Source organism: Nothobranchius furzeri, chromosome 13, assembly GCF_043380555.1.
Source record: "Nothobranchius furzeri strain GRZ-AD chromosome 13, NfurGRZ-RIMD1, whole genome shotgun sequence".
NCBI lineage: Eukaryota > Metazoa > Chordata > Actinopteri > Cyprinodontiformes > Nothobranchiidae > Nothobranchius > Nothobranchius furzeri.
This window is the reverse complement of record NC_091753.1, coordinates 42,428,743-42,978,019: the sequence shown is the minus strand read 5'-3', so window position 1 is coordinate 42,978,019 and position 549,277 is coordinate 42,428,743. Positions and strand designations below refer to the sequence as shown.

Sequence of the window (549,277 nt, the reverse complement as noted above, 5' to 3'; positions counted from 1 at the left end):
AATATAACCAAAGTGTCAGAATTACAGAACCCTGTCTCCATGTGTCTCACCCTGGTCTCACCCAACCCAAAATCTCCTCTCAAGTAGATCAAAGTTCTTCCGTATTTATTGCAGTCGCGCAGTGACATTGTGCCATTTCCTTCTGTCCTCTAGCAGTTGGACACTTTTCCAAGCTGAGTTTTTCCCTCTGACTCTTGCCTGACAAGCTCAGTCCTAATCCGACCTCTTTTTTGCACCACTCAGTCTGTGGAGAACAAGTGCTGATTAGGAGAGAACACCCACACAGATGCTTTGCGACACAGTGGGGCAGGTCAGAAATCACAGAATTAAATTAACAGCAGATTTGATTGGGACCCAAAGACACCTGCTGCAAATTCAGATAAGAGCTGCAGATATAGAGGAGATTAAAACACGCTTTAGGTGGACCCCCGATGAGCAACTAGATAAGCTTGCAACATCCTTAAACCTTCATGGCATTTGCAGTTATTACATATAATCAGCATGTCTGTGCAATAAAATATAATGTAATTTATGCAGCTCAAATGTAGTTTTTTTTGTTTTATGACATTCACAGCTGCTCTAAATGTTCAATTTGTCACTCGGCCTTTGTATGCTTATGCATACACTAATGTAAGTGTGCTGCACTCCTGGAGCCTGGAAGTATTTAACTGAGCTGCGCCCAGCTTCCTTTGATCCCGTTTAGATCCTTTTTATTCCAGCCACAAACACGTGGATGCAACCGTTATGCCTGCATCTTCCTGCAGTTATGCATTAATGACAGACAAACCATCTCACAGCTGGCATGTGTTGAAATCACACAAGCTGCCATAACAAACCTTGCACTTGAGTTGCACTGGACACTGTTGACAGGGTCCAATTATAAACATAGCCAAGCAAACTGCAAGGCAAAGCCCTTGGGCCTTGACAGCTTCTTGTTACAAGAGAAAATGAAAAAGAAGATGAATAGAATTTTCTGACAGCAGTGATGGCATGGGGGGAATTGGATCATACCCCATCTTTCGAGCTTATTTTTGAAGTGAGGGAGAGTTTGATGATATTCTGTCATACCACATTATATCAAATGTATTGTAAATGACCAGTCCTTACTAGTGGACAGAAGTGTCAGTCTTTAAAGAACCGAGGACAGTAATTTCACACCTGATGTGCAGAAGATTTGTTCTTGAGTAATGGTGCAACTGGGATCGAGGTAGAGAAATTTCAGTACAACTTCACCTTTTTACATTATTTATGGTTGAAAAACAAAATATGGCTTTGAGTGGTTCGTCCACTTTAAAGAAAAAGCTGAACAAAAGATTCAAAAGTGTTTCTTCAATGGCTCATCTTATCTTTGTTGAAGCTCCTGACCAGATGGTTTAACTCAAATGTTCTAACCAGCATTCCGATCATCAGCTCAGAAGAGACTAGTTAAAACATACGTAGATGCTTTTCTAGGCTATAAAGTTCAGTTTTATGTGTTGAATGCTATGTTTAGTTTCTCCCCGGCTGACATCACAACACTAGCAAATGAACAGTGAAGGACTAGCATTCCCGACTGTCAGTGGCATCGCTGTCATTATAACCCAGTTAACAGAGAAATGCATCATGTAAGGCGCCCTGAGCTCTGAGAAGTGACATGTTGACCTGATGCTGGAATAATGAGGAGCCACATGATGGACCATCTGTGTTTTCAGTCTGAGCCAAACAACAAAACTCTTGCATCATCTTGTGTCTATCTGCTGTCTTTACTAACATCAAATAACATGTGACCAAGGCATCATGGTTATGTAGCTGAAAAAAGCTATAGGGACGTCCAATGTTGTCGGCAGATACTGGCCTTAAAATGTAATACTGGAAATTATCGATATTGGTTTCTACTCTTTTAATCTTTTATATGGCACTCATTGAAATTGTTTAAAGCTTCACATTTCAATCCCAGAGGGCTATTGTGGTTTATAACAAAAGCAAGCAAAACATTGACACTTCATAATAATCTAGCACAATGGAATATTGAGAGGGCATATAAAGGTTAGAAGCATACTACCAAAAATGGATCAGATATAGAACATGCTTATGGAGTTTAATATGGATTTCTTGTGTATGTCTGAAACTTGGTTGACTAGTAATATTCCTACTGATCTAATTAATTTACCAGGATACACATGCTACAGAAAAGACAGGGAAGGGGAGGGGGTGTTTTAATTTACTTTAGGGAGCAGGCCAGTGTCACGATGTAGGTGTGGATGACGGCGGACCATGTGTGGCAGAGCTGACCAGGAGGTAAAAAATGCAGGCTTCAGTAAAAGTAAAATGGTTTTAATGGAGGACTGGGAATGACAGGAACAAAACACAAGGACTGCAAGCAACAATGATCTGACAAAGGACAGGAGCAAAACAGGTGGTATAAATACAGAAGGCTAATTAGGGAAACATGGGCAGGTTAACGAGGGACAGGTGAGAACAATACGGACTAATCAGGGCAGGAGAGAAACACAGTCAGGAGGGCAGTGTCATGTTCCTGGGCAGAGGTGAGTCACACCTTCTCCTCTCACCAGACTCTAAGCTAATTCTCCACAGGTGAGGAGCAGGGGGAGCGGCAGCTGCAGGAGATTTCCCAATCAGGGACGCGGGTTCAAAAGGAGGATGGAGACACATCACTTTGCCGGATGATTGCACGAGTTTAGGTAGCACCAGCCTTTGACCTTGATCAAGTTTGTTCGTGTTTTTGACTTGTGTTTGACCATTGGATTTATGACCTCGGATTGTGTTTTTGGATTACGATTTGGATTATCCCTCACGCCTGGTTTTTGTTCCACTCAGGATCCTCTCCTCATCTCCTCACCCTCGCTGTCTTCATTCCCTGGATAACACACATCACGTCCCATCCTCCTCCGCTGCTCCTATTTGGCTTCCCTCTGCTACCTCACCTCTCCTGGACTTCTCACCCTCTGCCCAACGTCCTTCCTGGCTTCCTCTCATCATCTCATCAACCTGAGCACTTCAGAGACTCGAGCCGTATTGCTCATCCCACAGGACTTCCCTGTGCGGTTTCAGTTCCCATTTTATAATAAAGACATTTTACTTTACTACTTTGGACTATGTGTGTTGATTCTGCATGTCTTGGGTTAGACACTTACCTCGAGCCATGACAGGCAGGGGCAGAACGTGACAGTACCCCCCCCCCCCCCCACACACACACACACACACTCCCCCCCCACCCCCCCTTAAGGGCGGACACCAGACGCCCACAAGGCTACACAACACAAGAGACCGGAAACACTCAACTAGACTTGGGACTGGGGACAGGAACACTCGACTTGACACAGGAACACTCAACTTGACACAGGAACACTTGACTTGACTTGACACAGGAACACTTGAGGAGCAGGCGTGGGACCCGGGCAGAGAACTGCAGGAGCAGGCGTGGGACCCGGGCAGAGAACTGCAGGAGCAGGCGTGGGACCCGGGCAGAGAACTGCAGGAGCAGGCGTGGGACCCAGCGGAGAACTGCAGCGGCAGGCGTGGGACCCAGCAGAGGCTGCAGCAGCATGAGACCTGCAGGCATAAGCCCCACCAGCGTGGACCAGGAAATGGATGATCTGTAGGAGCGACGCGAGGAAACCAAGATCGGTGGCAGGCACTCGACAACCGGTCAGAGCAGGTGCACAGCACGATTGCTGGGTTTCAGGCAGAGCCTTGGGTGCAGGGAAGCAGGATAAGAGCGGGGAGACCAGCCCTACCACCCCGGAGAACAATGGCGTGCGTAGGGGGTGTAACTCCCTTGAAGCTCCAGGATCCGTGGCTTCCATGAGAAGAGCGGGACTGGGGCAGAAAGCAGGAGAGGAGAAGGAATTCGACCACCCCGGGAACGAGTAGGATGCGCCGAACCCCCTCAATGGTTCGACCACCCCGGAGAACAGGTAGGATGCGCCAAACACACTGAGTCCGAATCTCCCTCCGCTAAAGGGGAAAAAGTAAAAAAATTAATCCTCCAGGGAGATGTAACAAAGCTCACCACAGGTCCAGGTTGTGGTCAGATCATTCTGTCACGATGTAGGTGTGGATGACGGCGGACCATGTGTGGCAGAGCTGACCAGGAGGTAAAAAATGCAGGCTTCAGTAAAAATAAAATTGTTTTAATGGAGGACTGAGAACGACAGGAACAAAACACAAGGACTGCAAGCAACAATGATCTGACAAAGGACAGGAGCAAAACAGGTGGTATAAATACAGAAGGCTAATTAGGGAAACATGGGCAGGTTAACGAGGGACAGGTGAGAACATTACGGACTAATCAGGGCAGGAGAGAAACACAGTCAGGAGGGCAGGGGCAGAACGTGACAGCCAGAGAGAGTAACAAAAATATACAATCGTATTACTGGTCTTTCAGATCATAATATGACACTGGTCATAAGAAAGCTAACGAAAAAGCGTCTAGTTTATCATAACAAGACAGAAACTTATACTTTAACTACTGGAATTCCCACGTCAAAAATGGTTGACTTTGAACATGATCTAAAGACAGCTAATTTGGACAGGGTAATCAGAGAGCCCGATCCAGACCATGGTGCAAGCAGTTTTGTCTTGACCCTTCATGATATCATTGGTAAGACCACAAGAACCTGGAAAAGTAAACCTAATAAAAAGTCTCTTCCTTGGTTTAACAGTGATATCAGTCAGCTGATTAAAGAGCAAGATTTTGCTCTGAAAAGATCCTTAAGGACTAAAACCAATATCGACCATTTAATTTACACTGGACTAAGAAATAAAGTAGTGTCTGAGCAGCGAAAAGCAAAGACTAATTATATTAACAATCTGATTGAAGAGGCAAATGGCAACAGTTCGAAACTGTGGCAACATATAAACAGACTAACCAAGTCTAGCAAGCAAAAGCACCCAAAAATAAATAGCCTTAAAAGATGTGATGAACTCATCAATAGTAATGAGTCAATTGCAAATGGTTTCAATACTTTTTTTTTCATTGAGTCTGTGAAAGATTTAGCCAGTCGTTTTAAATCAACTGACCCACCCTGTAACGAATTTGATAGGGATCACACCAACTCCTTCTATATAAAAGAAGTATCCCAGGATAAAGTTGAAAAAGTGATTGCAAACATGAGGATGTCCATGGCAAAGAATATCCATAAACTTAAATACTAAATTTATTAAGAAACAGCAGAGTTATATGTTGCAGCCAATCACATATTTAGTAAACTTATCAATTCAAACAAAGAGATTCCCAGAAAGCTGGAAAACTGCAATGATTGCTCCAGTCTACAAATCAGGAGAAAAGGACTTAGCAAGTAACCACAGGCCTATTGCCATCCTCCCGATAGTCTCAAACATCCTAGAAAAGATAGTAGCTGAGCAATTAATGGATCACTTAGAGTCCAACCAACTGCTTTATTCTCAGCAGTTTGGCTTTAGACAGAAATACTCCACAGAATCAGCAAATTGTTATCTGCTTGAAAAGACCAAAACTTCTCTGGATAAAGGATGTGTTGTAGGGGTAGTGTTTCTGGATCTAAAAAAGGCTTTTGACACAGTTAACCATAGCGTCTTACTTAAACTAATGCAATTTAAAATATCACCTGAAGCTTTGAAATGGTTCCGTTCATACCTGGAGGGTGGACAGCAGTGTGTTAGGGTTAATGAGGTCAAGTCAAGTTTGCTTGCAAACTACATGGGTGTACCACAAGGATCCATGCTTGGTCCATTGCTGTTTACAATGTACATTAATGACCTTCCGACGAGCTGCTCAGGCGTCAACTGCCAGATGTATGCTGATGACACCGTCATTTATGTGTCCACAAAAACACCTGGCCTGGCAGGAGAGCACCTGACGCAGGCTTTATCTGACATCTCAGAATGGCTATAGTCATCCCACCTAACTCTTAATGTTAAAAAAAACTGTGTCCATATGCTTCTCCGTGAGAAACAGGCCTGATCAGGAACTATTTCAGGTTAGGATTAAAGAGGAAATCATTGACTTAAGGAGTGATGGGAAGTACCTTGGGATCAACCTAGACAAACACTTAAAATATGACAGTCAGGTTAAGCACGTCTGTAATAAGGTTAATACAAATTTGAACTGCTTCCGTTTTATCAGAAGGAACCTGTAACATCAAACTGCTAAACTGTACATGCATGCAACGATCTGGTGGGGTGGGGGGGGGTGGGGGGTTAGGTCAGGTTTTCACAGCATCTGTCTGCAGTCCTTCATGGGAGTTTTAGTTGCTTGCAGCTCAAGGCTACCAGGGCGTTAGATTGTGATAACAAGAATTAGTTTGGGTTAGGCTGAGATAATTTTCCTCTCTGCCTTCAGTCTTTAAACTGATCATTTCCAGTCCTTCAGTGAAGCCAATTTTGGGTTTTAAACTGCTCCATACCGTCCGGTGACTCCCTCCGAGATGGCATCCATTTTGCGCACTAATACCGGTATCGCAGCTAGAACATTGTCCAGCTTATGATTCACCTCGAGTAACGTCCCAGTCTGAGAAATCGCCACATGGACGGTGCTTTCCACGAGTGCGGGTCGCCCTCCAATCGCTCCCGTCCTCCCAAATTTCCAGAAAACCAGATATCCTCCCACTCCAATCAGGAGTGATCATCAGACCAAATATCCGCATGTCTTCGATACCCTCAATGGACAGCTGGCAGAGGCATATGATCTTCCACTCCTTCCAGGAATCCAAAATACATCCCACCGGGTGTGTCCCCTGTGGACATCTGGGAGCCTCCTGCTCCATTCTCATTGTTGAAAAAAATCTTATCGAACGCATTGAATGACCAGTTTATCAAATCCATGGTTAGTAAAAATAAATAGTTTTTCAGAAGAAATGCAGAGAAGCGCTCTGTGGGCAGCCAGGACAAAGAGCCTTGGGGGAAAAATATAAGGGAGCGAAAGAGGGAAGCGTCTGTGCTCCTCGAGAATCAGGAAGAATTTATGATAGGGATGTCTAAATATAGATGCTGGCCCTACAATGGGTTATGTTTGCATACCATGCACATATTATACATCTAATGGGCTCGACACACGGGAGGTGACAAACGACCGCGATCAGCGAAATTTGTCGCCATCGCTTTTATTACCTGACACACGGGAGGCGATCCGCGGCAGCGGCCAGCGGCAAAGCCGTCTACGCATTCTGTTCCATGGCAAAATCGAAACTTCCGTTGTTTTGTTTGGCTGTTAAGCGGTTCAGAGTTAAAAAAGTGGTAGATATGATGTTTCACAAGGTGCTGCTAGAGTTATGTGAAATCTTACTTCTGATTTTACTATATAAAACATAATAATAATCAACTTCTCCTTCATGTTTGCTCGGAGTTGTACGGAGCATCCTGTCCGCTCATTGGTCAGTGAATGAAACCTCCGTTGATTGGTCCTCGTCTGAGCGACAGCGATGAAAAGTTGAAAATGTTTCAACTTTCTGGGATCGCGTCGCTGGGTCGCCTGTGCACGACACGAGCGCAAAATTTCACACGTACGTTTTTTGCGTTTCGCTTGGTAGGAGGGAGGCCCGCAATTATCGCTTTGTCGTGCATGTGTCATTGAAAATGAATGGAGGAGAGGCGATGTCGCCTCCCGTGTGTCGAGCCCATAACTCTTCAGTTACTTCTCTTGACAAAATGCAAAAATATGACAGATCTGAGTTTGAGTTTTTCAGATGTTTTTTCTTTGGCACAACTGGCCTAACTTAAGAAATTGTAAAACTTAAGTATGCATGATAGAACGTGTGTTGCTATTTACCTTTAGATTTTTTTTAAATGAAAGAGGCCTCGCTTTTATTAGTATCAGTTTATATTGGTATCAGACATTAAGAATTATATCAGGGGTGTCAAAGATGCGGCCCGCGGGCCGGATCTGGCCCGCAAGCGGGTTAAATCCGGCCCGCGAGATGGTTGTGAAAACTTTATTTTCAATGTAGAGTGAAAATAAACTTATCTTTGTGAGCAAGTTTTCTCTGTAATGAGTATAAATAAAACAAAGCTGTGCACAAGGCTCACACAAGAACTTGAATCACATCCTGAGGTTGGCTGCCACTCAGGATGTGACTTCTGATATTGATGTGCTGGTGAAAGCTAAAAGATGTAAAGTAAAATGAGTCAAATATACTTTAAGTGCTGCATGAAACTGATCTAGCCATGTGATCTGTAAGCTCTTTGAACCACTAACTAAGGAATGTTTTTTTATTGATTGATTTTTTTTTTATTTTTTTCACATTTTCAAGTACACTTCAGGTGTTGTACTTGTACTACACTGTCCTCAAGCTCCAGCCTTGTTTTATATTGATTGAATTAAAACAAAGAAAACAATCTGAAGTTTTTATTTACTTTACCGGTCCGGCCCACTTGGGACTAGATTTCCCTCAATGTGGCCCCTGAGCTAAAATGAGTTTGACACCCCTGAATTAGATTATGTTGGTATCAATAAAAAGCAGTTAGTAATTATAACTAATATAAAGTTTTGGACTTAACACAATCTTTGAGTAAAAAATAAAACTTACAGATTAATTTAAATTGAAAACTAGTCCATAAATCATAAACTTTAAATCTGTTGTGCATCTTTTCTTGCAAATGCATGACCTTAGAGTGTTTAATTTGTACTGCATGACAGCAACAAACCCCTTTCACCAGAAATGCTCTTAATAGTCGTCCACTGGAGCTGCTAAAGTGACTCCATTCTAACTATTGTACTCACTTATCTGGACTATTTTTGAAGCCAGTAGCTCCCTGGAGATACAACAACCCCATGCTTGCTGATCTCATTAAGACCTATTTTGCTTATTTTGTCTTTGTCGCTCACAATTCTTCTAAGCTGGAGCTCCAGAGTAAATCGTTGCAGCAACTTCTCCGAAATCCAACCTCATAAAAGAAAATTGCGTAACCTATAGAATCTGAACACCCAGCCAGCCAGCAGCCAAATCCATCTTCTCCAGCTTATGTTACTCTTGGGATATTACAGAACAAAAAGGCAGCTGAACCAGTCAGGTTTAATCATTTTCTTTATTTGCGGCGCCAAATTCCCCAGGCGAATGTGGAACCAAGTATTAAGACCATGAGATATGGCCAGAACAATCATACAGCTTTCAAAACAAGTCAGGTATACTTACAGCATGCTTTTTACAATTAGGTCTAGTGCAAAGAACTTTACAGAAACACACACACACACACACACACACACACACACACACACACACACACACACACACCCCAAATTTAAAGAAGGGAGACCTATGTGGGTGTGCATTTGTTTTTACTTGTTTTTATTTGTTTTTCCAGAATAATCACTGACCCTGTCAGCAGCAGCAGTAATCCTTTTGGGGACTAAAGCTAAATACAAATGCAGCAAAACACTATTTCTGGGGTTTTTGAGGTCAGAACACCGTGGATTTAAGTTAAGTTAGGTCTTAGCATGACATAGTAGGGATTAGGTTGACCATAAAGAATAGAAGGCAAATTAAATGTTTTAATGAGGTCAGCTGTGTGGGCTTTTGTACACCTTCAGTGTGGTTCTGTACACATTCCATTTAAAACTTTTACTTATCTTGGAAAACAGGATATGTGAGGAAGTATACACTTATTACTGTACATTTATTTAATCACCAGAAAAGATTGTTTTCACAATTGATTGAACATTATTGAATATGCAGCACAAAAATATAATTTGAATCAAGTTGTACCAAGTTCACAGATATCAGTATAAAGCCTCAGCCATCTATCAATTGTTACAGAGGTGCACTCGAAGCAACAAAAATACAAACAAAAGGAAAAGTTCAGTGACTTTCTTTTGAAGCAAAAGTGACTCAAGTCATGTACACACAAAGCCGGGATTTTGTAAAACCAAACATGTTCCCCTGCCAATCTATGAAAGAGTGCATTGTGAAGCATATTCTCAGGCCCTGTCTACACGTAGCCGGGGATCTGCCAAAACGTGGATATTTTTCTACGTTTTGGCCTGTCATCCACACGAAAATGGAGTTTTTTCACACGAAAACGGATCTTTTTAAAAACTCCGGCGAAAGTGAAGATCTGCGTTTTCTCTGTTTTGGGTGTCTGCGTGTGGACAGACAAAACCGGAGTTTTAAGGTCCGCAACGTCACTTTCCGCGACAAAAACTGCTGACATCACGTGTACGACCTGTGTTTACACTAGCCGACAGCATGGATGCCCTCAGAGCTGCGCTCCCTTTATCAATTGTCCAAGCGCTTTTTGCTTGTTTGTTTTTGCAAGCGGAATTACTGCTCCTTGCGGAAGACCACAGACGAAAGACGAGGTTAAGAACAGGGGAAGTACTGCCGCCTACAGGTCTGGCATGTCCTTAACAACGTATTTATCCAGGTATGTGTGGACAGTTTTTTTTTAAACGAGGTGGTGAGGATGCAAGTTTTTGGAGGGGTGGATATTCGTTTTTGAAAGAACCCGGCTACGTGTGGACTAGGCCATAGGCATGCCAAACCTGTAGGAGGCAGCAGTTCCCAAATCTTCTGTGTCTTTGCCAAAAATCATTCCTTGCACATGGAATAACCAGGAAGCCGGAAGTAACCATCTTTGATGTCATCCTTCGACTGCAGTTTTCTACAAAGAGCAGTGATTGAGATGATAAAACTGTTGCACGTGTGATGTCAGACCATTTTTTCAACGCAAAACACAAAACCCAGATTATTTACGTTCACAAGCAAATGCGGACAACAGAGAATTTGTAAATCATGAATTTGGTCTGAGTTTTTAAATGATAATTTTTGGTGGCGTTTATCTTCACTTTTGTGTGGATGAGAGGCCAAACCATAGAAAATGTCTTGTTTTAGCCAACTAGATTAAAACCCCTCCCAGCCACTCTATTCCACTGTGGAGGCCATACTTCAGTGGCAGACAAGAGACATCCCAGATGTAAAGCAGAACGCTATCATAGGTCATTCATCCCCTCAGAAATAGACTGTATAACTCCTCCGTTGAACTGGTACTGGCATTATCCTGGTACACAAAAACATGTATGTGTACTTGTGCAACACCGAATGTACATTTGTATGTCTGTGTCCTTTATGCTGCATAGTTCTGGAAACACAAGTTTCTTTTTATTTGTTGTTTTTAGTGGTTGAAGGTTACAGTGTTTACCTGTAAACCTGTTCTTGTTATTTTTTTCTTCCTTTTCTCTAAGTGTATGTGCTGCTGTAGCGAGTGAACCTCTCCCACTGTGGGATTAATCAAGTTTATTCTATTCTTGTTTCTCATTCTAAAAACACAGAAGATTAGTTATGAGTTGAATGAAACATAAGAGACAATACTCTAGGAGGAGTCATGAGTATTTTCAGTGGTAATACAAAGACGGTTCAGAGACAGATTTTAAGAAACGAATGATTGGTGAAAGGGTGGGTTGGAAGAAAATAGCAGAGCTGCCCATTTTCTCAGAACAAAGCAGAGTTTGGTGGAAGAGTCCGATAACAAGAAAACGTTTCTCCAAATCAAGCTGAGAGTTGCAGGATGAAAGTATGTTAAAAGTTTAAATTGGGTCCTCTTAACACTTAACATGCTGCTGGGACAAGCGATCCCAAAGCTTCAAGAAACTTGAACTGAAGGAGAAAACCGGTCCGGGAACAGTTTAGCAGATTGCTCAGCTCATATTTAATTGAGATAGCTTAGATAGATTTCGTTTTACAACATATAACACTTTCTGAAAGGTTTTTAAAAACATGTTATTCTAAAAATGTTGCATTATGTCTGCATGCATGTTGTCCATGTTAACCCTTCCATGGTGACGTGTCACAGCCCATTTCAAGTATCTGCAACAACTTTATCAACTTCAACAGGACCTTTTTCTTTGAGGGAAACAACACAAGGTTTCCAAGAGATTTTAATAAACTGTGATGTGTAATGCTGTGCCTAAAAGGCGCAGCAATGCAAACACAATTGTTGGAACTTCAGTTCTGTCAAAACTAGCCTCCTTACAGTCTAGCTAACCTGGCTCACTCAGTGGCAGTAAAGACCACAAGCCAGGGCCAACCAGCAGACATTAAGCCATTCATCCGTAGCTGAAAAATGTGTTTTGGAGCACAGATTTTGACATGTTATTAAAATTATAATCCGATGATTCCTGTGGCGATGTGGCCACCTAAAAGTCAAAGGTCACATCATTTAATCTGATTGCTGCCAGATTTCCAACAGGCTTTCCTGCCCTTGATGAGCCTTTGGACTAAAAGGCATGTAGCATGTAAGCCCACCCTGTGGGTTGATCTGGTGCTCAGAAGAAAGAAAAAGGATTTACTTGATGGTGGTCACTGTTTTCCATCAGCTTATTTTAATGCCATCAGAAGCCGAGACCCATTAAATTTCACGCGTGATAGTCAGGAAAAAGACAATACATGATGTTATTTGCAATAGACCTAATATTAGATAATCAAAATCTTTGTGTGAAATACAATCAATACTTTGTTTTAGTTTCTTAGCTCGGTTTTTAATTTTATTGTGGGCAATAAATTTGAGTTTCCGATTTCATGTTACTTCCTTGAAGACAAAGTCACAAAAAACTGCTTGTGAAAAGGAAATCACTCAGCAGATGTGTCTTTTGGTATGAAAACTGTTGTTGTTGTCAAATCAAATTTAAAGCCCCAGTGTGCAAAATTATTAGAATATGTAGCGCCACACAGTTCAGAGAAGGTAAGAAAGAAAACGGTCTTTTATATAACGCCTCTCAAGATAAAAATCACAAGGCACTTCACAAAAACAAAAACATTTTGAATATTAAAAAAAATTCTAATAATGGTTAAAAAAATCAAAATGAAAAAAAAAGTTGTGCTTTAAAAATGTAAGGAAATGGAGAGTGAAAATGAACAAGAGGGAAATCAGTGGATCCCAGCAGCTACAGTAGCCCACACGCATCAAAAAGCCTTCGTGAAAACACCACACTTCAGCTTTCAACCGTCTGCAAGTTGTGCTCTGCTGCTTCCTGCAGTCAGCGTCTCTCTCAGGGACTGGAGAGCTCATTCTGTCCACGTCCTGAACAGTCATTTACAGCAGCTGCTGTCTTCTCGCTCCAGTGCTGCCACTTCTGCCGTGTGTAACCCCAAATCCACATTGGAGATATCAGCGGTGCAGAACGCCAGTAGAACTTTGCTGCCTCAAATAGAGTTCATTATTTTCTACAGGATAATCCAAACCGGCTACAGCGCGGATTAGTTCAGGCGTGCCCCAGAAGCGTCTCACCGTGCCGCTAAAGGTAGGATTGGGTTCTAATTCTGCCGCAATACGTTTCTGGGACATGTCAATTTCCGCAGCTAGCATAGGTCTAGATAGGAAATCACACATGGTTTCAGTGTAAAACGTATGGTGATTTTCTAATTAAAATACTATTGCAGAGATGCGATTTTCTATCTATGTAGAATACGTTGATACATGTGACACAAGGGATTATTCACTCCCAGTATCTTCCTAGAAGTGCAACAGTGTGTTTTTCATGGCTTTAATCCTTGCAGTGGAGAGGAACAACATCATCAAACAGTGATATCAAACACGATCTCCTTCTTCCTCTTCATGGTTTAATGGCAGGGGGAATTAACCAATTTCAAGTCTCAAGGAATTTTGTGATCTTGCAAGTCCAGCAAGGAGGAAGGTGGAGAAGACGCTCCACAGCTGAGTCGACCCCCTAGTGTGAAATAAGGCTCAGCAAAGTAACCCATCCCACTGCTGTTCTTTACTGCCGATGCCCCCGGTGTAGATTCTTGGAAATGCATCTGCTGCCTCAACCGCATCACTCGTCTCCATGTTTCCCGCTACCGTGCGCAAAACGCCACAGTTATAGGCACCTTCCAGGTTTCAATCCAGCAATCACAGTTAGAGCAGGGCAAGCAACCCAAGAGCCAGGAGCAGAAATTGTCCAAACCAACAAGGCTACCACGGACAGAACCTGCACCACCCTCTGTGTCTGTCTGAGGCGTTTAGAGGGAAGACTTTCAAGTCAAAATGCAAATGAGAGCTTGCTGTCGAGCTGCATCACAGTTTGGTATGGAAGCTGCTCTGCCAGCAGCCGTAAATCACTACAGAGGGTGGTGAAAGCAGCAGAGCACATCACTGGCACAAGGCTTCCTGCCATTCAGGACATTTATCTCCAGCGATGCCTCCGGAAAGCACACAGCATCATCAAGGACCACAGCCACCAAGCACATCAGCTGTTCTCCTCGTTACCATCTGGCAGGCGTTACAGGAGTCTGCCTGCTCGGACTACGAGACTTAAAAACAGTTTCTACCACCAAGCCATTCGACACCTCAACCATTACACTTAAACACACACTTAAACACACACAACACAGGATACAGATGTTACCCTGCAGCTCCACAAGTAAAATTTAATCTGCACTGCTTACTTCATTTTAATGTTACTACTCACTTTTTCTTAGATATATTTATATTTAGTCATCTATACTTACTTATCTATTTAGTAAGCTTTTACTTTTAGCATGACTCTAATATTTTGCTTTTACTGTATTATACCTTGTTCTTTTTTCTATTGTATTATGCTGCTGAGAGACCGCTGCTCGTCAAACACATTTCATTGCAATGTTGACCCTGTGCTAACTTGCATATGACAAATAAAACTAAACTAAATGCAAAATGCAAAGCATTATATCTTGTATGTCCCTAAACAGCTGCGGTATTTCAAGATGTCACGAGACTATGGAGTGTGGAATCATACATACATAAAAATGTAACATTTCAAACTAAAAGTAGTAAGTAAGTAAAAGTTTATTTATATAGCGCCTTTCTCAGATAGTAGACTTTGGTGAGAAAAATATTAATACAAAAGGACACATTTGTGAACGTGATACACAGAATTTGATATTAAAAAGTAAAATAATTACACGCTGTAGCTTTGACAAAATCAGAAACAAAGCAAAGTACATTTTGTGGTATTTTTGCTCCAACACAATGACATTTCCTGCCATTACTCCCTGTTGTTTTGAGAAGATATCTCAAATATTCCCTCCTGCTAAGCTATAATTGACTTAAACTTTCCGTTGGCCTCTGGTTGTCAAAGCCAAATGTCATCAGTTAACTTAACTATTTTAACAAGGTACTTTTCCAGCTTCCTGCTAGGTCAGAGTTTTAGCTTTAAGATTTTAAGGTGCCTTTTGTCAACCCTCTGATAGCCACCACTCACACCCATACATCTGATCTTATTGAGCTGCAAACAGAGACCAGTAGAGCCAATAATCATCACACATGATCAAATAAATCCTCCATTGTGTATTGAGGCAGATGAAATATGTGCATTTATGCAGAAATCCTGAAGCAGCATTCTTCTTATGATAGAAAGAAAGTGTTAAATGTCATAAATAAAAAATGTCAGAAATAAAAAAAATCCCATTACCAAAGTCAGTCACTACACATAATGAATATTTACACCCTATAAGTTACAAGGCAATATAATTCAAGAGCTTTAATTGCCCCCTTAAAAATATGGTTAACTTTTAATCCAAGCTTTACATTCAGAGGCTGTTCTCTGAACACCCAGAGACTGACGGGCATAATGGAATCCTATGAAAACACGGAGTTTCTGTTTAAATGCAACATGGCTATTGGTTTTGCATTTGCTATCCACATTACTATAATGTTAAACCTTGTATGATAATATTTTCTCAGAGGAAGAATGCTTTCTGTTCAAGGTCTCAAAAATGTGCAAAACCCATAAAACCCACCAAGGAGTTAACAATTGATACTGTTACTTGTTTTGTAGCCTTAAGATATCTGTGTGAAAAGAGTCTAATCAGAACTTGGTGGAAATAAGGAAACTCTCAGTCTGCCATCTAGTGGCAAAGAAGGTAAGATGTTCACTAAGCTGAAATACTATGGTATGCAGAAGTTTGCTGAAAGCAAATGTAATGGTTTTTTGCATGTTTCCTACAAATGAAAGCAATAAAAGAAATTAAGAAACCACCGGTTCACGTTCACGCATCACATCTTGAATTTGTTTTCATTTTGACTAAATGCAAGGCCGGAGAGATGATTTGACTTGGGGGAATTAAATGAGCATGCAGGAAGGAAACCAGTCACTACAGGACTTTCCTTAATCATAATAATAATTGAGTTAATAGTCACTAGGGTCCCTAAAAATTGCAAAGGACCCCAAAATATTGTCTGTACAAAGGTTGTGAGGCTACCAAGATTACATTTAGAAAATCCCAATAGAACACCTGATCAAAACTTTGTATAGTTATACAGCTATAACTCTGAATGACTGGATACAGCTAGTAATTAATCACTTTTAATGTATCTCTGTGGGTAGGAGTCAGGTGTCCTGGCTTTGTCCTGGGCACAGGAAAGGGGATCCTCAAGGAAAAACATTTTGGAATCACTGGTCCAAGGCAGAATGGCATCTGTTGGGCATCTGGGATTCTGCCTTTAGAATGGGTAACAGACCAGAACACAGGGAAACAAAGAAAAAGTTAAGTACAGGTATGACAGAGGAAGCAAGGCTTCATGGGAATAAACTCAGCTCTCTGCTTGAGGTAAGCTTTGAGGGTAGTTGCAGTCTACAAGCTAATAGTAACAACAGAAAAGGTTTAGCAACGTCTTTTCAACGTCTCAGACTGAGACAACTATCGGCAGTAAGTGCCCACTGGTTCCAAAACCAACCCTAAAACATACCAGGGCAAGTTCTGAAACAACATGTAAAAGAGATCATGAAAATAATTCATCAAGACAACGCCATAGTGCCAAAACAGAAGAATAAAAACACATCCGGATGAATTATTATTATCCTCAAGCTCTTCAGGTGATGAAATGCTAGAAATTTGTTGGAGCTTGTCATGAAGCTTATCCAAACCTGACTCTTCTCCAAACTAGCCTTGATACATTTAACAGGCCCAAACATTTTGTACACTGACTCACCTCATATAAAATGATATGATGGATGATAACACCTGTGTCAAAATGGTATACTGATCATTTAACGCCATCCAAAAGAGGGTAAGGTGGCCTAAAGGTTGGATTTAGCCCGTTGCAGGTCACACATGATTGTTCCATCACATCCAACTCCAACCACATCATGAAGTTTCCTGACCGCATTACAGCTGTTGGTCCCATGAGCAATGAGATGAGTCAGCTTACTGGAAGGAAGTGGAACAGCTGACTACTTGGTGTAAATTATACAACATTAATGTCAACACAGGAAAAAAGGAGATAATAATAGACTTTAAGAGGGAAGGGATTCACATGCATCAACACACTCCACTAACAATTAGTGGCTCAGCTGTTAAAAGAGTAAAAAGACGTCGAGTTCCTGCAGGGTTTATTTATATGAGGTTATGATATCCAGAAAAAAGCAACACAGCCTCACAGCTCCTCCTCCATGAAGTAAAAAAGGTGTAGCTTCCTCCTCTGGCATGTAAAGCATCGTTACATGCTCCATCAGCTCTTGGTTCGGGGAACAGCAGAACGACAGAGAAGATCACACCCTACAAACGGTCAACATCACATGGACGTGCAGATCATGTCTATATTGAGTCCATTGGTCCAGTCCACGTCTGTAGGACGTCCAAACTAGGTCTTTGCACGGTGGGCAGGCGTCAAACTGCTTCTGATGAAGATTATAGGCATATATGCAACATTTTTTCAAATTTTAAATAATTTTCTTGAGCTTGTATGTGCTAAAATGAAGAACCTTAAAATAAACACTGCACTTGCAACTTCAGAGTGCTGGTCCCTGTTGGACTGACAGTGGAGCTGACATGCTAGTGCTGGAGCGTATTTCCAGCATGTTTTCTGCATCCTTTAGATCGCAAACACAGCTGATTTGTTAGATTTAGTGATGAATCACTCATGCAGACACTAATGAAGACTGAGGAGACATTTCAGCAGTTAGATTAAGGTGTTAAATAGGATGCACAGCGAGGAGATAAGTTTCACTTTTGCTTTGACTAATGGACACTAGGGGTGCCAAAGTGCAAAGTATCCTTATAACAGCCAGTGGTGCATCCAAAAACGAGACGGTGTTTAAACAATATTTCTTATTCCTATCAAGGTCTCTCTTTATCCTGCTGTCAGATACATTTATGGCATATTAGAAAGAGAGTCGAGTTTTGTTATTTGAAAAGAAAATAAGGCCAAACAGAACACAAGAAAAACCAAACTTTAGGCATCATCAAAGCGTACATGTATAGCTTTCACATTGAATAGCAGTTTGTGTTATTTATGATGTTCTGCAGACTGATGTTCTTGTTAAGCCATCTCAGACTCAATAGTCTGTAGGTTCTTTTGTTCTTTTCACGAATTTTAATGCTCCTTCTGTGATAGGTTTGTTTTTTCATGATTTGTTTTCTTTTTCCAGGGTCTGTTCCTTCAGTCTTGCTTTCTGTCTCTTGCTGGTCCTCACTTGCTCGTTTTCTGTAATGCTTTGTCCTCACTAGAGTTGCAGAGAGCTGTTGCTCATTCCCACTCTTCAGCATTCACAAGGTGAGAGGCGGTGGGACAACCTGGACAGGCTGCAAGGTCACCAGGATCCGAGACAAACAACCAGCCACACTCTCACTCACACCTGGGGATAATTTGGAATCACCTATCACTTAAAATGCATGCTTTTGGTGTGTGGGGGGAGGCAGAAATACCCAGAGAAAGCCCATGCATGTATGAAGAGAACATTCAGTCTCTGCGCAGAAAAGTTGCAGTTGGGATTTGAACCTGGAACCTTCTTGCTCAAAGTGTACCACCAGTTATGGCACTGTGCATTCCTCGCATCTGATTTCGATTTACTAAATTGTTCAACTTTCTAGTCATAATCTCTCAGCAGCAAAAAAGCCTAATGGACTGGTCTCCTTTAATCTAGATGCTCATCTTCCTTCCAGTTGTGCTGTTTAAATGCCATGTTTTGTGCTTTGACCCTAGTTTGCTTGAAAGAAAAATTGAGAGGAAAAAATGTTGTAAAAGAAACTAAAGATAACAAAAACAAAATCATTTTTTGAAGGTAACAATCACTGAGAGAAAAAATAAGTTGTTTAAAAAATTATTTTTAAGATTCCACATTGGATCTGTGACTAGCCATTAGCTCTTCAATCCTGAAGTTAGGGTTAAGCTTGGTTTATGCTTGACACATTTACTTTCCGCTTGGTGACGCAGCTCGCGCATGGAACGCACTTCACAACTTGCAGCGTTTATGGTTCATGCGGCTCGTCTCTGCGGTGAGCCAATATTCTCCCAAACTGAACGGGGCAGCATGGAGCTCTACGCGGCATGCATCCAACACTACACCATAGTAGAAGTAGAAATTACTGTTTACAACATGGCATTCCAGCATTTTTAACAGCGTCCTCATCTTTTCCAACAGTGCGAGTTATTTCTCTCCAAGAATTATTAACAACATGTTGATCACAGTGATCTTTGAGAGCTGAATCATACAAATGTCTGTATTTACGAACCTCTGCCATACTAATTCTTGCCAGACCGCCCTGTTTTTCCACGTCCGACCGTCCGCGTGGTTAGAAAATTTCCTAGGTGCGCGGTGCGGAAATTTTGAGCCATGCGGAGGCGCGGTGGAGGGGCGTGGTTGTTAAAATGACGCAATTTTGCCTCGCGGAGCCGTGCGAACTTCGCAGACGCGTCAAGCATAAACCAAGCTTTAGATGCCAAGATGCTGGGTGTGATTTTGTTGTTTGTTTTGTGAATGTTTGTGAGCTACAACATGCAGAACATAAGCAGCACTAGAGAATAGTTGATGGAAAAACAGAATTAGGGGACTGGATTCTTGTAAAATAATTTAGTCTGTCTGGAAGGCAGAAACCTTTACAATTAACTTATCTACCCTTTCATGAGGAATTCATGACTTAACTAAAGGTCAGGTTTTCTTCCTAAATCTAAGTGAATAATAACATTTATTCAAATATCAGAGCCAATAGGGCTGTTGTGTGTGCCGATGTCCCCAGCGTCTCGTCTCCTTTCTTTCTTTTTGGTTGTTTTCAGCAAAAATCACAAGAAATGCTAATGTTGTTAGTCAATTGTACTCATGGAGTTCTCATCAAGAAAACGTGTACTTCTACATGTCTAAAACCTAGTAATGCTACATAATAATACACAGAACATGTGTGAAAGTAAAGTTTTACTTTGCCATTTGTTTTGGAAAGGGTAACACAAGGTGATGCAAACATCTGATTGTTTTTTTTAATTAAAGCTGAACAACGTGTTATTCCCTACAGTGTCGTGCCCATGGACACAGATGCAACAGCTGCAACCCACTGGTTGAACTCTTACCCCTGAGCCACCATGGTCCGGTAATGTCTGTTATTTCTAATTACCGTAAATCCTCTAATATTGGCCTGTATTCAGTTAACGGCCGGGTATCATATTTTGGCCGGTGTCGGAGTCGGCGGAGGTGAATAATGGCCGGTTTTTAATTGTGGCCGGGTGGAATGTGGTAACAAGCACGTACGGGGGGCGGTTGTGTCATCCGTCTCACTTTTGATTTGCCAGTGATAGACTGCGAGGGTAACTTTAACCGTGCGGAGACGAAGAGGAGGCGAAAATTTGATATCAAGTTCAAAGAGAACGTGCTGATTATGCTGCAGAACACTCTGGGGAGCAGTAGCAGGGGTTGTATGAACTAGTCACTAGTCGACTTCCCCGCTCTGTAGTGACTATTTATGCCTGTCATCGACTAGTCGCTGTCACGTGATAATGACCGGCAAGATGCAGTCCTCGGAAAAGACAGCAGCCTGCTGTCAGCAGGTGACAGGCTCCTGCGCGTCGGGAGGTAACGAGCTGTGCCAGAGCGTCGGTACTGACACCCGCCGTAAAACGGACATTTAACCAAATTGTGACGTTTACCCTCTTGCAATTTAACCTTCCCCTCACCCCCATCCTAATCTTAACCAGCTTGCGCATGCAAAGCTCTGATTGATGACGCGCTCCAGACATCTGCGTCCTGAGCACGGCCACAGTAACATTATCAAATCAGGTGTCGCCACCTCAAAAACTAATTTAACACGCGATCGTTTATGTCGGCTCATTTCCCTTTATGTTTTCTGTCTTTTATTCTTTTATTTGTGCCTGATGCGTTTCGCTGCTGTGAATCGGGATGCATCACCTGTTTTGTCCTCGGTGACACACCTAACTGATGTGGCTGGCGAGCACTCCACTGTTTTTGCGGTCGGTAGATCTTTTAGAACTGCAGTTCAAAGGTAACTCATAAGGTGAATATATATGAACCCAGGTAGCAGTTTTTCTTTAGGATTGAGAGGAGATGCAGGAAGATAATAAACAGACAGGACAGAAAAATAGTCAAATAAAAACAAGTTAGTTTTTGTACCTGGTGATTGCAACAAACAGACACCACTGAAGGTAATCAGAAGTGAGGAACAGAAAATGAAATAATTATTTTAATGTTTAGAGCAGCAGGAACTCTGAGAGGCTGCAGGCGCATCAGTGAGTTTGCGGCCGCTGCGCAGGGGGAGGGGGGAGATGGCAGAAGCAGAAACTACCGTTGTTAAAAGAGATGTGTTTAACTTTGAAAATGTGGGCGTAATTTTAATTGTCAAAAACTCCAGCGAACCATTAGTTCATTTTGCTCACATAGAAATTGAGGCCTGCCTCTAATTCTGGCCCTCCTTCCAATAAAGGCCTGGAGCTTGATGAGCTTGAGTAAAATACAGGCCCGGGCCTGTATTAGAGGATTTATGGTAATAGAAGGTAAAGTAAAAGTTTTTTGGACAGGACAGGTTCAAATTTATTTTCTTGTCTTATTCAGACAAAACAATATTGTTCATCCGTGCTACATGATCCCTGGTTTAAATTGTGTATTTCTGCAAAACGTGCATGCTAAAATAGCGAAAGGCACAGCGATGCTGCACTTTTCTAGGGTAAAACCACTAAATGCTTCATGGGACAATGCAGTCATAAGTGATCTGCAGGAGGAACCACTGAGTATGCGGCACCTTGAGAAACAAACCACTTTCCAACACAGCTGTCTGGAGAGTGTCAGTGCTTCAGGACGATTTATCTGGCCGCCACTGAGTTGTAAACACAGAACTTTGGCACTATAGCCCGGTAGCGTTACTATGTTGGCAAGGCAGTGAACTAAATTTACAAAGGCATAAACTTCAGGAAGACAAAAAGATACACTCAGGAGGCAGCAGGACAGAGAAAATGAAGGAAGACCACTGCTAGGAAGGTCGCTAGGAAGGCTAAACGAGATCATTAACAGATGGAGAGTAGGTTGTTCTGATCAAAGGGAAACACAGAGGGAATGAACCAAGGAAAACCATGACTGAATAAACTCAGTCTCATTTATTTTTAACTTTTTTTATTTACTATTTCCTCCTCCAGTCCAATAAGGGGCCGCCATGTACATTTTCACTGGTTGGCATAGTCTGCAACAATAGAAGAACTCAGAAGAATAGTCCAAATTATTCAACCTCTCAGGTCTGCTTCCAAACAGAGAATCAGAATCAGAGAATCAGAGAGAATTTTATTGCCAGCGCTCCAGCGAACCAGAGCATAGGAACTTGACTCCACAGAACAGCCTGACCAAGATTACACACACACATATAGACAGGACAGATACAGGCAGACCATGAGAGCAGCCATAACGGCGCTCATTTCAATAGATGAAGAGGGGATTACATGAGGAGAGTTCGGGGAGGGAGAAAAAGGCATTAACAGAGTTACACCGGCAGGGTGTAGCTCTACTATGCAAAAAAACACCTCAACTGCATGAATGTCACAGTTCACAACATGAGACCCGGTAGGTAGGCGGGGGGGGACCCTGATTTTCTCAGCGGGAGCAGCCTGTGTGGCGCTCGACCAACTCGATCCACAGGTGGGTGGGAGGTCATGGGAAAGCACAGAGCACAGTGAGTGCCTCCATCTTGATGACCTCGATGCGGAGACCACAATCTGAAGGCGGGAGGGGGGTGGGATGGGGGGGGGGGACGCCTGCTTATGGCGTCAGAATGAATAACAGGACTTTGTTTGGGTCAGGCAGAAATAATTTTCCTCTCTGCCTTAAAGTCTGTATTGATCATTCAAGTCCTCCAGTGAAGCCAATTCGGTGATAAAACATCTCCACACTGTCCGGTGACCCTCTCCGAGATGACATCCATTTTGCGCACTAACACCGGTAACACAGCTAAGGCATTGTCCAGCTTGCGATTCACCTCGAGTAACGTCCCAGTCTGTGAGGTCTCTGCCCGGACGGTGCCGTCCATGGTTGCGGGTCGCCCTCCAATTGCTCCCGTCATCCCAACTTTTTGGAAAACCAGATATCCTCCCACTCCAATCAGAAGAAATCCAGTGATCATCAGGCCAAATATCCACATATCTTCGACGTTCTCAATGGACAGCTGAGATAGACAGATGACATTCCACTTCTTCCAGGAATCGAGCATATATCCCGCTGCGTGTGTCCCGTGAGGGCAAGCACAAGCCCCCTCCTCCGTTCTCATTGTAGAAAAAATCTTATCAATCACGTTGAATGACCAATTAATTAAATCCATTTCTGAAAAATAGTGATTTCCAGAGGAAATGTAGAGAAGCGCTCTGCAGGCAGACGGGACAAAAGAGCCTTGGGAAAAAAAGATAAGGGAGCAAAGCAGAAGCGACTGTGCCCTGTGAGTGCCAGAAGAGAACAGCAGCAACTGTGAGTTTTTAATGCTAACTTGTTAAAAAATACAGTAAGAAACTTATATGGCATTATACCTTGCTCTACAAATATGGCTTCAAAATTGGCTTCAAAAAATTCAAAATTCTCTTGCTGCACACCAGACTCTCATGAAGTTTTAAATGAATTATTAAGTACTAAATGAAGAAGCATGAGAAGTATTGAAATGTGACTTAAACAGAAAGTACAGCTGTGCGTACCTAAATTACAGCTCAGCATTTAAAGTGTGTGTATGTAACAATGTAGTTTCATTATTTCATAAAGGGATAATTTAGCAGCTCTGTAGCAAAATGATGCTTTCTTTCCAGTTTCATTTGTGATGCATTTACCAAGACAAACACAGAGAAGCTCAGTTAGAAAACGAATGTATTTGAATTTCTTTATCTCAGTTTGAAGGATTTTACATCAGTGGCGTTGGTGGCAACAGATGTTTCCTTTCTCCAATATCAAGGAGATTCCTGCAGAACCTGGGCACTTACAGAACAGATCATTCAGCTGTTGAAGAAGGATGTAGCAGGAACACAAAACATGCATGACAGAGGCCCCTGAGAGACCACCGTTGATGATAGTCATGTGAAAGAAAATGTTTTAGTGTGTGACAAACTATTCTCATTTTCCATTTTTATGAAATGACAATATCCAAGATGCAGTTTTGAGTTAGTTTTGGGTCATTTTCTTAGATCGTTTTTTGGGCAAAAATTGTCAAGTAATGAAGTATAAAAACATTCTCACTTTACTTAAGTACACATTTTGGGGTATCTATACAGTATAAAAAATACTTTGCTGGAACAATTCAAGTCTTTTTGTTCTACTCCTTACATTTTCACTCAGTTATCTGTACTCTTTCCATCTACATATATCTACTCCATTACTTAAAAGCTTTGTTATTTATTTTTCATTTAGGCTTGTCGTGTTAATAAAAACTCTAAAACAAAAACCCCTCCAGATTAATTATGTCATCCAGATTGAGAGAATTTCAGTATGCTGGACCATTCAGAAATCCTGGTTTAAACTCTCTATATGGTTCTTTTATTGTATCAGCATAAGAGAGTCAAGAGAGAGTCAAGAGTCATTTATTGTCATATTCTCCACATGTGCAGGACATACAGAGAAATACATAACACATAGTTGGTATAATTGCAGCTGAAGCAGGTATAGTTAATTAAATGTGTTAACATTAACATTTTATAAAACGTTAGTCTTTATTCAGTAAACATGCTTTTAGGGGAGGTGTGGTCCTGCTGATGTGTTAATTAAGCGTTTGTTAATTTTTTTATTGTAGGTTTTTACTTTTACTTGAGTAAAAAGCTTGAATTGATGCTTCAACTTTTAAGTCTTTCTAAAGGTAAACCATAACTTCTCACAACTCTTTGTTTCTCAAATATAATTTTTATTATCTTTCAAATTCAGAAAAAACTCTGAAACAATGACATAGATCATTATATTTCCTGTGACGTCATGATGCTACGGTTTATTTGCACTAATTAACATATTCATTGCAGATAAATAAGTCTGAAAACGATCTAAATGTGTAGTAAAAGGTCCTCACACTAACAAACCAAAGAAAGTAACGTGTCTGAATCTTTTCCAAACACCAGGAGCAAATGGGCGTTGGTGCCACTTTCTGACGTGCAGATCATGCGGATGTGCCCTGTCGCTCGGACGCGCACCGCCTCCATTTGTGCGTCTCTGACGGAGAAAGGTCCCGGGTGGTGGTGCCTGAAGCGGGATGGGCTGCAGGAGAGCTGGCTCACGACACGAGGATCTATAAACTTTTCCTTCTGGCAGCTTCGGCGCACAGACTTCCACCGAGTTTAACTCAAACCACAACAAAAAAAGCAACAGGAGAACGGTGACGCTTTTATTTCCTTTCTGCATGAATGAATGAGATACTTTCATCATAATTAAAGCAGGAAGTGTTTTACCTTGTTGAGTGCGTGCGTGCGCGCTGGGTGTCTTTTAGAAAAAATAAGTTACATAAGCTTATTTAGCTTTACTGTTGGAAGTTCAATTAAACAAAATAACTTACTAATTAAAAAAACATTTTAAATTGTTTATCATCTAACCCTGCTGAGATCTTCAGCTAGCTCTGATTGCTCAAATTGAAGTTGTTAGGGAGCTAACTCATGTAAAATGGGTGAAATAAAAACAAAAACACCAAACAAGAGCTCTAAATGTATTTTTAATTTAAAGTTGCTGGTTGATTTTAGTAAATGCTGAAACATAACCTCGGATTTTCCCTTTTCCTTTCATGTCCTTTACACATCTCAGTTTGCTCTGAGTCAAAGCAGCAAACATGGCACAGCTGTATTACAAGAAAAATGACACCTCCTCGTACAGAGACCGAATCCCGTTGCGGATAGTGCGGGCTGAATCGGAGCTCTCTCCCATGGAGAAAGCCTACCTGGGGGCTGTTGAAAAGGGGGACTATGGAAGTGTGAAGCAAGCCCTGGAGGAGGCAGAGATTTATTTCAGGATCAACATCAACTGCATCGACCCCCTGGGGCGCACCGCTCTGCTTATTGCCATCGAAAACGAGAACTTGGAGATCATAGAGCTGCTGCTGAGCTATAACATTCATGTGGGTGATGCCCTGCTGCACGCCATTCGGAAAGAAGTGGTGGGAGCTGTTGAGCTGCTTCTTAACCACAAGAGACCTCGTGGGGAAAAACAGGTAAGAGAAGAAAAACAGTAACTATCAATCATCACAAATTAGATGGGATACCGTTTTTATAATGACCAGAGCATAGTCCACCCTCCTCTCTACAGATTCAATCATTTTAATTATTTAATTACGTTATTTGTTTTCAATTTTGCTTCCCCACTAATGCAACTTGCTTTTCCTGTAAATTGCTTGGAACAATCTGTGAAGAAATGGAAAATGAAAAAGAATATTGCTGCTTTCAAGCAGGGAAATAATCTGAGACAAGTGAAACCGCAAGCCATTAGTTGTGTGTTTGCTGATAGCTAAAATCCTCTCTGATCTTTGCATCACTCGTATCCTCTGAACATGTCCGTTTCATGTCTGTTTTTCTTTCTTGTCTCCCTAAAAAGGTCCCACCGATTCTTTTAGACCGGCAGTTTTCCGACTTCACCCCAGACATCACCCCGATCATTCTCGCAGCTCACACCAACAACTATGAGATCATCAAGCTGCTTCTGCAGCGAGGTGTTTCCGTACCTCAGCCACATGCGGTGCGTTGCAACTGTGTGGAGTGCATGTCCAGTTCAGACATGGACAGCCTGCGTTACTCCCGCTCTCGTCTTAACATCTACAAGGCCCTAGCCAGCCCCTCGCTCATAGCTCTCTCCAGCGAGGATCCGTTCCTCACAGCTTTCCAACTCAGCTGGGAGCTGAAGGAGCTCAGCAATGTGGAGAACGAGTTCAAGGCAGAGTACCAGGAGCTGTCTCAAATGTGTAAACAATTTGCAAAAGATTTGTTGGACCAGACTCGAAGTTCTAAAGAGTTGAACATTATCCTCAACTACCGTGATGACATCAACCCTCTGCTGGATGAGAACATTAATGATTTAGCCCGGCTGAAGCTGGCCATCAAATATTCCCAAAAAGAGGTAAGCTATGGCTGCTGTGGCCTCCACAAAACGGGTGTTATTGTGCATTTAGGGGATAGTGTAACCAGATTTGTTGTAGTAAATGAGAAAGAGCCTTGCTTCAAATTTAACAAATATAAGAAATTGACATCACAGAATCTGATCGAAGTGGACAGAAGATAGAGACAAATGTTGAGATGAGCTTTAAATGGCCTGAAATGGGTGGAGACATCCTTTGGGAACCTACAACAACATGTAATTGCCAGTCTGGCTCTTACAAATGCATTACAGTAGACCGCTTAGGCAGTCCCATGATGATTAGATAATTGGGCGTAATGATGGAAGATGCACCAGCCATTTCCTTGAAATACAAACTCATGATATTTTAATAAGGGAGGAACCTCTCAACAGTTTTTAATTTCTGCTTTGGAACTTACATTTATTCGTTTGTTTCGTTTTGTTTTCAGAAGAAGCTAACACTTGAAATATTAGAAGTTTTAACAGCTGCAGAGTGAAACTGGCATGGAATCAGAATAATTAAGGAACGTAAATGCACGTCAGCATATTGATATCTGCAGTCATGCATTCCTGGAATGAAAAAAAAAGCTCCTCCTTGAACCGTCACCTTATCGTGGTGGAGGAGTTTGAGTGCCCTAATGATCCTAGGAGCTATGTTGTCTGGGGCACTTAGTGCCCCTGGTAGGGTCTCCCATGACAAATTGGTCTTAGGTGAAGGGTGAGACAAAGAACGGTTCGAAGGATCTTTCATGGCGGTTAAAACGAAGAGTCGGAGTACCCGGCCCGGAGGGTTACCGGGGTCCCACCCTGGAGCCAGGCCTGGGGTTGGGGCCCGTGAGCGAGCGCCTGGTGGCCGGGCTTTCGCCCATGGGGCCCGGCCGGGCCCAGCCCGAACCGGATACATGGGCTCGTCCAACTGTGGACCCACCACCCGCAGGAGGAACATGAAGGGTCCGGTGCAATGTGAATCGGGTGGCAGACCAAGGCGGGAGCCTTGGCGGTCCAATCCCCGGACAAGAAAACTAGTTTTTGGGACATGGAACGTCACCTCGCTGGCGGGGAAGGAGCCGGAGCTTGTGGCAGAGGTTGAGCGGTACCGGCTAGATATAGTCGGACTCACCTCGACACATAGCATTGGCTCTGGAACCCGAGACCTGGAGAGGGGTTGGACACTCTACTTTGCTGGAGTTGCTCCGGGTGAGAGGCGGAGGGCTGGGGTTGGCTTTTTGTTAGCCCCGAGACTCTCTGCCTGTGTGTTGGGGTTTACCCCGGGGGACAAGAGGGTAGCTTCCTTGCGCCTTCGGGTCGGGGAACGGGTCCTGACTGTTGTTTGTGCTTATGGGCCAAATATCAGTTCAGAGTACCCACCCTTTTTGGAGTCCCTGGGACGAGTGCTAGATAGTGCTCCATCAGGGGACTCCATTGTCCTGCTGGGGGACTTCAATGCTCACGTGGGCAATGACAGCTTGACCTGGAGGGGTGTGATTGGGAGGAACGGCCCACCTGATCAGAACTCGAGCGGTGTTTTGTTATTGGACTTCTGTGCAAGCCGCAGTTTGGCCATAACGAACACCATGTTCGAACATAAGGATGCCCACCGGTACACTTGGTACCAGGGCAGCCTAGGTCACAGGTCGATGATAGATTTTGTAGTCGTATCATCTGACCTGCGGCCGTATGTTTTGGACACCCGAGTGAAGAGAGGGGCGGAGCTGTCAACTGATCACCACCTGGTGGTGAGTTGGATCAGATGGCAAGGGAACATGCCGCGTAGACCTGGCAGACCCAAACGCATAGTGAGGGTCTGCTGGGAACGCCTGGCAGAAGAACCTGTCAAGACGGTCTTCAACTCCCACCTCCGGCAGAGCTTTGACCACGTCCCGAGAGCAGTGGGGGACATTGAGTCCGAGTGGGCCTTGTTCCACTCTGCGATTGTCGAGGCGGCTGTTGCTAGCTGTGGTTGTAAGGTGGCCGGTGCCAGTCGTGGTGGCAACCCCCGTACCCGCTGGTGGACACCAGAGGTTCGGGGAGCCGTCAGGCTGAAGAAGGAGGCCTACAGGGCGTGGCTGGTCTGTGGGTCTCCGGAGGCAGCAGACAGGTACCGGATAGCCAAGCGGGGTGCAGCAGTGGCAGTTGCCGAGGCAAAATCTCGGGCGTGGGAGGAGTTTGGTGAGGCCATGGAGAAAGACTATCGATCGGCTCCAAAGAGGTTCTGGCAAACTGTTCGGCGCCTCAGGAGAGGAAGGCAGCAACTCGCTCACACTGTTTACAGTGGGGATGGGGAGCTGCTGACGTCAACTGAGGCTATAGTCGGACGGTGGAAGGAATACTTTGAGGAGCTCCTCAATCCCACCAATGCGCATTCCGAGGAGGAACCAGAGCTGGGAGGCCTGGGGATGGACTGTCCGATCTCGGGGGCAGAAGTTGCTGAGGTAGTCAAACAACTACACAGCGGCGGAGCCCCGGGGGCGGATGAGGTTCGTCCTGGGTATCTCAAGGCTATGGATGTTGTAGGGCTGTCATGGTTGACACGTCTCTACAACATTGCGTGGTCATCGGGGGCAGTTCCTAGGGAGTGGCAGACCGGGGTGGTGGTCCCCATCTTTAAGAAGGGTGACCTGAGGGTGTGTTCCAACTATAGGGGGATCACACTCCTCAGCCTCCCTGGAAAGGTCTACTCCAAGGTACTGGAGAGGAGGGTCCGATCGATAGTTGAATCTCAGATAGAGGAGGAGCAATGTGGTTTTCGTCCTGGCCGTGGAACTGTGGACCAGCTCTATACCCTTGCAAGGGTGATGGAGGGGGCATGGGAGTTTGCCCAACCAATCCACATGTGCTTTGTGGATTTGGAGAAGGCTTATGACCGTGTCCCCAGGGGCACCCTGTGGGGGACGCTCCAGGAGTATGGGGTGGGTGGCTTTCTGTTAAGGGCCATTCAGTCCCTTTACCAGAGGAGCGTGAGTTTGGTCCGCATAGCCGGTAGTAAGTCGGACCTGTTCCCAGTGAGGGTTGGACTCCGCCAGGGCTGCCCTTTGTCACCGGTTCTGTTCATCACTTTTATGGACAGAATTTCTAGACGCAGTCGTGGTGTGGAGTGTGTCGAGTTTGGTGGCAGGAGAATCTCGTCTCTGCTTTTTGCGGATGATGTGGTCCTCCTAGCTTCATCCAGCTCTGACCTTCAGCTCTTGCTGGGTAGGTTCGCGGCCAAATGTGAAGCGGCTGGGATGAGGATCAGCACCTCCAAATCTGAGACCATGGTTCTCGACCGGAAAAGGGTGGCTTGCCACCTCCGGGTCGGGGGAGAGGTCCTACCTCAAGTGGAGGAGTTTAAGTATCTCGGGGTCTTGTTCACGAGTGAGGGTAGGAGGGATCGGGAGATCGACAGGCGGATTGGTTCGGCGTCTGCAGTGATGCGGACGCTGAGCCGATCTGTCGTGGGGAAGAGGGAGCTGAGCCAGAAAGCCAGGCTCTCGATTTACCGGTCGATCTACGTCCCAATCCTCACCTATGGTCATGAGCTTTGGGTAATGACCGAAAGAACGAGATCGCGGATACAAGCAGCCGAAATGAGTTTCCTCCGTAGGGTGGCCGGGCTCAGCCTTAGAGATAGGGTGAGGAGCTCGGACATTCGGGAGGGACTCGGAGTAGAACCGCTGCTCCTCCGGATCGAAAGGAGCCAGTTGAGGTGGTTTGGGCATCTGGTCAGGATGCCTCCTGGACGCCTCCCCGGGGAGGTGTTTCGGGCATGTCCTGCCGGCAGAAGGCCCCCGGGTCGACCCAGGACACGTTGGAGAGGTTACATCTCCAATCTGGTCCGGGAACGCCTTGGGGTCCTGCCGGAGGAGCTGGTGGACAAGGCCGGGGAGAGGACGGCCTGGAGCTCCCTAGTTGGGATGCTGCCCCCGCGACCCGGACCCGGATAAGCGGAGGAAGACGAGACGAGAGACGAAAAAAAAAGAAAGAAATAAAATAGAACAATAAGAACGGCTTTAATGCAGCGCATTATTAAGGCAACAAGATGCTGATGTGTATTTTTATTTATTTTTTTGGAGGGGGGCGGGTCTATTTAGTCTCAGCCCCCAAAATTCCTTGAAACAGCTGTGGGTGTGGGTCTGAATTGTGGAGGTGATCTGAATTGTATCAAATATACAAATATTACATGCATATAAATTGTTGCTTGATAAAGTTATAAGGTGTGGGATGAACCTGTTTATATTTTCCTTAACAAGCACTTTGTTTCGCTTTCTTGTTTTTTTATTGGGCTATTTTCCCGTCCTGTCTGTCTCTCGTCTTCCTGCATCTCCTATCAATCCTCCAGAAAAAATGTTGACTGGCTTCTTACTTTTTCACCTCATGAGATACTTTTGCACTAAGCTCACTGATCAAAGGGATCTACTGACCTCAAAAATAACAGAGTGCACACTGCGCAGCCGTACCAGTGAAGTGAAGTCACCTGAGCTCAGCAGCAGCGGGAGCACATCAGGCACAAATAAAAGACTGAAAACACTAGAAAATATTAGCGGACATGAATGATTGTGTGTTAATTATATTTTCATGGTGCCGTGAACTTAAGAATGTTACTGTAGCCGTGCACAAGATGCAGCAGCCAAGTGCACAATCAGAGATTTTTGTCCTCTTCTATCAAAAGGTGTCCCGGTACACTGAGAGTCCACATAAAGAATGCAGTATAGGTTGAAACTGAATCTTTTTTTGGGCTCCACCTGAGTGTGTAAGTTGAGGGCTTCTAGGGGAGCCTGTCCCTCTTTTCAGGGGAGCCAGGCTCCCCTTAGCTCCCCCGTAATTCAAACCCCGGTGCAATGGTTGCTTTTGGTCCAAAAGGCGTCATTGGCGGCGGGTTTTAGACAAATGCTAGAAAATCCATTTTACAAATGATCTTTTTTCATCTTTTTTTTATTTTATTTGTTTTCTAAATTTGCCATTACAGCTTTAAGTGCAGTTTCTGGTCAGCAGATGACTACAGAGTGATGTCCAATGTGAAGTTGGTCACGTTTATGGCTCAACAAACATCGAAACCAGTTTGAAAGCCATAGCTTGAAGTGTTAAAATCTTTTTGGTGTTGCGTTAATGTGATGCTGAGGAACATCAGCAATATTCCTTGAGTTGTTGCTCATCAAAATAGGAATGTTTTAAGGCTGTTTACAATTAAATTAGGTCCCATACAGTTTATCAAGGCTATTGGTAATCCTACTAGGTTTAAATGTCCAAGGAAGACACCCTATAATAACAGACCAAACACAGACCAAACAATGTTCAAAGGAAATGACTACAATGCCACATATTAAAGCCTCAAATAATAATAATTTAAGAGCTATGTCAAATTTGGAAATGTTGCTTTTAAACCTGGTAGGATTATCAATAGCCTTGATAAACTGTATGCTCCTGATTGTGGACTTGGCTGGTAAACAGCAGAGTTTAGGGGTGAAAATATCTTCTTTATAAAAATAAGCTTGGGTTTGCAAAGTTGTGTCTGAGAAAAGACCTCCATGATAATTTTCCTTTATCTAAAGCAGAAACTCACAGAGCCACAACGTCTGTTTCCTCTGCATGCTTACATGACCTGGTCCCATAATATAAAGTATTCTAAAGTCAAATGTGAGGCCATATGTCAAACAGCTGAAGCTTGGATCTGACTTGGTTTTACAACAACATAATGATCCAGAGCACAGCAGCAAATCTGCAACAGAAAAGCAGAACGAGTCATCCGTTCCAGTACAAATACCCTAGCCCTAGATGACCCCTCTACTATTTGTAGAAGCCAGCTCTCAAGACGGCAATACATTTGAGCCCCGGCCTCAAAATGATGACATCCATTTGGCATCAGGAGTGATAGAAATCATCTGCTGTGACCTTTGCAGTCACATGAAGTTCAATGTTCAAAACACCAGCACAAAGGAGTTTAACGTTGATAAAGGCTGCTTCATTCCTGCAGTAGAGTTGCAGAATGAAGACGAGAGGTTTCCAGTGAGAGATGATTTTCATGAGGTGTTCTTGACTGCAGGCAAAAAAGACTGACAAAGTGACAAAATAATGTCATAATGATATTTTCATGAAAGTTAAGAATGAAGGAATAAATGTCACTAATAAGCTATAATGACTTTTCCTAAATGATTCCTTTTTTTAAAATGCACCTTAGGCCAAAAAAGTACCAGAGTGATAGAAGAAGTAATATGTTTTCACAATATGAGCTTAGAGTACTTCTCTTTTTTCTAGGCACTACATTTCGTTTTATGCCTTGTCAATTTTCACAAGAAAAATTATTAAAGATGTAGTTCACTGAAAAACCATGTTTTATTTCTGACTAAAATCTGCCACTGCGAGCTTTTCATGCAGGCGGAACATGAAAATGGTCTCCTACCCCTATCTGCTGCATTAGCTTCTGAGGGAAAACAGACGGTGAAAATCCTGACAGATCTACGTCACTGTTACTTAACATTCATGAACTCACCCATCTTGACTCACGACGAGGAATGCTGTCGTTGGTTTAGCGTCCAGGAATCTGCAGACAACTTCCCAACTAGTAGAAGCTAACCGTTAGCATTAGCAACACCACCACACAAAAAAACTTGTGTTATTTGTGGAGATAAAACATCCATGTTGGAAGTCAGTGGTGGCATTGTGGTGTTGTTATCCAATCCGAGGCAAGATTTCCAAACATCAGGAAATAAGACACAAAACCTGCTGTGTTGTGCCACTCTCTACTGCAGCAGGCTTGTCCGTGCTGATCCAAGTGTTTCTGGGCTAATTTTGCCCCGAGTACGGCTTTCAAAGGCATTCATTCCTGTCAGAGGCCACTGCAAATGTTTTGTTTAAAAGAGTGAACCACACCTTTAAATATGTGAGTTTCAGGTCTTCATTGCTCATAGTTTCATAATTTATGCTGCAAAATCTTTTCAGGGCTACATTTGACCATAACATTAAGTTGAAATTATCCTCCATCTCCATCTGTAATTGTCCATATGATCTATAAAATATCAGCAGGCAGAAAAAACAACTGTGGGACACAGATCCAAATATTAAACCTGCCAAATGCTTTTTGATGAAATAAAAAAATAATGACATGTTTTAACTTTCTTTTTCTCAGTTTGTCGCTCAACCAAATTGCCAGCAGCTCCTGGCATCTCGCTGGTACAGTGAATTCCCGGGCTGGAGGAGGCGTCACTGGGCAGTGAAGCTCATCACCTGCATCTTCATTGGCTTCCTCTTTCCACTGTTGTCCACCTTCTACTTGATTGCTCCAAAGAGCTTCTATGGCCTGTCCATTCGTAAACCCTTCATCAAGTTCATCTGTCACACGTCTTCCTATCTGACCTTCCTCGTCCTGCTCTTCTTGGCCTCACAGCACATTGACTCTAGCGACACAGCTATCCGAGATGCAGCTCAGAGCCCAGCATCCAGCATTTACTCTAGCACACCAGCATGCCGCCGAGCTGAAACTCAGGGTCCAGCACCCACCGTTGTGGAATGGATCATCCTGCCCTGGGTGATTGGTAACAGTACACAGTCTTCTGTTAGTTTTTGCATGTTGTAGACATTTATTCAGCAGTCTTACCCTCTCCAATGAGGGCAGATATTAGTGCTTACCATAAAAGTATGTGAAATAAACAATCCTACATGGTTTTTATTAATAATTTTTAATTCCATGCAGTCATCCTCAAATGATTCCCCGCTTTATCACTCTTATTTAAACATCTTAAGGTTATATATGGATGGAGATCAAGCAGATGTGGGACAGTGGTTTAAAGGACTACCTGGATGACTGGTGGAACATTATGGACTTCATAATGAACTCCTTGTATCTCGCTACCATTTCTCTGAAGATCGTTTCCTACACAAAGGTAAGTCATTAGTGACGTTATGAGAAATATTTACCTCTCAAGGTGTTTCAAAGATGAACAGAATGTATCACCAAACAAAAAATTAGCCAATGTTGCTACAAAATGTGAAACTTTTCTTGTCTTATTTCTGTTTTAAACAGTACAGTGGATGCAAGCCTAGAAAAGATTGGGAGATGTTGCATCCTACTTTGATGGCAGAAGCCTTGTTTGCCATCGCAAACATCTTCAGTTCCTTACGCCTCATCTCTCTCTTCACTGCCAACTCCCACCTAGGCCCTTTACAGATATCTCTGGGCCGCATGCTTCTGGATATCCTCAAATTCCTCTTCATCTACTGCCTGGTTCTCTTGGCCTTTGCCAACGGCCTCAATCAGCTCTACTATTATTACAAGACAGAAGGAAAACCAAAAGAAAATCCTTGCAAGGGTATTCGGTGTAGTACACAGAACAACGCCTTTTCAACGCAAGTCAAAGTTTTTTTTCGTATTTCCACATTTAACTATAAATGTTGATTGCAAATGGATTTTCAACATGTTGGTTAACTAGATTTTTTGGGTCTTTGCTTTTCAGATTGTTTGAAACCCTTCAATCGTTATTCTGGTCTATATTTGGCCTGATTAGCCTCTATGTGACCAACGTAGACCCAGATCATGAATTCACAGAATTCGTGGGCTCCACTATGTTCGGTACATACAATATTATCTCCTTGGTGGTGCTTCTGAACATGCTAATTGCAATGATGAACAACTCCTACCAACACATCGCTGTGAGTAATCATGGGAAAAAAAACAATATTTTAATATATCCCATTCCCATTGAATTTATCCCAAAAGCTTAATGGTTTATGTCCTTCCTTCTCAGGATCACGCAGACATAGAGTGGAAATTTGCACGAACTAAATTATGGATGAGCTATTTTGAAGAAGGGGGGACTTTGCCATCTCCATTCAACATCGTCCCCAGTCCAAAATCGGTTTGCTATCTAGCAGGATGGATAAAAACACATTTGTTTAGAAGACGAGGCAAAAAAACATGCGACTCATTTGAGACTTTGGGGGTAAGGAATCACCAGAATCACCAGTCAGCACTTCCTGATGTTCAATATCTCAACGCTCTTTGCTCTAAAAGAATTCCAATTAAATTAAATAATTTTCTTTCTCCAGAGATTGATTATGTTAATTTGTATCACAAGACATTCTAATGAGAAAGAGCCAACTGAATAAATAAACAGATACAATACATGACATTTGTTTCTCTTTAATTGAAGACCCGTGCAGCAGAAAACATCCGATTAACTCATGAATTTCAGGTTTGCTCTTTATAATGTAGCTAAATTTTTCATTTTTTGCACTTTTGTCTATATTAATGATTGTAAAAATGTCTCTGAAACTCATTGTGCCTTTTTAGGAAGTCATGAAGAACCTTGTGAAGCGATATGTGGCTGCAAAGATCAGAGATGCAAAAACTGAAGAAGGACTGACGGAGGAAAATTTCAAGGTCTACATAGAAATTTACTTAGCTTTTTATAATTTTACAATAATTTCTGCTTGTTAACCTCCGGTTTTAAATCCATCAACAGGAACTGAAGCAAGACATCTCAAGCTTCCGTTATGAAGTTTTGGCAATGACGAAGAATAGGCCTAACTGTGGTGGATCAAGTCCACTTTCAGGCTCTTCGCTAGCTTACGCAGGAAACTCGTTTAGGTATTGTCCCAAAGTATCTACTGATGAACCTCAAAAGAAGCCAAAGTTGCTCGATGTGATCAACTCCACCACCTTGCAAAATAAAGCTGGCAAAACCACCATCTCTGTGAGCTCAGATAAGTCAACGGATGGTTTGGTTGTGTTGTCTAGCACAGAAAAGACGTTGTCCAATGAGGTTTTGAATGCTGAATGTCCTCAGAGACAGAGGCAACTTTCCACTCAGAATGAAACATGCTCACCGCCAGAGCAGAATCCTTTCAATACTGGAAGTTCGAACAAAGATAGGAATGTGGAAACCTCACAGACGGTCCCGACTGATGTTCAAGAAACGGGTTTTTCTTTCACAGTTCACACCAGTGAAGTAGAAAATGCCTCCTGTAATGCAAATACGACTCGGTGAGTAAGCAAGGGTTGTTTCAATTTTTAAATGTGCACTAAATTAAATGAAATTACATTTATTTAATTTTATTTAAAATAGTTATTAGTTATGAGTTAAACTGTGGCTATATTTATCAACCTACATTTGATCATGAATAGAATAATAATTATTTAATGATATATCACAATGATATTGAGGGTATTGTTTACTTAGTGCTCAGGGAATAATTTATGTTTGATCTTGAGTTGTTTATGTGCTTAGCAGCATCTTGAGTAAATAAATCCAAAGAAATATGACACCTGGATGCCTTTTCCCTTGTTAGGTCTTCTAATATTCTCTCACTATAAAAACAGTATTACTCCTGACAATGTACATTTATAAAAATGTAAAAAACTAACCAGGAAAATTTACATATGTAAATTTATTAACATTGTGTATGACAACGTCAATCGTAATCACTGCTGGAGATCATTTAATATTGTATTTGGACTCTTCAGATGTTTTTTATGCGCAATGTAGGGTTCTGCATTAAAGTTAATTTATTCTTTTTATTTATTGCCTAGAGATGATTTATTTATTATTTATGCTGAATCCAAATAAAATTTATCAGCTTTTGTATTTTGTAGTACTGTTAATTTGTAAATATTTGATTGTTACTAACACTTTTACCAATTGTAAGATGTAATACAACCACTCTTTAATAAATATAACCAGATTTCAAGCATGTTTTCAAATGTTTTGGTCTCTTTTTATACAATGATGTAAAAAGCGTTTTGAACATTAACAGGAGGACAGATGTCTGTCTGTTTGATTGTAAATGTATTTATTATGAAGAGAAAGAAGAGGTAACTATATGCTGGTAAAGGTTCTCAGAGAAGAAACTTTATATAGTACTTTGTACCTGATACAATCACAAAGTGTGTCACAGAAACAATAAAACAACAAAAGTATTACAGAAAAGTGAGACAGAGGAATAAAGTGTGTGTGTGTGTGTGTGTGTGTGTGTGTGTGTGTGTGTGTGTGTGTGTGTGTGTGTGTGTGTGTGTGTGTGTGTTGAGGATAGGAGCTAGTCAACTAAAAGCTCGTCAAAATAAAAAGGTTGTCAGTTGTTTGTTTAAGAACAATTATAATCAGCCTCAGGAATGGAGGTCGACAGGGCCTTCCATAGTTTTGGGGTGACGGACTGAAATTACATGTCTCCCCTGGTTTTAAGGCGGGTTCTGAAGGACCATCAGGAGGTTCTAGCTCCAGGGTCGTAACAAGTGACCAGTGGTGTACAGGCTCCCAAACACACTTCCTTAATTTGAGATTGTTATCGACACCTTCATCTCCTCACGCAGAGACTACTGCAACTCTCTTGTTGGTTCCGAACGCCTGTGCTCGGCTTCTGACCAAGTCCTCCAAACACACCCACATCACCCCGCTTCTCCTCCAGCTTCACTGGCTGCCAGTCAACTTCAGGGTTCATTTCAAGATCCTGGTTCTGGTCTATAGGGCCTTACATGGACAAGCACCATCATACATTGGTGATCTTCTTAGTCCGTCCACCCCCAGCAGGTCCCTGAGGTCCAGTGACCAAAGCCTACTGGTTGTGCAGCGCACCAGGCTAAAGACCAAAGGTGACAGATCATTTGCTGCTGTGGCCCCCAGACTCTGGAACTCTCTCCCCCTGAGATCAGTGGACTCAGTGGTCTCCTTTAAAAAGCAGGTGAATACTCACCTATTCAAAATGGCTTGTGTGACCTTCATCCTCTTCATCCTCACTCACTCCCTTTCATGCTGCAGCTTCTGTCAATTTTGTTTTTTTTCTAGGCTCCCGTGTTTAAAAAGTTCATTTTAATTCTTACTTTAAATCTTAATTTTTCTTTATTTCTCCCATTTTTTATGATAAAATAAATCAAAAGTTACTGTTTTTGTGAAGCAGAATTTTATTTTTATTTTCAGAGGTGCTATATAAAAATTTTCTGTTCCTCCCCCTCCTCCAGTGGTGTGACCATAAGTGGCATCCCTAAAATGCAGAAGGCAGAAAACAAGTGTAGGAAAAGCTGCAGGTACAATTAGTTGCTTTCAGTCTATAATTAAAAATATTCTGTATTTTTGCGTCACTACAAGTGTTAAACAGACTTTTTAACAAGAGGTAGTAATGACTTCTCACTGTTTGCACAAATATGCAAACGTCACTCCCAAGGGAACATGAAGCTTACAGGAAGTCTCAATGAAACTAAAGTCAGTTCTTGTTACCATAGTAACACCCCTGTCAGTAAACCTATACTTACTTAAAAGGAACTTTCTAACAAGATTCAAACAGAGAAAACAATGTAAAAACTTTTTTTTGCAGCTGTTGATGTGTGCATTAAAGTAGTGGTTCAGGCTGAGTGTTCCAAAAGCCAACACTGCATTTATTATCACTGCAGGGATTTTATAAGTCATATTTTCATCCACATGCAAATGAGCTCTCAGTTTTTTTCCGGTCTGATTCGTGAGATTGGAAAAGTAAAGTGAATATTTTCCAGAGTGATTTTTTCTGTTATAAGTGGTTTTACAAGGTCTTAAGTTAGAGTCATATTAAGTTTGTTGCTTTTTAAAAGCCAGTAAATTGCTTTCCTGGCCACACATGAGGCATCTAGCTGAAGTCACAAGGTTTAACAACGAGCGCTGAGCCTCACTAATGCTGCTTTTGAGTAATAACTACAATAAATTCATGTTGTAAATAAAATGATGTAGTCTTTCAGAAAATACAGCAATGCATTATTGAGCCTTTCTGAGTGAAACTGTTATTTACAAAACTTTTTCAAAAGCTTGCTTATTAAATTCGTTCATCGCCAACTGAAACATCCCCCAGGGCCCCTTACAGAGAAAATTAAACTCGGAAATTAATGTCCAATTATATGCAGTCTAATTAAACTCAATTATCTTTTAATTCAATCTAATTATAATCTAGCTCAATCTAATTTATTCAAACTCTGTCCCATAACGGTTCGGTAATAGCCACATTGCCATAGTAAAATGGAGACCATTAATATTTATAAAATGCCAATTATTTAAGGTGTCCAGCTAAAAAACAAACATGTCATATAAATAATAAATATATTTTCACTCCTTTATCTCTGATTTATGAGTTGCTATTAGCTGCTGCTCGTCTGAGCTGTTGGTTTATTGTCCTTTCCTCTTTAACAGCTCTAGTGTTTTAAATTTCTCATACAGTATTTATGAGTTATTTTACAGACGGTCATTTCCTGTGATGGTTTCATCGCAGAAAATTTAACCGTGCAACGCAAAAGCAACACTTCTGCTCCAGAATGACGGCAATGAAAGTTTGTGCTGTATGTCTTTTAAAAATGTGGTTTGTGGAAGGACATTTAAAATGAAATCAGGTTAAAATGTAATTCATTTGGATTGCAGATACGTTTCCTTTTTGTTTGTTGTGTAGTTTTTGATTTTGTTTTATTTATTTTTTGTTGCTTTAGAGATGAAAGAGCAAATTAATTTTGTATCTTATCCCAAATCCTTTTAACCAGAATCAATGATCTTTCCTGCCACTAGAGGGAGTAAATGTTTCGTTAAAAATGCTCTTTCACAGCAGATATGACTTTCTTTGCTTTAAGACATTTTTTATTTGAAATCTCACCACAGAAAATTGCAAATTCAGTTCTGCACCTGAACAACTTTTCCTACTCTAACTATATATTTATTTTCCACATAATGCATTAAAAGTGGATTAAACATCATTACAACCAACATGAAAGAAAAGTAAGTAAGTAAGTAAGTAAAAGTTTATTTATATAGCGCCTTTCATAGATATAAATCACAACTGTTTTCAATTAACAGGGAATGACAAATTTTGGCACAATATCTTAAAAGGTATTTCTGGACATTTAATGTTAAATAATTCATTGACAGCAATTCATCATGCTAAAAGTGATGAAGTCCAGTAAAAAGTAAAGGAAATGTGGCATTTGGAGTAGCTTGGGTGGTGTGAGTATTTTAGCCATCCTCCTAGAGAGAAGGCTGAGACTTGTGCTATATAAACCCGGGCTGAGGCACTGCTCTCACTTCTCTGGGTTTGGAGGGGCTTCCAGGAGTGAGAATGAAGCTCCTTTGTGCAACTGCCTTTGCACTCTTTGTGCTTTCTGCTCTTGATTATGCTGATTCCTCAGCTTATGACAAAATAGTTAGCCACAGCCGCATTAGGGCAAGAAAAGAAGGGTAAGCTTCACAAAATTAAATGTTTTCTCTTTATTTTAGTTAAACATGCTTGAATTTATGATTCTAATACCTTATTTGATTAATACATGAGTTATTTGTTTTTTATTTTTTGCATTTCTACAGCTGTTCCTTATTTAGTGCCCATCAGTGTTTTATTGTTAAACTGCTAACTTTTGCTTTTCAGTTTGAGTAATTAAAAAATGTATTTTAATCAACATTCTATAAAATATAATTGAATGGCAATTATTCACAAGGAAAAATCTAACTAAAGAGGCAATTGAATCACAATTTAAAACTGCACAGCAGGATCAGATTTCATTATTCATATCAGACTGCCTTGCTTCAGAAGCAGCAGGGGTTGCTGCTAAATTATTATTCATTCCTGCCAGTTGGATATCTTAGCCAAATACGGCTTTTTCCTCATAGATTCATTTGTATGTGCATCATTTGGTTTTGAAAACTTCCTACAATTTTTTAGATGCTGATTAATTTTCTGGCCTTCTTTTCTGTAACAAATCTCATTAGACCCAACGTCTGTGCACTCCAGCAAGTCATGGGAACAAAGAAGAAATACTTTAGCACTTGTCGTAATTGGTACCACGGATCCATTTGTGGAAAGAAAGCGTAAGTTTCTCACTCCGTATATAAATATATATTATTTAAATAAAGTAAAATGTTTTAACTATAGCTTCAGTTATGTGTGCTTCTGAATGTTTTGTTTCTGTCTTTTGTTCCACGCTTTCTCCCCTCTTTTTAAGGGTCCTACTGGAAACTTGGATGTTTCCCCAGCACATAGACATCTGCTAAGTTACTCTGAATTACACTTGTGTGTAAAATGACATTTATGGAAGCAGCCCTGAGCTCTTCATCTTGAAGACAATCTTATTTGATCCCATAAACTCCAAAAGGGGGATTTCTAATGTTCGAAGCCTTGTCGTCATTGGGCGCCACAGCGGTGAACCACTGATTCCAGAATATGATGTGCCTGCAAAACGTTGAATGAATGGAAACATGTTCAGCTCAATCATTAAAACCCCCCTTTTTGGCTGTTATTCCAACTGGTTCAGCACTTTTGAATTTAAACGTGGAGCCAAGCCTGGCTTGTTTTTAGGCATCTCTGATTTGGTTTCTCCCTTTCATACACAATCTGACAACTATTCTGTAGATTTTTAAATATAATAAGGTTCAGACTAGTCAATACATTTTAGTGCAAGTTCAACTAGAATAGGTAAACCTATAAAATATTTCCACTTTAATTTAAATTATTAGATGAACAGACAAGCAGAGTACTTGGAATGTCTAGTTTACATTTGCTATGTCAGACTGATTATATTTCTCTCATTTATTGCCCAACATCCATCCATCCATCCATCCATCCATCCATCCATCCATCCATTTTCATCCACTTATCCGGAGTCGGGTCGCGGGGGCAGTAGCCTAAGGCGAGAGGCCCAGACTTCCCTCTCCCTAGCCACTTGGGCCAGCTCCTCTAGGGGAATCCCAAGGCATTCCCTGGCCAGGTGAGAGACATAATCCCTCCACCGTGTCCTGGGTCTACCTTTAGGTCTCTTCTCGCTTGGATGTGCCCGGAAAACCTCACCAGGGAGGCGTCCAGGAGGCATCCTGACCCGATGCCTGAGCCACCTCAACTGGCTCCTCTCGATGTGGAGGAGCAGCGGGTCTACTACGAGCCTGTCCCAAATGACCGAGCTTCTCACCCTATCTCTAAGGGAGAGCCCAGCCACTCTTCGGAGAAAACTCATTTTGGCTGCTTGTATCCGCAATCTCGTTCTTTCGGTCACTACCCAAAGCTCATGACCATAGGTGAGGGTAGGATCGTAGATCGACCAGTAAATCGAGAGCTTCGCCTTCTGACTCAGCTCTCTCTTCACCACAACAAACCAGTACAATCAGAATCAGAAAGAATTGTATTGCCAGCGCTCCAGCGAACCAGAGCATAGGAACTTGACTCCAGAGAACAGCCTGACCAAGATTACACACACACATATAGACAGGACAGATACAGGCAGACCACGAGAGCAGCCACAACGGCGCTCATTTCAATAGATGAAGAGGAGATTACATGAGGAGAGTTCGGGGAGGGAGAAAAAGGCATTAACAGAGTTACACCGGCAGGGTGTAGCTCTACTATGCAAAAAAAAAAAAAACACCTCAACATATAAGCACGAACATCACAGTTCACAACATGAGACCCGGTAGGTAGGCAGGGGGGGGCTGAGACCCTGGTTTCCTCAGCGGGAGCAGCCTGTGTGGTGCTTGGCCAACTGGATCCACAGGTGGGTGGGAGGTCATGGGAAAGCACAGAGCACAGTGAGTGCCTCCATCTTGATGACCTCGATGCAGAGACCACAATCTGAAGGCGGGGGGGGGGGGGGGGGGGGGTAGGTAGGGTTTTCACAGAATTTGTCTGCATTCCTTCCATCGTGGGGGTTTTTGCACGCAACTCCAAGGCTGCTCATGGCGTCAGATTGGATAACAGGACTTTGTTTGGGTCAGGCAGAGATCCTTTCCCCCTCTGCCTTAAAGTCTGTATTGATCATTCAAGTCCTCCAGTGAAGCCAATTCAGTGATTAAACACCTCCACACCGTCCGGTGACCCTCTCCGAGATGACATCCATTTTGCGCACTAACACTGGTAACGCAGCTAAGACATTGTCCAGCTGGCGATTCACCTCGAGTAATGTCCCAGTCTGTGAAGTCTCCACCTGGACGGTGCCGTCCATGGGTGCGAGTCGCCCTCCAATCGCTCCTGTCATCAATTTTTCGGAAAACCAGATATCCTCCCACTCCAATCAGAAGAAATCCAGTGATCATCAGGCCAAATATCCACATATCTTCGACGTTCTCAATGGACAGCTGAGAGAGACAGATGACATTCCACTTCTTCCAGGAATCGAGCATATATCCCGCTGCGTGTGTCCCGCGAGGGCAAGCCCGAGCCCCCTCCTCCGTTCTCATCGTAGAAAAAATCTTATCAATCATGTTGAATGACCAATTAATTAAATCCATTTCTGAAAAATAGTGATTTCCAGAGGAAATGCAGAGAAGCGCTCTGTAGGCAGATGGGACAGAAAGAGCCTTGGGAAAAAGATAAGATAAGGGAGCAAAGCAGAAGTGACTGTGCTCTGTGAGTGCCAGAAGAGAATGCCCACATCACTGCAGATGCAGCCCCAATCCACCTATCGATCTCACCCTTCAGTTTTCCCTCATGCGTGAACAAGACCCCGAGATACTTAAACTCCTCCACTTGGGGCAGGACCTCATCCCTGACCCGAAGGAGGCATTCTACCTTTTTCCGAATCAAGACCATGGTCTCAGATTTAGAGGAGCTGATTCTCATCCTAGCTGCTTCACACTTGGCTGCGGACAGCTCCAGCGAAAGCTGAAGATCACGTTCTGATGAAGCCAACAGGACCACATCATCTGCAAAAAGCAGAGACCTGATCCTCAGGCCACCAAAACGGATGCCCTCCACACCTTGGCTGCGCCTAGAAATCCTGTCCATAAAGGTTATGAACAGAATCGGTGACAAAGGGCAGCCTTGGCGTAGTCCAACTCTCACTGTGAACGAGCCCATCTTACTGCCGGCAATGCGGACCAAGCTCTGACACCAGGCATACAGAGACCTAACAACCCGTATCAGAGGGCCTGGTACCCTATACTCCCGGAGTACCCCCCACAGGGCCCCCAGAGGGACGTGGTCAGACACCTTCTCCAAATCCACAAAACACATGTAGACTGGTTGGGCAAATTCCCACACACCCTCCAGGATCCCCCTAAGGGTATAGAGCTGGTCCAGTGTTCCACGGCCAGGACGAAAACCACATTGCTCCTCCTGATTCTGAGGTTCAACAATCCGATGGACCCTCCTCTCCAGAACCCCTGAATAGACCTTACCAGGAAGGCTCAGGAGTGTGACCCCCTGTAGTTGGAACACACCCTGTGGCCCCCCCTTTTAAATAAGGGGATCACCACCCCGGTCTGCCAGTCCAGTAGGACTGCCCCCGATGTCCACGTGATATTGCTGAGCCGCGTCAGCCAACACAGCCCCACAACATCCAGAGCCTTAAGGAACGCCAGGCGGATCTTATCCACCCCTGGAGCCTTGCCACAGAGGAGCTTTTTAACCACCTCAGTGACCTCAGCACCAGAGATTTGAGAGGCCAACCCAAAGTCCCCAGTCTGTGCTTCCTCACTGAAAGACATTTCGGTGGGATTGAGGAGGTCTTCGAAGTATTCTGCCCACCGATCCACAATGTCCTGAGTAGAGGTCAGCAGCACACCATCCCCACTATAGATAGTGTTGGTAGTGCAGTGCTTTTCCCCCCTGAGGCGCCGGACGGTGGACCAGAATCTCCTCGAATGGAAGTCTTGCTCCATGGTCTCACCGAACTTCTCCCATGCCTAGATTTTTGCCTTGGCGACCACCCGAGCCATGTTCTTCTTGGACTGCCGGTACCCGTCAGCTACCTTTGGAGTCCCACAGGCCAAAAAGACCTGATAGGACTCTTTTTTCAGCTTACCTCTGGAGTCCCGCAGGCCAAAAAGACCTGATAGGACTCTTTTTTCAGATTGACAGCATCACTAACCGCCGGTGTTCACCAGCGGGTTCGGGGGTTGCCACCACGAAAGGCCTGGGACCACAGCTCCGGTCGGCCACCTCAACAATGGAGGCACGGAACAGGGTCCATTCAGACTCAATGTCCCCCGCCTCCCCCGGAACATTTTGGAAGTTCTGTTGGAGGGGGTAATTGAAGCTCCTTCTGACAGGAGACTCTGCCAGACATTCCCAGCAGACCCTCGCGATATGTTTGGGCCTGCCTGGTCTGACCGGCATCCTCCCCCACCATCTGAGCCAACTCACCACCAGGTAGTGGTCAGTTGACAGCGCCGCCCCTCTCTTCCCCTGAGTGTCCAAGACATGCGGCCGCAGTTCAGATGAAACAACAACAAATTCGATCATCGAGCTGCGGCCTAAGGTATCCTGGTGCCAAGAGCACATATGGACACCTTTATGTCTGAACATGGTGTTCATTATGGACAATCCACGACTGGCACAGAGGTCCAATAACAAAACACCACTCAAATTCAGATTGGGGGGGTTGTTCCTCCCAACCACACCTCTCCAGGTCTCACCGTTGTTGCCCACGTGAGCGTTAAAGTCCCCCAGCAGAGCGAGGGAGTCACCGGATGGAGAACTCTGCAGCACCTCCTCCAAGGTCTCCAAAAAAGGTGGGTAGACTGAACTGTAGTTTGGTGCATAAGCACAGACTACAGTCAGAACCCATCCCCCCACACTTAGGCGGAGGGAGGCTACCTTCTCATTCACTGGGGTAAACCCCAACGTACAGGCATCAAGATGGGGGCAACTAGTATGCCCACCCCTGCTCGGCGCCTCTCAGTAGGAGCAACTCCAGAGTGGTAGAAAGTCCAGCCCTTCTCAGGGAAACTGATTCCAGAGCCAGAGCCATGCGTTGAGGTGAGTCCGACTATACCTAGTCGGAACCTCTCAACCTCACACACCAACTCAGGCTCCTTCCCCACCAGAGAGGTGGCATTCCATATGCCAAGAGCCAGCTTCTGTAGCCGAGGATCAGACCGCCAAGGGTCCTGCCCTCGACTACCACCCGTCACACACTGCACCCGACCCCTTTGGCCCCTCCCACGAGTGGTGAGCCCATGGGAAGGGGGACCCATGTTTCCTCTTCGGGCTGTACCCGGCCAGGCTCCATGTATGAAAGCCCGGCAACCAGGCACTCGACCAACGTGCCCCACCTCCAGACCTGGCTCCAGAGGGGGGCCCCAGTGACCCACGTCCAGGCGAGGGAACACGGTTATCATTTATATAATTCATTCATTCATAAGAGGTCTTCGGGCTGCTCTTTGTCTGATCACTCATCTAGGACCTGTTTGCCATGGGTGACCCTACCAGAGGCCGAAAGCCTCAGACAACTTAGCTCCTAGAATCATTGAGACACTCAAACCCCTCCACCACGGTAAGGTGGCAGCCCAGGGAGACGCAACATTTCTATTTTAAAAGTAATAGGAGTCCTAACTTTCAAGGTCCCTAAAGAATAAATTATGATTTTACAGATAAAATGTTCTTTTAGCACAATAAATGCATAGATTACAACATACGTTTTATTGTTGGAGAATGCCTGTACATAGTTATAAAGTTATAACACTAATAACTTGGATCGGATAACTGAAAACTTTTTTCTCTCCAAATGCAGGTCGTTATATATTTTAAAAGCTACTTTTTGATCAGTTCAGGTTGCTGCCAGGTCAGTCAAGACAGGAAACCTTTTCATATTGTTCCAACAGGGTCTAACTTAATGCAGCAGCCAAAATTTTTGACAACTCTCTGAGGGAACATTTCTGCTTCCAATGCAGGTCTGAGTCCAAGAAAACTTTAACTTTCAGACGACCCTTTGGCGAGGATTAAAACTCTGTACATTACAAACACGATACTTCACACAAAGTTATCAAAATTTCTTGTGCTCTTAAAGATAATGATGGTCAAAAGTTGAACAAAACAAAGGAGATGATTTTAGACTTCGGAAGAAACAGGGTGGAGTCAAACACTGTTTCTCGTGAGCTCATCCCAGGCTGTGGAACTCCATTCAACCTTGATTCAAGTACAGCTGTTTTATGCATGCAGTTAGCCAAGACCCTGCAGCGGAGGTCTGTGCACTGTCAGAAACACTGAACACATGAAAATTATTATTTAAAAAAAAACTGAAAAAAAAGCAAGCCTTAGTAAACCTTCAAAGTCTTAACTCTTGATGGTTTCAAAGCCTGGATTTTTAGGTATGACACACAAATGAGGTTCTATCTTGGAATATACTAGATTTTTCACAAACATTTTTTATGAAATACAATTAAAAAATGACTTTAAATAAGTCATTTTTATATGAATTCAATTGCAGCTTTCTACTACAATAAGAAAGCATGCTGGTATGCAGATTTGACATACTGTACTTGGTATAGTCTTAAACCTTAGCACGTTTTACATGTTATGCATCAATTTACATTTTACAAGGTCTATTTTTTCATTTAGCTAATTAAAAAAAGCAAAGACACAATGATGTTCCTAATGTTCCCAGTGTTCACCCTAACTGTGTTTTTGCTATAAGCTGGAACAGACACAATTTAAAACTGGGTAATATGACCTAATGAACTCTGCTGCCAACTAGGAACATATGGTACTCTTTACCCTTAATACCCACATCAATGGTTTCCTTTATGTCTTGTGGTGTTTTTTTAGTTTAATATCCACGAGTTATTTAGAACTAGATGCACATCTCCACAAGTGTAGTTTTCCCATTGATAGAGTCACTGTTGTAGTTCCAACGGGACCAAACATGCTGACACAAGTTGTGTTTTTATTTCACAGCTGCACTTTGAATTTTACAATTCTCTTCAGGCTGTATGGTGTCAGGCAAAACAAGGGGGAAGACACAGTCATCACTTGCTTCTCTGCCAGTAAAAAAAAAAAAAAAAAACAACCATTTCTTTATTGTGTTTAATTAGCTTATCTGTATTAAAACGTTTATTCCAAACTGTAAAACACTGCAGTAAAGATGTTTTTAGCACAAGTGTTCTCTGAAAGCATATCAAAACTCATGTTTGTTGTGTTAAGTAAACACTTTCTGAAGAACATATTTGCAGTTGGTCAAATGCCAAGAAAAGACCAAACCAGTTAGCTTCAAAGAGAAAGTCCTGGCTACAAGATGTACTACTGTATTGGTAGCATAAACCTCAAAATACCCTTTCCATTAGGTTTAGGCTCAAACTGCTGGATCACATGGTCTTTTGGAACAACCCACAAGGTAATACGTTACATCTGGATACATAAAAGTCTTTTCACCAACACCAAATGATGACTCAAACAAAAACATATCAGCCATGACAAAAGCCAAATTTATTTCAAAACTCAAATGGAAAAGATCTTGGTATATGGTTTCAAAGGAATTGCAGAATCTATGTTTTGTGTTTTGTCTGCAGGACTGTGCTTTATGAGTGCTGCCCAGGGTACATGAAGCTTGATGGCATGCTCGGTTGTCCTGCAGGTACAGTGCAATGTCTAACTTTTTGTGTCAAAGTTACAAGAAGCTAAATCCTACAGCTGTCAGTCAGATGTGTGACACATAGTGTAATAACATTTTGTTAGCCCGTGTTTCAAGTTTTTTGTTTATTCCTATTTAAGTTGCTCCAATTGACCACGTTTATGGAAGTTTGGGTCTCGTGTCTGCCACTTCAACCCAAAACTATGCCGACATTTCAAAGCTAAAATCTGAGATCGAGGGGCCGGGATCTTTTACTTTCTTTGCTCCTAGCAATGACGCATGGGACAAGTTGGACTCAGTAAGTCAAGATAAAACAAAACTTTCTGTAACTACTTTGTCAGTCAGATTTTAAACTTTTATACTTCTCATCTTACAGGAAGTGAGGGCTGCACTGGTCAGCAACGTCAACATCGAACTGTTCAATGCTATGCATTATCACATGGTTAACAAACGCCTCTTGACCAAAGATTTAAAGAATGGACTGAAAGTAACTTCTATGTACAATGACCTAGGTCTCCATATCAATCATTATTCCAATGGGGTGAGTACATCTGAGCCGTTAGTTGAATAAACAATAACTTTTTAAGACAGCGGCGATAAAATGTATGTAATGTGCAGGTGGTGACTGTGAACTGTGCAAGGATTATCTATGGCAATCAGGTTGCCACCAATGGCGTTGTGCATGTCATCGACCGTGTCATCACCAGTGTTGGAAACACCATTAAGGATGTCATTGAAGTCAATGAAGACTTGTCAACTCTGAGTGTAAGTGTACAGAAGGCAAATGTATTCATTTTTACTTTTTAATGTTTGCTGAATTCCATAAAAATGACTTTCATTGTGAAACCATCTTTTAGGATATGGCTCTAAGCGCTGAACTGCTTGATAAACTTGGTCAGCAAGGACACTTCACTCTCTTTGCTCCCACCAATGATGCCTTTGATAAGATTGATGGTGAAGTAATGGAAAGACTTTTAAGAGACAAAGACGTTCTCAAAGGTGAATGCAATTACTCTTCACAAGTTTCTGCATCTAAAGAGCCAAATGCAATAAGTTCATACTTTTGTCATTATTCCACCTCACAGAATGACTTGGGAGCCTAACATTCCTTTAAATTTAAATAACAAAGACATATATTTGAATTCTCGAGTTTAAGAATTAGCATTTTTCTACTCCTTCAATTTTGAATGTATGTATGTAAGACAGAACTTAATTTTGATTTGAAATGTGTGTGTGTGTGTGTGTGTGTGTGTGTGTGTGTGTGTGTGCGGGGGGGGGGGGAGTAATGCAAAATGTACATGTAATTTTGTAATGTTTGTCCCATTTAAATACTCCTTTCAGTAAAAAAATAAGTAGAAGTAATTAATTATTTTGATTTTAGAAAACCTTAGAGGCTAATTACCTCACAGGCATTTAGATTGGAGGTTCTGGAAAAAATGGATTAACATCCCATTCGAGATTCTTATTTATAAAGATTATGAATTGATCTGAAATTTCCAAGTTTTGTTACCTGAGAAGGGATTTTCCAAACCTTTCCTTGCTTTTTCACTCTCGTACTGTTTATCAGTCAGTGTGTTCCATAACCATATACAACTCTACTAAATTAATAGCTAAATTTACCCTTATTATCGCATTGTTACAAGGGTCACCTGTGAATCCTCTGCCTCTCTACCGACATCTCTATCTGGGCAGTCTGCTTCTCTCACCTGACTAAATTACATCCTAGCAAGGGCACCCCCAAGGGGTAGCCAGGTGTGGCCATGGCCACCCCTAGAAAACTGCTGCCCCCACCCCAGGAAAAGGCAGTGTTAACAAATCCTATTAATGTTCAGTCAAACCATATATTGATATTTTTTAATTCAAGACATAATTGTAAAACAAAATTAAAGTATTACAATTAATGAACAAAGAAATAATCAGAATAAAAAAAATACATATGTTTCTGCTGCTCACTAGTTAAAAAAAGTTTTTAATCACCATAGTTTTTATTTTGATTTTTTTGTGACCACAGCAACAGGTGAATTAACCTAATAAAAATTCATTTATAAATAAAATTTGGGATAACATTTTAAATAACTGACATGTATTTTTCAAAAATGTTTGTGTTTGTAAAATTTTAGTTTAATGTTTTGGATATGTTCTGTTATTTTAATAAAAAACAAATAAAGGCGCAATGCAGTACATCGCCACAGACTAAATTCAACCAGAGTTACCACAAGGTCCAACTTGGTGTGCCAAACCAAAAATTTCTTTGGCCGCATCTGGCCACCCCTATTGAAATTTTCTGGAGGCACCCCTGCATCCTAGACTGAGAGCTTGGAAAACCAGTCAACAGTTTCATCAAATTTATTTTGTACAAGTACTAAGTAGCAGAAGGAAGCTATCTCATCGAGCAGCTGGTTCCTGCAAAGGTTCTTTTTCATGCTGGTCTATGAACTCGTAACCGTTTTGCTCAAAGTTAAACACAACGTGTTGAATCAATTCACACAAAACCCTATGGAAACCAAAGAAGTCCTGCAGGTTTTACAGGCAGTATTTCTTCAGCTGCAGAAATACAGAAAAAAATACATATGACCATAAATACATCAAATAAGGATTTAAATGCACAGCTTTACCGCATACCAACTTAAAAACGTCATCTTGTTTCAGCTCTCCTGAATTACCACTTGCTGGACTCGGTCCAGTGCTCTGAGGCCATCATGGCTGGAACTTCTTATGAGACCCTGGAAGGAAACAATATCGAAATCGGCTGTGATGGAGAAAGTCTGACAGTTAATGGCATCAAAATGGTGCTTAAAAAGGATATTGTCACTTCTAATGGTGTCATCCATCTCATTGACCAAGTGCTCATGCCAGACTCAGGTTAGACTCCTATTTACCATGCTGATCATACAAAGTTGTAATATTTTGTTCATGTTTTAACTGTTTGTGAATTATGTTTCGCCTTTAAGCTAAACAGGTGATGGATCTGTTGGGAGGCTCACTGTCAACCTTTGGTGACATGGTAGCCGAGCTTGGCATTACCACTGAAATGATGGCAGATGCTGAGTACACTTTGCTGGCCCCGCTGAATGCTGCCTTCACTGGTGAGTCACATGCAGCTTGTTTTATCATGTATTCACCTCTGTTTTCCACTCAGCAGGCGGTGGAAAGTAAATGTTGGCTTGTCCTCAATCAAATGCAGTCTGGAGTGGAGCAATGTGCATTTTCTATTTTTTTCCCCCATGAATACGAGAGATAGCTCTGTAGATTTACTAGACATGGTGAATTACAAAATGTTTTATGTTTTAGTCAGTCTTGCTGGATTCAGTGGTAATCAGTAAAATGAAATTGATCGATACACTTTCAATGGTTTACACAGCCAACATCATAAATTGCAAGTTAAGCACACAACTACAACATATTGTGCTGGTAACAGAAAATAAATGATAAAATCTGGTAAACTGGTGCCCACTTATAAGTATCCATAGTTGTGATTGGTTAAAGCCCATACTTTAACGAACTGTATTTCAACAAATAAATTGTGTTTCTCAAATAATCTCATTTATTGGGCTTGAAAACAGTCTTGAGTCAGAAAAGGGTAGAATGCCTTTTCTGGGTCAGAGACAAGTTCCTGCCTCAAGTGGAGGGGTATCTTGGGGTCTTGTTCGCAAGTGAGGATGAGATGGATGGGGAGATTAATAGGCAGATTGGTGCTGCGACTGTGACCCTTTTCACACAAAACCTAAAATTATGTTTTCCCGATTGAAAAAAAAGTGGTCGGGGAGAGGGAAGTCCCGGACTATTTGGTTAGGCTGCTGTCCCCGCAACCCGACCTCGGAAAAACAAAAGATGGATGGATGTATGAATGGAAAACAGAACAAAATATGTTCGTAGTGTGGTATTATGTCTAATGACAAATAGCTGCTATGTACATTATTAACACAAGGTGAAGAAAAAGAAAGACAAATTTTGACAACAAAAAGCTAAGGTACACCTTTTTAATTGTTGATGCCTGAGTAAATGTCCCACAGGTAAATAATTATGCGGGAAGATGAAAATAAGTTCTTCCTTTTTTCAGATGAAGTCATGTCAATGGATCAAAGGGACCTCAAGATTATTCTGGAGAACCACGTCATTAAGAGTAGGTTTGGCCTGGGAAAACTGTACAATGGCCAGAGGCTGGAGACAATTGGAGGAAAATATCTCAGGGTCTTCATTTACCGCACGGTGCGTCATCGTCTGTAAAGCTGTACCCGAAATTAAGACCGTGTGCCACAAACTGGCATAAGACACATTCTTCCTGTCATTTTCACATTAGCTATAATGTATTCAATGAAATGCTTGAGTCTGTTTGTAACATGTGGATTCTGACTGCAGGCTGTGTGCATTGAGAATTCCTGCCTGATAAGAGGCAGTAAAGAAGGAAGCAACGGAGCCCTTCATCTCATGAGGACAATGCTGAAATCAGCAGAAAAAACTATGTTTGAAATTCTGACGGAACGTGGAGGTTTCAGGTAAGTAGTGGACAATGTTGATGATAAATTTTACTTGGGTTAAATGTGAAATCGTAAGTCTAATCGGATCCACATGACACATAGGGAGTGATTAAGAGGCTTCGGTGAAATCTGTTAGGCCTTGGTGCTTTCCATAACCACCGAGTGTTTTTCCTTCTTTTTGTTTCAGTGTATTTTTGTCTCTAATGGAAGCTGCCGGGTTGACGGACCTGCTCAAACAAGAAGGAGATTTCACTCTGTTTGCCCCAAGCAACAAGGCTTTTTCAGTTCTAAGTGACAGAGATGTTGCCTTATTGAAAAGTAGGTCTACCTCACTCTCTTTGTGTCATAAAGTTTTTCAGGTACGTGACTAGTTGAAAAAAGTATGCCAGTTAATTAATAATCATGTGTTTGCCATTGTTTGTTTCAGGTAACCCGAATGCCCTCAAAACCATCCTTTTGTATCACTTCAGTAATGGTGTTGTCATCGGGGGCGGTTTGGAGTCTGGAGTGACAAATCTTGTCAAGTCCCTCCAGGGCAGCAAAGTTCACATGAAACTTGTGGGTATTCACAAACTTGTGGTTATTTACAGACTTGGGCATTCACACCTCATTTGTTCATTCATTCGTTTACTTCAGGCAAACAGCACAGTGAAGGTGAATTCAGTTCAACTCCAAGAAGCCGATATTATGGCCACAAATGGTGCCATTCACGTTGTCGACCAAGTTTTGTACCCCGAAGGTTAAAATTTCCTTCATTCAACCTTTTGCATTTACTTCCAGGTTTAAATCTGTCGAGACATGACCTTGAATTTGTAACCGCAGTAAAAACCTAAATGCTGTCAACGCCCTGTGCTCTCTTCCAGACATCCCTGTGGGGAACCAGGATCTTCTCGCATTACTGAGGAGGCTCATTTCTTATATACAAATTAAGGTGAATTACCTTTTCATCACAATTTCAGACTTCATGAAGTATGAGGTGTTGATTTTTGTAATTATGAAGCATGTTGTTTTCTTAAATGCATCAGTAGGGTATACATTTTGTTGGTAATTTCCCAAATGTTCTCACATTATGAGGCTAAATGTAACACATTCTCTGCTTAACAAAGTTGTATGTTTGCAGTTTGTTCAAGGATACAGGTATGAGGAAATACCGCTTACATTTATGAGTAAGTAGTGATATTTGTTTGCTTTTCATTTGCAACATAAGTACTACTTTTAAACAATCTGTCTTGTATTTACTTGCTTTCTTGTTTCTTAGAGAAGATCATCACACGTGTTGTCGATAGAGGTAATCGTGCTTGCATGTAATGATCATAAATACGATGAACACATTTTAATGAGACGCTTGCATGCACAATATTTAGAAAAAATGTTTCTGAGAAGTCAGAATGATGGTAATTCTTGCAAATATATTTCTTATACCAAAGGAAATTACAATCAAAACAATTTTTAATTGTTGATGTCACACATTTGTACAAATTTGAATTTCCTCTTTACTTTGACAGGTCCTAGTGTATCCAAGGTCACAAGGATCGTTGAAGGCCAACCATCTGTCACCAAGGTTACCAGGGTCGTTGAAGGTGAACCCTCCTTCACCAAGGTTACCAGGGTTGTTGGAGGTGAACCCTCCTTCACCAAGGTGACCAGGGTCATTGAAGGTGAACCCTCCTTCACCAAGGTTACCAGGGTCGTTGAAGGCGAGCCCTCCTTCACCAAGGTTACCCGGGTCGTTGAAGGCGAGCCCTCCTTCACCAAGGTTACCAGGGTTGTCTCAGGTGAATATTCATCCTTTAAAATCTGTCCAAAATCCTCACAAAACTAACCATGCCAGTAATTCATGAATGCTTTTTGTTTCAGGACCTCAATCTTCAGTGAGAACTGGCACCACAAACATCGCCCTGGAGGGTAAATGCACATAAAAGCACACATCCAAGGGTGTTAATTGACAGTCTTAGATATGGATGTCCGGATCTCCTTTAGGACATTTGTGCGTGTACAGGCAAATTATCCAAAGAGGCCTGATAAGGATGTCATTAAGGAGTGTTCTCATCCATTGCCAAGGACACATCACTCCCTCACCTGTTTGGTCTCTTACCATCTGGCAAATATTACAGAGCAACATGCTGATTAACTCTTTTTAATCTACTGCTGTTTTTTTCCATCCTGCTACCCTATCACTTCACTTGAACATAGTAGAACATTACTTTTCAAAACTTTTTTATATACCTCCTTTTAGACTTTATTCCATCCGGTGCAGTCTACCAAATTTGCATTATAGATAGTATATTCTGTTTCTTTTATTTAGTATTGTTTATTATTAGAATTGATTGCATCTTGTTTATTCCTGCTATCTTAAAGAATAGTCACATTGCTTTTCAAAATACCATATATAATTGCAATGCTTATATGGTATGATGCATGGTACTATGGGCATCTTTAGTGTCGATGAATGATTGCTTTGAAACGTAAGAATCACAGGTTCTCAGAAAATGTTTTTGTTTTTCATCAGGAATTGACATTACAAAATTTGAAGGGGATGAGGAGCGATTTACCCGATTGGTCCAAAGTGAGTTTACTCTTTTTTATTTAAGCAGCTCATTTCTGTTGTTGCACATTAACATGTGGTATGTGTGTTTGTTTACTTCTTATAGAAGGAAGGAATAAACCCCGAAGAGTTTTAGGTAAACAGAGACAAAGAGAAAAGACGGGAAACAAATCAGCAAGTTGAAACATTTAGCCTGATTTTATAGAATAAATACAATTGTGTTTGAGCAGATTGTGGCTGTCAGTTCAAGTGTGTGTCTGCATCCATTTGGCATACGCTCTGTCCTGCATCATGTTTGTTCTGTACCCCATCCATAATTTAAGTGGAATAGTTTGATCTTTTGGGAAATTTCTCAAAACCGCCTATAGTCTGGCTGAAAGTTAAGAGGAGAAGATTGATTCAACTTGTATCGGTGTGCATATAAAACATGCAATAAAGAGAAAGAGAGAGAGAGAGAGAGAGAGAGAGAGAGAGAGAGAGAGAGAGAGAGAGAGAGAGAGAGAGATGGGGGGGCTGTTTGCTTAGTTTTGTTCATTTTTTTCTCCTAGAAACTTTGCAAATGACCCATTTTTATCTTGTTAGTTTAATCATAGACAAATTATTTCACCAGGAATTAAGGAACTAAGTGCTGGAAAAGGCCTGAGTCAGGCTGATCAGCTTTCTGGATCTCCATTTGACCCCTGGTACCCTTAGTGGGGAAAAAAACCAACTCAAGGGTTCTAACTGAGAAGCAATCCAGCCCATAACCTCCTCTAAACCCCCAAATATTTTGTTTTTACACTTCATAAGTTATATAAACATTAATGGCTAAAGTTTGGAGTTACTGGTCAGCGTGTGTGATTGTGTTTGTACAGGCTGGCTGGGCTGATTCATTCACTTTCCAGTTTTTGAGCTCAGTTAAGGGAGTCGACGGCTGAATCATATTTTCCAAAGCAGACGCATGGATAGCATCAGTCTTCTCTTCTAACATACAGCAGGGAAGCACATGAGTATATTTCCCAAAAAAGTCAAACAATTCCTTCATGTCGGCTGCAGCCTCATGTCAGTTCATTTCACCGTGCTTGCTGCTGCGACGCTCACATAAATGTTAGGCTGACTTTTACTATGCCTCTCCAGCTGCAGCAGTTCACTGAACATTTTCATGAGGTCCATCTCTCTAGCATCCACATTGACTCAGAGGTTCTGTGGGGGCAGTCGTCACTCCCACCCTCTGCTGAGCTGAGGTTGGCGCTGTTGCCATGTGGAGAGAGATGAGATCAGAGCGCATAGACCTTCCAAGCTTTAATACTGTTCATACTTCACTTTCAGACGATGATCAGTTCAGTTTAATTGACTTTTACTATTGTTTATCTCTCAGATGCTAACAGGAGGAGAGGGCAGAACTGAGCATGGACAGATGAGAAGATCTTCCAGGAAAAGAAGACAAACTGAGGGTTTGAAACCGATGTCAAACAGCAGATAAAAGTGTCAGTTCCTAAATGTGGCTGCCAAAGCTGATGAAAAGAAGAAGTCTTGTGATAAACACACAAACTTAATGGTGCTTTTACTGTATACTGTATACATCTTAAAACTTTCCTAATTCATTATAAAAAGTTGAAACGGATTTAATTTTTCCTTGAATCTGAAAATGCAGAAAGCGAGAGCAGCAAGCATTTCAAGTTGTTCCAATTTCTATAGAAACATCAGATTTCTAATCATTTTATGGCTTTGATCAAGATGATTGTTAGAGTCAGCAGATTTTACGAGCTGTCTGGGAAGAAATTAATACTAAATTAGAAGCAATCACTTTTCTTTTCCTTGCTGTTATTTTAGTTCACTGGCTTTAAGTTGTTGTATCTGTGTGTACATTTCTTCAGCTGCTTTTATTTTGGAACAATGTAACCAAACCCAGGCATTCCTCTTTCTATTTCCCAAACTTTCAGCAATAAAGTGCTTTTGTGTAGATATCTATGTTAGGATGTACGGTCGTTTTTATGTCCTTGCAAAGTTCTCAAGTTGTACGGATTACTTCATACTGTTCAAATGTTTTAGATCGAATCTAAATATTGTCTTAAATTTGTGTTTCTGAGCACCAGGTGTTATAATAGTAAATGTCTGAGTCGTTCTGTTTAGTGGAACATTAATCTGTTTGTAAGTTTAAGAGGCTGACCTGAGTCGACCTGTGGAAGAACGTGCAAAACAGAAATCCAGCTGGACTCGAGGAAAACGTGTATCTTCATACAGTTCAACCAATAAAACATCCAAAACTCAAAAACTATTGGAATTTTAATTTGGCGTTAATACAATCAAACATTTACAATTTACTATTTTAAATGAGCAGGTTCACTAAGAAACCAATTTTTTGTATTATTTCTGACAATAATCGGTCACTCTGAGTTTTTCACGCTGGCTGAACGTGAAAGCGGTCTTCTACACCTTTCGCCTGCATTAGCTTCTGATGTGAGAAGCCTGACAGATCTACGTCACACGTCACTTAACATTCATGGACTCATCCATCATGACTCACAACGGGGAAGAGCAGAGAACGTTTCGACTAGTAAAAGCTAATTGCATAAGCAACTCCACATTACAGCAGAACTCCTTCAAACTTTTTTGTGGATAAAACACCAACATTGCCAAGCAAATAATCATTGGACAACAGGTATATTTAAGTCAATAGTCTCTTTTATAAACAATGCCAGCAATTAGCCACAAAGCTGAGTATCAGAGAGCCTTTGGTCGTAGTGGTCATATCATGGTGATAATGTGGCACAATTGTGTTCTTTTTACAAAATAATACACAGTATAGCAGTATAAAGGGGTATAGGGGTGGTCTTTGCGCCGTCACAGACTTCCTTTTAACTTGGACATAACTTGCTTTGTATTGTAATTGAACCCGCGCTCCTTAAAGTGACAGCGTGTATTTTTATTTATTTATTTTTTTACCGTGTCTTGTCTGGCTGTGAAGCAAGCAGAATTGATGTCTGAATGCTGGTGACAAGCCTTACAGATTTATTCTCAGGTGGAGCATCAAAGCGTTTGCTTTTAATGTCACGCCTGATACTTAAAACTTTATTGTTATTGTTGTTGAATGCTTTGTAATTCCGACCAGACACGGAGACAGAGGTGAAAGAGAAAGGAAAAGAAAAGGTGGGGAGAGGGGGGGGGGGGGGGGGGGGTTCCACAAAAATAAACAATAATGAACAAGAGTCTGCTTCTAGACCTGCAGAAAAAAAGACAAAAAAAAAACAAAGGGACACAAAAAAAGGGACACAACAACAATACAACAAGATCTACCTATCACTGCGTCAACTTGATGAAAAGAAAAAAAATATATATATATATAATCAACATTGCTTAACTGAAGAATCACGATAGTAAATCACAACGCATTAAGTGCCCACCATAGTCTTAAGACCTGTGTTTAACGTGCCCAAGCCCATACTTTTGAGAGCACCATGTGAGCACCTGTGTGTGTACACGCGCTTGTTTATTTAAGGTTTTTCTATAGGAGCGCCCAACAGAGAGTGTGAGAGACCACAGATCCGCCCCCAAAGATGCGCAGGAGACGGGGGGAGCTCCAAGTCCCAGAGATCCAGGCGCTGCCCCAGAATGCAGGAACTCCAAAGAGACTGCAACCAGGAAGGCCCCCGCCCCCCTTGAGAGGCACAGAGGATCGCCCCGGGGGGCCACAACCAGCAGCCGGCAGAGTCCCTGGAGATATCAGCGGCAAGCCCACAGGCCCGCCCGCAGCCTCCCACCCCCTAGCCGGCCGAGCCCGGGACCCAGCGACCCGGGACCCAGGGGCGACCACCCCCGCCGGGGATCCAGCAGAGCACAGGGACCCAGACCCCACCAGGCAGCCACCGGGATCTAACAGGCAGATGCCAAAATCTTAAACCCCCAGACCCGGTTGCCACGAACACTCAGGCAGACCAAGGCACAAGCCCCCACACCAGGTGTGGCAGGGGGAGGGGGGACAGAGATCTATATCATCAAGAGAAGTTCCAGGAGAGGGGAGGACCCAAAGGCCCCACCTGACATATACAGTCATACACAAACACAGTCACACGCTCCCTCCCTCATGCTCACACATGCACATACAACCCCAGCGTGTATTTTTCTGGCGATGGGGGGCAATAGATTCTTAAATCGTTACAAGCTAACAGTAATTTGTGTTGGAATAAGACCAACGGATGCCCATTAGGGCCAAATAGCCCTGGGGAGTGCAAGCTTGAGCAAAATAACAAGCACATCAGACTCCCTTTCATTTACAAGAGGTAAATGCTAGAGGTGGGAAAAATGACCGATTCTAAGATGCATCGCGATTCAGCCGTGCATGATTCCACATCGGTGCAGCAACGTGACATAATGAGATTTTCTACCTATGTCTATGTCGGGGGTCGGCAACCCGCGGCTCTGGAGCCGCATGCGGCTCTTCCATCCATCTGATGCGGCTCTCTGTGCTTGTAAAATAATGAATGGATATTTAAATAAAATGCTTTATGTTTTACTGCATTAATTTTACATCTGTATGCCAATTCTAAATGTAAAGATTGTCTGCGTAAACCTGAACAGTTCGAAACTGGTCTTACTGTGAGACCAGGTTGATGCGTCACGCTTGTGCGTAATCATAGGCGCATTCTGAGCTGACGAGGATGTGAGATTCTGGGACTCTCCTCAGACGGCTCCTGGATGTGTTGCCACATCGGAGACAGGAACAAGCGCTATTCAGCCAAAGTTTCATAATCAGGGAACATTTTCTAAGTGACAAGTCTCGTTTCAGTCGGAGGAATCTTCCTGCATGCGCTCTGGTTCTGCGACGTGCTCCAAGCCCCTCTCCACATCTTCAGCTCGCTGTTGATCTTAAGTAGTACACGCTGACAGTGAGCTGCGCTGAGCAGTGTCCAGCTCAGATGTTCAGATGGGAATCATTTCTTGAGTGATTTAGCTACATCTGCGATGTGCAAAACGAATAAAGTGTCAGTTCTTCTGCTTGCGTCGGGGTAATTCTTTCTATTCTTTCTCCGTCAAAATAAATAGTCAAATACGGGAACTATCCGGTCAACACAACACAAGCCCTGCTTTTAACTGTTTTGTTTTCTTGTGAAAATTGTTGCAAAGAGATATAATTTAACTTGATTAACACCAGAGCCAGGCGCACTGCTCCGTTATCTCCGTCACTGTAAATGAGGGAAAAACAAATTGATCGGATCCTTTTCTGACCTTCCCCACCTACAAAGTTTAATTACAACAATCAAATGTGACAGAGCCTGGATTTGTATTCTGAACAGTCTAAACATATTTTAAAAAGAAACGTATGACAAAAGTGGCACCTGCTCAGTAAAACCACCAACAGGGTGAAAAATATCAAAATATTGTAGGCAGAGACGGGCTACAACTTCTGGATCCATTTTATATAAATCGTTTTATTGATTATCGTCTTATGAAAGATAACTTTGACGTACACGAGCGACCGGTACTGGCTGCTGTCACCTGTTGTGAGAAGCTCTCTGCTGTCTGAGGGTAGGCCCCGCCCACAACGCCGCCGCTGCTGTGGCTCCCAGTGTTTTCTTTACTGTGGGAAACGGGTAATAATAGCTCTTTGATGGGAACAGGTTGCCGACCCCTGGTCTATGTCTATGCGAAGACAATAAAGTTTTGAGGTTTTACAATTACTTCTGGGGGCAGAGTTGCAATGACATGCGCACTGCGTTGCCCTAGCGCCAATTTAAAACTGAAAAGGTGGACAGGGATACAGGGCCAACATTACCAGTAATCAAAGATGGACCCGCTACATTTAAATCGGATGTCTGGGCTAATTTCAGTTTTGGGATCCTGGATGTGAAAGAATCACTTAACACAGTATTTGTTTACTATTTTTAAGTTCAGTAATATTCTATCTTAAAGCTGCTCTACCGAAAACATTATTTCTTATATTATTTAAGTAATTATAGGCAGCACACTTAAAAAATATTGCTCACTATAGTGAATAGATGAATGTTCTGTTTTTCAGGGATTTCGAAATCAAAAAGAAATTGAAAACTATTCTACTGCTTTTATTAAGTAATGAAAATTTTTGTGTGAAGAATCGTGATGCATTTCAGACTCAAATCGATTCTTTAGGCGGATAATCGGAATCTGATCGAATTGTGAGGCAGGTAGAGATGCACACCACTAGTAAATGTGTAAAACAATATTTAAGAATGATGAATGTTTTGTAACCATTTGTTACAAATCAGTAAATGCATTTTGTCTTCATGGGCTCCCATAGAAGCAAACATGGCTTCTATTAGGGCGTCGCCCAGAGACTTAGACCTGTTCTCATGTATTGTAGATCTGATTTTTACGGTTATACAAAGCCGCCAATATTTTTCAACAACTGGGCATCATTTAAGTCATTTTCAACAAAAATTTGATTGATGTTTCCAGAAATTAATGGTAAAAACTACACATTGACACATTGTCTCTTAAAGGTTTTTCACACGCCTTTCCTAAAGGTGTCTGTCCACCACAGAGTCACATTGCTGTAATTGAAGCGAGATGTCCAAATATCAGGAAAAAAAGAACCCAAATCTTACGACATTTCTCATCAGGAAGGATTATGTTTGGAAGGCTCATTTGTAAGGAAAGTTTCAAGGTTATAAATGGACTTGGCCCATGGTTTGAGTAATAGCCTTTGACCTCTAAGATGTCTAATGTCATATGATAACAACATAACAACATAATGGATAAAAAATCACGGTACCCTAGAAATCCATCTATCTTCAATAAATAATGTCTCTGATGATATTGAATAATCTCTAATGATATTGATTGATTTATGATAGTAATTAAGAATCAGTTTGAGGGAGCGAACCAGGTCATTCATAGATGATAATTTAAAAAGCACAATTGGTACTTATGAAAGTTTGTTTAGTTTAGGTTCAAAAACAAAACATTTATCATCACTCCTAAATTTGACATTTCAATTTAGTTCATCCAATCTCCTAACAGGAGTTACACTCTGCTTAATATTATTTTTGTTTACTCTCATAATCAAGTTTTATTGGTAATACACAGACACACAAGCGTCAGATAGTTAGCAGATTGTCAAGAGGAATCAGCTAATTATCTTACTCAGAGAACTGTCAGGTCACACTCTGTGTGTGTGGATAGGTCAGCGCAACCTAGCAGACTCCAGCTGTCTCCTTGTCAGACTCGAAGACTGGGTTCGGGAGTAAGAGCGTTTATTATACAGATGGTGGGCTGAAAGCGGTGCTGGAACGGCTGACGGATGAGGTCTGAGGAGGAAAGGTGGAGGTTTAGCCGTAGTAGCTTTGGAAATACTCTGATCATGGATCACGGTGGAACGATGACTGAGTGAAGAGCCGGTGTAGCGTCTTCCATATATAGACATGGATGACACAGGTGAAACGTGGAGGGAATCCCCGCGAGGGGCATGCTGGGTAATGTGGTCCAAGACGGAAGCCGGTCAGCTGGGAGAGCCCGGCCTGGGGGCTTGGACTCTGACAGGACCCCCCGGTCCAGGGACGGCTCCAGAAGTCCCCGGGCCTTCTCGGTGGGCCCAGAAGTCCGAGATGAGGGCAGGGTCCAAGATGGAGCGGGCCGGCTCCCAGGAGAGTTCCTCGGGGCCGTAGTCCGCCCAATCTACAAGGTACTGCCAGCCCCGACCCCGGCGGCGAGCGTCCAGAATGCGCCGGACTGTGTAGATGGGCTCACCGTCGAGGAAGTGGGCCGGCGGAGGTGCTGGAGCCTGAGGTGGCAGGAGGGGGGATTCCACGTAAGGCTTGAGCCGGGAGGTGTGGAAGGTAGGATGGACGCGAAGGCTTGTAGGCAGCCGCAGCCGGTACGTGACCGGGTTGATGACCTCCTGCACGGGGTAGGGCCCGAGGAACCGGGGAGCGAGCTTCCTGGAACCGGCGCGGACCCGGAGGCCTGCCGTGGACACCCAGACCTTGTCCCCTGGAGCATAGGAGGGACCCGGGCGGTGCCTGCGGAGGTGTTGGTGTGAGTAACGGGCGTTGGCCCGGGTAATGGAGGCCCGCGCCTTGATCATTGCGTTCTTGCAACGCCTCACCAGGGATTGAGTGGCTGGCACCATGACTTCGGGTTCCTGGTGGGCGAAGACTGGGGGCTGGTAGCCATAGCAAACCTCGAAAGGGGACATCTGAGTGGCCGAGGAGGTGTGAAGATTATGGGACAGCTCCGCCCAGAGGAGGTACTTAGGCCACTGCGAGGGCTGGGCCGAGACAAAGCAGCGGAGGTACCGGCCCAACTGTTGGTTCGCCCGCTCCGATTGACCGTTGGTCTGTGGGTGGTAGCCCGAAGACAGGCTGACAGAAGCATGATGACAGAAGATGGCAGAAGGCTTTCCAGAAACGGGCCGTGAACTGGGGACCACGATCTGAGACCACGTCAACCGGGAACCCGTGGAGACGCACCACATTCTCCAGAAACAGTTCTGCAGTGCGTCGGGCCGAGGGAAGGCCCGGGAGGGCGATGAAGTGAACAGCTTTGGAAAACCGGTCAGTGACCGTTAGGATGGTGTCGAGGTCGTTGACCGGCGGGAGACCTGTGACAAAGTCCAGCCACACATGGGACCAGGGGCGGCTGGGCACCGGAAGAGGTCTGAGGGTGCCAACCGGAGCCTGGGTGGATGCCTTAGAGCGGGCACAGACGTCACAGGCGCTCGTGAATTCCTTAACGTCCCTCTCCATACGTGGCAACCAGAGAGCCCGTTTCAAGAACTTGAGAGTCCGAGAGAAGCCCGCGTGACCTGACAGGCGTGATGAGTGGGCCCAGGCCAACGCCTCACTGCGACAGGCCGCGGGGACGTAGAGCCGACTGGCGGGGGTCTCTGGCGGCGCTGGGTCATCCCGGAGGGCGTTTTGGATGGCCTCCTCCAACGGCCACCCAAGGTGGGCCACGAAACGGTGCTCCGGGAGGATGGGCGCCGGCTCGGACGTGGGCGCTGAATGTGTGAACTGGCGGGAGAGGGCGTCCGCCTTCTGGTTTTTAGTCCCGGGGCGATAGGCGAAATGGAACTCGTAGGGTTCGAAGAAGAGGGCCCAGCGAGCCTGGCGAGGATTTAGCTGCTTGGCGGACCGGATGTGGGTTAGGTTCTGGTGGTCAGTCCAGATGGTGAACGGCTGAGGGGTGCCCAGAAGCCACTGCCTCCATTCCTCCAACGCCCATTTTATGGCCAGCAGCTCGCGATCCCCTACGCCGTACTTCTGCTGGGTGGTGGAAAACTTCCTGGAGAAGTAGGCGCAGGGGTGTAGCCTGTCATCTGGGCTGCCTTGGGACAGGATGGCGCCGGCGCCGACATCCGAAGCGTCGACCTCGACCACAAAAGGGACTGCCTGATCCGGATGGCGCAGGATAGGAGCCGATGTGAAACGAGCGACTAGGTAGTGGAAGGCCAGAACGGCATCTGGGGTGAGCCGGAACGGTTGACCAGGAGGGCTCGGTCGGGTGAGAGAGGTGAGAGGCGCCACAATGGTGCTAAAGTCTTTGATAAATCGACAGTAAAAGTTGCAGAAACCCAGAAAACTCTGCAGTTGCTTCAGGCTGGTTGGTAGGGGCCAGTCCTTAACCGCCTGGACTTTCTGAGGGTCCATGGTTAGACCTTGATCCGAAATCAGGTAACCCAGGAATGACACGGACCGCTGGTGGAAGGAGCACTTCTCGGGCTTACAGAACAGGTTGTTGTCCAGGAGCCGGGTCAGGACAGCGCGAACATGGTGGTAGTGTTCGGCCTCTGACTTGGAGTAGATCAGAATGTCATCCAGGTAGGCAAACACCCACCGTCCCAACATGTCACGGAGGACATCATTGATGAAGCGTTGGAAAACGGCGGGGCTATTGCACAGTCCAAAGGGCATGACCTGGTACTCCCAGTGACCGGTGGGGGTGATGAACGCCGTCTTCCACTCATCTCCAGCTTTGATACGGACCAGGCTGTAGGCGCTCCGGAGATCCAGCTTGGTGAAAATCCGCGCCTGGGAGATGGCATCCAGGGCGGACGTGAGGAGCGGCAGAGGATGACGATCTCTGACTGTGATCTTGTTCAGTCCTCTGTAATCTATACAGGGGCGGAGATCACCTTCCTTTTTCCTCACAAAGAAGAAGCCTGCGGCACATGGGGACGACGGGGGTTGGATGAAACCCTGCCGGAGGGCCTGGTCAATATATTCCTCCATGGCTCTGGACTCGGCGGGAGAGAGAGAAAAAAGGCGCCCCCGGGGTGGACTGGTTCCTGGTTGCAGCTTAATTTCCATGTCGTACGGGCGGTGAGGCGGCAGTGTGGTGGCGCGCCGCTTGTCGAACACCGCAGCCAGGTCCCGGTAGGGCAGTGGCAGATTGGGCGGTGTAGGACCAGGGTCACCGGCCGGGCAGTCTGGCATGGATGGAGGAGGAGAGAGGTGGGCCTGGCACTGGGCCCCCCATTCCAAAAGGCGGCCCTGGGACCAGGAAATCCGGGGGTCATGGAGACGGAGCCAGGGAAATCCCAGGATTAGAGGAGAGGAGGGAGCACATATGATCAGGAACTGGATGGTCTCTCTGTGGCCTTGGACAATCATCTGGAGTGGCTGGGTTCGGTTTTGGACCGGATAGGGTTGGAGGGGCCTACCGTCCACCGAGGCCACTGGCACAACTCTCTCCAAGGGGGTCATGGGGATCCGTAGGCGCTTAGCCAGATCCATGTCTATGAAATTGTCAGCGGCCCCCGAGTCCACCAGCGCGTGCATCTGGAGTGAGGCCTCACCATGAAGGAGGGTAACATAAAGAAGGAGTCGATTTGAAGAGGTGGGGGCTGAAGGTGACCCAGGCTGAGCGACCCCGATACTCAGTGGGTTCCTTCGTTTCCCAAACATAATGGACAGTTCAGGCGTCTGTGGTGGGAGGAGCCACAATAGGCACAGAGACCCTCGCGCCACCGTCGCTGTCTCTCCTCTGGAGGAAGGTGGCCTAATTGCATGGGCTCATCAGTAGAAGCGGGTCCGGAAGCAGGCGTGGGGGAATGAGGAAGAGGTCCAGGCGCCCTGGATGGGCGAGTGAAGGGCTTGGGCCGAACCAGAACCCGCTGATCCATGCGCAACGCCAGATCCACCACTTCATCCAGGTTCTGGGGCAGCTCCTTTCCCGCCATCTCATCCCGGATGTAGGTTGCCAGTCCCTCCAAGAAGACGGCTCGAAGGGCAGAGTCGTCCCACCGCAGCTTGGCGGAGATGGTGCGGAACTCCGACGCATAAGCGCACACAGAGCACTCCTTCTGGCGGAGTTTTAGGAGTCGTGCCTCTGCCCCCATTTCGCTGCTGGGTGGAACAAACGTCTTTCTGAGGGCAGCCACGAATGCACGTAGTCATTGCAGTCCGGTGATTTAGAATTATAGAGCGCAGCAGCCCACTCTGCCGCACGTCCGGTGAGCAGGGAGGTGAGCTGTGCCACTCGAGAACGCGCAGTGGGAAAGCGTCCTGGGTGGCACTCAAACTGCATCTCGAGGGTAGCGAGCAGACCGTCTGGACTCCCCGTCTCTCCGTTCCACTTCTCCGGGAGACTGAAGTGTGGCTCTCCCGTCGGTGGAGTGAGGGCTTGCAGGTGGAGAGCATGAACCTGCTGCTGGAGTGCCGTGACGGCAGTAGACAACTGCATGGAGAGATCGGTCTGGGAGTTCAGTCTGGTGTTAAGCCGGTCGACCTGGGCGTGGAGCTGAACGTTCTCGTTCACCAGTTGCTCCATCTTTCTCTTCACCTGCTCGAACTCCGCTGGATTAATGGACTCAGTCATCCTGTCAGACTCGAAGACTGGGTTCGGGAGTAAGAGCGTTTATTATACAGATGGTGGGCTGAAAGCGGTGCTGGAACGGCTGACAGATGAGGTCTGAGGAGGAAAGGTGGAGGTTTAGCTGTAGTAGCTTTGGAAATACTCTGATCATGGATCACGGTGGAACGATGACTGAGGCTGTGTCTCAATTCAGGGTCTGCATCCTACGTCGGCCGGATTCGTCGGCCGGTTACGTCACAGCGCCGCGACTAGGCCTGTCCCAATTCGAAGACTCCTTCAAATGCGGTCGACGAATGCGGCCTTCTTTTCGCCTGAATGAAGGATGGGTCCGGTGTATCCTTCAATAGGTAGCATTTCCCAAGATGCCTTGCGGGCCGGCCGGCAGAAAAACTTAAAAACAATGGCGGACAGTGAAGCGGGAGCTGTTGGAGAGGATTGCGCATATAAATGTCAGTATAAACTTGAAAACTGTTAGGTTAAGGACTTTTTGTGATACATGAACGTTATTTTAGTTAGAAATGTAACAGTAAAAGTGCTAGTATTGCGGTCTTGGCTCGTATGTTCGGCCGCGCTCGGTGTCGTACTTCTCCCGCTACGTTCCCCCCCCCCCCCCTGATTCTAATAGAAGTTTGTATTTTAGGAACAAAAGAGAAAACCAGGGAATTTGTTAAGCTTAGGGCGGAGATGGACCACATGATCACCGGAGCAAAGTATTCGGCGGCTGTGGCATGGAGGTACAATAACATCTCATATTTTAAAAAACTCGTTTGAGTTTATTTTGTTCTGCGAAAACATGAAAGGAATAACCCGTTGTCCTCTTTTCTCTATCTGTTTTTTTTCTTACATGTTTGTTAAGACTATTCTGGAGAAAATGGACATCCAGGGGAAGGTGCCAGCGATGACCAGCTTCTGGAGCTGATCTGGGAGGACATGAGGCTGCAGAGGGAGGCAGAGCAGCAGAGGGCCCAGGAGAGAAGGTAGAACTTTGACAGCTTTTTACTTTGCTAGAAAAAAATGGTTAAGGAAGATTAAACATGTACATATAAAAGAAATATCTAAATAAAATCAGTTCTGCATTAAACTCTTGAATTTTATTTTTGTTTACAAATGAGAATTGTTTACTAGAGGGTATCCGCTGGGTCTTGAAAAGTCTTAAAAGGTGATAAATCGGTTTTGGTCAAATTAAGACCCTTAGAAAGTATTAAAAACTATTATCACATCTTTGCTCAGGCTCAGCTTGTCTAAAGTATTTTCTCTGAATTAGCTCTCCAACAGTCAAGGAAATGATTAACCCCCAGAGACCCACGGTTGTAATATTACAACATCAGATTTAAGTCTACAAAAATAAACCTTCCCCTTTTTTTTTCTTTTTAAAACCACATTTACATTGCTAATAGGTCCTATTGTTCAGTTCTGCAACACTATTGGCTGTTAAAATGTGTAAATAGGCCCGTTTATCTGGCCTCCTAGAACAACATGTGAAAGGTTAAAAAAAGATTTTGCAGTTGTTTTCTAAATTTGGGTTTCTGGGGGTTAAAAAGCTAAATAAAACGTCGAGCTCCATCGTTTAAAGTCCCTTCTCCCTTCTGCCCAGCGGTTCCACGGTTGCTAGGCGACAGAACGTTCGCCAAGGGAGTTCATGAAGGCTAGGCCTGTCCAAATTCACAGCCGTTAACATCCGGTCTACCCGGCCGACGGAGGACGCAGCCCACTTCGGCCGGGTGGGCTGGGTCCTTCGAAGGATGCAGACCCTGAATTGAGACACAGCCTGAGTGAAGAGCCGGTGTAGCGTCTTCCATATATAGACATGGATGACGCAGGTGAAACGTGGAGGGAATCCCCGCGAGGGGCATGCTGGGTATTGTGGTCCAAGACGGAAGCCGGTCAGCTGGGAGAGCCCGGCCTGGGGGCTTGGACTCTGACACTCCTTCTGTTTGGGTTGAGATAAAGAAACAGTGAGGTTCGGCATGGCACTGACAAATGGCCTTATCTCACTCAGTCACAGGGGAAAAAAAAAACTGAATCATCAACATTTAAATTCCATATAGATACTAAGAAATGGCCGAATCACTCAGTAAAGCCAAATGAACATTCATCATCTAAATCCCATTTACAAAATAAATTTAGGTGTGTAACAAAGATTTTTTAGACTTTATCATGTTTTCTGGAGTCCGAGTTATGAAGTGTAGTCAAGATTATACTGTATGCCCCATCAATAAAACAAATATTTGGTCACTGAAAAAATTTACTATTTGATGTGTTCAGCAGTAAGTCTATTCATTAATTGGTTTAAAATTCACCAATATTAAATGTTTCAGTCAGAAACTACATAACTTTATTTTGCCAGATTCGAAAGTGCACAAGGTTGAACAAGCTGTGTCAACATTAGCCTAATCTCAACTGGTCCCGAAACATGGGCAGATGTTTACATTCCAAAGAGGACACGGATGAACACAGATTAACTGTTCAGCAGCTTCATATTAATTTTCAAAGTGTTCAAACCCCATTTTTAAATTAAAACATTAACTTATTTTTTGTTTTCATATTTTCTTTCAGCAGTTATCAGCCTCTTGGCTGATAGAGTATCATCTCACTTTATACCAAGGTCTGTTAGGATGTGTACGTTTTTCTGATACGACCTTGCTGTTTACCCAGACACAGAGGAGCATGAAATTCTGTGTCAAAGCAATTCAAAGTTCCCAATCTGGGAATGCATGAACAATTAAAAGAATTAAAACTGTTTTAATGCAAATTCCCCACAACAGCTTTAATCTGCTGTCTCATTTTAATCTTACTTCCAGACAGTTTCTCCCCTTGTTCTGATCACAATGTCCGCTAATCTGAGATCTGAACAATTTCCTACATTTGACAGACACCAGGAGATTCAGTTCATGACATCCAATATTTCTAGAGTGTTCAAAATGCAGTTTTCAACTTCAACAGGTGCTGTACACCAAATACGCTGTTGCCCAGGCTCGATTGTCATTCGCTGAGAACTCCCTTGTCTTATTTAAAATGTCAGAGACAAAGATAAAAAATAAAAAAATAAGGAGATAATAATAATAATAGTAATAATACATTTTATTTAAAAGCGCCATTCAGAACACCCAAGGTCACTTGACAGAAAATACTTAATAAAATACAATAAAACAATAATAAAACGCAAACAAGAAAAACAAAGAGAGAAACAGTTCAATAAAATCAAAGGTCATAGGCAGATTTAAACATGTGTGTTTTGAGTCTGGTTTTGAAAAGGGTAAGTAAGTAAGTAACTTTATTTGTATAGCACCTCTCACAGACAAAAAGGTCACAAAGTGCTTCACAAGTTAAAAGGCAACAACATATAAATACAGTAAAATACAGCCACAATATACATAGTGTCAAATACAACCAATCCGAATGAGACTAAGTTTAAAATGCCTGGAGAAACAAATGGGTTTTAAGATTGCTCTTAAAAACATCAACTGAGTTGATTGAGCGTAAAGACAGAGGTAGCTCATTCCAGAGCCTAGGAGCGACGGCCTGGAATGAGCGATCTCCTCGTGTCCTGAACTGAGTACGTGGGACCATTAAAAGGCTTTGATCCAATGATCTCAGCCTGCGAGAAGGCGTGTAAGGGCAGAAACTGTCGATGTTCCTGATGACTGGGGGGAGTGAGTTCCAGAGACGAGGAGCAGAGCGGCTGAAAGCTCTGCTCCCCATGGTAGTGAGACAGGCAGAAGGAACAGCAAGATGGATGGAAGAAGAAGATCTGAGAGAATGGGATGGGGTGTTAATACTTATAAGGTCTGAGATATATGGAGGAGAGAGGTTGTGGATTGCTTTGAAGGTATGGAGGAGAATTTTGAAGATGGACCTGAATTTAACTGGGAGCCAGTGAACCTGTTGGAGAACCGGGGTGATGTGGTGAAAGAAAGGTGTTCTGGTGATAATACGGGCTGCTGAATTCTGGACCAGTTGCAGTTTTTGAAGGAGTTTGTTGGGGAGACCATAAAGAAGTGAATTGCAATAATCGAGACGGGAGGTGACGAGGCTGTGGACGAGAATGGCGTCAGTGTGAGGGGTAAGGGAGGGGCGGAGACGGTTTATGGAACGTAGATGGAAATATGCTGACCGAGTTATGTTATTAATGTGAGCTTGAACAGAAAGTGAGCTGTCGAGGATGACACCCAGACTCGACCTGAGGGATAATGAGAGATAAAATGCAATTTGACAATAGTCACTAGTTTTGTTGGTCTGGGATTACTGTTTTGACTAAAATATACACTCTTAGCTTTTATTTGGGCACTCATTTACTACCAAGTACTGATAAACAGTCAATTTCTCAAATTGAGGGGTTCCACTAAAACCCTTTCCCTTTCAGCCACTAAAAGTGACACAGTTTATTGTTCAAATTATATTTGTCACCAGATATCAGGAATTAAATATTTGGTCAGTGCTTAACCCTTTGATGCATGGATCATGAAATCTTCAACCATGATTATTTAACAGTGTTTTTCATTCATCTTCAGGTGTGAATGAAACAAATTGCAACAAATATTTTTCGTAACATTTAATAACTTGCATATAATTTACTACATGTCCACCACAGTGGACAGCGTGTATTCTGAACATGAAATATGTTGGCTGGACTTACTGAAGTCCACATAGAGGGGCTCATATGCAATAAAGTCTTCAACAGCTGTGCTTAATAGCAAAAAACTACAATTTTGAGAACCTGTCCACTGTAATGACCACTTTGCATCAAGGAGTTAATTTTTTCATCTTTATATTCTAGTTGAAGTTACCTTGATAAGACCTTATTAACTCAGAGCACAGCAGCTGTTGTTTGGGTTATTTTCTGAGCCTGGCTGTGCTCTCTCTGTTTCACATCTTCAGCCCTTTTTCCTCTCCACCTCTGTGTGCCTCCTCACACCCATAATACATTTGTGACACGTCAGCGGTTATCAAAATCACGTTTTCCATCAACCCTTTGATAATTTTCAGATCATTTACACACTTCCTGGATTTACATTTCCATCAATGTACAATATTTACTCAAAAGGTATTTTGTGAGTTCCTTTTCCCCCCCATATAGATACCACACCGTCTCCTCTTCGGCATGACATCAGATTTAGACTTACGAATCCGCCCTCCAACTGTGTGTCTAAACGTTGCGGGACTCACTTATCAGCCAACCTGTTTAAAAGTCTGACCATCAACTTGAGACGTGTGCAAATGAGTTGCAATATCCTTCTTTCTACAAGAATAAGCAAGTCCAGACACTCTCTCAGTCATTTGCACAACAATTAAAGCAGACAACATTTAAGACAAACAAACAACAACAGATAACTAGAGCACGTTTCTATTTCTCTGGCTAAAACGCTCAAAAACAAAGCCAAATACAGACGGCATTCAAAGAATCTGTCAAAACCATCACCACTATACAGCATTCAAGGAACCTGTCAAAACCATCCTATTCACGGTGGATGTCACCATAATTTGAATCTCAATAGTTATCATACTGGTTTACTTCTATTTCTTACACCAGAGCTGAATTTCTAATTTCCGGCTAAAATGCACAAAACCAACCAAACTCAGACAATATTCATAAACCCAACTCAGATAGTATTCAGAGAATCTGTCCATACATAATTTGCGGCTGATGATACCAAATTTGAATCTCTGATCACATAAACCAGAGTTGAATCTGTCCATACATCATTTTGGGCTGATGATACCAAATTTGAATCCGGCTCGAAGGACCAAATTATGTCATGGATTTTATCAGTATGTTTATCAATAAACCCAATTCCTGCAGCTAGAGAAGGAGACAATGAGCAGACAAGTCAAACTGTTATAACTGTGGCACATGCACAAGGCAAAATGCCTGGAAAATCTGATCACAGAGTTTATTTAAACAAAGAGATAAAGATGAGAGTGAGGTCACTGTGAGAGGAGAGAGAGCCAGTGTGTGTATGAGTGTAGGGGAAGAACAGTGTGTGGGTGTGTCTGAGTGTGAGAATGCTTCAGGACATTTGTTAACAGGATTAAAGCAATGAAATATAAAATTTCCATAACAGAGAATGACTTACAAAGCATTCATTCCTACAGAAACCACTGCAAATGTATTAAAATATAAGTAAAGTTGAGCTTTGAACAAAAAATGCTTTCAACTTGTTTGTAGATTAAATGAGTAAGGTCCCATTTCCTGAGTAATCATTCAGCTACATTAAAGCTGTTATAGCAAATCTACAAAACAAACTAGGTTTTGAATGCAAATACGGTAACGGACCACTCACCCCTCCCCTCAGATAACTTCCCTGGATCCGCATCCACCAGAGTCAAAAACCCGCATTGCCAGAGCCAGAGGATACAACAGAGCGCTAAACACCAGGCACTGTTTTCTACATCCAAACATCTTTGGTTGTCTGTGAAGTGGTAGCAGCTGACTGTTTCTCCTCCTCTGATATTATTGAACCATGAACCTTTCACACCAGTGGTGTTGTGTTGCTAAATGAACAAGTGTGTAATGAGTGGAGGACCCAGGGAAGTGCAGAACTGCGGCAGTTCAGCGAGAATGATAACAGGATGATCCAGTGGTTGCTTTTGGTTCAAAACGTGCTATTGGCGGAGGTTTTTAGACAAATGCAGAGAATCACTGTATTGATTTTCTTCATTTTTTTCTTCAATATATTAATAGGTGTACAATCTTAGAAGGTTGTTAAGGGGCATGAAAAAATATATTAAGCTAACTTCTTCCCCAAATCTGCTATAACAGCTTAATGGCTTTGTAGATAAATGGATGTGGGTGAAAACATGAACAATTGCCTAATGTGCGCTATGCATTAAAATATATCTTAAGTGTAGCAAATGTAGAAATTTGAAATTTACTCTAAGTCAAAAGTGCAACAGTGAAAAGATTTTAACAAGAGCCATTGTCATATTCTGTGTCCTTGTAGTCCCCAGCTCCCTCCTGGTTTCCCTCATTTTTCCCCCTAGTCACTTTATACTTAGTTATCCCATCCCATTTAGATTAGTATCCCCATAGATTCAGTGTTTGTTCTGGTGTAGAGTTTCAGGTTTATTAGTTCTTTTATCTTTAGTTCTCTGTATAGTTTGATTATCCAGTCAGTTTCTTCCTTTAATACAATGTGTTCCTTCCCCATTGAGGCCCTGTCCACACGTAGCCGGGGATCTGCCAAAACGTAAATATTTTTCTACGTTTTGGCCTGTCATCCACACGAAAACGGAGTTTGTTCAACGAAAACGGATCTTTTTAAAAACTCCGGCCAAAGTGAAGATCTGGGTTTTCTCCGTTTTGGGTGTCTGCGTGTGGACAGACAAAACCGGAGTTTTAAGGTCCGCAACGTCACTTTCCGTGACAGAAAAATGCTGACATCACGTGTGCGACCTGTGTTTACACTAGCCGACTGCATGGATGTCCTCAGAGCTGCGCTCGCTTTATCAATTGTCCAAGCGCTTTCTGCTTGTTTGTTTTTGCAAGTGGAATTACTGCTCCTTGCAGAAGACCACAGACGAAGGCCGAGGTACTGGTAACGGGGGAAGTACTGCCGCCTACAGGTCTGGCATGTCCTTAACAACGTATTTATCCGGGTACGTGTGGACAGTTTTTTTTTTAAAATGAGGTGGTGTGGATGCAATTTTTTGGAGGGGTGGATATTCGTTTTATAAAAAACCCGGCTACGTGTGGACTAGGCCTTAGTTTAATAGTCTCTCCTGATTACACTCCCCACACACCTGCTACCTGTTTCCCTAATTGCTTCCCTCTGTGTATAAAACCCCGTCTTGTCTCTCAGTGTTTGTCGGCCCATTGTATGTGTCAGCATTGTTCTATCCCTCTCTAGTTTCCCCAGGTTTGTGCTCATGTGTGAGCTTCTGGTTTGTTTGTTCTTTGTCAGTGTTGTTTGAGATTAGATTGGTTTTGCACCCTTGGATTTTTACCCATCTTCCTTTAAATAAAGAAATTTATTTTCTCAAATCACTCCTGCCTCGAGTCGTTTTGGGTATTCTGCATCTTGGGTCCAACCCTCCTGCTCGCAGCATGACAGCCGTCACCATTCATGTTCTATGAGAAGCCAACAACACTGTCACCCTGAGCAAACACACTCGTGTGTACTGAGGTCACCCCCGCTGCATGTGTAATGCCAAAAGTATGTTAGCTTGGAACAGTCTTGACATGTGAATAAAAGATGTGAATGTGGCTGCAACAATGAACATTTGCATGACAATAATTGTCAGTTACAAAACAGTTGTTCAATTGCATAAAAGAAAATACTAAACTTTTGCTGTGCATTACATAAGATAAAAAAACACACCAAATCTGATCAATTAATGCAGGAAATTACTGCAGTTTGCTCTCAACTGGCTCATGTCAGTCATCTGTGCATACCAGAGGAACATCCTGGTCCAATAAATCTGGGTTGTAAAGACCACTTTGGATCCAGCTGTAGGTGACTTGTCATCTGAATGCAACATGGGTTCCAAAATGCCGACATCTTTCTGGCACAGTTAAATTTTGCATGAAATCACAACGATGTAAAATTGCATCTGACTAACTGGTGTGGGTAGAGGTGAACATTTTGTACCCCAGAAGGCTTGCATGGTTGCAAAGCAAGTCCTGACATTTTACCTGAGGGCAAGAACTCTACATGCTTCAGACCATAATTACACATGTCAATCAATCAGTGTTTTATTGAACATAAAATATCTTAAACTCATAGTTTAACAAGTGTGCATCATTAGGCTATAATGTAGGTTTTGCCACGGATGTCTGATTTTATACAGATGAGCGATGTTAACATAACTCAGACAAAGTTGGTGTATCAAAGTCTTTATATTTCAGGAATACATTTTCCATGTTTCTCCTTTTTTCATCCTTAAATCCAAGATGATATATTACCCCTTTTCTAGACAACTAATGACTTTTCATTTCAACCGATTCCTCGCTTTTCAGAGGACTGTTTTTACAAGCTACCCTGTCTGATTATTTATCATACCTTTATATATATATATATATATATATATATATATATATATATATATATATATAGGGTTCATTTGATTTGGATGCCTCCCTGGTGAGGTTTTCTGGGCACTCCAACTGGGAGGAGGCCTAAAGGGAACCTCAGGACACGTTGGAGGTACTATGTGTCTTATCTGGCCAGGGAATGCTTTGGGATTCCCCCGGCAGAGCTGGCCCAAGTGGTTGGGGAGAGGGAATTCTGGGCCTCTCCTCTTAGGCTGCTGCCCCTGCGACCCGACTCCGGATGAGCGGAAGAAAATGGATGGATGGATTATTAATAAATATGCTTTCAGTTATAATGACCCATAAATATTAGCATATTCTTTGTCAGGGACACTTATTTGATAGTCTTTGAAAATGTTTTAGTTGCAGTTAAACACACACAATAAACTTTCATAGCTGTTCATTTAATCCTGTTCATCCTTAGTGATGTTGAACTTTCAATAAGGAACTAATCTACTGGATCATTGCTCCAGGTTTTCCTTGTAATGTTCATAAAGGTTTTCCCTTTTAGTGGATTTTAGTGGTACGAGGTTAAATGTTTTGTCTACAATGTGACAGAAGAACGTTTATCAGAAATTATAAGTTGTGTGCAAATGTTCATGCTAGATCTCTGTAGCGAAACCCACTTAAGGCCCTGGAAAAGTACCTGAAAAATATCCAATCTCCTCTTTGTGAAAAAATGTTTTTCATCACCAACATGTGGTCTTGGTCTCAGTACTTGTTCAAAGGACAACTGTGATCAACAGCACGCACCATATTTCCTGACAGTTTGTCGAACTGTGTTCAATTTTAAAGGAAAAACATGAGGTAGTGCCTCACGCTAACAACTTCAAGACCCAGATTTGGATTCATCTTCCCACTGTACCTATGAAACAGCATCATCATCAGAACATTCTTTTTTTATTCAAAAATATTTTCCTGCGCCGTTACACATTTCTGTCGGATCTGGAAACCGGTTTTGATTTACAGCTTGACAGCAGATGATCCTATGTGCTGATAGAAGGACACCTGAGGACACAACATTCAGATCTCTTTTGCTGAAGCCATATATCACATTCAGGTTTAACATCTTTCATTCTCTGGGCCAAACCAAACACTGAGACATTATATAAGTCCTAGCTTGCAGGACTTCTTCCGTGACACCGTTTGGATTTTAACCATTTCAAAGCTCTGATAAATTATAAAAGACGAATGAGAAATCTTTGTTTGAGAAATGGAATTTATTGGGATTCACAAAAAATGTCAAACATCTGGGGATTCCCCCGCCCCAACTCAGAATCAACATTTAGATGTAGATTTCTGAAAAGTTCTTCCATTTGACACATGCACCATTAAAAATGGTTACACATATATTGAACAACTGGGCTGACCTTCAGTGTTACGGACTGGAGATGCACTTAAAAAGGTATTTACCATAAATCCTCTAATACAGGCCCGGGCCTGCATTTGACTCAAACTCATCAAGCTCTAGGCCTTTATTGGAAGGAGGACCAGAATTAGAGGCAGGCCTCAATTTCTATTTGAGCAAAATGAACTAATGGTTTGCTGGAGTTTTTGACAATTAAAATTGCGCCCACATTTTCAAAGTTAAACACATTTCTTTTAACAACGGTAGTTTCTGCTTCAGCCCTCTCCCCCCTCCCCCTGTGCAGCGGCCGCAAACTCACTGATGCGCCTGCAGCCTCTCAGAGTTCCTGCTGCTCTAAACATTAAAATTATTATTTCATTTTCTGTTCCTCACTTCTGATTACCTTCAATGGTGTCTGTTTGTTGCAACCACCAGGTACATAAACCAACTTGTTTTTATTTGACTTTTTTTCTGTCCTGTCTGTTTATTATCTTCCTGCATCTCCTCTCAATCCTAAAGAAAAACTGCTACCTGGGTTCATTTATATATTCACCTTATGAGTTACCTTTGAACTGCAGTTCTAAAAGATCTACCGACCGCAAAAACAGCGGAGTGCGCGCCGGCCACATCAGTTAGGTGCGTTACCGAGGACAAAACAGGTGATGCGCCCCGATCCACAGCAGCGAAATGCATCAGGCACAAATACAAGAATAAAAGACAGAAAACATAAAAGTAAATGAGCCGACATGAACGATCGCGTGTTAAATTAGTTTTTGAGGTGGCGACACCTGATTTGATAATGTTACTGTGGCCGTGCTCAGGACGCAGATGTCTGGAGCGCGTCAACAATCAGAGCTTTGCATGCGCAAGCTGGTTAAGGTTAGGATGGGGGTGAGGGGAAGGTTAAATTGCAAGAGGGTAAACTTCACAAATTGGTTAAATGTCCGTTTTACGGCGGGTGTCAGTATCGATGCTCTGGCACAGCGCGTTGCCTCCCGACGCGCAGGAGCTTGTCACCTGCTGACAGCAGGCTGCTGTCTTTTCTGTGGACTGCATCTTGCCGGTCATTATCACGTGACAGCGACTAGTTGATGACAGGCATAAAAAGTCACTATAGAGCGGTGAAGTCAACTAGTGACTAGTTCATACAACCCCTACTGCTCCCCAGAGTGTTCTGCAGCATAATCGGCACGTTCTCTTTGAACTTGATATCAAATTTTCGCCTCCTCTTCGTCTCCGCACGGTTAAAGTTACCCTCGCAGTCTATCACTGGCAAATCAAAAGTGAGACGGATGACACAACCACCCCCCATACTTGCTTGTTACCACATTCCACCCGACCACAGTAAAAAACCGGCCATTATTCACCTCCGCCGACTCCGACACCGGCCAAAATATGATACCCGGCAGTTAATTAAATACAGGCTAATATTAGAGGATTTACGGTATCATCATAATGCAACAGTGAGCTGAAATGTAGAAGCAACAGACCACGTAGTCTAGAGAGGGCCTAAAGTGAATAGAGACAACTTTTAGCAAAGGAAAAGGAACAAGTTCTGTTTTCATGTGGGAAAATACAACCTAATGTAAAACTGCAGATGTCTGTCTGGCTCGATGTCTCCCCACAGGGGTAACTGTCAAGAGGCTGGTAACATTCAATTTTCTAAGAAGGCTAAGCTTTTTCAGAAGGGGGACAGGTCTAAAAAACTACATCCACAAATAGAGAGAAAAATTTTGGGAACGTGAACATTGATCAGAAAAAAAGCACTTTATTTCCAATGCAAAATGTTCAAATGGTATCAATTGTTATGTAAAGAATCTGCTTTTCTGCAGTCACTAATTGTGTTATGATCAAGCCCCCATAATTCGGGTCTGAAATTGAAACCAACACGGAAGTTAAATGAATTGCAGTTCCACCCTCATCCACTGGGGGCTGGTGTCAGAAGCAAGCAAATCCTCAATGACTCCCATGTTAAAAATACCAATTTCACAGCAGAAATAAACATGTTTACAGCCTGGTTCCAAAACATGTTTTAGATTTAATAGATCTAGTTTACACTCATGACAACTCTGAGGGGGGTAAATCTTTTTGTCACTCTTCTGTTTAAGTGTATTAAATGCCTAAAATTCTGAATAATTAATGAGCATCAGACCCACGTGACGCAGAGCTAGCTCCGGGGAAAGACCTCAGCCTGAGCCTCGGTCTCGCCTGAAAACTGTTCCACGATTTTCAGTCTCTCAACTTAGACCATTAGTTGTAGCGTTTGTGCGTTCTTTTTTAGATATTATTTTTGCAATTGTTGGACAAAATTACTTGCTGTGGTATTAATTGCACTAATTAATTGCACAAGGAGTCTCCACTTCATTTTTTTCGGTAAGTAAAATTATATTTATGTATTTATGTTGATGATTTTAGGTCACCGCCGCTCTTGCACTAGCTGAGCTTAGATTTTAACATGTACTGTTTAACCATGAAATTTAAATGTAATAGGGGTAAAACCCAGTGCATTTAAAATAACGCAGCATTTTTGAAAATGGGTTGAAATATAACATGTTGGTGGTGCTGGGTTCCGACTATCGGTATGGTCCCCTTCGATAATTATGATATAAAAAGTAGGGATGGACAATATACCTGCTTCAATATTGGTATCGGCCGATGTTAGTCATTTTTTAACATATCGGTATTGATCCGATATATGAAACCAGGCCGATATTATCAACCAATATTTTTTTCATCTTGTCTCCATTTGTTTGCCTGTTTCAGAGGGTGGGGGTGGGGGGTAATTGTTTAGTCATGTGAACAGCGAATTTAACCATCTCAGAACCATAAATGTGTGTGGTGTGTGTACATGTTAACGTAAATTCAGCTTTAATAATTTTTATTCTGTAAAAAATCTGCTGATTTTAGAAGCATTAACGTCAGTATATTGGTATCGGCAAATATCGGTTATCGGCCATAACAGTGATCTCAATATCAGTATTGGCCCAAAATTTTCATATCGGTGCATCACTAATAAAAAGCCAAACATAGGTAAAAGCATGCTTTTGTATTTTGCTTATTTAGTTTAAATGGTACCTCAATTATTTCCAACTGTTGGACTTTAGAGGGTACATATAATGCAAAACTCACCTATAGCATCTTTTGTGCTTCCATGTGGCTCTCTTGCTCCAAACATGGAAAAATCCCATCCATTAGTTTTCTGTCAGTGTCTGGTTTTAGGAACTATGCACCTAAAACAAGCCATTTGAAAAACGTCCCTGTTTGTGACATCACAAGTAGGGAAAATCGTGCAAGAAAGAGCTGCTGCTGGAGGAGCTGTGGCTCTACTCCAAGCTTTTTCCAGATATCGGAGCTTCTTAGCTAATAGTAGCCTGAGTGGGAGATGGTTCAGCGTGGACAACAACTTGTTTTCTTAAAGTGACCGAGCCCTGAAAAGGCTCATTCTGAACAGTACTGAAATGGTCAAGGATAAAACTGCTGTAATTGCTTCATGTTTGAGGGACTTTATGCAACTAACTTCATAAACATGTTTTGTATCAACCATAGAACTATAACCCAAGAAAAACAATCATAAAATGTCCATGTTCAAATAAATTTCATTGGTATTCATTGTTTTAAAATTGAGATTTTAAGAAGTCTGGTTGTCCTGCTGGTAACAGGAAGATAACGTTTCACTCCTTTCCTTCAACATGATGGCCAGTAAAACCCCCTCGTCTCTTCTCCATCTTTTTCTCCTAACTACGAGCCACGTTGATGGGAATCCCTGTGTTTTTATGGTCCAGATCTCCAAGTCCGCTATTTCCTCTCATATTTCCTATCCAACCAAGTGGTTGCCAATGACAGAAAGTTTTATGACTTTCCCTCCTGTTTTTCTTTAGCACTTTAAGGAGAAACTTATAAAACTCTGAAATACGGACATATATTTTCCCAGTCAACAAGTCATTTAATGATGAATTCATGTGGTTTAAAAAAGTTCCAGATCCCACTTCAAATAACCTTCGGACACCAATAGGATATTTTACAAATGCTTAAAGACCAAGTTCACTCAGAAACTGTTTTTTACTTGCAGACTGGACGTGAAAATGGTCTTCTGCCCTTCTTTCCTGCATTAGCTGCCGATAGAAAATAGACAAGGCTATGCTCAGATTAGAAAAAGCCACACAGATCTACTGAACATGAAAAGTTAACATTCATGGACTCAACCATCTTGGCTTGCAACGGGGAAAGCTGCTGAAAATTTGATGTCCGATTGAGAGCTGAGCACTTCTCAGTTAGTAGAAGCTAACCATTGGCAATAGCAGCTTTATCAACTCTATGGGGCAGCAGTAGCTCAAGAGGTAATGCAGGTTGTTCAGTAAGTGGAAGGCTGTAGGTTCGATCCTGGCTCCCACCGCAGAGTGCTGCTGTTGTATCCTTGGGCAAGACACGCCTCGTGGTGGTCGGAAGGACCAGTGGCACCAGCGTTCTGCTGTCTCGCTTCCGTCAGTGCGCCCCGATGCAGCTGTGGCTACATCGTACCTCATCATCCTGATGCAGCTGTGGCTACATCGTACCTCATCATCGCCAGCATGTGAATGTGTGTGTGAATGGGTGGATGACTGGTTGTGGTGTGAAGCGCCTTGGGGGCTTAAAGAACCTTTAATAAACAGCACTACAGAAATGCAGGCCATTTACCATATCACATGGCAGAACTCCTTCAGGCTTATGCTATTTGTGGACATAAAACATCAATGTTCCAAAGCAAATAGCTGTGTTGCTGATAGCCAATCAGAAGCAAGATGTCCAAATATCAGGAAATAACCCTAAATCCTGCCGTTTTCCACCCCTTTTTCCTCTGGCTAACTTCTACTTCCTGAAACATGAGCACCAGAGCTTTTTTCCATAGAGATCAACTGACAAGGCATTAATTTATACTAGAAACCACTGAAAATGTATTAGAAAGAAACTAGCAAACTTGTTGGTAGTCTAACTTTTACTTAGTTAACTGAACCTGTACTTACAACGATGTCAGAATTCTGAACAAAAATCCAAGACGGGATTTTTGAACTTTTCCCCCAAATATTCATCATTGCAGCAAAGACAGGTTAACCCACACTTGACTCGCCTTTTTACCATTTGATTGATGTTGAACTCAGCCCCTTCAACGAGAGTTTCCTTTATTTTCTCTCTTTTTTTTAACCCTCCCACTGTCCTAATAGGTGACCCCGTGAGGAAAGTTAACCACTGAGCAGGGTTGATGGTTTATCCCCTGAGGTCCATGTGGCAGGGGTGAGGAGTGAGCACCACGCCACCACCTCACCCATTAGGACAGAAGGGAGGGTTAACCATCATTGGACATGATCCTAGAAAAGCCTCAAGCATTAAGAGGTGGACCAAATGATGAGGTGTGAAAATGTCTGTGCAGTTAATTTAAAGAAAAGTGAGCTGAATTAGATTTCTCTTGATGAATGAAATCAAAAACTTTATTTTATGGAAAGAGAAGTTTTGTTTGACCTTTCACCCGTATACCTACACCTTTATCACCTACAAGACATCTTAATTTTCTGGGTACAAGAAAAATCTGAACCTAGTTGAAAGTGTGTCTAGTTCTCTGAACGTGTCGGAGTTCATGCGGCCTTTTGGTGAGTGTTAAAGGTGTAATGGTGTCATGAAACCTTGCATGTAAGTACATGCCTTTATTTCAAATTTAAAGTGTACACAGAAACGTTCCCCTTTCAGTAAATCAACTTTAAAACAACCTTCTTCTGTCAAACTTTGCACATACTGTACTGTACTCTTCAAGGTAAAGGTCAAACATTCATGTGAAGCAAAGACAAATAAGTTTCAGGCTGGAGGGCAGCTTAGAAAGTGAAGGACTATTGTTAAAGTTTACGAAGTTTTCCATGAATTAAATAATTTTTTGTAACATTTTCTTACATTGAAAGAAAGTTTTTGGACATTTGCAGATAGTCAAATATACATTTTCAAGTAATGCAACACACCTTTAAACAGGCGTGTTTGTATGTTGGGTCACAGCTTTACTGGGTGAATATGGTGTGATACCACATGGTTCCAGCTCCTTAAAATGCCATCACTCACAATTGATTGCACTTTTATAAGGTGTGTATTCCATATTCTGAGGTGAAAATTGATTGTTTCAGCTGTCGCCTTGAGAAAAGACAATATAGCCAGAGCCACACCTCACTGGGCGGCTGAATTCCTTTATCTGTGCTGGCATGCCGAATCTTTCTACCCAGAAACGTAGCCAAGGGGGCTGTAAGTCATGATGTGTCAAGGCAAAGAACACAACTTGCTTCTTAGTTTCTTTGTGGTTTAAATTACAAAGGTAAATATAACATTTTGCTTAGTTTAATTACTTTTTAAATGGAATGCAGCTCAGGTGGAAAATGGAACACGGCCAAAAATCCAGAAAACGTGCAGTTGATTCATCTTTTTTTCCCCTTATTTTATTCCAATTTTTCCAAGTCATTTAATCTAAGAGGTTTATCACATTTCTCCACATTCTATAAGATTACAAACAGATCCTTTTAGTGAAACACTTGATATGTTTCTCATTTCTGTCTCTTAGATCAGCTGTTGGCTCTCTTCGTGTTGATGCTGCAGACCCAATATGTTTGGCCTTCCGCCTACGCTTTCCTGCCAGTGATATTTTACTGTCTTGGGAAAACTGCACAATCTCTGGATGTGTTTCAGACTTTTCCATTACTGGCTTTGACATTAGAGTGGCTTTTCTGATGCACTTCAAATAAGGACAGTTAAAGGTCTGCACTCGACAAGGAAAATCTGGTTTATCAGTTGTAGTGGTTTAGCTCTGGTTTATCATGACCGAAGTTACTAATGCTTCAAATGTGGATTTGACGTGAGCTCATTGAGGATTTCAGCTTGAAAATAAATACATGCGACATCTGCTTATGCAAAAGAAAAGAAGATCATAATTTTTCACCAACGGCTTAAACAACGAGGGTGCAGCATCTTGTCAAATAATATTTCCATGCTTTCATGCTTCAGAAGTATGTGCTGATGGCTTTTGTCAACCACATGAATACAATTTAGTAGTGGAGTCACAAACAGCCAAAGCTCCAACTGCCACTCCCCACAACCCATTAAATATAGTTTATAAACATGTAAACAAAAACAGGAGGAAAAATGTGATCGCAGCAGCTTTTACTCTGAATTTTATAAATCCTGAACAACATCTGGGCCAAGAACATTCCTGACCTGTTCGCAGGGTAACACGCTAAACGCAAAAAACATTGTTGTATCATGAAGTTCTTTTGAGGTAAGAGACAGATAGAGGTGGGGCCGACAATCTGCAGAACAGAACTTTTGCTCTCAGCGTAACTTCTGCTTTTTCTTTTCTTGAACACCTGTTTTTTGTTGTTTGTTTATGTTTCTGTCCAGTCATCTGTCCTCCAGCCAGCTGAAGCAGATGGTTGCTCTCCCGGACTCTGGTTCTGTTGAGTTTTCTTTGATTTTACCTAGGGCTGCTCGATTATGGCAAAAACAATAATCACTATTTTTGTGACTGAAATTGAGATCTCGATTATTTAGGACAATTTTTCAATTTATGTTGATTTCATTTGTTTTTATTCAGTCATAAAATTGCTCAGGGCACAATCAGGACAAAAATAAATAAGAAACAAGATGATCACTAAAATAACTCCTGATTCCCAGTATAAAAAGACCAATATACTTATAGCTCATAGTCTATGACCCAAGAGCTATAGACCTTGGTTTAACTCATGTAAGTCTAACGAGTACAGACCCAAATACCAATATCTTGCAAATACTGACAGCAAGAATTATACAGTGGCATTTATAACAAATAAATGCAAATAAATTGATGTTCACAAAATGTTGCATAACATTTATTGAGTCGTGTCAAGGTGCTGTAGGAGAGTGCACTAGCACCGTGTCCTCAGAGAGATTAGTTATTATTTATCAGCGTGAGGAACTTATTTCTACCTTATTTATAAACTATTTATTTACAAGTACATCAGTTAATGTAATAACTGTCCCAACCACAGCTGCACCCCCCAACCCGGTCTCATAGCAATCAGGGGTAAGCTGCAAGTGTGTTTAGCGTGCCGCACGCGCACATTTAGCCGTTTTTAGTGGCTCAGGAGTCCGCAGGTGCGGTGTGTGTGTCACTCACTCTGGTTACTCCAACAAGAAGCCGGCTCCGAGAGCTGTTTGTTTAGCGACTGACACATCACTACATCATTCCTTTTCCTAATGTCCTGAAAAACGGTCCGGAGCGCAGGCGGAGTGTTTAGCTAACCTGCAGGAAAATCAGTTATCCAGAAAGTAGCTATGGGTTACCAGAGATGTTTCTGAGGTGTTCGCTAGGTACTTTTAAGATTTAAAAAGTTAAGAAGGGGGTCTGAAACGCTGTTGGAAATAGCGTCAAAGTCGCCAAGCTGGCAACACTGTGGGAGGAGCGCTTCATTTGCAACTCAGTCAGGGCAGCGCAAGTGGGAGGAGCAAATAATCAGCCTGTTTTGTTTTCATAATCGTTCAAAACTCAGATCGTAATTGTGATTAAAATTCGATTAATTGAGCAGCCCTAATTTTACCTGCTGCTCGGTGCAGGGGAGCTTCTAGACCAGGCATGTCTAAAGTGAGGCCTGGGGACCATCTGTGGCCCTCAGAGTGATTTTGTGTGGACTCTAATTGCATTTCTAGAGTAATCAAGTCTGTCTGTGTGGTTTAAACGTAAAATTTTCCAATAAACTGGGTTGGATTGCTCTGAAGTGGAAGGGAAAAAATTGGACTGAATTCAATTTGAATGAATTTGCAGAATTTTAAGGATGTTGACTTATTCAGCACTAATTTAATTAATTAATTTTATTACAGTCTTTTTTGTGAGTATAATCAACTTAGGAAGTCTGCTTTCTTCTAGAAATGTGTGTCAGACTCGAAGACTGGTTTCGGGAGTACGAGCTTTATTAGAGACTGCTGGCTGCAAGCGGTGCTGAAAAGGCTGACGGAAGGATGAGGTCTGAGTTAGAAAGGTGGAGGTTTAACTGTCTTAGCTTCTGAATACTCTGATCATGGAACACGGTGGAACGATGACTGAGTGAAGAGCTGGTGTGGCGTCTTCCATATATAGACATGGATGGCGCAGGTGCAACGTGGAGGGAATCCCTGCGAGGGGCATGCTGGGTAATGTGGTCCGAGACAGAAGCCGGTCAGCTGGGAGAGCCCGGCCTGGGGGCTTGGACTCTGACAGGACCCCCCAGTCCAGGGACGGCTCCCAAAGTCCCCGGGCCACCTCGGTGGGCCCAGAAGTCCGAGATGAGGGCAGGGTCCAAGATGGAGCGGGCCGGCTCCCAGGAGCGTTCCTCGGGGCCGTAGTCCGCCCAATCCACAAGGTACTGCCAACCCCGACCCCGGCGGCGAGCGTCCAGAATGCGCCGGACGGTGTAGATGGGCTCACCGTTGAGGAAGCGGGCCGGCAGAGGAGCTGGAGCCCGAGGCGGCAGGAGTGAGGATTCCACATAAGGTTTGAGCCGGGAGGTGTGGAAGGTGGGATGGACGCGAAGGCTTGTAGGCAGCCGCAGCCGGTACGTGTCCGGGTTGATGACCTTCTGCACGGGGTAGGGTCCGAGGAACCGGGGAGCGAGCTTCCTGGAACCGGCACGGACCCGGAGGCCTGCCGTGGACACCCAGACCCTGTCCCCTGGAGCATAGGAGGGGCCCGGGCGGTGCCTGCGGAGGTGTTGGTGGGAGTAACGGGCATTGGCCCGGGTGATGGAGGCCCGCGCCTTGATCCATGCATTTTTACAGCGCCTCACCAGGGATTGAGCGGCCGGCACCGCGACTTCGGGTTCCTAGTGGGCAAAGACCGGGGGCTGATAGCCATAGCAGACCTCGAAAGGGGACATCTGAGTGGCCGAGGAGGTGTGGAGATTATGAGACAGCTCCGCCCAGAGGAGGTACTTAGGCCACTGCGAGGGCTGCGCAGAGACAAAGCAGCGGAGGTACCGGCCCAACTGTTGGTTTGCCCGCTCCGTTTGACCATTGGTCTGTGGGTGGTAGCCCGAAGACAGGCTGACAGAAGCTCCCACTAGATGGCAGAAGGCTTTCCAGAAATGGGCCATGAACTGGGGACCAAGATCTGAGACCACGCCGACCGGGAACCCGTGGAGGCGCACCACGTTCTCCAGAAACAGTTCTGCAGTGTGTCGGGCCGAGGGGAGGCCCGGGAGGGTGATGAAGTGAACAGCCTTGGAAAACCGGTCAGTGACTGTCAGGATGGTGTCGAGGTAGTTGACCGGCGGGAGACCCGTGACAAAGTCCAGCCCCACATGGGACCAGGGGCGGCTGGGCACCGGAAGAGGTCTGAGGGTGCCAACCGGAGCCTGGGTGGATGCCTTAGAGCGGGCGCAGACGTCACAAGCGCTTGTGAATTCCTTAACATCCCTCTCCATACGTGGCCACCAGAGAGCCCGTTTAAGGAACCTGAGAGTCCGAGAGAAGCCTGCGTGACCAGACAGGCGTGATGAGTGGGCCCAGGACAACGCCTCACTGCGACAGGCTGAGGGGACATAGAGCCAACCGGCGGGGGTCTCTGGCGGCGCTGGGTCACCCCGGAGGGCGTTTTGGATGGCCTCCTCCAACGGCCACCCAAGGTGGGCCACAAAACGGTGCTCCGGGAGGATGTGCGCCGGCTCGGACGTGGGCGCTGAATGGGTGAACTGGCGGGAGAGGGCGTCCGCCTTCTGGTTCTTTGTCCCGGGGCGATAGGCGAGATGGAACTCGCAGGGTTCGAAGAAGAGGGCCCAGCGTGCCTGGCGAGGATTTAACTGCTTGGCGGACCGTGTGTGGGTTAGGTTCTGGTGGTCAGTCCAGATGGTGAACGGCTGAGTGGTGCCCAGAAGCCACTGCCTCCATTCCTCCAACGCCCATTTTATGGCTAGCAGTTCACAATCCCCCACGCCGTACTTCTGCTGGGTGGTGAAGAACTTCCTGGAGAAGTAGGCGCAGGGATGTAGCCTGTCGTCGGGCCTGCCTTGGGACAGGATGGCGCCGGCGCCGACAGTCGAGGCGTCGACCTCGACCACAAAAGGGACTGCCTGGTCCGGGTGGCGCAGGATAGGAGCCGATGTGAAACGAGCGACTAGGTAGTGGAAGGCCCGAACGGCGTCTGGGGTGAGCCGGAATGGTTGACCAGGAGAGCTCGGTTGGGTGAGAGAAGTGAGAGGTGCTACAATGGTGCTAAAGTCTTTGATAAATCGACGGTAGAAGTTGCAGAAACCCAGAAAACTCTGCAGTTGCTTTAGGCTGGTAGGTAGGGGCCAGTCCTTAACCGCCTGGACTTTCTGAGGGTCCATGGTTAGACCTTGATCCGAAATCAGGTAGCCCAGGAATGAAACGGACCGCTGGTGGAAGGAGCACTTCTCAGGCTTGCAGAACAGGTTGTTGTCCAGGAGCCGGGTCAGGACAGCGCGAAAATGGTGGTGGAGTTCAGCCTCTGACTTGGAGTATATCAGGATGTCGTCCAGGTAGGCAAACACCCACCGTCCCAACATGTCACGGAGGACATCATTGATGAAGCGTTGGAAAACGGCAGGGCTATTGCACAGTCCGAAGGGCATGACCTGGTACTCCCAGTGACCGGTGGGGGTGATGAACGCCGTCTTCCACTCATCTCCAGCTTTGATACGGACCAGGTTGTAGGTGCTCCGGAGGTCCAGCTTGGTGAACATCCGCGCCTGGGAGATGGCATCCAGGGCAGACGTGAGGAGCGGCAGAGGATGGCGATCTCTGACTGTGATCTTGTTCAGTCCTCTGTAGTCGATACAGGGGCGGAGATCACCCTCCTTTTTCCTCACAAAGAAGAAGCCTGCGGCACCTGGGGACGACGAGGGTCGGATGAAACCCTGTTGGAGGGCCTGGTCGATATAGTCCTCCATAGCTCTGGACTCGGCGGGGGAGAGAGAAAAAAGGCGCCCCCGGGGTGGAATGGTTCCTGGCTGGAGCTTTATCTCCATGTCGTATGGACGGTGAGGCGGCAGTGCGGTGGCTCGCTGCTTATCGAACACCGCGGCCAGATCCCGATAGGGCGATGGCAGATTGGGTGGCGCTGAACCGGAGCCACCTTCCGGGCAGTCAGGTCGAGGTGGAGGAGGAGAGAGGTGGGTCCGGCACTTGGCCCACCATTCCAGAAGGCGAGCTTAGGACCAGGAGATCCGTGGGTCGTGGAGGCGGAGCCAGGGAAACCCCAGGATTAGAGGAGAGGAGGGAGCATGGATAATCAGGAAATGGAGGGTCTCCCGGTGGCCCTGGACTGTCATCTGGAGAGACTGCATTCGGTTTTGGACAGGGTAAGGCTGGAGGGGCCTACCGTCCACCGTGGTCACTGGTACAACCCTCTCCAAGGGGGTAGTGGGGATCCGTAGGCGTTCAGCCAGATCCACATCCATAAAATTGTCAGCGGCCCCCGAGTCCACCAGCGCGTGCATCTGGTGCGAGGTCTCGCCATATTGGAGGGTGACGTGCAGAAGGAGCCGATTGGAAAGGGCAGGGGTTGGAGGTGACCCAGGCTGAGCGACCCCGAGACTCAGTGGGTTCCTTCGTTTCCCGAACGGAGGGGGCAGTTCATGCGTCTGTGGTCGGGGGAACCACAATAGGCGCAGAGACCCTCGCGCCACCGTCGCTGTCTCTCCTCCGGAGGAAGGTGGCCCAGTTACATGGGCTCCTCAGTGGCAACGGGTCCGGGAGTAGGCGTGGGGGGACGAGGAAAAAGTCCAGGCGCCCTGGATGGGCGAATGAGAGGCTTGGGCCGAACCAAAACCCCCTGATCCATGCGCAACGCCAGATCCACAACTTCATCCAGGGTCTGGGGTAGCTCCTTTCCCGCCATCTCATCCCGGATGTAGGTTGCCAGTCCCTCCAAGAAGACGGCTCGGAGGGCAGAGTCTGCGAGACAGATAAAAAAAATAAAACATAGTAATTGAAATGATCACAAAATTAAAATATTAGGTGAACAGAAATGACAAGTTACAGTGAAGCCACTGTCAGGCAACTGCATTAGTATCGTTTTCTGGTATTGGTTAACTTTTACCGTTATCTGTATCGGCCGGATACCAGTACTGGTGCATCTCTAATTCTAAGAAAACTAAAATTAATGTTTATTTGTCAAATGCATCACCTGCATTTGCTCTTGAGAACTCTGCAGCTTGTTGGAGTCAGAAAATTCCAGAATCTCTTCTGCTTCACATAAATCAGAAGGTCTGAATGGTCACAAAGATCCAACTGAATTCATTCCTCTTTTGTTTTTAATTCAGCCTTTATTTAATTTATGTAGATAATAACGGAGAATAATTAGTATTAAAATAGAACAGGCTCTCAGATCTGTTGAGAATGTTCCTCAGATGCAACGAGCCACATGCTCGTAAAATAGGCTCAAGAGATCTGCTGATATGTTAAAAACACTAGTCTGTTTTGTTTTTCTTCTCCGGTTTCTTTGTTGCCTCTGACTTTGTGGTGAAACTGTCACAGGAGTTAGTAACTGTCTTCTTTAAGATAGTAATTCTAATTTCTAAATGACTAACTAGCAGAATTTGGTTTCTATGAGGATTAAACCGATTAGATAAGGATTGAAGCATCTGTTTGATCACAATTTTATTGTAACCTGTACTAACTGGGGATAAAAACTATCCACATGACAGCCTGAGTGGAGGATTGAGTGGAAACAGTGGCTTGTGATCATTCAGAACAACTTTAATTCACGTGACTGAACATCAGGAGCATCACTGTATATATTAGATCACCGGGTTTAATGTATTTTTTTTTCAACTTCAGATGAAAAAAAGGGAAAACTGAATACACTGGAATCATGTGTTGCTCATTTCCCTTCCCCCCTTTTGTCCACACATCTGGTTTGATGTGTAATTATGATGTTGCTTATTCAGATGTCATTATAAAGCATATTTGTTTATTCATGAATGGAAACGATTACACGATTGGTGTTAGTATAGTTCTGAGTTGATGTAAATACACCTAAATAAATTAAATCTAAGTTTAATGAATGACAAAGGGAACGACTGCCATTCAGTTAATGCTATTTACTGTCCGTTTTGACCAATAGGGCTATAAACAAGTAACATGGGTCAGTATTATAACTGCATTGCAAAAGGGCTTTGAACAGTAAAGCTACTCATGCTGCGTTTTAAAAGCAAGTAAAAGAAAAGTGTTTGATTCCAGCCCACAAGCTGGAGATGATTTAGACTGATGATAGCTCTCACTAGAGTCTCCAACTCTCCCCCTGAAGGACCATCTGCTGTATCAAAGGAGCATCAAACACAACCCTATTTTACTGGCCGAAGCCATGGTCAACCATTAATCCATGCAAGCTAGATGACATTCATCATACCTACACTGTAAAAAATAAAATGTTGAATTTACCCAACCAGGTTGTGTTACTGGTTCTATTAAACATAGTTGCTTAAATGTAACGTGTACTATTGTTGTCAGGGCTTGAAGTGGAAAAAAAATAAGTGTCGGTCCTCCCCTCATGTCTGCGTGCGCGTACGGGTCAGGAAGAGCCCCTTCGTTAACCAAATGTGGAGGGACTTTGGACAGCTGTACTTTACCTAATAACGGACAGATTTTTTTCCAGTAATTTAGGAGATCTGATAAATTAGCGTAAAAGCTACCAGTATGGACCATTCGCTTAGGTAAAAGTCCCGGTACGCTGAGAGGTACCGGTGCGTACCGGCCCACATAAAGCGCTAATTGTTATGTTATGTTAAAAGCAAATTTATATTACTCTTTACATTTAAGCATCTAGGTTTAGTTGACATAACTTGGATAAGTAAACTCAACATTTCATTCCGTTCCTCGGCTTTCCACTGGATGCGTAAGCAGCACGTAACGTAACAAATGCATTTTACCCACGATTTGACACCATCTGCAGCCCTCTGCTGAATAAAAACTGTACTAGATCGTTTTGTGGAGCAAGTAGGTGTTCTGGGGCGCTGATAACCTGCTTTTACGGATATTAGCTGTAATGCTAACAGTTAGCATTTTCATTTTGCAGATCGTCAATAAAAAACATAAGAAGAAGAAAAATAAGAAGTTTGTTTTTTCTGCTGGAATCATGGTGGAACCTGGTAGCAATAGTAAGTGACTAATGCCTTTGGAGGCAAAGCAAAGCACTAAAACTGGAGTGAATATCGGCGCGGCCTACACTAGCCTGAGGGAGCTAAAGGAGGCTACAAAATCACAGACTGATGGTGACCTGGCTTTGTAGCTACTGGACTTGTAAGTAATAATATGTATTGTCCAACAGTGTGGATCTTTTTACTGTGTGGTTTATTTTAGTGTTAATTGGCTCTTGTTAGTGTTAGCTCGTTGTAAGCGCTAGCTTTAGCAGGCTGCAGCAGGGTTGTTTACGGAACTTGCAATTCCACTTTCAACCAGTTGGGCGGAGGAGTAAACTTTAAATATTTTGTGGATCTGACTTTAGAGAACATAATTAAAACATTGCATGAAAAAAGCAATGAAGTAGATGTGGCACGGTGGAGAAACGACGAGGGCCCAGGCGGGATTCGATCCCCAGACTCCCAGGTGAGAGTCACGCGTGCCAACCAGTCAGCCAAAGGGACATCCCCTTTGCCAAGTAGCCAGGGCGCATGATCAATCAGGAAACTGTGACAGGATGCTCACACTGCCCCCCACCCCCACCCCCACCCCCCCCACCCCACCCCCCACAAGCATGTCCTCGTGCTCCCGCGCAGGGTGCCACAGACTTTGCATCCATGGACCTACTTGACAGTACTACATGGATCCTGCCAACAATAACGCCACACACTGCCACTTAGAGATACATCTGCAATTATTAAATCTGGCACAAATAAGACACATAAAATGAAGATGAGCACAAAAACCACATTTCTATGTTAATTGAATTAAAGTGCCGACATGTTTTAATCTGCTCCAAAATTCAAACGGAATCCAGCCGTGGGTTAAAGGGCAAGTAAAGCTGAGATAAAATACTTTTATAAACTTTTAAATGTACTAAATAAAATCAGCTGCATGGAAGAGCAGCTTGTAAAAAATTTTATTACAGACTCCCGTTTGGTTCATTTATAAACGTAAATCAATGACATTAAAAGTATTTAATAGCATATTTAATGCATGCATTCAAACAAAGGAGAAACTTAAAGTTTTTAAACTTTAACTGAAGATAAACAAAACCCCACCTGGGTGTGTGATTTGATGTTAGCTGAGTCCATCTGTCATCGTGTTGTCACCTCTTTCAGTAACTCTTGAGAGTCTGAGCATTTGTGTTTATTCAAAAAATGTAAACTGTTATGGCTTCAAATAAATCTTCGTATAGATCATTTGTTGTGACTTTATCTCCTCCAAATGGGACAGACAGCTTTATTCCCTGGTGGCTGTTTTCAAAATTCACATTAAGACTTTTTATGTTTTGTGAAACAAGGAGTTTAGTTTCTTTTAGACATGTCTCCCAAAAAGGTCAAAAGGATATTTGTTGTTCACATGTGGACCAACACAGAGGGCAGCCTGTTTCACTTACAGACATGAGTCCCTAAGAGGAAAACCTGGAAATTTACTACATCCCTGCAGGTGGGGGATTCATCTGGTGAAGCTATAAAAGTCGTGGAGACATGTTGGGATCTATTCTGTGCAACATCTGCAGAACTAAATGTGGTTTAACGTGTAAAAACAGCAGCTCATCATCAAAACATTCAGGTAAAATCAGAAAAGTGACTTTGGTTTATGTCTGAAGGACAGAATGTGTTGGATTTTAACCAGCACCGCTGAGCAGGAATGAGTTAAACAGGATGCAGACATGAGCTGAAGTCCTTCTGTATCAACTCCACATGTGTGAGGAGCGTGTCCAGTCCGGTCCCAGTGTTCTGCTATTTGTTCATGACAAATGTTGGGAATTTGTCAAGCTGGAGGCTAGATGAGACCGATGTTTTTCCACATGCCTTCCTCTGGGCTCACGGCGGCTATTAAAGACTAATCTGGTGGCAGTCAGATTAAACAGATAAAACTAGGATTAAAACCTCTAACCGAGTTGATTACATGTCTGCAATGTTTTAAAACCCTAATACAAGTGTTCTGATTGATGCTAATATCTTTTTAAAACACCCATTTAATGATCATTAGTGGAATGTTTTCACTCTGCTCTGAGTTTTTTTATTGCTTGGAGATGAAAATGTTCTAATAGGACTAATGTAAATATTTATATTTACTTTAATCTATAGCAGCAGGTCGTATGGATAAAAATCATGTTTTATTTTATTATTAATGCATTTTGCATCACCAGATATGTATTTGCTTTATGTAGGTAGGCTATGTGTTTACATGCACAGAGACTCAGATGTTTCTTTAGTTTTTCATGGTAAAAACAGTAATAAAAACTAAAAGAACCAGTCTTGCTCAAGCTCAGCTGTGGATGGTCTTCCAAGCTCATAGTGAGTTAAAAGGGGCATTTCCAGAATTTTGATGAGTTCGATGTTGATTCTTTCCCTACTATTCAGGCGGGAAAATGGTTTTCTCAGCAGCTGCAGCCTGTTTCGGTTCAGCTAATCTCACCATAAATAAAATAAGAATCTAGAGCATCATTGCCCAATCCTGGTCTTGAAGGGCCAGTATCCAGCATGTTTTAGTTATTTCACTGCTCCAACACACCTGATCTCAATCAGCAGGCTTCTGCAGAGCTTGATAACATGTGCAATAACTACAATGTGAATCTCGCTACATTTGCATACTTACAGCGACAGAACACTAACCCCCACCCTGTTCTGCAAAGAATTGTTATGTTTTTTTACTATTATCTAATGCAGCAATTAAAACATATTAATTATGACCAATAAGATGTGATGAATCCATACAAATATGAAATATCAATCTGACTGATCTTTGCTTATTCAGGGACCATAAACACACTTCGTATTAATTCAGACAGTCAGTATATAGTTTATAAAATGAATTTAATTATTTTTCCCAAACTAACAATTTATACATGACAAGACATGAATAATGAGATGTGACGTGGTGGATGTGAGGTGTTGTGATGGAAGCTAGATGTTGTAGCAACCGTTTTTTGTATCTGAGAGAAATTGTGAAATCTGGGTGTAAAAGAATTTGTTGTTTGGTTCTAAACTAGAGAGTTGTTTATTAAAAACAGCATCAGACGCAATCTGTCGTGCCAAGTCTACACACCCTTGGTGTGGTGGTTCTCGTTCGATCCGGGGGTTGATGGTCACTGCTGGTGGAGTGAACCTCTGATATCAGGAACACGTAGATAGTTCCGATAAGACCCGTCCAGTCTGAGAACCCTCGAGGTGAAGGCAGGAAGCTGGAATGCTTATTAGCATCTAAGGTGGATGTTTGCTTGGCTCTTAGAGAGCCGGCTGTCTGGTATCACTGTAGTGTAAAGCGCTTTGTGGTCCTTACTCTGAGAGGCGCTATACAAGTGCGGGTCATTTATCATTTATCAGCTGCAGCGTTGCAGAGAGGCTTTGACAGGAGGTCAAAGGAAAAGATGGTTTCAAAAATGATTCTTTCCTGAATTGGCCGGTTTGAGGGTCAGTGAGAAACTGAATTAATCGGGAAGTAAGTCTTGTTTTATTAAACTACTTTATTATGATTTCTGGCCAAGTTTGGCCAATCAGAATTTGACACATTTCTGAGTATTTACCAACAAGCCACGCCCTCCTCAGATACAAGATTCTTAACACTGTGAATAAGAATCTTTAACCTTATGTGAAGTGTATGATTGTAAACAATGATTTACTGGTTAAATCAAACACATAGTGATTTGTGATATAAATGGATCATTGTAAGAACAATATTTATTTCAAATTCATTGATTTAAGCACGGATTATTCAAACATCTGATTTAAACATCTTGTTCATTCAATACATATGATTATTTAACTTATAACTATAACATTGAGAAGTCTTCACTTATTCAGAGTGAAGAATGTTAACGTCTAGCGTTCACACAGAGAGTGCAAGAACCTTGGGTGAGAATGTTTGAATGTTTTGTCTTCATGGTATGTAAACAAGCACTGCAGTACCTTCTGGTTCTGGAAGGCCTAATAGAAAGTTGATTTATTTCTGTAGATGAAAGGTCATTATGTTGGTCAATGTAGATGGTAAAAAATGGACCCTTTAGGGCGTTACAACTCCCCCCTTTCCAAGGTCACGGGGTCACGGCAAAGACCACGAGGCGTTGGACAATCTTAGAGGCCCCGAGGACTCAGCAAAGGAAGACAAGCGTTAGTTCTCAGGCACTGAAGCATCAGGAGTGAGGAAAAGCAAACCCTCACACAGAAGAACAGTTAGTAGATATCACAATAAGGAAATTGTAATCCCACTTAGCAAAATCTGCAGGCAGGGACCACGATGAGATGGAAACCAGATCCATGAGCAGAAACAGGCCAGATCCCAGTAATCCGTAGCGATCCAGGAAACCAGAGCAGGAAACCCATAGGATGTCCAGAACTCCAGAAGAACCAGGTGATGAGGCGACGATGTTATCTCATGAAGCGAGGACATCTGGCAAAACTCAGCAAAGCATCAAAACACACACAGGGCATTTGACCGTAAACCCACATAGTTGGTGTCTGATGGAAAAGAACAACAAATAAAAAAAACCTAGGACTGCATGTACCTGTATGTGCTATCTGTATGGAGATTATGTGAAAAGAAGTCAGCTTAAAGGAGTAAATGCAGTAAACTACGTGGACTGGAAAAGTGTTGCAAAAAGAACAAAATAAACAAAACCCTATAATATATGTAAGGGAAAATTAAAGCTTTAGAGCAAAAATGTTATCAAAAATGGAAGACCTAAACAATCAGTAGCTCATAACTGGCAAAAATTTAAATTTAAGGAAATCATAAAAGTCGTGTAATAAAGTAATCAGTGGTAATAAAAATAATGCAAATATGTGTATGAATGCATCTTTAAAAGAATTAATAAAAGAAAATAGAAGAAGGAACACAAGAAATTAATCAGTGTTGTTAGTAATCAAACCTGCATGTGAATGTGCCACAGAATAATTTAGAGATTAGTTTTGTAAAACTGAAATATAAAATGAACTTAATTAGTTACAAAATATGTAAAAATATTGTAGAAATTCTAAAATCTCTAGGAATTGAAAAATAAAAGAAAACTGAATTTGGACTAACTTAACAGTTAGTCGCTGTAAGCAAATAATTATGAAAAGCTTTGATAGCTGTTTTTCTTTAGCAACTCCATGTTGATCGTGTTTAACTCTCACTCAAATAGATTAAATTTTTTAATTTTATTTTCTTCAAAAAGCTCTCCAATCAATCCCGTTAGCTATGTGCATCGGCACTTTACAACTTCCATATTTGATTTGGGCAGAAAACTACAGTAAAGTGATTTCTGTTATCGGAGATTTTGAGGTTTATTTTGAAAGTATTAACCGGATATTGTACATATTGTTAGAAAAACAACTTGATTAAATGACTTGGTTGCAGTTATAAATAATGACCGCTAGAGGGAGGCAAATGCTAGCTACGGCTCTCTTAGACACAATATACTTATACAAGGGTTGATTCAGCAGCAGCCTTCAAGCGACGAAACAAGCTGAAAGTTAAACAACTAATTTATCAGTGTGATTGTTCACTTACATTTTTGCTTTCAATGAGTGTTTATTTAGTTTGATACCCATTGACTTTGTGTAGTGTTGCGTTTCCATTTGGACGCACCGGACAAGCGGCCGATGCAATCTTGCGCCCCGCCCCAATCTGCGTACTGCAGTCAGGGGCTACCATCGGGGGCTACTCATGCATAGTGTGTTTTGAATTGTCCCACACTGCCCTCCTGTGGTAACAATAACAAATGGCAAGAATTAAAAAGTCAAGCCCCAGTAGCAGTATAATTACTTTTCCGGTGCATACTTTCACAATAAAAGCAAAGCTAAGTTTAGCGCTAACATTTGTCGCCTGCGTCAAACATGCGTTCTTCCGGTCAAAGTGTTGTTTTGAAAGGTCACGAGTGTGCTTTGTAAACTCACCCTACAGCGTGTAGCATTTAGAAACCGTCTGACGCAGTCTGCTCAGTGTAGGAGGGAAGTCTCGGAGAGAAGGCATTCTGAATCTGGAAGAATTGTTTGCTAACAAACAGCTACTAGCTAACTTGCTGTTCTTTTGTAACTCACTGAGGTAAGCCAAACAAACTGTTGATATCAGGAGTTTTCTGTGTTATTTAGATTATTTCTGTTCGCTGTAACATTGAAAATATGCAATAACAACTCATCTTGTCTGTACAGGAACGTTAGCTATTTTTGTTTATTTATTTATTTAATCAGAATTAGCTCAATGCTCCATCCGACTACAGCACAACAAACACGTGTAAATCTGACTGTTACCTATGCTTTGATCCAGTTAAACACGTTTTGTTCATCAGACGAGCAGTTTGCGTAAATTATAAATGAACTTTAGAAAGTTGAGCTAACTACAGTTAGCATTAAAGTTCTATTTATTTACCTTGTTGGTTGTTGCGATTAAATATAGAACAGCTGTCTAAAATTAATCAGATTTTACTTTGCAAGGGGGATGGAGAAGGCTAAACAAGATGCCTTTGATAACGCCAGACTTCAGTTGATCAACGATGGCTATGAGAGTGCTTTTGAGTGCATCAACAAAGGACTAACAGCAGATGAAGCTGGAGACAAGACACAGGCCCTGGAGTTCTACAAGCGGGGCCGACAGCACCTCATCAGGGCCATCAGTGTGCCTTCGACGGGAGACGAGTGTCATGGTAGCTCCTGGGAATCGGCCAGACAGATGCAGCATAAGATGCAGGAGACGCTGAACAACATCACCACCCGCCTCGCCATCCTGGAGACCTGCTCTGATGGTGAAGCTGCACCCGCACAGGATGCAGAAGGTCTGTACCCAAAGCTCCACTTCAAAGAGAAGCCAGAGAGACCGACTCTACCAATCCTGCTTGCTGGAGCTGTAGGAGGCGTAGCTGTGAACTGTCCACCCGTGGGTCCAGCTGAGCAGCCTCCAGCTTATTCTCCTCAGGCAGCTCAAGGCCACATATCTGTCTCCTACGGGACAGATTCAGGGGAAATGTCACTGGTTAGGGATGAGTTCTACAACCGTACATCTCACTCAACGCCATCTCCTCAGGGCATGGACGAGGATGGGCAGGAGTTACTGTACATTCCTCATGGCGTCCAGATCTTCTACGTCACACCTGAGGGCCACGTAAGCGCCCCATCATATCCGGGCTACCTTCGTCTGGTGAAGTTTACCAGCGATCAGTCTGACAGGATGCCTGATCGACCACCAGCATTTCTGCAGGTATGACAGGAAGCACTAATTAGCCAAACATGTGTCTGCCTGATGCAATAAGTGCTTAAAAAATGTCACCACTGCTGGCCTGACTCTAGCCGTTTCCCTTTAACCTGATTCTGTGAGGCATGCTTAAGATCTCAGACTGCAACAGTGGGAGGAGGTAGTCTTGTCTGTTATCCACTTCTCTCGCCCTATGAACACCCATCATTTGGGAGTAGTTTATCTCGTCCCTAATCCTGTAGACACTGATGTCATCCTCTCGGGAATCAGGATTAGGTGTGTTTAAAGATAGAAAAAGAAATCATGAGTCATGATTCCTTTGGTTTTATTTGGAGCCGGATTTTAGTCAGCAGCAACAATTTGAACAACGTTGATACAGGTGCTGGCCAGTAAATTAGAATATCATCAAAAGGTTGAAAATATTTCAGTAATTCCATTCAAAACGTGAAACTTGTACATTATATTCATGCAATGCACACAGACCAATGTATTTCCAATGTTCATTACATTTAAATTTGATATTCATAAGTGACAACTAATGAAAACTCCAAATTTGGTATCTCAAAAAATTAGAATATTCTGAAAAGGCTGAATATAGAAGACACCTGCTGCCACTCTAATCAGCTGATTTACTCAAAACACCTGCAAAGGCCTTTAAAAGGTCCCTCAGTCTTGTTTTGAAGGCACCACAATCATGGGGAAGACTTCTGACTTAACAGCTGTCCAAAAGACAATCATTGACACCTTGCACAAGGAGGGCAAGACACAAAAGGTGATTGCTAAAGAAGCTGGCTGTTCGCAGAGCTCTGTGTCCAAGCACATTAACAGACAGGCGAAGGGACGGAAAAAATGTGGTAGAAAAAAGTGTACAAGCTCTAGGGATAACCGCACCCTGCAGAGAATTGTGACGACAAACCCATTCAAAAATGTGGGGGAGATCCACAAAGAGTGGACTGCAGCTGGAGTCAGCGCTTCAAGAACCACCACGAGGAGACTCATGAAAGACATGGGATTCAGGTGTCGCATTCCGTGTGTCAAGCCACTCTTGAACAAGAAACAGCGCAAGAAGCGTCTCGCCTGGGCCAAGGACAAAAAGGACTGGACTGATGCTGAGTGGTCCAAAGTTATGTTTTCTGATGAAAGCAAGTTCTGCATTTCCTTTGGAAATCAAGGACCCAGAGTCTGGAGGAAGAGCGGAGAAGCACAGAATCCACGTTGCATGAGGTCCAGTGTAAAGTTTCCACCGTCAGTGATGGTGTGGGGTGCCATGTCATCTGCCGGTGTTGGCCCACTCTGTTTCCTGAGGTCCAGGGTCAATGCAGCCATCTACCAGGAAGTTTTAGAGCACTTCATGCTTCCTGCTGCTGACCAACTTTATGGGGATGCAGACTTCACCTTTCAACAGGACTTGGCACCTGCACACAGTGCCAAAACCACCAGCACCTGGTTCAAGGACCATGGTATCCCTGTCCTTGATTGGCCAGCAAACTCGCCTGACCTTAACCCCATAGAAAATCTATGGGGTATTGTGAAGCGGAGGATGCAATACGCTAGACCCAACAATGCAGAGGAGCTGAAGACGACTATCAGAGCAACCTGGGCTCTCATAACACCTGAGCAGTGCCACAGACTGATCGAGTCCATGCCACGCCGCATTACTGCAGTTATTGAGGCAAAAGGAGCCCCGACTAAGTATTGAGTGCTATACATGCACATTCTTTTCATGTTCATTCTTTTCAGTTGGCCAACATTAGAGAAACAAACATTTTTTCATTGGCCTTTAGAATATTCTAATCTTCTGAGATACCAGATTTGATGTTTTCATTGGTTGTCACCTATGAATATCAAAATTAAACGTAATAAACATCGGAAATACATTGGTCTGTGTGCATTGCATGAATATAATGTACAAGTTTCACGTTTTGAATGGAATTACTGAAATATTTTCAACCTTTTGATGATATTCTAATTTACTGGCCAGCACCTGTATATCCCGCTGTTGAGTTTCAACAAATGATTATAGCAATTATGACTTTGAATGTTTCTAGTTGATGAAAAGCGGCATTTTTATTTGTTCATCATTGCAGATCATTGGATTTTGTTTCAGAATTACTTCAATGTTTGCTTGAAAATCAAGTCAGAATACTCCTCTTAGCCAAAGTTTAGTTTGGCTAATCTGTGAACCACCTGATTTACATCTGGTGACACACGTAAACAACATTCCAGCCACTGATTAAATTACAAAACAATCACATTTGATCAGTTTAGGTTAAAACACTTTTAACCTTCTCCCACATTCCCTCAGTCTGACCGTTAGTCCTGCTGCTGTTGTGTTGTTTCTGGGGGGCCATGCGTCATGATATTTGACTCATCTGGGGATTTCCCAGGTGCTTTTGCTAGTTGGTGACATCAGTGATCCATATGAGCACAAATGATGAAGGCCGTTTGCTCCGAGCTGCTCTGTAATCCTGTTAGACCTACAGCAATCAGAGGACAACACCCTTCTTTGGTTTGTTTTGCATAAAAAATAATGTTTTGCTCATCAGCATTAAAAAGACAAACCTATTATTTCAATTTTCACAAAAATCAGGTGAAAATTTTAAATGGGTTTTTACAAAATCTGCAATTTGCTCCTATAATACATTGTTTGAATAGACGTCCTCCAGCTGTTCAGGTAACGGTCTGTTGTTGTTGGCAGGTGTGCGACTGGCTCTACCCTCTCATGGCCATGGACTCGCCCGTGCTGCTGTGTAACACCGGCGTGTTCATGTTTCCGGACATGATGGCGCCGGCTCTGGGCTGCTACGTGGGAGTGGTGCTGTCCTCTGAGCTTCCTGCTGCACAAAGAGCTCAGTTTCAGGACCTGTTGTCCCAGATGACGGATCTCAGGGTCCAGGTGTGTGGTTCTGCTTCGTCGTGTTTACAACAACACTGATGTGGATGGATCTTGTATGATGAGTCAGTAAGACAGGGAAACATGGAGCTGTTTTAAGATAATGATGCTGAAGTTGGAGCGCTCTGATGTAATGAGCTTTTGAGAAGTTTAAATTTTAACTTTTTGTTTTATCAGTCCTCAATTTATCTTCTCTAATGCTAAGTTTAGAGTTTTTCTTTGAGTCTAAATAAAAATGTCAATACAGAAAAATAACATTTACTGTATATTCCTCCTAAACATTGACCTTAAAATGATAAAATAACAAGTAGAGAGCATAGACTGCATATATAAGATGGATGGAGCCTCTCACCGTCACCTGCAGGTTTCTGAAGAGCTGAACTGAAGCCCAGGGGCCAGTTCTCACCACCGCCATCTTGGCCACGTTGCACGTCTCGTCGCTCCAGGAAAATACAAAAAATGGAGCTGTGAGGGTGGGGGCTGATGATTGACACCCATCAAATTCTGAGCTGATGTAGCTGCAGGCTAACTGAAGCGAACGATGGTAGGCGGGAGCTTTTAACCAAAAAACCGCTTGCTAAACTCTGCTTTCTAGGCTGTAACTTTTAACTTAAGGCCAAGGCCTTCTCTGGAGCAAGCTGCTAGTGCTAACTCTGACGGCTCGTCTGCTACCTGACAATCAAAAGGACACGCCCCTAATAATCCGTAATTTCAAGTTTTGATTCTAAATGGATGAGTTGCAAATAAATTCACCCCCCTCAGAGTTGCCATGACAGTAAACTAGATCTGTTAAACCTAAAATGTTTTCATGAACCAGGCTGTAAACATGTTTATTCCTGCTGTGAGGTTGGCTTTTTTTAGCATGGGAGTCAATAGGAACTTGCTCCTTTCTGGATCCAGCCCCTAGTGGGCGAGGTGGGAACTGCACCTGTTGTCTCTTACATGTCGACTTTACTTTTGACAAGCGGAGTTTCCCCGTTGGTAGAGACCATCGACATACATATATGGACAATGGGTTTCCATAGGCTCCAATAACACGTTTTTGTACTAAAATGGGAGGTGGCCACCACCGCCATTTTGACCGTGTCACAGGTTCCGTCAAGCCCAGACAATTCCATAAAAGGGAAGAGAGGTGGCACTGAGGGTGGGGCTGTAAGGCTGGGATCAACTGACGACACCCGGTCGAACTAGCTACAAGCTAACCCAAAGCTAATGCGGAGGTGGGAGCTAAGCTAACGGAGGTAGCAACCTAGCTACAACCGGAGTTAACTGAGCACAACACCAGAGCTTCTGAGTCAGAGATACGCCGGGCTGACCGATGGGTAAAACCGGGTGGAACGCAGAGGTCTCCGAGACCTCCACAAGCCGGCAGCCGCACAGCAGACAAGTGCCGCTGCGATCTGAGATGCGCAGAGCTGCCGCTGGGGAGAACCGGGTGGAAAGGTTTCCATCCCAGAGCTCCACAAGCCGGCAGCCCGCCGCAGCACACAGAAGCCACGATCAGACAGAGATGCACCGAGCTGCGGGGAGGCGAGAAATGGGTGGAAAACATCGGTCTCCCGAGAGCTCCACAAGCCGATAGTCGGAACCCAGCTTCAACAACATGTTATATTTCAACCCATTTTCTAAAGTGCAGCAATATGTTAAATGCACTGGGTTTTACCCTATTACATTTAAATTTCATGGTTAAACAGTACATGTTAAAATCTAAGCTCAGCTTGGCAGTGACCTAAAATACATAAATATAATTTTACTTACCGAAAAAAATGAAGTGGAGACTCTTTGGACGCTCTATTAGTGCAATTAATGCCACAGCAAGTCATTTTGTCCAACAATTGCACTAAAAATATCCAAAAAAGAATACCCAAACACAGAGACTCATAATGCCGGAGCAGTTTCCAGGCCAGACCGAGGCTCTACTGAGGCCTTTCCACGGAGCTAGCTCTGTGGTCATGTGGGTCTGATACTCATTAATTATACAGAATTTTAGGCTTTTAATACACTTAAACAGAAGAGTGAGATAAAAATTCAGCCCCCTCAAAGTTGTCATGAGAGTAAACTAGATAATTTAAACCAAAAACATGTTTTGGAACCAGGCTGTAAACATGTTTATTTCTGCTGTGAAATTGGCATTTTTAACATGGGAGTCAATGAGGATTTGCTCGCTTCTGACACCAGCCCCCAGCGGATGAGGGTGGAACTGCAATTTTTGGTACTTCCGGGTTGAGACCAATTTTAGGCCGCATTGTGGGGGCTTGGTAGAGACGAGGCATTTAGTTTGGTTTTTAAGGCTGATGTGGAGTTCTGATTCATGTCCAGCTCTGATGCTCCGACCCCAATTCATGTCAAAGATTTATAACTAACAGCATTTTTCATTGAAGTTTTTGACTAACTTGAAAATTATGATTTTGGAAGCAAAAACGTCCAAATTTAAGACATTTTTATTTCTAGCAGGAAATTCACACTTAGAGATGGAGCTCACAAGCCAGGAAAATGTATTATTATTGTTGTAGTTATTTATATTTTTCTGCAATATAATATTATCATCATCTTTTATTTCTACGTTTTTGATTGTCATTATCGTTTTATTGCTGCAGAGCATCAATGGGGAGATAAAAAAATCAGATTTTTAAGTTTTAAATTGACCGCTCACTAACAACCTCTATTCATTTCTATGTAGCATTTCACAAAAACCTATAATGCGAAGGTTGTTGCTGCAGAGAAAAGATGTCGAGGCTGTTGATTGACGACGAGAATTCCATATTTTTATTGTTTACCTGGCAACTTCCGGCTCTGTCTCACCTCTGATCTGGCATCCCTCCAGCGTAGCCCTGCCTCAGCAGTGAGGGGATTTGGTTCTGGCAGGTGAGCAGAATTAATCAGTCATAATGCTCTTAGGTGCAGAACAACCTCGATGCTTCAGCTGAAACACGAGCATCATTTCAGCCTCCATGGGAGTTGAGGTGGCGCTCCAAGGTCACTGTTAAATGCAATCAGGCTAAGTGTTTTCTCTGATGGACGTGGCGCCCAGTCAGAGAGTAAGTTTCTTGTTTTATTTTGGGTTCAAGCAGAAGATTTAAGGTTTTTAGCTGTGCGGAGCTGCTTCAGAGCGCCGCATGTTTGAAGTAAACAGACAGGCGGCACGTTGTTACGAGAGGAGCTTTTGTTTGATGTGGACAGCAGGGACAAACACTCGGCTTTCTATTTGCATCCCACATTTCATAACAGTAACTCATCGATGTGTTTGTACGATCAGCCAACAGATGATGCAGAAGCCACAGACTCCATTAATCTCAGCAACAAGGTGTCCATCGCAGCACCTGAGGAGGCGGCGCCTGCAGAGGCAGAGGAGGAAAAAGACCTACCGGAGTGGAGTGAAAAGGTGGCGAGTGGGATCCTGACAGGTGAGGTCATGTCACATTTAAAAATGTATTAGTAATGTAAAACAAAAAGTTTATTTTCAGTCCAGACTGAGGCTGTTTGATCCTGTCAGGTGCTTCCTGGTTAAGCTGGGGTCTGGTCAAAGGTGCCGAGTACACTGGCAAGGCCATTCAGATAGGAGCATCTAAACTCAGAGAGCACATCACCCCCGAAGACAAGCCCACCCTCGTTAGCCCCACGGTCACTAAAAGCCTCCACGTGGCCAAGCAGGCAACAGGCGGCGCCGTCAAAGTCAGCCAGTTCTTGGGTGACCGATCCAGTCAGCAGCTTTTCTGACCGTCTGTTGTTCCTGTCTAACTGAGCGGTGCTGTCTCTCTGCAGTGGATGGGGTGTGTACCGTTGCTGGCTGTGTGGGGCGAGAGTTGGCTCCCCATGTGAAAAAACACGGAAGCAAACTGATTCCTGAGTCCATGAGGAAAGACAAGGACGGACGTTCCAACGTAGATGGAGCAATGGTGGTGGCGGCCAGTGGTGTGCAAGGTAGACAAACGACTAGATCTATAGAGTTGTGTTGTGCTTGATTTTAAAATGTTTTAATTGTTTTCTGCTTTATAAAATAAATTTCTGCAGCAAACCTGCAAAACACTGCTAATAATAGAATTGTAATTTATTATCAGCTAATTATTGTTTTGTTTCATATTTTATTAATGGTTGTTAGAGATGTTTTTTCAAACCTTTCAGAGCACGGATAGGCCCATATATGATAAAGCGTTACCATTGGGATTATGGAGATGTCATTTGTTCTGAAATGTCATTTTCTTATTTTCAACCTGAAAATAAGACGTGTGGATTAGACTTGTTAGTTCTGCCCACATCATGACATCACCGTGGATCCTCAGAAAATCATCATGGACCACGAAGAACGAAAATAAAACATCCCACTGTTCAACATGTGTGCACGCAGCTTTATCGTTACTAACTCGAATTTGTAACCATGGAGCTAGCAGTTAGCATTTTGTTGTACTCACTGCTCTGGCCTATCCATTGAGTGGTTTTAATGTTCGAACAGCGCCGGTTTAATGGAGTGATCATCTGAAAACCCCCTCCAGTGGTTTTATAAGCAGTCTGTGACATCAGTCACATTCTGGCTTAGTTTCTGAGAGATTAAATGCCCCACTTGCAACTCAGAGAGAATGGGTGTTAGTGTTTACAGTCCAGTGGAAGAGCATGCAGATTTGGCATTTCCTCAATAGAAAAGAGTCGAACTGGATGAGGCATACCTGTTCCATCCAGCTGTTTGCAATAGCTGGGCGAATTGGCAGCAGATCAGCTCCGTGCACGATTCAAGTGCAAAGCCAAAAACCGCTTTGGGAATGGTTTTATGAGGAGATAAAGTCATAAGAGCACCAAAAATAGACTTTGCTTGATACAGGTTCTTTACAAATGCAGAAACAGTGAAGTTGAAGGAATTTTAGTGAATTGTATTTATTAAAAACGTTTTTTACAGGATTTGCAGCCGTGTGGACGGGTTTGGAAGTAGCAGCTAAAGACATCACTAAAAACGTTGCAGCAGAAACCGTCACCACCATAAAGCACAAGTGAGTCTTTTTGTACCAGACTTCTCTCCCCACCACTTTCCACAGCTCACCATAGTCGTGTCTTTTGCACTATCAAACATGCACTCACCTTTACGCCTCTTGGATTTGCTTTGCAGATTTAGGGGCCTACAAAACGTCTTTGACACACCTAATGAGGAGGGCTGTAATTCTACCTAGCTACAGTCAGCTGTTAAACTGCTAATTACACATATTTCACCCCTTTTATTATCTTTTTTTTTTTGTAATTAGACACTAATTACCTTTTTGGGATGCTTTTTCACTGATTTCATAAATATTTCTAATTCACAGTTGCCACGGTTACTGTCCTCTCTGACTGTAACATTCACTCATACCCTATATATTGGTGTTGCATGTCCTAATAACTGCCACATTGGTGCATTTAATGTCATTAAAATGACTTTTAATTTGGTGGTTTTTGTGGGATTTGATTACCAGGACATCATCTTGAACTTCCAGAGCTTTGTAGGGAAAATAAAGTGAAATTTCATCTACTTATGTTTCCTTTAACACACTTTTTTTTTTTTTGCTTAACTATTTATTTCTGGAGATCTGATTTTCGGCAGCTGGGCTTGTCTGTATGCGACGCATGGGTGTATTTCTAACACTGAAGTTGAGCATGATGTCTTTTCAGTCTTTACACTGCATATTAATGAACCTTCTCACCTCTTACTCCGGCCTTTGACCTGATCCGACTCTGGCGCTGACTCTGAAGGTACGGAGCAGCGGCAGGACAAGCTACCGACAACGCTGTTAACTCTGCCATTAACGTTGGGATCACTGCCGTCAATATCGACAACCTGGGGATCAAAGCGGTGGTGAAAAGGACTGGAAAGCAAACGGCGCAGGCCATCCTGGAAGATTACCACCTTGAGGACAAACCACAACCCGAGAAGCAAGTGGAGAAAGTGAAGAAATAGCTGCCTTCATTTAACAATGCCTTAAAACCTTAATGATCTCAGAGCTCTCTATTTAATATTTATAAAATATTATATTTACAGAGTAAATATGTATACAACGGTTTGACATAGCTTTGAAGCACCAAATGTGGAAAATGGAACACTGCCTAACCCAAACAGAAAGTGGCCCACATAACAGACAAATGCTGTCATTAATCTGAAGGTAGTTGGACCAAAACCTTTCCAAAATATAGGTGTGTATGTGTGTGTTTTCAGGGTACATGTTGAAATAATGAAGAAATCTAAGGTTTGTTTCTCTAACTTTAAATAAAATTCCTTTCTAGCAGCTCCGCTGCTGTTTGTGTTTTTTGAGTCTCCTCTCTGATCACACAGACAATTATTCAAATATTAGTGCTTCCTATTTGTGAGTGAGGTGGTGAAAATATTCCCTAAAGAATCGAGTTTTATCTACTTGCAAAACTCCTCTGAGGCGCAGCTCAGTTGAGGAAAGGTATTTTTCTGAAACCTAATCAACTTTTTTATTTTTTGCCTCCTGTGAGAAATGAATCAAACGTTTAATAAAGTTTTATGTTTTGAATTCTAGCATTAATCTCACAGCTTTTATCTGGAGTATCCAGACCCACAAATGACCAGGCCTTTGGTTTTCTACTTGGGGAAAATACAATTAAAGATATTTTGGTGAGCGTTTAATGAGAGCTCAGAACAAGTGCACACTTCTACATTTCTCAAATACATTACCAAGTCGCTGGATTTCAGAAAATTTGTGTTTTTAATTTCATACAGCTTTTAAAAAAGGAATTTAACGTTTGTTTAATGGGTTCATTAAATCTGGATAAGTGATAAATATGACTTAGTTTAACTGGAATTGACATAGACCGATGTATTGGCTAATGTACCTCTTTAGTAGAGTCAGTTTAGAGTCCGGCACATCCACGGGCAGCTCGATGCTGCTGCAGAATTAAATTTAAATGTATATTTACATTCTGTGTAATACATGCTTTAAAATAGTTTTGTCAACATTTCTTTTTGTTTATCCATTTTCCAAGTTTTTTTATATGTTTGACTTTCGTTAAATGTTTGGTTTTAATACTAAGTAGTAAACAAAATTAGGATTCAAGAGATGGTTCAATTGAGTTAAAAAATGTTCATCCACTTTTGTTATTAGTTACGTTTTAGCCTGTAAATAAGGTGTAAAAAGCACATAGATATTGGCCATCAGCATAACCTCTACAAATCAGTATTAGTAATATAAAATCCTGTATTGGTTGATCCCTAAAACGGAGCAACAGCAACATCAAATTTTATAATATTGGATTGTAACCAATAAAATTCAGTTTCTGAAAAGTGAAGCAGACCACGAACCACTATTAAGATATGGTACATACTCGAGAGTTTATTAAAGACAAGCACAATTAAGCTCAAAATTCTGAACAACACCAAGAACGTCAACCGACGACAAAAAGAAAACATCAGTACATCTGTTTCCAAATATGAGACAGAAAAAAATCTAAGAAATTGTAAACTGACATGAGATTAATGTTTAGTCATTATCAGTACTTATTTCTCTGATAGTAAGTGCATTTTATTTATATAGCACTGATTAAAGACATAGAATCACAAAGTGCTTCACATAGATCAAAACTAAGTCATAAAATCATAATGATCTCAAAAATAAATAGATTAACATTAGAAAGTCATTGAAGGATCATTGGCTAGCAGTGCCTGCACCACATTCAGGACAATCCAGATCCTTTTCATGTGTCGCTCCGCAGATGTGGAATGACCTACCAAGCACTTCCAGAACAGGGGCTTCCTTGTCGATTTTCAAGAAACTCCTGCATCTTCTAAACTAACACCCTCCCAGCACCCGTCCCCTCACTCTTCTGCACACTCCATGTTCGCTTCCCTCGATGATTCATTATGCTGCCTCGCTGCCACCTAGGATTGACTGAATAGTGTTTGTTGTTAGCCTCAAGGGCAACCTGCTGGCTTGATTATCACCTGTAATTTGCTTTGGACAAAAGCGTCTGCTAAATATATAAACATATTAAATTTCATAAACAGAGGAAATATGATTACAAATTTGAGTTAAAAATAAGAAAACAAAAGATTTATGTAAAAGCAGCTTTAAATAAAAAGGTCTTTAGCTGTTTTTTAAGTAGATAAAGGAAGATCATTCCAAAGTTGGGGTGCAACAGTCTGGAAGGAGCGATCACCTCGACTTTTATATCTAGTCTTTGGAACTTCTAGAAGGTTCTGGTGTGTGGACCCGAGGGCTCGGGTTGGAGCATAAGGCTTTAACAGTTCAGTAATATAAGAAGGAGCTTGACCATGTAGAGCCAGAAAGCAGCTCATAGCTGCAAACCCAAACTTAGACCTGTTGTGGGGTGGAGCTATGGGGCGTTCAGGTGAAATAACCAACTCTTAACTCTGTGTTTTCGGTACTGGTGCTGCAGGATGACTTCAGCTGCATGTTCTGCTGCTGTCAGTTCAATCAGGGGTGAATCAAGTCAACATTAAAACTCTTCAGATTGTAGGGTTTATGGAAATTAACAGATATGGAGACTGCTTGAGCAGAATTGACTTCCATTTGACTTGAAGTTGGGCCCAGTCCTGTCTGTGGTGACATGTGACTGATGGTCACACGTGGTGCAAAAGCATAAGAAGAGAGCTTCACATGCAGGCTATAGAAGCAGAAGTTGATCCACAGTAGCATTTTCCCCTCAGTGGTTCTGTCTAACAATACTAGCTTAGGTGTGCAAGCTGTCAGATTCACCTTGAATCTGATCCATCGTCACTGTAGTATTAGGCAGATGTACTTGTTGACAGATCCTCTGCTGAGTGCTTCCTACAGCAGCACATCCTGAAATAAACAGAATGAGATCGATAGCAAACTGCACAAACAAATAAATGAACTGTGTCAAGCAATAGGTTTTGACAAGATGCTCTTCTAAACAGACATTTTTCCTAAAACATTTTTCCTTTTGAAATATCAAGTCTTTAAATTACAATACTACAGCAGCTTTGCAATATAATAAACTGTTCAAATAAAATTGCCATAAATAACTTCCTCATTGAGAAATTCATTTATCAAGTAAGTTACTTATCATTAACTTAGATAGCTACAGGATGCAGTAAACCTACTTTAATCACCATGCTTTGTTTGCTTTCAGTGATGTACATAAATGATATGACTGGAAAGACTTTATCCTGGGTGTGTCTCTGTCTCAAAGTAAACCACTGTTATCAAGATGGTAAGATCCTTCTGTGAAATGCCTGAACTGCATTCATTTGGAAACTGAATTTGTTTTTATAAGTTAATATAGTAGCCTGTAGTTGAAAGATTATACCGTGTTATGAGACCTATAGACGGAATATTTAAGTAATTAGTCATTTCTTTCCACTCTATAGAATTATACATTAGTGTATGACCTGTTTTAATTGAAAACCAATTAACTGGACTGTGAAGTCAAATTTTTTGTAAGCTGGTTGGAGACACACACACACACACACACACACACACACACACACACACACACACACACACACACACACACACACACACATCCAGGGTGAAGACCAACTAAAAGTTCCTGTAAATTTGAAACTCAAACGTCACGTTCTTGTCACGTTCAGGAAAGCCAATCATAACAAATGCTATGCACCTTTGTTAGTGGGCCTCACCAGGAACTGGATCCGCTGTGGGGGGAAATTTGATGTCAGGTGAGTAGTAGACTGTAGTCAGGTAAATAATAATTAAAACCTTCGAGATATTTTAGTTTAAAACAGTACAAAACATCACATCTGAGATAAGTATTTGAAATGAAAAAAAAACGACTATTAATGTTTCTCACATTTAGCTCTTTTTAAAAAAATATTTCCCGCGTAACCTTGTTGTTATGGAAATTTGGCCCCCAGCAGACCCATATAGAAAGAATTGCATAAATTAGTGAGATAATTTCGACTTGCGAACTGCATTTTAGAGATATTTGCTTTCCTAATGTAAGGTTACGTGAGCGCGCATCAGCTAAGGCGCGGCGGTGGTTCTTTGAGCGCGTGCTCCCGACATTAGCGTGCACGAGGCAGGCTGACACCTTTAGCGGTCTGCTAAATCACCGCAATGGAGCAGGAGTAAAGAGGGAGGGCGGAGGACACCGGCTGCCCTGCCTCCAACCCGCATGTGAGCAGACACACAGCAGGAAGGCAGAGCTCCGTCATCACAGGGCAACAAAGGGATGCACGCTTCACCCAAAGCATCACATAAGTAAGATTATTCCTGCACTTTTCTGCTCCTGGATTCCGTTTGATCGCATCTCCCCTCACCTTAAAGGTAAGATGTTACCCAGAAAGGAGAAAATCTTGGTCTGAATCATTAATTTTAAAAATGCTGCTTGCTCTGGATGTTCAAACATTTAATTGCATTAATTTGATTATCTATATGAAATGTAGATGAATCTTTCATGACATGATTGAGACACATTAGGGAGCATACAATGGGTGTGACATGTTTCTTCATTTTGTGTTTATTAGCATTTGCAGCATCCCATTTTGCATGAATCAGGTCAGGTGCAAAAGCTCTAATGCTCCAATGTGGCTATCATGTGGGTTCAAACTGGCTTATTAGAAAGTGTAAGCAATCTGTTTTTCTTTATTTAGATATAAATAGCACAACATGGAGCTGGAGCACTTTGATGAGCGGGACAAGGCTCAAAGATACACCAGACGGGGCTCAAGAGGTAATGGTCTCCCCAGTCCCACTCATAGTGCTCACTGCAGCCTGTACAGAACCAGGACACTGCAAGCTCTGAGCTCAGAAAAGAAGGCCAAGAAGATCCGTTTCTACCGCAATGGTGACCGCTATTTCAAAGGGATAGTGTATGCCATTTCTCAGGAGAGATTTAGGTCCATAGAAGCCCTCCTTGCAGACCTCACAAGATGTCTGTCAGATAATGTCAATTTGCCCCAGGGAGTCAGGACCATTTATACCATTGATGGGGAAACCAGGATTACCAGCATGGACCAGCTGGTTGAAGGTGAGCTTTTTTTTACTCAAGCTTTGAATTGTAATGTAAAGTTATTTTAAAGTGACAGTGTGTAATTTCCCTGGTGATATGAGGCAGTACATACCTAAATCATTGCAAGCAAGCAATATTTTGTGTTCAAATAAGACCTTACCAACGGATGGCCATTAGGGTCAAAAAACCCTGGGAGTGCAACCTCCAGCAAAATGACAAGCACATCAGTCTCCCTTTCATCACTGGCAATTAGTAAAAAGGGAAATGTGTAAAACACAACGTTTATTATTGGTGAACGTTTTGTAACCATTTGTTACAAATCAGTAAATGTGTTTTGACCTCATGGGCTTCCGTATAAGGAAACATGGCATCCAATATAGCATCGCCCAGAGACTTAGACCTACCCCCATGTATTTTAGAACAGATTTTTATGGTTAGATGTTATAAAACTGTCAATTCTTTTCAACAACTGGGCATCTTTTCATTCATTTACAACAACATTTTGATGGATATTTCCAGAGATTAATGGTAAAAACCACACATTGTCACTTTAAAAACATAATAAATGTGTTTGTTTCTCAGTCTTCAAAGAAAAAAACTGTTTGCATTTTCCCACTAAAATTAGTTATCCTAATTTTCTGCAGGTGAGAGTTACGTCTGTGCATCTATAGAGCCCTTCAAAAAGCTGGAGTACACAAAGAATGTAAATCCCAACTGGTCAGTAGGTGCCAGGACTGCAGTGTCTGCTCGTGATCCGTCTTCTCTCGGTAGTGCCAAGGCTGGGTCCCCAGAAACCAGGGAGAGCAAAGACTTCATAAAGCCCAAACTGGTAACGATTGTCCGAAGCGGTGTAAAACCTCGCAAGGCTGTGCGCATCTTGCTCAACAAGAAGACTGCACACTCCTTTGAGCAAGTCATGACTGACATCACAGATGCCGTGAAGCTGGACTCTGGAGTTGTCAGAAGAATATACACCATTGATGGCAAAATGGTAGGTCTCATTGTGAAGCTCAGATCTTTCTGCTCATTTAAGAAATGTTTAAATTTGGAACATCACATTGTAAACGTGAGTTTAAAATGGGGTCTTACTAAGTTCCAGTAACTTTGGGGGTCTTGAACTTATTCAAAAAGCAGTTGAATGGACTTGAGCTTTAGCAGTGTGTCTACTATAGGAGTTGTAGAATTTCCTGGGAGGGGTAAAAGTCACACGGAGATACAATTGCTTGGTCTTCTCAGCCATTATGTCACCATACAAAGTCGACCCTTTCAGGACTTTGCTTTGACGTCTGCATGTTGTGATCATTCCAGCAATGAGCGACATCACAAATCAGTGTCCAAAGGCATCTATGAACATTAATAACAATAAAATTCTGTCAAAGTATACTGTAATTTATTCCATTTAGGAGACTGAGAGAGCAGCTGTGCGATGTAAAAAAAACAATGTTTGATGACCAGAAGGAACAGTTTTTACGATGCTTTGTGAGACCACAAAGCTGGCGTAAATTATAGTGTTGTGGGGGGATTTCAGCCACATTTTTCAACATTAGGAGTTTAGAAATAGCAATTTTTTAAAAGTAGCATGAACAACTATTTCTTCTGCCCTGCATCATCTGCAACTCTTCCAATTTTCAAATTCTATTTGTTGTTACGACATCTGCCAACATCAGTTCCTATGGAGTTATGATCCATCTGCATGAGTTAACCATAAATCATGCTCAGCGATTCCTCCAGGCCTTTCCAAGTACATACGGTACTCTCCGTTTCAGGTACTCTGTTGGCTCCTGAAATGGCACAGAAACTGGTCTTTTCAGGAAGGCCCTGTGACATAAAGACATGCCCATGACGCGTGGGTCCGGTAAATTTACCCGGAAGTTCTGAGAGTGGAAATGGGCCTGTTGTTTGATATTTGCAACATTTAGTTTGATCCCCCTGCATTAATTTATTTATGTAACCAGAGGCACAATAAGCTTCACTAACCAACCGTGTCTGTCAAAATGTCAGCTGCATTTGCTATCTCTGACTTCATTCCCTTATTTTAAGTCAGACAGAACCAGTTGTAGCCATCAAAGGTGCTGTGCATTTTACACCGTGCTGTAATCTTTTCCATGTTTCTCAGCCACTGAAACATTAGTTGCTAAAATGAGAACCATCTCATCTCACCCACATTAGAAGTTTAATCCAGCACATTAAAGCAGCGCTCTGTTCTTCAGTCGCTTCTCTGGGAATTGCTTCCTTTCCCAAGTAGAAGGGCAGTCCAGTACGTTTAAAGTCAGCTGGGAATATTTCCTAAATGTATTATGAGAAATGGGTTTCTAGGACTCCGTCTCGTATTCCTACCAACAGTAGAAAACTATTCAATAATGAAATCCGATTGGAAAATCCGCTCTGATTCTTGGCTCCAAAACATACGACTATAGATGGACTAGATCTTTCTAGATGGTGATCATTATGAATTAGGCAACTATTGGCTATCATAGGAAGTTAATAATTGGCTAAAAAATAATGTGGAAGGCCTATAATGAATTTATGATAAAAAAAATCAATGATTTGAAATTTGTTTATAAATATACATGTTCAGTCATCGGTGGCTGTGACCATTTTTGCAGGTTTCTAGCAAATGTTGCTATGGAATCCTTTTTTTTTACAGATTCAAAAATCCATTATAAATATAAGACATAAAAACTGACATATTAAAAACAAAACACTAATTAAAAAGACAACTATACCAATTTGTCCACATACTTGAAGGATACTGCACATCACTAAGCTCAGTCAAATGCTTAATGATGGAGTTACCTGTAGTCAACACATTTGTAGATCATATTTTTCATCATACCAGGAAATGCACCGACAAAACATCTCACTTGCACTGTGCCATCTTGGTTTCCTGAGTAATATGCACATGCAATCATTATGAGTAACTTGAATCTTACATTTAATAAATACGTTTGCTAAAGAACATGTTTTGCTTACTGATGTAAGCTAAATGAACCTGCAGGAGTGCACACACATGGGTTTTTGAGCTTCACCGTGCACAAAGCAGCAAGATGAAGCAAATGTCCTAAATATATTCCCAGGATAGAACCCAGTGTGTGAAAATATGCAAAGGTAACAGTTTTGTGTATACCCTTTGGAGGAGGTTGTTACTGCAAAGGAAACAAAACTAGCTACCTTGAACACCATGAAAACATTTTGTCATCCATTCCAAGTAATAAGCTGCTTCGCATGGCTGGAAATGAGCCTCTACACCATTCTGTTTCTGCTCCATATTAAGAACTTTTTGTCATGTTGTGCCTCCAGATGGCCAAAAGGGCACCCACAGGGATCAAAGGGCCGGTTCTGATGGGCGTTTAACCTTTAATAAACCAACTGCTTTGGTTTTCAGGTCTGGTTGATCGTGGCTGGATATATTTAGCTTTCTGAAGCAGTTCAAAATCGAAAATTTCCTCGTCAGTTAGTTATTTTCTTACTAACATTGGTTCCGACTTCTCATAATAGATTCTTTGGTCACATATGTTGCTTAGGTTATGGTAATAATAGTAATAATAATGGGGCTTTTTGCTGCTGAACCCCTTGTGAATTAGTTTTAATCATTCTCTCAACACAACTGAGTGATAGTTTATACAGTGTTATATTTTACCTCGAAATGCATCAGTGTCCAAACATCCTATAATATTGGGATGTTTTTTAATTACAACCTTTTAAAACAGAGTTGTGTTGACATTTAGCTGCTCAATTATATAATCCTGGCTTCTAATGGCTAGGAATTGAAAAATAAACCATAAATCAAATCTTGACAATCAATATTTAATGCAGGATGCTTCTAGACCTTGGTAATTGTGTGTGTCAGCCGGGCTTAATGGTTATTGGAGATGTTGTGCCACTGAGTCAGAAGGCAAAAAAGAGCTTGTTGTAAGGTTCTTATTTCCAATGATAAACATATTTACTTTGTTGTACGTTTAAATCATCATTTTGCCTCAGTCACATATTTTTATTTAAATAGAAGAAAATAGGGGAGGGATGCCAGTGATGAGTAATGAGGCCATCTGCACCACAAGACTACAATAATCCCTCCTCCTATTTGCTTTGTGTTTGAATGACCTTTGACCTCTATTTTCAGGCTTTTTGTTGCTTTTAAAGCCAGTCTATGAATCTTATACTGATTTTTGAGACATTGTAATTAGTAGTGTTTTATTGTTAGCACATTTGTTATATTCAGTTATCCACTTGATGTCATTTGTCTACAAAAGCAGCCAGAATGTCTTCGAGGAAATGAACACGCTTGTGCCTTGTTCACCAATTAAAGTAGTTCTGTGTTTTCTGTCATACAATAGGAATAAAATGACTTCTAACTTTTGAAAGGGAAACATTCGTCTGGATTTATATATGGTGCTCCAGCTAATAGTAATTTGTGTTAATGTGATTTGGATTGTAAATGGTTTAGTATTTGAAGAAACATAACCTTTGCTTTCAATTCAGGGATCGTTCTAAAGATGCATTGGGAGACTGGCTTTTGGGTTGAAACTGACAAAAATGTCTTTGTCAGGTCACATGTCTTCAAGATTTCTTTGGGGAAGATGACATATTCTTTGCTTGTGGCCCTGAGAAGTTCCGCTACCAAGATGATTTCAGTTTGGATGAAAATGGTAAGTGATGCTTTGATTGGTGTGAGAATGGTGTCAGAGTGGTATCAGGTTCCAGACATTAACCTACTGTTTTTTCATGCCTGTGTCTCAGTACATTATAAAAAATGGCCAAATAAATATTCTGTATTGCAAATGTGCTGCTTTGCAGACTGCAGGGTGACTAAATCATCATCGTACGGTCGGCTCCCTTCAATTCATGGTCGCTCTTCCCCAAGAGGTGGTGGGATTTCCCTCCGAAGTAAGTCTCCCTCTTCTCCTGGCTCAAGTAAGTCTGTCTTAAGTCCTGGCAATAAAAAACACAATCACCATTTATTTTCTTACATATGTGTGTCACATTTGGCTTTTTCTAACAGCTAATGGGACAGCAGGCAGTCAGCTGTCCACACCTCGTTCTGGAAAGTCTCCAAGTCCCTCTGCAACTAGTCCAGCTAGCCTCAGAAGACGGCAGGTAGGAACAGTTCTGTGGTTATTTTGTAGCTATTTAAATGTTCTTTAGGAGTAGATCTGAATAAACAATCTAAACCAGGGTTATTCAATTGCGGGCCTGGAGGGCCGGTATCCAGTAGGTATTAGTGGTTTCTCCAGTCCAACACAATTGATTCTGTGGTTAAATCAGCTGCGCAGCAGATCATCAGGCTCTGCAGAAGCCCGTAAATCACCTACTAATTGAAATCAAGTGTGTTGAAGCAGGGTTAAAACTACAACGTGCTGGATACCAGCTCTCTATGCCAGCAACCTTCCTTTTCTCCCGTCTTGGTTTGAGAGGTGCCGGACGGCAGTTTATTCTAGCTTCAGCTTTGCTACTATAAATGCCAAAATCCTCCCCAGGGAGCCGCAGCAAGTCCCGTTTTGCAAACGCTATGGTCCTGTAAAAACAGCTTATACTGTATGTCCTGTCCTTCCAGGGCTCTCTACACAGTGGATCTTCACTCTCATTAGCCTCTACTAAGATATGCAGCTCAATGGATGAATGGGATGGGCCCAGTAATGAAGGTAGGACATTCAGTAACAGTGTTCCCACAAAGAAAGTTACTAGCAGGTAAATGTCTTTAAATGTCTCTAATATTGTTTTAAAGCTGAACATTTGGAGGAGGGCTCCTCGTTTCCTGGCTCCATAGCAGACCGGTACAAAATTGGAAGGGTTTTAGGTGATGGGAACTTTGCTGTGGTTCGAGAGTGTGTGGAAAGATCAACTGGTAGAGAGTATGCTCTCAAAGTCATTAACAAAGAGAAATGCAAGGGAAAGGTGTGTATGCTTCCAACTTTCTGAAAATGTACCCAATTACTAAATTGGTGCCAATGAGTTTTTTGAGGGGTTTTAGTGCTGGGTGATATGAAAAATAAAATATTGCAACTTTTTTTATTATCTATTGAATGATTTTGACCACTATCACAGAAGCATTGCAGTTCCTAAGCTGTTGTAATTCAAATGAACAGCTCAAGTTGCCCTATTTCTTTTTGTTATTCACACGATAACTGAGGCCTGCGTTATTTCCTGAAATTGTTCTGTTTGACTAAACTGTGTCTTTAAAATTCATGCATCACTCAGGAGCACATGATACAGAGTGAAGTATCCATCCTTCGGCGTGTGAAACATCCAAACATTGTGCTTTTGATTGAGGAAATGGACACTCGCAGTGAGCTTTATCTTGTTATGGAGCTGGTTAAGGTACTCTCCATCCGTTGTGTCTGGCAAAAAAATAATTCTGCAGTTTTTAAATGACTTTAAAATGTGTACATTTTGTTTTTGTTTGATCCAGAGGCTTGTTATACAAAGCTAGGGTTGTCCTAAATCTACATTAAGTGAACGTGTTCATGTAACCATTTCTCCAGGGAGGAGATCTCTTTGATGCCATTACGTCTTCCAACAAATACACCGAGCGTGATGCCAGCTGTATGCTGTTCAACTTGGCAAGTGCCATCAAGTACCTTCACAGTCTCAATATTGTCCATAGAGACATCAAACCAGAAAATCTGTTGGTAAGTGCTACTTTACAAAACTTCCCTGACACATCGTGTTTCCTTCTTTTTAATTTCAATCTTTTTATTTTTTTGAATAAAATTGTATGGAATAGATCATTTAATACATTTAAAAACTGAGTTTGATGTGGGTTAGAATTTGTTTTGTTCACTAAATCTAAAATATGACAGAGATTCTAACCTAAATGAGTTTATTCAGTCCACCTAAACGGAGAGGTAAACCTTTGTCACTCATCTAAAGGTAGAAGAGGTTATGACCTGCGACCTTCTGGTCGAGTGTGTCTGGTGAAGTCATCGCCCCAAAATAAAAGTGGAAGACCACAGCAGCACAAATGAACACAAACGCAGCACTAACCACTCCACCCATTTACGTGGATTTCTGATGTGGGTGGGGTGCCAGCTTGATCCACGTGATTTTAGTCAGTAAGTTAACAGGCTTCTGTAGAGCTTGACAACATGGTGAATAGATGATTTGTCCATTGAATTAGGTGTGTTGGAGCACAGAAACAACTGAAACATGCTGGATAGCGGCACTCGTTTTGGTGTGTGATCCATAAACTGCCGGAGATGGGCATGGCTCCCCACGGCCCTTATAGGAAGAAGCAGACATAGAAGATGATTGCATTGATGACTGAAAAACTCACAATTGCCAATATTAAATTTAAAGTAATCTATTACGAGAAGTTTTTGGTTACGGCATCATCAGGTTTGGGGTTTAACGTTTGTTTTAAACGCAACAAGCCTTACAATGAAACTTTTAATAGCTGTTATTTATTGACTTTATCACTTTGGCCATTTCTCAGTACATTCTTATGTACTAGACAAGTATTTTCTACCGAGTATAGGAGGACAAGTACAGCATTTGTAACAGAACCGTACCCCGCTGCGTCATGGCAACAAGTGCAGCTTGTTTCTAGTGAAACGAAACCCCTTTATCTGTATTATATTTTGTCCACTTTTGATCTAAACTGATACAATGCCAGAATGTTCTGCGGTTAAATTATGCATTTTTTTTTCATCAAAACAGCTACTTTGCTTTTATTTTGAAAGTAGGTTAGCTAGCTAGCATTTGGAGGGATCGTGAAAAGGAAACCCAAAATACACACAGCAAGTTTTACAGGTTACACACAATTATTTACAACAACCGACAACTTATTCCTTTAATCAAATGTTTGATACAAAACAGTTTTTAGATTTCTGCTCTGACACTGAGTACAACGGTTGCAACACAATGTATTGTGGGATACTTTGCTGTCCCAAGTCGGCAGAAGGATGCATTGATGCATCCTTGATACAATGGGTGGAGCAATAACACATCGGGGATCTTTGAGTAAACTTGCCATGAGGCATATTTAGGACTGGAACAGTTGATGTTTCACAAGGACGTGAGTACACACGTACAGACAAGTATGCATATTGTGAAACGGCCTTTATTTCACAGGTGTACGAGCATCAGGATGGCAGCAAATCTCTGAAGTTGGGCGATTTTGGCCTGGCTACTGTTGTCAATGGTCCCCTGTATGCTGTTTGTGGAACACCTACCTATGTAGCACCAGAGATTATTGCTGAAACAGGGTGAGACACGACGCAACAATTGTGAATAATCTGAAACAGCTGCAGTAAACTGGAACATGTGAACTAGAGCAGTTCTCTCAAACCCTTTTGTAATTTACAGTTACGGCCTTAAAGTTGACATTTGGGCTGCTGGAATCATCACTTACATACTGCTCTGTGGCTTCCCCCCTTTCCGTAGGTACGTACTCCTGCTTTAGAGATTAGTAACTGTCTCATTATAGGCGATATTGTGGTGTAACTTGGGTTTAAAGTTTGCACGATGTATATTTTAAATTATTTCAGCTCCGGTGAAGACCAGGAGGCCCTTTTTGAACAAATTTTGAAGGGCGAGCTTGACTTTCCAGCACCATTCTGGGACAATATTTCTGCCTCTGCAAAGGTTGTGTGCTCTCATCTACCATGATTAAGTTCTATATGAAACACCCCAAACACTTGGATCAGATGCTGTTATGTTTCAGGCTATATATAGATTTTTATTGGCAACATATCCGTGTTTAGGCTCTGATCAGTGGGATGCTGCAGGTAGTGGTGGAGCAGAGATACACAGCTGTGCATGTGATTGATCACCCCTGGGTCAATGTAAGTCCAACCTTTCACTGAACACACACACACACAACTGTATAGATGGGGAAGATGATGCTGCAATGAAAGTGATGGAGATGATGAAGCTTGCCGTCTGTATTTTTAGGGTGATGGTTTATCAGAGAGGGAACACCAACTTCCTGTGGCTGGAAAAATAAAGCAACATTTCAACTATGGACCCAAGATCAGCAACACAACAGCTGGAGTTTCAGTGATTACAGTAAGCACTCATCTGTACCCCTCCACACACCGACACTTAATATATTTCTGTTTTTAATATCTTTTAGCATTTTTTTCATGCGTTATAATTCCACACACAAAAAACATTTAAAGGGATACTTTGCAACTTTTTAGTATTTTAAATCAGTTTCTTGAGCCAGTGAATAACCCTTTACAGGGTTAATGAAATGTCACTCTGACCCCCACCACCCGCTGTGGCCTGAATACCGCATTTGCTAAAAGCAAGACTAAACTGTCTAGTCTCCCTTTAATCTTTTTTTTTTTACATGCTTCTTGTGTTTTTTTTAAACAATCACATTTGCTGGTATTATTTGCTTGTTAATGGGCACCTTGTCTCACTACCATGCCTTTTTGTTTACTCTTGCCTGTCATCCTAGACTGTCAGCACTGTTGTTTGGTGGTCTGTTGTGCTCATTAGGTGAAGTTGACATAATTTTCTCTCGATTGTTTCAAAGCTGAGCGTTTGGTGAGATGCTTGTCATTATTTTTGACACAGAAGGATGAAATGAGTAGCATTCTGCTGCATTTCCACATGTGGATAAATGGCCCTAGATCATTTATTGTTTAGGAAAATCCCAGTTTCCACTGCTGGTGTCATTCTTCTGCCACTATCAAAGCAGCTCTGTGATGATCAGGTCATCAATGCATGTGAGTTCAACGTGATCCTCTGAGTTGCGTTCATCTCCTTCTGCACAGCCGCACCAGGACTTAACCCTGCAGAAGTCAGGGTCTTTGGACCAAAACCAGCATCCAGGATTATGTTGGATAAGGTATGACCAAGCAAAGTGCTAAAGTGCAGTGAGTGCTTCCATGGCAAAGTGCTGGCAGTCTCAATTTCCCCACTCCCCAAAGGATTTTACCCATCATCTATCAACAGTTCATTTTGTGTGTCATCAATTTCTTGCATTACTTCATCTCACTCTTTGTGCTGTTGGTAGTTTCTTCTTAGCATGTTGATTTTCACCTTGCATTCAAAAGTTGTCTTTGTAATGCAACTGCATTACACCCAGGATCTGATGTCATCTCCCTTACTTTGTCAATTATTGTGCTTCAATGAGTTAAATCAGTTACAGCTTTTGCATGTCAGCGTTGGCTCATCTATAATTGTCATATCTTAGTACATGGATGCTACCCTTCCTTTCTGGTTTCATGGAGAACCTAACCTGTGCTGCTGTGTTGCCCTCTCAGGCCACGCCACTTGATAAAAAGGAGCAAGTTTTCCGACGAAGATGCCACCAGGATGTAAAGCACGCTCCCAACTTCCCACACAGCACTAACCCCATCGTGTCCCCTGCTGGGCTCACTCCCAAGTCTGAAGATGGTTCTCCGAGTTCGGCTCACACTGTTCGCTCACCCACTTCTCCGTTGTAACAAGTTTCTGGAGATCAAGGCCTAGTCTGAAAAATCTAAGATATGGTCAAACTGCTGTCCATCGCTGTTCATTGATACTGTTTATAAAATAAAACTCATGAATAGTAAAGTTTAATAGCATGCAAGAACATTAAAGTGGGTAAATCATGTGATTTGAACGATTCTCTTGAGGCATCTCTGTGAAATTCCATGTTCATAACAACCTAACCTGTACTTATTTATGGAAAGGCCAGACCCAAAACAGCTTTTCTTCTGCACATTTTTTTTATATCTTCTGAATGTTGATTTTACAAATGTGTGCTTGAGCCTAAATGTGGGACAAAGACAGCAGAAATGTTTGAGCGTATGCCACTGTGTTGATTCAATTTGCAAATGGAGAATTTTTTAAAAAGTGGCTGAATGTTGTCTAGATGTAACAGAATATTGCCACGTTTGTCTCTCTCAAAGCAGCACTTGTCCTGAAAAAACTATTACTCTGTACTTTAGAGCCCTCTGGTGGTTAGATTACATATTGTTGGGAGAATTACTAGAAATTATTTTCTAAAGGAAACGTTAGTAGGTTCTATAACATAACATTTCAATCTGATTCACATCTTTCATTAACAGTGTGACTCCTTGATTGCCTTGTTTTGGGGCGACACTTATTTGTCGTGTAGTCAGTCATTTGAAAGAAACATTAATGTGTGATGAGCCTTTTTCAAAGTAGGGACGTTTTGAGCTTTTTCTATGGTGTGTTTTGCTGTAATGCTGGGGTGCAGATGAATGTTGGTGCTGAGCAGTCAATGACATTTCTATTGAAGGTATTGCTTTGGCACAAAATAACTAGCCCCATTAAAAAAAAATGGGGAGACCACGGAGAATGTCCCCAGACAGAGCAATTGCTGTAACATTGATTATGTTCACATGTAAAAATTCAACAGTTCTTCCTGTCAAACTTACTTTAAGCTTAAGCAATGATTTCATTCATCAAAAAACTCCCATCATCTCTGTGTGATGTTCTTTTGACCGAAGCAGTACCTGTGCTGGCTTCTGTTTGTTGAACATTTGAGCGTGTTTTAGTTTTGGGGATGGGGAATGTCACCAAGAGCTGCATTTTTCTGTCTATTTTTTTGTGTGTTCTTGAGGTGCTATATAAAAAATGGTTGAAGTGTGAATGTTTAAGTCATAAGAAATGTAAGTTCGTGTTTATTTTTCTGTAAAAACAGCTTTTATATTTAGTTTTTAAAGGAAAGAAAAACACCTGGATGGTCAGTTCCTAATATTGGGAAATGTTTCCTCATCTGGAAAACACGTATTGGGCCTATTAAAACAGAGACTGAAAGTCATTTTATTAGGGTAAACTCTGCAAAGATGCTTAAAAATAACTGGAAATGAATCTGTTGGTTCAAAAATCCACTTTCATAACTATTTTTCCCCTGGAAAAACAAGTAAGTCTATTCCTAAGCAGCAGAGGGCAGTATATCCAAGCATAAGCATCCCAGACTATTATAGAACATTGCTTTGATTAAATAAATTGACTCTGGTACATTTTTTTATTTTAATAAAAAATAATTAAAATTTGATGCAATTACAATCTTAAATCCCAAAAAAGCTGCAGCACAACTTAAGTTAAATTTAGAGTCAAAATGATCCCACAAGAAAGCAAAGTAAATCCAAAGCCTTCAGTTTCCTGGCATGCCAAATTAGTGCTTTTGGTTGGTTTGTCATGTAGCACCCATCTTTAAAATAAAGAAAAATTTGCATATTTTTGTCTAAAGAGTGACAGACGAACAGCTCGTAGCGATCCTTTGATTTGATAGCTTTGGTAATTTTACCAAAAATAAAGTACTTTTCATCTTCGTTCATCAATAATGAACGATCTATGCTACAGAAACGAAAACCTTCCTTAGACTTTTTCAGCAACAAAGTGATATTGCTTACATGAATACACAGGTCACAGGGTTTGAAATCAATGGAATAATTACTCATTCTTAGTTTAAGAGTTTGAATTTTAACATAAATATGAATTTTCTCACATATCAAAAACATTTATCACAAAGAACTAAGCTCACATTAAGTCTGACTTAACAGATGTGGACGTATTTTTTCACAAACATTTAAACATTCTATAGATGCAGACACTGACTTTGTTCGTGTAACTAACCAACAAACATCTAAATGTGATTAGGACAATTTCAACATTTATTTATTGTTTTATCCTTTTCAGCCTATACAATAAATAAAAACAACACCATCTATAATTACAAATCAACTTATGTTCTACAAAGTGTTTGAAACATATCAAACAAATTTTATGTATATTCTCAACAGAACATTGTTTATTTTTTCACAGTTTGAAAGGAAAACATTCTGAATGTTTTTGTCACCTTTTTTCTTTATTCTAAGCAAAAGTTCCACCTAGCAGTCTCCCTGCTGATTTCTGCTGCCCAACTTGGTCATGGGTTGGTATCTTCTGAATCACTTCAGTATCTGTTGTGATGCTCGTAGTGCCATCGGTTGAAATCGATATTAAATGCCACAATGCTGCCTGATGCCATTCCTGTGATTAAAGTCCTGAACAACAATAAAAAGCAAGAATACAAACATATGAAGTCATGTTGGAAAACACATTTTTAAGTGAAAAGATTGTTTTAGTACGTGTTCAGAAATAGAGAATTCAGGAGGTCAGAAGTACATTTGTGTGTCTTTCTGCATGTTTATTGTCTTGTACTGCTACATACAGCTCAAAGGCTTAAATGCTTAAGCACAAAGAACAGAGCAACTGGAAATGGCCCTCTGTAAATGCAAAGACTTGAACTCAGCCCAATTGTGCTAACCTAATGTCAACTTACTAAAGCAAAAGGTTGCAATCTGAGTCGGGGTTCCTAAAATATTTAAGACATTTTTTAAAGCAGCTTGTCATTGGTAAAAGAAACACAGAATAGCAAACAATGCTGTCTTCTTGGATTGTGCAGTTATGGTGAGTAAAGCCTCGTTAACAAAATTTGGTACAGAGGTGGTCCAGTTTCCGTACGGTTACCAGACAGACTGCAAATCTCACCGACTGTGGTTCACGCACTGAACATCTCTGGATATCTGCTCCCACAAGAGCATCAAATGATTAGAAATTTGACAAAAATACTTCTAATACCTGTAAAAGTTATGTGAACTCCATCCATCCATTTTCAGCCTCTTATCTGGAGTCAGATTACGGGGGCAACAGCCTAAGCCAGGACACCCAGACTTCCCTCTCCCCAGCTACTTGAGCCAGCTCTTCCAGGGAATCCTAAGGCTTTCCCTGGCCAGCCGAGAAACATAAGCTCTCCAGCGTGTCCTGGATCTTCCCTTGGGTCTCCTCCCAGTTGGATGTGCCCTGAAAACCTGACCAGATGCCCGAGCTTCTCACCCTCTCTCTAAGGGAGAGCCCAGCAACTCTGCGGAGAAAACTCATTCCGGCCGCTTCTATCCGCAGTCTCGTTCTTTCAGTCACTACCCAAAACAGGTGAGGCTAGGAACGTAGATCGACCGGTAAACGGAGAGCTTTGCCTTCCGGTTCAGCTCTCCACCACGACAGATCGGTACAATGCCCGCATCACTGCAGACGCAGCACCAATCCACCTATCGATCTCATGCTTCATCTTTCCGTCAAACAGGACTCGAGATACTTAAACTCCTCCACTTAAGGCAGGACCTCATTCCCGACCTGGAGAAGGCATTCTACCCTTTTCCAACTTAAGACCATGGTCTCAGATTTAGAGGAGCTGATTCTCATTCCAGCCACTTCACACTCGGCTGCTAACAGCTCCAGCAAAAGCTGGAGATCACTGTCCGATGAAGCCAGCAGGACCACATCATCTGCAAAAAGCAGAGACCTGATCCTTAGGCCACCAAAACATATCCCCTCAACACCTTGGCTGTGCCTAGAAATCCTGTCCATGAAAGTTATGAACAGAATCTGTGATAGCCAAGCTCTGACACTGGCCATACAGGGACCTAACAGCCTGTATCAAAGGGCCTGGTACCCCATACTCCCAGAGTACCCCCCACAGGGCACCCCCGGGGGATACATGTAGATTGGTTGTGCAAACTGCCACACACCCTCCAAAATCCCCTTAAGGGTATAGAGCTAGTCCAGTATTCCACGGCCAGGATGAAAACCACATTGTTCCTCCTGAATCCGAGGTTGGACAATCCTACAGACTAGGGCTGCAGCTATCGAATATTTTTGTAATCGAGTACTCTATCGAATCTTTTTTTCGATTAATCGAGTACTCTAATAAATTACCCTTTTGTGTTTGTAAACCTTTATATCATACATTGATGAGCCAAGATGGCGTCGAGTATGGCTGCCTCGTCGCGAGCTCCACCAAGTTCCAACATTACACACTCCATACTGTACATTAATGCCACTGTTTTGCACATACCAACCTCTGTACATTTTATATCTCTTATCTTATTGTTTACTTTATTCATTTGTATACTTAGATTAGCCATTTTTATATTTTACTTGTTTTTACATTACTGTATTTTTGCACAACTCTGTTGCTGTGAAGTTCGCACACAAGAATTTCACTCGCATGTACTGTACCAGTGTACCTGCACATGTGACGTGACAATAAAAGTGATTTGATTTGATATCCAATAGCATGTTATAATTATGAAAGACCTCTTAAAATGAGCAAGCAATTGCCAGTTATTCAAGTTTTATTCAAAATTAGTTTGCATAACTTCAGCACTTCAACTTTACTTCACAGTAAACAAATGCCTGTGCAAAAAATAAGTAAACCTGAGCCGATTTTCCCCTCGTGTGAGAATCTGCTAGCCTGCAAGCCAGACAAAAACTAGGAGGATAACGCTGCGAGCGGCTGCGGCCCAAACAGAACCAGAACCGCTCACGGCGCAAACAGCTCGCCGGCTGTTTCCCTATTAACACACGTCCGTTTTAATTTCCACACTTTTTTCTCACTCTAACAAGGATTGCCAAAAGCATGTTTGCTGTGGTTTTGTCAAATTATACTGATCACAAAACATGTATTTACTTTCTTTCGTTTTCCTCCGCCACTCATAAATACCCGTGTCCTCCTGCAGAAACCCCGAGGGACAACAGACATCAATAACACAATAAAAAGTCCGACGTGTTGTGTAAAACTGCTATTTTTTAGCACATTTTAAGTCCGACGTGTTGCTACCAGATGTAAGGTGTGAGCTGAAACTGAGCGCTACAAACGAAAAAGTCGCAGAGTCCGCAGAATATATAGAAAAACAGGCTAAAATGCATTATCTTGTAGAGGCTCCGAGTCCGCTTGCAGAAGTGACATTTACAGGTGCTGCAGCACGGATGATAGGGTGTTGTGCTAGGCTAAATCCATTTTACTGTATTTATACTGGACTACGTTTTCCGTCTTACGACGTGAAAAATGGTTCCACAACTTTGACATTTTCGGTCTTTTTCGCACTCCACCGGGGTTCAAGTTGTCCGCCATGGCTTAAGAGAAAGTTAAGTTATATTCGCTACTCGCGTGTGCATTCAGTCCAGTGGGCATGTGCGTCACTTATTTCGGTCCGGGTGAAACATGACCCCGGGCGATTGCAAAGCCATGAATTAATTAAATATGAATTAAACGAATCCTCGAGGCAGAGAATTTGACTCGAGGATTTTTTTGTACTCGAATTATTCGAGGTACTCGAGGAATCGTTTCAGCTCTACTACAGACCCTCCTCTCCAGAACCCCAGAATAGACCTTACCAGGGAGGCTCAGAAGTGTGATCCCTCTGTAGTTGGAACACACTCTGCAATCCCACTTTTTAAATAATAAAACAAAAGTCGGTGAGAGTTGGACTCTGTCAAGGCAGCTCTTTGTCAGATTCTGTTCATAACTTTTATAGACAGGATTTCTAGGTGCAGCCAAGGTGTTGAGGAGCTCTGTTTTGGTGGCCTAAGGACAGTCTCTGCTTTTTGCAGATGATGTGGTCCTCTTGACTTTATCAGAATGTGCCCTCAGTGAAGCAGCGGGGATAAGAATGATTGGACTCAGTGATTTTTGATCTATGCAGAAGACGTACGGATACAGGACCGCATCTGTCCCACACTCCGTGTGTAAGAGGCATCAGAGTTAATTTTATATGGAGCTGTAATAGCAGAGGGATCTTAAGCCCTGTAGCTGTGGAGGACAAGATGGATCTTTAGGTTCATAGTCCTTGACATCTCTGAAACACCGGAAGCAAACTGAGAAAAACCATTGGCTGACATTCAAACAGTCTGAATATGTCCTTACTGTTTATTTAAATTTACACAAGTTCTTTTTGTCAACTGTAAACTGCATAAAATTAAAAATTGAATTTTAAATGAACTCTGGCAGATCTTTTGTCAAATTACCCTTACTCACATCTAGCAGATGCCAATGATGGCAGAAAGCGTTGCCTCCACAAAACGACATCATGCTTTAGCCTAATTTACCATTACTATGACAGAACTGAATGATCTTACCTTTGATCATGTGATAGGTCCATGGCTCGGATGCCTGCATCACATCCTGGGTACATGTAGAGCTTTCTGAAATCACATGCCTGCCATACCTCCACAATGCCGTTATCTCCACCTGTCACCAGGTTGTGTCCATCACTGCTCAGGAGAATTGCCTTAAGGAGGTATAAAGAAAAAAGTTCAACATCCAGACAACTGGTATCCTGTAGCGGAATGAAAAATGTGCTATTAAAAAAGCCAGTTTTCATACATTTGGCTTCTTTTTTCTAGACTGCTGACCAACATTTACCATTTCAAAGTAGTGACTAACATCCAGGGTCTACAAACAAATATTGTATCACAGATTTTTGGTATTTCTATCTCAACTAGTTTCACAAAAGATTTGGGTAATATAACACTGCACCAGGCACATTGTTTTGTTTATTAATAGCATTACTATCCCATTTAGGCAGCAGTAGCTCAGGTGGTAGAGCGGGTTGCATCATGATCGGAGGGTCATGGGTTCGATTCCAGCTCCCGCCAGGGGTATTCTGCTGTTGTGTCCTTGGGCAAGACACTTCACCCAACTTGCCTGTGTTAGAGGTGGTCAGAGGGGCCGACGGCGCCAAATGGCAGCCTCGACCCTGTCAGACCTCCCCAGGGCGGCTGTGGCTACAAATAGCTTACCATCACTAGCAGTGTGTGATTGTGAGAGTGTGTGAAAGCGTCTTTGGGTGTCTAGAAAAGCGCTATATAAGTTCAATGCATTATTATTATTATTTGAGATTAAGATGACATGCAGATTTCAAGTCTTACTGTATGAGATTTAAGTAGCTTCATGTATTCCTGTTTTATTGAGTCAAGTATTTTTTACCCGAGTGGAGTCATTCACATCCATTTGTGCAAGCGGTTTTCCATTAATGCTGAAGTTGCAGAAGCCGCCCCTCTCATAGTAGATGATGCAGTGGCCCTCGCTAGTCACTGTGATGAGCCGTGGACACTGATAGTTTTCCGGTCCCTCTAGAGCTCGCAGCAAATCCCCTGTGATGGTGTGAACCAGACATGGACCCTCTGCCAAACCAAAACACATAACACACTTGGGTTCTGACATTTTCTTTGTGGAAAAAAGGTAAAGAGTTTTGTAACCTGAAAATGGCAAGTAGTGTGTTTGCATGGGGTCAGATAATGTAATGTAACGTGTTCTGTGTTTGCCAATGCTCTAGTTGAAATCACGAGTGTTTCTGATGCTCCCCTTTTCATGATGACAGCTACATGAATACGCAAAGAAGCTTACTGACCTTTGGCTCCACTGATGACTAGACCCAGCTCTGCACAGACTGACACGCACACAACTTCCTGGTCGTGACCAGTCAGAACTGCTCGTGGTGCTGGATAGTCACCTAAAAGATGGGGCCAAAGCAGGTTATAGTGAAACCACCAAACAATTCTTCACGAGTGAAAATAACTAAAATAAAGCCAAAGTGTGTGGCATGGCTGCATGGTGGCGCAGTGGTTAACACTGTTGCCTCGCAGCACGAAGGTTGCAGGTTCGAAACTAGGCTGCGGCCTTTCTGCGTGGAGTTGCGTGTTCTCCCCATGCATGCGTGGGTTTCCTCCGGGTACTCCGGTTTCCCCCACAGATCATAACATGCCCTATAGGTTATAAATTGTAAGTCGCTTTGGATAAAAGCGTCTGCTAAACAAATAAACACACATTTCTACATCTCCTGGTCCTTTTGAATTGTTATGTAAATGTATGGATGCTACGAAGGCTGCCAAGCCATTTGCTTTCCTCCTATGTACCACTTGATTGATGACAGTCGGGGGAGAGGTTAGTGAGGGGTGTTTTAGGGCACCTGGAGCCACTGACCCAGAGTATTTGCTACTATGAGGAAAGCCTCAGCATCTGTGAAATACTCTAATCACAAACTCTCATGTTTTCCTTAGAGATTGATTTGACTGTCTCTTTTTTTAATGATTTCCCTTTTTAAAAGTAGATATGGGAATTGGCACTAAATTAGAACAAGGAGGACATTTCTATACAATAATAAATAAAAGGTGATTCTTTCCAATGATTCCTTAGCATTTTTGTCTTATGTTGTAATTATTAACTTTGCAACTGTTGAACACTGGAAACTTTTGTCAGAATTCTACTTTTGATTATGTTGATTGTTGGTGTCCACATATGACATTATTATAGAATCCCCCTGAAACACAACATGGACATGTTGGGCCACACCACCTTCATCATCCCCTCTCTTGGTATGCCACCTCCACAGCTCCAGCTGTCCGGTCAGAATGCTGGACTGTGATCGATGCATCATAGTCCCTTAGAGACCCGGACCTGAGCAGCCCTGTCAGTCCCAGCGCCAGTTGCTGAGAAGGGACTGAATAGGACAAGTGTCAAAAAAAGCCTCCAGGGAATAGAAGCGAGCTCACCTGCCCAACAAAAGATTCAATCACCTTGTATCGAATACTGTCGTGCTGTGATGGCCCTTGGGAACAAGTGCATTGGGCCACTGCAATTAACCTAGAGCAAATATCCCCTCACGTCAGTGCAGCAGGCCGAGTCTAAAAAGCCAGGCCATGATTGAACTGGAAGTTATTTTAATTATTACATGTTTAAAATGTATACAGCCTTTTGGGGTGAGGGTGAAATCAATTTCATGGCCGTGCCACACCTGCAAGATGAGGGACTATTGGTCCATTACAGCTCTGCTACATATTCACACAACCTTTAACAGGCATTATAGAAACTTTAATAGGCATGAAATTAGGGTATTAAATTTAGGCCGGCCATTGTGATCGTATGAAAAGTTGGTTGTGATTCATGGTTAAGGGCAAATAACTGCTGCCTTAAACCAGTTTATTCCATCTGCATTGTTTATATGTATTTATATTGATTTGCAATTCATGTATGTTGTTCCCTCAGTTTTCCTTTTGTCCGCTGAAGATGCAGTGTAAGAAGAAGAGTGAGTATCAGGGGAATACCGTTTTCCTGTCACAGTAACCCAAGCTCTGTTGCCCCTTGCTAATTGGAGGCATCCAAGCTGAAACTCTTAATTAACTGTCAAACCCTCGGTGAAGTTAATTAGGACACTTGCAACTAATCTGAAGTTCTTAAAATCTTTGACAGTCAGAAGCACAAGTGTGCATACACTATCTTACCCTGCAAAACAGTGAAAACACATTCGTCACTTAATTTTTTTTTTCTAATCCACACCACAGTCCGAACTGAAGAAGACTGAGAAGTCTGCAAGTTCTTCAAAGTTGCATTTTAACTCATAGCATTGTACTATTTCTTCCTGACATGTTTCTTTTTCTTTAAAATGACCAAGAAGAGGAGTGTCTGTGATCATTCATGGCTGAAAATGAGAGTGGAAAGCAGGTTTATGCATACGTGTAAACTTTCGTGAAATAAATTTTAAAAGAAAAACAAGAATACTGCATAGAAAATGATGCACTCATTTCTATTGTTGTGAATAGTCACAGCTATAGACATTAAACTAGTTTTATGTCTCCAGAGTCCTTTCCTTGAAAGCAGCACTGCTCCGCACCATTAATCAAACTAATATACTACAGCTATGGTGCAGATAATTGGTCCTATCATGCCATATTACTTGAATTGTGGGATAGCTTTTTTCCCGTGCTAATCAAAAAACTCCTGCCCATCTTTTAGAATATAGAAACCCATGCATCTGTATAGGCTTCTGCTTCAAAACAACGAACATACTTTGTGTAAATACTAGAAAAAGTTCTTAACCTAGAGGAAGATGTAGGTCTGCGTTTGTGTGATCATGTGTCACCTGCATGTTCCAACTCACCGGTGTTGGGGTTGTCACCAATAATATGATGCCGTCCACTCCAGTACCACAGGAGCAGAGTAGCATCTCTAGACCCAGAAACGATGTAACAATCTCCACCAATGTAGGACTCCGATCTGGCCAGACATGTCACCACATCCCAGTGGCCAAAAACAATCTGGGTCAGCTTGCCTTTGGAGAAAACAGAGTGTGCATGACTAGTTGTTATGGACACATTTATGTTTATTAATTCTTGATCATGGACTCAATCAACTTAATGTAAATTATTGCTCTATGCCTCTCTGCATGCTCACTTATTCAGAGACACCCACACAAGACACACACATTCTTGACTTCCCACACACAGACACACACACTCTCTCTCCACTCCCATCTCTCTATAAATAAAGTCTATGAACAGATGCACGAGGCACTTTGCCTCGTGCATCTTGCCACAGTTATAACTGTTTGACTTGTTATTCATTGTCTCAGTCATCCAGGTCATAGTAATCCAAAGGGTTCAAATGAAGGCAACTGGACTTCTTTAGTTTCTTGAAGACGTTTCGCTTCTCATCCGAGGAGCTTTGTCAAGCTAATTCCAGTTAGAATTGGCAAAGCTCCTCAGATGAGAAGCGAATCGTCTTCAAGAAACCAAAGAAGTCCAGTTACCTTTATTTGAACCCTTTGGAACAACTTGAAATGGTCTTGACCAACTCTTTGACAATTAACAATATATCTGAAGTAGGGGTCGGCTGATATATTGGACCAACATACTTTAGAAAAGCAGATTTAAAGTCGAGCACAACCCTGAGCAACCAGTTGCAGAATTCAACTTAAATATATATTTACGTACGTTCCTGAATAACATCTGCAAAATAAATGCTCTAAATTCTATTTTCAACAAGCATTTATTTTTATTTAACAGTTCTGATTATTTAAATTTTGATTTGTTTGAATAATGCCGTGCACAAAATTAGGATTTAACAGTCGATTAAGTTCAGTGTTCAAACCTGACTCAGCTTCAAAAGTTTTGTGCACCATCTCATCTTGACATATTAGCATGTAAAAAAGGTGGAACTATTCAAGATATTGGCCAAGAAAATCGGACCAGAAAATCTGCAGCACTTGTGAGCCATCGGTTGACCATGACCTCTACATATCGGTATCGGCAATAGAAAAACCAATATCGATCTCCCTTTAATCCGAGCAGCATCTCACGCTCAAAGCAGCAAAGGGAGAACTTCAGCGCGTCCAGTATATTCATCTATTTTCCGACACAGTGTGTCAGGAGAATGTTGCACCACTGTATCATTACTGTCATTGTACTCAGTCCTCCACACATCGGTGCACACCTCTGTAGGAAATGGAGTTTTACACTATAACCTACCTGTCTCAGAGGAGTACACACGGAAGCTCTTGTCCCAGAAGCCACACACTAGGATGTAGCGGTTGTCAGCTGTCACCACAAAACAGTGTGTGGTGATTTGGATGCTTTGGTCCACTAGGTCTGTGATCTGACGCTTGTTGCTGCCGGTGTTGTTGGCTGAGAGGAAAAGAAGTTTGGTACAAAGAATTTTCAAGTTATTCATCGCAGCTTCTGCTGCTGAAGCAACGTGTATGTGTGTGTTTTTTTACAAAGACGTACGTTCCTGTAATGCTTACTCACCAACCAGAGAATCCATCTCTATCGGGAGGTGATGTGCCTGTTCCAGAGAATAGCCTGGTGCTCCTCGGAGACCTAGATTCAGGTACACAGACACACATACATGAGTCTTTCATCACCACTGCACATTCACTCCCATTTCAGAGCCATATTCATTCATAATCATTTCCATAAGATGCAGGGGTTGGAGGTTCATCTGTTCTCCCAGGATTCTTTTTTCCTCTGTCAATCTTCATGGAGTCGTTTAACCATGTGAACCAGTTTCTTGAGCGAACTTTGATTCAGAAACAGCCTGAAGAAATGGAAGTGTTATCACTCTTATTTTGAAGAATAAAACCCCATTTCCTTCCTGTCTGGCAGGATGGCGAGGCTGCTGCAGCCTTGTTCATTAAGAGCAGCCACACAGTGTGCACTCTTTGGTCCTGAGCTCCATGTATATCCAAGGGGACAGATGGGGATGTGAGAGGAGAATGTGGGGCAGTCGTGGCCTAATTGCCTAGTAACCACTGCCTTGGCCCACTGACCCTGAGGTGAGGCTGATTTTGGGGTGGGGTGGTGGGCTTTGTGGGTAATGTTGTTCACACATGTCTGCAAAGAAACATGTGGAAATACTCATGCTCAGCTTACCTGGGAGGTGTTAGCAGCTTTCATAGATGCCATGCAACAACTATTGCGAGCAGCGGGCAGGTTTTTGTGCTATGTGTGATGGAGTGATTTTGCAGGGCCGCCGCTGCTGTGGCAGGTATCACATGTGGTGAGACACTATATATTTTTTCCAGCACGTGTGTGTTATTTAACCTATCACACCTGCTACGTGCGTTTGGCTCCACTCACCAACAGTGTTGTGCCATCGATTGACAGCAAATAGCCGGTTGCATGTGACGGTAACCACAGCCGGCACTGTCAGATGGGGTAGGGTGTTGGCAGCCACGTGGGTTACAGGCGAATTGGATGGAAACTTCAACACCATAATGACATCCTGCTGCATCTGGTCCTTGAACATGAGCGGACTCTGCGGAAGGAAACACTGTTGAATAGAAAAGAAAAAAGACGAAATTTGTGGAAAAAGATGGAGGGGCATGGTGGTGGGAAATGAGTTTAAATTGAAAAACAGGACAGGAGGGCATGGGGAAGATGAAAAGAAGCGGTAAGAGAAAAAGAATGCAAGTAGAATTAATGTGGAGGTTGGAGGAAACACCGGACTCAGAGGAGAACCTTGGACAGTTCTCAGATGAGGGATTAAGACAAGTGGAGAAGAAAACTAGGATGAAGACATTTTATATGAGGTGATTCACAGAGAAAATACCTAACTTGACACATTAAAAAATAACCAGACAGAAATTTGATGAGTTTAAATAAGTCCCTCCTTTGATCTTTTCTATGTGAAACCGTCTCAATCTTTAGCGTTCTTAGTTAAGTGTTGCGCATATACATGTGATGTTTGAATGAATCCTTCATATTACTAGATATACATGTAATTAAAAAAAACATGCTTGACGTTTGTATTTGTAACAGGAAAATAAACTAAGTTTAGTATTTTCTTTTATTTGTACGATTAGAAATGGGATAACACGTTTCCCTGTGGATAACTGGGAAAATGCTGATAATTACATGGATTAGGCAGAGAGGGGGCATTGGACCAGTAGGGAGCACTGTTCCCTTTAAACTTTTTTATTAGCAGACTGAAACAGAGCAGGCTACTGGTACTCACAACTGTTCGATCTACTGAGAGCTGATGACCTACATGAGGTAAAACCTATAAAATATTTCACTTTTTCTAAAAAAGAAAGATATTAAAATATTTAATCACTTTCATTTATCAAGGAGTTGTGAGTATCTTTCCTCAAACATAAACACACCGCATCCAAAGGTGCAGAGAATGTTCCCAGCATGCTCGCTGTTCTCACCAGGTGCATGGCGGAGCTGCGTGGAGGATGTGGCTCGATAAGCAACTGAGATGGCGTCTGTCCAAAGCTCTGGATCTGCGCCTCTGTGGCCTGCGGGGTAGAGAGAAAGAGGGAGAGAGCGGCTGTCACAATCAATATGCATCAAAGTGATGGGTCAATGCGTTACTTGACAATGCAAGCAAATCCTAACTCAGCCATGCCTCTGAGGAAGGGGGGGGAGGTGAAGGGAAAGGGGTGCTCCCCCTTCCCCCCTCTGCCTGCAGAGTCATCCAAGTGTTAGTATGGAAGAGACAAGCCTTTTCCTATTAACATGCTTCAGTTAACCATTCCTATTTCCAGGAGCCGGGGCCCCAACTGCACAAATGTTAACCTGGAGTGACATCCAGCTAGAGCTGCAGCAGGCCAGCATGCTTTCAGATGTTATTGTGCTTGAAACAAAAGGGGGAAAGCTCATGTACACACACAAACGCACAACACCACACAAGAAATACATGACGAGTTCTTTAAAGGTACAGGGCTACAATGAAGGATGATTTATGGGCTTGAAACCACGACTCTAGAAGCTTGTGAGTAACGGGGGGGATAAAAACAGCCACATAATGAGCAGCAGGAGAAAAACAACACCAGAAAAATCAAACCAGTTTTATTTTTAGACAAAAAAATAAATAAACAGACAAAAAATCCTTTGCTTGTTATGAGTGAAAAAAAAAACAACCAGTAAGAGCTGCTGAGCCTGACTGAAAGCGGGGCACTCCACGGTGAGAGTGATTGATGTGACTGGAGCTACTTCCACCATCAGAGGAGCTTGTAGACGTCCGTCAATGCCATTGTGCACAATGGAACATACATCGCTCAACCTTTCTTCTGCCCTTCTGACTGCCTGGGAGACTGGCCCTCATTTTCCTTTGCTTGTACACACCACTCAATATCAAAAGGCCCCATTGGGTAGCACATGCCACAGCGGGACATGCGGAACTGGAGTTTGGGAGGTGATACAGAGTTAGGACAGGCTACCTGCAAGGCACACAGTTACCCCAAACATTGCCAGGTCACTTCCTGTCTTCCACAGCCCCCAAAAAGGCCTTGTAGACAAGGGTTGCTGCATTAAGTGGTGTTTCAAGTGAGATGGTGAGCACATTTGACAACCATTATGAGTTGGCCAGTATTTCTTTAGAACAGTCTGTCAGATTAGAAACAATTGACATCATGGCTATTTAAGGGGTCGCAATGTCTGTTCGAATAGTGAAAGTTGATACAATGACCAGAGAAGTGGAGCGGGCCATGTGGAAAATATGTCATTTGTAATAGTTCCATTACCAAAGAAACCGGACTGCTCGATGACTCGTTTGTAGTAGACGATACAAATTCCAGAGAGGACAGCAGCCACTCCTCCCTATATTCATTTGCATTTTTTAGGTGTGTGTTGTAGAAGAGGATTTAACTTGTTCACGTTTTTCAACATGATCTAAACACATCCACATCTCTCAGGTGCTTAAACACTAATCCCCAACGATGCATGTCAAAATCGTAAATCTATCAAGACCTGAAATGATGCCTACTTAACAGGTTTTTTCATTAGTTTAAGTCATCTCAGGCTTTGCTTTCAGGCTAATATATGACACTCACTGCTAAAGCTGTTTGGATAATCTCTCCTCCTAGCAAAACCCACTTTGCTTGGGTGAACATAAAAATCCTCTAAGGCTGCATCTGCCTGCCTGTGTGATTTCAGTTTTGGCAGAACCAGAAAGATTCTGAGGTGAGAGGCTGCAGCTTTTACTCGATCCACAGTGTGATTCCTAAACTTTTGACATGGAATTTAATGCACGATGATCCCCTTTCACTAGCCTTCAGTGCATTTATGCAATGCACCAACCTAACAGTTCTGTCACACAGATGGCAGTCATGGTCTTGTGTGGACCCAGTCAACAGCGAGGGGCCATGCTGAATCACAACATCTGGGATCAATGAGCTACAAATATAAAGCTACTCTTTCAACCTTTGGAAAAAGTCAAATATTAAGACGGAAAATTGTTTTCTGATTGGATTTTTGTTTGTCAATTTTCTTATTGGTCAACGAAACTGCCAATCAAAATTAGTCATAACTTAGTCTTTACTGGCATGTACTTTATAGTTTTCATTTCGTTTTAGCCCGCACGAAAAAAACAAAACAAACAAAAATATGTCCATTCTTTCCATGCCATCATTTTCTTTGTTTGTTTCCAAGATGGATTTCTAATCCTCAGGTAAGAAAAAAGAAAGAAATGCCCTGAAGGAATCTCGTATGTGACAGCTTTAGAGGTGACATGTGTGAGTGTGGGAGCAAAAGTCTCCCAAACATGTCTGCCGGTAAGTGCCTTCCTCTGATGCTACTTTTATCATGCATAATGCAAATTAAAATCTATATGAATTGTGAAACTGAGACAGTGATGTCAAGCGTTTGAACGTTTGTGTTCCATCACCATTAGAACATCAAGGTGAAATCAATTTAAAGTCTGTCATGAAGCTAGCTGCAGCACACTTTGCTGTCTTTGTTGATTTAGAGGTGGCAGGAGGGGCAGCGGCGGGAGGAGCAATAGAGTCGCACTGATGAATAATTTGTCTGTTTACCTCTGAGTGACACAGTAGGGTCTGAATCAAGGGGTTGCTGTCATGTTTTTCCATAAGAAAAGAGTGTCAGGAGAGGCATCACGGTGAAGGACTGCTGTTCCGGCAGTGTGCCCAGTAGAGCTGTCACTTCTTCCTCAACCACAGACCAGAGGGCCTGGCAGCGTGTCAGAAGATGTCATCATTTTCATCTGACACGCACAGGGAAATTATCTCTCATGACCTCTAATTTCTTGACATTTCAAATGTCTTAATTGTTGTGACTAATGCCAGGTCTGCAGATTCACCTGTCAGGCCCAGAATGAATCAATACCCAGGAGTCAATCATCACTTTTCAGCTGATCTTTGTGTGACAGTCACTGGGCAAATTTCCACACTCTACCTCACAGACTCATCCAAGCAAGTCACGAAACTGGGCTGCGTGGGACCGGAGGAGCAGTTAGGCAGTAAATGCAGAACAGATTCAGCAATTTTCAACTTTCTTTAAAGGTGCGACTCACTGCAGAGGAAACGGACTAATTCTGGTAAAAGAAATAAAAATGCCAAGTTAAATATACTTTTACAACTTGTGTACACGTGATTAAAGTTTAAAAATACTTATAATAAATTTAAGTAGATACCGTAAATCCTCTAATACAGGCCGGTATTCAATTAAAGGCCGGGTCTCCAATTTTGGCCGGTGTTGGAGTCAGCAGAGGTAAATAATGGCCGGTCTCTTATTGTGGCCGGGTGGAATGTGGTAACAGGCAAGTTTGAGCGTCTCAGCGGCAGGATTATAGTCCCCAAATCAACCAGCAGGTGGCAATAGAGGTTCACACAGACCTTTATTAGGCTTTTTCTTCAACGCTTTGTAACGCTACAGACACTATCCTCTATCACTCTCCTACACACAGAGTCATGTTGTCAGTTAACCATGCTAATTCAACCCGCTCCACAGAACACACATCACCTTCCCTGTGGCTTACATAACACTCACACAACACGCAAATCAACACATAGGAACTAGCAGAACGATAGGAAACGGCAACACGCTGTGCCAGACCGTAGGTACTGACACGCGATCGTTCATGTCGGTTCATTTCCTTTAATGTTTTCTGTCTTTTATTTGCGCCTGATGTGTTTCGCTGCTGTGGAGCGGGGCGCTTCACCTTGTCCTCCGACGCACAGATCACTGATGCGGCCGCCAAACAGCGAGCGCTCCGCTGTTTTCGCGGTCGGTAGATCTGCGTCCTGAGCACGGCCACAGTAACAATCAGGTGTCGCCACCTCAAAAACTATTTTAACACGCGATCGTTCATGTCAGTTCATTTCCTTTAATGTTTTCTGTCTTTTATTTGCGCCTGATGCGTTTCGCTGCTGTGGAGCGGGGCGCTGCGCGCATCACCTTGTCCTCCGACACACTGATCACTGATACGGCCGCCAAACAGCGCGCGCTCCGCTGTTTTTGCGGTCGGTAGATCTTTTAGAACTGCAGTTCAAAGGTAACTCATGAGGTGAATATATATGAACCCAGGTAGCAGTTTTTCTTTAGGATTGAGAGGAGATGCAGGAAGATAATAAACAGACAGGACAGAAAAATAGTCAAATAAAAACAAGTTAGTTTTTGTACCTGGTGGTTGCAACAAACAGACACCACTGAAGGTAATCAGAAGTGAGGAACAGAAAATGAAATAATTATTTTAATGTTTAGAGCAGCAGGAACTCCGAAAGGCTGCAGGCGCATCAGTGAGTTTGCCAGGGGGAGGGGGGAGAGGGCTGAAGCAGGGGGAGGGGGGAGAGGGCAGAAGCAGAAACTACCGTTGTTAAAAGAAATGTGTTTAACTTTGAAAATGTGGGCGTAATTTTAATTGTCAAAAACTCCAGCGAACCATTAGTTCATTTTGCTCAAATAGAAATAGAGGCCTGCCTCTAATTCTGGTCCTCCTTCCAATAAAGGCCTGGAGCTTGATGAGCTTGAGTCAAATACAGGCCCCGACCTCTATTTCTATTTGAGCAAAATGAACTAATGGTTCACTGGAGTTTTTGACAATTAAAATTGCGCCCACATTTTCAAAGTTAAACACATTTCTTTTAACAACGGTAGTTTCTGCTTCAGCCCTCTCCCCCCTCCCCCTGCGCAGCGGCCGCAAACTCACTGATGCGCCTGCAGCCTCTCGGAGTTCCTGCTGCTCTAAACATTAAAATAATTATTTCATTTTCTGTTCCTCACTTCTGATTACCTTCAGTGGTGTCTGTTTGTTGCAACCACCAGGTACAAAAACTAACTTGTTTTTATTTGACTATTTTTCTGTCCTGTCTGTTTATTATCTTCCTGCATCTCCTCTCAATCCTAAAGAAAAACTGCTACCTGGGTTCATATATATTCACCTCATGAGTTACCTTTGAACTGCATTTCTAAAAGATCTACCGACCGCAAAAACAGCGGAGTGCGCGCTGCTTGCCGGTCGCATCAGTGATCGGTGCGTCACCGAGAACAAAACAGGTGATGCGCCCCGCTCCACAGCAGCGAAACCCATCAGGCGCAAATAAAAGACAGAAAACATAAAAGGAAATGAGCCGACATGAACGATCGCATGTTAAATTAGTTTTTGAGGTGGCGACACCTGATTTGATAATGTTACTGTGGCCGTGCTCAGGATGCAGATGTCTGGAGCGCGTCAACGATCAGAGCTTTGCATGCGCAAGCTGGTTAAGGTTAGGATGGGGGTGAGGGGAAGGTTAAATTGCAAGAGGGTAAACGTCACAATTTGGTTAAATGTCCATTTTACGGCGGGTGTCAGTACCGATGCTCTGGCACAGCGCGTTGCCTCCCGACGTGCAGGAGCTTGTCACCTGCTGACAGCAGGCTGCTGTATTTTCCGAGGGCTGCATCTTGCCGGTCAGTATCACGTGACAGCGACTAGTCGATGACAGGCATAAAAAGTCACTATAGTGAAGTTGACTAGTTCATACAACCCCTGCTACTGCTCCCCAGTGTTCTGCAGCATAATCAGCACGTTCTCTTTGAACTTGATATCAAATTTTCGCCTCCTCTTCGTCTCCGCACGGTTAAAGTTACCCTCGCGGTCTATCACTGACAAATCAAAAGTGAGACGGATGACACCCCCCCACCCCCGTGGTACTTGCTTGTTACCACATTCCACCCGGCCACAATAAAATACCGGCCATTATTCACCTGCGCCGACTCCGACACTGGCCAAAATATGAAACCCGGCAGTTAATTGAATACAGGCCAATATTAGAGGATTTACGGTATTGTATTTTAGAAAATAGTGACCAATATTTAATCTAAATAATAGAATTAATGGTACAGACTTGTTGCATGCTGTGTTCACCATAGGCTAATACAGCACTAGCTTGAATTCTAACTTGACCTGTGTTGAGTCTGCCTGTACCATAGACATTAATACATATGCCCCACTGGGCACTGGAGAGCGTAATAGTGTCACTGCCATATTGGATGGGTCTCCTCACTCTCCAAAGTCAATGCAGAGTGAGCAACTATGCCCATTTTGTGCAACAATCAGTGTACTATTGAAAACAGATTACATGGGATTACTATTAACTTTTCTAGCCTATCTGATGGAATTTTATAATTTAATTAATTAAAAATTATTTTGTTTAATTATATTTATATTTGAACTGTCATAACGTGTATCTGATTTTATGAAAAAGCTTGATAAAAATGTGTTTTTTAGTTGGGTAAGCACCTTCAAAAGTAGAAATGAATGCACTGGGGGCAAATGTAGACCCATCTAAGATAGCAGCCGACCACTATGGCAGCTCCAGTCCACGGGGCATCTACATATATGTGTCTGTGGTCTGTACACTTCATGCTAACTGTGGAAGAGGAGGGAGAGGAACGAAAGGGAATTTATCTTTTGTGTATTGGAGCTAAGTGATTAGCGTGGTGTTCAACATTGCACTATAGTTTCAGCCTGCTGTATCTTTAGCATGGGTGGTAAAGTAGTGCCAATACTGCAGAGCTCTGTTGATTCCACTTTACGGACTACAGCTTTAAGGGGGCGGTGTGCTGGACGTCATAACAATCCGAGGCAGAGTTGCAGTTGGACCTACCTACCAAAGTCCCACTCACTCACTTTCCGGATTGAAGAAAGTTGGAGAAATTATGGTGTAAACAAAAACTTGCAAATATGTTGTTTTGGACCCAATTTTATTTTTATGTGCTCTGAGGAATTGGAAGAAATGTGAAATGTCTACATCATCTTCAGTTAAAACACATTTGTTTATGTTCAAACGCATAAAAACCCAGTTTATATCATCAATCACTTAAATATTTTGCAGTTTATATATTTTTTATACTGGCTCACTGACATTGTAAGTTTTATACGAAAAGTTTACGGTGAAAAGGTAACGGAACTGGTCAAATATCAATAATGCATCGTCTGTCAAGCCAATGCTTGTGTCTTATGAACATATAATTTACATTTTGTATTTGTTTTGCTTCTGTAAGTAGTAATTAATAATAATAATAATGTTAATGATAATAATAATAATAATAATAATAATAATAATAATAATAATAATAATAATAATAATAATAATAATAATAATAACAATAATAATATACATCTACAGTTGGTTGCATATCTCCAGCACAAACACATTTACAAAATAGGTACAATAAGTCAGTCTGAATGGCTGGCTTACTATTGTGCAACTAACTAACGGTCCTGTCATCTTTCACAAGATAGAAGCCAGTTGAAATCCCTTCAGTCTGAAGCCAAATAAACAATCCCTTGTCTGAAATATTCCTCATAACGATGAAAATGAAACCTTTCACAACATGCTTTGGTAATTGGATGAGCCAAATCTTCTGCAGGTGATTTGCATAGTGGTCACTTGATAAATAAAGGCGCCCCTGGAAGTGACAGTATATAAATGACTTGTTTTGCAGACAGCAGATGGTGAATATCACAGAGAGGAGCTCACACTGGAAAGTGCCATGATGCATGCCAGCTGCTGCAGTCTCTGCTCTCCTTTCTCCTTGCAATTATGCTATTCAGGGCTAGCACTATCAGGTTTGAAGTTATTCAGTTAATTAGCTGAAAACAAGAAGAGTCTCTCTTTTTGCATTGACTGAGTGACCTTTGATCAAAGACCCTTGCTTTACTGAGCTGATGAAGGAACAAGCAAATGAAAGATGCTAGTAAAATCTATAAATACTTTAGAATAATTGTTTTATGAGTGAGGTTAATAAGTACAAAAGCTAGAACGAACATGTTCAGACACTTCTGCCAGATTTTCTCACAAATACTATCTGGTGAACACACAATACAGAAGCTCAAGTAGCTGAACCACATGCCAAGACAAACAGACAGGAGTGTGTGTGTGTGTGTGTGTGTGTGTGTGTGTGTGTGTGTGTGTGTGAGTGTGTGAAAGAGAGAGAGAGAGAGAGAGAGAGAGAGCATGACGGTGAGCTTTACCTCTCTGAGCAGGAGGTCTGTAATACTGTCCAGGCTGACGGAGCCCTCATAAGTCAGGTGGTGGAACACGTTAAGGGTACGCACCGCCTCTGGGCCTCGCTGCTTGTAGCCAAAAATAAGGTCAATCCACTGATGCAGCTGACATGACACAAACTCGCTTTCCAGAGCCTGTCAGAAGAGCAAAGAGCAATTAGAGGTGAGCAGAACACAAAGTACCCAACACAACTAAACACCTACATTAGAGTACAAAGGTGATAAATCAGAATGTTGCATCACAACCAAATACCACATCACAAGCTCACAGAGTCACGGACGAGTAAGATATAAAATAAAACAATTCCACTGTTTATAATAAGGATGATTTTTTTATTGTATTGTGAAATCCTTGTTATCCACATCCAAATTCTCTGTATATATGCAGACATGAACTCATGAACTGGATTAGATTAGTTTGAGAAAATAACATTTGAAAATAGAGGTCATCCTTTGTGTCCCCTTCATTTGACATCCTTGGTCAAAATAAATGTAGAATAGCAAAAAACAAAGGAATTGAGATAAATTAGAAATCTATGGTGGCTGTCAGAGCTCTAACAGGAAATCTACAAGGCTGCATGTTTGTCCATTGATCCAAAATGGTTCCATTTTGAAGCATTTGTGCTCAGTGCACCCCGGTGAAATTCTCCAAATTTTCAGGCTTAAAGAGAGACTAGGCAGTTCTGGCTTGCTTTTAGCACCCCTAGCTTGAGTTTAATGAAATCAAAAGTGAAACTTGTCTCCTCGCTGTGTCTTTTTGTGGGGCAGCAGTAGCTCAGGTGGTAGAGCGAGTTGCCTCATGATCGGAGGGTCATGGGTTTGATTCCAGCTCCCGCCAGGGTTATCCTGCTGTTGTGTCCTTGGGCAAGACACTTCACCCGACTTGCCTGTGTTAGTGGTGGTCAGAGGGGCCGACGGCGCCAAATGGCAGCCTCGCCTCTGTCAGACCTCCCCAGGGCGGCTGTGGCTACAAGTAGCTTACCATCACTAGCAGTGTGTGAATGTGAGCGTGTGTGAAAAGCGTCTTTGGGTGTCTAGAAAAGCGCTATATAAGTTCAATGCATTATTAATATTATTATTATTATTATTATTATTATTATTTTAACACTTTAGCTAAATGTCTCCTCAGCATTCATTAGTGTCTGGAGTGACTCATCACTAAATTTAACTAATCAGCTGTGTTCATGATATAAAACATGCTAGAAGCAGACTCCAGCACCAGGTGTGTTAGCTCTACTTTTTTCTAAGTCCAACAGGGACCGGACCGGCACTCTGAAGTTGCAAGTGTAATATTCTGGCCACATAAGATGGTGGAGTCTGAGTGACATTTAACCCAGTACTTTTAGCATATACTGGCTCAAGAAAATTATTTAAAATAGGAAACATTTGCATAGTATGCCTTTAAGTTCATCTTGAGACATTTGCTTTTTGCTGTCGCCAAAAACAGATTAAATGTAAATGTAAAAATAATACAAATTAAAAAAACGTGTCATACGCATAAATTAAACTACAGGGTAAAATGTATTAATTAGTGCAGATAAGGTTTCATATTTCATCACACTTGCCCAAATAGCTGATGAATAGGTTCTGGTCATCCTCTCACATCATGCACAAAACAGAAGTCATAGGAGAAAATAAAAATATTTATCAGACCTGTCATGGTGTTAATCTGTAGCAGTCAGATCTTTTTGTCCAACAAATATATTTTCCGTTAAAAAAATTAAATAAAATTAATATTTAAACTTTTTACTGGATTTATGTGCAGCAGAAACTCTGAGGCGGTTCCTGCCTGTAAATTCACTGAGCTAACCAGGGGCGGATTTAGGACTGAAAAAGATCCGGGGCTTAACGCGCGCGCACATACACACACGTAACACACACTAGTCTTGTCATAAAACATTCGGGGCTTGAGCCCAAGTAACCGGGCCTAACGCTGCCCCTGGAGCTAACTCTGTATCAATTTCCCATCATGCATTTATGTCCACTTAAAACACAATTTTTGATTAAATTGATGCAATACTAACAAGATCTAATGTCTGCAGAGACTGTAGATGAAAAATTGATTAATTCCTTGTTAGACGGGCAAAGAAAACTAGGTTCCTCATGGGAGAGTTAGTCATAGATAAGATTTTGGACAGTTATAAATTTACAATATCTCTGTAAGTGCAGAGAAAGGTACAGCATCATTCCTGTGCATCCCGAGGTGAGGCTTTGCTGGGGAAATTTACACGCCTCCCTTTGCGTCAAGGAATAACAGCCATTACCCACAAAGCCCTCTCAAGCACACAGAAGCAGAGTTTGCCACAGGGCAAATCCCGACAATTGAAAGTGGCACATGCAAAGATGGGAGGTGGAAGAGGGGAGAGATGGGAAGAAATAAAAAAGGAAGAAAGGGGGAGGGAGTTAAAAGGATTCACTGACAGAAATAAAATAGAAGAGGAAGCGTGGGCAAGCTAAGGAGAAAGAACAAAGGAATGAAAATATGTAGGCACAGAGCTTCGGTTTTCCAAGTGTCTGAATGAACAGGAATCCAACAATGGAAATGCATCCCAAAAAAGGGAAAAAACCTAGTGAAACCATTTTTCTCAATCCCTGTTGTCCTCCTTTTTGTTTCAGAGATGCAGACATATCTAACACCCTCACCTCACTGTTCTGGTTTACAAGCCTGATGGAGCTCAACCAGGCTGTGTGGTTGGGCAAAGGTCACCTGCATAAAACCAGCCAAACTCTGTCACTCCAACTGAAAAGGTCAGCCGTGTTCCCACAGCGTCCTTCCACCTCAAGTCCAAAAAAATATGGTGGCCCCTACCCTCAGGATATATTGTTTCTACCCAGCAGTCTGGTTTAAGCTAGTGATATTATTGTGGAAAATACACACCATGAAGGAATTTTATTTATTAATTTTTATTCAATTATTGGAAAGTCATCAAAACTATCATATCAGGTAACATCAGCATATATATGGTAAACGGCCTGGATTTTTTACAGTGACTTTTTAGGGTTGTACAACCCCCCAAGTTGCTTCACAACAGTCAGTTATCCACCCATGCGCATGCACACATTCACAAGCTGGTGATGATGAGCTACGGTGTAGCCGCAGCCACTCTGGGGTGCACTGAGGGAAGTGAGCATCAACTCAAAACCACAGGAATAACTGTTTGCTCAAACAATAAAGCAAAAACTTAATGACCTGTAAGCTTGTTACTTTTCAGCTCTCATCAACAAAAGCCATTTCTGTTTAAAATGCAGGGGTGGTTCCAAGGTGGCCACCCTGAAGGCAAGCATGGACCCCACCCGTGCCCCCCTTGCTGAGGCCAGAGCTGACGCATTAATAAGTACAGGATTTTGTGACAAAAACATGGGAATGCATTTATTGGAAAGTGAAAAGAAATTCTAAGACAAATATTTTCATATTGTCACCAAGTCTAATAACTGAGTAAAGGTCTTTTTTTTTGCAAATTTATTATATTTTGAAACCAATTGAAAAGTTGTTTTATCTGAAGTAGCTGCGACTGAATTGCTGTTAAAAATACTTAAACACACATTTGTTATGTTGTCTTACAAATGTGCCTCTGTTTGCTGCCCCTCTTCCAATGTTAATCCCCTTTCAAAACCCATGCTTACTTCTGAGTTTCTGCACTACGTGATTCCAGATTAAAAGATAAATTGGAGTTTATTTAAAGATGACCCAGATCTCATTTACCATCTTTGTGCTGCTCCTGAAACCTGTTGGGAGCTATGTTTCTGGGCTGTCAAGATGAAATTCACTCAAAGGAACTGCAGCATACTGAAGGGAAGGGGCCAGACACTGCGGAAAGTACACTGTGGTTGCCCTCGGCCTTGTCTTTTTGTGACATTGGGGTCGGGAGTGCAGCGATATTATTGAGCGATGCACTTTTTTAGATGGTTCATGAATAAGACAAGATGACATAGATGTATGGGAAGGTTAAAGAAAATAGTTGGGAATTGATTTGTGAGCTCCTGTGAGAAAAGGTAAAAAGTAGAAAATGTAAGAACAAGTTAAAATGCTCATCAATTAATTAAAATGATCGTTTTAAAAATCCATGGGCATTCATTCAAATTGTTACTTTTTTATTGTTCAATCCTTTATTTCAGTTCCTCCTTTTTATTTTTAAACAACTTGGACCACAACTTTTTTCCTAAGAACTGGTTATATATTTAAATTTAAGAATTTAATTTCTCTACATATTGTAATTGTATTTTAGTTTTAATCTAACTTAATTTATTTATAAGTCCTTCAATTTGTAATCACTTTTTTCTCCTACTTTACCAGATTTCAAGTGTTGTTAAAGGCTCAAAAAAGAGCAAAAGCTTCAAAAACATAAATCATATAAAGCCTCAAGATCAAATTAAAGATAAAAGTTCATTTTAAGTTTAATACACTGACTGTTTTCTCCTTGTATAAAAATGTTCTTTCATGCATGGATGATTTTTGAAGTTTATATGTATAAATACAGGATTCTGTCTTGCCAGTTGCCACATCCCTTTAATCCTTACCATTCTGTTTATCCTAACGAGATCTTCGGGCTTTTTGGCCCAGGCTGGTAAGTCCACATCACAGATCATGTTTCCGTCCTCCCTCAATCCTAGATGGTAGCCATTGCTGTTGACAAACATCTCCGGAAGATAATAGAACTCAGGAATCAGTTCCTGCAGGAGAACAAAATAGGTTTGGAACCTTTAACGTCAGAGACATCACTGTTATCGTCCAACATGTCAGAAAAGAATAACTAACATCTGCTTGTACAGAGCCTTAAAAAAGCCATCTGGAAAAAGACACTACGTATCCCACTGAGATGAAGTGAAAATTCAAGGGGAAGGGTAACACAAACAAACTGAACAGCAGGTCATGGGAAGGTTGTTGAGAGGTGTTAGTCCAGTTATTCCAGGCAGAGGTGTGAGGTGTGTTAAATGAAACTGGAACCAAGTTGGGTTTTTCTCCCTGGTCTCTGAGCTCTTGTGATGGGGTCAGGACCTTGCTGTGGAGGGGAAGTTGGCCTGGTAAAAGAGCCCCAAATGTAAAGCCTCGTGCTTTCCAACATGAGAGAAGAAGGTTAATACAGCTATAGAAGTTGTTCCATAAACCTCTTTAAACAACTCCAAAAACTGTGAATTCCAAAACCGACGTATGTGCCCCTCTTTATAAAAAAGTTAGACTAAATCCTTAAAAATTATCTGTGCTAAATATGTCAGCCATTTCAATTTAAGTCGAGCCATTTATGCGAAATAGACAAAAATATCTCAACCACTAAACCTCAGCTCTGGTATATTTTCAGTTTTTGACTGAGGGGAGGTGTAGATGAAGCGTTTGATGTATAATATGTGCATGTGCAAGAATTAAAACAATTCCAAAAGTTTCTGATATACATTTAAATGCAACATTGGTCAATATGCAACATGCCTGTACCTTTGACTCATTCTCTTGACCATGCAACAAATGAAAGGTTAGATGTATAGCGGAGGATCCTTTTCTTCCGGGTAGATCATATGAACCATTGTGAAGCTTTCACACAAGGCCGTCGTCATATGAGCTCGTTCGCAGGTTAGTCTTCACTTCCTGTGCATTCTGTTTGTGTACAGCGATACGCCTTCATCCATTAATTCTACCGCCATTCTCACTGGGTTCTTTTGAAAATGGCTTGGAGTCACAAGAGAAAAAGTGTATTCAAAGAGGAGGAAGGCCTCTGAAGTGAGAAGTTTTTGAGACTCTTTTCAATGATGGCATAACATCCAGAAATGGTCAGTTTTCACCTACATGACCTGCATGCCACCGGTCATCTACAGACATGAATTCCATTCTCTAAGGTGGATTTTACATTCTATCTTCCAACAAGCCCAGAAGGTTCTGCAGGTGAGAACACATGATAACATATTGTCAACAAGCTGTTCCTGTTTCAAGGCCTAAGCTTCCCTTATCGCTTCTACAGGATTCCCCATGCCTCTGAATAAAGTGAACACTTTTACAACTCATAGGTTAAATAATCATTAAATAATAATAATATGGTTGAATGAACAAATGTTATATGAATACTGACATGTTTTGATTAATCTGTGCTTAAATTACTGTGGCTGAAATGAACATTATGATGTTATGATCAGTAATGTTTGGTTTAACAAGTGAATCATTATCTACACTCAGACACAGTGTTCATTAGAGATAAATTAAAGTTAAAGTAATTTCTGCACATAGATATTTCCTTACCCACAAATCAGAGCATCCTGGATCTGAAAGAAGGTGTGATGTTCTGAGGTTTGTTTGTTAACACCTCTTAACATGGCACGTCCCGATTGGCCAAGTAAATCATAATATGAGAATATTAAAACAGAATGACTTCTGAGTGATTCAGCATCCTGTTAGTTGAGCTAACTCTGACTGGCCATCGGAGGGAAACTCTGTTCCCATCGCATTTTTGACAAGCTGTCAAAAACCTGTTACAAGCTACAGCTGACACAGCAAAACAGTTCCTTCAGCTATTCAAAAACAGCTGTTCCAGACACAAACGATTTCATCTATCTGTTGTGATCCGGGAGATGACTCTGGACTGACCTAGTCATACTGCGTTTCTACAAACTTCGGTACCTTGGGGTCACCCGACCCGACCCTTGTTCAAACACTAGGGGGTGCTAAAAGCAAGCTAAAACTGCCAAGTTCTCCTTTAACTCATTCACTGCCATTGACGACTAAAGTCGTCATTTTAAATCCAACCGTTCACTGCCAATGACGACTTAAGTCGTCCTTAGCATTTTTTTTTTTACCGTTTGGGCATCAGAACGAGCCCCCGCGCCAAGAGAACAAACATCTCAGCTGTGAAGCCAATATTCATCTGCATACGTCACACGTCACATGATCAGGAAGCAAACATCCATGTGTTAGGAGATCGTTTTGGGCCTTTCCTGTAAAAAAAAAGGTGAGGCGCAAACCGGAAAAGCGTCTGCCGATCACAATTCGATAACGGATTATGAAAGAACGGATAACGCTCGAAACACGCAGATTCTTCCTGATGTAAGAGATGAGTCTCTGCTTTGTTTTGGTTGTTTTGGCATCAACATCATCCTAGCACGCAACGTTCTACGACTCTTAAAAATATAGTAAAAACGGTGAGAAACGCTGGCAGCGAAGGGCTTTAGCTATCAGGAAACGGCTGGCAGTGAATGAGTTAAGGAAACAAAAAAAATGTACATGCACCTGAGGTTTTTTTCAAGTTAGGTATGTCAAAGATGCATATCCTAAAGGTTGGTTTTTGCTTGACGCGTCCGCGAGGTCCGCACAGCTCCGCGTGGCGAAATTGCATCATTTTAACAACCACGCCCCTCCACCGTGCCTCCGCACGGCCCAAAATTGCTGCACCGCGCACCTAGGAAATTTTCTAACCACGCGGACGGTCGGACGCGGAAAAACATGGCGGACCGACAAGAACTAGTATGGCAGAGGTTCGTAAATACAGACATTTGTATGATTCAGCTCTCAAAGATCACCGTGATCAACATGTTGTTAATAATTCTTGGAGAGAAATAACTTGCACTGTCGGAAAAGACGAGGACGCTGTTAAAAAATGCTGGAATGCCATGTTGTAAACAGTAATTTCTACTTCTACTATGGTGTAGTGTTGGATGCATGCCGTAGAGCTCCATGCTGCCCCGTTCAGTTTGGGAGAATATTGGCTCACCGCAGAGACAAGCCACATGAACCATAAACGCTGTGAGTTGTGAAGCGCGTTCCATCCACGAGCCGCATCACCAAGCGGAAAGTGAATGCGTTAAACATTAACCAAGCTTTACTCTCTTTCTTGTCCGTTTCATGAATGCAGCTTCAGTGGAAATAATGAGCTTTATTCTGCCTATGGGATACATAACGTGAAGCAGTTTCAGGCACCAATAAATCTACAGAGTTTAAGACCACAAGTAACCACGACATGGTACAGGCCAATAAGACTACTGGTCTGCTGCTGGTCAAATTTCACCCTCTGAACACTACAGGAGGAGGAAAGAAGTAATTCCTCTTGGTTTCCTTCTGTCTCCCACGTACATAGACATCCACACAACCACACTTTCCCTCCTCTTTTTTTTTTGAGCTGTAAACTTCCTGCAGTAACTCACCACCAAGCCGTTAAAACTGCCAGCTCCGTTTTCAAGCCCCCCTCCCATGGTAGCCATTAATTCTGCAACAGCATCGTAATGGGCTAACAAGTCAATCACTCAAGCCTCCATTGCTTTACACTGTGTCACCTTAATGACATGTTTGTCAAAATCTGTCACCAGCAGAGTGCTGCTGGATTCCTTCAGACAACATACTGGCGGTTGTGTGTGTGTGTGTGTGTGTGTGTGTGTGTGTGTGTGCCCACTAGTTTACAGAACAGTCTTCTACCTTTTGCCCATGGGCATCTCTGCCAGCATAAAATAACTGTGCACATAGAAATAAATGAGGTATGGAGGCAGGTTAATATTATTGAGTAGATGGTCGAAGAGGCCAGATTGGTTGGAGAAAGGGGGTGCTACCAATGACGCCTCTTTTTGGAGGTCATCCCCAGCAGAAAATCCAGCCTCCCTTAGTTTTGCCATCATTACTATGGAGAGATGTTGAGGTTAATGAAAAAAGAGACCCCAAAAAAAAATTTTTTTAATTCTTTTAAGTCAGAGACCCAACAGGCTTCTTGGTGGTCTGAGCCAAGGCTGACCTTAACCCTTTTAGGCTACCGTGTCTCAATCTCAATCCGTGTTGTGCCAATTTACATGTTTTTTTGTTTTTCATGCATACTTTTGAGAAATGTAAATTTAGCTATAAACTTGTGACAAATAAAGCATTTTTAAACCATTAAATCTATTTAACCAGAGTAGCACAAACAAGCTATCGTGCAGCTTTTTCTTCTCCTCATACATTATAAAACATAGTCATCATGCAGGCGCGCAGTTAGGGTGGGGAATGGGGGGGATCTCTCCCCCCCAGATTCAGATCGACCCCAATCCGTCCTCCGCCCCAAGGCCAGAAAGAAAACAAAATCGGAGGTTAAGCGCTTGAAGGGACTTGCTCGTTATAAGAAGAAGAAGAAGAAGAAAATATCATTTCTATAGTGCCTCTCAAGATAAAAATCACGAGGCACTTCAATAAGCACCAAAGCCGCATTGCTAACTTTAACAAGTCTCATCTACAAATATGATCCCTCATGACATTACTACTTTACACCAGAAGATAGTGGAGATGTGTAACCTTCAGGCTGAGCAAAGTTTGGGAGTTTTTAGAGCTAGAAAAATGCCCTCCCCCGAGAGGCTCCCAGTCAGGGAGAGGAGGAGATGCGCGCAACATGAAGAGCGCAAATATTAGATAAAACGTATAATTGCCGGCAGGTCTGGTCTTTGTTGACTGATCACTTTGTCTGGTAATGACTGACTCCGATTATGAAGCAGAATATTGATTCTGATGAAGAAATTCACTCATCCAGCCGGGAAGATTGATGCTGCTGCAGCATCAAACAGCTGGTGCTGCAGGAGAGGTGTGTTCCATTGCATAGTGGCTTCAAACACGTATATAATAGTGTTAGTTTTTCGTAAACCATTGGATGAAATTACACAAACTCACTGAGCTCTAGTTAAGGCTCTTGCAATAGTTTGTGTGTGTGTGTGTGTGTGTGTACGTGCGTGCGTTTGTGTGTGTGTGTGTATATGTGTTTGGGGGAGGGTACATTGGAACTTTGTCTCCCCCAGTTTGAAAATCCTATCTGCGCCCCTGTCATCTTGTGTTGCCTTTTACAGCTCAATGCATCTCCTAATAGTTTAGCAACCATCCTGCATGTAAAAACAAATGCATGCAGACATACATGTAGTAGACTGTTTTTGTTAACAGGGTGGCGTTTGACTATCATGTTGTTCTCTGGCTCGCAGTGTTCTCCCTCTTCCACAGATTGTCGGCTCTTCCCCAGATCCTGGTGAGTAAAAGCCCTGTCTGTACATAAAAGACTACATTTTAAAAGCGTTTGTCATTAATGCTTTATTAATTGCCCGAGGCAACGCTACCCAGTGCAGGGTGTGCTAGAAATATATGACACTTTGAGGTCAGTGCGTATCCCTGATGCATGTTATGCAGTGGGCAAAATGGAGGCGAATCAGCAGGGTTCAGCGTTTTCGGAGAGCGTGCGGGGAATCTGCAGAGAAAGAGCTTTGTTTTTTCCCTTTGGATGCAGGCTTTGTTCAAGATCAGTCTGCCTCTGAAACAGTTTGGTTTCTGTATGAGATAAAAGAGATATGTATTGGGCATGGCTGTACACAGTAGATTTTTTACTTTTGGATAAATGAGGCAATTATAGTGCTGAAATTTTTATTTTTGCATTTTTGGGAAGGTTTAATAAGGAAGATTGTTATAATTCTAGTAGCAGCTCCATTATATTCACCTTTCCTACGTTTATCTCAGCCTAGACAAGAACAAGTACACCTGCTTAATGCAGACTATAAATTATACTAATTGTACAATTTGGTACAATTCTCACCTTTACATCAGAGGTGTCTCTTTGACAGTTTCTCCACGATCGAGCGATGGAAGAAAACGTGCGGTCAGGGTGGTCAAATTTGTTGTTGTTGGCACTCAAAAAGAAGGTGGTAAAGGGCTCCTACAGTGAAAGAAAATAAGTCAAATTAGAGAAAGAGCACCATTCACATTTAAAATGACTGTTTGTCCACCATTCTGACATTTTTACTGTAAAGTACAACAGCTGAAATGCACCATTTAAAGATGAATATGATCCATAATGTTTAGAGATTTATGCAGAACACATAGATAATCTCAATTTTCAGCAGGTTAGATTTTTTTTCTCCTACAAGATGATAAACTATCTCTTCAGAGATTAGTCGTTCATTGTATTCCAGCCTGAGGGAGAATTAATTAGAGTTCTTACTGTGAATAATAAGCCATAATGATAATTGGGTGAATTTTCCTTTTCCATGATTGTAATAGCAGCCATTCCCAGATGGAGTGGATGGATCACTCACCAGAGAAGAAACTAAATTGTGGGAACAAACCCACTGAGACCAATATAACTGCTGTTAAGGAACTCCCTCAGTTCATCAACTCACTAATAACGAGATGTGTGTGTGTGTGTGTGTGTGGGGGGGGGGGGGGGGGGGGATCTTCTCTATAAAGCTGTTTCAATTTTCTGAGCGTCTTTAAAGTTACACTTATAGCGACTCAAAGGAGCCCAGCGGGTATAAGGGCCTGTTTTATAGGCAACACACTGGAGGTGCATGTGCATCCTGCTTCTCTTCCACAGTAAATGAGGACAGTGCTCAGTAACCTTGATGGACATGTCTCCAGCGCTCACTGGGTTGCCTGAAACACATAAACCTGTCACAGCAGCCCCCTGTAAATCATTACCCAGCCACTCTTTATTTAGTTCACATATGCTGGTTTACTGGCCTGTGAAATGTGTTTTGTGAAAGCCATTGGTCTAACTCAGACCCAATCAAATTGAAATGTTGAGCTACATCCTGTGCAGAAGCTGACAGACCTCAAAGTAACGGCATCATCAAGTCTGACAAGTGACAATCAACCACTGCAGAAAAAAATTAAATAAAAAAATATGCTGTCTGGAGTTTTGACTTAATTCACTTACTTGACTAATTCTGAACACAGTACAATAATAGCAGTGAGGTGGTTAAGGTGGGGGATTGTACTCACTATTCTGACAAGCCAGTGCAGAACATTGGCAGTGGTGGAGTAGTGAGAGTCATAATGACATGGCGGTGTCTGGTCATCCTTCCATGTCTCATAACGCTCAGCGTAAAAAGCTGCTCGCTTTGGATTCAGTGCACCAACAGGCTGAAAAATAGAAGACAATTAAAAGCTTTGTTGCGGTAGTGAGGTACTAAAGCATTACTCGCCAATGTAAATTAAAATACATTTTCGTTTTAAGGCACTTGTACAAGTTTGTGTTTGTACATCTTATAAGTCTAGTGTTTAGAAGAGGCAAACAATGAACTTACTAAATGAACTTTTTCATTAAACATGAATTACATTTACAACTTTAAAGATGGCATGCACTTGTTATTTAAATACAACCACTGTGGTCTCTTGGCCTAGAAATCTAGACAGACCGTAGCAGAAGCAAAATGATTTTGCTTTGCAGGTAGGTCTAGCTATGTTCCATTAGAATTATGCGTCTTGCCAATCACAGCAGTCTATCAGTATTGTGGGCCAATCACAGTGCTCTATCAGTTTGGTAAGCCAATCACAGCAAGCTATTGGTTTGATAGGGGATGTTACTGCACCCCAGTGAAAAAACAAAAGATGGTGATGGCTCATTTGAAACGGCCCAAGAGACTTTGGACCATTTAGATTTGGGCTTTTCCTTGAGTGAAGAGCAGATAGAGGTACGTAAGTTTGTTATTTAAAAAAGGATGTATTTGTGCTTTTCTGTTGAAAAAAGCTCTGGCACTCCTGTTTCAGGAAGTAGTAGTTAGTTGGGGAGTGGAGGGCAGAAAATGGTAGGATTTGGATTCTTGCTCATTAGTATTCATGATATGCAAGTGCCTCGCCTCTGATTGGCTAATAGCAATGCAACTCTTCTGTTGCCTCCATTTGCTCTACGTTGATGTTCTGCTATTTTTGAAGTTGCTAATGCTAATGGTTAGCTTATACTAGCCAAAACATGATCTGGTCTCACCTGGATGATAAATCAGTAAAACCTCCCGCAGTCCCAAGCCACGGTGGGTGAGGCCATGAATACTAATTATCCTTGTGATGTAGAAGATGCTTTTTTTAACCCGATCATTTCCCCATTTATTTCCTTTCAGCAGCTAAAGCAGGAAATGGAGGTGGAAGACATTTTTCAAGTTCAGCATGCATGTGAAACTCAGTGACTGATCCTATTAGAAAAACAAGTATGACGGGGTTTTAAGAAACTGCACTCAAGAAAATACATCTAAGATAATAATTTGAAGCATTTTCTGCATGGTGTTAATTTTGAGAATGTCGGACACAATTTCTTTGATAAATGATAACTGTGATGCCTTTTGGTAAAAATGATTAAGTTCATGATTAGAATAAGTTACATTGATAAGTTAATAAAAAGTTAAAGTGCCTACATGTGAAAAAGGTTCAAACGTTTTTAATTCTAAAAGCAGTTCATAGTGAGAAATTGTTGTTGCAGAAGATCTTTGTTTTAATGCTTGTGCAGAAACACAAGAGAGGGAATGCTCTTGCCTCGAACGGATCTTTGATTTGAGTTTCTCCGTTGTTTCAAACGTTTAGTCCGACAAGACAGGTAAGATGAGAGTAAACGGCTTACAAACACGCTAAAAGTGCTTTATATGTTTTGTACCTTGGAGGATATTCGTCTTTGTAAGCATTGATATGTTTGGGAACTATTTATACATTTGTCACTTATTTAATAATATGTATGCATGCTACTAAGCTAAGCTGTTAAGCGTGACACTGGGATATGTGTATCAGTTAGTAATGTGTTCTTTTATGTATGTTACAGTTAAGATGATAAAACTATATAAAGATCTTCAGTTGAGAAAAGATAGCCTCGGTGAAGATTCCTTTTTTTTGTTTTTGTTCGTTCGCTAGCTGTCTAGCTCCACATAGCTACGTGTTGTGAGGGCGGCATAATAGCAAATGGACTTGAACAAGAAAACAAGAAATATCAGTAGACCAAAAGTAATCAAGTTGTATAAGTAGCAGTTATATAATGTGAATAATTCACTTGTATAAAAACATAATGAATAATGCATGAGGAGCCAGTTGAGGATGCTACTGGACATCTCCCTGGTGAGGTTTTCCAGGCACGTGGAGAAGACCTAAAGGAAGACTCAGGACACGCTAGAGGGATTATGTCTCTCCGCTGACCAGGGGGACGCCAAATCCCGGTTTTACACTGCAAGCATCAGCGGAATGGAACAGCAGCGGAGCGGCTCACTCGTGAACTTCAAAGTGGTCCTTTTCACACCGGGAGTCTTGGCCGCGGCACAGCTTTCTCGCTGCGCCTCGCTGTACTCGCGAGATTCTAAATTCCCTTGAGATTTCCGTCATCCTTCCTCATCAAGAGATCACAACCCCCATGAGGAATCACACCATTGCACTTCTCAAAAGAAACTGGTGGTAAACAAAGCTGTTCGGTCACACGTGCTGACGTAAGTTATATATAACATTGCAACGTTGCATTTTATTTGGAAAATAACCGGGGATTTTACACTGAAACCGTGTGTGGTTTCCTGTCTCGCACTATGTGAACTGCGGAAATTGATGTGTCCCAGAAGCGCCTAGCGGAAAAAATAGAACTCAATCCTACCTTTAGCGGCGCGGCGTGGCATGCCACTTTGGGACATGCCTGAAAACTGCTGAGTCACGGCTGGTTTGAAACACTCCATAGACTATAATTGGATTCTATTTGAAGCAGTGCCGCTTTGCTGTTGTTCTGTTCCGCTGATGCTTGCAGTGTGAAACCAGGGTTAGGATTCCCTCAGAGGAGCTGGTCCAAGTGGCTGGGGAGAGGGAAGTCAGGGTTTCCATGCTTAGGCTACTGCCCCCACAACTCGACCCCGGATTAGTGGCCAAAAACAAATGGATGGTTGGAATTTATTTATAACTAAGATGCTTGATATTACAGAACTTGAGAGCTTTACTGAGTTTACATGTAGCGAGTCCAGCAGGGGTTGTTGAAAAGTTAAAAAAAGACGTAAATTTTTCTGTCAGATCACATTTTCCCCCTGAACGTTAAAAAGGTCCTGCTACACAGACTTCCAGCTAAGTTGTAAAGGCAAAGGTGAGGAGGGTGGTGCACCCTGCTCAATGTTGATTGTAATCCACTAAGATTAACCCTGACTGGTTTATACCCAAACAAGCCGCAAACTAAACAATTAACCTGCACTCCTACTTCTGGTTATGCTCAGAGAGCTTCTGGGCTACTGAGGGTTGACAAGAAAATGTTTTAAAATGTGAATACAAGACTAGAATTCTTGTGAGCATGAGTAGACCAACATTTCACCACAGATTCCCACCATATAAGAACCACTTCATTCTGAACTTTTGCCATTTTAAGATTTTTGTAAAATCAAAAAAGTTGTGAAATAATTATATAAAGTTCATGTTTCTATTAGTATCAATCTGATATTCTGGTAAATACAGAATTTAATCACAAAAATAATATTAAAAAAAGATTATTTCTTCTATATTTATTTGCTATCCAACCAATTATTTAAATCTCAGACAGAACCTTGGCTAACAGCAGCTATGATTTAACCGCAGCCTAAGCAATAACATCAGTGTTGCCCTGACACCATCACTGGGCTTTTGCCCTTTGGCAGCTGCTTAATTTTCATGTGTTTCTAATGCAACAAAATTACAATCATTAAACAAATGTTATGTGGTGAAAAAAATGTCTCTTTCTGCATTTTCAATCACGCCATCCTATTAAAGAGCCCCAGAGGCATATTGGCAATCAATATTAATATACTCAGTCTTACTGAATCAGGAACATAAAATAACGTAATCACTGGCAGCTTTTACCTGAAAACTGCAACATGAGGGTCAGAAGAAATAAAAATAAAATCCGTCAGCTGCAAATGACCTGATATTGATGTCTGCAAATGAGGCAGTTTTTCTAGCATCATTAAAACTACACAGCTAATCTTCAGCCAAATAAAATGGGCGGGGGGGGGGGGGGGGGGGGGTCCGTCCATTTAAAGATTACAGTTGTCCCTGTGTGTGAAACGGTGCACATTCCTCACGCTCAAAGTTAAAAGAAAGAGGGAGTGGTTTTCGGGATCTTTTCCTACATTTAATGGCATTCCACATCAGTGTTAGCACAAGCGAATAGACTGAAAGAGAAGTTTATTGAGATCTACATAGATTTATGGGGTGGTAATAGCCTTGCCTGTGACGTCTTGGCCCAGATGGATTGGGGTGCAAGCCACAAGACGTCCCACACGCTGTCAGACCTCTGCTAGTTTGACCAATGCGGCTCACAGTGGTATTAAAGTAACCTTCTGCTTAAGGCGGAGAACTGTAAATAACCTTTGTGAGTGCAAATAAAGAATTGGCTTTACAGTTTCTCTTGTCACTGAACTTTTGAAAACAGTACAACACACAACTAAGGGCAGGAAAATGTGATTGGCATAATATTAAGCGCTAAAAACATTCTAATGTAGTTTTAGCATGCAAAAATTAAGTTTTTACTTCACTTCTAAAAACATTCTCTGTCACCTGACCAGAAAACCACCCACAAACCTCAATCAGGAGCCAAGTTACAGGGAAGGCATCCAAACACAATCTAACTGACAAGGTATTTCCTATTAATTCTTCTGTTTGGCTGCACATGAATGAAGCTAAATGTTCTCACAGTGTTCCCAAGTTGTTCAGCTGTGTAAGCAGAAATATAATGAGAAGTATGACTCGTGTGGAACAAAATATGCTATTTTTGTTGCCCAAGAAACTTGTAGTTGGCAGAAAGAAAACAATGGTTAAATACAACACAATTATATGGCTGCTTTGTTAAACAGTTTACCCCCTTTAATGAGTAAGTCTGCACAGATTGATGCCACCTTAAAGAGCAAGTCACCCCCTACCAAAGTTTCACTCCATGCGCACTTCCTGTTAGAAAAATGGGCCAAAAGGAGGGATTGCCTAGCGGACAGAAAGGGTGCCACCAGGGCAGTGACAGACAGCATGCCAACACACACCTCCCACCCGCTCGGAGCTTTTCCATCTGGGAAATGAGCTGCTAATAAACACACACACGCACACTTGAGACTGCCTGTTTAAAGATACACTATACTTCTTTTTAATATTTTTAAATTATTTCCTTGAACCAGTATGTGGTAAAAGGACTCTTTACAAGATAATGAAAGGCCACCCAGCCCTCATTATCCCCTGTGGACAGAATATTCCACTTGCAACTTCAGAGTTGCCAGTCCGGAGCTGACATACCTGACGCTGCAGTCTGCTTCCAGCACATTCCCTGCACGTTTAAGATCATGAACACAGCTGATTTAATTTTGTGATGAATTACTCTTGTAGACACTAATGAAGGATAGTGAGACATTTCAGCTGTTAGATTAAGGTGTTAAAAATATAAATGCACAGCAAGGAGAAATATTTTGATCTTGGTTGTACTAAATAGACACAAGCAAGCTAAAACTGCCTAGTCTACCTTTATGGAGACTTTGTACCTGATTGTTGAAAAACGTGGATCTTTTAGCAACAAAAACAGATCTACAGACAACAATTAGAAACGATAATTTAAAAAGCAACAAATATGCTAAAATTATCCTTCAATCGAGACTTAGCATGAGCTAAAACTGGGTTTTGATTTAGTTTTAAATTAAGTTCTTCTGAATACTTAAACCGGCTGTTAAGCATTATTTTTGTATAATTATTCATAGTTACAAGCGCAGAGAATTCTTTGCATTAAATATGATTATGACTTCACTAAACTACTAATCTTAACACACACAAAGTAAATTGTTTCCTGCAGGAACTTGTCTCGAGAGAAAACAGCTATACCGGTGTGCTTGAGAAGACGGCGCACTGCACAAACATGGAAGCTTTGCACAATGAAGATCCAACATTTTGGTTCCAGGAAGAGTTCAAGCATAAAATAAAAGACCTTCACGCAGCCTGAATGTGCTGCCTTGGTCAGATGAGAACCTAATATGGTGTATGAAGCATAAAGGTGTCCCATCGGCTGTTTTAGACCAATAACTGTCTCTTAAACTTTTCTTTTTTATTGCGAAGAAATAAAGTGTTAGAAGATGCTTGATTGATTTTATGTGAAGTAAAAAGCTACTCATGCTGCAATAACGAACACTTCAGTGGACATTTAGTTCTTCTAGTCCTGTCATACTCTCCAACTGTTGATGAGCTTAAATTAGGCTTTGACTGCCAGTGTAACAAAGAATAATCACCCCTTCCCTTCTTCCTGCACTGCATCACACTGATCACAGCAGGTACAAGACAATGAAAACAACTGCATCAGACACTTCCACACTTTCTCCTTTCCGAGTTCATTTCCTGTGCAACACCTGACCCACAGAACCGCATCAACACAACTAAACAAAGTATGATCAAGCTTAGATTGGCTTCAGATTCAATCAGGATCATTGCTGGTGTTGCTGTCCAAAGCTGCAGGAAATGAGCGTGGCTATGGGTGAGTGGGTATGCAGAAAGTGTCTCCCATTGTTTGGTTATAGCCAAGCTACCTCCCAAGTAGACGCATATTGCATTTTGTATTTCAGAAGAAATTACATTACAGTATGTTGCTATGGTACTCTGTCAGGACAAGTCAGAGTCATTTTTGCTTGCCTTGTCAAAAGGAGGGCTGCATGGAGCTCCAGTCTAATGCAATCGCATTGCTCCAACTCAAGATAAAGCAGATGTGCTCCCAAACAACCTGACTGGAGTGGAAGTGAGAATGAAAAGAGGCTCCATTATGGGAAGGAATGTGTTGAGAGGATGCTTTGTAGCAGCCAAGCTTTTTTCTGCAGTGCTGACATGTGTGCAGAAGAAAAAAACAACTATAAAACAGATTTAAAGCTTTTTTCTGAGCCTGCATCACTAATTTACCACATTTAAATGTAAATTCACAATAAAAGCTGGATACAGAATCAACATTACAGCATCTCAGCTTGAATACATTGGTTTAGATCAATCTATTCTATTATTTTTGGTTTCTTTAAATTCATTTTAACAAACTGTAATCAGTGTGGAAAGCAGTATTTTGTCAACACGTCAGCTCATTTGGGTTTATTTTTGCAATTAAATGGATTTAAACCGCATCATTTAACAGCTATGAGGAAACTTCCATCCATCTATCGTAGACTTGTCATTCCATCAAATAAATAATCATTAGAATCTAACGAAACACTTCAGTGCATAAACGTATCTGACACCCAAATATGCATAAGTCTGGCCTCGAGGCCAAGTAGTGCACTGTTCAGTAACATAGTTTACACCTGACTGGATGCCCAACCAGCAGGTAATTGTAGGTGTGTACGAGTTTGGGAGGACATTATTTGGAAGATTAGACCGCGAGCAGCTTCAACAATGCTGTCCATCAGGTGACTGTCAATCAGAAATAACTGAGAAGCAGATCTCAGGTGTGAGTCATATGTGGGAGGAAAAGTGCGTGCAATGCTTGTGGGAGATTTTAGAATCGTACAGAAACGGTTCTGAGGCTTCTGTTTAACAACGTGTCAATCCAGACAGTCGCTAACAACCATCAACTGATTAAAGGGCACATTAGCTCATTTTAGCCATTATTAAACACTTCTTAAGTACTTGCTCACAATTATTTTGCACAACTTGGTCCTTCTGTTCAGTGGACATTAAAATGTTTTAAGCTGCTCCTCCCAGCGCTTTTCCACATCAGTTGTGAGCTTTTAAATCTCATGAAGCAAGCTCGAGAAGATCTACTCTTGTTCGACTGTTGAAAATTTAGAAAAAGTTTCATTTGCAATTATAAAATTAATTCAATTGTGGCCTTGTTTCATATCACACAGTGATATTTGAATAGTTTAGATTGTTTATTATTGTAAAAATGTTTGCAGTTCCATTTATTTCAATTATTCAATTTTATGATAAATGTTTGGACACACATTTTGGTCATTTAAGTTTTTTAGAAGTTTATATTTCAATATTATAGGCATTTATAGTAAATGTAATTTGTAGTTTCCTGGCACTAAGGGACAGCACATACATTTCAGGGTAGCTTTCCACCATATCGCTGACTGTTGCCAGTTTATAGGCACATTACTGTAAATGTGACCCGTCGAGCAGAAAGCATGAACCCTTGGCGTGACTTCTCAGATTTTGATGGTCCTTCAGTGAATTCCATCAAGAGAACGCAATGCCGATGCTAGTTTTCTGGTGCTGCAGTTTGCGGATCTGCTCGGGGCCCTGTGCCTGCCAATGACATCATCATACTACGGCAACACCACTTGGCCAAAACATATTGCAGCTCTTTTTCGATTCTGTTCTTTCACATATGTTTTGGAAAGAGTTTAGCAGTGTTGTTATGAAAATGGTGTTTGTTACTGCCTCAATGTTTTTGAACACCGTAATGTAGCTTCTGTTCAAAAGATACAACTTCCGTAAGTCGTATGTCCAGCCAATCATCTAGTGTGACATCAATGACAGGTGCAGGACCCAGAGCCAGCTAGAAGGAAACAAGATTTTTCAACATCTGGACATCTTTTTATTCCTTTTCAACATTTTGATGGATATTTCCAGAGATTAACGGTTAAAACTACAAATTTTCTCTTTAAGAGGGGGACCAAATTTTGATGCATATTTTTTATTAAACAACACTATAGTTACTTTTCCTGCTAATTCGTTACTTTCATGATATTGTAACGCCGTTGCCAACTCAGTTACTTGTCTGAAGAAGTAATTAGTTGTCACGTTGAGGGTGTGGATGGTGGCGGACCATGTGTGGAGGAGCTGACTGGAGGCAAAAATGCAGGCACGGATGAAATAAAAATGGTTTTAATGGTAGAGCGGGAACGACAGAACAAAACAACGCTGACAACAAACAACGATCCGAACAAAGACTGATACAAGAAGGGAGGTATAAATACACAGGGGAAAATCAGGAACACCTGGGCAGGTAAACAAGGGGCAGGTGAAACCAATAGGGACTAATAAAGGGCAGGGGAGAGACACAGTCAGGGAGGCAGGAGCAGATTGTGACATTAGTAACTATATCAAGTAACTTTTTCAAAGTAACTTGCCCAACACTACATCAAATTCTTTAGCTACTTGTGCTCTCTTGCAAAATATCAAAATATGTCAGATCTGAGGTTTAGTTTTTGAGATACTTTTGTTTATTTGACACAACATTTTACACACATGATGTTTAAAGTTTAAGTATGAAAGATAGGAAATATGTGATGTTAGTTATCTAAAATTATTTAGTTTTTCAATATTTGATGGGGGGGGGGGGGGGGGCTGCTTGTATCAGTAATAGTTTCTATCAGTATCAGAAATTAAGAGTTAGAATGTAGAATAATATATCGGATAATGGTAAAAATCCCATATCAAAAGCAATCAGTACAGTTCTTCACCACCTTTGGCCCCAGAAACAGCAGGAAGCCATCCATCTTCTTCCACCACAAGGCGTGTAACCAACAATGGCACAGGAACTTTATAAGTCATGGTTTTTCATTCCATAAAACAGCAGGGTTAATGCTTTGGGAAGTGTGTTCAAACTTAATGACCCTACAGTAAATACTTGTATTTGGGCTAATAACAGAGGAATATTTCACAACTTCCATGAAACATAAGTGTACCGGACCGGTAAAAGCAGAGCATAAAGTCTAAACAACAAACATGTCTCCAGAGGCTACGCTAACTCTAGTCTATAACGGAACAAAAGGGGAGACCAAGCAAGAAGGACATGCATAGGCCTCTGTCCCCTCTCTGCTATACAAACGATGAACTTTTGGACAAATAAGCCCTGGGGTTCCAAGGACAACTGTCAGGAGACACAGGCTGTGAACTCATGCTAATGAAGGCAGCTCAACCCTGTAAACAGCATGCAAGGATGTCACTGGAATACATTACAATACATAACTGTCTCCCTAGGGCAGAAGGGTTGAATGTGGCTGCAGCTCAGATCAGCCACCATCAAAACACACACACACACACACACACACACACACACACACACACACACACACACACACACACACACACACACACACACACACACACCGAGCAGCTCTTACAGGCCAGGTGAAGCTGATAATTGCTGAGATGACCACAGCAAGATCACCACAACGCTGTGAACCTGGAGATGTTATAGATTTGGTGAAATGGAAAGTGCCAAAGGTTCACCTTTTTTCCCTCCATAAAGCACGACACACATCAGTAAGAACGCATCTTGAAAAGCTGCAAATGTAACTGCTGAGAAGTTAGCTAGCAAAGCAGGGCTCTGAGTCACAATGGCAGCGCTTTAAGCGGAACAAGAGGGAATGAGGCTACGATAAAATGAGTGAAAGAGCTCAGACAGGAATGTGACGGTTTTCAGGTCAATGAGCAGCAGTGTGCAGGAGCGAGAGATGGCGGGCGGGGGGGAAGACCAGCAAACCAGGCCACGGTTAGAGCTAGTCATCTGCTGACTCTTCCTCTTCAGTGAATGTCTTCATACCTCAGGTTAAATGTGTTTCCTTTGCAGCTAGATGGTGATATTTAGAAAATAAAACAATTTAAAATTAATTTATATTTGAAAGAAAAGTAATTTAGGAGCCAATTTTTATTTCGAAATGCACGTTTGTGAAAATGGTACCAGTTATGATTCAATAGCTTTTTTATTTCCTTTGTAAAACAAACTTTTGTTTCTCCTTCAATTCAACAAATAATTGTTTTTTTGTTTGTTTCAAATAATTCTTGGTTATTATTCTGAATATTTCACATGATGATTTTTGTTTTTTGTCCATCTTTTGTTAGCAAATTAGAAAATCAAGAACAAAAATATGTTGACTGGCAGAAGAAATAAATTAAAACAACGTGGTATTTGTTTAAAATGACAATACCTGCTGAATTATCTCATTAAGCAAACATAGACATACTGAAATCTTTAAATTTTACACCAGAATAATTTACTGTCAGTTTTCTTTGCACTGAAAAACCACATATGAACATTTCCACGCTACAGGCCGGTAAAATGTTACAGAAAGTTCTACTGAGACTAGTGGTGTGCATCTCTACCTGCCTCACGATTCGATCCGATTCAGATTATCTGCCAAACGATTCGATTTGAGTCTGAAATGCATCACGATTCTTCACACAAAATTTTCATTACTTAATAAAAGCAGTAGAATAGTTTCCAATTTCTTTTTGATTTCGAAATCCCTGAAAAACAGAACATTCATCTGTTCACTATAGTGAGCAATAATGTTTAAAGTGTGCTGCCTATAATTACTTAAATAATATAAGAAATAATGTTTTCGGTAAAGCAGCTTTAAGATAGAATATTACTGAACTTAAAAATAGTAAACAAATACTGTGTTAAGTGATTCTTTCACATCCAGGATCCCAAAACCGAAATTAGCCCAGACATCCGATTTAAATGTAATGGGTACATCTTTGATTACTGGTAATGTTGGCCCTGTATCCCTGTCCGCCTTTTCTGTTTTAAATTGGCGCTAGGGCAACGCAGTGCGCATGTCATTGCAACTCTGCCCCCAGAAGTAATTGTAAAACCTCAAAACTTTATTGTCCTCGCATAGACACATAGACATAGGGAGAAAATCTCATTATGTCACGTTGCTGCATCGATGCGGAATCATGCACGGCTGAATCGCGATGCATCTTAGAATCGATCATTTTTCCCACCTCTAACTGAGACAGCAATAGGGTTGTGAAAAAGGACATGAAGAAAACGATGGAACAAAAATTTGGAATCTGTTGTAAGTATGAAGTTCCCTCAACTTATTTTCACATCATCCCTTGTGATGCAGATCTTCTTGTTGGTGAATGAGACGCTCAGCACGTTTGTTGTGCATTTCTGCATGAATGCCAAAAACTCTGAAAGATCATCTAAAATCAGACTCCATGCAATTCTTTTGAAATAAACTTTACAATTTACCCAATAAAAAAATACCCTCTCGCCTCCTACTCGCCTCTTTTCTCCACATCACACTGAGTTGCAAGAGGCCTCCGTACCTTTGAGAGATCTCTGAAGTTCCCTGGCAGGGTCAGGTCCAGTTCCTCAGAGTCATAGTTGGTGATGACCCAGGGAAAGACCGGGTACTGGTTCAGGTCATTATATGTCCTCCCTAGAAACACAGAGCAGACAGAAATCTGTGAGTGATGAAGGATTGGAAAAGAACCAAAGGGGTTGACAGCAGGGCAAGCTTTGGTTACTTTAGGGGATCAGTACGCAGCATTCCAACAAGCCCTGATCTCTGAACCCTCAACAACACAGACTTTCTTAAACAGTCTGCCCGGGGAATATACACACTTCCAGTGGAGAATGTGAGAATGTTTTGTGTGTGTCCCCTGACACGTGCTGCTGAGTCCAAGTGAAAGGAGGCCTGTCTCCAAGCTGAGGGAATGTAATTATAGTCATTTAATACATGTTTTTGATGTTGCTGCCGTTATGAACCTTTGATTGGCTTATTCCCTTTTGTTCAGAATATGTTTTAAAAGAGCAAAACATCAAAAGGAAAATCAAAGAGTCCATTTACTCTCGTCCAAAAACCTTTCCTGACCTGACCGTGCTAGAACGAGGTCAAGGAAACGGCACTGTCCATCGCCTGAGACAGAGCAGCTCTGGATGGGTTTTGTAAGAGTTTCTGCTTGTAGCAGAAGACAGGCTCAAACTGGTCATTACAAGGTAACAACACTTTTTTTCTATAAAAAATTCAAACAGCACAAACACAAACCTGCAACTCAGCAATTAAAATGTGTCAAACTATTGCTTATATTAGTTTTCATATGTTTTAGTGAAAAAAGCTAAAAAGTCAATATTCAAAATCGAAACTTTCTTAGCCAACTGCTCTTTTCACTTTTTTATGTAATCTTTATATAAAAGTACCCAAGACTTTCAAAGCTTTCCCTTGAAGGCTGGCTATCTTGTTTCCTTTATGTCAACACGAACTCATGTCTTCAATAAAAATCAAGGTTCAGCTTTTGTCAGCCAATCAATGACTACAACTTGGGGATATTTATTGATTTATTTCATTTTATTCATGCATTATTGCTTAAATGGTTTGGATATTGGATTGAGATTTAAAAAAATAAACTTTTGATGCACTCCAGATATATGTGCACATTTCTATATATATTTGAATGAATTTTAACTCTGACTGAATTACATCTCTAAACCTCGACTTGCAGAACCCGCCTAAACTTATTTTAGAAAGTACTAAATGTCGAGCCGAAATGTATCAACTCTTTGGTTCTTTTGTCTGCCGACTGTTAATTTTAAATCTATGAAAACAACCAAAAAAGAGACAGTTTGACACAAAAAAAGTATTTTAGCACCCACCTATTGGCAGGGTATGATCAAATGAAGGATGCTGAATCTCTCAGATCCTGTTTCAGGCCTTTGATATACTTATTCTCTTTCTTTCTTAGAAACACTGCTTTCAGATCTGCTTTAGATATCCATTTTTCTAGGCCTGGAGCTTTGTTTCTTTTCATTTTTTGTCCTTTTTTATAGAAAAACTGTTCATTATGCTGCAACTGTCTGGTACTGGGAAGAAAATCAACGTAAAAACACTCAAAGTCCAACGATAGGCATTGAAAAGATCTTCAGAAAGACTTTACAACAAATGAAGAGATCCTGCTTGTTGGAAGAAAAATCCAAAAACATTAGTTCACTCATTATTTCTATAAATCTGCTGTGGTGTCTAGTATGAATGAATGTCTTGTGAGTAATTTTCTGGCGCTCCTGTGCCAGAGGGTAGAAGTTTGTTGGAGAAGTGACGGAAAACTCCAGGAGTCTTGCTCATTGATATGCATGATGTGCGAATGTCTTGCCTCTGATTGGCTAACAGCAACATAACTCTTCTGCTGCCATTGTTCGTTATTCCTTCTTAGGTAAAATATGCAACGTTGATGTTTTATCAACACAAATAACACAACTAATGCTAACGGATACATTCAATAGCCTTGACGTGCTCGGCTCTGTACTCGCAGCATAATAATAAACAGCCTTCCGTAGTTGCAAGCCAAAGTTGGTGAGTCCATAGATTTTTCTGACCCACCCGTTTCCCAGTCTATTTTCTTTTGGAAGCTAATGGAGGAAATAGGGGCAGAAGAAATTGACCATGTTCAGCCTGCAGCTGAAACTCAAGAGTGACTGATCGCATTTAAAAAAATTACAAATATTACTCATTTCTCAATGAATCCCTCCTTCAATGTGTTCTACAGTAGCAACAGAACCGTTTGGGGGAAAACCCCATGGGCAAATTGTCAGGTGTGCTCATGCAGCAGAGTGATGTGAAAATCTAAATGTTACTTTTTCAAAAAGTGTGGCAGGTTAGCTGATAAAAAGGCTTCTGCAGAGCGCTAAGAGGGTTTGAGCAAAGCTGGAGAGCATAATTATCAGGGTTAATAGTACACACAACAAGCTGAGCAAGGAGGATGGCATTGGTGTGGTTAGACCTATGGAGCTGAAGCCCGAGTTAGGGTGGCAGGATGTTAATAAAGGTGGAATAGTGTTTAATTAGAAGGAGACTTCACTTTCACGCTTCTCCTCAGCACTTCAACCCCCCCCCCCGCCTGTCTACCTCTCACACTATTCTGACATCCCTGGCAGCTCAGGTCATTACCAGGGATTTTTAAATGAATTTTGGGCTTGTTTTTCTGTCTGCCTTACATCTAATTAGCTCACAATAATGTATCAAACTCCAGCACAAGCTAAATATAAATATGCATGAATATGCAGCGATAGAGGGGATGACACCTCGCTGTGCGGAGTATAGTGTGGAGTCGTTCTTGCCTTCCCTGTTAGTTGCAGTTCAGATCAGAGAGTTGACAACAGAACCTTTCAACTCTGCAGACACTTTGTACACTTTCACAGAGCCAGACACTAATTATCTGGCAAAATCCTCTGCCTGCTTTTTGCTTCAAACAAGCACACTCTCATGAACTGTGAAGTTTAGCATGCTGAGTAGCGCCTAGGGCTAGAGTGGATTCATAAACAAATACGACGTACCTGAGCCCACTTTTAGAATGCTTTCAGCACCACTGACACAAAGTTTATTGATCCTGGTCGCTTACATTAAAATTAGGTGACTATGTGTGAGGGGGGAAAAAACCCCCACAGATAATAGATAATAACTTTAAAGTTTGCAAATTTTACCTGGATGAGGAACGAAAACAAATCAAAATCTATTAGTTTAACTGATGGCTGTAAAAAAATAAAATAAATAAAAAAATAATTATTTCCATACCTGCCGCTTTTTCCAAGCTTCAAATACAATGTTTCACTTTAGATTCAGTTAGCTGCAGAGCAGGAAATCACTACCTGAGATTGTGTTGAGAAACATGAGGTACTCAAAGTTGGAGATTTCTCTCCTCTGCCAGCGTTGGGTCATGTTGGATGATTTGAAAAGCTGTCGAGAGGTTGCCAGAGAGATACGTCTGAAAAATATGTCAACAAGAAAACAGAATGAACAAAACTGGTGTTAAAGTGAAATTACTGTTAATATTAACCTTTATTTTTCAAGGTAGATACACTCAAAACTAGGGGTGTATGAAAAAATTGATACGCTGAAATATTGTGATGTGTTGTGTTATGGTTCTGAAACAATATTTCAAAGCAATGTGCCAAATGTTTCATTGAGATTAGACATGCAAACATTTATTGTATTTCTTTTGTGTTGTGCAATTCAACCTCCGACTGCTAGGTGGCAGCAAATTTTTACGCCTTCATTCTGACAGAACACAATCTCATAATAACAGTGAATGTTTCTTAAAAGCATCTGGCCTGAGGTTGCGGTTTAAATTCAGTCTTAATACAAATATCGTCTGTCTTTTTGTATTGCAAAATATCGTGTTGTCTTCCCTGTATCGTGATACATATATCACATCGCCAGATTCCTGTCAATCCACACCCTGACTCAAAATCATTTACAATGACAACCTGTTGTCAGCTTGTTAAATTGTTTTAAGATGTTGAAAAATATCAAAAAGAAAAAGGTGTATTGGACACACTCCAATTTCACTGATTAGTTACACCTTGACAGTTATATCAGTAAATATCACGTTTAAAGTTGCACAGTTTTAAATTCAAGTTGAAGTTAATACAAACTCATTAAACGCGAGTTTGCATCAGAACCACTCAGCGTGAGACCGTCTGCTTCTCTGTAGTAAATAAAAAGCCTGTTAGAACTTTGGGAGTCTGAAGGGAATCTGTTTATTTTCCCTGTGGTCACTGGCCCGGCCGCAGTCCTGCTGTATAGAGTCTTCTGTCAGAGAATTAGGTCAGTTCAGTCAGGGTCAGTGCACATTCATTTCAATGGCCAGAGCAAAGGGATCCCAAATAAACTCTGCTGTTCAAGGCTGAACACATGCACCACAGCACAGAGGAGACAACTACGGCCAGAAGGAAATCGGAAATGAACAAACATCCAGTAATATTCACATTTTTTCTGGGAATCTGTTGACCCACCTGGCCTGAGGAAGTCCATAGCTGGTGCCAACTCCGACTCGAGGGAGACAATAGACCACTTTCTTGACTGTGGCCTGGTCAGGAAAGTTGAACATGACTGATGCTGCAGGCGGTGAAAGATTAGACTTAATTGTAAAAATAAGAATAAAAAATGCTGAAATGTTTTTACTGTTACTTTACTTACTCCTGTTAGCCATGAAAACTTCCAATGCAGTGTTTTGCAGAAGGTAACGTCTGGAGAAGACGGCTCGGATCTCACTGAACATCCACTTCCCATGTAAACCCTCGGTGTACGCCAAGACCTGGAAGACACAACAGAGGAGAGAAGTTGCCTTTGGTAAATAAAGATTTAATAACAGATGGTTTAAATAAATTCTGGCAAAGCTAAATACTGATTAGTTCTTCTGACTTTGTAAAATTAACTTATAGCTGCAAAAGTGTGATATTTGTTTTGCCGTCGTCGTCTTCCTCCTCTTATCCTGGTCCGGGTCACGGGGGCAGCATCTCATCTAGGGAGCTCCAGACCGTCCTCTCCCCAGCCACCTCCACCAGCTCCTCCGGCAGGACTCGAAGGCATTCCCGGACCAGATTGGAGATGTAACCTCTCCAACGTGTCCTGGGTCGACTCGGGGGCCTCCTCCCGGCAGGACATGCCCGAAACACCTCCCCAGGGAGGCATCCAGGAGGCATCCTGACCAGATGCCCAAACCACCTCAACTGACTCCTTTCGATCCGGAGGAGCAGCGGTTCTACTCTGAGTCCCTCCCGAATGTCTGAGCTCCTCACCCTATTTCTAAGGCTGAGCCCGGTCACCCTACCGAGGAAACTCATTTCGGCCGCTTGTATCCGCGATCTCATTCTTTCGGTCATTACCTAAAGCTCATGACCATAGGTAAGGATTGGGACGTAGATCGACCGGTAAATCGAGAGCCTGGCTTTCTGGCTCAGCTCCCTCTTCACCCCGACAGATCGGCTCAGCATCCGCATCACTGCAGACGCTGAACCAATCCGCCTGTCGATCTCCCAATCCCTCCTACCCTCACTCGTGAACAAGACCCAGAGATACTAAAACTCCTCCACTTGAGGTAGGGCCTCTCTCCCGACCCGGAGTTGGCAAGCCACCCTTTTCTGGTCGAGAGCCATGGTCTCAGATTTGGAGGTGCTGATCCTCATCCCAGCCGCTTCACACTCGGCCGTGAACCTACCCAGCAAGAGCTGAAGGTCAGACCTGGATGAAGCTAGGAGGACCACATCATCTGCAAAAAGCAGAGACGAGATTCTCCTGCCACCAAACTCGACACACTCCACACCATGGCTGCGCCTAGAAATTCTGTCCATAAAGGTAATGAACAGAACCGGTGACAAAGGGCAGCCCTGGTGGAGTCCAACCCTCACCGGGAACAGGTCCAACTTACTACCGGCTATGTGGAACAAACTCACGCTCCTCTGGTAAAGGGACTGAGTGGCCCTTAACAGAAAGCCACCCACCCCATACTCCTGGAGCATCCCCCACAGGGTGCCCCTGGGAACACGGTCATAAGCCTTATCCAAATCCACAAAACACATGTGGATTGGTTGGGCAAACTCCCATGCCCCCTCCATCACCCTTGCAAGGGTATAGAACTGGTCCACAGTTCCACGGCCAGGACAAAAACCACATTGCTCCTCCTCAATCTGAGATTCAACTATCGATCGGACCCTCCTCTCCAGTACCTTGGAGTAGACCTTTCCAGGGAGGCTGAGGAGTGTGATTCCCCTATAGTTGGAACACACTCTCAGGTCACCCTTCTTAAAGATGGGGACCACCACCCCGGTCTGCCACTCCACAGGAACTGCCCCTGATGACCATGCAATGTTGCAGAGACGTGTCAACCACGACAGCCCTACAACATCCATAGCCTTGAGATACCCAGGGCGAATATCATCCGCCCCCGGGTCACCGCCGCAATGTTTGACTACCTCAGCAACTTCTTCCCCAGAGATTGGTCAGTCCATCCCCAGGTCTCCTGACTCTGGTTCCTCCTCGGAATGCGCATAGGTGGGATTGAGGAGCCCCTCAAAGTATTCCTTCCACCATCCGACTATAGCCCCAGTTGACATCAGCAGCTCCCCATCCCCACTGTAAACAGTGTGAGCGAGTTGCTGCCTTCCTCTCCTGAGGCGCCAGACAGTTTGCCAGAACCTCTTTGGAGCAGATCGATAGTCTTTCTCCATGGCATCCCCAACCTCCTCCCACACCTGAGATTTTGCCTCGGCAACTGCCACTGCTGCATCCCGCTTGGCTATCCTGTACCTGTCTGCTGCCTCTGGAGACCCACGCCCTGTAGGCCTCCTTCTTCAGCCTGACAGCTCCCCGAACCTCTGGTGTCCACCAGCGGGTACGGGGGTTGCCACCACAACTGGCACCGGCCACCTTGCGACCACAGCTAGCAACAGCTGCCTCAACAATCTCAGAGTGGAACAAGGACCACTCGGAGTCAATGTCCCTCACTGCTCTCGGGACGCGGTCAAAGCTCTGCCGGAGGTGGGAGTTGAAGACCATCTTGACAGGTTCTTCTGCCAGGCATTCCCAGTAGACCCTCGCTATGCGTTTTGGTCTGCCGGGTCTACGCGGCATCTCCCCCTGCCATCTGAGCCAACTCACCACCAGGTGGTGATCAGTTGACAGCTTCGCTCCTCTCTTCACTCAAGTGTCCAAAACATACGGCCGCAGGTCAGATGATACGACTACAAAGTCTATCATCAACCTGCGACCTAGGCTGCCCTGGTACCAAGTGTACCGATGGGCATACTTATGTTCGAACATGGTGTTCGTTATGGCCAAACTGCGGCTTGCACAGAAGTCCAATAACGGAACACCACTCGAGTTCAGATCAGGCGGGCCGTTCCTCCCAATCCCACCCCTCCAGGTCATGCTGTCATTGCCCACGTGAGCATTGAAGTCCCCCAGCAGGACAATGGAGTCCCCTGATGGAGCACTATCTAGCACTCGTCCTAGGGACTCCAAAAAGGGTGGGTAATCTGAACTGATATTTGGCCCATAAGCACAAACAACAGTCAGAACCCATTCCCCGACCCGAAGACGCAGGGAAGCTACCCTCTCGTCCCCCGGGGTAAACCCCAACACACAGGCAGAGTCTTGAGGGATAACAAAAAGCCAACCCCAGCCCTCCGTCTCTCACCTGGAGCAACTCCAGCAAAGAAGAGTGTCCAACCCCTCTCAAGGACTTGGGTTCCAGAACCAATGCTATGTGTTGAGGTGAGTCCGACTATATCTAGCCGGTATTGCTCAACCTCTGCCACAAGCTCCTGCTCCTTCCCCACCAGTGAGGTGACGTTCCATGTCCCAAAAACCAGTTTCCTTGTCCAGGGATCGGACCGCCAAGGCTCCCACCTTGGTCTGCCCCCCGATCCACACTGCATCAGACCCTTCATGTTCCGCCTGCGGGTGGTGGGTCCACAGTTGGATGAGCCCATGTATCCAGTTCGGGCTGGGCCCGGCCAGGCCCCATGAGCAAAAGTCCGGCCACCAGGCGCTCGCTCACAGGCCCCAACCCCAGGCCTGGCTCCAGGGTGGGACCCCGGTAACCCTCTGGGCCGGGTACTCAGACTCTTTGATAGTATAGCCATGAAAGATCCTCTGATCTATGTTTTGCAACAGTTTATACAAAAACATCTACAGAACACCTAATGAACAACGAGTACAAATGCACCACATCCCTGTAGTCATCCAGGCACAAAAGAAACGCGTTAATGGTTTTTCTACCTGAATAAGTAAAATATGTTTACGTTTATGTTTATGTATTTAGCAGACGCTTTTGTCCAAAGCGACTTCCAAGTAAAATAAATCAAGAGTAAAACAAGTTTGGAGGAGCAATTATGTTGTTAAGCAGATATTTTATGTTTCATAGAAGATTTTTCACTTTTATTTGTAATTTAGGAAATGAAACTTTGATCTATTTCTACTCATTAGGCCCCTAAAAGATTTTAAAAGAGATATTAAGCAGTTTTGCTTGTCTTTTGCACACCCTACTGTCCGTTATTATCTGTGGTCAGAGTAAAAGTGAAACTCATCTCCTCGCTGTGCTTTTGTCACATTAATCTAACTGCTGAAATGTCTCCTCAGCCTTCATTCATTTCTAGAGGTGTAATTTGTCTCTAGATCAAACAAAACATCTGTGTTCACGATCTAAAACATGCTGGAAGTAGACTGCAGCACATAGGTGGTGACCCGGTACTCGTGAGTTGCAAGTGTGATATTCTGGCCACAGAGGACGGTGGGGGTCTGAGTGACTTCATCAATCCTGTAAAGGTTTGTTTTAAGCACATACTGGCTAAAGAAACTGATTTTAAAATATGAAAAAGTTGCATAGTATGGCTTTAACTACACGTGAAGGCTGCTGTCATCAAACAATAACAGCTTGTTCTTAGTAAACCCAGGGTAGCTGAGAAACCTTAGCACTGCTGGTCCACTCGTTTCTTATTTCAACATGCAACAAAAAAGTCCAGACAACACATCTCAAAGCATGTTTCATCAAAACACAAAGCTGTCAACAGATTCTCTCTCACTTTTTTTTTAATCTCATCTAAAATGTTAACCACGACTAAAGAAAAGAGTCAAAGAAAAAAGCCCTCTGGGCCAGGGACACATTAACCATCAATAAACAAAAATCATGTCAAAAAAGTAGACAAAGACTCATTAGTGCATGCAGCACCGCCAAGACAAAAGGTCCACTTGCAGAAGCTCAAGACAATTGTTCTGACAGGTGAGAATGACCCCACCCCCACCCCCCTACACACACACACACACACACACACACACACACACACACACACACACACACACACACACACACACACACACACACACACACACACACACACACACACACACACACTTTCTCCCTTTCCTTTCATCTCACTGAACAATTTTGTCCAACAGCATGAGCTATGGAGGAACGTCATCAACTCCCGAGGTTATAAACACACATAAAATATGAAAGAGAATAAACATAAAATATAACTATAAAGGCGTTAGGCTCTACAGCACATCTGTGTGTGTGTGTGTGTGTGTGTGTGTGTGTGTGTGTGTGTGTGTGTGTGTGTGTGTGTGTGTGTGTGTGTGAGTGAGAGTGAAGTGAACTGGGCCAGGAGGAAAAGGGGCAAACCAAGATGGCGTGCTGGGTTAGGTCTGATGCTAATGCTCATTTAAAATAGTGACAGGCTGGAAGAGTGCAGCACGAGCTGGGCCACCTTAATTTCTCCGTGGAATAGCTCATGTCCGACCTCCGCGCCACAGCCAAAATCTCTGGAGCTCAATTAAAATTGGATTAGGTGGAGATGCAGGATGTGCAGCACAGCATCTTTGGTTCTCTTCTGCTTGTAATGCCCCCACTTGACACCTCTGCAGCCCCTCCTCCCCCAAACAGTTGTCATAGAGACAGCACAGCACAGAGGAGGAAGCAGGCAGAGAGTGGGAAGGCTTGAGGAGAGGTGAGGTGAGATGAAGGGATGACTTCAGAGCTGCAGGCGTGTTGCTGAGGGTCAGCAGCAAATCTCTAAAAGGGCAGTACTATTTCTGGTCCCTCTGTAGCCAGATGTTCTGAACGCACTGCTGAAGGCAAACAGATGTGCAATCATTTGAAGGCCACAACAATTTTCTTCATCAGGAGTGAAGCAAGCTGTCCAACATCCAGAGTCTGTTTATAATTAGCTGTCTCTATTATTGTTTTACTTTCCAATTTTACTGCAGCTTCTTCATCCCTCATTTTTGGTCATTTCCTTCAATAAAACCTAAAATAACCCAGAGGAAAATGAAAATGTTCAGATTTTTCCAGGCGGCCTTTGCAGAATCTTTAGACGTGAGGTATCTCCTAAAGCTTTTGCAACATTACAGCAATGGATTGATTATCAGAATAGCATGTTGGCACTGGCGATTTTTCATGCAGCTTATCCAAACAGCTTGCTGTTGTGACAAAGTACAGGCCAAAGGGCTAGCTGTCAACAAAAGAGAGGCTAAAGAGGAGAAGAAAAAGCTTTTTTTCTGAACTGCCCAGATAAAAAAAAATGTCATAACAACAAAGCTTTGGTCTAAACTAACACGTGGGGGCCCCTGTAGACTTAGGGATTTGACAAAGCCCAGCCCTCATTTTTAGAGGCCCAGCTGTAAAAAATGCCATTTAATGAACCTGTCTGCTGAAGCTGTCCCCTGCCTGTCAGAGGTGTCAGGCAGTGACAAGCGCTGGGGACGGCCGCCTCCAGTCACAGACAGGCCTGCCAGCTGGAGACTTCGGCCCCAATCTAATCACACCACCAGGAAGGGACCGGCACTCTGCTCTTGGTCTGTCACGCTCGCTACTGGGGGAGCAGGAAGAGGGTGGGTGAAGGGATCTGGTATGGTCGACAAGCACAGCCTTTTGTTTCCACACAGGTCCCTGAATGCAGGCTCATTAGAAGACACAGGCGCATGCGCTGCCCAGCCAGCTGCAGGGGGATACACCTCCCCAATATAATAGCCATAATCCAATTTAACATCATGCTCCTTTCCCTCCATTATCCCTCCTTTTCTCCTTCCCTTGATTTGACGGGTTATAGAACACTACGGGAGGAAAATCAGGAAATGTTTTGACAGTTGATGAGAGGCACAGGTGACATCAGTGTTTAGGCTGAAACTGGTATTTAATAATCTGAGGCTGCTCAAATGGAGCATCATAGTTTCTAATCATATTCAACTTCCAATGAGCTTTACCACCATACCGACAGACAAAACGACAGATGTTATTAATAAATCTAACGAAGCATTCTTTTTTAAACCTGATGCAATTTTCACTCATATGGAACACCCCCTCTTGCTGCATTTTCACCAAAATGGGAAACTAATATAATTCAGTGAGACCCACAAGCCAGCATGACTGATATATTTATATGAGATTGTGGAGCACACTGACAACCTGGTATCAGAGCACCTCTGCTGCATTCTCCTCAGATTTGTCTAATAGGCTTCTACTCTAAAGCCTCACAACTGCACGGTCCCAGGCGGCCGCGGAGAACAGTGGAGTGGAAGAATAAGGGGAGGGTTTGGGAGGCTGTTTCATTTTGAGTGATATGACTACTCCCTCAGGAGCAAGTGGGATGGATTTCACACATGGCAATTTGGACGATCAGCAGACACTGCATATACTGTATTCAATGGCTGACCCCAGGCAATATGGGCTAAATCTGTGAAAAGGTTGAGTAATCAGAGAAGGTAAAGAGAAAACATAAAAAGTGGTAACAGAGGGCAGACAACAACAGTGAGGTAAGTGGAAGGAAACAGTCAGACAAAGGCAACATGGTGGATTGCATCCAAAGAAATGAAGTTTAAAGACATTCTCAAGTTCATCAGACTGACGCCATGATGTTTTTTAGCAGTTATGTTTATTTTTGCTAAAAAGGCAGTGGTGCACCCACGGGGTGGCCAGGAGGGGGCAAGGCAAACCTTAGAAAATTAGCTGGCCACCCCACTGGGCCCCCATGGACAAGGGCGTCAATTTGTTTTCAGAATTGCTGGGGACAATAACCATACACTTGAGTGGGGTTTAAAAATTGCTGGGGACAATAACCATACACTTGAGTGGGGTTTAAAAATTGCTGGGGACAATAAAGTAGGCTAGCACAGGGGTCGGCAATCCGCGGCTCTGGAGCCGCATGCGGCTCTTCCATCCATCTGATGCGGCTCTCTGTGCTTGTAAAATAATGAATGGATATTTAAATAAAATGCTTTATATTTTACTGCATTAATTTTACACCTGTATGCCAATTCTAAATGTAAAGATTGTCTGCGTAAACCTGAACAGGTCCAACCCGGTCTGCGGTGGTTGACCGGTCACGCTTGTGCGTAATCATATCAGCACTTTATGAGCTGAAGAGGATGTGAGATTCTGGGATTCTCCTCAGATGGCTCCTGGATGTGTCGCCACATTGGAGACAGGAACAAGCACTATTCAGCCAAAGTTTCATAATCAGGGAACATTTTCTAAGTGACAAGTCTCTCTGAGAGACAGGGTTTGGAAAACACTCGCTTCAGTGGGAGGAATCTTCCCGCATGCGCACTGCATGGTTCTCTGCGCGGCTCTGGGGTTAATCAAGTTTAATTCTCGTTGCAACAATCTTCACAGGAAGGCAAAACAGTTAAATGGCAGGTTACATATATTTCCATTTGACTATTTTGACAGATGAACTCAAGGATGTTGCTTGGTTTGAAAGAATTACCCAGACGCACACTGATGCGCATGGATGAGCTGACATTTTAATCGTTAACGCACATCGCGGAGGTAAAATATTCCCATCAGAACATCAGAGCTTTATACTGGACACTGTTCAGCGTGGCTCGGAGCGCCCACGGTGGACAGTGAGCTGAAGATCTGGGGTTCCAGCGCAGTGCAGAACCACGCGCATGCGATAAGATTTCCTCCCACTGAAACAGTCTGGAAACCCGGTCTCTCTGAGGGATGTGTCACTTGGAAAAATGTTCTTTTTATGAGATTATGAAACTTTGGCTGAACAGCGCTTGTTCACGTCTCTAATATGGACACGCATGACGTCTAGAGAGATTTGATCACAAAGTTTATGTGGAGCAGAAGCGGTCGGACCACGGCAGGTGGAATGTTCCTAGCCTACATGAAGTGAAACTGTTTAATTGTAACATTAATATGTTACTGGACACGTTGGTCTGGTTGGTTAGACCAGTGTTTGAAGTGGAAAACACACACACCAATTAAAATAATGCTGATAGCATGGACTAGAAGCCAGGTGATGGGTTACGTATTTAAATGATGATCAGGCTGCTGTAAAATGTAATCTCCATCCACATCCAGACACAATTATCCTCTATTCTATCTCTAGTTGCTCTGCTCTTGTCTGGGCTGATCAGCTGATGGTGCGCGCGTCGCGCCTAACTAGCGGCTGATGCACATTTTACGCATTTGGAGAGGTGGACTGGATGCTTTGCGTTTACTGGAAGATGGTCCACTTAACGCACGGTTGTAGACTAAATATTAATGACAAATGAATGAAAATTAAATTGTGAGTTTTTACTTCATATTTTATAAATAAAAAGGACGGGGAACACATTTATGACGTCTTTTTAAACTAAATTTTCTAGCGCGACCTGCCTGCTTCACTTAAGTCACTGCTTATTAAGGTCCGTCCAAAATTACCGTGGGAAATGGGTAATAATGGCTCTTTGATGGGTATAGGTTGCCGACCCCTGGTATAAGATCTGAGCTGGTAAAACAAAAATCCTCATCAGCAGGCGTTTTTGAAAGTGTGTGTGTGTGTGTGTGTGGGGGGGGGGGGGGCAGCTGCCAATCACAAATTTTGCCGGGGACATGTCCCCGCCGTCCCCGGTTAAAATGACGCCTATGCCCATGGAATACCCTCTCTTTTAGTATGTCGTGTTTATGTTTGTACAAACCATAAATCCATCTTGTTTATTCAAGACATTAATGCAAAACCTTTTAAAATATATAGAAGTAATGATCAAATTAATTAATTACAATATAAAGTTCTCATCTACTCATTTCAGAAAACTTGCTGTAGCTTCTAATATAAATGAATGCCCTGTGAGTCAATTTCTGAGAAAAAAAATAGCTCTGGCACTCCTGTTTCAGGAAATAGTAGTTAGCAGTAGGAAAGGCGGGGTAAAAAATGGCAGGTTTTGAAGTCTTACTCATTACTGGTTACGATGTGTAAACATCTCGCCTCTGATTAGCTAACAGCAATGTGACTCTACCACTGACTGTTTTGCAGCGCTGAAGTTTTAGCTCCATAAATAACACAAGCCTGAAAGAGTTCTGTTGTGTTGTGGCATTGAGAAAGGCAACGATTAGCTTCTACTAGCCAAGACGTGCTCAGCTGTTTGCTGGAAGCTAATGCCACTTACACACTAGCATCAGCTCCACTACACAGCGCTTCACCCGCCCGCCCCAGCTCGGAGGTGTTTGTTCCATACTGCCTTAGGAATACGGACGTGATAGAGCACATGGGCAGTCTGTGGTTTGTGATGTCATGAACACATCTCCAAGCACGTGAGCAGGGCAAAAGAATACAGAGAAGTATGTAGTGTCTCCATTATCAAACAAAAGCGGCCTGAGCAATTTTGCTTTTGGAGACTCTGTTATTGCATCCTGCTTTGCCGTGTTTGGCAGCACTGTCTGTCTGTCTGTCTGTCTGTCTGTCTGTCTGTCTGTCTGTCTGTCTGTCTGTCTGTCTGTCTGTCTGTCTGTCTGTCTGTCTGTCTGTCTGTCTGTCTGTCTGTCTGTCTGTCTGTCTGTCTGTCTGTCTGTGTGTGTGTGTGTGTGTGTGTGTGTGTGTGTGTGTGTGTGTGTGTGTGTGTGTGTGTGTGTGTGTGTGTGTGTGTGTGTGTGTGTGTGTGTGTGTGTGTGTGTGTGTGTCTGTGTGTGTGTGTGTGTGTGTGTGTGTGTGTGTGTGTGTGTGTGTGTGTGTGTGTGTGTGTGTGTGTGTGTGTGTGTGTGTGTGTGTGTGTGTGTGTGTGTGTGTGTGTGTGTGTGTGTGTGTGTCCTCACAGCAGTGATGCAGAGAAAAAGTACCTCGTTAACTCCACAGCATCCAGAATAATAACGAATTGCGCGTGTGGGAAGCCCCCTTGTGCTGATTCTATCCGCCAATCGGAGCGTGGTAGACATGCTTTTGAACCAGCCAATCAGTCACCAGTGTGTGTGTGTTGGTTCTGTTCGGCTCTAGGCAGACCTCCTGGAGAAGAGGGCTGAAAAGACGTCCAGTTGCACGCGAGAAAATCCAAGGCTACCTAGATGTGAAAACCTCAAACCCAGTGCAGGCGGAGAGGAGCTGATGCTAGCGAGTAAGCACCATTAATCAACAACAGCTTTCCCTGTTGCAACCCAAGGTGGGTGAGTCGATGAATGCTATTTTACAATGTGACAGAGCTGAAGTGCTTTTTAGACCAGAGATTTCCTGTCTATTTTCTTTCTGTAGCAAACGCAAGGCATAAAGACTATTTTTATGTCTGCCAAGGATGTAAAACTCTAAGCAACTTATTGTATTTAAAAACTAAGTTTCTCAGAAAACTTGCTCTTTAAAAACATGCATAAAGGTTGTTGCTAATAGTTATTTTCAAAGCAATATCCATAGTTGTGGATGCTTTTGTGAAAACACTGAATTCAATAAACTCTTCTCAAAGATCAACTTTTCTCATATTTTTAATTCATTTGGAGCAGTCTAGTACAGTAGGAATGAAGGCCTTGTAAGTCGTTCCCTGAGGAAAGAAAGCTCCGGTGCGCCTCTTGTAGGACAGAGAAGTCAGCTAGAGGAGAGAGTAGATTCAGATGGTTTTTGAGTCTTAATTCCTGATATTTTAACATCTCTCCTCTGATTGACTAATAGCAATGTGACTGTACCACTCACTCCATTGCTAATGCTAATGGTTAGCATCTACTAGTCTAGATATTCTCTGCTGTTTCCTGGACGCTAAACCAACAACAGCCTTCCCCATCGTAAGTCAAGATGGGCGAGTACATGAATGTTACGCAACAGCATGATGTAGATCTGTCAGGTTTTTGCTGAACTGAGCGTTTTTCGTCTATTTTCCATCAGAAGCTAATGCGGGAGATGGGGTAAGAGACTATTTTACATTCAGCCTACATCTTAAACTCAGAGTGACTGATCATTTTCAACAATAAGCAAAACATGGTTTTTCAGTTTGAAGACATTTAAAATGCTAAATAAAATTATAGCAGAAAATAAAACAGACAGACCTATTTTTATTTGCCACGTTTTGAACTAATCATCCATTTACATAAAAAAGTAGGACACAAATTTCTTCATTTCAGAAAACAACTCCGGTGCACCCACACACTTTAAAAACAAACTAAAACGGGCACTTTTACAAAGCTGCAGAGAGAAAACTGTGACCAAGATGTGCCCAAAATCCACAGTTTTATTTACTCTTTAATCCTTTTTACACCCTGCAAAGATTAACAAAATATGCATAAACATCAAAGGGTGTTTCTCATCTGATTCTCCCTTAATGTGACAACTGTTGTGCAAAGCAGACATGAAAAAGTGTAAAAAGATTTCCCCAGATTTCCACTTGGCTCCTCTCTAAAAGGCCCGTATCTCAACTTCAATAATGAAGCAGGCTCCTAATGCAGGTATTGGGGGAAAACAAGATACAGATTTGCATAATCAGTGTCACTATACATTTGGGTGGTAGCTGGAGTGTGGCAAGATGACACAGCTCCAGCGCTCTGGCAAGACCAGTGGGATAAAGGAGATGAATATGCATTAAATATACTGACAGTTCACTGCCCCAAACGTCCAGCCAGGTTTGTCAATAACATTCATGTCAGGGATAGTATTTCACACACATTAGTAAGCCCTGCAGCCCTGTCCTCATCACTGCCATGTTAGGACAGGTGGGAGGAGCTGTTTCTCTCATGTGCAATCTCCTCTTAGAGGTTGTGTCCGTGTTGAAATACAGCACAGAAGTTTAAAACCATTCCTCTTGCTTCCAAAGACGCAGGCTTTTATTTTTAGGTATTTTCTTTCTTTCTGGAGATTTTTTATTTTTTATTTTCTTTGTTAATTGGCTGAATTTTCATTCTTTTGCAGACCAGTTCTTTCACAAGACCATAAGATGTTGTGAAGCGTGCAAGCAGCCTCTACAATATCTGAGAAATGCATCATCCTTTACTCAGTTTACAGTTTAAGTCTATTGAGGAATTACTTTGTTGCTGGCAAACTATTAATATCTTTCAAACTATCTTGTCATTTGTAGTTTTTACTTTCAGTAAATGCAACTGACAATTTAAAGTTGGGTCATCACTAAATTGTTCATTGTATCACCACATGGACTTAATTCCTCAGGTTTAGATGTTTTTATGAAGAGGCTTAACATACATAATAGGAAAATCATTAAATACTAGACTGAAAATTATAGAAAAAAATCTGCCAAGGGCTGAATTTTAATAAATCACTAAAGGGAAAACATTTACATCCCTCTAAATATTAACCTGGCCTATATGAGTAAATATTCTGGCCATGACTCAAAAACTCAGTCATAAGGTTGAATCTACGGTTGGCTTTCAAACTGTCTCTGCATGCTATTGGACAACCAGCGTGACATACTCACTGCTACGGACGTCAGTCAACAGGGCAGTCTGCCATACAGATTCAAGTGGTATTGTCATTTTGCAGGTGTACAACAAAATTGACTATGCACTCTCTAACGACAGCTCATGTAAGAGGTAGTAAAATGTGAGTAAAATAAAATAGCAAGGCTAAAATAGATGTCATGCTCACTCTCTCTCACACACACACATACAGACACACACGCACCTTTCGCACACACCATTGAAGAAGACGCAAATGCAACTTTTTAATTTTTTTTTATTAAGGACTTAAGTACCTCTATCTGCTGTTGATTAAAAGAAAGGCCCAAGTCTAAGTAGTCTAAAGTTGATGCCAAAGTCATTTCAAACGAGCCGTCGCCATCTTAAGCCTGGTTTATGCTTCTCCGTCAGCTCCGCAAGGGACAGACACGTACGGATTGATGGAAGCGTTTTGCTCTTTTACTTCTCCGTCTCCTGGAGAGTGTTGCAAAGCAATTGCCCGGCAGGACCACAGAGGGCGTAGCGCTGTTCTGTGTATCCTGTCATGTATCGGTCCAAAATTGTGTGTTTATATTGTGTTTTTTGTATATATAAGAGACTTTTTAACACGGACAAATTTGTCTCTCATTCTCCCACCTCTTCATGCGCTCCCCACCTCTAAACCCACGTTTCCTGTCATTTCCGTCCACAGATAAAACGCTTGCTGCGCATCTTTTCACTCCTCCAGTCACGGGAGGATTAAACGTTCATATTTTTAGAGTTTTTTTCGCGAGGTATTCTTCAAGCTTCTCCGTGTCTGCCGCTAGTTAAACTCGGCTCTCTGCAATGGCGGCACTGTAAACAACAGCGGCGTCCTGACCAATCACAAGCTTGCGTAATCCGTCTCGTTCGACGGATGTTTAAAAAAGTGGGCTCGACTCCGTACGTACTTGCGTGCCTGTCGGAGCCCTACGCAAGGACGGATAATGGCGTTGCATGTCTCCGCACTGGCGCAGACGGAGAAGCATAAATCAGGCTTCAGTCTTGCTCAGTCAGTAAATTCCCGCCCACTAAACTTATAGAGAGCTGTGATTGGCAAGACACAAAGCTGTTCAGGCCTTCTATAACTGTGGCTAGAGCAACCTGCAGAGCAGTCCTTTTGCTTCTGTTACGGTCTGTCTAGATTTTGAAGCAGTCTAAATATTACACAAAAGCTTGAATCTTCGAAAGTGGAATATTTCCAGAAATAAAGTCATGGGTTAAGACTTTTGCGCAATACTGTTTATCACCCCATGGAATGCATTAATGTGAAAAGTTAAAAACAACAACAAAGACATTTGCATTTGCAAAGTTTGATTTTAACCTTTAATATTCCTGCTGATGGTTTTTGAGAAGCACAGAAAATCTGCTGTAAAATGCATTACGGTTAACAGTTCCTTCTTTGTGTGTAAAATCTTGTCAGTTATAGATGATGCATTATGCAAAACTCCCTTTATGTATCTTTTTGTGCTGCATTGAGTCTCTACTGGCCCTATAAACACAACAAAGAAGAAAAAAACCTGGTACATTATTTTTCTTTCAGTGTTTGGTTCTGGGAATTATGTGCCTAAAACAAGCAGTTTCAGAAAGTCCCCGTTTGTGATGTCAGAGACAAGAAATTTTGATTAGAACCACTTCTCACATGCAAGAGAGAGCTGCTGGATGAGCAGTCGTTCTACTCCGAGCTTCTCAGCTTATAACAGCCAGTCTGGTGATAAGTAGGCATGGTTAGCAACAGCATTTTAAAAAGTGACAGAGCCCTGAAATGGCTCATTCTGGAAGGTACTGAAAATAACTACAGTAAAACTGCTGAAACCACTTTATGTGAGGGATTTTGTGCAAAAAATATCATAAACACATTTTTTATCTACCATAACATTGTAAATGTTCCCTCTATAAATTTTATTTTACTACTCTGGAAATAATGCAGCAGTGAAGAGATTCTACACATATTGCCACACGTGTTTTGAGAAGTAAAGATTTTGCACAACTAATTCTAATAAGTTTCTTTTTTTCAAGTGCAAGGGAAGAATTGGTCAACCATTATTACTTCTAAGTGTTCTTTAGACATTACACTCACAACAGAAGAACGATGGAAGAGGGTTGACCATAACACGTCAAAGGACACAAGTTGGTTCTGAATAACTTATTTTTTTAAAATGCACTAAAAAGCATCATGGCAAATGGCTGATGAACTTGGTCAAGTGTTGATCCATCTAAACTTCCTCCAGATAAACAGCTTAAGAAGCCCATCATCAAGGAGCTTGAAAGAGCGACTGCCACCATTTGATTTGAAAGCTTCTCCTAATGGGACGTATTCTGGGATTTGTCAGCCTTAAGATGACTGAAATCCTCCTGGCCTGAGTACCAGTTTCCTCTGGCTGCTGCTGAAACTGCCAATCTGATCATTTAAAATCCTACTTTTTTCTACATTTTTTGAAGTCTTGTGTGGGAGGAATCAGGTTTCAGAGTAACATACGCCGAAGGAAAGGAAGAATGAGACAAGGATGGAAGGGCAGAGAGGAGGAGAGGGACATAAAGAGCAACTGTTTATACGAGAAGGTCTGATGAGCAATGAGCGCCTCACTCCTCTTCAATTAATCTTGTCTCTCAACCTTTTGGTTTGGTGCTTCCTTTGAAACCAAGGTGATAATGACACCCTCATCCATTACCCTTTTATCCCTGTTATTCAGAGGGAATTGCCTAATAACATGTTACAGATTCGTCCTCTTTCACATAATTCTTTCTGTCATTTGCAGTATATCATTTGGAAAACACACAGCGCCCTTTCTGTTGGACACGGTTTGAGGATTATCGTGGGTGACACCTTCGCGATGCAGCCAGAATCTGGAACATTTTTTTAGGCATATAGTAGAATTACCCTGACTTATCTGTCATTGCCAAAAGCACAACAAGCCAGTCAGAGCCAAAGGAAAGGTGGAACAGGTTCTTATCGGCTTCTCTGAACGAGAGGGTTAGCAAATTTATGCTAATGAGATCCTTTTGTTATCCAGGCGCAGCCCCTGTAGGCTGAGCAGGGTTTGAACTGGATGATAATCTGGCTGTTGAGAGCACTAGATAATTTGTACTTTATCCTTGTGTAGTTATATAGTTGCAGTCATTTAACCAGTACTAATCCTACCACACAAGGAACAGTCTGAATGGAGCCTGTGGTTCTTAGCAGCACGAGCTTGCACCCATCTGACTCGCACATAAAACTCACTAAAGAGGATTGCAGCACAGCCATAATCATGCTGATAACTTGATCATTTATTCTCAGAATCTTTTAGATCTGCATTTGCTGACGGCCAAACACCAGAAAGTGTGAGAAAACGCAGTAAAGTTATAAGGTTTTTAGCATGGCAATAACTGACTTTAGCAAACAAGACTTTTATTGTCTCAGGACATATTAAAGAAACAATCAAATGGACTAAAAAAGATACAAGACGAATGTTTTTATGGTGGTGGTGGTGGTGGTGGTGGTGGTGGTGGTGGCGGTGGTGGTTCTGTGCTTTCCGGTGGGACTCCAGGCCGTCTAGCATGCCTGCCAAACGCAACAGCCCCTCACAAGCTGCTTGGCGTGCTGTAATTTGACTAATTATACTGGATTATAGCATATTAATGCAAGCTGTTTTCTCTAGGGTCACTGACCCACCCAGTGGGCCAGTGGGCCTCATATTGGGGTCCTAGTATCAAATGTTAACAAAGGATTTACAAACAGAAAAAAAAGAGAAAGAAATGCATCAAAAACCGCAGATTTTTGTCCACCACCAAAATGCAACATGAATGAAGTTATACAACATTGTAACGGAACGGAATGACAGGTTTTTTCCCCTTCTTTGCTCAAGACTAGTCTGCATGAGATATGGTCTCAATGTCTAATGCATTCCTTCTAACCTGCTTATTTTCAGCTCAACAGAAGAATGAAGAATGAACTCTTTTCTTTTAATTAATCAAAGAAATCTATTTTAATAAAGCTAATCCATCAAAGTGTTAGTCAATAAATAAGATGTGACCAATCTGTGAAATCAAAATATTAATTACTTTATTATAATCCTATAGAATATAAAGGTACTCTGACTTTAAGTGTTCCAACAGGACTCATTTCACGTAGCGTTAAAAAGACATAACACATTACTTTCACTGATCCACTCAGAATCTGACCGATCTGACGGAGGTGTGGTTTTGATGGTGTTTGGTAATTTTTCATTCGACAATAAACCATAACATCCGAAGTATAAAACTATGCCACGTCATCTCTAACGCCAGTTCAAAGCGTTCCAGAGAAAGTGACGGAGTGGCCAATCCTGATCTAAAACTCTTCAACCGAAAGAACCAAAGACGAGCTGAAAATTTTGTCGCTATGCCAACTGCGGCAACAGTTCCTTTCAGAAAAAAAGCTGAACCATCAAGACCCAGGCTTGGGTCTCACCACACACCAACAAATTGCTGTGACCGGACGTATCCCAGGACGGGTGGTCGGTTGCCGTGGCTTCTTCTACATGCTCCGGCTCCATAAGGTCAAGCTCGACCTTTACACCTCCTGATCTAGACGGGGACTTCCGCTCAGGGTATGTAGACCGGCAAATGGTGTCTCATGTGTTTATGGACCTCCTAACCAAAGCTTAATGCGATGACAACACCTTCAGTTCCCGTCAGAACTAATCGCTTCTTCGGATTTGCTGGTTCTGATCAACATCACACGCCATCCATCCACCGTCTCATCCACTTTAGTTACACTATACATTTCATTTTAAAGTCAGTCTAGTTTAATTTGTTAGTAAAAAAATTCTTAACTTTTAAACTTGACTCTCTTCTGTTGTCTCTGAGTGAATACGGAGCGGTTATCTAATCACTGCAATAAAAAGTTCCAATCTTCTGGTTTAAATAACTCACAGATCCATAAGGTGGATTTCATATTTCCTATGGAATCCCACGCCTTATGGCTCATTAAATAACATGTAATCTAATTCATTACAACATATACGAAATTATTACAAATATAGGCAGTTCTAAAGAAGGTCCATGGTGGGCCAGAGCCACCCTGACAGCAAGCTTGGTCCCCCCCGTGCCCCCCCCCCCCCCCCCTCAACTGCAGTGGGTGGAGCCTAACCATTAATAAGTATTGATTTGTAATAATTTAGCCTAATACAGAACCAAAGGAAGTTAATTAAATCATCATCAAGTTGAAAAGAGATGCTGGTACAAAAACGTTATAAGATAAATAAATCAGATGTAATAAATAAAGAAAATTCAACAACTTATTTACATTTTACAACTTATTGAAAAGTTGTTTCTAATTTAACTGTAACTGAATTGTTATAATACTGTTGTAGTTACACACTAAAGTTTAAAGGAGACATAACCCACTTTTTTATCCATTAACACGGTGTGTTTCACATTTTAAGTGTCTAAGTGAGCAAAAAGGCTTATATTATTCACTGGAGTTGCTATTTAGATATTTAATAATTAAGTTTTGGGCATATTTGTCCACCCATTCACTTTTTACATTATCTGTTACATCAGTAATTAATTTAGTGAGGATAACTACCAAATATGGTAATGGCCCTCGGCTAAACACAGAGCCAATCCGCCATTTTTTCTTCTTGCTAAGATTTTTTGTAGTCCTATTGGAAAAATGCAGAATGTCTGGTTATTTTAGCCACACACAGCTCAAAACTGTTCCTCGTTTTAAGGAAGGGTGGTGTGGCAGTATTTAAACCCAGGAGCTGATGACACTACTGCTAAAAAAACACAGAAGAAAAAGTAGTGTGTTTGCGTTTGTTTGTGTGTGTGTGTGTGTGTGTGTGTGTGTGTGTGTGTGTGTGTGTGTGTGTGTGTGTGTGTGTGCGTGCGTGCGCGCGTGGTTCGTTCGTTCTGTCTCCAGGCTAGTGGCTAAGTACTGAGGGCTTCATCTATCTAAAAGGAGTTATTTCCATCTGAATTTGGCAGCACCGGGACACAGCAGCAGAGCGGTAAGCTTCATATCACTCTAAAATGTCGACAAACTTTACTTTACGGGCATTAGCAGCACTAAAGCGTTAGCATCCGGCTTGCTATCGCTAGCACAGTATGCTAGTAAAGTTAGCACCCAGATTAATGTGGATTTGGCTGATTTTCGTGGAATAAAACGTGATTTCTGATCAACGCCTTCTTTTACACCAGATGATAACCTCCCACTGATTGTAACAGCAGAGAGCCTGTGTGTTATTCTACGTGAGTGTGATAAAATCTCAGCATCCAGTAAATAAAGTCCCATATCAGCTAAAATGCAGCGTGACAGTCATTAAAGTACGTCAACACAGTGGATTTAATAGAGTTTTAAAGAACGATCTCTGAGTGGAGTGAGGTTAGTTTTTTGTCTCACTGCAGATATAAAAACTAACTCTGCATCAGTCAGACGCAGCAAAGCTCACCGTCTGTATGAGCGTGAGCGTCGGAAAGCTGATAAAATCGGCTGTAAAATAATTAAAACAAAGTAAAAATGTTCCTTTGCTTTTTAGAGTCCACATCCAGAAGACTGGAGCCGTGTTTCACTGACAGGCTGTCAGACTAAAGCCCTGATGAGCTCAGCTGGGACAAACTGGTCTGATGTTTAGGTAAGTGAAGATCTGCTTCTCCAAGTCCTTGAGATGCTAGTAAAAAATAATTTAGCCAGCTTGCTAATGTTACTTTTCTTCTCCTCTAAGGAACACAGAACGTTCAGATGTTGGCGTTTCACGTCACCTACTGAGGAAGGAGACCCACCAGTAAAGAGATGGTAGCTGGACCAGACCAAAGTGAGTGATGACACACCTCAGCCACCCTCATCATTAAGAACACCTCACCCCCTGAATCACTCCGTCTGATGACAGCAGAGTGATTTATTTGATGTTTTACTTGTTTAGTCTGTTTAGAAATTATTGAATTACATTATTTTCTGTAATCGACCATCTGATCTGGATGTGTGCAGAATAACTTTCCCCAAATTCAGCAGCAGCTGGCCTACAAAAACAGCTGCAGCATGTAGTAAGTCTGTCTGCACTGCTCTCTAATGAGCTTCCTTTCATAAGGAGTCATTTGTATAATTTTAGTGTCACTATTTTATTACATTTGTAAGAATATGAAGTCACTGTAGCAAAGTGAACTTGTGAACAAACACAAACGTGACTATAAACATGAAAGCTAAAGAAACAACTTTCCTAAAGCTGCTTGTAAACAAAATATGTCATTAAAGTTATTGTCTATCATTGCAGAATATGACGATGACATCATGGAACTGGTCTTTGGAAAAGTTTTCCCTGAACCAACTCCGTTTCTAGATGAGGTAGAGAAGATCTGCATCTCACCAACCCTCTGGTCTCAGTATTCAGACAACGGAGGTCTCCCACTGTTATCCAGGACCAGTTTGAAGCCCACATACTTCCCCTCCCTCATCATCAGGAAACATCAATCCGTTTCCTGAGGACAACAGAAGACGGCAGGAGGACAGGAACTCTGAGACCTAGACACCACCAGCACCGAGACACAAAGCACCTGTGTGCACAACGCCTGTTTTAACTACTAAAGCCTGTTTATTATATTGTTCTACTTATTTGCTGTTAGGTTAATACTTAGAAAATTTGTATATTAATGTAAACAATAAAAAAAATCACTGATTGTATGCTTTCTTTTAGATGTAATGGTCCAAACTCAGCCTTGTAGACATTTATTGCATCCTGTAGGTAAATACACAGAACAGGCTCAGGTCCAGGATGACCCAGCATGCTCTTCTTCCATTCTGGCTGTTAGGGATTGTATCAATAACTCAATGCCTACTGATGTTTTCACCTAACGGTATTTATTTAGAATGCAGGTAAGATTTAACTATATTTGTTAGCAAAGCAGACTGATCTTGGGAATTTCACTGCAGCACTGATGTCCACCTCTCTGTACACATTAGAGAGAATTACCACTTTACAGCTAAACACATTTAATAAAGATATAGGCTACGCATTGCAGACAATAAAAACAAAGTTGTAAGCATTAGAATTATAATGACATTAAAGAACACTTGGAGGAATGTTCTTTATTTTTGACTAGAATCTCAAATCTTTAAATTAAAATGTAACTGCTTTTTATCCATTTTCAGCCATTAAGACACCCAATATAAAATAAGACTACTTATAAAATTATTTATAATTATATGTATGTATATAGATAGAGATCTTAATAAAATATATTCTTTGAATGGTGTTTTAATGAGCTGTATCATTTTTTTAAACATTTTTTTACAGAAATAAGCAAGCAGCATTCCTTGTGTGTGTGTGTGTGTGTGTGTGCGCGCGCGCGTGCCTGCTCGCTTGTCCCTCCATCGGCCGTGACGGGTGTGTGTGAGTGACTACAGACAAATGCATGAGAGAGTTAGCAGCCATGAAACAGCTTGATGAACTACTCTCCCCACGTGTTTTAAAAATGCTAATCTGCTATGCTAAATAATGATTTCTCTATAGAACTACAAAGTCCGACTGGGGGAGGAGAGTACAGGTCTGCACTATGGAGGGGGGGCGGAGTTTACAGCTCCTCCTCCAGTTTAAAGAGACAGTACCCCAAAACGGCTCGTTCTCAAGACTCTCCTCAGAACAGGGGTAGATGAGGGTCTGTAGAGCAACAATAATGAGGAAATCAGACCAAAGAACTGCAGTTCCACTGTTTTTAGACCCCCAACTGAAGGATTTAGATGTAAAAAGGAATAACTTAAAAGCATGTTATGTCTCCTTTAAAATACTTAAAGGCAATGTTGGTAACGTTTTCTTACAAATGTGCCTCTCCAACAGAGCAGCAGCTCACTTCTAGTTCCTGCACCGGAGCTTTATGTCCCCAGAGTACAACTTACAAAGCATCCATTCCTACTAGAGACCAATGCAAATGTACGATTACAATTAATCTTTCAAAAATTGGGGAAAAAGGGAAAACCAAGGAGGAATTTAGCAAAATTTTTATTATTTGACTTGTTGGTTGGTTACATAAACAAACTCATTTGTTCTAAGGCAATACAATTAATTCACCATCATTTGGAATTGTTAGAAATCCAAAATTAAAGAGGGGATATGAACCATAGCATATGTGTGTTTTAACACAAAGTACGCTCCCATTTGCCCCAAATCAATTTGAAAGTCAAACAACAGAGACTGCCTCAGTGTTTGTGTGCATTCCTCTGCCTGGAACACAGAGAAATAATAGTCTTAAACCAGACATTATAAAGACAGAATACCAGAGAGGCTTACTGCATTAGTTTCATGAAACATTTAGGCAAAAGTTCCAAAGGCTGAGGATGATGAAAGAAGTTAAGCCTGAAAATGGGCTTCTGAGATCCAGAGGCCTTTATTATACAGAAGTCACATCAAATTAATACTGAGGGCCATTTGCAGTCTTTCTTCTCTTGAGCTTTTCAGAACGGATTAAGCTATGAAAACTCAGAAAATACTAAAGCACCTATTAGGCATTATGCTCACCCTTTTCTTCTTTTCCTCTTTGAAAATCATTGAACATACGTCACTTCACATTCACCATGATGCACAAGTTCTCTTTAAGCTTGAAAGAGTGGCAGTTTATGAAATATGTCGTGCAAAATGTATTTTTCCACTTGCTAAAAAGAAATCCAGCCGGAAAGTGAAAATATTGACTCACATTTAATTTCTGTAAAGTTTCAACTCTTTTTTTCTGTTTCTGTTGTGATATCTTAAAGTGGTGGCTTGCTGACACATCAGTAAAGGTCCCCTATTGGCAGGGTTGTATTTCCTCTCTCAATGCCTCTTCAAAGAAAAGATGCAGGGGGTGCATGCGCTGCATTTATGGCTCCTAACAGGATTCAAGAGCGCCAAAATGATGGCACTTGAGAACCAGGTCGTGTGGAGTTAAATGGCTGTCGGATGCTCAAAGCAGAGCACCATGTGAACAAACATAGAGGCTTCTCAAGTCTGGAGCCTTTCTAGCTCGTGTTTGTGTACATTCAAGAGCTTTCCAGACATGAGATGATTGTTACCACCTGAGAAACTAATGAGGACTATTTCTGATTATTTAGGAAGCTGGTCATCTGACCCCCCCGAGCCTTTGAAATGACTCACCAGGGCAGAAGACCCCTCAACCCCTTTAGGAGATTCAACCTTGTCCTTTTGTCAATTCTAACTCTTAAAGAGCCCAAACTGCAGCGTGAAGCCCCCATGCACAACCCATACTAAACCCTTAATTGGATTGAGAGCTACCAATAAAATAACAAAACAACAACCAAAAAACTATTTTTCTTTCACTAAGATTTTCCTTTCAAACATTCCTTCCAGTAGTTTGCCTCCCCAACAATAACACTTATGTCACTGAATAGCTTTTTTTAAACACACCCACATTTTTCAAAGATGGGACTGCGGGCAAACCCTTTCTCACCTTTTCATTTGGGGGGGAAAGCACTATTTGATTTTCACAGGGTGCTTGTGACAGGCCGGAACAAAGCGCAACACTGCCCATTGTCCAGCCTTTCACTGTCGTAATGGTCTTAAAGTGGCTACAAGCAGGGCTCTATTCAGTGGTGACCAGGCTGCTCCGTTCTCTTCTTTTCGAAGACAAACCGAGCTCCAGGCGGGAACTCGGAGCTCAGAGGACGAGTGGATGAAGGATTGAGTTCACTCATGACCAAGGGCCTATAGACTGTTAGTGGCTATAGAAGTCCCCAGCACATTTACACTCATTATAGAGAATAAATAGTTCCATAGCAACAACATTAATCAAGTTAATTATAAAAAACAGCATAATGACAATAATTACAATAATACCTCATTAAGAAAAAGAATAAGAGACAAGGGAGAATAAATAGCAGACAGGTGTACAACACACCACAATTATGGAACCTGAAATTAGTTCAATGCCTCGAGGCAAACAGGAGAGAAGGGGAAGTGTGTGCGCGTGTGTGTGTGTGTATGGGGGGGGGGTTTCAGAGCTGGAAGTGAGACTGATAGAGGCTCCCTGGCAAAAAAGGAATTGAAATGAGCAAACAAAAATGTCTTAAATGTGTAAATTAGAGAGAGAAATAAGAGGGAAAAGCAGCTTTTCCCTGCAGACTGGAGCCTTAGATGAGAAGAGAGCAGCGAAACGTGATCAAGGGAAGCCATGGAGCGGTGCGGCAGGCGTCAAGATGAGCACTCAGCCAGCGAGTGGCAGCTTCTCCTTTTCCAGTCAATCATTCATTACAGAGCCAAGTGCTGCGGAGGAGTGCCTCCTCTTTTTGACCTATCATATTACAGCCTCTGTAAACTCCTAATCCTCCCTTCGTTAGACGGTGTCAACAGCCGACATGCTCTCGCTCTGCTACCGAAACTCCCCGCTCAGATGCATCCAAAGCCCTGCCAAGACCGCAGAACTGACACTAATAAAATCATTTGAAATTTAACAAGGTAGAACGGTACAACTTCATCTGTTTTTACTCGACTTTCATCTACCCTTTTGGCATGTTTTTCTTCATCATTAGAAAAATACTCCCCCCAGAACTTCCCTTCATTAAAATTCACATTCGGTCCTGGGCCAGTTCACCGGAGCTACCACTAAGAAACCTCTGACTCTCACTCCTCCATCTTTTACTGACTGGCGTGTGTGTTTTCTGTGCCTTCAGGCTGTTCATGAGTAGGTGAAAGCCTGGAGGCAGGAACCTGCACATCAGCACTTCTTCGCCCGTCATGACTCTTTCATGGGGACCCCGTCTCCTGAGTTTCCCTAATAGAGCCCAGCGAGATGACAACTATAATGAGTCCAACAGATGAAAGCCCAGCAGGACAAAGCAACATTGAGATAAATCTACACACACACAAACACACACACACACACACAAGGGCAGCAATCTGGGACTCACTGTGTGAATGTTATTTAGGAAAACAAAAGAATCGGATCCAGACTGAAAGACCAGATGAAGCGACTGTGTTTTGGCAGAACTTCAAAAAGGAGTTTTGGAGGTGCTCAAAATGATATTTTTAACCCAAACAGAAAACAACCAAGCTCATCACATCAAAAATATTTCACATAAGAGCACAGATTTTTTTCTATCAAAAAGTTAAAATAAATCAGATCTGATGCATTTTAGCAGGATCTGATTTTAAGCTGACAGATACCAGACAGTCGATTCTCAAAGAAATGACAGCTTTGATTCAGGTTTGCGCAGAGTTTAGCTGAATGGGACACCATCACCACAAAAGTCATTTGAATAACTGAAGTAGTTTATATTTGTTAATCTATTAATGGAATTTTCAGAGCATATAAAGCTCTGAAAATGTCCTAATTTAATGTGGATATTTATGCTAATTAGCATGATAAAGTTTGTCACACCTACCACATAACACGTTTTAAAGGATGCAAATAACCAAATGAAATAAGCAATTGCCATCCTGCCCCATACACCCCACGTTTTTAGGTGCAGATGATGGAAATGAGGTAGATTTGACTGTGACATGCTCCCCCGTCTGTGGCTTTGCTAGTAACAGGCTAATATTCAGCAAGGCTCACCACCACCAGAACTAATGAAAGTAGACAAAATGTCTCTGCTGCCATCTCTGTCTAGCATCCGCTCAGGGCGAGCCTTCCTCTTCCCTCCTCTCCGTTTCGTCATACCCCGCTTTTCCCCCTCGCTTTTGAAGGGGAGGATGAGAGTAGCGTAAAATGGTGGCGAGTAAATGTTGCTTCCATGTGGCAGCAGTGGTGGGGGCGGTGATAGGCCAGGGTGAGCCCGGTGCTATCAGCTGTGCACGGCTGTTGCTTTGAACATGCTGGACGGCTGCCATGGGTGGATCAGGGCAGAACAGATGAGACACGAGTGGTTACAAACAAAAGCCACAACATATTTAAGAAAAATAAAAAACACCCACAAATTCCTGCAGAAAACTGCTGACCGTCAGATACACAAAGTAAATTCTGCCTTTAAAGCAACACTAAAGAGTTTTTAACACTTTCAGCCATAAACCTTAGCAATTTCACATTAGACAGCATTCTGCAGCCTGTTAACTGCACTGAAGAGTTTTTTGGTTCTGGTAAGATCATTAGTGGAAGACTATCTGCTTTACTGCATTAGCTGTTTATTGTGCCGGTAGCTAATATAAAGACTAGCAGTTAGCTTTTTCAGTTTGAAGAGGAAAATGAAGGACTGATTGTGACCTATCTTTGTTTCTACTGGATTTAAAAGTTACAATCATTTTTGTCCCACCGTGCAGATCTTTTTGCTTCATGGCCAGTGTTGGCTCATGTTAGCATTAGCTTGTTGTTGGCGCTAACTACAGCTGGCTGTGGCTTTTTTTTTTTTTCAATAGTTGTGAGTCCACATTCAACCAGTTGGACGAAGTCTTGGGAAACTTATTTAGCGTGGCTTTAAAGTAACACTAAATTGTGTAGCCCCCGGAAATGGTCTGTTTTATATAATAATATAAATATATTATAATATAAATGAAATGCTTTCATTAATCTGTGCTTGAATGACTGAAGTTTGAAATGAATGTTATGTTATTTTACATTGATTTATATATGGATCAGCAATGTTTGATCGGACAAGGCCATCACCATGTACACTCACACAAGGTTCATCAAGGACAAAGTAAAGTTAAGTTAAACGCATGACACAGATCTTACCAACAAATCAGAATCTCTGTATCTGAAAGAAGGCATGTGTTTCTGAGAATCTTGGTAATATCCCTTAACATGGCACGCTCTGATTTGTTAAGAAATTAATATGAGAATATAAAAACAGAATAGTCTGGTGATTCAGCAGTTCGAGTTCCAGCTCTCATCAGTGTGCTCCAGCTCTACAGAGTTCTAGAGGAAGCTACGGAAACGGCCGTCTGTACCGAAGTCTCTTTAACTAAGAAGCAGCCTCTGACACGCCGTCAAGGTTGTTGCAAAGCTGACACGGCAAACGGTTCCTGCAGTACAAAGCTGAGTTTCTTCCGACTCCTTAAGAGTCTAGAAGCAAATGGTTGCATCCAACCTGTGTGCCTGGCGACATCTCTGGACTGGAGAAGTCAGCGCTGTGGTCAATCTATTGGACCTGGGCGCTCAGAGGTCATCTGACCTCGATGACCTCCGGATCTGTGAAGAGGGTCTCCGAGAAGAGTGAGGTAGAACACAGTGTGATTGCGTCTGATGCTTTTTGATAAGAATCAACTTCATAGCTTAATGCAAACCAAATTCTTTTACACCCAGAACTCAGCTTTCCTAGATATGGAGGTTCTGATAACATCACATTCACACATAGGCACCATATACCACGTCTCCTCCATCTAGATTCATCCATCACAGTAAATATTAGTTAACATGTCACGTTTTAATTGTTTGGAAAATAAATGCTTACTTTTACAAACCTGACTCTTTCTTGAATCAAAACAAAGTGTTTACAATCCCTGAATAAAACAAAGAATCTAGAACCTTATGATTAAACATACAAAGACCACGCAGGTTGATATTCTATATTTATATAGAGTATCGCAGCTTATTGGTCATAAGTAGAGGTAATAAAGTCAGGTCCATAAATATTGGGAGATCGACACAATGCTAACATTTTTGGCTCTGTACACCACCACAATGGATATCAAATGAAACAAACAAGATGTGCTTTAACTGCAGACTGTCAGCTTTTATTTGAGGTATTTACATCCAAATCAGGTGAACGGTGGGAATTACAACAGTTTGCATATGTGCCTCCCACTTGTTAAGGGACCAAAAGTAATGGGACAATTGACTTCTCAGCTGTTCCCTGGCCAGGTGTGTGTTATTCCCTCATTATCCCATTACAATGAGCAGATAAAATGTCCAGAGTTCATTTCAAGAGTGCTATTTGCATTTGGAATCTGTTGCTGTCAGCTGTCAAGATGAGATCCAAAGAGCTGTCACTATCAGTGAAGCAAGCCATCATTAGGCTGAAAAAACAAAAGAAACCTGTCAGAGAGATAGCCAAAACATTAGGTGTGGCCAAAACAACCGTTTGGAACATTCTCAAAAAGAAGGATCGCACCGGTGATCGAGTTCCAGCTCTCATCAGTGTGTTCCAGCTCTACAGAGTTCTAGAGGAAGCTACGGAAACGGCCGTCTGTAGCGAAGTCTCTTTAACTAAGAAGCAGCCGAACAGCAACACCAAAAGACCCGGAAGACCACGGAAAACAACTGTGGTGGAAGACCAAAGAATCATTTCCCTGGTGAAGAACACACCCTTCACAACAGTTGGCCAGATCAAGAACACTCTCCAGGATGTAGGTGTGTCTGTGTCAAAGTCAACAATCAAGAGAAGACTCCACCAGTGTGAATAAAGAGGGTTCACTACAAGATGTAAACCATTGGTGAGCCCCAAAAACAGGAAGGCAAGATTAGAGTTTGCCAAACAACATCTAAAAAAGCCTTCACAGTTCTGGAACAACATCCTATGGACAAATGAGACCAAGATCAACTTGTACCATAGTGATGGGAAGAGAAGAGTATGGAGATGGAAAGGAACTGCTCATGATCCTAAGCATACCACCTCATCAGTGAAGCATGGTGCTGGAAGTGTCATGGCGTGGGCATGTATGGCTGCCAGTGGAACTGGTTCTCTTGTATTTATTGACAATGTGACTGCTGGTAAAAGCAGCACGATGAATTCTGAAGTGTTTCGGGCAATTTTATCTGCTCATATTCAGCCAAATGCCTCAGAACTTATTGGACGGTGCTTCACAGTAAAGATGGACAATGACCCAAAGCATACTGCTAAAGCAATCAAAGACTTTTTGAAGGGAAAGAAGTGGACTGTTTTGCAATGGCCAAGTCAGTCACCTGACCTGAATCCGATTGAGCATGTATTTCACTTGCTGAAGACAAAACTGAAGGGAAAATGCCCCAGGAACAAGCAGGAACTGAAGACTATTGCAGTAGAGGCCTGGCAGAGCATCACCAGGGATGAAACCCAACATCTGGTGATGTCTATGTGTTCCAGACTTCAGGCTGTAATTGCTGCAAAGAATTTGCAACCAAGTATTGAAATGTATAGGGGTGATCCATGGTTCTTATTCTGTCCCATTACTTTTGGTCCCTTAACAAGTGGGAGGCACATATGCAAACTGTTGTAATTCCTACACCGTTCACCTGATTTGGATGTAAATACCCTCAAATAAAAGCTGACAGTCTGCAGTTAAAGCACATCTTGTTCATTTCATTTGATATCCATTGTGGTGGTGTACAGAGCCAAAAATGTTAGCATTGTGTCGATGTCCCAATATTTATGGACCTGACTGTATATATTGAGCTCTTAAAGCACTCAGTTTACCAAATCCTACAATTGTTTTTTTTTTTTTACTTTAAGGTAGAGCTTAAACACTGATCTCAATGACTGTTGGGTTGAAACTTAACCAGTTTTATATTTGACACCCCTTTGCTGCCCTATGCTGACCAGATACTGCACAGTTTTGTAGAGCGGGTAGGTTCTCTGGGGGGCAATCTTATACCTGGCCATTAACTATTTTCTGTGCAGTCAGCTTTTTCAGTTTGCTGATCAATAAAAAACACAAGAAAAATAAGAAGCTTTTCAGTTGGCATCATGGCAGAGCCTTGAATTAAAAGTAAGAAGCTGGTTTTATAAAACAATGCCACCAATTTGCTGCAACGCAGCATCAGGTAGTCTTAGGTCATGTGTAAGTGGTCAGATGGACAATTACTGCAAAATTACTACCACACAAGGTGGAAAGAATGCCACAAAATTTGCGCATCCTCATGCTGGTACGGCGCATTTATAAGAAACACTGTTGCAGAAAAATTACGCAGATTTGCTGACACGGTGTGTTTTGTAAAAAGGGCTAGAGAGTATAGAGCTCCGGACCCCACGTGACTCTCAGTTAGTAGACGCCATATTGGCAGGTAAAAGAAGCTAAACAAACACGGATCTTAACCATGACCGTGAACGGGATCAGCTTGGATTTTACTTCGTCTGAGTTTACTTCACACTTTAAAACTGAAGAAATCGTTTTATATAGTCAGAAATTAAATAGACTAAACATCTCCGACCCTTACCGTGCCCCTGGGATACTTTTTAAAAACGCCAGAAGCTGTCGGAGCGGACTTCTTACCAGACCTGGCCGGGGAACCCCTTGGGATTTACCCGGAGAAGCTGGCTCAGGCGGCTGGGGAGAGGGAAGTCTGGGCCTCTCGACGCTACTGCCCCCGCAACCCGACTCCAAATAAGCGGATGAAAATGGATGGATAAATAACAGATTTACACGTAAGTAGTTTAAATAGAGTGCTGTGCTGTTTGAATGTATAAACTGAACACCAAGAGAAATCACTAGTTTGATTTTTTTCCGTGAATAAAATAAATATTACAGGCAGGAGCGTCTCAGGATCTGTCTGAGATCGGTCTCGGTGAGACAGATAATAGCAATCCAAAGTGCTTTTTATGTGTGATCTGACAATTGATCAACCATTGCTTAAAAATTAAATACAGCTTAGCCGGTTAATTGCTGTGATCATAAAACACGTTAACGCAGCACGCAGAAATCACGAGGCAACGTTTTACGTGATGTTTACTTGTTGCTATGAGTAATAAGACAGAAAAAGCCACGCCAAAATAAGTTTAGGAAGCCCACTAAGAATTGTAATAAAATCATTTAAAATAAACACCACACACAGTTGAGGAAACATTGGTTTAAGTACCTGATATGAAGTGATCGCTGCATAAGCGAAAACCTTTACTCTCGGGATCCCACAGCTTCATTTCAGCCCGGTCACTAGAGCGTTTTATTACAATGATCCAACGTTTGCGGCGCTCCAGATCTTGGGGAATCCTGTAGATGGATCATTCCTTATGTCGTCCGTGTCTGTTCTGCATCCTGGGGCACAACAGGAATCTACCATATTTCCTGTCTGATTGAGTTTTCTGACAATAACAAATAGTCCAGCTGCCGGCTTCTACCTGCCAATATGGTGCCGTTTCGATTTGAACTGTTGCATGCCGGGAGTAGTGACGTCAACTCCCGGAGCTCTATTGTATTTGGAGGAGAAGCAAAGAGCTAAAACCGGAGTAAACATTGGCATGGCCAACACTAGTTTGAGGAAGCTGAAAAAGGCAATGAAATCACTGATGGTGACCTAGTTTTGTTGCTACTGTACTTGTAATTAATAATATTGTTTGTCCAACAGTGTGGATCTTTCTGATTTGTGGCTTATTTAGTAAGTCTTTGCTCATGTTAGTGTTACCTCGTTGCTAGCGGTAGCTAACGCAGGCCGCTGCAGGGCTGTATACGGTAGTTGTAATTACATTTTCAACTAGTAAGATGGAAGAACACGAAACTGCTCTGTGTTACTTTAATGGAGACTAGTTGATGTCTAGCTATAATTATTTATAATGTTTTATGTTGTTCTTATATTTGGATGGTACCTAATAACATTTAAAAAATCAAAGTCATTTCTAAAAAGCTAGTACACACATTGCCTTTATCCAACAATTACGATGATTAAGGGCATAAATCACATTGTGAAACAAGACAGACTCCTCAGATTCATTAATGGAAATGATCTGTCAATATGCTGGAGTCAATTCACACGTGTCAGCTGGGCTCAGCTCACAATGGGCCAGCCAACTTATGAACTCCCTGCACCACTCCAGAGAGTCCATAAAACAACTGGCAACGCCGCTGGGGAGCACCCCGAGACACCGCCCTCTTGCAAAGACCACCAGATGACACAGATGGGGCAAAGCCAAACAAAGACGAGACTCCCTTTGTACGAAGAGGGACCCCTTTCAAAAGCCATTCATGCAACAAATTGGGCAAAGCTGGCCATGCAGCTCTTCGAGTTTGCTCTTTTATTAGCGTGTCCTTACGTCACAGTAAGTGAAATCAGATTTATGGCTCTCTGTTGCAAAGGTGGTTCGAAATCAAACAGACTTTTATGGAAAGCAACAAAAAAAGCTTCTGAAGTGCCCCTCACAATGCATTACAATAACTATACCCTGGTCTTCTAGATTTGACAGATTTTTGGAGCATCAGCGTTTCCCCCCTCCCAACATTAAATTTGTTTTTTCATATCCTCTTGCTGAATTTAAAAATACAAAAAAAAAAAAAAAATCCAGCTCCTTCTAGTGATTAACTACTATAGAGAGAAGTGCTGGTGCTTTAAACAGCACCAAGCTTCAATATTTTCAAAGGCAGCACATCCATTAAAGAGGTTTACTTCCATGTAGGTCATTAAATATGTGCAGACAAGCTTTTGCTTGTTAGGCCGTTTGCATTTTCTTTTCTTCTTCCCCTCTCAGCTGCACACTGGTGCTGCTGCAGCAATCTGCATAGAGAGACATTTGTCATCATTAGCCTTGCTCTGACAGTTGGCACCCTGCACCTCAGATCTCCAAGACTGGCAATTATGAACCCTTCATCCCTTATTTAGGCAGCATCACCTAATTTTAACACAGGCATTTTCAACAGTATTTTATTAGCAAGAGTCACAAACAAACACAATTCCTTCATTTGTTGCCTTAGCCAAGTTATATTTCTATAACAGCATGAAGAGGACTGTGCAGGAAATCTGAGATTAAAATATCAGGAACAAGTGCTGCAGGGAGCTCAGATGAGCATCATGGGGTCAGTAGGCAGATGATTATAGCACCCACATCTTACAAGAATGAAGATTCATTGCATTGTGTCTGCTGCATTGTTGCTTTAAACGATGAACGTTGTTAAATAATGGCAAAAATGAACTAAAAAGATAAAAACAGATAAAGAAATAAAACGGTTACCAAAGCTGGGTGTATCTTTCAAATTATCTTTCTAGTTTTATGGATTAAAAAAGTTAGAAAGGAATAAAATATGTCAAAAAACAAGATGCTAAACAGTGGGAAGCACACCAGTGCCCTGCAAACTAAACAAGCTGTTCTGGGAGGGAATTCTGCTTGTGGGATAAATCCAGACATTTTCTGGATTGTTACTTTGACAAACAAAACTGAATTGTGTTGATGCTAAATTCATGCAAATACATTCATGTAATTTATCACAGAGGCTGACAAGCGTACCATATTGCAGAGGGGAGGGGGTGAAGGGCCAAATGAAAATGAGACAATCAAATTTCATAATTTGTACTTTTTTTAAATTTCTCTCTCTATAAAACGGTGTCTAAAGTCAAAACGTGTAAAACGGCCCCCATGTCCCTGCTGCGTGATCCAGCTTCACGACTTATCCAAATGAGGTTGCTGAAACTCGGCGGAGAAGAAAATAAATGAATGAACATAAACCCGAAGGGGGTCCACAGTGAGGCTCCAGGCCCCCCAAATTAGCTGGCCTCCTACAGAGATGCCATATTGCGCGGAATAATAATGTTCCATTAATAAAAATCTCAGCGACAATTTCATTTGAAGGCAAACAAAATTACAGGATATGTGTCAAAGTGAGTGGTTATCCCAGGAGTGTGTTTTTTCACACACACTGAGGGCCACTGATGTCACATTTCTAAAGTGTCACTCTTTTAAATCTGATTTATACAGACATGTGCCATCTGATTATTCCCACTCGGACTAATCTGCACACTCCAACCCCACAAATTTGATGGGTAAAAGGCACATGGCTGACTTTATTTGTCATTGTGTAATAGGATTAACAAAATGATGAAATTTCTTTCAGGATTACACCACCATGACACTCGAATTTTAATTATCATCTGTAATTATGGGATTGCTGACCAAAGATAACTTGATCCAGATTAAGAATGCGTTGGCTTCACAACATGTCAGATCTTCTTTTAAAAAGAAAATTGAAAATTAACTCAAATTAAAAGATACATGTGGAAAAAAAGAACCAGGTAAACATCATCCTTCTGATTTTTCTTGCACACATCTGCTTATGATGGAACGCCTTTATCGCAACAAAATAGTTCGTATGAGTATCGGCAACAAGAACTTTGTGGGAAGAAAAAAGGAGGGGAATGAAAAAAAAAGAATGAGAAAACCGAATAAGCGTATAGGAATGCTCTGCAAACAAAGAGGCCTTCAAACCAGGGTCACATGGTCATGCAAAATTAGAGGAAGTAGAATGTATTGATTTACACATCCATGCGTGTATTTTGCTGGTTCAGACATAGGCTTGAGCTGGAATCCCATACATCATGGAGGAGTTCCAATAACCTGGCAGGAGGGTAACGCAGAGCCACAAGAATCAGAACGCTGAAACGGTGGAGATGTGAGTCTGGATCGTCTCTGGCTGGACCTGACAACCGCTGGAGCCATGGGACTGTAGAGCAGGTTGAGTTACGGTGGGATCTGTGCAGCCACATGCTTTAGATTTAGAGGTGATAATCTCAATGAAAATCCCCCGTCTATCAGGCGCAGGGATGGCCAAAGGCTGGAGTGCAAACTTAAAAGGTGCAAGTGGACTCTGTGGTGCACAGCTTAAAGCACGATACTCTGCAAAGAGACGCTAGTCTGGTTTCAATAAAAGGCAAGGACCTGCTGAGCTGCAGACAGAAGGAGGGGGTCAGGAAAAAAAAGACTATTAAAGTCTGAGAAGGAAGCTTATAGCTTTCACGACATGAAAACCTTCCACAAAATGCCCCACATCCTACATGCACGAGTAAAAAACTAACAGAAAATATTTTAATGATTTTAAAAGAAACCCTATAATTTGATTTCATACATAAACTCTGCAAATTCTGCCTGATAAAAGTGTGAAATTCTAACTCCCCCGTAGCCAAGCAGCTTCTGGCAGGATGTTCGTGACAGGCTGCTGATAATGGGAGTCACCTATCAGAGCCCTCACACGGCCCACCCTCACTCCACTCTGCTCAGCTCAGCTGCATCCATGTGGCGAGAGCTGGGATTGTGGAGCAGATTGCCCTCACCATGATGTCTGGTCGTATGCAGCTCTAACTGTGGCAAAGACGAGTAAATGCCTTTGTGTTCTTTATCTGATCTATGCAGCATTTTTCTGTTTTTGAAGTCTTCTTCAAAGCAGCACCATGTGAGACAGAGTGCCAGTGCACTGATGGAAGCCAGAGAGGGTTTCAGGAGGGCTGCTTTTGTAAAATGTATAATTTCTGATTATTAGAAATGCTAAATGCACTTGTTTTCAAATAAATAACCATTTTTAGTTAATGATAATCAGTTTACACTTTGTCTATTAAATCAAGATGATTATAACTAATGTAGAGATCAGAATAGCCAGAAATTTACCTTTCTAACAATATTTTGGGCAATTCATTTACTGATTTTTAATTCAGATCTGGGTATTGAAGAGGACACAAAACAAGTTACTAATTGGAAATGTCACATTTGATTACAAAAAGGGCACACATTTAAATAGATTTAATTTACTAAAAATAGATTGTCATTTAAAATAAAACCACTACATCTATTTTTTCATTCTTTTTATAATAAAATGACTTTAGGGTTGGTTTCCAAAAACAATATTTGTGCATTTAGTGAATTTAAAAATAATAATATATTTAGATACATAATTTTAATAAATGTTTGTAAATATTGATGTGTGAACAAATGAATGAATGATGAATAAAAATTCTGATTTTTAACAACGGGTAAGAAAATGCGTAATTACATCATCACTGATGCTACAAGTGAACAACACAAAAGTAGATAAAAATAAATAACAAAAATAAAAAAACACGCTTGAAATCTCATTAAACTTCAATAATATTAAATCAACCTGAAAAGATGAATTATTTTAAACAAAAACAATAAAACTTAGAGGTCCTTCAAAATAAAACAACATAATTCCGAAATATTTAGTACCAAATTTTAATATTTCTAAGTGAAATTAAATGTAATTAAATTTTTAAGTAAATCAATTGTTATTTTTACATGAATATGACACGAAAATATTCGTGGTCGGTCCTATTGCTTCATCCATCCATTTTCTGAACGCGCTTGTCCACGTGGGATCGCGGGGGGGGGGGGGGGGGTGCCCATCTCCAGCGGTTAATGGGCAATAAGGCGGGGTACACCCTGGACAGAGAGCCTGTCCATCGCAGGGCAACACAGAGACACACAGGACAAACAATCATGCACACACACACTCACACCTAAGAACAATTTGACAGACCAATTAACCTAACAGTCATGTTTTTGGACTGTGGGAGGAAGATGGAGTACCCGGAAAGAACCCACGCATGCCCAGGGAGAACATGCAATCTCCATGCAGAAAGACCCTGGGCCGGGGAGCGAACCCAGGACCTTCTTGCTGCAAGGCAACAGCTCTAGCCCCTATTGCTTCAAACAAGATCAAATATGATAAACAAATAAAAAGTGGATGACAAACCCAAGAAAGAGATTAAACCCCCCATGAACCCACGCCGGTGTACTTCCGCTCCTGCCCAGGTATGCTACAGCCTACTCATAACAACCGGCTATGAATTTGTTTCCCATCAGCTGCGGTGACGCATCAGACGGCGATTGGACATCTCGGTCTGAACTCCTCCCTTATAATAAAGTGTGTGTGAGTGTGTGCGCGCGCGCGTGTCCTTGTTGTAAAACACAGCAACACCGGGCGTCTGCGTAAAAGAGGGCACACTCAACTCTGCGCAATTACGCGGACTCCTATCTGGCACAGGGAGCGAAGTGAGGCGCGTTCTCTCCGCTACTGAGCAGGAAGCAAATGGACTTTTAATCACGCCATCCGGATAATTTCTGAGCGCTTCAATGCAGTTTACGGCGCAGCAGCTGTGATTGTGCTGACTCTTTTGCGTGTGCTCTGAGCACAGCCTTGGTTTATAAATAGACCATTTTTTTCTATTTAAATTACTTTCCTTCTCTAAAATTGGCTCCCGTACAAACAGCCGCGTTGGATCCCTCGGCTTACTGCGAGACTCCGGTGTACAACCCGGATCTCTGCCCTAATATGATAGCCGCGCAGGCAAAGTTGGTTTATCACCTCAACAAATACTACAACGAGAAATGTCAGTCTCGGAAGGCGGCCATCTCCAAAACCATCCGAGAGGTGTGCAAGGTGGTGTCGGATGTCCTGAAGGAGGTGGAGGTGCAGGAACCGCGCTTCATCAGCTCTCTCAGCGAAATGGATAACCGCTTCGAGGGACTGGAGGTGATTTCCCCTACGGAGTTTGAGGTCGTGCTCTATCTGAATCAGATGGGGGTGTTCAACTTCGTGGATGACGGCTCTCTCCCGGGCTGCGCCGTCCTCAAGCTCAGCGACGGCCGCAAGAGGAGCATGTCGCTCTGGGTAGAGTTCATCACAGCCTCCGGGTACCTCTCTGCGCGCAAGATCCGCTCGAGGTTCCAGACGCTGGTGGCGCAGGCTGTAGATAAATGCAGCTACAGAGATGTCGTCAAGATGGTCGCTGACACGAGTGAGGTGAAGCTGCGCATCAGAGACAGATACGTGGTGCAGATCACCCCGGCGTTCAAGTGCACCGGCATCTGGCCGCGGAGCGCAGCGCACTGGCCTCTGCCTCACATCCCCTGGCCCGGACCGAACCGGGTGGCTGAAGTCAAAGCGGAAGGTTTCAATCTTTTATCCAAAGAGTGCTACTCCCTAAACGGGAAGCAGAGCTCGGCAGAGAGCGACGCTTGGGTGCTGCAGTTCGCCGAGGCCGAGAACCGGCTCCTGTTGGGCGGATGCAGGAAGAAGTGTTTGTCTGTGCTGAAAGCGCTACGGGACCGGCACCTGGAGCTTCCCGGACAGCCTCTGAACAACTACCACATGAAGACTTTAGTTTCCTACGAGTGTGAGAAACATCCCAGGGAGTCGGACTGGGACGAAAACTGCCTCGGCGACCGCCTGAACGGGATTCTATTGCAGCTAATCTCGTGTTTGCAGTGCAGGAGGTGCCCGCATTATTTCCTGCCTAATTTAGACCTGTTTCAAGGAAAGCCGCATTCCGCTCTGGAGAACGCAGCCAAACAGACTTGGCGACTGGCAAGAGAAATACTGACCAACCCCAAAAGCTTGGAGAAACTCTGAGGTAACATTTATTAAAAACGAAACCAATGAAAATGCTAGTTTTAAAATCCCTAAACGGACAAAGAAAAACACCCAAGTGTGACTGTCCTCTGTTGTTCAACATGTTTTGGCCTAGCCTGTTTATAAATATTTTTTTATTTACAACTATCCTTTGTGCACCTTTTGAGGGTGTTAACAGGAAATTAGATAAATCATCTTTAAATTATTATATGAAGTTATCAATCTGGGAGGCACTGCAGCAGCCTTACATGCAATTATTTTCTTCAACGCTTTAAAATTAAACCCAATAACAAAATCTGGATTTCAAAATTAAACACACATCTGTACATTTTACTCTGTAAATACACTCATAGATTGTGATTCAAGTGGTCTGAAATTGTGAATGTTGTTCTGTGGCAAGTAAATAGGATCCACTTGTTTAAATCTACTTCTGAAAGTTTTTCTTTTTTCTTTTTTTTCTGGTAGAAACGTTTATTTATATTTGCATCAGTGGTAGTCTGACTCACCTGTTCCAATGAACATTTTATACTTTTTTCTTAAAGTTTACATTTTGAATCTAGGCGTTCGATATTTGTTGCATCGAAAACATTCCATCAGTTTACTTGAATTATTATTTAAATTACTCAAATTATGAGGTTTTTGTCGTCTTTCTATATGAATAAAAAAGAAAATGATAGCATATATATAGTATTATATATTACAATTTATTTGGAAATAATGCACTTGAAATACACTGGATTATAACATCTGTGATTTGATTTATTATTATTATTTCTGTATTTGGTTTAATTTAAAGAGTTAATAAAACCAGCTGTTTTATACTTGTGTCCCATATGACTTTATTAAACTGTCCACCTTGGAAAGAAGCTATAATATAAAACAAAATATGACATGAAATATTTGAGGTATTTAAAAACACAATTACAAACATTTTGAACGGATAAAAGTGTGCAAAACTGAGTGGATTGTTTCTTAATCCAAATCAACCATACAAATTATTTTAATTATGCGTAAAAAGTTATCTCGACTTGCAGAAGGAACTACAACCAGGTGCAAATTACGATTTTTTTAAATGCAGAAATAATGTAGATACGTGAAATTTAAGTAAAATAACCGAAAAAAAGATTTATAAAAAGAAATGCAAGCGCAAAAGGCACATTTAACTCCAGCGTAAAAACGCCCTTCACTTGCTTTGTGCGTAAAAATAAACGCGGCTGATTCACTCCTGCGGGGAGGGTGGGGTCACAAAGGGAGAAAACATGCTAAGAAACTAAATTTTGCCCTCAAACAAAATATTTCCTTTATTATATTTTTATTAAATGCTTTTTCTTGTTTACCTTTGAGTCAGCCCGTTTGAAGGCGGGTTCATCCTCGTCCACTTCAAAATAGATTTCAGAGGTGGTGATGGACAGAGTTCCGCGGGCCACCAGGGCAGGGGCGACAAGCTGGGCCGAGCTGCTCAGAACCACCGGGCCTACAGAGAGGAAGGGTTGGACAGCAACAAAAACGGTTTGTTAATATTTACAAAGATAAATAAAGCGATCAAAGCCGGGAGCTGCAGACGCAGCGGCCTTTATCGCGCGCTCAGACGGCGTTAAAAAACATGAAGGGGGTTTTAACGTTTGTCACCCAATCACAGTTTTCAAAATCAAGTTCGTCTGACGGCCCTTGTTTGCGCAGCAACGCTCAATTATTAGAGATTTATGCAAGTTTTAACAAAATAATCCATTTTACATTATTGTTTCATATAGTTTGGAAAAACTAATTTGGCGGTATAAGTTAAAAAGCAAAACGAGTCCATTGTGTTCAGTTGTGCAATAAAACCACGAATCGTTTTAAATAATCCAGGTTAAATAATGAGAATAGCAATAAAGCTATTTTGAAGAGCAAATATTCCAGTTAAGGCGGATTGTGACACTTTAGTCAGCTGACTTGACCAGATATTTCTCCTCCTCCTCCTCCTCCCCCTCCTGCTGCTGCTCTCAGATCAGTGTCGCTAAGGGACACTGTTACAGTGATTTGTCTGCTCCCATGCTCTGAAATCAGGAAATTTATCGATCCCTTAAACTCCAAGGAGCCACTCATCAATCTTAATCTGCGTTCCTCAGCCAAATACTGGCGATAGTGTTACAGGAACACAAGTGGATTCTGGTTTAAACTCCCTGAGCGTCCCTCCATCGGCGGCACAGTTAAACCATCCTTGGTTCCATTAACGATGATTGTATCTGCTGATGATATCAAGCCAAATACTACAATAACCAGTCATCTCAGAGGGATTTACTGCTTTGCAACCATTAATAACACAATAAAACAAACTCACCTGCAGTAAATAAGACCAATAGCACAAATGCGTGTTTTATGACATTTGCTGCCATTTTTTGTTCCAGTCATACAAGCAAAGCATCATGTAATGGTTATTCCAGCCCCTACAGAATAATTCAATCCATCTTCTACCAGAAATAACACACTTGGGTTTTGTCCCTAAAGAGCCACTGAGAAAAAGCCTGAAGCATTAAGCATCCATTGCTCATGGGCAGGAAGAGGATTAGGCAGTAATCCCCTCAGGGATTCTTCCATAATTAGGCTATATGGTATTAAAATGTTTACATGAGAATAATGAAATTAAGGGCCAGTTCCACAGGATGGAGAGATCTGTGGGATAAAGCAGAGAATAACCCACAGTTGGGGCTTTTTTTTCCCTTCTAATGAGAATGCAAATATTTCAGAAACGACAGGCCGATTAAATGAAGTCTGAAAAGTCTCATTTCGGAAAGACATTTGGGAAAACTGCTGAGAGGATGGATATATTATTATCTGACACAATCTATCATAGGGAAGGTGGTTCACTTGCATTAAAATTTAAATAGTAATGAACTGAAGGCATTTCATCTTCTGAACGAACGCATTTAGACACGTAGGGTTAATTTTTACTCTTAGAAACATGCCACCATTCCAGAGACTTTCAACAGGGTCTTAAAATGGACACAAAAAGATCTAAATTAAAGCAAAAGAAAATGGTTGTGGCTGCTAAGCCACACTTTGGGGTAAACTAACATGCTTCCGGTATGCTGGCAGAACAGCCTAATCTGCAGACAACTCCTCGACGTGGGAAACAGACACGTTTACATTCTTATGTCTTCCACCAGTTTCTGCTGCAGCCCCTGATTTCACTTATAGTATGGGCCAATAATTAATATTAATAAAACAAAACACAAATGTGATGCGGGGCAGGCAAACATCATTTCCAGGGTTTGTGGGGGAGAAGAAGTAATCATAGGTTCAGGGACCACAGCTTGAGCTCATGGGAGCAGGCGCCGCCCCTTTGGCGGCAGCAGCAGCAGGCGCTGACCCGGCTGGTAGGACCGAGGCTGTTGTTGACAAGGATCTCTCATTGAGGCTGTTCATGTCTGAGATCATCTGCAGGACAATTCAAGCATTTCCAAACATAACCTGAATGTTACAGTGGAAGGAAGACCTGGAAACGCATGGAAAATCCCAAAAACTCCATCTTTAAGGTAAATACAAAACACAAAAATTCACCTCAGCATTTGATTTACCAGGCTCTCAGGAGGACACATTCTGTGTGTGTGTGTGTGTGTGTGTGTGTGTGTGTGTGTTGTGTGTGTGTGTGTGTTCTCGTCTTGCTCTTTGGATTGGCTGGTGAAGGGCTCGTCTGACAGGCGAGGAGCGTTTGGCTGCCTGCTGGCTGTGGAACAAGGAGGAGGGGTTAATCTCCTCCTCAGAGATTCATCTGGGAGATTTTAAAGGGGATTTCACTGCTCAGTAGTGCCCCGATTCAGAATCGGCTTCACGTGTTCAGCCATGGGCGTTAACGTAGGCTGCAAACCAACAGGTTCAAATAAAATAGAAAAGCACAAGATTTTCACCTAAATTATTGCATAACTGAATTTGATACGGTGTGAGAAAACCCTTAAATAAACACATTCAGATTTCATAAAAGTACAGTTTTAGTTGAGATACAATAAGAATATTTAAACGAAGAATCAACATCCGGTATTAAGATTATAAATTGTCATTATTCGTAGACACAAACACTTTAATAGTACTTTCTTTTATTTTAGTGGAATATTACCTAAATAGAAAACTAACAACAGAATGTTCCACCGATCACTTAGAAGAGATTTTAGTTGAGTCTAGCTTTTAATTTAGATTAAGTTTGACTGGAAAGTTTGGCTCACAGTCAGAGTGTGACCGTGACAATTTTACAGGATTTAAGACAAAACTGCATAAGTAAGAGCACTGTGTACGAATTCTTTCAAATGGATGTGTTAAGACATTTTAAGAATCACATGGATACAACAAATCAAAGCTGAATTAAGTATTGATCGGTCTGGCTGTGGCTGGGTCATGTGGCCTCGACTTGACATTATTTTCCAGGATGATCCTTTAAAATGTCCTTTCAAACTATACTCTGCTTTTAATGGGGAAATTAAGGGAATTCGAACTTGCAAAGTTTGAGACAAACAAAGCAAAACATTTTCAACAATTTTTAATATTTTGCTGACTGGTCCAGAGCACAACAATGAGACACCGTTACTAACTGGAACTCAAAGTTTAAACAGAATCCAACAGAGAAACGGAGCCTAAACCTTTTACTTTCTCTACCATCCTGAAATGTTGCTTTGCAGTTTGTGACCAGCTGTTCATGATCAATACAAATCCAATGATGTGATCAAGATCAATAAAAAACAGCTTCTGAGGTGATGTTAAACAAGAGCAAATGGAAATGTTGGCATGCCGACGTACCACCAAGGTTGTCCATCTCCTTCTCCTGCAGCAGGCTAACGTTATCATCGTCTCCATCCAGAATCAGTTCAGTCTCTGGGCTCTGACTGGCCACAGATGGGCTTCGGACAACCCCCTTAAGCTTCACCGGCTCGCCTGCCTTTAAACCTGGGGCAACAAATGTGGGAATAGAGACCACAAAATGTGTGTTGCTCTTAAAAGAGGACAGACATGACATTTTTGCATAAGTTATAATAGTTCTGTAGTCAATACCAGACATGTTTATGAAATTTTTTTGTGCTAAATCCCTCTCACATAAATTGATTTCTGCAGTTTTATTCTCAACCTTTTTAGTACTTTCCAGAACGAGCCGTTTTAGGGCTGTGTAACGTTAGGAAAACAAGCTGGAGCTGGCCACGCCCACCCATCACCCACTCAGGTTGCGATAAGCTGAGACTGATTTGTTGGAGTGGAGCCATTGCCCCTCCAGCCTGGAGAGGTGAGAGGTGGTTCTATGCCAATTTCCTCAGTTGTGACATCACGAACTGGGAGTTTTGAAACGGCTTGTTTTAGACATATAACTCCTAAAACCAGACACTGATAGAAAACAGATGAATGGGTTTGTTGTCACATTTGGAGTGTTGATAGAAGCAGAAGAGACCCACATAAGAATGCAACAGATGACTTTTGTATTATATGTCCTCTTTAAAGGTAAGACTGATGCAAGCTACTGTTTCTGAATATACAAGTTCACTGGTTATATTGTAGTTTGCATCATACGCAACAAGTACTATGTTTATATGAGCAGAATATTTTAGCTAGAAGCTCTTTTCTGTAACAGAAATATTTTTGGTATTCTGCCAGATGACTGTTAAAATGCTAATGATCAGAACATGTTTTTTATTAATCAGGTTCAAAGAGTTCAAAAGTCCACCCAGTTTCTGTAAAAATATGTGGAAATCATAAAGGAATCCACACTGCCTTATTAAAAAGATGGGGGGGCATGCCCCCCAGGTTCCCCCCTAATTACAACCCTGCTGGGAGCCCACACCAGCCTAATAACTGGACCCCAATAGCTAAATCATTAGGCCATTACAATAAATCAGGTTTTCTAGATGTATTTTCCTGCATTTGGTGTGTGTGTGGTGTGTGCGTATACATTTTCTTAGTCAAAATTAATATAAGTTGCTTCCTTTAATATTAAACTAGTAGTGTTACACTATTTTTGGCCCACACCTGTAAAATATTTTTGTAAGAACCATGACAATAAATGAAGCTGTTAAAACCCTCAATAATTCACCTAAACATTTTAAAATGACAACAACCTTTTCTTTGACAAAATCATATCACTTTTCCCATCCTGCCACTCTGGCAGTTTCTACTGACACAACTCAGCAAATTTCTATGTTTTACAATATTTCCATATTTGAGCAGAGGCAACTGAATAATAAAATGCATGGGAGATGTTTTCCACTGAATTGCAATAAGAGCAAAAAAGCTAAAATGCATAAAAAATATTTAGAAATCAGCAGCAAAAGAAATGTTTGTTTACAACCCCTAAAATGGTACATCGTGGGAAATAACTGGATAAAGTGCTAGCATAAGATTATATATGTTGTGAATAAAAGTCATTTTCATACAAATCCATTTGACGGATAGATTCTGAGTAGTTGAACATCAGAAGTGTTTGGGCTTTTATTTTTTCAGCACATTCTTTGTCTGAACATGACCAAATGCTGAATTACATTTCAAGCTCAGAGCAGATTAGATAAATCATTAGCTGCTTTAGGACAGTGGGCCTGAACGGACATAATGAGGAGGCTGTTTATAGCAGGACTTCATGTAGCTATAGTAGACGATGATCACTGAAAAAGATGCATTCATACAAGCTAGAAAAGAGAAAACAAGACAAAACATTTATCAGCTCATCTTTTAAATGTGCAGCTTTCTGAGGATCGAAGTAAGAAATTACCAGAGGAGAAATTTGCATGCGCAAAAAAGGAAGACCACAAATCAAGGTAGGGGAGGTGGCTGACATCTGCCTGACATGTTTCCTTTCACCACAGCTCTTAATTCACCTTTCCCTCCCCAGAGGAACATGTACCTCGTCTTGAAGAGGTCACATTTGACTGTTGTCAACACTGCTACTGGAGAGAGAGCGAGAAAGAAAAGCTGCTTCCTGCTCTGTCTCGTATCTGGTGAGCTTTCATCAGACGAGGGGAAGAAGTTGGAGCGTTTCGGAAATGAATTCTGTGCAATGTTACAGGGAAAAGCCAGCCAGTGGTCAGAAATCAAAGCAGGAGGAGTGAAACTTAAAACTGTGTTTCTGTAAACCATCATTACGCTCCGAGTAAATGAGGGGAAAAGTCAGCAGACAGGGCTGCACGGCGGTTCTGGACGACCAAATAAACAACACTGATTTCAGCATGCAAATGACCTGCTTTTACCAAGGGTTCTCTCTCCCCCCCCTTGAGTGTGAGTGTGTGTGTGCACGCGTGCATGCATGCAAGTGTGTAAAATAAACACTTTATAACTGAAATCAGCTTTTTTTTCACAATTTAGCTCTAAGAAACTGTAATTTACTTACAAATAAATGAAAACAATAAAGACCAAGACAAAGAACATGAAGTCCTCCTGCCTCGGAGATCCTGTTGTAAACGTTGCTGTGAAGACTTGCTCTTTATCACTATTACAGAGTCATCATGTAACATTGTTTTGTGAGACTGATTATAAAGTTTCCATGTGTTCACAACATCTTCATAACAGGAGACAGTGTCTTTAAAAGATTCAAACAATTTTTTAAATGGGCTTTTATCTGGTAGATTTGACCATTAAAATACAAAATATTACTTAGGGTTGCAAATATAATACACAAAAGATAAAATGATTTGTTTTTAATTATGTGGATTTTGCAAACCTAAATATAACAAAAATGTACGTAAAAGTGACAGTGTGTATTTTCCTGGCGATAGGGGGCAGTACATACATACATTTCAGGGTAGCTTACACCCTATCGCTGTGACTGTCGCTAGTTTAAAAAAGAAACATTATGGTAAATGCTACCTGTGGAGCAGAGAGCATGCAACCTTGGCGTGACTCCTCAAACTTTGATGGTCCTTCAGTTGATCCCATCGAGAGAATGCAATGCTGATGCTAGGTTTCTGGCGTTGTAGTTTCCAGATCTACTCAGGGTCTTGAGTCTGCCGATAACATCACACTACGGCAATACCACTCAGCCAAAATACGATTCAGTATTCAATTCAGTTCTTCCACATAGGTTTTGGAAAGAGTTTAGCAGTTCTGTTGTTAAATTCGTGTTTCTTGCTGCTTAAATGTTTTCTTCATAACTCATTTGTTAAACACCATCTTGTCTTTGTTTTTTACAGAATGTGAAACTAAATCAACCCACCGTCAGACTGTGCCAGAAAGCACAACAGTTCTTATTTGTGAAAATGTGTAAATGTATTTACATAATTAGCAGCTCTTTCCAGTTGTATAAATGTGGAATTCTGTATATTTTGTTAGTTCCTATGTGAATCTATCCTTTCATTTAAAATGTTGTGCATTTATTTGTTCTATGAAGTTCTTTTAAAATTTGCCCCATTTGATCAAAATCAAAGCTGCTGAGGGTCTCCGTTTATCAACTGATATTGTTGCTTTTATTTAACATTTCCTTTGGCAATATGAACACCCCCCCCCCCCCCCCCCAATTTAGTATTTATTATTTTAACTACAGGAACTGCAAAAACTGCAATTGCAAATGTGCCTGGACCAATCAAAATCTTCTGTGTCAACGTGCTAACGTAACTTTTACAAACATGGTGTGACATCATCGGAAGGCGCAAGACCCCGAGCCGGCTGACGTAAAACATAGTGTCTGATATGGTGTCCCCCAGAGACTTAAGTATTTTAGACCCAATTTTATGGTTACATGTTACAAAGCCGCCGATATTTTTCAACAACATTTTGAAGGATACACCATGTCACTTTAATCAACAGGTAAAAACGTGTTTTAGCACTGAAATACAACCAAACTAAACCAACTGCTATAAAACTGTAAAATTGAAGCTAAAACAGCAACAGATAAAAAGTTTTGCTCCAGGGCTTCTCGGTGTGACAACAGTTTTATTTCAAGTTTGCCATCAAGCTCTTCAAGAAGTGTTGCCAGGAGAAGCCACCGATCACCAGTCTCCTGGGTCCTCTTGTTCAATCACTGAGCTGAAACTGCCTCAGAGTGCACTAATTACACTCCATGAAGTGCACTGCAGAGCTTTCATGACCTCATTGAAGGCTGATGAAGATCTGCTGGCTGTCACCGATGGAGGATGACTTTGAGCGCTCTCCGCTGTGGTTCACTTGGAACGTACAGTCTCAAGTTCTTTCCAGGGCATCCAGGAGCCGCCGGCTGTCACAGTTTTCTTTAAAATGTAATAAAGACGTTGATCATGGAAGCAATGTAAATGCTACTGATTTTTTGCTTCATTCTGAAGTCAGCGAGGCCACACAAACAGACTTGTTATAGACAAGCTATAAGATGCACGAGTGTAAGAATAGAATTGATGAAAGGCTGAGTGTATGTAGATGTGGGGAAAGTTCATCACTCAAACAATGAAACTACTCTTTCAGAGTAAATCTCAAATATATTTGGGATTTTTTATTTTTTTACTCTAAAGGGCATTGTGTGAATAAATTCAAAACCTCAGAAATTCCACAAATGTCTTGGTGAAGGTTATAAAATGAAAAAACCCAAAACTTACTTTGTGATTTTCACTAAGAAACACATTAAAACTACTGTCAGTTAACCCAGGTGTGCTGCAGAAATACAAAGTAAATCTTGATTTTCTTTATAATAAATAAAATAGTATGCACACAGATCAATCAAAATACACTGTTGCTTTACTAAGGTATCTTCTGGCCTATTAAAATTCCTTTTTTGGGGAATTCTGACTGGAAAGTGGAAAATACACGTACAATTCAATAACTGATGCTCTGTTGATGCGGTTTTGCACAAATCTTCTCAGGGGCCTAGAGTGACCGACCTGGGACTGGGAGATTGGGGTTCAAAACCCAGTCGGGTTATACCAAAGACTTTAAAAATGGGACCCAATGCCTCCCCGCTTGACACTCAACTTTAGGGGTTGGACTGGGAGGTTAAACCACCAAATAATTCCCGAGCGCAGCCACAGCTGCAGCTTGACGCTCCACACAGGGATGGGTCAAATGCGGAGATGTAATTTCACCAGTGTTTGATTATGACTAATGGGACTTTAACTTTATTATAGGGAACCATCTCTCACCTCTCAAAGCTGAAGGGGCAGGAGCTCTACTCCAACATCAGAGCATCTCATCCTATAGCAGCCCGAGTGGGGGATGGAGTGAGGGAGCCTAATTTTATAACCTAACAGGAATAAATTTCTCTTTTAAAACAGAAAAGGGTGTCTCAAGCCACTAAATGTCTAACGTGTTGACAGACGAAAAGATTATGCAACACATCGACATTCTGCACATGCCGATTTCTCAATTAAAAGAAACAAAACACACATTTTTTCCCCCAAACTCAATTGAAGACATTTAAATGAAGAAAAATAGGAGTTTTAACTTATGTTGTGCTGTTCTTTCTAGCAGAAATAATGTTCATCATTTTGCAAATATCAATCAGTCCCAGTTTGTGAAAATCATGAGCACAGCTGTTTCAATTAATCTGTAAATAAATGAAGACAAAAAGTTTTTGCTGGTTATTTGAAGGATTTTTTCTGTTTCCTGACTGTCAGATCTGTTAGTTTGAGCTCCAGTGTTTTATGCCTTTTTTGTGTGAGCTCTATAGAACATTTCACTTCTCTTCTTTTTCCAGAAAGTGTTAAAGATTCTGCACTCCTACGCTCTTCTCCACAGGCTCTGCATTCCAGAAGACAAAGAAATCTGTTCACGAGATTGCATTATGACTAGGGCGATGCAATTCTGCCCTCTGTCTTTTTCTCTTTTATTTACTCTGAACCACAAATGAAGAAGGGAGGGGGAATGACAGATTCATACGTCGTGTGATGTGAGACATGTTTTAAATCTGTGAAAGCAAACATTACTTTGATGTAAGATAGTTTAGACAATGCAGACTCTTCCCTTTGGAAAGATCTTTATCCAATAATGTGGCATGTGGAGTATGAGTCCTTTTTGTTAAACAGAAATCTCATCTTCTGTGTAAAAAAACAAAAACAGTAAAACGTGCATATCTAAACCTAAACATACAGTGGTGCGCGCAAGAGGTGGCTGGGGGGGTGGGGGGTGGGGGGGTAGGTAGTCATTCCTGGAACATTGTTGACCACTTGACTGCCTTCAACCCCCCCCCCAAAAAAAAGACAGAAAATTACATTACATTTTTTTAAACCAACACTTCAATGTTAAAGGTTGAATGTGAAACTATTTAATAAAAAGTTATATTTAAAAAAAATCTTGCCTCCACTCGGCATTTAAAAGTGAGCAGAATGAATATAGTATTTCTTTAAAAGCTATATTTGAATTTAAAAATAATCAAATATTCATTTTGATGGTTGCAACACAGTGTTTATGTTTACATCTACCAGTCAATAGAGGGCACCATTGCAGACTGCTCATCAGTCTGTTCCGCACAGCGAGGCTGACGCTGTGGAAAAAGGCTGACTCAACAAGTTAAGCAGCTGCTTCTGAGCCTAGAAGATGTTATTATTCTTCTCAGAAGAGGAGCGACCAGAAAAGATCTAAAACCAGAGTGAGTTTAGCATGAAGCCTATAACAGACTGACCCAAGTAAAAATTGTCACATATCGGCAGCGAACCTATAACCCCGACGGCTGGAACCTTGTTCTATTGTTGCAACTACAACCTCCAGACACTAGATGTCGCTTTAGTGTTTGTTTTTTATATTCCACCTTTAAAGTCAATAAATAATTAAACTAGTGCTTGTAGAGGCTTTTGTTGAGACAGCAGCAGGTAAATGAAATTCTTCTAAAATTCATTCAAATAAACTATAACTGAAATAACTGAACTTTTGCCTTGTTTCTGAAATGTTTGTTTCTCTCAAATTTTTGGCAAAGGTGCTAGATGAATATTGCTTTTTTATGAAAAAGAAAGGAGGCACAACACACAGCTTGAGGCTAAACTCTCCCAAGAGCCACCACAGGAACCATTTGGTGTGCCACTCCAAAATTTTCATTGGCCCCCCCAATGAAAGATTTCTGGGGGTGCCCCTGTGAGTATACCATGCTGAGATGACACATTCTAAGGATAAGATGTGCATTTTTATTTCTCTAAAATCATTTTGCCACTTTGATTATAACACTAGAAAAGGTTAATATCACAAAGCTGCGTCGGGCAAAGTCAAAAGCCATAAAGATCTCTGGAGAAGCTGCTCACCTGAAATGAGACAGCAAGGACACCCAGAGGTAAAACACCCCGTTAAACATTTGGATCAATATTAACGTGACTTCCATTTCATGCTTGCCCAATTCCAATCACCTAACAATATAGTGTGATACCGGGCAGGGGCTGGGTGTAACACAGAAGGTTATTACAGGCAAAAGGGCAGAGACAGAATGTGCAAGCTAAGCTGTCAGTGCTGCTAATAGACAAGGAGGCAGAATTTAACCTCCCATCAATGTGCACATGCTCACACATACAAAAAAAAAACGCACAAGGAGGGAATGCAAACATTAAACCAACATGTGGGTTTGGCAAATACAAAATTATATACATAAAATAAAAACCTCTTACTGTGTAAAGCACTTGATCTGCTTTCATTTATCTCGAATGAATGGGAGAACATTTGTTTCTGTTATAAAAGTTAGTTTTCCTGCTTTTTCAGACCTTTTCTTTTTTTTTTCTTTTTTAATAAAGTCCTGCGGTTAAAGTTTACTAAAAACTACAGCTTCCTCCTCGTCTTTTCTATGTTTGGGATCTAAAAGTGGTGGTTCACTGACAAATATATAATACATACAAAACCTGAGTTTCACATGCATGAAGAACATGTAAATGGTCTTCACTCCCTTTTTCCTGCATTAGCCGCTAAAAGAAAATACACAAGGACATGCTTGGGTAGTAAAGACCACACAGATCTATGTCTCACTGTAAAATCTGCATTCATGACTCTTCCCATCTTGGCTTGTGACCGAAGATGGCTGCGTTGACTTTGCAGCTCAGAAAGAGCAGAGCATGTCGACTATTAGACGCTAAGCATTAGCATTAGCCTAACTCCACAACAGAGATAAAAACTTCAATACTGCAGAGTGAATGGAAGCAGCGGAAGAGTCGAGTTGCTGTTAGCCAATCAGAGGTGAGATGTTCAAATATCATGATGAATAAGCAAGGGTCTCATTTATCAAACATTGCATAGAATCCTTACTAAAACCGTAATTAAGCTCAGCAAAAAAAATTACTTATGCCAAGTAGGTTTGTGGCCCATCAAACATGGAGTACGCACAGCTGCACTCAATCTCCGCTTCATAAATCAGAAACTATCTAGAACGTTTCTCAGCTGCTTTTTAGTCACATCCCGCCCTCACCACACCCACTTACTGCCATAAAGAGTCAATGCAAAGTGCCTTGTGGATCTCATGCATATGCATAAGCCGGCTGTTGCAGCGCTCCGCCAATGACGATGGCGACCGTAGATCAAGGCAGATCAAGGAAGCGCTATTTCACAGAAGCAGAAATTCAGGTACTTTTGGGTGAGGTGGAGAAATGAAAGGAAGTGCTGTTGCAAAACAAATAATGAAAATCCACAGAGTGGCACAGCGTTGCTGAAGCCGTCAATGTTGGGAATTCTTCAGAGAGATCTGTGGTGGATATAAAAAAAATGGTCCAATCGGGATTCAATCCCAAGACTCCTGGGTGAAAGTCACGCATGCTAACCAGTCACCCAAATGGAGATCTCCCTTGTCCAAGTAGCCAGGGCGCATGATTGATCGGGTCACAGTGATTGGACACACACTGTCACAGACCAAGCCCCCACAATGCCGCTCAGAATATGGTCCCAACCCGGAAGTAAGAAAAATTGCAGTTCCACCCTCATCCGCTGGGGGCTGGTACCAGAAGCGAGCAAATCCTCATTGACTCCCATGTTAAAAATGCCATTTTCACAGCAGAAATAAACATGTTTACAGCCTGGTTCAAAAAATGGTTTTTTGTCTAAATTATCTAGTTTATACTCATGACAACTCTGAGGGGGGTGAATTTTTTTCTCACTCTTCTGTTTAAGTGTATTGAAAGCCTAAAATTCTGTATAATTAATGAGCATCCGACACACGTGACCGCCGCCTCAGACCCACGTGACCATAGAGCTAGCTCCGTGGAAAGGCCTCAGTACAGCCTCGGTCTCTCCTAGAAACTGTGTCGGGATTTTGAGTCTCTGTGCTTGTGAATTCTGTTTTGGATAATATTGGTGCAATTGTTGGACAAAATGACTTGCTGTGGTATTAATTGCACTAATAGAGCGTCCAAGGAGTCTCCACTTCATTTTTTTCGGAAAGTTAAAATCTATATTTGTATTTTATGTCACTGCTGCCTTTAAACTAGCTGAGTTTACCGAAGTAGCTAGCTAACTATCAGTTTAACATGTAGCATGTACTGTTTAACCATGAAATTTAAATGTAAAATACGGTAAAATAATTAATAGGGCATATTTAAATGGGTAATAGGGTAAAACCCAGTGCATTTAAGATAAAAATGGGTTGAAATATGACGGGGCGCGCCGCTTGGGGGGACACTTCTGTGCTCTATTCTTTCATCCGGTAATCCCCAGCGGTCAGGCCGGGCAGGCTGACCGATGCGGCGCCTCGCTGCTGCGGGCTGACCGCTCGTGGAACTCGGAGACAGATCTGACCGGAGAAATACTGCAGCTCATTGAGAAGTCTATAGGGCATACAGCGTTTCCCTTAAATCCCACTGCCACGCCGACAAGATCCCAAGTTTCTTTGTTTTTGTTGGCGCTGTTTACCGAAGAAGCAGCGGGAATACCAGCAACTTTCATCAGACTCGTAAAGTTAGTTTTTGCAGGGGACCCCCTGTATTTTACTGCTCCCTCCTGCAGTCTTCCCCTATTAAAATTTAAAATGTGTAACTTCATGTATTGTGATGAATGACTAATATTCATGTTAACTAAAACGTTAGGTATTTAGGGTGAAAAAATAAAATAATAAACATTATACAGATGTCAAATAAATCAAACTGTAATTAAACTATATATTTTCAAAGTCTTGATTCTGGATAAAATCCAACAACATATGCTTTATAAATAAACACTACGCATGGCTTTTACACACACACACGTTACATTGTGATTTCTTAGTAAATATTCTATTTGGCGAGAGATAAACTTTATTGTATTTATCCTAGTGAATCTATAATTAAACGGGTAAACTAGCAGTAGTACATCCAACATCAAAGAAAGTAAAATGTTATTATCAGGAGAGGGAGAATGATTAAGTGGTTAGCAGCAGTGTGCTAGACGATGGCCCCCTCCATGAGGCCACCACAGCTCAGCAGAACATCATTGTATCTTCTTCTGGGGAGAAAAACACTTACAGAAAAAATAAAGTTAACAGCTGAAATAGCAGGAAATAATACAGTTAAAGAGCAGATTGTAGAAGAAAGAAACCCCTGGGTTAAACTGGTCTGTCTACTGCATAATGCTGAACTCTAACATGTGTCCTCAGGGAAGGACCTGATTGGTGTCCAGAACCTGCTGAAGAAGCACGAGGCTCTGCAGGCTGAGATCACAGGTCATGAACCTCGCATCAAGGCTGTCACCCAGAAAGGAGAGACCATAATGGAGGAAGGTAGAGCAGGTCTGGTCCTGACATGTTTCTGAGGTGTCTGCAGGTTCTGGCTCACTTGGTTTGGGTCCAGGTCACTTCGCTGGTTCAGAACCCTCGGCCCGTCAGAACATTCTTATCCACCACGTTCTAACACCAGACCTGTTAACCCAACAGCAACAAGTGGCTCCAACTGACGATGAGACCGGGAAGGAGCTGGTTCTGGCTCTGTACGACTACCAGGAGAAGAGTCCTGGAGAGGTCACCATGAAGAAGGGCGACATCCTCACGCTGCTCAACAGCACCAACAAGGTTCGTGTGCCCTTCACAGCCGAGGAACGACCTCCAGCTCAGAGCGAACATCTCCACACCTGCTTTGTGTTTGTGTGACTTTAGGTTGTTTTACTTGAACTCGCGTCTTTAGCTGAATGAGGGTGGAGAGACGGGTCGGACCTGGAGCAGGTCGAGGTCTTGCAGAAGAAGTTTGACGACTTCCAGAAGGTCGGACTTTTCCTCCTCTCCGTCTTCCAGCAGCAGCTGTCAGATCAGCTCAGGTGATAACCAGCAGGTGCTTTTGTCCTGCAGGACCTGAAGGCCAACGAGTCCCGCCTGAGGGACATCAACAAGGTGGCATCTGAACTGGAGTCAGAAGGTCTGATGGCTGAGGAGGCTCCTATGGTTCAGGCTCAGGTGAGCGTCACCTGTCTGCAGCAGCTGGTCCCTCTCACTTCCTGGTTTGTTAACTCTGCTCGTCTCTGTTTGTAGCAACAAGAACATCTGGGTTCTGCTCCTGGAAAGGTGCGTGTTGTCCTCCGCCTCCACCAGAACCAGACGTGGTGTTTTTGTTACCACTCATTTGTTTGTTTACAGGATGAAGCCGACTCTAACCCCGGCTTTCCACAGGAGTCGTCAGCAGCACGTTACTGCAGCAGCACGTCATAGCTGCTGATAGGAACCGCTGTGGTCAACAGAACCTTTTCCACCGGAGCCGTCAGCAGCGCGAGTCGGCCACGTCTCAGGAGCAGCATGTCGCGGCCCTTACGCGCCGGTTCTATTTTCTACGCGCGACGCCTCTGAAACGGGTCAAGTTCTACATTTTTGGGGAAGGAAAGACAGGGTGCTGCTGACGGCTCCCGTGGAAACCCGGGGTAACACGGCGTCACCCTAGAAGGTGAGTTCATTCAGCTGATCAGTGGTCACCTCTGATGGCCGCAGTCACGGCCGACCGTGCTGAAATCACACAGGAATTCAGGTGACCCGGCAGGCACCAGGTGCTGGTGAAAGTGGGGACATGTCAGCTGGTTGCCATGGCTACAGTTATCTTTATGCTTCTGTATGACTGCTGACTGGTGTGTTTCCTGTGACCTTTGACCTCAGACCGTACGGTTGGGCGTTCAGACGACGGCTAACTTTAATTCCATCAAGGTAAGAGGAAGCTCTTCCCTTCCTGTCTGAGCGATCCGTCTCCAGGTTTCCTCGTCCGGCGTCCAGCCCGCTGGTGTCCACCTTCATCTCACTGGGTTTGGTTTCTCTCCAGGAGCTGAACAACCGCTGGCGCTCGCTGCAACATGCTGGGCAGCGCCCATGAGGTGTAGCGCTTCCACAGGTACCCCGCACACTTATGCGCCGCTTACGGGTCAGTAGAGTTTGGACCCACACTCAGACGGAGTTCTGATGTCTTCTCAGAGACGCTGATGAGACCAAAGAGTGGATCGAGGAGAAGAACCAGGCCCTGAACACAGACAACTACGGCCACCACCTGGCCAGCGTTCAGGCTCTGCAGCGTGAACATGAAGGCTTTGAGCGTGACCTGGCAGCTCTGGGTGATAAGGTCCGCTTTCCTGATCGGTACCAGGACCCGAGTTGTCTCTGGAGACACGTTCTTCATGGTTCTGGTGACTCCACCCCAGCCGTTCCTGATCAGCGGGGTGCTTTCCTATTTAAGGTGGATGGAGGACAAAATTTGACGCCAGAAGATTGCCTCAGTTTTGGTAGTAACCAGCCACTCGTGTTACCTCTAGTGTTCCTAGGATTAATGTTATTTCGTAGTGTTTTTGCTCTTATATTGGATTTACCATTCTTCAGGATTCCTGTCGACCTCATTGGATACTGACCTCTACTCCAGGATTTGGATATTCAACACACGGACCTTATCACCACCCTCCATAACCCACCTCTCATCTCACCCGTTGCCCCATCCACCAGGACGCCCCGCTTCTCTCCACCTCTGCTCCCTCTCCTGCGCTTCCCCCGGCTCTCTACCTCTCCCTCCTCCAGCCAACACATACACCCACCACAGTAAGTCTGCTGAACACCTCTGCCTGCCTACAATGGATTTTGAAACCAGAACCTAAGCTCACCTGTGTTCTCCCTCCTCCAGACGCTGAGCTGTTGTTGCAGTTCCAACCACAGACTTATCTGTGCACCTTAAGTTCCTCCTTATAAATAAATCATTTTTTCCATCAGTTTTTGGTCAGTGTTGTATTCTGCATGTCTTGGGTTAAGTACCTTCCTCCAAACATGACACTCCTCCTCAAAGAGCAAATCTGTTCAGCACATTCTGACAGACAGACCACCATTCTTCTGTCATGATGCTGTACAGGACATTTTTAGAGTTTTTCTTTTTAAAGATAAATAGGATTACATTTAAATAGCAATACTTTCACATTATCATTTTCCCACACTTCTGTATAACTGTATTTTGTTGTTTTTCAATAAAGAATGACAAACTATTTAAGTTTGGATTTGTTGCACACAAATATATATCTGTAAAAAATATCTACAAAGCTAATGTATACATAACAAGTATGATTGGGTTTTGCAATACGGCACTATTTTAGTAAGAGTTTTAAACCAAGTAAAGTTAGTAAAGAACACATTTCTATTGTCTGCTAAGAAACTGTTGGGATTTAAAATGGGCCTGTTGTACAAATAACTTGTAAATGATTATTCCTCACTTTTGTCTTAACCAAAGAAATTCCAGTAATTGAGCAAAAACATTTATTTTTAACACTACATTTTATAAAACAGGGCGCAAAGTGTCGGCACATGTATGTATGTCGATGGTCCACCCCAACCGAACCAGGAGACACAGACGTCAGGGAGGCCAAGGTTGTCTCTGCAGCTCTCTGGGCACCACGCCTCACTCAGCTGTCTCCAATGATCCAAATGGCTATGGAGAAAAAATAACAGGTTTGTCATAATTGTTTAAAGTACAAAACCATACATGAAGTGGTGAGACAGGTATGTGGAACTTACACTTGCTGCTTTGTGTAGCTGATGTTGGAGACACACAGGCTGCCATGGTGACATTTAAACAGATCTAACAAAAAAATAAAAATGAAAATTAAAAACTCCCAGACCTCATGTCATATTTACTAATCAGCTATGGCTGATTTATTGTTTGTATCACAGTGAGTTACACTAATTCTAATATATTTTTATTTCTATTATACATACATACTTTTTAACTGTTATTTTCACGACTGTTATCAGGCTCTCTTGTTCTGGTTCTGATGATAATTCCGTGTCTTCCAGTAAGTTATCTTGTGCTTACTTCATCTGTAGAATGTCTCTTTACTTTTGGTAAATTGTACTGAGTCCAGAATAAAGACTAGTTGGCTGTACAAAATACAAACAAGTATAACATTTTGGAAATATATGAAATGTATTTACGCTGCTAATTTAGCTCGAATACTAATAACTGCCATATTTTCCGGACTATAACTCGCACTTTTTTACATTTTCTGGCAGGTCCTGCTACTTATACTCCGGAGCGACTTATATAACAAAATATGTAGGCTACACCGCGCTGCTGCGGGCCGACTCCGACCCACCCAAGAATGAGTTCCCCTGTCCCGCTGGGAGGGTTTCAAACACCGCCAGCATCTGTTAGAGCCTGTGGCGGGGTGCTGAGGGCCGGCTCCAGCCCAGGAATGAGCTGTCCTCGCCGGCCGGGAGGGTTTGAAACACCGCCATCCTCTCCTCTGCTGGCTGTTGTTCATTCTGTTATGGTTACCGGTGCTTGTGTTGCAATGTGAAACGCTTGGTCTCAGATTTTGTAAGAAAGATAATAAAATGTCCCCCCAAAATACGACTTAAATATATTTTCTCTTATTCATGATACATTTAATGGCTGGTGCGACTCAGGAGTGATAGCGCCGAAAAAAACTGTACTGAAAACTTGCTCAAAGCAAAATGTTTTCATTACGGAAATAAATTATAAACTTACCGATTTAAAACTTTTTTAATACAGGTACTTCTCACGAACAGGCGCAGAAAACCTCCACCTAAACTCCGTGTAAGGTTCAGGTCGATGGGTGTTCCAGTTAGCTCCGGTTGGGTTGAAGCTAGGTGGCTACATCCGTTAGCTCGGCTCCCACCTCCGCTTTAGCTTTGGGTTAGCCAGGGTTAGCTTCAGGTTAGCTCGTAGCTAGTTCGCCTGGGTGTCGTCACTCGAGCCCAGCCTTACAGCCACACCCTCAGCGCCTCCTCTCTTCCCTTTTATGGAATTGTCTGGGCTGGACGGAACCTGTGACACGGTCAAAATGGCGGTGGTGGCCACCTCCCATTATAGACAACAAACGTGTTATTGAAGCCAATGGAATCCGTTTGTCCAGTATATGTACAGTCTATGTCACAGACGCATGCCATTCTGTCTCAATCTGTCCCCCTGCTGATATTCTGCATTCCGTATTCTGCGCTTCAGGCTGTGTGTGTGTGTGTGTGTGTGTGTGTGTGTGTGTGTGTGTGTGTGTGTGTGCATGTGGGGGGTCTTGTTCTGTGTGAAAACGAAGCAGTACAAGTGATAATGCTGCAGGATTTCATAATTTTAACCTCAGCAGCAGCACTGCAGGTGCTCTCCGTGTCCAACATGTGCATAAGCCAGGTCCTTAGGCCCTGTCTACATGTAGCCGGGGATCTGCCAAAACATAGATATTTTTCTGTGTTTTGGCCTGTCATCCACACGAAAACAGAGTTTTTTCACACGAAAACTGATCTTTTTAAAAACTCCGGCCAAAGTGAAGATCGGCGTTTTCTCCGTTTTGGGTGTCTGCGTGTGGACAGACAAAAGCGGAGTTTTAAGGTCTGCAACGTCACTTTCCGCGACAAAAAATGCTGACATCACGTGTGCGACCTGTGTTTACACTAGCCGACATCATGGATGCCCTCAGAGCTGCTCTCGCTTTATCAATTGTCCAAGCGCTTTTTGCTTGTTTGTTTTTGCAAGCAGAATTACTGCTCCTTGCGGAAGACCACAGACGAAGGACGAGGTTAAGAACGGGGGAAGTACTGCCGCCTACAGGTCTGGCATGTCCTTAACAACATATTTATCCGGGTACGTGTGGACAGTTTTTTTCTTTAAACGAGGTGGTGTGGATGCAAGTTTTTGGAGGGGCGGATATTCGTTTATAAAAAAAAACGGCTACATGTGGACTAGGCCAAAGTCAACTTAAAGTTGCGCACATTTTTCCGCTAAGTTTTCTTTCATTAATCCCAAAGTTTGCGTGGAAAGTTGCTTACGCAGTTTTCCGACCCCGTTTTGTGCGTAAGCAAGCTTGATAAATGAGGCCCCTGGACTTTAAATCCTGCTGCATTCCACCCTCACTTCTACTTCCTGAAACAGGAGTGCCACAAGGCATCACATCTCAAGCCATTTGTTAAAACTAGACCACAGAACATTTATTGAAAAAAAAAAAGGAGTGTCCACTTTAATCATTTTTACAGGAATAGCCACTGAAGTAGTCAAAATGCTGTGAACTAATGGACAACCAAATCTTGGTTTTTAGCTTTGCAAAAAAAAGTCTGTTGATACCAGAACAATTTTAAATGAACATCATTGCAGGAATACTGTCACGATACTATAAAAATAAAAAACTAATTGTCACGACTAAAAAAGTTTACCAAGACTCAAACAAAGACTGAAATGGATTTGATTCAACTCCTAACAGAATCCTTTGTTATGCAACCACATCAAAGTCTGCTGAAATGTGACTAGATCACCTCTTAGGGAGAGCTACCGGCTGCAGGAAGTCCTTTTCGCTTGACAAGTTTAAACATAATTCTGCTCATTAAAACCACCACATGCCGGCAGGACCTCCAGAACTCTAGTCAGCAACACTGAATCAAACAGGAGAAGCAAAAACTAATGGCTGGAAAATATTCAGGTGAACTTACTCTCAAGATTTGTCAAATGAGTCACTAAAGAAGGTAAAACACCATTTTACCAGCTTTAACTGCTGCACTATGGGCTTTCAGTGAAACCACCACTGTCTGAAAATCTGTAGGGGGGTTGGGGGTGGTGGTGGTGGTGGTGGTGTGTGTGTGTGTGTGTGTGTGTGGGGGGGGGGGTGGGGGGGGTGGGGGGGGGGATTTTTCTACTGATGTTATGATCAATGTTGCAGGTTGATATTTATTTGTGAGTAGGCATGCGGCAGTGCTGATGCAATGCAATGTAATTTTTTTTCTCTAAACGTACTCAAGTTTGCAAAAGTCCCCCCCCCCCCAAAAAATAAACACAAGTCCAAACTCCTAAACATGACTTCTTAACATGGATTATCCAAAAGAGGAATCAACACATCACCTGAAACCATCAAAATTTGTGTTAGAAAAGAAGAAGAAAATCAGGAGCAGAAGGTGTCATTATTGCATGTGTCTAAAATGTAGACCACCTGCTGCTGCAATGACAGCTGGTATGTATTTATCTACAGAGCTGCCATGATGTTCATGTAGATGCCACAATGGCAGAGGAAAAGCTGAGATGGAACTGAACCAACTTCTGCTTTAGAAGCTTAACACTGAAATATAATAATTTTTGCATTGCACTAATTAAAATGTGTGCAGAATCAATATACGTATTAAAACTTAAATAAACATTTATTCTGCTGTTCTCGTTTGGCACAAGGGCGGATTAATTGGAATAGCATGGACACAGTTCAATTCTGCAAAGGCAAGTACAGATTTTTCAGATTTGAATGGATATGGTCCCATAAATATGTAACAGACTCACCATACTCCTGCAGAGACTTGCAGGCAACATCTAAGTGGGTGGAGCCGAATGGGTTTCTGATAAACCTCCTCCTCCGCCGCAGGTCATCCTCCCAATAGTCAAGACGCCAGAAGTCGTGCAGCTGACTGTGACAGAGACGAGAAATTAGATTAGATGGAGCAAAAATGCCTCGGTGATGGTCTGACAGCAGCAGCAAATTTCTTATTGTGAAAATCATCTGTGTGACAAAGTCTGACCAGAGACAGTGGATTTTATTTGTATAAATAATTGAATTCTCCACTGACACCTCAGTAATTGGAAACTCTACTTAAAGATTTAGCATCATAACAGCAGGGAGCTACATAAAAATGCAGCACGCATAAATCAGTAACCCCCATTTACAAATACAGTATAAACGGTGCTGCTTGCCTTCTTTTTACAATGTTCTTTTACAAGCCTTGTAAATCAAAAGGTAGAAGCCTCAATGCAGACAGCGTGGAGTTTAATGATCGGGGTCTTAAGGCAGTTGAAGCATGAGCCTACATCCCCCACCTCCCCCATGCATATGTGGAACCATGATTAAAATAATGTGTTGAAATATTCATCAGAACCATTCCCAGAGCCCTGGAGCAACCCAATTGAAACTTGCATTTTTATTCATTATTAATAACAGAGAATTCGAGTCGTAAGGAAAAAAATGAAGAAAACAGTTACAGCATGTGGTAACCATCTTTGTAAATGATTATTCCAACATAAGTGAGGACCTGGGATAATTTTATGGCTTGCACTTAAAGCAAACCATTAAACGCTGGGATCAGCATTGGGTTTCTGGTGTTTATGTTTAATTTTTAAGACTTGTACAGAGGTTGCAGGGTTTGTGGAAAACCACATATCCTCCGCTGCCGGTGTTCCGGGAATTTCTCCTACCCCGTAAACCGTCCTACCCGTTGTTACTGAGCATGTGCGCGCATGCGCACAACACATAAAGGGAATGCTACTCCGCTGTCATATTTGCAGGAAAAGAGATAAGTAGTAAGTATTAATACTTTTTATTGACGTTGATATTTGATTTTTTGGGTTAGGGTTAGGGTTATGGTTAGGGTTAGGGTTTGTGTCATGTAAAACACCGTAAAATTATCCTACGGGTAGGACGTTTAAACCAAAGTAGGACGTTTTCTCAGAACACCGGTCTAGGAAAACAACTTGGGCCCACGTCAAATCGTGATAAGCTAAAAAAAATTCTGTAAATTGTCAAGCAAACATAGGCATGCCAAGTCGATAGGTGGCAGTAGTTCCCCAAATTGTCTGCGTCTTTGTTAAAAAAGTATTTCTTGGATGCGAAATAACTGGATGGAGGGAAATGACCATTCGCACCCTTTGTCTGTGGTCGTCTTCCTAAAGCAGTTAGAGCTTGTAACAACGAGCGAGTGTAAACACAGGTGATGTCAGAGCATTTTTGTCACGGGCAATGGCGTTTTGATACATTAAACCTTGGCTATCCACAAGTCCACAATCAAATGCTGAATGACTCAATATAGCGTCAAGTGCTATATAAGTGCAGATTATTTATCATCTCCACCATCATGTGGATGACAGGTCACACCATAGAAAAATATCTGTTTTGTGGGAGCTACACGTGGACAGTCTTAGTTTATCTTTAAGATGTAACTAAAACACTGGATGAGGTATTGTGTCTTCAGATCCAAAAGATTCTTCTGGAGTGTGTTGTTTGGCAGGCAGCCATGCGTTTCATTGCACATTTTCTGCCTCCTTCTGAGATTCTGTTCTGAAGCAGCCTAAACAGATTAAAGTGTTACAGGGGATCACATCGCAAAATACAGCCCCACCGCTCCATGGAAATAATATCTGCTAGTGTCAAAAATCACGAGGCTCAGGAGACTTAGCCAGGCCTTGACAGCAACAAGAGCTCAGTTTCAGTTAAATATCAATCAAAAGTGAGTGCGCGCGTACAGTCGAGGACATTGTATTCACAAACTATCGTGAGCTGCTGTATGCAAAGTAAGGCTGAATGCCTTGAGCTTGTCCCCTGCCAATCTCTCTCAAAGCTTAACGGAGACGAGGACAGATGTCAGTGGGTGGAAAGGAGACACCCACGTAAACGATATTGTAAATGCAAGATTACACAGTGTGAAAAAATGTAAATCCACCAAAAGCAACTGGGTGATTATTGTTGAAGATTATGTCCTCTAATTCTTCGAGCAAGAGCAGATGCCAGTAGGGGCTAAATCCGTTCTTTGAAGATTTCCTTATTACAGCATTAGCTGCATTAGCTTTCAGATGGATTGCTTAAGGTTGCTCATTTGAAGCCATAATATGTCGGTTTATCTTTACCAGTAACCATGCATACAGCAATAAACAGCCGTATGGGTAGTTTAGAAACGGGTTACAATTGGATCTCCAACAGAATCTAAACAAAAGACTTTCAAAATAAAATCTAAACACATTTATGCCAAGACTGAAGGAAATCAGCACTGTGATAATTAAACCTTTTGATCTTTTAGCAACTTCCTGTGTTAGTTAGTTTTTTTATGACATTTATAAACATTTGGAAAGTTCCTGGCACTTTTACAGGTAGGTGCCAGGTACTTTCAATCAGGTTTAATCACTCATGTTTTCACTTGCTGTTCTTGTTTAATTCTTTTATTATTCATTTGATGATATTGGATTATTCATCATCATCAACTTTATGTATAGAGCACTCTTTATTGACCATGGGGTAAACTAAAGTGCTGTACATGTACAGAGAAATTAGAACAACTATGAAACCTGCGAGGGCTAATGGAGATTTACATAAAAACAAATCTAAGAAAGAAAGAAAGAAAGAAAGAAAGAAAGAATGAAAGAAAGAAAATGATCTTTTATATAGGGCCTCTCATAATGAAAATCATGAGGTGCTTCGTAAGAACAAAAAATTTTAAACACAGAAATTCTTTGAAAAGTGATTAAAAATATGATAAAAATTAGAAGAAAAACATTTAAATGAAAAAATACAAATTTGTGAAAAAATGCTAAGCAAGGAAAAGGGAAATCAGTGGATCTCGGGAAAGGCGGAATTGGTAGACTGAGCGGTGACAAAGGCCACGCAAAAGCCAGCCTGAACAGGTGAGTTTTCAGCTGCGTTATGAAGGAGACCACTGAGTCCACTGATCTGACTCAGGGGGAGAGAGTTCCAGAGTCTGGGGGCCACAGCCTGGTGCTGCACAACCAGTAGGCTTTGGTCACTGGACCTCAGGGACCTACTGGGGGTGTAGGGACTAAGAAGATCACCAGTGTATGATGGTGCTTGTCCATGTAAGGCCCTATAGACCAGAACCAGGATCTTGAAATGAACCCTGAAGTTGATCGGCAGCCAATGAAGCTGGAGGAGGAGCGGGGTGATGTGGGTGTACTTTGACGATTTGGTCAGAAGGCATTCTGGACCACCTGTAGATGGTTCAGGCAGGTTTTGCTCTGATAAGTGAAAAGCGAGTTGCGGTAGTCTAAGCGTGAGGAGATGAAGGTGTAGATAACATTGAGAAATGAGATAAGACAACAGAATAAAGCAGGATAAAATATAACTCATCCATCCATCCATTTTCATCCGCATATCCGGAGTCGGGTCGCGGGGGCAGTAGCCTAAGGCGAGAGGCCCAGACTTCCCTCTCCCCAGCCACTTGGGCCAGCTCCTCCGGGAGAATCCCAAGGCATTCCCTGGCCAGGTGATAGACATAGTCCCTCCACCGTGTCCTGGGTCTACCTTTAGGTCTCCTCCCAGTTGGACATGGTCGGAAAACCTCACCAGGGAGGTGTTCAGGAGGCATCCTGACCAGATGCCTGAACCACCTCAACTGGCTCCTCTCGATGTGGAGGAGCAGTGGGTCTACTCCGAGCCCCTCCCCAATGACCGAGCTTCTCACCCTATCTCCTCTGCCTATCTCTAAGGGAGAGCACAGCCGCTCTTCGGAGAAAACTCATTTTGGCTGCTTGTATCCGTGATCTCGTTCTTTCGGTCACTATCCAAAGCTTGTGACCATAGGTGAGGGTAGGAACGTAGATCGACCGGTAAATCGAGAGCTTCGCCTTCTGACTCAGCACTCTCTTCACCACGACGCACTGGCGCAACGCCCGCATCACTGCAGATGCAGCACCAATCCGCCTATCGATCTCATGCTCCAGTTTTCCCTCACTCGTGAACATGACCCCGAGATACTTAAACTCCTCCACTTGGGGCAGGACCTCATCCCTGACCCGGAGAAGGCATTCTACCCTTTTCCGAATCAAGACCATGGTCTCAGATTTAGAGGAGCTGATTCTCATCCCAGCTGCTTCACACTCTGCAGCAAACCGCTCCAACGAAAGCTGAAGATCACGTTCTGATGAAGCCAACAGGACCACATCATCTGCAAAAACCAGAGACTTGACCTCAGGCCACCAGAATGGATTCCCTCAACACCTTGGCTGTGCCTAGAAATCCGGTCCATAAAGGTTATGAACAGAATCGGTGACAAAGAGCAGCCTTGGCGGAGTCCAACTCTCACTGGGAACGAGCCCGACTTACTGCCGGCAATGCAGACCAAGCTCTGACACTGGTCATACAGGGACCTAACAGCCTGTATCAGAGGTGTACCCCATACTACCGGAGTACCCCCCACAGGGCCCCCCGAGGGACGCGGTCAATCGCCTTCGCCAAATCCACAAAACACATGTAGACTGTTTGGGCAAATTCCCACGCACCCTCCAGGATCCCCCTAAGAGTATAGAGCTGGTTCAGTGTTCCACGGCCAGAACGAAAACCACATTGCTCCTGCTGAATCTGAGGTTCAACAATCCAACTCAATTATGTAAAAATATAGCTAAAAAGAGTGATGAGGGAATGCCATAGCATAGGAGTCTTCTTCTGACTCTTTAAAACCGGTAAAGATGCCCATCTGACCTCCAGCAGAATGTCATTCCACAGCTTAGGGGCCAAGACAGAGATAGCCATGCCTCCTCTAGTCGTACATTTCACACCTGGAATGAACAATGAACAAATGCCTTAAGTCGTACTCTGGGGAAATAAGTTCTGGTGCTCCTGTTTCAGCACAGAGAATTCAGCCAGAGGAGAAAGTAGCATCATAAGTAAAGCAAAATAAAATAAAAACTGTTTTTCAGTGACGTCCTGTTAAGGAATTCAAAATAATTTGGTACATTTGCATTTGGAAGGGTAATGTTTACATTTGTGCTGCTACAATCCAGAAAGAACATCTATTTCTTTGATTCTTAAGGTTTCAGATGATTAATTTTTTATTCAATTTAATAGCAAGAAAATCTTATCCAGCAAATGGAAGATGGTTGAATGTGTTATCTGTAACAAATTGTCTATCCAATAAGATCCATTTAAGCAGAGTTGGTCTGAGACCCTTTTTCACACATCCAATGTGTCTGGCTTCATGACAACCATAAAGAATTGCTTTGAGCTGGCCCTCTAGAAAGTGGCAAAATTTATTAGTCCTTTCACCCATCAATCACCCAAATGGATTTCAAACCGCATTTTAAAAGCTAATTTTCCTGCACTGATAACCTACAGGAAGCAGGAGCACCATTATTTATGAAGGCTTTCAGACTTGCTAAGTGTAGTAGGATAAATGTGTGAGCCAGCTATCGTCTATTCTCTCCTCCTAAATGGATATTTAAAGCACCATCTCTCCTCGAGGAGTCGGCGATGAGGTTTCTGAGGTGTTAGAACATCCCCCACCAGACGGCGTTGTGTTCGAAACGGGGAGGAGAAATGTAATTTCAAATAAGAGAAGGATCAACAAGACTGATAACACTTTTACAGCAAAGAAAAACATTCAAGAAGACAGAATTTATTTTTACAGCTGAAGAGGGTTGATGTGTCATTGGGGGGGATGTAGCCTCAGAGCTGCTCTGACATTAAAGCAGCAGAGGACCTATTTGGCGTCTTTGTTCTTTGATTATTTAGAAAAATGTAAAAATAATATCTCCTTTCATCTAAAAATATATGTTATATTTTCACCTTTAACATCACAACTGCAGATCGAATACATATATCTCACAACAACAGTAACATCAAACCTGCAGTGACCATTTCTTGTCACCTAACAAGAATGTGACTCGCAAAACACGGATTAATGGAAGATAAACGAGTTTCTCATGGTTAAAAATTTCCTTTTATTCCGCCGAAAGATTCTGTGTGGTGGCCAGGAGGAAGGAGAACACACTGATTTAATTAAACACCGTTGTATTCCATCTGAAATCTTCCAATGGTGACATGAGTAGAGGATAATTATAATAAATGCTGGTAATCAGTGACAATTCCATTCAAAGAAGCATGATTTATGTCGTGCAGCCGCTCCAAGAGGACATCCTTTTTTAGTGCCTTTTTGAGCTGAAAACAAGCGGCCTTTTCTTTCAGTTTCAGACGTAAAAGTCAGAGGAATTTGTGTAAAATACAAACTCATCAACCCTTAAAAGCATTTATGAGGAGCTGCTAATTAAGAAAGGCAAAACAAGTCATAACAAGGTTAAACAGATTTATTGGCACAACTATAATCGGAGAAAACTAAAAAGCTTTCATTTTGCTACCAACTTCTCTTGAACCAATATTGTAGCCCCAATAAAATGAATGCCAGATTTAGAAAATAACAGTCAGTCATTGTGTTTTTTAAATGGATTTTTACCCCAAATTCCTGAACATACTGCTGTGATTGAAACAAATTCCAGCCAAAAATGCATTAGATCAAAAGTGGCAACTGGCAACCATATGGTGATGAACTTATAATGTTCAAAGTACACTGCAAAGTGGAAAAAAACACACATAACAATGTTCCTAATAAAAACACATAAGGTTTGATCATGTATCTGTGGGTCCTTTAACGTTAATGTGCCGAATCGTCAGCATCGTGATTGCATTAAATAAGGGGCTGCAAATGATAGAAAAGACTTTTATCTTTTCCCTTCTGCTATTTCATACAATCACCTCTTTCAGCACTACTTGAATCCAAAGGATCCCAAGCTCCAAATGTTTCTAGTTATTGGTTGTGACTTTTCTTTTGCAGATTAAGAGAGAAAGAAAGAGAGTGTAGGATGGGTGTTGGACAAAGACTAAAGGGAAACAACACAGCAGCAACACGATTAACTCCAGGTCATCTGCTGTAATGAAGACAGACGTTGGTGATCAGACGAGGGATGAGGAACCACACAGGAACTCCTCCGGATCTTTTTACAAGAAATGTGGCACGTCCGGGCAGTGCCTAGCTGAATTTCAGCACCCATTGAAATTGATTATTATGTGAATGAGGCCCCTTTCAGAGATAATTAGCTCTATGTACAAGGTTAAGTGTGCCCTGAGGGGGAGAGGGAACAGCATAGCTGTGAGGAGAGAGTATACTCGACCCGGAAGCACCAAAAGGAGTTGTTAAAAGGGTCCCAATCCTAAAAATAAATACAAATTATTCTGACTAGATAGATATAGAGAAATATAGAGATAGATATAGACCTAAACAGAGAGCTAGACAGAGAGCTAGACAGCTAGATAGATAGACATCCTTTTTATTACCAGGATAAAGTTCGTCTTGTCCAGGTCAGCTTGAGACTTTGACCTTTGTTTTCTGGGACATTTGAAGCTTTGATGACCCCTTTAAAAGGTGCCCACCCCCATTTCTAAGGGTGCACTTTTAGTAGAATTGATAACCCTTTCAGCCAAGACCAAATACTCTAGGCCCATTGTGAGTAAAAAGGTTCATTCCATCACAAAGTTATTATCCACGGCCAGATTGTTACCATTCATCACGTGCAAGAGATGAAACTCGTAGTTAGTCACGGGAGACGGCCGTTTCACTGCAGTGCCGCAGATCAATATATGCCACCATTTTCTTTTCTCTTTTGCTATAAAAGAGTAATTAAACAGAAGAAATGTTGACAATCAATGGACTAGTCGGGTTGGGTTCAAGTCTGCTTTGGAGACCTGCAGAGGCTGCTCTGTCAGTGATGCTCCTGAACTTATGTGAATGTTTCACCCTCTTCTACGTTTGTCGTTATAGTATTTAGTAACCCTGGAATCAATGCAGAAAATGTGAATAAACCTTTTCGTGATGCCGTTTCCACCATGTCGCAGTGTTTGTTTCCCTGTTGATTTGTTTGTACTTTATTGGATGAAGTCACAGCTCAGCCGACTCATTTACAGAGGGACAGAACTGACAGGAATGTCACTGTATGGTCTTTAGGTGAGAAAGTGGTCGACTCTGGCCTTCAACAGACTCATCAGTCTTGCCTTGACACCTACTCTCACTTCGGACGGGTCTGAACTTTATAATCTACTGGCAGGGTTCAGAGGTCAACAGCAGAGGGTACCAGAGGGCAGAGAAAATCACTCTCAGGCTGGAAAAAATTCTGACATCCAATTTTCAACTTGATTTATCAGTGTAAAGCTAAAATTGATAGTGTGTCATTACTGAGCAGGGAGCTGTCTTGGAGAGATGCATCAAAGTCTCCTCGTTTTGATTTAGCACACTGGATCAATACAACCCTATACTGTTTCAATTTGAGGAGTATTGATTTTTCTATGCTGACCCTATACAAGGGGACATTCATCATCAGGCAAGCATATAGTATGATCAAGCAGGCCACCGCAGGGTCGGGTCTGCTTGTTCTTTATTCAGATCACATGACTGCAGAACAGCTGTTTCCAAGCGCGGTACAGATTATTACCTTGTAGCCGGCTGTTGTCGGACGTACTGCAAAACAATTTTCTAATGTTTGCCACAATGAGAACAAAGCAGCTCTCAGAGATGCAACCTGCAAAAATTGAGCCTAATCTAATGTTTGTGCCATCTAACTCGAACAACAGCAAGCACCCCGGGAAAAAAAACAAATACAAACCAGTCACAGTAATTTCTGTCAACTGCGTTCCTAAGAATAACGTAATTTGTAATTTATCGCATCCTAATGATAAATATCTGTTGGCATGTCTCCAAGCTAAACTCCAGAATTAAAGTTGAAACTATTTCTGTGTGTGAGGGTGAAAAACAAACAATACCAGGGAGAAAGGTTTCACACACACACACACACACACACACACACACACACACACACACACACACACACGCACACACACACACACACACACACACACACACACACACACACACGCACACGCACACGCACACGCGCACGCGCGCACGCGCACGCGCACGCGCGCACACGCACACGCACACGCACACGCACACGCACACACACACACACACACACACACACACACACACACACACACACACACACACACACACGCACACACACACACACACACACACACACACACACACACACATGCACACGCAAGCCTAGGGGCATTATTTTTTACAAGGGCAACATAAATGGGAAAGTTAATGTAGCAGTGAATAAGAATAAGCTGCTGAACTGCAACACCGCCTTGAGCTCGGGAGCATATTGCATCATTTTTCTTCACCAGCAGGTTGCCATTAAATTTGAATTTGTTAGAAGTTTGGTTGTATCATTTACAATGCACCCACGCTCAATAACCTTTGGTTTCAATGCAAATGCTATGCCTCTCAGAGGAGCTCCATAAATATTTGAACAAGAGCCCTGAATTCAATCCAATACATTTTTATGGGTTGTTAAGGTTCAGGCAGTTTTAAAATATCTCTTCTTGGATCCTGCGTCTCGCTCACTCACAGCAAAATGATTAGCTTAATACTTATTGTGAATTTTGCACAGTCTGCCTTTAGTTCCCCTTTGACATATTTTCCATCTATATTATAAAAAAAGGGAAATCTAAGGAGGAAACCAGCTGAATACTCAAGTTTTGTATGTTTTTACTAAAAATAAAATCATATCTTAACCTTAAACCTTGCACACATGCCTTGTGCTTGACCTTGAACAATAAACCCAAAATCTTTAACAATATTGGTTATCTGCATCTTCACAAGTGCATACCAAGCCAAAGCTGCTATTTTAGCAAAAGCTAAATAGCATTTCAACTGTTTTCTAGATCCTGACCTTTGGGGGGAGATCCCACTCATAAATCACTACAGTTATTTATTAGTGGTTTATTTTCATTGAGGTTGGATGATGACCTTCCAGTAATCCAAAGAGTCTTTCATGCCTGTTTTTTTTTTATCTAATTAGGTTTTTTTCTATCAAACTGGGAAAAAATGAGAGCTGGTGCTTGTTTTACCACCAGGTGCTGCTCTGTGATCCTTACTGGGTAAACCCCCTTCTTCCTCTAAACCAGGGTGGATGACCGGCCAATCAACTGTCCCCAAGGGATTAAACCACTCTGAACTGTAATTGCGTTTGCTGACCTGATTGCTGACCCTACTGAATCCTGGGAAAATGACATTAACGTGGTCTTGTCTCCTGAATGAGAGAATATTGTGACCAGGTAACTTTTGTCCTAGTTGAAGACACAACATGTCCCATGTTGGTGATGCCTTACCTCTGGCCCGGCTTGCCCCAGGCGCCATGCTTGTTGGTGAGTATGTTGACAATTTTCTGCTTCAGCTGATTGGCTGTTACATGATCTCTGTGTTTGGCAGCGTTGATCAGGTGGTCACACATTTTCTCCTCTCCTTTCTTATCAGCTGCATATTGGGCACAATTGGACTAAATTGGAGAGAAGAGAAAACGTCGACAAGATTTTAAAGAAAGGCTCTAATAGCAGATGAGATTGTTTTATTTGAAACAAGTCAGTGTAACACATCTCTTCTAAAGGAGGATTTGTCACGCTGAGGAATGTTATGGCTTCATTCACCACACTTGAGTGCATAAAGATATTAGTGGACAGCTGAGAGATGTATTCCTGCTCCCGTGGAGAAGCGTAGTAAATCACAGCGAGCGGATGAAGGCAGCTCATTCCCAGACCTGCAGACAGATGATGCTCCCAGCTAGGTAGCTGTGGATGATGATATTGGGAGCGATGCAGATCCACAAAGACTAAAATTTAAATGCAAAACCCTCAACTAATGTTTGATGTGATAAAAATGTAGAAAAATGACCATTTTCTGGAGCCACATTAACAAGCAAAGCACAGTTTTAAGACTTAATTGCGTAACTACAAATATTCCTTTATTTTGTTAGAATCTCACCTGACTGAAGCTCAACACAATGGTGCCAGGTGGAAACTGAGCACATGAACACCAAACAAGATTGTCTCACTAGTCCACCCTGAGGGAACTCCTGCTAATATTCACAATCTAATTTACTAACAGAAGCTGGGAGTTAATTGAATTTCCTGCTTTAAATGTGAATTCTGTCAGATACTATACTTCCACATATTCCTCACAAAGATGACAACTCAATCTTTCCCTGTCACCTCGCATTACTACATGACGCCCTGACAAATATCAAACATTATTTATCACTTTGGAGCACATGAGGCTTCTCCTAGACACCAAGTTAATTGTAAAAATGTCTCATCTGCCTCCTGAATCTTCAATCTTGGAGAGTGGGTAATAAAGTAATGTCAGACCAGGAGGAAAAGTGTGAGCTGTCTGGAGTTGGCAGACAGAACGGATAGGGCCAGGTACACCCCTCCCACACACACTCGCACCCCCCACTTCCTTTGACACTGCATATCTAGCCGTCTCTTCCAGTTTATCTAGCAGGTCAAGGATGCTCAAGAACTGTAGATCAAGCAGCTGTTTGAGGACGGCTGCTTCTCTCAGATAAGAAACACATCATTCCTCACATGTACAAGCTGTTAACAGAGGCAGCTGCAGTGTGTGTGTGTGTGTGTGTGTGTGTGTGTGTGTGTGTGTGTGTGTGTGTGTGTGTCACAAACACATTCTGGTGTGCTATAATAAGAAATCCTTTTATTCAACCATTGCTTTTACTTTTTGCAAATACTCTTAAATGGAAAACTTGCTGCTTTTGCTATTTTTGTTCCTAACCGAGACATTTAATTGTTTCATTTTAATAGAATATAATTTGTTTGAAGGCTAAGCCCCCAGAGTTGCTCAAATAAAAGTCTTAAAATAATATTACTTTGATATCTCTTGTAATTATGCCCCCTTACAGAAAAACTGGGTGGGGAGTTAATCCTCATAAGGACACAGAAGGACATCATTACGGAGCACGTAGAGTTGAATGGCTGTTTTACACTAATTGGATTTGTTTGGACCTAATTAGAAGATTGACAAATTCTATTTTCACGACAGATGGGTGGTTTCTTCTTTTTTCCCAGACCCTGTGATGTGAACAGCACCATCAATAGCTAAAAATCTTTGCTTTTGGTGTGACACGATGTAAGAAATGTAACATCTTCTGACAAGTTTATTATTTAATTCTAGATCAAATAAAAGTTGATACCTCAAACTCTGCGTGTTTGTGGACGTCCTCTGCTCGCTGTCTGTTGAGGATGAATTCAGCCTCATTGGCAACACGAACAATGTGGTCCTTCATGGCGTGGCACAGCAACCTTGAGCAAAAAATAGAGAGTCCATATTGGCAAGAATTCATTGAAGGGGGAATATTAATTTTGTTCTGAATAGTTCTATAGTCTATAAAAGACATGTTTATGAAGTTCTTTGCAGAGAATCCCTCTCACATTAAGCAATTCCAGTAGTTTTATTTGAGACTTTTCAGTACCTTCCAGAATGATCCATTTCAGCCAGAATGAACCATTTCAGGACTCACTTTAAAGCTGCAGTTCAAAGATTCCCAATTTCAGGGAATTTATTTTTTACTAAGCCCACCCCCGTAGTGCCCTATGCAATTTGAACTGAGAGCTGCTTTGCATTAGCATATAGCGTTGGACACTAGCCTAGATAGTGATGTCAATCACAGAGCCTATGATGAACGGTAAAGCACCCCGCACTTGTATAGCGCCTTTCAGAGTAAGGACTTCAAACACTTTACACTACAGTGTATCATTCATCCATTCAGACGCACATTCACACACTGATGGTTATGAGCTACGATGTAGCCACAGTTACCCTGGGGCGCACTGACGGAGGCAAGGCTGCTGAGCAATGGCACCACCGGTCCCTCCAACCACAAAGTTGGCAAGATTTTTCATACACAAGTGAGTCTTTAAAAAAAGTATATGCATATATATATATATATATATATATATATATATATATGTTTATGTTTAGTCATTTAGTAGACGCTTTTATCCAAAGCGACTTGCAATTGATAACCTATAGGGCATGTTGTAATCTGTGGGGGAAACCGGAGTACCCAGAGGAAACCCACGCATGCATGGGGAGAACACGCAACTCCACGCAGAAAGGCCGCAGCAGAGTTTCGAACCTGCAACCTTCGTGCTGCGAGGCAAGAGTGCTAACCACTGCGCCACCATGCAGTATGTATATCTATCTATCTATCTATATGTATATATATATAGATATACGCACACACGCGCGCATGCACACACACACGCACACGCGCACACACACACACACACACACACACACACACACACACACACACACACACAGGGTTTCCCCCAGCACTTTATAAGCCTGCTTGGTCCCCCCAGGCCAAGTAGAGGCGCTGCTCATCCAGCAGCAGCTCTCTCTTGCACATAGGAGGTTTTCCATGATAATTCCCTCATGTGTGATGTCACAAATGTTTTCAAACAGCTCATTTTAGACACATCATTCCTAATTTTCCTGCTATTAACTGAAAAGCTCGGATCTCCAAGAGAGACTTAATGTATAGCTGCTGCTTCTCCTCCAGCAGTAACTATCCTGTTGGTGAGGGGTAGCTCTATTCTAAACAGCTCTTGGGCACTTAACGTCTAAAATTAAGCACCGGCAGAAAATGGATGGATGGGTTTACTTTTCATGCTGGGAGTGTATATACAGGTATTAGACACCCACATGGCAGCATATAAGAATGTAAAATGTGAGTTTTGTCCCTTTTAAATAACACAGCTGAACAGGTTTGGGACAATATGTGAACTGCTGTGAACGTAAAAGAGCAGATCAGTGAGCATCATTATTCTGTGTTATGCTGTAAAGCTGCAGGTTGGTGACAGATCCCTCTCCAGCATTCAGAGAGAACAGTTTCATTAGAGCACGGAAGCTTATCTTGCATTCTTCTAACTGAATGAACATCTTAAAATACAGCATCGAGCATCCACGTCATCCATGCTGCTGAAGGACTGTAAAAGCTCTGTGGCCTCTGCCCTCATTTCCAGTTAAATTCTCGTATCTTTAATAACTGAAAGCACCCTGGGTATTGTGTAAATTACGTGCCTTTTTACAGATCATTAAGCTAGCTTTGTCTTAATCAAAACAGCCAATGTTCCTCTTCAGTGCTTGACGCGGATCACAAATTTGTTTTCTGTCTCATAGAGAATTAGTAATCTGGAGGCTGCATTCATCAGCTACTCTTCCTTAACTGATGACAAGAACTCGTTAACAGTTCATAGAGAGGCAGACAACATGAAGCTTTGTACCAAGATCAAGAAAAGGAACAAAAAACACATTAGACAGTTATCTATTACAAGTTTGGATTATCCTTGCATGCACATGAATTGATACATTGATCCCAAATTGGATTCCTTTAAAAACAACAAACGTTATTGAGAAATGTCTCAAAACATCTGCTTTCATAACAATTTCTTATTGGATTGCTTTTCCTCATCATTCACAGATTGTTGCTTCCTGCATTTACCATTGTGGTGTTCATATAGGTTGACATTAACCTGTTGAAATTCACCTTTCCAACTAACAATTTGTATTCATACTATTGATAAATTACAGAAAAACACACTTGTCACATTAACTTAAATGGCAAATTAGGTAACAGATTTTCTCTCTTCTAACATCTATAACCCTCACCCCACCCATTTACACCATCTTTATTGTGTTTGAGAGCAGTTTGGCATTTAAACAGCTGCAGCATTAAGCTGAGAAACAGCACACACGATTCATGCATGTGTTGTTGCACACACAGCAGAAACAATGATTTTGTCATCCACGCCTTGTAAAGTGAACAGATTTACAAGGCGCTAGCTCTCGATGTGTCTAGTTGAGCTGAGTAGGTGTGAAAAAATAAAAGACTAGGATAAGACTGAAACTGTGTCTGTCAGCAGCACCCTGGACAGCGCCATGTGCCCCACTGACTGCCGCTCTTTGTTCCGGCGCCAGCAGGGGACACCTGGCCCTAGTTACAACCAGAGCCTGGGTAGAGAAGAGTTTGGGCCAGATGGGTCAGCAGATGGGCAAGGAGGCTGAGCTGCTCCTGATCTGCTCTGAAAACTCAGGCCACACCCAATCAGGGACTGGGAGGGAGACATGGAAAGAAAACAAGACGGACTGCCTACACTCTGTGTTATTCTTAGTAAAACTACAAACTCCGATCCCAAAGGCAAGTTACTCTCCACATGTGTCATTTCTCCTCACCTTCCTTCATTGATGAGTTCGATGAAAGCCAGGCCAGCGTTCTTCTGGATGGAGTTCTGCCACTCCTAAAACATACAAAATACGATGCATGATAGAATCAGACGTTTGAGCGCAGAAGCCTCAATATTTACTGCAAATTCTTGAACAATGAAAATATTATAGGGCTGGGATAAATAACACGAATAGGTCAGTATTATAACAGTCAGCTTTTTGTAAAAACAACCTGACACAAAAAGTTCTACAAGCCTTAAAATAGAATAGGGGGCCTAAGTCACGCCCATCCACTTCCGGACCATGGGTCCCCGGAAAAACGAAAAAAAAATAAACGAATGCAAGTCAATGGTGCCATTTTTAGCCCAGTTTGTTTTGTGCCATGGATTTCACATATGACATTTGTGTATTTTAAAAACACATTCTGATAACAAGAAAGCACTTATTTTCTAACAGGGGGAACATTATTTTAGGTTTTGTGTGAAAATACGTCCAGGACTACAAATCAGACACAAAGAAAAGCAGAGGAAAAATGGCTGTAGGTTGAACAAACTTCAAATCCTTCCTTTAGGATGAAAAAAACACCACCATAAACCTCACCATGAGGTAAGTAGCAGCTGCACTGGGGGAGTGGAGATTCTGTGGGGATGTCATATATGCGACGTACTAACATCTGATTTGTAGTCACAGTTATTACAAAGTTTTACAAGCTGATGAATCTCAAAGTATGTGACATGAACTTGCATTCATTTTTTCATTCTTCTGGGGAACAATGAGCTGATCAGAAAGGGAGGAGACTTAGACTCCCTATAGAATAGAATAGAATAGAATAGAATAGAAAATCACTATCCTTTAGTAGAGGAATTCTTGTGTCACAGCAGAAATCACATTCATTACAGGAGCAAAGAAAAATAATGAATAAAAGGCGGTACTGTGAAAAAAAAGGTATGCAAGAAATACTTGAGATTTTATTGAATTTACCACATGTGTTAAAATAAAAAATATTAAAGGGAGTGAGAACGTGAATGGAGAACTGTGCAAGATGAGTGCAAGTATAGAAAAACAAAAAATGTGCAAATCATTGAAAGCAGCAAGAGAGCAAAAAATGTTTACTGGTTTTGTTGGGAGGAGTGGTCATTATAGAGTAACAGCTGCTGGGAGGAAGGACCTACAACAATGTTCCTTCATGCACCTGGAATACAACAGTCTGCCAAAAAAGTTAAAACTGGACCTAAATTACCATTTATATTTGCTGTTGAACATCTTCATGAAATGCATGAAAAGATTCAGATTTCAGCATGCACCTTATTTTTCTGTTGTATTTTAGAAAGCATCTCATGGGTTGTAATTCAAGTAAGTAGGGAAAGCATTTAGTTGTTATATCTTTAAAGGGGGAAAAAAACATGATGCTATAAAAGCTGAAATTCTACACCACATGTGAGACCGTCCTTTTTCCTCCATAAAAAGATCCGTAAACACAGAAGAGATGTAATTGTGGGATGAAACTGTATCCTCTGGCTTAAATACAGCCATTTCCTCCGTCCCTTACAGTGACAGATTACTGAGCGGGCTCAGCAAGCCCTGAAGGGTGCGCCTGGAACCGATCCGAGCCGTGGGCCGGGGTGCCAGCACTTGCTGTCTCACAACATGCTCTGGAAATGATTAAAAAGCCGTTTGAGAGCGCGCCTTTCACTGTGGGAAATTCTGCTCTCCTGTAACCTCGCTGAGGTGCAAATGGAAGGGAAAACAGAGCAGGCCACAGTTCAAAAGAAAAGGGGAAAATGAAAGGAAAATGCTTTGTGAACCCAGAGGCTGCTAGAGTTTATGTAAATGAACACAATTCCTGCACAAGAAACTGGTAGAAATGCTCATTAATCAGTGATTTGACACTTCCTTGTTCCAGGTGAAAGATTATATGTCTGGACGAGGTAAGCATCCCAGAATAACAGACATTATTATCTATGGCCAAATGCTTTTGTGAACAGTTGTCGTGACTGACACGTACCGGTTCATGCAAGACTACTCAGTCTGGACCCCAACCCCCCCCCCCCATGCATTAAGTCAGAGAAATGGTGCTGACACACTGCTGAGCATCTGGGCTCCAAATGTTCTCCATGACCTCTTTTCTTCAGCTCCAGTTATCTACCTAGAAATAGGCTGTTGTCGATTTGGACAGGGATCATGTACAGTTTCACTCTCACGAGCTCACGTGACAAAAATAAATACGGAAATCAGGGCAGACGTGTCACTTGGGGAAATGCCAGGAATGTGGCGGGGGGTCAGTGGAGGTGAGGCAAGAATGAGTTAAGTTTGCCATCTTTTCTAAGGAACGCGTGTTGACAGCTGAGCTAGCTCTTCAGAGGCTTTCTACTTTTGTATTTTTTTTTCACTCCCAGTGGAGACTTCCTTTGATAGTTGGGATTTTTTTTAAGCGCTCTGCTACCCATTTGAAGGGAATCAGGCCTGACGTGCACCAACCTGAGAAGATGTGATTCTTGATGTAAATGCAAACCATGGCCGGCACACAGCACCTTTGTCTATGAAGCTTATTTAGTATGTTGAATGTAAAAACCACACTTTAAAGCTATATTTTTTAGAACTTTCGGTGAGTAACTTATATGCTAAAGAGAAAATGACTAAATAATTAATAATAACATGAATCTTACAGGGGTTAAAATTCTTTACTGTAGCTTAAAAAAAAAGACTACCTAAAACCTTAAATTGCCCATCCCAGTGAATGACGTTCTGGTCTTCAGATGTACCACTCTACCTCTACTTTCATCTCCCTGAAATTCAGCAGGACACTAAGTATTTGTGGTCTTTCAGTCCAACCTGTCAGTTTGCGAGAGCCTTTCGCTTTTATCTGCTCGGCTTTACTCGGTTATACCCTCCACATCTGGAGGCCTTCCATCAGTAAATTTCTGTGGCTCCACTCTGGATCCACCCCCATATATGTTTAAGCTGTTACAAGAAACAGAGCTGCTTGACCTTTTCATTCAGCTGGCCAAGCTGAGGAAAGACGCACAGTGTCTGCAGCCGAGCCCGGCCGCACAGTGATTGCTGTGATTAGTATGCATAAATAAGAAAAGTCAGATCATTAGCACTAATTTATTCATAAAACTGACAGTTCGCAAAACAGAAGGGGACAAAAGGTCAGCTAAATGCCCTCCTGGCTGTCTTAAAACATTAAAGCTGAAATGTGTACGGAAAGCGTCAAAGTCGGAGTGTCGTGGGTGATGTCAGCCTTCTTTATAGACAATTTGCTGTACAACTAAGCAGAGATGCTTCACAAAATTAAAGAGTACATTGAAAGATAATTGAAACAAATGCAAGATCTGAACTTGACAAAATAAATTAGATGGAAAAAGATCACAAGAAAGATAACAAGCTGCATTAATGCACGACTTTCCAAGGTGAAGCTATAGCTAATAAAACTTTCATGCACAACAGTCAGCAGAGAGCTGATGTTATACTTGCACCTAAGCCAGTAAACTGGACTCCATACTCTGCCGCCGACTGAACAAGTACAAAGTCTCGTCTCGTCTCGTCTTCCTCCGCTTATCCGGGTCCGGGTCGCGGGGGCAGCATCCCAACTAGGGAGCTCCAGGCCGTCCTCTCCCCGGCCTTGTCCACCAGCTCCTCCGGCAGGACCCCAAGGCGTTCCCGGACCAGATTGGAGATGTAACCTCTCCAACGTGTCCTGGGTCGACCCGGGGGCCTTCTGCCGGCAGGACATGCCCGAAACACCTCCCCGGGGAGGCGTCCAGGAGGCATCCTGACCAGATGCCCAAACCACCTCAACTGGCTCCTTTCGATCCGGAGGAGCAGCGGTTCTACTCCGAGTCCCTCCCGAATGTCCGAGCTCCTCACCCTATCTCTAAGGCTGAGCCCGGCCACCCTACGGAGGAAACTCATTTCGGCCGCTTGTATCCGCGATCTCGTTCTTTCGGTCATTACCCAAAGCTCATGACCATAGGTGAGGATTGGGACGTAGATCGACCGGTAAATCGAGAGCCTGGCTTTCTGGCTCAGCTCCCTCTTCCCCACGACAGATCGGCTCAGCGTCCGCATCACTGCAGACGCCGAACCAATCCGCCTGTCGATCTCCCGATCCCTCCTACCCTCACTCGTGAACAAGACCCCGAGATACTTAAACTCCTCCACTTGAGGTAGGACCTCTCCCCCGACCCGGAGGTGGCAAGCCACCCTTTTCCGGTCGAGAACCATGGTCTCAGATTTGGAGGTGCTGATCCTCATCCCAGCCGCTTCACATTCGGCCGCGAACCTACCCAGCAAGAGCTGAAGGTCAGAGCTGGATGAAGCTAGGAGGACCACATCATCCGCAAAAAGCAGAGACGAGATTCTCCTGCCACCAAACTCGACACACTCCACACCACGGCTGCGTCTAGAAATTCTGTCCATAAAAGTGATGAACAGAACCGGTGACAAAGGGCAGCCCTGGCGGAGTCCAACCCTCACTGGGAACAGGTCCGACTTACTACCGGCTATGCGGACCAAACTCACGCTCCTCTGGTAAAGGGACTGAATGGCCCTTAACAGAAAGCCACCCACCCCATACTCCTGGAGCGTCCCCCACAGGGTGCCCCTGGGGACACGGTCATAAGCCTTCTCCAAATCCACAAAACACATGTGGATTGGTTGGGCAAACTCCCATGCCCCCTCCATCACCCTTGCAAGGGTATAGAGCTGGTCCACAGTTCCACGGCCAGGACGAAAACCACATTGCTCCTCCTCTATCTGAGATTCAACTATCGATCGGACCCTCCTCTCCAGTACCTTGGCGTAGACCTTTCCAGGGAGGCTGAGGAGTGTGATCCCCCTATAGTTGGAACACACCCTCAGGTCACCCTTCTTAAAGATGGGGACCACCACCCCGGTCTGCCACTCCCTAGGAACTGCCCCCGATGACCACGCAATGTTGTAGAGACGTGTCAACCATGACAGCCCTACAACATCCATAGCCTTGAGATACCCAGGACGAACCTCATCCGCCCCCGGGGCTCCGCCGCTGTGTAGTTGTTTGACTACCTCAGCAACTTCTGCCCCCGAGATCGGACAGTCCATCCCCAGGCCTCCCAGCTCTGGTTCCTCCTCGGAATGCGCATTGGTGGGATTGAGGAGCTCCTCAAAGTATTCCTTCCACCGTCCGACTATAGCCTCAGTTGACGTCAGCAGCTCCCCATCCCCACTGTAAACAGTGTGAGCGAGTTGCTGCCTTCCTCTCCTGAGGCGCCGGACAGTTTGCCAGAACCTCTTTGGAGCCGATCGATAGTCTTTCTCCATGGCCTCACCAAACTCCTCCCACGCCCGAGATTTTGCCTCGGCAACTGCCACTGCTGCACCCCGCTTGGCTGTCCGGTACCTGTCTGCTGCCTCCGGAGACCCACAGACCAGCCACGCCCTGTAGGCCTCCTTCTTCAGCCTGACGGCTCCCCGAACCTCTGGTGTCCACCAGCGGGTACGGGGGTTGCCACCACGACTGGCACCGGCCACCTTACGGCCACAGCTAGCAACAGCCGCCTCGACAATCGCAGAGTGGAACAAGGCCCACTCGGACTCAATGTCCCCCACTGCTCTCGGGACGTGGTCAAAGCTCTGCCGGAGGTGGGAGTTGAAGACCGTCTTGACAGGTTCTTCTGCCAGGCGTTCCCAGCAGACCCTCACTATGCGTTTGGGTCTGCCAGGTCTACGCGGCATGTTCCCTTGCCATCTGATCCAACTCACCACCAGGTGGTGATCAGTTGACAGCTCCGCCCCTCTCTTCACTCGGGTGTCCAAAACATACGGCCGCAGGTCAGATGATACGACTACAAAATCTATCATCGACCTGTGACCTAGGCTGCCCTGGTACCAAGTGTACCGGTGGGCATCCTTATGTTCGAACATGGTGTTCGTTATGGCCAAACTGCGGCTTGCACAGAAGTCCAATAACAAAACACCGCTCGAGTTCAGATTAGGTGGGCCGTTCCTCCCAATCACACCCCTCCAGGTCAAGCTGTCATTGCCCACATAGAAAGTACAAAGTAATAATGATAATAATAGCAACAACAATATTATTAATACAAATAAAAAATACACCAAAGTTACCAAAAGAAAGAGTAGACTCACTTCTTACATCAGGAATAATCAGCGTGTTTCTAGCTTTTTCCATCCATATTTGTCAATGGCAACGAGCGGTTGTATTTAAAATGACGTACAAATAAAGAGGCATACAACTTTTTTTCTTAAGTCACAACAGTTCTATTGACCCTTTGCACGTGACATCACGCCTCTCATGTGACCGCCCCCTTCACCATGATGGACGGCAAAAAGACCGTTTACACCTGTTGAAACTCCAGTGAAGCTAGTCAAAACAAGCCAGTTTTTATCGCTTTTATTTAGTTGATTTGACAGTAAAATGGTTTTAGCTTGCTGCGTGGTTGGCTGCACTAACAGACAAGGGTGTAAACTCAACTCGTTTTGTTTTTTGTAATAACTTTGATGGAGACTGAGGACGGAGATGAACTGCAGCGATCAATCAAGCGGACTAGCGGGCCTCAGATTTGCTGCGAACATGTTTTTACCGGGTAAGATTAACGTTCATTTATTTCACAACGAAGATGGGGACAGGGATAGATGTGATGTGTTTATACTAGTTATTGATTATCCTGATGGATGGGTATTTCACCACGTAGGATGCGGGCCGTTCACTGTATTGTAAAGCGAGATAATTATTAACAATATTAAAGCTCCGATGTATGATTATGTGTGTTAAAATGACGCTATTTATTTATATGAGTGTCGGCGTCCTGAGATCTTCTCATTCCGGTGTGAGAGCAGCCGCTGAACCCGGTAACACCACCAGCAACAGAAGCTGGTAGGGATACGGACTTACTAAAAATCAGCTTTGGTGTAAAGTGAAACGCTGTTTATAACATAAAGTTATAAATCCAGCGGGGTGAATTTAGGCAAAGTCAGCAACTTGTGTACATCGGTGAACAGCTGCAGAGAGAGCATAAGCTAACGTTGGTAAGCTAGTTAACATACCGCTCTCTATGAGCCCCCCGCTAGATGCGCTACTTCTTCTGATAACTGAACTGGGCATGAACTAGTTGAAGGAACGCTGGAGGAATTTTGTTTTGGTTTTGATCGCAAAAACATTTTCAGGCTCTTCTTTTCCCTTTGTTTAGTACTCGTGTCGCTCACTGTTTACATGCTTTTGCCATCCAGCATGGTGGACCCACGTGATTAGGTGACGTCGGTGCAAAGGGTCAATAGTCAATACCAAACTAGTTCATGATGTTCTTCATACTAAATCCTTCTTACATAAAGATATTTCAGCAGTTTTATTTTCAGTATTTTCCAGAATGAGTCATTTCAGGGCTCTGTTACTTTAACAAAACAAGCCCTCCCCTTGGCTGCTGTAAGCTGAGAAGCTCTGAAATCTGGGAGGGACTCAGAAGAGCCGCTTCTCACTTCAGTACTCAGAATCTACTCTGCAATTTAATAGAAAATACTATTTATCTAATTGTGTTACACATTTGTTTGTCAAATAGATATTTTAATGTCAAAATGCAAGTTTCTTTTTTTTTTTAATCTTTTATTTTCATTTATTGACATTAAAATAAAAATACAATCAGAACTAAATTGCTGCAAGCCAAAATGAAAAAGGGGACAGAAAGAAGAAAAACTTATGTTGTCTGCCCCTTTTAACTAAAATAGCATTAATACAAATGAAATAATCATATGATTCTTAAGGAAATTGAACAATATAGTTCCTGGACCTGTTGGCCGACAAAATCTCAATCCATGAATTTGAGAAAAAAATAGAAAAAGAAAACAATTTACACAGAAAGAAGCATTAAGTTACAGATCTATATACATACATATATGTTCTTCAGTGAACATCTAAAATTTCTCATGTAATAAAAAGTCCCAAATTTTTATTTTTTGAAGATGAATCCATACATCCTACAAGCTACACAGAATCACAAAACAAGATATATTTAATGTCTTTTCTAGAGAAAGGTGGACTTTGGAGCTGATATGAAGTCGACAGACACCTAAAAAAAATAGGTAAAATAAATGATAAAGCATTATAGCATTTTAAATCATATTAGCTATGTAAGAAGATTGATTACAGATAGAGAGTTAGGAGGAAGAATAATGGCTCATCTCTATTTGAGAGGCTTTACACTCAAAGCCAGCTTCAAGGTCTCATGGTCTGATCAATATCTCAGCCTGGGTTTCATCCCCTGAGCCCCTAATGGCAGGAACCTCTGGAGCCTTAGTAATGCTATCTATGTAAAGGTGGATGGGGTGGGGGGTGTAGACTCAGACCTTTAACAGCATGCTGATGCTCTCATCTGCAATAAAGCCCAGAGTTAGAAAAGACAACTTCCCATAGACACTCTACAGGCTGAACAGCAGCACAAAAAGTAGCACATAAAAAACTCCAAAAGAGCAACAAAAACATAGTGCAGTATTTTTTTCTTTTTTTTTTTCTAAGAAAGTTCTGAATAATGGCCTCCATATAAAACAGACTGAGCTCCCTGCTGATGAGTGCTTTGGATAGCGGATACCGTAGAGCACACATAAGGACAAGTCTCTGGCCCTGCAGTCTGGATCCACAGAGAGGCACCAAGTAATGGCTTCCTTATGGACTCCTGACGCAAGACTGATGGGCTGACAGAAGGTATGTTAAATATCTCCTGTTCTAACTGCTACATCAGGGCTCTGACCTTCTCTAAAACACAGACTTAACAAGGGATTCAGAGGGTCAGCTCAGAGGTGATCAGTCACTAGAAGGGACGTGAGGTGGGGTTTGTTCTCAAAAGGAGTGATTGGGATTAGTGCTGCAGGGTGTAGTGAGAAAGTGACTGGATTGTCAGAGGGCTGCAACTAAAACTGGGAAAAAACGGGAGTTAAGCTAGAGAAGGGGACTTAGAAGAAGAGGAGAAAAAACAGACTCACCTGAGAACAAAGCAGCATGACAAGCTCCACCACTGAGGTGCTTGACTTCATACAAACGAGACCTATTGAGACAGAAGATGAAAGGAGTAGACGTCAGCTGTGTGTGTAAGCCTATGTGAGGAAAACAAAGAATCTATGTGAGTATAATCACTACTTAATCTATCATTTATGAAGCTGGAACTAAAGATGACACCTTAAAGATGAACCACATATAAAACGCAGCGCTGGTATACAATATTTTACTTTGAGATAAGATCAATTTCAGACAAACCCATTTTACTTATAAACCAGGGTTGCTATTACATTAAAAAAAAGAAAAACATCTGTAACAGATGAGAACACCTCACGTGATCACATCCACGTGTCTAAATTCACACATTCTCAGACGAGCTTCACAGCTTCTTCTCCAGCCTTCATTCTGCAGGCTGTGAGCCACTGGAGCAGACAACCCTCTAATGAAACATAGGCAGGTGTGAAAAGCTCATTTGTAGAAACAGAGCTTGCAACTGGTTTTATATTCTGCACCTTTCTGCTGCACCTGGTGAGAATCACCAGAGGTGCAATCAGCAGAGAAAGCAACTCTCTAGGACTAATTACAGGCTAGGCAGAGTAAAACTTAACGCCACACACCTGCTTTTGTTTAGAAAGGACTTGGAGTCAATCAGTGGAGATAACAACATAATTTGATTTTTCTACAATTACTGATCATTAAAAAACAGCTCCACAATGAAACCAATTTTTTTATATTTATGTTTGAATTAGTTACAAATTTTGAGAGACAATAACCATAATTACACTTTAAATGTGAAAGCTGTTAGTTTTGTATAAATGAACTCTCTGTAGCCTATAAAGGTAAAACAACTCCAACATATAGCAAACCTTTGGTGGAATCCTTAAACCTTGAAACACAATGCACAAAAACATTCCATTCTTTAAGCAGATGGATAATTTTACCACTTCTCCACTCATTTTCTGTTTATGAGCAGAGAACGTCAAAAGGAACGTCTTGTAAATACTCAGAGAGGATGTGACCCTTCTGTTGAACGCAGAGCGCTGCAGTTGACCTCATGTTATAGCACTGACATGTGAGTTATAAGTCAGTCCAGTGTGACACAGAAGTCAGGTGGCCAACTGACCCTGGCCTTGTGCTTGTAGACAAACTAAATGCATTCTATTTAAACAGGGCAGGGTTGAGCCACGGGTGAATGTGGCATTGTGGGGTGATGTGGCGGCAGGCTGGGCCACTCAGGGGACAGCAAGAAGCAGGCGGCAGGCGTCACAACAGCAGCAGTGTTCGTGTATGGCCCTTACCCACCCACTGCAAGCGTGAAGCTGGGAGAGCACGCAGCATAATTGCTGCAGTGACCACATATCTGAAAAGGGGGTGAAGTAACAGGGTGAGGGAAAGGGGCATGTGGGGCACAGGAGGGCTTGACCCAAGGCAATCAAAGGGGTGATGGATGACTGGTAATTACTGGTAAATGGAGCGCCTTTGCACTACAGCACAGTATTTCAACTGTGTTCCTGGGAAGGGCTGGTAAGAAAAGTAGAGAGAGGAACAGAGGGGAGAGCAAAATTAACTCCAGCACAAACAAACTGGCAACTGAGGTGGCTTCAAGCTAAATATCTCTGAGAAAGTGGTTGATGCTTCAAGATGATCTATGGAGTCCACAGTATGGCCCCGGCAGGGTTAAACATGTCTGGGGAGGAGCATGGAGGATCCAGCTGTCTATCTACGACCTTGTTTGTGGGGTTACAGTCTGCAGCCCAAGATCAACTTTGGTTTGTCACCTTGGTCAGTCTGCTGACAGACCTTGAGTGAAAGGGTAGCAGACATATTCACACTTGTCAAGACTATGCTACCAGTTTTTTTTCTTGACATTGAGCAAGCAGCCTCAGCCACATGTAAGGCATCCTCACATTTTTTCTTACAAATGTAAGATACAAGCATGTCCTACAAAAGAAAAAGGCCTGATTGCACAGTAAAATTAAATATTTAAATCACGCATTTCAGTCATTTTAACAGAAATGGTTCAAACAAGTTAAAGGGACTTTATGGAGTTTTGAAATTTTATGCTTGCGATTGCCCCCTCAGGCCAAAAGCGTAACGGCAGCTTCAATAGGAGGCTCGTGCACGAGGCGCGCATGCTGTACGTGCACACTCCTTAACGAAAATAACAGCTGAGACAGTCCCGTGTGTGTGTGTGTGGGGGGGGGGGGGGGGGGGGGGGGGGGGCGGAGGACAGAGGACAGGAGAACGTGCAGCTAATTAATTAAATAATTTGGTTCAGTACCTTTCTCTTCAGCACAGCCGACAAAGGTTTAAGATGGGTCAGTCCTCCTGCATGCTCTTGAAAAGTTGTTCCAAAATGAAAGTTGAACCCACATCTTTTTTATTTGTGAATTCAATGCAGTTTGGCGAGTCTCAAATAAAAATTTGGGAATCTTACTGTAAAAAAAACATATCATTAATGTAAAAGAGAAACTCTAAAACAACTATGTTCACATCCAGAATCAAACCCAGGTCTTCTGCACAAAAGCTCAAAGCCTTACTAGGCGAGCTAAAGCACCAGTGGTGTTTCCTGTATCTGTAACATTTATATGCTTGATGACAGCTGAAATAACGTTCAAAGAACGGTTCGGAGGGCTGTGCCTGAGCGTGAACGCGCATGAAGCATCCTGCTCGACCCGAGCAGCTCTCTTTTTCTGTGATTTTACAGAAAAACAGGCAATCACAGTAAAAATGCCAGGACTCATTCTACAGGACCAGGGCATTGCAGGAGAATGTATGAAGGAGACATTTATTATTTCTATACATGTTTTTGGCTGTCAAACTTCCATAATGCCCCTTTAAATAATAAAAAAACAGCAATAATGGCATAAGGCAGGGTTGATATTTGAGCCTGTTGTAACGATTTCTGACAGCAGCAGTGCAGCCCTGTTTTTCCTTAATCTCATTAAAGGTATAGCGGGGGATATTGTTCTTCCGGTGGATCATCTCAACCATTGGTCCACATAACTGTCAATCATTCTGGTGAAGCTTTTGTACAAGGCTGTCGAATATGCTCATTCCTGGGTTCGTTTTCACTTCCCGAATATGCGCATTCTGTGTATGTGTAGAGCGATACACCTTCATTCCTCGCTGTTCTCACTGGGGTCTTTTGAAAATGTCTGAGTCAGAAGAGAAAAGGTGTATTTAAAGTCTACAATAAGAAGAGAAAGGCCTCCGAAGAGAGAAATCAGATCAAAGGTTTTGTAGGGGACTTTTTCCAACGATGGTGTGCGCTGAAAGCGAAGAAAGAGCTCCCCACAGACGCTTCTGTCATTGGTTTTCTGCTCAACAGGTAAGGTCAAATTTGCTATTCGGAGAAATTCATTTCAGATTACTGCTAGAAGAAGCACTGCAAGGCCGGCAGCCACTCGCAAACAAAGTGGCTGTCGTGGGTGACAGTGACACAGGCATTAAGTGCTCGTCCCATAATCGGAAGGTTGCAGGTACAAGCCCCGCTCAGTTTGTCGCTGTTGTTGTGTCTTTGGGCAAGACACTTAACCCCCATTGCCTCCTGGTGGTGGTCGGAGGGGCCGGTGGCACCAGTGCTCAACAGCCTCGCCTCTGTCAGTGTGCCCCAGGGCAGCTGTGGCTTCATTGCAGCTCATCCCCACCAGAGTGTGAATGTGTGTGTGAAAGGGTGAAGGACTGCTTGTGTTGTAAAATGCCTTGGGGGGGTTCCAGGACTCTAGAAGGTGCTATATCAAATACAGGCCATTTATCAAACAGACAATGCATTTTTTAAACGTGGAGAGGGCGGTTCTTTCTTGAAATTCAGCAACATCCCCTAGAAAACTTTTAAAGCATCAACTCTGAGTTTGCACCCTTTCAGGAATTATGTAAAACCTTTTTTGAAATCTATAGTCTGTCTACAAAACTACAAAGAGCAGCTACAACCACCTCTGAAGCCTGATTTTACTTGAAGACAGAAGTACAGAAAAGCCCACAGACCAAACTTACAAAAAGCGCCTTAATGATTGGCAAAGAGCTTGCATTGAATAGATGCAGTTTGCGATAATTTTTATGGACAATGAAGTCTTTTAAAAAAGTATGTATACACACACACACACACACACACACACACACACACACACACACACTACAGGCCAAAGTTTGGACACACCTGTCTCATTCAATGTGTTTTCTTTATTTTCATGACCATTTACATTTGTAGATTCTCACTGAAGGCATCAAAACTATGAATGAACACATGTGGAGTTATGTACTTAACCAAAAGGTGAAATAACTGAAAACATGTTTTGTATTCTATTTTATTCAAAATAGCCACCCTTTGCTCTGATTACTGCTTTGCACACTATTGGCATTCTCTTGATGAGCTTCAAGAGGTAGTCACTTGAAATTAATTAAAATTTTCCAACAGTCTTGAAGGAGTTCCCAGAGGTGTTTAGTACTTGTTGGTCCCTTTGAAAATGTTCATGGAAATAAAGAAAACACATTGAATGTGAAGGTGCGTCCAAACATTTGGCCTGTACTGTAAATTAGGGGCATTGCTTCCAGCTGTACCACGGAGGAAGGGAGATGGGCTTAAAGGTGCAATGCATTTTTTTGCCTCTAGGTGGTGCACTCTTGCAGGAAAACTCTGTTTCTAAAACAAGGACTAAACTTTGAAAATAGAAAACAAGTAAAAGAAAATGTAAGTAAATTTGAAAATATTCATGAGTGGTTCCATAACCATCATTACCTTAATTCATAAAGTTCCGTTATTACCATCCAATTTGTTTTACACCCTATTGGCTCAAATGTGTTATTGCTCTTACTTGGTGTGTACACTGAAGGGTTAAAAGATTAAGTTTCACACTGAGGAACAAAAGAAAAAAATGTATGTGGCTTTCAAGTTAAAAGACAAAAGGCCACACATTTATGTGCACGTGCGTGCGCGCGCACGCACACACACACACACACAGTATGGCACATGAGTGCATACTGACAGCACTGATATAGTGTGCTCTTGTGAAAGTAAGCTAAAGAATGTCTGGGTGCATGGTGTGCCAGTGATCAGGAAAACAGACATGGACTCCTTGAGACGCCGCCAACCTGATGTGGGAGGGCAGAGCGAACCTTCAGACAGTTTAGAGACATCTATGATCAGATCTGAAAGGAGTGCTGCAAACAAATTACATAGTTCTACAAACAGTGTACATCCCAGACAGTCAACACAGCTGTCTGACATGCAGGAAGTCGATGTGCATAACATTGCATGAAATCATTAAAGCTGTAATCTAACAGCATGTAAAAAGTCTAAAACTTCAGGCTTTGCACAACTATTTATGCACACATTTTTAAGAACCATTGTTCCTGAGAGCATACTGAACTATTAAACAAGGTCTCATAGAACCAGTGATGTGTTTATGTTTTACATGTGACCACTCATTTTCAAGAAAATGGTTTGTTAGACTCAAAAATGCAGGTCTGGCACACTTTTACACTCAAATGTACCAAAATACATGTATTCCCAACAGAGAAAGACCCCAGATTAATGAGTTTTGTTTAGAATGATATTGTGACTGGTTAAAAAAAACATTAATAATTAATATGTGAAGTGAGTCATGAAGAAAAAAATAACACACGCCAAAAACCGTTAAAGATGAATGAAAAGGAAAACAGACTTAATCAAACGCTGACAGATTCCCAGCTTGTGCATGACTTTCTAGTCCACACCTTCTGCTGAAAGGGCATCCATCATTGGTGAAGCCAGCATAATATGTTGCACACTGTATAAAATACACAAAACAAAATCTATACCTTCTATTAGTAACTCTTGCCCGTGGCTGCCCAGCAGGGTTCGTGACAGAAAAGGTGCAAAGTCCACAAAGATCTCTCTCAGCAGGGGTGCCACTTTCTCCAAGGCCCTTTCCAGCTTCGTGGTAATGCTGTCACACAGAGCACATCAAACAGAACAAAGACACGCCAACTGAACGGAGGTAAAGCCGTACCCTTACATCAGAGGTTAGGCTGAAAAAAGATACTTCCACAATCAACAAAGTGCACACATCTGACAGCGGTTAGTCCATAGCCGTGCTGTCAGAGCTGCGGCGGGTGCTGAAGGTAACCCACTCATTTCAGAGGATGCAAACCAAGCCAGAAATCACCATTGTGGTTGCCATTCCCAGACATGTCCACAAGATGTGTTGTGAGAACACATAAAACTCATTGTTTGAATGCTTTAGTAGGATTAGTGACTAGGGCTGCACGTGAGACCATGATAGTCCTCATTTTACACAAACTCGCCTCAGCCTGACATTATCTAAGCACTTCATAGAAAATCTTTGACCTGGAGTCGTGGACTCCTTCCATCGAGGCTGATGAGAGAAAGAGACGTGATATTCCGCCACGCTTTTTTGTGTACACTCACAAAAAAATGGCAACGCGAGGCTTGTTTTCTTTGCTGAGATGGGCAGAAAACAAGGATAGAAAAAGATAGAGACAAGACGGGAAGCTTTAGTGTGGGATTTGTGTGAATGTGTGGTGTAATCTGCCATCCAACATGAAAAGTAAACAAAACCAACTAAATATGCCTTCTAGACTAGAATATAAGACAATGGGGAAGTCTAAGTTAGTACACTAGATGTCCTCTTCAAAGATGCAGGGCTAAATCCCTAAAGGCTGCCTGTTTTCCTGTCAGAAAACTAAAGGTTTGGATCTCAGGAAGTGTCAATCTACTTTAGAGAAAGACGGATTGAATGCAGAAACAAAAAACAAGCTTCAGGAAAGTGAAAACAGATCAATACAATCATATTTCTTTGTTGTTTCATTGGATGTTTTCATCTTAAGTTTTTTTTTTTTTTACTAATTCTGTAGCCAGATAGTGCCATCATCGAATTCAGAGTTTCGCTAAGTGATGTCAGTTACTGCTTCCATGGCAACCGGATCTCTATTCATCTGGCACAGCGTACTCAGGCAAGGAGGAGGAGAGACTTTGGAGAAAGACCTGGATGCTTTCAGCAGGCAGCGAGGGAGCAGAGCACCGATGTCTGACACAAACTATTACAGCAAGTCTGGATGCTGCAAGGTCACAACCAGTTAAACACAGATTCATACGCATGTAGACAGAAACAAGCCAAAATTTGTTTTCTATTTACATAATCATCTGTTTTTCATTTGTAATATTTAGTTTTGAGAGAAAAACTAAGTTAAATGAGATAAAATGAGACTATGGATGCCACTTTCTACACTTTTATGTTAAATAAGGGAGTAAGTTTAAATTAAACACAAAAATTTTATTAAATCTAAAGTGGAATGCATTTGAAATATTTACTTCTCCATGGCTGAACAGCGATACTGTACCTCATATTCTCTACTGTGTCCTCAGGCATGGGGGCCACCGTTTGCACGGCTGGAAGATTTTTGCTCGTAGCTCCGTTGACCAAACTGGACGAAGACGATGAAGAGGCTGAGGATGCTTCAGCAGCTCCTGCAGAAAGGCATTTAATATTTATGAAGGGCAGAGAGGTTCCTACAACGTGTTCTACTATTATAGGATAAATGTTAACCTGTTGGATACGGAAACATTCAGAATATTTAATATTGCTACATTACTTTAAAATGTTAAATCTAATAGTAAATTTTTGATACATTTGGTGACTACATTTTATGAAACTGCATAAATGTGAGGGCAAATAAAATGCATTAATAGGAAATAAGATGCTGACTAACTTTTGGGTTTCAGAGAGGAAAACCGTCTTAAAAAACAGCTCATTGACTGCACTAATAGTGATAAGTGGCTCACTTTAGACGCCCAACCTGCTAAAATCCCGAGGTGAAACTGCTTCAATTCAGCAGGACCAGAAACGTAAAAACAAGCAGATGCGAGCGTCCTTTACCAATGAAAACCAGGTGTGTAAATTCATTCTCACTGTTCTAAAGTGCCTGCTTTACAGAAAATTCCTAAGACACTCTAATTAAGGCAACAGGAGGAATAGTAATGTTTGTTGGGCATTGTCTTTTCAGTTGGTGATGATGAGAGAGTAAAGAGAGCCATCTAGTGGTGTAAACCACAACAGGCATTTGATCCAAAGTCATGTTTTTATTCTCGAATGTAAGGAAAAAGGAAATGGATCAATTATGGATAAATAAAGTGTTTTTACTTCATGGTCTTAAAAATAAATTCAGGTTTGATTTCTGGCCCTGTCTTCCGAGGGACCTACCGGTTGTGTTGATCATGCTTTTGGGAGTCGCAGAGGCAGCGGCTAAGAGGTTAGGGGTGCTGCTAGATGTAAGTCCAGGGTAGGTGGTACTGCTGCTGGTTCCCAGTGTTGTAACTGGTAAACTGCCAGGAGAGGTTTTCTTCACTGGTACAACCACACTCCTACAGCACAGAAGTGAAAAATAATCACATGAATTAGTGGAATATGTGGAGGAAAAATATGAATAATGAATATTTCTGTTTTTATAAAAAACAGAGTGAGTCATTAAACTCCAATAATGGGCCACAAATCAAGACTAAAATTAAATATACTCAATCGTGGAAGAAACTCTTATTTGATTTAGTTGAGATGAAATGATGATAAACAGATCAAGCAAAACTGGGACAAGAAAATAAAAACCAGCTCGCTACTTAACTGGTTAGATCCAGTTTAAAGACGCTATAGCAACCCCACAAAAACGTGTTTATGGGAGGAGGAAGGAGAAAACATTAATGATCTTATTTTCTTTTTAGGCTCTGACAGCTAAAGCGTGTCCTTTCATTAATCAGGTCCTTTGAAAAATAAACATCCAGACTTGTAACTCCATCCTCACACATCCAACACAAGCATGCGCGTACACACACACACACACACACACACACACACACACACACACACACACACACACACACACACACACACACACACACACACACACACACACACACACACACACACACACACACACACCAGAATTTGAGCTACTGCACTAGTGGATGTCTGCTGTTCTACGTTTTGTCAACAAGAGCTAAAACATAAAAAAGGCTGCAGCAGAAACTTGGAGCTTGTTACCGACAGAAAATTGGCAAAAACAACTATTCACCGAGCATCCGACTCCACATTTGGCACAAATAATTTGGCACATATAAACACCTTACAGGTTAATGGGTTTTTCTCCTAAAAATATTTAGATAATTGCACAACTTTTTGCATTTAATTAAATTAAAGGATATTTTAGAACAATCTTAACATTTTTCACAATAAGCAATATAAAATGTAATTGAAATGTTTGTTTTATAATTTTATTAAATTAAAAAAATTATAAATACAATCTAAAAAGCCATTTATATGTTGTTAGATCTTCCTTTCAGTTATGTCAATTGTGTCCCAATTTGGTAATCTACAACCTATTTAACAAAATAAAGCCTTGCCAAAACTTACCAAGCTCCTGCACATTCATTCCATTTTAAGCGCTTTAAACTTGTTATTTAAGGACAAATAATTCAAGACAATTCAGATAACATCTGATCAATAGGATGCTACAAACAGCTGCTCAACATCTTGAAAAATTATAAGAATGATTGGAAATTGCATAAAATGTACATTCAGCTGCACTCAGTCCAATGAGAAAGTGCTGTCCTGGACTTTACTGAATGAAATGCAGCATCAGAATTTTGCTAATAAACATTGAAGATGTGAGATTGAAAACGACAATCTTAGAAATAAATGAATGGATTCAATCTCAGAAGAAAATTAATACAAAATGATGGAAATATGTTCTATGATCCTTAGTGTCCTCGATCTAAAACATAAAAAACCATATGCCACACAAAAAGCATGAAGTAGCATGAAGAAACTAGATTTTATAACAGTCACAATATTAAAAAATAAACTATTCTTATTTTATTGAAATGTGTCTGTTTGAAGTTGATGTCTTTGGGGAAAACATCTTTATTTTCCTCGGAGGCAAAACAAAATGTTTACCACAATTGCAGATTCAATTTCTACTGAAAACAAACACGATGAATGTAAACATGTAAACATGAAAAAGGCAATAGACGTTACATAGAATGGTTAAAAAAGAGTTTTTAAGATTTGCAAAGAATATCTGAAGCTAAATCTTGCATGTGACCTTGTGTGACACAGGACAGCACAGACACACCACAAACCAACACAGTGTGATCGGGCCCATGGGGATTACAAATGACTCCTGGGAGTCTTGGCCTCGTCCAGGACAGCGAAGAGAAGCAAAGCTTGTCCTTATCGGGTCTGCAGCTGGCCTTGGAGTTTGTGAGGGTGTCAGATAATGTCTCGTTCAATCTCCTGCAGTTACTCTGGGTGACAAAGGCCAGGCCTTTGCACTGTCACAAGCTAAGCCTGTTGTCATATGGAGCAAATCCCCAGATATCCTGCCTCTACAAAACAACAGAGTTTTGTCCTTTTTTGTTGCTGTTTTATATCCAGTCCATCCTGTAGATCATGAGATAGGAACACGCTGCAGGAAACAAACCCAATATGGGCGGGTTATGACCGGTTCCTTAGCAGTTGATCTTGCTATTCTGTTCCAAATGTGTTCCTCAAAATTGTCAAAGCTGTTATATTTAACTAAAACAGCATGCTTGATTTTATCTAGAAACAAAAGGTTGGTTAACCCGGCTAGCATGCATATGTGGGTTCCTTTTAAAAATAAATATGGACAAACGTATGGGTCCCAGAAGGTGTTGTCTGCAGGTGGACCCACAGATTTCAACAGGCCCATGTATGAGTCAAACCATCTGGGTCCCACTAAAAACCCATGTATGGCCTCTTAAAATCTATGTGGGCAAACCCCTGTGGAGCAAACATAGAAACCACTGACAAAACCTGACCCATACTGTTTGCCCATATAAATTTGCTATGTATATGCTGGCAATGTACACTTTAAAGAAAGAAATTCAGAGGTTTTTAACCCTTTGATGCATAATGGTCACTACAGTGGACAGGTACCCAAAACTGTTATTTATTTGTTTTTGCCATTAAGAACAGCTGTCGAAGACTTTATTGCATGTGAGCCCCTCCATTTGGACTTCAGTAAGCCAAGCCAACATATTTCATGCTCAGAATGCACACTGTCCACTGAGGTGGACACATAATAAATTATTTGTAATTTATAAAATTTTACAAAAAAATATTTGTTGAAATTTGTTTCATTCACACCTAAAGACGCATGAAAAAATTGTTTAAAAAAATCATGGTTGAAGATTTCATAATTCATGCATCAAAGGGTTAATGTCCTCAGAAGGCACCATCTAGAGGTGAAAATATGTATTGCAGCTCTCTCCCTACTTCTGTGATTGCAGCTGGAAAATGCACCTCTCATTAGTGAATGTCCACACCAAGTCGAGCAACAGAGCTCAAGCAAACGGTTTTACAATTATTCTGACATTATGCTGCTTAGTCACACGCACACGCACGCACACACACACACACACACACACACACACACACACACACACACACACACACACACACACACACACACACACACACACACACACACACACACACACACACACACACACACACACACACACACACACACGCACGCACGCACACGCTCTGTGATTGTCATACGTATGCGCTATTGGCCAATGCTGAGCAGCAGAGGTAAAGTCACATGAGGCTCCACGGGACGGGAGGTGGACTTGGAAAAACAACATAAAAACCTTATTGTCTACATTATATCACAACACAGGGTATTTCTGAAAGGGGGAGAACTCCAGATTGCTGCTTTGAAAAATAGTTTTGGTAATGGCCGGCCATAGCCTAGTGAACTAGACCAAATTCTTGCTTTGCAAAGTTTGGTCTAGGCATGCTCCATTGGAACCTCAGCAGCTCCTACCAGGACTCTGGCTGGCCAATCACAGCTCTCTAGAGGGGTTTCAAACACATAAAGAGCTGTGATTGGTCCATAATGGTGGGCCAATCATAGTGCTCTATCTGCTTAGTGAACAAATCACAGAGCTTTATCCGCTTTGTGGGCCAATCAGGGCCCTCTATATGCCTGGTGGGTGGGATGATGCAACAGAGTGAAACAAGAGTATGTCACATTCATTGTCCAGTAGCATGCGGAGATCATTTGAAAGACAACGGTAGAACCCGCCCACAACCGAGAGCCGTCAATGGAGCGTGGCCAGACTAAATAATACATTTATTTAGTCTGGCTTGCCAGGCTAGGCCAGCCATGTAATGAGTCTCAAATAGCAGAAATAAAGAAAAACCTCTAAAACTCAAATCAAAGTCAGCTCCATCAACCAGGGGGAAGAGAAAGAGAGATGGCGTTAGGGATCACTTGAAAGCTTACTAAAATATTCATATCAGCAGGGATACAGCTGTGCTCTGAAGAACACTGATGACAGGTATCATTTATTTAAAAGAGTTATGTTCTATTATCGTCTGAGAAATTGCACGAATAGATTTCAGAACACCAGCAGCATGTTTTTATTGCAGAACTGAGTGTGAATTCAATCTTGCTTTCCAAACTTCTCTTTTTGCACACACACACACACCCCACCACCCATCTCTGGCATGGCTGGGGCAGTACATTAGATCTACAGGACGTGGATAAAACATGAACCTCTTTCAATGAATAATTCAGTAGTCAAACTCTCATGAATCATGTATAGATTATCTAGAGCATATTTTATTAATAGGATTGTCTTAATTGAGTTGCAGAGAATAAAGCAAGGATTAATCTTAGGATGAATATTAATGAGGTCTGTGGCGATGGGAGATAGCTGCAGTGTAAAAATGTAGAAGCCAAAGAAATATTTCCTTTATGAATTCTAAATAAGATTATGATCTAATAGTTCTTTATTCAGAAAATACTGGGAGATATATAAGAAAACACTGTGCTTCAATCCCACACCCAAATCCAATAAGCGTTATCACTGTCCTCCATCATGAGGAAGCTAAGGACAAATAATATCTCTAATCTGGACAGTTGGGAGCCAAAAAGGGTGAACAGTTGAAGATTACAAAGGCATTTCTTCCATGTTTTCCCACTGGTCAAAAGGAAGTCCCAACATTGTGGTTTAAACCTCTTCTCTATGACGACTGCCCCAGTATGCTCCACTTTAAGCTATTTTCCCCTCCTCTTTTTTTTTTTTTTTTTTTTTTTGTTTGATGTTGTCACTCTCAATCTATTTTAGCCTCAACAGACAAATGAAAGGCCTTTCCACGGCTGGCAGCTCATTTCACAGGCAGGTGGCAAACAATTAGACACAGCAAATGAGAGGCGGGAGAGGGGAGTGACATGAAAAGCATGAGACAAAGTTGTAAATGTGGTCAGGAGGCTTTGTGTGAAAGCATTTCAAAAATAATACACTTTTCTGTGGCGATTCATTTCAGGCTGCCAGGTCCCATTATGAATGTGAGTTGTGAGGACGAAGGCTGGCCGTAGCGTGGTGCTTGGTCACTTCTGCTCAATCTGTCATCAAAACCCAGGAGACCCCTGCCCTGTCAGCTGTCCTTTCTCCATGCTTTCCTCCATCTTTCCCCCCCTTTTACTACGTCTACCTCAAACCAGCTCATTAAAAAGGAGGACACGCCTTTGTTGCTCATTATCTCCTCTTTTTCAGTCAAATGATTTGCATCACAGATTAAAAAGGCGGGGGTGAAATTGGGTTTTGTCCTAAAACTTAGAAGACTGAAACTTTTTTTAAGCAGTGAGGAATCAGGGATCACAGGGAGCTCACACTTGGAATCCCTGCAGCAGCAGGTTTGTAAACACCCAAATCCAGACAGATTACTGTGTGGTTTCAACTAATCCAGGAATGTAAATAAACTACAGCAGTAGAACAGTGCTTCAGAGACCCTTTCAAACAAAGGCATTTCTCTGTGAAGGGAAAACGTACAACAGAAGTGGGTTGACATGAGAGATGTGTTCCTGCCTGCATAAAAACATTACTGCTGTTCAGCATAACCGAGATAAACATCTCCATTCTACCCTCACATCAGAGCGCGCACGCACACACACACACACACACACACACACACACACACACACACACACACACACACACACACACACACACACACACACACACACACACACACACACACACACACACACAGGCTCATGCATAATCTCCTTTTTCATTTATTTAATGAACACAACATTCACAATGACAACACTTTTAAAAGAAGCATTTTCAAAACAAATGTCAATTAAATCATATTTTCACAAAAAATGGATGTGCATACATTTAAAGATGGGGCATGTAGTTCAACATTTTTTAAAATAATTTAAAATGCCTAAATGTGACTATCTGATCCCGCTCTGATATAAAGGTCTTATATTTATACACTCAAAAACAAAGGGAACAAAAAAATAATCTGAATGAATTTAATATTCTTATTAAATACTTTGTTCTTTACAGGTGCTGGCCAGTAAATTAGAATATCATCAAAAGGTTGAAAATATTTCAGTAATTCCATTCAAAACGTGAAACTTGTACATTATATTCATGCAATGCACACAGACCAATGTATTTCCGATGTTTATTACGTTTAATTTTGATATTTATAGGTGACAACCAATGAAAACATCAAATCTGGTATCTCAGAAAATTAGAATATTCTAAAGGCCAATGAAAAAATGTTTGTTTCTCTAATGTTGGCCAACTGAAAAGAATGAACATGAAAAGAATGTGCATGTATAGCACTCAATACTTAGTCGGGGCTCCTTTTGCCTCAATAACTGCAGTAATGCGGCGTGGCATGGACTCGATCAGTCTGTGGCACTGCTCAGGTGTTATGAGAACCCAGGTTGCTCTGATAGTCGTCTTCAGCTCCTCTGCATTGTTGGGTCTAGCGTATTGCATCCTCCGCTTCACAATACCCCATAGATTTTCTATGGGGTTAAGGTCAGGCGAGTTTGCTGGCCAATCAAGGACAGGGATACCATGGTCCTTGAACCAGGTGCTGGTGGTTTTGGCACTGTGTGCAGGTGCCAAGTCCTGTTGAAAGGTGAAGTCTGCATCCCCATAAAGTTGGTCAGCAGCAGGAAGCATGAAGTGCTCTAAAACTTCCTGGTAGACGGCTGCATTGACCCTGGCCCTCAGGAAACAGAGTGGGCCAACACCGGCAGATGACATGGCACCCCACACCATCACTGACGGTGGAAACTTTACACTGGACCTCATGCAACGTGGATTCTGTGCTTCTCCGCTCTTCCTCCAGACTCTGGGTCCTTGATTTCCAAAGGAAATGCAGAACTTGCTTTCATCAGAAAACATAACTTTGGACCACTCAGCATCAGTCCAGTCCTTTTTGTCCTTGGCCCAGGCGAGACGCTTCTTGCGCTGTTTCTTGTTCAAGAGTGGCTTGACACACAGAATGCGACACCTGAATCCCATGTCTTTCATGAGTCTCCTCGTGGTGGTTCTTGAAGCGCTGACTCCAGCTGCAGTCCACTCTTTGTGGATCTCCCCCACATTTTTGAATGGGTTTGTCGTCACAATTCTCTGCAGGGTGCGGTTATCCCTAGAGCTTGTACACTTTTTTCTACCACATTTTTTCCGTCCCTTCGCCTGTCTGTTAATGTGCTTGGACACAGAGCTCTGCGAACAGCCAGCTTCTTTAGCAATCACCTTTTGTGTCTTGCCCTCCTTGTGCAAGGTGTCAATGATTGTCTTTTGGACAGCTGTTAAGTCAGAAGTCTTCCCCATGATTGTGGTGCCTTCAAAACAAGACTGAGGGACCTTTTAAAGGCCTTTGCAGGTGTTTTGAGTAAATCAGCTGATTAGAGTGGCAGCAGGTGTCTTCTATATTCAGCCTTTTCAGAATATTCTAATTTTTTGAGATACCAAATTTGGAGTTTTCATTAGTTGTCACCTATAAATATCAAAATTAAACGTAATAAACATCGGAAATACATTGGTCTGTGTGCATTGCATGAATATAATGTACAAGTTTCACGTTTTGAATGGAATTACTGAAATATTTTCAACCTTTTGATGATATTCTAATTTACTGGCCAGCACCTGTACATAACTGAATGCACTGACAACAAAACTGACAACAAAATCACAATAAATATGCATCAACCCATGGAGGAACCCAGGACCAACCACACCTGCACATGATCTCACATGGAGTCTGAGGATCTCACCTCGGTACCTAATGGCAGTCAGGCTACCTCTGGCGAGCACATGGAGGGCTGTGCGGCCCAAAGATATGCCACCCCGCACCATTACTGACCCACTGCCAGACTGGCCATGCTGGAGGATGTTGCAGACAGCAGAACATTCTCAGTGACATCTCCAGACTCAAGTCACATGTGCTCAGGGTGAACCTGCGTTTATCTGAAGAACACCGGGCAGCAGTGGCCAATTTGCTAATCTTGGTGTTATCTGGCAAACGCCCAACATCCTGCATGGTACTGAGCTTTTAAGCACAACCCCCACCTGTGGACGTCGGGCCCTCCTACCACCCTCATGAAGCCTGTTTCTGACTATTTGAGCAGACACATGCACATTTGTTGCCTGCTGGAGGTCATTTTGCAGAGCTCTGACAGTTCTCCTCCTGTTCCTCCTTGCACAAAGGCAGAGGCAGCGGTCCTGCTACTGGATTGTTGCCCTCCTATCCTCCCTCCTCCATGTTTCCTGATGTACTGGCCTGTCTACTGGTAGCGCCTCCATGCTCTGGCCACTATGCTGACATACATTATTTTTGCCACAGCTTGCATTGATGAGCCATCTGGATGAGCTGTACTACCTGAGCCACTTGTGTGGGTTGTAGACTCTGTCTTATGCTACCACTAGAGTGAAAGCACCACCAGCATTCAAAAGTGACCCAAACATCATCCAGAAAGCGTAGGAACTGAGAAGTGTCTGTGGTCACCGCCTGCAGAACTACTCCATTATTAGGGATGTCATGCTAATTGTCTATAATCTCTACCTGTTGTCTGCTCTATTTGCACAACAGCAGTGGAACTGATCGTTAATGAGTGTCGCTTCCTAAATTGATTTCACACAAGTGTGATTGACTTGGAGTCACATTGTGTTCCATTTTTCATTTTTTGAGCAATGCAAGGTCTGTCTAGGAGTCTAGATAGACCATCACAAAAAGATTTTGCTCTGCAGCTCTCAAGAAGCCTCAGCAGGCCTGATTGGTTTTGTGTCCTGCCAATCACAGCGTTCTGTTGGTTTGGCGGGTGGGATGTCGCTGCAACGGAGCGAAACAGCAAAGATGGCGACAGCTTGTTTGAAACGGCTTCGGCTTGAACTTTATGTTCATCTTCTTTAACAGTATAGAGCAGACTGTCATGTTGTTCGTTGTCCAATAGCATGCAGAGACAGTCTGAAAACAACTGTGGGTCCCGCCCCACGACTGAGCTCTGTCTACGGGTCGTGGCCATTCTCACATATTTAGGATGGCTTGCCAAGTCAATATAGTCCCTCTATAGATAAAAATCACAGGGAAACCTGTTGGAGTCTTCTTAAACCGGTTCGTTCCAGCAGGAATTAGTCGACAGGTGGGCTGATATTTGTTTGATATGATCAACATTTCGTGCCTAAAGCCCTGTTGAGTTCAATGTTTTCATCAAATGTTCTCCTTGGATCTGGAATACTAGCAATCTCTCTGCACCTTAGTGCCACTTTTATTGATAGTGTTAATGATTATCGCCATCTTGGGCTTAATCTGGTCACTTATTTTTTTTAATATATTTCTTATATTTTATGCCCACTGATCACTCTGCATCCCTTTCAACAGTGCGGTACGGCACAAAGGGAATGAAACTTTTTTTCTGTGCCTACGTCATGCCCCGGAGTGTGGATTTCAGTCTTGGTTGTCAGGGTTACCCGTGACATGCGGTCTATAAACACGTTTATTTATATGCGCGGTATTTTCAATGTAGTTTCCATTGTCCATTTATGGAAGAAAGTGGGTGTGTCTTGGGCAGGATGGGATCCAGAAACACTTGAGCTCATTTCTAGGACAGGTGTGATCTCTAAAGCAGAAACTGCTGCAGCCGTACGTAAGCAGGGTTCTATAGGTCAGAAAATTTGTTTGTGGAAGCAATTTTTTTTGCTGAGCTTAAGTAGGGTTTAAGGAAGGGTTCTACACAACGTTTTATAAACGAGGCCCTAAAGCTTTAAAACAGTGATGCTTGAAATTATTAGACAAATGCATCCATGCATTAAAAACACTGACACAATAAACCAAAGTGTCATTGCTGCTCATGTGAGTGTTATATTTAGATAGATGTAGATCACACACCACTGACACCTCACCTGTCAAAGGAGTGAAACTGCACCGGCAGCACCGCCTGGGCCTTGGCGACGGAGTCAGAGGACACAGGCTCCAGCCCAGCTTCCATCCCCTGCAGTGGCGCTGCTACCAAGCTTTTCAAAATCTCCTTCACATTGATGCCCTTGTTGGACTGACTAACGCCGACGACGGACGAGGGTGGTTTCAGCACCTCCACATCAGGAGATTCAGACAGGGCCTCCAAGGACTTCACTTCAGAGGACAGTGTGGAAATGAGCTCGCCCACAACGTCAGGTCCTCCCGCTTTGTGTTCCAGGTCCGATCCGCTAAGGATGCTGGCTACCTGCTCATCCCCGATCCCAGAGTCTGTGTGAGGCAGAGAGATTTCTACATGGAGATCTTCTGATAGCTCCCTGCTGCCTGGAAATGCTAGAGGTGTTTCTGCAGAATTAAGAAAGTACATCCTTACAAATGATTGCGCACATATTTTCCATACAGTTAACTACGCCAGTAAAAAGACAAGATGACACAGTAAAGATGTGAAACCTAAAGTAAACCCTCCCAGTATTATTAAATAAAATTCATGCATGAGCTAGCTTTATATTCCACGCCAAACAGTAAATATAGTTGTGTAAAGAAAGCCATGTGCCAAGGCATCTTCTTAGATCTCCATCCAGAAGCCCTGATTCTCCAGAGATAAGCTCTGAGTTCTGCCTTCCCTGTTATTAAAACATAATAAGCTATTCAGATATTGTGGCCCATGAGTAGTGAAATAACAATCAGCATTTAGTACGTTTGTTCAGTCAGAACTGAATAAATAATAAAACTAGCTGTTACACAGAGAATGTAACATTGAGTTTGGTTTCCCAGAGAGCTGCAGAAGGGCCTTTCCAGTCACATCCTGGTTCCTCCTCCTGACCTGTGGTTACCAACATGCAAGGGCAGCCATGTTAATATTCATCACATGCTCCCTAACGCGATCAGCAGGGCCTGATTTTGCCTGCAAGTCGTCTGGCTTCCTGGTCCATCAGACAATCGTCTGCCACATGCCGTCTGGAAAATTCCCCTATTTTCTGGTGAAATTTATGAAGGCGGCAGTGTGCCTCTCTCCTCCCAGCAACCTCTATGATCCCATTCTCCTCTGGTGGATTGCTTGCCTAATGGGCACTGACAGATGGGGCTGAAAATAGCAAGCTTGGCTCCAGTGCCCCAAAAACCCACAGCTTTCTCATCTCTCAACTTCTTGCCGCTCATCTTCTTTTATTCTTAACGTGGTCTCCACTTGTTAAATTACTCATACATATTCCTTTTGGCCTTGCTCCTCTTCCTCCATTTTCTTTTATTCCCTTCACCTTTTATCTGAATTAAAGTTGACGAAGTACGCTAACTTGTATGCTTCACAAAAGCAATTGGCACTGCACCAGGTATTGCGTTGGACCCTTTGTAGGCAGCCAGCGATTTCCTTTCATGTGGTTTAATGTATGATTTATGACTGGAGGAATTTTCTACCCTTTCTTTCAGAGTGAGGATTGAAGCCTATTCGAGTTCACAGCTGCCACCTCCTTAGCCAGTCTATTTGCTACCACCTTTAATTCTGTGTGGTGAAATTAACAGAGCTCATGAATAAATCATAGATGAACCAGAGGAGCTCAGGCAGGATATCCCTGTTGCTTTGCCTCAATGAGCTCTCAACTCCTACAAGCTGGAAATAGAACCACAGAAGAGACACAGTAGACACTTTGCATTTGTGTTCGTCGGGTGCACCTTGTTCCTAGAAGATTAGATGAATGGATGTAACAACAGGCAGAGAACAGCACCTTTGCTGGAGAGAGAGTTGGTCTCCTGACACATGCTGTGGACTGATTGGCTGCTTATCTTGACGGTCTCACACTGAGGTTCGAGGATGTCGCGGTATTTTGAGACCATCAGGACAGAGATGAAGTACACCACAGCTAAAGCCAGGAATTGGGCTTGTTTGCTGTCATCCTGTGAAGAAGAATTATAACAACAGCTTGGCCACTTTCTATGTTAAACATTTTTATTTCTCACTATTAAAATCTTAAATTGGAGTGTCATGCCAAATTTTTACTAATACAAAGTGCAAAGAACTACCTGTCAATAACAATGTTGACATCTTCAGTATCTTAGTGTTTAATGTCCAAAGTTAAATAGCCAAAAACAGATGGCTTCTCTGCAAAATGTATTAGGATCTCATGACAAACACTTGTCTTTGTGACATATGTCGTTGTATTAGAATCCCTCAGAAAAAAATGAAAACATAGAAATTTGAGACTAAAGCGCATAAGAAAGTCAAAATGTCAAGATTACATTTAAAGATGGTATTTCAAGAAGAAAGGTTACAAAAATGAAACAGAAACTAAACCAGTACCCATCATGCCTTGTGTAAATGAACTATGATGAAATGATTTCTAATCTGAATCTGAACCTAACCAGGGAATTACTTCAGAATTATGAGCAGTTTAACTAGAGAAGGGGATTTTATATGCTTCAGAAGAAAGAATGAGCATTATCGTGTTGCTCTTATTGTGAAGGATTCAAGAAAAAAATCCCCCTTTTTTTATACTTTGCCCAGTAAAGATAAACCAATAATAATTAAAAAAACACAAATCCAGTAGGTAACATATGTGGTTTGAGTCCTTTACCTGTTCTTGAAACGGTCTACTCTGGATATTTTTTGTGGAAAGATATTTTTTCCAACCTTTTAACTTTTTCAAAATATTAGATGGATACTTTGCAACTTTTCATAATTTTTATTCACTTTCTTGAGCCAGTAATTGCTAAAATTACCCTTTAAAGGATTATTGAAATGTCACTCAGACCCCACCGCTCTCTGTAGCCAGAATACCGCTACTGCAACTTCAGAGTGGGGTGGAGCTGACATGGTGGAACTGCTTCCAGCACGTTTCCTGCATGTTTTTGATCATGACAGGGATGACTTGTTTGATTTAGTGATGAATCACTGCAGAAACTAATAAAGGTTGAGGAGACATTTCAGCTGTTACACTGAGGTGTTAAAGAGACAAATGCACAGCGAGGAGTTAAGTTTCATTTTTGCTTTGACCACAGAGAACTAATAACGGACATTAGGGGGTGGTAAAAACAAGTAAAACTGCCAAGTTGCCTTTAATCTCAAGTTAATTTTTCCACTGAATGACCCTAATGTGCTTTCTGACCAACATAGGAATGGACAATGGAAAATTACCATTTCATATTTTTCACATAAAAATACAAGCAGAACATCAACATATTACTTTTTTGCACATTAGTTACCCGTGCAGTCAGATTTGCCTTTAAAAACACAGCTTTCAGACTTCGGCTGATGGTCCATGCTCCAGTCCAACAAGTATGTTTACGCACAAACACAGAGAGTAGGCTTACCACATCCCGAAACACCACAGCACGGAGCCGGTTGATGTCCACATCCTGCAGAAGACGATCAGGGTCCTTGATTGGAGACAGGTTAGTAGGAACAGTCTCCATGGTGGTCTAAAGCAGAAATTTAACACAATCCAACAGGCTGATATGTTTAGTTGAAGCGTAAATTGAGGTAATAGAAACTGCTTTCGTGGGACGTGATAGAATAAAAAGGAGGAAGATTAAGAAATCAATATGTCTGCATTAAGAAAAGAACTGATTTAGAATAGCACATTGTGCAGATGACAGCAAAAGTGAGAAAATGATTTTGTGACACCATTTGAATCCTGGTAACACGGAGCAACATGGTTCTATAGCTAAAACATCAATAAGACGAGTTAAGTGTGACATCACAGCTTACCTTGTTAAAAATCACAGTATTCTGCAGGATTTCCTGAGTCCTGTTATCGTGTCTCTGCCTGCACTCCAGGCAGCTCCTCACCGCCACACAACACACTGCACACGAGCACACACAAAGCACACAACTTCACAATCTGATGGAAATGATTAAATGTTGATAACAAGCATGGCCTCCTTAGACCTAATCAGTTACCCCTAATGACTGTTTGTTCCAGGCTGTCGGGACGTAGAGCCCGGGTAAAATCAGCAGCCAGAACGATTTCACACTGAAGCCATGATTGAACGTTTGTAAGGAGGACACTGAAGTTTAAAGTCTACGCTCCATCCTTGAGACGACAGCGTGAGTCAACAATCAAGCAGGCACAGGCTCATGAACAGCCAACCCCACAGCAACAAGCAAAACAAAACCTGAGAGGGATGCCTTTTACAAGGGATTCTGCAAAACAGCTTATTCTAAATAATCTCATTCTGCATTTAGCCATTGTTTATTTCTATTCAAGTGAGTAATTGTTGGATTATGCCTAATGGAAATCATTCACACAAACAGAAAACCTCACAGTCCAATAAAACACATTTGAGACGTACATAAAGGCTCCCGTTTGCAAAGAGATCCTGATAGTGCTGCAAATCAGCCTCTCGGCTCATTCTGAATCCAAAAGTGAAAACTGCTGTGAAACTCTTTGCATTTGACAATTTATTACACAATTACCAGAGGATTCCTAAATTAATTAACTCTGCTGATCAAACAGAGGATTTTCAGGGCTTAGAGGAATTATTACATTACGTGAGCTGAATGCAACTGGGGGATTTTTCCACCTTATTCCATTTTCTATATACAAAAATGGTACTGTAATTCATCACTTCCTCTCTAAATGGTCTATTTTTCACCTCTGCGCCAGAAAACTGTTATAAATAAACATGACGTACCCAGTCTGAGGCACTGGCGCATCAGGCCACCGGAGGACATGTTCTTCTCTGCCTCAATCTCACTGAAGTTGAGGGAGCTCGAGAAGACCAGAACATCTACCATGACCATGAGACGGGACAGGAAAGTAATGGCAGTTTCTGAAGACATGCCCTGAGTGGCCTCGATGTTCTCCAACTCAGTCTTGCAAAAGTCATACAGAACAAAAGTTAAAATTTACCTCCAGCTGTGACAAAAAGGTTATTATAAACGCAAAAGTTGCAAACAATTCTGAAAAGATTGAGGAAGAAACAGAAGCATATTTGGAAGATAACAGCTTCTTATGCCCTAGGGTCCCCCAGGTGGGGGACCCTGTGACGTTAGTTCCTTAACAGGCCCAAAACAACCCTCACACTACAGAAGAAATAGTAATAATTCCCATCAAGTTAATCAGCAAACCCAGCACTACAAGGATATCTAAACTATTTTTACCATTTGTCAAGGAATAGGCTTCAAAATAGGCCTAGGGCTTAAGGGGTTAATGGTCTTTTACTACTGCTGCTGTGGGGGCCAGAGTGTCTGAGAGAAAATTATTTAAACAAACACAAAGGGTTGAAATGGATGCAACAATAGAGTAACAAAAATAACCTAAGAAATTTATTAAAACAGCATAAATACTAACCTTGATAGTCTAGCAAAAAACAAAAAGATGATTTTAATCAAATTCAACTAAGAATATTCAAAAAAATGTATAAAAACATGGATGACAAAGTAAATTAGAGGCACAAGAAACTGAACTAAACTAATATTTGCAGAATTCATGAAACTGAATAAAAATGTGGAAACTGAGGTAAACGCAGTCAACAACAAACAAACAAGTCATATTTCCCACCGATACTTTCTGAGAAACATTTTATAACAGATAAACAGAAAGAAGTCGTTTTTCCAGACCGCCACTAGATGGCACTGTTCTCTTTCACTAAAGTCAGAACTTACAGAAGGAGAGGTGGCCGCAGAGAGAAGGGGCAAAATGCCTCCACAGGCAATAATGATGTTGTCGACCATTTGGGAGATGAGATGGATGGCGTTGTGCACAAAAATGATGTTCTCATTACTATTAACAAAGTCCATGACAGATTTGGTGCAGTGGCTGCAGGTGAAAGGGGACAAAAATGAAAAGGTTATTATGGGAACAAGAGATTTCAAATACACGAACCATTCTTATTCCATTGGTTTCTAGAAGTGCAGCGTTTTCCACAATTGATTGCTTCCTTCTCTTGTGTTCAAATCTCACACACCTTCTCCAGGCATGAACGTCACTCTCCAGAGCAAACAGCAGGTCACTGAGCAGTCGCTGGTGCATGGCCGACCATTTAAACTCTGGGATGCGGAACATGGTGGTGCGAGGACCAGGGCTGAACTGACGTCGCTGTTCCTCCGTCATGGGCGCCCCCCTAAAGCCAAGATCCACATGCACGTCCTTTTCCATCTGAGAGACTAGTCGTCCATGCACACTCTGATGGAAGATCAATTTATCACAAAAACAAACACAGTTGACAAGTCGTAAACAAATGCTTCCACTGTAAGGTCAGGCACAAAGTCTAGATACAAATCCTGTTGTGCAGATCAGTCCAATTTAATGTTCCTGCTGAATTATTTACCACGAATGAAAGTGAGTCAACTTCTAACGGAGTACATGCTCATTGTAACCTCTAAAATGAGACGAATGACTCGGCAAGGTGCTGCAAAAAGCCCGTTTTAAAAAGCAGCAGCAATGAATTCAACATGAGCAATTATGCAACTGCAGGTATGGTTTATAAATACACATGATCTCCCGCCGGCCCTCCATTGGTGACCCTGTCTACGCAAAAGAGCCTGACCTCCGAAAGGAGCAGAGAGAAAGGGAGCAATAAACAAGTCCCAGGTGATTGTTGGAGAATAAATCTTTGTCTCTGTCTCCCTTCTGTTTGCTTTGCCAACGATTGCAGTAACCCAGTTTCCTGGATCTGAGGGATGGTGCCTGATGTGCACCAGGCCTTCTTGTCCCCATTACATCCAGCGTGAAAAGAAAAAGATCTCTACGGGTTTGTTAACGTAGAACTGGTTACGACGGGTCACAACCCAAGTCCCTCTGCTCACTCCCTCTCTTGTGTGCGTGCTGATAGTTTTCAGCCATCTTTCCCAGGACTTCCTTTAGCCTTACAACCTAGAATTATTTTTTGACTGCATTCAAATCAGCAGTTTCCTTTTTAAATCTCAAAGCAAGCAAGACCTTTCTGTCAGGTGTCTCCTTAAGACCAACCTGCGTAGTGGCTGTCATCTGGATCTTTTTCATCTCCTTGTCTCTGCCATCGTCCGGTCTCACAGCACCAGGAGTACCAGTGGTCTCATCAGCCAGTGGGCCGCCTTCAGGTGCAGATGTGCCCCCGTTGGCTTGTGGGACTCTGGATGAGTCCTCAGTTTCAGTCACAGAGTTGATACTCTCAAGGGCCGTCTTAAGGTCAAACTCGTGCTTCTCCAGGATGCTGGATAATGAGCTGCTCGTCACGCGAGTCAGAAGGCCGAGATCATCACCGGGGCTGGTGTGAACAGGCAACTCTGGACAGGGCAGAACCAGAGGCTCAGCTGGACTCAGATCAGGCAGTAGCTTGTCCTCTATGCTACCCGGAGCCTTGCCAAACAGGAAGCTGTTACTGTGAGGAATGCTGTCCTTGTCATCATCCAGCGTAATGAGAGGGGCGGCGTTGTGGTCGTCCAACAACAGACTGCCGACGTTACTGTTGATCTTCTCCACAGCAGCACAGTAAACATCCTCCAGCAGAGAATCCACCTCAACCAGGGGTCCAATCTCCGACACTCCCAACATTTCTGAGGACAACTCGATGTCATCTAGCTTGACCTCAGTGGCTTCCACCTTTTCAGCCTTGATGTCCACCAGCAGGTCATGAACTTCAGCCCTGACCCCGTCTACAGCACCCTCGTCTGACCCCTTCCTGTCAACCAGCAGGTTAGAGCTCTCGTAGTCCGTCTCACTTTCAGGTGTCTGGGAGGTATCGTCCATTTCTCCAATCTCAATCACTCCTTTGATGCCAGATGGCTGAGAGGATAAACCACAAATAGTGCTGACCAAACCCTTTTTCCCTTTCTTGATATTTTCCTCCTCCTGGCGCTGGTACTCTTCATACATCTTTGCCAAATACTCTTTATGTGCTTCATATGTCACCTATAAATAGAAAAAAAGACATGATCTTTATCTGGTTGTGGTATTATGGGTGTTTTTTTTTTTTACTTGTTTAAGAGTAAAAACCACCTGACAAAAGGAGCTCAAAGTGTCTCCATCAGCAGCAGAGGTCAGTGTTTCTTTTCTTTTTACCGTACTCACCTTAGAGTGGGCTATTGAGAGGGTGTCCACCCACACGCGCCATCCTCCCCATTCATACTTGATGGCGTGATAGAGGAGAATACGAAACACGTTGTACACCATCTCAGTGATTTTCTGCTCCTCTGAGTTTTTAGGATTGATGTAGCCAAGAGAAAACATCCAGTCCTGCCACACAGAGCACTGCAGCAGACACCTGACAGACACACGCCACCAAAACGATGTTTCAAGTGAGCCAAACCAAACAGGAAGAAGCTTAAGTCAAATATTTAACATTTTGGTTTTAATGTAATGTATAAGTGTTTTTGATGGAACTTTTTTTCAGTGTTGCTCTATTTCTTTATTTTGAAAGAACGAACAGATAGCTATCCATACTCTGACTGCATGCACATTGATTTGTTAATTGCATTGTGCAAAAAATACAAAGAATATCAAACGAACTACAGTCTAGTTGGCATAATTGTTTGAAGAACAATTGACATAATGAGTCATTGTTACTGGCTGAATATACAGTCCAATGACAAATTTTGTCTGATTTTGGTATAAATACGCAAAGTAAGAATATATTGTAACATTTTGCAATAAGGGTCATTTTATTAATATTATTTAGTGCATTATTAAGCATTAATAATCTATTAAATATAGTATTAACTGACACTGACAAATAAGTTGTCAATTGCATTTTTTAACGGGGCGGGTGTGGAAATGAGATCCTGCACCTTGACAGTAAACATCACGGCTCTAAAGCTGATCTCCACCCATGTGTGTCACACGTAACATGGTCAGGAAGCAGAAAATCCATGAATTAGGAGATCGTTTTAGGATGCTGCTGAGAAAGAAGCGAGGCGCTAAGCAGAAAAGCTTCTGCTGCATACATTTCGACAACGGATTGTGAAAGAACTGAAAAGGCTAAATACATGTATATTCTTCCTAATGAAAGAAGAGACTCTACTCTTTCTTTTGGTAGTTTTGGTGTTGCATAGTCATAGAGCACAGACTCTTCAAAAAGCTGTAAAAATGCTCAGAAATTGCTGGCAGTCAGGGGCTTTCTGTTTAGAAAATGGCTGGCACTTAATGAGCTAATATTATTGTTAATGCATTACTAAGCAGACACCCCCTGGCCCTTTGTCCTAACCTAAAAGGGAGACTAGGTAGTTATTGCTCGCTTTTAGCACCCCCTAGTGTATATTCAGTAGAACCAAACACAAAACCCATCACCTTGCTGTCCTTAACCTAACAGCTACAGCTAAAACGTCTCCCCAGCCTTCACTAGTGTCTTCAGGAGTCATTCATCACTAAATTAAGAAAAAAATCAGCTGAGTTCATGATCTAAAACATGCAGGAAACATGCTGGAAGCAGACCGCAGTGCTAGGCACATCAGCTACCTTTCCAACAGACATTGTGGCCACAGAGAGCAGTGGGGTCTGAGTGACATTTCAGTAACCCTGAATGGTCATTTTAGCTCATACTAACTCAAGAAAAAGATTAAAAAATATGAAAAAGTTGCATACAGTCTCTTTAAGGGCACTTAATAGTTAATATCGAGAATGTTAATGAAGAGACCCTTTGTCTATTATTGCTTAATAATGCACTAAGTAACGTTAATAACAGGAAAATAATTAACTGCTGACAGAATTTAAAAAAATTCTGAAGAGGGTTTGTGACCCTGGAGCTTTGGGCAGGAGAGTGGCTTAACAAAAGGCTGAATAAATATAAATAAATGAAGAGGTTTTAGTCAATTGAAAAATACATCCAAGTTCTCAAAAAAATTAAGTCACGTTAGGAGAGGGTCAAGGTTAAAATGATTTCAGCGCTGAGGAATTAGCTGGCAAATCAATTGAAGTACCTGCATTAACGTGGCCCAGCCTTTTCCTGTAGAAAACAATAACCCTCCACATATGTGCAGATATCTTGAGCCACAGCTAACAAAATCATCGTCTAGAGACCTGCAGCTGGTCTGTGAACTGATCACCACTGAATTCTAAACTAAAAAATAAATACATTAAATGTTTCGTGATCTTGAGTCTTTGTTCTTTCTCCCACATCTCAGTGCCTCAGCCTGTGTGCAGCAGTATTATATATATTTTAGTCATCTTTAGCACATTTCTGAGAGCTCAACACCTCTTGTTTTTCTGGAACATGCCGGAACTGGCAGCTTTCCTACAAATTTGATCAAGTTATTTATTTACACCTTTCCTCAGTTTTTTCATATAAATTTTAACTTTTCATGATAAACTCATCAAATTGTGTCTCTGTAATAAATGCATTTAACCTGCGTGAAAGAAAGTCTGATTTAGACCTTTTGTTTTCTGCTGCATTTTGTCTTTTTTCACCTCCAGAAATAATAAATCACACATTTAGAGGACATTTCCAGCACTAAAATCATTATCCCCATAACTTAAATGCACATGTATGCATAATAATGCATTCATTTGGTTTAAAAATGGAATTGCATTAATTATTGTGCATGCAGTAAATTATTATTTGTTTGCACAAACAAACAAGAGTGCTGACAGCAAATATTAAAAGGCAAAATTTCTGTTTTCTTCAAGTTTAATCACATTTAAATAAACTTCCTTCTAAAAGTCGCTGTTTCTGTTCAACGTGTTTACTTTTAAGGGTTATAGTTAAATATAAATAATGTCTACATGTGTCAGAGGAATAAAATAGCTAACATTAGCAAAAAAGAGAAAGAAGAAAGGACAAATGCTAATAAACTGAAGAAAATGTGCATGATCTAATATTTATTTTTCACCATTGGCCTAATAAACATGATAAGAGTTGAGAAACCACATGTTAAAGCGTGCATTTTCCCCCGAGACATCAATAATTATTAAAATGGGTGAATAAAATAGCAAGGCGGTACATAAAATGGGGTTAAATCCTGCTCACCGTCTGTTTTCTCGGCTGTTGCTGAAGAGTTTGATCATATCTGAAAGAAAGAGCCGCCGAACCTCCATCAGCTCTGTGCTGGGAGGGGAGTTCCTCAGTAAAGTCGCTACCACCTTTAGGATCACTGCACTCAAACAGAAACAATGAAGTCAGTTTCATTTAAATGTGATTAATAAAAACACAAAAACATCTTACAGCCTTACTTGGGTTCTGAATCTTGACGGTAGAATCGGGGTCAGGGTGAGGTTTGTGCACTACTTGCGTGCAGACCTGCTCTGTCAAAATCTGGTGCAAGAACCAGTCAAAAGACATTAAGTTTATATACTGGGACCAATGGAATGATAAAGATGGGATAATTGGGAGGAAAACAGCTTGTTACCTCATACAGGGTGTTGTAGAGCGTAACGGAAACCGTGTTGGTGAGCAACATTAGCCTCTCGCTCAGAAGAGTGAACAGGCTATGTGTGTGCATGATCTCCACTTTTCTTCTGCAGATATAAACACACATACACACACACGCACGCACGCACACACACGCACGCACGCGAACACACACAAACGACGTAAGCTGGCTTGTTTGAAACTACCTAAGCCACTGAAATCAGAGTGTGCCATCAGCGTGCGTTCCTATTCTCCCCACAGGGAGCCGGGCTCTGGAGACGAGTGTCAGGAACTGCCTGCTATCATATATTGGGTACACTGTGTAGGAGCTGTGTAGGATAAAGAAGTTAGCCTGTCACCAGGAGTGTCTCAGATACTGAGGTGCACCCCAGGTGAGCAGGTTTAACAGTGACAAACTGCATCTGCACACAGCGCTAGGAATGCTGTCACAATGCTCACCCAAAGACATTTATTATTCAGCTGCCAACTGCTTCAAAAGAAGTTGGGACTTTTGTAACACATCAACACAGTTTGTTCTTTGCGTAGATTGCAAGTTCAAAGCTTAGAAAAAAAGGGCAAAATTATCTAAACTATATTGAGATAGAAAAGGGGAAATGAGAAAAAAAGAATTTTTTTGTTTAAATGGGTAAATTCATTTTAATTAACAGGGAAGAAATTGTTGCAAAAAAAGAAGTTTCTAAATGAAGAACATATGCCATTACGGTTTGGACTTTTATTTATGATATTGCCAAATTTGTACAAATTTTGGACTTTCTTTAGCCAGTATGTGCTCATCTACCTTAAAGATGTTCTTGTTAAAAGCGTTATTTTAGGGGTTGCGCACAAACAAGGAAGTGAATGTCGAGCCAGCCGAAGTCCACGAATGGGTGACTCTCGGGGAGGTTATAGAAAAGGCATTTGCGGACAAGCGAGGAAGAGGAAATAGACTGCAAACTGTGAATCTATCTGGCATTCATCCAAGTCTGGATATTCCTAGAAAATCCTGGAACAATCAATTTTCCAAAATCCTTTGTTGTTTTCCATTCCCAACAAAGAAATTGGCAACTCGGGCTAGCAATGACAGTAACTCGAGCTAACATTAGCAGTAACTCGGGATAGAGCTAGCAGTAGCTTAGGCTAGAGTTAGCAGTATCTTGGGCTAGCATTTGCAGTATCTTGGGCTAGCGTTAGCAGTAGCTCGGGCTAGAATTAGCAGTAGCTCGGGCTAAAGTTAGCAGTATCTCAGGCTAAAGTTCGCAGTATATCGGGTTAGCGTTAGTAATAGCGCAGGCTAGCATTAGCAGTAGCTTGAGCTAGCATTTGCAGTATCTTGGGCTAGAGTTAGCAGTGTCTTAGGCTAGCATTAGCAGTAGCTACTGCGACATTACCTGTCCAATCTGAGCTCAGCCTAGTGTTTACTGTGGTCTTTTAATGTGTTATGCATACGAGTGTGTGTGTGTGTGTGTGTGTGTGTGTGTGTGTGTGTGTGTGTGTGTGTGTGTGTGTGTGTGTGTGTGTGTGTGTGTGTCTGGGAATGGTTTGTGATTTGGGGTGAAACTGTCATAATTTTTTTAAGTGTGGTAAAGGGAGGGAATGTGGGTTATATGGGTCATTTTAATCTGTTAAGCACTTTGTGTTGCTTGCTTTGCATGAAAAATGTTATATAAATAAAGTTTGATTTGATTTGAGTTGATTTGATTTGAGTAGCTCGTGCTAGCATTAGCAGTAGCTCAGAATAGCGTTGTTTTGCAGTTAGCATTATTGCAACCAAAAATTGTAATTTATGGACACGGAACTGGGTACGGACATGCAGATGTTGTCAAAGCTTATGATGTGTTAAACCAGCTTTTCTCAGAACAAACCATTTATCCACCCATTCACACGCTGGTGATGATGAGCTACAATGTAGCCACAGCTTCCCTGGGATGGATTGACAGAGGCGAGGCCTGCTATTCCCTGGCGCCACCAGCTACCACCAGCAAGCAAGGCAGGTGAAGTGTATTCTTCTTCTTGCCAAGTATTCTCTGATGAGCCATGATCGAACCTGCAACCTTCCAATTACTGGACAATTCACTCTACCTCCTGAGCTACTGTTCTCCAAACAACTAGGTAAATATGGTTTTAAATTCCAGGAAACATTTAAACAGATTACTGTACAAAAAGTCAATTTTAGGATGCCTTCTCAACCCAGTTTTTAAAATAAAAATCCAAGTGGTATGAATTACAAATGAGAACAAACACCAAGTAAACACAGATGTGCTTTAGCACCTACAGTATTTTTATAAACGTTACTTAGTGCCTGAGGTGGTGCGCTAAAGCCCTTCTCCTCCATTCAACATCACAAACCTGGTCCTGCACTGCTGTGAGAACTGCACCTCCCCTCTTCCTCTCCATTCAACCCTGAATCCTGCATTTACAACCATAAGCTGTCCACCCATGGGCATCCACTTTCATCTCTTGAGTGCAGTTTCAACGTGATGTGCCGACATCCTTGTGGGTGGGATTTCATTTATTTTACTGTGCAGGACAGTGACTTTTCCCTCTTACCTCATGTGGGAATTAATGGCTGTAAGGAACAATGCCAAGACTCTAGTATTCTACAAACTGAAGCACCTCAATCTGCTAAATTGGCATCTCCTCAAGAAATTTCCCCTGAAGTCTGAAAAGCAGGAGAGGCTAACTCGTCCTGAATGTGAAGCCCACTTTGTAGTATAAAAGCCTCCTTTCCTTTGTGAAGATATGGCATTTCAAAGACATGGAGAGATTAAAAACATCAAATACATAATAAAGAATCACTTTCTAAGATATTGGAGCACACACACATTTATAGAGTTCACTGCAAAATAAAGAAACCAATAAAATGTCTAATTAAAATCAACATATTAAAATTGGAACTAGTTGCTTACTTGTGTCCCAGGTGCTTTAGGAAGTATCCGAGCACTTTCAAGGATTGTACACGAATATTCTCACTCTTAGAGGCCAAAAGCTTGTAGATGACCCTGAAAAATTAAAATCCATGGAAATCAGTAACAATACGCAGAGTAATAACCATCACCCTGCTGATGAAAAGGCTTCTCCGCAGCTGACTGCTTTTTTTAACTACAGACCTTATTATAGGATGTAAAACCATTTTGTTAGTGTGGCTGCATTATTTTGCTTCTCAATCAGAACATACATCACTTAGTCATGATGCAACAACACCAGAAATTCTTAAGGTCCGGGGGTTTACCGTATTCCATTTCTCTGGTCGAAGGCAGGGATCATGGAAGCTGGATGCTCAGACATGAGAGCTACCACCAACTGTAACACATCATGCAGATTTTCATCCTGAAGACAAACAGAGAAGGAAGCCGCTGAAGAAACGGGACGTGTCATTTGAGTAAATGTTAGGATGTCATCTTTGCCTCCTGCAGACAATCTAATCAAGCATTGAATTGCCTCTGTGCATGAAATGTGCTAAAGTAAAAAAGGCTGACTTGCCTTGCCCAATCCCCAACCACCTGCTTTCACAAAAAACTTTAATGGCACATAGGCCGGTTTGTATTCAGTTATAATTATCCAGGAATCTTTAAAAAAAAAACAAATTTATGTAGTTTTATTGAACAAAATCATGCTTATATAAAGCCAATTCAGCAGTTTTATTCTAGAAATTTTTGCTACCTTCCAGAATGAGCCGTTTAGGGCTCTGTCACTTTAAGAAAACAAGCTGGAGCTGGCCACACCTACCCTCCCCAGCTCAGACTGCTCTATGCTGAGAAGCTTTTTAGGAGGGGCTCAGAATAGAGCCGCCATTCCTCCAGCAGCAGCTATCTTCTGCATGTAAGAGGTGGTTCTATTCCAGGGGCGGGCAATCCTGGTCCTCGAGGGCCATTATCCCACATGTTTTACTGTTTCCCCTGTTTCAACACACCTGATTTCAATCAGCAGGAGATTAGCTGGCTTCTGCAGCTTGATGAGCTGCTGAATCAACTGTGTTGGAACTGGGAAATAACAAAAAGATGGAGGATACCGGCCCTCGAGGACTGGAGTTGCCCGCCCCTGTTCTATTCCATTCTCCTAGTTTGTGACATCACAGTCAGGGACATGGCTCATTTTAGGATTATGTTATGGAAAAATTTATGTTTATTAATTCTTGATCATTGACTCAATCAACCGAATGTAAATGTATTTCTCTCTCTCTCTCTCTCTCTCTCTCTCTCTCTCTCTCTCTCTCTCTCTCTCTCTCTCTCTCTCTCTCTCTCTCTCTCTCTCTCTCTCTCTCTCTCTCTCTCTCTCTCTCTCTCTCTCTCTCTCTCTCTCTCTCTCTCTCTCTCTCTCTCTCTCTCTCTCTCTCTCTCTCTCTCTCTCTCTCTCTCTCTCTCTCTCTCTCTCTCTCTCTCTCTCTCTCTCTCTCTCTCTCTCTCTCTCTCTCTCTCTCTCTCTCTCTCTCTCTCTCTCTCTCTCTCTCTCTCTCTCTCTCTCCGTGACCAGATGTTCGGGGCATTTTGCCTCGTGCATTATGCCACAGTTATAACTGTTTAACTTGTCTGCTCATTGTCTCCTTCTCTCCTCACTTAAGGAAATGGGTCATCAATAAACATGTTGATAAAATCCATGACAAATTAACTCATTCACTGCCAGACATTTCCTGATCGGTAAGGCCTGTCGCTGCCAGCGTTTCTCAGTTTTTACTGTTTTTTAAGAGTCACAAAACGTTGCGCGCTAGGATGATGTCGACGCCAAAACAACCAAAACAAAGTGGAGACTCACCTCTTACATGAGGAAGAATCCGTGTGTTTTGATCGTCATCCGTTCGTTCATAATCCATTGTCAAATTGTGATCGGCAGACGCTTTTCCAGTTCACGCCTCACTTTTTCTACAGGAACGACCCAAAACGATCTCCTAACACATGGATGTTCTGCTTCCTGATCATGTGACGTATGTGGATGAAGATCGGCTTCAGAGCTGAGATGTTTGTTCTCTCAGTGCGGGAGCTCGTTCCGATGCCCAAACAGTAAAAAAATGCACATTTCTAGTGAATGGTTGGATCTAAAATGACGACTTTAGTCGTCAATGGCAGTGAATGAGTTAAAACCAAACACTGACAGAAAACGGATGTACGTTTGTTTTATTCACATTTGGAGTGTTTATGGCCCCGAAAGGCAGCACAAAATAATGCAAAATGTGAGTTTTTGATTAATCGTGTTTGTTTTATCCTGTCGTATATTATGTATTATCAATCAAAGTTGGTACACAGACAAAATGAATATTAAAAGCTACATCACAAAGGGGTTCACTGCTATGGTAGTATGGTGCCTTGAAGTCCTGGCCTCAAAACTCAAATTTTAATGAATCTCAACACGAGGGCACACTGCTGTAAGAGAATAAATTGCTGCAGCTTTTAATATATCAGTTTTCTGCATAATGTTAGAGGCAATATGATTTTACAGATGTTGCAATAGTAGCCAGAGGCAAACTATACGATTTACTACAATAGGAATAATGAGAAAATGGATTATTTGGAAATAAATAAATCCACTGAATATATTTCAATTGATTTTAACAGCAGTACTTCATAAAGGCTATCCCATTGAGGTTTCCAACTCATTCTAATGTAAAGCGGCACCATCTTGGTAAATGAAGGGCTTGTTTCGTTTAAAGCGACTTCTTTCCTAGGAAGAACCAAAGACTGCATTCCTTCTTCTAAGCAGTCAGGCAATTAATCAAATCCCACTTAACACACGGTGGGCCACAATCCACCACTTACTATGACCACCAGGTGTTCAAGAGAGATCTGCACCCCACAGATTTAGCTCCAAAGATAGGCCCCACTTTTCTTATTCTAAACAGGGCAACATTTTTCTATCCCCTTATCCACACAAGTCCAGGGGATGACGACATTTCCGTATTCACAGAAGGCCAGGAGTTAAGGGAATTGGAATTTTATCACCTGCAGTTGCAGAAGTCCTTGGTACCGATTCCAACAGCAAATGAACAATGGTTAACTAGTCAAAATATTCATTCATGTAGTAGAAAAAACTTAACTGCTGACAGAATAAAAAATTCTGAAGAGGGTTTGTGACCCTGGAGCTTTGGGCAGGAGAGTGGCATAACAAAAGGCTGAGTAAATTCCCATTGGAGCACAGAAGGACTCGGGTACCTCTTGCATTGTTAGCAAATAGTTCAGGATGCTCTGCAATTCATCCTCCTTCACACCTCGATCCTAAAAAGGCAAAAAGTAGGGAGGGAAAACATAAAATAGCGAACAAGGCAGAGAACTGGAGGGTGGGACTTTACAAAAAATATAAGATGCATGCAAATCATTTGACAAAAACCTTTTTAAATAAATCAGACTAAAATCATATTAAAATAAATCTAATTTTGATTCTTTCAAAGAAGGCTTGTGTCAACATGTGGCTAAATAATCATTTAAAAGAATTTGATGTGCATTGTGGTTTAACTATGTAATATTTACGTAATTTGGTATTATCTGCTCTTTTAGTAAACAACTAAAAAGCAATCAAGTCTCTGGGTTAACAAACACAAAGTGCACTTAACTCATATGTAACTTCATTTGATCAAATAGCTAAATAAAAAAGATCTTTTTGATGAAATAGCTGAGCATTTTCAGAGGGTAACAGAGACTATCTCCATATTTCATCAGTGCAGGCTTGTGGAAGACTGATGCAAAAAGACAAACCTTCAGAATGAGTTGCTTGAGGAAGAGAAGCATGAACGCCCTCAGAGAAACTACTTCCTTCTGGGTTGGCCTTGGACCATCTGTAGTTAGACAAAATCAAATAAAAAAAGAAATTGAAACAATATGTTTTGCAGTCTCTTACTTCCAATCTGAATTTGAGTTTATGAGGAAACGTTGACTTAAAACAAAACATTTTAAAAGAAAACATCTCTGATGTGCGTAGATTCAATATTTTACTAGGTCTAACGGCAGCTACATCAATGTGTAAACAGACCAGAATGTTTCCATTAATAATTAGATAATGATTTAAGGCAATATAAGGATTTTTGGCTCTTTCTTTCCAAGTACATTTATCATCTGTGCTGCATCCAAACGCTGTGTTCCAATCAGGTAACCTTGGCCACAACATCCTGCCTGGGCCACCAGCCCAAGGTTGCTCACACCTGCCCATCACACAAGCCAACACTCATTAAAAGTATCCAGAACTCTTCCGCCAGTGTAAGGTCGCTTTGGCCTTCTGAAGGTTAGCTCAGATTGAAATCCATTCCTGTTCTAAGCCTCTTTACACATCTGATGAGCCGAGTAGCGCTGGCAGGTGTACGCATCTTGTGTAAATGAAGAATGCCAAATCATGACAGAACATGCTGATTATCCAACACTTCAAGGGGTTGTTTGTGCTCTGCTACCATGCTTGGCACAAGAATGAACTCTTTACCCATCAGATCATATTCGTTTCTTTTTATTTCAATTTTTTAATAAAAACTTGTTTTCATGTACACAGAGCAAATGGGCCGCAGCTACAATAGATCAATAGAATAGAGAAAAACAGCTCTACACATCAAAACATACAGGATACAGCATGCATTACCTCTTCCAGCAATACAACCCAATTCTAAAAGGATTAGCCAGATTCTCACTGAAACACAAAGCCTTTGTTCCAGCTATAAATCCTGGCATATATTAACTTATTCCTTATTCATGATGTGCAACAACGAGATATTAGGCTACTGACAAAATCTCCAGCAGACGTGGGGCTGTTACAGGGCAGTAACTGGGTCAAATGCTATTGCAAAAGCAATTCAGAGAAAATTGGTCACTTTGCCCAATGCCCCCTCCCTTTCCTCCACTGTACTGATAAACTCTAACCTTCGCCTTCGCTGAACACATGTTCACTTGAAGCCAGGACAGATACAGTGGCAGCTGACACCTGACCATCCTGCTCCTACACCTGCTCAATGTAATCAATGGCGAGGCTCCCAGAGGTTGGAGGAGGGAAGCTAAGTGCTCCTGCATCCCGACACTGATTAATAGCAGGAGAAAGGAAAACCTACCGTTGGGACAGAGCCTAACATGAAGGGATGATAAGAACATTATTACCATGGCCACTGCATCGAAGTTATTCACAAGTAATTATGCTCACCAACTCTGCACAGCTCTTGTTTCTCATTCACAGACTGCTTTAATTCCTGCATCCCAAGGGCGCAAGGAGAAAGAGCTTAATGAAAAACAATTTATGTCCATGCAAGGATTTCATTGCAGCATAGAAATGATAATAATGAACTCAAGACAAAGACAATAATACACATCCTTTATGCATTTATAAACCATTCAATGAACGAACAAGATTTATTACATGTGAACTCAGAGTTCTTTGACTGAACGCAGATAAAAATCAGTTTTTTACTGTCGCACGGGCAAACACAGAGTAAAGATTCATCTATTTAAAGGCGTGGAACAGTAAAAACCCATTTCTTTAATAAGCATCCCTGATTATAATTGGTCACTGAGTTTTCATGCTAGCTGAGCATGAAAATAGTCTCCTACACCTACCTCCAGAATCAGCTTCTGATTGAAAACAGATGGTCAAACTCTAGGCTTTGAAAAGTCTCACAGATCTATATCACACTGTCACTTAACATTCATGGACTCACGTATCTTAACTCAGAGTGGAGAAGGCTGTTGTTTTAGCATCCAGGAAAGAGCAGGGAATGTCCTGACTAGTATAAGCTAACCGTTAGCATTAGAAACCTCACCACTAGGGCTGGGCATCAAGCATCCATTGGAACCAGTTCCAACTGTTAGTTTCCCCCGGAATCGTTCAAAAAGTTTTCTTCAATTTCGATTCCTGGTATGCCGACGGAAGAGGAATCCGCAGCCGATCTCTGAAAAAAAAGTGATCTGCAAATTGTGATTAGAGCTGATCACACCAGCTGTCTGTGTGCAGCACCGAGTCCCCCTCCCCCACCCGGCGCGCAGCTGCCAAATATAAAACGTGTTTGCCGAACTTTTACTCTGTAATGTAAAGTTTAACTCCTGCAGCAAAAAATGCGCCGTAGAGGAATCTTGTTAAAATACATCAACACGATGGATTTAATAGAAGCTTTAAAGAACAAACTCTGGATGGTGTGAGGTGAGTTTGTCTCTGCAGAAATAAGAACACACACGGAGCGTCAGCAGTCAGATGCAGCCGCTCACCAACGTGTGTGTGTGTGTGTGTGTGTGTGTGTGTGTGTGTGTGTGTGTGTGTGCGTGCGTGTGTGCGTGCGTGCGTGCGTGCGTGCGTGTGTGTGTGTGCGTGTGTGTGTGTGTGAATGAGAGGGCTGAAGCTTCTCTGTGGTGGACCACACCAGCTTCTGCTACAATAAATAATTATAATAATAATATATAACATTTTTAACTTCCTTTCTCAACTATTTCTGTTCAGTTTTAATGTTTAAACTCTGTTAGATTGTTACTGACAGCAGCTACATTTAAGTTTCACTTCCTGTTCTGCCTGAATGGCTGCAGGTGGGAAAACAGCTGGACGTTTCTGGATATGTTGGAGACATTTAGCCTCTCATGCCAGAGGCTTCTTCCAGACTTTGGTTGTGGTCAGAAACAAACACACTGGTTGTGCTGCAAGTCTTTTGCTTCTTTTTTTTTTCTTCTCCAAAACATGTTTTAGTCTAAATGAAGGTGAATTTATTGTTCATAGAATTAAAATTCATGTTGAAGTTAAGATTATTTCATCAAGTAGGACCTGTGGTTAGCTGGCTCATGTTAAACATGCCATGTCTTGAAAGAATCTGAATCGGGAATCGATAGGAACCGGAATCGAAACGAGGAATTGGAATTGGAATCATTCAAAATCAAACGATGCCCAACCCTACTCACCACAAAGCACAAGCTCCTCCTGTCTTGTGTTATTTGTGTCACAAACGTGCCGGTGAGCGAAGCGGAGGTGTGGATCCACACGCGGGTGAAGAAGCAGGCAGGTAGGCAGACAGGAACGTTTAAAACACGGATTTATTCAGGGACACGTAGGACAATGAAACAATGAACCAACCAGACAAAATGGACTAACAAGGTTTAAATACAGGAGGAGCTGGGACCTTGGGTGATTGGGAGACGAGAGTCAGGTGGGAGCAATTAACATGAACACAGGACTGAACAGAATAGGGAGACAGGACAGGGTGTGACAATTTGTGTGCTTGTGTTGCTGTTATCCAATCCAAGGTGAGATGTCTAAATATCAGGAAATAACACTCCAAAACCTGCCGTCTGAAGCTCAGCTGTGATGCAAGTCACTACTAGATCCTGGAAATAGTGCACCGGTATGTTTCCCCCCCCAGAACAACTTACAAGACATTAATTCCTACTAGAGACCACTGAAAATGTATTGGCTGAATGAGTGAACCACACCTTTAACCCAACAATGACCAAAAAGAAACACCATTTGGAAATGAATTGGTGTTTCTTTCACATTCACTTTTCAAACAATAAGAAATAAACTCCAAACTTAAAACCTCTAAAGCAGAGTTTTCTCACATCTATCACAGGGATGAACAAAAACCAGCATGAACGGAATGTGATGTGGTCCTGATGCTGCAGCCCGTCTCATCAAGAATTATTCAGTCAAGCAAAGCCAAGGAAGAGACTGAGACAAAAGGTGAGTGAAAGGGATTGAGACAGATTACGCCTCGGCTGTGGATACATGTCACATTTTAAGAGAAATTGAGTGATGAGTATCTGCCCACAAGTGTCAGGACCGATAATGTATTAGAACTGAATGATACATGACTTTAATTTGAAAGCACTTTCCATTAAGACTTGCAGACAAAAAAAAAAACAGATGATACACTTCTGGAAAGAAATGTGTTTTAAATGTCCTTTCTGTGTCCTATATTTCAACACTTCATTATCTGTTTGGCTCTCTCCCTCTTTGCATGTGCGTTTGTTTGGTCATTCCTCCGTTTGGAAGAACAAAGAGGATGAGGGAGATGCCAAATCAAGTTAAGATAAATCAAATCAGGCTGCTGGAAAATAACGCACAGCAAGAAGGTGATCCGTTCCATGATGCCATTCCTTTAAAATCAGCACCGTAATTGGTCTTTTATTTGAGAGTGTACGTTTGGAGAACACTTAATGGGAAAACTAAATGGGAAATTATGGTTTACAGATGTGCCATAATTCAGTGCAAGTATAATATGCACATCATCCCAACCACTTCAAATTTAACTAAACTATTCAAGATTATTCTCTAAACTTGGAAAATATTAACGATACCAGCTCAATCATTGATTCTATTTCTGTAACAGGTCCAGATTAACATCTCACATTTTTAGTTACCCACTAAATACGTTGGAAAATGAGTGGATAAGTAGACGAAGTATCATGCACACAAAAAGCTTACAGAAATATTTAGGACCATGAAAAGAAAGAGAATGGTCCTGAAGCAGTACAGCCAGGGGCGTGTCCAGGGAGTGGCCTGGGGTGGCACATGCCACCCTTGGAATCTGATTGGCCACCCCAGGTGCCACCACACTAATTTACCTTTAAATAGGCTTTTCATTGTCCACAAAAGGCTTGGGGGTAAAACAAAAAAAGCATAACCATTGATGCCACCCATGCTCAAAGTTGTGCCTCACCTGGACCACCCCATTTTAAAAGATCTGGACACGCCACCGAGTACAGAGGCCCCAAATCATCACAATACCACCACCATGTGTCCCTGTTGATAAGATGTTAGTTGTACAGCAGTTCACAGAATATTCCCACAAATTCTTGGCAAATGTAAAATGGGCCTTTGTGTTATTTTGGATTGGCTGAGGTTTGGGCCTTGGAACTCTCTAATGATGGACATTTTTCCACTTTTGCTTTTCTATCATTTTTCCACATATGGTAAAGTTGGTTTGAATAGCCTTTGTCCTAAAAGGCCTCATTCACTCAATTTTTAGATACATTTGCTGTGGTCTCTAGAATGAGTGAGAGCCTTGTGAGTCGTTTTCTATGGGAAAAAGCTCCAGTCCTCCTGTTTCAGGGGTAGAAGTTTGTTGGAAGAATGAGGGCGGGGGAGTCTTACTCTAATATTCTTATGCAAATCACCTGCCTCCAATTAGCTGATGTCAACATGACTATTCCACCATCCTAGTTTGCTTTTTTTTTTCTTGTTTAAGAAAATGCAACTTTGATGTTTTATTTCCACAAATATCACATGCCTGAAGGTGTTCTGCCATGTGGTGGAGTTGCTAATTCTAATGGAAAGCTTCTACTAGCCAAGACACGCTCTGCTCTCTCCTGGCTGCAAAATAAACACAGCCTTCTATAGTTGGGCCCAAGCTAAGGTGGGCGGGAACATGAATGCTAATTTTCCCTTTGATGTAGAACTGACTGGATTTTTTTGCGTGTGAATGACACTGGGGTGTTTCTGGGACTCCAGAAGGCACTATATCAAATACAGACCATTTACCATTTCACCCATTTCCTTTCAGCGTCAAATGCAGGAGATGTGAGATGAAAACTATGTTCATGTTCAGAGTGAACAGTTTCTCAGTGAATGAGATCTTTAAGAAAATCATCTTTTGCAAACTGCCTTTTATATTCACTCAAGTTGTTTTTGTCCAATACTGAATTCTGTTTCCTAATATAAAACCAGTAGGTGTTGCAAACAACAAACTAAGACTTTTTGGAAGGGAGGTAACACATTTCTACAGTACTATAGAAATGACTTCAATTATGAGATGGCAGTCCATTATGGCCACTTGCTGCTAAACTGCATCAGGACTGCAGGTTATAGAGGCTAAAATGGTGCAATGATATAATGATGCAATATATCTCAATAGGAATATTCATCCAGTTCTGACACGGACAGGTGATTACTTCTCAACTCCTGGTATTTAAACATGCAAAATTCAACATTTAAAAAATGCACGAATAGCCAAAGATAAAACATTAAGGATTAAATTATCTCCGATTGTGTGAGGAGCATTACTTCAACGCTACCAAGCAAGAATTTTTTATTGGGCCTCAGTGCTGCATAGATGGGGCTCTCTAAACAATATAAAACATTATATTACCATGTGGGTAGTCTCAGAAAAATGGATGGCAGAGAAGGAAAGGACAGTTCAAGGACGCCTTGTCTCCTTTACAGCCTGCTTGGTGATGTGCTGTTTCGCAGACTGAGTGTGCCCGTCATTCTGCTGGACTGGGTTTTATAGACTTAACACCCACACCAAGCGCCCTAGTGGGATGACAATATTGATATGATGCATCTGCCTCTCCGCAGTCTCATGGGATGGCAACAGCACCAACAGCTGACAGACGAGCAGAGATGACTCATTTAAAATATGGTGGAGCCGCTGTCCTTTCAGTCAGGCAGCAGGCTTGTGATTGGACATGATGTTTGTGATTGGTTAACTCCTAAAACACAAGCTTCCATTCCCAGATGGGTGAGAAACAGTTTAGATGAACAATGACCAAAATCAAATTATGTTTTCAGCTATGATTTAGTCATATTTAGCCCCACATGGGCAGAACGGCATTCCGAACTTATTATGTACCCACCTACACCCTTTGGACTGATGCCGCTGTTGTCTGCAGGGTTGATGGCCCAGTAGTAGTACTTGAGCATATGCATCAGCTGAAGGACTGTGCCAACTCGACGAATTGCGCTGTAGATGGTTGCTGTACCAATGAACTCAGCAGATAGGTACGTGTATAAAGAAAGTTGAACCTTGAAAAAGAAAACAAAAAAATCATGACACTAAAAGGTCTAAACCGTTTATCTTACATGGACAATTTGTATTTTTTTACCATTAATCTCTAGAAATATCCATCAAAATGTTGAAAGTGAATTAAATGATGCCCAGTTGTTGAAAAATATTGGCAGCTTTGTAACATATAACCATAAAAATTGGGTCTAAATTACATAGGAGCAGGTCAGTCTCTGGCGACGCCATATTAGACGTCACGTTTCCTTCTACGGGAGCCCGTGAGGACAAAATGCATTTACTGATTTGTAACAAGCGGTTACATGTTTATGTTTATGTATTTAACAGACGCTTTTGTCCAAAGCGACTTACAAGTGATAATCGGCATTTTGCCCTTGAGGCTAACAACAATAGTAACAACAACAAATTGACATCAGTCATAACTCTCACCATTCAGAAACATTTTTTTTACACATTTACCTCTTCGCTTTTTGCCTGTGGTGAAAGGGAGTTTGATGTGTTTGTTGAATAATCTGACAAACTCATTTGAAAATTGCACTCACAGGGATTTTTGACCCCAATGGCCTTCTGTTGGCAAGGTCTCACTCAAACACAAAAATAATGTTTGCTAGCAGTGATGTAGGTGTGTACTTCCCCCATCTCCATGGAAAATACACATCACTATAAAGTTTTAAATTTGCGACAGCTTCAGAATGAATGCCATTTACACACGCAGTCGAGTTTTTGTAAAACCCAAATCCTCCCCCTTCCATCTAGGAAAAAACTTGGTTCCACACAACCTTGTTTTCAACAAAAATCCTGCATGGCCTGTAGGTGGCAGTAGTTCCCCAAACGTCATGTCTTCGCTAAAAAAACATTCCTTGGACATGGAATAACTGGGTGGCAGGCAGCACCCTTAATGCTGTCCGAAACCTAAAATCCTGGTTATTTACGTCGACAAGCAACTGCCGACATCAGAGAATTTGCTATTCTACAACTTGGTAAGAATTTTTGAAAGCATCAATGTTGATGCTGTTCATCTTCACTTTCACGTGGATAAAAGACAAAACCATGTGGGATACCCAGCTACATGTGTACAGGGTCTAAATCCTTCCTCTTTAATAACAACGAATACAGTTAAATTGAGCTCCCAACCCTTTCAAATGTATGTTTTCTGAACATTACATCATTACATTTTATTTAGTCATCCACTCTTTGATGATAAATGCCTCTTCTCTGACTCGCATTAGATCTTAATAAAATATTAAAACTGTTCATCACTGTGTAAATTGAGGGAAAATCTTTTAAATGAGAGTCAGTTTTTAAGTTTGCAGATTCCTTACAGTTTTAAACAATAAATAACTTTTCCACTTGTTTTTCTAAACTACATAGAAAAACAGTTTTTTGTACACTGGTAACAGGTCAGGGACCCGTGTATGGATGCACATTGTTCAGTCACACCGCTGGCAGCTCTGCAAGCTGTGCAGCACACCGAGAAGAAATCTGGACTTGGTGGTCGCCTTGGGAAAGAAGCTAGAGTAGCTCGATCCCAACTAAGCCAAAAGTGCTCCAACTCACTTCATTAGAAAACTCTTTCACTCAATTTTCTTCCTCTGTTCTCCGTGTATCATTTTTAAGGGAGTCCCACAAGCAGGTCTTTGGATATTTGTGTTTCTTTTTTTCTCATTTATTCACCATTTGCCTCCTAATCACAAATGACAAATGCATTTGCCACACAAACTCTGCCTCTTTGATTTACAATATCTCATTTTTATGGGCCATTATGTAAAAAAGGAGGGAAGGAAAACAGAGCATGCCACATTTAAAGGACTCCTTTTAAGAACTTCATATTAAAGTGGGAGAATGTTTGTAACCTTTTAATGCTCCATCCTGACAATATATCACAAGAGCCATGTTCATCTCAGTTTAAAGTGCCCAATTTATGGTGATTTATAAGGTTATAGTTTTACGGCATTAATACAATGATGCAGTAAATGTTTAAAATACATTTTTGCTCATATTGAGCATTGCAGCAACACTTCATAATTAATGTTAAATACTCATTAGGTGGTTGGTTTGGACAGAAATAACAGACAAGATTAGTTTATTTTGGCTTATAATTGCAAGTGTGAGACCCATGAGTTTCTCTGCACATCTACAGAGGCAGCAATGATGCAAGCAGTCTCTGGAACCGTGCATGGCTTAAAGCTTTGGTTCTATTTCGTCTAGTCTTAGCCCTTAAGCTAGCTGCTATTGGAAGGATGATCTCCGCATCAGCCAATCATGAAGAGCTTAAATGTACGCCCACCAATAGTGGGCCCCCTCGTGGTATATAACCGCAGTGACCCCACTGCTCACCTCCTTTTTCTCTTCATGCCAAGCTTGAGAGCTTTATTAAAGAGCAAATATTATCTCAAAAGAGCAAATTATCCGAAGACGACTTACCAGCCATGTCCAGCGACACCAGACCCTGCCCGACCTGCCAGACGGGCTCCATTTCCAGCGGCGACCTGCACGCTAAGTGTGAGGTCTGTCTCGGGGCTCACCACGCTGGCCTGGCCTTGACCCCGCAGGCCTCGTGCCCGTTCTGTGCCGCTCTGCCCGTGGCGGAGAAGATTCGCCGGGTCGAGTACTTCACTCCCGCCGCCGACGAAGAATTTCCGGTGGCTGACTCCTACCCGCTGGACAAGGCTTTGGTTTTCTTCGACGCCGGTCAGGAGCCGGCTGGCTTCAACCGGCTGGATGACGTCACTGACAGCGAAAACTACGATGAGGCGGCGTCCCTCCTAGACATAACGGAGGTCGACGAGCTTCGCTCAGCGGGTCCTTCTGCCCCAGTGGCTTCTCGCTCCTCCCTGCCAGCAGTAAGAGCACTGCTCCAGGAGCTGCCCGCCATCATTTCTGCATCAGCAGCCCGCAAGGGGCTAGCTGTGCCAGAACCGGCCCTGCCTGAAGCGGATGATTTGGCGGGAATTTTCGGGGCAACTCAGACACGCTGTCCAGACCCTGTCTGGCCGCGCTTCCCCGCTGCTATGAGCTGCTGGTCTGCCGCCTTCTCCGAGCCTGCCAAGCTCAAGGCGCCAGTCTCCACATATGCGCCCATCACCAAGGTCGAGGGGTTTTCCGACCAAGGCTGGCCGTCCGTTCCTCCACTAGAGCCGGATTTGGCCTCGCTGTTCGGCGCCAAGAACCACCTCGCTGGCCCGCGAGCTGTTCCCGCTTCAAAACATGACCAGCTGCTGACGCGGCTCACCGACCGCGCACATCAGTGTGCCTTTCAGACCGGCGCTGCAGGGAATAACATCGCCCTTCTTGCCTTCGGCGTCTCCAAGATGATGGAGGAGCTGGAAGCTCCCGAGGAGTCGAAAGCCGTCATAACTAAGACTGCTGATGCCATCCTCAATCTGTGTGCTGCTGTGCTCACCGGTTCTGCTCGCATCGCTGCCTGGCAGACCCTCATCCAGCGAGCGATCTGGCTGAAGGCCCTGCCCTCCATTCCGGAACATCTGCAAAGGGAGATGCTGGATGGCCCCATCACCACCGATGTTCTGTTTGGTCCCCATCTTAGGGGCGTCATTGAGAGGGCTCAGAAGACGGCCGAACTATCGGCTACGGTGCGAGACCTGGTCCACCCTCGGTCAGCCTCGCACTCCGGCCGTTCAGCCAGAGGATGGGACGAACGGCGCGGAAGCTTCAGACGTCCAGCTGCACCGCCCGCTCCACGGAGCCGGCCTCCCGCTTCGGCTCCACATCAGCGGGACCAGCGAGATGGCGGACAACGGTTCCGGCGGGGCCAGCAGACGCCGTCTTGGCAGTCCCAGGTGCAGGAGCCTCGCCGAAAGCAGCCACAGAAGTGACTCTTTGGGGGGAATGTGTGTGTTACTGATTGTTCTGATGTTGTTGGTTTTGAAATAAAACCCAAAAAACGTCACTCAAAGAGCTCAATCCTACAGTCCTCCGCAGAATCCTCTGCCGAGTTTTCACACATGTTCCCAACACCAAGCACTGCTGCACGCAAACATGTTCCTGCAGGTAGTCATAATACACGGCCAGCCGTAAGGGTGCGCTCCATTTGCGCTCTGGCCCCAGCATCCGGCCAGGCCCAACTCGTCCCACTCTCCCCACGCCGTTGGGTGGGGCGGGATGTCATGTCGCTGTCTCGACCACGCGCGGCGGCACAGTGCGCGGCTCCATCCGCTAGCACTCTGTCGCCCCCGTGCACAGGCCCGGCTCCCACTCGTCCTTCACTCTCGGACTCCACGCTCCGCGGTGTGGACCAGCCTGTTCCAGCTGTTTCGCACTTGCCCTTTCGAGCGCAGCCCTCCATGGGTCGCCCCCAGTTCTCTGGTACGGGCGACGGCGGTAAGGGCGCATGCACAACCCTCAGACGTTGTTCACGTGACCGCGCACACGCGTCCATTGTCGGAACGCGCGCACGAGTGGCGCCGCCTTTGCATCATGAGCAAATGGATTTCGGACACCATTCATTGCGGTCACACACTTCATTTTCAGGCCACTCCACCTCCCTTCAACGGGATCGTGGAGACGACGTTCACATCGCAAGTACAGTCTCAGGCGCTAGAGCTGGAGCTGCGGGAACTTCTGCCCAAAGACGCTATTTCCCGAGTCCCTCGCGGACAAGAACTCTCGGGTTTCTACTCCCGCTACTTCGTAGTACCGAAGAAGTCGGGAGGAATGAGGCCGATTCTCGACCTGCCCCTGTTCAACTGCTCCATAGCAGTAATGCATTTCCGCATGTTAACGATGAGACAAGTCCTGGAATATGTGCACCCCGGGGATTGGTTCACGTCAATCGACCTGAAAGACGCATACTTCCACATACCAGTAGTTCCAAACCACCGGAAGTTTCTGCGTTTTTCGTTCAAGGGAGTTCAATATCAGTTCAATCGCCTCCCTTTCGGCTACTCGCTAGCCCCGCGCACTTTCTCCAAATGTCTGGAGACCGCGCTGCAGCCACTGCGCACGGAGGGAATGAGGGTCTTATTTTACCTGGACGATCTTCTCCTGTGCGCTCGGTCCGAGGACGAGGCGTCACAGCAAACCAGGAGGTTAACAGAGCATCTGTCAACCCTAGGGTTTTCTATAAACTGGGAAAAGAGCTCCATCCTTCCATCCCAGTCGATTGTGTATCTCGGGGTGGAGTTGGACGCCTCCCTAATGAGAGCACGTTTGTCGCCTGCAAGAGCGGCAGATCTCTCCACGGTGATCTCCCGTGTTCAACCCCGCAAGATCGTGAGAGCCCGGTTAGTCATGAAACTCCTGGGCATGATGTCCGCAGCCCATTCAGTAGTGCCGCTAGGTTTGCTGCGCACGAGGCGCTTGCAACGCTGGTTCGTCCGCCTCCGGGTACACCCGATACGTCAGAAGAGACGTATGTTGAGGATTCCCCCTTCAGTGGGCGGGGACCTCGCTCACTGGGGGAACCCCTGCATCCTCTCACGCGGGGTTCCCATCGGACGTCCTGCGTCACACGTATCTGTGTTTACGGATGCGTCACTGTCGGGGTGGGGGGGCACGTGCTTGTCCCACACTGTGGCAGATCGCTGGCCCTCCCACACGCACGAGCACATAAATGTGTTGGAGCTTATGACAGTGAGGAATGTGATCAGACACTTCGCTGCCCTTCTCGAGGGCCGTCATGTCGAAGTTCACACAGACAACCGGGTAGCGGCAGCCTACATAAATCGCCAAGGGGGAGTTCGATCCCTCCCACTGTTGCGTGTCGCCACAGATTTACTGTGTTGGACACATGTCCACCTGCTGTCCATCAGAGCCATCTACATTCCGGGGGTACTGAATGTAGCGGCAGACATCCTGTCGAGAGGGGGACCCCGCGACTCCGACTGGCGTCTACATCCTGCACTGATATCACAGATCTGGATCAGGTTCGGGGAACCGTCTGTGGATCTGTTCGCGGCTCGCGAAAATGCTCAGTGTCGCCTGTGGTTTTCCCTGAGTCCCCGGGACGGACCCCCGCTCGGGGCGGACGCCTTCTCACACCAGCCCTGGCCTCGAACGCTCCTTTACGCGTTTCCACCAGTCCCTCTGATTCCCCGTCTCCTGGACCGAATTAGGTCGGAACAGCTCTCGGTGATTCTGGTGGCTCCCAGGCGCGTGTCCGCGTCATGGTTTCCGGACCTGCAAGCGCTAGTGTCCGGCTCCCCGTGGAGGATCCCGTGGAGGGCGGACGCCCTTCTCCAGGCGGATGGGATAATCAAATATCCTCCGGAAATAGGCCAACGGCTGTGGGTCTGGCCGCTGAGCGGTCACGCTTAGAGGCTTCTGGGCTGCCGCATGATGTGGTGGCCACGATTCAGAGTGCGCGGGCGCCCTCTACCATTGCCTCTTACGCTGCTAAATGGGCAGCTTTCCAGAACTGGTGCGCATAACGGAATGTTCAAGCGCTCTCCTGCCAGCTGGCGGATGTTCTATCGTTTTTGCAGATACTGATGGACAGGGGCCTCGCATTCAGCACTGTTAAGACATATGCTGCAGCTATCTCATCATGTCATCAGGGTTTTGGAGATAGATCTGTTTTCAATCATCCCCTCACAAAACGTTTTCTAAAAGGTGTCAGAAGGAACAGACCTGTGTCCCGCCCGCTTTTTCCCCAATGGGATCTAACGGTGGTTCTGCACGGCTTATCTGAAGCTCCATTTGAACCCTTGGACCAGGTCTCACTCAAGTTCCTGTCGCTTAAAACTGCATTGCTGCTGGTGCTAGCATCAGTTAAGAGAGTGAGTGACCTAACCGCCCTCTCAGTGGCTCCCGCATGCCTCAGGATCCGGGAGGATGGCGGGTCTGCTGTTTTATGCCCCAACCCAGCCTTTGTGCCCAAAAGCATTAAGGCTTCCTTCAAATCCAGGTCAATTTCATTGGCTGGACTTTTTCCTCCTCCCCATAATTCTGAGGAGGAGGCGGCTTCTCACCTTCTCTGCCCGGTGCGCGCGCTTGCACGATATGTGTCACGCACTTCAGGGATTCGTCGCTCACAAAACCTGTTTGTGCACTACAGGGAGTCTTCCCTTGGTCAGGCGCTGTCGGCCCAGCGCCTTTCACGCTGGCTGTGTGACGCCATTTCCCTCGCTTACACATCATCAGGGCGGGATCCCCCTGAGGCACTCAGGGCTCACTCGGCCAGAGGGATTTCCTCTTCGATGGCGCTCCTCAGTGGTGTGTCAATGGAAGACATTTGTCAGGCTGCTTCATGGGCTTCACCCTGTTCCTTTACTCGTTATTATTTACGAGATGTGTCTTCAGGTTCCATCACTCGTTCAGTGCTTGGACCCCAGCAGGCTAAATGAATGCTTATGGCACCTCATTGGCCTTGCTGAGATGGATTTTATCCTCTTGTGGATGATGTTTTTTAGTGGGGGCCCCTCTCTTATCGTGCCTGCCTCAGTCTTTAGGCCTGGTCTGAGGCTGAACGTCCCCCACTAGAGGAGATTTGATTGGGTGTGTCCATTGGTTGTGTTAACCAGTGGGGCGTAAACCCATCCAGCTGCGCTTTATTCCAATAGCAGCTAGCTTAAGGGCTAAGACTAGACGAAATAGAACGTTGGTTACGTATTGTAACCCCAGATTCTATGAGTCTAGTCGCAGCCCTTAAGCCACTGGCCCCACTGGTTATGATGGGAATAAGAGCCATTGGAGGTGAGCAGTGGGGTCACTGCGGTTATATACCACGAGGGGGCCCACTATTGGTGGGCGTACATTTAAGCTCTTCATGATTGGCTGATGCGGAGATCATCCTTCCAATAGCAGCTAGCTTAAGGGCTGCGACTAGACTCATAGAATCTGGGGTTACAATACGTAACCAACGTTGTGCATCTTCCTCAGTCACTGTTGTCTGTAGGAGCTCACCTTGGCAGGGGTGTGGATCCAAATGGCAGGATTGAACAGAATGTGGTCACATAGCTGCTTCAGCAGAGGTGCTCCGTGTGCAAGGCCATCCAGATACTTTGCAAAGGAGAGGAACTGTTCCAGCACGGCTCTGGTAATATGTGCACGTGAAGACTGCAAGAAGAGGCACAAGAATATGCAGCATCACAAAATCTTGATTATGTCAAAATCATTTGATAGGTCAGGAAATTGCTCTAATTGACTTTATACAACCTCCATTGCTGAAATGTTTTATTTAAAATTAGACTTTGGTGCATTGGTGAGAGAAAATAAATCCTTGCAGAACTGTTTAGGTTTTGTTAATAAGAAACTTTAAATTAGCCTTTAAAAAATGCTGATGATTGAATTTACTCAACCCTTCTGATGCAGTAATGGATTTAAAATGTTTTACTTTTGACAAGCATTGTAGTTCTTAATATTTGGCAGTTGTTAAAAAGTTAAAGTCTCATAGTTGTCACATACCAACACATTGCGGGGAAAATTGTTCTCAGCATTTGATACATCCCAGTGGAGAGCGGTGAGATGCAGACACTGCTGCGCTCGGGAACCATTTGGTGGTTCAACCACCCAGCCCAACCCCTTAAAGCTGAGTGTCAAGCAGGGAGGCATTGGGTCCCATTTTTAAAGTCTTTAGTATGACCTGACCGGAATATGAACCCTGAGTTCCCAGTCTCTGGGCGAACACTCCACCACTTGGCCACCGAGCTCTCACGAGAGTTCTCAACTCAGGAGGGAACTTTAAAAAAATAAAACTCTAAAGAAGCATGAAAGCCCAGGGAAAAGGGAAGGTGTGGCATAAACATATCATGAACAGATGGTGCGATATGTGGAAGTGTGAAACCTGCAGCAGGAGGGAAGAAAGCGGGGAAAAAAGACAGCTCTTATGTCTCGACTCTGCCTGGCTGTTGGTTTACAGCATCTGAAGCCAGCAGGCAGTCAAGTCACTGAGTGACAAAGTGGAGTCATATCTCAGCGCAATGAAAGAGGCGGCACTCTGGGGATCCCGGCTGCTAGATCTGCGTCACAGAATGGGTAAATAAAGATTGATGCAAACTGGGGTGGATATGTTCCTCCTCTAGCTCTGTTCAGTTCAAAGATGCATACAGGACTTTGCTGCAGGCAGTGAAAGATTAGACTGCTGACAGGGCTTTGAGAGTGCATGCGAGGCACAGAGCACCTTGATAAGACAAGAAAAGACGCAATGCACCTGGACAATGAGACAAGTTTCAAAAACAGATGGGTTGTTTAGAGGAAAAACTGCACAGAATATCCCAATCATCTTGGATTTCATAAAGAACTAGAGTTTGTTAATTTAATTCATAAAATTATATTAACACTACCCTAAATGAAGAAAAGTGAGGCCAAAAAAAGTTTCAATGCCTTCATTGTTTGGTGATTTTGAAGCAATGATGCATCAGTTTGTTTGAAGAATAATAAACGATGATGTAATGGTATGAAATGACTGTTTTCCACCAAAAGTCCTTTTCCCCCTCTCCTCTGACACAGAACTAGTCTGCATGAGATCTGGCCTCAAGGTCTCATGCATTTGTTATAAACTCCTTCTTTCCAGCTCAACAGAAGAATGAAGAATGGACTCTCTCCTTTTAATAAATAAAAGAACTCTATTTTAATAAGCTAATCAAACAAAGTGTTAGTCTATAAATAAGACGTGCCCAATCTGTGAAATCAAAATATTAATTACTTTATAATAATCCTATAGAATATAATAAGTAATATGACTTTAAATGTTTCCACTAGGACTGATCTCATGTAGCGTTAAAAGACATGACACATGGCTTTCACTGATCCAATCAGAATCTGCCAGATCTGACGGAGGCGTGGTTTTGGTGGTGGTTGGTAAATCTGTCATCTTTTCATTCGACCATAAACCAAAACATCCGAAGTATAAAACCACGTCATCTTTAACACCAGTTCAAAGCATTTTAGAGAAGTGTAGGAGTGGCCAGTCCGTAACTTTCCTCTTCAGCCAAAGAACCAATGACAAGCTGGATAAAATCTGTTGCTGTTCCAACTGCTGCAACGGTTCCTTTCAGAATAAAAGCTGAGCCATTACGACCCAGGTTTGGGTCTCACTAGATGCCAACAAAACTGTCGTGACCCGGAAGTATCTCAAAGACTGTTCTGGTCGGCAACCGCTGCTTTTCCTACTGGCTTCTGTTCCAGAGAAGGTCTAGCTGGACCTCGACTGGACCCGATCTAACGGGGGCTTCCACCAGGGTATGTAGGCCGACAAATGGCGTTGAATGTGTTTATGAATCTCCTAACCAAAGCTTAACGCGAAGACATCACCTTCATTTCCCATCAGAACTAATCGCTTCTTCGGATTTGCTGGTTCTTAGCAACATTCCACATTACACCATTCTCCGTCTCATTCACCTTAGTTACACCATACATTTAGTGTTAAAGTTAGTCTAGTTTAATTTGTTTAGTAATAAATCTTTAAACTTTTAAACTCGACTCTCTCTCTCTTCTGTTGTCTCTAAGTGAATACGAAGCGGTTATCTAATCCCTGCAATAAAAAGTTCCAATCTTCCGGGTTAAAATAACCTCACAGATCCATAAGGTTGATTTCATATTTGCTATGGAATCTTTTGTCGTATGGCATATTAAATAACATGTCATTTAAATCATTACAGTGAACTTTACCTTCTCTAGCAGATACCCAATCACCAAAAAGCCTTTTCCTCCCAGCATCTGCTCCTGCATGGCCACCGAGCTCTTCAGCATCTCAACCAGAAAGGCCAAAAGAGTGGCGCTGAAGAAAAAAAGAAAGAAATTCCAGAAATAAATCTACTCACACTGAAAATGGCACTGAAAAGACAATTAACTACTGATGGAGGAGGTGAGAAAAGTAGTAAATTAACTGTAGCTTGAGGAGAAACTGGCTAGAAAAAAAAAGGAGTGGGGAAAAAAACAAGGTCATTTTCAGATGTCGACAATCAGCTGGGGACCCACACTCACTCTTTCATCTCCCTTGGATTTAGACAAAAAAGCAGTTTTCCAGGTTTTCTGAGGGGCAGAGGGTGGTCTTTGAGGTGAACTTTAACAGAGTGTGTATGTTTCTGGATGGGAGGAGGGTTCAAAGGGGCAAAGCAGTGCAGTGAAGGTTTTTTATTTTTTTATTTATTTTTTTGCTTTGTTGTAGAGTTTTTCAGCTGAAGCCTTTTGGCTGAGTGACAGGGGTGCTTGGTGACACTTCTTAATCGGCTTTTCCTTACATCCTTCAGTGGTTCCCACTTCAGCCCAACACACACAAGACCACAATCTCTCCTGTCCAAGCTTGTCCTTGTCATGTGAATGAATACAGCAAGCACAGGTCTCAACAGATCACTTCTGTTTTGCTTTTAATGTCTCTTTGTAGATCCACCCTCACCACTGCTGGCTCAAAGAGGAACATATAAAACTGGGTGACTCAACTCTATGTGCTCTTGGTTTATCTTCTGATCCTTCACTGCGAGCACAGATTTCTTCCACATTGGCAAAGAATTACTGGCTGATGTCATTTCGCTAAGGCTTTAAATTTAACTTGGCAGAGAAGAGTATCAGCTGAAAAATGAAAACATTTTAAAGGGAAATTTTTAAAACCACAATCTGAGTGCAGAGTTGAGAGCAGCGCGCCCTCAAGCAAAGTGGGGAGCCAATTGTTGCAAAAGCTTTGAACTCCAAAGCCCAGCAGGCTTGAACAGCGAGAACAGAGTCAAGTTGTTGGGAGTCTCGCCCACTGTGAGACAAAGATGCTACATTTTATTTAATAATAATACATTTTATTTTTTTTAAAAGCGCCTTTCTGGTCACTCAAGGACACTGTACAGAATAAAAACACAAATCATTCAGTAAGTAAACATACATCAACAAACAAGGCACTCTAAAATTCGAAGCTGATATGTGGTTTTGAAGAGGTGAGTTTTGAGTTGTTTTTTGAATTCTGTGAAGGAGTTAATGTTCTTGATGAGAGGGGGAAGGGAGTCCCAGAGTTTGGGAGCGGTGCAGCTGAAGGCTCTACTCCCCATGGTGCTGAGAAGAAAGGAGGGCACAGAGAGATGAATGGAGGAGGAGGACCTGAGGGAACGGGACGAGGTGACGATGTGAACGAGATCTGTGAGGTAGTGAGGGGCGAGGTTATGGATGGCCTTGAAGGTGAGAAGGAGAATCTTGAAGTCAATCCTGGTGTGCATTGGTAGCCAATGGAGTTGTTTGAGGATGGGGGTGATGTGATGAGAGATGGGAGTTTTAGGGACGATGCGTGCTGCTGCATTCTGAACCAGCTGGAGCTTACGGAGGGTTTTCTGAGGGAGACCTGAGAGAAGAGAGTTGCAATAATCGATACGTGATGCCAACATGCTAGTGAGAGAATAGGAATGGAGAGATGAGTGCAATCTGCAGAGGAAGAGAGCTTCATGCATCGGGGATTTGTGCTTTAGTGTGGCCACTCCTGCATCCATGTCAACAGCGTAAATGCAGAGCTCAGACTCCATCCAGCACACAACCGAGTGACTTTTTTCAAACCAGCTCAGAATCTGAGAGGGGTTTTAATCAGCAATTAGGGAAACGTGGCTTCCATACATCCATTTTCTTCCACTTATCCAGAGTCAGGTCGCGGGGGCGGCAGCCTAAGCCGAGAGGCCCAAACTTCCTTTTCCCCAGCCACTTGGGCCAGCTACTCCGGAGGAATCCCAAGGCGTTCCCTGGCCAGGTGAGAGACATAGTCCCTCCAGCGTGTCCTGGGTCTTCCTTTACTTCTCCTCCCGGTTGGACGTGCCCAAAACACCTCACCAGGGAGGCAAACATGGAGGCATCCTAATCAGAAGCCCGAGCCACCTCTGGATGTGGAGGAGCAGCGGATCTACTTTGACCCCTCCCGGATGACCGAGCTTCTCGCCCTATCTCTAAGGGAGAGCTCAGACACCCTGTAGAGAAAAACCAATTTCAGCCACTTTCCCCGATCTCATTCTTTTGGTCCCCATTGATGACCATAGGTAAGGGTAGGAATGTAGATTGACCGGTAAATAGAGAGCTTTACCTTCCAGCTCAGCTCTCTCTTCACCACGACAGACCAGTTCAACGCAGCATCACTGCAGATGCAGCATCAGGCCGCCTATCGATCTCAGACTCCATCTTTCCCTCACTTGTAAACAAGACCCGTTAAACTCCTGCACTTGGGCTTCCAGCTTTACAAAAACTGCCAATGGAAGAAATCTTTATAGTACGACTTGCCAAGCAGACGTGCTTCTACTGCCATGCAGGAGTGAGTTAAGCAGGATTTTTACGTAGCTGGCCAATATTCAAAGCATGAAATAAATCAATCTCCCTCTGGGATTAATAAAGTATTTTTGAATTGAATTGAATGAGAGACCTACACGTGGTGATAAAAGTCAGAGAGATAACCAGTTTTGGTCCTACAGTGTGTGGTCTCCAGTGACACGGCAAAAACTACACTCTACACACAAACTGACCCACGGATATTCCCCGCTCAGACGGGACATCTAGCAAGATAAAATATGAATTCAAAATACATATGGTGGAGGTAAAATGTCCTGACTGCTTCCGTCATCTCACTTTCTGGACGGCTATACATCACATTCCACAGTTGGCACATTTGTTTCTCCCTAGAAGACCGACATGTTTCAAAGCCCGCATTCATGATCGGAGAGGTCCCGACCTATTAAAACATAACATACTGTGCAGTGGCGGTTCTACATCGAATTACTCCCCGGGCGAGGCCCCCTTTGAGCGCCCCCCCCCCCCCAACCGCCCCCCCACCACCACCACCACACCACCCCACCTGCATGAACACACACATGTTTTCTACAAACAGGCATGTTTTATTAGAACGACTATTGAACATTCATTTTTCTAAGTTGCACATATTTACATTAATTACTATGAAGTTGTCAGAATGTAAAGCACTATACATTATACACTGTATCAAAATATATAGAATCAAATATACAAAAACAAACAATAACTAAATATTAAGAATATATGAACATAATATATAATAAATATTCTAAATAGCAAAAATATTTCACACATAACAAACTAAAGATAATCACTACAGCATTGCACTTAGAACAGAAAACACAAACTAAAATTAAAACCTAACTTTGATGCAAAGTCATCATTAATGTCATCTTATGAAATTGCTCCCCTACTGAGTGATTGATACTAATCAGAGCCAGGTGAGTGAGCCACCCCTGAAACATAGTTGACCTCAGGTATGACTTGATCAAGTTTTGAAAAGCTCCTCTCAGCTTGAGCCACAGTGACTGGCAGAGCAGTCCAAAAGTTGGGGTAGATCTCCAATAGATCTTTATCATGATCCATAATATTTTAGAATTGCCTCTGAAATTGTAATTTAAACTGACATAAAAAAACTGTAGACTACCAAAAATGCCAACTTTTACAGAACAATTCATGTAAAAATAATCAGTGCAGCCATCGGCAATAAATAAACAGGATAGTTAGTGGTGACTGGGGAGTTTTCTTCTGCTTGTAGAGTCGTTTTATTTATTATTATGTGAACATGATCAACATGTGTTTGTTGTTGTTCAGGCGGGCCACAGGCTGCAGCGAGCATTTAACAAATCCTAGTTTGAATCAGTAAAAAACGATTCAAGGACTTTTTTCGAACCATTTGAATATTCGTTTCAATATTTCAGCCCTATTAGCTCTGTTAGCAATTAGTTGACCGCATTTAACCGTTAAAATCCCAGTTAACTGGTTCAAAAAATTGAAAACATGCATCATGAGAGCGAACATACCTTTATCTTTCTCCTCTTTTTTCTTTTTTTCCCCCCTGAATGGGGCACCTGGTGGTTTTAGCCTTTTTATGTTCATCTCTTCTGTTTGGCTCTTGACTCAATAAGTTTCCTTTGTCAGGACTAAACTATTTGACCTTGATGGGGGGGTGACCACAAAATCGTTTTGTTTTTCCTTTTTTTATTCGGCCATTTCACACAATTCAGAGAAACCTGAAAGAATGATAGGCCTGTGTTTATGATATTATGAATGAAATATGAAAGAATGTTAAGATGTGATTGGTTTTAGCCATGTTGATACAGTTGATTCAGCCCCTGCACGCTCATTTCATTTGGGAAAGACGCAGAGGTGAATTCCCCCGCCGCACCCTTCCCCTTCCTGTTCTTCAGACACACGGTGCACGTGAACGTTCTCAGTCAGCAGGAGCGCCTGCAGCTGCAGGGGGCGCCAACTTGCTGTTTCCAATCCAGACACTGTCATATGACAGATAATAGAAAACCTCGGTGCGGCGCAGATTTCCTTTTTTTTTTTTTTTTTACTCCGCGCTTGTGCGCCCCTTTTGTGTCATGAAAAAATGCCGCCCCGGGCAACTGCCCTGTCGGCCCGTGCCTAAAACCGCTACTGATACTGTGACATTTTTCTTAAGTTACAACAGTCCTATGGTCAAAACAAAACACATTTTTGAAGTGTTTTACCTAAAATCCCTCTCACCTTAAGCTACTTAAGCAGTTTAATTCTTGACAGTTCTGGTACCTTCCCGAATGAGCTGTTTGTGGGCACTGTCACTTTAAAGCTTGGTTTATGCTTGACGCATTCACTTTCCGCTTGGTGATGCGGCTCGCGGATGGACCGTGCTTCACAACTTGCAGCGTTTATGGTTCATGCGGCTCGTCTCTGCGGTGAGCCAATATTCTCCCAAACTGAACGGGGCAGCATGGAGCTCTACGGCATGCATCCAACACTACACCATAGTAGAAGTAGAAATTACTGTTTACAACATGGCATTCCAGCATTTTTAACTGAGCTGTCAATGGAGCGTGGCCAGACTAAATAATACATTTATTTAGTCTTTTCCGACAGTGCGAGCTATTTCTCTCCAAGAATTATTAACATGTTGATCACGGTGATCTCTGAGAGCTGAATAATACAAATTTCTGTATTTGCAAACCTCTGCCATACTAGTTCTTGCCGGTCCGCCATGTTTTTCCGCGTCCGCGTGGTTAGAAATTTTCCTAGGTGCACGTTGCGGAACTTTTGGGCCGTGCGGAGACGCGGTGGAGGGGCGTGGTTGTTAAAATGACGCAATTTTGCCGCATGGAGCCGTGTGAACCTCGCGGACGCGTCAAGCATAAACCAACCTTTAGAGAACAAGATGGAGCTGGCCACTGTTACGGCCAGAGCTGTTTGTTTCCATTGTGTGTTTCTTTTCCTGTGTTTCCATCCCCTCATGTGCAAAGAACAACGTTGTAGCACCACTCTCCTCCTGGCTCCGCCCTGAAGCGCCCAGCTGAGGGGAATCAGAATCAGTAGCTGAGGCTCCAAGCATAAAAGACCTTCTTGAGCACATCCTGTTGGAGCAACAGTTCAGAGCTGCATTTCCTCTATGCCTGTTGTCTACCATTCGGATCCTGACATTTGCTCTTTGTCAACATATTTTAAAGGACTTGTTAAGGATAAGATACATTGTTGTTTCTGTGTTTCTGAGAGTCTAAGAGCTCTTTTTGACCAGTTTGAGTTCATTTAGTAGTTTTGGCCTTTGGAGAAAGAAAAAAGAAAAGAAATTATATTAAACACCTTTGTTAACGTTTATCTTTTGAGTAGCATGTCCTCCATGTTACGATAGATTTCCTTAACGCCTGGGTTGCAACAGCCACACGCATCCATCCCCTGATTGGCTGCTAGGCGAGGAGCTCGGATATCTGGGAGGGGCTGAGAGTAGAGCCACTTCTCTTCAGCAGCTCTCTCATCCATATGAGAGGTGGTTCTACTCTAATGTTCCCATTTGTGATGTCACAAACAGGGACTTTTTTAAACAGCTTTTTTTAGGTATATCATTGTGAACATTAGGTATAGAAAAATGAGTTTTTCACAATATAGTAAATGGTCTGTATTTGTAAAGCGCCTTCTTTTTACAACCCCCCAAGGCGCTTCACGACACAGTCATCCACCCATTCACACATACATTCACACACTGGTGGGGTGAGCTACAATGTAGCCACAGCTGCCCTTGGGCGCACTGACAGAGGCAAGGCCTGCCATGAACTGGCACCACCGATCCCTCCGACGATCACCAGCAGACAAGGCGGGTTAAGTGTCTTGCCCAAGGACACAACAGCAGCATTTTCTGGTGGGTGCTTGGGTCAAATCCTCCTGAGCTACTGTTGCCCATTTTACCCATATTATAATGTGTCCTCTTTAAGATCGTCAGAAGGGGCAGGGCTTGTCAAAAATCGACATGATTTTCTCTCCATATGAACCGGGCTTTAGACTTAAATCTACCAGGATAAGTTTAGCCACTTTGGGAAATTAGTTTCCTTACTCCCAACTGTATATTGCATCAAGTTTGACAAAACACATAGCTGTTTTTTTTAGCTTGCAGCACTCTGCCGTTAACTGCTTGAAACCATGACAGCACTGAAACAGTGAATGCATGATAAAAGCCCACAGAAATCCCCGGTAGTAGAAATGAAATGTTTATTTATTGCAGCCCTATTTTATTTAGATAATTCTGTTCAAGTTGAAACCATTTTTCTCTCACTCTTCAGTAAAAGAAAACTGCCACACAAATTGCAAAAAGGCTTCTGATCAAAAGATTAAAAAAAGCTATTCCTTCCACAGCCACAAACAGAGCTTTCTGTCATCTATAATTTCTTTATTAGATTTCCCATGCATCAGGTCAGATTGTGCAACAACATATCTACTTTACCAGACTGTCGTTTCCACTTGGCTGTCCTTCAACTGATGATAATCCAGCTGAGCAAAAAGTGGAAAAAGCACCTGGATCCCACCGATGGAGTGAATGGCGCTGTGGATGGAGTGTGTAACCGTGGCTTTCACATCCTAAATTAATAATATTAACATGAAATATATAACAAAAAACACATTGTTCATGCTTCATACAAAAGAATGCATCCAAATTCGAACTGGAGATTAGGCCTAATGCAGCTGACCTGAAGCATAAGGGCATGCGGTGAGTGCACAAAGATTGAAGCCTTTTCCCGAGGTGAAGACTCCAGGCAGAGCTGTGCATCAGTGGCCTTGGCGTTATAGGTGAAGGCGATGGAGCCTGCCAGTTTGCCATCGTACAACACCTGTTTGTGATGTTCTGCTAGGTGGATGTCGCTTTCTGACTTGAACTTAAACGTACTCTGAAAAAAACAGAAAAGAGTAAAAAGATAAAGAAACTATAGAGAGAGTTAAGCTGTTGAATGAGTAGCTGCTTCCTTCACTTTATCAGCTTCTCATGGGTGTTATCTTTTTAATTTTAACTCGATGAGGGGGGAAATTCCATTTTGGGATGAAAACTGATTGAAACCACATCCATGCCAGTGATGCATTTTTTTTAGAAAATGCAATTTCTCCATTGATTAAAGCTGTCCTTAGCATTTACATCACTCTTCATTACTGCAACCAACAATAAAAGACAACACAATCTACTTTTTAGTGATGCAAACCATTCTAGATGCAATTAAGCAAGCAAAAATTGCTAAACAAAACTGCTCTGTGATCTTCATTTGGATTAGAAAAGCTGTCAAAATAAAACCTAGCCCAAAGGAGATGCAAAATGTCTGGGTGGGGCGGTAGCTCTGGACCTCCGCAATGAAGCAATCGCCAATTCTATATATGTATATGGACTCACTAGAAATATCCTCAAAGCACTTAAAGAGCAAGTCACCCCCAAATCAACTTTTTTTTTGCTGATAAACTAAATAAACGAGTGTCTAATTGTGCTGCAGACACGTGTGGTCAATAATTTGGCACTTCAGTGCATCTTAGTTAAAATTTAAATATTCTGCTTAAAACTGTCAGTGTTGTGCCGTTGTCAGGTAAAAACTCTGCACTGTATTTGAATTTAAAACTGCCACCGCTACTGGCTAAGAGGTATGCTATGATGTAAACTGGTACATTATGATGTCACAATGCTGTCGTGAGCCTGTGTGTGTGTGTGTATTTGTTAGCGGCTCCGCCCTCTCGGTCTGCTAGGCAACGGCATTTGTTGCATTTTTCAAACATGAAGTGGGAGTGGAGTTAGATTTTGGTAGGGGGTGACTTGCTCTTTAAAGAGATTTAAATTAAAATACAGTGCAGAGTTTTTACCTGACAACGGCACAACACTGCCAGTTTTAGGCAGAATATTAAAATTTTAACTAAGATGCACTGAAGTGCCAAATTATTGACGACACGTGTCTGCAGCACGATTAGACACTCGTTTATTTAGTTTATCAGCAAAAAAAAGTTAATTTGGGGGTGACTTGCTCTTTAAGAATTATTTCTTTTGAGAAAGTTCTGGTTTAAATGAGAGAAAAAAAAGTTACACAAAGACCATCAATAATTTATGAAGCACTTTTTTACATCAGCGCTGCACAAGTACAAGACAGTAAGACACAGATACAGTCAAGAACAGCGAAAAAATTTAAACTTAGTACAAACACTGATTTTATAACCTGTCCCACACAAACACTAGCAGTATAAAAACCTGAGACCGACCACTCAGAAAACACTGAATAAAAATTGTTCTTTCTCCGACCTCCAACAGGAGTTCCACATTTTACGTCACAGAACTGAGAATCCAAGTTCACCTCTAGTGAGTAAGACAGAAAAAATAAATACAGGAGACAAACTCAGAAAGTTATCTTAAATTACCGTACAGAACTGATTTCAGCCATGACTTTTAGGAGAGTAACCTATTTTAATAACATATAAGCAGGAGGAGTGGCTGAAAATTCAAGGTTCTCCAGAGGGCGTGTCTTTAGGAGGGAAACACTGATTCACAGTCCGGGTTGGTATAAAGGAACTGTTTCATGCTATTTCAAACATTTCAGAGCAAGGATAGGCCCATTTATGATTAAAATATTACCAGTGGCACTATAGGGATGTCATTTGTTCTGAAATAAAAGTTATTTTCTTGAGACACATTATCCCAGAAAAAAGACGCTTGGATTTGGTGAAATCCCGTCTCCACCTGTGTGAATTCCACCCATTTCATAATGTAACCCTAGAAACCCAGTAAAGCATCATGGACCATCTAGGAGAAGACAAGAAGAATCAAGACACACACGAGAGGTGGACTGGCCACCAGGAAACCGGGTCAAAACAGCCCTCAGTCTTCTCAGACCTCTCAAACCTCGAGTCAGCCGCGACAGATGGCTGCTTTACTGAGCCAGGATCCTCTGGAGGTTTCTTCCTGTTAAGCGGGAGTTTTCCTCTCCACTGTTGCTACACGCTTACTTAAGGTTAGTTTATGCTTGACGCGTCCGCGAGGTCCGCACGGCTCCGCGCGGAAAAGTTGCGTCATTTTGCGTCATTTTAACAACCACGCCCCTCCACCGCGTCTCCGCACGGCCCAAGATTTCCGCAACGCGCACCTCGGAAAATTTCTAACCATGCGGACGGTCGGACGCGGAAAAACATGGCGGACCGGCACGGCAGAGGTTCGTAAATACAGACATTTGTATGATTCAGCTCAGAGATCACGTGATCAACATGTTGTTAATAATTCTTGGAGAGAAATAGCTCACACTGGCTGAAAAGATGAGAACGCTGTTAAAAATGCTGAAATACCATGTTGTAAACAGTGATTTCTACTTCTACTATGGTGTAGTGTTGGATGCATGCTGTAGAGCTCCATGCTGCCCCGTTCAGTTTGGGAGAATATTGGCTCACCGCAGAGACGAGCCGCACAAACCATAAACGCTGCGAGTTGTGAAGCGCGTTCCAACCACGAGCCGCATCACCGCGCGGAAAGTGAATGCGTCAAGCATAAACCAAGCTTTAGTATGAGGATTGCTGTAAAGCCTCTGGCACAACAAGTCAGTGACTCGATGCAGTCTGCTGAGTTTCCTTACAAAGAAAACTTGTTACTAATAATGAAGTGAATTCAATGCACTGTTTTGTACATTCAAATAAACTGAACTGTATTGATCAGAAACCTTTAAGTATGGAAAATAGCTAAACTTAAAAAAAACGGTAAGGGAGAAAAAATTACACCGCAATGATCATTAGAGAGTAAAAAGGAGAAAAACTAGAAATATCTATAAGTGAGGTGGCTGTATTGCATGTCTATTTTTACAACTGCATGCATTTGAGTAAATCTAGGAAACAAATGAAACTAGCTCTGTGGCATGGATATGGTTGTCATGTAGATTTATGTGGTGCTGCCACCAGCGCTAATGCTTCCTTTTTTGTTTTTACTTTTAACCTTTGAGTGAGACGTTCCTCTGTCTCCTCAGAGGAATATGATTTGAAGGCAGCATTTGAGATCTACTTTGGAGTCTAATGATTAGGAGGAAAAGGGACGATGAGAACGATCAAAGTTTCTTTGATACCTCAAATGACTGCTAAATAAAAGCAGATAAACAAAGCCCTTTTGCCAGGATTTTCTGGAGATATCAGTAGGACATGCACAAATAGTAGAACCAGAGCTTAAAAGGTGCACATATTTAAGCGCAATGTCTTTTTCTGTTCAAAAATGCATCTTAACAAATTATAAGTTATGCATCAGGACTGAACCACTCTCTAATTAAGGCTGACAAGTGTGCATTTATGCTTAAAATTCACACTTCATAATCAGGCAATCAGAGAAAATAACTACGTCAAACAAGTTTTCAATTTTAAAAACGTAGAATTATGGCTCATGCTGGGCTGAGTATATTCTGAGTATATTCTGATTAAATGCTTTCTTCAAAATCTACAAGTGTTCTTCTTCCATAGTTGCAAACAATTTTACACTTTCACCCACATGGGCAAGACATTTTGATGGCTGCATTAAATCACAAGTTCATCCGTCAATGATTCAATAGCAAATTCATTGTGGTTAACATAACAAATTGCTTATCAATGACGGACTAGTCTTAATTTACTAAATCCATTAGTTGTTGACAGATGAGCTAAATTAATCTGTCAAAGCTGTGAGAACAAACTATGCTTAATACTTAAATCAATTCCTGTAATCAGTAGAGCTGAATTATTAATGACGGAGAGGAATGTTTTCCATCCCTCTCTGGAGGTGATAAAAGAGACAGAGAGAGCTGAAGTAACAACGAGGAAACAACTCTCTGGTCCTGGGGGGATTGTAAAACCTGGCACGATGCTACTTTAGCAAACAGGATTCCTGCACTTGCATAAAATGCATCTAAATCTAAGTAGTGAGGAAGTAAATGCATAAAAAACAGGAGCTGACTCAGGTTTTCAGGTGTAGGATGATGGTGCAGGCTGTTCCAGGTGCCTCTAAAGAGCAGATTTTTAACAAGATGTGAACTTTAAAAAAATACACACTAAAAGAATTTTTTAATATGAGGTTTAATTACAAAAGTCACACCATTCTGCAGTTAAAGCAACTTAGAAAATTTCTAACTTGAAAAAAAATGTATATTTTGTGTGATTCTTGGCCTTTTTAGGTCTTAAACATGACTAAGACCTATTGATGTTAATAAAGAATGATTAAAAAAATCACCAACTACACGTTTCCTTCACGCGTTTTTCTTGCATGTGCAGGTCCAGAAATCGAAAGGAATGAACTAAATCTAATTTCTCTTTCAGTCTAAGGAAGGAATAAGAGATGTTCCTGTTTTCTATGATCGAGTCCATACACAAGTCATTATGTACAGTATCTCATCATGAAGTCTCATCATCCTTCAATAGTTCCAACTCATGAAACCCAAGTGACAAGAAATAACGAGCTTCAGTGCCCTCCACTTCTGTGAGAGTGCTGCTGCAGCTTGAAAATAAGGTTCTCACGGGTTTCGACTATAAAACCTTGTAGCATGACAGCATCATTCCACGGATCAGCCAGTCATATCAAAGAATTAGTGCTCAAGAATTACTGCTCAGTTTCCCCTTTTTCTCTCCCAAGTACTAAAGAGTGGTACATGGTACTGACTGGGGGGGGGGGGGGGGGGGGGGGGGGCTACTCGAAGGGCTGCAACACTCGAATGTTACCTGTGGTCTGAGTGTCACAGCAAAAAAATGAATTAAACAACTGATCTATAATGCAATGACACTTCAAATTCTTATCTTCATTTATCAAGATGAAACTACAGCATGGATTGTGTAACATCTGTACCAAAATCTTGCTAAGGTTAGTGAGTTTCGGACACTTACTGTAAAGTGGTCATTATCTCATTTCAACAAATCTTCCTTGGCCTCTAGTATGAATAAATGCCTCATGAGTCGTTTTCAGTTACGTTGACGTGTCATCGCCACAAATGGCCTGAATGTGTTTCTCTATGTTGTGGAGTTGCTAATGCTAACAGTTAGCCTCAATATCAGAGACACGCTACGTTCTTCCCTGGCTGAAAAAAAAAATCAACACAGCCTTCTGTAATCACAAGCCAAGGTGGGCGGGGAGATGAATACACAGGGCCGGTGCTAGACATTTGAGTGTCCTAAGCACAAATGTTATGTGGTGCCCCAACCCCCTTGACCCATCAGCAGCAGGTGAAGCACACTGCTCCACCCACCTCACAGCTGGGCGCAAGAGGGTCATCAACTTGGATTAGACAGATGGGATTCTTTGTGTGAAATAATGCCGGTTCAGTTATTTCCTCAGTGTTGTGTGTGTGCATGGTGCCTAGCTGAAATAACAATTTAATCTTTTTTTTTTTCATAAGCCTGATTGCTCAGTGTCTCCCTGGCCACTCAGTGCCCTACGCACTGTGCGTGATACGTGTGTACAGAGCGCAGGCCCTTTGAATACAAATCTCCGCATGCAACAGTGCTAGGACTGATATGTGCAGCAAAAAACGCATATTCATCACTATGGAAATCCATAATCGGGGCAGTCCTCCATACACCACTGAACAAAAAGCAAATACATCCTTCGACATAAAGGCCTAAATGACCCCTATTTGCTCATGTCTCAAAGTCTACATTATCCAAAGCTGATGCCAAAGCCACTTCAAATGAGCGCTTTTGCAGAGCCTCTGCCATGTTTGTCGTTTTTCTCTATTGCAGCGTACAAAGCCCACTCAATGTCCCTATACAAACAGAGCACTGACTTCCTGGACACATAATGGTTGTCCAATGTTAGACCTGTTGAAGCTACAATGGAGCATGGCTAGACCGTCCTGCAGAGCAAAATATTTTGCTATACTGCTACAGTTTGTCTAGATTTCAAGGGTAGGAAATTGAGGTTTTTATGTTTTGCATGTGTAAAGGGTTAATTTTCATCTATTTAAGGAACCATAAGACATACGATTCCATAGTAAATATGAAATCAATCTTATGGATCTTTGGGTACTTTTAACCAGAAGATTGGAACTTTTTATTGCAGGGATTATGTAACACTTCGTATTAACTGGAGATAACAGAAGAGAGAGTCACCTTTAAAACGTTTAAGAAGATTTATTTCTAAAACAATTTTAAACAAGACTAACTCTAAATTTTAAGTGAATGGATGGATCTTGGTGTGAATGAGACGTGAGATGAATGGTGTATGTGTGAGTGATGTTGTAATCAGAACTCTCGTATCCGGAGAAGCAAGTCTGAATGATGTTATGATGTTTTGCTCTTAAGCTATAACCGCAGTTTCATAAACACATGAGACGCCATTTGTCGTTCCACGCATACCCTTCAGGATGAGACCTCCATACAGATCCAGAACGCCAGGCCCTTGGACCCCCCTTTAGGTACCAGAGCCGATGACACAGCGTCAGCAGTACGACAAACTAGTCTTTGGATTGTCTCCAGGTAAAAAGCGACAGTTGGTTGACAGCGTCAGATGGACCCGAAGGGTCAGTGAGTTCAGCTTTTATTCTGAAAGGAACCATTGCTTGGTTGGTAAAATGCAACAGATTTTATCCAGCTTGTTGGTTCTTTGCTTAAAAAGGAAGTCCGGGTGGCCGGTCCGATACTTCTCTTAGAATGCAGTGAACTGCAGTGAACTGTAGAGAACTCAAAGAACTGAACTAAGATGGTGTGGGGACTGGTTTTATTAATTATTATATTATTATTAATTAATCTGGATGTTTTGATTTATGGTCGAATCAAAGTTGGAAGATTTATAAACACCATAGAGACTATGCCATGCTTCAGAAAGGAAGGTTCTGATTGGATGAGTCAAAGCAATGTGCCATGCGTTTATATTACGTGTAGTCAGAATGTCTAGTGCAGCTAGATTTAAGTCATATTACTTATTAAACTTACTAATCATAGCATTGTCATTTCACAGATCGGTCAACATCTTATTATTGACTAACACTTTGTTTTATTAGCTTTATTAAAAATAGAGTTCTTTGATTTATTAAAAAGAAAGAGTCCTATGTCTTCATTCTTCTCTTGGGCTGGAAAGGAAGCAGTTTAGAAGCAAATGCATGAGACCTTGAACAATATCTCATGCAGATTAGGTCCTGCTGAGGAGAGGGGAAAACGACTTTTAGGTGGAAAACAGTCATTTCATTCTGTTACACATGCATGTGAAACTACTGTCTTAAGGTCTCAGACATGCAGTGAGACAACAGAATTAGTAGCATTAACTGTAAACAGATGTGTTAATATCTACATCCAGTTACAACTAATTAAGATAAGTATGCTCTGACCCAGTCACAATCCCAGTTCTCTTTAAAGTCATTTCAAGATCCATCTTAAAAATACTTTTAAGCCTCAAAATCTGTTTTCTTTGGTCCAAATCATTGTGAGCCAAAAGTTTCTCTGCTGTGCTTATTTATTTATTTTCACACAGAGACAATGTTGGAACTTCCTGAAAAAAGAACCAGGACTGTGAGCCTCCCCGTCTCTTAGAGGGCATTATGTGGCGCATGCTGCAGAGCAGCGCTGGCACACATTCAGTGGGCTAATCCGCCTCATGTAGCACACATATGGTAGCAATGATAGAGAGTAAGGATGGAAATAACTAACCACATCATATGAAAAGATGCAAAGTCATGGGGTAATTGCTTTGACACTTTGAATCAATGACTATCGCTTGATGTGCAGCAAATCTGACAGTGGTTCGACAGCAGAGCTGGAGAGATGGCTGGTTTTTACAAACATGCAAGCAAAAAACAACCATTTTCAGACTGAAGGCAATTAGATTTAACATGATGCCTCTCTCAAAATGCAAAATGACAATTTCTTTAACATTCACCAAAGATTACTGTATGATAAAACAGCAGTGATGAATGACAGAGAAATATTACAGTACGTGTCTGTCGAACTCTGGGTCTATACAGCCAGCAGCAGCCCATAAACCTGTATCCGAGTTGCCTAGCATGTTTCACATCAGTCATAAAGTTGGAAATGTTCAGGGTAGGTTCCCTATAAATGAAATAGCCACAACTCTATATCAGGTCAGGGTGAAAAAGAGCCTGGGGACAAGATTCTACTAACAGGTTTTTCAGATTTACAGCCACAAATTTACAACATGCAGGAGAAATGGTAACCCACGGCAGTAATAATCTAAAACTTCAAACTGACTGCAGAAGTTACAGTTACATGTAAAACACTGTGTGAGCTAAGGCGGCGTATCGAGCATCAAGTGAAGAGGAGGTAAACATGGATCAGAAAATAAATTATGCATTAGTGCGGATGCCTTTTTTCAGTGACTGGGTTGAGTTTAAATGTTTACTTGCAGTTTGTTCTCTATGAACCATGGTATGCTTGTGCTACAGCACTCAGCAGTGAAATAAAAAGAAAACAAAATTGTTTTGCTTCGTGTATGCAATGCCACATAACCATCATATTCGATTGCTGCCACAAATAAACGATTAGTTCTGCAAAAGGAAATTCAAGGGGAATAAAATAGCCACAGAAATTGCAAATTGCCCGAGACATATAGCATGTTTAGAGATGATTTGGCAGTGTGTATCGTTGCTCTTTTGTGACAGAGTGCAGGGCTTTAGCCCGTAAAGAAACAGTAGCACTTTCTTAGTATCAAGGCTGTAGGTGAGACTGTGTAAAGTAGCAAAAAATCATTCGCAACGCAAACAGGATGTGTTTATTTTTCTCAAGATGTGAAAAAGCAGCGGTAAGGTCCAAAAATGTATTTAAAGGAGAAATATAAAAAAAATCCCCCGTTGTAAAGTTCTATGGTCGATACAAAACATGATCATAATCGTCTTTGCAGAAAATCCAGCTCACACAAAAAATCTCTGCTGTTTTATTCTGGACATTTTCAATATCTTCCAGAATGAGCCTTTTCAGGGCTCTGCCACTTTAAGAAAACAAGTTGAAGTTGGCCACGCCCACCTTTTCCTTGAATATCCAGGAGGGGCTTGTAGCAGAATCACTGCTCCTTTAGCATCAGCTTTCTCTTGCAGGTGAAAAGGGGTAATATTCTAATTTTCCCATTTGTGATATCCCAAACAGAGAATTTTTCATCATCATCTTCATCCATTTGTTTAGAATCTTCCAACAACCGTGACTGAAAGGGTTGAACTCTTTAAACCAAAATTAAAAACTAACAGTGTAACGAACACTAGAGATAAACACACACATACACACACACACACACACACACACACACAAAAGAACACAAATCTTACGCCAGTTTCACACTGGAAGCATCAAGCAACGCAGAACAGCAGTTGAATGGTTTACTTGTGAACTTCGCGGCCCATTTCACACCGGTAGATTCTTGGCCGCGGTGCGCATTCTTCGCTGTCCTCTTTGCTGAACTTGCAAGATCACAAAGTCCCTCGAGACTTCCACCATCCTCCTTGCTGGACTCGCGAGATCACAAGATCCCTAGAGACTTCAAGGCCACAGTTTGTTTATGCCAAGTCAAAACCTAACAGTGTTCAGACTGTACTCTTGACTTTCTGACCCATTGTAATCACCCTTTTCTATCCAAGGTCTTTGAGAAGATTGCCTTTCCAACAATTTCTTGACAGTATTTCTAGAAATCTTCCAATCAGGCTTTAGATCATGGCATAGCACAGAATCAGCTCTCCCGAAGGTACACAACTACAGCAGTGGACAATAGGCTGTGCTAGTTATGTTAGGCCTCTCTGCCACCTCCAATACGGTTGATCACAAGATCTGTGTTTAATGCCTAAAAGACTAAGTCGGGCTTAGCGGTGCAGTTCTGAAATGGTTTGCCTCCTATCTGTCAAGAAGAACTTTTTCAGTGAAGTTAGGTGGTGCCCTTTTCTCCACCAGCCACCTCTTTGGTGTTCCCCAGGGATCAGTCCAGGGCCCTCTCTTATTCTTGCTATACATGTTGCAACTGGAAAAAAATGATAACGAAGCATAACCTTTATTTCCACTGCTATGCTGGTGATGTAAAGATTTATCTTCCAATCAGTCCAACTTCAAACATTAGCATAACCTTTCTGCTGAAGTGCCTCGATGATCCTCAGCTATGGCTCTCAGACAACTTACTGCTGTTGAATGAAGACAGTGAATAGTTTTACCTATCCAAACCATCCTGGTATTCCTGAAACTGATCTCAGTCATCTGGCCCTCAAATGTAAGCCTCAGGAACCTCAGAGCCATCTTTGACGAACAATTGATAAGCAGATCAACGCAGTTGTCAGGACTACCCTTTATCAACTTAGAGCCACCTCCAAGCTGAAGCTATTTCTCAATTGCTCAGACCTGTAGAAAGTCATTCATGCTTTCATTTGTTCATGCCTTGACTACTGCTCTATACAGTATGTCAGCCTGCCCAAGTCCTCCATAGCTCGTGTTGAATTAGTCCAAAACTCTGCAGCTCGTCTCCTCACAAACACATCTAGGCGGAGCCATATTACTCCCATTCTCTCAGAGCTACACTGGCTCCCTGTATCTTTCAGAATGCAATTCAAAATCATCCTGTTTACATTCAAGAGTATCCACAGCCTTGGCCCTGCCTATCTCTCTGAGACTTTGTTTGAACGCAAGCAATCACGATCAACAAGGTCAATGGGAAAGTTCATTCTAAATCTCCCGCAGTCTAGATACAAACGTTTGTTTTCAGTGGTGGCTCCTTCTCTCTGGAACAAACTTCCTGACGACCTGCACCTAACTACAGACATGTCCACTTTTAAGTCAAAGCTTAAAACGTAGGGATGGGTACCTTTGACATTTGAATCGATTTGGTACTAATTCCCGGTACCTAGGAATCGATACCGGTACTTAACGGTACCAATTTTCGATACTTTTGAGTGTTTATTATTTTAATTTTCTTTTATAATTAAATATATATTTTTCTCAATATATAACCATATTTGATAAATATCACGATAAATAACATTCAACTGTTTGTATTTTAACATCGTCCTTGTAGTTTTATAAGCTGATAATTAAACTGAAGCAAACATCTTTACTGTGAACTAAATTTACTGTGTATCTTCATTCCTTTTGCCGTCCTTTTTCAATAGATTTTTCCTACTGGGAAGTTAGCATTTCCGAGGAGAAAGCGAACGCACCATTAGCTGACAACAATGGTGGCGATGGAAGCTAACATATCAAGCTAAAGTTATCTTAAACTGTTTATTTAGCTGCTGGAGCAGATTAAATCGATGATGCCTCACACTTAGATCGTTGTCACTGGTTTCATCTTCACCCGTCGCATTTAGTAAAGTGAAGCCAAACTTTAGAGCGCGTTCATGTTCTTCTAGTTGGAAATTCGGAGTTCCGAGGAGAAAGCGAACGCACCATTAGCGAAACGGAAGCTAACATATCAAGCTAACGTTATCTTAAACATTTTATTTACCTACTGGAGCAGATTAAGATGAGGATGTCTCACTTAGATCGTTGTCGCTGGTTTCATCATCACCCAGTTACCCATCACATTTAGTGAAGTGGACCCAAGCTTTAGCCTGCGTTCTTTCTACCATGCTGCTCTGTTTACAACTGTCTCGCAGCAAGCGATGACATAACGCTCTTGCGCATGCGCAGCTATCTTGGCAAGTTCTCATTATGAAGGACGGTACCGAAACGAGGCACCGTTTGAAATGACGTGAATCGGTGCTCGGTCGGTACTATGGAATTCGGTCGGTTCCTTTAAAAAGTACCGAATTTGGTACCCATCCCTATTAAAACTTACCCTTTTCAGCAGGCATTTAACAAGCCGAAACTACTCTGGGTACGTTAAATAACAATAGACAACTACAGTTTATAAGCATGACTCTCCCATATTCCAGTTAGAATTGACAAAGCTCCTCGGATGAGAAGCGAAATGTCTTCAAGAAACCAAAGAAGTCCAGTTGCCTTGATTTGAACCTTTTCGATTACTATGACCTGGATGACTGAGAACCTTCACCAGCATATCTAACAAATATCTAAACTTTTTGAATTGGCTTCTTTTATGTACTTTCTAAAACGAAAGACTGGCAGAAAAGGGATGAGCAGAGTTTGTTCTCATTTGGAGTGCTTATAGAAGCAATAGAGGCGCACATGGCAGCACAGAAAAAATGCTAAAGGTGAATTTTGCATAATATGTCCACCTTAAAGCTAAAAGAAAAAGGTTAAAGTCTGCTTAAAAAAATAGAAATTATAAACACTACAGCTTTGTTGCTAGAAAACAAACATTTATAATCAAATCCCTGTTTGAGCAAGACAAAATGTTTCATCATTCACGTTCATGATTGGATCTCCATCCAGAAGCCCCGGAGTGCTACAGTTGCTGCAGCTGATACAAATTGGCTGTGGACTCTGTCCCCTCAGAGTTCCTGTGGCTTCCCTCTGAGCACCGTGCCATTATTCCCAAGGAGTAGGTAATTTATGCCGCTGTTTATCTGAGAGGAAAAGCAGGACGGATACGCAGGGCGAAGGAACTATGCTCATTGATTTCACAAATGGATAGGTGATGCAGACTCCTTATGTGTAATCTAATTTAGTCACCCACAAGCACATACCTTATAGCTTGGTCCTAGCTGATGAATTGCAAATATCTGCGCAGGATTGAGGGCTTCACTGAACACATAGACAGCCCCAAGCTGTCCACAGAATACTCTGTTAGCATCTGCCGTCTCTGAGGACCCAAGGAAGCACTTATCATAACTCTGGAAAAAAAAGAGAGGAGGAAAATGGATAGAACCTTCATCACTTAAGAGAACAATCTAAACAGGCATGCTTCACAAAAGGAAAAGAGCAATGAATGTCTAAAATTTGAATATTTAAATATATTCTGGTGCTGAAATGTAACAGCCATATCTTCTTAGTGCATTAAAAAATGCAACAAATATCACATAACAGATTATTTTATGCTGGTGCATAATGACAGCTGAAAAATAAACCAGAAAAATAATTACAATTTTGAAAAGCCCATCAGATTCTAAATCTGTCACAATCTGCCCCTGCCCGCCTGACTGTGTTCCTCTCCTGCCATGATTACCCTTATTGTTCTCACCTGTCCCTCGTTTACCTGCCCATGTTTCCCTAATTAGTCCTCTGTGTTTATACCACCTGTTTTGCCCCTGTCCTTTGTCAGTTCATTGTTGTTGTCTGCTGGTGTTTCTGTTCATCCCATCCTGCCATTAAATCATTTTTACTTTATCCGAAGCCTGCATTTTTACCTTCTGCTCAGCTCAACCACACATGGTCCGCCGTCTCCACCTCCTACACCGTGACAAAATCATGATCAAGCTTCTCTTTCATTCAACCTTTTTAGAAAACCTGAGCCAATCTGACTTATGCATAGTCAATTTACAGGATGTCAGCAGGAAACTTTTTGTATCTTAGCAGTCAGATTACAACATTTTTTGTGCACTCAATTGGTTTTGTGATCTTATAGTTTTTGGCACATGTGGCAACAATGGTGAACTGAAAAACAACTGATTTTCTAAGTCACAGTGACGCCATGAAGTGGATGCAACCTATTTATATTTTTAACCCCCTTTCTTGGTTGAAATTAACATATTTTACTCTCTGACCACCACATGCACTTTACGTACACGTTGGCTCACAGGAAATCTAAAAAATCTTTTATTCTCCACAAGTTCGGTAAATTTGATGGAATATTTTAAAAACTCAAACGACAACATCCTCAGCTACATCTCCTTTTGAGATGCATTTCATCTCTGCTTGTGCAACTGAAAAGTACAGTGATGACATTTCAATCAATGCACACATTTTAGCTATTTTTCCTCTGTGATAGAAATATTTACCTTCATGATAATTGTCTTGCTGTCAGAGTTCTGATGTAAAATTCTAATTAAATCTAACTGGTTTTGCATGGTGAGTCTTGAAGAAAATACATGTTTTCAGGCTTCGTAATTGAACAAACAGATGTGACAGACAGGCCTGGTTTAAAAACATCAAAAGCGGTGCAATGAGACGACGGCAAATGAGGAGCACTTACATCATTCGTGTTGACGTGCCACGCCATGTCTCCATACGAAACTAGCTGCCCGTTAACGTAGCATCGGATTTCACTGTTCCTCCAGCGGCTGTAGACGTGGACTATGCTGATCATGTACCACTGAGGACCACAACAAATTCATATGGAAAAGATTTAGTAAATTAAGGCAGATGTTTCAGACCCATGAACAAAAAAATTTAATTAAAAAAAAAGACTGTTTCTTTCTTTCACTCCTACGGGATGCTGCTAAATGGTAAATCTGACTAAGTGCACTTTCTTTCTATCTAGTGCAATTAAAATGTGTTGAACAGCTTGAGGAATTGTGTTTCATGCTGTTTCTTTTTTACTTTATGCTGCGCGGGAAAAATTACACCAAATCATTTGGTTGTCCTCATTGGAATATTTCAGTGTAACTCATCAGAAAACCAGCCACTTATCTAAAAAATCCTCATCGAGTTTGGTTCACAAATAAATGAAAAACACTGAAAGCATGTCATTATTTAAATATAAAGAAGCTTAAAAGAAATATAGAGTCAGATTTACCTCCATGTTTTACTTCAAGTGGGTGAATGTTTGGTTTTGTTTATTAAAGTTATGCTCCTAAGTGTAAGTAAACCACAAGTCCTCCTGTTAAGAGTTATAATTTAGGAATTTGTCAAAAAGGAATGGATTAGAGCGATGGTGCAAGTAAAGAATAGGCAAAAAGGCAAATGAAACCATAATATTCCATTTGGTGCTGCCATGTTGTATTTTTAGAAACAGATTATACTTTTTGTAGGAGTGGAAATGAAGGTTCTGCTAACTCCTCCCAATGAATGTTTTTAAAGCATCAAATATTAACTTATAGCAAAGAAAATGTACTTTTAGAATATGCATAAGCTGGGTAAGAACTGTGATTCTACACCTTGAAAAAACTGTTTATTTATTCATTCATTCGTTCATTGTTAGGAGTAAAATGTCTTACTCCTTCACGTGGAGAAGATGGGATCTCAAAACTTTACTGCAGCCAGCCACTAAGGGGCTAGCCACTCAATTTTGATTTTTAATTATCTGTAAGCCACAACATAAGAAAAACAAGAAATTGAGGTTTAAAATATTAAAATGTGTAACAAATATATGAAATTTGAGTTTCACATTCTGAAATAAGTGAGATAAAAAGTTTCACATTGTACTTTAATAGAGAAAACAGTCTTAATATTGCTCCACTGAGCCTCCCTTTAAAATATTTTCTCCGTAAGATGCTTGGTTCTGATATTTAATGGCAAATGTGTTTCTTCTATGTTCTTACTCACAATTGGCTCTTGTTACTCATGAAAAAAGCTACAGCTGCTTCTTTACAACATGGAGACTGAATAGACAGATAACCATGAGACTCTTTTGTGGCCGAGTACCTTTTATTTATCGGCTTGCTACAGTGAGACCGCAGTGAGCAGTCGGCTTTCAGCTGTCTACACTCAGAAGTAAGGACACCTTAAAGAGGATTCATGGTGGAGGAGGAGACTGAAAGCTACCTAGAGATAATTTAAAGCTCCACTAATCCAATGCCTGGACTCAAAAATCAATTCAAAAGGTAATTAATGGACTTTCCTTTTCAAAAAGATCCTACATGACAATTCCTGCACGGTGACTCTTGGAATAAGGCAAATATTTGTTCTCTCAAGTCCTCTAATTGTCTCAAATGTTGAATTAGTATTTAGCTGCTCTGCAGGGGCAGCTGCTGCAGCGATGCACCAGGCTAAATTAAGCTTCATTTTCAGATCTGTATTTACATGTGAAAGAATTCTCACCGGATTTTAAGCACTTCACAAGTGTGTGAACATACAAAATATACCAACCCAAGGCTTGCTTTCAATGACTGGCAAAGAAAATATGTGGTTAAGTAAATAATGTTCAAAAAATTAAGTTTAACCAATGAAATCTCACCTTCCTTGGCTGAAAATCATACTTCACACAGTGCTGAAACCCTTTTCCTTTCGACTTGAGCGATGTCACAATCAAACAGTTCCCAACAAAATGTGCAGAGTAGCCAATGCCCTTGTTGGTGCGAAAGCTGTAAACAAAGCATCGGTTAAAGGTGTGGATTACTCGTTCAATCAATAAATTTGTAATGATCTCTAATAGGAATGAATGCCTTGTAAGCAGAACTCCAGGACCAAAACACCCCACAAACCCCTGGCCCAGCAGGACTAGTCTGCGACATCAGAGCTGTGCTTCAAACGAGAGTATTTGGAGTCTTATTTCCTGATATTTGAACATCTTGCCTATGATTGGACAAAAGCAACGTGACTACCACCAACTCTGTTTGCTCAGGGACATGGATGTTTTATCTCCACAAATTACAAGCCTAGAGGAGCTTCAGCAATGTGTTTGACTTGCTAATGCTAGCGGTTAGCTTCTGTTGAAAGAGACGTTTGCTACAGATTCTGGATGCTAAAACAACAACAGCCTTCCCCATCGTAAGTCAAAATGGGTTAGTCCAATTCACAGTATGACGTAGATCTTTCAGGCTTTTCAAATCCTAGATTTTCACTGTCTATTTTCTATCAGAAGCTAACACAGGAGATTGGTGTAAGAGACTATTTTCAAGTTCAGCCTGCATAAAAAACTCAGAATGACCAAAAATAATCAGAAATAGTCATTAAAAAAATGTTTTCAGTGAACCACACCTTTAAAGAGTGAGTTATGCAATCGTAACATTTGCCCCTTTCAGTCTTCTTCACAATACCTTCTTATCATTACATAACATATCAAACAATAAACAATAAATGACATGAAATGTCAGCCTTTAGAAAGTGTGGGATTGTTATGTAACCTTGTGAGAAGCCAACACGAAGCAATCTGCTGGATAGAAAGATGGGCGACCCTCGAGATTCTTAGGAGAATAAATAAAACTCAAGTCCAAACAATAAGCAGGAAATTCTGAAAACTAACTTGATATGCTGGCATAAAAACCATTAAAAAGACAGTAATCCTTATAAGGATTTAGATTTGTGTCCAATAATTCCAATCTAATCATCCTGACTCTAGAAAAGAAAAATGACAGGAAATAGCATGTCTATACGCCATCAGCCTGGTGCACAGAAACAAAAAGCCTAATTTCTTTCCTCACGCTTCAACTGAAAATCTTTTACACCACTGATAAAAACTCAATTCACTCCCACTGCCTTTGGGTCTAAAGCTGTCAGCCCTTCAACCACCACCCACTGGAATCATCCAAAACGAACTGATTTCTTTCCAAAGGCAGGTAGAGTTTTTATCGAGAGGAGAGTTTTGACACTAGTCTAAAGCTGCTCTGTCCGCCTATAAGATACAATTCTTTTTTGTTGTTTACATGCCCCGCCGCAGAGCTGCAACACACTCGGAGCAATGCATAAACAGGATTAGCTTGGCATATCTCACCCTTTTTGTGACAGCCAATATGCAATAGCTGCCACTTGAATACAAAAATCTGAGCTTGGCCAATATGTCCTCTTCCTGTTTTCATCTTAGACATAAGAGAACCAGAAAGCTGGTGCTCCTAAGGTGAGCAGTTTGCTCCAATCCAACATTTTAGATACACATGAAAAGATGACAGCCAGCAGATGATAAGTACCAGACCAACTTATCTCAAATTAATCAGTCTTCCCTGCCAGCCAATTGTGTATTTCCATCTTTATTACCCCCTCTCTTTCATTCCATTCCCCGGCTCTTTTATGTGATGAATTGTACTCTGATATCCTCCCAACAATCCTCTCTAAACAGGAAGAGCAACAGCCAAGCATCGGTGCACTTTTGGGTTATTGATTTCTACAATAATTACCCACAAGCTCCAGCAGGAGCTGGTACGCGAGCCTTTTGTGGCACTTATTCAAATTTAAATTAATACCTCTATAGTGTCTCCAGCAGCAGCAATCAGTGTTTCAGCTGCAGTAATTCATGCCTCCATGAGTTTTAATCTCTGTAATCTCACCTATCCACCTCCCCCTCCTCTCATCTCCTCTTCCTGCCCTCCCTCCCCACATTATAATTCATAGCATTATCTTGGAGAATTGAGTTCTCTCACAAAAACACATTACAGAAATGTTGTCTGTGTGAGAAATAGTGTCCGCAAAGTAGTTTAACCTTGAAAAATAAGTTGCAGTCGTAAAATGCTCAGATGAGAAAATCACTGAGTGTCGGACAGCACAGTACTTCATCAATAAAGCTGCTATTAGCTTTACAAGCTACAGCAAGAGGAAACACAAAAGGTAAATTGGAGAGATGAAATATGGAGCACAAATGTGCGTCAGCGAGCACTCACCAGTAGAGATATGGTTTATCCTTGTCAACACTGATATTATTCAATGGATCCATTCTGAACCAAGTGTTGAATGTAAACCCATTCTGATAAGGCCACTTAGCAATAGGAGGTAAAGCAATGGCCTAAGAAAAACAGGATAAGAAACAAAGTTATGGAGTAGGAAAAGGGCTGGTAGAATCCCTACAAACTGAATTTACAGGTTTAAATTTCACTAATATTATACTTCTGATTGTTCCGTTTTAAAAAGCCGAAGTGCTGCATGGCGACAGGCAGGGCAGGCAACTGCTTGGGGACCCTAGGCCACAAGGGGGCCCCAGAGGGCCAACAAACTTTGAATCAAGTCAGAAATGCAACAGGAGTGAGACAGTCAGTGCGTTTACATGCGTGCCTTGAAAGGCAGCTCTCGTGGTCTGCCTGTATCTGTTCTATATGTTTTGTGTGTGTGACCTTAGTCAGGCTGTACTGCGGAGACAAATTTCTATGCTTCAGGATGCTGGGGCACTGACAAAGTTGATTCAGATTCTGATCAGAAAACCAAAGTACTGCCCTAAAAAGACTTGCATTGTTTTTTTTTTTTGTTTGTTTGTTTTTTGTTTTTTTTGTACATGTAAACGCGTTAGACTGGCTGAAGGCTAACTGGTTCCAATCAAGCTTAAACACCCAGATAATGCGGTAGTAATACAATACAATCTGCATGTAAATGGGTTAGCCGAACTGATAAGTTGAACGCTTGCGTTCAAGGAGTGACGAGACCATGGAAGCTATCTTCTGATGATATCTTCGCTACAAAGTAATATGCGTAACACCATCAAACAGTACAGTACGTACCAAATAAGCTGTGCTGCAGCATTGTTGTTGTCAATTGCTTCAGCCATTGTGTACATTCTGCTTCAATTTTGTCTGCTTCACTTCTGCCAGTGTTGTGTTGCTATAAGCTAAGCGGAAGACTGCCAACATGAAAGGACGCATGTCACCACCTACTATACCGGTGTGGTAAAAACGTTATTTGAGAGGTTGATTTTCTGACACTCATGTAAACTAGGATAAAGACTCCCAGCTTATCTCCATGAGATCGACCTTGATTGACTTAGATGTTGGTCAGTATGCATGTAACCACACTGAGTGAAACGCACTGTTGGCCATCTCGCACTCCCTGGCGGGCCCTTCCCCCTCCCTCAAGACTGCATAGCCGCACACTTCCTCGTCTGAAACCCCCCTCAATCTTCGTCCAGCTGCAGCAACCAATCACCCACCCCCACCACGCATGGAGGGAGAAACATAGCACGTATCCTAGTCAGATAGCAGGTAATTTTGATCAGGGCCCAATGACAGCCTTGCAGCATAACTGTTAAAGAGCCCACTTACTGTGGATTTGCTTCCATCACTGAGTCAGTTTTGGCATAATATGCGTTTGTGACTGTTGGATTCTAACTGGCTTATTTTAATTCTAATAAATCTGAAATAAAGATCTGTACTGCATGGCTGCATGGTGGTGTAGTTGGTTAGAATTATTGCCTTTTAAGTACAGATATTTCTATGATAATTTTGTCTAAGCCAAGATCAGAAGTCAAGCGTATCAATGTAGATATCTTAAGTTAGAAAAAGATGCAGAGAGAAGTATTGTTTCAAGTTGTCAAGTTCTTTTCTTACAAATGTATCTCTAACAGAGCGGCTGGCCCCAGCACAGCCCCCCTTCTAATGCTGGTCTAGATCCGCCTCTGGTTAACTGTGAGAAAAGAGATGTTTTACTTTTCTCTTGCTTCAAAACAAAAGAATGACCCTTCCTCGCTTTTATGAATCTTAAGAATCATATGAAATAAAACTTAAAAATGGATTATTATTAAAAAAAAGAAATTGTTTTTTTTTATTTGCATCTGATATCCTCCATTAATCATTGATTAAATAAACTGCTTCTGCAGTTTGGGAATCTCACAGACAGGACAGGACAGGACAGGACAGGAAACACTTTTCATGTGTTATTTTCGAAAAGCAGCTTCATATGAACCAAGAATATTATTACAGGACAAAGTTCTCTAAAACATTAAAAACATTTATCAAGCAAACTGGTATGCATGCTTACTGCTGCACTGCGACCAGGAAAGTTGAAGAAGACATCAGGTCCATGTTTTTGGGGCATCTGATTCAGCACTGACAACATTTTGACTGCATGCTTTGGCTGAACACGGGACAAATAAATTAAAACAAGGGGAAAGAATGAGACAGTTAATCATTGTGACTGATTAGGCAGCAGATCCTCACTACCATTTCAGTTACTTTGTTCACTTAATGTGCAGTTAGTCAATTACTGAGGAAGTACCACACAGCTCTTTGCTGATGGAGGTGTCAAACCCCAGATTTATGTCCATAATCTGTAGTCCTGGTGTTACTTACCCAGAGGCCTCCTTCTCCTTGTAGCATACTGAAGAGCAACTTCAGTTCCTTCACTGTGATGCTGTAGCTGGCCAGCACACCCAACATGTCCACCAGCAAGTCTTACAAAACAAGACATCACACACAGAGAAACACACCAAGAAATAAACACACACAAAACGCAAGAAAGAGGGGAGTGGAGACTATCGGACAATGCAGCTGCATTATAGAGATATCATAACTCACGGGAGATCCTCATGGGAGAAAATGCTCACTGCTCGTCCTCTGAGATATGATTTCACTTTAGTTTGCAGTCCATTGTCTGTGAAATTCCATTACATCAAACATTTCTGCCAGAGGGTGACTACATCAACGGGATATCTATATAATAAACAATTTTCACTTGGAGGCACAGCGACTCTGCAGAGAAATGCATTTCCGCTTTGAATTCCAAATATAATCGAAGTAACAAGATTCATCTGTTTGACCAGTCAGCTTAAATGTCACTGACTTTAAGGCACAAAAGAACAATGATCAGTAGACAGTCACATATACAAATACCTCATCGAAGATACGTTTATATATTTCAAATTAGAGATGTCTGATATTATCAGCATTGGATTAAGTGGGCCGGCATAAACCAGTTTGAAGTACCGGTATATTTAAACTTTTGCCTCCCTTTTGGAGGGGCACTTCCCCACTTGTAGTAGCCCCCATGACTTATGACAACCCCTGCACCCCTCACCACCCCAGTCCACCATTTTTTAAGGGAAGTACACACACTTGGGATATCACACATCCCTATTTTAAACATATTAAACACTTCATTTTTGTTTATAGTTGGGTAAACTACAGCATTGGGGATTGGCTAAAAGTTACGACTTCATCATAAAAGGTGGAACTTCATACCTGCAATCATATCATCCACTGAGCCCATTTGGAGCAGCACCTGTTGGATGAGGCCCACTTCTGTGCTCATTTGCAGGTTTCGGACGCTTTTGCGAAGGATGGCGGTGAACATGCTCCAAATTTCTGCCTGGCAGGTGACGTCACAGTGTTCTAACAGCTCCAACATGCAGCCAATGCTTTCTGCATCTTGAATAATAAAGTTTGTCTCAAGGTCGAATTCACCACCCACCAGCTGCAAAACAAAATGGGACAAATGGAAAATGTTATTTCATTTTTATGCAAGCCATATATGGCTCATTTTAACTGAGCTATGCTAATGCAATGCTTCAAGATGAGGGCAACCTGGATTGTAATGAACTCAGTTGAATTTTTCCTTTTGATCTTTTGATTTCAGGGATGGAATAGCCTAATGACACTGTTAAATATAAATGTTCCAGCTCACTGCTCTGATGGTAAATAGCTGGCACAGGATGCAAACACAGAGCTCTTTTCTTCAACATGATCCTGATGAGAATTTAAGCATCCATGACAATAAAACTGTCTGGTATTTAATGAAAAGGAGGGAAATTGAGTCATTAAAGCTTATTTTCCTCCATTTAAATTACAAATGATAATCGCTTTAAAGAAAGCAGAAAACGATCAATACTGCACTTCTTCAAGACCAAAAAGCATGAAATTAGCTCTCTAGAGTAGTGGATGGTGTACATGAAAGCAAAAACAACTTGCTGGTCGGCATCAAACCAAGAAGGCAGCAAATGGGCCTGGAACCCCACTGCACATTACTGAGACAGGCAGGTAATGGTGAGGCAAAATCAAAAGCAGTGTGAAGTACTCGGGGACCAGTCCAGTGCAGTAAAAATCATCACTGGACTTTTGAAAGCAGGTGGAGTAAGATTACCAGGGAGAATATATGTATTAAACAAAAAAACTGTCTGAAAATTATACTGCACAATTTATTTATGAGTGTTACAGAGGCGGCAACAGGGTTATAGAGCTAAAAGCTCATGATGCATATGTAACATGTTGTCTAAAAAATCTTTTTGGACAACATCATCAGTGGGCAAAATCCGTACAAGACTTTCAGACAAGGCCAGCATCAACTGGTTTCTTTATTGGTACGCATACCATCTAGTTGCTGCAACTCCAACTTGTTTCATGTGTGGAAAGCCAAATAAGTATTTACTAACTCGTGCTTCTTCCAGGTAAAGCAAAATCCATGTTAATTGAAGTACTAAGCCTTACACTTAGCAGAACAGTTTAGAAGCTGCAACCATTCTCCAGAGGTCTGGGGGCACATTCTCTGCTATCAATTACCGTATTTTCCGGACTATAAGCCGCTACTTTTTTCCCACGCTTTGAACCATGCAGCTTATAATGAGGTGCGGCTTTACTGAAGATTTTCCTTCACCTGCAGGGGGCGCTTTAGCAGAAAGTGAAACAGGTGGAAGTCAAAAGTGGAAATTGAAGAAAGTGCTCATTTTAATTTAGCACATGCAAGCAGCCGGCACGACGAAGAATTTTTTTCAAATCCATACCCCCTCATCATGGTAACTACACGTATGAGTTCATATGTTGCCGCATTTAAGTTGAAGGCCATCGATCTGGCAGTAAAGGAGGGAAACAGTGCTGCTGCACGTAAGCTTGGCATGAAGAAGAGGACTTTGATGGCTTTAGTGCACAAGAGGAAGATGAGAGCGAATTACTTCTTCTGGTAGGCAAGTGTGTTTTATTTACTAACCAGGCATGTTTTGTGTGCAGTTTTTATTTTCTAATCATCCAGGGCTTATTAATGCTGTGTCAGCACTGTTCTTTTTTTTCTAAACATGCATGCAAATTACCGGTAATAACGTGTCAGTTCTGTTTTTATTTTATAACCATCCAGAAATATGAATGCTATCAGTGCTGTTTTCTTTTCTAAGCTTGCAGGCACGTTCACCCGTGTTTAAAATTTGTTTTGTTGAATTGAAACAACAACGAAAAACCTCCGTGTAGCGTCTTTCTGTCTAATTATCTTATGTTACGGCCAACATGCGCTGTGCGCCGGAGACCTGCATGTGGCTGCTGCGCCGCGGCTTGTATTTGAGTGTGGTGTGTGTGTAGAAAACCTTTTTTTTTTTGTTGGTGCGGCTTATATTGAGGTGTGCTCTATAGTCCGGAAATTACGGTACATCAAGGTTCATTGGTTTAGAATTCAACATAATTCTGTATATCTTGGTGTATCAAAATGGTTGTTGGAGCAGCATTTAGAATATGCCCACGAGGCCTATTTTGTACTACAGTACCTTTAATCATTGTAAACATGAATTAAAAAGAATCATTTAAAATAAGGCACTCCAGCAAAGGCAATACCAACTGTGAATCTACTTTGATATTGTTGAGGCAATTTCAACCAGAAGCTTAAAACATTAAACTATTTCACTTTATACTCTTCTCTCTGACCAACACAAAGCTTTTGCAGTAGCCATGTGCTGTAAACTTTACTAGATCTGTGCCTGAAGCACACCTCCACCACGTCTTATTGAGATATGAGGTTTGCTGCAATTATGCGGTACATGCAGGAAGAATGATACAGTTAAAACAATTGTTTATTAAATGCATGATGGCTTAGATAAGCTTCTTTACAATGCTATAAAATATTTTATTCCATTTGAGACATGTTTTTATTCTCATTTTCACGGTTGTGATATGTAACGTGAGGAAATATGGGTTTTCTGTCACAAAGGTGGTGTTGGACTCAGCTGTGTCAAAGCTGGGTCGCTGAGAACTTTCACCCACAGATTAAGACCTGAACGCCAGCGAGTCTGGGAGGAAACCATAACATCTGCCACCTGCGGTACCAGAAGAAGGAGTTCTCATGGACAAGTAGTCATAACAAGTCAAAACATAAAGTTTAAACTTCCTTTTCTTGTTTTGAATGTTAAAAGTTTAATCATCAAATTGCTCATTATAAATGTGTTTTAATCAAATGAATGACTATTATGCTTTTGGGTAATTATAAGAGATTTAATGAATCCATAATTAGATAATGTTGAGAGTGTTTGTTGCTGACCTTCACACACACTCAAGCACACACACCCACACACAGATTCTCACAGTTAAACTCCAAAACACATTTGCTGACGCACACGTTTGCTTTGAGAGGAGAAAGGTTTTTGGTAAGTTTCAGTCTTATGATTCCAGTTCGTGTTGGACAACGAAAGAGAGTGGACCTGAAAACCAAGGGGGGGGGGGCAGAGCCGGTTGGCTCGTTCTTCCCCCCTTTCACGCTATTTCTGCCAAGCCAGGCAGAATAGCTGAATCGCAACTTCTAACGCAGACTCATTACCGAGTCTTTTGATTTCTGAGTGAACTTAACTTAATAAAGCGCATCGACAAAATGCTCTACCATCCACGTGTACCGAGGGCAACTCTGGACCGGTTCGCGGCGCATCTTTGTCTTCTTTGCCAGCCAAGGTGCCCTGGATGAAACATCCTAAGGTGACGTCCCGGGTCCAACAGAGGGTCCGATTTTCGGTGAGGCAAAACACGACAGATAGCGTTTTGATGCATCTTTTCCAACTAAACCTAAGTTTATTCAAACCATCACTTTTCACTCAGACACCTGTTTCTTCCTGAAGCAAAATCAGATGCACACACGCATTCATCTCACCTCATGTTCAATTCTCACAACACTTTGCACACCCACGCATCCATAACCACACCCTATTACTCTCAATCTTCATTCACCAACAGAAGGTATATTTGAGCAAGAACAGCATATCAACTGTCCCACAAGTTGCCAATGTTGATTGTTATTTCCTGTTTGTCAATTTCAAAATCATTAGTTTAATTTGAAGAATTAAAACTTTTAATTGTCAAACTGGTTTCCTCATTGAACTGAAACACAGACACACAGATATTATCGTCAGTTTATCGATGAAAACAACCTTTGAGTCTTCTTAACAATATAACTGAGTAAAGACAGTTTCTCCTTACAAATATGGCTGAGCCAGCCAAATTTCTTTACAGATATAAACCAACTCTTGCCTTCAAGACATCACTAGACTGCATTTTCAGTATTTAAAGACAAGTCAGTTAAAAAGAAGTTACAGAAGTTGAGTGTCAGTGATCCTAAAGCAGGGGAAAAACATGCACGCACACGCACGCGCACGCACACACACGTTTGTTTTTCTATCTGTATTAGGACTTAGCATTGACTTTCATTCATTTTAGTAACTGCATTTATGCCTAACTCAAACCCTTACCCTAACCAGTGTATTCCTAAACCTAACTAACAAAAACTCAATTCACTTCTTACCTCTAAACCTCGCCCCTAAGACTAAGACAGAGGGTCCACCATATTAGGACCAGGTTTTGGTCCTGAGTAGTTAAACACACACACACACACACACACACACACACACACACACACACACACACACACACACACACACACACACACACACACACACACACACACACACACAGAGAGAGAGAGAGAGAGAGAGAGAGAGAGAGAGAGAGAGAGAGAGAGAGAGAGAGAGAGAGAGAGAGAGAGAGAGAGAGAGAGAGAGAGAGAGAGAGAGAGAGAGAGAGAGAGAGAGAGAGAGAGAGAGAGAGAGAGAGAGAGAGAGAGAGAGAGAGAGAGAGAGAGAGAGAGAGAGAGAGAGAGAGAGAGAGACAGAGAGAGACAGAGAGAGACAGAGAGAGAGACAGAGAGAGACAGAGAGAGAGACAGAGAGACAGAGAGAGACTTCGCAACCCTACAATCAAAAATTTTTCGTTTTTCTCCCAGGTCCACCAATCTTATTCCAGGATTGATTATTTTTTCATCGATAGAACTCTCAATTCATGTGTTACTAACTCCGACTATTCTGGTATTGTAATATCTGATCACTCTCCTCTGCTATTAGATGTTCAACTCTCTACATATAAACGTAGTCCTCCTCTTTGGAGATTTAATTCTCTCCTTTTGGCTGATAAAGAATGTTGTGAATTTATTTCAAGCTCTATTGACGAGTTCTTGTTGTTTAATCGGGATGATTCTGTTTCATATTCTCTGCTGTGGGAGACTCTTAAATGCTATTTGAGAGGTCAAATTATTTCTTATTCTGTACGTACTAATAAAAAGATTAATGCCAGGCTTAAAGAACTTACGGTGGCAATTAGTAACTTTGATCAAAGTTATGCACTGAATCCTTCTCCAGAATTACTCAAGCAGCGCCTTGATTTGCAAGCCGAATTTGATCTTATGTCAACCAAAGAGGCTGAGCACTTATTACTACGCAGTCGTGGCTCATATTATGAATACGGTGACAAGGCTAATCGCTTGTTGGCGCATCAGTTACGACGTCAGGCCTCTTCACGTGTGATACCTGGTATTAAAAACTCTTATGATAATATTACTACAGATCCTTTGGAAATTAATTCTATCTTTAAAGCATTTTACTCTTTGTTGTACAAGTCAGAATTTCCCACGGATAAAGCTAAAATGAATGAATTTCTTCAGTCTCTTTCAAACCCGGTTATCGGTACTCATAAGGCCGGGCAACTGGACTCCCCACTATCTGCTGATGAAGTATTAAAAGCTATTACAGCTATGCAGTCTAATAAAGCCCCAGGCCCGGATGGGTTTCCTATTGAATTTTATAAAACATTTATTGGTAAACTGGCACCTTTGCTTTTGTCTGTGTTTAACGAGTCCTTGGAATCAGGTTCATTACCTCCTACTTTCACGCAGGCCACCATAGCGCTCCTTCTTAAAAATGACAAGGACCCAACTTCCTGTAATTCTTACAGGCCATTATCTCTGCTTAATGCCGATGCAAAGGTATTGGCTAAAGTAATTGCATCTCGCCTTGAGGATGTGCTTCCTCAAATTATCTCCGAAGAGCAGAATGGCTTTATAAAGGGACGGCAATTATTTTTTAATACCCGTACACTCTTTAACGTTATTTACTCAAAGCATCTATCTCAACTTCCTGAACTTGTGATTTCTTTAGATGCTGAAAAGGCTTTCGATAGGGTGGAGTGGGAATACTTGTTTGCAGTTTTGAAGAAATTTGGTTTTGGTGATAAATTCACTTCTTGGATTCAGCTTCTTTATTCATCCCCTAAAGCCAGTGTTCATACTAATGATGTTTATTCTGATTATTTTGCGCTGGGTCGTGGTTGTCGTCAAGGTTGCCCTTTGTCACCTTTACTCTTTGCCATTGCCATCGAGCCGCCGTCCATTACATTAAGATCTTCTTCTGTATTCAAGGGAATCCCCCGTAATGGAATTACACATAAAGTATCATTGTATGCGGATGACTTGTTATTATATATGACTGACCCTGCTCGCTCCATTCCTGCTGTTTTAAGTATTCTGGAGAACTTCAGCTCGTTTTCAGGTTATAAATTAAATTTAGGGAAAAGTGAGTGTTTTCCGGTTAATACGGCAGCACGTCAACTCCAACAGTCCGATCTACCCTTTCGTCTTAGTCCCTCTGGGTTTAAGTACTTAGGGGTTAAAGTGACTCGCTCTCTATCTGGCCTTAAATCAGCAAATTTGTCTCCTCTTTTATCTAGGATCACATTTGATATTCAAAGATGGGGTAATCTCCCGCTTTCTTTAATCGGTAAGATTAATGTCGTTAAAATGAACATCCTACCAAAATTTTTATTTTTATTTCACTCAATTCCCTTATTTTTGCCTAAACATTTCTTTGCTTCACTGGACAAGATTATTGGTTCTTTTATTTGGGGAGGGAAGCCGCCTAGGGTTTCTAAAACGTTGCTGCAGCAATGCAGATTTAGTGGAGGACTTGCATTACCTAATTTTCTAGCTTATTACTGGGCCGCTCACATTCAAAAACTCTGCTACTGGCTAAAATCTTCTGGTTCCTCGTGGTGTAAATTGGAGCTATTATCATGTAAGGGCTCCTCTTTACCAGCTTTGCTCTATTCCTCTTTACCCGTAAAACCCTCTTTGTATACTGATAATCCGGTGGTTCTTAACACACTCAAAATCTGGTTTCAGTTTAGACGACACAATAATTTTGTAATGCCATCCTCTTCGGGCCCTCTAACCAACAATCATTTGTTTCCCCCTTCACTTTTGGACACGACATTCTCAGTGTGGTGTGACAAGGGTATAGGACAGTTTAAACATTTATATGTGGATGGTGTGTTCGATAGTTTTCCCAATTTGTCTTCTCGTTATAATCTCCCTATTACCCATTTGTTTCGCTATTTTCAAATTCAAAATTTTGTTGCCAAGTGTTTCCCGAATTTCCCCTTTTTACCTCCAGAACAGCGGTGGGAAACTATGTTAAATTTTATTCCTCATCACAGAGGAACCATTTCGAAACTTTATGATGCTATTCTGTCTCTTAGTAACCACTCTAAGGTTAAGCTTAGGGATATATGGGAAGGAGAACTAGGAATTGGAATACATGAGGAGTCTTGGGAACAGGCTATAGCAAGGGTACGATCTTCCACCTCCTGCGCTCGTCTTGGACTTATCCAATTTAAGGTCATTCATAGGGTGCATTTCTCTAAGTCTAGACTTTCTGAACTGTATCCGGAAGTGGAAAATAAATGTGATAAATGCCAGGGTTCTCCTTGTCACCTTAGCCACATGTTTTTTTTGTGTCCTGAGTTACAACGTTTCTGGACAGGGTATTTTGCTATTATGTCAACTGTTCTTGGGGTAACTCTTCATCCTTGTCCTCTGATTGCGGTATTCGGGATTCCTGACCGCTCACTTATACTGGACTCCACACAAAAGGATATCATTGCCTTCACATCCTTATTAGCGAGACGTTTGATATTGTTACATTGGAAGTCTGCTAAGTGTCCTACTGTTTCCCAGTGGCTTAAAGATGTCATGTTTTTTTTAAAACTTGAAAAAATTAAATATACGCTGAGAGGGTGCACGGCCAGTTTTTTTCATAAGTGGCAACCCTTTATCTCTTATTTTACTAGTTTAGAGGTATTACCTGTTTAATTGTACTTCTGTTATTGTTATATTCCGGTAATATGTTTGACGGTTGTGTTGATCTGCGTGGGACGGGGGGGGGGAGGGGGGGGGGCTTTGTTTTTTTTGTTTTTTTTTTGGTATGGTTTTTTTTGTCTAATTGTCTTGTCCCCCCCCCCCCCCCCTTTTTTTTTGTTGTTGTTCTGTCTGATTGTTGTTATTTACCTAGAAAAAATGAAGAATGGTTAATTGTATTTTGGTAATTGCAAGTACTGTTGTTTTCTTCTTTCAATAAAAATATAATAAAAAAAAAAGACAGAGAGAGACAGAGACAGAGACAGAGAGAGAGAGAGAGAGAGACAGAGAGACAGAGAGAGACAGAGAGAGAGACAGAGAGACAGAGAGAGACAGAGACAGAGACAGAGAGAGACAGAGACAGAGACAGAGACAGAGAGAGAGAGAGAGAGACAGAGAGACAGAGAGAGACAGAGAGAGAGACAGAGACAGAGAGAGACAGAGACAGAGACAGAGAGAGAGAGAGAGAGACAGAGAGAGAGACAGAGAGACAGAGAGAGACAGAGAGAGACAGAGACAGAGACAGAGAGAGAGAGAGACAGAGACAGAGAGAGAGAGAGAGCACTTCCAAAGGACACAATGTTTCCTTTGTGTTCATCAAACATGGAAACATGAAGTAAATTTTAGACTAATTATCTTTTTTTTTTAATCCCTGGTCAGATTACCAATGGAGTGAATGATAAAAAAGGGACACAACTCCCAGTCTATGTCTACAAGGATAAAAATACATTTCTCTTTATTGGTAAGGGGTATGTAATGTATATAGTGCCTTCTAGGATTCTACAACCCCTCAAGGCACTTTACAACACAACCAGTAATTCACCCATACATACATACACTCACACTTTTTTTTTCAATCAGTAACCAATAGATAGAAAAGCAGGCAATAATACTCAAAGTGTAAGTGTCTCAAAGCACACACTGCCTGGCCCAAAAAAGTCTCCATCAAAATAATAAGGTCAGACATTTTTCAGTAAGATCTTGCACTGATGGTGGTAGAGTCTGACCGCTGCACAAAGCCTTCTCCATCACACCCCAAAGAGTCTCAGTGGGGCTAAGGTCTGGACTCTGGTAGCCAGTCCATGTGTGAAAATGATGTCTCATACTCCCTGAACCACTCTTTCACCATTTGAGCCTGATGAATCCTGGCATAGTCATCTTGAAACATGCCTGTGCCATCAGGGAAGAATAAATCCATTGATGGAATAACCTGGTCATTCAGTATATTCAGGTAGTCAACTGACCTCATTCTTGGAGCACATACTGTTGTTGAACCTAGTTGAACTGCAGCAACCCCAGATCATAGCACTGCCACCACAGGCTTGTACCGTAGGCACTAGGCATGATGAGTGCATCACTTCATCTGCTGCTCTTCTTACCCTGAAACACCATCACTCTAGAACAGGGTGTTTTGTACTTTAAATACTAAATCCTTAGCCTAGAAATCTAGACAAACTGTAGCAGGAGCAAAAAGATTTGCTCTGCAGGTTGGTCTACCCATGCTCCACTGTAGCCTCAACAGGTCTACCATTGGCTCACCCCAGTTTAGATAAGGCCAATCACAGCAGAAAGCTCCTTTCTTGCCTAGATCACCTCTAGCTAGCAAACCTCATTTTCCTCATGCTTTATTAACAGGGGAGGATCTGTCACACTTCAACTCCTGATACACTCAAAACATTCCCATTATTTAGTAGGTTGGTTTTACTTGGTTTGTACCAAAAAATAATAAAAGCATAGAGAATGGTACAAATAAAGCCAAATTTATACTTATCCATCTGCATCGGTGCGGAGACACGCAACGCCATTATGTGTCAGTGCAAGGGCTCTCCGACAGGCTCGGAGTGTGACAGAGACATGCCCAAAATTTTAAACATCCGTTGAAAGTGATGAAGACCACAAGCTTGTGATCGGTCAGGACGCCGCTTCCTGTATATTCATCACCGGCACTGCTGTAGCTCTGTTAAAAAGTAAACAAATATTTAGCAGCATACACCGAACAGACTAAAGAGCGCACCGTGGAAAAAGTCACAAAATATGAACAATTATTTACTCGTGAGTGAGGGAGTATAAAATACGGAGCAAACGTGGATGGAAACAATGGGAAATGTGGGTTTAGAGGTGGTGACTGCATGAAGAGGTGGATGAGAATGAAGGACAAATTTGTCTGTGTTATAAAGTCTCCAATTTATAAACTCATTAGTAAATACACCATCGTGGACCAAATCCATGAGTGTTATGGTGGCAGGCTACCACAGAACAGCGCTAGCCCTCTGTTGTCCTAGTGGTCAATTGCTTTGCAACACTCCGCTGCCTGAACAGAATTTCAAATGTGAAAACCTTTCCTACACTCTGCGTGCGTCTCTCCATTGCAGAGCTCACAGAGAAGTATATTGTGCCTAATTTGATTGTGAATAAACAAACAACTCCAACCTCATGATTTTTATCTTGAGAGGCACTACATAAAAGATCATTGTCTTCCTTTCTTACAAATGGAACAGTTTGTCCCTGTGATCTGATAGGAGGCTGCAAAGTAAGTGAAGTGACCCAGCAGTGTGAAAACATACTAGTTATCCAACAGCGCTCTGTTTCTAGAGATGTTGGGTGGGCTTAGTTCCAGAGCTGTGATGGAGGAAAACTAAAAAGATGATGGTGGCTCAGGAACTGCACTTGTTTGAAACAGCTTTGGCATTAACTTTGGACAATGTAGATTTATTATTTTCTTTTAGACGTGATCACCTTCTAGCATGCTAGCTTGCCATTTCCTGTAGCAAGGGTGCAATTGGAAAGTGGGCTAAAGACATTATGTTCAGTGAAGCTGATTGGCCAAAGAGTCTGCAGTTCTCCCTGACAACCAAAACTGATTTGCTCTTTGGCTTTAGTGCCCCAGGAAAGATCGAGTCTGTTGGAGGACATTCACTCTTTAATGAGGCAGCTGGTAAAAATGTGTAAATAAATCAGATTGCATATAGGCACAAACAAATAACCAAATTTATAGTAAATCTATGCATATTAGGTTTAGTTTTTTTTTCTCCTTTCACATCAGAAGGCTCATCTATAGGGGGTGTCCTAGCACGGCCTACGAAAAAGCTACTACTGCTGCCCCATGACTGATTTCCATAGAAACGAATACAGTAGTCCCTCACATGGTTCACCCTTTGTGGCTTCGCTGTTTTGCATATTTTTTCCTCAGTAAATACAAAGCGACAACTATAATTGACACTAACAAAAACCCAATCAGAAAATGGAAAATCTTAGGTGTGTTCTTGCTGTGTCTTTCTAAATCCATGCTTTCGTTCTTTTTTAAACACAGAAACAGTTTTGTTTACCTGTTTGTAGCTACAGTTTCGCCGACGGCTGCCGGCTTCTTCAGGCTGACGCTGATGGTGGCGCGTCACTTCCTTCTCCGTTTATCTGCGGGCAGCAGAGGACGTTGTCGCCCTCTACTGCCCGCTCTCCCCTCTCCGACGATGCAGTCCCATGCGTGGTCCAGCGTGTAAACTCCGTCGTCCCTGTTCATGGTCCCACATCCACGTCTCCTTATCTCGATTGCTTCCTTGATCCATCTTTTGTATTTTTGTTGTTCGGTGGTTATGATCCGTGTGTTGTCCCAGTCCATTATATGGTTTTCTCTTAAGCAATGTTCTGTTACGGCTGACTTTTTTATTGTACTTTCTGCTTCTTCTTTTGCTGCTCTTGTGTGTTTACGATTTGCCTCTTTCTCACACTCCTTTCTGTGTTCTATTGTCCGTGTATTGAGTTGGCGTCCGGTTTCTCCTGTGTATGTTTTATTGCATATTTTGCATGGGATTTCGTAGATGACTCCACATTTTTGTCCAGCTGATATTTTGTCTTTTGGGTGTACTAATCTGTTTCTAACTGTTGTGTATGGCTTTGTTGGTGTGTTTATGTTGTGTTTTTTTCATTGTTGCTCTTATTTTTTCCGTTATGCCTCTGATGTATGGTAGGGTTATCACTGGTTTTGGTTCTTGTCTTTCTGGGTTTCTGGTTCTTTTTTTGGGTTGTTCTTTGCTTTCTGTTTTTGTTTGTTGTTTTCCTTTGTTTATTGCCCATGTCGGGTATGCGCAGGTCTTTAAAGCGTGTTGTATGTGTTTGTCCTCTTGTTTACGGTCTCTCTCTTCTGTTATTATGTTTGCTCGGTGATATAATGTTCTGATTACTGACATTTTGTGGATGGTAGGGTGTTCTGATGTCCATAATAGATATTGGTCTGTGTGTGTTGGTTTCCTGTATGTGTTTATGTTTAGGGTCCCGTCGGTCTGTCTGGTGATTTTCATGTCCATAAATGCTATGCTGCCTTCTGTTTCTAACTCATAAGTGAATTTTATGTTGCCCGTGTCGTCAATATTGTTTAAATGTTGTGTTAGTGTTTCTGTTTGACCTTTTGGTATGATTTCCAGTATGTCGTCTACGTAGCGTTTCCATAGTTTTATTTTGCAGTTTGGGGGGGGCGGTGGCTATGGCTTTTTGTTCCAGGTCTTCCATGAAAAACTCGCACAGGGTGGCTGATAACGGGTTACCCATGGCGAAGCCTTCCAGTTGTTTGTATATTGTGTTATCGTATGTGAAGTAAGTGGAGTTAGCTACCAGTCCTATCAGTTGTGCTATGTCATCTGCTGTGAGGTTTGTCCTTTTGTGTAAAGTTTTGTCTTGGGACAACGGAGTTTACACGCTGGACCACGCCTGGGACTGCATCGTCGGAGAGGGGAGAGCGGGCAGTAGAGGGCGACAACGTCCTCTGCTGCCCGCAGATAAACGGAGAAGGAAGTGACGCGCCACCATCAGCGTCAGCCTGAAGAAGCCGGCAGCCGTCGGCGAAACCGTAGCTACAAACAGGTAAACAAAACTGTTTCTGTGTTTAAAAAAGAACGAAAGCATAGAAAATGGAAAAGATAGGAAAAAGGAAAAATGAACCAATCAGCAATTGGGAGAGGCGGGGCTAGATGAGAAAAGAACCAATCAGAGTCCAGATCCAGCCGCTGTTTGAACAAGCTGCTGGTACTAACAAGAAAATGTCCACAGCTGGGAGGAAAATAATTAGATGCAACCATCTGAAAAGTCTTTGCTTGGAGAATGCATCCGGAGTCTCTCCTGGTTTTAAAAGTTATCGTGGCAGAAGCGAGCAGGAGAAGGAGAGGGGTGGAACGTTGGACAACGCATGGAGTGGCACATCTGGTTATTTTATTGATTTCGTGGTGCTGCTGTGGCTGCGATATAATCAGCTTTCAGTGATCTAGCTGTGTTTTTTGCGACAAAAAACATTCAGGCTGCCCAGAAAAGCGTTCAGGCGGCTCACTTTGTTACTAGTTAAGGAAAAACTAATAAATACACCTGAAAACAATACTGACGTTTAGAAATTTTTTGCACTGTTTTACAGCACATCAAGAGTGTTTTCATTACCTGAAAACAATAATGCCTGTCTGAGAAAAGTGTATAAAGTGTGTAGTGAGTGGTTTTAAAGCCTTAGAACATCCATAATAATTGCAAAAAATAAAGAACGCTACTTTTTGTATTTCGCCTTTCGTGGGTTATTTTTGGAACAAAACCTCCGCGATAAACGTGAGTCCACTGTAAGTCATGTTGTCTTTTGCTCTGATTGGTCCCAGTGCTGTCCAATTGCATGCAGATGAAGCATGACAGAAAGACAGCCGATGATTCCGCCCTTACAACTGAGCTCTGTCTATGGGTCATGGCCAGACCACACATTTTCAAATAGGAAAGCTTGCCTGCAGGGTTGGGCATCGAGCATCGATTGGAACCGGTTCCAACAGTTCATTTTTCCTGGAATCGTTCAAAGTTTTTTTATTTCGAGTTTCGATTCCTAGAATGCCGACGGAAAAGGAATCCGCGGCCGATCTCCGTGAAAAATAAACGTGATCTGCAAACTGTGATCAATGCTTTTCAGAGCTGATCACACCAGCTGTCTGTGTGCAGCACGAGTCCCCCCTCCCCCCACCCAGCGAACAGCGGCCAAATATAAACAAACGCGTCTGTCAAACTTTTACTCCGTAATGTAAACTTTAACTCCTACAGCGTAGAGGAAACTTGTTAAAATATGTCAACACGGTGGATTTAATAGAATATTTAAAGAACAAACTCTGGACGGTGTGAGGTCAGTTTGTCTCACTGCAGGAATAAAAACACACACGGAGCGTCAGCAGTCAGACGCAGCCATCTACATTTAAGTTTCATTTTCTGTTCTGACTGAATGCTGCAGCAGCATGGAGGTGTAGTTCTCAGTCATCCTGGACATGATCATCCTGAGAGTTTTAGCTGAAAACAGCTGGACGTTTCTGGATATGCTGGAGATATTTAGCCTCTCATCCCAGAGGCTTCTTCCAGACTGTGGTTGTGGTCAGAAACAAACACACTGTTTGTGCTGCAAGTTATCTTTTTTTCTCTAAAACATGTTTTTGTCTAAATGAAGGTGATATTATTGTTCATAGAATTAAAATTCATGTTGAAGTTAAGATTATTTCATCAAGTAGGACCTGTGGTTAGCTGGCTCATGTTAAACATGTCATCTTCAAAGAATCTGAATCGGGAATCGATAGGAACCGGAATCAAAACGAGGAATCTGTATCGTTCAAAATCAAACGATGCCTGGCTACTAAATCCTAACCAGCTTGTCAAACCAGTGGACCACATACCGGAGTTAAGTTACTGTTATTAACTGCAGACAGAGATCACAGAAAACATAAAGGAAAAACCTATAGTGATATCCTGAGAGCATCTGCCATATTCTTCGCTTAAGAATGAAAATTATCATTCCTATTTATTTGTTCGTGTGTAACATGGTGTTAACCCACCTGCAAGTTCTGGTCAGATAATTTTTACTTTGTGGTTGCATTGCTGAAACATTTTTAGTCTCGAGCTGTAAAGACTTCCAACAGTGAAGCAGGCTGACCTGAACTCTCTTCTTTACCAGCCATTGTGACATTTACAAGAACTATAACAGAAACACGATCTCTAAACGAAGCCACTTTAAAGCTGATGTCATTAATCACATCATTCACATGCACACCACAATCCTGAGTAGTTTTGTAATAGAACATTCACATACCCAGAATCTTTTCCACCCATTATGTAACAAGGTAAATGAAGACAGTGAATCACTGATTACATGCTTATGATGTGGAGAGCAAAGCTTATTTGAGCCATACAAACACTTGAAAGGCGCAGAATCAATGCTCGATAGAATTCCACTTCATTTCAGTAATGCAAACCCCCTAATCAATTTAAATTACCAGAATCAGGCACAATCTGTTTTCATCCTAATAAAAATTCTAAGCTGCAAGATAGTTAAAGGAACACCAAATGAAAATGAATACAGACGCATTTTATTGTATATTTCTTACCATAAAGCAAACTCAGAAAATGTTTAAGAAAATCATGAATTAGAACATTTTTAGACACCATATTTACAGCTGAAGGTTATTAAGGTTTCAATCAAATGTTTTCCCCCGTAGAAGAACGGAGGGGCAATGCCAAAGGGTGCAGACTTAAAAGCAGTCCAAAATCCCTCTACATTCTACCATATCTGCTTAGACCACAGCTGAAGGCTTCCTGTCACCATGGTAACCATCCGCAAAGATAGAACCTGAGATAGTTTCCAAAGGAGGACTTCAGTGGCTACTAAATTGGGTAAAATAAATAGAAGTGATGTCTTATTTACAGAAACTGCTGGTGTGGTGGGAATGTTGCAATTAAGGAGTCTCTTGGAAGCAGATGTTGAGACAGGAAAATCCTCCCTGATGATGCTAAATGAACACAGAAAGAGGTTGTAAACAGATGTGCAACCTGATCTTTTGAAAATTAAATGGATTAACAAACAAACATAGTATTTGTCATTTAAAAACAATGATGGTGGCATTTTCAATTTTTGAAAAAAAATTATGGAACGATAACCTTGGAAAGCAACGTGGGGGGGGGGGGCGCTTGGGCTGGGGGGGGGCAATTTGGGGCATCTGGGCGGGGCCTTGGGGGTCAGGCCCTGACATGTTAATGTTTGTTTATGTTTATGTTTGTTTATGTTTATGTTTCTTCATTTAGCAGACGTTTTTATCCAAAGCGACTTACAATTTCAAACCTATAGGGCATGTTGTGATCTGTGGGGGAAACTGGAGCACCCGGAGGAAACCCACGCATGAATGGGGAGAACACGCAACTCCACGCAGAAAGGCCGCAGCCGAGTTTCGAACCTGCAACCTTCGTGCTGCGAGGCAACAGTGCTAACAACTGCGCCACCATGCAGCCCCGTATGTATGCTGCCAGGAAGAAGGCAGGAACATGCGGCAGTGCCTGGCCCGGGCTCAGGGGCCTCATATACAAGCGCGTGTACGTACACGGGTGCTCACATGGTGCTCTCATAAGTATGGACTTGGGAACATTCAACACATGTCTCAAGGCTGTGGTTGGCACTAAATGCACTGTGATTTATTATCGTGTGATTGTTCAGTAAAACAATGTTGATTTAATATTTCTTCATCAAGTTGACGCAGTGATAGCTTGCACCTGTTGTATTGTTGTGTGTCCCTTTTCTGCAGGTCTAGAAGCAGACTCTTGTTCATCATTGATTGCTTATTATTGTTTATTTATTATCCAAACCTTTCAGCAGCTGAAGCAAGTAAAAATGTGTAAAAGAAAAATTCATGAGACTCCTGAATGCAACAATTAAAAACTTTCCCAGAAAAACTCACTTCCTTTTTAAATAATGCATAATAAAAACTGAAACAACAAACTAAAATACAAAATGTATAATATAGACCCATAAATATCCCAATATATTTTCAAACAAACAAACAAAAACAAAGGGGAAAATAATGGACTGCAGAAAATAGTTCATGATTGATCTCAAAAGAACAAAAACTAAAAGAAATGCTGAGATGGGAATCATATTGTAAAGTATAGAGTACATAAAGATGCTCCCAAAGAGATGAGAGCTCCTATAGATGAACAAATAAAAGTCAAATTCCTGCAGAAACTCTTTTATCTAAGATAATTATTGATCATAGTTTAAAAGAAAAACAAAAAAAGCCCTCCAGATGTTTAAACTGCCTTTGTTGTTGATTTTAGGTCAGATTTCAATCCCTGTAGTGTGACAGCAGATGCTCATTTACTGACTTTTAAAAATAATTTGCCAATAGATGTGAAACATTTTCTCTGTGACAAATAAAAAATAAATGTATCACTGCGTGATAAAGATTTGTTTTCTTTTAAAAACGTTATAAAAAAGAAACTTAAGGTATGAAATCCACATTTTGCTTTCTGGGCTAAATTTTTATGAGTGACCTTCGTATTGAGACTGAATAAAAGTAAACTTGACCCTTACACTCCAAAGTCTCCACGCTGAATTAGCCGTGGATTTAACACAGGTATTGAAAAACAATAATTCCTTGTCCTTCCAGAGTAAAAACAAAAAAAGAGGCTAAAGGAAAAATTCTATGCTTTGGTTTCACATTTGTTTAGTCCTTGATATTTATTCATGAATAAAAGATCAGGAACAAAACTCTAAGGAAACTGTGGAAAATTTACATTTTTGTTGACCTTCATCGACTCATCACAGCACATTTCTTATCACATATTAAAATTATATTAATAAACATACCAAATTCCCAGGCTGGCAAGTCATCCTATATATGTGATTATATAGTCTCACCACAACCCAATGATATAACTCAGTCGTGGGGCAAAATCTGCAGTTGTCTCTACATGCAATTGGACAACAAACGTGACATTTTCATGGCTAAGGATGTCAGTCAATAGGGCAGTCCACCATACAATGCAAAAGAAGACATACATCCTGTTTGTAAATAAAGGACCTAAAAACCTCTGCTATTGACTCAAAGAAAAGCCCAAATCCAAATAGTCTAAAGTTGATGCCAAAGCCAATTCAAACGAGCCGCTGCCTTCTTTGTTGTTCCGCTCTGTGGTATCATCCTCCCCACTTAATCGATAGAGTGCTTTGATTGACCCACCAAACCAATAAAGTGATGCTTCATGTTTTAAGTGGGCAAAGTTCAGTTGAGTTCATTTTTATTTCAAACATTTCACACATGTATCATTACAAAATATAATTCCATTATTTGTTTGAAAAAGAGTAGGCAGAAGTATTTACTTATTTTTCCCTACCCCCAAATTTTACCTCTTATTCATTTAATTTTCTTACAATCTTAAATTAAGCAAACAACATATGAAATACATATATATATATAAACAAAACAACATATGGAAAACAGAGAATGTGTACATTAACAGATTCACCAGTTACAGAGAAAAAAAAAAGAAAAACCAAACAAACCAAAAAAACACAGAAAAAGAAGCACAACAGCATGACCAGCCGCATTTACCATCCTGGGTTAACCCTGTTTTCTTCATTCTTATACTTATTTAAAATTAGGTTTTTATATTTTACTTTAAACTGGTTTATGTTTTTACTTTCTTTTATCTCTTCTGTTAGACTGTTCCATAATATAACTCCTGCATTTACGATTGACATAGTTTTTAAAGTTGTTCTAGCACTTTGTATTTTTATTTCCCTCTTAAGTTATACCCACCTTGTCTTTCTTTGAACAATAAACAGATTTCTTTAGGAAGCAATTTATTTCTTAGTTTATACATTATTTGCGCTGTTTTGAGCTTCACCAAGTCTTGGAATTTAATAGATTGCATTTTGAAAAAGCCCACGTGAGCATTGAAGTCCCCCAGCAGGACAATGGAGTCCCCTGATGGAGCACTATCTAGCACTCGTCCCAGGGACTCCAAAAAGGGTGGGTACTCTGAACTGATATTTGGCCCATAAGCACAAACAACAGTCAGGACCCGTTCCCCGACCCGAAGGCGCAAGGAAGCTACCCTCTTGTCCCCCGGGGTAAACCCCAACACACAGGCAGAGAGTCTCGGGGCTAACAAAAAGCCAACCCCAGCCCTCCGCCTCTCACCCGGAGCAACTCCAGCAAAGTAGAGTGTCCAACCCCTCTCCAGGTCTCGGGTTCCAGAGCCAATGCAATGTGTCGAGGTGAGTCCGACTATATCTAGCCGGTACCGCTCAACCTCTGCCACAAACTCCGGCTCCTTCCCCGCCAGCGAGGTGACGTTCCATGTCCCAAAAACTAGTTTTCTTGTCCGGGGATTGGACCGCCAAGGCTCCCGCCTTGGTCTGCCACCCGATTCGCATTGCACCGGACCCTTCATGTTCCTCCTGCGGGTGGTGGGTCCACAGTTGGACGAGCCCATGTATCCGGTTCGGGCTGGGCCCGGCCGGGCCCCATGGGCGAAAGCCCGGCCACCAGGCGCTCGCTCACGGGCCCCAACCCCAGGCCTGGCTCCAGGGTGGGACCCCGGTAACCCTCCGGGCCGGGTACTCCGACTCTTCGTTTTAACCGCCATGAAAGATCCTTCGAACCGTTCTTTGTCTCACCCTTCACCTAAGACCAATTTTTCATGGGAAACCCTACCAGGGGCACTAAGTGCCCCAGACAACATAGCTCCTAGGATCATTAGGGCACTCAAACTCCTCCACCACGATAAGGTGACGGTTCAAGGAGGAGGCAATGACACGTGGGCAATGACAGCTTGACCTGGAGGGGTGTGATTGGGAGGAACGGCCCACCTAATCTGAACTCGAGCGGTGTTTTGTTATTGGACTTCTGTGCAAGCCGCAGTTTGGCCATAACGAACACCATGTTCGAACATAAGGATGCCCACCGGTACACTTGGTACCAGGACAGCCTAGGTCACAGGTCGATGATAGATTTTGTAGTCGTATCATCTGACCTGCGGCCGTATGTTTTGGACACCCGAGTGAAGAGAGGGGCGGAGCTGTCAACTGATCACCACCTGGTGGTGAGTTGGATCAGATGGCAAGGGAACATGCCGCGTAGACCTGGCAGACCCAAACGCATAGTGAGGGTCTGCTGGGAACGCCTGGCAGAAGAACCTGTCAAGACGGTCTTCAACTCCCACCTCCGGCAGAGCTTTGACCACGTCCCGAGAGCAGTGGGGGACATTGAGTCCGAGTGGGCCTTGTTCCACTCTGCGATTGTCGAGGCGGCTGTTGCTAGCTGTGGTCGTAAGGTGGCCGGTGCCAGTCGTGGTGGCAACCCCCGTACCCGCTGGTGGACACCAGAGGTTCGGGGAGCCGTCAGGCTGAAGAAGGAGGCCTACAGGGCGTGGCTGGTCTGTGGGTCTCCGGAGGCAGCAGACAGGTACCGGATAGCCAAGCGGGGTGCAGCAGTGGCAGTTGCCGAGGCAAAATCTCGGGCGTGGGAGGAGTTTGGTGAGGCCATGGAGAAAGACTATCGATCGGCTCCAAAGAGGTTCTGGCAAACTGTCCGGCGCCTCAGGAGAGGAAGGCAGCAACTCGCTCACACTGTTTACAGTGGGGATGGGGAGCTGCTGACGTCAACTGAGGCTATAGTCGGACGGTGGAAGGAATACTTTGAGGAGCTCCTCAATCCCACCAATGCGCATTCCGAGGAGGAACCAGAGCTGGGAGGCCTGGGGATGGACTGTCCGATCTCAGGGGCAGAAGTTGCTGAGGTAGTCAAACAACTACACAGCGGCGGAGCCCCGGGGGCGGATGAGATTCGTCCTGGCTATCTTAAGGCTATGGATGTTGTAGGGCTGTCATGGTTGACACGTCTCTGCAACATTGCGTGGTCATCGGGGGCAGTTCCTAGGGAGTGGCAGACCGGGGTGGTGGTCCCCATCTTTAAGAAGGGTGACCTGAGGGTGTGTTCCAACTATAGGGGGATCACACTCCTCAGCCTCCCTGGAAAGGTCTACGCCAAGGTACTGGAGAGGAGGGTCCGATCGATAGTTCGATCTCAGATAGAGGAGGAGCAATGTGGTTTTCGTCCTGGCCGTGGAACTGTGGACCAGCTCTATACCCTTGCAAGGGTGATGGAGGGGGCATGGGAGTTTGCCCAACCAATCCACATGTGCTTTGTGGATTTGGAGAAGGCTTATGACCGTGTCCCCAGGGGCACCATGTGGGGGACGCTCCAGGAGTATGGGGTGGGTGGCTTTCTGTTAAGGGCCATTCAGTCCCTTTACCAGAGGAGCGCGAGTTTGGTCTGCATAGCCGGTAGTAAGTCGGACCTGTTCCCAGTGAGGGTTGGACTCCGCCAGGGCTGCCCTTTGTCACCGGTTCTGTTCATCACTTTTATGGACAGAATTTCTAGACGCAGCCGTGGTGTGGAGTGTGTCGAGTTTGGTGGCAGGAGAATCTCGTCTCTGCTTTTTGCGGATGATGTGGTCCTCCTAGCTTCATCCAGCTCTGGCCTTCAGCTCTTGCTGGGTAGGTTCACGGCCGAATGTGAAGCGGCTGGGATGAGGATCAGCACCTCCAAATCTGAGACCATGGTTCTCGACCGGAAAAGGGTGGCTTGCCACCTCCGGGTCGGGGGAGAGGTCCTACCTCAAGTGGAGGAGTTTAAGTATCTCGGGGTCTTGTTCACGAGTGAGGGTAGGAGGGATCGGGAGATCGACAGGCGGATTGGTTCGGCATCTGCAGTGATGCGGACGCTGAGCCGATCTGTCGTGGGGAAGAGGGAGCTGAGCCAGAAAGCCAGGCTCTCGATTTACCGGTCGATCTACGTCCCAATCCTCACCTATGGTCATGAGCTTTGGGTAATGACCGAAAGAACGAGATCGCGGATACAAGCGGCCGAAATGAGTTTCCTCCGTGGGGTGGCCGGGCTCAGCCTTAGAGATAGGGTGAGGAGCTCGGACATTCGGGAGGGACTCGGAGTAGAACCGCTGCTCCTCCGGATCGAAAGGAGCCAGTTGAGGTGGTTTGGGCATCTGGTCAGGATGCCTCCTGGACACCTCCCCGGGGAGGTGTTTCGGGCATGTCCTGCCGGCAGAAGGCCCCCGGGTCGACCCAGGACACGTTGGAGAGGTTACATCTCCAATCTGGTCCAGGAATGCCTTGGGGTCCTGCCGGAGGAGCTGGTGGACAAGGCCGGGGAGAGGACGGCCTGGAGCTCCCTAATTGGGATGCTGCCCCTGCGACCCGGACCCGGATAAGCGGAGGAAGACGACGACGACGGCATTTTGAAAAAGAGTGCATTTGTATGGTCCCTGTACCCCACATTATTTATTATTCTAATGGCCTTTTTCTGTATTATAGTTATCGTCTGTATGTTACTTTTGTATGTTTCCCCAGACCTCTACACAGTAACTCATATATGGCAGTAGTAAAGCACAGTATAATACGAGCAGGGCTTTCTGATCCAACATCTTCTTTGCTTTCCCCAGGATGGCAACGACCCGTGCCAATTTCCCCCGAACATAAGTAATGTGTGGCTTCCAACAGAGCTTATGGTCAATGATCACACCAAGAAATTTTATTTCATTTACTCTTTCTAAATATACATTATCCACACAAATTTCTATTTTGATGTTTTTCTTTTGGTTGCCAAATAACATAAATCTGGTTTTATCTAGATTTAATGATTATTTATATCAAACCACTTTTTTATACCGTTAATTCCTGTGTGATCAACTCCAAGACCTGTGGCAATTCCACACCTGAACACAGTATATTTGTGTCATCTGCAAATATTACAAACTTTAAAAATTTTGATACTCTGCAGATATCAGTTAAGTACATAATAAACAATTTTGGTCCCAGTAATGAACCTTGAGGTACTCCACAAGCCATATCCATCAACTCAGATTTGTATGCATTTATTTGTACATAATGTTTCCTATTCCCTACATAGCTTTTTAACCAGTCCCCAACGATTCCCCTAAACCCGTACCTTTCAATTTTTTTTAATAGAATTTCATGATTAACAGTATCAAACACCTTTTTTAGGCCTAAAAAAACTCTGAGTGCATACCTGTTATTATCCATACAGTCCGTTATCTTTTCCATTAAATCTATCAATGCCAAAGCTGTTGATCTGTTGCTTCTGAACCCAAATTGACTATCTGTCAGTAATTCATATTTTTCCACAAAACTGTCTAATCTTTTAATGAACAGCTTTTCCAGTATCTTAGAGAACTGGGAGAGTATCAACACTGGTCTATAGTTTGTAAAATGATGCCTTTCACCGTGGTCTCTAATATGAATTAATGCTGTCAATCGTTTTCTGTGGATACAAAACTCTGACGCTCCTGTTTCAAGAAGCAGAGGTTTGTCAGAAGAAGGAAGTCAGAAATCACAGGACTTTGTGTCTAACTCCATTATCTCACCTCTGATTGGCTAACAGTAAGAAACTCTTCTGCTGCTTCCATTCGCTCATTTCTTGGGTAAAAAAAGCAACATTTATGTTTCATCACCACAAGTAACAAGAGCCTGATCTCTGCCATGTTGTGGGGTTGCTAATGCTTACGGTTAATGTCTACTAGGGCTGGGCAACAAATTGAAAATGTATCGTTATCGAAATTTCTGACTCTCATCGAGAAAAATTTTCCCATGTCAATAAATTTGATAGTAAAAATATGAAAAGATGTGTGTAGGTTGGCAACGTTCATGTCCCTTTAATAAGCTGTACTGCCTGAGTCAGTTAAAGATGTGACTCAATGTAATACATGTGATAGGTATGGCACAGTATGAGGGCCAAAATTAAGACTACTGCCCAGCAGCAGGAGTCTATATAGATTCTGAAGCAAACTACCGTCCTGATTAATGATAAGCTGGCGCTGGTAACTGAGAGGCTGGCGCTGCTTACTGAGGAATAGCATATTTACTGGTGTTACTACTAGATACGCTAGGGACTAGCAGCCCTCGGCTGGTCATTGACTGGTTCACACTCCCCCTCTGCTGTATTAGCATGGATAGGCTAGCGTTAGCCTGGACGGGCTGGTGTTAGCATTGGAGAGGCTAGCCATTAGCGTGCCTAGGCTGGCCACTAGCTGACTAGTGACTCTCTGAGACATGCTAATGGCTAGCCTCTCTGATGTTGAGGAACCGGAGTGTGTGAACCAGTCAATGACCAGCCGAGGGCTGCTAGTCTCTAGCGTATGTAACGCCAGTAAAGGTGCTATTCCTCAGTAAGCAGCGCGAACCTCTCAGTTACTGGTGCCAGCTTATCATTAATCAAATCAGTAGTTTGCTTCGGAATTTATATAGCCTCCTGCTGCTGGGCAATAGTCTTAATTTTGGCCCCCATACCGCACCATAGATATGCCCATCTAGTGGACTAGTTTTGTTTCTGCGTATACCTGTAGTTATCGTCCATTTATCGTAATCGAGGTGGAATCCTCAGTATATCGTGATATTGATTTTAGGCCATATCACCCAGCCCTAATGTCTACTATCTCATCCAACATGCTTGAGAAAACAGAAACCCCCTTTTTTAACTCAATCAAGTGAAAACTTTAATTTAGACAAATCTAAATGTTTTATGTTTTAATGTCTGACTCCACATCACCATTTCTAATTTCATGTCAACAATGCGACCACCTTGCAAATTCACAAAAGTCATATCAATCTATGAAAGGCATTCACCATAGTCACAACTGATGGCTTCTAATCTCGCTTCAGACACACAAAACAGATGTGCACATCATGAGTGGGAGGATAATACTGTACATGATTGAGTGGAAAAAGACAGACAGGTGAGAGCAGACAATACATACATACCAGCCCCATCATGTCCACCTCCTACTGTTTGACACCTGGAGTGTCGCCTCTTGGCAGCTAAAATTTTGTAGCTTCCAGACAGACGCCACCTGGTATGTCTGAATTTCTGGATACATCTAAAGCCACGCAGTCAGAGAGTGGATTTTTGACATCCATATGTTCCATAGTTGACAAATTTACTGTCTTTTTGCCAAAACAACAGAATTTTGAAGCAATGTGTATAAAAACAGCAAAGAAAATTTCAATTAAGAGAAGAAAAAAAGAACACTTTTGTGAATGCTTTACTGTCATGCAATAATTAGATCCTTTGTGTGACCAGTACAAGTAGAAATTATTCTGTAAATTGATAAAAAGAATGTAGAGGTTGCACCATTTCCATAGAGATTAGCATAAACCTACCAGCAAGCACTGGAAGGTGTGGGGAGGGAATGTGACTTGAATTAATGCGACCAGACTGTGAGGGAGCTATCATGAGCGCTGGCGTATTGTTTGTGATAATGCTGTTAAACATTTAAAGATGACAGTGTTTATGTTCCGCAGAAACATTCAACGCCTTCGGAATACTGATGAGTTTAACTAGCCCCTGGGAGGCAGACGGGGAAAGGTGTCTGATAATCAGCCGTGTCAAACAGGGAGCTCATCAGCAGGCATAATGTTAACAGCGCACTGTTGTGTTTCTTCACCTTTCCTAATTTTATTAATCAATTCTTCAACCATCCGTTTGCTTTACCTGCTGCCTTCCTGAAGACGGTCACAGGAGAGTGGAAACTCAACGAACATATCTGCAGCTGTTCTTGTTTCACAACATTTTCCAAAGCTAACAGAACATTTGGCAACTTTTGCATTTGCAGGGTAAGCACCGTCTTGAAAAAAATCAGGAAACAGTTCACTTATAAAGATCAGACATCCCTCACCTGGGAGGACCTTTTCCTGCACCAGTTGTTTGGTAAAACTGCTGATATCCGTCAGAAAGGACAATCGCTCTTTTATCTCGACTGTCCTGCAGTCTGGCCGTAGATTGGGACACCGGGGGACGACGGGCACACTGCATTATTTCAGAGGGAAGGCTAGTAGAGTGTAACGAGCCAATTCGTTCACTGAGTAGATTTCATTAACAGTGCAGCTGACAGCACAACAACAGCAGTCTTATAGAGTTCATTGCTTCTGTGGAGGAGGGTTGGGGGTGATGGGGTGACTGCCAAGCCTTGGTGCACTTGAGAGTGGGAGAGCGGAGCTGAAAGAGGCTGTAGCAGAAGTGAGACTTACAAGCTGTGCTGTCAAACAGCCAAGAGAAAGGAGTCAAGAAAACAGAAGGTGATTCTATTCCAATTATTGATTTGGGTTTCTCTTGCTTTTTTTCTTTTCTTGGGGACAAAAGGTGTGCATTTACAAAAACAGGCTAAGGCAGAAAAGCAGATCAGACGAAACATGTTCTGTAACTAGCATAGATCATGTGGTTTCAGACTGATCGGGACTCGGGCTTTACTTCCCGATCCAAGCCCTAATCCGCAGTTGGATACTGGGTTCAAATTACAGGAGAGCAACTTGGTTCTCCTTAAAGGTTGTCAGGCTCAGTGGCGGTTTTACCATTGTGCATAGGTCGGTGGCGGCCTGGGGCCCCCTTATGTTGGAGGGCCTCATAGTCCTGACCACCGGCACCTCTCCGTTAATGCCACAATGGACCATTCCTTTAGTACTCCATGCACAAACAGGAAGTGATTGATAGTCAGTCCCCTCCTATCCAGTTGGTGGTAGTAATGCACCAAATTGTTGTTTGCCAAGTGTCATAAGATCACAAATAAGAAGAAGAAGAGAAAACAGAAAAAGAAGAAGAGAGGTGGGAGTGTTCGTAACAAACTCGAAGCAGTAGTCAAAACATTGAGCATGAAATGGAGTTATCCTAGTGGCTCCAATAAGCAAAAGAAGCATCTTGCTTTAAAAAAGCTTTTATGTTCACTTCCAAAAGTGACTTCGTTTTTCAATGCAAACATCAAAAGGAAGCAGAAAGGAAAGACAATGGAAAATGTTTAAAGGGGGGAAAACATAGACCACAATGGAAAATAGAAAAATATTCAATAATAAAGGCAAAAGCACAGGAGCACTGACAGAAAGAAGAAAGCAGAGCAAATACTGAAGGCACTCAAGGAGAGGGAAAGACAGGAAATATGAGGAGGGCTAATAAAAAGGGAAAATAACTCATGGCAGAAGAGGGTAGGGTTTCACAAATCCAGTTAAAGATAAGATTGTCAAAAAATTTGTGTAAGGGGGCCCCATGTCTGTGTTCACCTTGGGCCCCCAAATAGCTAAATCCACCACTGGTCAGGCTCCCCTGATGCCCTTAACTTACACACCCAGAAGGAGCATAAAAGAGATCCAGTTTCTACCTATATTATATTATTTGACTCTGCGTAGCGGACTATTTTCAGCAGAGATGCAGAGAGCGGCAGGCAGACCGCTGGTTATTCATGAACTCCAGCTGCGTTCTGCACACGGCCACAGTAACATTTTCTAAGTTTCTAAATGGCGTCGCCAAAAATTAACACACAGTCATTCGTGTCCGTTCATTGTCTCTCTGGTAAGTTCTGTCTGTATTTGAGCACGACGTGTGGACGCGCTCGCGCTGCAGCGCTCGTCACTGGCACAGCCGGGCAGCGCGGCGCACACTCCGCTTTTTTGCGGTCAATAGATCAATTTGATCTGCTAGTTAAAAAGTTACTTGTGCGGTGAAAAAGAAGGAAGCATGCAGGAGTTTTTCTGGAGGACTGGGAGATGCAGGAAGATCAGAGACAGACAGGACAGGAAGATAGGAAAATAAAAACCAAGAAAACAAAACAAAGTTCTTAAAAAAATAAAATGTAGGTACGTAGATTTATCCCACTATGCGTTTGTACCTGTATAAAGCAATAATTTATCAGCATGTAGTATTTATATAGTTGATACAATTCAGATCACCTTCAAAACTCCGTCCCATGCCCAGGGACGTATCTAAGCATTTTGGGGGCTGATGCAGAATAGACCCCTGCCAGGTATTTTAAGTTGAAGTGCTATCTGTTTTATATTAGACTTTTTATATTTGCTATAATGTCCAAAAGTGAATAATTTCTGTTATTTATTATGTTCAAGCTACCTCACAGAAGGGATAAGTTGTTAAAAATTAAAATAAAAGGTAATTAACTCATTCACTGCCAGCCGTTTCCTGATCACCAACGGCCTTCGCTGCCAGCGTTTCTCACCGTTTTTGCTGTTTTTTTAAGAGTCACAGAACGTTGTGCGCTAACATGATGTCAATGCCAAAACAACCAAAACAAAGAGGAGACTCACCTCTTACATCAGGAAGAAGCCGCGTGTTTCGAGCATTATCCGTTCTTTTATAATCAGTTGTCGAATTGTGATCGGCAGACGCTTTTCCGGTTCGCGCCTCACTTTTTTTACAGGAACAGCCCAAAACGATCTCCAAACACATGGATGTGTTGCTTCCTGATCATGTGATCTGTGACGTATCCGGATGAAGATCGGCTTCAGGGCTGAGATGTTTGTTCTATCAGCGCGGGGGCTCGTTCCGATGCTCAAACAGTAAAAAAAAAAAGCAAATGACGACTTTAGTCGTCAATGGCAGTGAATGAGTTAAATAAAAAATATGGATCATTCTGGAACAGTTTCTTCCTTTACTTAAATTTTTTTTTATGTATCAAAAGTATCGGATCGGGACTCGGTAACGGCAGATTCTCAAAATCAAATGACTCTGACTCGAGGGCAAAAAAACTTGATCAGGACATCCCTAATAAAAACTGTGAGAAACGCTGGCAGCGAAGGGCTTTACCGATCAGGAAACGGCAGTAGCCGCTGTTCTGCCACAGGGGACGACAATAGGATGTTTTTAGACCTAGATTCTAGATTTAATCAGGCTTACACAGACATGTCAAAAAATGCACAGAAACAGAAATATTGCATTTGTAAAGACCCAATTATACAGTTAATTAGCAAAAATAAAAATTAAATTATTTTGGGGTTTAGTTACTCTTTAACAAGCTATTGTTGGCCACACCCACCCCTCCCCTGACTGACTGCTATAGACTCAGAAGCTCCGATATCCAGGAAAGGCTTGGATTAAAGCCACTGCTGCTCCAATGTTGACCTCCTCCCCATTGTGATATCAAAAATGGAGACTTTTTGAAACATTTTGTTTTAGGCACATAATTTCCAAACCAGTAATGTTTCAGGTGCCACATAGCAGCACTTGGGGATGCTAAAGGTGAGTGTGTATTTAAGTTTATTCAGATTCCATGAAATGCTTTACTACATAACAGTTAATTATGTATCTACACAGTCATGAGGTTCATTTTATTATGTGCTGCAGGTGTTTTTATCCACTCTCACATAAGATTAAGTATATTTAGGGCAATCTAAGAAACATGGGTTTGAGCATGGTTTAGTGGTGGAGATCGCCTTAAGAGGTAGAGGAGACTGAAGGACAAATTTGTCTGTGTTATAAAGTCTAATTGCCAGGAGAACTCGCCACGTGACTGAGAAGTCCGAGAAAAAAGCATCTGTCAATGTGTGTCTCTCCCTCACGGAGCTAATGGAGAAGTATAAATCAGGCTTTACACTTCCTTTAATGATCAAACAATGAAATAATAAAATAAAATCAAAGTTCAGCACGAAGTTGATTTATTCAGATTTCTAAAATCGCACAAAAAGAGAGCAAAGGCAGAGAATAGGAGCTGAACATTTTAAGCGTATTTAGCTGTCGGATGTAACAAATAGAATCAAGGACAAGAATATGCAGATTTCATTTACTTTTACAGCAAATTAAAAAAGAAAACAAATCTGATTTCTAAATCGGTACACATCTAACATGTTGAAATGTACACTAAAATTGTTTAACTACATATGACTGATCTCCATTTTTCACAAACATTGAGGAAATGTAAATATGTTATGTGGATAAATACCTATAATGTGCTTATTTCTATTAAAACTAATTTGTATAAATGATATTAATCGTGGCTGCGCAGTGGCACAGTGGTTAGAGCTGTTGCCTTGCAGCGAGAAGGTCCTGGATTCGCTTCCCGGCCTGGGCTCTTTCTGCATGGAGTTCGCATGTTCTCCCTGTGCATGCGTGGGTTCTCTCCGGGTCCTCCGGCTTCCTCCCATAGTCCAAAAGCATGACTGTTAGACTGTGTGTGTGTGTGTGTGTGTGTGTGTGTGTGTGTGTGTGTGTGTGCGTGCGTGCGTGTCCTGTGTGTCTCTGTGTTGCCCTGCGATGGACTGGCTCTCTGTCCAGTGTGTACCCCACCTGATTGCCCATTGACCGCTGGAGATGGGCACCAGCCCCCCGCGACCCTACGTAGACAAGCGGGTTCAGAAAATGGATGGATGGATGGATGGATATTAATCATATGTTTCTAAGGGTTTCTACACTTTGAGCTAAACTATCAAGTAAATGCTTAACATTAAAGGAAAAATCGAACAGGAAGACTTGAGTTAAATTTAATTTAAATCCCATAAGCCAAAGGGGGTGAAAATATTTAAATTTACCCCCCAAAACAACATGATATGTGGATGTTTGTTAATGCAAAGTGTGTTACACAAAGCAAATACATGTTCTTGTAATTGTAAAAACAACTAAAACACCATAAAAACGAGTATCGAGACAAATTATTAAAACCCTGTATTTAATGGGAGGGCCCAGGCAGGTGTCCTGCAGCTTCAGGCTATGAAGTGATGGATAACTGCCATGAAAAACAGGCTCAGATCCTTTCCACTAGCTGAATGTCTTGACTTCGGCACCCAGGATAGCTCCCTTAGTGGGAAAACCAGTGGAGGTACGATTCAGACTTCAGACATCCCAAACTGACACGTTTAGCTCTGCAATGTTGAGTTCCCACTGCATAGTTTCATGAATGTTTTAAAGACTTTCATCCAGTGTCTTCACTCAGATCACACAGAGGTAAGGTATTTTCTTTCTGACCAACAGCTTAAAATGGATATCAAAGCCAAACGATTGTGGTCCATTTTCTGTTTAAAGAGCACTTAGAAAAAGAACAAGACCATCTTTGCCTTTGTTCCACTAATTAATCACGATTTACCTCACCAAACTCATTTTGCTTTCTCACAACTATCCCACCGAGTCTAAAGAGGAGAAAAACACCCAAAGCCTCACGACTTTTCCTATCTCCCATCCACAGCTCTCTGTGTGGCAATTCAGGCCTATTTACTATTCTAGTGGGCTGCATCATTTGGTCGTTCCTCTGATCGCTTGTAGTGCTTGGAATTGTCAAACAGGAGAAGAGCCTACCTCTCCACATGGGAAGAGGAAGAAATTAAAGAGCAATCTTGCAGGAAACTTACTCTGCAAAGAGAAAATAACCCATGCAACGTGAGCAAGATCACCACAAAACTTGGTTGAGTCAAAGTGCTTCTGACAGAATGGAGGTCAACCTGTCTGGGCCATAGCAGAAAATATGAGTGATGAAAAACGCACCCAGTTGTTTGTAAAAGATGTACGTTATGAGAGATCATTTTTGTTTGACACTACAGTACCAATAAAACTTGTGGAATCTGCAAGATAATAATAAATGAGGAATTCTGGAGAACTGATACAAGCATATCTCATTTAATTCTATTTTGTTCACATTCCTTAATACTGCAATACAATTTAATAAATGAGTGTGGCTTCTTTCAATCCATCTTTCCTTTACCAGGTTAAAAATCCTTCACACATTACTGTGGGTCACTATTTAACTAGCATTATGATATAATACTGAAAAACTGTTTGAAAAATGAACACCAAGAGGCATTTTCAAAGGAGCCATATCATGGAAATTCCCCGTTTTGGAGCGTTTCACCATGTGATATTTTTATTTCCTCATGACAAAAAATACCCAACCCCATTTTTGGCTGCATTCATGCATTTTCCTGTTTCAGCTGCAAATTTTGAGTTTTACTTTGAAAATCCTGTAAAACCTTAATGGAAACTAGTCTCTTTATCAGACCCTGCTCCTCTCCCAAAAGCTAGTCTGTGCTCTGAAACACATCTCCCCTGGTCGGCACAGGATATGTGGCTTAGGCCACTCGTGTCATTTAACAGACTTGGTAGTCCAGTCCTTTATGGACAGGATTTCTAGGCACAGCCAAGGTGTTGAGGGCATCCGTTTTGGTGGCCTGAGGATCGGGTCTCTGCTTTTTGCAGATGATGTGGTCCTGTTAGCTTCATCAGAACATGATCTTCAGCTTTTGCTGGAGCGTTTTGCAGCCAAGTGTGAAGCAGCTGGGATGAGAATCAGCTCCTCTAAATCTGTGACCATGGTCTTAATTCTGAAAAGGGTAGAATGCCTTCTCCGGGTCAGGGATGAGGTCCTGCCCCAAGTGGAGGAGTTTAAGTCTCTCGGGGTCTTGTTCATGAGTGGGGGAAGGATGAAGCATGAGATTGATAGGCGGATTAGTGCTGCGTCTGCAGTGATGCGAGCGTTGTACCAATCAGTTGTGGTGAAGAGAGAGCTGAGTCAGAAGGAGAAGCTTTCGATTTACCGGTCGATCTACGTTCCTACCCTCACCTATGGTCACGAGCTTTGGGTAGTGACCGAAAGAACGAGATAGCGGCCGAAATGAGTTTTCTCCGCAGAGTGGCTGGGCTCTCCCTTAGAGATAGGGTGAGAGGCTCAGTGATCCAGGAGGGGCTCGGAGTAGATTCGCTGCTCCTCCACATCGAAAGGAGCCAGTTGAGGTGGCTCAGGCATCTGGTCAGGATGCCTCCTGAACGCCTCCCTGGTGAGGTTTTCTGGGCACGTCCAACCGGGAGGAGGCCTGAAGGTAGACCCAGGACACAATGGAGGGACTATGTCTCTCATCTGGCCAGGGAACGCCTTGGGATTCCCCCGGAGGAGCTGGCCCAAGTGGCTGGGGAGAGGGAAGTCTGGGCCTCTCGACTTAGGCTACTGCTCCCGCGACCTGGCTCTGGATAAGCGGATGAGAATGAATGGATGGATGGATGGATGGATGGTAGTACAGTGGTTAGAGTGCTAGGCTGGACACCATAACCACTGAACTACAAAAGCCATTACAGTAAATGACTCGCTGAGACGCTGTTGTAGGCACGTTTTGTTGGGGCAGGTGTGGGCGAAGTTTAACTGAAAAAGCGTTCTATTTCCAGGTAGAGATTTAGGCTGACGAAAAGCTGCTTCCCACAAAATGTAATGTACAAAGTTACATATAAGAAATAATGACTCCACGAGAGTGTTTGGCCATAATAATCAGTCTCCCAACACAAACACTTCACACCAACTTTAAAGCACACAGGAAGAGGCTGATGGTGACCTCGGCACGCTGCAGTCATTAAGTCGACAGTGTGCTCCTCTGAATGCCAAAGTATTCTAAATTAAAATGTTTGGTCATCTGTCTGACAGCTGAACTTGGCCTCTACAGGGTCATGCAACAGAACAATTATCTCACACACAGCCGAAAATGGACAACAGAATAGCTTTACAAATGACCAAGATGTGAAAATGGTCCAGTTAATGTCCAGATTTCAACTTAAAAGCTGCAGTGAGCATAGACTAAAATGGAATAAGGCCATGATGTGGGGTGGGCCAAAAATCCTTTCTATTATGAGACCAGTTAGATCAATTGGTAGACATTTATTGTAATGAGTAATGATTCATGAGATAGACTTGAAGAATATCTGAAGGTCCGTATACAGAAAAAGTCATGTTTGCTTAACTGTTTTTAAAGGTATAGCAAAGGATCTTTTTCTTTCAGGTGGATCATCGGAACCATTGGCCCGCTTAACTGTCAATCATTCTGGTGATTGATTTACTCAAGGCCATCGTCGTACGTCGCTGGGTAGTTTTCACTTCCTGTGCATGCACAAAGCAAAGGTTGGGATCCCCACAGATGCCAGTTGCCACTTATCTGCTCAACAGGAAAGCTAAAGTTCGGCATACTATTTGGAGAAATTCATTTCAGATTACTGCTAGAAGAAGAGGTTGGCTGCTAGGCCAGCAGCTACTACGAGGATAACTGGGCCTTCTTTCTCATGTGTGTTTATTTTTCCAAAATGAGGAGAGGGCGGTTCTTTCCTGAAATTTGCTTTACCTTTAATTGTCACCCAGTTTTTATTTTTTAATAAGGACTTTGTTTTTGTTTATAAGCCTGAAACTCCTCAATTTCAAGTCTGAATTGTTTTTAATAGACAGACAAATTTCCACGTTCCTAGGTTCATCCCAGGTCATGTTGAGGTGGTCCATGGTAACCCAGACTGCTCCCTCCTCAGTGACACCAGCATGCTCCTACTTCTAATCTAAGGTTTTTCCAGGTCAGAAATGATAAATACCCCCTGGAGTGCTTTGGGTCTGCACTGGGATCCTCTACAGTTAAGACATGCCTGGAAAACCTCCAGGAAGGCAACCAGATTGCATCATGTCAGATGCTTGAACCACCTCAGCTACTGATTTTGCTGAGGAGGAGCAGCAGCTTTGTTCATGTCTAATTTTATACACTTGTGTCTTGTATTTTTTTTTATCATGATCCAAATTTCATGAACATGAGGGGAAATCCCATAGTAGCCCCAAAATATAAACACCCACTGCTGAAGCATCAATAAGTTATTTTACTTCCTTACTGATGATGTCCATTAGGGTTGGAGCTTTGGCTTTTTTAATCACTCTACCAACTTTGCTACGCTACTTTAAATAAAGCAAACATTTGAAAAAGAGTTGACATCTACACAAGATGAAGCTGACAGTTGAAGACAGTCTAAATGTATTTTCTGCGAGTGATTGATCTGCACATTTCCTTCCTGCTGAAAAGAGCTGCCAAGAAAGAAATACAATCCCAATAATTCATATATTGAAGGGAACTGTCTTCCAGATATCCAGTATTTGCTGCTAGCTTTCGTCAAGGGGAGCAGAGTAGGTCTAGGGCTAATATAAACATGTCTTGCTTGATGGAGGGAAGAAAAGTACACTGCAATGCAGACACCAAGAAGTAGAGACTGGAAACAGAAGGGCTTGAGGTGGACCTTCAGAAGCAACAAACAGCAAAAGATGAAAAGAGGGTGACAGCTGAGAGCTCTTGACTCAGACCTATCCAGATCATCAAAGTGACTCTGCTCTTACCAGGCTGGTGCTGGGACATGATGTCCTCCAGGTTAAAAACAAGGGATCGGTATGCTTGTCACAGAAGTGAGGAGGGGGAGAGGAGGGAAGTCGTGGAGACAGTCCACTGTGTTTATTGCAGCAGTCCCCCCATTTCCTCTGTGTGACCACAACACTAATGATGCCGTTCCCTTGCAGATGATTCATCACCCTCTGACGGCGAGCCGTACTGGTTTCCTTCACAAATCTGCAAAAATACACCGGAGGCACTGAACTTCAAGCTCTCGGAGTGAGAAATAATAGAGGCACTTCAGTAAAATTATCCTATTGTAATTAGTTTTATAATTAACAACAAACTATGTTTTTTTTTTAATTGAAATAATAAAAATTGTTTTTATTTGAACCTTTGAAGCTCATCACACCAGATCACAAGCAATTCTTCTTCCTCATTTTTTGGATCGTCTCGGATTTCCACATTCACAGATTCATAGTTTAATCTTCCAAGTCTTTCTTTTAATATATTACGTATTTAAAGGCAACACCAACCACAGATCCACTTTTATTTCACTAGTGTGTCATACCTAACAAGTACAATTTTAATATGCACACAATTTAAACCAAGGGACCTGTTCCACACATAAAACAGCAATAATATCAACATTTTATTAAACATGAAGAAGGAATCAAGTCTCACATCTCTAATTTTATACTCCTAAAAAAGTCCAGTATGTGACTAATAAATACAGCTCTTAGCAACACAGTAAAAACATTCATTATGGTTCCAGTAATTACGGGGGGAGACCGCAATTTGTTTAGTAATGCGTCAGTGTCGAGTGAGCATGCACCACGTCTTACGACATTTGTCAGGGTGAACAAAAAGCACAGGGGTAGCAGGTGATGATTAAATGAATCAGGACTATGTCTGTTCACACATCATCATGTTTAAGATCGCTGTTAGCACTCGGTCCAACAGCGGTGGATGAGAACAATTAATGAGGGGTTCAAGCTCATTATGGGCACCTTTGTAGCAGCGAGCGGAGATATTTGCATATTCAGGACCAGAATGCCTTGTTGGCTCCTGCTGCAGATGCGGTAACAGCTTTAAAGTTGAAATAAGCTGCAGGAGTGGTGAAAGGGAAGACTGTTGTCCTAGACACTTTTAATCAATCTTTTACTGTATTATAGGAATGTGTCGCCTTGTTACCCTCTTGGTTTAGCTGTAACTAAACCGTGACCTCGATGTGCGAAAAGAGGAGATTATAATTGGGAGATCTCTTTTTAAATCAGAATGTTTTAACAACTGCAAGTCTAAATTTAAACATGTAGGAGTGAGAAAGGAAACCCGCGCACGTGCTGGAAGAAATGGAAAAGGTTGAATTGGCTTCATAATACCTGACAAAACAACAAGATCAATGTACATGTTTATGAAGCTGTAACATCTTTGCATCATCCTAAACACTTTTCATGAGTTAATCCTGTTTCATTCTGACTTCAGAAAACTAAACATACCACCACCAACCAACTTAAACAGTTGCAAGAGTGCAGCCTTCATTGAGGGACCAGTTTCTACAAGTGCAAATGTCAGCCACTAAACAGACCCATTACATTATATTTCAACGTTTTGCAGAGAATAATTTAACTTACCCCCATGAGGATGAGGACATTAGAAGCAGTAATAGCAGTGTTCAACCAACAATAATTAAATCAGTTTGGAGCAGAACTCAATCTAAATTCTTATTTTCTCTAAAACAAAAACAAAAATTGTGAATAACCAAACATTCTGGGTTCGGCACAGAAAATTAAGTCATGAACTAAGTTTGAGAAGGAATGCAGACTTGTGCGATAACTCTGTTCAAAACAGAAAATATCTTTCAAAATTACAACACTGTTCAAAAAAATTTGATTTAAAAGTAAACGGTAAATGGCCTGTATTTGTATAGCGCCTTCTTAGGGTTCTACAACCCCCCCAAGGCGCTTCACAACACAATGAGTCATCCACCCACACACACATTCACACGCTGGTGGGGATGAGCTACACAGCCACAGCTGCCCTGGGGCGCACTGACAGAAGAGACTGATGAACACTGGCACCACCAGTCCCTCTGACCACCACCAGCAGGCAGGGTGGGTTGGGTGTCTTGCCCAAGGACACAACAGCAGCCTTTTCTGGCAGGAGATGGGACTGAACCTACAACCTTCTGATTACTCAACAACCCGCTCTACCTCCTGAGCTACTGCTGTGGTTCCACTTGTCATGTTGTATTATACATGTGCTAACGACTAGACGTATCCCCTTTTTAACTATTTTTTTAGAACTTAATCTTGTTTTTTGGACCTTATACATTTGCTGTCGACCCCTAAAAGCACTTTCCCATTTTCCTGAAAATGTTTTAATGATCAGATTCAAGAAATTGACTGAAAATAAGTGGAAAAGTAAGTAAATAGAAACTCTGAATGGTCTTCAGGAAGCATGGAGAGCTTTTCACTAAGGTCACGTGGCTGAAAGTAGACAGAAATAAAGGCTGGTTGCAAATTAAAATTTCTACATCAATAATTCAACAGGACAAAAGGCTGTTTTTACAAACAAATGCCCATTGTGTGAATGTTTTTATCTAACTAAAGCAGAAAAGTAATGCTGATATTTATGTTGTGGGTGAAGATGACAACCAATGATTTTATCTCATGCGCTCTTCAATCACTACCTAAATTTTTCCAGACGAAAAATGTTTAGAGAGTTCAGGTAAAGAGTCCCAAGTGTTTGATTCACTGTGACAGGCCGTACAAAAGCAAACTGGAGAGGAGACGGCGAGCGTTTCCACGGCCTGCCTGCACTTCAACCTCTATTTCAACCCTCGCTGTCATGCTCACGCTGGGACAAAGTGAAAAAAATATGAATAATTCAAATGCTGCTGGAGTTCTCTGAAGAAAAACCAAAATAAGAAAATCTGCAACCTATGTAAGAAATAAAGTCAAGATGTGCAGTTCAAACTAACAAAATCTGATGTCATCTGTGATTTTCAGTGAAACGTACATTGAATTAAACAGATTACCAAGAAGAGAACGTTCAACAGCAAAGCTTTGTACGAAAGTTGCTTAGAACCTAAGCATAAAAATATCACAAGCAAGTATGTTTATATCAGGCAAAGGTAAAGAGCTTTTCACTTTTCTGTCCAGCTGAATGTCAAACAGGTTCTCAAACACACAAACAAAAAAATTTAATTAAATAAACAAGCTGCAGTCATCAGAACGAAAAGCTTTTATTGACAATCTCCACAGCGCCGAAGCGTTGAAGGAACAACTTGTTAAAATTGATTGAAAAAAAACTGAGTAAACATATGGCAGCAGTTTAAAACACCACGTTAGATACTTGGACGGTTTCTTGAAAAGAAATCAGATGTAGAGGAAAAAAAGGTCTGTAGTGATTTTCTGAACATCTCAAATTTGTGTGTGGATGCACGTGCACTCTGCATGAGTGTGCCAAGTTTACAGCTCAGTGATTGATGGGTTTGTTACGGTCTTATTTGATCTACTGTGTAATTACTTGGATCTACACAATCTGTCATCTTCAATCTGTTTAATGTCATGAGGCTGCTGAGCAGAATGCTGCTAATTGAGTCAGAATAAAAATGCAGACTTCTGCCTCACTTGTTCTGATAATTAGACGAAGCTGCGGTATGTGTAGAAATTTAATGTTCAAAAAACATTTTTTTCCTTAACGGCATAGTGATAGGTGACATTAAATGTATTTAGCTTGTTTTGTGCAATTTTATTTGTTGCTATTGCTTAAAAACTACAAATTGAGTCAAACATTTTGCAGGTTTTATTCATGCTAAATTCTAGGACTTGAAACAAACAACCTGACTCATTAAAACTGCTGGAAAAGAAAAAAATACACAAACTCCATATTAATCCTGTTTTTCACTTTTCTAAATGATGCATAATTAGACTTTTCAGTAATTATAAAAGAACTGGGAACAACTCTGGTGACAAAGCATCAAACAACATTACAGGCTATAGATGCTGAGTGTAATTATTCAAACGTGTATTTGAATTATTGGACAAAAGCAAACCAAGACATGTACTAATTATAGATTAGCTGGTGTTTGGCAGAATGAACCACATCTAGGCAGGGAAGCCAGATGGCTTTCAAACAGCAAGGTTACACCAGAATCACATTGAACTACATGATCCATAAAAGGTCAAAAGGAAAGAAATTACCCCAGAAATCAAGCTAAATGGTTAAGCATCTACAAAGTTAAAACTGGTTTATATTTTCTAAAATGTTCTCAATGCTTCAATTAGAAAACAGCAGTTTTTCATAAAGGTTTGTAATATACAAGTGCTGGTGATAAAATTAGAATATCATGACAAAGTTGACGTATTTCAGTAATTATTTCTCACAGTCACATATTTCAAATGTTTATGTTTTCATTTTGATCATTATAACTGACAACTGATGAAAATCCCAAATTCAGCATCTCAGAATATTAGAATATTGTGAAAAGATTAAATATTCAAGATCCCTGGTGCCACACTTGAATCCGCTAATTAACCTAAAACACCTGCAAAAGCCTTTAAATGGTCTCTCAGTCTAATGGGGAAGACTGCTGACTTGACAGTTGTCCAAAAGATAAACAACGATGCGTTGCACAAGGAGGGCAAGACACCAAAGGGCATCGCTGGAGAGGCTGGCTGTTCACAGAGCTCTGTGTCCGAGCACATTAAGAGAGGCGAAGGGAAGGGCAAGATGTGGTGGACAAACGTGTACCAGCAATAGGAATGACCGCACCCTGGAGAGGATTGTAAAACAAAACCCATTAAACAATGTAATAAATGCCACTGTTGCATATAGGCCATTAAGATCAGGCTGAATTACAAAAAAACATAAACGGGTTTTAAGCCTCTAAACCAGCATCGTGCATTTCTAGTTTAAACACCAAGAGACTGGGTTAGCAGGATTTAACAGGTTACAGATGCACTTCTTTGCATATTCATATTTTCTGGGCTGCATTTCCGTGGATTTGCACATGAATTTTTTATTTACAAATGAAATAAACAAACCAATGACTTGAGTTGATGTCAGAAACAAGTAGGTTCCTAAACGTTGGCCATTATACTGAATGAAACATGATGATGGCAAAAGTGTAACAGTTTCATCAGAGGATGGGATGGTTTGATTCATGACTAAGACAACAAAACCAAAAGGAGGATGAAATCATCAATGTTTCGCCCTCTTACAAAATCCACAGTTTGATCAAGTGCCAGAACCCTTAGACTCAGAGGAGCGGATTGGACACAGAGGAGCGGATTGGACAGTCACCTCAAGCGCTCGCACCAACACAAGCATGCACACACGCGGGCACACACACGCACACACACACTAATCTGCAGATGCCCTGAGTGAGACTTGGCCACGCTCTCTGCCACATGGCAATCACACGGCTCAGTGCAGAAACACAGGCGCATCGTCCACAACAACACTGACACTGTGACAGACCTGGAAGCACCAGCTGCCCTCTGAGCAAGTACGACTGCTCTCAGAGCGGCCACCTGATGCCCCCTAAGTGCAATTCTGGACAGCGTACGGACAGAGAGGCTGGAGGAGCTGAACTATTAAGTGTAATGCATGAGTAGGAGCTTTCATATTTAATCTAGTCACTTTTACTTAAAAGTTAATTCATTTTCCAGTGGTGGGATTAGATTTAGCTTCCATTTGATACTGCAGAGTGAATGTGATATTTTGGGGAGAATTATCAGCATTTTCCTATTGAAACACAGACAATAATTATCCCGATATTAATCATATTTGCATGAAGTTTTAATTAAATTTAATTATAGATTTTACAGCTGAATTATCAGAATTTTATAGGATGCATTTGCTTTATTTATTAATAATTATCATCCTCAGTTAGAAGTTTTTAATTCAAACGGACACAAATGAACTTTTAACACCAGAGTCCCTCCATAATGTTATAGTTCAAGTTAGGAGTAGCCGAATAATTTTAGAACATTTTTTTCATCAAAAACCTATTTTCATGGCTTTACCAGCCACACTAAAAATGCACTCCCGAGTAGCAGGTTGCTTCCATGAGCAGCTTCAGAATATTAGTGCAAACTTCCAGAGTTCTTAACTGTTGCAGGCACTTTAAAACCTTCCTACACAGTCACTCAAACCACAGCTGTCAAAGGAAATGGACACAAAGAAACTCACTGACTTCTGGAATAACTGTTGCTGAGCTTGTTCTCTTTGAAAAAAGTGAAATAAACCAATGTTGGATAAGAATTATAGAGCAATGACAAAATAGACATAAATAACTTGGACAAATAATATAATTAAAATATATACGAGGGAAAATCAGTTTGTTTGGAGGTTCATTTTTTTGGGAATATAAGGTGTTAGTATACCGGACATTTTCGTGACATTTTAGTCTAAGCCCAACAAAAGCCCTCAAGGCTTTAATGCGGTTGAATGGCAATTAAAGCATTTTTACAAAAAAAAATGACTTTTGGAATCATTGACTTCCAAATGTCACCAAGCTAAAAAGATTTTTTTGTGGTTGAGAATTTTCCTAAAGTGCGCCAAGACCAAACGGTCTGAAGGATTCAGTAGATTCTCCCCCTTATTTTTATTTTTTATTTTTTTAAATCAGGATGCATGTTAGAGACGAAAGGTTACGGAAAGAACAGATGACAAGGCTTTCACCAATATTTACTGTGTTTTATTGCTTCTATCACCCGGTTTCTTAAACAATCTGTTGGCTGAAATCCAACAATGTTCGGTCTACTCTGGCACACAGCCACTCAGAAAAAGTTTCATTCTTCAATATATTTTATGCAAGCAACAATAATTCAAGCAAAAACAAAAAACAAAACTTCAATTCATGCATCACACAAATAATCTAACAGGCTTTGTTCAGCTTTGCATGCCGTTTTTCAACATAGTCTTTATTCTAAGCTTGTTTTATCTTTTCCCTGTGCAATGCTTCATTCACTCATTTTCTACAACTGTAGATTTCAGCTCAGTGTTCTAGAGACTATCCCATTTAGTCTAACATTAAACTTTCCCTGATTTTAACAAAATCATTAGCAAAGATGACTTGTTTCAAAACCCTCTCTAAACCCATCCATGCATTCATCCATATCCAGGGAAGCCTAGACAAACTGCCCCTTAGCAACACTCTTCAGCTTCTCCAAGGTACAGTTGTGGTCAGAAGTTTACATACACTTGTAAAAAATATAATATAATGGCTCTACTGAGTGTCCCGTTATTTCTAAAACTCAGATTTTTCTCTGATAGAGTGATTGGAACAGATACTTCTTTGTCACAAAAAACATTCATGAAGTTTGGTTCTTTAATGTCTTTATTATCGGTTAACAGAGAAAAGTGATCACATTTGCTGGGTCACAAATATACATACAGAAACATGAACTAGCAATTTTGGTGACTTAGAAACGTGTCATTGAACTGAGCTTCATAGCATGGCCTCTTAACTTCTTGTGAGTGATTATGAGTGACTACAGCTGGTGACTTCTCTTAGGCCAGGTAAATGGGGCTCATTGGATACAAACGCCCACAAACGCTACAATGGGAAAGTCAAAGGAGCTCAGCATGGATCTGAAAAAGCGAATTATTGACTTGAACAAGTCAGGAAAGTCACTTGGGGCCATTTCAAAGCAGCAGCAGGTCCCAAGAGTAACAGTGCAAACAATTGTTTGTAAGTATAAGGTGCATGGCACTGTTTCATCACTGCCAAGATCAGGAAGAAAATGCAAGCTATCACCTGCTGCTGAGAGAAAATTGGTCAGGAGGGTAAAGAGTGAACCAAGAATCACCAAAAAGCAGATCTGCCAAGAATTAGAAGCTGCTGGAACACAGGTGTCATTGTCCACAGTCAAACGTGTTTTGCATCTCCATGGACTGAGAGGCTGTCGTGCAAGAAGGAAGCCCTTGCTCCAAAAGCGGCACCTTAAGGCTCGACTGAAGTTTGCTGCTGATCACATGGACAAAGATAAGACCTTCTGGAGGAAAGTTCTGTGGTCAGACGAAACGAAAATCGAGCTTTTTGGCCACAATGCCCAGCAATATGTTTGGAGGAGAAAAGGTGAGGCCTTTAACCCCAAGAACACCATGCCTACAGTCAAGCATGGTGGTGGGGATATTATGCTGTGGGGCTGTTTTGCTGCCAATGGAACTGGTGCTTTACAGAGAGTAAATGGGATAATGAAGAAGGAGGATTACCATCACATTCTTCAACATAACCTAAAATCATCAGCACGAAGGTTGGGTCTTGGGCGCAGTTGGGTGTTCCAACAGGACAATGACCCCAAACACACATCAAAAGTGGTAAAGGAATGGCTAAATCAGGCTAGAATAAGGGTTTTAGAATGGCCTTCCCAAAGTCCTGACTTAAACCCCATTGAAAACATGTGGACAGTGCTGAAGAAACAAGTCCATGTCAGAAAGCCATCAAATTTAACTGAACTTCACCAATTCTGTCAAGAGGAGTGGTCAAAGATTCAACCAGAAGCTTGCCAGAAGCTTGTGGATGGCTACCAAAAGCGCCTAATTGAAGTGAAAATGGCTAAGGGACATGTAACCAAATATTAGCACTGCTGTATGTATATTTGTGACCCAGCAAATGTGATCACTTTTCTCTGTTAACCCATAATAAAGACATTAAAGAACCAAACTTCAAGAATGTTTTTTGTGACAAAGAAGTATCTGTTCCAATCACTCTATCAGAGAAAAATCAGAGTTTTAGAAATAACGGTACACTCAGTAGAGCCATTATATTATATTTTTTTACAAGTGTATGTAAACTTCTGACCACAACTGTATTACCAGTCTAAAAGAGATGCTGGGGGTATTCTAACCAGATGCATGAAGACTCTTCTCAGTGCAAAAGAGAAGTGGCTCTGCTTTGAGTGGAACAAAGCTTCTCATCTCTAAAATAGAAGTCCTAGTCAGCCATTGTTAATCTTAGTCTCAAACTTTTGTCATAATCTCGAACCTGTGATCATTTAGGTGAGAGTTAGAACAAAGATGGACCAGTAAATCAAAAGCTTCAGCCTTCAGCTCTCCTACGACAGACCAACAACCTTATTACTGTGAATAAAGCCCCAGACTAGTCTTCTCTTGCTCCTTCGTACATTTGATCACCAACAAGGCACTATTTCTAGATGCTTCTACTTGAGGCAAAGTCTCATTCCCAATCAGGAGAGAGAAATCAACCTTTTTCAAGTATAAAACAATGGCCAGATACCTTCAAAGTCTTGCCTCTAGCCACAATGCTAGTTCCTGTGCGTTTGCTCCGAGCTTGCCTGATTTTTGTAACCTGCCTCTTCTCCAGATCTCCACCACCACCTTTCACCAAGTACCTGCAACCCACCGGACCTGTACCGCTGTCTCCCAGCTGGTCCCTGGCCGTCCACTCCTTCCCGACCACCCACCTTACTGGATCCTGCTCTCGTTCCCGTGCTCAGCTCCTTCAGTCTGCCAGCAACCCGAAAACCCAGTCTCCTGTGAACTGGCAAGTGTGTCTCTGTTCCCCCACTCCTCTCCGTACCTCCCCAGGCCAAGCTACTCCACCCTCTCAGGCTCCCCCTGGATCATGAACCCTAAGTCCCGACCCTTCCCTCAATTATCCTGGTCATCTGCCTCCGCTAACTCTCCCTCCCTGTCTCTAGATTCCTCTCCGGAGTCCCGCTGGATTTTCCTGCTATGCTTTTTGTTTACAATTTTATAATAAAACCTTTTTCTTTTCATATCCGGTTCCTGTGTATGATTCTGCATGTCGTGGGTCAGACACCTTCCCCCCAACCTGACAGAATCATTCAGCCATTCTTCTGACCTCAGTGCAGAATCTAATCCTCTCTCCATAGCCACCAGAATTTCCCAACACGAGACCACTCTCCAAACCCTCACAGACCAACTCTCGAGCTCACAACAGTCCCTGTATCAGTTAGATAATATGGTCCGACAGATCCACAAGAAACTCACCATCACGGAACCTCCCGCACCCCAGCCTCCGGATCCACCCGGAACATTAGCGGTGACACCACCATGCGCCTGTGACTTCCAGGTCGCGGAGTCACGTCACAAGAAACCTTTGACGGAGATCGGAGTAATTGTAGAGGTTTCCTCCTACAATGTCAACTCGCTTTCCAACAAACTCCTGAGTCCTTTGTTACAGACACCGCCAAGATTTCGTACATAGTTGGATTACTGTGTGGTAAGGCCCTCAGATGGGCAGAAGCTAAGAGCCGCCAGCCTGGCTTCCTCGGCGGCACAATCAGACAGTTTTTAATAGAATTCAACCAGACCTTTGACATCTCCGAATCCCCCTCCAAGCTCACTCAGAAGATATGGAGCCTACATCAACATTAACAATCCGTGGCCGACTTTGCCATTGACTTCATACTTTAGCCACAGCCTCAACAGTGCCTCGTTGAAGGGGGCTTTCGCTCGAGCCCTTAATGACCGGATCCGAGACTTCCTCACCTTCTGCCAGGAACCTTCAGAATTGGAGGAATCAATCACTCTCTGTAACAGGATCGAGAAGTGACTCAGAGAAAGTCAGAAAATTAACCAACCTTTTCTTTCCACTCATCCTCCATCTAGTCTCGCTCCTTTGACACCTCCATCTCCTCTACATGAACCCATGCAGATAGGATGAACAAGACTCAGCCCTGAGGAGAGAGATAAGCGCATGAGGATGGGTCTCGGTTTATATTGCGGCCAGTCTGGCCATTTTGTCTCCAAATGCTCGACTCGGTTAAACCAGAGAGCCCATCAGTAACTCCGAGGATACTGATGGGTGGTTCCATGGCGGATGTCACATCTTGGTGCACTCTCAAGTGTAAATTGTCAACTATGTGTATCACCATTCCTACACAGGCACTACTGGACTCAGGTTGTGAGCAGAACCTTATGGACGAACACCTGGTGGAGCATTTAAGATATCCCAACCATCCCTCTCGCAAATCCCATGAGGGTTTCCTCTCTGGATGGCAGCTCTTTATCCTCCATCACTCACAAGACTGGTCCAGTTCATCTGCAGGCTTCAGGTGGGGGGGGGGGGGGGGGGGCTACTTTCATGGTCTGGGGTGAGTCTCCTCCTCTCGGTCTAAACATTCTCTGAGCTTCTCCTGCAGGTGGGCATGTCAAGGAGTGGACCAGCTGCAATCCTTCTGCTCATCAGCGGGCCAGGGACATATAAGCTGCTAGGAGACATCTTCACTTCGCTGGATGATTAGCTCAGCTAGGGTATCTATGTCTCCGAGCCTGTTTTTGAGAATCAGTACCAGATACCTTCTAAGTCTTGCCTCTAGCCACAATTCTAGTTCCTGTGTGTTTGCTCTGAGCCTGCCTGATTTTTGTAACCTACCTCTTCTCCAGATCTCCACCACCACCACCTTTCACCAAGTACCTGCAACCTACCGGACCCGTTCCACTGTCTCCCAGCCGGTCCCTGGCCGTCCACCGCTTCCCAACCACCCACCTTCCTGGATCCTGCCCTCGTCCCCGTGCTCAGCTCCTCCAGTCCGCAAGCAACCCGAAAACCCAGTCTCCTGTGAACCGGCAAGTGTGTGTCTCTGTTCCCCCACTCCTCCCGGACCTCCCCAGACCAAGCTACTCCCCCCTCTCAGGCTTCCCCTGGATCACGAACCATAAGTCCCGACCATTCCCTCAATCATCCTGGTCATCTGCCTCTGCTCCTTAAGTCCCGACCTTTCCCTCAATTATCCTGGTCATCTGCCCCCGCTAACTCTGCCTCCCTGTCTCTAGATTCCTCCCCGGAGTCAGCTGGATTTTCCTGCTGCACTTTTTGTTTACAATTTTATAATAAAACCTTTTTCTTTTCATATCCGATTCCTTTGTATGATTCTGCATGTCGTGGGTCAGACACCTTCCCCTCAACATGACAAATATAGAAAAGTTGGAAAACAATAATTCAGAAAAAAGTAGTTTGATACATTCAACTTGCAACTTTTGAATGAAAAGTATATTTTTTGTTGGGAAAATAGTTTTGTTAAAACTTTGTAGATTGGATGCAGAAAATGACAGTGAAAATAGAAAATTGTACACGTACAAAGTGCTGTGGGAAAACCAATGTGCCATGTCCGTCATGTCATTTGTTCAATAGAGAATACAATTGGATCGACAGGCAAAAATAAAGACTCCGACTCTAAACTACCAGCAAAGTTGTGTGATTTTCACTTGTAAAGGTGCTACAATATCTCTCTATATTGCGTGCATACTGACTAAAAAGAAAAAAAGACAATGGTACAATACATGAGATGGAGTACATGGAAATGAGCGGCCCACTGGCAAAAACCTAGTGACAACAAATAATCGAATTGAATGCCCCTGCACTTGGGGGTAACCCTAAGAAACGGGTTGTACCTTTGAATATTTTTTTTCCTTCAAATGTAACTTGCTGAAATGGGTTTTACCCAGAATGAAGATGTCAATGTCAGCATAAACTAGATTCTGTTGGACCAAGAGACAAATACACCATAAAGTGGCCTGCTTACCAACCTAAAACATCAGCATTTGTGTTTGATTTGTTTAAGGGATTATTGGAATAGATATTTTGAATAGAACTGCATTGACCACATCCATAATCAACAACTTTATAATGAACGACTTCATGTGTTAAAACATCCATCCATCCTTTTTCAGCCACTTATCCGGGGTCAGGTCACAGGGGCAGTAGCCATAAGCAGGGAGGCCCAGATTTCCCTCTTCCCAGCCACTTAGGCCAGCTTCTCCGGGGAATCAAAAAGAAAAAAATAAATAAATAGCAAATAATTATTTCAACTATTAAAATCTGTTAAAACCAGTCACCAAACAGATGAGGTGAAAGCCAGATGATAAAAAGGAGTATTCAAGCAACACTTATAAGCAGCTAAAGATGGAGACAGCTTAATGTTAAGAGGCAACTTGTTCCAGAGGGACGGTGCTAAAACAGAAAATGCCCATCCCCACATGTCCGAGACCTGGAGCGAGGAGCAGAAGGAACTGATCTGCAGAGCACAATGACCTTGAGTGTTCCACAGCCAGGACAAAAACCAAATTGCTCCTCATGAATCTGACGTTTGACAATCCACCGGACCCTCCTCTCCAGAACCCCGGAATAGATTTTACCAGGGGGGCTCAGGAGTGGGATCCCCTGTAGTTGGAACATATCCTGCATAAGGGGATCACCACCCCGATCTGCCAATCCAGTGGAACTGCCCCCGATGTCCACACATTATTGCAGAGCTGCGTCAGCCAAGACAACCCTACAACATCACATTTATGTGTGTAAAAACAATGAATATATAATGCTGATTGAACTATGACATTTAATTTGCCCATTGCATGGACAAAAAATGGAGATCTTGGTTTTCAAATCAGTCCAGTCTTCCAGTTTAGACACACTGTTATAGTCCTATTTGAGGACACCTACTGAAAGCAATTCTAGCCCTGCTGGGACAGAATATCAGCAGCAGCACTGCAGTAACATATCAATGGACTCGCTGGAACACTGTGATACCTGGAAAATAAATGCAGCACCTTTATTCTCCACAGGAACTTCAAGCTTAAAATTCAAACTGTACAGACAGGTGTGAGAACTAAGGAGTGACGGCACAAAGACAGGAAAAAAATAATAACCGGGCACTTCCTTAAAGCCCACATTTGGCATACAGAGAGATTTTCCTCAGTGCAAATTTTAATCCATTTTTTAAAAGGCGTAGCAGCACAGCTCATGTGGCTGTGGTCTGCCCTACTTGAAATGGAAATTTGAATGGAAATGGCTGTGTAGTAAGTGCAGTAATCTAGATGTTGAAAAGTAATTAACTTCTGTATAAATGTTCCATCTGTGATGCTGCTGCAGAGGCTGTTTTTAAATGTGTGTTGGGTCAGGTTCAGATATTTACAATATAAAAGATTATGACGTTACTAATAAATACATCAAAGATTAATTCTGCTAGTTTACTTTATTTTTTACTAAGTTGTGACTGCTTACTTTTAAAATATTGCATGGTCTCTTTGAGTAAAGCAAATAAGTCATTCAACACTGACAGATTAAAACTAACATAGAAAAAGCATCATATTGTCTCCTCTGTATTGGGATGCATATCCTATCGTCTCTCCTGTATTGTGATTTACATCGTATTATCTTCCCAGTATTTACCGTCTTGTCCTTCCTGTAGTGTGACTTCTATTGCATCTTCTCCCCCATATTTATCATCTCGTCTCGCCTGTACTGTGATGCATATCTTATCGTCTCCCCCATTTAGGATGTCTAATTTCTCCTGTATTGTGATGCATACCATATTTCCAGACTCTTGCCAACACACATCCCTAATATTAAGTTTGTACAAGTGAATGATCTTCTGGCAGCAGCCAAGAAATATGAGACAAACTAAAAATTCATCAAAGCCGATTTTCTTTACCGTATAATATTTGGATTCAGCCACTCCTAACATGCTGCATTCATATTAAAAAGAGGCTGCAGCACTGTTCCGAGCTGTTCCATGCGAGGCATCTAATTCCACGCTGAATTGTCGTCAAACCAAATGCCACAACAGTAATCCGCCTCTGCTCGAGATTCCAGAGCAACAGTGGAGCTCTACATCCAGATGTTCCTTTCAAAGCAGTCCAGCTTTCACAAGTAAAAGCATTAGTCCAAAAGACGCATTCAGCATCAAGACATCGGTTGAAAATTGGCTTCAATAGACATTTGGGTGAACAAGAGACTGGAGTATATTTTCAAAGCAACATCCAACATAAACAGAGCAGGATGTACCACCGCTAGACAGATTACTCCCAGTTTAGAAGCATAAATAGTTAGCATGGAAAACAATAGTGTTATTTTTAGCTCTAAACCAAAATATAACATGCAGACTTCATTTCTCCCTTGCTGTTGTAATTTGGACAATGAACTGTGCAAAAAAAAAAGAAAAAAATACATAGTTTTCCACATTTCAGTGGCCTAAAATGGTTTTATTCTTGAAAAAGTGGAAGACAAAAAATACTCAATCTTGCCAGGTAGCAAATAACCTGTATATGGCATAGAAAAATCACACAATTGAAAAATTGACACAGAAAGGTTCAAATGGATTATAAGGTCCATTTTAATAATTAGGCTGAAGGAGCAAACGGCTAGTCCAAGTGCAATCACACCTAAATGTATTTCTGGCATCTTAAAATAACTCCAATATTTCAGTGGCTCAAACAAACATGTAATAATCTTAATGATGACATAATTTTCCCATTATACAGTACACATTGGCAGAGTTATCAAGAAATGTATGCCAAACTTGATGGATGCAGCAGAAAAACAGCATTTTACTGCTGATGCTGCCATTTTATTCCAAATAACCTCTAAATGTCATAAAACTGCTGGTTTAGTTATTGAATCTATTTTTTAATTTTGATGTTTTTGATTTTTTACCCTCAACAGTTCAAATTTATTTTAGAAATTTTAGAAAAATCAGGGTTAGGGATAGGAACTGTTATTTTTTAAAACCTTTTCATATCTGAGTAGCCATATTTACAGCATCTTATAACAAAAATGGATGCTAATGAAATGGAGATCAATCTATTTACAAAAACTAATAGTTTTCACGACTGCCTTTTACTAAGAGGTTTCATTTTTGCTAGCGGAATTTTTTATTTATGCAGTGATTGACTCATCCCGTTGATCAACAAGAACACATTTCAGCATGCGTCTTTCCTTGACACACTTTCCAGATGGTTCTGTGTAACAACCATCTGGCTAATTTAAACTATGTGTTCATTTAAAGATCAACTCCCAGAAGAGAGGACAAACAATGATCAATCTCTACATGAAAGGTAAACCGAAGTGTTCATTATAAGTTGACAAATGTAGGCTACCAGAGGTATTCAATAGTGTTACAAACCCCGACAGGTGTTGTTAAAAAGTGAAGGATGGGGTAACATAAGAACTGGTGGAGGAATTTTAAATGGGTTTATTTGTAACAAAAAGGTATTAAAAACACAAGCAAACAGATCTCTAAAAGGTTAACATTACACAGCAAATTATCAACTATAAAACACCTGGTTAAAACTTATATTAAAAGCTTAACCGAACAGAAGGTGTTTTAAAATCCCAAAGTTGATAACTGTTCCCAAAACAATACACTGACTAAAACACCTAGTAAAACTTATTTTAAAAAGCTTTACCACACGAAGGTGTTTAAAAACCGAGGTCAGTAAAATTGCACAAAGTTTACCTTAAAACCGAACACAAACATCAAAGGATCCCACAATATCATCCCAAACTTATCTCCAAGAGTTAAAACTACCACAGTTTAAAACTCAAACGAATCCAAACAAATCTAAACGAAAGGGGTTGAAAACAAACAAAACCGGGAGGACAGCAGAACCCCTGCACTGCTACCTCCCAGACTGCTGAAGGCACAGCCTTTTTATACAGGTGTTGGTAATCAAGGAAGATTCAACTCAGCTGTGCTCCTCAGCAGCCCGGGAGAGAGGAGGAGGAGGAGGGGCCGTGTCACCAGAGCTGGGTGATCCTGGCTCCTGCTCTTCCCTGGCCAGACTGGCAACCGTAACACCCCCACACATAAATGAAAGAAAAAGAATAAAAGTTGGTAAAAAAAAAATAAAAAAAACACACTAAACCTAACTTTGAAAACTTTTTCTTTAAAAAAAACTCTGGAGGATGAGGGAACACAGGACTCTCGAAGGGCTGGGGGGGGACGAAGACTCTCGAAGGGCGAAGGGGACGAAGACTCTCGAAGGGCGAAGGGGACGAAGACTCTCGAAGGGCGAAGGGGACGAAGACTCTAAGGGCGAAGGGGACGAAGACTCTAAGGGCGAAGGGGACGAAGACTCTCGAAGGGCGAAGGGGACAAAGACTCTCGAAGGGCGAAGGGGACAAAGACTCTCGAAGGGCGAAGGGGACGAAGACTCTAAGGGCGAAGGGGACGAAGACTCTCAAAGGGCGAAGGGGACGAAGACTCTCGAAGGGCGAAGGGGACAAAGACTCTCGAAGGGCGAAGGGGACAAAGACTCTCGAAGGGCGAAGGGGACAAAGACTCTCGAAGGGCGAAGGGGACAAAGACTTCCGAAGGGCGAAGGGGACAAAGACTCTCGAAGGGCGAAGGGGACGAAGACTCTAAGGGCGAAGGGGACGAAGACTCTCAAAGGGCGAAGGGGACGAAGACTCTCGAAGGGCGAAGGGGACAAAGACTCTCGAAGGGCGAAGGGGACAAAGACTCTCGAAGGGCGAAGGGGACAAAGACTCTCGAAGGGCGAAGGGGCCGAAGACTCTCGAAGGGCGAAGGGGGCAAAGACTCTCGAAGGGTGAAGGGGCAAAGACTCTCGAAGGGCGAAGGGGACGAAGACTCTCGAAGGGCGAAGGGGACGAAGACTCTCGAAGGGCGAAGGGGACGAAGACTCTCAAAGGGCGAAGGGGACGAAGACTCTAAGGGCGAAGGGGACGAAGACTCTAAGGGCGAAGGGGACGAAGACTCTAAGGGCGAAGGGGACGAAGACTCTCAAAGGGCGAAGGGGACGAAGACTCTAAGGGCGAAGGGGACGAAGACTCTAAGGGCGAAGGGGACGAAGACTCTCAAAGGGCGAAGGGGACGAAGACTCTCGAAGGGCGAAGGGGCAAAGACTCTCGAAGGGCGAAGGGGCAAAGACTCTCGAAGGGCGAAGGGGCAAAGACTCTCGAAGGGCGAAGGGGCAAAGACTCTCGAAGGGCGAAGGGGCAAAGACTCTCGAAGGGCGAAGGGGCAAAGACTCTCGAAGGGCGAAGGGGCAAAGACTCTCGAAGGGCGAAGGGGCAAAGACTCTCGATGGGCGAAGGGGACGAAGACTCTCGAAGGGCGAAGGGGACGAAGACTCTCGAAGGGCGAAGAGGACAAAGACTCTGAGGGACGACGAAGACTCTGAGGGACGAAGACACTGGAGGATTAAAAGCAAGAGACCCCAGATAAAAACAAAAAGCTATATAAAATCCCTAATCTTCATGCACGTCGTGGGCGGGCAAATTAAGCACATGTGCGGATGCACCTACAAACCAGCAAAGGGAGGGGGGTTAGCCACTGCCCTTCCTGGGGTGCTCCCGAGATGGTGAAGCAAATCACCAACAATAACCCACTAGGTGCAACATCTGAGCCTGCCTGTGGGGGTCATCTCTGGGTCCACTTCTTTCACGCTTGGCTGAATCCTCCTGTGGGGGCGGGGGCCTCCAGATGCACCCGCCAGTCATCCACGAATCCCTCTGCTGCTTAAAACCTTTTAAAAACAAACAAAACACCATTAAAATACCACCACCAGGGGATTGTTGGATTCCTTCACGGTCTGTTGTTAAAAATCCCGGGACCTCTCGCAACCGTAACAAATAGGAAAGAATTGGCCCATGATGTGGGCGTTGTACCCGTCTGTCGTGGTTAAGATGGAGCTGAGCCAGGAGGCAAAGCTCTCAATTTACCAGTCAATCAACATTCCAACCCTCATCTATAGTCACGAGCTTTATGGTAGTGACTGAAAGAATGAGATCGCGGGTACAAGCAGCAAAAGTAATTTTCTCCACAGGTTTTCTGAGCTCTCCCTTAAACCGCTTTCACAAAATAATGCCGCCAATTTGTCACAAAGCTGAAGCAGCATCTAGAAGCCTTGCCCCTATATCACACTGGAAGAATCAGTGGCGCAGAATGGCAGCGGAACATCACTGCTTCAAATAGAATCTATTATAGTCTATGAGGCTGATTTAAACCATCCGTGACGTGGAAATTTTCTGGTGTCTCAGGTGCGAGCCGAGCTGAAGACAGGATCGGGTTTTACTTTTGTCGCGAGGCGCTTCTGGGACATGTCAATTTCCGCAGATAATGGGCTAGACAGGAAATCGCCTACCATAATTTTCAAATTAAAAGACTATTGCAGTGATGCAGTAAATTTTGTCTATACAAGTGACCGACTGGCTTATTTACTCCTAGCACTGTTTGAGGAGAGCAACAATGTGTTTTCACGGCTTTATTCCAGGCAGTGGACAGACACAACATCATTAATGACAGCGATATCAAACGTGATTTCCTTGTTTTTAGTTTTCATGACAAAACAAACTGTGACCTTTGGAGGCAGGGATTTTGTGATCTTGCGAGTCCCGCAAGATGCACGGCAGAGAAGCTGTGCCATGGCTGAGATTGTAACTGTGTGTACTGGCATGCAGTGAAATTCATGAGTGAATCGATCTGCTGACGTTCCACGCCGCTGAAACCTCCAGCGTGAAGTAGAGGTTAGTCAAAAGTGGTCAATCTGTGGCGGTAATGTGGCACAATTATGTACCTTTTACAAGATATGCAATGGCAGTAAAAATGGGGTGTAGATGTACGGAGAGAAGCTCACAAAGCTTTGCATCGCTCCAGTTTTCCATCTCTGTGGATTCTTTCAACAAAAGTGAAACATATCCCGTGTTAACTTTCATTAAGATAAGCTCAGCAGTAACTCCACACTAGGGGTATCACGGTAACCGATGTAGCAGTACACCCCGGTACAAATGTTGAAAATAATAAGTACCGTCTTTTTTATTAAATATATATTATCTGGGTGGATTACCGTGGCCGCAGTGTAGGTGCGGTGACCCTTACCAGCCACCGTCTCATCTACTGAAGTAGCCGCACATGCACAATTTGTAGTTTACAACCAAAGCGTTGTTGAAGATGAAGCTGAAAAAATGGCAGAAGGAGGAGTTGACAGCGCTCAGGACATCCATCAGCCCTTGAAGACGACAAAGTCGGAGGTGAGGACATATTTTGAATTTTTGAAGAATGCAGAGGGACAGTTGATAGATGGCTATCCTGTTTCCAGGAAAAAAGTGTCTGCATGACCATCACCTACTACTGCACAGTCAATGCAATGCAAGTTACCGTTCGCATTTTAGCCTAAATGCATTTTGCAAGGGCTTCGGGTCGAGGGGGAATGCAAAGCGTCACCCTATAGTGCAGCCGCAGCACCCACTGCCAGCATATAAACCGTGCTGCAGGCACTCCAATGTTGAAATGGCGCTATGCATTATGGGGCTCCCAGGCGGATGATTAAATTTGGCTGCCAATTCAATAGTTTGACTCTTGCTGCATTATTATGAATTTAACAATGATTACTGCCTGATGACATTTTCCCAACTCTGCAAAGCTCACTGGAAGGACACAAACAGAGGATATCTATCCTGATATAGAGGGTTTATTTAGTTGTCCGAAAATATAAGACGTTTCTGGCGCTATAATTAACACATTAGTAGCCTCGAAATGACCAACAACACATCATGAAATAATGAATAGGAGTGGGAGATATAGATTTTTTTTGTCCCACTGAGGGAAACTGGGTGCGTCTAACCCATAGACAGGGCTGGGTAGAGCAGCCAACAGCTGTACTCAAGTAAAAGCAGCATACTTCAACACCTTTGGCTCAAGTAAAAGAAGCTGTCCAAAAAATTACTCTAGTAAGGGTAAAAAGTAAATTATTAGAGGGCTACTTGAGCACTGAGTATCATCTACTCTCATATTTTTTAAATGATGACATCAAACAGACAAAAAAAAAGTTATGGGCAAATGTTGGCATTTTAAAGACTAAAATGTTTTTGTTTACAAATGTAAACAAACAATTTTATTACAAAATGACAAATTTTAGGCAAAATTTAGTTGTCTGAAAATGTAATACATTAAAAAAATAACTACGATAATACCACAAACTGATCATGTTGGTCACAATAACCGCGAGGTCAAATCTTCACACCGTCACAACCCTCCTCTACACATGATCATGACACCACCGTGGGTTGCACCAAGATGTAATCTTCATTCACAAGACATTGCAGCAATATTGCTACAAAGTGTAGTGGCATCCAATGCCGCAAAATTCCTGTGTTGCCACAACGGTGCTTTAATAAGACAAACTGTGGCAGCAGTATTTCACCGATTGGTGTGTCTCATAAAAGGGGTTGAGAAGCTCAGTCCACCAGGATGCAGGATGGGCTCGGAGTAGATCTGCAACTCCTCCACGTCGAGAGGAGCCTGTTGAGGTGGCTTGATCATCTGGTTAGGATGCCTCCTGGATGTCTCCCTGGTGAGGTTTTCTGGGCACGTCCAACCGGGAGGAGACCCAAAGGAAGACCCAGGACACGATGGAGGGACAATGTTTCTCATCTGGGCTGGGAACACCTTAGTATCTCCAGCAGCAGCTAGCACAAGCGGGTAGGGAGAGGTAAGTCTGGGCCTCTATGCTCACGCTGTTGCCCCCACGACCTGACCCGACCCCGCATAACTGGAGGACAATGGATGGTCCATCAAAGCCCAAAATTTAGACCATTAAAATCTATATGTGGAAATGTCATCCAGGGAGAATGAGTCAAGACTAAAAAAATAGCCATAAAAATGAATTTAAGTGTCTTGATTTATTAAGATTCATTTTAATTATAATCTTCATTCCAAAGTCTTAATGAAGCTTATATCAACCCCCTCTTGTTTCAGCTACATTTAATCAGCGTGTTCTCCAGCTCTTGAAGTGTTTTAGCATTAGCAGATTTTCTGCAGCTAATATATAAACATGTATCAATAAATAATAATTAAATGATGTTTAATCTAAAGCAAAGTCTCACCGGCTTTCTACAAGGGCCTAATGAACTCAGCCAGTTTCCAACGTTTAGGGACCTAATAACGCAGGCAGGAGAGAAACAGCACCTCAAAACTAAAGGGACTAGGGTGTAAATGAAAACATAACATATTCAAAGCAGAACCATGCCATCAACAACGTCTGCTTCATCAGGCATAATACACAAATCAGTACTCAAGGCACACGTCATTAACTGCCTAGTGGCTGATGTGCCTGAGAAAATGGTGAATCTGTCACTTCCATTAATACAAACCTTGTGTCTCTTGAGTGGGTTACCGTCTCTTGTATGTATTCTGTCACCGGCAGATGTACAAAAAGAGACAACTCTGTCTTAACTGAAAGCCCGAGACATATGAGGGTGAACATATGCGCATATCTGAAAAAATGTTCTCTGAAGAGGACTCAGTTTGCTAGTTACAAAGGCATCTTTCAAGGAAAAGCACATAAAACTAAATCATATTAGCATTATTGTGAAGGGGCATATTTGAGCCCACAATAAATATGGAACAATAAACCACAAGGCTTTTTGTATTACTTAGATTCATAATAAAATGCTGCTTTTCTTTCAGAAAATGTCTGCAGACTGACATGCCAACTGACACACACAGAGGATAAAAGCAAAGTCAAATCTAACTCTAGTACCTACACTGTTCAGCACAGTCAGCTCCATCACAAACCCCAAATCAGAAGTTCACAAAATGCAATCACAGATAAGAGGAAGCTATGCAAGCTTGTAGCGAGTGTCCTCTGTGGCGGGTATATTGTAAATATAGAAAAATGTTAGACGAGATTGCTTGTTGAGGTGACGCACATCTAAATTCAGTGGAGGAAATTGTGTCATTTCATATTCATTCAACTTTTCTTTTGGCAAAAATGAAAAGGCTTGCCACAGCCAATGCATCACTCGAGCTCCAATATAAATCTAATCATTTCCTGATGGTAAGAACATATTAAGTTGCCCTGAATTTGAATTATGACATTTTTTTATTCGGTCATGCTGACAGGTACAAATCAAAACATGTTATATGTTCAAGCACTTTCATAATGGCATCGTGGTTCAAACATGAAGGGCCGTCGATGTTATCTCCATCTTCAATATGTAGTCATCAAACTCTCTCTATTTGAGCTCCATCTCTGCAGCAATAGAAGCACGTTCTTATAAAGCTGCCTCCCTTCAGCCTGATCAGAGATGATGTAGCTCATCTCCATAGAAATAAGCATACATGCACTCACCCCTGCAGGGAAAACACACACACACACACACACACACACACACACACACACACACACACACACACACACACACACACACACACACACACACACACACACACACACACACACACACACACACACACACACACACACACACACACACACACACACACACACACACACACACACACACACACACACACACACACACACACACACACACACACACCTTGGGTGGGACTACAAAGACTAAAAACAACAAATGAACACAAGGAAGTGGTAAAACACCAATCATTCCTCTGGATGATGGAGCACACTTTCCCCAGGATGTGAATGGGATGAACAGAAAGCGAAATGAAAGGCCACAGCAGATACATTTGTTTTGTGGAAAATGAAGTCTGTTTTAAGAGGCTTTTGAAGACGTTTCACTTTTCATACAAGAAGCTTTTTCGATTTAAACTGAAAAAAAATGGCTGCAACAGATTAGGAAAACATAATTGTGTTGTGAAATGATGAGAACATCGGTTGAATTAAACCCACAAGTTCTCTCATCACAATGCTTACTAAAGTCTGTGTGCTGGTTGTGGACATGAAGGGCAGTATCTGGTTATTAAATATGGAGGTTGGGGCTTTTAAACTAATGAGTTGCCCCTTTGCTAGTTTTTGTTTTTAAGATGTTTTAATTCAGAAACACTAATTTTGGTTTTGAGGGTGAAAAAACATTCATAACTCCTGAAGAGCACAGACCTGGCCTGGAAAAAGGTTACACAAGTGTCAGATATTTATTGTCACCTTGAAATACTCTATAAAACTGTAATAGATCAACATTAAATGTCTGAGTTTCAAATTGGCCAATCGCTAAGTTGATCGTGTTTAATATTGGCTAATTCCCATTACTAGCCTCTTTTGGATGAATCTGTAATCTTGTGAGGAAAACTTGCACGTGGTGTCTCAATGCATCACCATCTGCAGCATCCAAAATAAAACCCAGTGGAAATATTAAACATCAACTTTTGTCTTTGATACCACACTGTGTTCAATAAAAAATGAGAAAAACCCTGATGCACATTCAAATTTCATAATGTCTTATTGTCTAAATGCAAAGACACCAATAGGAAATTTAAAAAAATATTTTTTTGAACAAACTAAAATGACTAATTAATGTGGAAGATAAGTCATTGTGTTCCAAGCACTGTTGATACTTTTAAAATTAAACAGAAATGACTTCAATTTAATAAATAAAAATCATTAAATCATAAAAAAAGTTTAAAATACAAGCAAACATCAAAAATAAAAGATGAGAAATATCGTTTTTGCGCTCTCTGCTATACCTCAGACTGTCACTGTGCCCTCTGCCAACAGGACTTTTCTCATATTTCAACACACATTGCTGTAGCACGACAGCAGGTTTCTATCTAAATAAATACAAATAATTAAGTCCAGCAAGATGAAGTTCCCACAATCAGACAGGATAGCTGCACCCTGAACAACCGCGGCCCCACCAGGCTGGGAGACACTTCCTGGGATGAGCTGTGACAGTAATTTAGGCAGCAGCCAAATAATATACAACTGGCATCTCTCTAGGGTTGCACCGCATGAGTGAGCAGAACAGATGAGCGTAGCAAAAAGGAGCGAGACTAAAGGGAAAACAAACAGAATGGAACCATGGCTTTTAGAGTCATTTGACCTTTCTCTTTAGCGTTACCTTAGGGCACAGAGAGTGATCAACAAATGGTTCTGCACCCAGCAGCCTCCTCGCAGTGCTGATGTTGTCTGACTGCCACCAGGTTAAATGAGTAAACAATGAATCAGTGAACTACAACAAATAAAACAGATTTGTTTAATTAACAAGGTAAGTAAGCTGCATGACTAACATGTATGCCCCCGTTTATTCATAAACATGCACACTTAAAAGGCATTCAGCATAGGCTACAAATAAGAGTTTTCTCGGAAGTTAGAGACCAAAAACTGCAGAAACATAGATGCACCTGGTTATTTTGTCCTTGTTTGAGGACAAGAAAATGCATTATTGACATTTCCCTGAGTCCTCAGGCGGCTGAGAAAATGTCTTTTAAACAAACAAATTTGCACAAAATCCAGATTTCAATTTTCCATCAAATCCTAAGAACATTATCGTCAAGTAGATCAGAGGAAATGGTTATTGGCAGAAATTGAAAGGCTTTGTGCTGAATGAATTTCACTGAGGAAGCAGAAACATAGCGTACTGTAGATGCACGAGTTCGAACTTAAAAGGCTTTAAAAAGTGATTTGTTCAGAACACGATCATCTCTAATAAAAGGCTGAGTTAACTAATTATTTCAATCTTGCAGCAAGGTACATTACCCACATGTCATAAACTCATGTACTGCATGCAGGTAAATCCCTCTCCTACCATCAACTAAACAGGAAAACATGCAATTCATGTAAACAATTAAAGGAAAGTCCATTTTATTAGCTTGGTACTATTTCAGCAGTCGCAAGATCACAGTTTCAGTCACAACAATCACGAACTTGGCATGTACCTGCAGACGCTTTAATCCCCGACCATAAAATCTAAAATGTAATGCCAAATAGTGCTGCATGCAAACATGCAGGAAATCTGCTGCAAAAGCAATACAACTAATAAATAAGAACAAAAAGCAAGAGATGATTTGGCCATTTCCAAAGGAAACACAGAAGAAAACAGTGAGTCAAAGTTGTGAAACTGTACCAGAGGAAATTGATCCACTATTGATCAGAGCGTGTAACTGACTGAAGAGCAGAGGGACCAAGTGAATGCCATTCAGGAGTGATAGCAGCTTGAGCCAAACAAACGTCCATTTTATTTTCACACTTTTGTTATTTTGGAAGGATACTGTTCAGAGAAAATGAATATTTAAGCATAACAGTCAAGTAAATTGATTTTAGTTTAACAGACATAAAATCTTATACAGTGTAGTTACATTCAGTTGATTGCCAATACCTAAAATTATAAAGTAGTTCATGAATTTCGGATTAGCCTCTGAACAGAAGCTTTTAGCATGCACTTAGTCTTCTTTAGGCAATTAGCTAAACAAATGGATTTGTTCTGAGTTCTCAACATCCCTTAATTATAAAACCATATTTTACTCAACTGGTTTAAAAAGAGAACATGGGTAATATTGAAGATGGCAATGGTTTCTAACCAGTATCCACAATAAAATGCTGTGAAAAGCATATCTTATACACGCCTTTATGCCATGTAAATGTATTCTTAATGCCCCTTTATGACAGAACTAAGGCAGTCGGCGCACGGTTTGATTTCTTAAGTTGAATCTTAAAATCCAAATCTGGAAAAAACAACAAGATAGTTCAGAAAAGAATATTGCTTGCAAAAAAAAAGCTTTAGAAAAACTAACGTAAATGCCACAACTGTTTTTGCTATTTTATGTTCAAAATGCTAAATGAATCGGTTAAACTAAAAATGTCAATGACAAGATCATTGTCAACTCTTGAAGTTACAATACTTTTATGGTCTGTACCAAACATATTTAAGAAATTATTTGCACGAAATCCCCCTCACATGATGCAGTCTCTGCATTTTTACTCTAGAGAGTTTCAGTACCTTCCAGAAACAGCTGCTTAAGGGCTCTGTCACTTTGGGAAACAAGCTGTAGTTGGCCACGCCCATCCATCCCCTGACAGGCTGCTAAACTGAGAAGCTCAAATTTCTAGGAGGGGCTTAGAGTACAGCAGTAGCTGCTCTCCAGAAAAGGGGGTCATGTGCTTATTTCCCCTATTGTGACATCACAAACAGGTTCTTTTCCTGAAACCGCTCGTTAGAGGCACATAATTCCTAAAGACACACACAGACAGAAAACATTCACATGGTGCTCTCTGCAGTACACTCTCCAAACTACCCGTAACAGCTGTAATGTCGTTTTTATCTGTTTGCTGTCTTCAGCCCTTTTGGGCTACCGTCACTGGTACACTAATAAAGACTGAACTGAATGAAACAGAAGCAGGATTTCAGATCCTGTAATATTTGATTAATTACTGATATTGTTTTTGGAATTTAAAAAGTTCTAATGATTACCATGAGAATATTCCGTTTGTGGTTGGTACATTTTCTTACAAAAAAAAATAACAACCAGCTGAATAACTTTAAAGGCAAATGTCACAAATATTCTTGGAAAATATTCACGCGTGGCTTTTGCTCTCCTGGAAAAAGCCTGAAACCATTATATATAATAAAAGAACTGGTTTGACATTTTTCAGTTATGGTTTTGACACCTCTCTCCCATGTCACTCACACACACACGCACACACACAAACGATCAAGCTGGAATTAAATTTTAAAGTTTCTTTTTTTTTTACTTGTCACGTTTCCTTGGGAGTGAGCAACTTTTGAGTTCAAACCTTTACGTTTGTTTTTCATCCTGAAAGACTCAGTTGGCTTACACTTTGAAACTCCACAATAAATCATGTGAAATGTAAAATTTCAAAATAGGTTTTAACGCAGGCTTTTGGGTAAATATCAATCAGCTGTTGACAGTACACAACTCATTTGACAGAATCAAGATTAATTTGATCTTGAATGCCTTTCCTCAAATAAGAATATTTTCATCAAACCAAATCTAATTTAGTAAAGCTTACATGTTGAGACTACTGTTTATTTTGTTAGGCAAAAAGGGAGCTAATGAGAGGAGTCAAGAAGAATGAAAGGACGGAGAAAAAAGACAAAAGATTTTATGACTCAAGAATCCTCAAACCAGAATCATAATGTTGCTGTGACGAAGATCCTGACTTAAAAAACAACCTCAACCTGAAAGAACACCAGCAACTTCAACATAAAAGCAGCTTAACGTGACGTTTTACATCTGTTTTTATCATGGTTGAGGGTTTCCTGCTAAATTTGTGACAGACAGAATAACTATCAGCGAGTGATCCGGTCCCAAAAATAACTCCAGCATGGTTACGTTTTCATTACGTGTCCTGAGGTTGAATTTTTCTTGTTGAGAATGAATCAAACTGGCCTGATATCTGTGAAAGAACTATATCAAAGCACACGCAACATCTATACAAGTCATTCAGACGTTTGGGGCCATCAAAAACAAGCATGTACTAGCTGCAGAGTGTTTTCTGTGTACATATCTGCAATTGCAACGTGTATGGGGCCACGGTGTCAGTGACTCCACCTACTGCAGTAATACTCTCCTGTCTGAACATGCCATGGGCTGCAATTTGTTCTGCTCCACAAAGTGGGTCTCTGTTGTGCTAGAACAGGTTGTAATTAATCTCTAGTGCACTAACAAGGAGAGGCCAGCTACTCCGAACAGAATGTGTGGTCCTCCTGCAGATGGTCCAAGAACCAGCCTCGTCTCCGTTTCATGTTCTTAAAGACCAAACCTTGTAAATTTGATCAGTTCTGAGCATATTCCTGCCATTAGAATTAAGAAATCAGGAATATCATGTTGCTGATGAGCCATACTTTAATTTGACTGCATTTAAGATTCCCAACAGCAAAAATAAGCCGACACATCCTGACTCTGCATCAGCATAAAAAAGCTTTTTGGGTTTCTATGTTTATGTTTATGTTAGCAGACGCTTTTATCCAAAGCGACTTACAAGTGATAATCGGCATGTTGCCCTTGAGGCAAACAATAACAACAACTTGACATCAATCATGGAGAGGAGGAAACAAGGAGTGGACAGTAGAGAGGGGGGACGGGTGCAGGGAGCGTGCTAGTTTAGAAGATGCTCTCTGAAGAGCAGGGTCTTCAGGAGTTAGCCCACATTTCCCACACCATCTCATCCCTTAAACATGGCTTGGTTGAGACTTTGCAGAAGTAAAATAAACTTCAAAAATAGCTTTGCTGTCATCTCTCATGTACCTAAATTGTTATTTATGATGACTCTCTTGCACATATTGATGCATATGCACAGCATATAATCCCAGAAACTCAGATTAATCTCTACTGTATTGTGTTTGGATTGTTTAGAAAACATGACTTTAAAAGTAGATTTTTGACCATTTAAATCCAGCCACAAGAGCCACAGGAGTGCAAGCTACTCACCAGATTGAGCACCGTCTCAACTATATCCCGGTTACTGACCGAACCAGCCTGGATGAGTCCGACGAGGACAGCAAATTTCATCTTGATATTCCGGATGGGAACCGCAGGATTGAGCATCCCAGGCGGGAGGACCACTGAGCCTGAGCCGGACATCAGCACCGTTTTGCCGGCGGCTGCAGGAGCGTGCCGGCCTTGACCTGGAGCAGGTGGACGGTCCGAGAGCGACTGCGAGCCCGGCATTGTCACCGGTTTCTCGCTTGTCATTTCCACCCAAGCCAAACGGGTCCCGGTGCTTTTTCCAAGGCTTTCTCACTGTGGTGCGTTTTAATCAGCGGAGCATCGAAGACGCAGGAGGAAAATAAGAAAAGCTGAGGAAAAGCATCCAAAACGCCTCCTGTTGTCTGTAAAAGCCACTCTGGAGAGTTCTGATGTCCGGTGAGTGTGGTGTGTTGTTGGTACCAGCCTGTTACCCGAACTGACCGATCTGCGCTGCAAACACAACGGTGTGTGTGTGTGTGTGTGCGCGCGCGCGCGCGCAGATCTCCTTCCTCGGCTGCTGTCACCGCGTTTCCGCCCTCTACCTGCGGTTCGGTTCACCTCCGCCGCTGGGATGATCATTGACCAATGATCCGGGTCGGTTCGAGCTGGTAAACCCAGCAAAAATCTGACTGGGATTCGTTGCACATAATAAACCATAATCAATCATCAGCATCCTTCCTCTTCTTTTTTGTAATGTTTTTTCCAGTTTTTATTTTATTTTATTTTATTAGCTATTTTCGACTAAAACTAGCCCATTTTATCAAGAAAAACGAACTTTTCTGCAGCACTAAACAACAAAGTCAAAAATTCAGCTCAAAGCACATGTAGGTAATAACACTGATGACTTCCACTCAGGTCAGGTGTGGCACGTCACTCTTTAAAGGGCACGTGCAGTCTAATCACAAATGGATGCTGTGCTGTTTCCTGAAGCTAAAACATTACATGATATCTTTATTCAACAACACAGACATTTTGTTTCAGTTTATAGCTGTATGTGAGGAGAAATCCGTTGTGTCAAAATATCGATTTCCTATTAATAAGGTGATGGGAATTTTCTTCTAAATGCCCTTGTGGCTGAGTGCTATCCTAGTAAACAAACTAAGTAAAATGAGTACTGTAAGTAGTTTCTTTTAATTATTTAATGTTTTATTAGACAATAAACATATTCTTCTAATTTATAAACTTTGTTTTTATTTTATTTGGTAGAGAATCATTACATTTCTATAGTAAACTAGTTTCATAGGAAGAAGGAGTGAACCAACTGGTCAAGAGGGCTGGCTCTATTCTGGGATTCTGACCCCAACCTGATGATGGGGGGGAGGAGGATCTTTTCCTAATTTGAATCCATGTTAGAAAAGCCCTCTCACCTCCTGCATGGTGCTGTGGGGCTGGCTGCAGGCCATGAACATCACCAGATCTTTGTCCATGGGTTTAATTTGGAAGGGGGTTACAGGGTGGGACATAGCCCCCCCATCCCCATTTTTCATAGATACATTCATGATTTACCTATTTTTACAGAAAAGATGTAGAATTTTACATGATGTTTATGTTCATTAGATCTAGCGACCGTATTCCAAAATTGAGTGTAAAACTTTGATCCTTGAATCAGTGTATTTTAATGATGAGTTTTGCATGTGAGCCATTGATTTTGGTGTTGGTAAATATGACGTTTGCATTTATAAACACCCCCACCATCAAAGTAAATATTCCTTTGCGAAAAAGTTACCAAAATAAATGGTCACATCATTATTGTAGACAAATACACTTCCTTATAAGGTATAAATAAGGATAATCTCGTTTTAATCATACATTTTTGATTGGATAGTATAAATCAATCTCTAAATCTAATAATGACATAATATATCACTCATTTAAAAAAGGTTATCTAATTTTACTCAGAGTTATGAGTTCACCTCAAATCCTTATCTGTTGATTATTTAATGAAAACATAAAGGCAACATAACTTGTTAAATTTCTTTAAATAAATGTGTTTACAAATAAATAAAGTTACATTAAAATGGTTTTTTTTTCTTGTTTTTCATGTGTCCAGCAGAGGTCTCCCTAACTCCAAAACACATACAGGTGAAGCTCAAAATAGAATATGATGCAAAAGTCAATTAATGTCAGTAATTCAACTTAGACTGAGAGACCATCTAAAGGCTGATTAGCTGATTACAGTCTAGAATATTGAACCTTTTAACAATATTCAAATTTTCTGAGATTTTTAAATTGAGGTCTTTATCAGCTGTGAACCATAATCATCACAATTATAACAAATTAAGGCTTCAAATGTCTGGCTTTGCATGTAATGAGTCTATCCCACATAAGTTTTACCTTTTAAGCTCCATTACTGACATAAATACATTTTTTCCACCACTATTTTGAGTTTCTCATGTAGATTTGTACTGATGCAATATTGGTGAAACACTATTATAATAATACTGATCTTTGAGAAATTCCTTTTCTAAAACCACATTATTTCTTCGTTATGAGAGCAATTAATTAATGAAGGGTGATGCAACCATCAAACTTCCACAATGTCTGACTTTCCAGACTAAAATTCAGTCCACACAGTCAAACATTTCGTAATTAAAGTACTTTTATTACAAAATAATATTTATTGTACCTGACTGGATAACAGTACCATAAAGCAGGTATGAACAAATCAAACCTTAAGTCATCCTTTTCACAAATATTGGAAGTGAAAATTTAATAAAATTACACCTTTTCCAGAAAACGTCAATACTGAAGCAAAGTAAAACCAGCTTACAATCTTGTACCGTGTGTGTTCAAGGAAGGTTGACAGGGTAAGAATCAAAATACAATAAACATATGTACTATTTAACCTCGCTTAAGTGTACAATATATACATTTGAATTAAACTTACAGCATATTCACACATATACAGACACTTTGTGTAAGTTATAATAATTATAGCTTTAAATCTAAAAAAAATGACATGCTTCTCAGAAGCATCAAACAGCTTTAATGTCTTTGACATTGTAAATAATAGCAATTGTATAATATTAAAAATTATTAATCTTACATGTTCAGCAAGATGAAGGTAAATAAAATCATCGTGTCAAGGACGTTGGCAGAATAACTAAATTCTCATTGAATAATTTTACTCAGCACTTCTAAAATGTCTCCCGCGTCATTGTGCAAGAACAGAGAGGCATGGAATTATATTCAGAGCATTTGAAGAAAGAAAAAAAAAGAACGTGTGCTTTAGTTCTGGGGCATTGTCTCCGCGTGTGTGTCTGCCTGCTAGCAATGACTCAAAGGCTCAATCTTGATGTCAGGGCTGAACAGATGGAACGAGAAAAGAGCTTCAGATTTTGGTCTCTGGTCCATCTGTGATTAGTGGCTGGAAGGAGTTGCGGATCCGGGCAGCTTCTGCAGCACAGAGATGGCCAAATGCTTTATTGTACCAGTCTGAAGTCCTTCCCCTGAAGATGAAACAATGGTTTCAGTCAAATGTCACACACACGACTTATAAATCCAAACAAGCGTCTTACTTTAGGTCCACTCTGCAGATGTGAGTCAGTCGGGACTTTCCAGAGCCACAAGGCTCAAGTAGGTAGTTGGACTCGAGGACTATAGCTCGTACTCCTCCTATAAGAGAACAGTCCTCATGCTCTACGGATACGGAAACCAGCGAGCAAGCACCTTTGGGCAAGTCTGTCCTCCAAGACCTGATTAAAAAAAAAAAGCTTTTTTGTTGTTTTTGGTTAGAATAAAATTGTATGTTTATTGTTTCCTTTGTGTCGACAAACCTGAGAACGACAAAGTCTCTGCTGGGATGGGGAGGCATGCGACTGAGGGCGTACTGAAACACCTCTGTCTGCTTGTCTAGAGTTTCACACACTTTCCACTGAAGCAGGTCCATGTCCCACAGATGGCGCTCTCGCAGCACTCGGTTCAGCACAACAGATGGAGGCGCTTCCACCTCCACAGACACTCTCCAACGTCTCAAAGGGTTTCCGTCTCCCACCTGGATGAGACAAAGACACAAATCTCTATCAGCACCTGAACCCACCCCTGACTGAGATAAGGATTCCTTTTTTAATTTCTGCAGGGCTAATTTACAACTGTAGGGTTTCTCACGATGGCAAATCAGAGAGAAAAACACACACCTTCTTGAAGTAAAGCTCAGTGTTATCAGAGCTGCTGCATGACACCCAGTACTTAGACTTTTCCCGTGCCTCTTTCAGCAAACACTGAAGCCTTCCCTCCATATGTGTTTGATACGTTCCATCATCCTCCTCCAGCTGTTTACACAGCTCATCAACTGTTGGTGCATGCAAGTCAGCCTCCACGTAGGAATTACGTGACTGAGTAACCATCTCATGAGGGATCTAATGAGTGTATCATAAAAAACAACTTGTAAATACAATAAAGTATGGATATTGCATCTGCATATGAAAGTCTTGCAACATATTAAAGGTTCTACCTCAAAGAGACGATTGCACTCTGTGATCATATGAGCAAGGCCCTGCGTTGCTGCCAAGTTTTCATTCAGATCTTTCTGGTCTGGTCTCCCAGTGGCATACTTCTTCTGCATCGCTCTAAAGATTATATATATAGAGAGAAAAGTGTTTAGGCAAGCAGCCTCTTCAGGTCAACATCATGCAGTAAACACAGTACGTAAGCGCCCTCTTCCACCCTGTAGGAAGCCTCTTTGGTTCCTTTAGGAGAGATTTTACATGGTGAATTATATAGCCGGCTTTGCTTTGTTTGCACAGAGTATGGGCTCATAAAGCATTAAGCATAAAAGGAGTCATATCCTTTTAAAACTGGAACAGATATCGTGATCTAAGGCACCCCAGAGGGCAGAGCACAATCTGAAACTCATTTGAAGCTTATTGTGGTGAAGATAATCACACAGGAGCTAACGTAAAGCAGACAGACCTTTTCCTTCCTTTTATTAAAGGAATTACCTAAACTAACGAACATCAATTTAACTGTGATGAAAAATACAAGAAATAATTACTTAGGAGAGAGATTGTCCTTCTTTATTATGTTAAGGTGGAAGAGTGAGGGGGCCAAGCACACGGCGATGTTCATGGGTGTCATCTGATTCTCCTCCACAGAGGAAGTGACATCGCTGAGAAAACAGAGGAGTGTCTGCAGCACCTCTCGGTTTTCATCCGGCATCAGCATGATGGCTGCCTGAACAGCTTGCATCCGTTGGTCCTTTGGCACATCTGTACATGCAGAACATGGGATTTTATCATTTCTGCTCAGAAGACGTAGTAAAAGAGGCGAGAAAGGCGATTATATCCTCCTAAGCTAGGACGGATTTATGTACCGGTACTCACACTGGTATATCTGGAGGAAAGTCTCTCCCAGCTTGCTGGTGAGCAGGGGCTCAGGTAAATCCCTGAAGAACTGTTTCACCATGTCCGCCACATCATAGGCAGACTGATCTTCATAGCTGACATTGTCAGGGGAGCTTTCATTCATTTGTCTCAGAGCCTGAATTCGGGATTTCACCCCGGACTTCCGAAACAAACCCACCTTGAAGAAAAACAGATGTTTTGTTCAGTCCAAGTGTACCGTACACTCGTTTTACTGTTTGGATGGCAAAGATCGGTGTAGAAAATGAATATCTTTACAGAGTTTTCTTTAAAGAGCAAGTCACCCCCTACCAGAGTATTACTCCACTCCCACTTCCTGTTTGAAAAATGCAACAAATGCTGTTTTTTTTTTTTTTTTGACATTTTACTTTTCAATCAATTTCCCTCTGGGATTAAAATCAATTTCCCTCTGGGATTAATAAAATATTTTTGAATTTTAAATGAATTTGAATTTTTGCTTAGGAGACCGAGAGGGCGGAGCCACTAACAAATACACACACACACACAGACTTACAACGACATTGTGACATCATATCGTACCAGCTAACATTCTAGGGTACCTCTTAGCCAATAGCGATGGCAGATTTAAATTCAACTGCAGTGCAGAGTTTTTACCTGACAACGGTATAACACTGACAGTTTCAGGCAGAAAATTTTAATTTTACCTAAAATGCACTAAAGTGCAAAACTATTGACTACACGTGTCTGCAGCATGATTAGACACACATTTATATAGTTTATCAAAAAATTAAGGTGATTTGGGGGTGACTTTCTCTTTAACAAAATTAATAACTTCATAAATAAAGGTCTCTCAGTGGTAGTGCTTACAGGTGCAAATCGAAAAATTAGAAGATCGAGCTAGCGTTCGTTTATTTATGAAATTGAACTTCAAAGGTGAAACTAATATATGATGTTGACTCATTACACACAAAGTCAGATATTTTAAGCCATTATTTGTTATAATTGTGATGATTATGGCTTCCAGCTTATGCTAACCCCACGATCAAATCTCAGATGATTAGAATATTGTGAAAAGGTTCAATATTCTAGACTCAAAGTATCACACACTAATCAGCTAACAAATACAAAACACCTGCAAAGGGTTCCTGAGCCTTTACATTGTCTCTCAGTCTACACTGAAATATTGAAACAAATGGGAGTTCTGCACCATATTCTAATTTATTGAGTTTTACCTTTATGCTTATTGCCCAAAGATTCCCCAGTGCCCTACGCATTGTGGTGCAGTAGCGTTCTCCGGGCGCTACACTTCCATGCTTTAGAGTTCTGCCTTTTACATTCCGTAACATTGCATTGTTAATTATAAATAATGAAATCAATGTTCAATATTTCAGAATCGATTCTGATTCGTATATGTCCAAATTATGAAGCATAAAGAATAGATGACATCTCGCACCCCTAGTTGTAACTGACCTGGTCAAGACATTGGCTCCTAAGGTATCGTAAGGCCTGTTGCAGGCCAAGAGGCAAAGGTTGTCCAGTACGCTGAATGTGAACTATTAGTGGCACTCCAAACACATTTTTGTCCTTATAGTCTGGCACCTTCATCCGCTTCATAAACTTTGGCACTGACCTAAAAGAGTTAGCAATGAGACACTGTTTCAAACTTACAGGAAAACAGAATAAATTCATTAATTTCAAAATAAATGGTAAATGGTAAATGGCCTGTATTTCATATAGCGCCTTCTAGAGTCCTGGAACCCCCCAAGGCACTTTACAACACAATCAGTCATTCACCCATTCACACCCACATTCACACACTGGTGGGGATGAGCTACGATGTAGCCACAGCTGCCCTGGGGCGTACTGACAGAGGCGAGGCTGCCGAGCACTGGTGCCACCAGTCCCTCCGACCACCACCAGCAGGCAACGTGGGTTAAGTGTCTTGCCCAAGGACACAACGACAGCGACAGACTGAGCGGGGCTCGAACCTGCAACCTTTTGATCACGGGGCGAGCACTTAACTCCTGTGCCACCGTCGCCCTCCTGTGCCCACCATCGCAGAAATGGGATTAGTGCATGAATCACCAACAAATCACAAGTAAAACTCACCAAGTCCAGCCATGCTTGTTTGACATGGAGTACTTCTCCATGATGGCAGTCAGACGCAATAGAGAAAACTTCTGTAACAAACTCAGCTGGCCGGCTGACTGGTATGTAATCTGTAGGGACGCCATTGAGTGACTCAAACGGTTGGATATCTGAAAGCTGGGCCATCGTAACCTAATGGAATGAAAAGTTAAAGCAAACCTATTAATTTGAAAAAGCTGCTTCCTTTTAAATACATTATTATTTGATCAAGTACAGCTTTATGAGTTCTACCTGTTGGGTCTTGTTAGCGAAGCACCAACTCCAGAGTCCCTCCTTTCCCTGAACCTTGTAGAATCCATTTCTACAAGAGATACTTTGTCTCTGTCTCCATCACCAGCTGTAGCCTGGCTTTCTGTGACTGAGCTTCCCTCAAAGTCTAATGTGATCTGACTAGAGGACTGCAGGCCAACTGTGTCTTCCTTTTCACTATCTACCTGTGTCATACCCTCTCCTCCAGGTAGGACATTCTTAGACCAATGGTCCACTATCTGCTGGAGACCGTTGACATGCCGCAGGATATCATCCAGGTGAGGAAACAGATCCTCTTTCTCCAGGTCGATCAGGTCTCCGGTGCTAGCATAAAGATGTGATCCAGGAACATTATCGTATACGCTTATGCGGCTTTCTCTAGAGCAGCATTGGGTGACAGGTCTGGGTTCTGGTCTGCAGGAAATTAGAGGGGGGTTTGGGTGCATGCTGCCAGTGTGCCAGTTAATGGAGGCCCCATTGGTTGGTGACAGGCTTTCAATTGACAAAGCTTTGGGGAAAGTTCCTGGCTTATGGTCTTTGGGAATGTGGACCACCAGGTCTTCGTAAGAACAGAAATCATTCCTGCGGTTTTGTTGTGCGACTTGTGCACCTGAGAAAATGTCCATGTCCTCCAAATACATGCCACTGCGCTTGTGGTCTGCTCGGTGAGGCTTGCGTTCTGTCAGACTAGGTGTGCTGACCGTGCTGCCGCTAGAATGGCTGCTCCCTTCACTACTGGACTGAGGCAGATGAACTTTGTTTGATGACGGTTCTAAAGTCTCGTCATCTCCATTAATGATGTCAACACACCGCAGTCTCTTGAGCGACTGGGCCTCCTGCTGCAGCACTGGAGTGCTGATGACCAACATCTTACGGCCCCTCCCTATGGTTCCTCTGGATCTCAGCATCTCCATGCGCTTCAGGAAGTCTTTGGCCCGGATGCGGCTTGTCTTGCCAGGCTTACCAGGTGGAGAGCCATAGTGAGAAAATTCTTTGGGTAGGTGAGGCATTGTGAGACAGGTAGAGTCTGGCATTGCTGCGGAATCAGCGCAGACGAGGTTAGAGCAGTCAGAGTCCTCTGTGCTGAGGGCCTTGTTACCACTCCCAGCGCTGCTTTCACTGTGCAAAGATGAGACCTCTGGTTCACTGAGGTCTGTTAGGACGCTTTCGGTGCTGGCGGTGGTTCGCAAAGGCACGGTGTACTTAGAGTTCTGGCTTTCTCCGTGTGTCCGAAGGAGACAGTCGATATCCTGTAATCTGGACCAACGCCTACTACTCCACTCAAAGGTCCATTTATCACTGATAGCAAACAGGTCTTCTTCATCAGAGTCTTCACTCTGGCAAGAAACAGAGCAGGTTACTTCATTTGTATTGTTCACCATATTAAAATAACTCATTCATTTTATTATCTTAATCCCATATATTTACACAGTGGCATGTTAGCAAGCACTAATCTAAGGGTACTCTATACTTTATAACAGTGGTACTCACTCCGGGTCCTGGAGAACCGGTATCCAGCATGTTTTAGAGTAAAACCTGCTTCAACACACCTGATATCAATCAGCAGGTGACTTCTGAAGAGCTTGATGAGCTGCTGCACAGGTGATTCAACCACTGAATTAGGTGTGTTGGAGTAGAGAAACAAGGAAAACATGCTGGATACCAGCTCTTCTGGACCAGGAGTGAGTACCACTGCCTTACAACCATGGTAACACGACAATTAAGGCATTAAGTAAGCATATTTTTAGGATTTCCTTCTGCACAAATGATCACTTTGATTTTTTTTCCATCAGACAATTTTAAAGTTGTGGAACACTTGTTTAATCAATAAATTTGCAGTGGTCTTAAGTTAATGCCTTGTAAGTTGTGTGTGTGTGCGTGTGTGTGTGTGTGGGGGGGGGGGGGGGTTCTCAGATGCGCTTGAATCAGGAAATACAAATCAGCTGGAGGAGAATGTAGATTCAGACAGCAGGATTTGGGCTTTCCTGATATTTGAACATCTCGCCTCAGATTGGCTAATAGCAACGCGACTCTACCACTAACTCTGTTTGCTTTGCAACACTGATGTTTTAGTGTCCATTTAGTAGAACCAAAAATGAAACGTATCTCCTCACTGTGCGTTCTTCTTCTGAAGACCTTAATCTAACAGCTGAAATGTCTCCCAGCCTTCATTAACTTCTACAGGAGTGATTCATCACTAAATTAAACAAATCAGCTGTGTTCGTGATCTAAAACAGGCAGGAAACGTACTGGAAGCAGACTGCAGCGCCAGGTATGTCAGCTAAATTTAGTCAAAGTCCAACGGGTGGCGGCCCACCACATTAAAGTTGCAAATGCAATATTCTGGCCACAGAGGGAGATGGGGGTCTGAGTAACATTCCACTAACCCTGTAAAGGGTCGTTTTAGCATTTACAGGCTCAAGAAAATAAAACATGAAAAAGTTACACAGTACACCTTTAAAGCTCCTTACTTTTTTCTTTGGAAGGTTGACATCAAGCTTCATAGAAGCACATTTGTTCAGTGTGTTGAGTCGCCTGAAAGATAAAAATAAATATCCCAAATATAAAATCAGTTCTGCACGAACAAAATAAAATATAACAATAGCTTCTAAATGAGAGTACTGTGGTGTAATAAAGTATTAATCTGATCATCTTCTGCTCTGGAAGAACAACAGACCCACAGGAGACCCGAGTCTGTCCATATTGTGATATCTCACAGTTTAACAATGGATGGTAATTTTAAGTTATTCATTCATCATTCTGTGACTGTTTTCAAGAATTGAGTAAGATTTTGAAGACAGAAAAAACAAAAAATAAGTAAGCGATCTATCTACAGAAGGACTTATTTAAGTATTATCTACAGTTGTGTTTTAAAGTCGTTAAATCCACAAAAACTACCAGCTGGCTCTACTTTATTTTAAATATATAAGCTGTGCTTTTTAAACGCTGTCGTAAATTTCCTGAACTCTGTTTTGTAAATCCCAAAGAGCAGAACAATATTTATTTAAAAAAATCTGTATTTTACTGTAAACATTCTGAGGACATGATCTGTGTTTACTAGAATGTGTAGGTGTGCCAAGTGGAATGCATACATCAAAAAGCAATAATGTATTCAGACAGCAGTGTGAGGTGAAGGAGACAACCTGACCAAACAAAGCACAACGTAAGTAAGTCTCTGCCTTAAAAAAAGGAAACATTTGTTGTGAGATAATCACAGGCTTTAACCGAGCCTGCCATGGCTAACGGTCTTTTTCCACCACTCACAATAGACGTTTGGGATAATACTGAGATGAGGGCTCTAACTATTCTCTGCTGCTGTAGATGATAGGGGTTATAAAAACAAGATGTTCCCATGATTGTTACCAAAGATAAAGGGACACAACTAAGGAGCAGATTTCTAAACTGAAGGCGCTTTATTCCACAGGCCTAAAGAGCTTTAACCATGGTTGCTATAATAAGAGTGTGCTCAGACAGAGATCAGGGAGGGCACATGTATGAAATATCTATCAGTTTCTCTTCAGTCTAAGACATGCAAGGCATGTAGGCTGGTATTTATCTTTGGTCCCGGGATTGTGCCGGCATAACTGATGGAGGAGCAGTTTTTAAGTTGCCATAGAGATGCTGGAAAGTCATGGACGAAATCAGTCAGGAGGTGGAACTGTTTCCAATTGTCTTCTATTCATGTCATGGCTAGTTTGGAATTTAAATGAGTTGCTTTGGGGTTGTTTAGAGTCGCAGTACACTGAGCTGTGCGAGGCACCAATAATGCCTCTCCTGCTTCCCTCTTTGGATCGTTGCCATAGTGACTGTAGTAGCTGAAGTACTGTTTTCATTTAGGCTAGGAAAAGACAATGCACTGGCCCAAAAAGGGTTAGTTGTGGAGCCACCAGTTGTTGTTTTCATGTGTGTTTTTTTATTCTTACACCCCTGAGCAAACAGGGAAATACTGAGGATGATGGGAACCGCTGGTACTTTTAACCCTCCCGCATTGTTGTTAATGGGGTCAGATGGACCTCTGGTGAATTTTTATTTTTCATTTTAATATTTTTTAAGGGGTGCATCACTTCACCCCTGCCAAGGCATAAATGTTAAACCCTGTTTAACCACCCTCTGTCCTGGCGGGGTCACCTGATAGGAAAGTCGAAGGGTTAAACTTAAAGGCTTTTTAAAACAACAGGGCCAACTTATTTTGTTGTCATTATATGGGTCAGCAGTAGCTGAGGAGGTAGCACAGTTTGACCAGTAATTAGAGAATTGCTAGATCGATCCCAGCTCCAGCCAGGGTACCGTGATGTGGTGTCCTTGGGCAAAACACTTCACCTGATTTGCCTGTGTTGGTAGTTGTCAGACAGGCAGATGGTGCAACATGGCAGCCTCGCTTCTGTCAGACCGCCCTAAGATAGCGCTGCTCCAAGACCAGGAGTGCATTACCAGCTCATCAAAACATTACTGTCAGCTGTCTTTTGCATATTTAATAGTTGGTCAGTTTATTGATTTGTTTGATTTGCTAAATGTTTGATTTTTATACTGAGCAGTGTGCAGGATTAAGATTCAAGAGTTGTTAAATTTAGCGTTCAAAAGCTGATTCAGATTCACAAACGTTGTGTGTCCACGGTTATTAGTGACTTTTAAGGGTTATCTAACCCTAACCCTAAATAAGGCAAAAAATGTCTTGATGTCAGCCATGAAAATCAGCCCCAAAAAATCAACAGCACATACCCACCAACGGTTAACTCTAAATATCAGCATCAATTTATATAGGTCCTTAAAGTGACAATGTGTAGCTTTTACCAATAATCACTGGAAATATCCATTAAAATGTCACATAACCATAAAAATTGGGTATGAAATACATGGGAGTGGGTCTAAGTCTCTGGGGGACACCATAAATCAGCAGTTTCCAAACTTATTTAGCCGCGCACCCCCTTCTACGTCCCGACCATGTCGACGCACCACCCAGCCCCCACATCAGGGCATGGCTATATATATATATATATATATATATAGCCAGATAGATATAAATATATAAATATATATATTTACTGTATATATATATATATATATATATATATATATATATATATATATATATATATATATATATATATATATAGCCAGATAGATATAAATATATAAATATATATATCAGACGTCAAGCTAAACAGTCACTCGACAGACAGGGTTAAAAAAATATGATCGACCTTTTCCCCCATCACTTTCATTTTTTAAATAGTAGGCTCTAATTAATAAACATTCAATACAATTACAATTTCCTTTGACTTAATTTTAAATAAATGTTTAGAGTGCCCAGGTAGCACATAAACAATGCAATTTAACAGTTTTCTTAAAGCAGGAATGTTTAACCAGAGCTCTCTCCTTCCTTCTGCTCTGCGTAAACCTGAACTGGCCACCTACTTGTGCGTAATCAAATGTCTACAGGGGAAAAGATGGAAAAGCTATAGCCTTGAGGTTCACTTTTGCCTCAGACCGACTTATTGCTGTTTTATGGTGTGGCTGAATCTGCGATCCGCTGCCACGCGGACTGGAATAACAAATGCTGCAGTAACATGAGTTGTTGTCAGGTTCATGAGGAGTCACTGGCTGGAGCGGACTCGAATTTCATACGTCATCCCAAAATTGAAGCTAATATCTTAATATGACCTTGAATGAAAAATGTTGTTATAAAACCTCTTAAAAGTTTTTTTTTATCACGGAGGACGCAGCGCTCATTTCTGCCTTCAGTCTGATGGTGCGGAGCGTGTGCTTATTGAAACTCTGTGTGTGTGTGTGTGTGTGTGTGTGTGTGTGTGTGTGTGTGTGTGTGTGTGTGTGTGTGTGCGTGCGTGCGTGCGTGCGTGCGGCACAGCTCCATGAGCCGCTCAAGTCACTGCGTCTCGTTATTGGCGCTATTTAAACCAATTGTTGTAAAATTACTTCTGCCCAGCCCAGATGTGCTCACTTGTGCACCCGTGAGCCGTGGTTCCGCTGGAACGCGTCTGACCTCTGACAGAAACACTCTGAACTTCAGATCTTCAGCGCGCTGTTAGAATGCTGTCCCACAGTCAGTGTGCTAATATAATAATATAATAATGCTAAAATGCTCAGATGGGAATCATTTATTTATTTTGTTACATCCATAATGTTCTGTGTGTGAGGTTTACAATATCAGAACACCTGCATGAGACAGGGTGTTAATTACAATCTGCCAGAATGACTCACCACCTTCAGATTTCTCCAACATCATTAAAAATTATACGGAACATATCGGCGTGCGCAGGCCAGAGCGCTGAAGCTCGGCGCATTGTTATTATGAAGCTAGGGCACATGCGGAGGACACACGCTCAAAAATATACTTGTTTTCAATTACATTTATTGGGCCCACTTACTTTTGCTTTGGCCCACCCACAAATGAGTTTCTGGCTACGCTAATGGTGACACATGACAGACTTCTCTGAGCTCCGCAGCCATTACACTTTTCACCGCGCGCACCCCCTAGCAGCAGCTCTCGCAACCCTACTTGGGGAATCCCTGCACCATGTTTCCTTGTACAGGAACCCGTGAGGACAAAATGCATTAAATGATTTTTAACAAATAGTTGCAAAACTTTTGCCATCCATAAAGGTTGTTGTTTTACACATTTACCTCTTCACTTGTTGCCAGTGCCAAAAAGGAGTCTGATGCTCATTGAGTCATGTTGCTGGAGGTTAATAATAATAATAATAATAATAATAATAATAATAATCATCATCATCATCATCATTATCATTATCATCATTATTAATAATTATTATATAATCAAATACTCTTGAGTTTGTTTGTTTCCAGTTAAGTTAAATGCCTGCATCCGTAAAATCAAAAAGGACTAAAATGTGCTCAACCAGGTTAAGGGGTCAAAGCAAGAAAAGCATGGTTTCCTTTCATCTCAGAAATAAATCATCATCTTTTTGGTGTCTATTTTTGTTTTGCTTACTTGCACAGAGTTTCCACCAGATCTTTATCCAGAAAGTCATGGTCCCTTTTCACAGGTGTGATGTCAATAGGAAACTGGGAATCTGAAAAGGAAAAGAAAAACATTCAAAGCATGGAAAGGAGTACAATTAATGGTTGGACAAAATAACTGGAAACTCAAGAAACCCATTTTTTCTGTAACTTCAGTAAAACCATAGAAGTTTAGGTGATATGTAATGAGAAGAGACAGGATTTGCCCTAATAACAGAGCACAGACTTGTGCACGCATTACATCTTGCTTTGGCCATGAGATTCTTCTTACATAACCTAAACTACTGAGTCGTATATTCCACTACATCCGTGGGAAGTTATTCACTTCTTATTGAAGCAGGGGCTGCAGTGAGCAGCTCGGATCAGCGGGGCTTAACCTGCTCCAGCTGGCAGGGATTCAGAAATTCTGACAGATTTCAAACATGAACAAAACCTAAAAATGACTTTAATCAACCATTTACTTTTTTTAACACACAAAATCAGCATGAAACTCTTATCTGTTCCCCTTTCTGTGGTTTTCATGCTTTCCATTAACTGCCAGGAAATAACAATAATACACTAAAGCAGATCAAAAGCTTGGCCCCAACACAAAGTTCTGTGGAGGTTCAGATCCTTAAAGTTCTGATAAAAACCCTTTTCTTCCAATGACTTCGGGCGTAAAGCTCAGTAGACACGTTTATGAAGTAATGGTTGCTCAGAAAAGCATCTGATGTTCCATTTTGTTTTTGCGGTGTCTAGATGTGACTGATGCCTTAGCTCGGAGGCTTCCCGGGAGTGTTAGTGTAAATACGGCCCACTGTGCAGCACATGAATACTTGGTCTTGTTGGGTACAGACCAGATGACACCGTGTACAATTATCCATTCATCGTAATTAAAAGGCCACAATCAAGCTGTCTCAGTCCATATCAGATCAGAAATTAAAATGCAAATTTCCTTTTGGGGCTTCTTCTATTTATTTTATATTTTATGCTTTCGTTCTTTTTTAAACACAGAAACAGTTTTGTTTACCTGTTTGTAGCTACGGTTTCGCCGACGGCTGCCGGCTTCTTCAGGCTGACGCTGATGGTGGCGCGTCACTTCCTTCTCCGTTTATCTGCGGGCAGCAGAGGACGTTGTCGCCCTCTACTGCCCGCTCTCCCCTCTCCGACGATGCAGTCCCATGTGTGGTCCAGCGTGTAAACTCCGTCGTCCCTGTTCATGGTCCCACATCCACGTCTCCTTATCTCTATTGCTTCCTTGATCCATCTTTTGTATTTTTGTTGTTCGGTGGTTATGATCCGTGTGTTGTCCCAGTCCATTATATGGTTTTCTCTTAAGCAATGTTCTGTTACGGCTGACTTTTTTATTGTACTTTCTGCTTCTTCTTTTGCTGCTCTTGTGTGTTTACGATTTGCCTCTTTCTCGCACTCCTTTCTGTGTTCTATTGTCCGTGTATTGAGTTGGCGTCCGGTTTCTCCTATGTATGTTTTATTGCATATTTTGCATGGGATTTCGTAGATGACTCCACATTTTTGTCCAGCTGATATTTTGTCTTTTGGGTGTACTAATCTGTTTCTAACTGTTGTGTATGGCTTTGTTGGTGTGTTTATGTTGTGTTTTTTCATTGTTGCTCTTATTTTTTCCGTTATGCCTCTGATGTATGGTAGGGTTATCACTGGTTTTGGTTCTTGTCTTTCTGGGTTTCTGGTTCTTTTTTTGGGTTGTTCTTTGCTTTCTGTTTTTGTTTGTTGTTTTCCTTTGTTTATTGCCCATGTCGGGTATCTGCAGGTCTTTAAAGCGTGTTGTATGTGTTTGTCCTCTTGTTTACGGTCTCTCTCTTCTGTTATTATGTTTGCTCGGTGATATAATGTTCTGATTACTGACATTTTGTGTATGGTAGGGTGTTCTGATGTCCATAATAAATATTGGTCTGTGTGTGTTGGTTTCCTGTATGTGTTTATGTTTAGGGTCCCGTCGGTCTGTCTGGTGATTTTCATGTCCATAAATGCTATGCTGCCTTCTGTTTCTAACTCATAAGTGAATTTTATGTTGCCCGTGTCGTCAATATTGTTTAAGTGTTGTGTTAGTGTTTCTGTTTGACCTTTTGGTATGATTTCCAGTATGTCGTCTACGTAGCGTTTCCATAGTTTTATTTTGCAGTTTGGGGGGGCAGTGGCTATGGCTTTTTGTTCCAGGTCTTCCATAAAAAAACCCAGAAAGACAAGAACCAAAACCAGTGATAACCCTACCATACATCAGAGGCATAACGGAAAAAATAAGAGCAACAATGAAAAAACACAACATAAACACACCAACAAAGCCATACACAACAGTTAGAAACAGATTAGTACACCCAAAAGACAAAATATCAGCTGGACAAAAATGTGTAGTCATCTACGAAATCCCATGCAAAATATGCAATAAAACATACATAGGAGAAACCGGACGCCAACTCAATACACGGACAATAGAACACAGAAAGGAGTGCGAGAAAGAGGCAAATCGTAAACACACAAGAGCAGCAAAAGAAGAAGCAGAAAGTACAATAAAAAAGTCAGCCGTAACAGAACATTGCTTAAGAGAAAACCATATAATGGACTGGGACAACACACGGATCATAACCACCGAACAACAAAAATACAAAAGATGGATCAAGGAAGCAATCGAGATAAGGAGACGTGGATGTGGGACCATGAACAGGGACGACGGAGTTTACACGCTGGACCACGCATGGGACTGCATCGTCGGAGAGGGGAGAGCGGGCAGTAGAGGGCGACAACGTCCTCTGCTGCCCGCAGATAAACGGAGAAGGAAGTGACGCGCCACCATCAGCGTCAGCCTGAAGAAGCCGGCAGCTGTCGGCGAAACCGTAGCTACAAACAGGTAAACAAAACTGTTTCTGTGTTTAAAAAAGAACGAAAGCATGGATTTAGAAAGACACAGCAAGAACACACCTAAGATTTTATATTTTACTTTAAACTTAATCTCTCTCTGAGATAAAGTGTGGTAGTCTTCTGAGCGCTTTTATTACCTTCAAAGAGTTGAGCGTACTGGGGAAATCCTGCTGCCCGCAGCCAGTCACACGCCTCTTTTGCTTCAATCTCTGAAAAAGAAATTAAAAGTGAAAATCAGCCACATTAAGTTCATTTTCATTTTGACAAAACCGCTGGTGCATCATCCAAAACAGCAATAACCTCCCTGCACCTTTTTATCCTGCAGGCACAGACGCATGAAGTGGTTTACTTACTGAAACCACCTATAAACTTTGAGACGGGAGCCAAAAATGTGCTCTCATCTAAAAAAGAAATAAAGAAAAGCTTCAAGGGAGTTGCTCTCATTCAAGATGAATTTCAATAATTAAGAGAAAACTGTTGATCAGGTTAAAATCTGTTTTTATTTTGAGCTGGGGGAAAAATGGATTGCCACCTGCAGGCTTCAGAGCCACTGAGGGACCAAAGAGGAAGCAGACGGTTGGCACCTTTCCATGAATGCTAATAGATCTGGGTGCCATTTACCGTCTACATGTGACATGATGTCTGACATGTTGGTGACACAGCACACGGGCTGATTTCCACTAAGAAAGTAAAAAAATGATCCAATTCTTCCATCAAATTACAAAAACAAGTTGATATTCTTTATTTTTTTATTATTTGTCACTGTAAAAAGATTCTGAGTTGTTATTTTTTCACAAACAACACAAACCAAACTGAATAATTTTGTTTAGACTATTCATTGCCCAAAGAAATTAACACAGCAAATTGGATCTGCTGCCCGTCATCTCCTCCAGATTTACAAACACAATATGAATACGTTTCTTGGAAAGATCAGATTAATTTGCAAATAAATGCATTTTTCATAATAAAACAAGTACAAAACTAGCATCCAGAGCTACATCCCAGATGACGCCACAAGTGTGAATCCTTGCCAGCTTCAGTGTTTTTAAAGCCACACAGCTAAAGTGTTTTACTGCATATCAGTGGTTTAACAAGCCTGCCACTATGTGCAGAATCATTAAAAACGTAAACATCACATCTAAGAAAAGCAGCACATCAGCTGGGTGACAAACAGCTCTCCTATTACACATCTGAGATCTCTATCCTAAACAACTGCAGGAGCAAAAGTTACACAAATCACCACGTTTTCCTTTTTATGGTTAGAAAAAAAACCCAGCTGCCATGCTTTAAAACCGAAGACTCACCTGTGCTACTTCATTTCGGTGTTACTGAGATATAAATGAAAGCTGACTTTGCTTGTCAGAATGAGCAGCAACTGAATAAATATTAACAGTTCCCTGCGTCCTTGGATGTAAAAAAAAACCTTGTGTGTACCTCTTTAGTCAGGAGTTAAGTCAACATCCACTCTCTCTGTTCCCACCTGCATCAGCACAAGCTACATGTTCCCTTCAACCAGACCTTCCCTCCTTCGGTGGATAAAATCAGGCTACTATCATTCAACCGCAGCGCATAGTGAGAGCCCCGTCAGACCCTCTTGTGTGCCACAGCCTCAGGTGGGACCGCTGAGAACATGAACTGGGAATTCCTCTGTTTTGCATTCTGTAACATGATAGGGAGACATTCTGTCCTCTCATCCTCTCTCTAAGGAAATCTCTTGTGAATAAAAAGGCCAGGTGGGCACTGAGCCAAAGCACGAGCGCTTGTATTTGCTCCCCGTGACCTGAAGCTTTAAAGCTGTGTTCAGTATAGAGTTACAATTGGACAAAGACAAGAAACCCAGTTTTGCTGCGACACAATGGTCTGAAGCGTCAAAAGCTATTTGTGGGTGAAGTATCTATAGAAAGGGCAACTCCTTCCTTTACAGTTCAGCTTATGCAACATTCTATATAAAGAACCCACGTTAGATGAATCACAACACAGAGACAGTGGAGAAAAACAAACCAGATTCTTGGTGTTTCAGGTGAGAAAAGGTCAACATTTAAAAATTGCAAAAGTAAAACATCAATCACGCTCATCTTTCTATTTGATTTTATGAAATACAAACTCTCAAACCTCCTCAGATGTACTAAACATCACTCTTTTCTTCAAGTGAGAATTTCTTGTGTACTCACGGGATGTTTTCATCATACAGCCAAAGTAGTTCATACATCAATCAGGTCTTGAGTGTGTTTCAGCTTGTCAAAGCATCTCTTCATTACCACGCTGAGCTGCATTCCTGCTCTCTCTCTCTGAACACAGCTGGCAGCTCCAACTCAGGTCCGCAGCTCCTTCTTCCCCCTTTTCTCTTGCCATCTACCCCCAACCACCATGTGCCTGTCCCAACACTAAATCTATCCTTTATGCCACCCCTTTCTACGGAAGGCTCCAAAAACACTCACCCCCAACTCTCCTCCTTCCACCCACCCACCCACCCACCCAGCTTTGCCCACGACAACTCCTTCATGCACAGCTCAGCAAATATTTCAGCAAAGATCGCAGCTGTAGCCAAATGACGCATATTGTCTCAGATATGCTCGTAACTTTCAAGATGTCTTAAAAAATCTATCACAATTGTGTGTGTGTGTGTGTGTGTGTGTGTGTGTGTGTGTGTGTGTGTGTGTGTGTGTGTGTGTGTGTGTGTGTGTGTGTGTGTGTGTGTGTGTGTGTGTGTGTGTGTGTGTGTGTGTGTGACTTTGATGGATTAGGACAGATTGCAAAAACATTTTTTCACAGTTTTCAAACTTGGGAAAGGTTTCATTTATACAAACAAAGAAGAAGTGTGGTTTTGAAGGCCCAGATGTTATTCCACCGGGCCGACGAAATGGAAACACATAGACGGCTGAACTCGGGGAAAACCGTGACATGAATCTTCAGCAATCAGTAGCAGTGAATCATGCCGAGGCACCCGGCTCTCAAGGCAGCAGCGCTGGCATCATCAGAGTGATGCCTTCCTTTTGTTTTAATGTCTAAACCTCTTTGTTTGTAGCTAAATCAGTGAATGAGATGATAGGTGTCACCATTGTCATTCCAGACAGTAAACTGTTGATTATTAAGAATAACTTGTTCCAAAATGCCAGAAAATAACTGTAATTAAACGATGACCATACTAATTATTCATTTGAAAGACATTAAAATAATTCTACACAATGTTTTTTTATGTTCTAAGTCAGGAAGAAGAAAAGTAGGCAAAAAGAAGAAGCAGAAAGAAAAAAAAATGAATTAGGCCCAAGAGAATACAGGCACTGGACTGGCTAAGTGAAAACCCCGGTTTTAATTGGATTATAAAGAGGAAATTACTAAATCTGGGACTTAGAAGACAAATCTGTTCATTAAAATTGTGTTTCAGGGAACTTATTGGGATTTTCCATGGCTCCGGATTACATCAGAACGCCATATCCATTCAACATTTCCCATCACGTAAGCTGAAATCCAGATGTGGTCCACCTCTGCTGCATCTCCCTCACTTTGTGACATTTCTGCAGTTTCCCGCTCGGATGCACGGCGGCTAAAACTGGGTTTTAATCTTCAAGTAGAAGGACTGACGTACAAAATCCACTTTAGTCCCCATTAAAAAGCCCTTTACGGTAAATACACTTAGCACTTGTACGAAATTCACTAAAAACAAACTAGCTTAAGTAGTATGATGTAGTCCAATAAAATATCAGAGTGCTTTGTTGCCTCATGCTGCATTACCACAGAATGAGTCAGCCAGACAACAGAGGCTGCGACTAATCTGAGCCGTCTGCTCAAACACCTGGAGAAAGAAAAACCAAAGCAGCAGGATGGAAAAAGAGTTTTTGCTCCTACTGTAGGTGTCGTCATACTTGGAAACATTAGCAGAGGTACCTCTTTTCTTTATGATGCTAATTGCATACACACACTCACTCACAGTGAGCAGTCAGCTAAGACTAGACAGACAGCCAGGGCAAACAAGAAGACCCGTCCTCTGAGTCTGCCCAAAAACCACAACATCTGATGTTTCATGCCCAGAATAGCCCCTGCATTCCTTCGGTCTCACAGTTCGCAATAGGGGAGTGAAGCCTAAATTATGATGAATGACGAGCAAAAGACAAATTTGATGGCTGGCAAATAATAGATCTATTCTCGATTAGAGAGAGATTTTGAAATTTAAAGTAGAATTAAACAGAAAATTTCTGATTCATGCATTTTTTATTTATTTAAATTGTTCCTTTGGATTGGGGGGTTAAACCACCAAATGGTTCCCGAGCGCGGCTGTGTCTGCAGCTCACCGCTCCCCCAGGGGATGGGTCAAATGCGGAGAACAAATTTCGCACACACATCAGTGTGTGTGACAACTAATGGAACTTTAACTTTAACTTTCCTCTGAGGAGATATGAACGATAAAACGGTATTTTTAAAGTTCTCTAGGATTTTGTTTGGTGACTACTCAAAGTGTTCTTAAGAGTCATCCAATGTAGCCTGGGGTACACAGAAGACAGGTGCGCTGCGCCACGGAAGTGCCGCGGTTTTGGGAAGTCAAATGGTCTCAGAGGACTCGCTGCGCCGTGAACGCTTCTTGGAAAATCGAGCGATAGTCACAACATCACGCAGGACTTGAGAACAGGAAGCGGAAAGTGACTCTTTTGTTTATATGCAATCAGACTTGCCGTTGTGTTTTGTGAGACTCTAATTCGTTAAAAATGGGTAAGTATGCTATTTATTAGAATATTTTAAGATCAATTGTACTTTTAAGTAATCATTCCGTAATCAGGTAGCATTTATAAGCTCCTTGTCCATGTTTTGGCAGTTGGGTTTGTGCCATAGAGCCATTCCGCATCGTAATGACTGTTGTAAAGTACTCCATAATGACATAAACAGCTGCGCCATGGCTCTTGAAATAGAACAGGCACCTATCTTTAGCGCCGTGGCGCGGAGCAGCATTTCTGGGATGTGGCATTGCGCTTCCCGTGTAGCCATTCTCAGTAAATACAATAGCTTCTTTTTAGAATGACGGCACGGCAACATGAGGTTTGTTTCTTAGTCAATGGACACTTTGCTTTGTTTGATGTGTAAATCTAGATGGAGAGCCACCCTTAAGATGAACAAATGATGGTTCTAGTACAGCTGCTTCCTGATTAAAAAAACATTAATATCTGCAAAAACTGACAATCCCGTCATTTTATTTTGACGTGACTTTGCTATGGCCTTGGTGTCCAAACCTGGTCCTCTAGGACCACTACGCTGTATATTTTAACACTTCCACTGTCCTCATTGGTGACCCCACCAGGAAAGTTGATCATTGAGCAGGGTTGATGGTTTATCCCTTCAGGTTCACATGGCAGGGGTGAGGTGATGCTCACTCGTCACCCCTGCCACGTGGATTTCAAGGGATAAACCAAGAAACCTGCTAAATGGTCAACTTTCCTGACTGGGTCACCAATGAGCACAGTGGAAGGGTTAACGGTTGTATATGGAACACAAACACCATAGTGACATCTAGTGTGTAGGGGTTGTAGTTGCAACAACAGAACCAATTTTCCAGCTGTCAGAATGTTAGTTCACAGCAGATACGTGAAGTGACTAGCCAACGCCATGTCCAGTGACGAATCGTACAGGGTAAGGACTAATTTCTACTAAAAGGTTTATTTTACAACAGTATTTAATGTTAGAACATCTTCTGGGCTCAGAATCAGCTACTTGACTTCTCGAGTCCGCCATTTTAAATAATCCCAGCCCCACCTTGCCAAATTTACTTTATACCACAATTGTGCCCACTATTGGCTATACAATAGTGTACAATACAATACAGCATACCGTAAAGAGGAGGACGTGCCTCTCACTATAAAACCAAAATTACCAGTGGCTATTTTAAACAGTTCATTTAGGACAGTGTAGTAACATTTATTTCTTATCTGCCAGCTAGCAGACCTTCTAAAATGTTCCACTTTACACATTTTCACTCTAAATTCCAGTTTTATTAATGTTTTTCTTTTATTCCCATTTTTAATGAAGTTCTTAATCCTCTAAAGGAAATTCCTGCATTTCACAAGGTGGATTAATAGAGCAGTACCCCATGTAATTCACCTACTGTCATGGGAATAAAGCCTTCCCATTTTCTAGAGCAGGTCTTAATTAACCGAACTCTACATGTCCCAAAGACTCCAATATCCTCAGCCCCATTTTACCACAATTACCAACAAAACAGGAAGTGCCGCAGGCGAATATCACAACCCATTTGGGGTCAGTAGATTTTTCAGCGACTGTAAACAAGCAACGTGTTGAAATAATGAATAATCGTAAAACCTGTCTGTGAAGGTGAGTAACGGTTACAGTGTCTTTGTTGTTGTTCTGCACAGACACATGAGCTAGCCCAAGTAATTATAGAGAGCCTGTGCTGAATCACCCAGGGGACCTGCAGTCCCCTCATCTGATCCCGCGGAGCACACCGGGGACCTTTTATCCTGCCGTCGACATGGGATGCAGGTTTAAAATTATCACCTCTAGGCTGTGTTGCTAGGACACTGGAGCAAAATGTTCTAAACCACAAACGGGCAAGCAAATCTTTGAGCCTGCTTTTCTTCATGGTCTCCGCTGACCTGCAGAGTCTCGATGAATGGGCCGCATGTCTGAAGCAACGAGTGAATAAAGCAACAGCTTCTGGCACACGGGGGGACATGAGGACAAACAACGTGAGCCCAGGAAAAACCCACACCAACGATGTATTCGAGTTTCAGAGATGCACACTTCACACATCACAAACAGGGCTTTTAAACAGATGACACCTTTTAATCACAATTGTTCTTTTTTGCTAGAGGTCAGATCACAGATACATGCTGTTCAAATTTAAAGACCGTAATGTTTTTAATAGGTTCACTGGTGCAGGATCCACCTTTCACTTCACAGCAGACGCACACGCTCACAGCAAGAGCTTATTGATTCTGAGAGTAAATAGCATAACTATGTGAGCTTGAAGAGCTGCTGTTGTTGACCATTACCAAAGCCTGCTGGGTCAAAAGTCATCTGGGCTGTTTTCATCCTCAGATCCTGTATTGAATTTAAACAAGAGCAGCACAGCTGTGGTAACACTCTCCTTCACCTCTGAAGGACACCCAGAGAGAGAGGGTCCTTTCATCTTCTGGTGAGGCAACCCATCTACTCTCTCTTCTCTGTGCTGGTCCCTCTCTCTTTTTATGTATCACAATCATGTCCCCAAACACCAGAAACAGCTTTACCAGCACCCGCAGGTTTCCCAATGATGTTATAATACTCTGCCTTAAAAATCAGACGCTGTTATTTGTGCACATGGTCACCAAAATTCCCACCATCAGAGACAAACCTGACTCATTTCTTTTGCACAATCCTGTCTGAGAACAAGTAAAACATTCAAATGGAGTGAAAAAGAGTTCCTGTTAGTAGCGCGTTTGGGCAGGATGATGTTTCATGGGAAATCACTAAACTGTCTCACAAAGATAACAGTTTTTTTGTTCCATGTCACAAAACAGCAGTCTGATGAGAATCTTCCCCACCACAAGCGGCCTTTTCCAGTGAAGGATTAACAAATTACCCCTGACCTTAACTGTAAGCTGATAGCCCACCAAATCTGACTGGCTCTCCGAAGCAGAAGACAAACAGCAGGCTGTTTGGACTGTGTGGCCTCTGAACAAGCCGAAGCTTCAATGTTCAAATGATAAACTTCCACAGAGTTCATCCGACTGGTTAAGGTGTCACACATTCACTCGGTTTTGAGACAATCTTCTTACAACCACATGTTGAATTCTTGGGGTTGCTTGGTAAACAGGAAAGACCAAAGGATGTGTTAGCTTCACGGGCAGGTGTCCTTCCCTTTGGGTCTCACTGTAGAAAGTAAGGAAGCTCAATGTTGGCTTTTTTTTTATTTTAACTGATATCTGAAATATAGGTATTGTCTGGCTCTTAATTTCCCATATACAAAGTGCCACCCCCCCCCCCCCCCCCAAAAAAAAGGAAAAACTAAAATATTTTAGGTTATTATGATCATATAATTTGAAGCATTTTCTATAAAAATAACAACTACTTCAATATAAGTTAGTAATAGGAAAAGTGCCATATTTATTCAGTCTACAGCAGAATTTCATTCTCCTGAAGCACGACGCCAAGATGTGTGTGTATTAGCTAATAATGCAACTTCTCTTTTTCTGTATATTGTAGTTACGGTGATAAAACATTTATAATGATCTTCAAAAGCAAACATTGGATGAATATTCTTGTTTGTTTGTTTGTCACTACCCAGGGCAAGTTGTGCCAAATAAACTAAAATATCTCAAAGACTTTACCTCAGATCTGTCATATTTTTTATGTTTTGAGAGATAAAGAATTAGATGAAGAGGTTTTTTGTTAAATATGTGTATGGTATGTAGAAGTTATGTCATTAAAAGACAGGAAACCGATACTGATGTTTTCCAATATCAAATTTAAATGTCGATATTGGCCGATATTAATGGTAGACCAATAATATCGGACATCCCTAGTAGAAACTATAACAGATATTTAAACTGAAGTATGACAGTTTAGGAGGCATCTGATGTAAAATTTCACCAAGCTCAGAAGGCATCACAAAGAAACACTTAAAAATGAGGCGCGCAAGCATAACACTTAAAAAAAAGAAAAGGTGGACTGTAGCACCACTACCATGCTATTATATTTTATGACAACCATCTTGGCTGATTTCATGAAGATATGGTTTGTTTTTAGTGATAAAAATGGGGTAGGAATCGAAAATCACTTCCTAGAAATCGTTTGCCATTTTTGCAAACTATTCCCTTTTCAATTGAAGTCAGCACAAATTACGTCACCACGCACTTTGCGTAGCTTACGCAAGCTACGTTGCTAGGCTGAAGCATTTACTCAGCAGGAAACATGGTGCCTAAGCAACACAAACACTCAAAGTTTGGTTATACTTTATGAGAAACGATAACAGGGAAACCTGCAATGCTTACATGGTACATATTTAATCTAAGAGAGGAAATTACGATAATGTAAAAGCATTTGAAACAAAATATGCAAAAATGTATGGTGAATGTTGTGTTTGTGACCTGCTCGGGACTAGCAAATTTCAACGTTTGCACTTCCTCTCCTGTTAATACTGTAGGTAACCAGTCAGCTTGTCTTTTAAAAACACCTCCACACTAGCAGACTCCAGCGACTAAAGTCAGACCTGTGGTGAAATTTCTCCCGGCTTGCAAAAACTACAGTAACACTACAACAAACAAGAATATGACTCTGCTTCACAAGGAGCATTAAAGACAACATTTGGAAAGACCTTTCCAAATGATACCAGGTACAATTGATTATTTATCATTAAAAATCTGACAGTTATAATGCAGGAGATCCTGTGCAGTTAACTAACTACTCTGGAATGGATAAGTAATTAGATTGGAAAGACAGAATCAACAATGGCATTGACATTGATAAAAACATGTCAATTCCAACCCCCTAGTGATAACATCTTAAACTTCAGATGTTGTGGATTTCCTTCTTACTTAATTCCGGCATACCTTTATGGAAAAATAAGCATTTTTCTTCCAGCCTTAGCCATTTTCAGAGTAATAATTTCTGTAGAACTTGCACTATTTACAGGATGAATACATAACAATGCAGGATTAATCACACAGGCTGGACTATAATGATATACAAAAAGAGCTATACGTGCTTTGCTGCTTTCATCTTTCTACATAGAGGCTTTTCTCTTCTCAAATTCTATTTCATGTTGCTTTTTAGTTATTGGGACAATGTGGTAACCTTCTAAACATTAAACCAGCCTGTTAAAAACAGTTTCTGTAGATTTAAGGTACCTGTAGGCGTGTGTAAAGCCTGGAAAGAAGACTTTAGAGGGGGGATCTGAGCTTTTGGACATTCTGTCCTCTTTGACTCTCTTGTACCTCCTCTTTTACTCTGGTTTTTTAGCTTTTTTCAGTTGTCTTTTCAGCTCCCCTCTTCACATATGGCTTCTACAGTTCCCTATGTGGTCATACAGCTAACTGTATCCCTCTATTCTGAAAGCTTTTTTAGGTCTACGTTTCTGTTTCCATCCTGACTTAAAGTCCACATGTCCTCTTTTATGTAAAGCTCAGTAGGCTGCAAGCCTTGCCTTGTCATGCTGTTTTCCCACTTATAATATATGGTTGTGTGGCTGTAATTCTTCCTTCCCTTTGATAGCTTATATAAACACTGTAATTTGGTTTTCCAGCATTGCAGTATAACTCTGCTAAACGAGGACCATGAATTACTGACAAGCGCTAGCCAGCTGACCTGAAATAAATGACTCAAAATGGAAAAGCATTGACCAAAAACCTATATGTTCCATAAGTTGTGGAACCCACACAAATCAAACAATCGGTGCTCAGAAATCCCAAAAAATGCCATAATTTACAAATTATGTTTAATGTGAGACCACAAGTCTGCTAAATGTAGCATGCAGGGGGAATAAACAAAGAAAAACCACCAGGGAGAAACCTCCCCGTGGTGCTGGGTCTAGCAACGCTTCCTCTTATTTGGGAGAATTCCCAGAAAAAAAGTGGGGTTCCCTTCTTCTCTCCAAATGGCCTCGGAGAGTCAGGGGGTTCAAGGGGCCAGTGCTGGAACAAGGGCCCCTACCGTGAGAAAGCAACTTGGGACTTCTGTGGTTAAAGCAATGAGCCATCCCAAAGGATGCTCTTCATCAAAGAAGTTTGTCTGGAGCCTTGCAGCTCTTGTACAACAAGCTAGTGATGCTGCTGAGTCTGAAGGGTTAAATTACAAACAAAACAAAAATGCTACAAACTGATTTCAGTCATTTCAGCCTCTCATGTCGCAAATTTCAATCAAAGACAAACGATAAGATGACTGTCTGAAATCTGAGACAGACACAGGATATGACTGCATGTAGCCTTTGCACTTGGGTCCGTTTTCTCCATCTAATCATATGTAATTTGCATGTTTACCACAGGAGGGCAGCCAAGTCCTGAACTTGGAAATGATTTGAATGTCAAGAGGATGATCTACAAAAGCAATCACATTTCCAAGATTACATAGCAAAAGTATTTTAATTTTTCCTTTTCAGTAGCAAATAACATAGTTTGTGATCTCTCATAAATACACCAGTTTGGTGTTTTCCAGTGGGAATTTCTCATCTGTGAAATACCGAAGAATCTCCTAATTAATGTGTGACTTTCCGTTCCCGTCACAGTGCAGCTGAGGCATTTCTGAAATCTGCACTTAGTGAATGATTAACTGGAAACATGTGGCAGCTGTCAGGCATTATGTGTAGGAAAGCACACTGATTGACACACAGGACAAAACAGATTTGCAAGTAGTCTGTGAGCTCGGTGCTGCTTCTAACAACAAGTAGGAATTTACAGACAATACGTCTGAATGTGACCTTTAATCTGGGAGTCTGATTGGACAAAACCAGTTTGTTCCTGGTTGTTTCAAGAGTCTTAAATCCTTTACATGGAGTCTATTGAACGCATCAACATTCCAATGAACATATGAAAGCAGGAAAATTGATAAAACTGCTCTGAGATGTGGATCGGAGCTTTGGAATTTTAAAGATAAATATTATGTGTAATATTTGTAATATATCCTTCATTAACCAAAGTAATGTATAGGTATAAAATAACAGAATAACAGTCAATATTGTCTTCAGGGGTGTGTCCAGGGAGTGGCCTAGGGTAGCACATGGAACCCTTGGAATTTGATCAGCCACCCCAGTTGCCTCATGGAGGTTAACTTGACTTTTTTTTTCTTTCGTATTGACATAAATAATATTTAGAGTGGTTGGCTCGCCAACCACCACAAAACAGTTCAAAGGAGAAGAAGGCCTATAGAATACAGGAAGAAGAAAATGTTTCTGAAGAAGAGTAGAAAAAAATAAATGGAAATGGTGCCAAGTGGAGCTCACAAATTCCCTAGAAATTACAAATGTGTTGGCCCCAATCCCTTAAAAATATATCTTTGGGTTCAACCCTTGCATTAACGGGTGCCCCACCAGGGCCACCCCATTTTAAAAAGCCTGGACATGCCACTGATTGACTTTAATCTCCTCTTCTTTAGTAATGACTCACGGCAATTAATCTGAAATTTTATATGATGATGTAAATATATATTTATAGTCATTTTGAAAGGAGAATGTGGTTGTCCGAACACCACACAGCACGTCAACTTTCCACAGCTTTACACTGATTGTAACAAACTGTTTCACCAAGCATCAAACCACATGCTTTTCCATGAACAACCTATAATTTAGGAAATGTCCAGTAGTGTTTGTCTGCAGTTTAAACAATTTTCCTACAGAACAGAACTACAAATCAAAAAAGGGGAGAATAAAATTATAAAAAATACTTAATAGATGACTAAGTAGCTCCACAAATCTATGTCCGTGTTTACTAGTCCAACACTTCCACAGTGCAGCGTGATTTTAATAAACAATAAAAATTAAGTGACGCACCGATATGAAACTTTTGGGCCGATACCAGTATCTGATATTATCACTGTTATGGCCCATAACAGATATTTGCCGATACCGATATACTGACATTAATGCTTCTAAAATTAGCAATTTTGTATAAAATGAAAATTACCAAAGCCGAATTGACATTATGTACACACACCACACACATTTACGCTTCTCAATTGATTACAATCACTGTTCACATGACTAAACAATTACACCCACCCCCCACCCCCACCCCCCATCCCGGAAACAGGCAAACAAATGGAGACAAGATGGAAAAAATATCGGTTGTTAATATCGGCCTGGTTTTATTTATTGGACTGATACCGATATGTTAAAAAATGACTAACATTGGCCGATACCAATATCGATGCCCATATATTGCCCATCCCTAATAAAAATGTTTATCGGAGCTGAGTGATATACAAATCTGCTGCTTATGAACATTTATTATTACATCCCTAAGAGGAAGATAAATACAACTTTTATTAACTGGATCAAATGTACCACATGATGCAGCTGACGAACAAAGCAGTTTTTTAAGAGTTTTGAGAAGAAAATACAGAAAGTGTAACTTTATTTTGAAAAAGAAAATCCTTTAATGTTGCAGCCTCTCAAACAGAAAACATAAACTCCCTTTAGAAAAGTGTTTTCAAACAATAACCAGCAGCAGCTGGATAACGAACAGAACAGTTTCACCTTTTAACAGGATGAAGTGTTCCTGTCTTCTAATGTTTTAACTAAGTTTTAGACTTTTTATAACCTTCGTGTAAAATCACTATAATAGTTGTAAAAGGGGTGTGTATTGGCAAGAATTTGGCTATGTGATAGATATCCTAGTACAGTGGAGATGATCCAATATATTGTGACATTAAAAGCCAGACAATGTTGGCAAATTTTAATACTGAACTTGATTAGAAAACACAAGTCAGACACATCTAGTGTTATCGCGAGAACTCATTGTTCCATCAGAATGAAAGAAGTACAAACTAGTCGGTGCTATAAGTGCATCACACAAAATACATGTTTGAATGTAAATTCTCAATAATTCAATGTTGGGTTATACAGTGACTAGTCCAGGAGCTTTATGTCGGTTCAGTAAGTAAACACCAGAAATGTAGAAAATTAATATATATTGTTAAATAGAAGCCTTGAATATTAGCCTTAAACATGAATAAACACCAGGCAGTCATGGAAAATCACCATCCAGTGGTCCTCAGTCTCTTATGCCTGTGCCACATTGTGCGTTGTTTAGTCATCCTAAACAAATCCCTTGTCGTGAACAGAATTGTGACCAAAAACGGTAAATGTGAGGATGATTTGCAGGTCTGTGGTTGTCTAGTGTGGCCGGCCCAGCAACAGCTTCATGAGCATCTCACAACCAAATTCAGCCTCCAACAGTCATTATGCTAGGGGTGGCGATATACCCAAACTGTATCAGTACTAAAATGTATGTCTATTACCAACATCATTTGCCCATGTCGATATTTTAGGTATTTTGGAACAAAAAAAGATGCGTGTTGGTTGCTGATGTTCATGTTCCTTTAAGATGTTGTGCTAAAAACTGCATGGGGCAGCGTCACATGACTCCATGTTTCAAAATCGCTGTATTAAACTCCCAACACCCAAAAACGCAGCTAAAATCCCCCCACAGCGACGTAATTCACAGGGCATTGTTGTTTCACAGAGCATCATAAAAAACTGCACTTCCTCTGGTCATTGAACGCCACATTTTACATCACAGCAGCACTCCCAGTCCTCTCCATAATTTGACAGAATAAAACTTTTAATGTTACTATGGATGCTATTTGGTGCTGATCAGTGACTTCACTGTGCCAAATCAGTTGCAATATTCTGACATCTGTGCAAAGTCCTGAAAGGGTGGAATTTGTATGGAGACACAACAGCTGAAAGGACCGGGCTATTGTATCTCCCAGTAAATTTCCCCCTCCCAGAATTTACCCTGAAGTTTCGACTATGGGAACACACCTTATATCCTGATACTGATTTGAGGCCATTTTGCGCAGCCCTACTTCAAGCAGTGTCAGAAAACCTACGGCGCTGGTCTGCACTCAGTCAGTGACCAGGGAGTGAAGCTAGGTCGAGAGTACAATGTGAGATTAGCATTAGTAACATAGCAACAGTGGAGGCTACATGCAAGAACATATAGAGCACTTCTTTCAGAGTTTGGTTTGGAATCTAATAAAAGATGTGTTACTGCTGGCACTTTTTTCTCTGTTCATTGTTGTTGTCTTGGGTATCTTTTGGCAATTAGCAACATACGCTTTTTAGCGAGTATGCTCATGACATTAGCATATCCTGCTACAGCGAGACGTGCGGTTTTGGCTCACCAAAATCTTAAACCATACATAGTGCCCCCTCTCTAGAGTCCTTACAGTGTGACATGAAGCGGTCCTTTGCAACAGTCAAAAATTGCACAGTGTTACCTGGGCTTTGTGCACTCTAGCTAGTTAGCGTGTTTGTTCTGAAACCATCTACACAGTTAACATGTGGCTGACTGCTCAATAACCAGAGAGACAAAAGACTCTCAGCTATGTCAACATTATAAAAGATGATATGCACATACCTGGTATGCAATAGCCTGAGTCATTTACCCATAAACACATTCATAGATACAGTGGGTTGTGGCTTTTCAACCGTAGCAGCATGAAGTGATTGATGGTCTTTTGTCAGTTGGAAAGTCATGAAGAACAGCTGTTAACGGGTTACAATCAAGAGACCCAACCGCCTCCCAGTGAATCACCAAGGAGCAGTCGTCAGTCAAACTTTTAGTCACACTGCCGTTTTTTTTTTTTTTTTTTTTTTTTTGCAGCTTTGGGTTTCCATCAAAATGCTGACGAATTTTCCAGAACTTTCCTTTGGCTAAATGGAAACACTTGGACAAACTTAGAGTGGTCTGTTATTTAGCTGGCTGTTGAGATTTTAGTCTACAAAACAAGAGGATAGTCAGTGACAACCACTGATTTTATAAACGATATTTGACCTATGAACACAAATTAGTGAGAATAATGCTGTTTCCACTCTAGTGCACTGGTTTTGTTTTATTTATTCCAAAGATTAAATGATTCAGAAGTCCTGAGACTCCTAGGATGGGCGTGGGGCTGAGGCTAAAAATAAATATGCACCCCTCCAAATGATTGACATAGGGAAAATGGCTATGAATCATGCAGAATATAGAAAATTTTGAAATAAACTTTCACTTTCAAACTAACTTGGGATGAGACATTATGTGAGTAATTCCGCCCATCATTGGGATCAACCCACAGCATGAACAGGCCATCCAACTGGAATGCAGGAGTCACCACAAGCTCCACTCCGAAACTCGGAAACTAGGCCCTCAAAATACACAAATCACTGTTAGATCCTGCATTTCAAACAACGCACAGGGTGGGTAAAGGCTTATAGTGGGAATCAGAGAGAATTGTGGAAAAATGCAAAACATACTAAGTCATTTATCAGACTGTCATCAATTCAATCAGAGGTTGTGTCGTTTCTATCAATTAGGTAATAAGTCAATGGATAATAACAACCCTTCCAGAAGAGAGATTTTATTCACTGGCTTACTGTCAGACTGACATCTTTCATCTAAAATCACAGGCCACCAAACATCAGATTGTACACTTATTTTAAAAAAACAAACAGCTCCAGGAAAACAAGCATTCTGTATCTTCAACATCACCCTTATTTAAAAAGCAGCTTGAGCTTTCCCCCAGTCCTCTGTGATTAGAGGAGATCTTACCCACACAGTCAGCTGCTTTGTCTGACTCATGCTGCTGTCAGTGAGACAGGAAGAACTTCTGGAGATCCTCCGGCTACTGTAGCTTTTCATCCAACATCAGGCTGTTCACACTTGAAGGAGGAACCAGGAGTCACAGCAATTTGTTCACCCAAGCCCTACCTCTTCCTGACCTCAAGGGAGTGGCTTTAAGCCCCAGGTAAAGGCAAATATAAGAGGTTAAAGGTCATGGTGAAAGCAGAAGGAGAGGTCATGCCCTACCGCAGAGAACAAAACACTGCAATTGCTCTTCTGGCTTCGAGGCGCCGTTTACAAATGAGTTAAGGGCTTGTAAAACTGCCATGCAAGACATTTATTGATAAGTCTCTTGTTTACACTCAGGGTGCAGCTCTTCTTGTGATCCTACAGCTTATCATCTATCACTGTTTGGTTCTACTCATTTGCAGCTTCACCCTTGACTACCAATTAATTAAAGGTCAAGTTTGACTTTTTCCTGCAATGACACCTGAAGCACATCCCCATTTCCCCCATCCGTTTCCCCTTTAAGTATCATCAAAAGTTCTCATTTATCCTAAAACAAAACTGAAATTTGACAAAAATAGCCACGTTTGTTAGGTTGTTTCTCAGTTTTCATCATTCTCAGTTTCAGACTCAAAGGGTGGAGTTGTCACTTCTGTCCAAAAACATCTTGTCAGGGACTTGCACAAACCAGCCAGAGAAGCACTGCTCATGAGACTCAAAACTCCATTTTAATGTGGAGCAGCTTCAAAGTTAAAGGAACTTACAAAACAAAATTAACACATGCATTCATAAACAGAAGACTGATTGTGTGCACATCAACCAGTCATCCTGGACAGAACACAGAAAACACTACCAGCAGACCATGTCCATGAGGTGACAGACACTGCTGTCACACATCTCCTACCTCCAGCAATCCTCTTCAGCAGTTGCTGCCTGGCTATAATCCTGCCCAGCCTGTAGCCCGATCGCCTGCGGTGGTGATCCATCCTCAGATAGATATCCTGAGTTTCTGGGGTCATGCTGCTCAGACACTTGTTGCCCGTGGAGTCACGAAACATAATTGTAATACTCTACCCCAAACAAGCGCCTATCCAGTGCCTCATTTACACACACATACACACACAACAGGAAACGTCACATGCATGCTCAAAAGCCCGAAGTGAGCTGAGAGGGACAGGGGGAGGAGTGCCAGCTCTTCACTCCTCACAGGCCATGTGACGAAAAAGAAGACCAATTGCAAGAAGGAAGTGGAAGTACGGCCCACCTCGCTGAGCTGAATCCAAAGTCTGTGTTGTCTTGTCAGCCTCCCCCTGCTCTGGAGGGAAATATAAATACCACTGGAATGCCTATGAACTGAGTAAGGGGAGCAGCAGTGGATGATGTAGGGCGTGGGAAGGCTTGGAAAAATAGTGGCTTTTAGACACATCCGGTTCTAGAACAACTCTTCTTCTGTTGCTCAAGACACAGGTGCCAAATTTACTGGCTAAGAGGGCCAATATAGAGAAAACTGTAGAGAGAAGCTGTTTTTTTTTATTTTTGAGAGGGTCTGGGAAGGCCAATTTCTGCTCCCCAACCCCCACCACACCATACTCACAGTGACAGGAAGCCCTCTCAGTGGGTCACCTCCACACAGCAGCTCCAGAGGAAAAAACTGCTTTAAGGCTGAATGAACAAGTCACTTCCATGTTGTTTACTGACAGTTGCAAAATAAAATTCTGTTTGGACAAGTTACTAAGTATTACAAGCCCATTAAAGCTAGGGTACATTGTTTTTTAAGTAAGTTGAACAATACTCACATTTGACTATCAGACCTTGATATGAATTTGGTAATCGTTCATAATTTATTTTTGCCCTAAGTCACTCCCCTGACCTCTAAAGCAAAATGAATCATTTAGCCTAGAGCGTTGACCAATAGATTTGAGTACCCACAAGAGGGGGCTGTCAATCAACAAGAATGCATCCCAGTTCCCAGAATGCACTACAGGCTGATCCCGTAAAAGGCCGGAGATTTGCAATGAAGCACCCAAAACAAATACAACAGAATTGATTCTTTGACTGCCTTCTACTGCAGATAACTGCTGTATGCTACATTTACTGTAGGCTAATATAATGCTAGCGTGAATGCTACCTCCACCTGCATTGAACTAACTTCAGTCTGTAAATCTTTTGGGCATTGGAGCCAATTGATTAGCGTAGCATTCAACCTTGCAATGCATCACGCTATTCTATGTCTCTGTTGACCCCAGTTTCCCTGCGTATGTGTGGTAAGAGGCGTGTCTTTCAGCTCCTTCCAGTAGAGGAGGGGGAGCAGGGGCAATACCTATTGACCCTTTGCACCGACGTCACCTAATCACGTGGGTCCACCATGGTGGACAGCAAAAGCATGTAAACAGTGAGCAACACGAGTACTAAACAAAGGGAAAAGTAGAGCCTGAAATTGTTTTTGCGATCAAAACCAAAACAAAACTCCTCCAGCATTCCTTCAACTAGTTCACGCCCAGTTCAGTTCTCAGAAGAAGTAGCGCATCTAGCGGGGGCTCATAGAGAGCGGTATGCTAACTAGCTTACCAACGTTAGCGTACGTTCTCTCTGCAGCTGTTCACCAATGTAAACATGTTGCTGACTTTGCCTAAATTCACCCCGCTGGATTTATAACTTTATGTTATAAACAGCGTTTCACTTTACACCAAAGCTGATTTTTAAAAAGTCCGGATCCCTACCAGCTTCTGTTGCTGGTGGTGTTACCGGGTCCAGCTGCTGCTCTCATACCGGACACTCATAAATAAATAACGTAATTTTAACACACGTAATCATATGTCGGAGTTTAATATTGTTAATAATTGTCTCGCTTTACACTACAGTGGTGAAATACCCATCCATCAGGATAATCAATAACTTGTATAAACACATCACATCTATCCCTGTCCCCATCTTCCTCCTGAAATAAATGAACGTTAATCTTACCCGGTAAAAACATGCTCGCTGCAAATCTGAGGGCTGCTAGTCCGCTTGATTGATCGCTGCAGTTCATCTCCGTCCAGTCTCCATCAAAGTTATTAAAAAGAAAAAACGAGTTGAGTTTACATCCTTGTCTGTTAGTGCAGCCAACCACGCAGCAAGCTAAAACCATTTTACTGTCAAATCAACTAAATAAAAGCGATAATAAAGGCTATAAAGTGGCTTGTTTTGACTAGCTTCACAGGAGTTTCTATGGGTGTAAACGGTCTTTTTGCCGTCCATCATGGCGACGGGGGCGGTCACATGAGTGGCGTGACGTCACGTGCAAAGGGTCAATAGCTGGTAAATCTCCTACTCTCCTTGATTATGTCACACTACAGACCACAGCTGAGGTAGACACAGCATTAGCTGCCTTATGCTAACATGCGCTAGGAATACTAACGTATTGCCAAAGCTAGCAAAAGGCACATATGTGTATCACTGTCTCACTATGAAGTCATGAAGGACAAAACAAAGTGAGAAATTATGAAGTACAAATAAATTTGGCATTAGTTTCTTTATTTTAAGGAACACGTCAAACAGGAAGTGATCAGGCTTAGTGTGCGTCACATCAAAAGCTGCCCGGACAGAAACAGTCCATAAACATGAACTTCATGTATTAGGGCTGAGCAATATGGTCTAAAATCAATATCACGATATATTGAGGATTTCACCACAATAATGATAAAATGGTGATAACTACAGGTGTGTGCAGAAACAAAAGTTGTCCACTTGATGGGGCTGTCACATGCATTACATTGAATCACATTTTAATGTGACTCAGGTGGTACAACCTCTTAAAGGGACATGAACGTTGCCAACCAACACACATATTTTCATTTTTTAATTTTCTAATTTATTGACATGGGAAAAAGTATCTCGATAAGATTCAGAAATTTTAATAACGATAAATTTTCGATTTATTGCCCTGCCCTAGCATGTAGGTATGATCTCTAAGAAAATGTTTCCATCCTTTACAAACTAATACCATCACAATCTCCCCCACCTCCGCTTTGGGTTAAAAGAAGATTTCAATAAAGATTTATACTTAAGAATTACAGAAAAAAAAAAGTATGCTTTTTTTATTATGCATTCACAAACTCGTAAATTGTTTTGAGTATAACATTTGTTTGGAATATAAAGAAGCAATGACTACTTTCCTTTAAATCAAAACATTACCCACACCAACCTACTCAAGATGAAATTTCACAATAAACTGGGACTGCCCAATATATCGTAAATATATCATTATCGTGATATCAGCATGCACACTATGCATATCACAAACAACAGATAAATATCGCAATGAATGGTCAGCTCAAATGTTTGCTACACATAATGCATTCTGTCAGTCAAACAAAAGCATGATGTTTTTTTAACAAATCAAAACGTGCTCTTCACCCATTTGGCCAAATGGGTGGGTTCTCATAGGTTAGATGCCCGCCCCTGAGGCGGACGGCACTTAATTCCGATTGTTAGCAAACACCTGAGTCAGCTTTGCTCTGCTCTTTTTGCTGATTCTTCTTTTCCGTGGATCCACTGATTGCCTTTTCTTGTTCATTTTCTTTTTCCCTTTCCTCACATCTTTAGCTTATCTCATTTTTATAATTTTTGTATTTCTTTGTTTTTGATTATTTTTGTTCCGGAGTTAAGTTTTTATTTATCGTAACTAATATCGTCATCGCAATATTAATCATTGTTATCGAATATCACAGGTTTTCCTAATATCGTGCAGCCCTACAATAAAATTAAAACTTCTCAGATTTAAAAGGCATCTTAGCTGGTTAACAGCATAAAAGAAAATTCTTTTCACGCTCAAAATAAAGCCCACATCTACCACCCCACTTCACCCTCAGTATACAAGCCCGCCTGTTAAGTATAAGCATGGCGCCATACACGTGAAAAGAGCACAAATGGGCAAGTAACCAAGCTAAACACAGCCCCTGTCTGTTCCTCTCTCTGGCTGGTAAAATCCACCCTAGCTTAAGCTCACAAAGCCCACAATTCAGCAGCACACTTCAGAGCCTGCTGCACATTTTCATAAACTTCTCCAGGGTTTAATGGCCCTCCCCACACCCCTTGAGTGGAGCTGCTTTAATAAGACTGTTGCTCTTAAAAGCACCGGGTGACGGTGCGGCTCCATTCAGATGATTTCATCAGATGGTGACTCATTTTATTTTTACACACACTAATAGCTTCATTCATTCATTCATTCATTCATTCATTCATTCATTCATTCATTCATCTGAGCTGTCTGAATCCAAAATTGAGTGGTAGTGTAAGCAGGTAAGCTCCCTGAACCAGTCTGCTTTTTATTTCCTTCCTAGTCTAGACGAGACGATCACATGTATCGCGTTACAGAATCAATCACCCCCAAGCAACAAGATTAATGGTGGCATCATCGCAGTGCGCCTTTAAATAGCTCAGCAGGGATTGTGAAAGAGCTTAAACAGTTTCCTGTGCGCTCAGAGATGCCCTTGTGTGCTGCATGCCATGACTGTGGTCTGAGTCTGTCCTAAGAGGGAGCCCTTATCAAACATGTTCCAGCATGTCTCGGTCTGGGTTTCAGTGCTCAGCTACTACACAACATGGAAGCAGGAATCTAGACTCACGTTACAAACAAACCAAAGATCTATGAGGGGCTGGCGGGCTCCACAAGCCTTTTCTGATTGTTCGTCAACATGCAGGCAGTGAGAGAACAGCTAGATGTGAAAAATGACCAACTGAATTCAGAGTCAACCTGTTTGCAAACAAAATCCACTTTATATATAGTGACATCCTCATTATCATGCTATCATGCATTAACTGGGATAATACCGTTATTTATTGCTGGATTCACAACAATTCAATCATTTCCACTCAGCCTCAGCCAGGTGTGATTACAGGGGGAAACTTGTTTTCATCCTGAGACCAAGTTGTGGCATTAGACAGCTGTGATGTGGTTTAATTGAGCAGCAGACACACGTAATCTGAACTGGACAGCCCTGGTTCTAATGTGGATATGTTTCCTGTGGTAAAACCTAAGAACAGCCCTAACATTACACAAGATTTTCAACTCAGGAGCCATTATATATCTGAATTCTGGACTCAGGCCTCACTGAATATCATGCATTAATAGCGCAAGTCTAGTTTAGCGTAATATTCTAGATGAATAAAGTGATTAATGCATTATCCACTAGAAAGTAGACATAGCCTAGAAATCTAGACAGATGTTAGCCGAAGCAAAATGATTGTGTTCTGCATGTCGGTCCAGCTACACTCCATTGTAACATCAGCAGGTCTAACATTGGCCCGATATGTTTTGCTTTTTGCCAATCACAGCACCCTTTTGGTTTGGTGGTTGGTATGATGCAAGTGGAACAATTAAGATGTTTACCCAAAATGCAGCTTGCTTGAATATTATTTTCCAGGATTACCTATACTTTAATACTTAAAACTCCTTAAAATCTGTGGTTGTGATTGGAAACCAGGCAAAAGGAGTAATACAGGCTGTAGGGGATTATATAAGAAGAAGAAGAAGAAGAAGAAGAAGAAGAAGAAGAAATTTTATTTGTAAGCGCTTTCAAGACTCAAGTTCGCTGAACATAAACACAAGAAACCCAACACAGTATATTTGCCTTAAGTCTTGGTGTCTTATTTACAATTGATAGTGGGAGAAATGGGGTGATGGGTCAGATCTTTGTTAGAAGCAATGAGAGCATTCTCAGAAGTATCAACAGAGTACTTAAAGATGTTGTTCACTCATTTAATCAATACATTCACAGTGGTCTCTAGTAGGAATGAATGCCTTGTTAGTCATACTCAGGGGGGGGGGGGGGGGGGGAGCACTGGTGCACCAACTTCAGGAACTAGAAGTGAGCCAGTGAGGCAATGTTTCAGATACTTACAAGGAAATGTGCATAAATAAATGATAAATGACCTGCATTTTTATGCACCTTTCACAGTCAGAGGACTCCAAAGCATGCGCTCTGGTTCTGCGACGAACTCAAAGCCCCTCTCCACATCTTCAGCTTGCAGTGCACCGTACGTACATGTTGACAGCGAGCTGCGCTGAGCAGTGTCCCGCTCAGATGTTCAGATGGGAATCTTTTCTGGAGTGATTTAGCTACATCTGCGATGTGCGTAACAAATAAAATGTCAGTTCGTCTGCATGCGTTGGGGTAATTCTTTCTATTCTTTCTCCGTCAAAATAAACGGTCAAATGCGGGAATTATCCGGTCAACACAACACAAGCCCTGCTTTTAACTGTTTTCCCGTTACTGTAAATGCGGGAAAAACAAATTAATCGGATCCTGCACGTCTTTTAACACATTGGTCAGGATTGACACACTTTGTTTTCATTTAGTTTTTAATCCTTTAACGCCGATGCGTCACCAGGATCACCGGTGACGCCTCAGCGCATGTGATTTCAAATAACTCCTCGCTACTTAAACTATAAAATTCTTTAAAAAAAAACATAAAGGAGCTACTGTGTGGTGCTTAAAGGGATAATGAAATCAAGGCCGTTTCATATTCTATTCTCCTCTCTAATCAGGCAGTGATCAAGGTCGCTTTTCTGAGAGAGACCTGAATGAGAAATATTAACACAATCAGAGAAACTCCTCCAAATGTCTGACTTGCCTTGCTTTGGTTTTTGTGTCTTAAAGACCTTGTTTCAGCTTCTTTTCAACATCAGTTGCCGACTCCATCATACTCATCCCGATCCCGCACTGTTTCTTTTAGCCGACCGTTCCCGCCCTCAGCAAAGTTCACACCGCCCGCCCCCGCAAGATTTGTGTTGGGTCCCGCGGGACCCAATCCCGATGCAGCCCTCTAGTTCAGAGCATGCCCCCTAATTGGAGGGGTACAGATTTAAGACAGTCTGTCACAGTTTTTGTGTCCTTGGGCAAGACTAGCCTGGCCTGCCAGACTCCTCCTCTGTTTGATTCTGCACAGAGGAAGGGTCTGGGAAGTCTCCTATTCAAATAACCCCACCCCGTGAGAATTTTAAACGAGCCAATCCGCGCTTAGTAGCGTACGTCACACACCGTAACGCCGAGTTTTTCGAGCATGGCGACTAAAGCGGAGTTCGCTGTGGCTCTTTCCTCTGTCCTAAATGACTTGAATGTCTTTAAAACAAAAAGTAGAAGCGCTAAAAGCCTTTCTTCTAAAGAAAGACATTTGCGATGTCGCCAGACGCCATTTTTGACTACAGCTGAACAACTACAGCGTCACGGATGTCAAACACAGCGACGCTGTTTCTCATAAACAACGAAGACAGCGACGGAGTTCGCTGCGGCTCTTTCCTCTGTTCTAAATGACTTTAATGTCTTAAACCACAAGAAGAAGAAGCGCTAAAAGCCTTCCTTCTAAAAACATAAAAGATGTTTGCGCCGTTGCCAGACGCCTTGTTTTACTACAGCTAAAAAACTACAGCGCCACACGGTACAGTCGGCATTTCCGTCTTTTTTGTGATTGGTTATTTTTGAGCTGCCTAGTCTCGCCCCTCAAGTGCCTCTCTGCCTGTGAATTACCAGACTCTTTCTTTGTGCAGAATTAAACAGAGGACGAGTCTGGCAGGCCAGGCTAGGGCAAGACACCACCCTCCCGCCTGCAGGTGGTGGTCAGAGAGAATTGTCGAGTCTGGGAATTGTCAGCCTCAGGGCAGCTGTGGCTACCATGTAGCTCACCACCACCAGCTTGTGACTGTGTGTGTGAGTGGGTGAATGACTGATTTGTTGTAAAGTTACTTGGGGAGCTGCATAACCCTAGTAAGCACTTTATAAATGCTGTCCATTTAAAAGTCAAACATTTATACTGAGAAAAAGTGATACGTATTTCACTTTATTTATCAACAGCACACATTCTTCTCTTTCTTTCAGTATCTAATTTCAATTAACATATGTTAATCAAAAATGTGTACAATTTTACTCTACACAACAACCAAGTTACAAAAATAAAATGCTAAACAGTCTCAAAAGTCTGAAGAGCTTGGTCCATATTTCAGTCAGCGAGGCAGGCTGGAGTCTGTGCTTTGGCAGGAATGTTTCACGGAGCGCTCTCTCTCTTTGTGACATCCTGAGACAGCTGCCATCTATCAGTTTTTAGCTGTAAGTGGGTCACCTTCTGCAAAGTGCCACACACGAATTTCATCTTAAATTGGCCAGATTTATCTTTGATGAGCCAGAAATGGCCCATCAGTGCCTCAACCCTGAACAAAATTCTGTACCTCCCTCAAATTTCTCTAACATCTGCTCTGAAAAAGAAGCTTCCAGCTGTCCGCCTGCAAAACTCAAATAGGTTTCCACATTTAATCGCCGATTTTTGCTGAAATATATAAAGATAAAAACTGTGCCACGAAACATAGAAGCTTTTAACATTATTCTAAAGGTCCGCGTTTGCAGGTGAAGGCTGCAGGAATGCAGACTGTGTGGCACTCATCCTTCACTTTTAAAACACTCCATGTCAACTCTCCAGACATCACACACACTGAGCCTCAATCACCGGCGTTGAGCCCCAGCAGGCTGCACAGCCGAGCCAAGCACACGTCAAACTTCACACACACTACACACAACTGTGTGGGAAAGCTGAAAAAGGAACTCCAAATCAAGTTAAACAAAAAAAGAGCACACCAGCGAGTTATTGTATCACGTAACACATCTGGTACGTGTTAGTATGACTTCAGCATGCCTGATGAAGAGCGAGTTGTTTCGTAATTCATATGACTTTCCCACATGAGATGCTGGTGTTGTCAGTTTACTGCATCTAGTGGTTAACTTTAGCAATTACAAAGGTTTTATTCTCACCCTGAAGTTATCAATTTGACCATTATACCAGGCATTGAACATGACTTTTTATTCATTTCACTTAAGCGCATTCTCTATAATGTTTTTCTTTTTCTTGATATTACATAATTTGTTGCATGTTTTGGTTTAAAAAATGTTCCTGTAAAAACAAATGCTTGATGGTGGCAGAAGAAAATAAAAACTAAATAAATTTGGAAATATGAAAAGCAGTATTACTTTCTTGTCCTTCTGGATAGACAGTAGCTTTGGGATTCAAATTCTGGAACGCTTTATTTGCAGCTGTGTCTATATTCAACAGAGCAGCTGATGAAACACTTTGCATAGTCTCTTATCTCTATAACATGGCTGAGAAATATACAAAGTGCTGATGAAATGTGCACAAGAACAATAAAGTTTGCATAACGTGTATGGCAACCTGTAAGACATGATTGGTAATAAAATTCTACAAATACCTTTTTTGAAGAACACAATGGGGCTAGTAAAAGTACTTCACCTTAACATTATGCATTAGCGTTCCCATGTGGTGTTATCAAGCTTGTGATTATTTATTCTGCAGAAAGTTGAGTTAAAAACCAACACAAATACTGGCAAGAATTTCCTGCACGTCCTTATGTTACTTTCAGTGTTTTTAGCTCGTGAGACCAAAAAAACTTTGCATACACTGCATTATTGACGTAACTATAAATGTCCATTCATGTGTTTATTCAAACATAATGAAATAATAAAGTACGTACGTCGCAGGATTAGCTTGCCAACGTTTAAATATATGGGGGAAAGGGGGTTCATGCAAATTACAACCATATTTAAGGATGATTTCTTTCCAATGTCATGTCATTCTGACACATGCCCTCCAAAAATTGAAATGTTTGCACGAAAATGTGAAAATGAAAAAGTTGTCAAATGGGTACCGTACTGCATCACTACCCCCTTGAAGCGCCACCAGGGTTCGCCTGAAGCGTGTTACTGACCTGCCAGCCTCCGCTCTCTGACATTCTTCCAGAGCAAATCCCAGGCTTTAGACGTGGAGCTCCGCAGCTGATCGCTGAAAGACCGTCGGAGGTTCAGTTTCGCCGAGTGTCTTTTAGAAGTCATCTCAAAGCTGACATAATCAAATCTTCCTCTTGTCCACCGCATAAAAACACAAACCGGTTAAATCTCCTACAGAAAACCAGAAGTCCCTGCAAGTGTGGCGAACTTCACCTTGATGCCCGCTCTCCGCGAGACTTTATCATTTTTAATTTAATAACAAGATTCCTCGGAGTTAGAAGCGAGAAGCAAATAAATGTGAGTAAAAGTGAGAAAGTGTCAGTAAAGCCCCGAAACGGCCTTTCACACTTCCCACCAGATGTGCGTGTTTGCGTCTGCGTGAGAAGACCACGCGCAGCGAGCTGCACAGGCGTGCTGCGTTCGTGTACCGCGAGGGTGCGTGGGGATTAACAGTACAACACGTAATAGGGACAAAATGTTAAGAAATACGGATGAAAAGCGTAATAGAAAGGATGGAGGACAAAAACGTTTATTTTACTTTTTATACATTAATAATTAAAGTACAATTGTTGAATTTTTGCTGAATATCTTAATGTTAAGACTTGCTAAATAAAGTTTTAGTTACTCTTCTTCTATTTACCCTAAAGACAATAAAACATTTTGTTGGCTATCAAAAGTTTCAGAATATTAAAGCACAAATATTTTTATAGTACCCTGCTATGCTATAAAATAAAACGTATGTTGAAAACAAACTTTAAAAGACAAAACTATGACAGTATAAAGATTTATTCCTCCTTTTCCTCACCAGTATTCTTGATAAAAGAACAAATCTAAGCATCACACATATTTTCTGCAAATAACTAGAAACTAAAGAACTGTTTATTTTATGATTATGAAAGTTACTTATAGTAAACAACACACATCAGTTTAAATGTGGCATATCTTCTATTAATTCCAGGCTTTTCACACTGAGATGGACCAATAAATTCACAAACAGCGCATGAAGACATCACAGGATTCCAATTATTTACAGTAAACCAAACTTCCATAAGCACACACTCTACTCAGTTCAAATCACGCATCATCACCATATCATCATATTCATATGTCGATGGTCATCACATAACTAAATTCAGTTGTGAGTAATTTTTTTAACTAAAAAAATAAATATAAATAATTCTTTGCAGGTTCTTTGGGAGGCACATATGCAAACTGTTGTAATTCCTACACCGTTCACCTGATTTGGATGTAAACACCCTCAAATAAAAGCTGACAGTCTGCAGTTAAAGCAAATTTTGTTCGTTTCATTTGATATCCATTGTGGTGGTGTACAGAGCCAAAAATGTTAGCATTGTGTCGATCTCCCAGTATGTATGGACCTGACTGTATATAATAAAAAGCCTTTATGACTTTTTTGCATGTAACAGTTGTTTTTAGGAGGGTGTTTCTAAATTATGAGAGTGAATTTATACTTTTTCTGTCAAGATTTTGACCTAGTTTCATGTTAGCAAGTTCTTCTCATGCAGGTTAGAGGTCAGCGCCTTCTCAGGAGGAAGAACTCAGTTTCAGGACCATTTAGTTTTGTTATTATGAAAACTTTCACGCCCCAATGCTGCAACAAAAAAAGACTTTGACTCATAGAATAAACAGCATTTGTTATAAATTTGCTTCTGTGGCTGCCTGTAAGGAAATGGTTTCAATAATCATTGGGTTAGATTTATTATAGGAATTTTCTCCTGTTACTGTGTTCCCACGGGTTGCATGACCCAAGAGCGGTGATATCATATCAGCTGAAAACATTCTGTGGGCACCCGCTGAGGTTACTGTTATAATAGGTTTAAATCCTTTCTAAACCCACTGAGAGACTGAGTAAAGATTGACAGTTTCTCAGACGACCAACCACCTGAGAGTATTAGTTTTCCATTTCAAAATAAAAAGCTGTGGTACGTTGCTTCATTGACACTTAAAAGATGATTTATACGGGTTCAATACTGTGTAAAAATAAATACATTATTCTTCTATACAAGTATCTTAAAGCAGTTTTAACCACTTTAAGGGGCAAGATCACGCTATTTTAAAGCTTTGGGAGCAAAGGTAGGCACAATACATGATAAAATCTTACCGCTGGCACTATTGAGATGTCAATTTATCTTAAATATCAGTTATGTTTGTCAGCCTGTCTTTATACCAGGAAATAAAATTCTTAGACTCTCTGTAATCTCACTTCCACCAGCCTGTGTGCCGCCCATTCATTACGTACCCCTATAGCCTGGCAAGACACATTATATATGTGAAAATATATTCACATATATATTTGCAAACTTTGCAAAGCAAGATTGTGGTCTAGTTCACTAGGCTACTACAGGCCACCACAGAGCAAGGAATGAGAAGCAAGTGTCATTGGAAACAGTGCCAATGCTCCGCCCACACCCCTCCAACAAAATGCACGTACAACATGTGTATCTTAAGCCGGGCGTACACTGTGCACCTTTTTTAATTTTTTGAGCAAATTTTCCACTAATGCGAGAATCCACAAGATTGGGGCGAGTTTTGCGCTGAGCGTCGTGTAGAATACAGGGGGTTACGAGAGGCGATTAACACCACGTGACCAGCTACCAATCAGCAATCGTGAGCTCGCACGGACTTCTGGCACGTTTAATATTTTGCTTGTCCCTCGTGAGGGTATCGCACTGTTGAAGCGGCGCTGCGAGCAGCTGCGACCCAAAATTATCAGAACCGCTCACGGCGCATGCGCAATCATGCATAAACACCACTCGCCCGCTATTTCCCTAATAACACATGTTGTTCATTTTTATTTCTACACATTTTTTTACTTACAATGATTGTCAAGAAAGCGTGTTTTTTGGACATTTTACTTTTCTGTTTCTGGTGCTCTGAAGCTTAGAGGATTTTTAGTGCTATTTTTTCACTTTTTGAGCATTTGAGCATGTGTAACCATGGCAACAAACTGTTTTACAATCGGGAGCAGCTGATTAACATTGGCTGAAATATTACCTCAACTGAAGCCGCAAATCCCAAATGAGCTAAAATGCAACCCTACTAAGTTTATCAGCAAAAAAAGGTTGATTTGGGGGTGAGTTGCTCTTTAAGCTAGATCATTAACAATGATCTCAGAGATTGTTGAGTTAGAAAGTCGACAAGTTTTATATTTGACATCATTCTGCACTCTGCAGAACAAACATCACACTTGACAGTTTTATGAAGCAGGTAGGTTGCTTGTAGAGGGAGCTTTTTACCTGCATTATGATTGTTAGCTGTAATGCTAGCGATTAGCATTTTCAGTTTGCATATCATTAATAAAAGCACAAGAACAAGAAAAAGACGAAGTTTGCATTTTCTGTTTGCACCGTAGCAGAGCCCGGAAGTAAAAGTAAAAGAGTAATGTCTTTGGAAGCAAAGCAGAGATAAAACCAGAGTGAACATTGGCATGTTCTTACAGTAGTTTGAGGAAGCTGAAGGAGGCTACAAAATCACAGACTGATGGTGACCTGTCTTTGTTGCCATTGGACTTGAAAGAAATAATAGCTTTTGTCCAACAGTGTGGATGTTAATACTTTATATTTTAATTAGCTCGTTGTTAGCACAAGTTACAGCAGGGTTGTTCCAGAACTGCGCTGCTCTAGTTGGCTGCATGTTGGAGTAGCTCTGTTGACTATATGTAAGTTTTGCCTTTTTTGGAAATTTTTCTTCTAGTTTGTCAATAAAAACTGTGTTTTTTTGGACATTTTACTTTTCTGTTTCTGGTGCTGTGAAGCTTAGAGGATTTTTAGTGCTATTTTTTCACTTTTTGAGCATTTGTTATGATGCGTAACCATGGCAACAAGCTGCTTTACAATCGGGAGCAGCTGATTAACTTTGGAAAGGCTGAAATAATACCTCAACTGACGCCGCAAATCCCAAATGAGCTAAAACGCAACCCTGCTAAATCCGGGTGGACACTGTGTGACTTTTTCACTTTTTGAGCCGATTTTCCACTCGTGTGAGAATCCACAAGACGGGGCGAGTTTTGGGCTGAGCGTCGTGTAGTATACAGGGGGTTACGAGAGGCGATTGACACCACATGACCAGCTACCGATCAGCAATCGTGAGCTCGCACGGACTTCTGGAGTGTTTCATATTTTGCTCGTTCCTCGTGAGGGTTGAAGCGGTGCAGCGAGCGGCTGCAACCCAAAAAGTACCAGAACCGCTCACGATGCATGCGCATTCATGCATCAACACCGCTCACCCGCTATATCCCTAATAACACACGTTGTTCGTTTTTATTTCTAAACGGTTTTTTTACACACAGTGACAAGGATTGTCAAGAAAGTGTGTTTGTCGTGTTCATGTCAAATTAAACTGATCACAAAACACAGATTTACTTTATTTCGTTTTCCTCATCCAACCCCCATAAATCCCACTGTGTCCTCCTGCAGCACTCCCAAAGGACAACAGGCAAAACAATACAAAAAAGTCTGACGTGTTGTGTAAAAACTGCTATTTTTAGCATATTTTTAGGTCCGACATGTTGCTACCAGACGTACATTGTGAGCAGTCAGGTCGCATCCGAGAACTGGGTCGTACAGTGTGAGCACGTGACTCGTGAGATCTGCCCTGCGAGGAAGTCGTACAGTTTGAGCTGAAGCTGAGTGCGACGAGTGAGAAAGTCGCACAGTGTCCACCCAGCTTTATATAATTTATCAGCAAAACAAAAGGTTGATTTGGGGGTGAGTTGCTCTTTAAGCTAGATCATTAACAATGATCTCAGAGATTGTTGGTTTAGAAAGTTGACAAGTTTTATATGTGACATCATTCTGCACTCTGCAGACCAAACATCACACTTGACAGTTTTGTGAAGCAGGTAGGTGGCTTATAGAGGGAGCTCTTTACCTGCATTATGATTGTTAGCTGTAATGCTAGCCATTAGCATTTTCAGTTGGCATTTCATCAATAAAAAGGACAAGAACAAGAAAATGATGAAGTTTGCATTTTCTGTTTGCACCGTAGCAGAGCCCGGAAGTAAAAGTAAAAGAGTAATGTCTTTGGAAGCGAAGCAGAGATAAAACCAGAGTGAACATTGGCATGTTCTTACAGCAGTTTGAGGAAGCTGAAGGAGGCTACAAAATCACAGACTGATGGTGACCTGTCTTTGTTGCTACTGGACTTGAAAGAAATAATAGCTTTTGTCCAACAGTGTGGATGTTATTAATTTATGGTATAATTAGCTCGTTGTTAGCACAAGTTACAGCAGGGTTGTTCCAGAACTGTGCTGCTCTGGTTGGCTGCATGTTGGAGTAGCTCTGTTGACTATATGTAAGTTTTGCCTTTTTTTGGAAAAATTTTCTTCTAGTTTCTCAAGAAAAACTGTGCTTTTTGGACATTTTAATTTTCTGTTTCTGGTGCTGTGAAGCTTAGAGGATTTTAAGTGCTATTTTTTCACTTTTTGAGCATTTGTTATTATGTGTAACCATGGCAACAAGCTGATTTACAATCGGGAGCAGCTGATTAACATTGGAAAGACTGAAATATTACCTCAACTGATGCCGCAAATCCCAAATGAACTAAAACGCAACCCTACTAAAGCTGGGTGGACACTGTGTGACTTTTTCACTTTTTTAAGCCGATTTTCCACTCGTGTGAGAGTCCACAAGATTGGGGCGAGTTTTGCGCTGAGCGTCGTGTAGTATACAGGGGGTTACGAGAAGCGATTGACACCACGTGACCAGCTACCAATCAGCAATCGTGAGCTCGCACGGACTTCTGGAGTGTTTGATATTTTGCTCGTTCCTCGTGAGGGTTGAAGCAGCGCAGCGAGCGGCTGCAACCCAAAAAGTACCAGAACTGCTCACAGCGCATGCGCATTCATGCATCAACACCGCTCACCTGCTATTTCCCTAATAACACACGTTGTTCGTTTTTATTTCTAAACGGTTTTTTTACACACAGTGACAAGGATTGTCAAGAAAGCGTGTTTGTCGTGTTCATGTCAAATTAAACTGATCACAAAACACAGATTTACTTTATTTCGTTTTCCTCATCCAACCCCCATAAATCCCACTGTGTCCTCCTGCAGCACTCCCGAAGGACAACAGGCAAAACAACACAAAAAAGTCTGACGTGTTGTGTAAAAACTGCTATTTTTAGCATATTTTTAGGTCCGACATGTTGCTACCAGACGTACATTGTGAGCAGTCAGGTCGCATCTGAGAACTGGGTCGTACAGTGTGAGCACATGACTCGTGAGATCTGCCCTGCCAGGAAGTCGTACAGTTTGAGCTGAAGCCGAGTGCGACGAGTGAGAAAGTCGCACAGTGTCCACCCAGCTTTATATAATTTATCAGCAAAACAAAAGGTTGATTTGGGGGTGAGTTGCTCTTTAAGCTAGATCATTAACAATGATCTCAGAGATTGTTGGTTTAGAAAGTTGACAAGTTTTATATTTGACATCATTCTGCACTCTGCAGACCAAACATCACACTTGACAGTTTTGTGAAGCAGGTAGGTGGCTTATAGAGGGAGCTCTTTACCTGCATTATGATTGTTAGCTGTAATGCTAGCGATTAGCATTTTCAGTTTGCATATCATCAATAAAAAGCACAAGAACAAGAAAACGATGAAGTTTGCATTTTCTTTTTGCACCGTAGCAGAGCCCGGAAGTAAAAGTAAAAGAGTAATGTCTTTGGAAGCGAAGCAGAGATAAAACCAGAGTGAACATTGGCATGTTCTTACAGCAGTTTGAGGAAGCTGAAGGAGGCTACAAAATCACAGACTGATGGTGACCTGTTTTTGTTGCTACTGGACTTGAAAGAAATAATAGCTTTTGTCCAACAGTGTGGATGTTATTAATTTATGGTATAATTAGCTCGTTGTTAGCACAAGTTACAGCAGGGTTGTTCCAGAACTGCGCTGCTCTGGGTGGCTGCATGTTGGAGTAGCTCTGTTGACTATATGTAAGTTTTGCCTTTTTTTGGACATTTTTTCTTCTAGTTTCTCAAGAAAAACTGTGCTTTCTGGACATTTTACTTTTCTGTTTCAGGTGCTGTGAAGCTTACAGGATTTTTAGTGCTATTTTTTCACTTTTTGAGCATTTGTTATGATGCGTAACCATGGCAACAAGCTGCTTTACAATCGGGAGCAGCTGATTAACATTGGAAAGGCTGAAATATTACCTCAACTGACGCCGCAAATCCCAAATGAGCTAAAATTTAACCCTGCTAAAGCCGGGTGGACACTGTGTGACTTTTTCACTTTTTTAAGCCGATTTTCCACTCGTGTGAGAGTCCACAAGACGGGGCGAGTTTTGGGCTGAGCGTCGTGTAGTATACAGGGGGTTACGAGAGGCGATTGACACCACGTGACCAGCTACCGATCAGCAATTGTGAGCTCGCACGGACTTCTGGAGTGTTTGATATTTTGCTCGTTCCTCGTGAGGGTTGAAGCAGCACAGCGAGCGGCTGCAACCCAAAAAGTACCAGAACCGCTCACAGCGCATGCGCATTCATGCATCAACACCGCTCACCCGCTATTTCCCTAATAACACGCGTTGTTCGTTTTTATTTCTAAACGTTTTTTTTACACACAGTGACAAGGATTGTCAAGAAAGCGTGTTTGTCGTGTTCATGTCAAATTATACTGATCACAAAACACAGATTTAATTTCTTTATTTCGTTTTCCTCATCCAACCCCCATAAATCCCACTGTGTCCTCCTGGAGCACTCCCAAAGGACAACAGGCAAAACAACACAACAAAATCTGATGTGTTGTGTAAAAACTGCTATTTTTAGCATATTTTTAGGTCCGACGTGTTGCTACCAGACGTACATTGTGAGCAGTCAGGTCGCATCCGCGAACTGGGTAGTACAGTGTGAGCACATGACTCGTGAGATCTGCCCTGCGAGGAAGTCGTCCAGTTTGAGCTGAAGCTGAGTGCTACGAGTGAAAAAGTCGCACAGTGTCCACCCAGCTTTATATAGTTTATCAGCAAAAAAAACAAAGGTTGATTTGTGGGTGAGTTGCTCTTTAAGCTAGATCATTAACAATGATCTCAGAGATTGTTGGGGTAGAAAGTTAACAAGTTTTATATTTGACATCATTCTGCACTCTGCAGACCAAACATCACAATTGACAGTTTTGTTTTTTCAGTCTAGTTTGATATTAATGATGGGAATATGTTATGTTTATCGTGAAAAACACAGACTTAAGGCTGATCTGAGTCAAGCACCAGATGGTCATAAGAATAAGGATCCCAACCTTAAAAAAGCTGAACGTCATCAACCAAATACTTGTAAGTTAACATAAATACATGGATATTACAAAGACATTTGCTACTCTAGAGAAAAAAAACATCTGTCATTAAAACATCCCTCGAGTTATCTGTCCATCCATCCGTTATGCGATGTCCTGCAGACTGATATGAGTAGAAAGCAGGATCACATCCTCCTGGGACCTGAGCTTTCCTTTGGTGTGCTTCTTTAATTTCCCATTTTGAATTAGTTGGACTTTTATAAACAATAATTTCTGTTTCTAAACAGTTCAAAAGGGTGAAATATTTTCTACCTTGAATAATTTAAGATGAAAATGAAGATCGTTTTAAATTAAACCAATTTTTCCTGCAGTGTCTCAGGAGAGGGGGGGGGGGGGGCAGATGAAAGAAAGAATGGAAAAACAGAAAATACCAGTTTAAAGAGTAAAAGGGCATAAAAGCAGCAGCAATATGCAAGTTTTGATCCATCAGAGGCAGAAATCCTTCCCCCTCTTTAAATAAAAAAGAACCACTTTACAATACAGTTGAACATAACACCGTGAAGTCCATTTAGGTTAGACAATGCAGCGATGATAGCAGATGCAGGGAGAGGAAACATCAGTTAGCATGAGAATGTTTTCCTTTCCTTGACTCAATCATTTGTTTGTGTTGGCTGGTAACCCTTTTCCCAGAAAAAAAAAACGGCACAATTCCTGTGTCGTTCCTCATCTGCTGTTCCTCATCTCTTCGCTGAACACAAACCGATAAAGATATTTACTTTTATACACGTTACCAACATAGACTTCATTAAGTGTGTGTTTCCCCCCATCTGTGTCCGATGACTGCTCTGGAATGCTTGTCCTGTGGCTGCTGGGGGAAAATCCCAGATGTGTATGGGTCATGTTTTTGGCCAGAAGGTCCTACACCAGGCCCACTAGAATCATCTGGAAGATTGTGCTTCCAAGCCTAATGGAAACAAGGATCTGGGAGCCAGGAGATCTCCCCTCCACCTCCACCTCCACCCTGACCCCTGAGGGCTCGTCCTATGCATGTGCTATATATTTCCTGACCATATATTCCCAAGTCGAGTTCATTTTCCAGAGGAGCCACACATGTGGTGCGTATCTGGCTTTCGATTATGTGGCTGGGGAAGGAGGAGCCGACTTTGGTCCCAACGCATTAAAGTGGCCACTAATTCTGTTTGCTTAGCGGGATCTCAATTATAACGTTTTTTTCTCTCCCTTTCCCCCATTCACCCCACCATTCATTCCCAAAGAGGTGACCTGTTACGTCACATCAATTTTAAACTAGACTATTTCTATTTTACTGCGGATGTTCTTGCATAGTTTAACCTTTTAAGTCAAAGAAATCCACTAAATGAGAATTAAAGAAAACCTCATCACAATCACAAATTTGCATAGAGATTAAAGCTCGCAGAGGTAAAAGTTTGCATTAAGTAAGCTAAAGAAACTGAAATTGGCATGACAAGCATGCACTTTGCCATTGTTTAATTGAATGACAAAGCATGTAATGCTGTCAGTTCTAAATCTGTTAAGGTTCCACTGCCCACAAAAAACACATGGGAAAACTTGGAAACCACTATCCTGCACCTGGTTTCTATTAGAGCTGTGAGGATTTAATCACAGAGGTACATTTCACTCCCTATTCCTTTTTTATTGTCACAGATGCTAAATTAACTACACTTAATTTATTTTAAGTGATTTTAAAGCTATGCAACAGGCCACTCCATTTCTAATGAAAATCTAGCTCCATTCAGCTTTTTGATGATGTACAAAAGTTCATGAGGATCTGTTTAGCTCCACAGCAATGGCTGCATTCAGCAATGAATGAATGTAACAGGGTAACTCTGCATAAAAAATGTTTTATCGTATACTGAGGGATGACATAACCCAATAAGAATCAAGTTCAAACAGGAAGTTGATGTTTGTGTTTCCAGAAGATTGTTCCCAGAGAGAAACCAACGTTAGGAGTCTGACCAAGGGACAAAGCAGAAAACAACAGCTGCATAAAATTAAGCCTACAGTACGAAGTTAAAGGCATCACCGGCTCCTATTCGGTGACAAATGTCTTCTGTATGACGCAGAATAAATGCATCACCAGTTTGCCTCCATTTGAGAAGGAAGAACAACTCAGCATTCTGTGTAGATGTTTAGACAGCAGTTAAAATTTGTCCTTTTTTAGGTTATTGTGTTAGCACAAATGGCTGTCTTTTAGCACACAAAGTTAACGTTTTTCTCATCCAACAGGGTTTACAGAGTTTGTTTTCCTTGCCAGATGCAGACAAGACTTTCTGTTAAAAATCTGAGTGGTATCTGTTGCCGATTTTAGATGGAAAAAAATGATGCACAAGGAGATTTGATGGAATTCCAGATGTAGAAATCTGCAGAACTGTGGGAGATTGATAGCAGATAGTGTTTTGCTCCATGCAGCCTGCTCGCGCTGACGTCACTCAGGCAGGCCTCCAGGACACCAGCGTACACGGCCTGAGACTCAGCGAAGATGAGAGGAGAGATGATGCCAGATAAAAGTCAAAAGAGTGAACTATTCTTTCCGCTACTCCTCTTTTTTGCCATCCCTCACTTAGAATTTTCCAGACTTTCAAGCTCACAGGTATAATGTAGTCAGTACATTTACATTTTAGATCACATGCTGCACTATATGATCATTGCTGTTTCAATTAAAAGACAACCAGTTAGAATCTGAGCTACATTTCTTAATAAAGTTTGTGCAACTAACTATAACAAGCTAGTCCACTGGCATCAATTGTCATCAATCAGCAGTATGTCCACAAGTCTGAAACCACAAGCTGTAGCACTGCACCCGGAAAGAATCGTGTTTAACAGCATGCTGCAGTTTTATTTTTGTTTGTTATGTTATAATAGGTGCACATGGACACTGCCAAATTTCTAAGTAATGCAAGCCTTTTTTTTTTTTTTTTGGTAAAGCCTGTACTTGATATAGCGCCTTCTAGAGTCCTGGAACTCCACCCCCCACCCCCCACCCCCACCCCACCCCCATCTTTGTGGTATGTGTGGGACATCTGGGAGGCCACTGGCGGAGCCAACACAGTTAGCCAATCCTGCAGAAATGTTCTTGGCTTGTAAGATTTGTCTGCAAAGTGTGTTCAGGTTTAAGCTTCAAACAGGAAAGAAGCTGTTGTTTGGATTTATCTCTGTGCATTCGATGATGATGATGGTGATGATGATGATGATGATGATGATGATGATGATGATGAGTATTATGGCAGCAGTAGCTCAGGAGGTAGAGTGGGTTGTCAAGTAATCAGAGGGTTGTAGGATCATTCCAGCCCAAGACAGAAAATTCTGCTGTTGTGTCCTTGGGCAAGATACTTCATCCACATTGCCTGCTGCTGGTGGTTGGAGGAGCGAGTGGCACCTGTGCTCTGCAGCCTCATCTCTGTCAGTGTGTCCCAGGGCAGCTGTGGCTTCCTTGTAGCACATCACCATCAGCATGTGAATGCGTGTGTGAATGAGTGAATGATACTGGGACTAAAACGCTGGACCCTTGTTGGCTCATTACTCACCTAAATCCCTAAATCTTTTTCTTTCATGGCAGCTGATTGCTGGACCAACCAGTTAGCCTTTGTGTCGTTTCACACACTTAATCTCTCACACACGGTCTATACCCTGAAACTGGACTGCATCCTGACACAGCTGCCCATGTCTCTTTCTGTTTAGTGTTACAAATCCCAGGCCTAAATTCCTCAACACACGCACACTCGCGTGCACACACTCGCGTGCACATACTCGCGTGCACACACACACACACACACACACACACACACACACACACACACACACACACAGGCTATAGAACTTGCCTTGGAATGTCAAAGACTAAGTTCACTCACTTTATTCAATGAATCTGCAGAAGTCTCTAGTATAACTCAACACCTTGTGAGTCAATTATGGGGGGAAAAAAAGCTCTGGCCCTCCTGTTTCAGGAACAATTAGTCAGAGCAGAGGAGAGCAGAACTTGGTATTTCCTGATATTCTGACATCTCACCTCTGATTGGCTGACAGCAACACGACTCTACCGCTGACTCAGATTGCTCTGCAACATTGATGTTTTCTCCACAGATAGCACAAGCCTGAAGGAGGTCTGCCATGTTGTGGAGTTACTAATGCTAACGTTAGCTTCTACTAGCCAAGACGTTCTCTGCTCTCTCCTGGACGTGAGCCAAGTAGATGAGTCTATGGATGATTTCCAGTGTTACGTGGATACAACTGGCCTTTCTAATCTGAGCATTTCACTGTCCATTTTCTATCAGAAGCTAATGCAGGAAACAGGGGTAGAAGACTATTTTCATGTTCAGCTTGCATGTGAAACTCAGAGTGACCAATCATATTTCAAAAACAACAAGTAAAAAACTATGAATGTTGAACCTGGTCTTTTAACAAAGTTGTTTGTCTAAGTTTCATTTCCGTTTGGGAAAATGAAGTAATTGGGATTCAGAAACATAAACATGCTTCTTTTCATTGAAAATCATCAAATTATTGACGGTTTCTTTTCAAACAGCAATATAAAAGAACATAATACACACCGGCCCAATGATTTTGGCAATAAATCATATTCAATAATCGTGGAAACAGTCAAACACGATGATCTCACAAAAGCCTTAAAGGTGTCATTAAAAGTCACGTGCAATGAACTGTTTACAGATTTTTAGAAAACGTTTATCAGATTCTCTTTTTTGTCAACCTTGACAAATTACTGTATATGCTAAGAAAAGTCCAGAAACATTACCAGGCCTATTCCCCCGTGCTCGTCTTTTAGTTTTCACTGTCAAACAGCCAAGCTGGCCTCTGCACTCAGGAAACCACAAGTCATTTTTCCATTTTTCCATGTGTGGAATTTTTCATGCACTCGTCATGCCAGCAACACTCTTTATAGTCCTAACTGCATGCAGATTTTAAATTCAGAGCATGATGTCACACATCTGGTAACTGCACCTTGAACAGATAGATGTGGAGCAAATGGAACTGCATGGTCCTGAGGAATTAATTTAGCCAGCAGCTTTGAATCAACACATTTCACAACCTGCAGATCCCTGGCCTGCACCGGGCAACTAAGACAATAATGTTTGGACCTTTTTTAAAAACAGTTGTTTGGAGAAAAAAAATGTATGTCTTGTGTTGCCTTTTTGTTCTGAGATGCAGATCTTTTGCCAGCGAGCTGCTCCGTCGATATGCAGGTAAATATATAAAAAATATAATATAAAACATCATTATATAGTAATATAATAGCTCTGAAGGACAAATAAACAAACAAAAAATAATTGGAAAAATAACCTTAAATGGAAATTTTGTTGTATTATTTTCTGTCTGTTTAAAATTAAGATAAAAAAATTCTAATCTTCCAATATTTTTTCTCCTTGTTAAAACAATATTGTACAGACTTTCTACCTGGAACTGTTTGGTGTCACAGCTATTTCTTGTGCTAATCAACAAACATATTTTGTTATCTTGATGGGTTCTTTATGGGTTTAAGAAGGCACAGGAGAAGAGCCAGTTGTCCATCACAGCGTGGGGCTTTATTTCACATTCATACGAGCAACTTTATCAGCTCTGGGTAATCGCAAAGCTTCCCCCCCCCCCCCCCCCCCATCAAATTGGGACTATTTCAATACTTTACTGACGTCACTATTACATAACCAGGAAATGGACCTTACACAATCTATTCCTAACTTATTGCCATGGAGAACATCAAACCTCCAAAGAGGGAGAGACAGAGAGACTGCATCTGAGGTCACAGTAGCGACCCAATGTGAGACAGAAGTTCTGGACTCAGAACAGCTGAGGATCATGAAGGAGGCCAAACACAGATAGGACAACTCTGCTGCTATACAGACATTACGTGATACCCCTGGTAATTCTTCTGTGGCGCTGGACTGGTTCAAACAGTAGGGGCAGGTTTCAGTGAGTGTTTTATGGTCAAATGCACGAGAAAGGCTGGTTATATTCAGATTTGATAACTCATTATGACCTCCCTCCCTCCATCACCCACTCACAAACCTACTCTTTTACTAAACTACTTCCTCAGTAGCATAGCAAGGGGTTGGGACCTCTCCACAAGCTAAACTATATCAAATAAATAGCAAGAGGGTAAAGGTTACATTTCTGTGAAATCTCTGTTTTACCGCAGCAGTCGGAAAATGACGCTCTGGCACTCCCAACGCGTAGGAAACAAATGCTTGAGACAGGAAGTACATGTGAAGCCAAAATCCATTCTGGGGGGTGCTTTTCACGAGGAAATGACAAGATAACTTGGTCAAAAGCTCCAAAAAAATAAATGAAGGATTTTGCATGAAATTTGAACAATCCAGCAATGATCCTTAATGAATCCATGTTATACACCATAAACATTTGCTTAAATCAACTTTGTCAAATTTGGTATAAAAACTGAATCTAAAGTTTTCTTTGTTTGCTAAAGAAACGCCCAGCAGGCATGACATCAGTTTAAAATGAATAATTACTCTATTCTTTTCATACTGATCCAAACATATGTTGTAGTTTTATTTCTTTCATTTAAAAATGTTTGTTGTCACTGTGAAGTATTGCACCTTAAATTCACTGCCATTGATGCTTTTGATTTTCCTAATTCAAAACATAGCTTGGAAAAGATATTTTTAAGGGTGGAGGCTGGGTTTTGTAATCAAGTCCTTCCTGACATTTCACATTCCCCATTAAGACTTTTTTTAAAGGCTCAACTGAAAATATCCTTTTTCCGTGTGTTCTACAGCTTTTATTTATTTATTTATTTATTTATTTATTTATTTATTATATTTCTTTTTGTCTGGGCCATTCACAGAGATGTGTGTGGAACACAGCTTCCTTACAGATATAAGGACGTCTCTTAGGGATTCACAGTTTCCTCTTTGTTTTACTTTTAATCAGCAGATGAAGTTTTCCACATTGGAAGTAGATTAGCATTTTCATTCAGAGTGAAGATCTGTGTAGTGCACACAGCCAGGACGAGACCTCAGAGGCCAGGAGGGAGCCTCTTCCTGACAGTTCTGGGCCACAGGGAATGGTGCAATGTTTTCTCTTTGACTGGTATTCAGAAAGGTATAGTTCATCACAAAAAATAACACAACTTTTTATTAATTCAAGTGGTCCTAGAGTTTAATCCCAATTTACCTTGGAGTAAAATAAAGACAGCTGGTGTCAAATGTATCAAAAAGTCACAAAAAAGGTGTGTCATCACTGACCTTCTGTTCTATATCAATGTTCTGAGAAAAACTGATGTGTAGACACACAAGCGTACATTTGCATGTCTCAACCCACTTCAGTGTTGGCAATATACCGGTATAAACATTTGTCACAGTAATGCTAACCACAGAACAATTCTATAGCCTGAGCTACAGATAATAGTAGCCGGAGCTACAGCTAATGCTACCCTGAGCTACTGCTAATGCTAGCCTGAACTACTGCTAATGCCACCCTGAGCTAATGATAATGCTAGCCTGAGCTGCTAGCGCCCTTGTTGAATGTGAGGAAAACAAAGAAGAATGTTGGCGCACCACTCATGCTCCAGATGTACTATGTACAGGACTATGAATGAATCCCAGAAAGAATCCTTGTGGTCCTTGTCCCTCCACACTGTTTAAACACTCGCATCACACTACCCCCAACCCCTGCAGACATCAGTCATTTGTGTTTCCCCCAACACACACACACACACACACACACACACACACACACACACACACACACACACACACACACACACACACACACACACACACACACACACACACACACACACACACACACACACACACACACACACACACACACACACACACACACACACACACACACAGTGTCTGGCTTCCTGCAGTCATAAAGCCATTGGGGTGAACAGGCTAATCAGCTTACAGCTCATTTAATATTCATGTCCTGGATGAGCAGGTGGAACAAACCAGTCTTTTTATTGCACGGCCTAATTATGGGGTTGTGTTTGGTCATTTTCAGGGCTCCTGGGTCATTCTGAGCCCCAACAAAATGGCTTATGTTACATAGAGGCTCGAAGAACCGTTTGCAACTAAAAGAAAAAACCTTTATAGGACACCTTAAAAGGAACAATCATTCAGTTCTTCCCCGCTGCTTCATTTTCTGTTTTTTCAACAAATGAATCTACGTGTTATTAAATAAATCTTGATTTCCTGCATATTTGTTTTGCACATTTGATTGAAACATCCAGATGTTCCTAGCATTAGAACACCAGTTCCACTTCATTAATTCTCAGATGAATGGCAGTCAAGGCAGCTGGGTTTTGAGGATGAACATAATTGCCTTATTTCACCAGAGGAAGCCATTAACTTCCACACTAACATTTAAGAGGCTATAGGGAATAGATTTCCATACAAATGTTGCCATAGAGAACAAATTACCTTTGGTCTAGGTCTACTGTGTAGTAAAAAAATGCTCCATAAACTTTAACTAATGTCACCTTATCATGAACATTTCAGATAAACCTTCTTTCATGCATCAAATCTTTTTTGACTAGTTTTTTAACTGAACCCTGGGTTTTGGTTTCATTTGATCAAAAATAAAAACCAGTCGAAAATGGATCATAGATTTATATTTTTGTCCCTAAATGAGGATTTTTTTAATGCATCAATAAGTAGTTTCAAAATACCACACTGTCCTTTGAGTACAGCACCAACAAAAAGTCAGAACCAACTAAAAGAAATGAAGCGATAAGATTAGATGTTAATTAATTGAAACAATCATGGGTCTTCTGTTTGGGAATGCAACCCAAGGAATGTTTTTTCTTTTATGGACAATGTCAGTCTAATGAGATGGACATTATTCTTATGGCTAATACTGAAAACCATCTGGCCATCTCATATCAGTTCCTTGAAAGAGGTTTCTGCAGCCCAGGTGTAAAATAGAGCCAGGTAAGTCCACATCTAATGTGTCTGACCCTCTGCCAGCTTCGTCTCCTTTACATTATCATTCTCCATGTTATTTTATCAGTAAGTCTATGTTTAAACCACATGCTGATTCCAATTAGTGTGAAGCTAAATGACACTGCAATCTGTGTCATTTTAAAGTAAAAGCAACAGCTGAGTTAAGGGAGAATTAAAAAGATTTGCACAGGTCGTTATTCATGTTTCACCAACAGACCACTTTAATCATTTCATTTATTTTACATGCTATTTTTCCAGACTATTACACCCACTTGTGTGTTATCACCACCTAAGACTGAGGTCATGCGAGAGTGCAACCTGTGTTTAAAATGGCATCAACCCAAATCCTGCAGCTGCCCCCCCAAGGGCCACATCACACCAGGCCAAATATCTCCCGTCAGTAAAAACAGAAACAATGATCTGGCACGCCGCCTAATTTTAACTGCATCCCTCTGAGTGACTGGCATATGAAAGGCCTTAAAAACAAAAGAATGTGCATTTGGACATTCTTGAGACGATGGCGGGGAGGGAGTGAGCTGGCACCTGTGGCCATCAGTCGTCGTCTGGAGTCTCAGTAATGCCTTCACGCAAGACCGGGACACAGAGCAGGATTGGCTTACAGGGGGATTTTTATAATAAGCCTGTCAGTATACGATTAAATGGGTTCAAAAATGTATCATTTAAAGGTTTAACGTGTTAAAGAAAATCTCAGCTGGCAGAAATGTCTCCTCTAAATATATTTTTAAAAGCCAGAGAGGAAAAAGGAAAATGTATAACAGACATAAAGCTGCGTTCAGGTCCAGGGGAAGCATTCTTGAGCACTCGTCCTGCTGGTCCATGTAGATAAGGTTTTTCTCGACCACTAGGACCAAAAGTGGACATGAATCAGCAGGGTCGAGCCTTATTTCAGTGTATGACTTGTGTAGTAATCGTGACTAAACAAAACAGAAATTAAAACTAGGTTTAGCGATAATACATGAAAAAGTATGGGACCCGTCATACTAGCTCATTTACAACAATTTTTCTTAATAGTTAATAACGACGAACACATATGCAAACAAACAAAAGAGCCTAAACAACACTTAAATTTGGGGGGGGGGGGGGGGGGGGTTTACCATCAAAAATTTATACTCTAACTTTTTAAGGGAGACTAGGCTGTTTTGGCTTGCTTTTAGCACCCCCTAATGTTCGTTTGTAGAACCGAAACCAAAATCTATCTCCTTGCTGTGCGTTTGTCTTTTTAACACCTTAATCTAACAGCTGAAATGTCTCCCAGTCTTCCTTAGTGTCTAGAGGGGCTGCTTTAACCCTTTAGAACACAAACCCTTTTGAATTGGAAATCAAATTGCAAGAAATGCTTTTAAATGTAGAAAAAACTTAAATCAAATAAAGAAGTACAATGATTTTCTGTATATGTATGAATAGAATGTTACTTGGGGTTTTCAAACTTGAATATTTGACTGAAAAAGCAATTGTACAGATGTTTGAAACGGGTTGGGACACCAGTGTCACCGCAGGTCCTTGGTTAATAACACCATTACTAAACTCCCAACACCAAAAACGCAGCAGAAATCCCCACAACGCCATTGATGGGGCTTTGTCGTCTCACAGAGTGCTGTAAAAAACAAGGCTTCTTCTGGTCATTGAACACCACATTTTACATCACAGCTCTCCCAGTCCTCCAAATGGATTAAATTGCCATACTTCAACAGAATAAAACACATGTCTAGACCAAATCACACCATCATTTATTGTAAGAGCTTTCCTTTCTAATATCCATTTATTCCCTCCTCTGACACATCAATTTTCTCTCCAAGAGTCACTGGCTGCTATCCCAGAATTCCACAAGCACAGAGTGAACAATTTGACAATCCACCAAAGTCAGAAGACAAGAAGATGAGCACAATTTAGACTTTTGTGAGATAAAATCAACATATGAGCATAAACATCCCAACCAGCGTGCTTCACGCTGACACGGCAGCATTGGTGTTTCACAGATAAGGTAAAGCACAAATTATTTCTTACCTGCACCTGCCGCTTTGGTCACTCTGTTGAACATCTGCAAAGCAGAAACAGTAGCAAAAGATCAGAAGCTGTGGGTGAATACCTGAAGATTTTCTGTATTCTTCATGTCTGCAATTACTGCTGTGGAAACAGAGTCAGTCCAGTCTCCTCAGAAGCAGAGGTGGTATGATTTAGCACCTGACTCACAATGTGAGGTGCTACTTATCAGTTGGCAGCCTGCAAAGGTGGGATCTCAGGAGGAAAAAACACCAGGTGTGTAGAATTTGAGGAAATCCTAACATCTCAAGGAAAATGTACTTTGTGGATGACACAGAAAATTAAAGGTGATGTGTTACTTATTGCAAAATGAAAAATTTTAGAATGTTTTTTTAAATAAATATCAGAAAAAAATTGGAAACAGGGACTCTAGGTATAATTGGTTTTAATAAAATGGCTGTGAGGTCTGAACTGGACTCCTGGTTTCCCGGCTCTTTCCCAACTCACTCTTCTATTTCCCCTCTGTGGCCCACTGCTCTGATTTATGCGCTTGTTTGCCTGCCCTGTTTCCACATTTCTCCCTGGCAGAGACAAATGCAGCAAAAAAATTACAAAAAAATAACCTCCCAAGATGACTTTCTGCAACACTGCTGGCCCTCCATCACTTTACATCAGCGCTTATGGCACTGACAGGATTGTCTAACACCATGTCTGAGAAGGTTTTATCTGCGAGTTGCATAAAACACCCAAAGCTCGTCTGTTACGACGCGTTAGAAGAGAGCTGTGACCCAGCGCTGTTACCATGACAGCAGAAATGCTCTCCGCATTATGAAGCACTTGGCTGGACAAGCAACATTAGTACAACACCCACCAAAAAAGTGTATTTTTTGTTTGTTTTTGTAAGCTATTTGACACTTTTCGGCCACGTAGCAAATAAGGTGAAAGCACAGCAGGCTTAGATGCTCTATTTTTCATTATTTCATGGAGAAGAAGATTTAAAGCAGCCCAGGTGTCACAGCCAACAGATTTCTGGCAGGTTTCAGACACGAACCACCAGGGGTAGCTCCAGGGTTAACCACTCGGCACACAAACAAAACCTTCTGAGAGGACTGGAATAACAAAACAGGGTCATGAGCATCTGACTCATGCTCTTATCTGTCTAATTTGAGCTTTGTTTAGTCATTATGTATCCCTCAATTTTGACTAAGATTTGGCAAAGTCGGGTAGAATTTCATCACGGATTCAAGTACCTAAGAAAGGTCAAACCCTGTTTTCATTGAGAAATATCTCTGTTTGTTAATTCTCTGAGGACAAAACTCATAGTCAAAAATCAGAACAGAAAACAATTGAACCAGCACTCAAGGCGAGACGTGATGAGATGTGAGTGCTATTCATTTATTTCCCCTCAGCATGTTTGAAGTTTTGACCCACATCAGACCGACATCGCCCCAGCTCAGGACAGCCACATTTAGATGGACACCACATGTCAAAGGTCACAGGTCAGAAAACATGACATCATCCTCCACGGTGGAAAAGCGTTCTTTTTTTTTTTGCCTCTCCTCAGCTTGAATCAACAGAGACATTTATAAGGAGTGGCAGGTTGGTGCGGGACAATGACAAGTCAACGGGGCAGTTCCAGAACCAGTCAGCCCGAATGACAGACCAGCATGTCCCCTGTGTGCCCGTCTCTGTCAACAGCAATTAAAAGGATTTCTCAACTCAAATATGTCTCCATGTGCTATAGTAGAGGTCATCCTCCTTATGGACGGCAAAGACAACAAAACTATATGAATATAAATCTATTTTAGAATTTGATTACAGCATGTTTCAGCTCATTAAAAAAATTTTTTTTCATAATTTACATGTTAGAAAGGATTAAAAATATGCTAAATACTGTAATAGTATTACATCTGTAGCACATCTGCCTATTGACACGTTCTTTGCAACATTCTTAAGGTTTCGATACCTGGTGTAGCCCTTTCTTCAAATAAGCTGTAAAATGCACATTTTGAAAATGATGACACTGTTTCTGGACTAATGCTGATGTTTGTGCAGTTTTAATGTCTGATATTATCAACCCACCATTATTATTGGCTCATATCAGCGTTAAAATGTAATATTGAAGATTATTGGTATAGGGTTTTACTCTTTTACATACCATGCACACATTATACACCAAACTCTGATCAGCCACTTCTCTTACTTAAAATGTCAAAATATGACAGATCCGAGCAGGGGTGGAGTGGACTATCTGGCATTCTGGCACTGTCCCGGTGGGCCGCTTGCCCAAGTGGGCCGACGCAACCCCCACACCACCAACTGGTGGTGCAGAGGTGGGCTGAAAACAGCTGAATTACTCATTATCATTAATGATATGCACACACCTCACTTCTGATTGGCTAAGAGAACATGCTCAGCCATATAAAGTCACTATCACCAAGACACTCTCCGCTCTCTCCTCGTTGCAAAAATGTTTTTACTAAGTCTTCCTGTGGGCGGGCGCGAGCCAAGATGGGCAAGGCCATGAACGCAAATTCAGTGCGACAGTGTTGTGGTATGAGGTGAGTGGCCACCACTAACAACTGTGGAGTGCTTGTGGTTACAAGTGGGCGGAGCGGACCCAGCTGCTGCAAGTCAGCCAATCTTTTAGAATTGGACAATTTAACGACCTGGCAGATGACTACACAATGCCGGATGATTACTCACTTTGGGTACAAACGTTGGGAACAGTAACAACCCCCCAGATGAACCTTCAAGTCCACGCCTGCCAGCCGTACCGCTCTCCTATTGCTCCCCCCCGGATCTACGTTTGCCTCCCGAGTCCTAACCCCTGCCTTGGACCACCGCTTCAGACTTCCTACCTTCCCCTTCGATCTCCAGCCACCTAACAAAACAGTAAGCACAGCCTCAGAGCTAAAGCTCTCCCCCCAGTTCTTCCAGATGCTAACTGCTATCGGTTTTCAAGAGCAAACCATCCGAGTCCATGATTCTGCACTTCGCCCCACATCGGTGGTGCTTCCTCTGTAATCATTAAATAAACTATTTCTTTGAACTGCATATATGAATCGAAACTGATTTTTCATGTCGTGGGTAAGATTCACCACCCCCAGCATGACATGGATATGTGAGGATTTTCAAATCTAAGAGTTTCACCTTCCATTTTCTATCAGAAGCTATTGCAAGAGATAGGTGTAGGAGACTGTTTTCATGTTCGGCCTGCATGTGAAACTCAGTGCGACTGATTATGATCAGAAATATTAATTTAAAAAAGATTTTCCAATAATTAAGTGTGCGTGATAGGAAATATGTAACGTTAGTTGCCTAAAAGAATATGTTTCTTCTTTTTTACTTGAGAGAGGGACCCCGGATATTTTGAAATCAATTTATATCAGAAAATAAGAGTTAGAATATATCGATATATCAGTAAAAAAAAAAAAAGCTGATTTCAAACACTCCTAAATTTAATGATTAATTTAAAACCTTTTTTGTACAGTGATTTCAACAAATTTTATCTGTAGTAGTTGACTGTAGTATTTATATTCTCTTGCTTTTAATTAAACTTAAAGTATCTAGAAAACTATAAACACATTCAATTTCTGCAACATTCAAACATTTTTCTCACATTATTTGTTTGAAAAATGAATGAAGCTTACAATTCATTTTAAAAATGAGGTAATAAAGTTACATTTCTTTCTCATATCTCCAATAAAGTTTGCATAGAGAAAAATTGTACAAAAAATTTCAAAAGGAAGGGGGTGTCGTAAAACATTTCCAAGATAGCTCATGTTCAGTAGTTTGAGCACGTCCACCTGTTTTATTTTTAAACTCCTGGACTGATTCAGGCTGTATCACATTAGCACGCCCTGCCTTCAGATGTTCCATGTGGACTGCAGAGCTCTTATGTAAGATTCATAAGGGCATAGGAAGAAAAATCTCTCTACAAAAACTTTCTGCTGGAAGGGTGTTTCATCTTTTTCCCCAAAAATACCTCAGGCTCAAAAGGTTTTATTACATTTATTAATGTTATACTATTTCTAACACCCTATAATCCATCACCACCGAACACCATTTGGCCCCATTATAATCAAGGTTCCTCTGCAGCCAAAATACTCTTGTCTGGAGATTCCCAGCTGTCCCAAAGCCAGATTTTAATCTGTGCTATTGTAACTTTCAAAGAGTTCAGTAAGTAGACAGGTGGTGTGTGTTCGGAATCGGTTTTCAGTTATTTGAAGTCATTATTGGAAATAACTTAATTTTGGAACACTGGTTTGGTTCTTTTAGCTTTTCCAAGAAGCTAGTTGTTTGCCATCCCACAGCTTCAGAGCCATCAACGAAGCACAAAGGACACATTGGGAAGTTCTGAATTAATCCTGCGTTGCATTCTGCAAATCTCTCGGTTGTCTGTTCCTTTAACAGAACGTGAAAGGTGATGTTTCTATACTTTATGTTGCAGAAATGCTGCTCTTCCGCAAATGCCTTTGCTGACTTGTTTCTACCACAAGCACCAAATATTTGCAGGTACCCAGAGAACAACAGCTAAAAGGAGGAGAGTTTACATGGCTCAAGGTCTGCTGATGGATTTAATACTTTTTGATTTTATTTAATATTTTTAAACTGATTTTTCTATTTAATTCCAGTCAAAACGTATAAGTTAAAATATGACTAATTCCTCTTCTTACTGAGCACTGAAATTTCTACAACTCTAGTTAAGCTTAGAATATCAAGCAAAACAAACAAAACTTGACTGAATGAATTTGTTCTATTTGACGTGATTCAAGGAACATAAAAGCAGTATGATCAGATGGATTTTCTACCCAACGGAAACAAAGAAAAAGCATTATCAATCAGACAAAAAACAAACATTAAAACCAGATCTGAACCCCTAAAAAGGGGTTTTAAAAGACAAAAAGAGCTTTGGAATAACAGTTTTGGGTCTTATCAGCTGTGACTTTTCAAGCAACTCACCATTTTCTTGGTTCTTGCTTTAGTTCCTGTTGAGGAGCCGTGAAAAGCAAAAAGTCCGTCTGGGCTCTGCCGTTCCTCTACATCTGGTCTTTGGAGAACATTGAGGGTTTGGTTCAGCGTGGACTTAGATACAGCACCCCACTGCAACAACATCACAACAACTACAGAATCTGAATCTGTCTCTGTGTGGCTGACCAGAAGAAGACAGGATAGGCTCAACGGTGGCCAGAGGAAAATCAGAACAACAGGCTGAGGTCAGCGGCTGGGAAGCAAAGGCTCCACTCTCAACTCAGCTTGACAGAGACGCACAAAGGAGCCCGTATGTGTGAATCTGCTTTTGGGGGACAGAGATGTCTCGTCTTGGCCAGTTGCTTGTCATTAGTTAAAGCAAGTAATGGTGAATGCCTGGGATGGTTATGCAGATGCCTAGGAGGCATGTAAGCCTCTCTGAACTATTCTTAATGGCTCGAATCATACGAGCACTTCTCCAATACAACAGCTCCTCTGTGTTTTACATGCATGAAGAACTCAAAGGACCACTTTTGTTCTTGAACGCTAACTCTAGTGGGATATTTCATGAAACACGCCACCAGAAAGAGCCTTTTCGGGAACAGTGTCTTGGCCCCAGTTGCAACATCCAAAGTACAATAGCTGTCTGTTCTGTTCCTCCTTGAACTTTAGAGTCCAGTTTCACATCAGAGGGCTGCAGACTTTCATCATAAAACATACATGAGTGGCATTTACGATATCAGAAGATCTGACAAATACATTTTGTTCATTACATAACAAAAGGAAACTGGTTTTGCATCATCCTAAAGGGAGTGACTGTTGTTTATGCTCAAGAGAGCTCATTTGATTCTGAACATTATGTTCCAAACTTTTAGAAATTCTGAGCTCCTCTGCACTTTTTAGGTCTGAATAATCCATCTGGATTTTCTCTCCAAAGAGCAAACTAAATTGATTTGAGGAAGTTTAAAAAGCATGACAAAGTATGCAGCATAGGCTTCGCAGGAATGTGTACACCATCAACCGTGACAATGCACATGCCATAAAGCAGTGAGGGTAGAAGAGCTGCAAATTCTGATTTAACCCGTTAAGACCCAAAATATTCCCTGAAAGTGGACACAGGTATGCACATATGGACTACTAGATTTATGCACAAAAAATATAATTAATAGTGTAAAATATATACAATATGTCTAAGCACTGGAAACAGTATGAAAAATGTGTTACTTCAGGCTGAGTTTCACCTGTTTCTTGCGTGAGGTAGAGGGTGTGTCCGATGGTGATGAGTTTGCACTCAAAGCTTCTTCTATGTCCTGATTAAGCTGGTCCAGTTTCCTCATGAGTTGACATATTGACTCTGACCAGGGAGACTTGACTTGTGGAGACACCTGTGAAAGAAAAACTTAGATATGAAACTTTCTTTTGAAGAAATAAGTAATTCATTCATGAAATCTAACTTTAAAAAACATAAATAATAATATACATTTTTTTCTGGATACATAGAACAATAACTTAAAATGCTTACATTTGATTGTCTGATCTTGTTCTATGATAAAAAGTAGGTTATCATAGCGAATTTATATTTCCCATAGGTCCCTCCTCTGCCACTACAGCAAAATTAGCCATTTACTTGCGAGCCTAGAGCATTGACAAAGCTGTCAAATCAACAAGAATGTGGCTCAGTCTCCAGTATGCACTATGGATACGTGGATGCCTTTGTCAGCTTAGCACACCAACCTAGCTTGAATGCTAACTCAGCCTGCATTGGATGAATATCGTAAACTTCAAGCTAACTGTGAAAGAGGAGGGAGGTGAAAAAAAGGGATTTATCTTTTGTGTATTGGAGCTAAGTGATTATAAATTAGAGTAACATTTAACCTTATGCTACGTCATGTTGTTTTAGCCTGTTGTAATGTTAGCAGAGGTGTGCTAGCACTCCGAGTGCCAGATTTCTGCCGGTTTTTGACGGGCGAGTACTTAACTCATGTGCCACTATTGCCCCAATCTTTTCCTCTTCTCCTTGATTACATCACACTATGGACTCCAGCATTTATATTTTCTCCTGTTTTAGCATAGTGCTGTTCTCAGTTTTTGATAAAAATCTATTTATTTTGTTCCTATGTTCCTGAATATTCTCAGAGGCCACAAAATGCACACAGTGTCTTATGGCATTATTTTAATTACCTCTGAATTTGCCGTTTGTAGACATTCAAGCTTCCAAGGAAAATGAAAGAGTATGTGCATTCACCACCTATAAATCAAGCATAGTGCTCTTGTAACATCCATTATTAATTGATCGGCACTAAAAGGTTGAATGGGAAATCCCCCGAAAACATCTTTGACAAGGTGCGGTTCCAGATGGAAGAGCTTTGAGAAAGTAGCTTTTGAGTTTGGTAACAATATTCTGCTTGTTTTAGCATGTGATTCTTGTTTTTCCTCTTAGTCACTGTGGTTTGACTAAAATATACTGGGAATGTGAAAAAGTTTAACTAGAATTAGAGTAATTGCCTTGCGGTGGTGTGCCCCTACCACCCACCGAAGGGGATGTTTTCATTTAGACACATTAAATGAAGTTGCTTCGTATCAAAGTCGGGCCTCTAAGGGGTGAGATAGTGTTTTCTGCTTGGATCATGAGGCCCCTCAAGGGAAATACTTAATTTGTTATGAAGATGCATGAATGAAACTGTTTTTATTTGAATTTCCTGTGTAGTCTGAGTTCTTAAGAAGAGCTTCTAGCATCATAGGGTTTAAAGGTTTGCCATGAAACTCAACATTTGAATTTGTGGGACTAGATTTTTTAAGCTTTGAGTTTATATCAGTTAAAGTTTGAACTTTGGGGTGCTTTGAAGCCAAGCGCACGCCTGGTTTGAATCGTACCTCACAGGACAACCATTCAGTGTATCTTGGCTTGCACAATCCTCTACTGTGGTACCATCTTGCCACAGGAGTCCCCAGGGTTCTGTACTAGCACCTCTTCTCTTTGCCATATACGCCACCTCACTGGGTGAGATCATTCGATCACATGGCTTCTACCACTGCCATGCAGACGACACCCAGCTCTCTCTGTCATTTCCACCGGATGATCACACTGTCTCTGCACGAATATCAAACTGTCTCTCTGACATATCAAAATGGATGAAATCTCACCATCTCCAACTCAACCTCTCTAAAACTGATCTACTTGTCATCCCAGCAAAACCATCCATACAGCACAATATCTCAATCCAAAATGACTTCCTATCTCTGGCTCCTTCAAAGGCAGTTCAAAATCAGGGGGCCTCTGTTGCTCATTCATGCCGCTTTGCGCTGTATAACATACGAAAGATCAGACCATACCTAACACAACATGCCACCCAGCTCCTGGTGCAATCTACTGTCATCTCCCGCCTCGATTACTGCAATGCCCTTCTAACTGGTCTTCCAGCCTGTACTGTGAGACCTCTTCAAATGGTCCAGAACGCAGCGGCGCGTCTGGTCAGCCTAATCAGCCTAAAAGAGCACACGTCACCCCTCTGTTCATTGAGCTCCACTGGCTACCGCTAGCAGCATGCATCAAATTCAAATTGCTAACACTAGCATACAAAGTCAGAGATGGTACAGTTCCCATCTACCTGAATCCTCTTGCAAAGGCTTACGTCTCAGCCCAGTCGCTCCGGTCATCACAGGATCGTCTGCTAGCAGTGCCTACACCACGCTCAGGACAATCCAGACTCTTCTCATGCATCGTTCCACAAATGTGGAATGACCTACCAAGCACTACCAGAACAGGGGCTTCCTTTTCGACTTTCAAGAAACTCCTGAAGACCCTGCTCTTCAGAGAGCATCTTTTAAACTAGCACCCTCCATGCACCTGTCCCCCTCTCTACTGTCCACTCCTTGTTCCCTCCTCTCCATGATTCATCATGCTGCCTCACTGCCACCTATGACTGACTGGAAATTGGTTGTTGTTGTTGTTGTTAGCCCCTAGGACAACATGCCAATTATCACTTGTAAGTTGCTTTGGACAAAAGCGTCTGCTATATACATAAACATAAACATCTGGATAGCCTGGATTTTTTTTCATGCACAACCGGTCACTTTTTTAGCCCTCTTCCTAAGGTGGTCTGCTTCGAGCTGAACTGGTCCAACACACCCACTGGCTGGCTTAAATCCATGCCTACCATTAGGAGGAGCCTCCGATTGGCCTAGATGGTGAAATTGGAGAAAAAGTACACAAAATTGTAGCTTTAACGCAGACAAGTATTTTCTCATGCATGCAGTTTTAAGAATTGCTTAGCAAGTTTTTTTGCTGGCTCTGCCCATCAGCATGATACAAGAGAGGAAGTTAGAAAATCATGAGTGAGAAGGAAGATTTTCAAATTTAATATGAATGAGAAAAATAGTATTTGCAAAGGAGACTGCCAACCAAGCTTTGTACACCATGGTGATGAGCACACGACGCTCTCGTCTTTTTCTTTTGTGATTAATCCCAATTAATGACGAGTTAACCATAAAAAGTGAGCGAAAGATAAAATCTTAGACAGTTCCCTCATAATTATGCTGCAAGTCTTAATAATTAACATGCTTTTTGCATTCTCCTTAAATTATATGATGTAACAGACCAGACACCATGCACCAATAACCATCTAGGATCCCCTCAATCCCAGAGGAATGACCCAAACCCGGCCGATCCATCGGGACATCTGGTCTGAAAGATTTCCCTGGGTCACCATAATGAAAAGAAGTGATGCTGCCCTGTACTGATCTGTCCAGCATGGTGCTGACCAGAGAATGTGAAATGTTTAACACTGGATCAGTTTGTTTAAACAGCTCAGTCCTCGTTTCTGTTCCGCAAATAGAAATGAACTGCTGTACTCCTCTCTAAAGAGACGGACAAACGCTGTCGTTGAAAGAAGTGGGACAAGAGAAATCCTGTTAGTAGATTTATACTCCAAAACCATGTCAAATCCACTGTTTGCTTCCACTTGATTAAATAAATATGTGAATATTTAAAGCTCGAGATCAAGTGCAAAGAGCTGCAAAAATGATGCAAGATGTTTGCTGGAGGGAAGAAGGAAAATAAAAGCCCAACATTCCTCGGCAAATGACTGAAAACATGTAAGCAGAGGAAGCTGAGGCTCTGGTGAGCCGGACTGCTAATTAACCCCTTGTGTCAGACAAACACAAATGCGAGAAACAGATGCCCCATTCTGGCTCATGCACAAGAACAATCTGGAACACACTCGCACTGTCTCTTTTCAGTTACATCCCCTCAAGGTGTTGTTTGGGAATGTGGGCATTTAGAATGAGGCAAATTCCAAAGAAGGCTTGACGCTCAAGTGAGACACTTCCTTTAATTCATCCTGTCTGTCGCGCTTTTTCTCTCAAATCCAGCCTAGAGTCCCAGCACCATGGGAACGGAGCTGGTATGTCATTCCTTAGGATAAATCCTTGGATGTAATCTTCCAGGGACGGCAGAAAGTGAGCTGGCGATAACTTTGTCAGCACAAATTGGCTACATTGTGAAACCCAACATAACAGCTTTGAGATGGAAATGAGGAGTGAAGAGTGTGAGCTCTGGGCTCGGTGCCTGGTCCAAGCCACCCACCAAGAGTGCCAGAGATCACCATGGAGGTATCTGAATGTAGCAACCTGTCATGCGAAAGGGCAAGGGCAAACAGGCCGCTTGGATGAATAAATTATGTTAGTAAAATCCAGCAATGCAAACATTTGCATTTACAGAAGAGGAAAGATGGGTGAAAATGCATTTTTGTAGATGTCTTCAGTTATATGTCAGCTGTAATCGAAAGGAAAACAGGAGACAGATTGGAAACTGTGCAGACGGTGCCCTCATATGGTTAATGTTGACAACTGCATTCCTGTCCTGCTTCAGTGTGTGTGTACCAAGAACTTATCTGTGCGTTTTGGTAACATTTTACACTACGGGTCCCTTTATTCACGTTACTTGGTGCGTTAATAAGCATTAATAAACAAAGTGCCCCTTTAATAACATTATTGATATTGTTAACTATTAAGAACCACAAAGTGTATGTTTAGTAATGCATTACATAATATGGTTAAGCAGTAATTAATACTTTATTAAAAAGTTTATTAATGCTTAATAATAATGCACTAGGTAACATTAATAAAGGGACTCATATTTTAAAATGTTACCCATGTTTTTGTTTTAATTGTTGCATCAGACATTCTCATAAGCATTAAAATATTTTTTAAATGATAGACGGCTTATCTATGGAAATAAAACTACAATTCTAATTTATACAAAAGCATATGGATGTGAAAAGTTTTACCTCTAAACAAGGAAACACAAGTTTCCAAGTAATCTAACATTTATCCTCGTATGTTTACAGTGGCGCTCACCTCTCAGCCTGCAACAACACGGTTTGACGGCATGAGAAACATTTACTGCAACTCCTTTTATAATATTTATTACACACTCCCTAGATTCCTTGCATTCTTCCTCTCCTCTCCAAAACAACCCATTCAGAGCAGAGAGGCATCCTGCGCACAAAGCCAGAATTACCTCAACATCCGACCACCAGACAAAGACGTTAATGTCCACCGTTGCATTAACTTGAGTTACGAAAGGAGAGGCAGGCATGTGCAGTTGTTCCTTCCAATGGTAGCAGAGCTTTTACAGGATGGATTACAGCATTCTTATGGATGTGCGTGTCAACTTTTAAACAAGCAATAAAAAGCAGGGAGGAGAGATTCAGGGCAGAGGTTGTGCAGGACACTAAGATGCATCTTAACCCTCTGGAGGCAGGCATTGCAGATTTGCAACGTTAAAACCTACCTACCTGCTTACTCCACATGCGTATTTTATGAGCATTTTTTTAAAACTCAGAAGTACCCCTGAAGGACTTAGTTGTTTGCCCTTTTATCAAAACTTATTTTGAGCCTGAGAGGGTTAAAGAAAAAGGGAGAAAAGGCCAGACAGTGGTTGACGTGTTCTGAAGAAGAAGAAGAAGAAGAAGAAGAAGAAAAAAGTATCATTTCTATAGCGCCCCTCATGATAAAAATCACAAGGCACTTCGCAAAAACAAAAAATGTAAAAATATAAAAAAAAGAATTTAGAAAATGATTAAAAATATATTTTAAATGAGCAAAAATTGACAATAGTCATAAAAAATGTAAAGAAAGAGAGAGTGAATAGGAAAGAGGGAAGTCAGTGGATCCTGAGGAAGGTGGAATAGGTAGGGAGAACAGAACACGGAGAGGGTGATGAAGGTCACATAAAAGCCAGCTTGAACAAGTGAAGGTTGGTTTATGCTTGACGCGTCCGCGAGGTCTGCATGGCTCTGCGCGGCAAAATTGCGTCATTTTAACAACCACGCCCCTCCACTGCGTCTCCGCACGGCCCAAAATTTACGCAACGCGCACCAAGGAAAATTTCTAGCCACGTGGACGGACGGACGCAGAAAAACATGGCGGACCAGCAAGAACTAGTATGGCAGAGGTTCGTAAATACCGACATTTGTATGATTCAGCTCTCAGAGATCACCGGGATCAACATGTTGTTAATAATTCTTGGAGAGAAATAGCTCGCACTGTCGGAAAAGATGAGGACGCTGTTAAAAATGCTGAAATGCCATGTTGTAAACAGTAATTTCTACTTCTACTATGTAGTGTTGGGTGCATGCCGTAGAGCTCCATGCTGCCCCATTCAGTTTGGGAGAATATTGGCTCACCGCAGAGACAAGCCGCATGAACCATAAACGCTGCGAGTTGTGAAGCGTGTTCCATCCGCGAGCCGCATCACCGCGCGGAAAGTGAATGCGTCAAGCATTAACTAAGCTTGAGTCTTCAGCTGCTTTTTAAAGGAGTCCACTGAGTCCACTGATCACAGGCTCAGGGGGAGAGAGTTCCAGAGTCTGGGGGCCACAGCAGCAAATGATCTGTCACCTTTGATCTTTAGCCTGGTGTGCTGCACAACCAGTAGGCTTTGATCACTGGACCTCAGGGACCTGCTCTAAGAACATCACCAATGTAAGATGGTGCTTGTCCATGTAAGGCCCTATAGACCAGAACCAGGATCTTGAAATGAACCCTGAAGTTGAATGGCAGCCAGTGAAGTTGGAGGAGAAGTGGGGTGATGTGGGTGTGTTTGGAGGACTTGGTCAGACGCCGAGCACAGGCATTCTGAACCACCTGTAGACGGTTCAGGGAGGTTCTGCTCAGACATGTGAAAAGAGAGTTACAGTAGTCTAAGCGTGAGGAGATGAAGGTGTGGATAACTGTCTCAAGTTCAGAGCGAGACAGAATGGGACTCAGCTTAGCAATGTTCCTGAGATGGAAGAAGGAAGAGTGAACAAGAGAACTGACATGAGAATCCAGGGTGAGAGCTGGGTCAGAGGTCACACCAAGATTCCTGACAGAAGGTTTGGTGTGAGAAGCAAGCTGACCAAGAGAGTCTCTGACTTCGGGAACCAGCTTGTCTGGGGCACAGATGAGGATCTCAGTCTTATCTTCATTCAGCTGTAGAAAGCTCCCAGCCATCCAGGTTTTGATAGAGTCTAAGCAGGTGTGTAACAGCTGCAGCTTAGACATCTCATGGGGCTTAAAGGAGATGTGCAGCTGGATGTCATCTGCATAAAGATGGTAGGATATTCCTTTGAAGGAGCTCAGGATGTGCTGAAGAGGGAGCAGATAGAGGAGGAACAGCAGAGGCCCCAGCACAGAACCTTGTGGGACACCATGGGAAAGGGAGGTGGAGGACCTAAACTTGGAGACGGCCACAGAAATGGAGCGCTCAGAAAGATAAGAGGAGAACCACTCCAGAGCAGTTCCTGATAAGCCTACCCAGTCCCTCACCCTCTCCAGTAGCAGTTGATGGTCAACAGTGTCAAAGGCTGCAGTCAGGTCCAGCAGGACCAGAACAGAACAGTCCCCTGCATCACTGTGAGTCAGAAGGTCATTGGAGACCCTAAGAAGAGCTGTTTCAGTAGAATGAGCTCTACGAAAACCTGACTGGAAGCAATCATAGATGTTATGTTCATCAAGAGCAGCTGTGAGTTGTTCAGCCACAACCTTTTCCAAGATCTTGGAGATGAACGGAAGTTTGGAGATGGGTCTGAAGCTGCTATGGAGAGAGGCGTCAAGACTCATTTTTTTAAAGAAGCGGATGGATTACAGCAGGGACCTGACCAGAAACCAGAGAAGCATTAATTATAGAGAGCACGCTGGGACCGATGGACTGAAAAGCACTTTTAAACAAAGATGAGGGTAAGATGTCGAGGGGGCATGCAGAGGTCTTCATAGAGTTAACTAGTTTGGTTAACTCAGGCAAAGAAACAGGAGCAAAGCTATCTAGGATGATGGGCCTTGTTGGAGTCGGGAGAGGCAGCGATAAGGCTGAAGGAGAGATGCTAGATCTAACCTTATTGACTTTGTCCACAAAGAAAGACAGAAAGTTCTCACAGTCTGCAACAGAGTGGATGGAGGCTGTAGGAGAGGCAGGAGAGACGATGCTGCTGATGGTGTTAAACAGCACCTTGGGGTTCCCTTTGCTCTGGGACACCAGGTTGGAGAAATAGGAAACCCTAGCGTCTCTGACTGCAGAGTTAAAGGATGTCAGAAGATCCTTTAGGTGCAGCAGATGGACGTGGAGATAGGTTTTCTTCCACAAACGCTCAATTTTTCTGCAATGGCGCTTTGGGCCGCTTAGGTTGTCATTAAACCAGGGAGTAGGGTTCACTGCAGGAACTGATCTGGTTCTGACAGGACAGATGTTGTCCAGAATGGAGAGGCAGTGCTCGTTAAACTGAGAAGTTAAGGAATCTGGGTCGTTATCGGAAGAACATGGTGGATCAGATGCAGCAGAAATATTGCTAGCTGTGCTTTCATTAAGAAAACGAGAACTAACCATACGGCGAGCAGGAGCTAGGGATGTAGAAACTGACAAGTTAAAGAAAATGCAAGGGTGATCTGAAATATAAACATCCTCAGGACAAACACTGTCAGCATTTAGACTCAGGGTAAAAACAAGGTCTAGAGTGTGCCCCCTGGTGTGTGTGGGGCCAGAAACATGCTGGGTAAAGCTGAAGGAGTCCATAAGGCTGGAGAAATTCATGGCAAAATGATCAGAGGGATCATCAACATGGATGTTAAAGTCACCCACAATCACCAGTCTGGACAGCTTCACAGTGGAGGATAGAAAGTCACTAATCTCCTGAAGGAAAGAACTGTTTGAACCAGGTGGATGATAGACCACAGCACAGTAGAACGGGTCCTTATGCCCGACTTTAATCAGCTGCAGATCAAAGGAAGGATAGTGACCAGAGGTTGTAGAGCTACATGGAAGATGGTCTCTGAAAACAACAGCTAGGCCTCCCCCACGACCAGAACCCCGGGGCTGGCTAAGAAAAGAATAACCACTCGGGCAGAGTTCAATCAGACCAGAATAATCAGATGTTTGCTACCAAACTTCAGTCAGAAACAGAAAATCCAGGTTTATAGAGAGAATTAAATCATTGAGCAGGAAGGACTTATTGTTAACAGAGCGGGTATTTAATAGAGCCATGCTGAGTGAGGTGGAGGAATCAGAAACTACAGAAACAGCTGGAGTTAGTGGACATAAATTAGCAGGGTTAGATCTACAGTGTTTATAAAAAAACACTTATGGAGGGAACAGGAGGAGAAACCACTTAGGAATGAGGATAAACCGACCTTAAAAAACTTGGACAGAGAAACCGCGCCGCAACGCGGCCTGGCGGGAATGCGGAAGTGGCGCTCAAGTTGCCAAACAAAGGACAAGAAGCTAGAAGATCACGCCGATGTTTACTAGATAAACCACGCTTTAAGAGAAGTCTTATTCTCACCTGGATTCCTGCTCGTTTACCTCTTTTCCTCCGACGTTTTCCCGGGACCGGATACCCTGGTTGGAATCGTCGTTTGGCTTCGGGCCAGTGCGCCACTCAGATAAACAAACAGGGTGGTACGTCCTCGGTGCATCTTGGGCGATTGTGAACGAACGGAAGGACAAAAGAGTCTAGCGATCATAGGAGATTCAATTCAATTCAATTCAAAAATACTTTATTAATCCCAGATGGTAGCAGGGACACTACTGAAGAAGATCGCAGACAGGAGCAAGGTGGAAAAGAGATTAGTGGAGAAAAGTTTGAAAAAGTGGCCGGTGACTGCGGCTAAGCCAAGCACAGGCGCCATCTTTTTACCGACCGGAAGCCAAAAGGCTTGAACTACTTCAGTTGTGTGTCAAGAATCTAATATAAATGAAAGTCTAATGTTGATCAGTACATTACAGAAAATAATGAACTTTATCACAATATGCTAATTTTTTTAGAAGGACCTGTATTTTCTATCAAAAGCCAATGCAGGAAATGGGTGTAGGAGACTAGTTTCTTATTTAGCATATATGAAAACTCTGAGTGACTGATAATTTTCAAAAATAATAATTAAAAGTTGGTTTCTTAGTGAAGGACCTATTTAAGGCTAGAGGAAATTGTTATTTCAGCCGTGGTAAAGTTGGATGGTGAACAATGGCCTCTGGGTAGTTCAAGTTAGATTTTTGCAGGCTTGAAAGTGCTATTCCTAAAAAATATCTGATCCTTACCATGATAGGCAAATTTTTATGTAGTTTTATTTAGTTGGAGCCTTCTATATTATCTAGCCAGAAACTAAATTAAGTAATAAACAAAATTAGCATGTTGAACTGACAGAAGCTTACCTCCTTACTGCTCATTTCCTCCTCTGCCTCATAACCACAGCTGCTGGTTGAACAACTGATTTGTGCATCCACGCATTTCCTCCTCTGTTTGTTTCTTCTTTTATGAGTCACAAGAGGTGCCTCTAGGAACACATCATCATCATCATCATCATCATCATCATCATCGACATCACAATCAAGAGAACCATCATCCTCGTCTTTCTCTCCTTCTTGTGATGATTCTCCACCAAAGCTGCCGTAGACGAAAACATGGCTCCAGGAACATGTGTTCTCTGAGAAGGTGATCATGCTCGGCTTGTGCTTTACGACGTGTGGTAGATCCAGGACTTCCTGATCGTGGTCAGTAGGGACCAGAGGGGTAGAAGAGGAGTCCGGATGGAGGACAGATCCATTTGGCTGCTTGAATTTTTCCCATTCAGCTCTAAAGTTCTGTGTGTGACCAAGCTGATTCTGAGCCACCTGGTTTAACTGGACATCTGCTGGTGGAGGGGGAGGCTGAGATGAGCTGAGACTGGCATCTTCAGGAGCCTGTTTAGACTCCTGAAAAGTTGCAAACTCTGCATATGCTCCGCTTTTATAATCCACACATGAGAAACTCTTGCCATGGTTTGGTAAATCCTCATCTGGCTTAAGCAGCGACCTTTGGTCCTCAGTGATAGGATCATCCTCTATGGGGCCTGGTGCATTGTTGGTTGGACTGGCATCACATACTGTAGATGAATTTTGGGTTGAAACGATGAAATTGTGCCAGGACTGATTATCTTCCAAACTCACCACATGTGCAGTCTCCATTTTAACTTAATTTTATTTATTTCTCATAATTCAGAACATAAATCCACTGGTACTTGTGCCTCGTATGTGAGACGGTCATCGTTGTTATCCAACAAACAAACCAGACAACCTGAGAAGACCAAACAGAAACAAATGAGTGAATTGTAAAACACCGGCACAACAAAATACAACCAAGTTGGGGCTTTTTTTTTTAGGTTTTATGCATTTTTTAAACTTTTTTGATTACCAAGGTCTCGGTTTTCATGTACAGTGTGTCAAACACCTCAATTCAATCTGATAACATGCCACCCAAATGTGAACATGCAGTGAAACTAAACTCAGCATGAGCTGTTCAAGTCTGGATCTGTTTCACATATGAGTGGTGACATCACTGCACCAAGGAATCTGATCACCCTTTTACAGCTGGTAAGGCTAGAAGATGTTCCTGTTCAACAGTTGTTCATGACCCACATCGCCCCTTCATCATGCCATTTCTCAAAACTCATCTTGGACAAATCTAAGCAACTGTGTTTTCACGTTATCATCTTAGTCAACCACAAAGATGCTTTCAGAGAACATTTTAGATGTGATAAGAGTCCAGGTACATGAACTCTTCCAGAACAAACTAAATCTACAAAGGAGCAGCTGCAAAACAAGATGGAAAAAAATCCTGTTGCGTTCATGTTTGCTTGAAAATATAAAAGATTTGCAATTGTTTGATTTTTTTTTAGAGCTAGAAGAACAGTTAACAAATGTTCACCCACTAACAACAAATGCACACAGATAGTGTACATTTTTGTGTAAAACTTCCTAAAATTTAAAATTCTGCCTGATTCCTTCAGAAAATGTGTACATTCTTTTGTTTTTAATACAAATGTATGCAAAGAGAGTCTCAGTACTTTCTCGAAGTGAGAATTTACTGGGTATGTAGACTGCCAAGGCAAGACCGCAACTTATTCCGAAGACTTAAAACAGCATTTGATCCAATTTTCTACAGAAATATCCCTTACATGTTTCTTCATGCAGGAGCAACATATAGAGTGTAATGCTCAAACTCAGCCTGGTGTGATAAGCTAAGAGTGACTTAGTACGCTTCCACTGGACTTTCCTTCTGAGGCATCACTGAGCTGCTGTCAGAGGAAGGTGAAAAGAAAAGAAAACTTACCTGATGAGCGAAAAACAGCAGAGATCATGACTGGAACAGTGGCAGCACCACATTATCCTGTAAGAACAGACGCCCCTCGAGGAGACGCACTTGTGTTCCCATTGGCCTATCCTGCCAAACATACCATCACTCCCCCCTGCTACTTTATGTGGATCCTGGATGGGCTGTAAGGCTGATGAGCCTGGAGTGACTTCACTATTCAGAGTGTGCGTAAGAGCAGAGGGAATGTGTACTTGTTGGGAGATGGAAAGGGGAGGAGAAAGGGGGCGGGTGAAGGGAGCACAGCAGTGGTTGGCACCGTTCAAGAACAAGGTGAAATAAGTTTCCAGGGCCTCCCTTAGAGGACAGGCTGAGTAACGACCGAAATGTGCAGAAGAGTGAAAGAAGAACTGTGAACCATCGTTTGACGTGAATTGATTGAATCAAATCTGAGAAAAGAATTGGGAATTTTGATGTGGAACTGCAACAAATGCAAATGTACAGATCAAACTTCTAGGAGTCTGAATCCCACTCGAAATATTGTGCTGGAATGGAGAAATACTGAAAACACTGGCACACAACATGACAATACATCCTATAATGGTTCTGCATTTCTGGTTCTCAAGTGAGTCACATTTCTGATTGAACTTCAGAGTTCAAGTCTTGTCTAAATGATCTGATGGAGAGACTGCAGGAAGCAGAAAACTGGCGCAGTTCCTTTTATTTACACGGGTTATTTTCAGTGTCAACTTGAAAACAGAACAAAGGTAATGGAGGGAATTATCAAAGGCAAGGAGGTGACCGGTTCAAGGCCAGTGGGAGTGAGAACAGCTCAGCTAAACCACAGCTGGATGTTCTCATGAGGCCACTTTGAAAACGCAGCAAAGGAAGCCCACTTTGCTGCTTTTAACGAGGAGCAGCAGAGGGATTAAAACCGAAAAAAGGCACATTCATAAAGTCACTTCAAAACAAACTGTAATATACCAGTCCAAATGGTACCACGCACCCTCTTTTCTTTAAGCAGAAGGTTGAGCAGTCTTAGGACACCAAGGCCGAGAAGCATATTTGGTTAAAATGTAGAACTTTAGTGTTGATTCGTTTTTTAGGACATTTTTTTTTTCTAGCTGGTTCCAGTAACACATTTTAAAGGGATGCCAGGCAAATTTTTCATATTATTAAATAATTTCCTTGAGCCAGCATGTGTTAAAAATGACCATTTACAGGGTTGATTAAATGTCACTCAGACCCCCGCCGCCCCCTGTGGCCACAACATCACATTTGCAACTTCAGAGTGCCGGTCCGGTCTGTTGGACTTAGAAAAAAAAGGAGCTGACATACCAGGCGCTGCAGTCTGCTTCCAGCACATTTCCTGCCTGTTTTAAGTCATGAACACAGTTGATTTGTTTGGTTTAGTTATGAATCACTCCTGCAGAAACTAATGAAGGCCAGGGAGGCATTTCAGCTTTCTGATTAAGGTGTTAAAAAGGCGATAATTCAGTGAGGAGTTTTGCTTTTGGTTCTACTAAACACTAGGGGGTGCTAAAAGCAAGCCAAAACTGCCTAGTCTCCCTTTAAACACCCATTCCTTCTTCTAACATGCATTGCATTTACAGCATAATACAAGCGGATTAGGCTGATATTCATTTATTTATTTATTGCTAAATGAATAATAAATTAGAAAATAAAACTCATCTGAAAATACCACCTAAGATTCCTTACAAAACCCTGAAACTGATCTCATTTTATTCCAAAATCTAATAAATATTTTACTAGAAACAAAGACAATAGTGCAATAATTCAGGTGCCCTCTAAAACATATTAAAATGCATGTTTGATCTAAAGCAAACTAAACTGAAAATCACATCCAGTGTTTCTAAAAATGTCTAAATTAATCCACAAATGTTGAAATGACTAGTGATGGAAATAAGAATGTGTGGATTTATTACATGGGTGTCCTTCAGAATTCCTTTTTGATTAATTCTAGGACTTTTTTAAAACTTCGATATCCATATGGAAACCTAATAGATACTTAATAAATTTCAGCATGAGTCACCAGCTGAGCTGAGCTGAATTAGGTGGAATTTGCCACAAGCTCCTACAGAATATCAATGCAGGGATAACTGAAAAAGCAGAACATCAGCAGGAGAACATGAGGAAAACTCCTAGTGATTGAAAACTGAGACCTGGGAGCTGTAGGTGGTTGGGCTCAGACGTGTGAGGAAGAGGATATTACTGTCTGGTTTTGGCTGATTTAAAGAGTGATAAAAAACGATGTTTTCTCAGTCTGAGTACACTCCATCTCATCTGAAAATATGTGAGTTTGACAAGAGTTCATGACTAAAGGATTGCAACACCAAAGGTTACACAACACCTCAGTCAGTTAAACATTAATCCTTAGTAAGACTCAATAAAAGCACCTTTATTACAGCAGCTTACCACATTTGTTTCTAATTGGAGTTTGGGGGGTTTATTGTTGCTTCAGACATGACGGTTTGACTCAAGACGACACAAAACTCAAGACTACGTCTGCAATTTTACCCAAATTTATTCTCTTTTACCCAGTTGTGTTTTTTAGGGAGAAAAGATCTAGACTCATTCTGACACAGTGTTCCTTTGCATAAAATAGTTGTTCACTGAGAATTTGGTCTAAGGGTTGTAAAAAATAAACTAAATTGAATTTAGCTGATTGAAATTCTAATTAAAAATTTTCAAAAATTGGTTATAAACACAAACCAGTGCATTATTACAGCTGATAGCTGCTATGACACCAATATTTTAGGGAGTTTCAATTTTATTCTATTCTAATATTTGCTCAGATTTGTTTAAAGTGGTTATTGTATCACTGAATTGCTTATGAACTGTGCGGATGTGCAGGGATTTGCATATCTGGTCCTCAAGAACCATTTTCCTGTTCAGCATCTCATCAAGTTCTGCAGAAGCCTGTTAATCATCACTTCTTGAAATGAGGTGTGATGAAGCAGGGAAACATTTAAAATATAGTTTTTTTCTGCTTCAACACACCTGTTCCATTGAATCTTAATCCAAACATACATTTGGTTGAATGGAGCTTGTAAACGAGTCTCGTTTAAAATTTTAGGTTTCTTTGTCCCAACACACCCAATGTGAATTAGTGGGTGATCAATAGTTTTCTGCATAACTTAATGACCAGGGCCTCATTTATAAAACTTGTTTCTTCTCAAAATGGAGTCTCAAATATGTGTAAGTCATTTTCAATAAAGAAGATCCTGCTGGGAAAATGTGTGAAACCTTAAACTCTGGCGTACGCACATTTTGAAGACAAGGAAACTGGCAGAGCAGCCAGTAACATGATAAAATGTTGATTTTAAAAAGCAACTCACTCTATCAACCTTTTTTTCTGATCAGCTGTAGAAATGAGTGACTAATAGTGTTGTAGACACGTTTAGTCATTATGTTGGCATTTTAGTGTATCTTATTTTTATTTTTCATCGGTGTAGCGCCCTCTCTAGGTTAAAAGTCTGCACTACATTGGAATTTGAATCAGTCATCACTATTGGCTAAACGTTAACTTGTGACGTTCACACATGCCATATGATGTCAGATACACCGTCGCTGTGGGGTATAAGCCAACAGAGTCTCAGGCTACTCCTCCGGAGTTGAAAAAGCAAGCTAGTGTTTACGGCTCGGCACATGCCACTGGTTTGAAATAGTACAGCTCAGGGCAACTCGTCTCTTCCCAAACAATCTCCTCTTTTCCATCTGTCCTCTGGTGAAAAAGAAATCCTCTACAGACTAAGTCAGTCACTGCTACAGCTCCGCCCTCTCGGTCCGTCAGGCAACTCCTCCTTGTGGTGCATTTTTCAAACACAAAATGTGGGTGGCGTAAGGCTCCGGTGGGGTGTTACTTGCTCTTTAAGCTAATTTGAAAACTTGACCGCCGCGCGCACATACTCAGAACCAGCTGTCAGTCCCCCACCTATTTTTTTTCTATTTCATGTCTGCCGCAATCGCTCCGCAGCTTCACCACACAGCTCACCGCTGCAACAACGCTGTGCACTCGAAGGCAACAGAGAGCACATTCCCAGCATGGGTGTGATTTATTTTGCATAAATACTTTTTTTTAACTAAACTTAAGTAGAGGTTTAGTAAAGATTATGTAAAACAGGCCTCTGCTGAAAAGGTAATTAAATAATCAAATCAGGTGTGTTGAAGCAAGGAAACAACTAAACATGCTGGACGGTGGCCCTCAAGGACCAGGGTTGCAGAGCCCTGTTTTACAGTCACCAAAAACTAAACAGAGACCTTGCATTCTGTCACAATTTCCTCTTCTGGCAGCTGTCAGTGTGAAACAGACATTTTGAAGTACCTGTGGTCCTTCCTATGGCACAATGAGATTAAAGTGAGGCGAGGAGAACAGAGCCAGCTGTGTTGCTGAAACCTGTGGCAGGTTTGCCTGCCAGCAATGTAGCATGTTATTTTTACACAGAACAATCATGAGTTTGTTGAGGCAGCACAGACTGATTTATCTGCTTCTTGAAGCCTGAAAACACATTTTGTTGTCTTTTTGTGCAGCGCTTTGATGCAACATGAACTGTACTGAACCGTAGATAAACACGATGCAAAGCCTAGAGGTTTATTGAAAACATTCCAGCAGTGCCGGTCTGACTCAGTATCTCTGCTGCTGTCAGATTCCTGCCATACCAGAGATTGCTGACAGATGTTCAAAACTATCACTTATTTTCTGTTACTTGGCCTTTATCTAAAGAGCTGCTCAAATCATCACGCAGCTGTTGTGTGTGCAGATGTAACACACCGCATGATCCCCATTTTCCTGTCTGATTGAAATAAATCTCTAATTCAGGGACTGACATTTTGTTTTACAACCAGGGAAAAAAGTGGGACTCCAACCGATAAGACACCATTTCACAGTTTGACATGTAAATACAGAAAGCAGTCATATTTTTTCCCTTGTCGTACTTTAAAAAAGGAATCTAGTAAGCAATTAATGTCTCACAGATTTAACAAAGGCTGAAAATACCTAAGTTACAATAAAACCAACAGCTTTAATGAATGAAAACTAATTAGATTTAGCAAAGGTCACTAAGAAACACTTTTAATTAAGATCTAAGAAGGGTCGTCCCTGCCAAAATAGACAATGAATGAGTGAAAATGTACATAAACAAATAATGTGGAAATAATTACATTTATTTATTTACAAAAATATGAATATGTTTTACAATTTTTATTTTTAATATTATTTTGTGATATTGTTTATTATTGACTTTATTTATTTACCTATTTTCCATTTTGGCAGGAACAATCCTCCGTAATGACTGATCCTTTGATGAAGAAAAAAACAAAGATTTATACAGACTTCTGCACAACAGTAAAACCATGTTTCTTCCATGAATTTAGCCACTCCTGGAATATTCAAGGGATTATATACATACATACATATATATATATATATATATATATATATATATATATATATATATATATATATATAAGAATCTGTCATGTGCCGGGGTGAGTACTCCTCTCATTTTCCCATCTTTGAGTTGTGTGTTTCAGGATAGGGAGGCTCCAGCTGCAGCTAATTTGCAATCAGCCGGTCTGGCTACAAAAGGAGGATGGAGAACACTTCTCGACGCCGGATGATTACTACAGCTTGGTAGTTTCCTGCCCTCTTGGGTTACTAAATGTCATTAAAATAAAATAACATAGCATTACATAATTTCAGTGAAAATAAGTAGAAATCATGAATGGATCCAAACTGCCTTAAAAAGTGGAGGAGGCATGCAACCCTGTGCCCCCCCCCCCCCCCCCCCCATACAACCATGGTTCATGAATAGCCTAAAAAAATGAAAACTGAGCAGTACAGTACTGAACTGTCAATACTTGATATCTCAGCCCAGATCTCTACATAAATAACTGGTATTGTCTTATAATTAAGTGTCTCATACATCTCTGCGTTGACAGCACTTGGCAGCCACATAATAAGACCCAGTTAGCAATTGTGAGGATATTCCCAAACAATGAGAGCTACAGGATCCATGAATGGAGAAATGTAAACATCTCCTACAGTCTGTGGAAATTACAGAGCAGCACAATTTCAGCCCGTCTCTGCTGCTCGACTGTGATTACAGGAGAAGAGTGTTGATCAGAGGTGAATCAATGCATCTGTGGGATCACTCCGGAGGAATGAGGCAGCAGGCCTGACAGCAGCTACGGACTGATTCACTCCAACAACAACCCTGCCTTCGCCTGCTGCAACACGCTCTGTGATGGCGCCCAATCAGCCAGCGAATTCCTTCCGCTCAGAGTGGCGAGGTGGAAGGGTGAGGACAGGATTGACGCTGCGATTGTGATGTTGTATAATTGACAGGTATGTTCACATTCGTTGTCTGATGCAAACATTACACCACCCAGTTCCTTGAGTGTGGTGGGACAACAAACATGTTGCTTCCTGGAACGTGAAAATACATGTCAGGATGACAGGATGTTCAGAAGCGACAGGGCGGGTAGACTCTCAGTGCAGCAGAGATACATCTGTCTCATCTGTGTAAAACTAATGATCCATGATTGTTCAACCAAGGAGTTTGAACTGAGTCAGCAATGTCATTAAAGCTGGGGTGCATACTTTAAAAAACTAAGTAAATTTAAAAATTATTAAAATTTGAATATCTGACCCTCTTCTATGATATAAAGTAGGTGATCTTTCATAATTTAGACCTATAAGTACTTCCACAGCAGATGCTAGATCAGCTATGAGCAGGAAACTGAGGCTAAAATTCCCACAGGATGACTAGAACTGTAAAAACCTTTCCTGGTCTGATGAGTCTTGATTCAGATGGTCGGGTCAGAGTTTGGTGTCTGTACTGAAGCATGGATCTATCCTGCCTTGTGTCCAGGGCCAGCCCATAGGCAGTAGGAAAAGGCTAAGGGCATCCATCCAGGCCCATGTATGAGTCAAACCATTTGGGTGCCTCTGCAAACTCATGTAGGGTCTGTCAAAGTCTATCTGGGGCAAACCCCTGTAAGGCCATCACAGAAAGCTGGTTGCCCATATATATTCCATATGGGGAAGCTTGAAAGGTGTGGAAAACTAATTTATTTCAAGACATTTACAGTAGGAACGAATGTCTTGTAAGTTGTACTCGAGGAAAAAAGCTCCAGTGCACCATTTTCAGGAACTAGAAGATTGCCAAATCAGAGAGCTTCAGGCCCAATCCCATAACGGTCACTGTGCCCTACAGTCTTTTGTGAAGGGCACTTGGAAGAAGTGTGCAGTAAGGCTTCGAGCGCGTGGTACACAAGTGTGTAAATAATTGCTGAATTGCGACAGGGAACATTGCATCATCAACCGCAACACATGCCGGGATGCTGGTCACTGAACTACCCTTTTTAAAAATCTTTAACAAATTTCTGTCATGTTCTGCGTCCCCCTCATGTGTCCCCTTGTGTTCCCCACCCCTCTCTAGGCTCCCCTTATGTGTCTCCTTGTGTTCCCCAGCCCACTCCAGGTGTTCTCTAAGGCCTGGTCCACAAGTAGCCGGGGTTTTTTTTAACGAATATCCGCCCCTTCAAAAACTTGCATCCACACCACCTCGTTTTAAAAAAAAACTCTGTCCACACGTACCTGGATAAATACGTTGTTAAGGACATGCCAGACCTGTAGGCGGCAGTACTTCCCCCAACTTAACCTCGTCCTTCGTCTGTGGTCTTCCGCAAGGAGCAGTAATTCCGCTTGCAAAAACAAACAAGCAGAAAACGCTTGGACAATTGATAAAGCGAGCGCAGCTCTGAGGGCATCCATGCTGTCGGCTAGTGTAAACACAGGTCGCACACGTGATGTCAGCATTGTTTTGTCATGGAAAGTGACGTTGCGGACCTTAAAACTCCAGTTTTGTCTGTCCACACGCAGACACCCAAAACGGAGAAAACGCAGATCTTCACTTTGGCCGGAGTTTTTAGAAAGATCCGTTTTCGTGTGAAAAAACTCTGTTTTCGTGTGGATGACAGGCCAAAACGTAGAAAAATATCTACGTTTTGGCAGATCCCCAGCTACGTGTAGACAGGGCCTAAGTTTCCCTCACGTTTCCCTTAGCCACACCAATTATCATTAGGTTTCCGTCATGTTTGGATCACTATCAGTATCTCCCTTAGGTTCATTTTTTGCTTCCTTCCCCAGTTTGGTCTGGTTTCCTCCCCTGTTCCGTTCTGCTCCTCCTCTCTATTAGTCTCACCTGTGTCCAACTCCCTTAATCACCCAGCCCCTGTGTATATAACCCTGTCTGCGTCTCAGTATGTTGTTGGTCCATTGTCTGTGTCAGCATTGTTTTGTTCCCCCACCAGGTCTCTAGTTATCTGCTCAGAAAGTGAGCTTTTGGTTTTGTCAGGGTTTAGATATTTGGCTTGTCTTCCTGCCCTTTTGGATTTTATTTTTGTTCCCCATCCTAATAAAAGGAATTTTAATTTTTACATCCGCTCCTGCCTCGTGTCGTTCTGGGTGTTCTGCATCTTGGGTCCTAACCCCCCTTGCTCTCAACGTGACAATTTCAAACAAACACCCAAACAATTTTTAGAAATCAATTCCTATTCACTGTTGTTTAGTCTAAATTATTCAGAGCACCAGTTAATCTAAAATGAACTACTTTCATTTGAAAAAGCATATTTTCAAAAAAGGCACTTGAGTCTTTTCTTCCACAGCAAAGGATTGTGGGTAATACACTTCACTCAACTGCACATTGATGCAGACTTGGGTTAAGTGTGGATCAAGTGGGGAAAAAGGACATGATAAATTTATGCACATGGGAATCTGGACACCCTACACACTCTCACCCCTGGCCGGGAATGCGCAATCGAAGAGTGCAAGTATGGAAGTGTGAGTATTGGGATTGGGTCCCAGACAACAGAATTTGGAGTCTTATTTCCTTATATTTGGACATCTTGCCTCTGATTGGATAAAAGCAATGTGACTCTACCACTGACTCCATTTGCTCTGCAACGTTGATGTTTTATCTCCACAAGTAAAACAAGCCTGCAGGAGTTCTGCCACGTGGTGGAGTTGCTAATGCTAACTGTTAGCTTCCACTAAAAAATACATAATCTGCTATTTCCTGGATGCTAAAAATATAACAGCCTTCCCGTCACAAGTCAAGATTTGTGAGTCCATGAATGCTAACTCATTCACTGCCATTGGCGACTAAAGTTGAATGAGCTTGTGCCTCTTGAGAGTAAACAGCACGACTCTAAAGTGGATTTCCATCCAAGTGTGTCACACGTCACGTGATCAGGAAGCAGAAATTCCGTGTATTAAGATTAACACTTGGACAAAGCTAGTCTTTGGTGAATTAAATTGAAACCCTCTACTCAGAAGAGAGTAACGTCTCCTCCTTCGTTTCGCTAGATTTGAAAAGCCTGTTAACTCTGCTAAGGTCAGTAATTGATTTTAGCCCTTCTCTATTATGCGTAGATTTCTCCTCTGCACTAGGGGCTTCATCTTATCTGACCAAGAGCTGTGAGGGACAGGATAATTCTCCAGACTCTTCACACACACAGAGATACACACACAATCAGCAGAGACAGTATGCCAGACAGAGCCTTGAGCTGCCTGCCAGCAATGTAAAACAGACAGATGGAGACGTAAAAAGCAGAAATCAAAAACCATTTTAGTTCGGTGATGAGAAACCTTAAGCGTCTTTATTCTAACTTAACATTATTATCCACCCACGCTGTGAAGGCTGCTTAGGAGCTTTCATGGAAGGAAAGCAAAAAGATGGTCAGACAAAAACCAGACAGGAAGTGATTTTGAAACACAACTACCCCTCATACATGTCAATGCTCTATGGACTATCACACAAGGATGACCAATTTGTCATGGGTGAAAAGCTGAGAGTCTCAAATGTTAAAGAAGTCTTCATTGTTTGATGAATCAAAAAGGGGACAAAAATCAAAAAGTGCAGAATGAAAAAAATCTGATGAAATATTAACTCACCTAAAAATATTAATTCACCTAATTTGTATAGAAGTCTCCATTTCACCATGACTTTCAAAAACGAAGTCAGCATGCATACAGAGTGAAAATGGAAAATGTGGATTTTAAAATGAACTTCGAGTGGAATATTTATTAGATAAAAGAGTTGATGCTAAAATTCACCAGAAATAGAGCAGGACAGGTTACTGAACAAAAAACGAAGACCGTTTCATTCATATTTTACTTGAGTACAAAAAGCTTTATATATAAAGTCAAACACTACTCATATAAGAACAACATCAAAGTGAATAATCACAAATAAATATGTCATGCTAATTTTAGTGAAAACATTACTGTCTTTACAAAAAGATTATATAATTATAAAGTGTATCCACCTGCAAATCCTAGAATACAAGAGTAATTTTGCAGCATTTGGGAATTTATTGTTTTCTCCGCTAGATTAAATGTCTATAAAAATTAATAAAGAATGTTTTGACTGCAGGCTGCGGTTTGCATGTGATGTTCACTTGCAGCCAGCAGGTGGCGACAGAACCCCTAAAAACTAGTTTTGGCTGCAGTTCCACTTCCAGGACAGGAGGTGGCAGCACAGAGGGAAAGCTATGATCACAAACCCACTACGAACTTACTTCCCTTAAGCTTTGTAGTTCAACTCTTGGGAACTTAGTTTTTTGCACGAATAGTTTCACAGAAGCATCGCGTTAATGTGGGGCTTCTTGTTGGATTCGCTTCTTGCAGATGTTTCCATGCGGAAATCGTAAGGACACAACAACACTTACCTTCATGATTTCACCTCGCTGTTACTGCACAGCTCACCTGTTCACATCGAAACAGGTAAGGGATGACTCCAACGGACTTCCCATCGTCCACCACGAGAAGTCCGTGTGTGTGATCTTCCGCCCAACCACAGATTTCCAATGGGAAAGTTCCCCTGGGTTTTACAGTTTGTACTACAAGACCAAGTTATCACAGAACAGCAGGTGAGGGAGGCATTATTATTATATTACATTAATTATTATTTTTACCAGCTACATTATACATATATATATGAGAATTGTGCTCTTTTCTTGTCACTTGTATTTGTGGACAATGTGTTTATTTTACTTTATGATGTATTTACAATTAAGCATAAATATGCATCAAAAGGTCAGAATGGAGCAGTATTGTCTAAACATAATGAAAAAGCTAATTTCCATCACTCTGAAGAAAAAAAAAGTGGATTCTGACTATACCTTATAAGATTCAAGATTCAAAGCTTTATTCAATCAATCAATCAATCAAAGCTTTATTTATAAAGCGCCTTCCGCAACCCTGTCAGGAAGCCCAAAGTGCTGAACATGGTACAGTTGTAGGTAAATATATTGAACAAATCAACAATAAAAGCAATTCAAATTACAAAATACAAATTACAAAATAGAATTTACAAGATAGATGAAACATTCTGGTACACGATAAATGTGTAAAACACATTTGGATTGAGAGGATGGATTGAGTGAACCAATGAAAACTGTGAAATAAAGTCAACATAAACGAGGGCCAAAATCAAACATGTTCTGGAAACGCCAAGCGGAGGAGGTGTGTTTTTAGGTGACTCTTAAAGACTGACAAAAGCGTAATAAGAAAACATGTTTCTCTCTACAATCATTTTTTTCTTTCCATTGCTGCCCACACTGGAGGCTACAAGTATGATTTTAGATGATAATTTAAGAGAATCGTGCAAAAATAACGTCAAAAATCAAAACAAACTAAAGAAATGTACACTATGAATGACTCCCCAAAAGCCTACAGAAGTTGTTTTGTCGGAAACATTCAAAAAAAGTTGCAAGAAATACATTTAAATATTTTAAACCAGTGCTAACTCTTTGGAACAACACTGTATATGATATAATTTTCTGATCCTTAGTCCTAATAAAGATTTTTTAAACACATTGCTTTTTCACAGTAGGTGTGGGTCCCTGAAATGGCCTCGAAAGACTTGCTTAGTTGTGTTCACACTGAGGATTACCCGAACAAATTCATCAGTGGGAGGATAAATGAGGAGCAGAGGAGGACGACGGGATGTCCCTGGAGCAAGGGTATAGTGAGATGTTGTCGATATGAGACAGGTAAGAGCTTTCGTATCATAAAGTGGCGATGACACCTCCGTGACCTTGAGCCATCACGCTAAACCTCTGTTTGTCTGTTAGGTGGGACTGTTTTAGCCGCTCAGGTAGCTCAGCAGAGGGGTCTGGCTTGCAGCACAGCAGGAGGAACCCACCACGCATTTCCCAGCTACGGCTCTGGGTGTTGTCTCCTCAGTCACTTAGCAGCTGCAGCCAAATATCTGATGAGCAACTCTTCCAGCAAACGGAGGATTCTGATCGTGGATTTAGACGTGCATCTGGTAGAGTGTCCTGTATTTTTTAATTATTTGGCTAGCATTTATCTTTGTTGACAGGATGACTTTTACGTCCGTTTTCCATCCAACAGGGTGATGGCACTGCTTTTATATTCAGAGGAGCCATCTGTGTTTACGTTCTCAGTGCATTGTGGGAAAAATTTCCCCCTCTGCAAACAGCAGAGTGACCTAGATGTAAGTGTGGAGTACCTCTCCACAGGCATGTTAACACAGACCATAATAATCACTACTTATGTGTGTCAATACAGTCAAGTCCCTTAATCTGTTTGTTTATTCCAGTTTTTAAAGACTCCGGAGCATAAAAGATTAGAATTTTGTATCTCAGTGATTTAAGTAAAATCTTTCTACACTCCATCGACAGTGGAAGCCCACCTACCATGGCTTCTGGACACTTTTCGCCCAGATTTGGTTTTATATGATGCCGGCGTTGACCCTCACTGGGAGGATGAGCTTGGGAGGCTTTCTCTGACGGACCACAGTGAGTTTCATCCTTTTCTGGCGTTCAGGCACCTCTAAATGCTGTTTTCACACATTTGCTGCTAATCCTGAAATGTTCTTAAAGTGGTGGTAGCATGTGGGAACACAAGTGTCCATGGGCTGGATATGCTCCAGGAGAGTCAGTCTGCTTTTAAAAAGTACAGAAAGTCAGTGAGTCATATTTCTGTTGAAAAGTAGCTTTAAAGCCAATTAAAGCAGGTGCTGACATTTTCTGTTTTTTATTCACTTTTCATATTTTTACACAGTTTTATGATGGTGCATGTCCTCCTCCAGTGCGCTGCAGACAAATGTTGCCTGCATTTCCAGCTGTGACAAAGTAGAAGAAACCCCTACAGCAGCTGCAGAGAAAAGTTAGCAGGATCTCCTCAGTATCCAAAAGGTAGGGTAGGAGTGGACAAGCTTTTTGAGCAAGCTATGTTTTGAAAATACACAATTCCAAAGTACAACTCCCCTTCTTACCCTGTAAGCTACGCCTTCTGCATTCAGGAGAATGGATGCTGTCAAGCAACTGTAGAAGCATGGAGAGCCTAATCTACTTCTGGACCATGGGTCTCTGGAAGAACGAAAAAAATGAATGCAAGTCAATGGGGCTAAAAATGCTATTTTCTAATTCTGCTTGTTATGCGTGGATTTCACATATGATGTCTGTGAATTTTAAAGACACATTTTGATAACAAGAACGCGCTTATTTTCTAGCAGGGGGAAACGCTATTTTAGATTTTCTGTGAAAATAAGTCCAATGCGCATCATGAAAGTGACGTCATCGAACCAGACATGGAGAAAACTGAAAAAAAAAAGGCTGTAAGTTCAGCAAACTTCCCACTGGAGGAAAGAACCACCATGAATCTGGTCATTTGGTAAGTAGCAGTTACGTTAGGGGAGAGGAGATTATGTGATGATGTCATATATGCGACGTGCCGACTTCTGGTGTGTAGTCATGCTAATTACGAACTTTTACAAGCTAATAAATCTCAAAGTACGTGACGGGCGTGGTTGAAACACCCGTCATTACTTTTCATTTAAATTGAAGTACAACACATGTGTGATCCAAGGCGTAAAGCAAAGCGGATTAGAAAATAGCTCTTTTAGCCCCGTTGACTTGCATTCATTTTGTCGTTATTCCGGAGACCCATTAACCGAATGGAAAGGGAGGAGAATTAGGCTCCCTATACTGTTATCTTAGATTTTCGACCCATTGTTGGCACCTTACCTGTCATGATCCTCAACGCATCGCACCCACATAATTTAGTGTGCTAGCTAATATAGCTAGCCTGGCTCTTGCTTCACTTCCTGTTCAGCTGCTCCAAGCTGAGAATATGTGACTCATGCAGTTGGGGAGGGATGGTCATTAGGCAGTTCAATGGATGGATAATAATCTAATCATTGAGAACGCGACATTCACAATGATTGGATGAGGTTTTTCTAGAATTATTCCTTTACTTACAACACATTTAATGTATGCTGTCATCAGTATGTGATTCTGCCAAAATGCCACGGAAAAACACTTTCTACCCCACCTTTAAATGCTCATATCTAAAATGGATTTTAAAGTCATCTAAAGTCCTTCAGGGCTTCACAACAGGGATCTTTATGTGATGAAGGCAGCAGTGAGCAGAGGGATTCCTGTTGCTACGGTTATCGGCGGAGGGTACTCCAGAGATATGGACAAACTGGCCCTCAGACACTCCATCGTCCACAGAGCAGCTACTCAGGTAAAGAAAACCCTCGTATGAATAAAACCTTCAGCTCTGAAATCAATTGTCAGATTAGATAAGTAATTATTGCATTTTTGTTCTGCTTATTTCAGGTTTGGAGGGAAATGTAAAACCTTTATTTGCCTGAATCAAGAGGACCCTTGAAGGATTGATTAATATTATATATATATATACATACACATCCATTCTTATCGTGAGAACGTGTTGTTCCATTAGTATTAAGATGATAAAAACTGCTGCCACTTAGCAGTCGGAGGTTAACTTGCACCAAACAAAAGAGATATAGCAGACATTTAAATGTAAATTCCCAGTAAAATAAAAGATGCACTGGTTTTTATATCAATTCAGTATCATAATACAAAATATCTCAGTGTATTAATAGTTTCTTACATCTCTAGTCATCGGTTTTGTAAAAACAATGAAACCAAATTGCTAACCCGCGCTAGCTTTATGAGAATAGAAGACGAAAAGAGGTTAGAGGACAATATCGGAGGTATTATGACTGCAGATGTGTTTCTGCCATTAAAAATGTGTTTTTGATTAAATAAAAGAAGGAATTATTTTAGACAGAGCATCTCAACTCATGGATCACAACCCAAACCACTGTGGAAGCAACCAAATAAGCTTTAAAGCACAAAGCGGACCTCTCCTGCATCAGTCACCTCAGTATGATCAGTTTTCATTCACTGAATAAAAAGCTGAAGCAGTAAAACCCACATGCACAAAGGAAAGCTAAAGCTCTGCAAATCATCACAAAGAAATTATTTGGATGTCTGTGAGCTCCAATCTTCGATCGCAAGTATTACAAGTCAATTGTATTTAGATTACATTTTTAAATTCTACACCATTGCAGTACAAAGAGACATTTACATGTGAAATTTGCATTTCTTAACTTTAAACACGCAATAATTTAGATTAAATACAAAGAAAAATGTAATAGTGTGGCTTTGAGCTGGTGACTATGGTTGCCCATCACTCAGCATCAGTGCTTTCCGAAGTATTTCACTATTACTTATGTAGTATTACCCCAAAACGAATATAAGCAGTACAGACTGATGTGGTTTGTTTACATTATTGCCCACTTATTTAAGATTTTGGCTAAATTTCTAGTTTTTTTTAAAGGGTCAGAAGCTAAAGTGTTTGAAAAATGCTGCTCCAGAATAAAATTTTATACTCCAAGTATAAATTATATCACTAATAATTACCTTTTTATTGAATTTGTTACTTGGTGTGTTGGTGTCTTCCTATAAATAAGGTACAAAAATAACAATAAATGCAAGACAAACACTTTCGAACCCAAAACGTTTATTTATTAAGAGAAAAGGAATTGAAAGTCAAGACATTAAGGTACCAGAATCACTTTAAAACATGGTTGGTCCACACAAACTTTACGAAAACAGATATTATTCTTGGCACAATGGGCACAGGTAATGTTTCAAGTGTCGCCTTGTTTCAGTGTCATTCTCTGACATCAAGCAGTGTTACAGTGCAATGTTTATTCACAGTAAATGAGGCAGTTTAATTGCTGAAACACACTTAACCGGTATATGTAGCTCATTACAAGACACCATGCAGCTACACCAAACATCAACATCAAACATGGCCGACGTGGCTTCCGATACATTTTGAGGCTAAAGCACAAATGCTTGGGAAGATGTTTTGAGCTGTTATTGATGTTAGGTGAGAAATTAAAGATTAAGTTCTTAAAAACACCCAGCAAACATGCCTGCTGCGCATTTGGCTCCTCGGTTTTTGGAGGAAAGATGGACAGAAAAGCATTTGAACCAAAAATAAACGTTAAAATATTTAAAAGCGGAAGGAAACTTGTACCTCAGTCTTTCTAATTTTGCTTTGGCCTTTTAATCCTGAAAAGTAAACAGTACATTTGTCGACATAACCCTTTGTAGATGACCTTTGTGAATGGATAAAATCAATAGCAGCAATTAAACTTACTGATAAAACAGAAAACAAACACGGGGACTTGGGGTAATGCTTATTTGTCGTCACATTTTAAAATAGAATAAATACTCTAAAAGTGGTTCTGTAAACACAGAACAACCATTGCTTCATACTGCAATCCTCTGAGCTCAAATAGTTTCAAGAATCCATCTAAAAAGTGCTAAATTGGACATTTCATAACAAATAAATGTCTTATTTGCTGAATGATTGATTCAGGGCTAAAATCTGGGCTGAATAAGATCATATTTTCCAGAGCCGAACTTTCTCCGCCACCACACACCAGTTAGAATGATCGAAGTAGGTGTGTTTTATGTGGAGCTCCTCCACATGCTGCTCTATCAGCTCTGCTAGCTCTCCCTCTCTGAAGACATGATAGTACCTTAGACAGGAGCCCTCCTGCCCTTCGCCCCCCTCAGGACTTTGTGTGCTAGCCTGCTGCTCCTCTCCCTGAGGAACCCCATCAGTTTCATCCCCAGATTGCTTTAGATGTTCGCCTTGCAAGGAAATTAGATCTGGCAGCACTAAGGAACCACAGTCCTGGGCTAAAGACACTGAGACGTCTTGGTTTTCTGTGCCTCCAGGGCCACGCTGGTCCTTGTGCAAATCTGTGACCGAATCAAAGACATCCTCCTCTGATCCAATCACAGATGGAGGGGAGAAGAAGCTTGAGACCTGCTTGATGAGGCCTTGACCCCTGCCATACTGGTTGGACTTGCTGCACTTGTTTTCCCTTGTGGGCAGGGACAATAGTCTCAGGTCTCTGGAGGACGGCCAGGAGATGGCTAAACTTCCAAAGTCAAACACGGAATCCAGAGACCTGGAGAAGAACCACTGCCTCTGAGTCCTCTGCTGAGGTGTTGAACGGCCCTGATCTTCTTCATCTGCCACGGATGATGTGCTTCTGACCTTTCTGTGCTTTTCACTGCTATCTATGGCTTCACCCACGCTCTGCACCGTGGCCCTCCTCCTGGGTCGGAGACCTTCTCTGCTGAAACTGGAGGCCGGTTGAGGGTTTGGATTCCAGGGAACAAAGATGTCCTGCTTCTCGAATTTGCGCCGTTTTTGCTCCATGGCCCAAACATAGATCATGATGAGCCCACCTACCCGTAGGGTGCGAGCCATTTCTTTTATTGCTCGAATGCGACGCTCTTTGGTGGAAAAATGGTGAATGACTGTGTGGAAAAGGCACTTTTAAAGTTGGAGTACATTGTTTCTAATGTGTAAAGTAACTTTAAAAAATGCTAAAATGTGGCTATCCCTTTGCGCTCTGGCTCAGCTCTCTCCTCACCACGACCGATCGGTACAACGCCCGCATCACTGCAGACGCAGCACCAATCCGCCTGTCGATCTCATGCTCCATCTTTCCCTCATTCATGAACAAGACCCCGAGATACTTAAACTCCTCCACTTGGGGCAGGACCTCACCCCTGACCTGGAGAAGGCATTCTACCCTTTTCTGACTCAAATCCACGGTCTCAGATTTAGAGGAGCTGATTCTTCTCCCAGCTGCTTCACACTCTGCTGCGATCCGCTCCAGTTAGAGCCGGAGATCACGTTCCGATGAAGCCAACAGGACCACATCATCTGCAAAAAGCAGAGACCCGATCCTCAGGCCACCAAAGTGGATCCCCTCAACACCTTGGCTGCGCCTAGAAATCCTGTCCATAAAAGTTATGAACAGAATCGGTGACAAAGGGCAGCCTTGGCGAAGTCCAGCTCTCACTGGGAACGAGCCCGACTTACTGCCAGCAATGCGGACCAAGCTCTGACACCGGTCATACAGGGACCTGTGCCCAATGGGGAGTTTACATATTCGTGTCTATGGTGTGTGGTATGAGGTGTGGCTTTCAGCTTCTTCCAGAAGGAATGAAGCTGGATGTTTATTTACAGAAAATTGAGCACAAGCAAAATGTCTGACTCGCTGCGTAAATAATGTGTGCAACTGCCCTGTTCTTTCAGCCTAATTGCATCCTCGTTGGAGGATGCATGAATTATTTCACAGGTAACACTGGGTGTGTGCGTGTGTTTCCTCATTACCTGCAATAGAGAGAACAGCATCAAAGCAGCTATCTCTGTAAGGCAAGCGCAGTCCGTCACACATCTGGACCTCATGTCCTTGACTCCAAGTAAAGTCCACCAGGGGGCGACAAACATCACACCCCAGCTTGAACACTTCCTGGTTAATGTGGAGGTACTTGCCATTGCCACAGCCTGCCAAGGACAAGACACTCTCAGTATGTGCTATAAAAATAACTTGATTCATCTCGGGGTTTATTTTAAATGAAGCTGTGAACCGGAGGTAACCCTCACCGATGTCTGCAACGATGCTCCCAACCGGCAGGTCCAGCAGGAATTGTCTCACTTTGGGCCAGGCTTTATAGCGGCTGTCGTTGAAATATGGGGCAATCTTGTTGTAGACGCTGTGCACGTGGTCTCGTTCAAGTTGACTGGCAGCCTCCTCCATCATGTGCGTCCAGGCTGCCTTCCTGCAGGCTCATAGCATCATGGCTGTTGGGGCAACAATAATCAAATGAATACATCAAGATATTTCATCTTTTTTCTGGGGAGGAAAACACAAACCATGAACCTCTAAAAGGGAGCAGCACAGTGTTGGTTCTGAACATTCCTGTTAAAGGCCGACGATGTCAGCTGGCTACTGTAATCAGCAGACACACTCAAACATGTGTCAGGCAGCAGAGGTAATTTAATGCCACAGCTGCAGCTGTGTGCCACAGGTACCTGCAGCCGCTGCCCCTCCAGCTGAACACACTCATTAAACACAACATAGACACATCATGGTGTTTCTGCAGCAGCTGTTTTTCCCGCTAAAGCAGGAGGAAAAGGTCAGTACTTCAGTCATCACCAGCAACTAAAACGAACATGTTGCGTCAAAGATTTTACTCATCAAAACGCAACCGCAGCAACTTGGTGCGATTGGTGAATATGTTTTGGTTTGATCCTGAAGAGGATTTCCAAAGCAATCGGTAGTACCAGTTCCCGACCGATTCCAGTTAAGATTATTGTGTCCCTTCTCTCAGCAAAAGTACTCTCAACACTACACTGAGAGTTTTAGGATTATGTAACGGGGATATTTGTGCTGCTCACAGCTCCTGCTGCAATCCAGGGTGTTTATTAGGGTGCAGCTCTCAGCTCCTGCAGCTGTGGTTCCCTCAGTGCAACACAGAGGTTTTAATTACTATTATTATCATTACATAAGGACTTTAGTTTTTTATGCAACAAAAGCCCATTTTACACTTGTATAATTATAGTGATGCTATCACCTTATAATGAAATCATGAAACCAACACACACATCACTTCAAAGATGTTTACTATTACTGTCACATGACCAAATAATTTTCTGCAAATGCAGAATCATAGATGAGCGTTTTAAAACCAGTAGTGATGAATGACTGTCGTCAGCATGCCAACACTACCACCATGCAGCTGCCATGCAACACATTAAATAAAGAAACTTTAATATTGGTCGGAGAATCTTCACATTAATCCATCTCTGATCATGATTTATAAAGCTCCATTCAACTCTTTAAAGGTGCATTATGTAGAAATGAAGCAAAAATGACATCCTGTGCTAAAATGTGGTTGCTGCAACCACTTTAAACAACTCTGGAGCTTTTTGCCGGCCACCGTCAAATTACAATTGTCAGCGCTTTAGTATTAGCTCACAGGGAACACGGCAACCCCCCACTCACCGATGATTAACAGTAGTTACGTCCCTCCTTCATTTGTTTTGAAAGGAGAAAAACTGCGGCTAGATGGATATGAAATATGTCACGGTATAAATTTCCTTCCAAAATGACTGAAACATTAGACTCTTGGATTTTCTCACTGTGAAATTCTCACTAGATTCTTACATAGTGCACCTTTAACCTTTCCAACCAACAAGCCCATCTTGTTCCACTTGAGAAAATCCTCATTAATGAATCCAAAACAAATGTTGTGCTTCAATAAATCTTGCATTGCTACTCTGCTCTTTGCTGACAAGTTTAACAAGAATTAAACCAGTCAGAGCTCTCCTCACCTCTCCAAAGACACTTTAGTCTGATACACGTTGAGGATGGTTATATTCATAGGGGTGTGGAATTGCAATGACTGGAAACTGGTTTAGTGTGCATCTCTAGGTATAACTATTGGTTATATCTCTTTCTCTGACCTATTTTTGGATTATCTGCATCTTTTCAGCCACGTGGAAGTAAAACATCCACTGGATAAGGCTCTACAACAAGTTCACACACTGTATTATCTCAGCTAAAACTCCATTCTTTTCCCTCTTCTCGCCAGACTGGAAGTCCTCGGCTGACATTATGTAACTAACAGCTGGCTGGAGAGGCTTCAGCTCTGCCTCTGACAATTGGAGCTAAAATTAAATCAGAGGATAGATGCAAAGCCTGACACACTGATTTTTTTTTCATCATTATTTCATTCTTTTTTTTTTGGGGGGGGGGGGGGGGTCCAGACACTTTGACCTCTAAGATTGACTCACAAATTGTCATTATATTTCAAGAGAATGTAATCTGACATTTGCTGAAATGAGTGTAATGTTCCTGGATCATAAATGAAGCCCAGTCAGACCTGGGCAGAGCTTTGATGTGCAGGAAAGGACAGAACTGAGAACAAACATGTAAATGCTTTCATCAAGAGGTTCAGAGCTCTAGTCTGCTGAAATTAAAATCGTCAAACTACCCATTATATAATAAAAGACTGAGAATAATATGTATTTGTTTCTATTTATAGTGAAATAAATTTTACGTTTCCACCATTTGTGCTCAGATTAAAGTTTCTAAAATCATGATTTCCACCAAAACCCTGAATACAAAAAAAACAACAATGATCCATTCTCTATAAATAATACATTTGCCCTTGATTAAATTTTGATTCAATCCTCCACAAAAACTGTCAGGAGTTTGTCAATATTTGCCCCTCCGTTCTTGAAACCCTTGAAATATTTATTCGCTTACCGCTTGTGTGGTGTTTTAATTTATTTATTTTAAATCCGCCCCTGTACCTCCTCAGGTCGCCGGAGTTAAACTTCGTTCTTTATGCGATGGAGCACCATGATCGACCCGCCCAGAGGATCAGAGGCGCTCGCGGGTCACGAAGAAACCGACAGCAGTCTCGCGGACATGAGGAGGACGGATGGATGAACCAGAATCAGAAGAAACACGTCCTGTTTGAGTGTGTGACCGCCTGGAGCGTAACTGCAGCACAGCATCATATCAAAATCAAGGATGAGCTCCTCAGCTGTCAAGTTAGCGTGAGCGTACTGAAAGACTTCCGGTGCTGCCTTTCAAAACAAAGGCAGATCAGTTCAAAACCATCATAGAGAATGCATACATAACCACCAGTGTCCACCTGCGGGTTCAGGGGTTGCTGCCATGACAGACACCGATGATTCTGCGGCCGCAGCTCTGGTCAAAGTCGATCATCGGGCTGCGGCCTATAAGGTGTCCTGGTGCACAAATACTGCACAAATAGACACCTTTATGCTTGAACACGGTGTTTATTATGGGACAATCAATGACAAGCACAGAAGTCCAATAACAAAACACCTTCATTTTAGTGCGTCAGCACAAACCACAGTCAAGACCTGTCCCTTCACATGTAGGTGGAGGAAGGCTAGGTTACTCTCTCAATCACCAGGGTAAACCCCAACATACAGACACCAAGATGGGGGCCAACTAGTATGCCTACTCCTGTTCGGCACCTCTCAGTGGGGGCAACTGCAAAGTGGTAGTATGTCTAGCCCCTCTCAAGGAAACTGATTCCGGAGCCAGAGCCATGCGTCAAGGTGAGTCAGACTATATCTAGTCAGAACCTCACACACCAACTCAGGCTCCATCCTGACCAGAGAGGTGACGTTCCACGTGCCAAGAGCCAGCTTCTGTAGTCAAGGATCATATCGTCAAAGTCCACGGCTATCACCCACCACACATTGCGCCTGACCCCTTTGGTCCCTCCCACGGGTGGTGAGCCCATTGGAAGGGGGACCCAAGTTTACTCTTCGGGCTGTGCCTGGCCGGGCTCCATGGGTGAAAGCCCAGCCACCAGGCTCTTGCCAACGTGCCGCAAGTCCAGTTCTGATTATTTTTAATGTTGTTATTTATCAGAACTTAGATTTATACTCAGACCATTTTGATCACCTTGAAAATGCTTTTGTTACGCTACTTGGATCACGCTTTTATTTTGAAGACTGAAGTTTCTGGTTTCCGGTCTCAGTGTTCTTTACTTAACCCCGCCTACCGGCCGTTGCTTTGTACCCCTTGTACATAGATGACACGGTGTGCGGTCGCGGCACACGCTGTTTATTGGCTATCAGCGTCACGTGACAAACAACAAACGTAGAGGGATGTTTATGTGAGCTTCAAGTTCATTCTTCGTCCTTTTTTCTTTTCAGGTTGAATGAATATGAGCTTATGGACGTCGTCATGAGGAAACCATGAGTCAAATCCAGTGATCTAAATAATGTAGCTCGAGTTTTGGGAGTTATACTTTTTCATCGTTAAAATTTCTTTTTTGAAGCAAGTATTGCCTTTAGCACCAAATGTAAACAAGTGTCTCCTGGTCATCTTAATTTTCTACTTCAAAAGCCTAAAATGAGAATTGTGCAACAGCAGAAAATTTAAATAAAGTGAAATTAAACTGCCTCTTTACCCCATTCTGCTTTAAATGTGAAGAGTACATTCATCTACCACCTCAGCTTTATTATTCTCTGGTGTGCACCTACTCTGATTAGATTTTTTTTTTGTCTTTATGATGATTACCAGCAGTAAGTGATTCATCACCTCCATTCAGTGAACACAAATCACTAATCAGCTGTCTTGTATAATCACCATTCTGAGCACGCCTGCTGTTTGCTGCTGCAGACTCGCTCGCTTGTAAAGCCAGACACAACCTGCCAAATGCAACACATATGGTGCTGCTGGCTCGTACAACATCATAAAAAAGTTATGACACATACGCAGAAAAGCACAGGTGTTTTCCTGGTGGAGGCCTGTTTGATCTGTGCAATCAAAATTATTGAATAACCAACATTCGTCAGTATGTTTGTGTTTCGTTCTGTGGTACAGGCAATCACCCAGGTAGAATAATATCTGAATAAACGAAGCTTTCGAATGTAGCAGATCATATACAATACAGGATTATGCTTAAAATCAACCACTTGCTTTTATTTGTACACCTCAGTTCAATTTATAGAAAGCTTTAGTCAAAAAATAAATAAAATTTTGAATTTTTGAGTGAGTTTCTCCTTTCTAAACCTGCCTATTTGTGTGCTCTCGTGGTTTCTTTAATGTGCCTAAGAGAAGCTGGCCTCATTTTGCACTGATGCACATCATGCATTTCCCTGTTCCTGATATCCTGTTGTTAAGCTGCCTTTTGTGTAAGTGTTGCTCAAATGAGTCTTACTGGTAGTTTTCTGCATTGGTCAAAGGTGATCTGTGAGAGAGCTGACATAAAACTGCAACAAAAAAAATTAATTAAAAGTTCCAATATTGATAACAGTTTTAATGAAGATGCAAACATTAACCTTTTGTCAGGAATTTGCAGCTTATTGGAGATGCGATTGTGCATCTTGTCCTGTCTAATAAGTAGATCATTCCAGAGCATATAAAAGGTCACACGGCTCACCTCATGAATTATTACCAAATGCAGTTAACAGATTTTTTTGTCATGATAAGAAACAAAACAGAAAAAAATACACTATATTTCCTAGAAAGTCAATCAGTTATTTCTAAAACAAATGGACCAATAAGTCTGACTAAATAATGTGCAGCAGTGAAAATAAACACACTGCTGGACAAATAACTTCTGGAATTGGACAAAGTAATTAAAGTGCCAGTTTAGGCGGCTCAGGCATCCGATTAGGATGCCTCCTGGACACCTTTCTGTGGAGGTTTCCCAGGCACATCCAACTGGGAGGAGACCTAAAGGAAGACACAGGACACGATGGAGGGACTGGCATTTCTCGTCAGACCCAAGAATGCCTTAGGATTCTCCGGAGGAGCTGGACCAAGTGGCTGGGGGGAGGGATTTCTGGGCCTCTCTGCTTCCGCTGTTGCCACTGTGACTAGGCCACGGATGAGCAGAGGAAACTTGATGGATGGAATATAAAAGTCAAACAAAATATTGTTAGTGGTTTATGAGGCAAGGGAGGAAGAGAGGCTTCAGAAACACAAAGGAATTCAGAGACAAATCAATAAAACACTATTACGGATCGAAATTACCTTAATTTATCTCACTGTCTGTTTCACGGGGAGTCACGTTCTACTAATAGGATGCTCAATCGTTTTAGCAATAACATTTTATTGATATAATCTTAATGGGAAAAAATATTTATTACAAGTGCTACAACCTGTAATGAAGTCTGCAAACTGTGAGGCTGAAACGAAGAAAGCTGACCCAAGTCTGTCATAAGCTCTTCAGAACATGAAGTAAGAAGGACATTCTGTGGCCAAATTTGGGAACTGCAGTCCATGTTTCAAAGCAATCAAGTCAGATCTCAGCAAGATTTTAGATGACGAATGAATACAAGTCACACAAAATAAGTAAGTAGGGAATTTTTCTCTGGCAAAGATGCTCAAGATTTGGGGAGCTCCTGCCATCGACAGGCTTGGCATTGCTAATCACAGTGCACCGGATATTCTTGCTGGAAATGAGGCGATGTGGACCAAAGTTTTTTTCTTAAATGGGCAGAGGAGAATGTTTGATTTTACAAAAACCCAGCTATATGTGTACATGGCCTTGGGAGTACTAGAAATAACTTCTGGGTTGATCCTGTTACTGGCTTTAGTTCTTTCAGCAATAGGGAGCCTAACTCTCCTCCCTTTCCGGTCGGCTCATGGGTCCCCGGAATAACAAAAAAAATGAGTGCAAGTCAACGGGGCTAAAAGTTATTTTCTAATCCTGCCTTAGGCCCTGGATTGCACATATGTTGTACTGAAATTTAAATGAAAACTAACTATGGGTGTTTCAGCCATCCCTGTCACGTACTTTGAGATTTATCAGCTTGTAAAAGTTCGTAGTTAGCATGACTACAAATTAGATATTGGCACGTTGCATATATGATGTCACCACAGAATCTCTTCTCCTCTAGCATAGCTGCTACTTACCAAATGGCCAGATTTATGGTGTTTTTGTCCTCCTGAAGGAAGGATTTTAAGTTCGCCAAACTTACAGCCATTTTCCCTCAGTTTTTCTCGGTGTCTGGATTGATGACGTCACTTTTATGATGCACATTTGTAGTCCTGGACTTATTTTCACACCAAACCTAAAATAATGTTTCCCTCCGTTCGAAAATAATTGCATTCTTGGTTTCAACATTCGTCTTTAAAATTTACAGACATCATATGTGAAATCCATGGCACAAAACGAGAGGAATTAGATAATAGCATTTTAGCCCCATTGACTTGCATTTATTTTTTCGTTCTTCTGGGGGCCCATGGTCAAGAAGAAGATGGGCATGACTTAGGCTCCCTATGCTGCTGCTTTTTGCCCCACAGTGTCAAGTTACAAATGCTGGAGCAGAAGAATTTGTCAGCGCAGACTTGGCAACGTTGTGGGCTCTCATGTCATTGCCTCTGAAACGTTGACGTATGGAGGCAATCTGGATTGTAATTAAAAACTATATCCCTCTTCCACCTTTTTAAGGGAAAAAAAACTGACAACCACCACAGCTGGCTAAGTAGACTATTTTGTGATTATTTCACTGTAAATGTGTTACTTATTGCACCTTTAAAGAAAAAAAACAGCTTAAGGAAAGACAGACTAAGAACTGAAGCTGAGGCACACCTGATCATTTACAGGAATCTGAAGATGTCAAACACACTTTGGGAGATCAAATAGGTTGGTAATTAACACACAGCCTCTTTATTTTACCTTTAGTTTCATATTTTACAAGTCAAAAGATTTGAACATCAGTCTTCTCATATTAAATGTAAACAATGTTTGGATCTTTAGAAAGCATAAAAAAAGAGACTTCTTCAAAAAAATACATTTACAGAACACAAGAGTGGTGTGTGTACACCAGTGCTGGTGGTCCTGCATTAAACTAATAAAAACGTGGCTTTTTCCTGTTCTGCTGCTGCTCTGACCAACGTCTCTGGTTGACGTGAGCTGGCTCCTCTGAACTCATGATGATGTCAATGGATACGGGCGAGGAAAAACGATCCATCATCTGTTTGATCTTTTCCTGAGGAACACCATGTTTGTTCCGCCTGGAGGAGAAATATCAAATCATGCTCATGCTGTTCATGCGTGTGAGGTTTATTAAAATTGTGAAAATTTGTGCCTGATTAGACAAAAGTACTTTTCCAACTCAAGAGGATCAAACTTCCAGCTGGTTTCTGGTTCACAAAAGTCCACTTTGTATCCTCTCTCCAAGGCCTGGTGAATATATCAGAAAAATTATATAATAGAAGCATAATATCAGCCATAAGATTATGACTAGTGCAGCTTTAGGTTTATGTCATGTGTACAGTGGGTACAAAAAGTATTCAGACACTGGTCAACTTTTCAATCTTCATTATGTTGAAGCCATTTGCTAAAATCAATTAAAAAATATGTTTTCCTCAATGTATACACAGCACCACATTTTGACAGAAAAACACAGAATTTAAAAAATGTAATTAAATATTTATTAAAGAAATACAAGCTGAAATATCACATGGTCCTAAGTATTTAGACCAGGCTTTAGCCTGGGGCACACCGGAGGCGGACGCGCTGTCGCACCCACACTGCACCATCATTTTAAATAGAAGCCACTATAGTTAACGAGAGTGGATAAACGGGGAGCGCCGCGGCGCGGCTAAGCGCTGAAGATAGGAGCCAGTTCTATCTCAAGTGCTGCGGCTGTTTATGTCATTGTGGAGTACTTAACAGACATTACGGCGCGGAACGGCTTTACAGCACAAACTCAACCGCCGGCACAAACCCAGCCGCATTTTAGATAATTTTAAAGTACTGTTGATCTTAAAATATTCACATAAACAGCGTACTTACTGTACCCATTTTTTATGAATTTCAGTCTCACAAATCATGGCGGTAAGTCTGATCACGTATAAACAATAGAGTCACTTCCCGCTTTCTGTTCTCAAATCCTGCGTAATGTTGTGACTATTGCGTGACTTTCCAAGAAGCGCTCAGCGGCGCGGCCCGTGTGACCACTTGACTTCTCAAAATCTCGGTCTGCCTCCGGTGTGCCCCAGGCTTTACTCAATCCCGAGCCTGGAGGGTCAGTATCCAGCACGTTTTAGTGGTTTCTCTCCTCCAACACACTTGATTCAGTGGTTGAATCACATGTGCAGCAGCTCATCAGGCTCTGCAAAAGCCTGTTAATCCCCTGCTGCTTGAAATCAGGTGTGTTGAAACAGGGTTAAAACTAAAATGTGTTGAATACCGGCCCTTGAGGCAGTAGCCTGAGTCGAGAGGCCCAGACTTCCCTCTCCCCAGCCACTTGGGCCAGCTCTTCCAGGGGAATCCCAAGGCATTCCCTGGCAAGGTGACAGACGTAGTTGAGAGACATAGTCCCTCCAACGTGTCCTGGGTCTCCCTTTAGGCCTCCTCCCGGTTGGACGTGCCCGGAAAACCTCACCAGGCGTCCAGAAGGCATCCTGACCAGATGATTGAGCCATCTCAACTCTCCATGTGGAGGAGCAGCGAATCTACTCCGAGCCCCTCCCGAATGACTGAGCTTATCACCCTATCTCTAAGGGAGAGCCCAGCCACTCTGTGGAGAAAACTCATTTCAGCCGCTTGTATCTGCGATCTCGTTCTTTCGGTCACTACCCAAAGCTCGTGACCATAGGTGAGGGTAGAAATGTAGATCGACTGATAAATCGAGAGCTTCGCCTTCTGGTTCAGTTCTCTCTTCACCACGACAGACTGGTACAACGCCCGCATCACTGCAGACGCAGCACTAATCCACCTATCGATCTCGTGCTCCAGATTTCCCTCACTCGTGAACAAGACCCCGAGATACAGTGGCCTCCATAACCCTTAAATGGAAGACAGGGGCGACCAGAACCCTCCTTGCAGCAGGCCATCCAGCCAAACTGAGCTACCGGGGGAGAAGAGCTTTGGTGAGAGAGGTAAACAAGAACCCAAAGATTTCTGTGGCCGAGCTCCAGAGATGCAGTCAGGAGATGGGAGAAAGCTGTAGAAAGTCAACCATCACTGCAGCCCTCCACCAGTCAGGGCTTTATGGCAGAGTGGCTCATTGGAAGCCTCTGCAAGAAACACGAAAGCCTGCATGGAGTTTGATAAAAGACACCTGAAGGACTTGAGATGGTAAAAAATAAGATTCCCATCTCTGGTGAGACCAAGAGAGAACTTTTTGGTCTTAATTCTAAGTGGTATGTGTGGAGAAAACCAAGCACTGCTCATCACTTGTCCAATACAGTCCCCACTGTTATGCATGGTGGAGGCAGCATCATGCTGTGGGGGTGTTTTTCAGCTGCAGGGGGACAGGATGACTGGTTGCAATTGAGGGAATGAATGCAGGCAAGAACAGGGATATCCTTGACAAGAACCATCTCCTGAGTGCTCAAGACCTCAGACTGGGCCAAAAGTTTACCTTCCAACATGACGATGACCCTAAGCACACAGTTAAAATAACAAAGAAGTGGTTTCATGGCAACCCTGTGACTGTTGTTGAATGGCCCAGCCAGAGTCCTGACTTAAACCCAATTGAGCATATCTGAAGAGACCTAAAAATGGCTGTCCACCAACATTCACCATCCAACCTGACAGAACTGGAGAGGATCTGCAAGGAGGAATGGCAGAAGATCACCAAATCCAGGTGTAAGAAACTTGTCGCATCTTTATCAAGAAGACTCATGGCTGTATTAGCTCAAAAGGATGCTTCTACTAAATACTGAGCAAAGACCATGTGATTTTTCTTTTCTAATAAATCTGCAGAAATTTCTAAAATTCTATGTTTTTCTGTCAATATAGGATGCTGTGTGTACATTAATGAGGAAAATAATGAATTTCATTGATTTTAGAAAATGGCTGCAATTTAAACGAAGAGTGAAAATTGGACTGGGGTCTGAATACTTTCCGCACCCACTGTATCAGACACAATGTGTTTTTCTGTGCATCTCTCTGCAATGTAGAACATTACAACAACAACAACAACAACAAATACAGAATGAAAAAAAAGAATAAGCAATGGAAATAAACTGAATAAAACCATTTTGGTTGACACTGAACAGTTTCAGTCAGGAGCTAATCTAAAGGAGTACAAGAGTGTCTGTTGCAAAAAGGTGAAAAATAAATCTTAGGACTGTCTAGGCAATGCAAGAATAAAATCTGGGTCGTAAAAAAGTGTTTATCAGAAAATTAATTTATAAGTGTGATTTTCTTTAAAAGGTATACTGTGCAACTTTTTTTATCTTTAAATAATTTCCTTGAGCCAATATGTGCCAACGCCAGGGCTTCATGAAAAGTCACTCAGATCTCACCACCCCCTGTGCCCAGAATACCATGCTTGCAACTTCAGAGTACCCTTGACCAATCCCTGTTACTCAATAGTAAAATGGATCTGACATGCTATAGCTAGAGTGTTCTTCCGGTACATGATTCCTGCATCTTTTAGATGAAGAACACAGCTGATTTGTTTCATTTAGTAATGAACAGCTCCTGTAGAAACTACAAAAGCCGACGAGACATTTCAGCAGTTAGGTTAAGGTGTTAAAAAGACAAACGCAAAGAGAGGAGAGAGTTTCACTTTCGGTTTTACGACAGTGAATTAACAACAGAATCTAGGGATTGCTAAAAGCAAGCTAAAACTAAATGTGTCTTCAAAGTTATAGTTCACTGAAAATTCATTTTCTAATTATTATTTCTGATTATAATCGGTCACTTTGAGTTTTTCATGTAGTCTTCTACACTTTTGTCCTGCATTAGCTTCTGAAAGAAAATAGGTGAATCTCAAGGATTTGAAAAACCTGACAGATCTACATCACACTGTCACTTAACATTCATGGACTCACCCAATTTAACTCATGATGGGGAAGGCTGTTGTTGATTTAGCGTCCAAGAAACAGCAGAGAATGTCTCGACTAGTATAAGCTAACTGTTAGCATTAGTGACTCCCCCACATGGCAGAACTCCTTCAGGCTTGTGTTATTAGTGGAGATAAAACGTCAATGTCACTAATCAAACAGTCAGTGGTAGAGCCGTGTTGTTGTTAGCCATTCAGAGGAGAGATGCCCAAATAGCAGGAAATAATAGTCCAAATCCTGTTGTCTGAAGCTACTTTCTCCTCTATTGGACTTGTACTCCTTGAAACAGGCACATTGTCTTGTTATATGGAGGCTCAGAAAATAGTTTTCAGTCCCAAAAAGTAAAAAAAAACATTCTTCTAGAACCCATTTAAAAGCTGTCTTGTGTATTTTTATACAGCATTTTACAGATTTTTGCACACTTGCTTACAACCTGAAAAAACCAAACCAGCTCTCTGCACTCTTCATCTCCCAGTTTTTAAGATAAATATCAAATATAGTAAATTTTTTGCTTTATTTTTACAGTTTTTTGAGAAAACCTTGTTTAACTGAATACAGCGATGGCTGCTCATAGCCCTGTTGCAGAACAGCAATTTCTTCCCTCTTGGTCCACTTTTGGAAGATTCTGACCTCTGTTTGCATTTAAATAAATAAATAAAACTGATCCTTACCATTTTGACATATGGCTTCATTTCCCAGGCTTGGAGGTTTGTGTTGTCAATAATAACAGGAGACCGGCCATCATTCAGGGCGTTGTTAGCTGATAATTAAACATGCATAAGTTAACAATAAGGGCATATTTTTACAAACTATTGTGACAAATCTTAACAAGTATGAGAATTTCAGATTGTCTTTACCTCTGCTTTGGTTCCATTCATGTGCCACCCCAAGAAGGCCCGGGTCATACTGGTACCCATACTTTTGGGCAAAGTAATCATCTGTACTCAGGATAACCCCACAAGGACCAATGGGGAGCAGCTCCCTGAGATAAATACAATTATTATTCTAGATCCCAGATAAAAACAGGGTCATATGATCAAAAAGTGAGTTTGTGATCAGCATACCTGGCCCGTGTAGTTTTTCCAGATCCAGGTAATCCTCTCATTAAAATCAGCACCGAAGCTGAATGATGGTTGTGTGTGTTATCATACGGTTGGAAGGGATGCTGTGGTGCCCTCTGTTCAGATATGAATCTCTGAGGTTGGTTATAATTTTCACCACACTGAGACCATTCCTCTCTTCTATCCTGAGACCACTCTGCATAATCTGAGTCCATGTTATAGTGACCCAGATCATTCCTACGGGAGGGGTGAGTAGAATTCCCATGATTGCATAAATCTGAAGGTGGAAATGCTGGAAGAAAAAACTCATCAGAATACTGGTGAGTTGTTCTTAAACTGCTGGAGGCAACACTGATATGTGGTGGATAATTTTGTGGATTTTGGTAGGCAGGTTGAGGTGGTTGGTGAGGAAATGGTGGTCTGTGAAATCTGAGGAATGCTGGTCTGTTTGGTGGTGGACGATGGGGCCAGTGGTTGGAATCGGGGTTCGACATTGGACTTTTAAGGTGGTATGGTGCATCCTGATACCAGTGAGGCCAGGAGAACTTTGCCTTTCCACTTTTGTTCTGAAAGCTGTTTGTTTCTACAGAAGTCCATGTGGTTGTAGTTTTCCCCTCAGGTTCACCTTGAGTATTTTTGCTGGTAGGTGAATCAAGAACATCTTCGTTTGGACCATCTGGTGTATCAATATTCTCCAGTTCTTTATAAAAATCACTCAGTGACTCTTCTATGTCAGATTTAGTGGTGGATGATTCTGGAGGGAATGCTGGACCAATGAAGGCTGAGCTGGTGAGTCCTACCTCCTTTAACACTCGGTCTCTTAAGCGTATGTCTGGACTGCTACGATCATTGCTCACACACTTGGGACTTTTATCGTTAGGTTCATTTCCCAACGCTTCTGTATTTTCATCTGCACAGGACTCTTTAGTGGAACTGGAGTTTGTGGAATCAGGGTGAGCCATCTGTATGACAAACAGTTCAGAATACCGGTAGTTACACAACCAATGTGGGAATGCAGGAAACACTAGCAGCTACAATTTTAGATGTGTTTAGATCTGGGCCATTTCTGACTTTTCTTCCACTAAAAAATATTTGTTCAGAGCTGCAAATACACAGGATATTAGATCTAAAGAGAACTAATCAAGTGACCTATAGACATGATAAAATTAGAGACAGTTATATTATGAAACTAAAATAAACAGAAAAGGACCAAACTCTCTAGGTCGTGGTTTCTACTCCTATGATTAGATTTAAACTTTAATAATAATACAAACCTAGTTTTAATTTGTGTCCCGCATTAAAATCAAATAGCACACCGTAATCAATTATCTGAATGACAAACATCAAATTTCATAACTGATTTTTTAAATAAAAATAAATAAATAAAATTGCTGTTACGTTTTTTGACCAGACAAGACTTCCTTTAGTCCTATTTCTAATTTTTATTAGAATAACCCTCTAATTTGTTTTGTAGAATCGTTTATTTCTGTGTCATAAATGTGCAAAACTGCACTTTATTTACCCTCAGCCACTAACCTGATACGGTTAATTTTTCTTGATTTAGGAAGGAGCTCACGATTGGTCAAAGCAACAATAAGAAGCACCTGACCCCTGAGCGGCAGATTAAAACCCTTGGTTTGCATCGTTGTTTGTAGAAACTGCCTTTTTTATTTACTAAGAACTATTTTAACGTCTGTGTATGCGAACGAAAACTAAGTCGATATCGAAACCAAGACTAAAAATCTGTTTTTATTACCTAAATGGTCTACGTAGAAAACATTTTAAAAATTACGTTAAAGTAAAATGACGCTTAAATGTCCGTTTTAGAAATGCTTACCGTTAAGAAGCGGAAAAACGTGGCAAAAATTCTTTTAACCAAACAGAACACGAACACATTTCAGTTGGCTTGTTTACGGAAGTGACGTATTTCTATAGAACGTGATCTTCTTTATGTGTTTTACGGCAGCCTGCATCCTCAGAAGCGGAACTACTGCCATCTCTTGACTCAGATTACAACTACACCTCTAAAAGTCCTAAAAGTCCAGTATCCTTTCTCAAAAAATGTAACACTATGCAACTTTTGTACTTTATTGTTGTACAATACTATTACTAATTGAGGAATAGGGACACTGAAAAGAAAAATGAATTCTGACTTCAATCTCAGAATTTGACTTTTTTTTCTCAGAAGTCAAAACATTTGAATTCAGAGTAAACGCAAACCCTGCCCACATATGGGAACACTGAATTATTTTCACCTTAAACATTTGTTATTATTTAAAGACACTTCATATTTACGAAGTTTGAATTTCCTTATCTCAGAGGTTTGTCGATACACACACACACACATATATGTATATATATATATATATATATATATATATATATATATATATAGGTCCTTCATAAAAAAATTGCATATTGTGATAAAGTGCATTATTTTCTGTAATGTCCTGATGAACATTAGACTTTCATATATATTAGATTCGTTACACACACCTGAAGTAGTTCAAGCATTTTATTGTTTCTAATATTGATGAAGAGGAAGATTGTGGAGAATAACAGATTCCAGACCTTGGGGGACCTGTGGAAGCAGTGGACTGAGTCTGGAGTAGAAACATCCAGAGCCACCGTGTACAGGCGTGTGCAGGAAATGGGCTACGGGTACCGCGTTCCCCAGGTCAAGCCACTTTTGAACCAGAAACAGTGGCAGAAGCGCCTGACCTGGGCTACAGAGAAGCAGCACTGGACTGTTGCTCAGTGGTCCAAAGTACTTTTTTCAGATTAAAGCAAATTTTGCATGTCATTTGGAAATCAAGGTGCCAGAGTCTGGAGGAAGACTGGGCAGAGGGAAATGCCAAAATGCCTGAAGTCCAGTGTCAAGTACCCACAGTCAGTGATGGTCTGGGGTGTCATGTCAGCTGCTGGTGTTGGTCCACTGTGTTTTATCAAGGGCAGGGTCAATGCAGCTAGCTATCAGGAGATTTTGGAGCACTTCATGCTTCCATCTGCTGAAAAGCTTTATGGAGATGAAGATTTTATTTTTCAGCATGACCTGGCACCTGCTCACAGTGCCAAAACCACTAGTATATGGTTTACTGACTACTGTGCTCAATTGGCCTGCCAACTCTTTGGACATGAACCCCATAGAGAATCTGTGGGATATTGTGAAGAGAAAGTTGAGAGAGGCAAGACCCAACACTCTGGATGAGCTTAAGGCTTCTATCGAAGCATCCTGGGCCTCCAAAACACCTCAGCGGTGCCACAGGCTGATGGCCTCCATGCCACACCGCATTGAAGCAGTCATTTCTGCAAAAGGATTCCCGACCAAGTATTGAGTGCACAACTGAACATAATCATTTGAAGGTTGCCTTTTTTTCTATTAAAAACACTTTTCTTTTATTGGTCGGATGAAATATGCACATTTTTTGAGATAGGAATTTTGGGTTTTCATGAGCTGTGTGCCAAAATCATCAATATGAAACAATAAGACTTGAACTACTTCAGTTGTGTGTAATGAATCTAATATATATGAAAGTCTAATGTTTATCAGTACATTACAGAAAATAATGAACTTGATCACAATATGCAATTTTTTTGAGGACCTGTATTATATATATATATATATATATATATATACATACATATATACATATATATATATATACATATATACATACATGATATATATATATATATATATGTATATATATATATATATATATATATATATATATATATACATATATGTTAACTTTTTTAAAGTCAGTCTTTCTCAGGTCAGGTACTAAATGAAGCATAGGACAGCACCAGGGATCTCTGCAACACAGTACGCTGCCATTGGCGAGTTTTGCATTAACCCGCCTGAGTTCCTAATGGGGTCAGATTGACCCAAGGTGTTTTTTTTTTTTAATTATTTTTCACAAGTGGGCACCACCTCATCCTAGCCACATGGACTGCATTGAATAAACCATCAATCCTGCTCAACTATCCCCCGTCCTGGAGGGGTAACCCGATTGGACAGTGGGAGGGTACTAACTAATTTTATCAGGTTTATTATCTTCTACCACTCGGGAAATAACCAGAAGGCAGTAGATTAGTAGTTGACTTTTTTGAGAAATCTGTGTGATAGCAAAACAAAAATGCTGAAGATAGGTTGTGAAAAGTAGTTTCAGCACTTTATTCAATGAAATGACAAAAACCACAATAAACCGCTTTCAACCTTTACATCAAAATTATTTACAGTTAAAAGTTTGTCAACATTCAGTCATAACTGTCTACGATAAATCACCACCAAGTAGAGCCTGAGTATCAATCATTGCCAGCTCCTCGTCGTTCACCCATTCATCTTCCACAAGAGAGTCAGTGGGTTTTTGTGCTGGAGTCTGTACAGTTTGTAAAGTGCGAGGTGTCCCAGACCTTCGAGGAGGGTTGAAAGTTTTATTTACACATGGAGAGGCAAATGAGCCCAGATGAGAGAGAGGCGGTGGCGACGGGATACGAGACAGATAATCCAGAGCTCTTTTCCTCTTCAGACATCTGGGGTCTTTTTCAGACGGTGTTGCAGCAGGAGGATTCCTGCTGACGGGTGTAAAAGATCCGAGGTTTCGGGCTGGCTTCTGAAAAGTCACCTAAACGCAAAATGCTCTGAATTAGTCTAATGTGGTTATAACAAATCTACGAACAAGTGTTGAGAAAGCAATAACTCACGTTTGTCGTTGGGTCTTGTTTTCTGTGTGTGCCAGTGACTGGGGTTTGTGGTTGCAAATATGGACAGGAAACAGAGCTCGTGGCATCAGTCTTGATTAAATGTGACAGCTTCTCCTCAGCTATTTGGAAAAAGTTTTCTCGACTCTGAAAAGAAGGGAGGAAAAAATTGGCAATAAACCCCAACTCTGCTCAAATGAGTGAACCAATCACTTCAACTACATAAAGAGTAACCCCCAAATTCCACTACCTCCGCTCCGCCCCTGCCTTCCGCAGCCGCTCGCTTCCGAACTCAGTTTTTACTGGTACCCGCTCTACAACGGCTCCGCTCCGGTGCGGAGACCTGAGGTGCGCAAACAGGCATGCGCGGGATTTTCGAGAACTTGCGATACAGTCCGAGCAATAAACGCGGAAGTTAGATCCAAACACCCGTTGTGTGGGAGAAGCATCGAAATGAACTGTTTAATCTGCCCATCATTTGTGTTGAGACATCAGCAATGTTTGGATCAACAAAGTGTGACTACTTTGATAGTGGGAACTGTATTTATGGCTTACTTTTGTGCATTTAAACTTCAGCCGCCACTGATAGTTGTTAAAAGTTGTTAAACCTGTGCATATGAAACAAAAAACGCCTTTTGTTTATCGATTTATTGTGAAAAACGGAAGTTGTGCTTGCTCCTTTTCCTGTTGGGCGGTTGTGATTTCTGTCCATTTACTGCGGAGGTGCTCCGGCGTCCGGCAAAAATAGGATCGATTCTATTTTTGCCGGACGCCGGAACAGAGGGCGCCGCACTGCCGGAGCACGGCCGCAGTAGTGGAATTGCTCTGATTGACTACAACGGGACCGATTTTGCTCCGGCGTTCGTGTCGGAGCGGAGCGGAGGTAGTGGAATTTGGTGGTAAAACACTAATATAGGAGAAATATTTAGCAGTTTGTGAACTACGTCAGTTCTGAGGGGACTTTGGTGTTATACCTGGATCACAGTTTTCAGATGGCTGAGGGCCTCCTGGAGATGAGCTTCTTTGGGGTTTGTAGAGAAGACCGTTAGATCTCCGGCATACACAACGGGAGCGGGGTGTAAGGACTGACCTCTGAGCTGCAGGTTGCTCAGACTCAACAGGACACCTGGTTTTACCACATCCTCCAGACCGGCCTGGGAAAAGCTGTTGAAACAGCGCACTTTCACAAAGTTCAGTCTCCCGTCGGCCAAATAAAAGGCAGGAGATGAACCTGTGTACAAAAACACAAATTATTCAGCACAAAATGAAGTTATAGCTGAGAAATACCTTTTATATTATTAACACAAACCTTGTTCATCTATAACATTGATGATGTACCCTGTGAGGTCAACTTCTCCACACAGAGGCTGGAATTCTGCATTTTGGAGAGTCTCAAAGTTTGTAGAGACTCTTGGTTGGAAATGTCCAGACAGCCAAGCCTGAGAAGCCTATGTGAGGATGATGATGAAGATATTAGAGACATTTTCCTTCAGCTAAATAAATTAGATTGTATTTTCTGCTTCCCACCACACCTGTAGATCCTGAAACTGTGTCTTCTTAGTCCCGGTGAGCTGAACTGTTTCTATGCCGCTTCGCTTCTTTCCATCGGAGGCAACAAGGTTGTAAACTTTGTATCGACAACCTTCTTTCAGTAAAGACTGAAGATCTGATGAAGGTCGCCAGAGGTTTAACTGATAAACTACAACAAAGAAAAACAATAAATTACACAAACTGGCAAGTAGGTTGATGTGAAACGTGAGATATAACATGAAAACTCACCAGAGCTGTGTTGGACTCTTGAATCAGCAACGCTGAGCCTCCAGACAGGTGTCACGTCTCTTTTGGGACAACCCTTTTCGTCGCCCTCTGCATCTAAAGCTCGGCGGTATCTGTCCTGCAACTCTGCCTGCCTTTTATCCATCAGGGAACGCCTGTAGGCATGAAGAGCCTCCAACTGCTGCTCACTCAAACAAGCCTAACAGACAAGATCAAAAACATTCACGACAGAAAATAAATCAAGTCTGTAAAAGAAAGCAGACGTTACCTCCAGGTAAGCCAGGTCATCTCCAAAAGCTTCATACAGCTCCTCTCCATCCTGAAGACTCGCCATGTCTTGATGGCTCATTGACTTCCTCTTCTGCTGAGGTTTTCTATTCCCTAAAATAATCTAAAATCAATTTTCCACGTTCTGGTTTGTAACTAGAGGTGAAAATTCAGACTTCTACCTTGCTCCTCTTTTTCAAAATCAGCTTGAATCTTGGTAAACAGCATCTCCATGGTTTTGTGTTTCTGACTGTCGTATCGTCTCGCCTCCTTCTCTTCTGCTCGAGTTGACCGGAAAACAACGCCACCTGCTTTCCTTTCCATCCACTGAAAAATAAAATATGAATCCAGGAGAAATGAGATAATGATAGCAACCTCTGTAATCTAATCGGTGCTGCGCACACCTGAATGGGGTAGCTTCTCAGTATCACAATATCAGCACATCCTACTGGTCCTCCACTGCCGTATAAACTGGAAAGTGGAAGCAGGAATGGTCGTGGATCTCTGTGAAATCCCAGTTTAGCATCCCATCGTGCTCGTCTGCTGCTATTAGCAAAAATCTAAACACAGACAATAAAATCTATATTACGCCTTTGCCTTTTAGACCCAGAGTAACTTGTAGTCGTATGTACCTTTATCATGAGTGAATCCGGTGCCTCTAGAGGAGAACAAGCATCTTGTGATCCCACGAGCTGAGCCCCATGGATGATCAGCTTCCCACCAACAGTCAGCAGACCTTTGTGGAGCATAGCGGTCAAAGGTTCATCCAGCTGGGCTTTAATGGCGTACCAACCATCTGTGAGTCGAACAACTGCACACGGAGTTTCTGTCTTAGTGTCGGCACTTTTTGGTGTTCTGGTGTTGTTGTGACTCTGTTTTTTTGGGGAGAGGTCATTGGAAACAATCTCACAAACACACAATACAAGAGTTTTGACAGCCGTGTCATCCTTCTCCACGATCTTCCTCAGAGCTGGCCTACGACTGTGGTCCACCTCCACATCGTACCTAAAGCACAAAGCAAAATTCTAAGTTTATTACACACACTTAGGAGGAATAGAAGATATTTTGTTTGTAAAAATACTCTTATTCAAAAGCCCAACCCCCTTTCCTCAGACCCTGTCCTTAAGCCACGCCCCTAGAATACACAAATTACATTTAAGGCTCGTTGTTGCCTTTTCCGCTGCTTAATCATAACAATTTAGTATGCTAATTAAAATAGAGGGGTGTTTTCATGGTGACAAATGAGCTGGTTTTTAGTTTTATTTTGTTTGTTTATTCTCAACTTCTAAATAACAGCAGCCCAGTGCCACAGACAATCTGGAAAACCCCACAAACAAGTCAAACTTCCATGGGTTATGCAAGTTTTCACCTGCTGATAGTGGGGAAAGGGGAGGAGAAATGGCCAGAGAGATGGGTGATGGATGAATCAGGATCCAATCATTAAGGACGGGACATTCACAAAAACTAGATGAAGATTTTCCAGGATTGGACATTTTAAAGACGATTAAAATTCTTTGTAGACAAAATATTTAATTCACTAGTTGCCATAAGTGTGTAAAGATCCTTTCAAGCGATATGAAAAATATGTTAATCAGCATCTGTATAAATCAAATTTGAGTTTGCATATTTTCCAGTGGGATAGTAAGGAGTCTCATTTAAAATAAAAAGGTTAAATTTTACAGTTTAAAAATAAAATGCATTCCACTAACTTTTCTGAACATTTTATGAATTTCTCTTTTAATTAGTATGTAACATCTTTATTTTTATCCCCAATTTGTCGTGTAAAACAACATCATTTAGAGATATAGTTAAAAATAGACTACTTATTGTAAATATACTATAATGAGCTTTAATTGAAATAGTTTAACATTTTTCATTAGTTTTGACTTCAGATTTTTCTCGATTTAGATGTAATTCAATTTAGCATTTGTTTGCAAGCTTCTTCTATATTTAGTTTCAGTTATGAATGTTTTGTAATAACATTGCTTCACCCACATGTACCTGTACTTAAGTTGTAGGAGAACCTGCTCTGGAGTGAGACAGAAGCTGCCCATTGTTTCAGGAAAGCACTTTTCCATGGAGGCTTGTTTCCACACAATCCACCTGTAGTGATTATACACCCACGCCTCACTGATCAGTTTAGGATCCACACCAGGAGTGTCGCATAACGCCCTGGGGAAATAAAGTCCATGAATTAAATGTGCCATCACATCCCAGTTAATTCAACATTGGTTTGATTGCAGTAATACCTATAAAATTCTTCTTTCCCTGCCGTCCAATCCTTTCTGGGGATCACCCACCCTCCATCTGCAAGCTGAACACCACCTCCATCTAGAAAAGTTTCCCATTTAATGAACTGCAGCAAACTGAAACGAAACGATTCTGCAGTCTCACTGGTGACTTCAGAAATGAGCTTTTGGACTCCATATTTGTAGAGCTGAAAAAATAAATAAATAATAAAACACATACATGAAACATGGCTAAAAATGAAGATAAATGGTTTCATGTCCAGTGACAGCTATGATCTTACCTGTTCTGGGGTACATCTTGCTGGGCTCTTTCCATTTACTGCTACTTTTAATGGGATCCTGGTAACTCCGGAGGTCTTGGACAGAAACAAACTCCCCGGCAAAGGTCGAATGGTTTGGTGCTTCTTCTTCCTGATCCTCATGTCCTGCATATCCCGAGCCAGCTCAATGTTCTGAAACTCATCTGTCAATAAACCAAAACCACTTTATTCTTACTAAAAATCTTATGTAGAGTAATTGAACTTTAACTTTTTAAATCTTGCAATGTACCTTGGGTAACTGAACTATTCATATCCAAGGCCTTTCCGGCAGGACTTAAGCCCCCAAAGTCTACAGGAACGTCGTCTTTGTAAGTCGCCTTTTGGTTTTCAGGGTCAGCTGAACAAGTAACATTTGTAGTGTTTGGGTATTTTATAACAGGTGGTGTATATGTGTTGTTGTTACACTTCATTATAATTGAAACCTGGTGTTTTTCCTCCTCTTTAGAGGAGCTGTCTTGAAATGAAGGTTTTAGCTTTTTGAAAGGCGGAACAAACGCAGGTGTTCTGGTGTTTTCTTTAAGCTCTGGCATCTTGGGAATTTCTCTCTTAGAATTTTGGATAAATGGTGGAACAAAGGCTAGCATCTTGGAATGGGACGTTCTGCCTCCTCCGGGGGTTGAACGATGTGGCAGCATAGTTCTTTGGAGCCTTGTGTCCATGTAGACTTTTGTATTCCTACAAAAACAACAAAGGAAGAAGCTCATAAAGACCTACGTCTACATTCAAAAACACACACACACACACACACACAGCTGCTGTGGACACCTTACCCATGTGGCTTTGTGATGTTTGGACAAAGAGAGGCACTATACTTAAAAACTCTCCTGTCTTTCATTAAACCTGGAGCATAAAAAGGGGAAAATGTTTACATATATGTGAAATTTATTTTCTGGTCACACTGCAGATAACATACCATCTGGGCAACTTTTCACAGGATGAAGAACTTTTGGACTTTCAACAGATCGGTCAAATTCTTCCAGTAATCTTCGTTTAGAAGGAGGCGGACCTACAATAGAGCAACAAAAATGTTTACATATTGCTTTTGATAAGCTTTGATTCGTGTAAATTGAGAAAGTATGATTATTAGCAACAAGAGGAACATTTTTTCAAAATAAAATCTAAATGCTATAATAATTTTACAGGAAACAAGACTGTGATATGAGTTTTCAACAACAAGCAGTGGTATTCTTACAAATGCTCACCGATGAGATCTGGTTCTCCCGTTAATATTTTCCTTCTTCCCTTTTCTTCTTCTATGGTTGTAATGATTGGTTTTGAATCATCTGAAAAACTCTGGTCAGCTAGAACTTCATCTTCCAGCAGAGCCTTCGTGCAGTCCAAAGCTTCCTGAGCCAAGAACTTGTGCTGGGTTTCTGTGCAGCTCGTAAGGTTCAGAGACGTTAAGATCCGATCCGAAGACTCATCTGATTTTAGAACTTCAGCTCTCTTGCTGTAACGTGACAGACTTAGATCAAAACCAAACATGTTTGAGTCTTCTTCTTCACTTAGGTAGTCTGTGCCTGATGTAAGGTTCAAAGACCTTCCTTCAGCTGGGCCCTGCTTCTTTGCAAGGACATCTCTGCTCCTGGAGGGTGCCACCTTAAAACATGAAATTGTTTCCAGATCTTTTTCTTTAGAAATGTTTAATTCTTGTGTATCTTGTGAGCTTAAGAGTGAATGATGGCACTCTTCACTGAGTTCTCCTAAAAGATGCTTTGCTTTCATGAGACTTTCCTCTGACACATGGACGTTCCTTCCCCCTGCGGTGGTAAAACCACCGTGGCATGTCTCTGCATTACTTTGAACATTGTGCTTCTCATCACTCTTGTTTGTGGCTGAGATAGTTGGGATGTTACTGAAGAAAGCTTTGGCCTTCTGTAGAGCATCAGAAGAAAACGCTACAGGCTTACCACTGGCTGCAGAAAATCTACTATTGCAAATTGGCGTATCGGTGGAAAGAATCTTTGAAAGTGGCAATGAATCGTGTATTTTGTCCTTCGTTCCTTCACTGTCACTTAACAGGACGTGTGCTCTTGTTAGCGCTTTGTGTGAAACAGCAACAGCTTTTCCACTAGCTGTCTGAAATCTGCCACTCTGTTGTGGCAACATGACTACTTCTTGTTTCACTTGATCGCCTGTGTCCTCAGTACACCCGTTTCTAATCTCTTCAGGAATGTTTCTTGGTTTGGTTTTACATTTGGACAAGTTTTTCTTCAAAATGTCAGTTTCCCTAATAAGAGCTTTACTTGTATGCTCTGATGGGATATTACTGATACCATCCGCAGTGCCGCCTGTTTGTTCGTTGTAAAAAACATCCTCCACCTGAGTAGCTTTTTCTGAAGCTGAATCGTCAACTTCTTGAAGAGATTTTGCATTCAGAAGATGATTTTGTGACACACTGACTTTCCCTCCCCTTGCAGTTGTAAAGTTAGATTGTATTCTCTCTGTTTTGGTACAATGGTCTTGTTTCCTGTCGCCTTTCATAGTCTGTGACCTGTCTGGGATTTCTGTGTCGATGCCACTGAAAAAAGACTTTGACTTCTGAAGGGACTCGGATGAAAGTCTTACAGGTTTACCACTGGCAGAACTAAATCCTGCATGTCCAAATGACAGAGCACTGACAGTGGAATGTGGCGGGAAATTGTTTGTTTGATTCTCAACTCCTTTGCAGTTGTTTAACAAGGTTTTTGCTCTCTTAAGAGCTTTGGATGAAATATTGACTCCTTTTCCACTTGCGGTCAGAAATCCATTGCTTTGCTGTGGTAAGGCCTCTTCTTTTGGCTTTACTTGTTTGTTTGTGCGCTCAGACAATCCGTGTTCAGGCTCTTTAGAAACACTCAACCTTGCTCTTTGATCTGCACGAGGTTCTCCAAGATTTACTTGATCTTTCAAGTCTTCTGCTAATACTCTGTTATTACCATCCACATCACAGTCTGTGAAGAGAGCAGCTGTCTCTTGTATGGTTTTGGTTAAAACCACAGTATCACATTCTTTGAAAAGACATTTGGCTTTTAAAAGATTCTTCTGTGACACGTGGACTTTTGTCCCCCCTGCAGTTGTGAATCCACCATCCCTCTTGTTTACATAGTCTTGATCCTCTTCGTGTTTCCTCTCACTCCTTGTCATGTCAGAAGCATTTGAAATATCTGTACTCAAACTGATGTCACTGAAGATCGCCTTAGCCTTCTGTAACGCCTCCGATGACAATACCACAGGTTTACCACTGGCTGCAGAAAAACCACCACTTCGGATTGGTGGGCCAGTAGTAAGAATTGTATTTTTGCTCATTTCATCCTCACGTTCACATTCTTTAAACAAAGCTTTTGCTTTCTTTAAAGAGGCAGATGAAATTGAAACTTCTTTTCCACCAGCTGTCTGAAATCCAGTAGCTTTTTTTTTGTAACTTTCATCAACTCCTGTTCTTGATGCATTTTCTTTCTGATTAGATTCCATGTTTTTATCCTCAGGTAAGTGGCCACGATTCAAAAGATGTTCAGCCTTTCTCATTGCATCAGTCGACACAAAGACCTTCTTCCCACTAGCTGTGCAAAACTCATCACCAGTGACAGATGAATCAATGTTTTTTGATGTGCAATGCGTGGAAAACGGATTTGAGGTTATGAAAGGGTTTCCATGAAAAGACTTAGCATTTTTCAAAGCCAGTGAGCCATTACTACTCATTTGTACTTTGTCCATATGTGGTTCTTTTGAGTGTTGAGCTATCAGTTCAGCATTTAGATTTTCAAATTTCTTGCAGCCAGGCTCCTGTTCTGCAGAAGTGTCAACCTGCAGGATTTTGTATTCTGAAAAGCTTTTCTTACTCTTGGTGCTTTCATGCAGGGATTTTAGGCTCTTTTCAAACATATCATCTCTGTTACAATCTTTGAAAAGAACATCTGCCTGTTGCATGCATTTTGCTGAAAGAGATATGCCTTTCCCACTAGCCATGCTGAAATCACTTTGGAACATTGTTGAGCAGCTTTTGTGATTATTTAGGTTATTTGTGTCATTTCTATCTCCAACTCCTTGAACTTGTTTGGGGGAACTGACTGAATGCTTTATTTTGGGAGAACAGTCTTGTACTCTCTCCTCAACATGACGCTTGTCTTTGAGGATAACCTCCAAATCCTTCTTGCACATGTCAGAATTTTGTTCCGTTTTGCCATCAATATCCACAATTTGCTTGTCTTGTGATTTCTGATCTGTCAGATTATCCTCCAAATCGGCAAACAAAGCTTTTGCTTTACTAAAACACTTTTTTGAAACTTTCAAGATGTTTCCCCTGGCAGTAGTAAATCTTACGCTATGCATCGGAGAACTTTTGGTGTCCAACTCGAGAATGTCCTCTCTCTCAGATCTGACAGTATTTGGTTCAGGTAACAACAGACACGTCATGTTGCCATAAATGTTCTCTGCGACAGCAGCTACAGAAGAACCTTCCTCTTTCAGTGCACATGACAATGACATATCCGAGGACTGATTTGCGGCTTTCCCATTTGTTATGTCATCAGAATCCGAGGCGATTTTGTCACATATTTGATGGACTGCTTGGTTTCTTCCCATTTCTGAGCTGAAGCTATCATCAAAATCGATATCCGCAAGAAAATCTGGGTCAAGTTCTTTGTCAGGTTTGTGAGGAATGTTGTCGTCTTGGTCATGCCACTTTAATTTTGCAGTTTTGAACTGTGTAAATTCAAACTGGCTATCTTCTAAAAGTGAGCACAGTTCTGTCACATCAGCTTCCTCCGAAGCAGTTAACAGAGAATCCACATTTCTAATTGTGCCACCTAAATACGTTAGCTGATTTGAGTTAGAAGAGTTTCTTGTCAATGATCCATTATTGAGGCTGTTATTTTGTGTGTCAACACGGTCACGTTTGGCGAACTGATTAAGAAAAGTCCCTTTACCTTCGGCCTCTTCAAAGAGTCGCTTGGCTTTCTCCAGATTGGCTGACAAGATGTGTATACCTTTATTGGAAGCTGTCTTGAATCCTGATGCAGATCCAGAAGGATTTGTCTTATCAGACAAACAGTCAGTAGTTTGACCATTTAATGGAATATAGTTCGTTTTATCAATATTTCCCACACTGCTGGGTTGTTGAGTTCTTTTGTTTTCAATGCGTGACTGATCTTTTCCTGTGTCCAGGGTTTGCCTTTTCTCAGACTTCTGCAGCGTGGTTTCAGCTTCACAGCCCAAATGTGTAATCATGTTTTCTTTTTCAGTCAACAGAGAAGCAGTAGCTGCCAACGCTCGACTCCGACCGGTGTTTTCTGAGTGAGGATTTAATGATGTCATCGTACGAATGATGTCTCCATCACCAGACTGGAATCCACTGTCATTTACAGTGCTTTCAGCAAAAGAGAGGGTCTGTCCTCTGTTACTGATCCCATCACTTTGGCGGAGAATACTGGTTTGTTTTTCTTTCTGCTTTGCATGTTTCATGGCTGAGAGACACGCTGATGGAGAGAAGTTATTTAAAGTTTGCTTTGCTCCTTTTTCCTGCTGACCAAAGTTAGGAACTTGACTAAAATCGTGTGCAAAATCTTTGCAAAGCTGTGACATGTCAAATTCCTGGACTTGTGCACCAACAGGGACATTGATTTCTTCTCCATCTGTGTTTCTTAGGTTTAGGTCTGCCTTTTCTCCATCACCTGTGACCTTAACCAACAGCTTAACGTCTGCTTCTTGTCCTAAAGTATAATAAAAAAAGGAAGAAAAAATAATCAGTGATTGTAAAATGTTTTATGTCTAATGTAAATAACATTTAGCAAAAATAAGAAATTAATTACCAGAATGCTGAATTCTTGATGAAGGGTCCATTTTCCGAGGATGATGACCTTCTTGAACTTGCATTTTTGAAGGTGAAACCGTGTAGATAAATTTTCTCCTTTTCGTAACAAATCCGGTGTTTTGGATGTTTGTTGAAGGTCTGGTGAGCTGCACAGAGCTGATATCACTTCGAGGCTGTTGTGTCGAGATGTTGCTTTCCAGAGCACAAGGTGGAATTTCAGATAAATTTAAAGGAGACCACTGGCTGACAGCAGGGTCTGCAGTTTTTGCCAGTGGTGTAGAGGGTAATCCACCAGATGCCAGATCAGATGTCACTTCTCCACTAGACACAGCGTTGTGTGAAAGAACAACATCTTTCGAGCTGCTACAGTTCTCTTTAGTTTGAATTATTTGCTTGCGTTTGATTCTGTCAGATTTAATTTTTCTCAAAGTGGAAAAACTGTTGGGAAAGAAACTAGAGAGAGCCTTTTCAGGTCCATCAAAGGCCCCCAGCACTCTGTTATGAACTTCTTCATCTTCAACAGCATCTCCTTGTTGCCAAAGATCTGAACTCTGGCTTAATGGAGTCTGTAGAAAATCAAGTGCCTTGGATGAAATGGCACCTATTGACAACAAAACAACAAAGATCAGTATGCAGTATAATGGTAAGATCTTTCAGACTGTATGCAGTTGTTTATTTTTAAAAAATGTGAAAAAAGAAATGAATACCTTTGGCAGCAGAGGACGTGGGTTTGTTCTTTGGTGCCTCAACAGATTTTGAAAGAGAAGGGAAAAGTTTCCGTACAAACTGGACAAGTTGGAGACACAAAACATTTCTCAGAGGTAATCTATAATTTATTCACCGTGTTTCCATTTTGTTCCTATATTGACTCTTTTCAAGCATACTATCAGAGCATTTTCATTATTTCTTACATTTCATTTATGTTTTATTATTAAAAAAATCTAAGAAACACGAACGTGCAAGATGGTTAACTCATGGTAACTGGTTGTAACTCAGTGGGAAATGATACTGGCAGATGTCGCCAAATGAACAGCATTTGTAAAATTGGAAAGGTTGCTGGCGATCAACGCTGCTGTAAAATCACAGTTTCTAAAATCCCAGTGCTGAAAAATGGGGTGAAAATCCACCACAAAGCTGTAATTTACCATGCCAGAACGGAGTTTGAGTATAAACCCCATTCACCTTCCTCTTTCCCAGAAATTTCCAGAAATCTTATAGTGGAAAACACAGCTGCAGTCTGTGAATTTTGAAGCTGTGAATATGTGACCGAGATTGTTGAAGTACTCACAACAACATTTCTGTCAGCAGTGACGGTTACTGGACAGGGACTCTCATCAGTTTTAGCTGTGACATACACAAATCACACAAATACAGTTATTTCAAATTATTAATGATCATATTGTGAGCTTTTGTTAGGTTTAATTTACGTACATAAGATCAGGGTGGATGCCACTGCTGGTGGTGTGTTCAGAGAACTGGTCCATGAAATGTCCGGATTAATCTGTGCACCAAGGCTTTCAGAAATATGTTTGGCGTAGCTGATCTGTTTCATTCAAATAAAAACATAAACAGCTGAAACTTCACAGCTGTCCCAGTATTTGCTTTTGGATAGAAAATTCATACCAAATTTAACCAACTTACTGCGGATTTGTTTGGGGTATCGAGCAAATCTATACAGAAAGTAAAGACGAGAAAAAATAAATAAAAAATTCTACCAAATGTGCTTTTATGTATGTAAATCATGCTGAGTTCAGCTCACCAAAGCAGTCCGCATTCTGAAGCTCGGCACCTTCACTCTTCACATCTCGGATTCTGAAAAGATCAAGACCAGTTGAAACACAGATAGCTTTTTCTCAACAATGTACGTGACAAATATATTTTCCCTCTTTGCTCCTTAAATTACTACTCATACTGTCAACAAGTCTGGTAACAACATTACTTGAAACTAGGGATAGACCGATATATTGGGTGGTAATTATATTTTCAGATACATGACGACCATACATCTTTAGTAAAACTAATTCAAAGTCAGACACATCTGTGGATATCCAGATAGGATAAGAAGTCTCAGAAAGGAGGGTTTTCTTTGCTATGATGCTGCTGCTAAGTGAAATGTTTTTAATTATACTTCACATGAAAATGTTGAGAATTAGAAAAGAAAATCAAAAGGAGTTACTTCACTTTAGCAGTTGCTATTGTGTTTTCACATACTTAATTTAACCTTTTTTTTATATTTTTCTGTTACATATTTTTTATCTATACTCAAAAGTAGTATTTATTTTTTTATGTTTATTTACATTCCATAACTTTGGTTAAATGTTTGATTTTAATACTGAGCAGTCAGTAAATGGTAAAAATGGCCTGTATATGATATAGCCCCTCCTAGAGTCCTGTAACCCCCCAGGGTGCTTTACAACACAATCAGTCATTCACCCATTCACACACTGGTTGTGATGAACTACACTGTAGCCACAGCTGCCCTGGACCACAATGACAGAGGCGGGTCTGCCATACACAGGCACCAGCCCCTCTGACCACCAGCAGCAGGCAAGGTGGATTATAGGGCCATTCCCATCTGTACCAGGTCGGCCCGGGCCGGGTAGCCCCAGTCGGCCCCGGCCTGGCCCGGTTGATTCCACACATCCTTGCCTTAAGCCCATGTGGGCTGATTCTACCCACCTATCAGAGGCTTGGTCTAATGGAAGGTGTGAATTTGCTGTCAGCAGTGGGTGTGTTGGCCCTGGTCGACCTGAAGCAGACCCCCTCGAGAAGAGGGCTGAGAATGAGCCTTGGTTGGCCCGGAAAAATACCAGGCCACCCAGATATGTAAACAACCTACGCTACCCGGCCCGGGCCGACCCGGTACAGATGGGAATGGCCCATAAGTATCTTGCCCAAGGACACAACAACAGAGAAAGACTGAGCGGGGCTCAAACCTGCAACCTGCCGATTACAGGGCGAGCATTTAACTCCTGTGCCTCATTGTGAGATGGTGGCATAGTGCACAAAATTAAGATTAAAATAGTTGATTAAAAATAATTAACAGATTAGGTTCAAAAACCTGCATCCATTGTTGTTATTAGTGTGACATTTTAGCATACAAATAGGGCAGAAACTGTCTAGACATCAGCCATGAAAATCAGCTAAAAAACTGACAGCACAGATCAACCTGAACTCTACATTTCTGCATAGGCAACAGAAAAACCTGCATCAGTTGATCTTACTTGAAAGAATCCTGGACGACAAAAAACTATGAAGTAATTCAATTGGAATTCGAAATCAATTCAATTCAAATTCAAAAATACTTAATTAATCCCAGAGGGAAATACATTTACTCACTCTTGTCCTGATGGTGGAAACATGCAAGGACTCTGTGTTGCCATCCATGGTAACGATGAGCCCTTTTCTAAGAACCACAAATAAAAAATAATTAGGCACACTTTAATTAATTTGTAAATACAGAAACAACTGCATCAGAACAAACTTTGCCTATAAAAATCAATTACTGCTCATTCATTAACATTTGGACATAATAAAAAGCTAAAATGTACCTTGTGCAGCTGTGAAAAACTGCTCATCCTCAGGCGACACAACTCGACGGTGTCTGAAAACTTTAGGGGTAGAAAACAGCTGACTGTCTAGAGCAGTTTTGTTTAAAGGTGTCTTAAATTGTCCCTCTTGGTTGGCACACAGCTCATCTGTGTCAGCAGCATTTCCCTCGTAGGCTGGTGCTTGGGTTGTTAGTACTTCAAACCAGTTCGAGTCTAAAGGTCCCAGCTCTAAAATAATAAACGTGAAAATATCTTATTATTAATAAATACAAACCAAGTCAACGAATTGACTCACGTGACACTGTGTTTACGATTCAGTCACAATCTTACCTTTCCAGATTTCATCTTTAAAAGCATCGTACATGTTCTTTAAGGATACATCCATTCCAAACCTACCAAGCAACACCGAAAACTTGCTATTCGGTACACCTAAGAAGAAAATTTGTAAATATTAATTTGGATTTAAAAAATACGCTAAATCTGTGTAGTTTTCCTAGAGCTAATATGACGTAAACAGCTTTCGAGCACATTGTCCAACTTCAAATATAAAAAACCTGCTCACTTAATGCTTTTTAAACGTGTCGTTCTTGTTTTCTATCGGTAGAGGGAAAAACAATGACTGCCTGATATTTAAGAAACCACGATGTGTTATGTCTGCTAAACTCTAACAAGAAAGCACGCGATTTAAGTAGAATCGTTTTAGACACAAACTCACCATGACAATTGACAAGATAAGGCTATCATGCCACGATAAACCCCCGAACGAAACTTTGACCAAAAAAAAAACGAGCTACAGGGAGATAAAAATACAAACAGAAACGATTCTAAACTACCAGCCTGCTTGCTAACTGTTACGTGCCCATAGCAAAACTAAAACTCGCGCGCCATATTCCGGAAGCCACTTCACCTTCAAAATAAATGCTCAAAAAGCTAACTATTTTGGAACAAAACACACAAAAACATCTAACGGATAAAGCATTTGTATTTCAGCTATCTTTATGAGCATGTTATGCAAGCGTTTCAAAATTGAATCAGTTTCTTAAAATTCACGAGCCATCATATTGCAAGGAACGGGATGGATTTTCCATCAATTTTGAAAAATACTGCATGACGATATATGACCCTTTGCACAGACGTCACATAATCACGTGGGTTCACCATGCTGGACCTTGACGGTGTTGTGCCAAAAAGTGTCTGGCTGCCAAAAACTGATTAGCCACTGTGGGATCGCGCACGGTTGTGGTAACTGCATTTCTAGGCGAAATTCCCCGGGATGTCGCCTTAAAACTCGGCATATCTAGCAATATGGACATTGAGAAAGCAGAGATAACCTCGTCCGGTACTTAAACAGATGTTTATCGCAGATATTAGTTTTTTCCAGTTTGGAAGTTGTTTTAAGTGTTGCTATTTGTCTAAACGTTCACAATGAGGATATATTAATCCTTTTTGCAATATTTGCGATTGAAAGATGGTTTGTGGTAAGAACTGGCTTTCTTTATATTACAGCCTTGATACTAAAAAATAGTGTAAAATGGCGCACTGTATTGAATGTAAAGTCAAACGTCGTATAAATGGAAATAAACAATTCTCCAGCGATTTGATTTTTTTCCCCTTCCTTTCTTTAGTCCACTTGACATGGAGCCACAGTTAACTAGTTTGGGGTACATTTTTACTTGAAAAATAGTATTTAAACTGATCAAGCTTTGACTTTACAATGCCATTGTGTAGGTTACTATCTATGCATTACTTTGCTCTATTTAAAAGTAACAAGATAAAAGCACTTCATCACATAAAATTAAGATTGTCACTTGCCAAATAGTGACGATACCCTCCTGTTTACCTATAAGAAACACCAAAAAATATCTTTAAATTATTTGATGATTTAATTGTAGACAACAAAAATGGCATTTTACCTGCCAAAAAGTGATTGAATCGCTCATTTTTTCATGGAGGCTAAAATTGACCAAATAATGGTTTTATGTATTATCTGTTGATGTTATTACTCATACTGTCTACTGTATCATCATAAACACCCCAAAAATGGCATTAAATAAATCAAAAGATCATTTCCCTTGCCAAAAATTGATTACAGGGTCCTGCTCACTTGTAAAGGGTTAAATTGACCTAAATATTACTTTATTTATTATCTCTTGATGTTATTAGTCCCATCATAGGATGCTGGGTCTCTTTCACATTCATAAACACCCCTAAAATGGCAAAAATGATCATTTCGCTTGCCAAAAATTGATTACAGTGTCCTGGTCACCTGTAAAGGGTTAAATTGACCTAAATATTACTTTATTTATTATCTCTTGATATTAATCACATCACACCCTGGACATAGAGCCAGTCAGAATCTAGAAACGTTTAGAGATTATTTTCTCTGGTGGATCTGTGCCAGTTCTCTCATGTGCTCCAATTGTTTGTGTTTTAATGGCTTTTAAATGGGTTTTAGTTGTTTAAGCTCAGTGAAGCTTTAGAGGTTTTTAACAGACGAGGGACCAGAGTGCTGGTTTCCTCTTGGTTCCCAAACTTGTGTGTAAGTCAATGGACTTTGATTGTGAATGTTTGGGAGCATTCAGATGTCAGAATCAGAAAAACTTTATTTATCCCCGAGGGGCAATTAAAAAAAATAACAGCAGAGCAGCATGATGTTGGACATACGAACACTGAATAAATAGGCAATAAGGAACTAATAAAGCAGCAAGAAGATGGATAAAACAGTAAAATATGCACACACAAAAAAACACGGAATAAGTGAATAAAGTGACTAAAGTGTCGTCTGTATAAAAGTTAAATATATGGAGAGCCCAAGGAGAGGGTTTATCGGGGGATGGTCTTATCTTATCTGCTGGAGTTAAAGAGCAGAATAGCTTTGGGGACAAAGGTGGCTCTTCTCCTCAACCTCAAAGGCGTCGCCCAGAGGGAGCCATTGAAATGCGGGGTGAAGAATGTGAGAGGGGTTGTGGAGGATTTTGGCTGCCTGTCTCAGGGCTTGTTGATAGAAAACCTGAGCAAGAGTTCTGACAGGCAGGCCAAACGATTTTGGAGCACACTGATGCAGTGTGCTGCAGTCTGTTCCTGTTCTGAAGGCTAAGAGAGTAGAACCAGCAAGTGATGGAGAAGGTCATGATGCTTTCCAGGAAGGCACAGTAAAAAGTCATCATGACTGAGGAGCTGACTCCAAAGGAGTTGAGCTTCCTAAGGAGATATAGCCGTTGGTGGCACTTCCTGAGAATCTCCTCTGTGTTAGCAGAGAATTTCAGGAGGTTGTCAAAGGTGGTTCCCAGATACTTGAACTCCTCCACTACCTCCACTGGGTTCCCATGGATAATGGTGGTTACTGAAGCAGCCGGATCCCTCGGCCTCCTGCAGAAGGTCACTGCCATGTCTTTGGTTTTGCTCACATTCAGTTCAAGTTTGGAGCTGTCACACCACTCTACAAACTCCTGAAGAGCAGGTCCGTCTGTTTTAAACGTAAACCCTTGGCCATTTTAACTATGTGTTTTAAGTACTTTTAGATTTGGAGCTTTTTGTCATTTTAAAATCCTTTTAATAAAATCAATGTTTACAATTTCCACACCTGAAACACATGCCTCTGTGTTACTCCCCGTCCTTCTCCATATCCACCAATAGAGGACGTAACAGTGTTGCTTATGATTAATTAATATTGCAGTGTTTTACATAGCAAACTGTGATAGCAGCATCCACACATAGCAGCATCTGAAAAATTAAATCTGCCTGAGTATCACTTTATTTATTTATTTTTCCAGATTAATTTTGCCAAACCTGGACACAGGATTGACTAGTTTGGTGCCTTTCCTTTACAGCAACGGAGAAGCTGAGTGTCACTATCCTAAAAATCTAGACAGGCCATAGCAGAAGCAAAATTATTTTGCTTTGCAGGTTGGTCTAGCCCAGTCCAATGGAGCCTTGCAGACCTGACCAGTCTTGTGTCTTGGTAATCACAGCGCTCTATCAGTTTGGTGGGCGTAATGTTACTGCGACTGAGCAAAAAACAAAGATGGCAATGGCTCATTTGATATGGCTTTGGTGTTGACTTTGAACTATTTAGACTTGAGCTTTTCCTTGATTCAAGGGCTGAAAGAGGTTAGGACTCCTTACACAGAGAGATCTTCCTCAACTCTCACCTGGACAACAACAGTGGAAAACCAACATCAAGTGTGAAGGGATGGCCATCTCCCCTCACTCTACACGCTATGTGGTTGAGGGGCCTTCAGGACCCATCAGGTGGAATAGACATCACCTGCTAGCCATTGCCCGCAGTAACTCCAAAAGCGATTGACACAATTAACCCAGATACACCTAAAGTGGGTGCCAGTTCCTCACCAAACCCTTCAGTGTCAGCAGATGACTCTAAAGACAGCTCCCCAGAGTCCTGTCAGAACCAGGTCTGGCAGAGAGGTCAGAAAACCAAAGAAAGACTGGATTGGTTCATAAGAAAAGTGGGTGTGGTAGACATTCAATATATGTCTACGTTAAAACCCGGTTTTATCTTGAAATGTCATGTTGGTGATATCCTGTTTTATAAGGGGGGAGGTGAAGTAACGTGTTAGATAAACGTTTCTGCTTGAAGTCATCTAACGTGAATGAAAACACGAGCCTATTCTAACGCATTTTTATTTAATATGTAAAATCGTAGTCCTTTTGTATCTTATGCCCGACCCTTCATTGTTTTCCAGACGCTGAATTTGTTTTGAACTTTACCTTTGTTTGGATTTATTAATTCGCTCATCTGATATGTGTCACATATCTGATCACTGGAAACGTACATGTTTACATTTTCTTCAGGAACTATGCCTCTATAACTCTACGTGCATAAACATAAATCTGTCAGCCAAGTAAAAGGGTCGAGATTTTGTGTCCTACAGGAAGAACCCGCACATTATCCGCACAGAGCGCATGCTAATCAGGAAGTTTTTATTCATTCAGTTTTGTTTGAACGGTTAACTGATTCCAACATTGAAAAATAGCAGGTAAGAAATCAGAATTTACTTTCTGCAGCTGTGCCAGATGTTTAGAAGTTATTGTTGCGCGACCTGACGGCGCAGATTGATATGCCATATTTCCCCAAACTATTCTGGAACAGAACATCCACCTGGGGTTTAGTTGGTTAATGTTCATAATGCTGCAGAGTTTTCCTGATGAGATCTTTGCAAAGTTCAAGAAACTCAAAACAGAATAGTCGCTTTGTTGAGCGTGACGCGTTTTAGTTTCACTTTGGAAACATCGACTCTTGCCTCCAGTTTCCTGTCATTTGTTTTACAGAAAATCAGAAAATATTTGATGCTTTGTGACGGGGTGAGCATCCTGTCACATTGTTTACACACCTTCCTCTTTTGTTGTGTTTAGATATCAACAGCATTCAAGAATGTCTGACAAGAGGTTAGGGTGAGGTGGCAGAACTTTCCCCCACCCTTCTTCCCAGAATGGTTTTAATCCAGCCAAAGTAGTGTTTTCCAGCATAAACGTGATGGTTAAGGTCAAAGGTCAACATTCTCCTTCAGGACTTGTTGCTGGAGGGCAGACTTCATGGTTCAATCACACTACCACCACGCCTGACTTGCATTGCGGTGTTCCGTTTCTGAACTGCAGAGCAGGGCTGTGCAGAGACTTTTGAAGGGGCAGGTGCTCAAGCATCCTCCACCTGTCTGTCCTTCTGCTTTTGAATCTTTAGAACGAGACATGGTGCGTTGCTTTTACAGATCTTTTACTCCACATTGTTGGACAGGTTCTGTTTAAGTGCTTTTATCATTCTACAGGTCTGGTACGAGAATGGTATGGAGCTGAGTTCAGATTTTCCTAAGATGTAGTGAATCACTCAGGGCAGACACTTTTACAGCTTGATTTGGATATAATTTGGTATTTACTCAGCTCTTATTTGGCTGAAACTGACATTTGTTTGTACTCATCTGAGTCGTTTAGGTGCCATAAAATGAAAAAGCCATAGCTTCAATAAAAAACAAACCTAAGTTGCAACTGTCTTTGTGATGAAATTGTTGTTTTTTTTACCGATTCCAGATAAACTTTTCCAATGAGATCCCAGTTTGTGGAACAAGTTTCCTCAGCCAACATCACTCAGCTGCTGGACGGTCTTCTGAAAGACGGCGTCATTAATTATGAAAAGAAAGACTCGGTAACTGAAGGCAGTAATAAAGAGCTGAAAGGGACCGTTCTCTTGTTGAGATGGTGAGGGAAAAAAGGAGCCACTGCCAGCAAGAAGATGATTGGTCACCTGGAAAGAATTGATCCCACACTTTGCTCTGAGCTGGGCCTGTCCTGAGGTCGGCTTCACCTCTGGAGGCTCGGAGTGGATCCAGTAACATCTGCACCACGAGAGAGCTCTAGATCAATGATTCAAGCATCAGTCATTTATAAAAATCACATCATGTAAGCTGGATTCAGTAAACATTTTCAGAAACACTTTTTTAATCTCAAAGCTTTCCTGTAGATCTATATTGTTTTAATCTGCTTTCAGTGGGTTTTTGTTATCTTTTACTCTGTATTATTTATCACTTTGCATGTTCTTATGTTTACCTTCGTTTGTAGCGCTCTAAATCAAACAAATCTCAGTGTTTTACAAATAAATTATATTATTAATATTATTAAAGCTCTCAGATAAACAACTTATTTCGCACATTTAATGTCAACCAGAAAGTAGATTTTCTAAGTTGATAGGTCTTTAGTTTATTTCTGTCCAGTTTTTTTACTTTTTTGTGCCCAAACTAAAGAAAAAACTAAACCTGGAAGAGTGCAGGGGAGAACTTTTTTGTCTCTTCTCATCTTCTAGTTTATATTGAAGGAAGGAGGTGGAGCAGCTTGAAGGTTGGTGTGGATTATGCAACCTCACCATAAAAACAGACAAATCCAACAACAAGCTGATTGAGTTCAGGGAGTTTGGGAGAGATCACCACACTCAAATCATCATAAGTGGTGCTGTGTGGGACCTGAGCCCCTCCATCAACTCCACAGCAGTCATCAAAAAGGCTTACAAGTGTCCCAACTCCTCAGGAGACCCAGGAAAGGTGGACTTGCCACATCTCACCTCGTCACGTTCAGCAAAACCAGAGAGAGGCAACTGCTGAGCAGGAGTTGTTCAAGCTGCTAACAAAATAGGTTTTCATCTTCTAGAAGTGAAAAAAGACCTCCACCAACATTCTCAAGATTTGTTTTTCCACATGCAGGAGCATCAGCTGCAGATGCACCAGGATGCTCACTCCTCATCCCAACGTTAACTAGAGACCTTGGTCGAACCCCACCCTCCCTTAAAAAACCACGCGCACACACACGCACACATACAATGTTAAACTGTCGTGATTGGTTTTATTTAGTGTTATTTTCCTCCTGCCTCTACTCCCTCTGTTAAAAGTCACAACATTATTCATGTATTTGTTATTTGCTCTGAGCTGGTGAGGAACATCTCGCTACTATCCGGTTCTTATAGTCATCATTCGTAAAATGGCAGTAAATCTTGAGTCATGAAAAAAAAACTTATGCTTGACATCCTTCAAACAAACAAACTAGTACATGCATTTGCTATTTATAAGTTAACAATTTTCACTAAATTATTGAACTTTTTTACTTTCATAAATGTAATTTTAATGAAACTGATTTTAACCCCAGTTTTTCTAAATCAAACAAAGATTTACAACAAACATATTTACTTTGAAACTGGATTAGAAATTATTAAATACCTCAAAGAGTACATCATTATGGCAAGCTGCAGCACTGGCCAGTGGGCGGGGCTTCAGGAGCCAACCCAACTCACCTGCTGAGGAAAGTTGATAGGTGACCCAATGTCCCCACGTGTGAGTGAGAGTGTGAATAGCCATCTGTCTCATTCGGTTCCTGTGATGGACTGGCAACTTGTCTATGGTGTCCCCGGCAACTGCTGGAGACGGGCACTAGCTCCCATGTGACCCGACTACAGGGGTTAAAACCTTCTCGATTTTAGAAAATGGCAAACTTTAGTTTTAACTTTGTAGTACATGGAAAATACTGCACAGTTTCAATAATGCTAAACAAAACATGTTAGGGTTGAAAATTAAATTCTATGTAACAGAAAAAATACCCACTTGTTTTATTTTTTACCGGATCCGCTGATCTGCAGGTTTGATTCCTTAGAAAGACACACCTGAATGACAGAGATACACTTCCTGGAGTGCATTGCTAGGTTTATAGAAAAATGTCTAAACAATTGTCACAAGCCTGTGCTTGTGCTGTTTTCTAAACATTCAGTGGAAAAAAATTCAAGTGATCTGATTTCATATTTGACTTGATTTCAGTTCTGAAGAATCAAGTCAGGTAGTATTTCTAGTTTTACGTGATTGCAGCCACTTACATGGAACTGCAGCTTCCTCGTGTCTTTACAAGTCCATTGATTAACTTGGCATTCACTCTGAGACGAGACCTGAGCATAACGGCAGGTAAGGTTAAGCATTTATGATTTATCTGTATGTTTTTACTCATATTAAATAACTGTATTTGTGTTTCCAGATAAGGAGCTAGCAAGAGTGAGGGGACGATTTGCGGACAAAGAGTCCAAAGCCATGATCAAACTGCTCCTGGACGACCTTCTAGAAGACAAGCTGTTGAACGATGGGGAAACCGGTTCGATTCTGGAGGACAACAGTAACAAAGCGGACAAGGCTCGCGCTCTCATCAATGTGATCAAGAAAAAAGGGGACAGAGCAAGCAGGAAGCTGATCACCAACATTGAAAAAAAAAGAGATCCCAACCTTTACTCTGAACTCTGACTAAAGCGCCTCGTGATTTTTATCTTGAGAGGCGCTATAGAAATGATATTTTCTTCTTCTAAGCTGTGGTCCGCCTTCAGGTGAGATCAAAGTTTAAGACGTAAAATAAAATAAATCCCATCATCAGTTTTACTCAGGTGTTGTGTTCTTCTCAGCTCAGAAAAAAGATACCTGGTCAAACAAACTCATCACCACCACCGACTCAGACTTTAGGGAAACGGAACGATAAAAATGTAAGCTTCTCTAATTAAAAGATCTTTATTGTTCTTTTGTTTTAAGTAACCTTCCAAAATGCAAGAGTCCAAATGTGATGTTTGATCACTGTTTAATTCTTTTTTAGGTTTACCCAGTGACAGACCAGTCCTTTGAGAATCGCGTGGCTCTGAAGATCACGAACAGGAACTTTATGGATCCCAGGATGACTAGAAAAGGAGCCGAGATAGATGGAGAGAACATGGAGAAGCTTCTCAGATCTCTGAGATATGATGAGTTAAAAACACAACAACCTCTCTGGGAAGGCACATGGTTTCCATTTTAACTCCAGCAGCTCTGGTCAAATAATTATAGGACTTTGTTGCTTTTTGCCTTTCTTTGTTGTACAGGTCATTTTATTTTATATTTTCATTGAGAAAAAAATTGTTTAAAAGTTCTATGGTTGACTAGATTTGTGCGTTTTTGTGCACTAATGTAAAACTGGGTGAGACATAATATGTCAACTCTGATGTCAGTGTGTGTATGAATGAATGAATGAATGAATGAATGAATGAAGGCATTGTTAGCATTTAAGGTGCAACGCTACCTTTCAAGGTTGACAGTAGTCAGAGCTTTTCATCAGTAATCTTTGGGCAGAAACCAAATTGCTCAGGAGGTAAAAAGAAAACCATTTCAAACTGAAACGGAACAATGAGGAGATAAATTTAAAAGAAAATAAATGATGGTCATAAGATTTGTACTAGTACCAACCCACTGTCTTCTCTTACAGGAGATCTATAAGGCTGAATCTGATTTCTCCCAAAACCCCAAACTGAAACACATCGGCAATTTTTTCGTCATCATCTTGTCTCACAGGAGAGTTTGTTCTTGGTGTTAATCACAGAGAAGAACAACCAGATCAGTTCCCCGTTGACAACCTCTACAAGTACCTGGGTTCTC

General features: G+C 41.8%; 12 protein-coding genes, 3 long non-coding RNA genes and 1 pseudogene across 32 annotated transcripts; 10 read left to right on the top strand and 6 right to left on the bottom strand.

Moving 5' to 3' along the window:
• The first annotated feature begins 25,194 nt into the window (after positions 1-25,194).
• Positions 25,195-37,846, top strand: trpc4b (transient receptor potential cation channel, subfamily C, member 4b). Its single transcript, XM_015951370.3, has 11 exons — positions 25,195-25,484; positions 25,904-26,306; positions 26,687-27,205; positions 34,305-34,710; positions 34,919-35,058; positions 35,199-35,521; positions 35,629-35,824; positions 35,920-36,114; positions 36,325-36,366; positions 36,465-36,554; positions 36,637-37,846. Exons 2-11 carry the CDS (start codon positions 25,929-25,931, stop codon positions 37,159-37,161), a joined length of 2,814 nt encoding a protein of 937 aa, XP_015806856.1. The 5' UTR covers positions 25,195-25,484; positions 25,904-25,928; the 3' UTR covers positions 37,162-37,846.
• A 3,330-nt stretch (positions 37,847-41,176) lies between these two features.
• On the top strand, positions 41,177-58,409 carry postnb (periostin, osteoblast specific factor b). 2 transcript variants are annotated; one of them, XM_015951373.3, is made up of 22 exons: positions 41,177-41,346; positions 41,872-41,970; positions 49,375-49,439; positions 49,577-49,734; positions 49,813-49,977; positions 50,055-50,201; positions 50,294-50,435; positions 52,086-52,298; positions 52,388-52,522; positions 53,497-53,645; positions 53,796-53,932; positions 54,102-54,232; positions 54,342-54,472; positions 54,551-54,653; positions 54,778-54,845; positions 55,035-55,080; positions 55,173-55,202; positions 55,420-55,689; positions 55,772-55,819; positions 56,424-56,480; positions 56,566-56,595; positions 57,817-58,409. In XM_015951373.3, the coding sequence occupies exons 1-22, from the start codon at positions 41,228-41,230 to the stop codon at positions 57,843-57,845; spliced, it is 2,472 nt and encodes an 823-aa protein (XP_015806859.1). In that variant the 5' UTR covers positions 41,177-41,227; the 3' UTR covers positions 57,846-58,409. The 2 variants fall into 2 exon arrangements, with proteins under 2 accessions (XP_015806859.1, XP_015806860.1); XM_015951374.3 differs by lacking the exon at positions 56,566-56,595 and having other exon boundaries at positions 57,817-57,983.
• Positions 58,410-99,554: 41,145 nt separating this feature from the next.
• On the top strand, positions 99,555-110,065 carry spartb (spartin b). Of its 3 annotated transcripts, none has more exons than XM_015951375.3 (8): positions 99,555-99,787; positions 100,177-100,936; positions 103,629-103,826; positions 107,080-107,227; positions 107,317-107,511; positions 107,586-107,744; positions 108,712-108,802; positions 109,536-110,065. In XM_015951375.3, exons 2-8 carry the CDS (start codon positions 100,181-100,183, stop codon positions 109,738-109,740), a joined length of 1,752 nt encoding a protein of 583 aa, XP_015806861.1. In that variant the 5' UTR covers positions 99,555-99,787; positions 100,177-100,180; the 3' UTR covers positions 109,741-110,065. The 3 variants fall into 3 exon arrangements, with proteins under 3 accessions (XP_015806861.1, XP_015806864.1, XP_015806862.1); XM_015951378.3 differs by lacking the exon at positions 109,536-110,065 and adding an exon at positions 108,919-109,130; XM_015951376.3 differs by having other exon boundaries at positions 99,656-99,787; positions 100,162-100,936.
• A 3,865-nt stretch (positions 110,066-113,930) lies between these two features.
• On the top strand, positions 113,931-125,264 carry dclk1b (doublecortin-like kinase 1b). 3 transcript variants are annotated; one of them, XM_015951385.3, is made up of 17 exons: positions 113,931-114,070; positions 114,397-114,773; positions 115,400-115,746; positions 119,302-119,401; positions 119,550-119,666; positions 119,755-119,849; positions 120,307-120,394; positions 120,478-120,647; positions 120,951-121,070; positions 121,235-121,381; positions 122,823-122,956; positions 123,057-123,134; positions 123,239-123,335; positions 123,455-123,535; positions 123,645-123,758; positions 124,475-124,548; positions 124,967-125,264. In XM_015951385.3, the coding sequence occupies exons 2-17, from the start codon at positions 114,413-114,415 to the stop codon at positions 125,022-125,024; spliced, it is 2,181 nt and encodes a 726-aa protein (XP_015806871.1). In that variant the 5' UTR covers positions 113,931-114,070; positions 114,397-114,412; the 3' UTR covers positions 125,025-125,264. The 3 variants fall into 3 exon arrangements, with proteins under 3 accessions (XP_015806871.1, XP_015806870.1, XP_015806869.1); XM_015951384.3 differs by lacking the exon at positions 124,475-124,548 and having other exon boundaries at positions 119,550-119,639; XM_015951383.3 differs by lacking the exon at positions 124,475-124,548.
• Positions 125,265-127,475: 2,211 nt separating this feature from the next.
• Positions 127,476-407,039, bottom strand: nbeab (neurobeachin b). Of its 6 annotated transcripts, XM_054742651.2 has the most exons (57): positions 406,644-406,783; positions 388,335-388,430; positions 343,019-343,250; positions 342,131-342,231; positions 341,820-341,915; positions 339,740-339,861; positions 337,384-337,510; positions 335,461-335,580; positions 334,016-334,162; positions 321,191-321,388; positions 320,947-321,080; positions 313,908-314,016; positions 311,202-311,354; positions 303,172-303,340; positions 296,350-296,429; positions 295,810-295,872; positions 292,899-292,996; positions 292,576-292,668; positions 289,668-289,776; positions 289,492-289,573; positions 289,289-289,412; positions 286,399-286,591; positions 285,319-286,239; positions 284,315-284,532; positions 284,013-284,166; positions 283,040-283,220; positions 282,114-282,208; positions 281,717-281,824; positions 280,135-280,303; positions 278,341-278,758; positions 268,304-268,464; positions 267,444-267,570; positions 265,902-266,029; positions 260,090-260,151; positions 251,126-251,190; positions 248,079-248,187; positions 246,208-246,374; positions 235,773-235,897; positions 218,005-218,151; positions 214,575-214,711; positions 175,360-175,477; positions 175,176-175,278; positions 174,030-174,145; positions 170,717-170,829; positions 158,732-158,872; positions 157,548-157,667; positions 151,567-151,719; positions 147,016-147,183; positions 138,965-139,054; positions 137,892-138,069; positions 137,061-137,132; positions 136,782-136,937; positions 135,416-135,586; positions 132,890-132,991; positions 132,466-132,662; positions 131,616-131,767; positions 127,476-127,702 (listed from the first exon to the last, which is right to left on the bottom strand). In XM_054742651.2, the coding sequence occupies exons 2-57, from the start codon at positions 388,356-388,358 to the stop codon at positions 127,612-127,614; spliced, it is 8,307 nt and encodes a 2,768-aa protein (XP_054598626.1). In that variant the 5' UTR covers positions 388,359-388,430; positions 406,644-406,783; the 3' UTR covers positions 127,476-127,611. The 6 variants fall into 6 exon arrangements, with proteins under 6 accessions (XP_054598626.1, XP_015806865.2, XP_015806867.2 ...); XM_015951379.3 differs by lacking the exon at positions 388,335-388,430 and having other exon boundaries at positions 406,644-407,039; XM_015951381.3 differs by lacking the exon at positions 388,335-388,430 and having other exon boundaries at positions 278,341-278,683; positions 406,644-407,039.
• LOC129163811 (uncharacterized) lies at positions 194,159-195,789 on the top strand. The gene is made up of 4 exons (XR_008563599.2): positions 194,159-194,298; positions 194,827-194,922; positions 195,013-195,102; positions 195,559-195,789. It is a non-coding gene; the product is annotated as an uncharacterized lncRNA (long non-coding RNA).
• On the top strand, positions 212,022-213,392 carry mab21l1 (mab-21-like 1). Its single transcript, XM_015951386.3, has one exon. It carries the CDS (start codon positions 212,158-212,160, stop codon positions 213,235-213,237), a length of 1,080 nt encoding a protein of 359 aa, XP_015806872.1. The 5' UTR covers positions 212,022-212,157; the 3' UTR covers positions 213,238-213,392.
• On the top strand, positions 216,615-221,485 carry LOC139062518 (uncharacterized). The gene is made up of 4 exons (XR_011516058.1): positions 216,615-216,752; positions 219,928-220,001; positions 220,076-220,181; positions 221,370-221,485. It is a non-coding gene; the product is annotated as an uncharacterized lncRNA (long non-coding RNA).
• LOC129155075 (spectrin alpha chain, non-erythrocytic 1-like) lies at positions 228,646-230,582 on the top strand. Of its 2 annotated transcripts, XM_070543553.1 has the most exons (8): positions 228,652-228,787; positions 228,858-229,075; positions 229,160-229,264; positions 229,349-229,453; positions 229,529-229,561; positions 230,141-230,188; positions 230,301-230,369; positions 230,450-230,582. In XM_070543553.1, the coding sequence occupies exons 1-3, from the start codon at positions 228,778-228,780 to the stop codon at positions 229,193-229,195; spliced, it is 264 nt and encodes an 87-aa protein (XP_070399654.1). In that variant the 5' UTR covers positions 228,652-228,777; the 3' UTR covers positions 229,196-229,264; positions 229,349-229,453; positions 229,529-229,561; positions 230,141-230,188; positions 230,301-230,369; positions 230,450-230,582. The 2 variants fall into 2 exon arrangements, with proteins under 2 accessions (XP_070399655.1, XP_070399654.1); XM_070543554.1 differs by lacking the exons at positions 230,141-230,188; positions 230,301-230,369; positions 230,450-230,582 and adding an exon at positions 229,634-229,767 and having other exon boundaries at positions 228,646-228,787.
• LOC129155076 (uncharacterized) lies at positions 231,750-233,123 on the bottom strand. The gene is made up of 3 exons (XR_011516057.1): positions 232,995-233,123; positions 232,022-232,085; positions 231,750-231,935 (listed from the first exon to the last, which is right to left on the bottom strand). It is a non-coding gene; the product is annotated as an uncharacterized lncRNA (long non-coding RNA).
• A 2,224-nt stretch (positions 407,040-409,263) lies between the features above and the next one.
• On the bottom strand, positions 409,264-489,221 carry stard13b (StAR related lipid transfer domain containing 13b). 5 transcript variants are annotated; one of them, XM_015951388.3, is made up of 18 exons: positions 489,085-489,221; positions 487,149-488,049; positions 476,707-476,850; positions 475,457-475,597; positions 470,516-470,549; positions 424,411-424,482; positions 421,371-421,452; positions 416,872-416,935; positions 414,383-415,737; positions 414,113-414,283; positions 413,474-413,633; positions 412,004-412,202; positions 411,676-411,889; positions 411,136-411,250; positions 410,819-411,040; positions 410,459-410,676; positions 410,201-410,377; positions 409,264-410,131 (listed from the first exon to the last, which is right to left on the bottom strand). In XM_015951388.3, the coding sequence occupies exons 2-18, from the start codon at positions 487,938-487,940 to the stop codon at positions 410,014-410,016; spliced, it is 4,278 nt and encodes a 1,425-aa protein (XP_015806874.1). In that variant the 5' UTR covers positions 487,941-488,049; positions 489,085-489,221; the 3' UTR covers positions 409,264-410,013. The 5 variants fall into 5 exon arrangements, with proteins under 5 accessions (XP_015806874.1, XP_015806877.1, XP_015806878.1 ...); XM_015951391.3 differs by lacking the exons at positions 470,516-470,549; positions 475,457-475,597; positions 476,707-476,850; positions 487,149-488,049; positions 489,085-489,221 and adding an exon at positions 451,271-451,660; XM_015951392.3 differs by lacking the exons at positions 470,516-470,549; positions 475,457-475,597; positions 476,707-476,850; positions 487,149-488,049; positions 489,085-489,221 and adding an exon at positions 441,425-441,773.
• hdac12 (histone deacetylase 12) lies at positions 489,111-503,790 on the top strand. The gene is given in 14 exon segments (XM_070543245.1): positions 489,111-489,250; positions 493,061-493,132; positions 494,617-494,716; positions 496,236-496,334; positions 497,802-497,929; positions 499,778-499,796; positions 499,874-499,918; positions 499,921-500,019; positions 500,985-501,144; positions 501,226-501,422; positions 501,509-501,531; positions 501,533-501,636; positions 501,799-501,915; positions 503,505-503,790. Coding segments are annotated over 14 exon segments (1,467 nt in total). The 3' UTR covers positions 503,669-503,790.
• A 1,840-nt stretch (positions 503,791-505,630) lies between these two features.
• Positions 505,631-510,796, bottom strand: trmt9b (tRNA methyltransferase 9B). Of its 2 annotated transcripts, none has more exons than XM_015951395.3 (4): positions 510,588-510,796; positions 507,920-508,117; positions 507,647-507,820; positions 505,631-506,781 (listed from the first exon to the last, which is right to left on the bottom strand). In XM_015951395.3, exons 2-4 carry the CDS (start codon positions 508,074-508,076, stop codon positions 505,850-505,852), a joined length of 1,263 nt encoding a protein of 420 aa, XP_015806881.1. In that variant the 5' UTR covers positions 508,077-508,117; positions 510,588-510,796; the 3' UTR covers positions 505,631-505,849. The 2 variants fall into 2 exon arrangements, with proteins under 2 accessions (XP_015806881.1, XP_054598632.1); XM_054742657.2 differs by having other exon boundaries at positions 510,635-510,773.
• A 4,670-nt stretch (positions 510,797-515,466) lies between these two features.
• On the bottom strand, positions 515,467-522,623 carry n4bp2l2 (NEDD4 binding protein 2-like 2). Its single transcript, XM_015951397.3, has 6 exons — positions 522,528-522,623; positions 520,694-521,652; positions 520,487-520,611; positions 520,301-520,389; positions 515,933-516,009; positions 515,467-515,840 (listed from the first exon to the last, which is right to left on the bottom strand). The coding sequence occupies exons 2-6, from the start codon at positions 521,650-521,652 to the stop codon at positions 515,675-515,677; spliced, it is 1,416 nt and encodes a 471-aa protein (XP_015806883.1). The 5' UTR covers positions 522,528-522,623; the 3' UTR covers positions 515,467-515,674.
• Positions 522,624-524,843: 2,220 nt separating this feature from the next.
• On the bottom strand, positions 524,844-540,199 carry brca2 (BRCA2 DNA repair associated). Of its 2 annotated transcripts, XM_070543535.1 has the most exons (28): positions 540,064-540,199; positions 539,679-539,777; positions 539,349-539,576; positions 539,137-539,203; positions 537,557-537,609; positions 537,439-537,467; positions 537,229-537,340; positions 537,086-537,141; positions 536,505-536,583; positions 535,796-536,398; positions 531,209-535,696; positions 530,920-531,012; positions 530,777-530,846; positions 530,236-530,681; positions 529,968-530,149; positions 529,687-529,874; positions 529,439-529,609; positions 528,348-528,442; positions 528,070-528,248; positions 527,842-527,997; positions 527,620-527,764; positions 527,439-527,551; positions 527,174-527,369; positions 526,927-527,093; positions 526,704-526,842; positions 526,369-526,625; positions 525,398-525,541; positions 524,844-525,318 (listed from the first exon to the last, which is right to left on the bottom strand). In XM_070543535.1, the coding sequence occupies exons 2-28, from the start codon at positions 539,731-539,733 to the stop codon at positions 524,965-524,967; spliced, it is 8,865 nt and encodes a 2,954-aa protein (XP_070399636.1). In that variant the 5' UTR covers positions 539,734-539,777; positions 540,064-540,199; the 3' UTR covers positions 524,844-524,964. The 2 variants fall into 2 exon arrangements, with proteins under 2 accessions (XP_070399636.1, XP_070399635.1); XM_070543534.1 differs by having other exon boundaries at positions 528,070-528,442.
• A 7,511-nt stretch (positions 540,200-547,710) lies between these two features.
• LOC107380246 (caspase a-like) overlaps positions 547,711-549,277 on the top strand; it is a 2,247-nt pseudogene continuing 680 nt past the window's right edge.

Bases quoted from the DNA above. Each gene is read 5' to 3' on its own strand.
- spartb (XM_015951375.3), top strand. From the start codon at position 100,181: ATGGAGAAGGCTAAACAAGATGCCTTTGATAACGCCAGACTTCAGTTG. The intron at 107,228-107,316 runs GTGAGGTCATGT...TGATCCTGTCAG, and splicing joins GGCGAGTGGGATCCTGACAG to GTGCTTCCTGGTTAAGCTGG. The intron at 108,803-109,535 runs GTGAGTCTTTTT...CTGACTCTGAAG, and splicing joins GTCACCACCATAAAGCACAA to GTACGGAGCAGCGGCAGGAC.
- mab21l1 (XM_015951386.3), top strand. From the start codon at position 212,158: ATGATAGCCGCGCAGGCAAAGTTGGTTTATCACCTCAACAAATACTAC.
- dclk1b (XM_015951383.3), top strand. From the start codon at position 114,413: ATGGAGCTGGAGCACTTTGATGAGCGGGACAAGGCTCAAAGATACACC. The intron at 114,774-115,399 runs GTGAGCTTTTTT...AATTTTCTGCAG, and splicing joins CATGGACCAGCTGGTTGAAG to GTGAGAGTTACGTCTGTGCA. The intron at 123,336-123,454 runs GTTGTGTGCTCT...ATCCGTGTTTAG, and splicing joins ATATTTCTGCCTCTGCAAAG to GCTCTGATCAGTGGGATGCT.
- stard13b (XM_015951388.3), bottom strand. From the start codon at position 487,940: ATGGAGACTGCACATGTGGTGAGTTTGGAAGATAATCAGTCCTGGCAC. The intron at 413,634-414,112 runs GTGAGTTTTACT...TAACTCTTTTAG, and splicing joins AACAAGCATGGCTGGACTTG to GTCAGTGCCAAAGTTTATGA. The intron at 411,890-412,003 runs GTGAGTACCGGT...CTGCATGTACAG, and splicing joins TTTCCTCCAGATATACCAGT to ATGTGCCAAAGGACCAACGG.
- trpc4b (XM_015951370.3), top strand. From the start codon at position 25,929: ATGGCACAGCTGTATTACAAGAAAAATGACACCTCCTCGTACAGAGAC. The intron at 35,522-35,628 runs GCAAGTCAAAGT...TTTGCTTTTCAG, and splicing joins CAGAACAACGCCTTTTCAAC to ATTGTTTGAAACCCTTCAAT. The intron at 36,115-36,324 runs GTAAGGAATCAC...CTTTAATTGAAG, and splicing joins ACTCATTTGAGACTTTGGGG to ACCCGTGCAGCAGAAAACAT.
- nbeab (XM_015951379.3), bottom strand. From the start codon at position 406,907: ATGACAAGCGAGAAACCGGTGACAATGCCGGGCTCGCAGTCGCTCTCG. The intron at 218,152-235,772 runs GTGAGTCTGTTA...TTGTTGCCCCAG, and splicing joins CAAGTCTCTGCAGGAGTATG to GTTTAAAGGCAGGCGAGCCG. The intron at 147,184-151,566 runs GTAAGGATTAAA...CTCTTCTGACAG, and splicing joins TCGTTAGGATAAACAGAATG to GCTCTGGAAAGCGAGTTTGT.
- trmt9b (XM_015951395.3), bottom strand. From the start codon at position 508,076: ATGATGGAGGAGGCTGCCAGTCAACTTGAACGAGACCACGTGCACAGC. The intron at 507,821-507,919 runs GTGAGGGTTACC...TGTCCTTGGCAG, and splicing joins GAGCATCGTTGCAGACATCG to GCTGTGGCAATGGCAAGTAC. The intron at 506,782-507,646 runs GTAATGAGGAAA...TTTTCCACACAG, and splicing joins TGCTGTTCTCTCTATTGCAG to TCATTCACCATTTTTCCACC.
- n4bp2l2 (XM_015951397.3), bottom strand. From the start codon at position 521,652: ATGGCTCACCCTGATTCCACAAACTCCAGTTCCACTAAAGAGTCCTGT. The intron at 520,612-520,693 runs GTATGCTGATCA...TATTTATCTCAG, and splicing joins GGAAAAACTACACGGGCCAG to GGAGCTGCTCCCCATTGGTC. The intron at 515,841-515,932 runs GTACTTTTGTCT...TTTCTCCTCCAG, and splicing joins GATCCTCTTGAGTTGGAAAA to GCGGAACAAACATGGTGTTC.
- brca2 (XM_070543534.1), bottom strand. From the start codon at position 539,733: ATGGATGTATCCTTAAAGAACATGTACGATGCTTTTAAAGATGAAATC. The intron at 536,584-537,085 runs GTGAGTACTTCA...CAACTTGTCCAG, and splicing joins CTGCTGACAGAAATGTTGTT to TTTGTACGGAAACTTTTCCC. The intron at 529,875-529,967 runs GTAAGATCATAG...TTATTTTTTCAG, and splicing joins CAAGATGTACCCCAGAACAG to CTCTACAAATATGGAGTCCA.
- postnb (XM_015951373.3), top strand. From the start codon at position 41,228: ATGAAGCTCCTTTGTGCAACTGCCTTTGCACTCTTTGTGCTTTCTGCT. The intron at 50,436-52,085 runs GTGAATGCAATT...ATCTTGTTTCAG, and splicing joins AGACAAAGACGTTCTCAAAG to CTCTCCTGAATTACCACTTG. The intron at 52,299-52,387 runs GTTAGACTCCTA...TTCGCCTTTAAG, and splicing joins AGTGCTCATGCCAGACTCAG to CTAAACAGGTGATGGATCTG.
- LOC129155075 (XM_070543553.1), top strand. The intron at 229,076-229,159 runs GTTCGTGTGCCC...GTGTGACTTTAG, and splicing joins TGCTCAACAGCACCAACAAG to GTTGTTTTACTTGAACTCGC.